We start from the raw sequence: 513,498 nt of genomic DNA, 5'->3' as shown, positions 1-513,498 counted from the left end.
ATGACTGCAGGAACTCCAAAATCCAAAATCCAAAATCCACAGGGCAGGCTGTGAAGCCGACGACTCCGATGGAGGGTCTGGATGAACTCCACAGGAGAGGCTCACCAGCCGAAGCAGGAATGGAACCTGTCTCCTTTGAATACTCCTTAAAAGGCTTCCCATGATTAGATTAAGCATCACTCATTGTAGAAGACACTCCCCTTTGGCTGATTATAAATGGAATCAGCTGTGGATGCAGCTGACATGATCATGATCTAATCCTATGAAATGTCTTCATTGCAACAGAAAGGCCAGCACTTGCCCAATCAGATAAACAGGTACCACAACTTGGCCAAGTTGACACGTGTCCCTAACCAAGACAACACCCTTTCACAGCATGAAAAAGTCAGAACTGGCATTGCCCAAAGATCCTTATAGATAGGAGAAGGATCAAAGGAGAAGGAGGAGATATAAGAGAGAGAACAGGAGTTGGTAAATGAGTATGGCTGCTGAATCACTATATTAATATTCCTTCTAGCCTTCAGTGTTTAGGAGCAGTTAGAAGGAAAAATCTGAGCTGGTAGAATGATGACCCATGACAAACTCTGGGATCTGTTCTATGACTGCTTGTTGGGGTATTCTTTGAAAGTTATTCCTTTTTTTCTTTTCTTTATGTATATTTTATATATTACAATAAAAAAGTTACAAAAAAGAAAAGAAAAATGCATTGTTCATCTATTTTCTGCAAGCCATTGCAGTTGTTTCTATGAAGACTCCCCATGCTGACGGAACTTTATATTTCTATTTAACACAACCTTTAATTCAAGGCTAAAGATTAAAGATTGTGTTATTTGACTACTACAGGCAGACTACCACACGGTAGTTGTGTGGAATAAAAAAGATAATGTTCTATAAAAAATTCCTTCCACTAGATCTGACAGATCTCAACCTCTCAGTAGTCCTTACACTGTAGCTAGTTCCACTCTAACAGCAAGTTACGTAGAGTTAAGAATAGGATGATCCTTAGAAATGCTAAATAAAATATCTTTGAGAAATGCTACAGGACTACTATCTGACAATATGGTGAATTAGAACACCTGAAAACCCCACCTAAAAACATCAAGAAATGCTGGAGAACAAACTTTTAAAACTTATTTTAAAAGCATAGCTCAGCTTTCAATGAAGTAAACAGACACCTTAAAACCAAAGAAGAAACAGAACTAGAACAAGTAAGAATCAGAGATGACATCAGGTTTCCATTGAGTGATTTTTCAGTAACAAAGGGATTTGGGTTTTAAATGACCAGGCCCACTTGACTGATGCAGGTATAGGCAAATAGAGCAATGAAACAAAATAGAGCTGTCAGACTGATCATGTGTGCAAGGAAACTTCACATATGACTGAGGTGGCATTATGTGTCGAAGGGAGAAATTAAACTCTTCAACGTTTGCTGCTAAGGCAGTTGTCTATGATATAGGAGAAATAAAATCATATCTTTACTTGCAAAAATTAATTCCTTTGAATTAAATACAGGTATGTTTAAAAAAAGGGAAGAAACAACTTTTTAGAAGCAAACTATCAGGATAGGACTTCTTAAACAAGAAAAAAAGTACAAATAAAAGGGAAACAATTTATATGTTTGTCTACATTAACATTTAAAACCTCTGTTTAAAAAAAGACATGATTAAAAATGTGAAATAGAACAAAGTTAAATGGTATGACAGAGATCGGGAGAAGATACTCAGTAATCAAAGGCTATATAAAAAGCAATTACAAATGAATAGGTGAAAGTAAAATAACCTATAGAAAAAAAAGGCAATTCACAGAAGAGGAATCCAAATGGCAAAATAAACATGTAATGTAGAAATTAGGAAAATATAGATTAAAGTGAAAGATTTCCGCATCTGGCGAGGAAGGATTAACTGTTATGGGAAATGCATTCTCATCATAACAACTAGAAAACTGGACAGAATATATGAGACAACTGTTTTCAGACACTGAATGACTGGCAAGGCAATACTGGGATTCCTGAAAGGACGTAAACAAAAGAGGTGTTTTGTTTACAACTGTCCCAGCTTGTAACCTTGAGGAAATTTCCAAGCTGCAGCTCAGAGAAAGGAGCCCAAGCAGAGTCCAAAGTTCTCACTGAGTTGGAGATTGGAAGTCAGCAGGCTGAGGAGTCAAGAATTGTTGGTGGAGAGCAAATGATGCTCTGGAGAAAATGATGCTGCACAGAGACATCATCTCAGAGATCTACAGAGGGAACCCCTCAAATCTTTAATTGAGTAAAGATATGTGCGTGTATGGAAGGACAGTGTAAAGCTCCACAAGGGCAGTATAAATCTCCATCGAAACAGAGAAAGGATCACTGGAAAGCAGAAAGGCAAACAATTTTCATGGACCTCTCTTAGAAATGGGAAGAATTTGTGTTCCCACCAGCCAAAGTGGAGATACCTTAAATACCCAAGGCACTGGATAGATCCCTCAAAATGTTCATATGCTAGTAGTGGGACTGAATTTGTTCTTGAGTTAATTAGCCCTTGCCCCACCGTAACAAAAATTAAAAGCAAACCTTCAAAAGAATCAAAATGAATTCAAGTAATTTACTTCCATGCCAGAAAAAGTCCAACATTTTAAAAATAAATTCAACAAATAAAGGATTTAACACTATGTCTGCCACCCAATACAAATTTTTCAGACATAAAAGGAGTAGGAAAGCAGGACCCATACCTAGGAGAAAAAGTGGTCAATAGATACAAATAAATAAACAACTGGGATGTTGGAATTAGCAGATAAAGATCTTAAAAGAGTATTGTTGTACATCTTATAAATATGCTCAATTATCTAAAGGAAACGAAACATGATGGGAAGAGAAATAGATGTAAAAAGTCACAAAATGAAGTTTTAGAGGTGAGGAGCACAATATCTAAAATGAAAAAATACTCAGGAGTAGGGGAAAAACTATTGCATGATAAGGTCTGTGTTTAATAGGAAGACATCAAAAGTACCACAACAATAGGGAGGACAAGTTAAGGGGTTTGGATTTTCTATTTGGTGACAGTTTATCAGTTAATTTTCTCTTGTGAGCAATGAAAATTGTCTAAAATTGAGAGTGTTGATGATTATACAACTAAGCGAGGATAATGTGAGGCATGGACTGTTGACTTTAGACATTATACATGATGCCCAATAGATGGAGGTGGCTGAAGGATACTCTGACTAAGAAATAGAATGGCAAATTGTGGTGTGTACATATGATCAAATATTGTGCTGCTACAGAAAAGAACGAAGTCGTGAGGCATGAACCTGGGAGACATTATGTGATGCAAAATGAGCCAGAAGCAAAAGAGCAAATATTATATGATCTCATTTAGAAAATACTTATAAGAAAATTGGGGCCTAGATTGTAAGCTCTTATAGCAATCATATTTAGTCTGGAGCTATAATGGTTAGTTTTAGATTTTGAGAGGCTGTGCTGTAAATGTATAACCTGGTATTTCCTTGGAACTTTGGGTACCTGTGACACACAAGATTCAGAGTAGGAGTTCTGCTGGTCTGAAAGTCAGCACTGCCACATACAACAGCCGTTAAAGAAACTGAAAAAGAGATCAGGCTTCAATTGGTGATAAGAACGAAGCCAATCAGGTCACAACTAAGGTAAATCAGAATACAGGGGTAAAGAGAACATTGTATTTTAGAACTTCACCTACTCTGTGAGACCAAAGAAAGAGAGGTTTATTTTGTCCAACCTAAGTTTTCTGTAGCACATAATCTAACTCAATCTCCTAGATAGATCATTGAGACAACCCAGACACATGAAGTCCAGAATAGGAATGAGGGCTTGTAATTCTGTACAGCTCTGTATAATGCCTAGATACATCCCAGGCCATGATGAGCAGATAATTTTAAAGTATTGGCAAAGTCCCATGAGGGATGGGAGAAAAAATATGGAACTATTAAACTTTACCACCAAGGAAACCCCGATACTGTCTCAAACATTAGGGATACCCAAGTCAATAGGCCATGCCCTTGATCTTGAGGCTATGAAGTTTACTTATATAGTAGAAAAGCCAAGCCTACCTATAGTTATGCCTGAGAGTTACTTCCAGAGGACTTCTTTTATTGTTTGGATGTGGCCTCTCTCTTTCCAAGCCCAACTCTGCAAGGAAAGTCACTACTTTGCTCCCTATATTGGACATGACATCCAGGAGTGAAAGTCTCTCTGGCAACGTGGAATATGACTCCCAGGAATGAGCCTGGCCCTGGCACCATGGAATTGACGATGCCTTCCTGACCAAAAGGGGAAAATAATTGTAACAAATAAGGTATCAGTGGCTGAGAGAGTTCAAACAGAGTTGAGAGTCTACTCTGAAGGTCACTCTTACACAAGCTTCAGTTAGACATTGCTACCTATGATAACTTGCCAACCCCCAAGTTATCAAAACCATTCCTGCCAATCCTAAAGAACACCCAGAGCTCTATTTGAGGTTCTACAGGGTTCCAGACACTATGATTAGTCTCCAAACACCTACAACTTCCAGGTGGGTTCCTAGGCCGGATAAGTCCTGAAAATAGAGCACTCAACAGAAGATCAACTAGTTCCATTCCCCATCCCATATTATCGACAGCCCTTTCCAACATGAAAACAGTTAGAAAAACAAAAACCCCTATAAAAGTGAGAGAAAGATCAAAGGAGAAGGTGGAGTTATAACAGAGAAGATAGGATTTAACAAATGAGTAAGACTGCTGAATTATTATATTGATATTTCTTTTAGTCTCCAGTGTCTTGGAATGACTAGAAGGAGAGACCTAAAATTGTGAAACTGTTACCCACACCAAACTCTGAGATCTGTTCTATAACTACTCACTGTGGTGTGCTTTGAAATTTTTTGTTTTGTATATATGTTATTTTTCACAATGACAAAATACACTGGAAGTGATAAACAGATTAGTGAAGAAGAAAAGACTGAGGAACTTGAAGACATAACAAAAGAAATTATCCTAAATGAAACACAAAGGAAAAAAGACCACAAAAAGTGTAAACAGAGCATCAGTGGCCAATGGACATTATCAAGCAACTGCATGTAATTGGATTCTCAGAAGGACAAAAAAAGGGATACAGAAAAAAATATTTGAAGAAATAATGAATGAAATGTTTCAAATTTAATGACAATGATAAATCCATAGATTCAAAAAGTTCAATAAATCACAAACTGAATGAATATAAAGAAAATAGCACCAAGTACATCATAGCATTTGCTGAACACCAGTGGCAAAGAGAAAATCTTAAAAGCAGTCAGAGAAAAACAAAGATATGTTACATACTAAGAAACAAAGACCAGAAATATAGCAGACATCACAAATTCTGCAAGCTAGAAGGCAACGGAATGGCATCTTAAAGAAATGAAAGAAAATGCCTGCCAATCTAGAATTCTATGCCAAGGAAAAATGTTTATCGAAAAGGAAGATAAAACTGTTTAAAAATCTGAAAAAGGAATCAGACTTTGACTAGAGATATGAATGAAGCTGATCTGGATAGGACTAAGGTAAATCAGAATACAGGGTAAGGATGATATCATCCATATTTTAAAACTTCCACTTCTGTGGAAGACCAAAGGGAGAGATATTTATTTGGTGCAAAATGTATATTCTGGGTAGTGCACTTCCTGATTTAACCTATACAGTCAGTTTAGTTGAACACCGTAAGTACATGGAATCTTGAATAGGGTGTGAGACTTTCTTGGTTTGTCCAGGTTAGTGTGATGCCCTGATATATTCCAGAGTAATTTTGTCAGTGAATAAAGAAGTATTTGCATGGTCCCCTTTGGGGACTGGAGAGAAAGGAGGAAATATTCAACTTCCCCATTTGGAGAATTTCTGATATTGTTGTAAGCAGTGGAGACAACCAAATCAATAGGCCGAGCCCTTGATCTTGGGTTTTGACCCTATGAAACATATCCCTGCAAAGGATAGGCTAGGCCTACTTAATATTAGGCATAAGAGTCACCCCCAGAGAACTTCTTTTGTTGCTCAGATGTGGCTTCTCTCTCTAAGCCAACTTGGCAGGTGAACTTACTGCCCTCCCCCTCTATGTGGAACATGACTCCCAGGGGTGTAAATCCCCCTGGCAACATGGGACAGAAATCCAGGGATGAACCAGGACCCAGCATCAAGAGAATGAGAAAGCCTTCTTGGCCAAAAGGGGGAAAAGAGAAATGAGACAAAGTTTCAATGGCTGAGAGATTTCAAACAGAGTCTAAGAATTATCCTGGAGGTTATTCTTACATATTATATAGATGTTCTTTTTTAGTTTATGGTGTATTGGAGTGGCTAGAAGGAGTACCTGAAACTATAGAGCTGTGTTCCAGTAGTCTTGATTCTTGAAGATGACTATATAATGATATAGCTTTTACACTGTGACTGTAGGATTGTGAAAACCTCATTTTATCTCGGGTATGGACGGATGAGTAAAAACTATTGATAAAGAAAAATAACGGGGGTGGGGATAAAGGTTAAAATAAATTGGGTAGATGGAAATGCTAGGGGTTGGTGAGGGAGGAGTGAGGGGTATGGTATGTATGAGTTTTTTCTTGTTTCTTTTTCTGGAGTGATGCAAATGTTCTAAAAATGATCATAGTGATGAACACACAACTATACGATGGTATTGTGAGCCACTGATTGGGCACCATTTATGGAAGTTTGTATGATAGATTTAGCAATAAAAATACTTTTTTAAAAATTAAATTTAAGAACCTCAAGAAAAGGAAGATAAAATAATTTTCTATCAAACAAAACCTGGAAAGAATAATTTCCAACAGAAACAGATGTGCACTACAAGTAATATTAGAGAAAGTTCCTCAGCGGAAGGAGCAAGCTAGATGGAAATTTGGATCTGCGCAGAGAAATGAAGAGCACCAGAAATGGTAAATAGGTGCACATATATAAAAGAGATTTTCTTCAGTTTTTAATCTCTTTAAAAATTAATTGTCTATTAGTCAAAAATTAAAGTACAGGTTCCCAGGGGTAGGGATGAGTGTAGGGAACAGGGAGTTAAGTTTAATGGGTGCAGAGTTTCTGTTTGGGGTGATGGGAAAGTTTTGGTAATGGAAGGTGGTGATGGTAGCACAATATTATTAATGTAACTAACACCACTGAATTGTCTACATGAAAGTGGCTAAAATGATTAATATTAGGTTGCATATATGTTGACAAATAGAACTGTACAACACAAAGTGAACCCTAATGTAAACTATTGACTATAGTTAATAACATTATAATAGTGTTTCATTAATTGAAACAAATATAATAATGCAAAATGTAAATTAATAGGGAAAACTGTCTGTGTTGGAAGAATATATGGGAACGCTGTACTTTCTGCATGATTTTTCCATAAACCTACAACTGCTCTAATAAAAATTTTTAAAAATATGTAATTGCCTATTTAAGGCAAAAGCAGCAACAATGTGTTTTGGGTCTATAATTTATGTATAAGTAAATGTATGACAACAATGGCACATAGAATGGAAAGAGAGAAACAGAAGTATACTCCCATACATTTTGGGAAGATGTTTGATAAAATTATGTGTGTATGTACCTTACAATCCAGAAATTACATTCTTGGGCATATGCTCTAGGGAAACTCTTCTTTTTTTTTTGGTTCTCCAGGTGATTTTTTTTTTTTTTTTTTATTAATTAAAAAAAGAATTAACGAAACAATTAGAAATCATTCCAATCTACATGTACAATCAGTAAAGGAAACTCTTCTTAATGTGCACAAGAGTACATGAAGAAAAATATTTATCGATTTCTGGTGCCTTCCCATGTAAAAAAAAAAAAAAAAGAAAAATACTTATTACAGCATTGTTTCTAAATAGTGAGAAATTTACTAACTAAACTCAGAAGAAAGGATAAGTAAATTGTGGAATATTAATAAAAGGAAATATTCAGCAGGTACATGTATGAAGAAAATAAATCTTAAAAACATGATGATGTAGTGGGTATGGGGTTTCGTTTTGGGGTGATGAAAATGTTCTGGAACTAGCAGTGGTGATGGTTGTACAATATTGTGACTGTACTAACTGCCACTGAATTGCATACTTTAAAATGGCTAAAATGGTGAATTTTGTGTCATGTGAACTTTACCTCAATAAAAATGATGATGAGAAAGAGCTGATGAAAACAAAAAGCAAGTTTAAAACAATTTTTAACCATATAAAATAATATACTAAAAAATAAATACATATTTAAGTAGTAAACTTAAAATCATGCATGTGAATAATCCAAATTAGTGGTTACCTCTGGAGAGGAGGAATACTGAGGGGTTCAACCTTCTCCCAGTATTCATTCAACAAATATTTATTGAGCAATATTTTTCATGTTAGATCATGCTCTCCTAGAAAATTTCTAGGATATGGACTTTGACTTTCTTGGTTTTCCTACTGAATGCAGCCTCCCAGGATCCTTCCTCGTCCCCCTTCTCCTCCATGGCCAAGCAAATTCTAAAGACAAGGATCAGCAAACTTTTCCTGTAAAGGGCTTGATAGTAAATATTTTCCACATTGAGGGCCATTGCCTCTGTTGCAATGTCTCAACTCTGCCATTGTGGTGGGAAAACAACCGTAGACAATATAAAATGAAGGGTATGGCTGGGATTAGGCCCATGTGCCATAATTTGCTGACCTCTGTTTAGATAATGAAAATACATTAATGAAAAAAAAAAGACAAAAATTCCTACCTGTGTGGAGCTTACATTTTAGAAGAAGGCAGACAACAAACAATACATAAACACATTAAATTATCTTGTAAGATAGAAGCATATAAGTGCCATGAAAAACAGGGAAAATAGAACACATAAGGGAGAAAGCCAAGACAATAGGATGAGGATGGTGACTGCAGTGTATGCTGTCAGGAAGGCCTCGCTGAGTTAGTGGCATTTGTACAAGATCTCTGAGTAATGCAAGTATCAGGGAGAAGAACATTCCAGGCAGAAGGGACAGCAAGGGCAGAGCCACTGAGGGGTAGTGTGCCTGGAAAACACGAGGAACAGAAAGGACACCAGCTTGAGGGGAACGAGTAGGGGACAGAGGAGGAGGAGCTGAGGTCAGAACAGTTACCAGGTGCCAAAACGTTAGGGCTTTCTCTTGGAGTGAGGAATTTGAAAGAGGAGTGACATGATCTGATCCATGTTTTAACAGGATCACTATGGCTGAGTTGTTGAGAATAGACTGTGGAAGGGTGAAATCAGGAAGACTAGTTAGGGGATGTTGCAATAAAAAGGACGATAGATGACTGTGGCTTAGACCATCGTTGCAGAAGCAGAGGTGATGGGAAGTAGCCAGATTCTATATTTCTATTTGGGAAATAGAAATATAGAATTTGGGAGGTAGAGCCCACAGGATTCAATAGCATATTAGATTTAGGCTGTAAAAGAACGAGAAATGGATGACTGCAACAGAATAGATAGCACTGTCATTAACAGAGATGGGAAAGGTGTTAGGACAGGTTGGGCAGAGAGAGAATATGTTCAGTTAGACGCGCCAGTTAGACATCCAAGTGGACATACTGAGAAGAAAGTTGAGTATACGCATGTGGGGGTTAGTGGACTGGTCCTCCCTGGAGATAAAAATGTGGAAGTTATCGGCATGTAAATAGTACTGAAATCCATGAAACTGTCTGTAACTCGAAAAATGGGTATAACTCGAGAAGAAAAGGAAGAGTCCAAAGAGTGAGCCATGGGCTCCAGCAAGGAGACTGAGAGGTAGCAGCCAGTGCGAAAGCTGGTGTCACTGGAAGCCCAGTGAAGAAAATGTTGCTGAGAGGAAGGATGACCTACTATGCTCAATGTTGCTGAGAGGTATCAATAAAATGTGGATACTAAATAGTAAAGCTGGGTGACGGTATACTACTCTTTATTATATGATTCTCTATATATTTCTGTGATTTGAAATATTTCATAATTTAAAAAGCATGACAAAACAGAGAAGGCAATTTTTAAAAAATTTATTTATTAATTAAAAAATTTAACAACAAACAAAACATTAACATATGATCATTCTGTTCTACATATATAATCAGTAATTCACAATATATCACATAGTTGCATATTCATCATTTCTTAGAACATTTGCATCAATTCAGAAAAAGAAATAAAACGAAAACAGAAAAAAAAAAAGATTATACAGACCATACCCCTTACCCCCCTCACTTTCATTGATCACTAGCATTTCAAACTAAATTTATTTTGACATTTGTTCCCCCTATTATTTATTTTTATTCCATATGTTCTACTCGTCTGTTGACAAGGTAGGTAAAAAGGAGCATCAGACACAAGGTTTTCACAATCACACAGTCACACTGTGAAAGCTATAAAATTATTCAATCATCCTCAAGAAAAATGGCTACTGGAACACAGCTCTACATTTTCAGGCAGTTCCCTCCAGCCTCTCCATTACATCCTGAATGACAAAGTGATATCTACTTAATGCATAAGAATAACCTCCAGGATAACCTCTCAACTCTGTTTGGAATCTCTCAGCCATTGACACTTTGTCTCATTTTACTCTTCCCCCTTTTGGTTGAGAAGGTTTTCTCAATCCCTTGATGCTGAGTCTCAGCTCATTCTAGGGTTTTTCTCAATCCGTTGATGCTGAGTCTCAGCTCATTCTAGGGTTTTTCTCAATCCGTTGATGCTGAGTCTCAGCTCATTCTAGGATTTCTGTCCCACGTTGCCCGGAAGGTCCACACCCCTGGGAGTCATGTCTCACGCAGACAGGGGGAGGGTGGTGAGTTTGACTGTTGGGTTGGCTGGAGGGTGATGCCACATCTGAGCAACAAAAGAGGCTCTCTTGGGGGTGACTCTTAGGCCTAAATTTTAAGTAGGTTTGACCTATCCTTTGTGGGGTTAAGTTTCACATGAACAAACCCCAAGACTGGGGGCTCAGCCTATAGCTTTGGTTGTCCACACTGCTTGTGAGAATATCAAGAATTCGACTTGGGGAAGTTGAATTTCTCCCCGTTCTCACCATTCCCCAAAGGGGACTTTGCAAATACTTTTCCACTCACTGATAGAATCACTCTGGAATTCATTGGGGCATCACTCTGGGCAAACCAACAAAATCTCATGCCCTACCCAAGATTCCAAGTACTTATGGTGTTCAATCAAGCTATCTACATAAGTTATATTAGGAAATGCACTAGTGAAAATATAAATTTTGTACCAAATAAACATTTTTTGCTTTAATCTCACATATAAGGTGAAATTTTAAATATTAATTACCACCTATTTTCAGCACCCTGCAGTAATGACATTCCTTTGTTCTTCCTCATGCCAAAACATTTTTAAAATTTGTACATTTCACTATTATTATACACTCTAGGCATTCCTAGATTATACCATCTCGATCTTTAACATCTATCTTTCTGATTTCATTTATGTCCCCAGCCCTCCTCCCTCTATCATTCTCACATTCAGCTTCATTCAGTGTTTTAACATCATTGTATTACAGTTAGGTAGTATTGTGGTGTCCATTTCTGAGTATTTGTATTCAGTCCTGTTCCACAATCTGTACCCCTTCAGTTCCAATTACCCATTATCTTACGTTATTTCTATCTCCTGATGGTCTCTGTTACCAACGAAATATTCCAAGTTTATTCACTAATGTCAGCTCATATCAGTGAGACCATACAGTATTTGTCCTTTTCTTCTTGGCTAATCTCACTCAGCATAATGTCCTCAAGGTCCATCCATGTGGTTACATACTTCATAACTTTATTCTTTCTTAAAGCTGCATAATATTCCATCGTATGTATATACCACAGTTTGTTTAGCCACTCATCTGTTGATGGATATTTTGGCTGTTTCCATCTCTTTGCAACTGTAAATAATGCTGCTATAAACATTGGTGTGCAAATATCTGTTTGTGTCCTTGCCCTTATGTCCTTTGAGTAGATACCTAGCAATGGTATAGCCGGGTCATATGGCAATTCTATATTCAGCTTTTTGAGGAACTGCCAAACTGCCTTCCACAGCGGTTGCACCATTTGACATTCCCACCAACAGTGGATAAGTGTGCTTCTTTCTCCACATCCTATCCAGCACTTGTCATTTTCTGTTTTGTTGATAATGGTCATTCTGGTGGGTGTGAGATGATATCTCATTGTGGTTTTGATTTGCATTTCTCTAATGGCCAGGGAAGTTGAGCATCTCTTCATGTGCCTTTTGGCCATTTGTATTTCCTCTTCTGAGAGGTGTCTGTTCAAGTCTTTTTCCCATTTTGTAATTTAATTGGCTGTCTTTTTGTTGTTGAGTTGAACAATCTCTTTATAAATTCTGGGTACTAGGCCTTTATCTGATATGTCGTTTCCAAATATTGTCTCCCATTGTGTAGGCTGTCTTTTTACTTTCTTGATGAAGTTCTTTGATGTGCAAAAGTGTTTAATTTTGAGGAGTTCCCATTTCTTTCTTTCTTCAGTGCTCTTGATTTGGGTGTAAAGTCTATAAAACCGCCTCCAAGTGTAAGATTTATAAGATATTTCCCTACATTTTCTTCTAACAGCTTTATGGTCTTAGATCTAATGTTTAGGACTTTGATCCATTTTGAGTTAACTTTTGTGTAGGGTGTGAGATATGGGTCCTCTTTCATTCTTTTGCATATGGATATCCAGTTCTCTAGGCACCATTTATTGAAGAGACTGTTCTGTTCCAGGTGAGTTGGCTTGACTGCCTTATCGAAGATCAATTGTCCACAGATGAGAGGGTCTATATCTGAACACTCTATTCGATTCCATTGGTCAATATATCTATCTTTATGTCAGTACCATGCTGTTTTGACCACTGTAGCTTCATAATATGCCTTAAAGTCAGGTAGTATGAGACCTCCTATTTCATTTTTCTTTCTCAGGATACTTTTAGCTATTCGGGGCACCCTGCATTTCCAGATAAATTTGCTTATTGGCTTTTCTATTTCTGAAAAGTAAGTTGTTGGAATTTTGATTGGTATTGCATTGAATCTGTAAATCAATTGACGTAGAATTGACATCTTAACTACATTTAGTCTTCCAGTCCATGAACACGGTAAGCCCTTCCATCTATTTAGGTCTTCTGTGATTTCTTTTAACAATTTATTGTAGTTTTCTTTCTATAGATCTCTTGTCTCTTTAGTTAAATTTATTCCTAAATATTTTATTCTTTTGGTTGCAATTGTAAATGGAATTTGTTTCTTGATTTCCCCCTCAGACTGTTCATTACTAGTACATAGAAACACTACAGATTTTTGAGTGTTGATCTTATAACCTGCCACTTTGCTGTATTCATTTATTACCTCTCGTGGTTTTGCTGTGGATTTTTGGGTTTTTTTGACATATAGTATCATATCATCTGCAAACAGTGAGAGTTTTACTTCTTCTTTTCCAATTTTGATGCCTTGTATTTCCTTTTATTGTCTAATTGCTCTGGCTAGAACTTCCAACACAATGTTGAATAACAGTGGTGATAGTGGACATCCTTGTCCTGTTCCTGATCTTAGGGGGAAAGTATTCAGTTTTTCCCAATTGAGGATGACGTTAGCTGTGGGTTTTTCATATATTCCCTTTATCATTTTGAGGAAGTTCCCTTCTATTCCTATCCTTTGAAGTGTTTTCAACAGGAAAGGATGTTGAATTTTGTCAAATGCCTTTTCTGCATCAATCGAGATGATCATATGGTTTTTCTGCTTTGATTTGTTGATATGGTGTATAACATTAATTGATTTTCTTATGTTGAACCATCCTTGCACACCTGGGATGAATCCTACTTGGTCATGATGTATAATTCCTTTAATGTGTTGCTGGATTCAATTTGCTAGAATTCTGTTGAGGATTTTTGCATCTATATTCATTAGAGAGATTGGTCTGTAGTTTTCTTTTTTTGTAATATCTTTGTCTGGCTTTGGTATGGGGGTGATGTTGGCTTTGTAGAATGAGTTAGGTAGCCTTCCCTCCTTTTCAATTTTTTGAAGAATTTGAGCAGGATTGGTACTAATTCATTCTGGAATGTTTGGTGGAATTCATGTATGAAGCCATCTGGTCCTGGATTTTTCTTTTTTGGGAGCTTCTTAATGACTGATTCAATTTCTTTACTTGTGGTTGGTTTGTTGAGGTCATCTATTTCTTCTTGAGTCAAAGTTGGTTGTTCATGCCTTTCTAGGAAGTTGTCCATTTCATCTACATTGTTGTATTTATTAGCATAAAGTTGTTCATAGTGTCCTGTCATTACTTCCTTTATTTCTATGGGGTCAGTGGTTGTCTCCTCTTCCATTTCTGATCTTATTTATTTGCATCCTCTCTCTTCTTCTTTTTGTCAATCTTGCTAAGGATCCATCGATCTTATTGATTTTCTCATAGAACCAGCTTCTGGTTTTATTGATTTTCTCAATTGCTTTCATGTTCTCAGTTCCGTTTATTTCTGCTCTAATCTTTATTATTTCTTTCCTTTTGCTTGCTTTGGGGTTAGTTTGCTGTTCTTTCTCTAATTCTTCCGAGTGGACAGTTAATTCCTCGATTTTTGCCCTTTCTTCTTTTTTGATATAGGCATTTAGGGCAATAAATTTCCCTCTTAGCTGCCTTTGCCATGTCCCATAAGTTTTGATATGTTGTGTTTTCATTTTCATTTCCCTCGAGATATTTACTGATTTCTCTTGTCATTTCTTCCTTGACCCACTGGTTGTTTAAGAGTGTGTTGTTAAGCCTCTACATATTTGTGAATTTTCTGGCACTCTGCCTATTATTGATTTCCAACTTCATTCCTTTATTATCTGAGGAAGTGTTTTGTATGATTTCAATATTTTAAGTTTATTGAGACTTGCTTTGTCACCCAACATATGGTCTATCTTTGAGAATGGTCCATGAGCACTTGAGAAAAAGGTGTATCTTGCTGTTCTGGGGTGTAATGTTCTATAAATGTCTGTTAAGTCTAGCTCATTTATTGTATGATTCAAATTCTCTGTTTCTCTATTGATCCTCTGTCTAGATGCTCTGTCCATTGATGAGGGTGGTGAATTGAAGTCTCCAACTATTATGGTAGATGTGTCTATTTCTCTTTTCAGTGTTTGCCACATGTATTTTGGAGCATTCTGGTTCGGTATATAAATATTTATGATTGTTCTGTCTTTGTGCTGAATTGTTCCTTTTATTAATACATAGCATCCTTCTTTTTCTCTCTTAACTGTTTTACATTTGAAGTCTAATTTGTTGGATATTAGTATAGCTACTCCTGCTCTTTTCTGATTGTTATTTGCATGAAATATCTTTTCCCAACCTTTCACTTTCAACCTATGTTTATCTTTGGGTCTAAGATGTATTTCCTGTAGACAGCATATAGATGGGTGTTGTTTTTTAATCCATTTAGCCAGTCTATGTCTTTTGATTGGGGAGTTTAACCCATTAACATTTAGTGCTATTACTGTACGGGTAGTACTTTCTTCTACCATTTTGCCTTTTGGATTTTATACGTCATATCTAATTTTCCTTCTTTTTACCTTTACTCATAGTCTTCCTTTCTACACTCTTCTCCACACCTCTCTCTTCTGTCTTTTCGAATCTGCCTCTATTGCTTCCTTTAGTATTTCTTACAGAGCAGGTCTCTTGGTCACAAATTCTCTCAGTGATGTTTTGTCTGAAAATGTTTTGATTTCTCCCTCATTTTGAAGGACAATTTTGCTGGATATAGAATTCTTGGTTGGCAGTTTTTCTCTTTTAGTAATTTAAATATATCATCCCACTGTCTTTTTGCCTCCATGGTTTCTGCTGAGAAATCTACGCATAGTCTTATTGGGCTTCCCTTGCATGTGATGGATTGCTTTTCTCTTGCTGCTTTCAAGATTCTCACTTTCTCTTTGAACTCTGACATTCTGATTAGTAAGTATCTTGGAGTACATCTATTTGGATCTATTCTCTTTGGGGTATGCTGCACTTCTTGGGCCTGTAATTTTAAGTCTTTCATGAGAGTTGGGAAATTTTCAGTGATAATTTCTTCCATTAGTTTTTCTCCTCCTTTTCCCTTCTTTTCTCCTTCTGGGACACCCACAACATGTATATTCATGTGTTTCATATTGTCATTCAATTCCCTGAGTCCCTGCTCCTACTTTTCCATTTTTTCCCTATATTTTCTTTTTCTTGTCGGATTTCAGATGTTCCATCCTCCAGTACAGTAATCCTATCTTCTGCCTCTTGAAATCTACCATTGTAAGTTTCCATTGTTTTTTCATCTCTTCTACTGTGCCTTCCATTCACATAAGTTCTGTGATTTTTTTTTTTTTCTACATGGGCAGGCACCGGGAATCAAACCCGGGTCCTCAGGCATGGCAGGCAAGCATTCTTACCTGCTGAGCCACCGTGGCCCGCCCTAGTTCTGTGATTTTTTTTAGACTTTCGATTCTTCTTTTTGTTCATTCTTTGCCTTCTTTATATCCTCCCTCAATTCATTGATTTGGTTTTTGATGAGGTTTTCCATGTCTGTTCGTATATTCTGAATTAATTGTTTCAGCTCCTGTATCTCATTTGAATTGTTGGTTTGTTCCTTTGACTGGGCCATATCTTCAATTTTCCAAGTGTGACTTGTTATTTTTTGCTGGCATTGAGGCATTTAATTACCTTAATTAGTTTATTCTGGAGATTGCTTTCACTTCTTTTACCTAGGATTTTCTTGCTGGGTGAATTTGTTGTCCATCTGTTCTTTGACATTCAGTTCAGCTTTTTCTGGACCTCTACCTTAGGTTTTGTTTAACAGAGATTTTTCAGTTCTTGTTTTCTTGTTTCTTGCCCTGCTTATATGGTACCTTCCCCCCCGCCCCCACCCCTGGCCTTAGCAGGGTCTCCTTAGTTAATATAGACCCCAGCCAGATTTTCCCAGACCAAACTGGCCTCCAATCAGGAGGAAAGAGTCACCTGCATCAGTTTTCCCTGAGGGTGAGACCCAGCAGGTTGACTTTCCTGTGAAGTCTCTGGACTCTGTTTTTCTTATCCTGCCCAGTATGTGATGCTTGTGTGCCTGCAAGTCCCACCAGCATAAGATGATGTGGTACCTTTAACTTTGGCAGACTCTCCCTGCTGGGAGCATGGTGGAGACAGAGGAGAGGTTATAGGCTGGTTTTAATGGCTTTAAATGACCAAGCCCTGGTGTCTGAATTCCTTGAGGGAGGGATTCCACCTGAATTGGGTCTCACCCCTCCCCTGGGGAAGGCACAGGCTCCAGATAAGCCCTCAAATGAGCTTGTTTCTGCTTATGCCTGGGGCAGTTGCAGCCTGAGAAGTCCTGCCGCTATACAAAGGCAGTCAAGCCTTTGTAGAAACACAGCCACAAAAATCTGTTTCTTTTCTTTTTTTCTTTTTCCATCAGTCCTGCCCCCTTGGCGCCAGGGCAAAAATGAGCGACCTCTGCTTTGACCAGGTTCACTTGAGCTGGGGGCCTATTTTTAGTAGTCAGAATTTGTTAATTAATTCCAAAATTGGCATTTGGTTGGGCTCAGCCCCTGCTGCTGGTGAAGTCTCTTTCCTTTCCCCATTGGGAAGCAGCCTGTGGGGGAGGGGCGCCAGCTGCCATGGCTTGGGGAAGTCACAGTTCTGGGGAGGCTCGCAGCCGGTCCAGCTGGTCCAGACTGGGGTACTCTGTGTGTCCGGTCACTGACGTGGCCCCAGGAGCTGTTCTGTACTGTTTCTGGTTATTTAGTAGTTGTTCTGGAGGACAAACTAAAACACGCGCATTGCTAAGCCGCCATCTTGGCCCCACCTCTGTTTATTATCAGAAGGCAATTTTTAAAAACACTGTTACTTCAGTGTGTTTTGTCTCTGCCCTTAAAGTGAAATTCCCCTTCCTAGTGTATGATTGTTGCAGTGAAATGATCTAATATAGAATTAAGGAAAGTCATACATGGAAGGTACTTTGTTTATAAAGGTGAGGCAATTAAGCACCTCAAGGGCAGGAAATGTTTTATTCTTCAATTTACCCTGAGGTAACAGGTTTCTGGCCCATGGATATCACTAAACAAATCATTTGTTTAACAATGATTAAACACTAAACAAATTGTTTTTCATTTGTTAAATGAAAAAACTGATAAATGAACTGAGGATCTGAGAAGCTAAGGTTCTTGTTTAGGGTCCCCCATTACATAACATATAACTTACCTGATGATGACTTTATCATCATGTGCATGTGTAGACTATTGATAAAGAAGGTTTTAGAAGTCAGCCAAACAAGTTAATACAACACAACATTTGAGGGAGTCATCTGGGACATGGTACAAGATAAATGTTGACCACTCAATAATTCCACAACACAGGATAAACAAGGATATTTTCATATGCTAGTTAAAAGGAAAGTATACCTAATTAATACACACGTTTCCTTTATCTGTGTCTGATTAGTTGCTATATCATTATACATTTTGATCTAAAAGTCACTGGGGGTGTTAATGTGGATAAATAGACTATAGGATGGACTAAGATAAATAACCATATCGGTGTTCATAAAGAATTACATATTAAGCAAGGTGTGCCCTTTTGAAAAGATTTATGCACCTAGAAAAGCTATGTTTTAATTCTAATCCCATTCTGTGGAGTTAGCCTTTTCTTTTAAACTCTATTCATACTGTATGTTGGGAACTTGATTAGATTATATCCATGGAGAGATGTCTCACCCAATCATGGGTATTAACTTTTGAATAGAGAGAGATATGACTCCACCCATTCCAGCTGGGTCTTGATTAGTTTACTAGAATCCTTTAAAAGAGGTAGAATTTTGGAGAAAGCTTCAGAATAATGAGAACCATGAGAGCCCATGTAGCCAGAGACCTTTGGAGATCATCCTTGGGGGAGCTTCATGAAAAAGGAAGCCTGGAGAGAAAGCTAGCAGACATCGCCATGTTCACCATGTGCTTTTCCACTTGAGAGAGAAACCCTGAACTTCATCAGCCTCTCTTGAGTGCAGGTAACCTCTTGTTGGTGCCGTAATTTGGACATTTTTATAGACTTGCTTTAATTGGGACATTTTCTTGGCCATAGAACTGTAAACTTGCAACTTAATAAATTCCCCCTTTTAAAGCCATTCTATATCTGGTACATCGCATTTTGGCAGCTAGCAAACTAGAACACAAGGTCATCTTGAAAATCAAAGCTACCAAAGATGCGTCTGTTCCTTCCATCTATTTATCTAGTTATCTGTCTGTACATGCTCCCAAAAACCAGCCACTTAACCTTTTTTAAATTTTTTTCCAGTGAATTTCTTTATTGGATGGCTTCTTCATTTATAGAATCTTTATTATGAATGATCAATGTTAAAAATGTGAAACACATGGAAGCAGTTGCTTGAAGTCATTTGTGTACTCCAGCTGCAGAGATGTAACATCTAGTTCATTGCTATATATGAGTACAGATTTTCTTGGGCTGTATGATTTCAAGTTTGCTCTCTTTACCAGAGTCATAATAGTGAAATTTTACTATATTTATCCTTTTGTGTCTGGCTTATTTCACTCAGCATTATATCCTTTAGGTTCATCCATGTTGCCATATGCTTCAGGACCTCATTTCATCTTATTGCTGCATAATATTCCATCATGTGTACATGTACCACATTTTGTTTATCCACTTGTTGGTTGGTGGGCACTTGGATTATTTCCATCTTTTGGAAACTATGAATAGTGCTGCTATGAACATCAGTGTACAAATGTCAGTTCATGTCATTGCTTTCAGCTCCTCTGGATTTATACCTAATATTGGTATTGCTGAGTCAGGGCAACTTGGTATCTAATTTTCTAAGGAACCATCAAACTGTCTTCTATAGCAGCTATAACATTATACATTCCCACTAGCAGTGCATAAGTATCCCAATTTCTCCACATCCTCTCCAACATTTGTAGTTTCCTGTTTGTTTAATAGCTATTCTTATAGATGTGAGGTGGTATCTCATTGTAGTCTTTCCCTTACAGCTAATGAGAATGAGCATTTCATTAGCTGTAAACATCATCATGTGTTTTTTAGCTCCTCAGGAAAATTTCTATTCATATTTTTAGCCAACTTTATAATTGGGTTGCTGGTTCTTTTGTTGTTGAGTTGTATGATTTACTTATGTATACAGGATATCAAACCTTTATCTGATGTGTGATTTCAAATTTTTTTTTCCCACTGAATTGGCTGCCTCTTCACCTTTTTTTTTAAGGTTTATAGTGGCCTTATTCTTTTTTAATACTTTTTTTTTATTGTATAGCATATATACAAAACAAAGAAATAAAAAAGGAATAATTTTCACAGCACTCTTCAACTAGTTATAGGGCAGATCCCAGAGTTTGTCAAGAGCTACCATACCTTTCTCTCAGATCTTCCTTCTAGCTGCTCCAGAATATAGGCGGCTAGAAGGAATAAATATTTTTTATCATCACAATCTACTTTTTTTCTCTTTTTTTTGTGAAAAAGAACATATATACAAAAAAGCAATAAATTTCAAGGCACAGCACAACAATTAGTTGTAGAACAGATTTCAGAGTTTGGTATGGGTTGCAATTCCACAATTTTAGGTTTTTACTTCTAGCTGCTCTAAGATACTTCTTTTAGTTAAAAGAAATATCAACATAAGGATTCAGCAATCATATTCGTATGTTAAATCCTACCTTCTCTGTATAACTCTGGAAAAATGTCTATTCATATCTTTTGCCCATTTTATCAGTGGGGTGTATGTTGTTATTTTTTTGTTGTTGTTGTTGTTAAGTTGTATAATTTCTTTATATACACATGATATCAAACTTTTATTCAATATATGGTTGCCAAATATTTTCTCCTGTTGTCTGCTTCTTCACCTTTTGGCAAACTCCTTTGAGGAATAGAAGCTTTTGAGTCTGAGGAGTTCACACTTATCTAGTTTTTCTTTCATAGCTTATATTTTGTTCAAGAAGCTACCTCCTATTATTAGGTTTTGAAGATGTTTCCCTATATTTTCTTTAGGAGTTTCATGGTACTGGCTCTTACATTAGGTCTCTGATATATTTTGAGTTAATTTTTGTATAGAATGTAAGATAGGGTTCCTCTTTTATTCTTCTGGCTATTGATATCCAATTCTCCCAACTCCATTTATTGAAAAGACTATTCTGTCCCAGTTCAGTGGATTTGGGGATCTTGTCAAAGATTAACAGACCAAAGATTTGGTGGTCAGTCTCTGCACTCTCGATTTGGTTCCACTGGTCAATACTTCTATCTTTGTGCCAGTACCATGCAGTTTTGACCACTGTGGCTTCATAGCAAGCTTTAAAGTCAGGAAGTGATAGACCTCCCAGTTTGCTCTTCTTTTTAAAGATATCTTTAGCTATTCGGGGTCTCTTTCCCTTCCATATAAATTTGATAACCAGTTTTTCCAAGACTTCAGAGTAGGTTCTTGGGATTTTTATTGGTATTGCATTGAATCTGTAGATCAGGTTTGGTTAGAATTGACATCTTAATGATATTCAACATTCCTATCCATGAGCATGGAATATCTTTCCATCTATTTAGGTAATTTTTTATTTGTTTTAGCATTTTTTTTTTGTAATTTTCTGTGTATAAGTCCTTGATATCCCTAGTTAGGCTTATTCCCTAGATACCTAATTCTTCTGGTCGCTATTCTGAGTGGAATGTTCTCCTTCATGTCACCTCAGATAGGTCTTTGCTTCTGTATAGAAACATTACTGATTTTTGTACATTATTCTTGTATCCTGCCACTCTGCTAAATTTATTAGCTCAAGTAGTTTTGCTGTAGATTTCTCAGGGTTCTCTAAGTATAGGATCTTGCCATATGCAAATAATGAAAGTTTTACTTCTTCCTTGCCTATTTGGATGCCTTTTATTTCTTTGTCCTGTCTAAATGCTCAGTTAGTACTTCTAATACAATGTTGAATAATATAGTGGTGACAGTGGGCATCCTTGTCTCATCCCCAATCTCAAGGGGAATGCTTTCACTCTTTTGCCATTGCAAATGATGCTGGCTATGGGTTTTTCATATATGCTTTATGTGACATTGAGGAAGTTTCCTTCAATTACTACCTTTTGAAGTGTTTTTCTCAGAAAAGGATGCTGAATTTTGTTGAATAGTTTTCCAACATCAGTTGATACAATCATGTGATTTTTCCCTTTCAATTTGTTAATGTGTTGTATTACATTGATTATTTTCTTATGTCAAGCCACCGTTGCATTCCTGGTATAAACCCCATGTGCCAGCTTGAAAGTATTATGTACCCTAGAAAAGCCATGTTTTAATCCTGATCCAATCTTGTGGGAACAACCATTCTTCTAACCCTGATCCAACACTGTAGTGTGAAGCTTTCGATTAGATTATCTCCAAGAATATGTGATGTACCCAACTGTGGGTGTGACCTTTTGATTAGGTAGAGATGTAACTCCACCTATTCCAGGTAGGTCTTCATTAGTTTATTGGAATCCTTTAAAAGAGGAAACATCTTGGAGAGAATCAGAAACTAAAGAAACCTGAGAGCCAACAGAAACTTCAGAGCAGAGCTGATAAGATGCCAACACTTGAAGAACAGAAACATGGATGTCTGGAGATTCTTGGAGTCCAGCAGACATCACCATAAGATGTCAAGCAAGCCAGAACCTGTAGAGAGCCAAGAGATGAAAACCAGCCCGGGAGAAGCAAAGTGAGGAACCCCCACAGGAACAGAGGCTGAAAGCATAGAGCCCAGGAGCAAGGGAACAGCAGATGCCAGCCACATAACTACCCAGATGACAGAGATGTTCCTGACCTATTGAATTAAGGCTTCTTTTCATGGATGCCTTAGTTTGGACATTCTTATAGGCTTATAACTGTAAAGTTGTAATTTATTAAATTCCCCTTTTTAAAATCCATTCCACTTTCATGCAGGAGACCCAGGTTCGATTCCTGGACCACACATCCACCCCTTCAAAAAAATAAGCCGTTCTATTCTGGTATATTGCATTCCAGCAGCTTGCAAACTACTACACCACACTTGGTCATGACGTATAATTCTTTTAACATATTGTTTGATCTGATTTGCTAAAATTTTGTTGAGAATTTTTGCATTTATATTCATTAGGGAGATTCATCTGTAATTTTCCTTTCTTGTAGCACCTTTATCCATTTTTGGTATTAGAGTGATATTAGCTTCATAAAATGAGTCTGTTAGCATTTCTATTTCCTCAATTTTCTAGTTGCATTTGAGGAGAATTGGTGTTAGTTCCTTTTGAAATATTTGATAAAATGCCCCTGTGAAGTGGTATGGCCTTAGACTTTTCTTAGTGAGAGGATTTTTGTTAACTAATTGAATCTCTTTAATTATAATCAGATTAAGATCTTATTTCTTCTCAAGTCAGTGTCAGCACTTCATATGCTTCTAGAAATTTCTCCATTTCATCTAAGTTGCCTCATTTGTGAGTCTATAGTTGTTCATAATATCCTCTTAAGACTTTTTAGTTTCTTCAGGATCCATACTAACGACTCTCTTCCATTTTTAATTTTGTTTATTTGCATCCTCTCTTTTTTTCTTTGTCAGCCTTGCTAGTGGTCCATCGATTTTATTGATTTTTCTCAAAGAACCAACTTTTGGTTTTGGTGATCCTAATTTTTTTTTAACAAACACATAAGGAAGCATTTATTTGAGGTTTAACATGAAATCATACAAATAAAATTTGTATAAGAAAATCCACATCGAGGCCTAACACAGATAGCAAAGGACAAAATAAAAACCAAGAAAACTAAATGGCAGCTAAATACCATTGGACTGTTGTGTCTTGTACACTAGAAAGTCTTTTACAAAATAATCAGTTTAGATCAACAGAAGACCAATCTTCAACATCGTCTTGCAAGATGGGTTACTTGAGCATTTCCTCCAGTTTTCTCCAAGGTCCTCCTTTAGTACAGCTGGTAATTGTTTTGGTGATTGCCACCCCCTCGCGATGCCTTGCCACATGTGCTCTGTTGGCCACTGTAGTCTGCATATCCCTATCCATATCCATAGTTCCCATATGTGCTGGTTTGAAAGGATGTATGTACCCTAGAAAAGCCATGTTTTAATCCTAATCCCATTTTGTAAAGGCAGCCATTTCTTCTAATCCCTATTTAGTACTGTATGTTTGAATCTGTAATTAGATCATCTCCCTGGAGATGTGATGCAATCAAGAGTGGTTGTTAAGCTGATTAGGTAGAGATGTGTCTCCACCCATTTGGGTGGGTCTTGATTAGTTTACTGGAGTCCTATAAAAGACTTTGGAGAAAGCTAGAGATTCAGAGAGAGCAGAGAATGCTGCAGCACCATGAAGCAGAGAGTCCACTAGCCAGCAACCTTTGAAGAAGGAAAATGCCTCCTGGGGAGATTCATGAAACAGGAAGCCAGGAGAGAAAGCTAGCAGATGATGCCATGTTTGCCATGTGCCCTTCCAGCCAACAGAGAAATGCTGACTGTGTCCGCCATGTGCCTTCTCACTTGAGAGAGAAAGCCTGAACTTCATCAGCCTTTTTGAACCAAGGTATCTTTTCCTGGATGCCTTTGATTGGGTATTTATATAGACTTGCTTTATTTGGAACAGTTTGACCTAAAAACTAAAAACTGTTAACTTGCAACTTATTAAATTCCCCTTTTTAAAAACCTTCCATTTCTAGTATATAGAATTCCAGGAGCTAGCAAATTAGAACAGATTTTGGTACCAAGAGTGGGGTGCTGCTGCAGTTTGCAAACACCAGACATGCTGGACCAGTTTTTTTGGATGGATAAGGGGAAGATTTTGGAGGAGCTGTAAAGAGAATGATGGAGAAGTCCTGGAGTGCTTGAAGAGACTGTTGGTGTAAATAAAACCACTGCCAATCTGGACAAAGGGGGACACAAAAGGGACAAATTGGAGTTTGCAGAGTGAGAACCATGGAAGCTTGGTTCTGAAGCCAAGAAACTTCAGTCAGGAGAGTGGACCCACCCATATACATGGAGAGGATGAGTCTCCTACCTTGTTGCAGTGGAAGAGTTGTGCTGCCTCAGGCTTTGGAAAAAGTACAGCATGCTTCTTGGGGACTGGGGGTAGCCTGGCTGCCACCACATGGAGGGGTTGAGCGTGTGCCCCAGAAATGGCAGAGAGCACAGGTGTGGCCCCGATGCCTGGAGAGGGTGGAGCTGAGAAAAAGGTGGTCTCCTCAATGACCCCTGCAGGATTTCAGAACCATTTGGGTCTTGTGACTCCTGTGTTCCTTCCAGTTTCTCCCTATGGAAATGAAAACCTGTATCCTGTGACTGTCCTCCTTTGCATATTGGCACCAGATAACCTGTTCTGAGATTCATAGGTCCACAGCTAGAAGAGAATTTTTGCACTTTAATATTGTTTAAGGTGATATGTGTAATTTCCAAGTTGATGAGGGGTGGACATGTGCTAGTCAGATTCAGGTGTTAACTTGGCCAGATGAATGTGCCTAGTTCTATTGCTGTGGACAGGAGCCAATGGCATGTGAACCTCATCTGTTGCTGACTGCATCTGCAGTCGGCTAGGAGGCATGCCTGCTGCAATGAATGATGTTTGATTTAATTGGCTGGTGCTTAAATGAGAGAGCTCAACATAGCACAGCCCAAGTAGCTCAGCATACCTCATCTTGGCACTCACAGCTCAGCCCAGGCCTTTGGAGATGCAGAACGGAATCACCCTGGGGAAAGTTGTTAGAACCCAGAGGGCTGGAGAGAAGGCCAGCAGAGATTGCCCTGTGCTTTCCCACGTAAGAAAGAACCTCAGTTGAAAGTTAGCTGCCTTTCCTCTGAAGAACTATATGTTAACTAAATAAATCCCCTTTTATTGAAAGCCAATCCGTCTCTGGTGTGTTGCATTCTGGCAGCTAGCAAACTGGAACACCATAGTTACACCCAGTATAGTCATATCCGCCATGGCCACTATAGTTCTGACCACCACCATGGGCACTATTGTAATTTCCAGACTCTTGACCATAATGGTTATTAAATCCTTGGTTCCAGTTTTGACCTGACCTCATCCATGACCCCTAGTACCACCTTGTCCAGTAGCTGCAGCTCCTCTTCCTCCTTTCTGTTGTTGCTGTTGCTGCCTACCTCTTTGGGTTGTACAACTTTGATTTCACACTTCCCAGAACCAATTTGATGATATCTGCTTTCTAATAATGTCTTTACTGGCTTTTCATCTGCACATGTGAAAAAAACGAAATCCTCTTCTTTCATTTGTTTTTGTATCCATGGGAAGTTCATTATTTTCAATCTCTCCAAATGCTTCAAAATATTCTTTTATTTGCTCTTTAGAAGTATCTGGACTCAATCCACCCACAAAAACTTTTTTGGGGGATCTTTCCCTTTTAAAACCTTCACCCTTTGGGGGCCTATCAATTTGCCACCCAGTTTGTGTTCTTTCAGTTCCAAAACCTTATCAACGCTAGCAGCGTCTCTGAAAAGCACAAATCCAAATCCTCTTGATCTTCTAGGGACTGGATCTGTTTTAATTGTGCAGTCTGCAACCTCTCCAAATTGAGACAAATACTAAGAACTTTTTTTTTTTATTAATTAACGGAAAAAAAGAAATTAACCCAACATTTAGAAATCATACCATTCTACATATGCAATCAGTAATTCTTAACATCATCACATAGATGCATGATCATCGTTTCTTAGTACATTTCCATCGGTTTAGAAGAACTAGCAACACAACCGAAAAAGATATAGAATGTTAATATAGAGAAAAAAATGAAAGTAATAATAGTAAAAACAAAACAAAACAAAAACCTATAGCTCGGATGCAGCTTCATTCAGTGTTTTAACATGATTACTTTACAATTAGGTATTATTGTGCTGTCCATTTTTGAGTTTTTCTATCTAGTCCTGTTGCACAGTCGGTATCCCAACAGCTCCAATTACCCATTATCTTACCCGGTTTCTAACTCCTGCTGGACTCTGTTACCAATGACATATTCCAAGTTTATTCTCGAATGTCGATTCACATCATTGGGACCATACAGTATTTGTCTTTTAGTTTTTGGCTAGACTCACTCAGCATAATGTTCTCTAGGTCCATCCATGTTATTACATGCTTCATAAGTTTATCCTGGCTTAAAGCTGCATAAGATTCCATCGTATGTATATACCACAGTTTGTTTAGCCACTCGTCTGTTGATGGACATTTTGGCTGTTTCCATCTCTTTGCAATTGTAAATAACGCTGCTATAAACACTGGTGTGCAAATGTCCGTTTGAGTTTTTGCCCTTAATTCCTTTGAGTAGATTCCCAGCAATGGTATTGCTGGGTCGTATGGCAATTCTATATTCAGCTTTTTGAGGAACCGCCAAACTGCCTTCCACAGTGGTTGCACCATTTGACATTCCCACCAACAGTGGATAAGTGTGCCTCTTTCACCGCATCCTCTCCAGCACTTGTCATTTTCTGTTTTGTTGATAATGGCCATTCTGGTGGGTGTGAGATGATATCTCATTGTGGTTTTGATTTGCATTTCTCTAATGGCCAGGGACATTGAGCATCTCTTCATGTGCCTTTTGGCCATTTGTATTTCCTCTTCTGATAGGTGTCTGTTCAAGTCTTTTTCCCATTTTGTAATTGGGTTGGCTGTCTTTTTGTTGTTGAGTTGAACAATCTCTTTATAAATTCTGGATACTAGACCTTTATCTGATATGTCATTTCCAAATATTGTCTCCCATTGTGTAGGCTGTCTTTCTACTTTCTTGATGAAGTTCTTTGATGCACAAAAGTGTTTAATTTTGAGGAGTTCCCATTTATTTATTTCCTTCTTCAGTGCTCTTGCTTTAGGTTTAAGGTCCATAAAACCGCCTCCAATAGTAAGATTCATAAGATATCTCCCTACATTTTCCTCTAACTGTTTTATGGTCTTAGACCTAATGTTTAGATCTTTGATCCATTTTGACTTAACTTTTGTATAGGGTGTGAGATAGGGGTCCTCTTTCATTCTTTTGCATATGGATATCCAGTTCTCTAGGCACCATTTATTGAAGAGACTGTTCTGTCCCAGGTGAGTTGGCTTGACTGCCTTATCAAAGATCAAATGTCCGTAGATGAGAGGGTCTATATCTGAGCACTCTATTCGATTCCATTGGTCGATATATCTATCTTTATGCCAATACCATGCTGTTTTGACCACTGTGGCTTCATAATATGCCTTAAAGTCAGGCAGTGCAAGACCTCCAGCTTCGTTTTTTTTCCTCAAGATGTTTTTAGCAATTCAGGGCACCCTGCCCTTCCAGATAAATTTGCTTATTGGTTTTTCTATTTCTGAAAAATAAGTTGTTGGGATTTTGATTGGTATTGCATTGAATCTGTAAATCAATTTAGGTAGGATTGACATCTTAACTATATTTAGTCTTCCAGTCCATGAACACGGTATGCCCTTCCATCTATTTAGGTCTTCTGTGATTTCTTTTAGCAGTTTTTTGTAGTTTTCTTTATATAGGTTTTTTTGTCTCTTTAGTTAAATTTATTCCTAGGTATTTTATTCTTTTAGTTGCAATTGTAAATGAGATTCATTTCTTGATTTCCCCCTCCGCTTGTTCATTGCTAGTGTATAGAAATGCTACAGATTTTTGAATGTTGATCTTGTAACCTGCTACTTTGCTGTACTCATTTATTAGCTCTAGTAGTTTTGTTGTGGATTTTTCCGGGTTTTCGACGTATAGTATCATATCGTCTGCAAACAGTGATAGTTTTACTTCTTCCTTTCCAATTTTGATGCCTTGTATTTCTTTTTCTTGTCTAATTGCTCTGGCTAGAACCTCCAACACAATGTTGAATAATAGTGGTGATAGTGGACATCCTTGTCTTGTTCCTGATCTTAGGGGGAAAGTTTTCAATTTTTCCCCATTGAGGATGATATTAGCTGTGGGTTTTTCATATATTCCCTCTATCATTTTAAGGAAGTTCCCTTGTATTCCTATCTTTTGAAGTGTTTTCAACAGGAAAGGATGTTGAATCTTGTCAAATGCCTTCTCTGCATCAATTGAGATGATCATGTGATTTTTCTGCTTTGATTTGTTGATATGGTGTATTACATTAATTGATTTTCTTATGTTGAACCATCCTTGCATACCTGGGATGAATCCTACTTGGTCATGATGTATAATTCTTTTAATGTGCTGTTGGATACGATTTGCTAGAATTTTATTGAGGATTTTTGCATCTATGTTCATTAGAGAGATTGGCCTGTAGTTTTCTTTTTTTGTAATATCTTTGCCTGGTTTTGGTATGAGGGTGATGTTGGCTTCATAGAATGAATTAGGTAGTTTTCCCTCCACTTCGATTTTTTTTAAGAGTTTCAGGAGAGTTGGTACTAATTCTTTCTGGAATGTTTGATAGAATTCACATGTGAAGCCGTCTGGTCCTGGACTTTTCTTTTTAGGAAGCCTTTGAATGACTAATTCAATTTCTTTACTTGTGATTGGTTTGTTGAGGTCATCTATGTCTTCTTGAGTCAAAGTTGGTTGTTCATGTCTTTCCAGGAACCCGTCCATTTCATCTAAATTGTTGTATTTATTAGCATAAAGTTGTTCATAGTATCCTGTTATTACCTCCTTTATTTCTGTGAGGTCAGTAGTTATGTCTCCTCTTCCATTTCTGATCTTATTTATTTGCATCCTCTCTCTTCTTCTTTTTGTCAATCTTGCTAAGGGCCCATCAATCTTATTGATTTTCTCATAGAACCAACTTCTGGTCTTATTGATTTTCTCTATTGTTTTCATGTTTTCAATACTCAGAACTTTTTTGCTTGTATCCAAGCCCAAGCCTCCAATAATCATTTTATCTTCATCCTGCTGATTCTTGCTCAGGTTAATCTTGGATCCCTCTGCAAGTTCCTCAATGTTTCTGTACTCATTCATGTCCTCCATTGTGGCAGAGTTGTCGGCAGCAGGGTGCTGGCACACAAACTGAGTGCTGGTAGCAGAGGCAGTGGAGCATTGTATGGAGCTGGATTTAAAATGGCAGCGGAAGAGTGTTGATTTTATTTTTTCTTGTTGTTGTTTCCCAGTTCATTTATTTCTGCTTTAATCTTAGTTATTTCTCTACTTATTTTTGCTTTTGGGTTAGTCTTCTGTTCGTTCTCTAGTTTCTCGAGGTGAGCAATTAGGTCATCAATTTTTGCTTGTTCTTTTTTAAATAGGCATTTGGGGTGATAAATTTCTCTCTCAGTACTGCCTTTGCCACATCCCATAAGTTCTGGTACATTGTATTTTCATTTTCATTAGTCTCCAGGTATTTACCAATTTCTCCAACAATTTCTTCCTTGACCCACTGATTATTTTAAAGTGTATTGCAGGGTAGGCAATGGTGGCTCAGTGGCAGAGTTCTCAGATGCCATGCTGGAGACAAGGGTTCAATTCTCGGAGCCTGCCCATGCCAAAAAAAGAAAAAAAAGGATAATGAGTAAGAAAACATGAAAGTTCTTATAAAAACAAACAAAAAATAAAAACAGAAAGAAAAACAAAAGCAAAAAGTGTATGGCTTAATCTCCAAATATTTGTGAAAATTCTGGTTCTTAGGTGACTATTAATTTCCAGCTTGATTCTGTCATGATTAGAGAAAGTGCTTAAAATAATTTCACTCTTGTTAAATTTATAAAGACCTGATTTATATCCCAGCATATGATCGATCCAGGAGAACATTCATTCCATGAGCACTAGAGACAATGTGTGTGTGTGTATATATATATAATTTATTTATTTATTAATTTACAATGTATATTTTGATATTTGGGGGTGTAACAACATATATATCAGTAAGTCTAAATAGTTTATCACATTATTTGAATTTTCTATATTCTTATTGATCCTCTGTCTGGTTGTTCTATCCATAGAGGAGAGTGGTGTATTGAAGTCTACCACTATTATTGTTGAAACATCTAGAGTTCCTTCAATTTTGCTAATGTTTGCCTCACGTTCTTTGGAGTTTCTTGATTGGGAGCATAAGCATTTATGATTGTTATTTATTCTTGATGAACTGTCCCTTTTATTAATATATGGTGCCCTTCCTTGTCTCTTATGACATATTTATATTTGAAGTCTATTTTATCTGATAATAGTATGGCTACTCGTTTTCTTTTGGTTACAACTTGTATAGAACATCTTTTTCCATCCTTTCACTTTCAATCTATTTATATCCTTGGATCTAAGATGACTCTCCTACAAGCAGCATATAGATGGAGCCTAATTTTAAATCCATTCTACCAATCTGTACCTTTTAACTGTTAAATTTGGTCCATTAACATTCAGAGTTATTACTGTAAGGGTAGTTCTTGAATCTACCATTTTATCCTTTAGTTCTTGTTGGCCAGATCTATATTTTCTTTTCTCTCTCTCTTTGTCCTTCAAGTTACCCTTAGTAATATTCTTCAATTCTGTACCCTCCTCTAGACTTCCCTTTCCTGTCTTTTTTCTTTTCAGCCAACAGAACTCCCTTTAGTATTTATTATAGAGCAGCTCTCTTATTGCCAAATTCCCTGAGCCTTTGTTTGTCTGTGAAGATTTTAATCTCTCTCTCAATTTTGCAGGACAACTTGGTAGGATAAAGAATTTTGGGCTGGATGCCATTCTCATTCAGAATCTTAAGTATGTCATACTACTGCCTTATTGCCTCCATGGTGCCTGTTGAGTAGTCTGAGCTCAGTATTACGCAGTTTCCCTTGTATGTAGTGAATCTCTTTTCTCTTGCTGCTTTCATGACTTTTTGCTTCTCTTCAAGATTTGACATACTGATTAGTATGTGTCTTGGAGTAAACCTATTTGGATTTATTCTATTTGGAATTTGTTGGGCTTGTTTGATTTGCATATTTATGTCTTTTATGAGAGTTGGGAAGTTTCCCCCATAATCTCTTTAAATGGCTTCCTATCCCTTTATTCTTCTCTTCTCCTTCTGGGATACCAACAATTTTTATATTTGTGCTGTTTGTGTTGTCTGTCATTTCCCTGAGATCTAATTCCATTTTTTCCATCTTTTCTGCCATTTGTTCTTTTGTGCATTTGAGTTCAGTTGTCCTATCTTCTAATTTGCTTATTCTTTCTTCTGCCTCTTCAATTCTGCTGTTGTGTGTCTCTAGTATACTTTTAATTTAGTCTATAGTATCTTTGTCTCTATGACATGTGCTATTTTTCTGTTTTCTCTTTCAAATTCTTCTTTGTGTTCTTCCAGGTTCTTCTTGATAGTCTTTATGTCACTATGAACATCCTTGATTAGTTGTTCAAACTTCTGTGTCCCCTTCAGTGATTTAATTTGGTCATCTGGCTGGGCCATATCTGCCTGAATCTTCTCATGTTGTGTGTTCTTCTGTTGCAAATGGGGCATTTAATTGTCTTAATAAGGTTAGTTTGCAAGTTGATTTCCTTCACTCATCAAGGTCTTGTATCTACTTGGGTTTGGGTTGAAAATCCCCTTTTGGATTTGGTTTGTGGGTCCTTCCCATGGGGGAATTGCAATTCTACTTGAGGTTCTATTGAAAGCTAGACAGACAGGCAATTTGCCAGACTACACTTTCTACTTCTTCCCAGCAGATGGCAATCTCTTCTCCTCAGGCCCATTTCTCCCAGACTGCAGGTGCTAGCTGAGCTGAATGGAGACCTGATGTAATTCCAGCCAGGGACCCTGGTCTCATTGTTTACTGAAAGCCACCAACCCCTGGGCTGGGGGATGGACAGTGTGTGAAGACCCTGCTTATATGAATAGATCTGGTGGCCCCCAGACTCCCACTTGGGCTGTGGGACTGGGTATTTCAGCTTCCCCTGCCCACAGCCAACCCAGAAATGTCTGGTAGCTGGTCACGGCATTCCTTGGCCTTGCCTCTCTGTCCACACATGGCTGAAGTCTCCAGGCCTCCGTGGGGGAAGGGGAATGATACAGGAACCAAACCAGTCTCTGGCTGGCTGGCTGTTGAACTGGCACTACTCAGTCTCTCCCCCTCCTCCCAGGGGAGGGCCCCCCAGTCTCCACCATAAAAGACCAGGTACCTACAGCAGCCTGTCTCAGGATTATGGAGCAGGCAGGGTACCCTGGTCAAATGGTCTATGTGCACAGGGAGAGCAAGTCTTCTGGCTTCTGAGTTTCCCATGGGAACTCCCAACTGCAGAGCTGTGAGGTAATATCTCCCAAGCTGGCTGCAGTGGTAGGCTGGAATCATGACTGAACACACTTACCCCATTCTCTCTGTTCTCTGCTTTTTCATTCAGGGCCTCCCTATATAGAGTAGAAGACCCTCTTTGACCACTCATTCCCTGGATCCACTGTCCCAGTTGTTTTTTCTGTACCATCTCTTGTTGTTCCCAGAGCCAGGGTGAACTTAGCCTCTCCTATTCCACCATCTTCCCATAAGTCCTCCACTTTCCTTTCTATAAATATTTCATCCTATAGAAGCTCATTTCTATACAAAAACTTTCAGGATACAATGTCATTTATCCTCATAATGGTATTTCAAGCACTCAACAAATATTTGCTGGATAAATTAACAAATACAGGCATCTTTCCAAGAAGTGTTTCTAGACTATCAGTTCATTTAGGATGCTTTTGATGTAATAAACAGAAAATCAAATCCAAACTGGTTTATAAGGGGGGATAGAGGGAGCGCTCCTATAACTGAACAGTCCAGGGTGGGTCTGGCTTCAGGTGCCTTCCTCCTCTGGGGCTCAAATAAGTACCAGATTCTTAATCTTCACTTCTCAACTTGACTCCCTCAGCATAGGCTTCATTTTTTCAGGGAGGTTTCTCCTTGTTGCAGTATTCATGTTTCAGTAAAGGAAACAGAAGCTACTCTCAGTATGTCAAGCAGAAAGATTTGGCAGGATATTAAACTTACATAATTGTTGGAAGGACTGGAAGAAAGGGAATGAGAAGACTTCCACTGTAGTTGCCATCCAAACTTTAGGACTGCCACCACCAGAGATGCCCCATATCCTTGGAGAATTGACAAGGAACCATGGAGTACAGCTCCTACAAATACCACTGAGTGTGGGGGCTGTCCTGTAAGCTTGCTTTGCCAAAGAAGGATGGCCTTCTGCCTTGCAAATCTCCCACCAGTGCTCATCATTTGAAGGACCCCAATTATATTCAGAACAGGAAGTCTGCAGAAATCAGGGAAATGTGGTTTTAAACTTCAATACATAACATTTCTGTGGATGAAGAGACAAAGTAGAGGATGTGAATAGGATGCCATATTTGTTTGCAAGCTGCTGGAATGTGATATACCAGAACTGCAATGGCTTTTGAAAAAAAAAGGTGAATTTAATAAATTACAACTTTACAGTTATAATCCTATTAAAATGTCCAAACTAAGGCACCCAGGTAAAGACACCTTAATTTAAGGAAGCCTGATGGGTCAGGAACATCTCTGTCAGCTGGGAAGTCTTGTGGCTGGCATCTGCTGGTCCCTTACTCCTTGACTCTCTCGTTTCAGCCTCTGTTCCTTTGGGGGTTTGCCACTTTGCTTCTCTGGGGCTGGCTTTCATCTCTTGGCTTCCCTTGGCTGTCTACAGGTTCTAGTTTGCTTAGCATCACATGGCAATGTCTGCTGGGCTCTAAGCATCTCCAAACATCCGTGTCTCTCTTCTCTGCCTATCACCTCTGCTCTGAAGTTTCTGTCTGCTCTGTCATTTTTGTAGGTTCTCTCTCTGTTGGCTCTGAGGTTCCTGTCGTTTCTGACTCTCTCCAAAACGTTTCCTCTCTAAAGAATTCCAGTAAACTAATCAGGAGCCATCTGGAATAGGTAGAGCAACATTTCCGTGTAATCAAAGGTCACACCCACAATTGGGCATGCCACATCTCTGTGGAGATAATCTAAACAAATTAACCAAATCACAGTACTGAATTAGGATTAAAAGAAACAGCTGCCTCAACAAGATTGGATCACAATTAAAACATGGCTTTTCTGGGGTACATAATATTTTCAAACTGGCACAGATGTCAATGAAAATTAACAGTATCTAGTAAAGACCACTCCTTCTACCAATAATATTTCAAGCAAATAACATGTTCCCATCTAAAGCAACTGTCTCTCCTCCACATGCAAACATGCTTATGCTGTCCCACATATCTCTGTGGCCACTGACATGTGATATTCATTCCTCTTCTATTTTAGGCACAATTCCATCTTAAATCATTCCCACCTAAAAACTCATGATATTAATCAGCAGCATCAAATTTTACATAAAAAGAGAGAAGCAATACAATAAATTTATTAGTACATAAAATACATATCTAGAGCGGGCCACTGTGGCTCAGCAGGTAAGAATGCTTGCCTGCCATGCCCGAGGACCCGGGTTTGATTCCTGGTGCCTGCCCATGTAAAAAAAAAAAAAAAAAAAAAAAACATATCTAATAAAGCAATGAAGAAAACATGCAAACCTTCTATGGGCCTTTATTCTGCAACATAAGGCTGTATGAGGCTGTAGTTGGTATTTAAAACTTCCTTCTTCTTTGTTCCCTTTGCTCTCAGAAAACTCCACCCACTGGTGGGGTGACACAAACCTTCAGTCCTGAAAGTTCTCAGCCCTTTGCAGACTTACCTGTGTCCATTAATCTCTATCACTGAAGAGGGAATTATAGGAGGAACCCCTTGGTTCCAGACATATTCTTCCCTGACTTAACTGTGTAGCAGCAACACTGTTTCCCCATGGTAATTGGTATCAATCACCCAGACCTTTATTTTCTTGAGGGCTCAATAGTATGAAGAACCTGCAATGGCCAGATATAATTTCAAGTTCTTACTCAATGGAACCCTGTGTCCCTTGTGGAAACAGAGCCCAAAGTCATGGGAGCAGAGAGCATGCATTTTGCAAGTAGATAGTTGTGAGCCATGACTCTCCAACTTCTGCTCTTTGTTTCCCGGGCCCAGGTATTCTGGCCAAGGGAGCAACAGCACCCAAGTTTAGAGCATATACTGTACCTTGAAGGACAGTTCTCCTGCTCACAAAATATTGCCTCCTACCTGTGGCTATAATGGAGACTTCAGTTCTCCACCCCACTATTCTATAAGGCCAACTGTGTTAGGGTGATGAGGTTCATTACTGATTCCCACAGCAGTCAGCCTACCACCTCATTTCTTTTGCTGTAAAATGAGTTCCTTCGTGAAGGATACCATGATGGTGAATACGACATTCAGGATGTTCAACCACGATGGTGCTGGCAGAAGCAATGAGGGAAGGAAAAGCAAATCCAGATCTCGAATAAGTGTTTACTACAAAGATGGCAACTTTCTGCTGCCTCCACAATTAAAGGTGTGATGGTTAACTTCATGTGTCAGCTTGGCTAGGTTTCTGGTCAGGCAAGTGCTGACCTGAATTTTACTGTGAGGGTATCTCCTGGGTTTAAATCAGTAGTCAGTTGATTGCATTCATGGCTGATTGAATCTAAAATCAACAAAGGAGATTGCCTTCAGCAATGACAGAAGTCTCTCACCCAATCAGTTGAAGGTCTTAAAGAGAGAACTGATTATTTTAGCAGTCAGGAATTAAAAAAAATTGTCTTCTACTACACCCAGACAGCTTTTCCTGGGGAAACCATTGTCACCTTCATCGGAGGTTCCAACTTGCAGCTTCTCCTGGGCAATTCAATGTCACCTTCATTGAGTTTCCAACTTGCCGTCTGCATACAGAATTTGGACTCACCAATCCCTGATCATATCAATCAATTTCTTTAATCTCTGAATATTTACATATATGTGTGTGCGTATGTATCCTGCCGATTGTTTCTCTGCGAGAACCCTAATACAGAAGGGCTTCTATATAACCAGCCTGCCACTAAGTGGCTGACTGGTCTCCACTGGGGGGTTCACTGTTGGTTTCTACTGTGGCACTTTGGGTGCTCAGCCAGCCACATCAGCCTCAGTGAGAAGTCCATGTTGATGAACTCATATATACCCTCCATTCTTGCTGCTATAAATTCTTCATTCTTTTTTAATCAAACACTGATGTAGCTGGGGAAAAGGTTGACCGACATCCATAGAAGTCTTCCTGCCCTCTGCTTCTCAAAAGCCTCCTCAGAAGTGGGTGCCTTTGGTGAGCATTCACAAGGGATCACAATGTGTTCCCTCTCTGTGTCTAGATCAGGTAGTTCACCCACATCCTTTTCTCCAGACCTCCTGATCACCAACCTTTTGGTCTTGTTCCTTCCAAACTTTTTAAAATCCAGCTAAATTGTTAGCCACTGGCTCTGTACAAGCCACTGACTTTCTCTCCTTCCATGTGATAGCCTATTGTATCGCTCAAAGTTTTGTCCATTGGGAGGATTTCCTTTTCCCCAGTCCTTTAGGACCACTTCCCCAGAGCAGCAGTCATAACACACAGTCTACTTCCAGTTTAGTGCTAGTGGATTGTGCCTCTCACATTTTTCTTTCTCAGTCATCTGGTCCCAGGAAACTGACCACGAGTTCAGACATGTAGGCGGATACAGCAGGAGTAAAGACTACAGTAGTCTTAGATACCTACCTGCTCATGCATTAAGCTTGTGGGCTGCCACCTAGTTCCACTCTAAGGTTGCCAGGATCAATTTGCCACCACTAAAGATCCCTAGTGCTCAAAATCTTTCCGATGACTACTCTAGCCTTGCTGGGAAATGTGTTGTAATCCCCATGGAAATCAGGGAGCATTTTCAATGGCAGCATTTGCCATCCACAACCCCCATCTACAGTGGTAGCTAATAGAGGGCTTTTCAAGGATGCTGGTGCGCCCCTCTCCAATATATTTCTCAATACCAGAAGGAGGATGAACCTCATGGTTAAGGAGTGGGTGAGTAGGTTGTACTTGCTTAATCTACTACAATATTCCCGATTCCCTAAGTACTCTTTATTTCTTCGTTGGCATCACTTGGCATGGTAATTTCACTTCGTGTTGGACCACCACTGAGCCCAGGTGACAATCAACTGAAGACAGTGGATTCAACAGTGTATGACCCAAGGAACTCCTCAGCACTCCCGGACCACTGCCATCGAGCCAGCGCCGCCGCTGGGAGTGCGCCCGGGCCGCTAGGTGAACAGGATTTCTGACAACCTGGGAACTACTGTCTAGGGCTTTGGTGGTAAACTCCGTGGGATCCCTTGGGGACCAGGGGGTTCTCGATTGCTGGACATCCCAATGCTGGGCACAGCGGCTGCCAAAGGCCTGGCGGAAGGGTGGGTGGAAACCGACTGAGGGGACATTTTATCTCCAGGTCTCCTCACCTGAGTGTTGTAAGTGTGAGGAGGCAGCGTGGAAAAGCAGGGGCGGGGTCCTCTGGGGGCCGCACGTCTGGGCTTAGAGCGAACCTGGTTTTGCCACTTACCGACGTTCGGGCCCTGGGCGCCTTAACTGACCCCCGTTTCTGCTGTGGTGAAACGGGCCCCGGGACGCCTCCTCGCTCGCCCGCGCGCGTCGGCCTCGAGCAGACGGCACCGCGATCCCCGAGCCCCGTGCCGCGGGCGCCCGGCCGCTCGCCTCCCGCGTCCCCTCGCCTCCCGCGTCCCCTCGCGGCGGACCCTCCCCTCACAGGCCGGGAGGCGAGGCGGGGGCCAGGAACCCCGGGGGGGGACGGGGCGGGGTCCGGGCGGCGCTGGGTTCTGGGCGCGCAGCTGGGGGCGCGCGGGGGGAGTCCAGCCGCGGCCCGGGGCTCGCTGCGGGCGCCAGTCCCCGCCCATCGCGGAGCCTGCGCGGGCCTGTGCGCCGAGGGGCCGGGGCCAGAGGGGAGGCGGAGCCCGCGGAGAAAACGAAACCGAGAGCGAGCAGCTTGGAAGCCGCTGGGCCTCGGCGGACCCGAGCTGCGCGGGGTGAGCCGGGGTGGGGGGCGGCGGGGGCGGCGGGGGCGGCGAGGCTGGGGTGGGGGGAGCGGCGGGGGCGGCGAGGCTGGGGTCGGGGGGGCGGCGGGGGCGGCGAGGCTGGGGTCGGGGGGGGGCGGAGGGGGCGGCGAGGCTGGGGTCGGGGGGGCGGCGGGGGTGGCGAGGCTGGGGTGGGGGGGGGGCGGCGGGGCGCGCGCCGTTCCGTGGCCTCAGCCCGGGGCTCCGACGCTGGGACGAGGCCGCGGGCCCCCGGGCCAGGCCCGCCCCGGGATGGCTGGCTGAGGGCTGCTGCCGGGCTGCGGGGCCGCTCTCGACGCTGGAGAAAGGATCGCGGGGCGCGGTGGGCACTAAAAACCATTTTCTTCCCGGAATTTTTGTCACAGCAGATTAACAGCTTGCAGACCCGGGGAGCGGGGCAAGGGGGATCTAGTGGAAAATGGATGGGTCCAATGACTTGACAGACAAGTGGGGAGTATGGAGGCCTGAATTACCCAACGGTTGGTTATTTTAAAAACCTCTTTCCTGGATAGTTGCATTATTTTCCCCATTACCCGGCCTCTGCTCCGTCCCCGTCCCCCACCCTCCTCCCCCCACCCCCACTTCTCAACACCACAGCCATAGTGTTCCTTGAAGTCAGTGCTGGACACTACCCTTGCCCCACCGCCCCCCGGCGCCCTTCTCGTCCTAATCTGTCTGAACGCATGTCTGGGCCCGTAAGCAGGGCCCCTTGCTTCTCCCACTCCCACCCCGCTGGCCTCCTTGCTGTTCCCCGGCCACAGCCAGGCACACTTCCTGCCTCCGGACCTTTGCACTGCCTGTTTCTTCTTCCTGGAAAGCTCTTCCCAGACACATGTTGGGGCCAGTCACTTCCATCATTCCCTGTTCATTAAATGTGACCCATCAGAGAGGTGGTTCCTGAACAGCTTGCATAGAAAAACATCCTCAGCCTGCCCTCCCTCTCCCCCTTACATTGCTTCATTTTCTACCAGAGCACTTCTCACTCCCTGACATTTTCTTATGTTTACTGTCCCTCTTCCTCCACTAGTATGTTAATACTTGGGAGAAGGGATTTATGTGTTTTGGTCACTGGTATACCCCCAGCGCCTAAGGTGTGCACAATAAATATTACTTAAATGAATGGTAATTCATAAATTCTCTTTGAATTACAAAAAAAAAAAAAAGAGATCTCTACTACCCATGTTTTCTTTAGTATTAAAAATGCTTTGCTGAATTTAAAAATGTTTCTGCATGAGGAAGAACTAAGGAATGTCGATAATACAGGGTGTTGAAAATAGGTGGTAATTAATATTTTAAAACTTTAACGTATGTGTGAGACAAGAAAAAATTGTGTATTTGGTACAAAATTTATAATTTGACGAGTGTATTTCCTAATATAACTTATGAGGATAGCTTTAATTGAACACCATAGTACTTGGAACCTTGCGTAGGGCATCAGGTTTTGTAGGTTTGTCCAGAGTGATGCCCAGATAAATCCCAGAGCGATTTGAACAGTGAATAGGGGAGTATTTGCAGAGTCCCCTAAGGGGGAAAATTCAACTTCCCCAAGTAGAGAATTCTTGATACTCTCACAGGCAGTGGGGACAGCCAAAGCAATAGGCCGAGCCTCCAATCTTGGGGTTTGTTCATATGAAACTTAATCATGCAAAGGATAGGCCAAGCCTACTTAAAATTAGGCCTAAGAGTCACCCCAAGAGAACCTCTTCTGTTGCTCAGATGTGGCCTCTCTCTGTCCGCCGACACAGCAAGCCAACTCAGTGCCCTCCCTCTCTCTACGTGGTACATGATTCCCAGGGGTGTGGACATTTCTAGCAATGTGAAACAGAAATCCTAGAATGAGCTAGAACTCAGCATCAAGATATTGAGAAAATCTTCTCGACCAAAAGGGAGAAGAGCGAAATGAGACAAAATGAAGTGTCAATGGCTAAGAGATTCCAAACAGAGTCTAAAGGTTATCCTGGAGGTTATTCTTACATATTAAATAGATATCACCTTGTTAGTCAAGTTGTAATGGAGAGGCTGGAGGGAACTGCCTGAAAATGTGGAGCTGTGCTCTGGTGACCATGTTTCTTGAAGAAGGTAGGAGAGTATAGCAAAAACTCTAAACAGCTCATGTCTGTTCAGGCCAAGATAGGTAGCTCCAAACCTACCAAAACAACAACAATGAAAGAAACACCCAGACCCTTGGGTTTTCAGAACTTTCTGGATTTTGGAATTGTAGACCTGATGTGCTGTTTATTTTGAGCCAACTGTGTGTGAGGGACTGTGCTAGAAACTCTGCATCTGATTTATTCCACACGGCAGTCCTGTGAATCCCAGTGCTTTTCTTCCTGTTTCCATGTCATGAATTAAAGGTACAGAGAGGTGTCTTGCCCAGGTCTGTGCAATTCTGAAGCCTCAGCTCTTTCTACAGCTCTAGGCAGTGATGTGAAGGCATTTCCTTTTCTCAGACTCCCCAGACTTCCAGTGCCCTGCTTCCAGCCACCATCACTGCATACCCAAACCCTTACTGTAGCCTCTACCTGGTCTCTCTCCTTCTACTCATGCTCTGCCCTTCCTGTCTATATTCTCTTCTCCACAGTGCATCACAACGAAGGTTTCCAACCCAAATTGGATCACGCCTTTGCTTGGGACCGTCCAATAGCTTCCTGTGGCATTAGAGTTGTGCTCGGACTTGTTTTCTGCTCTCTGCCCTTCCTTCCCAGTGCATCAGCCCCACCACCCTTTTTGCTGGTGACCCAATACTGTGCTTGTTCCTGCCTCAGGGTTGCTTCTGCCTGCCTGGAGTATCCTTCCTCCATGGCTTGGTGTGATGGACTCGCTCATCACTCAGGCCTGGTGTAAGTATCGCCTCCTCAGAAGGGTCTTCTCTGATGGCTGCAGCCAGCTCACCCTCCATCCCATCATCCTTTTGAATTTCATCATAGCGCTTTCAGTGATCACCTGATCCATTCGTGTTTCTTTCTTCCCTTAGTGAAATGAAGGTAGGGAATTGATCTGTCTTGTTCACCTCTGTATACCCAGTGTCAGAACAGTAGACACTCAGTAGGCAGTTAACGAATGAATGAAGAAAGGATGCAGAGTGAATAGCAGGTGAAGAAAGGAGACAAGATTGAGGAGGTTTTGAAGTGGAGTGTTGAATTTTAATGAATGACAGAGTCATTCTGTCATTCACTTATTCCCTATCCAAGTGTTTGGCTTTTATATATACCAGGAACTATACTGGGTGTTGGTGACACTAAGATATAGTACTTGTCCCCAAAGAGCTCACTGTGTAGTTAAAAAGCCACCAGGGCTGTCATTTAGAGCTGGGGAAGATGGAGGAGATATTAGCTACCTGGAGCAACAGAGACGCTTCTGCTGATCTTGATAGGTGAGTAGGAATGCCCTATAGATAGAGGATGCAGAGATTGCATTCCAAGCAGAGAAAAAAGCATGTGGTAAGTTGTGGGGGGAAGGAACAGGAGATATTTTTATATTAATTCATTTCATTACTGAGCTGCTATTATATTCCTGGTCCCTTTATCAGTGTATAGTAACTCTCTTTGTCCCTTGTAATAGTTTTTGACTTAAAGTCTATTTTACCTGGTATTAGTATAGCTATGCCAGCTGTCTTTAGATTACTATTTACATGATATGTATTTTTTCCATACCTTTACTTTCTTTCTGCTTGTGCCTTGAATTTAAGGTGAGTCTTGTAAACAACATATAATTAAGTAGTGTTTTCTAAATCCCTTCTGCCAGTCTCTGCCTTTTGACTGGAGAGTTTAATCTGCTTAACATTTAAAGTAACTACTGCCAATGCAGGGCTCTCTTCCGTTGATTCGTTATTTTGGTTTTTGTACTTCTTATACCTTTTTTGCCCCTTAATTCTTAAGACTTTTGTATTTATTTTGTATTGTATCATTTGGAGTCCCCTCATTTCTCTCTGTACATACTTCTCATATATTTTCTTTGTAGTTACAATGGAGCTTAAATTTACCCTCCTAACTCTACCAACTGTATTTGATTTGATACCAACTCCCCATCAATAGCATACACAAACACTGTACCCATACTCCTTCTTCCCCAACCTTTTGATTATTGTTCCAAAATATAGTTTTATACATTGTATTTCAAAACTATGATTTTATCATTACTTTTCATGCATTTGCATTTTAGACAGTGTAAGGAGTAAAAAGTGAAGTTATATACTACAAATTATAATACAATAGTACTGGCATTTGTAACTATCCTGGTTACTTTTACTGGAGGTCTTTATTTCTTTTTGCACCTTCAGTCTACTGTCTGCTGTCCTTTACCTTCAGCTAGTGGGGCAGCTCTAGGGAGGATGAACTTCCTCGGATTTGTTTATCTGGGACTATCTTAATCTCCCTCATTTTTTTTAAAGACAGTCTCATTGAGTATAAAATTCTTGGTTGTTATATTAGTGAGGGTTCTCTAGGGAAACAAAACCAATAGGAGTTATCTAAGAAATATGAGACTTTATAAATGTGTCGCATGCAACTGTGGGGGTGCACGGGTCCAAATTCCACAGGGCAGGCTGCGAGCTGACAGCTCCAGTGAAGGTCTTCAGTGAATCCCCCAGGAGAGACTGGCTGGCTGAAGCAGAGAGGGATTCTCTCTTCTGACTTCTTTAAAGCCCTCAACTGATTAGATAAAGCATCACTCATTGCAGAAGGCGCTCCCCTTGGCCAACTGCAGATGTAATCAGTCATGAATGCAATCAGTATGCTGATGATTTAATAAACTAGCCCTCTAGTTTATTAACCAGCCACAAAATGTCCTTGCAGCAATGGTTAGGCTGGTGCTTGCTCGACTAGACAACTGGGCACCATCACCTGGCCAAGGTGACACATTCGCCTAACCATAACAGTTGGCAATTGTTTTCTTTAAGCACTTTAAATATTTCATTCCAATGCCTTCTTACCTCCATGGTTTCTAATGAGAAATCAGCATTTAATCTTACTGGGACTCTCTTATACATGACATGTTGCTTTTCTCTCTTTTTAAGATGTAATACGATTGAGCTATATCCACACACCATACAATCCATCCAAAGTGAACAATCAGGGGCTCACAGTATCATCACATAGTTGTGCATTCATCACCATGATCAATTTTAGAAATTTTTATTATGCCAGAAAGAGAAATGAAAATAAAAAAGAAAACCCAAAACACCCCATACCCCTTCTCCCCTCCATTCTTTTGTGTTTTTTTCTCCCATTCTTTTTTAAAAGTTTTATTCCCACACCATACCATCCGTCCTAAGTGTACAGTCAGTGGCTCTTAGTATAATCACATCTTTATGCATTCACCACCACTGTCAATATGAAAAATTCTCATTTCTTCTGAAAAAAAAAATCCCATATCCCTTATTCCCCCTATTATTGACATTTAGCTCTGATATAGTGCCTTTGTTATAATTAATGAAATAATATTACAGTGTTACTGTTAACTATAGACCTTAGTTTGCATTAAATTATTTTTCCCATATACCACCCTGTTATTAACAACTTGTATTAAAGGCGCATGTTTGTCCTAGTTCATGTAAAAACTTTCTTGTATTTGTACAATTAACCACCATCCTTGTTCACTCTAGGTTTCACTAACTTATACAGTCCCTGTTTTTATCTTCGAGCTTTTTCCTTTCCATGACATACATGACTGTAGCCTTCTTCTTTCAAGCATACTCACACTCAGCTTTGTTACAGTATTGTGCTACCATCACACAGTGTTGTCCTATCCATTTCCAAACATTTACAATCAACCTTATTAAACATTTTGTACTCCTTAAGCATTGATTCTCCAATCTCTGCCCTCTTTCTATCTCCTGATAACTTATGCTCTCACATTTAACTCTTAGAGTTTGCTCATGATAGTTCATACTAGCAAGATAGTACAACATTTTTCCTTTAGTTTCTGACATATTCCACTTAACATAATGTCCTCAAGGTTCATCCACATCATTGAATGCATCTCAACTTCACTCCTTCCTGCAGCTGCATCCTATTCCATCATTTACATATATACCCCACAGTTTGCACTTCCACTCCTCAGTTGATGGACACTTGGGTTGCCTCCAAACATTGGCAGTCGTGAATATTGCCACCATAAACATCAGTTTATGGTGTAAATGTCAATTGTGTCCCTGCTTTCAGGTCTTCTGAGTATATACCTTGTAATGGGATTACTGGGTCAAATGGCAGTTTTATCCTTAGCCTCCTAGGGAACCACCACACTGCCCTCCACCGTGGCTGCACAATTCTACTTCCCCATCAACAGTGAATAAGTATACCTCTTCCCTTCTTCTCCAGCACTTGTAATTTTCTAAACCACAGTTTTATTTTTTAAAACAGTTTTATTCACATGCCATACAATCCATCCTAAGTGTACAATTAATGGCTTCTGGTATAATCACATAGTTGTTGATTTTCTCTTGTAGCTTTCAGGACTCTGTCCTTATTCTTGGCATTGAACGGTTTGCCTGCTCAGTGTCTGGGCGTGGTTCTCTCTGAGCCTATACTGTTTGTGTCATCTTGAATGTGCATATTCATGCCTTACATTAAACTTGGGACGTTTTCTGCCATTATTTCTTTAAATATTCTTTTTGCCACCTCTCTCTTCTTCTGGACTCTATTAATGCCTATAATGGTATGCTTGATGGTGTCCCACAAGTCTCTCATGCTATTTTCACTTTTTTCATTCTGCTCCTCAGCCTTAATCATTTCAGTTGTCTTGTCTTGAGTTCACTTATTCTTTCTTCTGCCAGCTCTAATCTGCTGTTGAATCCCTCTAGGGAATTTTTCATTTCCTAGAGGGATTCCTAGTTGTGATTTTCAACTCTAGTATTTCTGTTTGGTTGCTTTTAAAACTTTCTTTCTTTTAATTGAGATTTTCATATTGTTCATTCATCATTTTCCTGATATCACCAGATATTATGCCAGAAAGAGAATGAAAATAAAAAAGTTTTTTTCCTTTACATCCTTGAGTATATTGAGGATCATCTTTAGAAAGTCTTTTTGCAGTATGTCCCAAGTCTGGTCTTTTTCACTGATGGATTTTTGGATTTTTATCTTGTTTGTTTGGATGGGCTATCATTTCCTATTTTATTGTTTGTCTTATAATCTATTATTGCACATTATACACTTGAATATTTTAAAGTGTTAAGTCTGGGATTTAGTTCCTGAACTGTCTGTTCCTTAAATTTGATCTAGCTAATGATGTGACAGAGATTTCCTTGAATGGCAGGAGCTAACAAAACCAAACAAATCAAACGAAAAAATTACCTTTTACAGTATTGGCTCTGCACTGGCTGCTGTTCTTCTGTAGAGTTTAGCCCTCCTATCAAGAATATAAGGCCAATCTCCTAATATAACTTGTATGGACAGTTTAATTGAACACCGTAAGTACATGAAATATTGAGTAGGGCATGAGATTTTGTAGGTTTGTCCAGAGTGTTGCCCCAATAAATCCCAGAGTGATTTGAACAGTGAATAAAAAAGTATTTGCAAAGTCCCCTTGGGGGAATGGTGAGAAAGGGGGAAAATTCAACTTCCGCATTTTGGAGAAAGCCTGATATTCTCGCAAGCAGTGAGGACAACAAAATTAATAGACCAAGCCCTCGGTCTTGGGCTTTGTTCGTTTGAAACTTATCCCTAAAAGAATAGGTTAAGCCTACTTAAAATTAGGCCTAAGTGTCACCCCAGAGAACCTCTTTTGTTGCTCAGATGTGGCCTCTCTCTCAGCTAACACAGCAAGCAAACTCACTGCCCTCCCCCTTTCTACGTGGGACATAACTCCCAGGGGAATAAACTTTCCTGGCAACGTGGGACAGAAATCCTAGAATGAGCTGGGACTCAGCATCAAGGGATTGAGAAAACCTTCTCAACTGAAGGGGGTAGAGAGAAATGAGATAAAATAAAATGTCAATGGCTGAGAAATTTCAGAGTTGAGAGGTTATCCTGGAGGTTATTCTTATGCATTATTTAGATATCCACTTTTTAGTTTAAGGTGTATTATTAGAGAAGCTAGAGGGAAGTGCCTGAAACTATAGAGCTGTGTTCCAGTAGCCATGTTTCTTTAAGATGAATGTATAATGATATAGCTTTTGCAAAGTGACTGGGTGATTGTGAAAACCTTGTTCTGATGCTCCTTTTATCTACAGTATAGACAGACGAGTAAAAAAAATTGGATTAAAAATAAATAAATAATAAGGGGAACAAATGTTAAAATAAATTGGGTAAAGGGAAATACTAGTGGTCAATGAGAAGGAGGGGTAAGGGGTGTGGTATGTATGAGATTTTTCTTTTTTCTTGAGTGAAGGGAATGTTCTAAGAAATGTACGTGGTGATGAATATGCAACTATGCGATGATATTGCAAGCCATTGATTGCACACCATGTGTACTGGTTTGAAAGGATGTACGTTCCCTAGAAAAGCCATGTTTAATCCTAATCCCATTTTGTAAAGGCAGCCATTTCTTCTAATCCCTATTCAGTATTGTAAATTTGGAACTGTAATTAGATCTCCCTGGAGATGTGATTTAGTCGAGTGTGGTTGTTAAACTGGATTAGGTGACTACGTGTCTCCACCCATTTGGGTGGGTCTTGATTAGTTTCTGGAATCCTATAAGAGAGGAAACATTTTGGAGAGTGAAGGAGATTCGGAGAGAGCAGAGAATGCTGCAGCACCACGAAGCAGAGAGTCCACGAGCCAGCAACCTTTAGAGATGAAGTAGGAAAATGCCTCCCAGGGAGCTTCATAAAACCGGAAGTCAGGAGAGAAAGCTAACAGGTGATGCCGTGTTCGCCATGTGCCCTTCCAGAGAGAGAAACCCTGACTATGTTTGCCATGTGCCTTTTCACTTGAGAGAGAAATCCTGAAGTTCATTGGCCTTCTTGAATCAAGGTGTCTTTCCCTGGATGCCTGTGATTGGACATTTCTATAGACTTGTTTAATTGGGACAGTTTCTTGACCTTAGAACTGTAAACTAGCAACTTATTAAATTCCCCTTTTAAAAAGCCATTCCATTTCTGTTATATTGCATTCTGGCAGCTAGCAAACTAGAACACCATGTATGGAATGTTCATACGTTAAGAATGTTCGTGTTTGTATGTTGATTGGTTTTATTAATAAAAATTAAAAACGAAAAAAAAAATCAGGCCAAGTCAAATGTGAAGTTCAGGGTCCTCTCTGTTTTTTCCAAGCCTGGGTCTTGTCCTGGCCTTGTGCATCCTGTTTTCAGGAATTCTAATGACCTTGCTACTCTGTGTGAAATAGACTTTCTCCTACCACTGGGGGCGCAGTTGTGTGACTTGACGCAGGTAGTCCCTTACCCGGGCCTCTTTGCTTTGTTGTCTCTTACACTACTTTAGCTGTCTGCAGGCACCTCTTCTTTTTTTTTATTCTTAATTAGAAAAATGTATTTCTCTTCCTTTCATAAATCTTATTGTTCAGGAAACAGTCTTACATACATATCTGAAATAATACTCTGTCACACACTCTGTTTAAAGGCAAAGTACCTTAGGTAAAGCTGATCAACTGTCCAGAGTTCTCAGGTTACAGGATCTCGCTTCCTGATTTTACATTAATTCTAAAAATCAGAAATGCTATCTCAAAGAAAATGTTAAGGGAGTTATAAAAGGGTCACTTTATTCAATGTTAGACTTGTAGAGATGGAATATATTCCTTCTAGCAATAAAAAGAAGAAAATGCCACTTCACATCATTGGTATGCTAGCACAGGTGAGCAGGAAAAGATACTGTGATAAGATTGTCTCTCTGCTATTACTAAGAAGAAATTCTAGTCCAAGCTTTAATAAGCTTCCTGTTTTCACTAGATGCTTCTTCCTCTGCTGCTTTTCATCCCTTTCCACGTTTCATACTACAGGATTGGTACAGTCTTTAAAACTTCAGTAATAGGAGCAAATCCATTACCCATTGATTTCTTTTCAAAAAGCGCTGTTACCCGTCAGATGATCATGAATATTGTAGCCATGAGAAAACTCAGTAGGACACAGATGAATCCGGTGGGCAGGAGAAGAAGTCTCCTGAGTTTTGAAGTGTTTGGATCAGTCCAGGATTATGAATCCTAAACCTCCCACTAGAAATAGGACACTAGATGCAAATCCTTTCATAATATATTGTCCATTTACTCTAGGCCAGGAAAGCTACTGGCCTCTGATACCCATGTTTATCAGTCATAGAGCCAACACCTGGAGGTTCAGTAAAGACGTCATCAATTATTCCTCCAGTGATGAGGAAGTGAGACACCACCATCAGAGTGTACACCATCCTAGCCAACGGTATGTGCACCCAGGGCAGCTTCTTCAGCTCCAGATGGGGACATTCAGGCACTAAGAATGGAATTCGGTACAAGGTCCCCATGTTGGTGGTGGCAGGGGCAGCTCTCTCTGCAGGCTGCTCCTGCCCGAAGGTCATGTTCTGGGAGGGCAAGCATGGAGAAGTTTCCTTGTTCAGTCTTTCGAGTTGCCACCCGATAAATTGGCACAGACATCCAGCTACCCCAGTATGTACAAAGGGGTTATGCTTCTGCTACTGGAATACGGCCAGGGACCCACAATGTGAGTGAGTTGGCGGGGGCCAGTAGGGGTGCCATAAGCTTCTCTTACCATCTTTGAAGTATTTTCTTGATTTGGCACTTACCTGGTAACTATAATCCTTTAACTTTTTCAAGAGTTTTGAGGAAAATGGCTCTGCCAATTTTTGCTAATTGTTCAAATATTCTTTTGGGGAATGACACCCTGTAAGGAGACATGAGTTGACTGTAAGCTAGTTATGAGGTTCTTGCAGCAGTCCTGGAGTAGATGATAATGGCTTGGATGAAGATGGTAATAGAAAAGTAGAATGATTTTGAAGTGACAGGACTTGAGTATAGATTAGGAGGTAGGGAGTAAATGTGTCAAGGATGACTTCAGATTTCTGGCTTTCAGGCATGGATGGATGGTGGGTCGTTTCCTGAAAAAGGAGATTCTCGACTAGCTTGGGGATAGATCACAAGTGTAGTTTTGCATATTTTTAGTTTAAAGTTTGTTCAAAATGTGCAGATGGAGATGTTGGATACAAGGTTCTGAAACAGAGAGAGGTTAATAATGGATATGAAAATTTTAGAATTAATGAAGTATAGATGATCATTGAAATGTTGTATATGAAATAAATTACGTCAATGTGAGGTGTAGAGTAAGAGGGAACCCTTACTAAGAAGACCGGTGAGTGCTAGAAAGAGTGGTCGTGGAAGAAGGAAAACCAAAAGAGGCTTCTAAGAAGGTATAAGCTATCAACAGAGCCCACTGTTGCTGAGAGGGTATAGCCTACTAAAGGTGTGCTGAAATGAGGGCGTGACGGTTACCAAGGCTCTTATCAGGAGCTGTTTAGATGAAGTGATAGGCTGAAAGCCAATTGGAGTAAGTTGAGGAGTGAGTGGTGATTGAGGAAATGAAAGCAATGAGAATCTAGTGGAGAGGTTTAGTATGAATGGCGAGAGAGGGATGTTAGGTGCTGGGGGAAGTGGGTCCAAGAGAGCTGATTTTGCTGTTACTGTCATTCGTTTTATTTTGTTTTTAAGATGGGAGATACTTGAGGGTATTTAAATGCTGATGGGTAGGGCATAGCAGATGACAGTGGGTGGGAAGGGATGTGTTTTAGTTGCCTGATAAAAAAACATGGATTGGGTTGGGTTAAACAATGGGAATTTATTGGCTTATGGTTTTGAAGTTAAGAGAAATCCAAGATCAAGGTACCTTGTCTTATGTGGTGAGACTTTCTCCCTGAAGACTGTGGCATTCTGGTTGTTGGCAATTCTTGTCCTCAGTTTTTCTGCCACATGAAAACGCACATGGCAGCCTCTCCTGGCTACTCCTTTCTCTTCCAGGCTCCATTTACTTTCAGCTTCTGACTGCTCCCTCTGGCTTTATTTTGGTCTGATGTTCACCTTGTTTATAAAGAACTCCACTAACCTGGGTTAAAGCCCAATCGGATTCATCTGTGCCACACCTTAACTGAAGTAGCATCTTGAAGAGATCTTATATACAATGGATCCACATCCACAGGAATGGAATAATTCTACGAACATACTTTTCTGGGGAACCCAGCTCCAAGCCACAGCAGGATGGGATCCAGAGTCCAGGGAAGAGAGGGGAATCATGAGTACTCTACCTGGACTAACCAAGGAGAGGATGAGAAAAGATAGAGGCACGTTCTGCAGCCTGACTCCAGTGTACCCCATCCAAACTGCTGTCACCTTGGCCTTGTGTGGCGGATTGTAACTAGACGGAGAGAACCTGAGGCCCCTATTATGACCGTGAGGTAGGAAGCCAGATTATCAGTTGGGAAGGAGAAGGGAGGTAGGAAGAGCACGGAAGTTTGAAGGTCATCCTAGAAGGAGCAAGAGTGAGTTTACCAGATTGTCATAGTGGTTTGGCAATGGGGTTCTGACAGAAAACCTTATGGAGGGTTAGTGAGGGTTGATAAGGGCTCTTGTCAACGGTGGTCAAGAAGAGGGGATATTTTAAAAAGAAATTTAGAGGTGGAATTGGCCAGTTGTATTGGGGAAATGGGTTGGAGAGAAGCAGAGGATGCACGGGTTCCTGCTGGGCTAAGGTAAAGCCTTTAGTGGAGGCAAGGAACACAGAGGGGAAGTTGGCCTTTGGGGAAGGCATCTGAAACATGTGTTTCCAGCAGGCTTTCTCTCTCTCTGTTTTGAGATTTCATTGCCTGTGCAAGTGGAAAAGAAAGAGAGGTAAGAGGTAAGTTAATACTCTGGGGGCCACCTTCAGGTAGTTTAGGAATCTTAATCTTTATGATTTTAAAGACAGGAGTGGAAAGCAGAGACCTAAAAGTAACCAAGAGTTCTAAGGAAGACTTCTGGGAGATTAAAGACTAAATGTGGTGTCTTTTCCCCTCTACTCCCATTTGATAAATCATTATGAGTTGAGAATTAGTTTGGCTGGGGTCAGAGGAACTCAAGTGTGGTTAATTTTTAGGTCATCTGCTTCATGCAGAAATTGTCTGTGAAGAGAAGTTGCCAAAAGATGAATACATAAATGGGGCCACCATGGGGCCTTCCTGTGCCATGTGCCCTGTGGGCAGAAGCATTCGCCCACCAAGGAGCATGGGCTGGACTATCTCAGAACATACGTCTCCTGCAGGAATAAGGCACAGGCTTCTTAGGGGACTTCTGGAGGGGTGGAATGGAATCAGCGTCGAACTGCAGTACACACTTGAGGGGAAGGGGAGAAGACATGCAGAAAGGAGAGAAGAGCTGCTTTTAGTCCTGGTGGTTGGGGCTTTGGAGATGGAAGCCTCCAGCTCATGGTATGAGCAAGGCAGGCCCCAGTCCCAAGGCATCCAGTCCAGGCATATTCTATCTGGGGGCTCAGACCTGGGAAGGGAAAGGAGGGGAGCACAACGTCCATGCTCATTTTCAACTCATCTTGCTTAGAGGAGAGTCTCACAGTGCTGGGCTGGTGCTGGCCAGTGAGCTATAATGCACTTCTCTGTATCCTGTGCCGTTCTCTATATTGTTTTAAATTTTGTTTATAATTTACATCATTGCTACTGTCTTGGTCCAGTAAGACCCATCCACATGGCCATCCCCTAACCCACTGGGTAAATTGTCCTAAAATTTACTTCTGTGACTTTCAAGGCGGGGGATGTTTTGGATTCCCTGGGGAATCCTATTTCCATACAGCTAAAACCTTCATGATTGTATAAACTTCCCTTATTGTCTATACTTGAAACCCTTTTCTTCTCAGAATGAGAGATTCTAGCTCTACTTCTGCAGCTTTTTCACCTTCTCATGCAGGTAGATGAACTTGGTACTTGCTGCTCCGTGGAGACAGAAGGCAAAATTAAAAAAGAAGAGGCCCCTTTGTTCTTTGGCTGGTTGAATTTTGAAAGTAGGAGATTTTGAAGAGGTTAACTTGATTCCGCCGTCTGCAGGGTACTTGGTAGAAAGCTTTTGTAAGATTGTTTTCCCTGAATTTATGCAGGGCTGAAGTAAGTCATATAGAGGAGATTCTCCCTACCTCGTTTGGCTCCTAATCTAGACTGGGAAAATCAGATTAAATGTGTTCTATGAGTACCACTTCTTTTAAACATCTCTTTTGTTGTAGGTTATTGAAAGCAGAAATGGCCAATGGTCTTTCACCAGGTTTCTTCATAGAAGAACTTAATAAATATCGTCAGAAGCATGGCATAGAACTTAATTATCGTGAATTGTCTGCAACAGGACCACCACATGATTTAAGGTAAGTTGCTCTAAAAAAAGGATATATTGCTATAAAATGCTACCTGGGGGAAGTATAATTGTTGCACAATTTAAAAGTGAGTATTTTAGCCCTGTAGCAAAGTGGCCAAAGAGTTCCATGAAAATCCCCCTGGCATAAAGTGGCAACTCTGGAGTACTCCAGAGAAAAATGATGGCGTAAGCCTTTCCATGCTTCAAGAAAATATGCTATTTTGCTGTTTGGGTGTGATTGTTTACATTCTATATTGAGTGTAGGTTCAAACCTTCAAAGTTAGTCACAGGAGGCAGTGGTGATTGGAGATGTCCTTAGATAATCCATGAGGTTTATAATATTTTGGGAATACTTTCTTTGAAATCAGGTTTACATTTCAAGTTATAATAAACAAGCAAGAATTTCCAGCAGCGGAAGGTAGAACAAAGAAGGAAGCAAAAAATGCTGCAGCCAAAGTAGCTTTGGATGAACTTAATAAAGAAAACAAGGTGCGTAATTACCTTTTTCTTTTCCAGTAAAAGAAAACTTGCAAATATATATATATATATTATATATATATATATATATTTTATATATATATTATATATAATATATATATTTTATATATATATTATATATATATATATATTTTATATATATATATATATGTATTTTTTTTTCTCTCTTATGGGAAAATACCCACCTACAAAGTAAAGCCATTTGCAGGTTCCTTTACATTCAGGAGTTTAGTTCGGTTTTTTCCCCTTTCTCTGTTTTGTAGAACTCTGAATGAGAGAGACACCGAGGAAATGTGGGCAAAGCTAGTTAATGCCTGTTTAGAGTTGCCAGCAGCAGTAAAGTACTGTAAAGTTGAACAGCTGTGGGAAGGAAACAGTGAGAAATGAGCTGACAGGTTCTGGCAAAAGCCCCCTCCACCTACTTGAGGGGGTGCAGTGAGAAAGACCAAAAAAGATAAAAGTGAATGGCAAGAGAAAGAGCTATACCTGTATTCCTGAAGAGAACAGAGTTGATAGTTCAGGAAAAAATATATCTCATGACATTTCAGCAGAAAAATTTTTTTCTGAAATAAGGGACGGTCTGTAAATTAAAATGACCCATCAGGAATGGGAAACTACAGACCCACCAAGACAGTGCTTGTGAAAGTACTGAGCTCCAGGGAAGAAGGAATCCTGTAAGCATGTAGACAAGCAAAGGAAATATGTAAAATGTAAACATGAAACAGAGCTTCAGGTTGGCTGCAAACTAAGAGACAGTGGAACAACAGCTGGGAAATGAGAGGTAGACATTTACCTGTACGATAACAGGTCCTTTTCAGACATTGAAAATTTTGGGAAAGTGTATTTTTTAAGACACTGTACTGAAAAAATTGTACTTGAAACATGGGCTTTCTAACCAACATTAAAAAAGATCTAGCACACTCACAAACTCGTAAGTTATTAATGAGCCATAAAACTGGACCAAGAAGTTAGGGAAAGAATAACAGAATACCTTTCCCCAAAACACAGAAAAAAGAAAATAATAAAAATAAGGACAGGAATTAATATCAAAGAAAACGAAGAAGATCAATAAAGCTAAAAGCTAGTTCTTTGATAAGATTAATTAAATAGTCAAGCTTCAGATAAGATTTTGTTAAATTAGGAAAAAAGAATGCACAGATTGTAATACTAGGGATGCTGCTGGCATATTCAACTTTCTCAGTCAGTTGTAGTTCAGAGTATAGCTTTGTTTTAATCTCTCTCTCTCTCTTTTTTTTTTTGAGAAACAAATAATACACTTAGAATCACCAAAAATGGATCTTAGTTAGCTTAACCATAGGTATATTTAAATATAGTATCCATATAATCATTGTAAAGCCTGTGTTTGCACAGTAAGTTTCATAAACCAATTTAAAATTAAGGCAACATATGGTATCCCATGACAAACTCTGGGATCTGTCCTATATGTAACTACTTGTTGAAGAGTGCTTTGAAAACTATTCCTTTTTTCTTTCTTTGCTTTGTATATATGTTATACTATACAATAAAAAAGTTTTTTAAAAATTAAGGTAATAAGGAAAAATCTACATATTCGGATAGCAAAGTTCTTAAATTCTAAGTATTAAGAACTTAGATACCATTTGATCAGCTGTCGAAACTGTGAATGTTCTCATAATATCAAGTAGAAAAGTTTACAAATGTCTATATTGCTATAGTAATGACCTATGTTACTAAATATTTTCCTTATTTCAGGAAAACATGAAGATACAAATGTTTTTACCATTAACATGGAAATCTTAACTACCTAAAATGATGATCTTAGTTAGCTTATCCATAGGCATATTAAAAAAAAATCTAAGTAATCATCGTAAAGCCTGTATGTACAGTGTATTTCATAACAATTTAAAATGAAAGCAAGTGAGGAAAAAAAATCTATAAATATAGTTATCAGAGTTACTTGAACTCTAAATATTAAACAGTGTCTTAAAAATCATTTTGATCTCTCTTACTCCGCCTCTGAGAGTTAGGAAGAGTGCGCTAAACCAGCAGAAGCATACAGGGTAGAAAGCTGAGTGGAAATATGGGATGGGTCTTTGGAAAGGAAATTGCAGCTAAAACATCTCATGGTATTTTGAATAGAAAATCAAGAAAATGGACTATTGTATTTTTTTTTATGAAACTATAAAAAGAAAAAGGGTTATTTTTTTCCTATTGTTAAAATATATTTTTTCCTGATGGGAGGAAGAATATATTTACACTTTCACTCTGAGTATGTAGTAGGGAAATAAAACTTAGGTTGTCTTTAGATTGCTCATTTAGTAGTTTATTAGAAAAATAGAGTAAAATAAAATAGATCTTTGTTGTCACTTCTATTAAGTAAGACTTTTTTCTTTGTAGGAGGTTAGTTGTCTGTCACCACCAACCATGGACACTTCAGAAGGGTCATCTATTGGGAACTATATAGGCCTTATTAATAGGATTGCCCAGAAGGAAAACCTGCCTGTGAATTATGAGCAATATGAATCAAGGGAACCGGGGCTCAAAAGGTGAGCTGCTGTTTGGCTTTTCCTTCTGTTCCTTTGTATCTACGCAATAATGAGACTTCTTTCCTTTATTTATTTTTTCCTGGGCAGGCACCGGGAATCAAACCCGGTTCTCCAGCAGGGCAGGCAAGAACTCTGCCACTGAGCTACTGTGGCTCTTTGCTTTATTTTAAAAATATTTTTATTGAGAAATCGTCTCACACATACAGTCCATCCAAAGTATACAATCAGTGACTCACAATATCATCACATGGTCGTAGATTCATCACCATGATCAGTTTTAGAACATTTGCATCACTCCAGAAAAGGAAATAAAAAGAAAAAAGACAAAACTCATGCATCCCATACCCTTTACCCTTGCCTCTCATTGAGCACAAGTATGTCAATCTACCCCATTTTTTTTTTTACCCTTTATCCCTCCCCTATTATTTATTTATTTTTTATCCTCATCCTTGTACTCATATGTCCATACCTTGGATAAAGGGACCATCAGACACAAGGTTTTCACAATCACACAGTCACATTGTAAAAGCTATATCGTTATATAGTCCTTTTCAAGAATCCAAACTACTGGAACACAGCTCAGCAGTTTCAGGTACTTCCCTCCACCCACTCTAATATACCATAAACTAAAAAGGGATATTTGTATAATGCATAAGAGTAACCTCCAGGATAACCTCTCCACTCTGAAACCTCTCAGCCACTGAAACTTTATTTTGTCTCATTTCTCTCTTCCCCCTTTTGGTACAGAAGACTTTCTCAATCCCATGATGCTGGGTCCCGGCTCATCCCAAGATTTCTGTCCAGTATTGCCAGGGAGTTTTATACCCCTGGGAGTCATGTCCTAGGCAAGAAGGAGGGCAGTGAGTTCAAGTGTTGGTTGACTTAGAGAGAAGGAGGCCACATTATGAGCACAAAGGAGGTTCTCTGAGGGTGACTCTTAGGCATAATTATAAGAAAGTTTCTTCTTCTTTGCAGGAATACAAACTCATTTTCGCATCTGATTTTGCAGAAAATCCCCCCTCAAAGAGCTCTCACCCCTTAATCTTAAGGGGTGCCGGGGAACAATGGTCCATCTTCTGTAGCAGCTTCTGGCTTGTTGGGTGTAGGTCCTGCCTGGCAGGGCACAGAAGTCTTTCACTGTCTTATTTAGGTTGAGAGAGGAAGAGTCCAGAGGGGCAGTTGGAATGGCTGAAAATCCTTGCATCAGCATTGGTTTGGTGTGAAGGACTTCTAGTCTGGAAGAAACAAACTTGGTGAGAAGTTTAAAAATGCAAGGGCCAATTAATAGCAACAGGAGGATAGAAGTGAGTGGGCTTAGGAGATGCATCAGCCAAGCAAAACTGGGAAAGAGGGAAGGAAATGACCATCTTTTAGGTTTAAGAGTGACTTTTAGCTGGGAGGTTTGCTTTTGTTTAAGTGGGGAAGAAGAAGGCATATGTGCTAAATTAAGGGGTGCTGGAATGACGCTTATAAGTGGCTTGATTGGGCTGCGGCTTTGGCTGCCCTGTCAGCCCAATTAATGCTTGTGTGATTTTTCTGATCTCCAGGGCAGTGAATTACCACTATATTTTGTTGGTAAGAGCACAACATTTAAGAAATCGAGTATTTCTTGGTGGTGTTTAATTAGGAGAAAGCTTTACTATTTTTTAACGCATGCAGGACACGTGCAGAAAGTCATAGAGACTCCCTTGGCCTAGTTGTAGAGCTCAGGTGAGAGCTATTAGTTTTGTTTTCTGAGTTAAAGTTTTTGTGGGTGGGGTTTTGTCTCCAATTGGGAGCCCTTCATTGTTTAAGAGAAGAGAAGGAATTCTCCAACTGGGAAACTTTTATAGTTTTAGAATATAGACAATATTGTATTTATTTTAGCTTTAACTAAATCAACATTATCATGACGTCTGGTGCCACGCTGACTGTTAGAGCTGGAGAACTTTGAGTCTTGGGTGTTACACAGATACTTAAAGTTCTAGGGAACTACTAGGTTATATAAACAGCAAAGCATCTCAGAATTTAGAAGTATCAGTTAAAGTTAGGAGTAAATGTGATTTACTTACATTTTAGGCTTTAAATTTTTACAAGCATTTTAAGTGAATTTACTTTCAGAAATAGAAATAGACTGTTGTTTTATATTGGGGTTATTAACTGTGAAATACTGCAGTTTTGTCTTGTTTACATCTACACCTTTACTAGGGTTATATTAATTAGCATGTAGAACATAGTTTGTATACTTGCCTTGTTTATCCTTTGAAGTTTTTTTTTGTTGAAGATGAAGTTTTGACTTATTGTTGACCGCCCGTACTTTTAGAAAAGCTTTAGAGTAAAGTAGTTAACTGATAACTAAATGTGGTTAACATTATACAGATTAGTATTAGGCTGTAACATGGATAGTGAGAATATTGTTAAGTTTTCAGAAATTTATGCAATTTTTAAAATATATGGCTAACATTTTACCCATGCAAATTTAGCTAACAGAAGGATAGAAAATATTTTAATTGTTGTAGTATTTTTGAACACTTTTTATGTAATATGTCAAACTATTTTTTTTTTTTTTGCTCTGCAAAAATCCTAAAGCAGAGCATCCAAAAATTTGTATGTTGTTTTATTTGGTTTCTTAATTATGTCAAACTATTTTAGCACTTTACTTTTACAAGGTGAGTGAACAAATCTTCTGTAACAGTTTTTCTTTAAGGGTGAGAATACTTGTCTTTTGAAATAAAGAATGATAAGGTTAACATAAACATTAACAAGGATATTATTAACCTAATTTTTTAGTTGGAGTACTCAGATGGTAAAGAAAAACTTTTATGATTTTTCATTAAGAACAGTTTAACAGAGAGCAGCATTGACTAGGACAGGCAGAATTTACTTTTATGAGCTTTCTATAACTTTTTGCAGCTTGCAGTGACTCTAAACAAAATATTTAAAAAAGAAACACTTTCTATAACTTTCCATATCCATCTAAGGCTTAAACCTTCTGCAATTTTCTATATTCACTTAGGGCTTGTCAATAATGACTGTAAAATTTACTTTCTTAAACCTTTTTGCAACATTCCATATCCATATCTATTCAGTTAATAATGATTACAATAAAAGTCACTTTTATATTAGGAATATGTTAGTTTACAAATTTTAACATACTACAGTTTTTAGAGAGTTGAAGGCTAATAAGGTTTGCTGCTAAGGTGTTTTTTCTTTTATCGAATTATTTTGCTTTGCTGTTTATTTACTAATTTGAGCAGATACAGAAAAATCATACAGAAAGTACAGAGTTCCCATAAAACACCCTTCTTCCAAACAGCTTGCCTCATTATTAATGTTTTGCATAAGTCTACATTTGTTGAAACCAATGAACCAGTATTATTCAAATTATATTATTATCTGAAGTCCATAGTTTACATTAGGGTTTATTCTTTGTATTGTACTGTTCTGTGGTGCATTTTTTACTTCAAGCTCTTATTTATTTATTTTAAAAATATTTTTTTTAATAAATCTTCACACAAAAACATTCCATACAGGGCGGGCCACAGTGGCTCAGCAGGTAAGAGTGCTTGCCTGCCATGCCCAAGGACCCAGGTTCGATTTCCGGTGCCTGCCCATGTAAAAAAAAAAAAAGAAAAAAAAAAAACATTCCATACATGGTGTACAGTTAATGGCTCGCAGTATCATCACATATTATGTAGTCATCACCCATATCATTTTTTTAGAACATTTGCATCACTCCAGAAAAAGAAAAAGAGAAAAAACCCATGTTTCATACCCCTTACTCCTCCCTCTCGTTGACCATTAATATTTCCATCTACCGAATTTATTTTACTCTTTGTCCCCTGTATTAGGGTTCTCTAGAGAAACAGAATCAACAGGGAACACTTGAAAATATAAAATTTATGAAAGTGTCTTACGTGACCATAGGAACGCAGAGTCCAAAATCCACAGGGCAGGCTGCGAAGCCGATCACTCCGATGGATGGCCTGGATGAACTCCACAGGAGAGGCTCCACAGCCAAAGAAAGAATGGAACCTGTCTCCTCTGAGTCCTCCTTAAAAGGCTTCCCATGATTAGATTTAACATCACTAATTGCAGAAGACATTCCCCTTTGGCTGGTTACGAATGGAATCAGCTGTGGATGCAGCTGACGTGATCACGACCTAATCCTATGAAATGTTCTCAGTGCAACAGACAGGCCAGCACTTGCCCAATCAGATAAACAGGTACCACAACTTGGCCAAGTTGACATCTGTCCCTAACCATGATAGTCCACCCCTTGTCAGCTTGGCACCTATATATATATATATCACCTTAGACCATACTTAATTTCCAAATGAAAACAAATAAGCACACTTTTTTTTTTCTTTTACCTGACAATACTCAACTGTCCTGCATATAACTGGAAACACATTAAATCTCTCCAGAACAGGGTGCAAATCCTTGGGCAATATTCATTCTTAAACTTGATATCTTACAACTTAAATAGTATAACATGAACAAAACAGCATTACAGTCCTCGTTTCTGTAACTGATCACGTGGTCGAAGTTCATATTTATCATTACCTTGTTCCACTGCCCATTCCATGTTACCTTTCCCCTCAGCAAGCACTTCAGCTGGCCATGGTTCTTTGCCTGGTGGGGTGACCCAAACCTTCATTCCTGAAGTTTCAGAGCCATTAGTACTCCTGCCTGGATTGTGTTGTTGCAGTTTTCCATTGATTTTAATCACAGAGCATGGTAGTACTAATAGACGCCCCAGGGGATCTCCTATATTCCAAGAAAACTCTTCTTTATCTCCATTATGTAGTTGCAATCCTACTTCCTTCTGATAGTCAGGGTCAGTTACCCCAGACAATAATGTAATCCCCTTCTTGGTGTGATGATCCAGAGGCATAAGTAGCCCAAAGTGACCAGGTGGCAATCTTAACTTCCAGTTCAGTGGTATCACTGTTGTTTCTCCTGGAGGAAGCACACCCCATTTTGACCTGTAGACCAGCAGAACTCAGGGTAGCAGGGACAGGAAGCAAAAATTTTCCTAGTGGGTCACTAGGGGTAATAGTGAGTGACACCACACCCATTTCCACCCCTTGGTTCCTGGACCATGGATCCTGGCCATGAGAGAAACAGCACCATACAGTGGATGCTGATTCAGAGCATACACAGCTTCCTGGAGAACATTACCCCAGCCTTTCAAGTTTTTGCCACCTAGTTGGCACCGTAATTGAGTTTTCAAAAGGCCATTCCACCGTTCTATCAATCCAGCTGCTTCTGGATGATGGGGAACATGGTAAGAATTCAGAGAATTCCATGAGCATGTGCCCATTCCTGCACTTCATTTGCTGTGAAGTGTGTTCCTTGATCCGAAGCAATGCTATGTGGAATACCATGACGATGGATAAGGCATTCTGTAAGCCCACGGATGGTAGTTTTGGCAGAAGCATTGCGTGCAGGAAAAGCAAACCCATATCCAGAGTATGTGTCTATTCCAGTTAGAACAAATCGCTGCCCCTTCCATGAAGGGAGTGGTCCAGTATAATCAACCTGCCACCATGTAGCTGGCTGGTCACCTCGGGGAATGGTGCCATATCGGGGGCTGAGTGTGGGTCTCTGCTGCTGGCAGATTGGGCACTCAGCAGTGGCTGTAGCCAGGTCAGCCTTGGTGAGTGGAAGTCCATGTTGCTGAGCCCATGCATAACCTCCATCCCTACCACCATGACCACTTTTTTCATGAGCCCATTGGGCAGTAACAGGAGTTGCTGGGGAAAGAGGCCGACTGGTATCCACAGAACGGGTCATCTTATCCACTTGATTCTTAAAATCTTTCTCTGCTGAAGTCACCCTCTGGTGTGCATTCACATGGGACACAAATATCTTCATGTTTTTAGCCCACTCAGAAAGGTCTATCCACATACTTCTTCCCCAGACCTCTTTGTCACCAATTTTCCAATTATGATCTTTCCAAGTCCCTGACCATCCAGCCAAACCATTAACAACAGCCCACGAGTCAGTATACAAACGCACCTCTGGCCAGTTTTCCTTCCAAGCAAAATGAACAACCAGGTGCACTGCTTGAAGTTCTGCCCACTGGAAGGATTTCCCCTTACCACTGTCCTTCAAGGACACCCCACAAAGGAGTTGTAATGCCACAGCTGTCCACTTTCGGGTGGTACCTGCATATCGTGCTGAACCATCTGTAAACCAGGCCCGAGTTTTCTCTTCTCAGTAAATTCACTGTAAGGAACTCCCCAAGAGGCCATAGCTCTGGTCTGGGAAGGAGAAGGTAATGTGGCAGCAGGAGTGGAAACCATGGGCATTTGTGCCACTTCTTCATGTAACTTACTTGTGCCTTCAGGACCTGCTCTGGCTCTATCTCGTATATACTGTTTCCATTTTACAATAGAGTGCTGCTGTGCACACCCAACTTTATGGCTTGGTGAGTCAGACAACACCCAGCTCATGATAGGCAACTCAGGTCTCATGGTAACTTGGTGGCCCATGGTTAAGCGTTCAGTCTCTACTAAGGCCCAGTAGCAGGCCAAAAGCTGTTTCTCAAAAGGAGAGTAGTTATCTGCAGCAGATGGTAAGGCTTTGCTCCAAAATCCTAAGGGTCTGCGTTGTGATTCTCCTATAGGGGCCTGCTAAAGGCTCCAGACAGCATCTCTGTTTGCCACTGACACTTCCAGCACCATTGGATCTGCTGGATTATATGGCCCAAGTGGCAGAGCAGCTTGCACAGCAGCCTGGACCTGTCGCAGAACCTCCTCTTGTTCAGGTCCCCACTCAAAATTAGCAGCTTTTCTGGTCACTCGATAAATGGGCCAGAGTAGCACACCCAAATGAGGAATATGTTGTCGCCAAAATCCAAAAAGACCAACTAGGCGTTGTGCCTCTTTTTTGGTTGTGGGAGGGGCCAGATGCAGCAATTTATCCTTCACCTTAGAAGGGATATCTCGACATGCCCCACACCACTGGACACCTAGAAATTTTACTGAGGTGGAAGGCCCCTGTATTTTTGTTGGATTTATCTCCCATCCTCTGACACGCAAATGCCTTACCAGTAAATCTAGAGTAGTTGCTACTTCTTGCTCACTGGGTCCAATCAACATGATATCATCAATATAATGGACCAGTGTGATATCTTGTGGGAGGCAGAAATGATCAATGTCTCTGCGAACAAGATTATGACATAGGGCTGGAGAGTTGATATACTCCTGAGGTAGGACAGTGAAAGTATATTGCTGACCTTACCAACTGGAAGCAAACTGTTTCTTGTGGTCCTTACTAATAGCTATTGAGAAAAAAGCATTTGCCAGATCAATAGCTACATACCAGGTACCAGGGGATGTATTGATTTGCTCAAGCAATGATACTACATCTGGAACAGCAGCTGCAATTGGAGTTACCACCTGGTTGAGTTTACGATAATCCACTGTCATTCTCCAAGACCCATCTGTTTTCCGCACAGGCCAAATAGGAGAGTTGAACAGGGATGTGGTGGGAATCACCACCCCTGCATCTTTCAAGTCCTTAAGAGTGGCAGTAATCTCTGCAATCCCTCCAGGAATACGGTATTGCTTCTGATTTACTATTTTGCTTGGTAGGGGCAGTTCTAGTGGCTTCCACTTGGCCTTTCCCACCATAATAGCCCTCACTGCACAAGTTAGAGAACCAATGTTGGGATTCTGCCAGTTGCTCAGTATGTCTATGCCAATTATACATTCTGGAACTGGGGAAATAACTACAGGATGGGTCTGGGGGCCCACTGGACCCACTGTGAGACGAACCTGAGCTAAAACTCCATTGATCACCTGGCCTCCATAAGCCCCCACTCTGACTAGTGGTCCAGAGTGACGTTTTGTGTCCCCTGGAATTAATGTCACTTCTGAACCAGTGTCTAATAATCCCCAAAATATCTAATCATTTCCTTTTCCCGAATGCACAGTTACCCTGGTAAAAGGCCGTCGGTCTCCTTGGGGAAGACTTAGAGGAAGATTAACAGTATAAATTTGTGGCAGTGTAAGAGGTTTCTCCCCCATAGGGACCTGGCCTCCCCTTCATTCAAGGGGCTCCGGGTCTGTAAACTGTTTCAAGTCTGGAAATTGATAAAGGGGCCGTGACTCTGTGTTTTTGTAATTCGGGTTAGACTTCTGTTCCCTTGACCTAGAACTCTTTTGTTTATACAGCTCCAACAAGAATTTAGTAGACTGCCCTTCTGTTGTATTTCTAGGCACCCCATGATTTACTAGCCAATGCCACAAATCCCTGTGCATCATATAATTTTGATGCCTCCTTTGAGTTTGTTGTCTATTATAATAGCCGCGTCTACCCTGTCTTTGGTGATTAAGTGCTGCCACCTGGCTTCTGCCAACTCGGGATCCTGTCATCCCCATTGTGTTTAAGGATTCCAGCTCAGTGACAGCAGTTCCTACAGTAATATCTGACCTACAGAGAAGTGCAACCACAGAGCTCTTGAGGGATGATGTGCTAGTCTCACAAACTTATTTCTCACTGTTCTGGTAAAAGGTGCATCCTCTGGACATTCCTGGGATGTAAGAGCAAACTTTGCATGATAAATCCACTCTAACATTCCAATCTCTCTAAGCCTCTGGATCCCCTCATCTACATTATACCAGGGCAGTTTTGGCATTTCAACCTCAGGTAATGTTGGCCACCTTTTGATCCATGTTTCAACCAGCCACCCAAACAAGCTGTTAACACCTTTGCTAACCGCTCGAGCTATAACATTGAATGCAGAATCTCTGCTTAATGGGCCCATATCAATAAATTCAGCCTGATCCAGCATATATTCCTCCCACCATTATCCCACACTCTTAAAATCCATTGCCACACATATTCCCCTGATTTCTGTCTATATAAATTGGAAAACTCACACAGTTCTTTTGGAGTATAACATACCTCCTCATGTGTGATACTTTGTACCTCACCTTTAGGGGCCTGTTGGGACTTTAGTTATACGTCTTAGAAGAAATGAGGGGTGGTGGGGGTGGGTCATGAAAAGAATTAGAAATATCTTCCAAGCCATTTGCTTCAGGGCCTTCATTTGCAGTTTCATCTGGTGAAACAGGATTAATAACTCTAGGCCTAATCCCTTCAGGAGGAGGTTGGGTGGCCAATTCCTCAAGGCAGGCTGGAGGTGGGGTGACTGTGTCCTCAGGGCAGACTATTACAGGGTTATCTAGAGAAGGCTCAGCATGGCCTAGGGGTTTCAACCTCACCCCCAACATCATTATCAATCCATGTGTCACCATCCCATTTTTCAGGGTCCCACTCCTTTCCAATCAATGCCCTCACTTTAACTGCAGACACCATGCAAGACTGAGATTTCAGTTTACGTTAAAAAGTTGCTACTCTAACAATAAGATTCTGAGTCTGATTTTCAGAGATCTCAAGTCTACGGCTACAGGAAATAAGATTTTCCTTTAGGATACTCATAGAAACGTCTACATCTTTCAGAAGGCGCTTAAGCTTCTCGTTTGAAGTCTTAAGCCCATCCCTTTCACCCCTTAATGTAGACAGTGTATCTAACAACAACCAACCAACATCTCTATAACTCTTATTTCTACAAAACTCTGTAAAGGTGTCAAAAACATTATCTCCCAGAGTCTGGCTTCGTACAAGCGAAGCATTAGGAGAATCGAATGATGATATTTTGACTATCTCCTTTGCCAACTCACTCCATGGATTGGGAGTGTCATTCTCATTACGGGAATCAGAGTCCTTAGTGTCTCTGAGTCCAGTCAGAGTAGAAAACCATTCATAAAAACCCATTTTAAAGATACTGTTTCTTAAGAACCACTCCTGGTACCAAGATGTATTAGTTAGGGTTCTCTAGAGAAACAGAATCAACAGGGAACACTTGAAAATATAAAATTTATAAAAGTGTCTCATGTGACCGTAGGAACGCAGAGTCCAAAATCCACAGGGCAGGCTGCGAAGCCAGTGACTCTGATGGATGGCCTGGATGAACTCCACAGGAGAGGCTCCACAGCCAAAGAAAGAATGGAACCTGTCTCCTCTGAGTCCTCCTTAAAAGGCTTCCCATGATTAAATTTAACATCACTAATTGCAGAAGACACTCCCCTTTGGCTGATTACAAATGGAATCAGCTGTGGATGCAGCTGACGTGATCATGACCTAATCCTATGAAATGTTCTCATTGCAACAACAGGCCAGCGCTTCCCCAATCAGATAAACAGGTACCACAGCGTGGCCAAGTTGACACCTGTCCCTAACCATGACATCCCCTCTATTATTTATTTAATTTTTCCCTACTGTTTTTACTCATCTGCCCATATCCTGGATAAAATCAGACACAAGGTTTTCACAATCACACAGTCATGTTGTAAAAGCTGTATGGTTATACAATCATCTTCAAGAATCAAATCTACTAGCATGCAGCTCAACAGATTCAGATACTTCCTTTACCCAGTCCAATACACCATAAACTAAAAAGGGATATCTATATAATGCATAAGAATAACTTCCAGAATAACCTCTTGACTGAAATCTCTCAACCACTGGATCTTTATTTTGTCTCATTTTTCGCTTCCCCCTTTTGGTCACGAAGGCTTTCTCAATCTGTGATGCCAGGTCCTGGCTCAACCCGGGTGTTCTGTCCCATGTTACAAGGGACATTTACACCCCTGAGAGTCACGTCCCACATACTGGGGAAGGGCAGTGAGTTCACCTGCTGAGTTGACTTAGAGAGAGAGGCCACATCTGAGCAACAAAAGAGGTTCTCTTGAGGATGACTCTTATGCCTAATATTAAGTAGGCCTCGCCTACTTATGTTATGCAGGAATTGTTTCATATGGGCAGACCCCAAGATCGAGGGCTCAGCCTATTGATTTGGTTGTCCCCACTTCTAGTGAGAATATCAGTAATTCTCCAAATGGGGGAATTTGAATATTTCCTCCTTTCTCCCCAGTGCCTCAAGGGGATTTTGCAAATACTTCTTTATTCACTGGCCAAATTACTCTGTGATATATCAGGACATCACATGAACCTGAACAAACCAACAAGATCTCATGCCCCAGTCAAGATTCTGTGTACCCATAGTGTTCAACTAAAATGACCATACAAGTTAAATTAGGAAATGCACTACCCAAAATATAAATTTTGCACCAAATTAACATCTCCCCCTTTGGTCTCCTATAGAAGTTGAAGTTTTAAAATATGGATGATATCATCCTTTATCCATCCTTTCCTCTGTTATACCTTAGTCCTATCCAGATCAGCTTTATTCATATCTCTATTCGAAGTCAGATCCCTTTTTTAACTTTTTAAATAGTTCCTGTATGGATGGGGTACTGCTGACTTTCATAGCATCAGAATGCTAATTCTGAATTCTTAGGTGTCACATAAATAACCAAAGTTTTTGGGAACAACCAGGTTATAAAAAAACAGCTCAGTATCTCAGAATTTGGAAATAACAGTTACAACTCCTGAATATATGTGACTGCTAGGTCACCTGATATCCCATGCTCTCGACGTCAGTTCACTGAGTTTTTATATTATAGTTAGTCCACATGAGTGAAGCCTAATACCACTACTCTTTTTGTTCCTGACATTTCATTCAACGTACTGTCCTTAAAGTTCGTTCACCTAGTTGTATGCCTCACAACTTCATTCCTTCTTGCGGCTGCTCAGTAGTCCGTTGTAAGTATACACGTAGTTCCCCCTTCCATTCCTCAGTTGTTGTACCCTGAAGCCACCTGCATTCATTGTGGACTGTGAACACTGCCACCATAGACCCCAGTGTGTAAATGTCCATTCATGTCCCCACACTTAATTCCTCCAGGTATATAATGAGCAACAGGGGTGCGGGATCCTATGGCAACCCCACCCCTAGCCTCCTGTGGAACCACCACACTGCCCTCCAAGGGGCTGCACCTCTCATTTTCATACCGACAGTGAATAGATCTCTTTATTCACATTTTGTCTGGCAGTATTTCTCTCTGTTCATTGTTAAACAGTTTTATTCAAACAATATACAACCCACCCCAAGTGTATAGACATGCCTTCATCATCATAATGTATCTGAAGACATTTCCTTTTCTTCCAAAAATAATCCATACCCCCTCCCTATGCCCCCAACCCATTGACATTTAGTTTTGGCATAATACTTTTGTCACATTCAGTGGAAGTATATTACAATGTTTCTATTGACTATAGATCCTAGTTTGCATTGATTGTATTTTTTCCTATATACCAATCTATTTTCAACACCCTGCAATACTGATATTCATTTGTTCTCCCTCATGCAAAAACTTTTTTTTTTTAATTTGTGCATGTAATCACCATCGTTGTCCCTTCTAGACATTCCTAAATTATACTGTCTCAACCTTTATCCTCTGTCTTTCCTTCTGGTGTCATTTGTGTCCCCAGCCCTTCTCCCTCTATCACACTCAGCTTCATTTAGTACTTATGTTATTGTGCCACAGTCAGGTAGTATTGTGCTATCCATTACTGAAATTTTTACAGTCAGTCTTGTTGCACGATCTGTATTCCCTCAGCACCAACTGCCCAATCTTTATCCTATTTCTATCTCCTGAAGCCTGTGTTCTTCACTTCAGTTCTCCAAGTTCACTCATTAATGTTAGTTCCTATTAGTGAGACCATACAGTATTTGTCCTTTTGTCTCTGGCTAATTTCACTCAGCATAATGTCCTCAGGGTTCAACCATGTTGTTACACGCTTCATAACTTTATTCTTACAGCTGCATAATATTCCATCGTATGTATATACTGCACTTGCTTAGCCACTCATCTTTGATGGACATTTGTGCTGTTTCCATCCCTTGGCATTTGTAAATAATGCTGCTATAAACATTGGTGTGCAAATGTCTGTTTGTGTCCTTGCCCTTGGGTCCTCTGAATATATATCTGGTAATGGGGTTGCTAAATCATATGGCAATTCTATTCTTAGCTTCCTGAGAAACCACCAAACTGTCTTCCAGAGTAGTTGTACCATTTTGCACTCCCACCAGCTGTGGATAAGTGTGCCTTTTTCTCCACATCCACTTCAGCACTTGTTTTCTGTTTTTTGTGGGTTTTTTTTTATTTTATAATGTTGTTTTCATTCTAGTGGGTGTGAGATGATATCTCATTGTGGTTTTTATTTGCATTTCCCTAATAGCCAGTGAAGTTGAGCATCTTTTCATGTGCCTTTTAGCCTTCTGTATTTCCTCTTCTGAGATGTCTGTTCATGTCTTTTGCCCATTTTTAAATTGGATTCTTTGTCTTTTTGTTGTTGAGTTGAAGACTCTTTTTATATATATTCTGAATACTAAACACTTATCTGATATGTGGTTTCCGAATTTTGTCTCCCATTACATAGGCTGCCTTTTTACTTTCTTGAGAAAGTTCTTTGATGCACCAAAGTGTTTAATTTTGAGGAGTTCCCATTTATCTATTTCTTTCTTCAATGCTCATGTTTTGGCTGTAAGGTCTAGGAAACTGCTTCCTGTTACAAGTTTTATAGGATATTTCCCTACATTTTCTTCTAAAACTTTTATGGTCCTAGCTGTAATGTTTAGGTCTTTGATCCATTTTGAATTAATTTTTGTATAGGGTGTGATATGGATCATCTTTTATTCTTTTGAGCTGCAAAGGTATTTTTAAAGATATTGGGATTTTGAAACTTTTGGAGCAGTGCTGTTTAAGTGAGTAGAGTGGGAATTTTATTTAAGTCTTTGCCATTTAAAAGCAAATAGGTATGACAGCTAGATACAAAAATGAGTTTTTTAAGATTTAGGACTAAAAACCTGAAGGTACTTAGGAGTTTTTTGCGGACTATCCCTGAGATGCCTTCTTCCCTCACAGACAGGTTTACTTGCTTACGGATTTTCTTTGGGGTGCCAAGAAGAGATTTAGTAGAGCCTTGGGGCAAACAAGGAGCAAATACGAGCCAGGCTTATTAATAGTTTTAAGGTGGCCCCAGGGGGTGAAGATCATCTACCTTAGAGTCTACCCCCCAGATCTTTTGACTTTTGGGGAATTTTTAAAAACCACTACTTAGTGCCTTTGTGCAAGATCTTTCAACGAAGCAGCAAGGAGTTAGAAGTTGCCTGGAAAACGTAAGCTGAGAAGTCAGCCAATCCTGATTATTCAGGCTAATTGGTCAGCCATCTTATTGAAGATTTAAATTATATAAGGTGTGGGCTATAAATCTACCTACTAAATTAATGTTATCTTATAGCCTTTGTTAATCCGTGATTTTTTTCATATCATTACTTGGATTTACTCTATTTTTGATGTTTGGATAAATACTTTCCATCATTTCTCCTAGATTTCGTTGTAAATGCAAAATTGGGCAGAAAGAATTTGATGTTGCCTCAGGTTCTACTAAACAGGAGGCAAAACAATTTGCAGCTAAACTTGCATATGATCAGATGAATTTAGAAGAAACCTCAATGGTATGTACTGACTTTGGATATAATTTTAATTTTTAAAATTCCTTTAGTCGTTGATCTGGGCTTATACTGTGTTTACATGATGCCAGGACACCAGTCACGTAGCAGAGCGGTCCCTGCATGTGGTTTCACCGTGGACCGCAAGCACGGGACCTTCAGAGGGAGGGACGCAAGCTCTGTGGGCAACTCAGGTTTGTTTCTTAAATCCAGATCAAACGTGCATTAAAAATTAATTAACCTTATCATTGTTTACAGTTGTCAATTTGGGGAATAAATGTGGTAGTTAGTACCTAAAGACTGTGCCGCTCTGGGGAAGTAATTTAGTTCCGTTTAAACCTTCCATGGGCCCCTCTTTCCTGCAGAGAACTGACCCAGTCTTCTCTGATTGTTTCACTCCCGGGTGCAGCAGCTCTTCGGAAATACGCACATTGTAAGTGTGGATGGATACTGATATTTAATAAATTCAAATTGCTGCCTGAGAGAACCATTTTTATGAAAATGTTTGATATTAAATGAAGACACTAGAGAAAGAAATGACTGATTTTTTTCAACCAAAACTGGACAGAATTCATAAACTAATCGTTTTCTCTTTTTCTCCTAGTTCTTCTGAATTACCTTTTAAAAATGGCTTCTCAGAAAATTTATCAGAGAATAACTATCACAGTGACAGTATGGTATGATTTCTTCTATGTTTATCATTTCAGTCTCTAAGTTTCCTAGTTCATCTTATTTTTTCTTTCATGTCCTCATTTAAAAATGACCTGCAGTACCCAATATTTTAGTCAGGATTCTCTAGGGAAACAGAACCAATGGAGATAACTATAAATATGAGAATTTTTGATTTATTTAAGAAAACAATCCCTTAGAACTACCAAAAATGAGTATCTCAGTTAGCTTTACCATAGGCATATTTAAATAAAGTATCCAAATAATCATTGTAAAACCTGTGTTTGTGCAGGAAGTTTCATAACCCAATTTAAAATTAAGGCAGCAAGGAAAAGAATCTACAAACTCAGATAACAAAATTCTTAAATTCTAAATATTAAACACTGACTTAAATACCATTTGATCAGCTATCAAATCAGTGAATGTTCTCAAAATATCAAGTGGAAAATTATTACAAATATCTACATTGCTATAGTAATGACCTATGTTACTAAACATTTTCCTGATTTCAGAAAATATGTAGATACAAATATTTTTACAATTAACATATGAAAATCCTTTTTTTTCTTTTAAATATTTTTATTGCTAAATCTTCACACATATACCTTCTATACATGGTATGCAATCATGGCTCATAATATTATCACATAGTTGTATATTTATCACCATGATCATTTTTCGCAACGTTTGCATTACTCCAGAAAAAGAAATAAAAAGAAGGAAAAAAAAACTCACACCAACCATACACCTTATCCTTCCCTCTCATTCACTGCTAGTATTTCCAAAACTAGTGGAATTATTTTACCCTTTGTCCTCCTATTTTTTTTTAACTTTTTAGCGTATAAAATAACATATATACAAATCAAAGAAAGGAAAAAGCAATAGTTTTCAAAGCACTCTTCAACAAGTAGTTATAGGGCAGATCCCAGCGTTTGTCATGGGCTACCATACCATCCTCTCAGATTTTTCCTTCTAGCTGCTCCAGAATGTTGGAGGCCAGAAAGAATAAACATTTTTTTATCGTCACAATCAACTTTTTGTTCTTTTTTGTGAAAAATGACATATATACAAAAAAGCAATAAATTTAAAAGCACAGCACAACAATTAGTTGTAGAACAGATTTTAGAGTTTGCTATTCCACAATTTTAGGTTTTTACTTCTAGCTGCTCCAAGATACTGGAGACTGAAAGAAATATCAATATAATGATTCAGCACTCATACTTGTTTGTTAAACCTGACCTTCTCTGTATAACTCCACCATCACCTTTGATCTTTCTCCCACTCATTAGGGATATTTGGGCTATGAGCATTCTAACTCATGTTGGGATGGGCTATCAATAATAAGGGGTAGGGAGATGGAACCAGCTGATATTCTGGAAAGGCTGGGCTCTCTAGGTTTCTAAGGACCCATCTGGAGGTTGTAACTGGAAAGTTATCCTAGTGCATGAAACCTTTGTGGAATCTTTTATAATGCTCTAGCTGTTCTTTAGGATGGGCTGGAATGATTTTGGTTGGAGATTGGCAAATTATGATAGCTAGCAATGTTTAACTGCAGCTTGCATAAGAGTGATCTCCAGAGTAGCCTCTCAACTCTGTTTGAACTCTCTTAGCCACTAATACCTTATTTGTCACACTTCTTTTCCCCCTTTTGGTCAGGACAGCATTGTTGATCCCAAGGTGCCAGGTCCAAACTGATCCCTGGGAGTCATCTCCCACACCACCAGGAAGACTTTCACCCCTGGATGTCATGTCCCACATAGTGAGGAGGGCAATGATTTCACTTGCAGAGTTGGGCTTAGAGAGAGAGAGGCCACATCTGAGCAACAAAAGAGGTCCTCCAGAAGTAACTCTTAGGCATGCCTGTAGGTAGGCTAAGCTCCTCTACTACCTACATAAGCTTCGCAAGAGTAAGCCTTAAGATCAAGGGCTTGGCCTGTTGAATTTACGAAAATCTTAACCATCTAAAATAGATATCTTAGTTAGCTTATCCATAGGCATATTTAAATAAAATACCTAAGTAATCATTGTAGAGCCTGTTCATGTAAAATGTTTCATAAACCAATTTAACATTAAAGGAAGAAAGGAGAAAGAGCTATAGATACCTATATCAGAGTTCCTTAGATTCTAAATGTTAAACACTATCTTAAATACCATTTGTTTTACTATCAAATAATGAGATTTTATATGAGTGTCTCACACAACTATGGGGATACATGAATCCAAATTTTGCAGGGCCAGCTGCAAGCTGACAGCTCCCAGGTAGGTCTTCAGTGAACCCCCTAGGAGTGGTACATTCTCTGTTCTGACTACTTCTTTAAAGCCTTCAGCTGATTAGATTAAATGTCACTCACTGCAGGTGACACTCCCTCTGGCCACTGCAGCTGTAATCAGCCATGGTGGCAGTCAGTGTGCTGATGATTAATAAATTAACCAGCCATGAAATGTCCTTGCAGGAACAGGCCAGTGCTTGCTTGACCAGATAACGGGGCACCATCACCTGGCCAAATTGATACATGAACCTAACCATAACACCAGCCATAATTTTTATATTTTAATCTCATGCTCCTACTAAATAATTATATCTAACAGACTTTTGACCCTCTCTCCCTTCTTTATTAATCCCCAGTACTCACATGCAAACCCTATATACCTTCCTCCCCTCTTTCTCTCCCTCATATTTTCATATATTCCTATGATCTTGCTTTGTTTTTGTACCAACTAAAGAGCATTTAAAGCATCATTCATAGTTCTACTTCTGTTTTGCAAAAAAATCAGAGCTAAACTTAAAAGAAAAACTAAACTTAAAAATCAGATAATTCTTTGTGGTGATAAGTGTTGTAAAAGTATCTTGTTTACAGAAAAAATACAGGTCAATAAGAAAAAGACAGACTCAGAAAAATATGCAAAACATCTGAACAATTCAGAGAAGAGATACCCAAATGGGCAACAAACATATGAAGAGATGTTTTACTTCACTAGTAATCAAAAAAACGCAAATCTAAACAGCAGTTAGATACCATTTCAAACACACCAGATCCACAAAATTTAAGTCTTGCAATACCAAGTGTTGCTATCTTCCAGTTATAATTCTCATATCTTTCTCATGGAACTATAAGTTGGTGCAACCATTTTGGCACTATGTATAAAGTTAAGGGTGTGTGCGAATGCCATATAGCCAAACAATTCCATTCCTGGGAATATATTCTAGAGAAACACTTGCGTGTGCGCACAGGAAAACATGTAAAGAATGTTCTTTGCAGCACTAGTTGTAAGAGGAAATAACTGGAAAAATCTTCCTGTCCATTAACATTAACTCTTTTTTAAAAAAATATTTTTATTGAGAAATCTTCACACACATACAGTCATCCGTAGTATACAATCAGTGGCTCACAATATCATTACATAGTCATGTATTCATCACCGTGATCGTTTTTAGAACATTTCATCACTCTAGAAAAAGAAAACACTCATGTATCCACACCCCTTACCTCTCCCTCTCATTGACCACTAGTATTTCCATCTGCCAATTTTTTTTTACCTCTTATCTCCCCCTATTATTTAGTTATTTTTTTATCCTTATTATTTTACTCATCTGTCAATACCCTGGATAAAAGGGGCATCAGACACAGGATTTTCACAGTTGCATTGTAAAAGCTATATAGTTAATACACTTGTCTTCAAGAATCAAGTCTACTAGAACACAGTTCAGCAGTTTTAGGTACAGTTTTAGGTACTCCCCTCTAGTCCCTCCGATGCACCATAAACTAAAAATGGGTATCTATGTAATGTATAACAATAACCTTCAGGATGACCTCTCATCTCTGAAATCCCTCAGCCACTGAAACTTTATTTTATCTCATTTCTCTCCTCCCCTTTTTGGTCAAGAAGGCTTTCACAATCCCATGATGCTGGGTCCCAGTTCATCCTCAGGAGTTCTGTCCCACATTACTGGGGAGATTTACAACCCTGGGAGTCATGTCCCATGTAGCGGGGAGGGCAGTGAGTTCACCTGTAGAGTTGGCTTAAGGAGAAAGACCACATCTGAGCAATAAAAGAGGCTCTCTGAGGGTGACTCTTAGGCATAATTATAAGTAGGCTTAGCTTCTCCTTTGCAGGAATAAGTTTCATATGGTTGAACACCAAGATTGAGGGCTCAGCCTATTGAATTGGTTGTCTCCACTGCTTGTGAGACTATCAGGGATTCCTCAGATGGGGAAGTTTAATATTTCCTCCTTTCTCCCCAGTCCCCCAAGGGGACTTTTGTTAGCATTAGCTCTTGATGAGAGTATAAAAATTGTCGAACCTGTTCTTCTTATGGACTGAGAAATGTGGTACAGAACTAGCTAGAAGGGTAAGAGAAACTTCCTTCACAAGCTGATAATAGGTTTAATCACCTGACAGTGTTTTCAATTTTCTTTTGTTACAGAAATGTCTCTCAAATAATCAAAAGAAGGTAAAAAGGTAAGTGTCATTATGCATCAACCGTTTTGAAGTCATCTTATTTTAGACTCAACCTGTCAGCCTTATTTCTTACACCTTCAGAGCTTGTAGAGTATTGTACACCGGTCTTTGAGTGGAATTTCAGAAGTAGGAATCATGGCAAAGACCCACAAAAAGCTTGGGATCCACAAACAAATAATTTTAGATACGTGGCGAGATCTTTGCATATATGCATATAGCCACAGTGTACCATATGGTATCTCTAGGGAGGTAAAGGGCCACAGAGAAAAGTAGGCTTGGAGAGGTATTTTCAAGAGCAGTGCATTATTTTGCAGACAAGTAGGTTGGGTTGAAATAGTGTTCTGGGTTAAAAAAAAAAAAAGCCAAATGTTATGTAAATTATGGTGAGTTAGTTTTTTTAGCTGAAGAGAAAAGTAAAGCTGTAAATATAATCACAAATGAAAGTATGGTGGCAAAAGGAGCCCTTCCGAGCCACCGGTGACTAACAGTAGATAGGTACATTGAAGAAAGATGACTCCTGACATGTGGCTGTGGGCGGAGAGGAGAGAGACCGTGCATCAGATGGTCAGTCCCCCAGCCTTGTGTCTGTAGCAGTGAGGAGGGAAGAGCAGAAAGTAGGCAGGACTCAGGGACCAGTTACAGTCATGAGGTGAGAGGGTGATCAAGGAGAAAGGATTCGAAGATTCCTTCCATTCTGGATGGGAAAAAAATTGTTGCACCGACGGTGTTAAGGAAGTTGAAGGCTTGAGGCCTAGAGGGAAAATAATGGTCTGGACATGTTTAGTTTTAGGTGGTGGATGAACTTCCAGTCGTGGGTGGCCTGCAAGCAGTGAGACATAAAGTACAAAGGAAGAATGCCTAGAATGAGGGTGCAAGGAGATGTACTCCCTGAAGTTTTGACTCTGGAGGGAGAAAAGGAGAGGCCAATGGCATTCAACAGTGGACAAGTTAAGGTGAACAAAAGGAACGAGGAAAGGAATGAGAAATTATTATCAGTCAGAGGAGAATCCTAAGTATAAGGTTTTATAAAGAGGTCTTTTAATATTTGCCACCCTGCTGTTCTAATAGTTGGCTCAAAATATAAAAGGCCTAGTACACAGCATAAAATCAATACTAAACAAATTATATTTTATTTCAGTTTTGAGTTTTCCATTTTTTCTCTTATTTTTTAGAAGTTTGGCACCTAGATTTTATTTTCATGAAAGAGAAGCAAGCAAGTATACTAAGGACTCAAGGTAAGAGGGAATTGTAAAATAGAGGGAATTGTAAAATAGAGGGAATTGTAAAATAGAATTTATTTAAAGATATGTTTGTTCATTCAACAAAAGGTTTTTAAGGGCCTGTTGTATATTGGGCAGATTGCATCATGTTTCTACTTGAACCGTTTAATTGTTTTAGCACAGTTGGGTCCAGGAAGAATTATAATCTCTTGGAGAAGTGAAGCTTAGATAAATCCAAATGGGGAGTGATAAATATTTAATCTATGTGATTAAATATGATCTGATTTGGATATCACTGACATCTATGGACATTTCTAATGCTGAAAGTAAATACTCCTGTAAAGCAGGTATTTTTGAAAAAAATGTGTGGCGGGCCATTCAAAGAGTGAGAGGCCGGCTGGGGGGTCATGGCTGTGGACCCCATACCTGTGCAGGAATCATAGTAGAACCATTTGAATCTGCTTCTGATTTCCAGCTCAGTACAAGAATTCACTTGAGAAAATGATTCCTCTGCTGTGAGTCATGTGTTTGAGTTTAAATGAAATATACAAACAAAGAAGACCTATATCCATCAGGAGGGTATCGAATACAATTTATAAAACAACCAATCAGTAAATATTAAGCACCTAACATCCTCCTGGTGCTGTGCTAGGCAACAGTAGGAACCAATAGAAATGGTTCCTGCACCCATAGAGTTTTGTGAAGATGGCCAACTTTAATGTTGGATAAGTCTGTGATTACAAACTGTGGTCAGAGCTCTGAAGGAAAAGTGATGATATGGTAGGAAACTAAAACAGTACTCCTGGATTTAGAGTGAGGGATGAGGCTGAGTCACAGTTGTGGAGAGACCTGAAGGATGAGTTAGTGCAGAGAGGTGGGGAGATTCTGAGCTTGGGAAAAAGAAGAGCATGTAGGAAGGTTGCAGTGGAAGAGGCCAGTGAGTGCTCAAGAGGCAGAAAGAAGGCCCTGGGGCTTCCAGCATGTCAGCAAGGACCCAGCGCCTGGAAAGGGAGGCAGATACCAGATCACATGGCCCCTTTAAGGGTTTTATGTCCTCTGTTGAATGCAGAGGCCTGTTATCAGAGGGTTTATGCAATAGTGTGATGTGATCGGACTAAGTTTTACCATACTGGTTGCTGTGTGGACCATGGGTTGGCACGGGAGCAGGAGAAGATGTGGGTGTCCACTTAGGAAGAGACTTTGGGAGCCTGATGGAAGCCTGGGCTGGTGTGGAGGTGTTGGAGATGGGGAAACGGATGTGTCTTGGAAGTAGAATTGGCAGGGCTTAATGATGGAACGTGTTGCCTGAGGGGAAAGGGAAAACCAGGTAGTTAGAAACCTAGGCAGGCTCAGAGCCTTTTTTGTACTGCCAGGAGCTGACCATGATCTGTGAGGTTGGGCTCTCCAAGAGAGGAGGGGTGAGCCTTCTATCCTTTGTGATTCAGGAGTCTGTGAAGTGGCCCCTCCTGATCTTATTCAGATTGGGAGAATCATGTTTGTTATACGGTCCATTTCACAAGTGACATGAGAGACAAAGTGAGAGGGAATGTGGACCTCAGAATAACAAGCAGTATTTATCTTTCAAGGTTTGCCAACGATTTTAAAGAAATAGAACCAATTGGTACAGGTGGATATGGCCAAGTCTTCAAAGCAAAGCACAGAATTGATGGGAAGATTTATGTTATTAAACGTGTTAAATATGATAACGAGTAAGTAGTGTATGTTTGTTTGATGAGAAGGTGTCTTGAACCTGCTCTACTCTTTTTGTGGTTCACTCTTCTTCATTCGCATATCACTTTCTTCTTTCTAGTCCTCCATAAAATATTCATTTTACCTTCAGGCACTTTTCTTATTCTGAAATAAACTCACTGTGCTGTGGTCACTTCAAGAAAAAGTGGATATGCCATTGATCATGCTTTTGAGCTTGTCTTGGTTTTAATACTAAAGTTATGGAGTCACTTGGCTGAAGCTGACCCATGAGATTTTCTAGTCTCAGCTCCTTATTTCACCGATGAGACAGAGATTGTGTGAGGTAAAACCTAGCTGGTAATCGTTCCACTTACCTGCAGGCATTCTTCATTATACTGCGCTTTGCTACGTTGCGCTCCATAGATATTGTATCTGTTCCGTTTCTTCGATTCAGCATTTGTGGAGTCTTTCTCTCTCGTCTCTGCCATCCTCCAGAGTTCTAAGCAAGTGGGATTTGTCCTTTTATCCACTAAGTCTCTGGAGAGGCTTTCTCGGGGGATATTTTATGTCACCATATTGATGACATCACTCCTCTACTCTTGTATTTTTGGAATCTTGCATAAATGGAATTTACAAATGATGGCTGTTCATTTGTATTAGTATGCTATTCATTATGATTAGAAATATGTCAAAATGTATGTAAGAAAGATGATAAGAAATAATTCAATGTAACAACTGTTTTAGAATTGTCTTTGTATTTTTCATTATATTATTATTTATTATTATTTCATTTTTTATATATCTTTTGTGTAGTACTGTTATAGAACATTACAATTAAAATTGTAAAATGTTTGTTTATCCTTCCTTATCCTTGAAATCTCATATTTATTTACTCTATTTAGCATGGAATTGTCTTAGCTTTTGACAACACAGCAACGTAAAGCTCCCACAATGTGCAGCAAAGTCTGTTTCTCTGCACAGATTATTCCCTTTGCATATTTTTGCCACATATTTAAAATTCTGAATTAGGTTCTTTATGCTGCCTGGGTTACCTATCCATTCTGGCTGCGCACGGTTTGCTTGTGAAATACATAGCCCTTTTAACCTAGGCCTAAATTAAAAAACTAATTTATTAATTAGCTACAAAAATTTGCATTGTTGGCATTTCAAAGACTACTTTAAATGATTTTAAAATTGTCTGATATTTGGAAATCTTTAAGTCACTGCTTTCACTTTTATGTCAAAAGTGAGAACAGCTATGTCTTTACGTGTGCTTGCTCTTTGAGTTCTGGCTTTCTCTTTGAACTTGAAGCTCCTTGAGCACAAACTCTTTTTTCTACTTTCCATTCCAAATCTCAGGGTGTGGAATCTGTGGTGACCATTTAATAAGTGAGCGCAGATAGTTGCCTCTTGTTGCTTAAAGTGTTTTCTAGTTGTTATCAGGGATGTATGTTAACACTTTTGTTTTCTGTTGCTTTTTACTAGGAAGGCAGAGCGTGAAGTAAAAGCATTGGCAGCACTTAATCATGTAAATATTATTCACTATCATAGCTGCTGGGATGGAATGGATTATGATCCTGAGAAAAGCATAAATGATTCAAGGTAACTAAAAATAAATTCTCATGGCCATCATAGGACAGAAGGAAGCTGTTGTTTACTCTGGATAAGGTCACTGGATGTGGCCATTAGTTATCCCATTTAATAATCCCAACCACCCTTGAGAGCTACTATTGGCTCTGCATGCTGCAGGTGAGGAGACAGCGGACAGTCTTTTTCTTTTTACACTGTTTACCCCAAACTTGCTTTTAAAAACCCTTTTTATCACCCTCAGCTTTTTCCAAAATGTCAGGCTTAGCGTAATTGAGTGTTTATAGTCTTGCATCAGTGCGAGCCATAAATGCAGGCAGGTCTGGAGAATTTTCACGTTTTAGATGCTTCTCCTGGAGGCTGCCTCCCCAGCTGCCAGCTCTTTTCTGCCCCACTCTTAGGTCTCCAGTTGGTGGGGCGTGGTCAGAGGGTCTCTCTGTGATTCCATTGTTTTAATGTTCCTGTTTCTATCTGTGAGAAAAGATAATCAAGGACCTTCAACATTAGTGCCTGGGAGGCTCACACTTTAAAAATGAATTAAGGAGCGGCAGCGTTCTCTCACCGAACGTGAAGTGGTGCTGGGACCTGCACCCCAAGGAGCAGGTCGGCGTGAAGGGCAGGTCCCTGGGCCGCCGGGGCTGGGCGCTGCAGTTGGCAGGGTTGGATCAGGGTGGCCGACCCACCCCTGTTGATTCTGTGTTGTCTCCTTGGAAGGTGGAACCTCGAAAACGATGTGATTAGTAGTGTAGGTCTAGGCGCCTTTTGGGGGCTGTAGTCACCAAAAAGATTGGTCCTGACAAACCACCGGATAGAGTGTCTGAATATGGACAGATTTAAGCTAAATCTTTCAGGGAATTTATTTTCTTCATTCCCTCAAGAAACTTTGGTGTATCTTGGCTGACTCCGTCTTTAGAATTTTATTATTTGTGTGATTGTAATGTATCATGGATGCATTGCTGTGTAAAGGACAGAGTCATCACCATGCCTGGGACGGACACCAGGTGTGCTTACCAGCTGCTGCAGACCCAGCCAGTCACAGGGGTGAAGCAGGAGCTGTTGACGTGTGACCCTCCCCTTGCTCCATCCCATCCTCAAGTCGTCTTTAAAGGCTATAGCTTTCCTTTCCAGTGCATGCATGGCTTCATATACTAGTCAGGACATGCAAGTGTTATGATGTCAGGATAGGAGAATAGTTGAAACTGTGAATCAGAAGCTATCTGTTGAAAAGAACATGATTTACAACTACTTGCTGATTGCAAGTACCCGAACCATTTCTAATATTCAGGCTGGTTCTACTGGAAAGTGGGATTGGTACATCCAGACCAAATGTGGGATCAGTATGAGGTCTGCTGATATTTCTTATAGAAAGTTCTGCAGAGTCCTTCTGTCATGGTCAGGTTCATGTGTCAACTTGGCCAGGTGGTGGTACATGTTTGTCTGGGTGGGCAAGTGCTGGCCTCTCTATTGCTATGAGGACATTTCATAGAATTAAATCATGATCATGTCAGCTGCATCCACAGCTGATTCCATTTGTAATCAGCCAAGGAGGATTCAGAAGAGACAGGCTCTCTTCCTGCTTTGGCTGACAAGTCTGTCCTGTGGATTTTGTCCAGACACTCCATTGGAATTGTCAGCTTCACAGCCTGTTCTACAGATTTTGGACTCTACGTTCCCACAGTTACATGAGATGCTTTTATAAATTTTATATCTAACAGATATCTTCTGCTGATTCTGTTTCTCTAGAGAACCTTTGCTACTACAACTTGGTACCAGGAGTAGGTCTTAAGAAACAGAATCTTAAAAATGGGTTTTTATGAATGGTTTTCTAAACTGACTGGACTCAAAGGCACTAAGGATTCTGATTCCCATAATCAGAATGACATTGTCCATCCATGGAGTGAGTTGGCAAAAGAGATAGTCAAAATATCACCATTAGATTCTTCTAATGCTTCGCTTGTGTGAAGCCAGGCTCTGGGGGATAATGTTTTTGACACCTTTACAGAGTTTTGTGGAAATAGTAAGTATAGAGTTGTTGGCTGGTTGTTGTTAAATACACTGTATACATTAATGATTGAGGGGTTGGGCTTAAGGCTTCAAACGAGAAGCTTAAGCACCATCTAACAGATGTAGATGTTTCTGTGAGTATGCTGAAGGAAAATCTTATTTCCTGTAGCCATAGGCTTGAGCTCTCTGAAAATCAGACTCAGAATCTTATTGTTAGAGTCGCGACTTTGCAATGTAACTGAAATCTCAGTGTTGCATGGTGTCTGCCATTAAAGTGAGGGCATTGATTGGAAAGGAATGGGACATATGAATTGATAATGATGTCAGGGGTGAGGTTGAAACCCTAGGCCATATTGAGTCTTCTCTAGAAAACCCGGTAACAGTTTGCCCTAAGGACATAGCTGCCCCACCTCCAGCCTGCCTTGAGGAGTTGGCCACCCAGCCTCCACTTGAAGGGATTAGCCCTAGAGTGATTAATCCTGTTTCACCAGATGAAACTGCAAATGAATGCCCTGAAGCAAATGACTTGGAAGATACTTCTAATTCTTTTCATGACCCACCCCCACCACCCCTCAAAGCAGGAGTCAAAATAATCTGACTGACAGAGATTTGTACCATTGGCTAGTAAATCGTGGGGTACCTAGAAATACAATAGATGGGCAGTCTACTAAATTCCTGTTTGAGCTGTATAAACAAAAGAGTTCTGGGTCAAGTGAACAGAAGCTTAACTTGAATTACAAAAGGCTGAGTCATGGCCCCTTAATCAATTTCCAGGCTTGAGACAATTTACAGACCCAGAGCCCCTTGAATGAAGGGGAGGCCAGGTCCCTTTGGGGGAGAACCCTGTTACACTACCACAAACCTATACTGTTAATCTTCCTCCAAGCCTTCACCAAAGAGACCAGCAGCCTTTTACCAGGGTAACTACATTGGGGAAAAGGAAATGATCAGATATTTCAGGGATTATTAGTCACTGTTTTAGAAGTGACGTTAATTCCAAGGGACCCAAAATGTCACTCTGGTCCAACAGTCAGAGTGGGGGGCTTATGGACGTCAGTTGATCGATGGAGTTTTAGCTCAGGTCCATCTCACGGTGGGTCAAGTGGGGCCCCGGACCCATTCTGTAGTTATTTCCCCAGTTCCAGAATGCATAATTGGAGTAGACATACTGAGCAACTGGCAGAATCTCAACATTGGCTCTCTAACTTGTGTAGTGAGGGCTATTATGGTGGGCAAAGCCAAGTCGAAGCCACTAGAACTGCCCCTACCTAGCAAAATAGTAAATCAGAAGCAGTACGGGATTCCTGGAGGGATTGCAGAGATTACTGCTACTCTGAAGGACTTGAGGATGCAGGGGAGGTGATTCCCACCACAATCCCATTCAACTCTCCTATTTGGCCTGTTGCAGAAAACACATGGGTCTTGGAGGATGACAGTGGATTATCATAAGCTCAACCAGGTGCTGACTCCAATTGCAGCTGCTGTCCCAGATGTGGTATCATTGCTTGAGCAAATCAGTACATCTCCTGGTACTGGGTATGCAGCTATTGATCTGGCAGATGCTTTTTTCTCAATAGCTATTATTGAGAAACAGTTTGCTTTCAGCTGGCAAGGTCAGCAATATACTTTCACTGTCCTACCTCAGGGGTATATCAACTCTCAAGCCCTATATCATAATCTTGTCCACAGGGACCTTGATAGTTTGTCCCTCCCACAAGACATCACACTGGTCCATTATATTGATGATATCATGTTGATTGGACCCAGTGAGCAAGAAGTAGCAACTACTCTAGATTTACTGGTAAGGCATTTGTGTGTCAGGGGATGGGAGATAAATCCAACAAAAATACAGGGACTTTCCACCTCAGTGAAATTTCTAGGTGTCCAGGGGTATAGGGCATGTTGAAATATCCCTTCTAAGGTGAAGGAGAAGTTGCTGCATCTGGCCCCTCCTACGACCAAAAAAGAGGCACAACGTCTAGTTGGTCTCTTTGGATTTTGGTGACAACATACTCCTCATTTGGTTGTGCTACTCTGTCCCATTTATCGAGTGACCAGAAAAGCTGCTAATTTTGAGTGAGGAACTGAACAAGAGGAGGATATGCAACAGGTGCAGGCTGCTGTACAAACTGCTCTGCCACATTGGACTTCCAGATCCAATGGTGCTAGAAATGTCAATGGCAAATATAGATGCTGTTTGGAGCCTTTCGCAGACCCCTATAGGAGAATCACAGTGCAGACCCTTAGGATATTGGAGCAAAGCCTTACCATCTGCTGCAGATAACTACTCTCTTTTTGAGAAATAGATTTTGACCTGCTACTGGGCCTTGGTAGAGACTGTACATTTAACCATGGACCACCAAGTTACCATGAGACCTGAGCTGCCTATCATGAGCTGGGTGTTTTCTTACCCACCAAGCCATAAAGTTGGGCGTGCACAGCAGCACTCCATCATAAAATGGAAATGGTATATACTAGATAGGGCCAGATTGGGTAATATTCATTCTTAAACTTGATATCTTACAACTTAAATAGTATAACATAAACAAAACTGAAGGCACAAGTAAGTTACATGAGGAAGTGGCTCAAATGTTCGTGGTCTCTACTCCTGCCACATTACCTTCTCTTTCCCAGACCAGAGCTATGGCCTCTTGGGGACTTCCTTACAGTGAATTTACTGAGGAAAAGAAAACTCAGGCCTGGTTTACAGATGGTTCAGCACCATATGCAGGTACCACCTGAAAGTGGACAGCTGTAGCACTACAACCCCTTTCTGGGGTGTCCTTGAAGGACAGTGGTGAGGGAGAATCCTCCCAGTGGGCAGAACTTCGAGCAGTGCACCTGGTTGTTCATTTTGCTTGGAAGGAGAACTGGCCAGAGGTGCATTTGTATACTGACTCGTGGGCTGTTGCTAATGGTTTGGCTGGATGGTCAGGGACTTGGAAAGATCATAATTGGAAAATTGGTGACGAAGAAGTCTGGGGAAGAGGTATGTGGATAGACCTTTCTGAGTGGGCTAAAAACATGAAGATATTTGTGTCCCATGTGAATGCACACTAGAGGGTGACTTCAGCAAAGGAAGGTTTTGTTCTGTGGATACCAGTCAGCCTCTTTCCCCAGCAACTCCTGTTACTGCCCAATGGGCTCATGAACAAAGTGGTCATGGTGGTAGGGATGGAGGTTATGCATGGGCTCAGCAACATGGACTTCCACTCACTGAGGCCGATCTGGGTACAGCCACTGCTGAGTGCCCAGTCTGCCAGCAGCAGAGACCCTCACTCAGTCCCTGATATGGCACCATTCCCCGAGGTGATCAGCCAGCTACATGGTGGCAGGTTGATTACATTGGACCACTCCCTTCATGGAAGGGGCAGTGATTTGTTCTAACTGGAATAGGCACATACTCTAGATTGGGTTTGCTTTCCTTGCATGCAGTGCTTCTGCCAAAATTACCATCCGTGGGCTTACAGAATACCTTATCTATCATCACGGTATTCCACACCGCATTGCTTCTAATCAGGGAACACACTTCACAGCAAATGTAGTGCAGGAATGGACACATGCTCATGGAATTCTCTGGTCTAACTGTGTTCCCCATCATCCAGAAGCAGCTGGATTGATAGAACAGTGGAATGGCCCTTTGAAAACTCAGTTATGGTGCCAACTAGGTGGCAGTACCTTGAAGGGCTGGGGTAATGTTCTCCAGGAAGCTGTGTATGCTCTGAATCAGCGTCCGCTGTGTGGTGCTGTTTCTCCCATAGCCAGGATCCATAGGTCCAAGAACTAAGGGGTGGAAATGGGAGTGACACCACTCACTATTTCCTGTAGTGTCCACTAGGGAAATTTTTGCTTCCTGTCCCTGTGACTCTGACCCCTGCTGGTCTACAGGTTTTAGTTCCAGAAGGGGGTGTGTTTCCACCAGGAGAAAGCACAATGATTCCATTGAACTGTAGTCTAAGATTGCTACCTGGTCACTTTGAGCTACTCATGCCCCTGGATCAACAAGCCAAGAAGGGGATTACATTATTGGCTGGGGTGATTGACCCTGACTATCAGGGGGCAATAGAACTGCAACTACACAATGGAGGTAAAGAGGAATTTTCCTGGAATATAGGAGATCCCCTAGGGTGTCAGTACTACCATGCCCTGTGATTAAAATCAATGGAAAACTGCAACAACCCAATCCAGGCAGGATACCAATGGCTCTGAAACTTCAGGAATGAAGGTTTGGGTCACCCCACCAGGCGAAGAACCATTGTCAGCTGAAGTGCTTGCTGAGGGTAAAGGGAACAGGTAGTGGAATAAGGTAGTGATAAATATGAACTACGGCCATGCGATCAGTTACAGAAACAAAGACTGTTATGCTGTTTTGTTCATGTTACACTATTTAAGTTGTAAGATATCAAGTTTAAGAATGAATATTATCCAAGGACTTGCACCCTATTCTGGAGAGATTTACTGTGCTTCTGGTTATATACAGGACAGTTGAGTGTGGTTAGGTGAGAAAAAAAATGTGTCTTTTATTGTTTTCTGTTTAGAAATTAGGTATGGTTTAAGGTGATGAATATAGCTGCCAAGTTGACAAGGGGTGGACTGTCATGGTCAGGTTCATGTGTCAACTTGGCCAGGTGGTGGTATCTGTCTGGTTGGGCAAGTGCTGGCTTGTCTGTTGCTGTGAGGACATTTCATAGAATTAAATCATCATCACATTGGCTGCATCCACAGCTGATTCCACTTGTAATCAGCCAAGGGGCATGTCTTCTTTAATGAGTCATGCTTAATCTAATCACTGGAAGCCTTTTAAGGAGGATTCAGGAGAGACAGGCTCTCTTCCTGCTTTGGCTGGTGAGACTCTCCTGTGGAGTTCATTCAGACCCTCCATCGGAATCATCAGCTTCACAGCCTGTCCTTCAGATTTTGGACTCTACGTTCCCACATTTACATGAGACACTTTTATAAATTTTATATCTAACATATCTTCAGCTGATTCTGTTTCTCTAGACAACCCTCCCTAATACACCTGCCCTCTGGAGAGAGTGGTCAACAACAAAGGGGATGTCAGGTGGCTGAGGACGTTGGCAGGCATTACTGCACACCTGCATTGCGCTCGGAACAATCATGAAGTGGGGTACATCCCGGAAACCCACAGGATGAGAGGAAGGCTTGGTACAGATATGGTAGAGGTGGCTTCTGGGCAACGATGGTTAGTCTTACTGTCAGTATGGAAATGATCTCACTGTAGTTCTTTAGATGTTTAATCAGATACTCCTCAATCTTATATATGCTCTGGCAATTATTGGCTTACCTGATGGAAGCTGCCAACTTTTCTGACAAAATTCGTGTTCTTTTTGTGGCTGAAATGATAGAAAAGTTTGGAAGATTCACCAAAAAGGACAAATCAAAAGAGCTAGGGGATGTGATAATTGACATTGCAAGTAACATCATGTTGACTGATGAACGTGTCCTGTTGCTGGCACAGAGGGAAGCTAGAGCCTGAAGTAGAATTGTTCGATGTCCACAGCGAATTGCTATGTAACCATCTAGCAAATGGAGCTCATGTTGATTCAAGGTATTCACCCAGTATTTCCCCAAAAGCTTATGTCATCAAGGCTATTCATTTCACTAGGATGACCTGTACCATGTTCCTGAAAGTGGCAGCCTCTGATGGAACTGGACTTTCTGATTATGGCACGTGGGATCCAAATGGAAACCTAGATAAGCAGCTGAGCTTTAAGTGCCATGTGTCAAATACATTTTCAAGTCTGGCACTAAAAGACAGTATTGTGGAGGCTTTTATTCAGTTTCCTCCTTCCTTTTCTCACCAAAGCAAAAAAGAGAAGTCAGACCGACTGAGGACTCTATATAGGCTTCAACTCATTGCATTCTGCAGTGGGAAGCTTTTTTCAGCAACTGGAAATCCAGCAGATTTGACTGATAATAGAAAAGAACGCACAGTGTTTATGCCCTGATTCTCACCAAAACAGATGGTGTGAACGTGGACACTCACACTGTCCCTGTGAACGTGACACTGCATTGAATTGCACATGGAGCAGATGCCATTGCAGCTCCATGGGATTTTGATCTGCTGAATGGACAAGGCGGCTGGAAGTCACGTGGGTGCCATATGAGCCTCAGATGACAGCATCACTACGAGTCAGTGCCACCTTCTGAGTAACTATGCGGTTTCCGTGGATTTGAACTGTACAGCCAGACAGCTGCTCTCTTGCATCCTGTTGTTTATACTACTGCTCTAATTATCCCGTGTCTCTTGGAAGTTGTTGACAGTTATGTGTGCCATCGTAGTTTGATCAGAATCAGTCTTAAGAGTTGGCACATGCTTGTGAACTTGTGTTTTCATATTTTCCTGACCTGTATGGTTCTGTGGGAGGCATAACTCAAATGAGAAATGTGTCTGTCAAGCAGTTAAGTCAATATGAAAAATTGAATTGAAAAAAATTTATTGATATTACAAAGTAATTTCTTATATTTCATTAAATATAAAAGAAAAATGAATTAAACAAATAGATGTCTGGACTTCTGGGAAATTGTGATTTAAATTAAAAATGACTTATTAGATTTTGATTCAGATTATATATTATATTTAGATTTCTGTTTGATGCATGTTTGGAGGTTCTAAAGAAAATAGGTATAATAAAAAAGAATAAATTTACTTTTATAAACTTATTTTTATTGCTACTTTTAATATACTGCATTTTATATCCAGATCAATGACAAGGTGCCTTTTCATCCAAATGGAATTCTGTGATAAAGGGACATTGGAGCAGTGGATTGATAACAGAAGAGGCAAGAAATCAGACAAAGATTTAGTTTTGAATTTATTTGAACAGATAACAACAGGAGTGGCTTATATCCATTCAGAACAGTTAATTCATAGAGACCTTAAGGTAAGTGGAAAGTGTTCTTTGTTAGGATGTCTGTAATTTAAAAACTTCACTAGCTCTAGAATTGTGATGGATTGATAGTCATAGGGAAGTAATATCTATGATTATCTAAAGTTAGAATCAGTCTAGAACTTGCCCCAAATTCCAATCCATAGAAACATTCGGAAGATCTCCAGGGCTGGTGAACAGACGGCAGCAGTGAGACCTACAGGAAGGCTCATTTGCTCGTGGTCTGCTGGGCTGATCATGATACCCAGTTATAAACACTAATAGTTTTAGTGTACTGAACATCTCTGTGCATATTAATTGTGGCTGGCACAGTCTCTCTCTATATTTTGTAGATAAATCTATCTATCTATATCTGTGTATCTATATATCTGTATATATATATCTATCCCTTGCTCTGCTGCTCCTTGGGCCTATTGGAGAGGGGACATGGTTCTCTGAGTCTCTCAGCCATTACTCTTTACAGCGGTCACAACTACTGGGCCCAGAGTTTAGAATGTTGTTGGCATTTAGTTAGTCATTTCTGCCCCATAAGGAGCAAATTGCAGTAATCCAACACTTGGAGCATGTATCACTCTGTAGTATTTTACTTTTTTTCTGGCTTCCTATCTTTTTTCATTGTCTAGGCAAGCAGTTTTCCCTTCTCATCAGAATGAAAAAAAGAAGAGAAAACAGAACAGCTTTTCAGTCTTTCCCGCCCACTCTGCTCCCTGTGATTTGCCTGCTTCTGTCACACACCCGCCGAGCTGAGGCCATCACTGAATCTCTGCCCACACTCTTCCCACGTGGGGATGCTCTTCTGCCGGGCCCCGGATTCCCGTTCCTTTGCGTGGCCTTTCTGGTTCTGTCTAGACTCACCTTTTTTGTCTGGGCAGAAGCGCCTTCTCTGTATGGCTCTTGGCTATTTGCTTACCTCACCTGTCTAAAATAGCCAAGGACGAGGAACTTGAATCAGGAATATTCCTTGAGAAAAATAAGTGCTCATGTGTGTAGCATGTATCAGTGCAAGACAGGAGTAAGCAACCCTTAAAGTTGCTCAGAGCGTGGAGTCCTAGTGCCTTGGTTTGGAAGGATACATTTAGAATGGCTATACCTTCACTTTGGAATAAACACACATAGAGTTAAATGAGAAATGAAGCATAATTATTTATACATGCAGTAGTCCCATAAATGAAGTACAGACGTTAGGGTATTAACTCCCAGGCCCACTGCAGAATGAATGAGTGGAGCTTGTTGCTGCGTGCAGCTGCATGAAGTGCCTTGGTGCATGCGGAACCCTCCTCTTTCTCCACCTCTGCTCCTGTCTCCCACACCATCTGTGCCCTGCCCCACGTACACCTTGCAAAATTCCTCCTGTAGGTGGCTTTGCCAGAGAAGGATCCTTACCTAGTAAAGGCGCTCTTACACAAAGCCTACCCGTCTCCCTCTTTCTGTCGGAATCTAAAGAACTAGACCAAAGGTACTGGCGAAGGACCTGTCCCTGGCGCTTCTGGGGTGAGAGCTCACCGTCAGTGGCTGCTTTGTGTCTGGGCCGAGGCTCCTAACAGGCTCAGGCTTCTGGGTTGCCTCAATCTGAGCGTCAGCCCTTGTCCTTGTGTCTTTTAGTTTCACCCTTTTTTTTACCCCCTCTATAGCCATACGTTTTGCCTAGTTATACCTTAACTGATTAGATGAAATCTGGTATTATTGCTTTTCCATTTTAATGAACAAACACAAGTGATTGGATATTTTTATGTGATAGTCTCATGCAGCTTATATACTTAAACGGCATCGTGAATCCAATCTCTTGTTTCTCAGAGTCAGGTTGTAGCCTTATGTGGGACTAGCTGTTTCAGTTGCAAACTCAGCATATTCCTATGTTGTAACTTGAGTATGTAGTAGAATTTCCTCTCTTCACAACTACCTCACATACATCTGCATCTTCCCATCTCTATAACCGTTTAGGTTTGTTTAGGTTCCAATGTAATGTTCGTTGAATTCTAATCTAACTGTAATTTCCTCACAGGCCTTCACAGGCTGACTTCTTGGAAGCTCACCTTTCAGCCTCCTGTGGGCTTATCTTCTGTTTCTTCTTGCTTCCTTCAGTAGGCCTTCTCGTAATTGTACCCCACAGGGTCTCTGTGTGGGAAGTCCAGCGCTGTATTGAAAGTCTAGTCTTTTTAAGACTGGCAAAATATTGATTACATTATCACCAAGCTTCCTGATTTCATGGTCTTTAGAATATTGGTCAGCACCTTTTACAAAGCTGTGGAATGGGGATGATTACCCCTTATTCTGTCTTATCTTTATTTTCTCAATCTGCTTAAGTGATTACATGGAAAAATTACTTCAGTGCTATCTGTCAGCTTCTTTTACCTTGGTTGGCCTTCGAGGTAGAAGGGCATGTTTGTAAGAGATTGTCAGAGGCCTGGAGGAAGTGACGTAAAGGAAACCCCAGCAGCAGTTCTGCACAGAATCTTCTCCAGTGTGGCTGGGCATAGGCCCATTCCAAATCTCATGATTGGAAGGCATCTCTGGGATGTGGCTCCTCTCTGACCCTGGCCTCTCATATTTGCATCATTCCCACCACGTGAATGTCCAGCCCCAACGTGAATACTTCCTGGGATGGAGAACTCTCTCTTTTTCTTTGGACCATACTGTTAGTATATTAGGATAGAGTAAAGTCAGTCTTGTGGCCGTTTCCATGTTCTAGACCCAGATCCATCCCCTGAGACCAGGCAGAACGAATCCGCCTTCAGCCTGACAGCTGTTTGAAGGCAGTTATGCCCCAAGCCTTCTCAGCTGTCAACTAAAAAGTCCTTACTTCCTAAAGATGGCAATTTAAGGACCTGTGATATTAAATTCTGACTTGGGTTATGTATTAGTGAGGTTCTTCAGAGAATGAGAACTGACAGGATTTATATATGTGTTGAGATTTTTGTAATAGGAATTGGCTCACCGACTGTGGGAATTGGCAAGTCCAAATTCCCAGAAGTTGCAAGTTGAGATCTCTGATTAAGGTTTCAATAAATTCCCCAGGAAAACCTGGGCTGGCTGACATGGAAGAATTCTTCTTTCTGACTCTTGGAATTATTAGGCCTCCCTTTAAGGCCTGCAACTGATTGGATGAGATTTCTCTCACTGCCAAGCTAATCTCCTTTCCTGGTATAGATGTGATCAGTCACAGCTGCAATCAACTGACTAATGATTTAGAGCCACAGAAACCCCCATAGTAACGGTCAGGCCAGTGCTTGCTTGACCAGCAAAACTGGAAACCACAACCTAGCCAAGCTGACACGTAAATCTAACCCATGTAAGGATAAATGCCTTATAAATAGGAAAATTGCTATTACTAAATATGATTCAGATATGTGGTAAAAGCCTACCAAATTATTATATATAAATTAAACATTGTATTTTTTTTTTTAGCCAAGTAACATATTTTTGGTGGATCTTACAAAAATAAAGATTGGAGACTTTGGACTTGTAACATCCTTGAAAACTAATGAAAAGCGAACAGGTGACAAGGGAACTTTGCGATATATGAGCCCAGAACAGGTGAGGTCCCTTTCTTTCTGTCTATATAGTTTTGACTTTTTTTTTAAGGATAAAAATAATCGACACTTCTTATAAAATTAAAATAGTGCAGAAGTATATAAAACAAAAATGGAAAATTCCCCTTAACCTTCCTCTTCACTCCTACTTTTCTCACCTGAAGTAACTTTTCAGTTTGTTACTTACCCTTTTAGAGCATTTTTGTGGAAGTTATAAAAATATTGAAGCTCAAAAATATATGAATAAACACTTTTATATAAATATAAACATGTACACATGTACTAGGATATTATTTGTGATTTGATTTTCTGACTAAAAAATGTATTTCCATATTAGTACAAGTAGATTTGCCACATTCTTTTTAGTAGCTGCACTATATACCTATGTATGGATGTATCGTGATTTAATAGCCACTTCCTTATTGATTTCTCATTTATTTTAAGGCTGTTTCCAAATTTTTACATTTGCAAACATGTTATAATAAACATTCTTCCTTATCTTTGGGCTCAAGAACAAAATTAACATATATCTATGGTAATCTGTACCACAATTTGTTTATCCATTATCCTGTTGATGGACATTTGGATTGTTTCCAGTTATGGAATATTAGGAATAGAGCTGCTATGGACATTTGCATACAGGTCTTTTTCGTAGAATTAGCCTTTTCTATAATATTTAACTGTTCATTGTATGCTTACTTTAAATAGAGGCAGAACTGAGTAGAATAAATCCTTTGGTTTATAATTTCCTTTCTTATATTAGGATTAAAGTTTTAAACATATGTTATATAATCTAGTGTTCTCTGCCAATAATTATAATAATGTCTAACATTTTTGAGAATTTAGCACCTTCCAGGCACTGGGTTAAATATTTTACTACCTACTGGGCACTATTTTAAGTGCTTTATGTGCTGTATTTCATTTAACCCCCATAACAAACCTCTGAGGTTGGTCCTATTGTTATCCCCATTTTAAGACTGAGATTACTCCTGTATTTATGTTGAATTTGCACTTGCGATTTCAGCTCCTAAGTGGTAAAGCTGTGATTTGAACCTGGGCATTCTAATTCTACAGCTTCTGCTAACAAACATACATTACTGTGTGATACAAGATATTTAGGTCAAATAGCCTTTTTAGGCTCCAGAATACAGGCCTATTTATATCAGGTGAGTAACAATGTCAATATATTTTGGTTTCTTCAGCTATCTTCACAAGAATATGGAAATGAAGTGGACATATTTGCTTTGGGGCTAATTCTTGCTGAACTTCTTCACATATGCATCAGTTTTCAGGAAACAATCAAGGTAAATAAACTCAAAGAATTAGCTGACAAAAATTATTGGCCCTCCTTTTCAAAGTGCTGCTGCCGATGTTTATTACCCTTGTGTAAGGGTTTGAATATGTCTGCCTGCAAATGAAATATAGATTTTCACTTCCAAATTTTGACAACCTTTTTTTTTTTCTGTTCTTTGGAAGGGGTTTGTTCTAGTCTGCCAAAGCTGCCAGAATGCAATATACCAGAGATGGATTGGCTTGTAATAAAAGGGGATTTATTTACTTAAAGACTTATAGTTCTTCAGAAGAAAGGCAGCCAACTTTCATCTGAGGTTCTTTCTTACATGGGAAGGCACAGAGCGATCTCTGCTGGCCTTCTCTCCAGGCCTCTGGGTTCCAACAACTTTGCCTGGGGTGATTCCTTTCTGCATCTCCAAATGCCTGGGCTGAGTTACGAGTGCTGAGATTAGGTATCCTGAGCTGCTTGGGCTTGCTATGTTGAGCTCTCGCATTTAAGCTTCCAGCCAATTAAATCAAATGTCATTCATTGCAGCAGGCATGCCTCTTAGCCGACTACAGATGTAATCAGCAACAGATGAGCTTCACATGCCATTGGTCCTGCCCACAGCAGCAGAACTAGGCACCTTCACCTGGCCAAGTTGACACCTGAACCTGACTACCACATGGTTCATGTCTCATAAAACTACAGCTGTTTCTTATTCTAATCAGTCAGTAAACTTTTATTGATTGCCTCCTTTGCATACGGCACTGGACTGAGTGCTACACGGGCTATAAAAATGAACAAGCGAAAAAAAAAAAGAACAAGCCTTGTTCTCAAGGAGATTATATTTTAGAAGGGGGAAAAACATAAGGGAATGCAATAAATGTTTTAAGAGAAGGCATAACATGTTATGGAAAAGGCTAGAAGAGAGATCTTTCCAGCTGTGTGGAATTAGGTTTCATGGCGGCATTTAAGCTGAGCTCTGAAAGATTAGTTGGCTTCCAGTAGCCCAATATAGGAAGAAGGGGATTCCAGCATAGAGACAGGAATGTGTCAGGTGTTTGGGAACAGCGGGCAGTTGCTTTTTTTTGGCATGGGCAGGTGCCAAACCCAGTCTCCAGCCTGGCAGGCAAAAACTCTGCCTGCTCAGCCACTGTGGCCCATCCTGGACACCTGCACTTTATTGAAACATAATGAAGTACAAGGAAACGGTGGTTGATGGGCCTGGAAAGGCAGGCTGGGACTGAGTTGAGGAAGGACTGTGGATTTTCTTGTGTTGTCAGTGGAGTGCTACGGAAGGCAGGCACTGAATATCCTAATCTGAACTTTGGGAAAGGGGACTCACCTGGAGTCAACAGCTTTTACTTCTGTAAAGCAGGGTTAATGAAAGTATTATCGATTGGGTTCCAAAAAGGATGAAGGGAAATAAGGCAAATGCTATTTAACATGTGGCAATATCAGAGATGGTTATTAGTGTGTGTGTGCATGTGTGTGTGCGTGCGTGTGCACGTGTGTGCGCTTGTGGAGAGGGGAGTGTCTGCTTCTTTCTTGACTAAAGGGACTTCCAAGATCCAGAAGTATCCTAGGATTAGGGCATCCACAGCTGTTAATGCTTTTTAAATTTATTTTTCCTCCCAAGTAAATAATTCCCTAATGAAAATATCTTTTACTTTCAGATTTTCAAAGACCTAAGGGATGGCATCTTCCCAGATGTATTTGATAGCCAGGAAGTAAGCTCTTGAAAATAATCACTTTCATTTATTTCAATGTTTTATTTCTTCGTAATGACCCTAATTATCATTACAGAAAAATCTCCTGGAGAAGTTACTCTCAAAGGAACCCAAGAAACGACCTAAAGCGCCTGAAATCCTGAAGACCTTGAGTGAGTGGAAGCTCAGATCAGAGAAGAAGAAGCGAAACACATGTTAGGGCCCTTCTGAAAAGTATTCTGCTTCAGATATGTGGTTTTCCTTTAACTGTCGAAAACCTGATAGGGTATATTGATATTTACCTTCTATGTTCATTTTCCCCTTAATTTTCTACTACGTTCGCAGAAAAGTTTTCATTTTTTACATCAAAAAACATCCTTACCTTTGGCTTTCCTCAACTCATCTATTTATTCTAAGAAGGGAAAAATCTCTTAAACTTACTTTTTAAAAAAAACAATCAATCAATAATGAAATATTTATTAAGCGTCTACTGTTTCTAGGCCAAGAAAGATAATAAGATCTTTCCCTGTCTTAAATACATTACAAGCCAGTTGGAGAAATGTGATACCCATAAAAAGATAAATGATACACAGTCTCCTTGGAAAATGATTTAGTATTACCTAGTAAAGTGGAAGCTGTGCTTATGCTCACAGCCATGAATTCATTCCCATATGTATCCTTACAAGAGCATTCATAGACACTGTATATAACAGGCAAAAGAACAGGAAGCAAACTTAATGTCCAAGAGTGGAATGGGCCAATAAATTGTATTATATTCACAGAAATACTAAATAGCAGTGAAATAAATGAATTACAGCCAAGGGCAGCAGCATCATAATAGCTCTTAGAAAATATATACAGAATGATTCCATTTATAATAAAGCTTCAGAATATGTGAAACCAAATCACTTAAATAAAAAAAAATTTTTTAAGGAATCCAAATAAATGTGGTAAAACAAAGAAGGGAAGGAAGGAAATAAGAAATATTAAATTCAGATTAGTGGTTATTTCTGAGAAGGGGGGTGTGATTGGGGAAATGGACTTCCAAGGTAATGGTGTTAACTGTTTTCTTAAGCTGATGTAGACTCCACTAACATTTGCTCTTTTTACCTTAAAAATATTTTATAAATGTTTTTTTTTTTGGTATCTATATTAATAAACATTTTAAAGAAAAGATCACTGTGGTATAAGATGGTAACATAGTATGGAAAATAGTCAGTCTAGAGGATTGGAATCACCTTGTACTGAAGTATCAAGGCCCAGGGCTTAAGAAGGGACATTCCAGTGAGGGCCCCAAGAATGCAAGGACTTTGAGTGATTAGAGAAGAGGTCACATGGGCAGTTTGGGCACGGGACATGACATAAGATCAGGGAAGGATATATTGGAGGAACATGGGGTACACTAGTTTGTTGTCTGGAGTTGCTTATTGGAAGATAATTTGAGCTGCGTCTTGAAGACTGAGGATTAATTAAACTTTATAGCCAACTCACCATTCTAAAGCTGCAATGTAACTTTACAGCATTTTGTTAATGAGCCAAATTTAGGCCAAGCAGAACATAAGAAAAATCACAGTAAGAGAAACTACTTTTAGTTTGCTAGGCTGCTCAAAGCAGAAACCAGGAAGTGTTTTTTTGTTGTTTTTTTTTTTCACATGGGCAGGCACCAGGAATCGAACCTGGGTCTCCGGCATGGCAGGTGAGAACTCAGCTGCTGAGCCACCGTGGTCCACCTAAGAATCTACTTTTATGATGCCTTATAGCTATTTTTAAAGTGTTACTAACTGGCAGTTAATATATTTCTCAATTAGTAATTGATCAAGGCAGGGCTCATCAACGGATGCTAAAACTACTAGGTGAAAAAGTGTTAGGCAATATGTTCTTCATAAGGAATTACATATATTTCACAGATGATATATCAATTACAAAGGGGAAGATATATCTTCACAATGGCCCAGTCTCATGGTCATTCCAACAACCAAGTGATCAAATTTCACATCACTGAAAATGGGACCACCTAACACTATATGTATGCAGTTTTTCACTATTTAGATTTCACCTATTTGGTTTTCTTGTCCAAAGTGTTTAAGTGAAATTTCATCATGAGGAAATTATTAGGCATATCCTTCATGTAGCTCATTCTATAAATAATTGACCTGGGTTTCTCAAAAAAAAGTCAGTGTCATGAAAAAAAAAGTAAGTGATCTATTCTAAATAGACTACAGAGCTCTAATGAGCAAATGCAGTGCTTGAATATTGATTGTATTCTGGGAATTAAAAAGGAAAAGAAAATAGCTAACAGCTATAAAAGACATTTTTTTGGACATTAGCATTTGAATATGGACTATTAAATGACATTATAGAAATATTGTTAATTCTCTTAGGTGTGATAATGGTAATGTCATCATGCAAGAAAATGTCTTATTTCTAGGCAGTACAGACAGAAATACTTAGGAGTAAAGTGTCATGATGCCTGCAAGTTTCAAATATTGAGTAAAAACCAGTGTGTGTATAAAAATATGGAGGGTGGGGAGAAAGTAAATGTAGCAAAATGTTAACAATTTATTAATCTAGATAGAAATATATGAGCATACGTGTATTTTTGAATTTTTCTTTAGGTTTGAAAATTTTTTGGGTGGAGTGAAATCTTCAAAAAACAACTGATATTATATGGTTGTTTTTTTTTTTTGCATGGGCAGGCACCGGGAACTGAACCTGGGTCTCCGGCCCGGCAGGAGGAAACTCTGCCACTGAGCCACCATCATACTGCCGTAATATTATATGGTTTTGATGAATGAGGCTAATTTCAAAGAAAAAAAGTGATGAATGTGGCAAGTCAGTGAGAACATAGCCTTACTTTACCCTCCTCATTTTAATGTTTTTACTTTTATGAAATAAATATAACATTAGCAGCTTTTATTTATCTGTGAGCATATATTTTCTCAGCATCAAAAATATAGTGAATTTAAAAGTATCCTGTTAGGGCAGGCAACAGTGGCTCAGTGGCAGAGTTCTCATCTGCTATGCCGGAGACCCGGATTCAATTCCTGGTGCCTGCCCATGTTAAAAAAGATATATATGTCCTTTTAATCAGAGCAGGAGAGGAGCTAGAGCTAATTAAAACACAGTGTGTATGTATAATCTACATAATTTGTGGGACCCAGTGCAAAATGAAAACTCAGGGGCCATAATTCAAAAATTAAGTGTGGGGAACTTCTGAGCATGGAAAAGACAGACCTGTATATATGTATGTATACATACGTACATGTGCATGCATATATGCACACGTGTAAACACTTACATATACATACATATATATATATGTATCTGCGAGGAAATGCTTAAAAGTCTAAATATGAGCTTTCCCAACCCTCCACTATAGACTTACTAGAGACATAAACTTACAATATCCACTGCCCACTTGAGTGGTTTGCCCATAACTTGAGGTTCCTGGCGTACTAACTTTTCATTATGGAAATGTTCCAAACACACATAAAAATAAAACAGATAATGAAACCTGTCACCCAGTTTCAACAACTATCAATATTCTGCCTTTCTTACTCTATCTACTCTCTTCCCTTTTTTGTTTCTTTTGCTGAAGTCTTTAAAAGCAAATCTCTGGCATTATAGCATTTTGCTTGTAAATATTTTAAAATGCCTCTCTAAAAGAGGTCTTTACATTTTAACAAAACCAAAATATTATTGAGATACTCAAATCAACAATATTTCCTAAATTTTTTAATAATAGTCTATATTCAGTTTCCCTATCTCAAAAATATCTTTTTATTGATTGTTTAAACCAGGATCCAACATTACATTTGGTTGAAATATTTTAATTGATAATATTTACCCCTGTTTTTTCTCTCCTCTTGCCCTTTCTTTGAAGCTGGACCCTACGTTGTGTAGAATTTCCTCTGTCCAGGATTCAGCTAACGGTATCTCCATAGTGTCATTTAACATAACCTTCTATTGCTCACGTTACCATAAACTGACCTAGAAGCCTGATTAAATTCTGCTTCAGTTGTTTTCGTGACCACTCCATAGGGGATGCAGCACACTTCTTACTACAGTACTTTAGGATGAACGTGATGTGTGACTCTTCCACTGGCAGTGATGTTAAGTGTGATCAGGGGGTTCACGTAGTAGTATCCACTGTAAAACTTCCTGCCAATCTTTCACCCAGTGGTTTTAGCAGCCATTGATAGTTGTTGCCTGGATCTTAATGAATCTTAGTTCATTAAGAATTGCAAAATAGCGATTTTCTGATGCTATCAAACCTCTTGCATTTGTCATCTGATTATTCCATAAAGGAGAACTTTCTTTTACGCTGAATTGGAAATATGGGATATGTGATTTATCCATTTTTAGAATGGGGTGATTCCCTAGCAACCTCCACAGGTGACAAATGAATTTTTTTGGTTTTTTATTTTTAAGAGGGATGTGACCTAATCAGTACTTTGCAACAGTCTGCTTATAATAGGTAGGAGCAGGAAGAGACTATTTGAAAAATCAGAAGGCTGGTGAAAGCAAAGAGGGCCTGAATGATAGTAGGAGATAGAAACTAGAAATATTACTGAGGTAAAAAACAATAGGTGTTGGCAATTAATTGGATGTAGGGATTAAGGAAAAGGTAAGCATCAATGATTTCTTCCAAGTTTGTTTCAAGGTGAATCGTACAGTAATATTGCCATTAAAGGAAATAGGGCATGGTGAGGCAGAGCATATTTGGGAGGGAAGACAAATCCCATTTTGGAGGTGCCATCTTTGAGGTACTATAGATCAGACTGTAGGAAATGCTGGATAGAAGCTCAAGACAAATGCTGGGATTGGAATCAAACAGGAATCAATCCAGGAGATTGTCAAGGAGGTGGTGGTGGTGGAGAACATTATACAGAGGAAAAAGGACTGAAGAACTAAGCAAACATCTGTATTTAGATAGTTACTTAGTTACTGTTTATATCTAAAGGTCCATCTAGTTCTGAATGATATCTGTGATTCTCACCTTTCTTAATCCTACACAGCCTCAGAACAGTTACTGATAAAGGACCCACAATTAGTAGAAGGGACCACAATTGGGAGAAGTACTATGGCCTCTCTATTGGTTTAAATTTTAATTAATTAAAAACTATGTCATAGGTAAAACTGTGAGGCAAATAAAATGCCTCTCAAATACATATGGCAGGTTTTTTTTAATTGAAAGGAAGCTTTTTTCTTAATAGAGCTGTCGATGGACTTTTTCTCTTTTTTTTGTGAAAAATAATATATATACAAAACAATAAATTTCAAAGCACAGCACAACAATTAGTTGTAGAACAGATTTCAGGGTTTGGTATGGGTTACAATGCCACAATTTTAGGTTTTTATTTCTAGTTGCTGTAAGATACTGAAGACTAAAATGATTCTGCAATCATGCTCATTTGTTAAACTCTACCTTCTCTGTATAACTCCATCATCACCTTTGGTCTTTTCTCCTACTCTTTAAGGGTATTTGGGCTATGCCCATTCTAACTCTTTCTTGTTAGAAGAGGCTGTTGATAATGTGGGATAGGGAGGGGGATGGAACCAGTTGATATGGAGAGTCTGGCCCCTCTGCATTTCAGACTTACCTGGTCCAGGGACCCATCTGGAAGTTGTAGGTTTCTGGAAAGTTACCCTAGTGCATGGAATCTTTGTAGAATCTTATATAATGTCCTCAGTGTTCTTTAGGATTGGCAGGAATGGTTTGTTATGATAGCAGCAATTTCTAACTGAAGCTTGCGTAAGAGTAACCTCTAGAGTAGCCTCTCAACTCTATTTGAGCTCTCTCAGCCACCAATACTTTATTAGTTACACTTCTTTTCCCCCTTTTGGTCAGGATGGCATTATTGATCCCACAGTGCCAAGGCAAGGCTCATCCCTGGGAGTCATCTCCCACGCATGTGGCTCTTTTGAGGTTAATTTGATATCTGTATTAGTTTGGCTGATGTAACAAATCATCACAACCTTGGTGGCTTAAAACAACACATTCATTCTTTTATAGTTCTGGAAGCCAGAAGTCTGAAATCAGTTTCACTAGGCTAAAGTTAAGGTTTGGGCAGGACCATGCCTCCTATAGAGGCTCTAGAGAAGAATCTGTTTCCTAGCCTTTTCCATCTTCTGGTGGTTGCTGTTGTTTCTTGGCTTGTGGCTCTTCTATCTTCAAAGACAGAAGCATAGCATCTTGCTTCAGTGGTCACATTACCTTCTGTGGCGTCAGATATCCCTCTTATAAGGGTACTTGCTGTTATATTTAAGATCCAACCAAATAATCCAGGATAATCTTCCAATTCAAGATCCTTAATTTAAATATCATCTGCAAAGACCATTTTCCACATAAGGTAAGTCGTAGGTTTCATGGATTTAGAGCTGATATCTTTTAGAGTCATTATTCAGTCTACCCTAGGGCCTGTGGAGAGTCTTTGCTTGCTCTACCTTTTGCTTTGACCATTGTCAGAAATAACTCTTTACAAGTCTGTATTTATGTCTGTCAATCATCTATTTATCTGTAAGTTTAAAAATCAAGGTAACATTTATGATAATGCTATTATTTTCTATTCTGTCCCACTTTAATGGGATGATACCTGCAGTACAGCAGTTTCCCAAAAGTGGCACTATTCACATTTTGGGTTGGCTAATCCCTTGTTGTGGGTGGCTGTCCTGTAGCATGCTGAGCTGCATCCCTGGCCTTTATTCAAAATTGGCCCTTGTTGAGAACCATTGTCCTAAGCATTGGTTCTCAAAGTATGGTCTCTGGACCACAATCATCAGCATCACCTGGGAACTTGTTAGAAACGTAAATTCTTGATTCCTACCTCAGTCCTATTGAAGCAGAAAGTCTGGGGCTGGACCCAGAAATATGTTTCAGTAAAACCTGGAGATGATTCTGATGTACCGTAAGGCTTGTGGATTATGTTCTAGGGCAGTGCTTCTCAACTGGAGTGATTTTGTCTCCCATGGGACATTTAGCACTATCTAGAGATATTTTTCATTATCACTTACAGGGGGTGGGGGATCGGGGAAGGGTTGTATGCTCCTGGTATCTAGTGGATGGAGGTCAGGGAGATTGCTAAACATCCCACAGACCACAGGACAGCCCCCCACAACAAAGAATTATCCAACCTAAAATGTCAGTCTTTCTGAGATTAGGAAATTCTGGTCTAGGATGGTGTGGAGGTTTGGAACTGCATACACCACCAAAAATCCGTTCCATTGGGTGTACACCGGTTGGTTGTAAGTAGCACTTTTGATGAGATTTCTTCAGTTAAGGCATGGCCCAGGGTGGGTCTTAATCCTCTTACTGGGATCCTTTATAAATGGGATAAAGAGAGAGAGCGTGAGCAAGCATGCCTGGATCCATGTGGACATTTTCCTGTTCTCTAATCCTAAGTGATTAAATTCCCACTGTTTCAGCCAATGTATTTCATGGTATCTGCTTTACACAACTTAGGAAACGAAAACAGATAGGTTTCAAAGTGTTGATAAATTTATTGCTGATCCAGGTAACTACAGTGGCCTCTTACACTTCTTGTGGCTTCCATTCTATTTCTTACAGCCCTTCTCTACAATCCTTCCTGTGCGTTTTCTTTTGCAGTGTTTTTCTTAACACAGATCTGATTATGTTACTTCTTTACTCAAGATTCTATAAAGATTTCGGTTCAAGTGATTATTTGACATTTTCAGTATGATCCCAGCCTGACTTCCTAAATTTACCTCCCATTATGCATCCCATGTTCAGTGTCACCTGAAAAGGCTCTAGCAACAAGTCTGCTCAGTGCAAACTGGATAGGCCTTTGCCCCCAATGGCTCCCCTCTTTAGCTTCTACCTGTAATTCTCTTTCTCATAATTAAAAGAAAAATATATTCGTTTCACTGAAAGATAATGCAGTACTACATTTAATATTCAAATATGTACATTTCAAAGTGTTCAGTTTCTTAGCCTTTTGATCAAGATCAAGTATGGTAACAGTGTTTACTGGTGTATAATATATTCAGAGTTTTGTATCCATCACCACAGTCAACTTTGTAACATTTTCACCACCCCAAAAAGACACACACCCATTAGCAGTCACTCTCCACTTCCCTACAACCCCTCCAGTCTTATGCAACCACCAGTCTACTTTCTGTTTCTATAGATTTGCCTATTCTGGACATTTAATGTAAATGGAATCATATGTGGTCTTTTTCACATATTATATTGAGCTTAATATTTTAAGGTTCATCCATAACAGTAGTATGGGTCAATACTTTGTTCCGTTTTTTTGCTGAATATTTCAGTGAATGGTTTTAACACATTTTATTTATCCATTCATCAGTTAATGGGCATTTGGGTTGTTTCCATTTTGGGGCTATTATGAATAATGCTGCCATGAATATTTGCGTACAAGTTTTCCGTGGACCTGTGTTTTCATTTCTCTTGGTTATATACCTAGAAGTGGAGTGTTTGGGTCATATGGTAACTCCTTCCTCACAACTTTACATGTTAAAGTTATATCCGTCTTACGGAATCCAAATCAAGGGTTACTTCTCTAGTGTTCCGCTGTCTCCCACTCAGAACTAATGTTCTTCCTGGTCATTATTCGGTGCTTTATTGTTGTGCTTACCAGTCTAAACTTACAGTTCAGTTACTCCTGGATGGCTCTCTCCCACATACTGTAAATTTCTAGAAAGTGGGGACAGACCCTCTCATTTTTTGCATCAAGTGTACATTTAGTAACTCTTGAATAACTTTTGAATTGGTGGGGAATAAAAAGAAGTGTTAAGAATTTCTTATGCTTAATCCTATAAAATTCGCCTCAAATTTAATAATAGTAATGTTCAAAAATTTTAATAATTAGTATGGTATGTATAATCTTTTTTCTGTTTTCATTTTATTTCTTTTTCTGTTGTCTTTTTATTTCTTTTTCTGGATTGATGCAAATGTTCTAAGAAATGATGAATATGCAACTAAGTGATGATATTGTGAATTACTGATTATATATGTTAATGTTTTAGTTCATTTGTTGCATTTTTTTAATTAATAAATAAATTTAAAAAAATTTTAATAATTAAATGTTTGCCTAAAAAACAAAGTAAATGTGTATGGTAAACTGGTTTGGTACATAAAAGTGTTTTTGTTTATTCCGAACTTCAGAAGCTACAGTATTTTGGATTTATAATTAAAAAAGCAAAACATCTTAGAAATTCTAGGTAGGACTTTAAAAGTACATTTAACACAATATAAACAAGGTAAATGGCAACATGATGTTAAAATTCACTTTGTTTTAAAGTTTCAAATTTCATATAAATGTTTTAAAGCACATTAAAAAGCTATTTTCAGTGTTTTGCTCTCCTGGTCTCATCATTGTCTAGCTGTGAAATCACAAAAGGCCTGTACAGAGGAGAAGAGTTTCTCCTCATGCTGAAAGCGTGACTTTTTAGCCTCAGGTGGACAGGAATGGGAGGGACTCTTCTGCTCTCCAAGGCCCTAGCCCTGCAAGTGTGGGCCTGGGGAAGCAACGGTTACATCAAGGTGATTCCTACATTCTCAGCGTAATTTTTGATAAATATATTTGAAATATTCTAGGTCTCTGGGCAGGTGGTAGGTAGTCCACATGGTCAGTTAAGAGTAAAAAGAAAAGCTCCTTCCTACCTAGGTTCTATTCCACCTGAAATTATTCATGTGGCTTTGAAACTGACTGACTGAAGGCTAGTATGTTGGCTGAAATGACAGAAAAGGATTTTATTCTGATTCCAACAGACAGCTGTATTCATTTGTTTTGGCTACAAATACACTTTTATTTTTTTTTAACAAAAAAGCAAATATTAAACAATATCCAACTATAAATGCCAATAATTTATATATCTTTACAGTCATAAAGATAATGATTCATTTTCTGGATGAGGAACTGAGGCCCAGAAGTTAACAAGGTTAGGGATTCTCCATCTCTGCTGCATCTTAGACTCAAAAGTTGTGATGCCCGGGCCACAGTGACCACTGACGTAGAATCTATGGGATGGGACCCTCAGTGTTATCTGTCCTTTTAAAACTCTCCAAGTTAAACTTGAAAACAAGTAAATTATATCATATTAGGTTAAGGGCTAATACAGTTTGTACTACTGATAATCCTAACCTGTGCAAGCATAGGTTAGCTTTTGCTATTTTCTTGTGTTTGCTGTTTCTAATAAAAGGAAGAGGGGGTTGATCTCTTGCTCAGTGAGTTGGAAACTTATACAGGTGAGTCACAACTGACTGCATAACTGAAGAACAGCAATGCTCTATATTTAATCTACATTACTGGCTTTCGTCCTCAGATACTTATCAGGCTCATTTGGGGGAATTTAAGATAAATACAGATATTCAGGAACTACCTTGGAGTAACTGAATAAAAAAATCACCGTGAACTTTTTAAAAAATTTATGATTTTGACTTGACGCCTAATCCTGGATGGAGCTATCTAATGGTATGCCACATGGTATGTCCCTAGCTCTACTTGGTTAAATCATAGGGAAGCAGATTTTAGATTAAGATGAAAAGCAACTTAAAAACTTTTTAAAATTCTATCCTGCAATGTAATGGTCTGCTTTAAAGCAGTGAGCTTGTTGTTGTTGGAGGAATGAAGGAAAAGGTGGATTACCATCTGCTGGAAATGTTGTCAAGGGGTTCCTAAATTCATTAGGTAGTTGCATCACATATTTAAGGTTCCTTCCAACTCTAACGTTTCTTTAGGCAAAACCTGCAACAGATCACTTAAAATGAATACTCCTATTTCCATGAAAACTCACAATTTTATCAAAAGCATGAAAATTATTCTGCCTCTAAAACAAGTTAGAATTTGATAGTATTAGTGGAACAGTTCCTCTGGTGTCTGTCTTTCTGAAGGCAATACTTTCCCCCTACTTTTCATTAGGTGGAAAGGAACCTCTTGGGAGAGACAAGTGTGGGAAGTTCTCTGTCTCATGTGATTGATGGTACTGGGAAAAGAAACTGAGCATGTGTGGATTCCCTAAATTTGAGAGCTTCCTGGTCTCTTAAAGGAAAGATGGGCCCTCCAATCAGGGAGAAATATTAGTAGCCTAACTGAAGAACAACCTTGTTCTCTATTTCAACTTCATTGCTAATAAAACTGATATTTTTATTTCCCTCTGACTCCTGTGTCTTATCTTTCAATTTGTTCCAAAGTGAAGTGGAGAAGAGGAGAGTTAACCTGTTGATGTTTTTAAATCCCACCAGTATCACAATACAGCCATAAACTGTAATTGGCCATGACCATGTAATTTATACCCTGAAATAGCATCCCATTGTTTTTTCAAGTCAATTATATCTTTCTAAAGTACAAAAAACAATATAACTTTATATAAAGGCCTTCTTTCTTTACTGGCATCAAAAATCAGGGAATTCTAATTGCTCAGTTGTCTATCTGTAGGAAACACTGACATTTTTCTAGGTTCTATTTTAATGAGAATATTAGTCGTGATCCGCAGAAGTTGGTCCTGGGCAATTTGAAGTTAAATCTTCTTTATCTGTATTTTACGTAAAGAAAAGAAAATATTAATATGATTTTTTTGTAAACTATTCTAGAAAATTATTTCAGTATGGCATGTATTTTTGATCTGCTGTATTTGCTACTTAAACCAGGAAAAGATAAAAGCAACAATAACCACAGCTTCTCCACTCACAGGCATAAAGTCCTTAAATACAGGTTAGCAGAGGCAATTTTGATAAATGTGTTATAAGGGGGGCACTTAGTTTCTTGAGTCACTTGACAAATTTAAAACTATTTCTTACAATGAAAAAGAAAATGGAACGGATTTTATGATTCAAGGACAATTATATAACTGCATAAAAATTAGTTTATTAATTTAATACAAATGTCTTTCAAATATCTGTAGAGGAAAAAATCTTTAAAAGCAAAGCGTGAACTCTCCCTGCTGAGCCACCATGGCTCAAAGTTATGAAGTATTTAACAACATGGATGGACCTTAAGGACATTATGCTGAGTGAGATTAGCAAGAAACAAAAGGAAAAATACTGTATGGTCTCACTAATATGAACTGACATTAGTGAAATAAACTTGGAGAACTTCACTGGTAACAGAGACCATCAGGAGACAGAAATAGGGTAAGATATTGGGTAATTGGAGCTGAAGGGATACAGATTGTACAACAGGACTGATTGTAAAAACTCAGAAATGGACAGCACAATACTACCTAACTGTAATACAATAATGTTAAAACACTGAATGAAGCTGAATGTGAGAATGATAGAGGGAGGAGGGCTGGGGGCATAAATGAAATCAGAAAGAAAGACAGACGATAAAGACTGAGATGGTATAATCTAGGAATGCCTAGAGTGTATAATGATAGTGACTAAATGTACAAATTTAAAAAACTGTTTTTGCATGAGGAAGAACATAGGAATGTCATTACTCAGGGTGTTGGAAACTGATAGTAACTAATATTTTAAAATTTTAACTTATGTGAGAAACTAAAGCAAAAAAAGTTTATTTGGTACAAAATTTATATTTTGACTAGTGCATTTCCTAATATAACTTATGTAGACGGCTTAACTGAACACCATAAGTACATGGAACCTTGGGTAGGGCATGAGATTTTGTTGGTTTGTCCAGAGTGATGCCCCGATGAATCCCAGAGTGATTTGATCAGTGAATAAAAGTATTTGCAAAGTCCCCTTGGGGGAATGGTGAGAAAGGGGGAAAATTCAACTTCCCCAAATTGAATTCTTGATATTCTCACAAGCAGTGCGGACAACCAAAGCTATAGGCTGAGCCCCTAATCTTGGGGGTTGTTCATAGGAAACTTAACCCCACAAAGGATAGGTCAAGCCTACTTAAAATTAGGCCTAAGAGTCACCCCCAAAAGAGCCTTTTTTGTTGCTCAGATGCGGCCTCTACCTCTAGCCAACACAACAAGCAAACTCACTGCCCTCCCCCTGTCCATGTGGGACATGAGTCCCAGGGTGTTGGACCTTCCTGGCAATGTGGGACAGAAATCCTAGAATGAGCTGGGACTCAGCATCAAGGGATTGAGAAAACCTTCTCTACCAAAAGGGGGAAGAGCGAAATGAGACAAAATAAAGTGTCAATGGCTGAGTGATTTTAAACAGAATCGAGAGGTTATCCTGGAGGTTATTCTTACGCATTAAGTAGATATCACCTTGTTATTCAAGATGTAATGGAGAGGCTGGAGGGAACTGCCTGAAAATGTAGAGCTGAGTTCTAGTAGCCATGTTTCTTGAAGATGATTGTATAATGATATGGCTTTCACAATGTGACTGTGTGATTGTGAAAACCTTGTTTCTGATGCTCCTTTTATCTACCTTATCAACAGATGAGTAAAACATATGGAATAAAAATTAAAAATAAAAATTTTTTAAAAATTTAAAAAAAGCAAAGCATGAAAAATTCATCTTTTGCAAGTGATTCTAAAATTCTTTTGAAACATTCCCTTCTATACATTTAGTTTCTGAAAAGTAAAAAGCTACTTTAATAAGTCCTCAATTATTTCCAAATTCAGTACTTCTTTGAGACATTGATCCCACACTGCCATTTGGATGGAATAAGAAATTTCCACTCAGGAAATGTGACTTTTATAAAAACTCAAAGGTAAAAATCAAAGTGCATTCTTATTCAATATCTTTCAAAAGTATAAAATGTCTTCTTACCTTCATAGGCTGTTCCACACCAAATACAATATAGATGTTCTTCTCTTAAATAACTAGTCAATATTTGTAATTTTTCCAATACCTAGATAAAGGGAACAAGCACATCAATACTTTGCATCAAACAGAACCTTGGTTTTCTGAAGTCTCTTAGATCATGCTGAATTAGCCTAAGGCCACAATTTCCTACTACACTCTCAATCAGTTTTAGAGGTTTCTAGGGTAGAAGAAATATATTAGAAGACTAAATCCCAGTTTACTAGCCACCCTGAAATGTTCACAAGTCTTTCAGACAACACAGATCATTTATTCGCACTGAGAAAATAGTTTTTGACTGGCTTTATTATAATCAGCATCCTTTAAAAATCCCTCCTATTTTCAAGGAGCCTTCCTCCCTCAGATGGGTATGAGGGTGAACACTGCTTCCCTTTGCCAGAAAAGTTCTCACCAATGGTCTCCAGTTCTGACTTTGAAAGTGATGTACTCATTAGAATCACTTCCAGGAGTTTAACAGGAAACAAAGTATTAATCAAATAATTTATATTTGCAGCTAATCCATCATTTAAACAGAAGCCGAGGTCAAAGGGCAAATAGAAGCTAAAAGGCAAAAATTATATTAAAGTTTTGATTCAGGTTTTATAAAGTGATCCTGTAAAGCAGTGGTTATCATCAAGGGAAGACTTTTCCCCTTAGGGGATATTTAGCAATGTCTGAAGACACTTTTGGTTGTCACACAGGGGTGGGGGCCAGGGGGCAGTTTGCTACTGGTACCTAGTGGGGAGAGGCGAGGGATGCTACTAAGCACCCCACTGTCCCCAGAACAGCCCCCACAGCAAAGATTCATCTTGTCCAAATGTTAATAGTGCTGAGGTTAAACAAAGCCTGCTATAAAAGGAACTAATATCAGGAATTCTCCAAATGGGACATTTGAATTTTCCCCCTTTCTCCTCATATTCTAACAAGCAGTGGGGACAACCAGATTAAAAGACCAAGCTCTTAATCATGGGGTTTGTTCATAAGAAACTTATCCCCACAAAGAATAAGTTAAGCCTACTTAAAATTAGGCCTAAGAATCATCCCAAGAGAATCCCTTTTGTTGCTCAGATGTAGCCTATCTCTCTTGCAGCCAACACGGCAAGCTCCCCCTCTACATGGGACATGACTCCAGGGGTCTATATCTCCCTGGCAGCATGGGACAGAAATCCTAGAATGAGCTAGGACTCAGCATCAGGGATTGAGAAAACCTTGACCAAAAGGGGGAAGAGAGAAATGAGACTAAATAAAGTATCAGTAGGTGAGAGATTTCAGAGTCCAGAGGTTATCCTGGAGGTTATTCTTACCCATTATACAGATATCCCCTTTTTAGTTTAAGATGTATTAGAGAGGCTAGAGGGAAGTGCCTGAAACTGTAGAGCTGTGTTCCAGTAGCCATGTTTCTTGAAGATGATTGTATAATGATATAGCTTTTGCAAAGTGACTGTGTGATTGTGAAAACCTTGGGTTTGATGCCCCTTTTATCCATGGTATGGACAGATGAGTAAAAAATATGGATTAAAAATAAAAAATAACAGGGGGAATAAATGTTAAAATAAATTGAGTAGACTGAAATACTAGTGATCAGTGAAAGGGTGTGGTAAGAGATAAAGAAAAAAATAGGGGGAACAAAGGTTAAAATATATTGGGTAGATGGAAATACTAGTGGTCAATGAGAGGGAGGGGTAGGGGGTATGGTATGTACAAGTTTTCCTTTTTTCTTTTTATTTCTTTTTCTGGAGTGATGCAAATGTTCTAAGAAATGATCGTGGTGATAAATATACAACTATGTGATGATACTGTGAGTCACTGACTATACATCAAGAATGGAATGTTCATACGTTAAGAATGTTCATGTTCTTATGTTGTTATGTTTTGTCAATTAAAAAAAAAAAGAGCTACCCTGGAAGCCACTCTTATGCAAGCTTTAGCAAGCCATTGCTCCTTATCATGGTTTGCCAAAACCCAACCAAAACCATTTCTGCCAATCCTAAAGAACACCTTTATCTGAGATTCTACACAGTTCCATGCACTATGATTACTTTCCAGAAACGTACAGCCTCTCCAGAACATCAACTAGCTCCATCCCCATATTAAAAGAAAACGAAAAAAGAAAAGAAGGAACTGATAACAAAACATACACTTAAATCTTCACTCTCATACTCATCTTCATCCTGCTCTTTTTCTTCCTCTTCCTCTTCGTCATTCTCCTGTTCAGGCCTCAACCAGTACCAGGCCTCTCTGGGAACTTGAATATTCTAAAAATGCAGAACTAGTCTCAATTAAACACTATCAAGGAGAACCGATAAGACTATCACAAGTGTGTTCACGATAGCATATATTTACTCTTCCACTAAGCATCTACCGAGTGCTGCTCCAAGAGTAAGGCACTGTACCATGAAATCTGGGCATGCAAAGTTTAATTAGAAAATTGACCCTAGGTTCTAGTAGGGAAGCAAAGCTGTGTGTATAAAACGATAGGTCAGCTAGAAAATTTCAAGAGCTATGAAATAAGTTCAAAATAAAGTACTATGGAAATACAAAGGACTGAGAGATTGCTTAGCCACGTATTTATATATGAGGGAAATTTTACTACAAACATTTTTGAGACTTTCAATGAAGTCATATTTTATTTAATGATACTTGAATCCCTAAAAAAAAAACAGCAAAGATAGACTTTTTTAAACTATTTAAATCTGAAACAGACAGCATTCAACCCTGATTTTACTAATTAGAGAAAAATAAGGTAATGAATATGAATCAAAAATAGGCTATTCTAATTAATCAAGTATGCTGGTGAGCAGAATTTCTACATATATCAGTCCTGAATAGTCAATATTCAAATAAAGAGAATAATTAAATGTAAAAATGTTAGTTAACTCTTACTGGGTAATTCAGACAATTCTGGTTCTTCCAGTGAACAAGTCATTACGAGAGTATCAATTATGACAGATCAGTTGTGCAGATCAAAGGAAAGCTTTAATGGGGGAAGGCTAGATAAACAAGCCTGGGCATTCTTTTTTTTTTTTTTTTTTTTAATTTTTATTTGGATAATGTGTATGCAATACAGAATGCCCCTTTTATCACATCCATAAGTATAATTAAGTCACATGAATTGCATTCACTTCAGTACAAACAACTACCAAAAATTTTTCATCACCCTAAACCAAAATTATATACTTATAAGCCGTAACTTCCCATTCCACACAAAAACTGCCTCTGGTAACCTCTCTTAATTTTTTCCATTCATAGTGTCATTCCTGTTTGTACCAAAAAAACAACAACGACAGCAACAAAAAACACCACCAAACATTACACCCCAGATTTTATGCTGTCAGGACGTTCTTAACCACACAGGATCCCACCTCTTGCTCTGTGTGATGCTGACAACAGTTGCCATCTCCCTCCTGGTCATGCCCTCAGAATCCTGCTACCCTGGGCCCACCTCACATGCCACGGACTTTCTACTGCACTTCTCATTCTCCTTCTTTTTAAATAAAAATACATGACAAATCACACTGGATGCCACAACATTTCACCAAAATGAAAGCAGGGAAAAGGATTACCTTTTGGGTATCCAATTGCTGACAGGCTCGCTGGCTTCTCTTAAGATCTCCTTCTAGCTTCATTTCATCTTGCTTATTCTTAAGCCTCATTCTAATTAAGAAAGAAAGGGATACTTAAGGTCTATACGCCTTATATATCCATTTCATATGTCCAAGTACCAGAGAACATACCATAAATTAAGAAGAAATGAAATAAAAATAACTCAAATACAAAGTTTCACCGAAATTGTTCTGCAGCTTTTTCTTCAGCTTGGTTTTTCATATGAATCTTTCTCCTATAGCTTTCTAATTTTTCCTCTGCTTTTCGTTTTAATAATGCTTCATGGCCAATTCCACTCTTCCCTGTTCAAACAGAAAACTATGATGAGAAACCTAATGACTTTATACTTCAACAAATGACTATTTAAATATTACAAATTAAATGGAATTCTCATTTGGATAGAGCCACTCAAAATCACTTGACAAGAATGTCAGGAGAAAACACTACAGATTAAAAAAAAAACAAAAAACCCAAACACAATCTGATTTTTATGAAGACCATTAGAAACATCTAATAAGATAATAATACTATACAATTTAGGCAGTAATTATTTAATCAGGAAAATAGTAACAACTGTCATAATTTCATATAAATATAATGAACAAATAAAACATTTTTGTTTTTCTTGAATTCATCCAAAGTATTAAGAAAAGCATTTGATGGATAAGTATGCCTCATAACACTTTTAGAACACTTCAATAAACAATATAAAAATAGCATTGTGCTTTAAATAGTTACAAAGGGTTTGTCCCATTTTTTATTATTTAATATTTATTTTATATTCATTAAAACTTATTCTATTTCTAGCTTAAAAGTTTTAGAAGTATAACCAACAAACATTTACTGAGGGCTTCCTATGATAAGAACTGTAGCCATACCATCATTTTAACACGTATTAAGCAAAATATATAGAGAGCTAAGTATAAATTACTATTCCTGGAAATGAGCTCTCAAACTTGCCCAATATTTACCATAAAAGATAAAATAATATGCTAAAAATTAATTACATACCAGTTTTGACATTGAGAGGAATCGGTTCAACAATGCCATCTCCTAAAAAAAGAAAAACACAAAGTACTTTAGAAATTCCTCCTCAAACTACAGTTAGGTATAGTATATAGCTTTACCGTGCTCTGTATATATTCCCTCAATGATATTCATACCTGAAATATGAAAATGAGTACTCTGTAATCAATTACTCTCCTGCCTTCTAAATACCTAGTCTTCGATAAGGCTGACTTATAGCCCTGTATGTCATTTGAAGGAAGGGTTTTAAGAAGTGAAAACACTGATATTATAGGTCCAAAAGGGTAAAAGCTCTAAGGGAAAGCAAAGCCTTGCTAGGTGAAGGCCAAAGAAATTATAACAAAGGTCAGAAGGAAACAAAAGCACTTACAGAAGCTACCACATGGTCTGTACATCTTAATAAGCAGTTTCATTTCCTAAAAAGAGAGGTGAGAATCCAACTTCTTTAACTGGGTGGGCCCTTGGACAGCTGCCACAGGCAGGAGCAAGTCAGGATGCCATCATCCTCAATGCTGCTTCACTGTCCCTTGGCCATTAGCACTTCTCAACCCATCACTGGTCACCATCTTAGCTGCTGGCTCCATTGTAAGCTGTGTCCATCCCAGTTGCCTTTAACGTTGAGCTTGGGCTGATAAGCAGCTCCTGATGGTATATGTAGTGTCTAAAATGGCTATGGGAACATGAAAGTTCCCTTTTAAGGCTTGGTGTCAACATAAGAGACCAAAAAACTCAAGTTGTTTTAATTTTGTGCAGATGGATAAAGATTAAAGTGTTACCTCTGATACTCATCAACAAATCACAATTTGGTGGTTAGGAACATTTGTTTATTTCCGAATGTGACTTACCACTCTTGCCGAGAGCTTGACCCCGTTTATACCCCATCTTCTGGAGCAAAGCAAACCCTTTGTTTTCACAGCCTAGTGCATTCTTCAACCCAATGTCACGTCTTTCTTGTTCTTCTTCTTTTAAACTCTTCTGCCTGTTTTTCAAATTAGCCTCCAGTTGCTTTTCTTCTTTTCGACGAGCTTCTCGAATTTGTCTCAGCATTGGCAATCCTGGTCTGATATCTTCTCTGCACAATAGTGGAAAAGATTATTTCATACAAGTATGTGGAATTTTCTCATAACTTTGCTACTTCCTTACCTGACATTTAATTAACTTTACTATTTTAAAATTTAATTAACTACCGTTAAACAAATAGTGGTAGTAAACAGATAGTAAAACTACCTGGCCAGACAGCAGAAATGATGCTAAAACTACATAGTCTACTTTGTGACCAGCCATTATGAGAGCAAAGAATGTGTCAACATAATCAAGAGGGATGGGCAGGGAATCAGGGCAGAGAACAAAGGGGGGAAGCTTGAAAAGCAAAAAAAATGAGTCAAATTCTGGGGGGATGTCAAAGGAATTAAGAACTGAGAAAAGGCCACTGGATGTTACAAAATTAGAACACAATCCACGATCTCCAAGAAGGGCTGTTTGAGTAGAATGATGGAGGCTGGTGCCAGGTTGTAGGAAACTAAATAAAGTATAGAGTTGAAGAAGTGGAAAGTAGTAAGTATAGACTATTTTCCTAGGAGGTTGGCGATAATAAAGAGCAAAACTGAACAGCAGCTAGAAAAGACCATATGATGAAATAAAAGAAAAGGAGCAAAAAGGGAATGAAAGGGATCAAAGGTAGAAGTAAAATTTTAGTGCCTTTCTATGGATACATAAGAGGGGTCTCTATAAAGCAATAATATTAACTCTCCACCTCCACACAAAATCAGTCTCCCTGCTTAACAGTTGTGCATGCCTTATAAACATTACTCCATTAGTATGCATATTCACTTACTGGACATTAATGAAGGAATCAGACATGTAGTCCTCTTCTTCTGCCATGTTCAACTTCATAGGGCAATACCATCTAGAAATCAAATAGGATAAAGTAATAATCACTCTTTTTTCAGGTTACCAAAATGGAAATGTATCTCTATGTATCTCTAGCCCTGACCTTTCTTTAGATCTCTACTACATACTCAAGTGCATTTGGACATTTTTATTGGTGGAGCTCTTAAATGCAATAATCCAAGCAACTTAATATCTTTCCCCCAAAAACCTTTTGCATTTCCTAACCTTCCACATGGTTAATGTCACCACTATCTCTTCCCTCCTGATTTATTATTCTTCCATAGTATCTCTCAAAGCTATTCATTTTCTTTTCTACAAGTGTGATCACTGCTTTAGTTCAGGCACCTTCCTCTCACCTGAACTATTACAACTGTCTAACCAGTATCACTGCCTTTGGCATGCCTTTTCCAATCCATCCTCTGTACCTCCTTCAAAATGTTTTTTCTAACCATTTCTAAGTCATATCATGCTCCTTCCTTGTTTCAAACTCTCCAATAAGCAGTGGACAGCAAGTCATTTGAGTACAGCCTTAGAGGCCCTGCATTATCTGACCCCACAATGGGAGTCCCCTGAACATTCAACAGACATTTTCTTTCTCCTATGCCCAGGCTACCCTCCTTTGCAAAAACTGGTCTTGACCACGCCAGGCTTTTCTCTTAAACTTCCTCAGTACTTTATGTTCAAGCTGCTTATTTGTAACTTGATATGATAACAACCTCACGTATATGGAAATATGCCTGGGAAGAGTTTCTATTCAAAATAGTTAAAATTGTGGAATTGTTGGCTCTAAAGGGATAAACTGATTATCTAAAGCAGTGTTTCTCAAACTTCATTGTGTATGCAAACTGCCTTGGTATCTTGTTAAAAATGTAGAATCTGATTCTAGGCTGGAGCCTGATATTCTGAATTGTCAGTAGACTTCCAGACAAAGGCAATGGTGCTGATCCAATTGCCAGTCACTTGTACAATACATATATGCTTTTGTCTGCCTGCATCCCTTTCTTTGGAAGCCTATCCCCTCTGCCCTGTCTGTAGTTCTACAGAAGGTGGCAATTTCAGGACTCTATATTCCCCTGAACACAAAGATGGTCACTGATAGTACCCTATGCCCCAGAAACAGAGGAGGGCATGACTTTTATCATATGGACATCTGGACTGTGGGAGAAAGAAACCTCTTACTGAGATTTCTGAACTGGGAGTATGTGAAGCTGGGCTACTGATGGCCATCTTCTTGGTCACGTGAAGAGAACCTAATGCAGAGGGAAACCAGGCAGAGACAGGTGGAGAAAGCAGACAAGGATAGGCCGAAAATCAATGAGTCTCCAACCTAGTCCCTGAGGTCCTAATCACTTCAGCTCTCTCTTTGACGCTGTGACTCGGCATCCTTCCAAGACAGATGGGCCAATAAATGTCCTCGTTACTTCAGCTTGTCTGAGTAGGAGTCACTTGCAACCATTAGATTATAGATGATGATACTGGTTAAAAAGCATTACTATACTGCTTCTTAGTATGTAAATCTGCACGCTAGGGTGTAAATCACAAAGACTAAGCCCCCTCTATTCTCACTGTCCACTACTGTGTTCCAAATATCACAAATTCTTAAAAAAATGTTAAGCTATGATAAGAACAAGAAGGGTCTTATAATACCTGTGATTTTGCAATAAAGTACTTTTTCTTATGCCATTATATCTTACTAAACTTTTTTGTTAAATGTATCACACGTTCAGAAAACCACATAAAACAAATACATATAGCTTAATAAATTGTGAGACAAGCACTCGTAAATATGTAGCAGTCTACAACAAGGCCCCCAGAGATTCCTGCCTCTTGGTTTTCATACGGTTACATAGTTTCCTCCCTCAATGAACAGGGCTGATCTGTGTAACCCATAGGATACTGTGGAAATAATGGGGCATAACTTCTGAGGCTCTATCATAAAAGAACTGCAACTTTCACCTTGGACTTTTAGTTAGATCATTCACTTATTCTAGAGGAAACCAGCTGAAATGCAATGAGGACACTCAAGCGGCTCTATGGAGAGGTCTATTCAGAGAGCAACTGAGAGGCCTCTTGCCAACAGCCAGTACCATCTTGCCAGCCACATGAGTGAGCCACCTTGGAAGCAGAGCCTCTAGCCCCAGCCAAGACTTCAGATGACTCAGCCTGGCCTTGCATCTTCATTACAACTTCATAAGAGAGTCCAAGCTAGCTAAGCTGCTAACAAATTCATGACCCACAGAACGTGTGACATAATAAAAGGCCATTGTTTTTTTAAGCTGCTACATCTTGGGATAATTTCCTATGCAGCAACAGATAATAAAACCATCATGCGTCAGGATATAGAACATTATCAGCCACCCCAGGCCCCCTCTTCATCCACTACTCAACTGCATCACCTCTTTCCATTCTAGGGGTAGTCATCACTCTGTCTTCCATGGCCATCACTGCCCTACTTTTCTTTATAACGTCATCACTCACACATGCATCCTTAAACATCGCATTTTAGTTTTGCCTGTTTTTCTTTTTATTATAACATAGTACATTAAAGTTGCATATGATCTTACATAGCATTTGTAGTAATTCACCCACTGACTCTAATCCTCAGATTCTTCATTTCCAATAATAGTACACATAATGATTTAGCACCCGCCCAGTCTACCACACACTTTCATCCCATTCAGTCATCATTAACAACTCACTAGATATTTAATATCCCCTGCTTTCCAGCAGCTGGAGAAACTATGACTCAGTGTGGCCAAACGACTTGCTCAAATCCACAAAGAATCCCAAAACCAGCACTCTCAGTACAGCAGATAGAATTAGACTTTTTTTTTTGGGGGGGGGGGGGAACCGCTTTAGCTTTAATATTTGTTGTCCCACGTCCACATATTTTATAGAGCAATCGCTACATTCTTATTGAGCAGAGTATGGGTTGTTGCAATTAGTTAACATGCTTTCTACAATTCCTTGTAAACAGGATTCTTTTTGCCTACCAAGCAGAAGCCGAAGTAATGTAAGTTCAAACTCTAAGATACAAAGAACCTAAATAATGGATTTATTAAAGCTTTGCACATTCAATTTAGTTTTGACACTTAGGTTGGATAAACAAGTTTATTTGTAAATTTAGTCAACACACATAATTGACCTATAAACTTCAATAGAAGATGATAAATTTTAAAACCACTTTGAAGGCCATCTCTATAAAAGTGATTTTTCTCAGGACAGTATACTAGATGTAACCTAACCCGACATTAAATTTGCAAAAATTTGATAAGCTGGAGCCGTGTGCCCTTCTCCCACAGCAAGTTTACTAAGGGTTTCTATAATACAAACTCCACAAGGAAAAGAACTTCGGTATTGTTTCCTCTCCATAGAGGAGAAAAACAACCTAGTTATGAGACCAACCACAACACAATGAAAAGCTGCACTAACTAGTTCAAATATTAGTAACAGATGATGCTGGTGTGAAAAACTTGTATATTCTAGAGCCCTTATAAATAATATCCCCCATTAGTGTCTACATTATCGGCTAGAGGGGTTAGTTAACATGTGGTAGAATGAGAACTTATGCAAGGTATAATGCGGCATTGCATTTTCTACTATGAAGTCAAGTGCAGTCTAGTTAGGAGAAAACCAACTGGACTCTAAAATTACACACACCTTAATGACAAGACTCCCCACCACATGTGAATGTAAAACATTTAATTTAAAAATGTTGACACTACAATATATAAAATAGCTATTATAAATGCACATAGTGTATTCCATAGCTGCCAGGTTTACTTTTTTTTTTTTTTTTTAAAGGAAACTGTAAGTTACACTGTGGTTAAGCCTTGTATCTTCACCCTTGAAAAATTCTATCACATTCTATCACAGTGATGTATGGTCAGACTTAACAGCCCCAATTGTTAAACACTTGGATCAAGTCATAACCAGTTTTATTGCAAAAGGACCCTGTACACATTTATCAATTCTAGTACCTTAATAGCTACCCGACAAGTCATTAACATACAGAAACATGCATCATGAGAAGCAAGAAACATCACCCACCCCTTCTGCATATTAGCAACCTGTCACTCCTGAGCAACAGCGCTCACATCACTGAGGTCTGTGGACAGTCACTGCGCATTCATCCTGAGTGAAAGATGGAATGACTTAAGTACAAATGCAACATATTATAAACAATTTCTTACAAAAAAAGTCACAAATTAAACCAAAGTATTTTACAGAATTTACTACAAAACGCCATAAAAACTGCCTTCTCTTAAGCTCTCTCTCCCCGTATCCGGCGAGCCAACTGGATGTCTTTGGGCATGATGGTGACTCTCTTTGCGTGGATGGCACACAGATTGGTGTCTTCAAATAAACCCACCAGGTACGCTTCACTAGCCTCCTGAAGCGCGCCAATGGCCGCGCTCTGAAACCTCAAGTCAGTTTTGAAATCCAGGGCGATCTCCCTCACCAACCTCTGGAAAGGCAGCTTCGGGATCAGAAGCTCGGTCGACTTCTGGTAGCGACGAATCTCTCGAAGCGCCACGGTTCTGAGCCTGTAACGATGGGGCTTCTTCACCCCGCCGGTAGAGGGGGCGCTTTTCCGGGCGGCCTTGGCGGCCAGCTGTTTGCGGGGAGCTTTCCCACCAGTGGATTTACGAGCAGTCTGCTTGGTTCGGGCCATTTTCCTCTACCCAAAACCGAAGTCTTCCGCTTCTTTGACCGCCGCGCCGCTTCGGCTACTCCAACGAAGAGCCGCAGCCACCAAGCTAAGCTACCCCAACGATGGACCAAACCGCTCTACGCTCCTAGATTATTTTTAAGGGGACTATTTACATCTCTACTAAGACCTAGCTATAGGTTCTTTTATAGCTCCCTTTAAATTGGTACAATACACTATATAGCATCACTCATTCCACCAAGCATAAGTATAAATGTCCCAAGGCAATAATCAAGGCGAAGATGAGGTTTGGACCAGTGACAGGAGTACAGCTGGTGAAAAGTGGTTGGATTCTGAGTGTATATATATATATATTTTTTTTCCCCTTCTTCTTCTTCGTATGCTATATAGCCAGGGACACATTCCATTCTTTTTCCATGTGAGTATCCGGTTATTGCAGCATCAGTTTTTTGTTGTTCGTTTTTTGGGGGGGGTGGGCGGTGGGGGAAGTACATGGACCAGGAATCAAACCGGCTCTCCCGCATGGCAGGCGAGAATTCTACCACTGAACTACCCTTGCACCCCCTTGGATTCTGAGTATATTTTGAAGGTAGAGCTAGATGGATTCGCTGAAGAGTTGGATGTGGTACAGGAAAAGTGTAATGCCACAGATACCCGGCTCAATTCTTGGAAGAATGGAGCTACCATTTGTGACTAGGAAGACGGTCCGAACAGGACTTTTTGTTTCTGGTGGCGAGAGGGTAGCGGAAGATGGCAAGAGGGGTGCCGCCTCAGCTATATTACGTCTGAGAGTCCCATTACACATCCAAGTGAAGAGATGGCCTAAATCTCTGGATGTACGTAGCAAGGCGACAACAAACGCCTCCCTCCGAAATAGGCCCCTCAGGATTCAAAGATCCCTCCCCTCCCCGTTCCTTCCCGGGCTGCAAGCGTCCCACAGACCCGACCACCCACGAGGTGGGAAGGAGGGCGACGGTGTGATGGGGTAGTTACGGCCGGCGCACACCGCACCTTACCTGGCAGCTCCACTCACTCCAGGTCCGCTCCGGGGAGCGCGCGCTGCGCATGCGCCGGCCAACCCAGGCAGGACTTCCGCCTCCGCGGAGATCTGTTTCTGGGAACCAGCCCCCAGAAGGAAATAGGAAAACGTGGTTATGCGCTTGCGCAAGACCAGCTTTCCGCGCACGCGCTCTTACCTTCTTTCCTAAGGCAAGCGTGCAGGAGGCGGGGCATCGGGGCCCCTTGGCAGCTGACCCGGTCCTGGCCGCCTAGCAGGTGAGGCCGTCCCTCCCCGCCGGCGAAGCGTGCACCTTTACGCACAGGTACGCCCTGGCCCCCCGCACGCGCCGGACCTTTTCAGAGGGGTGCGGGGGAAATCCGAGGTCGTAGTGACCAGTTTCCCTTTTCAGGCTGCGGACTGGGTCCCGAGCCGCCGCGTCCTGGGGTTGACAGCCCGAGCCACCCTTCGAGGCCTGCGGCCTTTCCCTCAGCCCCGGTGCTGTGCGACGGTCCTCGGCGTGGTCGGGTTAAACCACGCCCGGGACGCGCGGCCCTCTGCCCGCTGCAGTACCCGACAGCTCCGGGTTGTCGCTGAGGCTTCGGCGACGGGGACCTGGCCGCCCCACCTCGTCCCCGTAGGAAGACTCTTGGAGACATCCAGTTGGGATCCTTATGCTGGGACGTTAGGAAGTCCCACTAGGCTGGGTGCAGCAGGAGAGGGGTAAGGGTGTTCTGCACAAGAAAAGGGAAGGATGAGTTGTCAGGCCGGGCTGTGCCATTTGATCGTGGTGCTTCGTTTGTTTTTTTTTTTAATTTATGAAAAGGGTTAATGTGTTTTGCTAGGGATAGTTCTTCTGAAATATTGCCTTGTTTGCAATATTTATTTTAATTTTCTTTCAGTTCCATTATTCAATCTTCCTTACCTAATGTGACTTTTGTTTTTGTACGTATACCCTTGTCCTTTAACTTTAGGGCATAGAGTTTAGGGACAAGAGTTTAAATACCCTTGTTTTTGATGACCTTGTCATTCTGAGGTGTAATGGCCAGGTATTTAAAATTAGTTTCTTAGGTTTTGCTTCAAAGAAGTTATGTAAATTTTCCCCAAATGATCTGAGAAGTAAAGCCATGCTGTCGTTTCTTAGGGGTTACATTCATTAAGCTTGATTTTTAACATGAAAAAAATCCTGTATTTTATCTGTTAAGGTGTGAATTTAAAACTTCACCAGTAATGGAGTTAGCCCACAGTTTACTGCTAAATGAAGAAGCTTTGGCTCAAATCACCGAGGCAAAGAGACCAGTTTTTATCTTTGAATGGTTGCGATTTCTTGATAAAGTCTTGGTTGCTGCCAACAAGGTATGGTACGGCTTTCTTTCCAATTGGGTTAACATAATAAAGAGTATTATCAATTCATGATTTGTAAAAACATACACGTTTTGGGAAGGTTGTGGGTCATTAAAAGAACTGTTTTGAGAATTTCTAGCCTATCCCTTTTCTATTCTGTAGCAAAACCCAAACATAGTTTAAATCCAGCTTCGTGCCTATTCCATGTCTCTACCTGGGTAGCTGAATGTGATTGTAGAAAAACATGACGGTGTGATTGGTGTCGCCTTAAATTCTTCATCACCAACTTCAAGGGGTCTCTTAAAGCTGTCTAGCAATAATCCTATGCTAGTCCCTAGTCTCCTGGAAAATTGTTTCACTCGTACTTTTCACCTTAGTTCTCTAAACCTCCTCCTGTATTCCTCTTTCTCAACTGATGACTTCACTTCCTATTTCATTGAGAAAATACTAACTACAGAGAACTTCAGCATGTTCCCATCTCTACATTTATTCATCCTTTGCTTCTCTCTTTTACTATGGATGAGCTAACTGCTCCCATTGACGGCCACCCTCTCCACTTATCATCAAGTTCATTCTCTCCTGCATTGACAATATTTTAAAATCTTTAAACTTGAAGGATAACATATTTACAGAGAAGTGCACAATCGTAAGTCTACAGCTCAGTGAATGATTAAGAGAGGGTACACCCTAACTACTCAAATCATGAAAAAGAATGTTAATCAGCAATATAGAAGCCTCTCCCTTGCTCCCTCTCAGTCACTACCTTCCACCCCTAAAGATAATCACTATCCTGATTTCTCACTAAATAGGTTAGTTTTGCCTGTTTTTGAACTTTTGCATCATTAACTTTCCCAATCTCAATTGATGCAGTCCCTTCAGTATATAAATATGCTGTATTACGTCATACCTTTAAGAACTAAAACAATAAACAAAACCCGTTTCTTAATTTCCATATTCCCTTTTAGCTAAAGCTCTATTTCTCTGTTCTTTATGGTGAAATTCTCCAAAAGAATATCCTGTTTGCCACCTTCACTTAATCTACTCTCATTCACTCTTTTAAAAATGTTTAGTTTTTATCCAGAATTATACACATATAAATGAAACAGCCAAATGGTTTTACAAGCTTAATCCAAAAGTTAGGAGTCTCCTGCCTCTCCTCCCACCTCCCATCCCCTTCCTAGAAGCAGATATATTCAGTTCTTATAGCTGATTTAAAAATTACCTAGTTCCATTCTCTTAGTAAAGTGATTATACTGCTACTTTTTAATTTTAAGCATTCCTTACTGACTTCTCACTATTAAAAATGGGGATTTAACTCTCACATGCCTGTTCCACCACATACTCATGCATTCCTTTTCCTCCTCACACTGTAACAATATATTAGTTTTGGTTAGAGAAGTTTTCAGTGTTTACATTATTCTGACTATGCACATACTTCACAGCTAAACCAAATCATGTGCTCTATTTACCTTCCTCTTCAAGATCTTGTTTCCCCAGCAGTTAATAATTGTGTTGGTATTGTATTTGCTTGATTTTTTGTTTTTATTGCTATTAATTCAACCTTGTACTCACAGCTGTGTAAATCGGTCATATATCCAAACATTAGCTGTTCTGTCACTTTCCTCTTCCTACTGCAGTCTCCTGACCTCTTCCAGTTCGGGCTGTGCTCTCACCACCTGGACCACAGCTTATTCTAGGATACCCTTTAATAATCGCCCGGATTCCTTTTGTCTTTCCTTTGTTTTATATAACCTGTCTGCCTGACCTCATATTTTTTTCTTTGTTTCTTTTTTTTCCTCAAACATCCTCTAGTAGCTTCCTGAGAAAGGGCAAAGTGGAAGGTAGATTTTTTGAGACAATGTGTGTTTGAAACTGTCTTTATTCTCACCCCATAATTACAAGTTTGGCAGCAGATAGAATTTTGGGTTAGAAAAAAATTTTTTTCTCAGAAATTTGAGGGCATTCCTCCATTACCTTGTAGCTCCCAGGGCTGCTGTTTGAAGTCCTAATGCTCCCCATCCCCCAAATAAACTTTATTTTTTAGAACAATTAATTAGAGAAAAATTTAGAAGATAGTACAGTTTCTGTATATCCAGTAACCAGTTTTCCCTATTATTAGTGTCTTATATTAGTATGGTACATTTGTCATAGCTAATGAACAAATATTGATACATTATTATTAATTAAAGCACACAGTTTTTGTTTGTTTTTCAGATTTCCGTAGTCTTATCCTAATGTCCTTTTTCTGATATCCCATCTAGGATACCATGTTACAGTTAGTCTTCATGATTGTGTCTCCTTTGGCTCCCGTTGGCTATCGCAGTTTCTCAGACTTTCTTTGTTTTAGATGACAGTGACAGTTTTGAGGGATAATGGTCAGTTATTTTGGAGAATGTCCTTCCATTGGAATTTGTCTGACATTTTTCTCGTGATTAGACTGGACTTAGTAAGTTTTGGGGAAGATCACAGAGATAAACTAGCATTTTCATCAGATTCTATCAAGGATACATGCTATCACCATTACTAACCACTGTGGATGCTGACCTTGAACACCCAACTGAGAGAGTATCTGTTAGGTTTCTCCACTGTAGACTTACTCCCCACCCCCTTCCATATTGTATCTTTCGAAGAAAGTCACCTAACATGCACCCCACACTAAAAGAGTGGGATGTTATTCTTCCCTCTGTCATATTTTGAGTCTTGATTCTTTGCATATTTTTTTTTTCTGGAAGCTTCTATAATCTCTTTATGCTTAGTGGTAGGTGTAAAACTCCAGAGTGAAGTATATCATTATTGGTCTGTTTTCACCCATTGTGCTGGGCTTCTTCAAGATGGAAATTCGTATTCTTCAGTTCTCAGAAACTTCTTGAATTTTTTTTAATTTCCTTCCCCTCTTTATTTTTTTGGTTCCCTCTTCTGGGACTCCTACTATTTGAATATTGGATCTTCTGATCTGATCCTCTAGTTTTCTTCTTGCAGCTGTTCTGTTTCTTTGCCTTTTTGTTCTACGTTCCGAGTTCCTCAACCTTATGTTTCAGTCTTTCTTTTGAGGCTTTTGTTTCCAAAAGCCTTTTGTCCCTCTGAATGTTCCTTTTTCAAATTTATTTTTAGTAAATTTGTTTAATAAATTTGTTCCTTTTTCAAATTTTTAATAATTTATTTTTCATGAATTTAATATCTTCACTTATCTCTAAGGAGTTAATGATATGCTTTTTGTTTTCTTTTGTTTGTTTTTTTGTTAATTTTTTAAAAAATATAACAAACAAAAACATATGTAACATATGATCACTATGTTCTACATATATAATCAGTAATTCACAATATCACCTCATAGTTGCATATTCATCGTCGTAATCATTTCTTAGAACATTTGCATCAATTCAGAAAAATAAACAAAAAGACAACAGAACAAAATTCATATATACCATCCCCCTTACCCCTCCCTTTCATCGATCACTAACATTTCAATCTACTAAATTTATTTTAACATTTGTTCCCCCTATTATTTATTTCTGTTCCATATGTTTTACTCATCTGTAGATAAGGTAGATAAAAGGAGCATCAGATACAAGGTTTTCGCAATCACACAGTCACCTTGTGAAAGCTATTTCATTATACAATCATCTTCAAGAAACATGGCTACTAGAACACTTCAAGAAACATGGCTACTGGAACACTACATTTTCAGGCAGGTCCCTCCAGTCTCTCCATTACATCTTTTTTTTTTATTTTAATTTTTTAATTCATTTTTTAAAATTATTTTTTTGTTAGGATCATTCTGTTCTACATTTATCATCAATAATTCATAATATCATCACATAGTTGCATATTCATCATCGTGATCATTTCTGTAGGTTTTCACAATCACAGTCACATTGTGAAAGCTAATCATTATGCATTTATCTTTAAGAAACATGGCTACTGGAACACAGCTGTACATTTTCAGACAGTTCCCTCCAGCCTCTCCATTACATCTTGACTAACAAGGTGACATCTGTTTAATTCATAAGAATAACCTCCAGACTCTTTGGAATCTCTCAGCCATTGACACTATTTTGTCTCATTTCACTCTTTCCCCTTTTGGTTGAGAAGGTTTTCTCAATCCCTTGATGCTGAGTCCCAGCTCATTCTAGGAGTTCTGTCCCAAGTTGCCAGGAAGGTCCACACCCCTGGAGTCATGTCCCATGGAGGTGGGGAGAGTGGTGAGTTTGCTTGTTGTATTGGCTGGAGAGAGAGGCCACATCTGAGCAACAAAAGAGGTTCTCTTGGGGGTGACTCTTAGGCCTAATTTTTTTTTTTAACTTTTTTTATTAATTAAAAAAAATTAACAAACAAAACATTTAGAAATCGTTCCATTCTACATATATAATCAGTAATTCTTAATATCACATAGTTGCATATTCATCATTTCTTAGTACATTTGTATCGATTTAGAAAAAGAAATAAAAAGACAACAGAAAAAAAAATAAAATGATAATAGAGAAAAAAAACTATACGTACCATACCCCTTACCCCTTGCTTTCATTTACCACTATTTCAAACTGAATTTATTTTAACATTTGTTCCCCCCATTATTTATTTTTATTCCATATATTCTACTCTTCTGTTGATATAGTTGCTAAAAGGAGCATCAGACATAAGGTTTTCACATTCACAGAGTCTCATTGTGAAAGCTATATCATTGTTCAATCATCATCAAGAAACATGGTTACTGGAACACAGCACTACATTTTCAGGCAATTCCCTCCAGCCTCTCCACTACATCTTGAACAAGGTGATATCTACTTAATGCGTAAGAATAACCTCCAGGATAACCTCTCGACTCTGTTTGGAATCTCTCAGCCATTGACACTTTGTCTCCTTTTACTCTTCCCCCTTTTGGTCGAGAAGTTTCTCTCAGTCTCTTGATGTTAATTTTCAGCTCATTCTAGGGTTTTTCTCAGTCCTTTGATGCTGAGTCTCCGCTCATTCCAGGATCTCTGTCCCACATTGCCAGGAAGGTCCACACCCCTGGGAGTTGTGCCCCACGCAGAGAGGGGGAGGGTGGTGAGACTGCTCATCATATTGGCTGGAGAGAGAGGCCACATCTGAGCAACAAAAGAGGCTCTTTTGGGGGTGACTCTTAGGCCCTTAGGCCTAATTTTAAGTAAACTTTACCTATCCTTTTTGGGTTAAGTTTCATATGAACAAACCCCAGATTCGGGGCTCAGTCTATTGCTTTGGTTGTCCCCACTGCTTGTGAGAATATCAAGATTTCTTCACTTGGGGAAGTTGATTTTTCCCCCTTTGTCACCTATCCCCCAAGGGGACTTTGCAAACACTTTTTTACTCACTTTTCAGTCACTCTGGGATTTATTGGGGCATCACTCTGGACAAACATACAAAATCTTATGCCTTACTCAAGGTTCCGTGTACTTTTGGTGTTCAGTTAAGCCCTCCACATAAGTTATATTAGGAGTTGCGTTACTCAAAATATAAATTTTGTACAAAATAAACATTTTTTGCTTTAGTCTTACACATAAGTTAAAATTTTAAAATATTAATTGCCATCTGTCTTCAGCAACTTGCAGTAATGACATTCGTTTGGCCTTCCTCATGCAAAACCAATTTTAAATTTGTACATTTAATCACTGTCATTATACACACTAGGCGTGCCTAGATTATACCATCTCAGTCTTTATCGTCTTTTCTTTCTTATTTCATTTGTGCCCCCAGCCCTTCTCCCTCTCTCATTCTCACAGTCAGCTTCATTCAATGTTCTAACATAATTGTATTACAGTTAGGTAGTATTCTGCTATCTATTTCTGAGTTTTTGCAATCAGTGCTGTTGTACAATCTGTATCCCTTTTAGCTCCAGTTACCCAAGATCTTACACCATTTCTGTCTCCTGATGGTCTCTGTTACCAACGAAATATTCCAAGTTTATTCACTACTGTCAGTTCACATCAGTGAGACCATACAGTATTTGCCCTTTTGTTTCTGGCTAATCTCACTCAGCATAATGTCTTTAAGGTCCACCATGTTGTTACATATTTCATAACTTTATTCTGTTTTACAGCTGCATAATATTCCATTGTATGTATATACCACAGTTTGTTTAGCTACTCCTCTGTTGATGGACATTTTGGCTGTTTCCATCTCTTTGCAATTGTAAATAATGCTGCTATAAAGATTGGTGTGCAAATGTCCGTTTGTGTCCTTGCTCTCATGTCCTTTGAGTAGATACCTAGCAATGGTATTGCTGGGTCATATGGCAATTCTATACTTAGCTTTCTGAAGAACCACCAAACTGCCTTCCACAGTGGTTGTACCATTTGAAATTCCCACCAACAGTGGATAAGTGTGCCTCTTTCTCCATATCCTCTCCAGCACTTATCATTTTCTGTTTTATTGATAATGGCCATTCTGGTGTGTGTGAGATGATATCTCATTCTGGTTTTGATTTGCATTTCCCTAATAGCCAGGGATGTTGAGCATCTTTTCATGTGCCTTTTGGCCATTTGTATTTCCTCTTCTGGGAAGTATCTGTTCAAGTCTTTTGCCCATTTTGTAATTGGGTTGGCTGTCTTTTTGTTACTGGGTTGAACAGTCTTCTTTATATATTCTGGAGACTACACCTTTGTCTGATATATCGTTTCCAAATATTGTCTCCCATTGTGTAGGATGTCTTTTTACTTTCTTGATGAAATTCTTTGATGTACAATAGTGTTTAATTTTGAGGAGGTCACATTTCTTTTTTTTTTCTTTCTTTCTTCAATGCTCTTGCTTTGGGTGTAAGGTCTATAAAACCACCTCCAAGTATAAGATTTATAAGATATTTCCCTACATTTTGTTCTAACAGTTTTATGGTCTTAGATCTAATGTTTAGGTCTTTGATCCATTTTGAGTCAACTTTTGTATAGGGTGTGAGATATGGGTCCTCTTTCATTTTTTTTGCATATGGATATCCAGTTCTCTAGCACCATTTAGTGAACAGACTGTTCTGTCCCAGATGAGTTGGCTTGACTGACTTATCAAAGATCAGTTGTCCATAGATGAGAGGGTCTATATCTGAACACTCTATTCAATTTCATTGGTCAATATTTCTATCTTTGTGCCAGTACCATGCTGTTTTGACCACTGTAGCTTCATAATTTGCCTTAAAGTCAGGTAGTGTGCGACTTCTGACTTCGTTTTTTTTTCTCAGGATACTTTTATCTATTTGGGGCACCCTGCCCTTCTAGATAAATTTGGTTATTGGTTGTCTGATTCTGAAAAGTAAGTTGTTGGGATTTTGATTGGTATTGTATTGAATCTGTAAATCAATTTAGGTAGAATTGACATCTTAACTATATTTAGTCTTCCAGTCCATTAACATGGTTTGCCCTTCCATCTATTTAGGTCTTCTGTAATTTCTTTTAACAGTTTCTTGTAGTTTTCTTTGTATAGGTCTTTTGTCTCTTTAGTTAATTTTTCCCTAAATATTTTATTCTTTTGGTTGAAATTGTAACTGGAATTTGTTTCTTGATTTCCCCCTCAGACTGTTCATTACTAGTGCATAGAAACACTACAGATTTTTGAGTGTTGTTCTTGTAACCTGCCACTTTGCTGTACTCATTTATTACCTCTCGTGGTTTTGCAGTGGATTTTTGGGGTTTTTTGACATATAGTATCATATCATCTGCAAACAGTGAGGGTTTTACTTCTTCCTTCCCAATTTTGATGCCTTGTGTTTCTTTTTCTTGTCTAATTGCTCTGGCTAGAACTTCCAACACAATGTTGAGTAACAGTGGTGATAATGGACATTCTTGTCTTGTTCCTGATCTTAGGAGAAAGTTTTCAGTTTTTCCCCATTGAGGATGATGTTAGCTGTGGGTTTTTCGTATATTCACTTTATCATTTTGAGGAAGTTACCTTCTATTCTATTCCTATCCTTTAAAGTATTTTCAATAGGAAAGAATGTTGAATTTTTTCAGGTACCTTTTCTGCATTAATCGAGATGATCATGTAGTTTTTCTACTCTGATTTATTCATATGGTGTATTACATTAATCGATTTTCTTATGTTGAACCATCCTTGTGTACCTGGGATAAATCCTACTTGGTCATGGTGTATAATTCTTTTAATGTGCTGCTGGATTCGATTTGCTAGAATTTTGTTGAGGATTTTTGCCTCTATATTCATTAGGGAGATTGGTCTGTAGTTTACTTTTTGTGATATCTTTGTCTGGTTTTGGTATGAGTGTGATGTTGGCTTCATAGAATGAGTTAGGTAGTTTTCCCTCCTCTTCAAATTTTTTGAAGAGTTTGAGCAGGATTGGTACTGATTCTTTCTGGAATGTTTGGTAGAATTCACATGTGAAGCCATCTGGTCCTGGACTTTTCTTTTTGGGACGCTTCTTAATGACTGATTCAGTTTCTTTATTTGTGATCAGTTTGTTGAGGTCATCTGTTTCTTCTCACGTCAATGTTGTTGTTTATGCCTTTCTAGGAAGCTGTCCATTTCATCTACATTGTTGTATTTATTAGCATAAAGTTGTTCATAGTATCCTGTCATTACTTCCTTTATTTCTGTGGGGTCAGTGGTTATGTCTCCTCTTCCATTTCTGATTTTATTTATTTGTGTCTTCTCCTTTCTTCTTTTTGTCAACCTCACTAAGGGTCCATCAGTCTTACTGATTTTATCATAGAACAAACTTCTGATTTTGTTGATTTTCTCAATTTTTTCATGTTCTCAACTTCATTTATTTCTGCTCTAATCTTCATTATTTCTTTCTTTTTGCTTTCTTTGGGGTTAGTTTGCTGTTCTTTCTCTAGTTCTTACAAGTAGTAGTTAATTCCTCGGTTTTTGCCCTTTTTTCATATAGACATTTAAGGCAATAAATTTCTCTCTTCACACTGCCTTTGCTGCATCCCATAAATTTTGATATGTTGTGTTTCATTTTCATTTGCCTCAAGATATTTACTGATTTCTCTTGTAATTTCTTCCTTGACCCACTGGTTGTTTAAGAGTGTGTTGTTGAGCCTCCACATATTTGTGAATTTTCTGGCACTGTGCCTGTTACTGATTTCCAAATTCATGAGGAAGTGTTTTGTATGATTTCAATCTTTTTAAATTTATTGAGACTTGCTTTGTGACCTAGCATATTGTCTATCCTTGAGAAAAAGGTGATAGACCTTGAGCACTAGAGAAAAAGGTGTATCCTGCTACTGTGGGGTGTAATGTTCTATGAATGTCTGTTAAGTCTAGCTTTATTATTCAAATTTTCTGTTTCTTTATTGATCCTCTGTCTAGATGCTCTGTCCATAGATGAGAATGTAAAATTGAAGTCTCCAACTACTATGGTAGATGTATCTGTATCTCTTTTCAGTGTTTTCAGTGTTTGCTTCATTCTTGATCGGTGCATAAATATTTATGATTGTTATGTCTTCTTGTTGAATTATTCCTTTTATTAATGCGTCGTGTCCTTTGTCTCTTTTAACTGTTTTACATTTGAAGTCTGATTTGTTGGATATTAGTATAGCTACTCTTGCTCTTTTCTGATTGTTATTTGCATGAAATATCTTGTTCCAACCTTTCGCTTTCAACCTATGTTTATCCTTGGGTCTAAATGTGTTTCCTGTAGACAGCATATAGATGAGTCTGTTTTTTAATCCATTCTGCCAGTCTGTATCTTTTGATTGGGGAGTTTAATCCATTAACATTTAGTGTTATTACTGTACAGGTAGTACTTTCGTCTACCATTTTGCCTTTTGGATTTTATATGTCATATCTAATTTTCTTTCTTTATACCTTTACTCATAGTCTTCGTTTCTACTCTCTTCTCCACACCTCTCTCTCTCCTGTCTTTTTGTATCTGCCTCTAGTGCTCCCTTTAGTATTTCTTACAGAGCCAGTCTCTTGGTCACAAATTCTCTCAGTGATTTTTTGCCTGAAAATGTTTTAATTTCTCCCTCATTTTTGAAGGACTGTTTTGCTGGATATAGAATTCTTGGTTGGCAGTTTTTCCCTTTTAGTAATTTAAATATATCGTCCCACTGGCTTCTCGCCTCCATGGTTTCTGCTGAGAGATGTATGCATAATCTTACTGGGTTTCACTTGTATGTGATGGATTGCTTTTTTCTTGTTGCTTTCAAAATTCTCTCTTCCTCTTTGACATCTGACATTCTCATTAGTAAATGTCTTGGAGTATGTCTATTTGGATCTGTTCTGTTTGGGGTACATTGCACTTCTTAGATCTGCAATTTTAAGTCTTTCATAAGAGTTGGGAAATTTTCAGTGGTAATTTCTTCCATTAGTTTTTCTCCTCCTCTTCCCTTCTCTTCTCCTTCTGGCTTACCCACAACATGTGTATTCATGTGCTTCATGTTCCCTGAGTCTGTATTCATATTTTTCCATTATTTTCCATTTATTTTCTTTTGCTTGTCAGTTTTCAAATGTTCCATCTTCCAGTTCACTAATCCTATCTTCTGCCTCTTGAAATCTGACATTGTACATTTCCATTGTTTTTTCATCTCTTCTGCTGTGCCTTTCATTCCCATTAGTCTGTGATTTGTTTTTGCAGACTTTTGATTTCTTCTTTTTGTTCATTCCTTGCTTTCTTTATATCCTCCCTCAATTCATTGATTTGATTTTTGATGAGGTTTTCCATGTCTCTTCAAACATTCTGAATTAATTGTTTCAATCCCTGTATCCGATTTGAACAAGAAAGGGCAAAAATCGAGGACTTAACAGCACACCTGGAAGAACTTGAGAAAGAACAGCAAACTAACCCCAAAGCAGATAGAAGAAGAAAAATAACAAAGATTAAAGCAGAGACAGATGAATGGGAGTACAAAAGAGCAGTACAAAGAATCAATAAAACCAAAAATTAATTCTTTGGGAAAATCAGTAAAATTGATTGGCCACTAGCAAGACTGACAAAGAATAAAAGAGAGAGGATGCAAATAAAGAAAATTAGAAATGAGAAAGGGTGCATTACCACAGACCCTGAAGAAATAAAAGCAATCATAAGAAGATACTGTGAACAGCTATACACCTACAAACTAGAAACTTAGATGAAATAAACAAATTCTGGAGAACCACAAACAAGCTACACTGACTCAAAAAGAAATAGAAGATGTCAACAAACCCATCACAAGTAAAGGGATACATTCAGTCATCAAAAATCTTCCTGCAAAGAAAAGCCCAGGGCCAGATGGCTTCACAGGGGTATTTTATCAAACATTCTAGAAAGAACTTACATCAATCCTGCTCAAACTTTTTCAAAAAATTGAGGAAAAAGGAACTCTACCTAACTCATTTTATGAAGCTAGTATCATTTTAATACCAAAACCAGGTAAAGATGCTATAAGAAAGGAAAACTGCAGACCAATCTCCCTAATAAACATAGCTGCAAAAATTCTAAATAAAATATTAGCAAATTGAATCCAACAACACATTCAAAGAATTACACACCATACCCAAGTGGGGTTTATACCAGGAATACAAGGATGGTTCAGCACAAGAAAATCAATTAATGTAATAGAGCACATTAACAAATTGAAAGGGAAAAATCACATATCTTCTCAATTGATGCCAAAAAAGCATTCGAGAAAATTCAACATCCTTTTCTGATAAAAACACTCCAAAAGATAGGCATCAAAGGTAACTACCTCAATATAATAAAGGGAATATATGAAAAACCTATAGCCAGCATCATACTCAATAGAGGGAGACTGAAAGCTTTTCCCCAAAGATGAGAAACTGGATATCAGTGGCCAAGAGAATGAAACAGGACAGTTCTGATTGGCACTGTGTTGAATGCTTTTTTGACATCAATTGAGAAGATATGTGATTTTTCCCTTTCCCTATCTCGCACTATCTCCACTATTATTCAACATTGTTCTAAAAGTTCTAGGTATGGTAACCATACAGGACAAAGAAAGAAAAGGCATCCAAATTGGAAAGGAAGAAGTAAAACTCATTATTTGCAGATGATACGATACTATACTTGAAAGATCCTGAGAAATCTACAGCAAAGTTACTTGAGCTATTAGACAAATTTAACAAGGTGGTAGGATATAAAATTAATGTGCAAAAATCAATGATGTTTCTATTAACAAGCAATGACCTAGCTGAAGAGTCAGTTAAGGAAAAAATTCCATTCAAAACAGCAACTAAAAGAATCAAGTACTTAGGAATGAACCTAACTAGGGATGTAAAGGACTTGTAAAAAGAAAACTATATAACATTGCTAAAAGAAATCAGAGCAGATCTTAATAGGTGGAAAGACATTCCATGCTCATGGATAGGAAGGCTAAATATAGTTAAGATGTCAATTCTCCTGAAATTGATCCACAGATTCAACACAGTGCCAATCAGAATTCCAACAACTTACTTTGAAGATTTGGCAAAGCTAACTAGCGAATTCATCTGGAAGGGAAAGAGACCCTGAATACCTGAAAGCATCCTAAAAAGCAAAAACAAAGTGGGAGAATTAGCACTCCCTGACTTTAAAATCTATTATAAAGCCACAGTGTTCAAAACAGCATGGTACTAGCGCAAAGACAGGAGCACTGACCAATGGAATTGACTCGAGAGTACAGAAATAGTCCACCAAATCTATGGTCAACTGATTTTTGACAAGGCCCCCAAATCCTCCGAACTGGGGGAAAATACTCTTTTCAGTAATTGGACATGGAAGAACTGGGTATCAATGGCCAAGAGAATGAAACAGGACCCATATCTTACACCCTACCAAAAAATTAACAAAGTGCATCAAACACCTAAACATAAGAACTAGCACCATAAAGCTTCTAGAAGAGAGGTAGGAAAACATCTCCGAGACCTAGTATTAGGAGGTAGATTCCTAAACTTTACACCCAAAGCATAAGCAACTAAAGAAAAAAATGGATAAATGGGAACTTCTCAAAATCAAATGAAAAAAGACTTTGTCAAAAAGGTGAAGAGGCAGCCAGCTCGATGGAAGACAATATTTGGAAATCACATATCAGACAAAGGTTTGATTTCCTGTATATACAAAGAAATCATATAACTCAGTAACAAAAGAACAAGCAATCCAATTATAAAATGAGCTAAAGATATGAATAGGCATTTATCTGAAGAGCAAATGCAGATTGCTCAAAAGCACATGAACAGATGCTTATTTTCATTGGCTATAAGGGAAATGCAGATCAAGACTACAATGAGATACCACCTAACACCTATAAGGATGGTTGCTATTAAACAAACAGGAAACTATAAATGTTGGAAAGGATGTGGAGAAACTGGGACATGTATGCACTGCTGGTGGGAATGCAGCCACTATCGAAGACTGTTGGGGGTTCCTTAGGAAACTAAATATCGAGTTGCCCTGTGACCCAACAATAGCACTACTTGGTATATACCCAGAAGAGCTGAAAGCAATGAAACAGGCAGACATCTGCACACCAGTATTCATGGCAGCATTATTCAGAATCACCAAAAGATGGAAACAAACAGAATGCCCATCAATAGATGAGTAGATCAACAAAATGTGGTATATACATGCAATGGAATATTATGGAGCAGTAGGACAAAATGACATCCTGAAGCACGTGACAAGATGGATGAGCCTTGAGGACATAATGCTGAGTGAAATTAACTGGACACAAAAGGATAGATACTGTATGATTCCACTTTTATGACCAGTACAAAGGTGTAATCAGAGGCTTATAATACAGAATATAGGGGACTTAGAGATACATAGAAGCTAGAGATGGGTGAACCATTAGTTAATGAGGTTGAACTCCAATGTAAGGAAATGGATAGGAATGAAGGTGGTTATCTAGTGGGTCTATAAGTAGTAATACCATATTGAAGATGAACAAGATTGAAAGGGCTTGTATAGACCTGCGTGTCCCACTCATTAACACTAGAAATGTGAATTAGTTCTTGCAAGAGTTATTTCAAAGATATGATTCTTGTTGAAAGAGTGTTTAAGTCCAGGATAAAGGGGGAAAGCTACTATTGCATGCTATGAGCTGTGTTCAAAAGGAAACCATCAGCACTACCACAGCAATAGCAGAGATAAATAATGGGGCGAGGGACAAGAGTAAAGAGGAGGTATAGATTTCCTGTTTGGCGAGAGTGTGTTCATTGGTTCTGTCTCTTGGGAACAGTGAAATTATCTAAAATTGAGAATGTGGATGGATTGTGAACTTTGGGCCCTATACATTATGCTGGATGAATGCCGGTGGCTGAAGGATGCGCTGATGGAGAAGTAGATTGGCGAACGATGGTGCATACTTACGAACAAAAGTTGTGTGGCTAGAAAAAGGAACAAAGTCCGGAGGCATTCAACGATGTGAGTGGCCACGTGGGACATTTGGTGAGACAAAATAAGCCAGAAATAAAAGAGCAACAATGGTACGGTCACCTTTAGAAAATGCTTATAAAAAGACAGGAGCCTAGACTTTAAGCTTTTAGAGCAGACACATTAAGTCTGGAGTGGTGATTATTACGTCTGGATTATGAAAGGCGGTTTTATATATATAACCTGATATTTAGAGATGAGAACGAAGCCGAACAGGTTGGGGTTAAAGTAAGTCAGAACATAGGGGTAAGGAAGACAGTGTCTATGTTTTAGAATCACACATATTTTTTCAGAGCAATGGAAGGAAGGATTATTTGATCCAGAACTGAAATTTCCTGTAGTGCATAATCTCACTCAACCTGTCTGCATAGCTCATTTGAACAATTAAACACAGGAAGCCCAGAATAAGAAAGAGGTCCTTATTAAATGACTGTAGCCCAAACACCCCTAGAGAGAGGGATGGAAAGTTCAAAGTTAATGGTGGAGTTACACAGAGAAGGTAGGATTTAAGAAATGGATGTGAATGCTGAATCATTAAATTGATATCTCTTTTAGTCTCCAATATTTTAGAACAGCTAGAAGTAAAAACCTAGAATTGTGAAATTGTAACCCATGTCAAACTCCGAAATATGTTCTACACCTAATTGTGCTGCTGTGCTTTAAAATTTATAGCTTTTTTTGTATATATGTTATTTTTCACAAAAAAAGGGGAAAAAGTCAATTGTGATGATAAAAAATATATATGTAAGCCTTCTAGCCTCCTGTATTCTGGAGCAGCGAGAAGGAAAAATCTGAGAGGAACGTATGGTAGCCCATGACAGACTCTGGAATCTGTCCTGTAACTACTTGTTGAAGAGTGCTTTGAAAACTATTGCTTTTTTATTTCTTTGCTTTGTATATATGTTATACTTTACAATAAAAAAAGTTAAAAAAAAAAAATGAGGGAGAGGGCAGTGTTGTGGCTCAGTGACGGAATTCTTGCCTGTCATGCCAAAAACCTGGGTTTGATTCCCAATGCCTGCCCATGCTAAAAAAAAAAAAAAAAAAAAAAAGAGGGCGAGATAAAGACATTCCCAAATGAACAAAAGCCGAGGGAGTTCTTCACCATTAGTCTATCCCTGTAAGAAATCGTAGGGAGTTCTTCAGATTGAAAGGAAAAGGACCCTAGACAGTAGATTGAAGTAGCATAAAGATCTTTAATTCTTAACATGGTGACAACATGGGTAATTATAAACACCAGTTCTGTTGTATTTTTTGGTATGTGACTTTACTTTCTACTTCTTACAGACTCATAAATGCATATGTATAAAAATAATGCTAAGTCTATAGTTTGGTGAATTGAAAGTATAAAGATATAATTTCTAACAAGTACAACAAAAGGATGGAGGATTTAGGGGTATAAAACTGTGTATGTATATGCTATTGAAGTTAAGTGGGTATCAAATCAAATGAGATTGTTAGATTTAGGATGTTAAATTTTAACCCCCTGGTAATCACAAAGAAAATGTATGAAAAATATATACAGAAAGAAATGCAAAGGGACTCAAAGTGGCACATTGGTGTGGAACATTTGTTACAATTGATCATAGCACGCTTTTTACAAGTATACTATTAATTAAAATCCATAATTAACTTAGAGTTCACTGTTTCTGTAGTTCCATAGATTTTTTTAAAAATTTTATTGTTACTATATAAGCAATCAAATATTTCCCCCTTTTAATCACATTCAGATACATATTTCATTGCTGTTAATTGTGTTCACAATGTTGTGCTACCATTACCACCTGCATTACCAAAATATCTATCATTCCTAATAGGGACTGTGTACATTTTAAGCCTTAACTTCCCATCCCTTCTCCTCACTCCAGTCCTCTGGTAATCATGTATTCTAGATTCTAATCCTGTGAGTTTGCTTATTCTGATTGCTTCAAATCACTGAAATCAAACAATATTCATCTTTTTGTGTCTGCCTTATTTCTGTCAACCTCATGTATTCAAGGTTCATTCATGTCACATGTGTCAGGACTTCATTCCTTTTTTTGGTGAAAAATAACATATATACAAAAAAGCAATAAATTTTAAAGTACACCGCAGCAATTAGTCACAGGACAAATTTCAGAGTTTGGTATGAGTTGATTCCGCAATTTTAGGCTTTTCCTTAAAGCTGCTCAGAGACACTGGAGACTAAAAAGAAATATCAATATACTGGTTCAGCAGTCATAATGATTTCTTAAATCGTATCTTAAAGATACAGATTTGTTAAATCTATAACTCCACCTTCTCATTTGATCTTTCTCCCAATCTTTTAGGGGTATTTGGGCTATGCCCATTCTAACTTTTTCTAGTTGGAAACAGCTATTGATAATAGGGGATGGGGGATGGAACTAGTTGATGTTCTAGAGAGGCTGGCCCTTCTAGGTTTCAGGACTTATCTGGCTTCGGAACCCACATGGAGGCTGTAGGTTGCTAGAAAGTAATCATGGTGGCATGGAACCTTTGTAGAATCTCAGATAGAGCCCTTGGTGTTCTTGGGGCTTGGCAGGAATGATTTTGGTGGGGTTGGAAAACTCATAAATAGCAATATCAAGCTGAAGCTTGCGTAAGAGTAGCCTCCAGAGTAGCTTCTGAACTCTTTTTTGAGCTCTCTCAGCCACTGATACCTTACTTTGTTACAGTCCCACATTGCCAGGGAAACGTTCACCCCTGGATGTCATGTCCCATGTGGGGGGGGGAGGTTAATGATTTTACTTGTAGAGTTGGTCTTAGAGAGAGGCCACATCTGGGCAACAGAAGAGGTCCTCTGGAAGTAACTCTTAGTTATAACTATAGGTAGGCTTAGCTTCTCCACTACAGAAATAAACTTCACAAGAGCAGTTCTCAAGTTTAAGAGCTTGCCCTGTTGACTTGGGAGGGCCTAATGTTTGAGACAGTAACAGGGATTTCCCCAGTGGTACAGTTTATTAGTTCCATATTTTTTCTCTCCCATCCCTCATGTGACTTTGCCAGTACTTTTTATTTTATTTTTTTGGCACAGACAGGCTCCAGGAAACAAAGCTAGTATTTTTAAATTATCTGCTCAACATACTTTGGGATGTATCCAGGCATTACATTAAGCCTTAGAGGATTACAAGCTCTCATTTCCATTCTGGATTTAATATGTTTGGGTTGTCTAAATGATCTATCCAGACAGGTTGATTTAGATTATGTGCTACAGAAAATGTAGGTTTTAGAATAAATAAATCTGTCTTCCTTTGGTCTCAGAGAGTTGGTGAAATTCTGAAATATAGACAATGTCCTCCTTACCCATTTTGTGATTTACCTTAGTTCCAACCTGATCGGCTTCGTTCTTATCTCTAATCGGAGCCTAACCTCTTTGTCAGTTTCTTTGACAGTTGTTGTATGTGGCAACGCTGATTTTCAGACCTGCAGAACTCTTACTCTTGGTCTTACGTGTTATCTAGGTACCCAAAGTTCCAGGGAAATACCAGGTTATAAATATATAGCTAGCCTCTCAAAATCAGGTTATACATATGTTCTAGTTTGCTAGCTGCTGGAATGCAATATACCAGAAATGGAATAGCTTTTAAAAAGGGGAACTTAATAGTTTGCTAGTTTACAGTTCTAAGGCTGAGAAAATGTCCCAGTTAAAGCAAGTCCATAGAAAGGTTCAATCTAAGGCATCCCAGGGAAAGATACCTTAGTTCAAGAAGGAACACAGTCAGAGCTTCTCTCTCAGCTGGAAGGGCATGTGGTGAACATAGTGTCATCTGCTAGCTTTCTCTCCTGGCTTCCGGTTTCATGAAGCTCCCCGGGAGGCATTTTTCTTCTTCATCTCCAAAGATCGCTGGCTTGTGGACTCTCTGCTTCGTGGTGCTGCAGCGTTCTCTGCTCTCTCCAAATCTCCTCCTTCTCAAAAATGTTTCCTCTCTTATAGAACTCCAGAAACTTATCAAGACCCACCCAAATGGCTGGAGACATGTCATCACCTAATCCAGTTTAACAACCACTCTTGATTAAATCACATTTCAAGGAGATGATCTCATTACAGTTTCAAACACACAGTATTGAATAGGGTTTATTCTGCCTTTATGAAATGGGATTTAGATTAAAACATGGCTTTTCTAAAGGGACATACTTCCTTTCAAACTAGCACAACATATATATTATTTTTTTATTTATTTTTATTTTTTTATTAACGGAAAGAAAAAAAAAATTAACACAACATTTAGAAATCATACCGTTCTACATATGCACTCAGTAATTCTTAACATCATCACATAGATGCATGATCATTGTTTCTTAGTACATTTGCATCGGTTTAGAGGAGCTAGCAACACAACAGAAAAAGATATAAAATGTTAATATAAAGAAAAGAAATAAAAGTAGTAATAATAGTAAAAAACAACAACAACAAACAAACAAACAAACAAGCAAACAAAAACAAAAAAAACCCTATAGCTCAGATGCAGCTTCATTCAGTGTTTTAACATGATTACTTTACAATTAGGTATTATTGTGCTGTCCATTTTTGAGTTTTTGTATCTAGTCCTGTTGCACAGTCTGTATCCCTTCAGCTTCAATTACCCATTATCTTACCCTGTTTCTAACTCCTGCTGAACTCTGTTACCAATGACATATTTCAAGTTTATTCTCGAATGTCCGTTCACATCAGTGGGACCATACAGTATTTGTCCTTTACTTTTTGGCTGGATTCACTCAGCATAATATTCTCTAGGTCCATCCATGTTATTACATGGTTCATAAGTTTATCTTGTCTTAAAGCTGCATATTATTCCATCGTATGTATATACCACAGTTTGTTTAGCCATTCTTCTGTTGATGGACATTTTGGCTGTTTCCATCTCTTTGCAATTGTAAATAATGCTGCTGTAAACATTGGTGTGCAAATGTCCGTTTGTGTCTTTGCCCTTAAGTCCTTTGAGTAGATACCTAGCAATGGTATTGCTGGGTCGTATGGCAATTCTATATTCAGCTTTTTGAGGAACCGCCAAACTGCCTTCCACAGTGGTTGCACCCTTTGACATTCCCACCAACAGTGGATAAGTGTGCCTCTTTCTCCGCATCCTCTCCAGCACTTGTCATTTTCTGTTTTGTTGATAATGGCCATTCTGGTGGGTGTGAGATGATATCTCATTGTGGTTTTGATTTGCATTTCTCTAATGGCCAGGGACGTTGAGCATCTCTTCATGTGCCTTTTGGCCATTTGTATTTCCTCTTCTGAGAGGTGTCTGTTCAAGTCTTTTTCCCACTTTGTAATTGGGTTGGCTGTCTTTTTTTTTTTTTTTTTTTTTTTTTATTAACGGAAAGAAAAAAAAGAAATTAACACAACATTTAGAAATCATACCATTCTACATATGCACTCAGTAATTCTTAACATCATCACACAGATGCATGATCATTGTTTCTTAGTACATTTGCATCAGTTTAGAGGAACTAGCAACACAACAGAAAAAGATATAAAATGTTAATATAAAGAAAAGAAATAAAAGTAGTAGTAATAGTAAAAAACAACAACAACAAACAAACCAACAAGCAAACAAAAACAAAAAAAAAAAAACCCTATAGCTCAGATGCAGCTTCATTCAGTATTTTAACATGATTACTTTACAATTAGGTATTATTGTGCTGTCCATTTTTGAGTTTTTGTATCTAGTCCTGTTGCACAATCTGTATCCCTTCAGCTTCAATTACCCATTGTCTTACCCTGTTTCTAACTCCTGCTGAACTCTGTTACCAGTGACATATTTCAAGTTTATTCTCGAATGTCCATTCACAACAGTGGGACCATACAGTATTTGTCCTTTAGTTTTTGGCTGGATTCACTCAGCATAATATTCTCTAGGTCCATCCATGTTATTACATGGTTCACAAGTTTATCTTGTCTTAAAGCTGCATAATATTCCATCGTATGTATATACCACAGTTTGTTTAGCCACTCTTCTGTTGATGGAGATTTTGGCTGTTTCCATCTCTTTGCAATTGTAAATAACGCTGCTATAAACATTGGTGTGCAAATGTCCGTTTGTGTCTTTGCCCTTAAGTCCTTTGAGTAGATACCTAGCAGTGGTATTGCTGGGTCGTATGGCAATTCTATATTCAGCTTTTTGAGGAACCGCCAAACTGCCTTCCACAGTGGTTGCACCCTTTGACATTCCCACCAACAGTGAATAAGTGTGCCTCTTTCTCCGCATCCTCTCCAGCACTTGTCATTTTCTGTTTTGTTGATAATGGCCATTCTGGTGGGTGTGAGATGATATCTCATTGTGGTTTTGATTTGCATTTCTCTAATGGCCAGGGACATTGAGCATCTCTTCATGTGCCTTTTGGCCATTTGTATTTCCTCTTCTGAGAGGTGTCTGTTCAAGTCTTTTTCCCACTTTGTAATTGGGTTGGCTGTCTTTTTGTTGTTGAGTTGAACAATCTCTTTATAAATTCTGGATACTAGACCTTTATCTGATATGTCGTTTCCAAATATTGTCTCCCATTGTGTAGGCTGTCTTTCTACTTTCTTGATGAAGTTCTTTGATGCACAAAAGTGTTTAATTTTGAGGAGCTCCCATTTATTTCTTTCTTTCTTCAGTGCTCTTGCTTTAGGTTTAAGGTCCATAAAACTGCCTCCAGTTGTAAGATTCGTAAGATATCTCCCTACATTTTCCTCTAACTGTTTTATGGTCTTAGACCTAATGTTTAGATCTTTGATCCATTTTGAGTTAATTTTTGTATAAGGTGTGAGATACGGGTCTTCTTTCATTCTTTTACTTATGGATATCCAATTCTCTAGGCACCATTTATTGAAGAGACTGTTCTGTCCCAGGTGAGTTGGCTTGACTGCCTTATCAAAGATCAAATGTCCATAGATGAGAGGGTCTATATCTGAGCACTCTATTCGATTCCATTGGTCGATATATCTATCTTTATGCCAATACCATGCTGTTTTGACCACTGTGGCTTCATAATATGCCTTAAAGTCCGGCATCGCTAGACCTCCAGCTTCGTTTTTTTTCCTCAAGATGTTTTTAGCAATTCGGGGCAACCTTCCAGATAAATTTGCTTATTGGTTTTTCTAATTCTGAAAAATAAGTTGTTGGGATTTTGATTGGTATTGCATTGAATCTGTAGATGAGTTTAGGTAGGATTGACATCTTAATTATATTTAGTCTTCCAATCCATGAACACGGTATGCCCTTCCATCTATTTAGGTCTTCTGTGATTTCTTTTAGCAGTTTTTTGTAGTTTTCTTTATATAGGTTTTTTGTCTCTTTGGTTAAATTTATTCCTAGGTATTTTATTCTTTTAGTTGCGATTGTAAATGGGATTCGTTTCTTGATTTCCCCCTCAGCTTGTTCATTACTAGTGTATAGAAAAGCTACAGATTTTTGAATGTTGATCTTGTAGCCTGCTACTTTGCTGTACTCATTTATTAGCTCTAGTAATTTTGTTGTGGATTTTTCTGGGTTTTCTACGTATAGTATCATATCGTCTGCAAACAGTGATAGTTTTACTTCTTCCTTTCCAATTTTGATGCCTTGTATTTCTTTTTCTTGTCTAATTGCTCTGGCTAGAACCTCCAACACAATGTTGAATAATAGTGGTGATAGTGGACATCCTTGTCTTGTTCCTGATCTTAGGGGGAAAGTTTTCAATTTTTCCCCATTGAGGATGATATTAGCTGTGGGTTTTTCATAGATTCCCTCTATCATTTTAAGGAAGTTCCCTTGTATTCCTATCTTTTGAAGTGTTTTCAGCAGGAAAGGATGTTGAATCTTGTCAAATGCCTTCTCTGCATCAATTGAGATGATCATGTGATTTTTCTGCTTTGATTTGTTGATATGGTGTATTACATTAATTGATTTTCTTATGTTGAACCATCCTTGCATACCTGGGATGAATCCTACTTGGTCATGATGTATAATTCTTTTAATGTGTTGTTGGATACGATTTGCTAGAATTTTATTGAGGATTTTTGCATCTGTATTCATTAGAGAGATTGGTCTGTAGTTTTCTTTTTTTGTAATATCTTTGCCTGGTTTTGGTATGAGGGTGATGTTGGCTTCATAGAATGAATTAGGTAGTTTTCCCTCCACTTCGATTATGTTGAAGAGTTTGAGGAGAGTAGGTACTAATTCTTTCTGGAATGTTTGATAGAATTCACATGTGAAGCCGTCTGGTCCTGGACTTTTCTTTTTAGGGAGCTTTTGAATAACTAATTCAATCTCTTTACTTGTGATTGGTTTGTTGAGGTCGTCTATTTCTTCTTGAGTCAAAGTTGGTTGTTCATGTCTTTCCAGGAACCTGTCCATTTCCTCTAAATTGTTGTATTTATTAGCGTAAAGTTGTTCATAGTATCCTGTTATTACCTCCTTTATTTCTGTGAGGTCAGTAGTTATGTCTCCTCTTCCATTTCTGATCTTATTTATTTGCATCCTCTCTCTTCTTTTTGTCAATCTTGCTAAGGGCCCATCAATCTTATTGATTTTCTCATAGAAACAACTTCTGGTCTTATTGATTTTCTCTATTGTTTTCATGTTTTCAATTTCATTTATTTCTGCTCTAATCTTTGTTATTTCTTTCCTTTTGCTTGCTTTGGGATTAGTTTGCTGTTCTTTCTCCAGTTCTTCCAAGTGGACAGTTAATTCCTGCATTTTTGCCTTTTCTTCTTTTCTGATAAAGGCATTTAGGGCAATAAATTTCCCTCTTAGCACTGCCTTTGCTGCGTCCCATAAGTTTTGATATGTTGTGTCTTCATTTTCATTTGCCTCTAGGTATTTACTAATTTCTCTTGCAATTTCTTCTTTGACCCACTTGTTGTTTAAGAGTGTGTTGTTGAGCCTCCATGTATTTATGAATTTTCTGGCACTCCGCCTATTATTGATTTCCAACTTCATTCCTTTATGATCCGAGAAAGTGTTGTGTATGATTTCAATCTTTTTAAATTTGTTAAGACTTGCTTTGCAAACTAGCACTACATATATAACACAGCCTCTCACAATCTAGAAATAACAATTACCAACCCACTGAATTTATTTAGTCGAGTTGTATGATCATCTTTGATTAGTTGTTCCAAAGTCTGTGTCCCCTCTGGTATTTTAATTTGGTCATTAGTCTGGGCTGTGTCTGTCTGCATCTCCATATGCTTTATGATTTTCTGTTGATTTCAAGACATTTAATTATCTTGATAGGGTTACTTTGGAAGTTGATTTCCCTCAGTCGTCTCAGGTTTTGTTTTTGCAGGACTGGCATGGGATGTGGGCACAGTGGTATAGTGGTACAGGGCTAGGTGTGGGGCTGGGGTGCTACACTGGTTCCTGGGAGCATGGGGTGTGGGGAATGTGGTTGTGGGAGGTCAGCATGGTTACCACTGGGGCAGGGTGTGGCACAGAGAACATGGAGGCAGGGCATGGTGGGAGTATTTTGCAGGGGCTGTGCAAGTATGTTGGGTGCGGATACATGGTGGTGGGTGTGTGGGCAGGTCACGGATACCAGTGTGTATCTGTGATTTTTTTTTTTTTTTCCTGGGCAACACTTTATTGCAAAGGACTGAAACAGCAACCCTGCCTCGGGCCGAGGGATGACAAGAGGATGATGGGGGCTTAGGGCCTTGGGGCGGCTTGGACAAAAGCTACATCAGCTGCCCAAGTCCGATTCATCACATCCTGGATCTCCTTTGTGGCATGGAAGGTTAAGTTCCCTTTCACTTCTGAAATACTAATCAGATGAGATAAAATAGAGCAAGAGGCCGGAGACAGCTCCTTACTCCACACTGCACCTGCTGAAGATGGCAGGGAGCTCTGCAAACAGCTGGGCGAAAGGCTTCCCCTCTGGGCCTTCTCTTGATTTTACAGGTGAAACTGATCTTGAAGGCCCCAGTGTTGAGCCCGGTTGCAGGGAGAGCTCTGGGGCAGTGGTGCCCCCCATCCCTCCAGGATCCCAGCTCAGGTAACGGCTTTCTGGGGAAGCAGACAGCAGCCCCACCCAGAGAATTCCCAGACGGAAGTGGGCGTGTGTCACGGCCTACTCCTCCCTGCGCTTCTCTGGGGCACAGGGTTTGGGAATTGGGGCACAGGGGCTCAGGGCACGGGTGTGTGTGGGTTCAGGGTTGCTAGGGTTGGAGGGGCATGGGTGCACAGGGCATGGGGGACAGAAGTTGCATGGGACCAGGGTGTGTATGGGGGGCTGGAAGGGTGGGGTATGGATGTGCACATGAGAGTGTGTAGCAGGGTGGGCAGGGCTCAGGGAGTTGGGTCGTGATGCTGGGAGCATGGGAGGGCGGTAGGGCTTGAGTGCATGTGATGTGGTGGGGGGCGCAATATGCAGGGGCATATTGGTGTGGCGTGTTCAAGGAGTGTGGGCTGGCTTACTTCCTCATCCCCACCTCCCTGTCCGTGCACTCCTGAGGGCTCTGGGCCTCTTTTCAGTAAGGGCCAGGTTAGGCTCTTTGTACTAGCTGGATGATCTCTGGTTCTCTGTGTCTCAGTTCCTCAGCTTTTTCATCCAGGACTTCCATATGTAGTGTAGAAGTACCTGTCATGTTGTGTGCACCCTGGAACTGCTGTCTGCTGTTTTCTGTCACTTCTCTAGCTGTTCCTTGGAGCAGGTGTCAACTCAGCCTATCCTATTCCATCATCTCCCCCGAAGTCCACGTCATTCCTTTTTTATGGCTAAATAGTATTCCATTGTGTGTATATACCATGTTTTATTTATCCCTTCGTTAGTTAATTGACCCTTGGGTTGCTTCCATCTTTTGGCAACTGTGAATAATGCCGCTATGAATATCAGTGTGGAAATATCTATTTGAGCCCCTGCTTTCAATTCTTTTGGGAATATACTTGGTAGTGTGATTGCTGGGTGCTATGGTTTTTCTATACTTGACTTTCTGAGGAACCTCCAAGCTGTCTTTCACAGAGGCTGTGCCATTTTACAGTGCCACTAGCAATGAACGAGTGTTCCTATTTCTTCACATTCTCTCTGACACTTATTTTCTGCTTTTATCGTAATGGCAACCATTCTAATGGGTATGAGATGGTATCTCATTGTGGTTTTGATTTATGTTTTCCTGATGGCTATAATGTTGGGCATCTTTTCATGTGCTTTCTGGACATTTTATATAGCTTTTTTTGAAGGTTGTCTGTCCAAGTCTTTCACCTATTTTAAAATTGGGTCGTTTGCCTTTTTGTTATTAAGTTGAAGGTTTTTTTTTTTTTATATAATCTGGATATTAATCCTTTTTTTGATATGTGGTTTCCAAATATTTTCTCCCATTGCCTAGGTTGTGATTCTACTTTCATGATGAAGTCCTTTGAGGCATAAAAGTTTTTTATTTTGATTCAATCCAGTTCATCTATTTTTTCTTTTGTTGCTTGTGTTTTGAGTGTAAAGTGTTTGAAACCATTACCAACACAAGATCCTGAAGATACTTCCCTAAGTTTTCTTCTAGGAGTTTGATAGCTTTAGCTCTTATATTTAATTCTTTGATCCATTTTGAGTTGATTTTTGTATATGGTATGAGGTAAGGATCCTCTATTCTGCAAATTTATGTCCAGTTTTCCCAACACCATTTGTTGAAGCAAAAAGACTGTTCTTTCCCAATTGAAATTTCTTTGTCCTCTTGTAAAAAATAATTAGCCAGGTTGGTGTGATGGTGGCTCAGTGGCAGAATTCTCACTTTCCATGCTGGAGACCCAGATTTGATTCCTGATGCCTGCCTATGAAAATAAAAAGAAATCAATTCTCCATAAATGTGAAGATTGATTTCCGAACTCTTAATTTGATTCCATTAGTCTGTGTCTGTACTTCTGTCAGTACTATGCTGTTTTGTTTATTGTGGCTTTGTAATATGTTTTAAGATTGGGAAATGTGAATCCTTCAACTTTTACCTTCTTTTTCAAGATGGTTTTGGCTGTTCAAGTTTCTTTACCCTTCCTTATAAACTTAAAGGTTGGCTTTTCTGTTTCTGCAAAGAAGGTTGTTGGAATTTAATTGGGATTGCATTGAATTTATAAATCCCTTTAGGTAATAGTGGCCTCTTAATATTTAGTTTTCTTTTCCATGTACATGGAATGGCCTTCCATTTATTTAGATCTTCTTTAATTTCTTTTAGCAGTGTTTTGTAGTTTTCTGTGTACAAGTCCTTTGTATCCTTGGTTAGATTTGCTCCTATGTTTTTGATCCTTTCAGTTGCTTTTCCAATTGGAATCTTTTTTCTTGACTTCATCTTCCTTCTGTATGTATAGAAACACTACTGATTTTTGTTTTTTAATCTTGTACCCCACCTCTTTTCTGAATTTATTTATTAGCTCTAGGAACTTTTTTGTGGAAAACAGTACACTCTTTTTTTTTGTAATGTTTTTTTAAATGGTGAAATATAACATACACAACAAAGCAATAAATTTCTGAGTAGATTTTAACAAGTAGTTAGAGAACAGATTTTAAAGTTTAGTATGAGTTATAGTTCCATGATTTTTTATTTTTTCTTCTAGCTGCCCCAAGACACTGGAGACCAAAAGAAATATCAATATAATGATTCAGCTTTCGTATTCATTTGTTAAATCCTATCTTTTCTCATATTCCTCCTTCTCTTTTTTATTCTTTTTTTGTGAAAAATAACCTATATTTTTATAAAAAGGCAATAAATAACAGTGCACTTTTAAACAACCAGTCGGTCAAAGTAGAAATCACAAAGGAAATTAGAAAATATCTTGATGTGAATGAAAATGAAAGCACAATGTCCACCACCTCATGAATGCATAAGCAAAATGTGGCATATACACACAATGGAAAATTGCTCAGCCCTGAATAGGAATGAATTTCTGATACATGTGACATCAGGAATGAACCCTAAAGACATTATGTTGAGTGAAATAAGCCAGACACCAAAGGATAAATATGAGATGAGCTCATTGACATGAAATAATTAGAATAAGCAAAGTCATAAAGTCCGAAAGTAGAATAGAAGTGACCAGGGTCAGGGTGGGGTAGTGAATGGGGAGTTAATGCTTTAATTGTAGTTTCTATTTGGAATTATGTAAATGTTTTGGGGTAATGGCAAGCATAGCATTGTGAATGTAACAAACAGCACTGGAATATATATTTGAATGTGTTTTTTTTTATAGGGAAATTTTAGGATGCATATATTTTGCTTGAATAAAAATTAAAAAGTTGTCCATAGGACTGTACAACACTAACAGTGAACCTTAGAATAATCATGGAGTGTAGTTATAGTATAATTATAAAAATTTTATTTCATCATTTGTAACAAATGTAGCATACTAATGCAAGATGTTAAAAATAGGGTAGGATATGGGAACTCTGTATTTTATGCATGATTTTTCTGTAAACCCACAACTTTTCTTCAAAAAAAAAATGATAGAAGAAAAAGTATGGAGAAACTAAATGGAGTCAGGAATGAGATTAATGTAAAAATGCTGTCCATAAAATCTGTGTAATTGTTGCTAGTGGGCTACTAACCTGTCTCTAGATTTTAATTTTAATACCTCTAAATTCACATATCTTACAACTGGTTAACAACTGACTCTCAGTAATTGTTAATTACTTCCTTTAAAAAAAAAACTAGAAGATAAATAAGCATTGGCTTACTGGTGTTTATGGCAGCATTAATCATGATTTGCAATGGATGGAGGTGGCTTAAGGGCACATTGACGAACAAAGGGCGAATTATGATGTATATATAGGAGGGAATATTGAGCTGCTGCAGGAAGGAATAAAGGCTTTTGCCATGCAATTAGGTGAGTGAACCTTGACATTATATTGCATGAAATAGCCAGAAACAAAAGGATAAATAATGTATAGTCTTCATTAATATAAACTATCTTTAATAAGCAAACCCTGAGAATTGAATTCAAGAGTGAAGACTATCAAGAAGAGAGTAGGTAGAGATTGAGCAGTCAAGGGTTAAGGGAAGTACAGAATATCCAAATAAGCTCATTATGAAGGTTCCTAGATTGTAAGCTCTGACAGCAGCCACATGTATTCCTGAGTCAGTTCTAAATTCTGAGATGTTGTGCTCTTTGTTTATAACCTGGTAGTTCCCTAGAACTGTGTAACACCTGAGAGTTAGAGTTAGTTCTGTGGTTCTGAAAGTCAGCATTACTCCATGCAGCATATTTTAAAGAAGCTGAAAGAGAGCTCAGATTTCAGTTAGACATATGAATGAAATGGAACTGGTTAGGACTAAGGTAAGCCAGAATGCAGAGTAAAGGATGATGTTATTTGTCTTTTAAACTTCAACTTATGTGTGAGGCCAAAGGAAGATGTTTATTTGGTCCAAAATTTAAGTTTTCTTTAGTGCACTGTGCTGATTTGAAATTGTTATTGTGGTAGTTAGAGTAAGTTGTCAACTTGGCCAGGTAAAGGCACCTAGTTCTGTTGCTGTGGACATGAGCCAATGGTACGTGAATCTCATCTGTTGCTGATTACATCTGCAGTTGGCTAGGAGGTGTGCCTGCTGCAATGAATGATATTTGACTTAATTGGCTGGTGCTTAAATGAGAGACTCAATGTAGTACAGCCCAAGCAGCTCAGCATACCTCATCTCAGCACTCGCAGCTCAGCCCAGGCCTTTGGAGATACAGAAAGAAATCACTCCGGAGAAAGTTGTTGGAACCCAGAGGCTTGGAGAGAAGGCCAGCAGAGATCACCCAGTGCCTTCCCACATAAGAAAGAACCTTGGTTGAAACTTAGCTGCCTTTCCTCTGAAGAACTAAAGAAATGAATCCCCTTTTATTAAAAGTCAGTATGTCTCTGGTGTGTTATATTCTGGCAGCTGGCAAACCAGAACAGTTATGTACCCCAGAAAAGCAATGTCTTATTTCCTAATCCAATTTTATGAGGCTGACCTATTGTTTAGTGTGGAAATTTTTATCAGACTGTGGCCACAGAGCTGTGACACACTCAATTTTGAGTGTGACCTTTTGATTAGATGGAGATGTGACTCCACCCAGTCAGGGTGGCTCTTGATTAGTTTACTGGAGTCCTTTAAAGGGGGAGACATTTTGGAGAAAGCAAGATGCTTGGGAAACAGTTGCTTCAGAGACGACAGAGACAGACATTTGGAGATGCTTGGAGTATTGATGAACAGAACAGATGCTTAGACATGGACATTTGGAGATGTAGATCCCAGCAGATGTTGCCATGTGTGTTCCCATGAGATGCTCAGCAAGCCAGAACCCAGAGTTGTGTCCCAGAGAAGCTAAGTAAAGGCCTACAGACACTTAGAGAGAAAACCACTGGCATCAGAAGCTGGAAGCAATGAAACTGGGAACAAGAACCAGCAACGTGGGCCCAGGCACATGCCTTCCCATGTGACAGACATCGGTCTTTCTTGAGTCAAGGTATCTTTCTCTGGATGCCTTAGTTTGGACATTTTTATGGCCTTAGAACTATTCGTAACTTAATAAATTCCCTTTCTAAAAGCCTTGCGTTCCATCAGCAATAACAAACTAAAACACACTAATTTAAACTGTCTGGTTAGTTTATTTAAACAATCTAATTACATGGAATCTAGAATAGAAAATGAGATCTTATTATTCTGTACAGGTTAATGTAATATCTGGACACATTCCAGAGTATTGTGCGCAGAAAATTAAAAAAAAATATTTGCAAAGTCTTCTTGAGGGATTTGGAAAAAATGTGAAACTATTAAACTTCCCTGCTTGGGGAATTCCTAATATTCTATCAAGTGTTAGGAACCTCCAATTTAATAAACCAAACCTCTATCTTGAGGCTTGCCCTTGTGGAACTTATTTCTGCAGTAGTGAAGCTAGGCCTGCTTGTCTTTATGCTTAAGAGTCACACTCAGAGTACCTCATTTGTTGAGCAGATGTGGCTTCTCTCTTTAAGCCAACTCTGCAGATAAACTCACTGCTTTCCTCCCAGTGTGGGACATGACTCCCAGGGATATAAGTCTTCCTGACATCGTGGGACATAACTCCCAGGGTTGAGCCTGACCCTGGCATCATAAGATCAAGAAAGCTTTCTTGCCCAAAAGGAGGAAAATAAATGGAACAAAATGAAGTTTAAATGGCTAAGAGATTTGAAGTAGAGTTGAGAGGTCATTCTGGAGATTACTCATGTGCAATTGTTAGCCAGATATTGCAAATTATCACATGGTGCATGGTGCGGGAATCAAACCTGGGTCTCCCACATGGAGAATTAGAGAGAGTATTTAATCCAGGAAAGAATCATTCTTTCCTAGATAAGTCTTTCTTACCTTGAAAATTCTCATTTTTGTGTCTAATATAGTATAAATTTAAATTTAATGGAGTGCCTTAAATATTAAGAAGTATTTTTATATTGTCTATAAGGTAACAAAAATGCATCTAAGAGGGTGGACCACGGTGGCTCAGCAGGCTGAGTTCTTGCCTGCGATGCTGGAGACCCAGGTTTGATTCCCAGTACCTGCCCATGCCAAAAAAAAAAAGCATCTAAGAAAACAATGTGTTTTTTATTGTTTTGTTTTGTTTTGCTTTTAAATAACAGACTGATGTAAAGGAACAACAGAAGAAACTTGCAGAGCAGCTAACTGGATTAATAAGTAGTTCACCTGGACCACCTACGCGGAAATTGTTAGCTAAAAATCTGGCAGCTCTTTATAGCATTGGAGATACATTTAGTGTTTTTCAAACACTTGATAAATGTAATGACATTATTAGAAATAAAGATGACACTGCAGCCTTCTTACCAACAAAATTGTAAGTATTTACTTTGACAGGAACTCTTTGCTGACCCCTAGATTAAGGGCTTAACCCAGTTCTTAGTCCATACTTGGGTTTGGGTCAAGAGCAGCTCTTTTCAGAGCAAAGGTTGAGGATAACAGCTATTGGAATGCATCTTTAAGAAAATCAGCAATTATAATACCATGGGGAGTGCTGTGAGGGGAAATGAGATCTAAATGAGGGCAGTACCTGCATGGGGGTGGAGGGAACAATGTCAAGGAAAACTTCTCAAGCTTCAGCCAGGTCATGAAAGATATATAAAAATTAGCCAGGTAAAGGGTTAGGGTGAAAGGATGGAAGATGGATGTTGTAAGGCAAGTGTCCATGAATTTTCTATGAAGCGTCAGATAATAAATGCATTTGGCTTCCTGAGCTATATGGTTTCTGTCCCAGCTACCATCTGCCATTATAGTACACAAGCAGCCATAGATAGTATGTAAATGAATGAGTGTGGCTGTGAGCCAGTAAAACTTTATTTACAAACACTCAGCTGTCTGGATTTGGCCTATGGGTATATTTTGTCTACGTCTGTTCTTTGATGATTTTTTAGTTCTCCATTATATAGCAAATATACCCATAATTTTGTAGTTCTCCTTAAGTAGAATTTAGTGAGAGCTTTTTATTTACATGTATTTCTAGTGGCTTCATGGGATTTGTTTAGAATTTCCCTGATATATGGTCTCAGTCAATTTTTAGGTTTATTAGCCTGAAAAGTTTTTTTTTTAAAGCATGGAATGTGAAGTGAGAATGGTAAAGATAAATTCTCTGATTCTACTATTTATTATCTGTATGATCCTGAGGTAAATTTACTTAACTCTCTCCTCCTCAGAGTAAGTTTCTCAGGTCACATAGGTATTAGGTGGCAGGATCTAGGATTTAAGCATAGATCTGCCACACTCTAAAACATGTGCTGGTAAGTACTATGTCCTATTCTGCCTTCTCGGCTAAACTCACAGCTATCTACTTGTTCACTATTTATGTGAGTGATGGTAGGTTGTTTTATTGCTTCTGTAGAGCTGTGGTGCTATTGCATTTCTTCTACAGGCAGCGAAATGTTTCATTGATATTATTTAGATTAAACCTTACATGTGTTTTTTAAGCGCCAACCTTTATTTGCATATTATGAGATAGGTACTGTGAGCAAAATAAAAACGTAAGACATATATTCCTTATTTTTTTGAGTTTGCAATTCCAAGGGCAAGATTAGATGTAGACATGTTAAATGGTTAAATCACTGCAGAGTAAACAATATAATTTTGACAAAATGGGTGGCAGGCATTAAGTATTACAGATGAGAGAAGAGGGGGATCATTGTGGCATGATATAATTTATGAAGTCTTCATAAAAGGAACAGTTAGGCTTCTTTCCAAAGGACAGGTATGGTTTATTGGGTCTCTGTGTGTCTGTGTACAAATATATATACAGAAACAAGAAAATATATATTCTCTTGTATTCCTAACAAGGATTGTCATAATTTTAAAGAATAAGCAAGTTGTTTTTAATTTGTATCACTAACCTGGACAGTAATCAACAAAAATACTATTTCTTATAGGGCTGCAGTGGCTTGTGTTGGAGCATTTTATGAAAAAATGGGGAGAATGTTAGGCAGTGCATTTCCAGAAACAGTGAATAATCTTTTGAAATCTCTAAAAAGTGCGGAGGTAAGTTTTACAACAAATTGTATTTGAATAATTTTTTTATTCAAGAGTTGGACGTCAGACAAAAATACATGTTGGCCTGTTTTTTGTTTTGTTTTGTTTTGTTTTCCACTCTGGTGGTACTCATATACCCTAATAGGAAGGAAATGTAAAATTATTACATGCCTCTTCTTTTAACGTACACTACTTTCTATTTTTAGGGGAAGGAAATAATTTTTTCCTTCATAAAGAATATGTTTACCCCTTTAAGTACATGGAACCATGAGTAGGGCATGAGATTTTGTAGGTTTGTCCAGAGTGATGCCTGATAAATCCCAGAGTGATTTGAACAGTGAAAAAAAATGTGTTTGCAAAGTCCCCTTGGGGAAATGACAAGAAAGAGGGAAAATTCAGCTTCCCCATGTGGAGAATTCCTGATATTCTCACAAGCAGTAGGGACAACCAAAGCAATAGGCTGAGCCCTTAACCTTGGGGTTTGTTCATATGAAACTTATCCCTGCAAAGGATAGGCTAAGCCTACATAAAATTAGGCATAAGAGTCAACCCCAGAGAACCTCTTTTGTTGCTCAGGTGTGGCCTTTCTCAGCCAACACCGCAAACAACCTCACTGCCCTCTCCCTCTCTGTATGGGACATGACTCCCAGGGGTGTAAAACTTCATGACAGCATGGGACAGAAATCCTAGAATGAGTTGGGACTCGGCATCAAGGGATTGAGAAAACCTTCTAGACCAAAAGCGGTAAGCGTGAAATGAGACAAATTAAAGTGTCGATGGCTGAGAGATTTCTAACAGAGTTGTGAGGTTATCCTGGAGGTTATTCTTATGCATTGTATAGATAGCACCTTTTTAGTTAAGTTATATTGGAGAGGCTGGAGGGAAGTACCTGAAAATGTAGCGCTGTGTTCCGGTAGCCACGTTTCTTGAAGATGATTGTACAATGATATAGCTTTCGCAGTATGACTGTGTGATTGTGAAAACCTTATGTGTGATGCTCCTTTTATCTACAATAGGGACAGATGAGTGAAACATATGGATTAAAAGTAAATAATAGGGGAACAAATGTTAAAATAAATTTAGTAGATTGAAATGCTAGTGATCAGTGAAAGGGAGTGATAAGGTATATAGAAAAAAAATAGGGGCAACAAAGGCTAAAATATATTGGGTAGATGGAAATACCAGCAGTCAATGAGAGGAAGGGATAAGGGGTATGGTATGTATGGGTTTGTTTTCTTTTTTCTTTTTATTTCTTTTTCTGAATTGATGCAAATGTTCTAAGAAATGATCATGGTGATAAATATACAACTATGTGATGATATTATGAGTTATTGATAATATACCAAGAATAGAATGCTCATATGGTAAGAATGTTCATGTTTGTATGTTGTTATGTTTAAAAAGAAAGAAAGAATGTGTTTACCTATTATTTTATTTTATTTTTTTTGTTTTTGTTTTTGTTTTTGTTTTTTTTTTTTTAATTTTTTTATTAATCAAAAAAAAGAAAAGAAATTAACACAGCATTTAGAAATCATTCCATTCTACACATGCACTCAGTAATTCTTAGTATCATCACATAGATGTATGATCATCATTTCTTAGTACATTTGCATCGCTTTAGGAAAAGAACTAGCAAAACAGCAGAAAAAGATATAGAATGTTAATATAGAGAAGAGAATTAAAATAATAATACTAATAATATATATATATATATATATAAAAAGGAAAAAGAAAAAAACAAAAACAAAAGATACAAACACACAAACAAACAAAAAACCATATTTCAGGTGCAGCTTCATTCAGTGTTCCAACCTAGTTACATTACACTTAGGTATTATTGTGCTGTCCATTTTTGAGTTTTTGTATCTAGTCCTGTTGCACAGTCTGTATCCCTTCAGCTCCAATTACCCATTATCTTACCCTGTTTCTAACTCCTGCTGGTCTCTGTTACCAATGATATAGTCCAAGCTGATTCTCGAATGTCGGTTCACATCAGTGGGACCATACAGTATTTGTCCTTTAGTTTTTGGCTAGACTCACTCAGCATAATGTTCTCTAGGTCCATCCATGTTATTACATGCTTCATAAGTTTAGTCTGTCTTAAAGCTGCATAATATTCCATCGTAGGTATACGCCACAGTTTGTTTAGCCACTCGGCTGTTGATGGGCATTTTGGCTGTTTCCATCTCTTTGAAGTTGTAGATAATGCTGCTATAAACACTGGTGTGCAAATGTCCGTCTGTGTCTTTGCCCTTAAGTCCTTTGAGTAGATACCTAGCAGTGGTATTGCTGGGTCGTAATCCATTCTGCCATTCTATGTCTTTTGATTGGGAAATTCAGTCCATTAACTTTTAGTGTTATTACTGTTTGGATAATATTTTCCTCTACCATTTTGGCTTTTGTATTATATATATCATATCTGATTTTCCTTCTTTCTACACTTTGCTCCATACCTCTCTCTTCTGTCTTTTCGGTTCTGACTCTAGTGCTCCCTTTAGTATTTCTTGCAGAGCTGGTCTCTTGGTCACAAATTCTCTCAGTGACTTTTTGTCTATAAATGTTTTAATTTCTCCTTCATTTTTGAAGGACAATTTTGCTGGATATAGGAGTCTTGGTTGGCAGTTTTTCTCTTTTAGTGATTTAAATATATCATCCCACTGTCTTCTAGCTTCCATGGTTTCTGCTGAGAAATCTACACATAGTCTTATTGGGTTTCCCTTGTATGTGACAGATTGTTTTTCTCTTGCTGCTTTCAAGATCCTCTCTTTCTCTTTGACCTCTGACATTCTAACTAGTAAATGTCTTGGAGAACGCCTATTTGGGTCTATTCTCTTTGGGGTGCGCTGCACTTCTTGGATCTGTATATTTAGGTCTTTCATAAGAGTTGGGAAATTTTCAGTGATAATTTCTTCCATTAGTTTTTCTCCTCCTTTTCCCTTCTCCCTTCTGGGACACCCACAACACGTATATTTGTGCGCTTCATATTGTCATTCAGTTCCCTGATTCCCTGCTCAAGTTTTTCCATTCTTTTCCCTATAGTTTCTGTTTCTTTTTGGAATTCAGTTGTTCCATCCTCCAGTTCACTAATTGTAGCTTCTGTCTCTTTAGATCTACCATTGTAGGTATCCATTGTTTTTTCCATTTTTTCTTCTTTGTCCTTCACTCCCACAAGTTCTGTGATTTGTTTTTTCAGATTTTCTATTTCTTCTTTTTGTTCAGCCCATATCTTCTTCATGTCCTCCCTCAATTTATTGATTTGGTTTTTGAAGAGTTTTTCCATTTCTGTTCGTATATTCAGCATTAGTTGTCTCAGCTCCTGTATCTCATTTGAACTATTGGTTTGTTCCTTTGATTGGGCCATATCTTCAATTTTCCGAGCGTCATCCATTATTTTCTGCTGGTGTCTGGGCATTTGATCAGATCTCCCTGGGTGTGGGACCCAGCTGGTTGAAAGGTTTTTCTGTGGAATCTCTGGGCTCTGTTTTTCTTTTCCTGCCCAGTAGGTGGCGCTCGTGGCGGTCGTTTGTCTGCGGGGCAGTCGGCCAGGGAAACCGCGCGTGGAGGCGGGGGTCGCTGGCCGTGGCTTGGGGGAGTGCCGGTCCAAATTGCCCAGCTGGCCCGAGACGCCAAGCGTGACGGGAGGGCCCCGCTATCCAATGTTCCCAGTCAGACCGGGGAGCCACGTGCGTGGAGGGGACCCCAGACGCCAGCCACCCCAGCCGGGAAAACGTGCACCCCTCGGGTATCTCACAGCAGTGGATTCTCCCTACCCGTTCAGCCGTTCCAGAATGGGGTACGCTGTCTTTTTTGGTCTCTGTCGTGACTCCGGGAGCTGTTTCGTATTGTTTCTGTTTCTTTAGTTGCTTTTCTGGAGGAGGAACTAAGACCCGCGCGTCTTACTAAGCCGCCATCTTCTCCGGAAGTACCTATTATTTTTTAATTTAGTCTTGCATGTATTTTTTATTGGCATTTTATTTTTTGTGCCTTAGGTAATATCAAGTAAAAACAGCTTTGTCTGTTGATTTGGCATTCCTTCTGGAAATTCCTTGTCAACCTGGAGATAATTAAAGGTAGACTAAGCCCAGGGCTCTTACAGTCTAATTCCTAAGTCTAGGAAACCTATAGCTGTGTTGAACAGTACCTCTTCTGGGAACTATTTGTCCGTTCATTTATTAAACAAATATTGAAGACATGTTGTCAGGCATTAGACATATAAAGATGAATAAAACATGGTCCCTGACCTCAAAAAGTTTACAGTCTGATTGAGGAAATCTATGTGTGAATAAGTATTATGATATATCTTGAAAAATGTGCTTTTAAAAATATGAATCAAGAACTATGAAAGTATAGAAAGAAGCATTGGAATTAATCATCGGAAGGTGAGGATTTGGTATATCTCTCTGGCAAGTTGTTGGTTTTGTTTTTTTTTAACTTTTTGCGTTGAATTAATTTCAATCTTATAGGAAAGTTGCAAAAAAATACAAAGCTAATACAGAGAACTCTTGTTTATCTTCAAATTTACCAGCTTTTAACTTTTTGCCACATTTCGTTTTTTTCATTCTTCCTCTCTATCATCTATCCTATCAATCTTCAGTTTTCTAAAAATTTGAGAATAGGTTGTGTACATCATACTACTTTACCACTTAAAACTTCCATGTATATTTTCTAAGAACAAGGATAGTCACTTATTACCCACATTACGTACATTTAGCAAACTCAAGATACTTAACATTGATATAAATCTTATGGTCTATACTACATTAAAAAAAATTTTTCCAGTAATGTCCTTTCAGGTATTTTCACCTCCATTCTTAGATCTGTGACCAGTTTTGAAAATGTATTGAATGTTTTCTTAATCTTTTTTGAATTATTTATATTACCTCTTTTTTAAAAAATATTTTTATTGAGAAATAGCCACACATGTACAGTCCAGCTGAAATATACAGTCAGTGACTCAACAGTATCATCACATAGTTGTGTATTCTTTTTTTTTTCTTTTTATTTCTTTTTCCGGAGTGATGCAAATGTTCTAAAAATTATCATGGTGAAGAATGTATTACCTCTGAACTACTTTTTCTTTAACCTATCAAAATCTAAAGATTTTGAATCCTTGACTATGATATTTATGTTTTGAATTTGTTTTCATCTTTTCACTATTTTACATCTCAGTATGTCATGTAGATTTTAACTTCTTTATCCTTGAAATACATTTACTTACTTTAATCTCATTTCTCAGATAGATAACGTGTTCTAGTTTGCTAGCTGATGGAATGCAATATACCAGAACCAGAATGGCTTTTAAAAAGGGGAATTTAATAAGTTGCTAGTTTACAGTTCTCAGGCTGAGAAAATGTCCCAATTAATGCAAGTCTATAAAAATTTCCAAATCAAGGAATCCAGGGAAGCATACCTTGGTTCAGGAAGGCTGATGAAGTTCAGGGTTTCTCTCTCAGCTGGAAGGGCACGTGGCGAAGTCTACTAGCTTTTTTCCTGGCTTCCTGTTTCGTGAAGCTCCCTGGGAAGCGTTTTCCTTCTTCAGCTCCAAAGGTCTTTGCCTGGTGGAGTCTGTAGCTCTCAGCCTCATGGCTCTGCTCAGCTCTCCTGTAGCTTTCTCATCATTCTGAAGAGGCATTATCTCCAAAAATGTCTCCTCTTTTATAAGATCCCAATAAGCTAACCAAGACCCACGTAGAATGGGTGGAGACACACCTCCATCTAATGAAGTTTACTACCCACAATTGATTGAGTCACATCTCTGTGGAGATAACCTAATCAAGTTTCCAGCCTATAGTGCTAAACAGGAATTAGAAGAAACCATTGCTCCCACAAGACTGATCAGGATCAGAACGTAGCTTTTCTAGGGTACAGAAATCCTTTCAAACCAGCACAATATGTATTTGAAGTTAATAATTATTCTTACCTTTTAGAGACTTTCTAAAGTACTTAATTTTATTTAACTTTCTTTATTTACTATTTAAAATTTAGAAGTAAGATCATTAGGATCAGAGATTTGTGTGTTTGGGTTTAAATATGGGATTTGTTTTACAATGTAGTTTTAAAATGTTGCTTTCTGTGCACTTGTAGTCTCAAGGACGAAGTGAAATCTTAATGAGTTTACAGAAAGTTCTAAATGGACTGGGTGGAGCTGCAGCTTCCTCTCATCGTGATATTTACAAGAATGCCAGATCCCTCTTGACTGACAGGTCGATGGCTGTGAGATGTGCAGTTGCCAAGGTTAGTACTCAACCAGTGTATAATGTTGCTCTTAACCTGCTTGCTGTTAAACAGTCATACTTTAAAATGTATATTGGTAAATATATCGTGCAAAAGCATAGTATACTATTATTATCAGGACAGTGGTGTTGACGCAATCCACTGATCTTGTTCAGATTTCTTCAGTTTTACTTGTACTCTGTCAAATGCTTTTTTCTGCACTTACTGTCAAGCATCAGATGGTTTCTATTTTAGTTACTAAAGTGTTCATTGATTAGTTTTTCAATTTTAACCAGCTTGCATTACTAGGATAAACCTGACTTAATAATTCTGTATTTTCCCTTTTTTACGTTATTAGATTTGAATTCCTAAAAATTTTACACCTATGTTCATGAAGGATATTGGTCTACAGTTTCTTTCTCTTGTTATGCCTTTGTCAGAGTTTAGTATCAGCCTAATGCTAGCCTCATAGGATGAGTTGGGAAGAATTCTCGTTAATTAACTAGATGAGTTTATATAGAATTAGTATTATTTCATCCCTAAATGTTTGTAGAACTCCCCAGTGAAGCCATCTGGGCCTGAAGTTTTCTTTGGGAAAGTGTTAAACTACAAATTCAGTTTTTAAACAGGCATTGGCTATTCTGGTTATCTCTTTCTTCTTGAATGAGATTTGTTAGTATCTCAAGGAATTTGGCTGTTTCTTGTTAATTGACAAAATTATTAGTGTACAGATAACATTCCCTTGTAATCCTTTTAATATCTGTTTAATCTGTAGTAATCTGACCTGATTACTCAGAGCCTCTCATTTCTGATTTTGGCTTTTTTTTTTTCCTAATCAGTTGGCTATACATTTATCATAATTATTGGTTGTGTCAAACCATCTTTTTTTTTTTTTTTTAAAGGAAAGACAGAGAGAAGGAAGGAAGGATAGAAGGAAGGAAGGGAGGAAGAAAGGGAAACATCTTTTTTAAACATTTTCTTGTTTTATTGTATTTTGTTTCTCCGTTTTTTTGTTACATGGGCTGGGGCCGGGAATCGAACCGAGGTCCTCCGGCATAGCAGGCAAGCACTTTGCCCGCTGAGCCACCGCGGCCCGCCCTCAAACCATCTTTTGGCTTCATTGTTATTAGTTTTCAGTTTTCTAGTTCATTGATTTCCCCTGTGATCTCTGTTATTTCCTTACTTTGTGTTGAATTTGCTCTTCTCCATGTCATATCTTAAGGTGGAAGCTGAGATTTTTTTTTAAATTTATTTATTAAAAAAAATTAAGAACAAACAAAAACATTAATGTATCATTCCATTCTACATATATAATCAGTAATTCTCAATATCATCACATAGTTGCATATTCATCATTTCTTAGAACACTTGCATCAATTCAGAAAAAGAAATAAAACAATAACAGAAAAGAAAAGATTATATGTACCATACCCCTTACCCCTCACTTTCATTTATCACTAGCATTTCAAAGTAAATTTATTTTAACATTTGTTCCCCCTATTATTTATTTTTATTCCATATGTTCTACTCGTCTGTTGACAAGGTAGATAAAAGGAGCATCAGACACAAGGTTTTCACAATCACACAGTCACATTGTGAAAGCTGTATCATTATTCAATCATCATCAAGAAACGTGGCTACTGGAACACAGCTCTACATTTTCAGGCAGTTCCCTCCAGCCTCTCCACTACATCTTGAATAACAAGGTGAAATCTACTTAATGTGTAAGAGTAACCTCCAGGATAACCTCTCGACTCTGTTTGGAATCTCTCAGCCATTGACACTTTATTTTGTCTCATTTTGCTCTTCCCCCTTTTGAGTCTCAGCTCATTCTAGGGGTTTTCTCAATCCCTTGATGCTGAGTCTCAAAGCTGAGGTTATTGATTCGAGACCTTTCTTTTTTCCAGATGTAGGGGGTTAGTGGTAAGGCATTTTCCCCTACGTAACAAAAGCTCTTTCAAGACCATAAGCTGGGACAGTTGTAGGGCTTACCTTGGTTTATTTCCCATCCATCAGGGATAACTTTACATCATTGCCTTATGTCCAGGGTCTTCAAAACCATTCATATATTTTGTCATGTTTTTTTGGTAGTTTTAGGAGGGAAGGCGAATCAGGTTCTTGTTACTTCATCTCCAGAAGTGGAGACTCTAAATATATTTTATCGTTTGTTTTTTGCTTTTAATTTCAGTGTCTGCTGGAACTGCAGAATGAAGCTGTATTCATGTGGACTGCTGAACTGGAAAATGTAGCAACTCTCTGCTTTAAGGCTTTGGAAAATTCAAATTATGGGGTACGAGTAGCAGTGTCTAAACTCCTAGGAACTGTCATGGCTACAGCACTGATGCCCAAGCAGGCAGCAGGTACCATTGTTTGCTAACCTCTGATTTAGAATATAACTGATGTTTGAAGGGATAGAATGTTTCCTTCTAAATTAGTTATTAAATATGAGTAGGCCATTTTAAATAAAGTTGTTAGATATCTTTGTCTACTTTTTCATAAAATTAAAATAAAAATGGCACTTTTAAACAGTTAAGACATTTTTTATGATGATAATATACTAGATAATATTTAACAGTTTTCTGGACATAAAAGCAATGTTTAAGAAATTAGAACCCGGTACTTTATGTACTTTCTTATTTTCGATTCTGATAAGTAGGTCCCACTTATAACACAATATTTTCATTTTTTCTTGACGATCACTGTAAGCAGATTCAGAGGCAGCATTGATTTTTCACATGGCTTCCGTGCCTCACAGTTCCATAGAGATTCACATACTTCCGTAGAGAAGCTTCAGGGACAGTTGTGCGTAGAGGCTAAGTGATCCAGCTCTGCTGTTGTCTCCACCCTTTTCCCACCCCCGTCGTAGAAAGAGAACCAGATAATGTAGGTACAGGTCCTAGTCCTCATTTTCATTTGCTGTAAAACTGTACTTAATTTCTTTGAGCTTTGGTTTCCTCATCTTTATTGATAGTCATTTCAGTTCATGAATTAGATGATGATGTTAGTCATGGTAATAACATTTGTAAGTGCTGTCTGTCAGCACTGCATCAGTGCTGGTGCAGAAGTATTTCATTTTCACAGAGGCACTGTGAGTTAGAAGTACTGTTGTTATCCCCATTTTATAGATGAGGAAACTGAGTCTGAGAGATATTGTATAACTTGTGTTCTCATGAGCCATTCTGTTCAGTCAGAGCTGAAATTCATACTCAGGCTATCAAATTGTAAATACTGTGCCCTTAATCACAATGCTTTATACTTCCCCTATGGAATTTTTGTGAGGTTTGTGTTTGCTACTATATGTGAAGGAACTTTATAAGGCAGGAAGTGCTATACTAGGAGTAGCAAACCAGTTGCATACCCAATGACATTTTAGTCCATTGGAGTCTAGAAAGTGTGGTGTTGAGAAGATTTCTTTGTGTTCACCCCAGTTGGAAGTGAGTGCTGTGATCCATTAGTGATATCTACTGTGGGTGTGCTTTGTTCTTATTGTGTTACACGTATTAAACTTATCATCATTATTAGAATATTTTGACATAGATTTATTCAGTTATTTCTAAATTTTAGCCCTTCCATTTTTTGCTTCAAAATTGAATTCAGTTTTACAAATACATTGTATTTTATATTTGATTATAAGAAAACTGAATGACACTAATTGCTTTGTTTATAGCCTCTCATTGTCAGAATATTTTACAGTGTGTCTTTTTAAACTGTTTAAAATTCAAAAGATCAGCAGTGGATATTCAATATGTGTTGTGATGATAGAACTCAATCAATATTCTCTAGTTGAGAATATGTTATTAATACTAAAAACTAATGCATTAACATTTTCTGTTTTGTGTAAATCTAATCAAAATGTAAATTAGAACAGTGATATAAATCAGGCTTTTCATCTGTCAAATTAGCAGATATAAAAATATTAAAATTCTCATTTTAAGTGAAGTTTTTTTCAAACCAAGTATTCACTTATGATGTAAAATTAGTTTTCTAAAACATTTATTGTAAGATTTCCTATCTTAACCACTTTAATGTGTATAATTTAGTGATACTAATTGCATTCACAATACTGTGCTGCCATCACTATCTATTACCAAAACTTTTCATCTTCCAAAACAACAACTCTCTATCCATTAAGCAGTACCTTCTCATCCACCCTCCATCCTCCCAAGCCCTATAACCTGTTATCTACTCCTTATCTCAATTTCTTTAGGTGTTTCATATAAGTGAAATTATACCATATTTGACCTTTTGTGTCTGGCGTATTTCATTCAGTGTTATATGTTTAGGGTTCATCCATGTTCTAACATGTATCAGAACTTCATTCCTTTTTATGACTGAAGAATATACTATTCCCTGCATATCCCACATTTTGTTTATCCATTCATCTATTGATGGACATTTGGGCTGCTTCCACTTTTTGGCACTTGTGAATAATACTGCTCTGAATATTGGTGTACGCTTGTCTGAGTCCCTGTTTTCAGTTCTTTGGGGTAAATACCTAAAATCAGAATTGCTGTGTCATATGGTAATTCTCTGTTTAGCTTTCTAGCCATGCTGTTTCTAGAGCAATTACACCATTTTGTTTTACTGCCTTTTAAGAAAGTAGTTTGGCAATACATATCAGAAATTTTAACACTTTATACCTTTTTGACCCAGTTATTCCATTTCTAGAAAAATTACCAAAAAAAATTTTAAATCAGGCAAAGATTTATATACAAAGGTGTCTATCTCAAAATTTAGTTGGAAATATGTACAGGTCCAGCAAAAGGTAGACGGTTAAATAAGTTATGGTATATTCATAAGATGGGGTGTGTTTTGGTCATCAAAAATGCAGTGAAATGGTGGCGGGCCGCGGTGGCTCAGCGGGCAAGAGTGCTTGCCTGCCGTGCCGGAGGACCTCGGTTCGATTCCCGGCCCCAGCCCATGTAAAAAACAAACAAACAAACAAAATATAATAAAACAAGAAAATGTTTAAAAATGTTTCCCTTTCTTCCTCCCTTCCTTCCTTCCTTCTCTGTCTTTCCTTCCCTTCCTCCCTCTCTCTTTAAAAAAAAAAAAAAAAATGCAGTGAAATGGCAAATTGCTCACTAGGTGGTAGGTTAAAAAATAAAGTAAAACATACACGAACACCTTTGGGTGCAAATAGTTTCTTTGATTTTATTTTTTTGACCGTTCCACACTAATCATTCAGTATTAAACTATGGGCTTATTCTTTACTTACGTGTAGATAAAATCTTAAGTAGATGTTTTAATTTACCTTGTTCATGTCTAGTTACAGAAAGGGTCTTATTTCACTAATTCAAAGCTTCAGTTCTCTTTAAAAGGAAAAATTTTCAGTATCATTTGAAATTCAGTCTCTTCTTCCCCAGTTTGGGCATGGTTCAGGCTGTAAGCCTGACTGAAAAGAGGGGTGGGGTAGGTTTGACTTTTTTCTGCTTCTCGTTGCATTCTACTCCTCTCTGTCTGGGTTAGGGGGAGCCTTGAACTGTGTAAAACACAGAAAAATCTCTCTTGAATCTCTGAGTTGGAACATCTAACTACAACTCTCCTTGTCTCTGGCTGCTCATTTACTACCCTTTTGCATCCCTCTGAGCACATCCAGCCTCGTTTACCTCAGGGTACTTTGCCGCTGGCATGACACTCTTCAAGGTGGGTGTATTAGTTTGTTAAACTGCCGGAATGCAATGTACCAGAAATGGAATGGCTTTTTAAAAGGGAATTTAATAAATTAGAAATTTACAGTTCTAAGGCATTAAATATGTCCTACCTAAGGCATCCAGAGAAAGTTACCTTGGCTCAAGGAAGAGTGATATGAAAAGGCACATAGCTGGTGTCTGCTGGTCCTTGTTCCCGGTTCTGTTGCTGCCAGCTTCTGCTTCCAGTGGGTTCCTCTCTAAGTGTCTGTGGGCTTTCGCTTAGCTGCTCTAGGACAAACTCTGGGTTTCATCTCTTAGCTTAGTGTTCTAGTTTGCTGGCTGCCGGAATGCAACACACCAGAGTCGGATTGGCTTTTAATAAAAGGGGATTTACTTTATTGGTTCTTCAGAGGAAAGGCAGCTAACTTTCCACTGAGGTTCTTTCTTACGTGGAAGGCACAGGATGGTCTCTGCTGGTCTTCTCTCCAGGCCCCTGGGTTCCAACAACTTTCCCCGGGGTGACTTCTTTCTGCATCTCCCAAGACCTGGACTGAGTTGCAAGTGCTGAGATGAGGAATGCCGAGCTGCTAGGCTGTGCTACGTTGCATTCTCTCATTTAAGCACCAGCCAATTAAGTCAAACATCACTCATTGCAGCAGACAAGCCTCCTAGCTGACTGGAGATGTAATTGGCAACAGATGAGGTTCATGTACCGTTGGCTTATATCCACAGCAATAAGATTAGGTATGCTCACCTGGCCAAGTTGACAACTGAATCTAACTAACACATGTCCACCCCTTGTCAACTTGGCAACTTCAAGCATCACCTTAAACAGGTGCAAAAACTTCTCTTCTTGCTGTGGGCCTGTGAATCTCAAAACAGATTATCTGATGCCAATATGCAAAGGAGGATAAACACCAGATCCATAGGGAGAAACTGAAAGGAAAACCTGCAGGCAAACACCATTAGATTTCAAAGTCTGAAAGTCATTTATCCTTCGGCTATAGAAAATGGCAATCCCACCCTTTCCGAGGGCCTATGCAGTGGCCTGTCTCTTTCCAAATCAACCTCGGGGAACATCGAGGAGACCACCTCTGGGCTCCACTCTCTCTAGGCATCAGGGCCACCCCTGTGCTCTCTGCCATTTCTGGGGCACATGCTCAACCCCTCCACATGGTGGCAGCCAGGCTCTCCCAGTCCCCCAAGGAGCATGCTACGCCTTTTCCAAGGCCTGATGCTGCACAACTATTCCACTGCAATGAAAGGGGAGACTCATCCTTGCCCGTCAGGGTAAATTCACCCTCTCCCTGTATATAGTGGGTCCACTCTCCTGGCCGAAGTTTCTTGGCTTCAGGCCCAAGCTTCCATGGTTCTCACTCTGCAAACTCCAATTTTTTCCCTTTTGTGTCCTCCTTTGTCAAGATTGGTAGTAGTTCCATTTACACCAACAGTCTCTTCAAACCCTCCAGGACTTCTCCATCATTCTCTTCACGGTTCCTCCAAAATCTTCTCTTTAGCCATCCAAAAACTGTTCTAATGTATCTGGTATTTGCAAACTGCAGCAGCACCCCACTCCTGGTACCAAATCTGTTCTAGTTTGCTGACTGCTGGAATGCAACACACCAGAGACGGATTGGCTTTTAATAAAAGGGGATTTATTTTGTTGGTTCTTCAGAGGAAAGGCAGCTAACTTTCCACTGAGGTTCTTTCTTATGTGGAAGGCACAGGATGGTCTCTGCTGGTCTTCTCTGCAGGCCCCTGGGTTCCAACAACTTTCCCCAGGGTGACTTCTTTCTGCATCTCCTAAGGCCTGGGCTGAGCTGCAAGTGCTGAGATGAGGAATGCTGAGCTGCTTAGGCTGTGCTACATTGCACTCTCTCATTTAAGCACCAGCCAATTAAGTCAAACGTCACTCATTGCAGCAGACAAGCCTCCTAGCTGACTGGAGATGTAATTGGCAACAGATGAGGTTCACGTATTGTTGGCTTATGGCTGCAGCAACAAGATTAGGTATGCTCACCTGGCCAAGTTGACAACTGAATCTAACTAACACATTTAGCATCTGCTGGAGCCAGAGATTTCTTCTCTTCAGGTTCTGGCTATTTCTGTAGTCCTTGCTTAGCACTCGGGCTGTTTCTGTCTTGATCTCCAGATGTCTACATTGGCTCTTCGAAATGTCTATGTCTGTGTCTGCAACTGAGGTTTCCCCAAAATGTTTCTCCTTTTAAAGGACTCCAGAAAACTGATCAAAACCCTCCTTAAAAGAAACAGCTCCCTGTAAAATTGAATCAGAATTAAAAATGGCATTTCTGAGACACATAATAATTTCATACTAGCACATTGGGGATCCCTTTTAAAACAGCACCCAGAGAAAAAAGCCAAGTAGAGGGCCAAGATGGCAGCTTAGCAATGTGCACAATTTAGTTCATCTTCCAGAACAGCTATTAAATAACCAGAAACAGAACAGAATAGCTCCTGGGGCCATATCAGTGACCAGACACACAGCGTACCCCAGTCTGGACCAGCTGCACCAGCTGCGAGCACCCCCCAGAACCGTGAGTTCCCCAAGCAGTGGTGGCCGGTGCCCCTCCCCCACAGGCTGCTTCCCAGAGGGGAAAGGACAGGACTTTACCGGCAGCAGGGACTGAGCCCAACCAAACACCAATTGTGGAATTAATTAACAAATTCTGACAACTAAAAATAGGCCCCCAGCTCAGGTGAACCTGGTCAAAGTGGAGGTCATTCATTTTTGCCCTGGCGCCAGGGGCCAGGGCTGACGGAAAAAGAAAAATAGAAGAAACAGAGATTTTTGTGGCTGTGTTTCTACAAAGGATTGACTGCCTTTGGATATAGCTGCAGGACTTCTCAGGTTGCAACTGCCCCAGGTATAGACAGAAACAAGCTTGTTTGTGGGCCTGTCTGGAGCCTGTGCCTTCCCCAGGGGAGGGGTGAAGCCCCACCCAGGTGGAATCCCTCTATCAAGGAATTCAGACACCTGGGCTTGGTAATTTGAAGCCATTAAAACCAGCCTACAACCTCTTCTCTGTTTCTACCATGCCCCAGCAGGGAGAGTCTGCCAAAGTTAAAGTTACTGCATCATCTTATGCTGGTGGGACCTGCAGGCAGACAAACCCCACATACTGGACAGGATAAGAAAAACACAGAGTCCAGAGACTTCACAGGAATGTCTTTCAGCCTGCTGGGTCTCACTCACAGGGAAAACTGACACGGGTGACTCTTTCCTCCTGATAGGAAACCAGTTTGGTCTGGGAAATTCTGGCTGGGGTGAATAATACCTAAGTAGACCCTCCTAAGGGTGGGGAGAAAAGGCACCATACAGGCAGGGCAAGAAACAAGAAAACAAGAACTGAAAAGTTCTTCTCTGTTAAACAAAACCTAAGGTAGAGGTCCAGAAAAAGCTGAACTTAATGCCAAAGAACAGATAGACAACAAATTCATCCAGCAAGAAAACCCTAGGTAAAAGAAGTGAAAGCAATCTCCAGAATAAACAATTATTATAAATAAAAGTAAAATAATGCATAATAAAAATCTTATAAATACATAATTAAGGTAATTAAATGCCTAGATGCCAGCAAAAAATAAAAAATCACATTAGGGAAATTGAAGATATGGCCCAGTGAAAGGAACAGACCAACAATTCAAATGAGATACAGGAGTTGAAACAATTAATTCAGAATATATGAACAGACTTGGAAAACCTCATCAAAAACCAAATCAGTGAATTGAGGGAGGATATAAAGAAGGCAAGGAATGAACAAAAAGAAGAAATCGAAAGTCTGAAAAAACAAATCAGAGAACTTATGTGAATGAAAGGCACAGTAGAAGAGATGAAAAAACAATGGAAACCTACAATTGTAGATTTTGAGAGACAGAAGAAAGACAGGATTGGTGAATGGAGGACAGAATATCTGAAATCGGACAAGAAAATATAGAGAAAAAATGAAAAAATATGAGCAGGAACTCAGGGAATTGAAAGACAATATGAAGTGCACAAATATACATGTTGTGGGTACCCCAGAAGAAGAAGAGATGGAAAAAGGAGGAGAAAAACTAATGGAGGAAATTATCACCAAAAATTTCCCAACTCTTATGAAAGACTTAAAATTACAGATCCAAGAAGTGCAGTGTACCCCAAAGAGAATAGATCCAAATAGGTGTACTCCAAGACATTTAATAATCAGAATGTCAGAGTTCAAAGAGAAAGAATCTTGAAAGCAGCAAGAAAAAAGCAATTCATCACATACAAGGGAAGCCCAATATGAGTGTGTGTAGATTTCTCAGCAGAAACCATGGAAGCGAAAAGACAGTGGGATGATATATTTAAATTACTAATGGAAAAAACTGCCAACCAAGAATTCTATATCCAGCAAAATTGTCCTTCAAAAATGAGGATGAAATTAAAACATTTTCAGACAAAAAAATCATTGAGATTATTTGTGACCAAGAGGCCAGCTCTGCAAGAAATACTAAAAGGAGCACTAGAGACAGATACGAAAAGACAGAAGAGAGAGGTGTGGAGAAGAGTGTAGAAAGGGAGACTATGATTAAAGGTAAAAAGGAAAAAAGATATGACATATAAAATCCAAAAGGCAAAATCATATAAGAAAGTACTACCCCATACAGTAATAACAGTAAATGTTAATGGATTAAACACCCCAATCAAAAGACATAGACTGGCCAAATGGATTAAAAAACAGGACCCATGTATATGTTGTCTACAGGAAGCACATCTTAGACCCAAGGATAAACATAGGTTGAAAGTGAAAGGTTGGGAAACGATATTTCATGCAAATAACAATCAGAAAAGAGCAGGATTGCTATACTAATATCCAACAAATGTAAAACAGTTAAAAGAGAAGAAGACTTCAAATTTAAAACAGGTAAAAGAGAAAAAGAAGGATGCTATGTATTAACAAAAGGAACAATTCAGCACAAAGACATAACACTCATAAATATTTATTCACTGAACCAGAATGCTCCAAAATACATGCAGCATTTCAAACACTGGAAACACTGAAAAGAAAAATAGACACATCTACCATAATAGTTGGAGACTTCAATTCACCACTCTCATCAATGGACAGAGCATCTAGCAGAGGATCAATAAAGAAACAGAGAATTTGAATCATACTATAAATGAGCTAGACTTAACAGACATTTATAGAACTTTACATCTCACAACAGCAGGATACACCTTTTTCTCAAGTGCTCATGGATCATTCTCAAGGATAGACCATATGCTGGGTCACAAAGCACGTCTCAATAAATTTAAAAAGATTGAAATCATACAAACCACTTCCTCTGATCATAAAGGAATGAAGTTGGAAATCAATAATAGGCAGAGTGCCAGAAAATTCACAAATATATGGAGGCTCAGCAACACACTCTTAAACAACCAGTGGGTCAAGAGAAATTAGCAAATATCTTGAGGCAAATGAAAGTGAAAACACAACATATCAAAACTTATGGGACACGCAAAGGCAGTGCTAAGAGGGAAATTTATTGCTCTAAATGCCTATATCAAAAAAGAAGAAAGGGCAAAAATAGATGAATTAACTGTCCACTTGTGAGAACTAGAGAAAGAACAGCAAACTAACCCCAAAGCAATAAAAAGAAAGAAATAATGAAGATTAGAGCAGAAATAAATGAAATTGAGAACATGAAAACAATTGAAAAAATCAATAAAACCAGAAGCTGGTTTTATGAGAAAATCAATAAGATTGATGGACCCTTAGCAAGATTGACAAAAAGAAGAGAGAGGATGCAAATAAATAAGAACAGAAATGGAAGAGGAGACATAACCACTGATCCCACAGAAATAAAGGAAGTAATGACAGGATACTATGAACAACTTTACGCTAATAAATACAACAATGTAGATGAAATGGACAACTTTCTAGAAAGGCATGAACAACCAACTTTGACTCGAGAAGAAATAGACGACCTCAGCAAACCAATCACAAGTAAAGAAATCAAATCACTCATTAAGAAGCTCCCCAAAAAGAAAAGTCCAGGACCAGATGGCTTCACTTGTGAATTCTACCAAACATTCCAGAAAGAATTAGTACCAATGCTGCTCAAAGTCTTCAAAAAAATTGAAGAGGAGGGAAAGCTACTTAACTCATTCTATGAAGCCAACATCACCCTCATACCAAAGGCAGACAAAGATATTACAAAAAAAAGAAAACTACAGACCAACCTCTCTAATGAATATAGAGGCATAAATCCTCAACAAAATTCTGGCAATTCGAATCCAGCAGCACATTAAAAGAATTATACATCATGACCAAGTAGGATTCATCTCAGGTATGCAAGGATGGTTCAACATAAGAAAATCAATTAATATTATACACCATATCAACAAATCAAAGCAGAAAAACCACATGATTATCTTGATTAATGCAGAAAAGGTATCTGAAAAAATTCAACATCCTTTCCTGTTGAAAACACTTCAAAGGATAGGAATAGAATAGAAGGGAACTTCCTCAAAATGATAAAGGGAATATATGAAAAACCCACAGCTAACATCATCCTCAATGGGGAAAAACTGAAAACATTCCCCCTAAGATCAGGAACAAGACAAGGATGTCCACTATCACCACTGTTATTCAACATTGTGTTGGAAGTTTTAGCCAGAGCAATTCGACAAGAAAAAGAAATACAAGGCATCAAAATTGGAAAGGAAGAAGTAAAACTCTCACTGTTTGCAGATGATATACTATATGTCAAAAAAACCCCAAAATCCACAGCAAAACCACAAGAGGTAATAAATGAATACAGCAACGTGGCAGGTTATAAGATCAACACTCAAAAATCTGTAGCGTTTCTATGTACTAGTAATGAACAGTCTGAGGGGGAAATCAAGAAACAAATTCCATTTACAATTTCAATCAAAAGAATAAAATATTTAGGGATAAATTTAACTAAAGAGACAAAAGACCTATACAAAGAAAACTACAAGAAATTGTTAAAAGAAATCACAGAAGACCTAAATAGATGGAAGGGCATACACTGTTCATGGACTACAAGACTAAATATAGTTAAGATGTCAATTCTGCCTATATTGATTTACAGATTCAATGCAATACCAATCAAAATCCCAACAACTTACTTTTCAGAAACAGAAAACCAATAACCAAATTTATCTGAAAGGACAGGGTGCCCCAAATAGATAAAAGTATCCTGAGAAAAAAAAATGAAGTCGGAAGTTGCATACTACCTGACTTTAAGGCATATTATGAAACTACAGTGGTCAAAACAGCATGGTACTGGCACAAAGATAGATATATTGACCAATGGAATCAAATAGAGTGTTCAGATATAGACACTCTCATCTATGAACAATTGATCTTTGATAAGTCAGTCATGCCAACTCATCTGGGACACAACAGTCTCTTCACTAAATGGTGCCTAGAGAGCTGGATATCCATATGCAAAAAAATGAAAGATGACCCATATCTCACACCCTATACAAAAGTTGACTCAAAATGGATCAAAGACCTAAAAATTAGATTTAAGACCATAAAACTGTTAGAAGAAAATGTAGGAAAATATCTTATAAATCTTATACTTGGAGGTGGTTTTATAGACCTTACACCCAAAGAAAGAGCATTGAAGAAAGAAAGAAAGAAAGAAATGGGACCTCCTCAAAATTAAACACTATTGTGCATCAAAGAACTTCATCAAGAAAGTAAAAAGACATCCTGTACAATGGGAGACAATATTTGGAAACGACATATCAGATGAAGGCCTAGTATCCAGAATTTATAAAGAGATTGTTCAACTCAACAGCAAAAAGACAGCCAATCCAATTACAAAATGGGAAGAAAACTTGAACAGACACTTCTCAGAAGAGGAAATACAAATGGCCAAAAGGCACATGAAGAGATGCTCAAGTTCCCTGGCTATTAGGGAAATGCAGATCAAAACCACAATGAGATATCATCTCATACACACCAGAATGGCCATTGTCAATAAAACAGAAAATGACAAATGCTGGAGAGGATGTGGAGAAAGAAGCACACTTATCCACTGTTGGTGGGAATGTCAAATGGTACAACCACTGTGGAAGGCAGTTTGGCAGTTACTCAAAAAGGTAAATATAGAATTGCCATATGACCTGGCAATATCATTGCTAGGTATCTACTCAAAGGACATGAGGGCAAGGACACAAATGGACATTTGTACACCAATCTTTATAGCAGCATTATTTACAATTGCAAATAGATGGAAACAGCCAAAATGTCCATCAACAGAAGAGTAGCTAAACAAACTGTGGTATATACATACGATGGAATATTATACAGCTGTAAGACAGAATAAAGTTATGAAGTATGTAACAACATGGATGAACCTTAAGGCCATTATGCTGAGTAAGATTAACCAAAAACGAAAGGACAAATGCTGTATGGTCTCACTGATATGAACTGACATAGTGAATAAACTTGGAATATTTCGTTGGTAACAGAGACCATCAGGGAATAGAAATAGGGTAAGATATTGGGTAATTGGAGCTGAAGGGATACAGATTGTGCAACAGAATATAAAAACTCAAAAATGGACAGCACAATAGTACCTAACTGTAATACAATGATGTTAAAACACTGAATGAAGCTGCATGTGAAAATGATAGAGGGAGGAGTGCTGGGGGTATAAATGAAATTAGAAAGAAAGAGAGACGATAAAGATTGAGATGGTGTAATCTAGGAATGCCTAGATGTATAATGATAGTGACTAAATGTACAAATTTTAAAAATGTTTTTGCATGAGGAAGAACAAAGGAATGTCATTACTGCAGGGTGCTGAAAATAGATGGTAATTAATATTTTAAAATTTCAGCTTATGTGTGAGACTAAAGCAAAAAATGTTTATTTGGTACAAAATTTATATTTTGACTTGTGCATTTCCTAATATAACTTATGTAGGTAGCTTGGTTGAACACCATAAATACATGGAACCCTTGGGTAAGACATGAGATTTTGTTGGTTTCTCCAGGGGGATTCCCAGATGAATCCCAGAGTGATATGATCAGTGATTGGAAAAGTATTTGCAAAGTCCCCTTCGGGGAATGGTGAGAACGGGGGAAAATTCAGCCTCCCCAAGTTGAATTCTTGATATTCTCACAAGCAGTGTGGATAACCAAAGCTATAGGCTGAGCTCCCAGTCTTGGGGGTTGTTTATATGAAACTTAACCCTACAAAGGATAGGTCAGACCCACTTAAAATTAGGCCTAAGAGTCACACCCAGGAGAACCTCTTTCATTGCTCAAATGTGGCCTCTCTCTCCAGCCAACACAACAAGCAAGCTCACCACCCTCCCTCTTTCTATGGGGGACGTGACTCCCAGGGGTGTGGACCTTCCTGACAATGTGGGACAGAAATCCTAGAATGAGCTGAGACTCAACATCAAGGGATTGAGAAAACCTTCTCGACCAAAAGGGGGAAGAGCGAAATGAGACAAAATAAAGTGTCAATGGCTGAGAGATTCCAAAACAGAGTGGTGAGGTTATCCTGGAAGTTATTCTTACGCATTAAATAGATATCGCCTTGTTAGTCAAGATGTAATGGAAAGGCTGGAGGGAACTGCCTGAAAATGTAGAGCTGTGTTCCAGTAGCCATGTTTCTTGAAGATGATTGCATAATGATATAGCTTTCACAATGTGACTGTGTGATTGTGAAAACTTTGTGTCTGATGCTCCTTTTATCTACCTTGTCAATAGACGAGTGAACCATATGGAATAAAAATAAATAATAGGGGGAACAAATGTTAAAATAAATTAATTTGAGATGCTAGTTATCAATGACAGAGGGTTATGGGGTATGATAGTATAAATTTTTTTTCTGTTTTCGTTTTATTTCTTTTTCTGAACTGATGCAAATATTCTAAGAAATGATCATGATGATCAATATGCAACTATGTGATGATATTGTGAATTACTGATTATATATGTAGAACAGAATGATCAAAACAGAAATGTTTGCGTTTATTTGGGTTTTTTTGCATTTTAAAAAATAAATTAAAAAAATGAGGAAAAAAAAGAAGGGATGGGTTTTGTTATATGAGCCGATGTGAGAGGGTAGACATGATATATACTTTGAATTAATAATGTGTTCATATTAAAGTTATTTGTTTTCTACCCTGAAAAAAAAATAATAGCGGGAACAAATGTTAAAATAAATTTAGTTTGAAATGTGAGTAATCAGTGAAAGGGTGGGGTAAGGGGTATGGGATGTATAATTTTTTTTTTCTGTTTTCGTTTTATTTCTTCTTCTGAATTGATGCAAATATTCTAAGAAATGATCATGATGGTCAATATGCAACTATGTGACGATATTGTGATTTACTGATTATGTATGTAGAACAGAATGATTATATATTAAGAATATTTGTGTTTCTTTGTTGCCATATTTTTTTAAATTTAAAATTAATAAAAAAAATTTAAAAAAAAAACAAAAAAAACACAGCGCCCCAAACAAGATTATGCTGCAATTTCAGTTGTAATTTCATTGAATCTGTAGATTGCTTTGGGTCATATTAACATCCTAACAATATTAAGTCTTCTGATCCATGAGCGTGGAATGTATTTCCATTTATTTGGGCCTTTTACTATTTTCTTTCACCGAAGATTTATAGTTCTTCATATTCAAGTCCTTTCCATATTTGTTGAAGTTTATTCCTACATATTTGAGTATATTGGTTGCTATTTTGGATAGAATACTTTCCTTGATTTCCTTTTCAGATTGTTCAGTGCTGTTGTATTCTTTTTTCTTTCCGAGACAAGTTGTGCATTTACAGAATAATAATGCATAAAATACCAGCTTCCCATATACCACCCTATTATTAACAACTCGGATTGGTGTGGAACATTTGCTACAATAGATGTTAGCATATTTTAATAATTCTACTGTTAAATAAAGCCCATGGGTTTAAAAAAAGAGAAAACAGCAGCACCCAGGACAAACATGTCTTAACCTCAGTGTAGCTTAACCTTAACATAGCTACCTCTCTTTATTGTTCTACCAGCCTGCCAGCTTCAATCACAGTCTTTTTGTTCTAAACATTTTTAGTCTTAGATGTAACATCAGGTTTTGTGTCTCACGATTATAAAAAAGTGATCTCTTAAAGCCCTTTTTGCTTGGTGTGAGGTAAAGAAAGGAGTTAAAAACACAACTACACGCATACCAGCTCTCCCCAAAGAAATCCATTATCCTGGCATCTTTAGCCTGAACTATTTTATGTGACTTTTGAGTGTAAGAATATGTTCCATCTCCTTTTTTTAATTTTTAATTTTAGTCCTTGATGACTGTCAGACAAAACTCTGTCAAGCAAAGTCTCATTTTAAGATTCAACTAATAGGGTGATGTGACAGTGGCTCAGCAGGCGGAATTCTCACCCGGGTTTGATTCCCGGTGCCTGCCCATGTAAAAAAAAAGAAAAAAATCAGCTAATAAATGCACTATACTCTTACACTGTTACAAAGAAAATTTTCACCTTAAAAAGTATACCAAAATGCAGTAATGGTTATGTCTGGGGGATAGAATTATGCTTTTTTTTTCTGTATCTTCGTATTTTCCAAATTTTCTATAGTGTGCATTGACTAATTTTTTTTACAAGAAAAATACTATTATTAAAAATAATTACTTGAGTTTTAAAACTAGACTTTTAGAAAGTTATGCTTTTATTAATAACAGCAAATCTGTTATTAATGATAAAGACATGCTTATAAATTTTCTTTTCTTCCTGAAAGTGATGCGCCAGAATGTGAAGCGAGCAACATTAGATGAAGTCTTAGAACTCATGGCCACCGGATTTCTTCGCGGAGGGTCAGGTTTCCTCAAGAGTGGTGGAGAAATGTTAAAAGTCGGAGGATCTGTTAATCGTGAAGTGAGAGTTGGAGTTACACAGGTTTGTAATATATGTACATATAAAAGAATTTGTCCACATCACTTGTGAAATTTTAGGGAAGACTAGTACTAATAACGGCACACAGAGAGTGTTAATATTGTTTGGTTTCTTTTAAAAGATTTCTTTATCAAATGAATGATTTACATTAAACTCTAAACTGTACGTTAAGTGGAAAGGTAGATGCTTAATGTATAAATTAACCTATGTCTACTATATTTGTATAAAAATCTCATGAAATATTCCCAGATTTTGCTCAGCAGTATGGTAAGATATGAAAGAATTACTTTTAGTTGTAATTGTATTCAGCTAGCTTGAGGCATTTAGATTTTAGTGTTCTCCAATGATCCTTATATCTAGAATTGGGTTTTGATTAGATTTGCTCTCAGTAATCACTCACTTACATAATTATATGATTAAATCTGAAATGCAAATAGAATTTTTAAATGATGCTTAATGGGGTGGTACAACGGTGGCGCAGTGACAGAATTCACACCTGCCATGTGGAAGATCCGGGTTCAATTCCCAGAAACTGCCCATGACCAAAAAAATAAAATGAAATGCTTAATGCCTAATTTTCTTCTTCTATCTATAAAAGAGATGAAATGTTTTTCCCCCCATCTTAGTCAAAATCACCCCTACTCTACCTTTCCCTTGAAACAAGTATAGAATAGAAGTAAAGGATTTTAGTCTTAAAGAAAAAGTCATGAATAAGTGTTTTATTTAGGGTGTTAAATGTTAAATGTCTGTGTTAGTGTTTATTTAGGATGTTAGGGTTTTCTTATTCCTGTAACCTATTAACCTATTTAAATGCCACTGTAAATTCAGATTCCTTTCCTCACTGATCACTCTGCTTTTCATGAAGCTGTTATCTTATGAACTGTTTTTTCTTAATATTTTTATTAAGAAAATACACATGCATTCCATACGTGATGTACAATTAGTGGCTCACAGTATCATCACATAGTTGTGTATTCATCACCAGGATCATTTTTTAGAACATTTGCATCACTCCGGAAAAAGAAATAAAAAGAAAAAACTCATACATATCATACCCCTTATCCCTCCCTCTCATTGGCCACTAGTATCTCTATCTACCCAATTTATTTTACCCTTTATCCCTCCCCCTTATTTATTTTTTTACGCATGTTTTTTAACTCATCTGTCCATACCCTGGATAAAAGGAGCATCAGACACAAGGTTTTCACAATCCCACAGTCACATTTTAAAAGTTAAATCTTATGCAATTGTTTTCAAGAATCAAGGCCACTGGCTTCTCTCTCCAGCCAACACAACAAGCAAACTCACTTCCCTCTCTCTGTCTACGTGGGACATGACTCCCAGGGGTGTGGACCTTCCTGGCAATGTGGGACAGAAATCCTAGAATGAGCTGAGACTCAGCATCAAGGGATTGAGAAAACCTTCTCGACCAAAAGGGGGAAGAGCGAAATGAGACAAAATAAAGTGTCAATGGCTGAGAGATTCCAAAACAGAGTGGTGAGGTTATGCTGGAACTTATTCTTACGCATTAAATAGATATCACCTTGTTAGTCAAGATGTAACGGAAAGGCTGGAGGGAACTGCCTGAAAATGTAGAGCTGTGTTCCAGTAGCCATGTTTCTTGAAGATGATTGCATAATGATATGGCTTTCACAATGTGACTGTGTGATTGTGAAAACCTTGTGTCTGATGCTCCTTTTATCTACTTTACGAACAGACAAATAAAACATACGTCATAAAAATAAATAATAGGGGAAACAAATGTTAAAATAAATTTAGATTGAAATGCTGGTGATCAATGAAAGGGAGGGGTAAGGGGTATGGTATGTATGAATTTTTTTGTTGTTGTCTTTTTATTTCTTTTTCTGAATTGATGCAAAGATTCTAAGGAATGATCATGATGATGAATATGCAACTATGTGATGATATTGTGAATTACTGATTACATATGTAGAACAGAATAACCATAAGTTACGAATATTTGCGTTTTTTGTTATATATTTTTTTAAATTAAAATTGATAAAAAAGAAAAAGAATCAAGGCCACCGGAACACAGCGCAACAGGTTCAGGTACTTCCCTCCAGCCACTCCAGTATACTATAAACTAAAAAAGAGATATCTGTATAATGCATAAGAATAACCTCCAGGAATTCTCAACTCTGTTTGAAGTCTCTCAGCCACTGAAACTTTGTTTTGTCTCATTTCTCTCTTACTCTTTTTGGTCAAGAAGCCTTTCTCAATCTCTTGATACCGGGTCCTGGCTCGTCCTGGGAGTTCTATCCCACATTGCCAGGGAGATTTACACTCCTGGGAGTCATGTCCCACTTAAACGGAAGGGCAGTGAATTCACCTCCCAAGTGAGCTTAGCGAGAGAGACCACATCTGAGCAAAAAAGGTTCTCTGAGGGTGACTTTTAGGCTTAATTTTAATTAGGCATAGCCTTTCCTTTGCAGGAATGAGTTTCATAGGGGTGAACCCCAAGATCCAGGGCTTGGCCTATTGATTTGGTTGTCCCCACTTCTTGTAAGAATATCAGAATTTCTCCAGATGGGGAAGCTGACTCCCCAGTCCCCAAAGGAGACTTTGCAAGTACTTCTTTATTCATTGTCCAAATTACTCTGGGATATATCAGGGCATCACACTAACCTAGACAAACCAACAAAATCTCAAACCCTATTCAAGATTCCATGTACTTATGGTGTTCTTATTAACTATTTTTTAATCACGGATAATTCTAGTAGTAATTTCTGTACTAGAATTACTAAATAAGGTCTCTAGTTTAAAATTTTCTCTATTTTAATCTTAGCTATAATGTATTTTGCATGTTGTCATAAATTATTTCTGTAATTGCTTCACCTGTAATTTCAGTGTACTTACATAAATTTATCTGAATTTGTATTTTAATCTATTTATAGGCGTATGTTGTTTTTGTAACAACATTGGGTGGTCAGTGGTTGGAGCGTAGCTTTGCTACATTCTTGTCCCATGTACTTGATCTGGTTTCCCATCCTCGGGCAACCCAAACACATGTAGAGGCTGTATACTCAAGACGATGTGTCTCCTTTATCCTGAGAGCTACTGTGGGCAGTTTGCTAGGGGAAAAAGCCCAAATCGCAGCTGCCAAAGAAATATGCCAAGCTATTGGAAAACAAATGAAAGCAGTAGGTAAGAATACCAGTACCAGCAGTAGGTAAGAAGATGTATTATTGATTACTTTAGTCATATTTAGTTCTTTATTATTATACTAAATAAATACTGTTATGTGACTAGTAAATTTGATTTGTTCATATCTCTCTGGACTGTTTTAATAGCTATTTAATTAAATACTCTGATATTAAAATAACATATAATTACTGAAATAATTTGGTTGCATGTTTTGTTTATGATACCTTTTCTGATTTTATAGCTCCTGATATACAATAGTACATTGAGTTGCTATCTTCAAAGAAGAATGTGTTGTGATTTTTTTTTCTGCTTGAAGCCTGTCATTTTATAAACACATGTTGTTTTTTTTCGTAATATACTTAAAATTAACAAGACTTAGTGCGGAACAATTGCTGATGGCCGTTAGTTCCTTATAGAAAGATATACCATGAAGCCTCAGTAATACATAATTAAAAGAAATCTTTTTCTAAGAAGTATCAATTTAATAATTTTATAGTTTAACAAATAGTAATTGAGCATGTATGATTTGCAAAGCAGTAATTTCAGGATTTAAATGATATGGTTCCTGACTTTATGGAGTTTATACTACAATTAAGAAACTAGAGCAAGGCAAAATAAAATTCCACAAAACAGTTTAGTGTTATCACTGTTGGAGATCTACATTAATTTAAATGATGCAAATTCTCTTATTTAATAAGGTCTTTAGGAATAATAAATCAATGAGTAGATACTTAGTAATATACGTTCAAAGACATATTTTATAAAATAATTTGTATAGTTTAGTTGTAAGCGTTTCTTTTAATAATACCTTACTTAGTAAACCATTATGGATTGTGAACATGTGTTTAATGAGATATTGTTCTTTAGATATGCTAAAAATAATCTATCCTAGGTTCACAACTTGAAAAATATTTGTACATTGATTCATTGAGGAAATGTTTAAGTGCTAGAGGTACTGTGCCAGGTAGTGGGAAGAAAATAGTGACCAGACAGCACCTGTGTTCAGGGAGCTTATAGTTTAGTAATCAAAAGATAAAGTTCATGGATTTCCAAGTCCAGAAATGTCTAAGAAGGAAAGAGGTATTAACTTATGGTCCTTAATCTATTAATCTCATGTATTCTTCATTCTCGGTTATAGTCTCTTAATTCCTGTTGGTCAGGAATTAAGTTAGAAAAAGTTAGAAAATTTTGCTCTCATTTAAAGGTTATTAATATTGCAGTCATAAGTTAGCTTTTTATTTAAGCAGAAATAAATACGATGATATATCTGGGATTCATGGGCAAAATATATTCTCAATTAGTAATTTGACAAGATATCCTTTAGTTAACCCCTTTAAATACATTTGAATTATACTGGAACTGGGGTGAAAAAAAAAATGGGCTCAGGTACTAAAGCAGTGGGAACTTGAAAGAATATTCCTATAACAAGTTCTAAAGCTGCTTTCCTTAATAGAGTCACTTCCCACTTCCTGGTCAGTGTTTTGACAGTGATATTACTAATATATTATAGCACTTGAAATAACAATAATAATAAAGTAATACTAATAGCTGCTAACATTTATTGAATGTGTACTAGAGTTCAGTTTTATGCTAAATTCTTGGTGAGCTTTGGTTCTTTTAATTATTGCAATATCTTCGAGATAGGCACTTATAAGATAAACTCTTATAACTTGAAAACTCACTGGATGCAGTGTTGTTTTTTTTTAACATACTGTATGATTATATTTATATATTTTTTCCTACCTATATGTATATATTTTTTATATTGGGATCACTTACATCTGTGCATTCTGCTTTGTTTTTCTTTTTTATGAAAAATAGCATATATACAAAAAGCAGTAAATTTCAAAGCACATCATAACAGTTAGTGGTAGGAAAGGTTTCAGAGTTTGGTATGGGTTTCAATTTTAGGTTCTTACTTCTAGCTGCTCTAAGATACTGGAGACTCATATTCATTTGTTAAACTCTACCTTCTACCATCATGTTTGGTCTTCCTCCCACTCTTTAGGGGTATTTGGGCTATACTCATTCTAACTTTTTCATGTTGAAAGGGTCTTTCGATAATATGGGATAGGGGGATAGAACTAGTTGATGTTCTGGAGAGGCTGGCCTCTCTGCATTTCAGGACTTATCTGGATATAGTGTTTTTAACTCTTAGGCATCAACTGTATAATTTTAAAACATGAAATTGTGTAGACTAGAAAAATTATATCACAATTTAATTCACCCTCATCAAGTGCATGATTTTCTGTTTCCAGAAGCAGTGGTGAATGATACTAGTGGTGAAAACAAATCTGGAGCAGCAGACATAGCAGCAAGCCAGCATGTGATGGTCTGTGCGCTCCAGGAACTCGGGAGCCTCGTCCAGAGCCTAAATGCCACTGCCTCTCCGCTTATTCAGGAAGCATCTATAGGTATGCTTTTCAGTCACTGCCTGGAATATTTTCACTGTTTTTAAAAGTCATATTGGGGCCACGGTGGCTCAGCAGGCAAGAATGCTTGCCTGCCATGCCAGAGGACCCGGGTTTGATTCCCGGTGCCTGCCCATGTAAAAAAACAACAAAAAAAATTCAACAAATGGTGCTACAATAGCAGGATACTCACGTGGAAAATAATGAAATGTGACCCTGCCATACAACATACAAAAACAACAAAAAAAGTCATATTGATTTTTAATTCTTGATATCATAATTAGCAATTTAGATCATATGCTAAAAATTGGGTTTTATTAAGTTAATCTTCACTCTGATAGTGAATATTGAATTAAATAAGGTTTTGAGAGACAGAAAGTCATGATAGTTTCTAATAATTAACTAAGATTTGCTGATGATTTTCATTTAATTTTACATTAATATTTATAATTGATTGAATGTAATTGTACTATGTTCTTTGTATAAAATGCTCCATTACAATACTCTAAGAGTGTTTATGCATAATGTATATGTTTTTTGGGAAAGTTCTGAAGTTGTATGTGAAACCATATGATTGTGATTTTAATTATTGTGTTGTATACATTGTCTTTAAGTTCCTGAAATTGTATGACTTTAAAAGGAATTTTTTTTTAGGACTTTTGGAAACTGTGACTTCAGTGCTTCTTCATCCAAGTATGGCTGCTCGACTTGCTGCGGCATGGTGTTTACGCTGTGTGGCTGTGGCATTACCTTTCCAGTTGACACCATTTCTAGACAGGTGTGCAGAACGGCTCAACAACTTGAAGACTTCACCTGAAGCTGTTAGTGGATACAGTTTTGCAATGGCTGCTTTGCTAGGTGGAGTTCATCAGTGTCCTTTGGGTATTCCTCATGCTAAGGGAAAGGTATGACAGAGATCATAGAATGGTAATTGCTATCTTATGAGCTTTAGTCTTTATTGGTGCACCTACTGAATTTAATGTAGGACTGAGTGAACAAATGACAACAGTTTTACTATGGAATTATAAAATATGGTGTTCTGCTAATATGGTAGTAACAGACCCTTATTAAAATTTTTTTTTTTTTCACATGGGCAGGCATCGGGAATCGAACCTGGGTCCTCTGGCATGGCAGGCAAGCATTCTTGCCTACTGAGCCACCGTGGCCCGCCCCCTAATTAAAATTTGATATTTAATTCTGATATATAATAGTTTTTTTCCTGCATATGGTATTTAAATTTTTATTTTATTTTAGTGGAAAAAGCACCTTGTAATATTTATTTCAAAATCAGAGCTTTTCTTTAAATAAAAACGCTCTGTTAAAATTCAGAGATGTTAGGAGAATATGGTTTCGATAGGGGCCATATTTACCATTTTAATACATAAAAATTGAAAGCAGTTTTAAACAGTTAAACTTTTTCCGTATTCTTTTGTAATTGAGGAAATAAAGATACTGTACTTTATATTGCTATCATAGTTTTCTTTTCGAGAACCAAAGTGTTTACCTAAATATTATTTACAACTTTACATAGGCACATTGGAGCCAGATTTTTAAATTTCCTCTATTTCTGCTATACCAGACCTAAGTCCATTCATTGCCTTGAGTTCCATAGCTACCACTTGATTCTAGGCTTCCACCTCCCTGGGCCATGCAATTTTCCTTTGTCTTCTGTCTTAGACTGCAAGCTCCATAGCTTAGCTTAATGGCATATGCATAGTAGGAATTCAGCAAATCATTTTGAATATAGTATAATAGTATCAATAATAATACATTTATAAGTGGTTGCATCAGTTAGCATTGGTCTGAGTGCTTAGTGTGTATTAGTTCATTTTGCCCTTGTAGCAATCGTATGAGGTTGGCTCTCCTATTATTCTGTTTTACAAATGAGGAAACTGAAGTAGAGAGGTTAATTTGCCCCAGTTCAAAAAGCTAGTAAATGGCTGAGCAGTCTGATTCTAGAGCCCGCTCATAACCGCTACGCTGTTCTGAGTCTCGTCCAGAGTTATCATTGGGATTGGGATCTCTCTTGATGTTGCCTCTTTGAGTACATATTAAAAAAAGGACAACTGTTTAAGTAAAGCATGTTATTTTCCTATTTGTCTACTTAACTTTAAATAAACTCCAATTTTAAACTTCTCTCGCAGATGGTAGTGAGTATTGCTGAAGATCTTTTACGAACTGCTGCCCAAAATAGCAGGCTCTCTTTACAGCGCACCCAAGCTGGATGGCTTTTACTTGGAGCCCTTATGACTTTAGGTATAATAATGTTTGAGGAGGATGTTGTCTTATTTGCTGTCAGTTGACTATAAAACAAATTCCATTTAACATTTATTAAGCTTCACATTCAAGACTTTGAGGTTGTAAAATGGTAAAAATGTTTTTCCATCATTTGGTAGTAAATTTATCTTTTTGATAATTTCTGTTGAAGTACATTTAATTACAAAGTTGCAAATTTTTATCTTTAACATAAGAATAGCCATTGTCTACCTGATTAGCTAATTAGAGATGAGAGTATGGGGGGAGGGATGGGGAGGGAGTCTATCTTCAAAGTATGCAAATATGTGATTTTACTGGGGTGATAAAGTCAAGTTTAAATGACATTGTTGGTGTTGCTTTTTTGGGGGATTACTCTTATTTGCATCACTTTCCTAAATAGTGTGCCAAATCTGGGATGCAGGTCAGATTTAGCATTGTGCATAGGACAGAAATATATAATAATCATTCTGATGAGCTTTATCTACTTTTTAGTCCACATATTTAGCTTCCACTGCAAAAAGCATGTGTGTGTGCATTATAAAGTGTCTTACCATTTTAAGCATCTACCTTTTGGAAATTATACTCTGACCTTGTTTTCTTTCCTAAAGAAAATGTAAGTGGTGACTCTTTTCCAGCAGTTTATGTTCAGTATGTTAAGTGGTATGTTAAATACATTCCTTAGCTATATAAATATGCGTTCCTAGTTCTGAATATACTTGTCCTATAAAAAATTAAGTTAAACATATAAATTACCCCAAAAATGGAGTAGTATATGAAAGGGGGGGGTGTATATTTACACATATACATATAGACATATACGTTTATAGAAAAACTTTTCGTAGTGTGCCCCAGATATATTTTATCACTGAGACTACGTAATCCACCATTCTAAAAATAGTTGGGTATTTGAAAAAACATTTTTTGTTTATTTTCTATTTGAATGCTAAAAATATTGATACATTTTTAAGTTAATTTTATTATGTTCTATTAGATATATATTTTACATAGTAAATAAACACTTTGGACATTATGTTAACTTTATAGATACAGATAGTGTGAAATGACAGTGATAGTGTAGGCTTGTGTAAAACTTTTTTTTTCTAACTTTTGTTTGTAATGCATGTTACACATATATGGTTCTGTGTTATTATTCTCTTGCTTAGGACCCTCTGTTGTTCGTTACCACCTGCCCAAGATGTTGTTATTGTGGCGAAATGTTTTCCCTCGTTCTTTAAAGGAATTGGAGGCTGAGAAGGCCAGAGGAGATTCTTTTACCTGGCAGGTAACACTGGAAGGTCGTGCTGGAGCTTTGTGTGGTAAGAACTGAAGGGATTGCACTTTCAGAATATTATTGTATTAATAAAATATTTATAAAGTGAAGGAAAATTATTTCAAAATTTTACTTTAATGATAAATTCATAGATCTTTAGATTTGGAAAGAAACTTTATAAATAATGTAATCCAGTTTACTCATTTTGAATTAAAAAAACAAAGCTGAGGTTTTGAGAAGCTGATTAGAGTTGATGGTAGAATAGGAGCTAGAATCCAGGCTTCTTAGTTATACCTATTACAGCCTACCTGTCCACCTGTTAGAGAGGCCTGGTTTATCAAGTAAAAACCCCTAGCAGGTATTTAAAGGAAAAAGAGACTCAGGATTATCAAAGTTATTTGCAGTTCCTCTTTTCATAGTGGAAGAATTGCTGTTTTCTCATTATCATATATACGAAGGTTTAAACTTTTCCCGAACATTAGCATAACAAAAATGATGGATGAAGTTGTTTTTGTTAGGGAGTCAGCTTTGTTTCTTTGGGCGACTAGAGTTACTCTGGGCGACCCTGTTCTTTAATTTATCTAGGAGAACTTTCTCGAGACTGTGGGGAAACCCTCATAAGGGCAGCAGGTCACGATGTCAGTTTTGCTCCCACATAGCTAAGAGCTGTTTTAGTCCTAGCTCTCTTGTTAAAGAGCCAGTAAAGATATTCATTCCTTGGACCTTTTGTCCACTTTTGGTTCTGTCTTCAAGTTGCTTTTTTTATAGTCATCTGAATTTATTTGGGGTTATAGTCCTCTGAATTCCCCCTCTCAGAAATCTCCCTAACACGTATCTCCCATCCTTCCATTTCTGCTTATCTGCCTTTCTTTTAGCCTTTTGTAATGATTTTCACTATAGTTGCAATTGTTTCCTCTTTTTGTTTGATCTGGTTTCAGATCCTTGTATTTTATTATAAATGGGTACTATAGGTACCATTATCTTTATATAATTTTATAAATTTATTCTCACAAAATCTCCAAATCTGTCCTTTTAAAATTTTTATCTAGCAATGAGAAGTTTTGTTGCACATTGTCCTGAGCTCCTGACTGAGGATGTGATTAGAAAATTGATGACCCCTATTGAATGTGCCATGACTATGATGTCACAGTAAGTATTCAATTATGAAACATTAACATCCTATTTTATATATAATTCTGTCATGGTTTGTACTTCACTCTAGAATGTATATAGGAAACTATATTTTTGTAAAAGGACTTAAAAATTATAATATTTATGTGGATTGATATACACTTGGATTTTTAACACCTTTATTGAGATATAATTCACATACCATACAGTTCACCAGTTTAAATTGTACAGTTCAGTAGTTTTTAGTATATTCACAGATATGTGCAGTCATCACCACAGTCAATTTTAGAATATTTTCATCTCCTCAAAAAGAAATCCCCTAAGTAGATTGAAGTACTAGTGGTCATTGAGAGGGAGGGGTAAGGGTATGGTATGTATGAATTTTTTCTTTTTTATTTCTTTTTCTGGAGTGATGCAGATGTTCCAAAAAATGATCATGGTGATGAATACTCAACTATGTGATGATATTGTGAGCCATTGATTGTACACCATGTATGGAATGTTTGTATGTTAAGAATATTTGTATGTTTAGATGTTGTCTTATCAATAAAAATATTTAAAAAAGAAAGAAAGAAATCCCCTAAGTGCAGTACACAGTAGTGAAATTGGATCTAATAATGGAGGAAAAAAGACCCGGAAGGATATTATTGAGACGTGAAAACATTGGAGTTTAGAGTGGAAGCTTTATGTCAGTATAAAATTTCTTTGAATATTGTACTTAAGGTGGTTACATACATGAATCTTTGTTCTTAGGAAATATACATGGTAGTATTAAATGTTCAAGAAGCATGATAAATATATTGCAAGCATGATTTATACATCTCAAATGCTTAGAAAATATCTAAATAGATAGACAGGCAGGCAAATAGAAAGTAAGATGCAGCAAATACAGCACAATGTTAAAAGTTCATGGATCTCAAAAGGCTGTTCAAGTATTAAACTGCATTCCCATGGGTGTGAACCCATTATAAAAAGAACATTTAAAGATGTTATTATTAGTTAGACTTATTTGTGAATAGGATCTTCGAAGGTCCCTGTTTAGATGAGGCCAAATTGAATCAGGGTGGGCCTTAATTCATATGACTGATATCTTTATAAAGAGAAGAAATCTAAACAGAGATGCAGGTGACTGAGCAGAAGTAGAAGCCAGAAAGAGAAACCATATGACAGAGACAGAGATGCAAGCTAAGGAACCCACGTATTACAGCACCAGAATGCTATGGGCCTGGGGAAAGCAGGGCCTACAAAGACCTTAATTTTGGACTTCTGGCCTCCAAAACCATGAAACAATTAATTCCCATTGTTTAACTCAACACATTGTGTGGTATTTTGTCATAGCAGCCTTGGCAAAACAAGACACCAGTTTTAGCCACAATTAAAGCAAACATGTCTAATTTAAAAAAAAAAAAAACGTTTGTGGACCTGACTATTTGGGTAGGATTATGTCGGAGTTTTCTGTATGGTTTTTTGTATTATTTTGCAATTATCCTGTAAGTTTGAAATTATTTCAAAATTTAAAGTTTAAGAATGAAAAAACAAACCTTGTATTCTTTATCGCCCTCTCTACACCCCTTCTACCGACCCTGCACTGAGCAACAACTAATTTATTTTCTGTTTCTATAGATTTTTTTTCATGCAGTCCCAAAGGGGCACTGTTTCTATAGATTTTTTTTATTCTGAACTTCCATACGAATGGGAATCATAGTCTTTTATGACTGGCTTCTTTTCCTTAGGATAAGGTTTTCAAGGTTTATAACATGTAGCATTCCTTTTTGTGGCTGAATAATATTCCATTGTATGGATATACCACATTTGGTTTATCTACTGATTGGTTGATGGACATTTGGGTTGTTTCCACTTTTTGCCTATTGGGAATAATGCTACAAATTTTTGTGTGGATATGTGAGTTCATTTCTCTTGGTCATACGCTTAGGAGTGGGGTCATAAAGTATGTTAATTGTTTCAGAAACTGCCAAACCATTTTTACATTCCCATGAGCAATGTATGGAGGTTCTGATTTTCTGCATCTTTGCAACACTTACTTGATACCCCCCATTATTTATTTTTATTTATTTTTGTCTTTATTTTCTTATATGTACATACACTGGATAAAGGGAGTGTCAGTCACAAGGTTTCACAGTTACATGGCCGCACCGTAAAAGCTATGTAATTATACAGTCATCTTCAAGAATCAGGGCTATTATAATTCAGTGGGTTCCCTCTAGCTATTCCAATATACCAAAAACTGAAAAGGGATATTTCTATAATGCATAAGAACAACCTCCAGAATAACCTTTCAACTCTGTTCGAAATCTCCCAACCACAGAAACTTTACTTTGTTTTATTTCTCTCCCCACTTTTGATCAGGAAGTCTTTCTCAAGCCCATGATGCCAGGGCCAGGTGCATCCCTGGGAGTCAGGTCCCACTTTACCAGAGAGATTTGCACCCCTCAGAGTCATGTGTCACATAGGAGGAAGGGCAGTTTTTCTTAGTATGACTCAAATTTTTGCCGACGCGTAGGCATCTGATTTCCTTGCTTAGTTTATTCTGGAGGTCATTTTAACTCTTTTACCTAGGGTTTTCTGGTTGGTCTGCTTTGTTCTCTATCTGGTCTTTGGCATTCAGTTCAACTCTTCTAGACTTCTCACATAGTTTCGTTTAACGGGTCAGAATTTTTTAGCTCTTGTTTTTATGGTTCTTGCTCTGCCTTTTTTGAGGAGGGTCTCCCCAGAGATGATCAGCCCCATCAGATTCTCCCAGACAAGGCAGGCCCAGGTCTCAAGAGAGTGTCCTCAGTATCAAGTTTCCCTGAGGGTGAGACCCAGCAGGTTGTCTCACTTTCCTGTGGAGCTTCTAGAATCTGTGCATTTCCTATTCCCTCTGTCAGATGGTGCTTATCAACCCACAGCTCCCCACTGGTATAAAGTGTGGAGCCTTTAATTCTTAGCTTGCCGAGGGTGTGGTTGAGACGGAGGCTGAGGGGAAGGCAAGTTCAAGCTGTTTCTGGAACCCAGCACCTGGGGTCTGAATGCTCTTAAGGAGGACAGCCACTTGAGCTGGGCCCAGCCCACCTGTTCTTGGGGAAGATAAACCTTTTAGGGAATCATCTCCTTCACTTGATTTATTACTTTGTCTCTCAGACCTTTCTTAACTCCACCCTTGTCTGAGTCAGAACTGACAATTGAAAATTCCTGAGGCTTTCTTTAATGAGCTATTCAGAATACTTTGGAAAAGGAAAAAACAAAGAAAAGAAAAAAAAAAGTAGAGAGAAATAAAAAATAAGATAAAATTCCTCTTTAGAGCCATTCCCCAATCCCCAAGGTTCGCAAATCATGAGCCAGAGTTGGTACCTGGCTCTTGTATGCACAGACCTTTTCCAGTATTCTGAGCTCAGCTGCCTCCATTTTTTTTTCTTCCTTAGCCCCACCTCCTCTCTGCCAGGGTTACTCTCCTGCTTCCTCTGGCTTTGTCTGTACTTGGAGTTTATATTTAGCAGTCCAGATTTGTTAGTTAAAACTGTGGTTAGAGCTAGGTTGAACTGCCTTTCCTTACTTCTAGTAGTAAGGGCTTCTTTTTCCCATGGGAAATTTTCTCCAAACTGAGCCTACCATACCAGTGGGGGTGGGGTCCCAGCCTCCAGAGATTGGGGGCTTTACTTACAGTTCTGTGTTACAGTCTCATCCCAAATACCACCCTTCTACCAACACCTTGCATTGGTAGTGAAACATTTATTACAACTGATGACGGCACATTTTTATAATTGTGCTATTGTTTAAAATCCATGGTTGAGTTTAGGGTTCACTATTTCATTTGTGTAGTGTAGATTCATAGATTTTTTTTTAATTTTTATACTCTATATACCATATATACAGTCTTAACATTCCCTCTTTTAATCATATTCACATGTGTTTCAGTGCTGTTAATAATATTCATATTGCTGTTCATAATATTGTGCTACCATCATCACCATCCGTTCCCAAAACATTTCTGTCATTCCAGATAGGAACCCTGTACATTTGTTGAAAAGACTGTTCTTGTCCCATTGAATGATCTTGGCGTCCTTTTCAAAAATCAGTTGACTATAGGGGTATGGAAATACAGTCATAGTTTAAAATGTTTGTGTTACTAAAGGTAAAGGTCACAAAATAAAGTAAAATGAAAATGTGATACTTGTCAGTGTACCCTTAAAGTAATTGATTCATTGCTGAAAAAATTTTATAAATAATGCACTTTCTAGTAAGTTGATACCAACTATTCTTTTGATATTTTAGCATTCCATCTGTAATTAAAGCCCATGGAGCTCATCTGAAAGCTAGTGCTGCAATGGTCCGTTTAAGACTTTATGATATCTTGGCTTTGTTACCACCAAAAACTTATGAAGGTAATAAAATATTCAGTATCTGATAAAAAAGTTTTCAATATTTCTTTCCAATTCTTTACAGTGTTACAGACTTCTGGTGAAAGCTTCCCCACTGGCTCAGTTTTCAGCGGAAGGCAACCATTTTATTTTTCTGCGTATATGGTATTTACCACATTGACCACATACTGTGTTCTAGGCAGTGTTCTAGGACTCACGTGTATTCGCTTCTTTGACTAGGATTACCACAAGCCTATGAGACAATTACCTCTGTTTTATAAATAAAGAATTTTGGGTACAGAGAGGTAAAGTAACAAATTATAGAGCTGGTATGTGGCAGAGCTTGGATGCAAACCCACCTGGTTTATCTTCAAAGTCCTGAACTTGTACAATGCATATTGTAGTGCAACCAGTAATTTAGGAATCCAGAGGTGGAAAAGTAATGTACTTTGCAGAAATCAAGTATTGTGTGAAATGTTAAAATATAATAAACCATTAATTTGTATTCAGTTATAATTGAACAATTAATACAAAGTAATAATAATGTCACATTTAATTCAATAAAGAATCTTTCCTGTTTGTATTTTTTGGCTACATTTAATACAATAAAGAATCTTTCCTGTTTGTATTTTTATGGTTACTTTAAATAACTTGAGCTAAAATACTGAATACTATAATAAAAAAGGAAGTTTTATTATTGTATATTAAAACCAGCATTAAATATTTTAGATAGTTTTTTTTAAAGAGACAAGAGACTTATTTTATTCCTGCTGAACACGTTATTATTTTTCATGGGTAATGACTGTAATTTTCATTAACATTATTCTTTTAAACCTGACCAACGTTTTATTTTTTAGGATCTTTCAATGCACTTCTTAGAGAACTGGTAGCAGAATTCACTCTGACTGACAACTCTGCCAACACAACGACATCCCTCCTCAGGTCCCTCTGCCATTACGATGATAGTGTTCTTCTTGGTTCCTGGCTGCAAGAAACTGATCATAAATCGATTGAAGATCAGGTAGTTAACCATACAGGGAAAGGAAGTATTGGCTTAATCTAAAACATTCTTACTGCCGTCAAAAACATTGTAGACGAACACTTAATTTCATTTAGCTTTCTTACACACTTAAAGATTGCTTCCTGGTGGTAGATTAATAGTGATAAAAAGATAAATGCAATAATTAGAATTTGATGACTTGTTTTTATTCAGTTTTCTTTGTGTTTATACATCCTATGTGGCTATGCAAAGATCATTCTTTTTTTTTCAAAGATCATTCTTAATCTGGCTTTTTGGTTACTGTTGTTTTGTTTTGATTTAGTTTGTTTTCTGACAGGTTGGAGAGCCATGGGAGTTAGTGGATTGACGCATTTTGAATTTTTTTGTCTACTGAATATGTTATGTCTTATCTTTTTTTTTTTTTTGCATAGGTGGGTACCAAGAATCAAACCCAGTTCTCTGGGGCATGGCAGGCGAGAACTCTGCCTGCTGAGCCACTGTGGCCCGCCCTCTTATCTCTTATATATATTTTTTTATAGAAGTGACTCAAGTCCTCTTTTCTTTTTTTTTTTTACGTGGGCAGGCACCGGGAAATGAACCCGGGTCTCCAGCATGGCCTGTGAGAACTCTGCCACTGAGCCACCATTGCCTGCCCTAAAGTCCTCTTTTAAAGAAATTTTTTGGGTTTTTGGGTTTGTTACTCCAGATATTTTATTTAAGGTGGGTAGTGTAAAATGTGTGGTTTCAGAATGAACAAGTTTTTTATTAAGATTGTGTAAGCTGTTACTGATGACTTTGTTTTAAATGGCCAGATTATATTTGAATTTGATTAAAATAAATATTTTAATAATTTTAGATCCAGTCATTTCCTTTTTGTTTTGCTTTTTCTCCTTCTTCCTGTACTCTATTCTTCATGCCTAATACTGAATAAATTTCCTAATAAGAACTTTGAGTGATTTTTCAGTTGTTCTTTTGCAGCTCCAGCCAAACAGTGCCTCTGGAAGTGGAGCCCTGGAACATGATCCGTCCTCCATCTATTTGCGAATACCTGCTGGAGAAGCTGTGCCTGGTCCTCTTCCTCTTGGAGTCTCAGTCATTGATGCCTCCGTGGCTCTTTTTGGTGTAGTATTTCCTCATGTTTCATATAAACACCGGTTAGTATATAGTCAATGAGGTAATTTCAGTTAAATATAAATTACATTCAAACTGATTTTCCCATACCAGTTAACTTTGTAATAAAGTGAATTATTACTTAAACAAAAGTCTCATGAATTTAATAATTTAAGTGATATATAAGTAATAAAATAAATTGCATGAACATTCCACATGATTTGAAATCTGATTTGGCTCTCTGTACAAGCATCCCCTGGTATCCATTGCGTTGTCGGCTTTGTCATACACAACAAAATTTTAATTATAATAATTTATTTAATGATTCGTAAGTAGGTTTTTGAATTAGGTATCAATTTGCTTAGGTTTGTGTTTTTGTTACTGAAGAAATAAATGGGTGAGACATCTACTTCCTGATAGCCTTTGTCTGTCAGATGGTTCATGTCTGGAACCTGAGAAATGAAGGTAATCAGTTCTTTTTCTCATGGGGGAGATTTTTGTTTGCTATATGCCCATAGACAGTTTGCCTAATTTTAGTAGGCATTTTTCATATTTATGATGATTTTCCTAAACAGTAATTCAACAAAGACGAATTAGTGCAAGAATTTCACAGATAACTAAAAGTATATTACAAGATATGTCTTAAAAACACTGTTGTATGTATACATAAAAGATAACCTCTTTAAATTTGTAGGCCACATGATTAGTTGCTTTTTAATTTAAATGAAAAAAGATAAATATTAAATTTTACTCTACCCAGATTTCATTAACAACATTAGTTCGCCACATAAATGTTAAAGAACAGTAAAAGTGAAAAAAAGCTAAAAAAAAAAAAAAACACTGCTTTAATGTTCTTGTTTTAATTTTAAATCTAGGGCTGTCTGGGCCTAAGTGGTCCTGAAAGAAAACATGCTAGAGGGTAATGGTGGTTATTTCTACTTAAGTAACTCTTTCTTACTATTTTTTAATTTTTTGCAGTAAATATTTTATAATAAGGTAAAAAAAAGAAAGGATATTTTAAACATAGATATATATTTGAGCTTGGGTCTAAGCAAATGATGCTTAATGGTGGTCTTGGAGACCATGGGTGTCCTCTTACGTGTGCACTTGTTTTAGCAGTAAGTAATGCTGTGCTCTTTCACCCATAGCAGCTGTGGGTCTGTGTCACAGCAGGGGGAAAAGTAGTCAACTTTAGCCCCAAGTAATTCTAACTGGCTTTCAATGCTGAGGCTAGATTATTAGTTCCCAGGTGATTTTTGGCTTATGGCCTGTTATCGCTTAAGTGTAAGTCCTCATAAAGACCTTAGAGAGATTTTAGTTTTGTACTTTAGGTCACAATTATCTTACTGCTAAACCCAACTTCCCTGGATTCCTTTGCGCACCCCTTTTCTCTTTTAAAAGAATCTGAAATGATCTCCCTCTCTCTTATCAGAAGGATCTAAAAGGCCATAATTGTTTGTTGTTGCTGTTACGCTGTCTCAGTTTTTTTTAAATTTGAGATAATATGTAAGCTGCCTTTCTTGGGTTTTTTTGCACATAAAACTTTTTGCCAAACCTAAACCTTTTTAAAAATCTCTCATTTAGCTTCCAAGGATAACCCGTGAGGTACTATTTTCTTCTGTGTATGAGTATTTAAAAAAAAAAATTATGCCACAGTTTTTATTCCCAACTTAGAAATCTTTCACACAGATGATTAAGACTTGTTGCATTCAGGAAATCTTGAGCACCTATTATTTGCCAGGCACTTTGCTGGATGCTGTTCTTAATGTTGACAACCATGGCCGTTATGACCTTATTTTGCTGAATGAAACTGAATTTTTGTTCTCTTGTTTTGTTGTAATTAAAAATCATAGACCCAAATATTGATTCAGTAGAAGGAGATCTTATCTAGAACAGTTCTAGGACTGAAATAGAAAAGAGACAGTGTGGGGCATTATTTACTAAATAATTGGCTTGTCCTCTTCTTATCTCTGTTTTTTTGAGCCATTTTTGAAGAATTATCATTAATGTGATCTTTATTCTATTATTTTAGATTGCAAATGTTGGATCACTTTGCTGAATGTGTTAAACAAGCCAAAGGTGTCCGTCAGCAGGCCGTACAACTTAATATATTTACTGCTGTTCTTAGTGCACTAAAGGTATATTTCCTTTGAAATGCAAGAAACATTTTGAAATAGGATTTTTTTAGCAACAAGCTCAATTTATTGCAATGATCTTTTTTTAAAATTTGTTTTATTTATTAAATATACCAACATACAAATACAAACATTCTTACCATATGATCATTCCATTCTACATATATAGTCAGTAATTCACAGTATCAACACATAGTTTTATATTCATCATCATGATCATTCCTTAGAACATTTGCATCATGGAATAGGATTTTAATTAATGCATTAATAAGCAAGCATATATAGACTATTCTTAAATTTATATGAATGTCACTTGATAACTGTTTTCATATTAGCTTCATTAAATTACTAGAAACTTTTTATTAGGATCTTTGTAAATTAAATATGTATTTTATATTTTAGTAATTTTACAGTGTTATTAAGATTTGACCCTTCAGATTTTACAAGTGCTAGATAGTTCTTCGGCGTTGTCAAAGATGTCTGATTGATAAAATTCGATATGCTACTGAAGACTAATTAGATATAAGTTTGATTTGTGGTTTAGACCATAAATCACAAGAGGCTGTGCTTTATAGTTGAAAATATTGCATTTGGAGTTTGTGTTCTGGTTTCACTGTTCACTAGGTCTGTGTCTAGTATAATTCCATTAGCATTTCTTGAGCCTCAGTTTCTACTTTAGTGAAGTAGAGTAATAAATATTTGTACAGTACTTTGTTGCCTCTCATGACATATTTGATAACTTTAAAATTTTTCAGCATTGTATTATTATAAGGTATTATTAATGTTTAGAAATAAAATGGCAATAAATACAGGTGTTTAAATAAGCATGTCTTAAGTTATGCTTACCAAACATTGGGGAAAAGAGATGCGATACAGGACATTGATTATAGAAATATAGGCCTATACCATTTACATAACCATTAGTATATGCCATATTTAGATATCATCACCTAATTGTCTAAGTGTTAAAAATAGGGGCGAGGTGATCATGGGAGGAGAGTATTTTGGAGAATAGTGAATCAACTATAATGTACTGATTACTGTTTTCTTCATAGATATGTCTTGGATTTTTGGTCTCCAGTATGTAAATTAAGTTCCAGGGGTAACGGTAGCTAGACCAAGGATAGTAATGTTTGATATTATGAACATACTATGTCAACATTTAATTACTAATTGTTCTCGCCTCATTTAGCCTTTAGATACATGTTAGATCTACTTATTTAACACAGTTGTCTTTTATGGAATTTTTCTATAAGCAAGTCAAAGTTTCACATTTAGGCTTGTTACAGTTATACATTTAAATCAATTAAATTATGGTTTTAATAATAAAGTTTTGTGTATGAAAGCAAGTTTTCAGTATTAGTCTTTGGATAGGTACTCCTAGGAGACTGTTAACTTTAGGACAAATTGAGCTATGATTATGTTATGTATCATGTACTAAACTCATGTTTACCAAAGTGATTGGTGTCAATTTAACGAATATTAATTCTAGGCTTATTAAATGCATGTGAAGGTACGTTGAAAAAAATAATATATGAAGATATATGCATATTTACAAAGATTGCATCCCACTTTTTCCTTTTATTTAATGTATACTATGAATTGTCATTTTTAAAAAAATAAATGCAGGGCTTAGCTGAAAACAAAAGTACTTTAGGACCTGAGGAAGTTCGTAAATCTGCTCTGACATTGGTTATGGGCGCGCTTGACAACCCAAACCCTATCTTACGATGTGCGGCAGGGGAAGCTCTTGGAAGAATGGCCCAGGTTGTTGGAGAAGCAACTTTTATTGCCAGAATGGCCCAATATAGCTTTGACAAGTAAGTAGGTTTCTTTCCCAACAAGTAATTTTCTCATATAGGCAAAGATATCTCATAAGTAATCAGTAATTATTAACTGAATCATAAGTTTTTCACAAGGTCTAGCAAATGACAGTTCTTTCAAAGTGATCTCAATTTTTATTTCAGTAGTGTATTAAATCCTAGTGGTCTAGTGACTGGGAAAGTTTTCATATATTAGATATTTTCAATGTGAAGAAAATTTCTAATCCACCTCCTGAACGTTATATAATGGAATTGAGAAGAATATTGATAGGGAATTCTCTCACCTAGGTTTGCTCATTTAAGGAATACTGTGAAGTCCTACAAATTTCCCCATATTTTCCCTCTTCACTCCATCCTGCCACCTCCAAAATTCTTCTTTCACTTTTGTAATAAGTCATTCATTTTCTAACTGCCACCAAGTTCATCATTTCTTAAATTATCCCTAGGATAGGATAAAGTTAAACATTAGGTTTTAAGTATTTTTTTGCATATTAATTAAAGAGTGATCATAGAGATCCAAGTTAAGTATGATGAACATAATAAAATGCAAATGTTAGTGACTGTCCAGTGAAGAAGTTGTAAATCAAGAGTTTTCAAGAACTGGCACTTAAATTTTGTTAATTATCATCCTTAAATAGAGTATACTTTGAGTAGTCATTATACCAAACTACAGCATTATCATTAATGAGAGAGAAAGAGTAGCAAGCAGCAGTTGTGAAGTAGTAATTTTGAAGAAAAGGTATTTTCTGAAATCTTACATATCCTTGTTTTCATAAATTAATAACAATTTGGCTGGCTGTAGGATAATGCTCCAGTATGTTGTTTGAATCACTTAGGACAATAGGTACAGCCAGAAAATAGTTAAAATATTCCAAGACACTTCTGCAGGTGGCTACTTTTATTTTTAGCAGTAGATTAGCTTTGCTTTTTCCAAGTATTTGTCATTGATTCTGCAGTCACTTTTTGCTAAACATTTTTTAAAAAGATGGAATCAATCCTAGGTATTCAGTTAACAGTTTGTACTTTGTTAATAATAGGTACATTGGGTGTATGTTGCTTTAGAATGCTCTTGAATAGTACCTTTTTTGTTACAAGGGGTTTTAATTTATAAGAATCTTCAATACCTGCAGGAGTATTTCTTTTGTACTCTGGTGGAACACAAAAGTCATTTCATTCATTTTATACCTGTCTTGCAAATGATTTACAAGTATTTTCAGAGCTTAGTTTCATTAGCTTTTTTTTTAATAATTCTATTATAATCAGAAATCAATTATTATATAGATTTTAATTTACTCTTTTTCACATTTTAATATATCAGAAATTGGGATATATCTTATTCTTTACCAATATATAATTAATGACAATTTTAAATCTTTTTTAGTGCTCTATAAAATAATAGTACATTTAAACTTACAGTGATCTGAAATTTGATGGAGTCTGGTTGTATTCTGAAAAATAAAGAGTATTCAGAAATAAATGACTTCAGTTCTCACAATCTTGTCATTTCAGATTGTCTTGAGTATCATCTCTTGCCAATATAATATCTAAATATGAAAACCCAAATCACCCATACAAACAGATATCAGCTATATTTACTCATTAAAATCTTATATTTTCTTAATATTAAGACAAATTCACTTGGAGTCATTTCTATAAGCAGTTCTAGGTCAGTGGGGAGTAGCTTTTAATTGCTTAAGACCCGGTTCAGAAAAAAATAATCTCTGCGTAAAATTTGTTTCCATTCAAATTGAAAATCACTTTGAGATCTCTGGGAAATGCATATACTTAAATCTTCCATCATTTACTTTATTGAATAGATGATTATCACTGAGAACTCATCACTGCTTTTTAGCCTACTATAATGTTACTTTTGAGAAGTAACAATATGTGGGTAGCTTTCTAATGTTTTAGAATTCACAGTTTGCATATATTCTTAACTTCTTTAAATTATTAGTTGATTGTGGATGAAATGATGAAATTTATTAGTTTAAGTAAACATTAAAATATAGCCAGAGACTTCCGGAGAAGATGGCGGCTTAGTAAGACGCACGGGTCTTAGTTCCTCCTCCAGAACAGCTACTAGGGAAGTAGAAACGGTACAGAACAGCTCCCGGAGCCACGACAGAGACCAAGAAGACAGCGTACCCCATTCTGGAATGGCTGACTGGCTGGGAGAACCCGCTGCGGTGAGATCACCAAGGGGCGCGAGCTTTCCCGGGCCGGGGCGGCATCGGCCGGAGTCCCTCCCTCCCTCCTTCCTGGGCTGGCTGGGAGAATTGGACAGGCGATCCCCTCAAGCCGCGGTGGCTGGCGCCCCGCCTCCCACGCGCGGCCCCCCGGACCAGCTGGGAGAATTGGATTGGAGATCCCCCAAGCTGTGGAGACCGGCGACCGGGGTCCTTTCCAAACCGTGGCTTCCCGGTCTGGCTGGGAACGGTGGATAGGCACTCCCCCAAGCCGCGGCGGCCGGCGCCCCCCCGCCACGCTTGGCGCCCCAGGCCGGCTGGGAAATTTGGACAGGCACTCCCTGAAGCCGCGGAGGCCGGCGCCCCCCCACCACGCTTGGCACCCCAGGCCGGCTGAGAAATTTGGACAGGCGCTCCCCCAAGCCGCGGAGGCCTGCGACCCTCCCCATGCACGGATTCCCGGGCTGGCTGGGAGATTCGGATTGGCACTCCCCCAAGCCGCTTCGGCTGGCGACCCCCCCCCACAGCGAGAGTTTTCCAAAGTTAAAGGAGCCACAGCATCTTTTACTGGTGGGACCCGCAGATAGACGAGCGCTACGAGCACCACCTACTGGGCAGGATAAGAAAAACAGAACCCAGAGATTTCACAGAAAAATCTTTCAACCTGCTGAGTCCCACACCCAGGGAAATCTGATTAAATGCCCAGACGCCAGCAGAAGATAATGGATCATGCTCGGAAAATTGAAGATATGGCCCAGTCAAAGGAACAAACCAATAGTTCAAATGAGATACAGGAGCTGAGACAACTAATGCTGAATATACGAACAGAAATGGAAAACCTCTTCAAAAACCAAATCGATAAATTGAGGGAGGGCATGAAGAAGACATGGGCTGAACAAAAAGAAGAAATAGAAAAACTGAAAAAACAAATCACAGAACTTATGGGAGTGAAGGACAAAGTAGAAAAGCTGGAAAAAACAATGGATACCTACAATGATAGATTTAAAGAGACAGAAGATAGAATTAGCGATTTGGAGGATGGAACATCTGAATTCCAAAAAAAAACAGAAACTATAGGGAAAAGAATGGAAAAATTTGAACAGGGGATCAGGGAACTGAATGACATTATGAAGCGCACAAATATACGTGTTGTGGGTGTCCCAGAAGGAGAAGAGAAGGGAAAAGGAGGAGAAAAACTAATGGAAGAAATTATCACTGAAAATTTCCCAACTCTTATGAAAGACCTGAAATTACAGATCCAAGAAGTGCAGCGCACCCCAAAGAGATTAGACCCAAATAGGCGTTCTCCAAGACACTTACTAGTTAGAATGTCAGAGGTCAAAGAGAAAGAGAGGATCTTGAAAGCAGCAAGAGAAAAACAATCCATCACATACAAGGGAAACCCAATAAGACTATGTGTAGATTTCTCAGCAGAAACCATGGAAGCTAGAAGACAGTGGGATGATATATTTAAATTACTAAAAGAGAAAAACTGCCAACCAAGACTCCTATATCCAGCAAAATTGTCCTTCAAAAATGAGGGAGAAATTAAAACATTTTCAGACAAAAAGTCACTGAGAGAATTTGTGACCAGAGACCAGCTCTGTAAGAAATACTAAAATACAGCCAGGATTTTTGCTTATATTAGAAAAGGAAAAAGGTCTAATCAATGATCTAAACTTTCACTTTAAGAATCTAGGCAGAGGGTTCGTTTCCCAGACCACGCACCCCCCCAAAAAAGAATCTAGTCAGAATAAATAAATTAAACATGAGGTAAGCAGAAAGAAGCAAATAAAGATAAAAGCAGAAGTCAGTAAAAGAAAACAGAAAAACAATAGAGAAAATCAGTGTATTATATTCTATTTTAAATTGAATCCCTATTATGTTAGAAGTGGAGAATGGGTAGAAAGAAGTAATGATTTTAATCTTCTCTGATTTCCATAGTAAATCCTCTTTACTTTGTGATGCATAAACTTGTTACAGCTTCAAAGAAATAGAAAAATCAAGCCTTGATGTATAAATCTTTTTTTCAGGTTGAAATCAGCTCGAGATGTTGTGTCTAGAACTGGGCATTCATTGGCTCTTGGCTGTTTGCATCGTTATGTTGGTGGTATAGGCTCCGGACAACACCTGAAAACTAGTGTCAGTATTTTATTGGCTCTAGCACAAGATGGAACGTCCCCTGAAGTCCAGGTATAATATTAATGTTAATTATGAAATTTTAAATAATAATATTTTGAGGAAAATTATTATTATTTGTTATATAAAACAGTAATGATTCTGGTAAGTTGTTAGAAAAAACAAAAAACCTTTCACACTATTTCAGAACAGCTGTTTTGGCTGGTACTTTCCTTTAGAGTTTAGCCCTCCTACCAATGAACCTGAAGTGCAGCCTGAGATGAACACACAAGATCCTTTCTAGTACCTTCTGAGCATGTCTTTTTTCCTGGTATGCTCTAGTGGCCTTAGAAATCCCCCTAAGGATCTGAATGCCCCCTCTTCTCTGTAGGAAACAGTTTTTCTGGCAGGGAGCGCCATTTTCTTAAAACCAGTAACTCTTTGCCTTAGGCCACTGTGGTTGATTATTTCTTATACTGATTTAGTTGTCTGCAAGCTGCTTCTGCCTGCAGGGCATGTTCTAAGAGAGCGATCCAAAGAGAAATGTGTTGGTTCAGCTCTCAGATTGCCAGCAGATAGAATGGCACAGACCAGTGTGCACTTGGGTATGCACATGGGATTATTCTGCTCCCTGAGGAGCAGGACTGAGACCCTGCAATGAAAGCACAGGTTGGCTCCATGCCAAGCTTGGGAGAACATTTGAGAGGGGTCAGCAAGGGCTCAGTGTGGCTTTCCTGCTGTTGAAGTTCCCTTTTCTTGATTTGGCACTCACCCAGCTAATGAAGCCTTTTTACTCTTTTCTGAAGTTTTGGAAAACTTAGATTTGCCAGTTTTTTCTAGTTGTTCAAAGATTTTATGGTGGCTTGAACCCTGGAATGTATCATTCCACCATCTTGGTTACTATAAATCCAGACTGTTTACCATTTTTTAAAGGGATATATTTTAGAGCATTTCTAGATCATTGATTAAAAACTAAAATATTTTTTAAAAAGTTAATATTTTCTCAGAATTTCATTTAAAACCTCAATTCAGTATACTCTAGTTATTCCTACATCTAAAATAAAATTACATTTTATTCCAGACTTGGTCTCTTCACTCACTTGCTTTGATAGTGGATTCTAGTGGCCCGATGTATCGTGGATATGTGGAACCAACATTATCTCTAGTTCTTACCTTGCTTTTGACAGTTCCACCTTCACATACAGAAGTCCATCAGTGTTTGGGTAGATGTTTAGGTGCAATAATAACTACCGTTGGCCCCGAACTACAAGGTAAGTAAATGCATTCGAAATTAAAGAAACTAGTTAATTTTTATCTTTTCTGAATGTTAACATCATGTTGCTTAAAGATATATATATATATATTTTTTTTTTTTTCATGGGCAGGCACCGGGAATCGAACCCGGGTCCTCTGGCATGGCAGGCAAGCGTCCTTGCCTGCTGAGCCACCGTGGCCCAAAGATATTTTTGTAATAATAATTTTTTGTATTGAATTCTTATAATTTATCAAAGACCTCTTTTACATGTGTTGTTTTATTTAATCCTTATCCCACTATGACAATGTTTCTTGAAACTATGAGCAGAGAACTCTAAATGAAATTATGTTTGGACCTCCAGTGTAAACCAAGATAAAAGTTGAGCTCCTTTGGCTTTGAGTACCATCCACTTGTCTTTCTGGGCCTTTGCTTTGCTTTTTTATGGAACTCTAAGGATCAGAATCTACCATAAAGTAGATAGTATTACCTCATTTTTCTATGAGGAAGCAAGCTCAGAGAAGATAAGTGACCAGCCTAGAATTACACAACCAGTGAGTGACAGATTTATGATTCTAAAGCCCATCTTCTTACTGGTCCCATGAAAATAATTCTATCAATTGTTAAATTAAACATTAAAGACATTAAATTATTATGAATTTATCCTGATTATATAAATCACTTTCTGAGTTTTCTCTCTCCTTCCCCCCATCATTTATTAAATTCATTCAGTGGGTCAAGGATTTTGATGTGCATTACCTCATTAAATCTGGCAATCCCAAGTATGCAGTTATTTCTGTTTTAGAGATGAAATACTGAGGCTGAGAGAGGTTAAGAATCATTCCAATATTATTTGTAGCCAGTCAGTGGTTGTAGCCAGAGATCAAACCCAGATTATTTTCCATTGCCTGTATTCACTGTTTTAGTTTCCCAGCTGCTAAAAAAATACCTTATAGTGGTTTGGCTAATGTAATGGGAATATATTGGCTCACGGTTTTGAGGCTACGGAGAAGTCCAAAATCCAGGTGCCACCAAGGCAATGTTTTCTCCCTGACGACTGGCATTCTGGGGCTGGCTCCCTGTGATCCTTGGGTCTTTGCCTCTTCTTTCACATGGTAATGCACATGGCAGTATTTTCTCCTTTTTCTTCTGGATTCTTTTCACTTCCAGCTTCTTACTCCCCTGACTTTCTTTATGTCTGAATTTCATTCTGCGTGTAAAGGGCTCCATAATCTGGATTAAAGCCCAGCCCGATTCATTTGACCACAACTTAACTAAAAATAACTTCTTCCATAAGGTCCTATTTACATTGGACTCACTTCCAAAGGTATGAGGTTAATATAAAGATTAAGAGCAAAACATATTGGCAAAGTCTCTTGTGGAATGGGAGAAAAAATGTGGAACTATTAAACTTTACCACTGGGGAAACCTAAGCCCAACTGAGTCACCTCTGGAGGGCCTCTTTTTTTACTCAGATGTGGCCTCACTCTCTCTAAGCCCAACTCTGCAAGTGAAACCATTGCCCTCCGCCCTACATGGGACACGACATCCAGGGATGAAAGTCTCCCTGGTGGTGTAGGTGATGACTCTTAGGGATGAGTCTGGCTGTGGGACTGTGAAATCAATAATACCTTCCTAACCAAAAGGGGAAAAAGAAGTGTAACAAATAAGGTGTCAGTGGCTGAGAGAGCTCAAATAGAGTCAAGAGGCTACTCTTATGCAAGCTTCAGTTAGGCATTGTTACCTGGTATAGTTTGCCAACCCCCAGTCAAAATCATTCCATCCAATCCTAAAAAACACCTAGGTCATTATATGAAATTCTATAAACGTTCCATGCACTAGGGTAACTTTCCAGAAACCTGCAATCCATATGGGTGCCTGGACCAGGTAAGTCCTGAAATGCAGAAGGGCCAGTCTCTCCAGGGTGTCAACAGTTCTGTCCCCCTATCCCACGTTATCAACAGCCCCTTACAATGTGAAAAATATACAATGGGCATAGCCCAAATACCCCTAAAGAGTGGGAGAAAGATCAAAGGTGATGGTGGAGTTATATAGAGAAGTAGAGCTTAACAAATGAGTATGGTTGTTGAATCATTATATTGATATTTCTTTTAGTCTCCAGTAAATTAGAACAGCTAGAAGTAAAAACGTAAAATTGTGGAATTGTAACCCATATGAAACCCTGAAATCTGTTCTGCAACTAATTGTTGCAGTGGCCTTTGAAATTTACTGCTTTTTTGTATATATATGTTATTTTTCACACAAAAAAAGAAAAAAGTCAATTGTGATGATAAATGCACAGTTACATGATGGTATTGTCAACCATTGATTGTACCCTTTGAATGATTGCATGGTATGTGAATATATAATATATATTAATAAAAAAATAAACAATTAAAAAAAAAAAGACTAAAATCATGTTTTTTTCTGGGGTATGTAATTCAACCTGCCAAACCAGTATGCTATGTTGCCTCCAGTTGGACAGATATTTTAAAAAGAAAGTAGAGAAAAAAGAAAGGAATAAAATAAGGTCTAAAGGAATAATGCTAGGAGTTGAAAAATATGGGATATATGTGTCTCTTTCTTTGGAGTCAGGGTCCTCTTCAGAAAAGTGAGTAGAGTTCTTTCTTCCTGAATGTCACAGAAATGTGGGAAGAATAAATAAGTTCCATTGATTAAGCATTAGTGTTTATAAGTGCATTCTGATGTGATAATGAGGCAATGCATATTTCAAAACTAGAATATGACTTTTATGTGACTCTACAGCTTCCTTGATTGGTCTTATATATAAAATCGTCCTATATAAAATGGTTGTGTTTTAAGTTGGTAAGATTTTGGAATCACTTATATTTTCCAATTAAGAAATTATTATGTAGAAGTATTTAATATTACAATTTATCTTCCCCAATGTTTTGTGTGATAATTACCATTAATCTTTTTAGGGAAACAATATTTGAAATTGTTTAAAGTAATAATATTGGTTCAGTGGAGAAGGAGAGAATGAGAAAGAACTCTTGTAGCTCTTTCAAATAATATAATGAATTTAAAAGACAATACAGTTTATCCAGTAATGTAAACTCAACTGAATCTAAGGAAGGTGCATTATCACCATCCGAATACATTCATATTTCGATAACATTTCTATGGAATTAGTAGACTTTTTGTTTTTTAAATAGTCTGAATAATAATGGAAAGTGGGAGGAATTATTTAGGATATAATTGTTTTCTAAGAGTATATTTGGAGCTACTAATAAGTGTAATTTACATTTCCTTTTATTTTGCTACTAGGGAATGTTTCAACAATTTCCACAATTCGTTCCTCTTGTTTGGTTGGTTGTGCAATAACCCAGGACCATTCAGATTCTCTTGTCCAGGCAGCTGCCATATCTTGCCTTCAGCAGCTTCACATGTTTGCACCACGGCATGTCAATCTGTCTAGTCTTGTTCCCAGCCTTTGTGTAAGTATAAAGCTGCCTCATTCATTGATTTATTTAGGGAACCCCAAAATATGTTTCCTAGAAGCTGCAATGCGGACAAAACAAAAGATGAACTTTCCTTTTAACTGGTGGGGTTAATCCGTTTATATTTGAAGTCATAGTGATAACACAGGACTTCTTCCATTTTGGTATTTAGTCTTGAGATACATCTTATCTCTTTTTTGACCCTTGCTTCTGATAATACCTACTTTTATATATATTTGTTTTTTTTGTGTTGTACCACATTGAATGCCTTCTCATTTCTATCTGGATGTATGTTTCATCTGTTTTCCTCATTGTTACCATTAGGTTAAAATTTTAACATCCTAAATAAATGCAGTCATATATGGTTTGATACCAGCTTAACTTCAATAGCATTCACATATACTTTTTGCATACCACTGTCCCTCAACCATTTTTTTGTACTTGTTACCATTTGTGTATTTGTACATTGTAGGTCAGAAACCTAGATGTATTATTACTTTTTATGCATTTGCATTTTAGCACCAGTAGGAAGTAAAAAGTGGTTACATACCAGACAATAAAATACAATAATAGTGGCATTTATAATTAACCAAATGGTTATTGACACTTCATGTCTTTATTTCTTTATGTTACATTGGACCGTTGTCTAATGTCCTTTCCTTTTAACATTGCTTGTAGTGCAGATCTAGTGGTGATGAACTCCCTTAGTTTTTCTTTATTTGAGAATGTTTTAATCTCTCTCTCTCTCTCTCTTTTTTTTTTTTTTTTGATGTGGGCAGGCTCTGGGAATGGAACCCAGGTCTCCAGCGTGGCAGGTGATAATTCTGCCACCGAGCCACTGTTGAACCGCCCAACCTCACTTTCATTTTTGAAAGAAAGTTTTATCAGATATAAAATTCTTGGCTGGCAATTGTTTTCCTTCAGCATTTTAAGTATTTTAACCCTTTGCTTTCTTGCCTCCATGGTTTCTGAGGAGAAATCAGCACTCAATTTAATTGGGACTCTCTTGTATGTAACATGTTGCTTTTCCTTGGAAGTTTTCAGAACTCTTTCCTTATCCTGTGCATTTAATATGGAAGTGGAATTGTCAGGTCACATGGCAGTTCTGTAGTTCCATGTTTAAGTTTCTGAGCAATTGCCAAACTGTTTTCCACAGTGGTTGCACCATTTTACATTCCTATCGGCTGTGTACAAGGATTCCTATTTCTCCACATCTTTGCCAGTACTCTTCTGTTTGTTTGTTTGTTTGATTTTAATTATAGCCATCCTAGTGGATGTGAAGTGGAATCTCATAGTTTTGAATTGTCATTCTTAATGTGTGATAATGTTGAGCTTCTTTTCATGTGATTATTGGCCATTTGTCTATTTTTACATATTCAAGGCCTTTGCCCATTTTTTAATTGGGTTGTTGTTTTTGTTGTTGAATTGTTGCAGTTCTTTGTATATTCTGGATATTAAATCCTCATGAGATGTGTTATTTCCATGTTGTTTCACCCTTTCTGTAGGTTTTATTTTCACTTCCTTGATAACTTTGATGCAAAACATTTTTAATTTTGGTGAAGTTTTAGTTTTTCTTTTGCTGCATGTGCTTTTGATGTAAAATCTAAGAATCTGTTACCTAATACAAGATCCCGAAGATTTTCCCCTATGTTTTTTCTCTACGAGTTTGTGTTTTTAGTTCTTTTATTTAGGTCTTTGATCCTTTTTAATTAGTTTTATATATGGTATGGAGTACACTTTAATTCTTTTATATGTGGGTATCCAGTTTTCCCAGCACCATTTGTTGAAGAGACTGTTCTTTCCCCATTGAGTGGACTTGGTACCCATGTCAAAAATATGTGCAAGGATCCTTCTGGATTTTCATCTAAGTACGTTGTATGGCCTTTAGTGCCCATTTCAAAAATATGTGCAAGGATCCTTCTGGATTTTCATCTAAGTACGTTGTATGGCCTTTAGTGCCCATTTCTTGGGGCAGCTATTTTGACTACAAAATATTCTTAATTTTATTATTATTTTTATCAATATTTCCAAAAGAGTACTATTTGGCTGTATTTATACTGTGTGGTTGTTAAATGAAGAGCTATTTCATAAGTAAGATGTTTTATCTTGTACATTCATTAAGCAAATGAGATTAAAGAATTCCAACTTTTAAAAACAATTTCTCTAAAATTATTATGGTTTTCAGGTTCATTTATGTAGTTCTCATTTATTACTTCGACGGGCAGCTGTGGCATGTCTTCGGCAACTTGCACAAAGAGAAGCAGCCGAAGTATGTGAATATGCCATGAGCCTAGCGAAAAATGCAGGGGACAAGGAGAGCAGTGGCACCAGTAAGTTATGTTATTGATCAGTATTCTTTTTTTGTTTAAATGTTTTCACATTCCAAATGAATATCACTTATGGAATAACATTTTATGATGAAATATGGCCAGATTTCTTATTCTTCTGAATAAAAACTGTTACTGCTTTTAAAATTCCACTACACTTTTCGTGGTAGTTTTACATTTTTAAAATTTTACAGCTTTAAAATACTGTGTATCATTTAGTATCAGGATGCTTTTACCATCCCTATAGGATGTTATAGCTATATAGTGGGTGAATAATCCTAGGAATATTGCCCTGTACCACTAATACACTTCTAAAAAGAGAAACTATGTTTTGGAGGTACACAGAAGCTTCTAGTCTTTGATAATAGCAAGTATTTTGTGATATGACTTTTCCTTTAAGTGAGAACAAAGTGATCAATGGAACTGTGAACAATCACTTGATATTTTAGTAGCAAAAGATAGGTCTTTGGTTTTTTTGGTTCTTTGTGCTTTTTGGAGGATTTTACGCATAGCTTGATCTTGAGCCTGATCTTTTGGTTTCTAGAAGTAGGTGGTATCAGGTTTTTTAGAGCTTTATTGACAGATATTTCCCCTCTTATGAGAGATCATTATTTTACCTATAAAATGTCTGGAAGCTGCTGGGATACCTAAGAAGCAAGATACAAAAATAACTTCAATTTTAGCATAGTGTAGTAAGAGCTTTCCTACTAATGAACATACTATATTGTAATAAAAAATAAGTTCATTATAAAAGTCTACCAAGGGCCGCGGTGGCTCAGCGGGCAAAGTGCTTGCCTGCTATGCCGGAGGACCTCGGTTCGATTCCCGGCCCCAGCCCATGTAACAAATACGGAGAAACAGAATACAATAAAACAAGAAAATGTTTAAAGATGTTTCCCTTTCTTCCTTCCTTCCTTCCTTCTATCCTTCCTTCCTTCTCTCTGTCTTTCCTTTAAAAAAAAAAAAAAAAAAAAAAAAAAAAAAAGTCTACCAAGAAACATTACAGGTTTTTGGAGAGAAAACACAGCACTAAAATAAGCATAGAAACTCCCCTGACATATATATGTAAAATTTCAAAACTTTGTGTCATTTACCGTAGTTAAAATTGAAGGACAAACCAAGATAGAGAAAAATATTTGTAAATTATATGTTGTGCTGGTTTGAAATGATGTATGTACCCTAGAAAAGCCATGTTTTAATCCTAATCCCATTTTGTAAAGGCAGCCCTTTCTTCTAATCCCTATTCAATGCTGTGTACTTGAAACTGTAATTAGATCATCTCCCTGGAGATGTGATTTGGTCAAGAGTGGTTGTTAAACTGGATTAGGTGACGACATGTCTCCACCCATTTGGGTGGGTCTTGATTAGTTTCTGAAGTCCTATAAAAGAGGAAACATTTTGGAGAATGAAGGAGATACAGAGAGAGCAAAGCAGAACGAGATAGCCATGAGAAGCAGAGTCCACCATCCAGCAACCTTTGGAGAAGAAGAAGGAAAATGCCTCCCGGGTAGCTTCATAAGACAGGAATCCAGTAGAGAAAGCTAGTAGATGATGCCATGTTCACCACATGCCTTTCCAGATGAGAGAGAAATCCTGACCCTGTTCACCATGTGCCTTCTCACTTTAGAGAGAAATCCTCAACTTCATTGGCCTTCTTGAACCAAGGTGTCTTTCCCTGGATGCCTTTGAATGGACATTTCTATAGACTTGTTTTAACTGGGACATTTTCTCAGCCTTAGAACTGTAAATGAGCAATTTATTAAATTCTCCTTTTTAAAAATCATTCTGTTTCTGGTGTATTGCATTCCAGCAGCTAGCAAACTAGAACATATGCCAAAGGCTGTTTCTTTATTAGTGTTTTTGTATGTATGTATATTGTGTATTTTTTAAAATGTGTTTTGAGTTTTTACAAAGCAGTGTGTCAGGGGTCCCCAAGACCATCTCCAGGTTCAGTGATTCACTAGAAGGACTCACAGCGCTCAGCATATAGTCACAGTCATAGGTGTAGTTTATTACAGCGATGGGCTACTAACAAAATCAGCAAAGGAAGAAGATGTATCGGTGAAGTCCAGAGAAAATGAGATGCAAGTTTCCAAGAGTCCTCCCCTAGTTGAATCACACAAGATGTGCTGAATTCCCCCCTGCAGCTAGTTTTGAGAACACATATGAAAGTTCATTTCCTAGGGAAGCTTGTTAGAATCTCAGTACCTAGCATGTACCAAAATTTTAGACTCCCAGAAGGAAAGCAAGTTTTGACCATGAACCATATTGTTTATACTAACAGTTTAGGTACATGAGCCCCTCTTATTAGAGAATAATGAGAACTGGCCCCAAATCTAAGTTCCCAGATGCCAGCCAACAGCTAACCTGGTAAGAGGCCTTTCTAAGGATACCTATGTTAAGTCTTCTCTGCATCTGTAAAAAGTAGAAATTTATAATTCTGTATATGACATAGGTATTTTATAAAAGAAGAAGATATACCAATATATGAAATATCCTAACCCTTAGTGATTAAATAAATTCAAATTACCACGACCATAAGATAGTATATTTCATCTATAAAACTGACCAAGATTCAAAGTAATGGTTATAAACAGCGTTGGGACAGCTGTGAATAAAAGGGAAATTTCTTAGCTGTTTGTGGAAGTGTAAAGTGGTACAAATTTTCCAGAGGGATTTTTGGCTGTATGCTATAAAAATTTTCAATATATGCATGCCCTTTGACCTAGCAATTTCCCAATTTTAGGAATTCATCCTCAGTGGTTAATCACTTAATGTCCTCGTAAATTCTATGGCTTGATAGGTAGCCATAAAATTTGCATTGTAGAGATGGACCTCAAAGGGGCGGTACCTGCCTTATGGGCTGAGAAGAAAGCCAAGGTAACTGCAATAATTGAATGCTGTGGAAGGGGTCTGGGGAGTCTCAGAAGGTAGAGGAGGCCAGCCCTCCTGCCGTGCAGCAGCCCACAGACCCTACATACCCCACTGTAGTTGTGGGGCCCGAGGCTGGGGACAAGAACACCACCAAAGCCACTGACGATGAACTAAATATAAGGATGGCTGGGGCTTTGGCACTGGGGAGCTATTGTGGGGTAAACTGTGGGGCTTCTCCAGGTGACCAGGCCGCATTGTATCTTGGTTGATGATGGGCTGGAACTGAGCAGTTGAAGGCATGCTCTGGCTCATGTGGTTCGGGGACAGCAAATCCTCAGTAGTGTGTGTTGAGAAGCTGCTGCTGCTGAGCTCCTTTTGCAGTACATTCCACCACACCACCTACAACACGCAGCCCACGTTCCGCAAAGCCATGTACGAGGTCTTGCAGGTGGCCAGCAACTGCACAGGGAAACTGTCCCCCATGTGCATGACAACGATAAGAGTGACACCACCAAAGCTTCGGAGCTACAGAATCAACAAATGATCAAATGGGTATCTGGGGCTTCCAGCCCTCTGGCCCCAAAGGTTGGAGCCCCCAGAAGAGAAGAAGAATCCCTACAAAGAAGTTTACACAGACGTGTGGGTTGAACTTGAGGCAGCTGCCTATGCACCAATCCCACCAGCCAAAAAGCCCCAAAAGAGCACAACCAAGAAGCCCAAGGTCAAGGAGATTATCGATGAATGCACGAGAGAGCAGCTGGTGTACAGAGTGTGGCAAAAGTGCTGGAACATTGAGGATATTTGCATCTCTTGTGGGAATCTTGACGTCATCCTAGGACACCCCCTCTCCATCAGAGGAATGTACCAGAATTGCAAATACTGTTTCCTGGAGTGTGCATACCAGTATGCATACCAGTATGATGATGATAGCCACTACACCATCTGCTGTGGGAGGTGAGAGGTGCACGTGTGCGGGAACAACTGTTGTGGGTACTTTTGTGTGGAGTGTATGGATCTCTTGGTGCGGCCGGGGGCTGCCCAGGCGGCCTTTAAGGAAGACTTCTGGTACTGCTGCATGTATGGGTGCGAGGGCACATATGGGCTGCTGTGGTGGCAGAATGACTGGCCCTCTCGCTCCAGATATTCTTTGCCAATAAACACGACCAGAAATTTGACCCTGCAAAGGTTTACCCACCTGTCCCGGCTGAGAAGAGGAAGTCCATCCAGGTGCTATCTCTCTCTCTTTTTTTTTAGACATGGGCAGTCACCAGGAATCGAACCCAGGTCTGCCGCATAGCAGGCAAGAACTCTGCCTGCTGGGTCACCATGGCCCGCCCTTGTATCTCTTTTTGATGGAATTGATCAGGGCTCCTGGTGCCGAAGAACTTTGGCATCCAAGTAAATTGCTGCATGGCCACAGAGGTGTACAAGAACTCGATCATGCTGGGCATGGTGTCACACCCAGACAAGATCGTGTAGGTCGGGAACATCTGCAGCATCTTGCAGAGGCATATCCAGGAATGGGGCCCTTTCGATCTGGTGATTGTGAACAATCCTGGCAATGACCTCTCATTCATCAACCCTTGCCCGCAAGGGACTGTATGAGGGCATTGACCAGCTCTTCTTGGAGCTCTTCCACCTCATGCATGACACTTGGCCCAAGGAAGGAGAATGACCACCCCTTCCTCTGACTCTTTGAGAATGCTGTGGCCATGGGCATTAGTGACAAGAGAGATATCTCACGATTTCTCATGTCCAACCCTGTGATGATTGATGCCAAAGAAGTGTCAGCTGTACACAGGGCCCACTATTTCTGGGTTAACCTTCCTGATATGAACAGACCATTGGCATCCACTATGAGTGATAAGCTGGAGCTGCATGAGTGTCTGGGGCATGGCAGAATAGCCAGGTTCAACAAAGTGAGGACCGTTACTACTAAGTCAAACTCCATAAAGCAAGACAGAACCCAGCATTTCCCCCCCTTCCTGAAGGAAAAAGAGGACATCTTACTGTGCACTGAAATGCAAAGAGTGTTTGGCTTCCTCTCACTGTATGGTCATCTCCAGCACGAGCCGCTTGATGAGGCAGAGACTGCTGGGCCAGTCATGGAGTGTGCTGGTCATCTGCCACCTTTTCACACCACTGAAGGAGTGTTTTCCTTGTGTGTAAGGGACGTAAGGGCAAACGGAGACAATTACACAAAGGTAATGATAAACGCCAAACAAAAAAAATAAAAACATCAAGGCCGTGAGGATGGGGAAAGTCCCAGCACCCAGAAGAGAAAAAGGAATTTAAAAGGAAAACCACTGATGTGGAAACACTGGAAGGCTTTGCCTTGCAAAAAGGAGTGGACATCATCTCTTGATTTTTTGATGTTTAAACTACTTGGAAACAAAACCGAGCCTCCTCTCTCCCCATCCCCTTTTATTTTTTATCAAATCTTTTTGTTTTCTTCTCTTCCCAAATGTGTTTCTGTCTTTGGAGCCATCCAACTTAAAAAAAGCCTCTTTTCAGCCTGTATGCTTCTTGTTACTACCTTCAGAATTCAGAGGGCTATAGACTCCACAGAGCCTAGCAGTCCTCATTCTTCAGGGGACTCTTTCTACTGCTGCTGCTGCTTGTAAGAGTAAAAGTTTTTCTAGATAACAAGAAATCTACCCACTATTCATAGTACTAATATTTTGATTATATGCTAGGTCCTTAGAGAGGGTTTTCCTAATTTTTAAGGTGTGGTGGCATCACATTTCATTATTTTTCCATGTGAGTATCCCCTTATTGCAGCACCATTTGTTGAATTTTTGTTTTCTTATTTTTGTTTTTATTTTTTTGATTGTTTGTTTTGGTTGTTTGTTTTTGGGGGCGGAAAGTACATGGGCCGGGAATTGAACCCAGGTCTCCCCCATGGCAAGCGAGAATGCTACCACTCAACTACCTTTGCACCCCCCCCACATGTTTTGTTCTTAGAAGTGAATAACATTTATTCAGCATTCCCTGGAGATTCCTTTAAAATACCTCAGAATAATCAGTCTTAAATCAGAGTCTTATATTTATTGTCAGATTAAATTCTAGTCCTAAATTGTAAATTGGAGACTGTACCATGTTAAATTATATGTAGCAGGTTTGGTTGCTATTGTGAATTTACATCTAAGTCTTGGTCTTTATTATAATTGTTAACTAAAGTATTCACCAAAATCCTAAAGAAGCTTATCTGTTAAAATTATTTTACAGATGTCAGTTCTTTTGCACCTGGGGTTAGTTCTAGAAGTGATATCCATTGCCGGCACCAAGGTGTTAATATAACAGAAACTGGTCTTGAGGGACTTCTTTTTGGAATGCTTGATCGAGAGACAGATCGAAAATTGTGTTCTGATATTCATGACACTTTGGGACATATGCTTTCATCGCTGGCAGTAGAAAAACTTTCCCATTGGCTAATGCTCTGTAAGGATGTTTTGGCAGCTTCTAGTGGTATGTATTTATTCTATTAAATATGTTCTTAAAATAATGAAAATTGTTTTACTTTTGATATAGATGTATTTGAGCTTGCCTTTAAAAATACTAATAATTAATCTGTAAATAAATCCCTATGAAAATGTTGAAGATTAGAGTATATTACAATCTGATGATTTTCCTACGTTTTTGAGAATTGACCAAGTTTACAGTAAATTTTCATATATAAAATCTCAAGTTACTCTGTAGTATCAGCATAGTATGTAAAGCTAGTGAAATGTGTAAAACGGTTTTATGTTGTCCTTTCTTTGTTGTTTGTTTAAAAAAAATAGTAAACTGTTGTTTTCCAAAGGGTAAGAATTTAGGTTTTTATTTTAATTAGAAATCTTCTAACATTAGTGTTACTTCTAAAGCATCTTGTTTTTCTAGGTGTGATGTTCCTATAATATGCTTTTATTTTTGTTACAGATATGAGTACTGCAACTCCTTTTGGTAGTGGGAAAGATGAAGAATCTGAAAAGAAAGATGAGATGGATGATGATACCATGTTTACCACACTAGGTGAAGAAGATAAATCAAAACCCTTTGTGGCACCTCGCTGGGCCACTCGGGTATTTGCTGCTGACTGCCTGTGTCGGATCATCAATTTGTGTGAGAATGCAGACCAGTCTCACTTTGATCTTGCCATGGCACGTTCTGCTAAACTACAAAACCCTACAAGTAAATTTCAAATAAGTACTTCTTTTCCTGAAAGTATTTATACATGTTTGAAATTATTTACTGCTATATAACATGCTTAGGCTATTCCTTTCAGTTATGATAACTTCCCTTGCCTTTTGCCTTAATTTTCTCTCTTTACATCATTCATATTTGAAAGATAGCTTAAAGAAGAATATGTATCTTAAACATCTGTCATTGGATAATGATAACAATAACATAGTTTCCTTGCTACAGAGTCCTAGTTTTAGCACTTTAATATGAAAGAGATGGTTAAACTTTAAGGTGCATAAATAAATTGAACTTTGCAGTTCCAGCTGTGAAGAATGTCAGAATTCATTAATGACATGACAGATGAAAAATTCTCAGGTTTTAGAAATGCTGGTAGATATTTTTGAATAGGAGGAAACTGTTTATTACTGAAACACTTCACTGCTTTTTATCTTAAAAAGCTTTTTAAGAGATTCCAAATAGAGTCGAGAGGTTATCCTGGAGGTTATTCTTATGCATCAAGTAGATATCATCTTGTTATTCAAGATGTAATGGAGAGGCTGGAGGGAACTGCCTGAAAATGTAGAGCTGTGTTCCAGTAGCCATGTTTCTTGATGATGATTGTATAATGATATAGCTTTCATAGTGTGACTGTGTGATTGTGAAAACCTTGTGTCTGATGCTCCTTTTATCTACCTTGTCAACAGATGAGTAGAATATATGGAATAAAAATAAATAATAGGGGGAACAAATGTTAAAATAAATTTAGTTTGAAATGCTAGTGATCAATGAAAGCGAGGGGTAAGGGGTATGGTATGTAAATTTTTTTTCTCCTGTTCTTGTTTTATTTTTCTGTTGTCTTTTTATGTCTTTTTTCTGAATTGATGCAAATGTGTGGGAAATGATCATGACGACGAATATGCAACTATGTGATGATATTATGAATTGCTGAGTGTATGTGTTGGGAATGTTTGTGCTTCTTGTAATTTTTCTTAATTAATAAAAAATTAAAAAAAACTTACATGGCAAAAAAAAAAAAGCTTTTTATACCACATACATTGGATCATATATTTTAGGGCATTTACAGAGTTATCATCAAATTAGGTTCAGTATCTTCATTTTTATAAATTAAGACCTGGAAAGGCTAAGAGAGGTAATAGAGTAATAGACTCTCTGTCCTGTCTCTTTTTGTCTCTATATCACCCTGTCATTATTAAATATCTAAAGACAAATTGTATGAATTAATAATATGGAAGTCTATTAGTTGAAAATGTCTTCCAAGTTATGTTATTGCACAATATACCATGAACACAAGTGTCTTTATTCATGTAATTATTCAACAAATATTTGCTAAATCTGTTCTTTGCTACACATTAAGAATACAAAGAATAAGAAGACATATTCCATACCCTTGAAGACAGACAGCCTTATCATTCACATAATTATGATTATTCCAATAGTGGTATGTTAAAGTATTTTGGGAAACATAAAAAAGTAGTATTCATTTCCTGAAGAGCCAAGGAAGACCTCACAAGTGATTTGGAAGCTGGGTTTTAAAGACAGGGAGAAATGGAGAGTCTGGTTGTATTAGTTTTCTATTGCTATTGTAACAAACAATCACAAATGTAATGGTATAAAACAATGCAAGTTTATTGTCTTACAGTTCTGGAAGTTGGAAGTTCAGTATGGGTCTCATTAGTCTAAAACTCAAGGTGATAGCAGAGCCACATTTCTTTCTGGAAGCTCGAAGGGGGAAATCTATTTCTTCTCCTTTTCCCACTTCCAGGGCTGCCAGCAATTCATGACTTATGACCCCCTCCTCTATCTTTAACTTCAGCAACATTGGTGTTCTCTGTGATCCTTCTTCAGTTGTCATTTGTCTGTCCCTTACTACAGCTAGGAAAGGTCCTCTGCTTTTAAGGACTTGTGATTACATTGGGTTCACCCAGATAATTTGTGATGATAATAATAATTTATGATAATCTCCCCATCTCAAGGTCCATAACCTGAATCACATCTGTAAAGTCCCTTTTGCCAAGTAAGGTAACATATTCTTACGTTCCAGGGTTTAAGGTATAGACATTTTTCTGCCTGCCACCCTGATTTATTATAAACAGAGAGAATAAGAGAATTTGTAAAGGCATGGAAGCATAAGCGGGCTTACTTTATTTAAGGAATAGTGGAAGTTCTTAGGTTGGTAGAATTTTTAGCTGCTTTTTGTCTCTCTCACTGTTTGTCAGGAATTTCAACCTGTATGCTCAGATATCCTCATAAGTTTTCCCTGTTTCTCACTGATAATTTTGACTCTTTTCTGCCTCTGTTGTGGATTTTAGGTCTGTTTTTCTGTTTTTAGTTTCCCTATAATTTTTTTCTGAATTTCTCCTACCTTTGTTATATATTCTTTTCACTCTTTATGGTTTTTCTTATTCCACAACAGCCTTGATTTTTTTTGTATCCTGTTGAAGTTGCCAAATGATTTTCCAAATTTTTTAATGAATATATATTATATATTTACATACCATGTAATCCTCCAAAGTGTACAGTCAGTGGTTCACAATATCATCATATAACTGTGCATTTATTATCACAATTGACTTTTTTGTGTGTGTGAAAAATAATATATATATATATAAAAGCAATAAATTTCAAAGTTTGTTGCAACAATTAGTAGTAGAACAGGTTTCAGAGTTTGGTATGGGTTGTAATTCCACAATTTTAGACTTATTTCTAGCTGCTCTGAGGTACTGGAGACTAAAAGAAATATCAGTACACTGATTTCAGCACTCATACTTCTCTGTATAATGCCGCCATCATCTTTAATCTGTATCCCACTCTTTAGGGGTGTTCCAACTTTTTCGTGTTGGAAGGGGCTGTTGATAATATGGGATGTGGGAATGGAACTAGTTGGTGTTCTGGAGAGGCTGGTCCATTTGCATTTCAGGACCCAACTGGAGGTTGTAGCTTTCTGGAAAGTTGCCCTAGTGCATGGAACCTTTGTAGAATCTATGTAACGCCCTAGGTTTTCTTTATAATGGCAGGAATGGTTCTGATAGGGGTTTGGCAAGCTATGATAGGTAATAAATGTCTAACTGAAGCTTGCGTAAGAGTGACCTCCAGGATTTTCTGAATTTTTGTTCTAGTTTTTATAGAGAATTGTTTTAAGAGCTTAGCTGTTTCTCCGAATCTTCAGAAGCTTTCTTTTTCCTAAGATTTTTTTCATGGGTTTATTTCTGTATATAACCTCAAAAGAGAAGAGAACTCTGCATATTTGGTATTTGCTTACAGTACGGGATGGTATCTATTTAAGGGGTGGATTGTCCATGTTCTCTGACCTTGTATTTGAGGGTACTTCACACTGCAGCTAGATGGTGAGCTGATATAACAGCTCCTGGATTCCAGTGTCTGGTGTGCTTTGTTCTGTTAGACTGAAGAAAGATCCTTTCCAGCACCCACTACCTCGTATTTGGATTCTGAAGAGTCGTGGATGGTAAATGAAAAACTATTGACCCATTAATGCACTGCCCAGGCTTTTCTTACATCATCTTCTTTTCCCCATCTGCCAATATACTGTGCTTTTTGTAGGGAATTACTACTCCCGTAATAAAATAAGCTATCAGCTCCCTAAATCTCTCCCTATTTTATACTATGTATATATTCCCCCTTCCCACTTCCACCCCTTTGGGAATTCATCTCCTTGGATTCAGAAAAAAGAGAAGTCTCAATGTGAGGAAGGTTGGAGGTAGAGATTAAGCAACAAAACCGATTGTTGGGGAAAGCACCACTCTCATTCCAGGGACAGTTGCCTAGTTTTTGTTTCTTTGTTTTTAACATTTTTTTTATTGTGAAATATAACATATATACAAAAAAGCAATAAATTTCAAAGTACACTGCAGCAATTAGTTATAGAACAGATTTCAGAGTTTGGTATGGGTTATTGCTCAACAATTTTAGATTTTTTTCCTTCTATCTACTCCAAGATACTGGAGACTAAAAGAAATATTAATGCAGTGATTCAGCATAACATATTCATTTGTTAAATCCTATCTTCTCTGTTATAACTCTTCCACTCTTCTTTCTCCCAGTCTTTAGGTGTATTTGGGGTATGCCCTTTCTAACTTTTTCATGTTGGAAGGGGTGTTGATAATATGGTATAGGGGGGTAGAACTAGTTGATGTTCTGCAGAGGCTGGCCCCTCTGGATTTCAGGACTTATCTGGCCTGGGAACCCCTCTGGAGGTTGTAGGTTTCTGGAAAGTAATCAAAGTGCATGAAATTTTTGTAGAATCTCAGATGGAACCCTAGATATTCTTTAGGGTTAACAAGAATGCTTTTGGTTAAGGTTTGGCAAACCGTGGTAAATAGCAATATCTAGCTGAAGCTTGTGTGAGAGTAGCCTCCAGAATAGTCTCTCGACTCTGTTTGAGCTCTCTCACCCACTGATAGCTCATTTTGGTACAATTCTTCTCCACTTTTTGGTCAGGAAGGCAGTTTGATCCCTTGATGCCAGGGCCAGGCTCATCCCTGGTGTCATATCTCACGTTGCCAGGGAAGATGCCTCGTTTTTTATCTGGTGGATTGATGTTTTCCTAGACTTAATGATTTAGGTGACAGAGAGTGCAAGAGGAATAATGGGCCTTTTTATTTTAATTTATTTTTTTGATTTTTACATTGGCATAATATAGTTGGGTCCCTTTTAATCCAGTTCCTTCTGGCTTAGAAATTTCCGCAGAAATTCTGGTAATAGTTTATTATACCTAGTTTTTCTTGGTAATGAGTTGTTTTTTTTTTTAAGTGACTGTGGTAGTTAGATTCAGTTGTCAACTTGGCCAGGTGAACGTGCCTAGTTCTGTTGCTGTGGACATGACCCAATGGTACATGAACCTCATCTATTGCTCATTACATCTGCAGTCAGCTAATAGGCATGCCTGCTATAATGAATGATGTTTGATTTAATTGGCTGGTGCTTAAGTGAGAGACTTCAACATAGCACAGCCCAAGCAGCTCGGCATCCCTCATCTCAGCATTCACAGCTCAGCCCAGGCCTTTGGAGATGCAGAAAGAAATCACCCCAGGGAAAGTTGTTGGAACCCAGAGGCCTGGAGAGAAGGCCAGCAGAGACCATCCTGTGCCTTCCCACATAAGAAAGAACCTCATTGGAAAGTTAGCTGCCTTTCCTCTGAAGAACTAACAAAATAAATCCCCTTTTATTAAAAACCAATCCGTCTCTGGTGTGTTGCTTTCCAGCGGCTAGTAAACTAGAACAGTGACCATAACCTTTAGACTTTATTGTCATAATAAAACAAAATACAAAGCTTAGAGTTGGATCACTTGGCCCTTTTTCTTTTTGTCTCCTCCCAGTTCAAAATGTTTGCATTTCTTGAGACAAAATAAAGTGTCAATGGCTGAGAGATTCCAAACAGAGTCAAGAGGTTATCCTGGAAGTTATTCTTACACATTAAATAGATAGCACCTTTTTAGTTAAGGTGTAACAGAGAGGCTGGAGGGAACTGCCTGAAAATGTAGAGCTGTGTTCCAGTAGCCATGTTTCTTGAAGATAATTGTATAATGATATAGCTTTCACAGTGTGACTGTGTGATTGTGAAAACCTTGTGTCTGATGCTCCTTTTATCTACCTTATCAACAAACGAGTAAAACAAATGGAATAAAAATAAATAATAGGGGGAACAAATGTTAAAATAAATTTAGTTTGAAATGCTAGTGATCAATGAAAAGGAGGGGTAAGGGGTTTGGTATGTATGAATGTTTTTCTGTTATCTTTTTATTTCTTTTTCTGAATTAATGCAAATGTTCTAAGAAATTATCATGATGATGAATATGCAACTATGTGATGCTATTGTGAATTACTGATTATATATGTAGAACAGAATGATCGTAAGTTAAGAATGTTTGTGTTTGTTATATATTTTTTAAAAATTTAAAAATTAATAAAAAAAGAAAAAATATTTGCACTTCTTAATAACCAGCATTCTCGTAGATTTGCTGTTTGGCTCAACAAATTTGAGCCTCAGCACAATCTTTGTTGTTTTAGCCTTCTTCCAGAAAAATCAGACTTGTCTGCTCACTGTAGCCACTCTGCTTCCTGTCATAATGCCACTTTCCCTGGGCATGTAGAAAAGCCTTGCCCTTCTTATACTATGTCACTTTGTGGGGTGGTGCTTGCTCTCTTCTTACAGAAAGTCCAGCGGGTTTTAGGAGCATTCATCTCCTTGATCCTACCACTTCAATTCCTGGCTCCAGCGCCCAGTCCTTTTCAGTCTCTGCAATACAGAGTTTCCTTAGCACAGTGAGTTCAGGCCAGCTAACTGTTTTTGTAAGTAAAGTTTCATTGGAACACAGCCTTGCCCATTTGAGTACCTATTTTCTATGACTGCTTTGGTACTACTGTAGCGGAGTTGAATTGCAACAGAGGCCATATGGACTGCAGAGCTAAAAATACTTACCAGCTCAGCCTTTACAGAAAAAGTTTGCTGATCCCTGTTCTAAAAGAGTTAAAACCAGTAAGGTAATTAGTTATTTCACTTCAGGTATCACTGTATATCCTAAATGTCATCTTTGTTGCCATGTTATGCAAAGATTTATCTATGTTCTTGAATGATTAATAGAGAAATTTTCTTGAAAGGGTATCCTTGTAATTGTTATTATTCAGAATAATATCAGAGGCTATGTAGATTTACAGAAAAATCATGTAGAAAATATAGCGATCCAATATACCTCCCCTCACATGCGCCGCTTTCCTTGTTAACACTTTGTTTCAGTGTGGTACATTGTTACAATTGGTGAAACATTATTATATTAGTTTTGCTGTTAACTGTATTCTGTATTTTTTGTTAGTGTTTACTTTTTGTTGCATAGTCCTATTGATTTTTATTAAATTTTTTTTCTAGTTAAAAATATACAACCTACAATTTCTCCTTTTAATCACAATCAAATATATAACTCAGTGGTATTAGTTACATTCACAATGTTGTGCTGCCCTCTACATCATTCATTACCAAAACTTCTCTGTCACTCCTAACAGAATTCTGTACTGTACCAGTTCCCCATTAACTGCCTATTCCCTAACTCTTCCCTGTCCCCTGATAGCCTGTATTCCAGTTTCTGACTCTATAATGTGCTTTTTCAAATGATTCCATCTCAGTGATAAATATAATATTTGTCTCTTCTTGTATGGCTTATTTCATACAACATGATGTTTTCAAGGTTCATTGTCATTGTCACAACTGAATAATATTCCATTGGGGTTATATACCATGTTTGGTTTATCAGTTCATCTGTTGACGGACACTTGGATTACTTCCATTTTTTGACAGTTGTGGATAATGCTGTTATGAGCAGTGGTAGACAATGATCTGTTCGAATCCCTGGTTTCATTTGTCTTGGGTATCTTGGTAATTGAAAGAAGTGGGTTAGCTTGATCATATATCATTATATTTTCTGAGGAACTGCCAAAGTGTTTTCACAGTGGCTGTACTATTTTACAATCACATCAAAAATGAATGAGGGGCGGGCCGCGGTGGCTCAGCGGGCAAAGTGCTTGCCTGCTATGCCGGAGGACCTCGGTTCGATTCCCGGCCCCACCCCATGTAACAAAAACGGAGAAACAGAATACAATAAAACAAGAAAATGTTTAAAAATGTTTCCCTTTCCTCCTTCCTTCCTTCCTTCTCTCTGTCTTTCCTTTAAAAAAAAAAAAAAAAAAAAAAAAAAAAAAAAAAAAAAAGAATGAGTCTTCCTGTTTTCCACATCCTCTCCAACACGTGTAATTTTCCACTTTTTTAATAGAAGCCACTTTAAAATTGGGTTGTTTCTCTTTGTGTTGTTGACTTGTAGGGCTTCTTTATATATTTTGGATATTAAACCCTTATTGGCTATGTGTTTCCAAATATTTGTATTTTTTATGATGAAGTCATTTGATGCACACTTTTAATTTTGATAAAATTCCATTTATCTAGTTTTTTCTTTTGTTAGGCATGTTTGTGGTATAAAGTTTAAGAAGCTGTTGCCTAGCATAAGGTCCTGGAAGATGCTTCCCTATTTTTCCTTCTAGGAATTTTATAGTTTTTGTTCTTTTATCTATTGATCTATTTTTTATCTATTTTTTGTTAGCTTTTCTGTATGGTGTAAGGTAGGTATGCATCATCATTCTTTTATGTATGTATATCCAGTTTTCCCCATACCATTTGTTGGTGAGACTATTCTTTCCCCCATTGAGTAGACTTGGCACCCTTGTCAAAAATCAGTTGACTATAGATGTGAAGGGTTATTTCTGACTTCTCAATTCAATTCCATTGATTTCTATATCTGTCTTTGTGCCAGTACCATGCTGTTTTGGTTATTATATCTTTGTATTAAGTTTTAAAATTGGGAAATGTGAAGTCCTCCAACTTTGTTCTTTTTTTTCTAGATGGCTTTGGCTGTTTGGAATCCCTTACCCTTCCACATAAATTTGATGTTTGTCCTTTTCATTTCAGCAGAGACAGCTATTGGAATTTTTTGATTGGCATTGCATTGCATCTGTAAATTGCTTTGGGTAGAATTAGCATCTTAATAATGTGTAGTCTTCCAATCCATGAACATGAAAAGCCCTACCATTTTAGGTCTTCTTTGATTTCTTTTAGTAATGTTTTGTAGTTTTCTGTGTGCAAGTCCTATACAGTCTTGTTTAAATTTATTTCTAGATACTTTATTCTTATAGTTGCCATTTAAAATTTTTTTCTTGATTTCATCTTCAGATTTAATTACTAGGTATAGAAATGCTACTGATATTTGCATGTTAATTTTGTATCCTATCATTTTGCTTAATTCATTTGTTAGCTCTAATGCATTACAGTGGACTTTTCAGAATTTTCTCTATATAGGATCATGTCATGTGCAAATAGGGAATGTTTTACTTCTTCCTTTCCAATTAGGATTATTATTATTATTTTTTTTTTGCCTAGTTACTCTGGCTAGATCTTCCAATACGATGTTGAATAATACTGGGAACCCTTGTTTTGTTCTGGATCTCCTAAATAAAGCTCTCACTCTTTCACAGTTAAGTATTATGTCAGCTGTGGTATTTTCATATATGCTCTTTATCATGTTAAGGATGTTGCCCTCTATTCCTAATTTTCTAAGTGTATTTTAAGAATACGTGCTGGGAAGCTAAGCCTACTCATAATTATGCCTGAGTCACCCCCAGAACCTCTTTTGTTCAACTGTGGCTTCTCTGTCTAAGCCAAGTTGGCAAGTGAGCTCACTGCCTTCTACCCTATATGGGACATGACTCCAGTGGTGTAAATCTCCCTGGCAATGTAGAACCTGAATCCTGGGGATGAGCCAAAATCCAGCATCATGGTATTGAGAAAGACTTCTTGACCAAAGAGGGAAAAGAAAAATGAGACAAAATAAAGTTTAAGTGGCTGAGAGATTTCAAACAGAGTCAAATAATCCTGGAGGTTATTCTTATGCATTATATAGATATCCCTTTTTATTTTATGGTATATTGAACTGAAACTGTTGAACGGTATTTCATTAACCTTGATTCTTGAAGATGACTGTATAACTATATAGCTTTTCAATGTGACCATGTGATTGTGAAAACCTTGTGTCTGATGTTCCTTTTATCTGGGGTATGGACAGATGAGTAAAGAAAAAAAACAAAAATAAATAATGGGAGGAATAAAGGGTAAAAGATTGGATAGATTGAAATACTCAATGAGAGGGTAAGGGATATGGGATGTATGAGTTTTTTCTTTTTTCTTTTTTTGGAGTGATGTAAATGTACTAAAAATGATAATGGTGATGAATACATGACTATGTGATGATATGAGCCATTGATTGTATAATATAGTTGGACTGTATTTGTATGAAGATTTCTCAATTAAAATATTTTTTTTAATGGTGCTGAGGTTTTTCCAGTGCCTTTTCTGCATCGGTTTAGATGATCATATGTTTTTTTCCTTTGTTCTATTAATGTGGTATATGATATTAATTAATTATCTTATGTTTAACAACCCTTACATACCTGGGATTAATCCCACTTGCTTATGATGTATAATTCTTTTAATGTCTCATTGGATTCAGTTTGCTAGTGTACTGAGGATTTTGCATCTATATTATTCAGGGATACTGTTCCTGTGGTCTTTATCTAGCTTTGATATTAGGATAATGTTGACCTTATAGAATGAGTTAGGAAGTATTCCTTCCTCTTCAATTTTTTGTAAAGGTTTGGGCAACGATAAATCCCAGAGTGATAACAGTGAATAAATAAAAAAGTATTTGCAAAGTCCCCTTGGGGAAATGGTGAGAAAGCTTCCCCAAGTGGAGAATTCTTGATATTCTTACAAGTATGGGGACAACCATAGCAATAGGCTGAGCCCCTGATCTTGGGGTTTCTTCATATGAAACTTAACCCTGCAAAGGATAGGCTAAGCCAACTTAAAATTAGGCCTGAGAGTTACCCCCAAGAGAACCTCTTCTGCTGCTCAGATGTGGCTTTTCTCTCTCTCAGCCAACACGACAAGCATTCTCACCACCCTCCCCCTCTCTGCGTGGGACATGACTCCCAGGGGTGTGGACCTTCCTGGCAGCATGGGGCAGAAGTCCTAGAATGAGCTGGGACTCAGCATCAAGGGATTGAGAAAACCTTCTCTACCAAAAGGGGGAAGAGTGAAATGAGACGAAATAAAGTGTCAATATCTGAGAGATTCCAGAGTCTAGAGGTTATCCTGGAGGTTATTCTTATGCATTAAATAGATATCACCTGTTTAGATAAGGTGTAATGGAGAGGCTGGAGGGAACTGTCTGAAAATATAGAGCTGTGTTCCAGTAGCCATGTTTCTTGAAGATGGTTGTATAATAATATAGCTTTCACAATGTGACTGTGTGATTGTGAAAACCTTGTGTCTGTGCTCCTTTTATCTACCTTATTGACAGAGGAATAAAACATATGGATTAAAAATAAATAAAACGGGGAACAAATATTAAAATAAATTTAGTAGATTGAAATGCTAGTGATTGGTGAAAGGGAAGGATAAGGGGTATGGTATGTATGAGTTTTCTTTCTGTTTTATTTTTATTTCTTTTTCTGAACTGATGCAAACGTTCTAAGAAATTGTGATGATAAATATACAACTGTGTGATGATATTTTGAGTTATTGATTATATACCAAGAATGGAATGGTTATATGATAAGAATGTTTGTGTTTGTATGAGGTTATTTTTCATAAATAAATAAATAAATAAGAATTAATAACAACAACAACAAAAAAGTTTGGGAAAGATTGGTAATAATTCTTGAAATGTTGAGTAAAATTCACCAGTGAAGCCATCTGGTCCTGGGCTCTTCTTTTTTGGGAGGTTTTTAATAACTGATTGAAATCTCTTTAATTCTTATAGGTCTGTTGAGATCTTCTGTTTCTTCTTGAATCAGTATAGGTAGTTTGTATGTTTCTAGGAATTTGACCATTTCATCTAAGTTTTCTCATTTATTGGCATACGGTTGTTCATAGTATCCTCTTTATATTCCTTTCTGTTTCTGTGGGGTCAGTAGTAATGTCCATCCTTCCATTTCAGATTTCAAATACTTGTGTCTTTTCTCCTTTTTTTCTCTGTGAGTCTAGCTAAAGGTTTGTCAGTTTTATTCATTTTTTCAAAGAACCAACTTTGGTTTTGTTGATTAACTCAGTTGTTTTGTTTTGTTTTTTCTTTATTTCATTTTTCTCCACTTTAATTTTTATTTCCTTCTCCTGCTCATTTTGGACTTAGTTTACTCTTCTTTTTGTAAATCCTGCAGTTATGAGGTAAGATCTCTGGTTTGAGATCTTTCTTCTTCTTTAATAATAAATTTTAAAGCTATAAGTTTTCCTGTCAGCAGTGTCTTTGCTGCATCACATAAGTTTTGGCTTGTGTTTTCATTTTCTTTTGCCTCAAGGTATCTTCTAAGTTCCTTTTTTATTTCTTCTTAAATAACCCATTGATTATTTAAGGGTACCTTGTTTAATTGCCGCATATTTGTGACTTTTCCACTTATTCCTCTGTTAGCGATTTCTAGCTTCATCTCATTGTAACAAGTAACAGATACATTACATTGTTTCGGTATTTTGTAATTTATTGAGACTTGTTTTGTGACTGAACATATGGTCTGTCCTGGGTGGAGCATGATCCATGTACAATATCCTCATTTAAAAAAAATTATTAGAGAAGTTGTGGTTTTATCGAACAGTCATGCATAAAATATTCCCATATACCACCCTATTATTAACAATTGCAAATGTGTGATATATTTGTTATACTTGATAAGCAACTTTTTTATAATTGTACTATTAACTACAATACGTGGTTGCTTGTTGCTTTTAAACACAGTGAAATATGTAGCTCATGATTGCTTTTATTAGAAATTTATTTATTTTTGTATTGTTACCCTTTTTGGTAAATTTTTACTGTTTGCCCTCCATTTTAATTTTTAGATGACCTTTTAGTACTTCATCTCTCTGACCTGATTCGTATGGCATTCATGGCTGCAACTGATCATAGCAACCAGCTGAGGATGGCTGGGCTCCAAGCACTTGAAGACATTATCAAGAAGTTTGCGTCTGTGCCTGAGCCAGAATTTCCAGGTCATGTGATTCTGGAGCAGTATCAAGCTAATGTGAGATTTTCTATTTATTTAGAAACTTAAAAATGATCTATTGAATGAGCTTTAAAGGAAAGAAGACTCCCTGGAAGAATGTACTAGGAATTTCAGTCTACTCATTTATGTAGGATGCATACCTTTAGTCATGTTGTCTGTTACCTAATTTCAGTCATTCCACATTTGAAGAAACAGTAGTCTGAAACTGTTGTAACTATTTTTAAGTTCTGATAGCACATTAGCAATAAAACAAGAATAGAAATTCTAGCCTAGCTGTCCTATCTTGTGTTTAGGTAGTTAGCCATATCATAAAAGATAAAAGGAGCATTCAGAAGAGTGTTTGGGTTTGCTACCATTACTTTTTTAAGTCAAGCTTTAATAAACATTTTTAAAAATAAAAAGCAATTGCCCTTTGTATATTGAAGGATAAATTAATTTTTAATAACAGCATTTAAAATTTATATTGGTAGAATTAATGCTTTCAAAAGATTTTTTATTTCATTCTAAGCTGAAATATAATTGTCTGTTCTGGGATTTATAGCTTTATTTATGTCAGATATTCATATGTATGTCTTGAATAACCTTCTTTTAAAGCAGATCATTTTTGAAGTAAAATGATCTCTAGGGCCTTTTAGTGACTATATGAGGTTTTAGTGCTACTCAATTTTTTAAAGGAATTGCTCTGGTTGTGTGAGAGTCACCATGAGGTAAATACTGGTAGATATATGTTAGAAAAATATAGACATTAAAACAAAACTATTTATTTATTTTTTATCATCTCTGGTACCATGTGACTGTTAGAAAATCTCATTTAGTATTAAGTAGAAACAAAGGACAGTTAAAAAGGATTAATTGCCTGTTTTGTACAACATTCGTGTAGATTTGATACTGATAACCTAGAAAACAAAAGAAAAAATGGTACAGTTTGAGTTTATTGTAAATGAAAAGGAAGATAGGGGAGAGGTGATAAGACAGAAAGGAACAAAGGTATATTTTGTGTGTTTTCATCTCCAAAGGCATAGGACACTTTATGTTTATTATTTATCTTTAAAAATAAAATGCTTGTATTAATTTTTCTAGGTGGGAGCTGCTCTAAGACCAGCTTTTTCACAAGATACTCCATCAGACATAATAGCAAAAGCTTGCCAAGTAAGTAGAAAAAACGGTTTTCTGTGGTTAATGTTAATGTTGACACAGCTTTTTTTTTTTTGCATGGGCAGGCATTGGGAATCGGACCTGGGTCTCTGGCATGGCAGGCAAGAACTCTGCCTGCTGAGCCACCATGGCCCACCAACAGATATTTTTTTAACATCATTTCCTAGAAAGAAGAAAAACCAAATAATATTTATTTTTATCTTGGATGTACAACTATCGCAGTTTGCTTTTTTATTCTGTATCAAATGATGAAATTGTAAATGTTAATTGCATTCCTTTTTCAGTGGTAGCTGAGGGCATGTCTTTGGGTCTTAGATTATCCAAAAGCAAACAGACATCTGAAAATCATGAGTAGCTAAATAAAAGTAAGATCTTAAAATCTATAGTAATTAAAGAATGTGTAGCAATGAATAATTAATGTTTTTTTAACCACAGATTGTGAAAATTCTGCAAGTTTCTAGGTATTAAATTATTTTGAAAAAGAATTTCACAATATGGAAATTTTATTGCAAAATTAGTCCCAGGGGATAATTCTCACAATATTGTGTCTTCAGGGTATCTCAGAAACATCCAAAGCATATTTGAGCTTACACCTTTAATAGAGTATTCTCATCCTGATAAAGAATTCATGTTTTAAGCTCTAATGTTTCAGAGAAATCAGATTTTTTTTATGCTTACCTAAGAATAGAAGAGAAGCAACTCTCTCTTTCACTCCTCCCTGTTCTGGAGTATAATACTGTGTTCCATCATTTTAACTTAGAATCCATGATCAACCATCATGTGACCTCCATGTAAAGAATGTTCTGCTCTCTGCAATGATAGGTTTAAAACTGTGGCTTTGTTCCCTCTATAACTGAATAGAATTGCATCTTTCTTCCATTAAGATTTATTTCTCTGAATCCTGCTCCCTTGATGATGGCCTTCAGAGAAATGAGCTCCTATCAACAGGAGACCTTAGGTCTGCTTAGGTCTGCAAGAGAGAGCCTTAGGTTCATGGATCATGGTACTTACAAGTGCAAATCTTGGAGTTAGAGTATGTAATTTGGCTTGGACTACTGACATATGAACATCAAAAATCACAATCATGGTAAATATATAATTATGATGTTTCAGAGCATTGTATTTAAGCAGACAAAATTTCCTATAAAACTTCTGATCATTAGAAAAGCAATGTCTGTTAGAATTTTCATTCTTGTTAGTAACTAGTATGAATATTTTCTTGTAACCAAATTTGCCTTGAACTTTTTATTTCTTTTCTATAAGAAGCTTCTTTTCTAGTAGCAGACTTAAATTTGTAACTTGCTCTCCTGTTGGTGGGAAACCTGGTTTTGAAATAGGTGAAACAGACATTGCAAGTTTCTTTCCTTACAAAAAAGGAAGGAATTAGCTTTGCGCAGATAATAAAACATGGCATTCCAACTTGCTTATTAGAATAAACATCATGTTATGAAATCTTAAAATCAGGATTATTGTTAGATAGTACTGTAGAGATCTTTAAATGTATCACAATTGAGAACAATTGTCAGTGGATTACTCAAAAATCACTTAAAGCAGTGTCAGAAACACATGTTTGATACATACCATAGATATTTTATTTCAACTTAAAATTTATAGACAGTCATTCACCAATCTTTTGATGTAGGGCCAAGTATTTCTTTGAATGAGGTTTTGCTGATTCAGTGCTGCTTTGTTCTTTGCCATAAACTTAATCCATAATGTGCGTTATCTGTAATTTATAATTTATTTCTTTAAAGTGAAGAGCGTACTGTTTTTGCAAAGCAAACTTAGTACCAAATCCCCAATCTTTACAGTTTTCCTCAACATTTCCATTTATGTTTTTACCAAATCTCACAGAAATATTTATCAAATCTCTTCAATATATTTAATTCAGTTACCTTAGGAATAACAGGCTCATATTTAATGTCTCTTTCTTTTCAGGCTCATATTTAGTGTCTCTTCACTTTAAAAGTCATATTTCAGCATTGTTATGCCTGGCATTTTACTTTACATCATTTTGTCCCTAATTGATAACAGTTAGTTAGGAAATGTCCTTCCTAATTTTTATTAAATTTAGTTTTGAATTATTTGCTATTATGATTATAAGATAATTGTTCTAGTTTGCAAGCTTACTGGAATGCAATATCCAGAAATGAGTGGCTTTTGAGAAGAGGAATTTAATAAGTTGCAAATTTACAATTCTAAGGCTGTGAAACTGTCCAAATTAAAGCAAGGCTGTAGAAATGTCCAATCTAAGGCATCCAGGTAAAGATACCTTGGTTCAAGAAGGTTTTGATGATGTTAGGGGTATCTCTCTCAAATGGAAAGGCACATGTCGGCTAGCTTTCTCTCTAGGGTTCTTGTTTCCTCCAGGTGCATTTTCCTTCTTCACTTCCAGAGGTCTCAGGCTGTGTGGATTCTTGCAGCTCTGAAGCTTTTTCCCAAATGTTTCCTCTTTTAAAGGATTCCAGTAAACTAATCAAGACCCACCTGGAGCAAGACCTACATCTCACTGTAATCAAAGTCTAATACCCACAACTGGGTGTGTCTTATCTCCTTGGAGATAATCTAATCGAATTTCCAACCTATAGTGCTGGATAGAGATAAAAGAAACAGCTGCCTCCACAAGATGGATCGGGATTACAATATAATTTTTCTAGGATATATAATCCTTTCAAATTAGCACATAATTAAATAGTTTACATAAATATATATTCTCAACTTTAAAAAGGTTTCAATCAAGAACACAAGTCCATTTACCACAATTCAAAATCACATACTCTGAATACTCTGAAAACCAAAAATAAGCCCCAAACCAAGTTTTTCATAATTCTTTTGTCAGTGAAAGCTGATCTAACTTGTACTCACTTGGCCTAGGCCTGAAGCCAAGTAAGGCTATAGTATGGATTTTTCTCCTTGGTGTGATTCTTAATACATTTCATTGTAAAAATATCCTTTCATTAATTATGGGGTGCTGACACATATCTTGCTTGGCCTATTCTTTAGTGAGGTTTGTGTACCTTATAAACAAACATTCATGGACTATGAAAGAGGTCTCAACCCAAGGATTTCAGATGAGAAAGTGAGGACTTTTAATTACTGTCAATTGAAGTTGGCACTGTCACACCACCTTTTCCTTGAAATTCTTCAGCTGCCTTCAATATCACTGTGTGTGTCTGGTTTTCATTTTGCTTTTTCAATTTCTTTCACTGTTTATTCTTTTTCCACTTGTCTCGTAAGTATAACCTATTTTCCCTGTGTTTTGTCCTTAAAGACTTTGTTTCCCTCATCCTTCAACAAACTTAGCTAGCAACTTTGCCTTTGTTCTAACCTCTGCGAAGGAATCCCAGTTCTATAGAGTTACCCTTGACTCCTGAAGTCCAGAGCCAAGTTTCCAATTGCCTGCTTAAATATCTCTTACTGACACTTCAAACTCAGCAGACCAAAATGTTCACAGACGAAGTCATGCTGTCTAATTCTTATCTTTACCAAACTTTTACTGTTTTCCTGTTTATCTTCTTTAGGCAGTAGTGTCACTGTCCTTCCGTTCATCCAAGTCAGAAGTTTTGGCCATCAAAGTTTCGGCAGTCTTTGATTCATCTCTTTTTTTTTTTTTTTTTTTTTTACAGAGAAGGAAGGAAGGATAGAAGGAAGGAAGGGAGGAAGAAAGGGAAACATCTTAAACATTTTCTTATTTTTTATTATATTTTGTTTGTTTGTTTGTTTTTTTTACATGGGCTGGGGCCGGGAATCGAACCGGGGTCCTCCGGCATGGCAGTCAAGCACTCTTGCCCGCTGAGCCACCGCGGCCCGCCATGATTCATCTCTTTTTATACCTCCCTGTCCTCACCCCCTAAGAATATGTAATTGGTTTTCAAATCCTGTATTTCTGCTTCCAGATTGCTCCCAGATATCTCTCTTTTTTTTCATTCCATTCCCAGTTGTATCCAGAGCATGTGTTCTGTAGCATTATAAGTCACTTAACTCTTTCCTCTACATAGGTACTAGAACAATTTTCCTAAAGCACAATCCTAATATCATCCCCCTACTCTGATACCTTTGGAAACTCATAATTGCCTACAGAATGAAGTCTGAATTCAGTTCTGATGGTATTTAAATTCTACCATAATCTCATCACAACTAAATCTAATCTTGTATTTTACCCATGTAATTTTCCTATGTCTATACACATAAACCTCCTGATAGCTAAACCTTCCCATTTCTTCTTTTACAATTAATCTGTCTCTTCTCTGCTTTCCCATGGATTTTTTTAATGTGTTGTGTGGCATTCATAAAACCTCCCCATGTGTTCATTCAATCTGTGATCTCTTACTTGAGGGCAAGTAGTAGGTTTTTCCCCCCTTATTTTTTTAATCACTTCCGTAGCATCTAGCACAACCCTTTGCCTATGATTAGTATTCAGAAATTTTGTTGAAGACTTATTCATAACTGAACTAATTTGGGTAGAAATTTTTTTTTTTTGTTAAAATCTTTGTTTTATTAGACTATGGGTATATGGTAAGTAAGTAATGTTTTTCAACATACGAGTACAATAAAATCCATACTTGCTGTTAATTTATTATAAGATGATATTAAAGCATGGTATTAGGTTTGTTTTTGTTTTGTTGTTTTTCTTCCTTTGGGAAAAAGCATCATTTTCTTTACTCCATTTTCTTATATACAATGCAATTTTTTTTTATACAAAATTTTCTCAATTTTTCTTTGGCTAGGTATGCAGTACATGGATTGGAAGTGGAGTTGTTAGTGATCTCAATGATCTTCGTCGAGTACACAATCTCCTTGTTTCTTCTCTGGACAAAGTTCAGGCTGGAAAAGGATCCTCAAGCCAGCTATATCGAGAGAGTGCCACGACTATGGAAAAACTGGCTGTTCTCAAAGCATGGGCAGAGGTAACTGTGGCCTGTTGCATTTTTTTTTAATTTTTTATTTTTAAACCGTTTTTATTATGAAATATATATACAAAAATAAATAAATGTCAAAGCACACAATAATAGTTAGTTATAGAACAGATTTCAGAGTTTGGTATGGGTTACTATTCAACAATTTTAGGTTTTTCCTTCTAGCTTCTCCAAGACACTGGAGACTAAGAAATATCAATGCAATGATTCAGCATAACGTATTCATTTATTAAATCCTATCTTCTCTGTTTTAACTCTTCCACTCTTCCTTCTCCTTTCATCCTTCTTCCAGTCTTTAGGTGTATTTAAGGTATGCCCTTTCTAATTTCTTCATGTTGGAAGGGGTTTCGATGGTATGGGATGGGGATGGAACTAGTTGGTGATCTCGGAGAGACTGGCCCCTCGGGGTTTCAGGACTTACCTGGCCTAGGAACCCATCTGGAGGTTGTAGGTTTCTGGAAAGTAATCTTAGTATGTGAAACTTTTGTAGAATCTCAGGTAGAGCCCTAGGTGTTCTTTAGGGTTAACAGGAATGCTTTTGGTTGTGGTTTGGCAAAGCATGATAATTAGCAATATCTAACTAAAGCTTGCTTAAGAGTACATTGAGAATAGTCTTTCCACTCTATTTGAACTCTCTCAGCCACTGATACCTTATTTTGTTAGATTTCTTTTCCCCCTTTTGGTCAGAAAGCATTGTTGATCCCACAGTGCCAGGGCCAGGCTCATCCCTGGGAGTCATGTCCCATGTTGACAAGGAGACTTTTCACCCCTGGATGTCATGTCCCATGTAGATGGGAGGGTAATGATTTTCCTTGCAGAGTTGTGCTTAGAAAGAGAGAAGTGTATCCTATTGCATTTTAACCATTTCTCCATCCATGAGAAAATAGCCCTTTACTCCTGTTAGTGAAATTTTTTTGTTTGATTTTGGTTTTCTTAAAACTGACTGTTTTCTAGTCTCTAGGTTTTGAAAATCTGTTATCTGGTCTTTATCAATGAAACACATACACATTCACGGCTTAAAAGAATTCTTATAAACCTTTGAAAATTATATTTTCTTAATCAGTGTTTTGAAAACCTCTATATTCAGAAAGGGCTGTCTTTGCATATTATAAGGCAATTAGGCAAGGGACGTCCACAATTATAAATAACAGAAAATCTTTTGTGCCAAGAACTTTTTATTTGATTAAATTTCAGAGATTTGCCACTACTTGTTGATATCAAGGCTGCTGGGTTTTTGTTTTTGTTGTTTGTTTATTTTAATAGCTTGATCTTGCCTCTCTTATTCCCATAGCCATGTACTTTATAATTATATTGTTTTAAATTCACTTTTCTAAATTCCTTCCGCCAGATGCGTTTACATTTTTAGAGTTTGCCCTCAGATATTTCATGTAACTCTTTAGTCCTTTCTCTGACAGTCCACTATCTCACGTCTCTATTTCCATGGTATCAACAGCCTATGATAATGAATAGGGAATTACCAGTAAAAGCATGCAACAATCAAATCATATAATTTGGATAAAAGATCTATTTCTTTTTTTTCCACAGAAGAGGTGGAAAAACATAGAGCCCAATAATATATTATCTAAAGCTAGTTTTTCTCCTGATTTGTAGATTATGGATCATGGTGTCTTTCAAATAGAGTATCCCTAGGCGTTCCTTTATTTTACCTTGCTGCCATTTTGGCCTAGACAAGAAAAATATTTTTTGTTCTTGATAAAATTGAACATCACTCTCATTTGATAAAATGATTTTCTAATTGATAAAATTTTAAATTTTCTCAAAATTAATGCAAATCTCCACTTTTAGATGGAAAATATGCTTGAATATGTCTGTTTTCTTACTTTTAAATTAATAGAAATACTGTATTCATCTTCACATGTCTAAATTTTTAACTAAAACTTAACTCCTTTTTTTCCTCTGTAGAAAATATGCCCCAGATGATTTTGTGATTTTTAAAAAAAAATAAGTAGCCTCCAAAATTGTTCTTAAATCTCCAGCCCCATTGGTTAACTTCCCCAAATGTGGAGATACTGTCATGTAGTTGATGATCATAAAGGTCATTTGCTGTTGAACTAGTTCTCTGCTGACTTGCACACATGCTTGCCTCACCTAATGGGAGGTTTCCCTTATTTCAGTATAAAAGCATTAAAAAGTTGAGCCATAGGACCTAGAACAGGTTCTATCTCTACAACTTACCATCTGTGTGAATTGGTCAAATGATTTGTTCTCTCATAGCTTCAGTTTCCTCATTACAAAATAAAATATCTTCTTCTAAGGCAATGTATATAATATAAAGGGCCAAGCACTGTGCCTAACACACAGTAGAAGATAAATATTTGCTCCAAGTATTAGATCAGAACTCATGTAACTAAATTGATAACGCATGTCTTTATTTGGTACTCTCCTATTTTTGTGTAACTTGGTACTATGATTTAATTATTTGCACCTCAAGCTGAGCCTATAAATTGTTTAGGTACCCTTTTCTCTAATTAGCTTTCTTTCCTTCATCATTCTGGTCACATGCCCACCATATTCTAGATTCCTCTACTCAGGACCTTTCTTCACTCCTCCTTTTATTCCTCAGAAAGTTGAGGATCCTCAGATCATTTCCTTCCACTTTTTAGGTTTGTGTGGCTTGATGACTGCCCTTTCTACCTGTGTAACACTAGGCAAATTATTTAACTGTCTCTCTAAGCCTTTCTCCCCTTAGAAGGTTGATAGTAATTATATACACTTCATTGTATTATAGTGTGAGTTAAATGAAATAATCAATGTAAAGGACTTTATACAGTACCTGCCACATTAAACATGCACAATTAATACTACTTGCTGTTATAATTATTATTTTAACATCTTCCTCCAACCAAGGACTGACTTTTCTTATTCTCTTACCTCCCACTCTCTGATTCAACAAAATGTTACTGAGCATCAAGTCCTTGCCAAACTAGCTGCTAATAATACTGTTAGTGAACAAGACAGATGTACTACATTTACTAAGGAAAACAGATTATTAAATGAGTAAATGCAACAACATTTATGAATGTTATAGGAGAAATAAAGTGTGTTTTGGAACACATAGCAAAGCCACCTGAAATACTCTAGGCGCTCAGAGTAGTTTTCTTGGGGAAAATAACATTTAAGTTGAGAATTGGAGGATGAGGGTAGATGTTAACTAAGCATGAGAGCGAAGAGAAAACTGTTCCAAGCCCAGTGCTGTTATGTCTGCTTTTCTATCTTCTCCCTCTCCCTCTTTCTCCTTCTCCTATTCTTCCCTAACTCAGCATCCCTTTCAATTTACTTTTTTCTCTTTCCACTTCACATCTAGGTGTATTGAAAATGTTTCCTTATCTTCACTATCTCAGCTGTTCAGTCACTCACTTTCAATTCCCTGCAATCTATATTTAACTTCACCATGCCATTGAAACTATTCTCAGTAAAATCACTAATAACATAATTATCCAAATTATTCAACTCTTTTCAATCCCTGTCTTACTTCACCTCTCTACATTTGATATTTTCTCCTCCTAAATATTCTCTGCTTCTCTTGTCTTCCCTTGTAATGCTACTCTCTTGTATCTCCTCAGTTCCTTTGGACTGTCCATTCTCTATCACTTGCTGACATGTCTGCCTTCCTGCTCTTTATGTTGTATTCTTCTTGTGCCTTTATTATTCATCCGCTCCCACAACCTGTAGCATTTACTTGTACGTTAAAAGTTCTAGCTCTACGTCTCTACGCAGACTGCTCTCTTAAATTACAATCACGTATTTTCAGCTGTCTGTTAGACATATACCTGAATGACCCATAGAGGCCTCCTACCCACATGTCTAAAATAAGACCCCCTGTGTTCTTATTCTTCATTTTTCTCCTTTAACTTACCTAACTTCTGCTGTCTTCAGATCAGAGCCTGGACATTGTTTTATTTTTATTTTTTTAGGGTTATTTTAACTACCTTTTCTTCTTCAAACTCCCTCATCTTACATTTGTAAGTGACTAATTCCTATCTGTTTTATTTCATTAATTACATCATTGAAAAATAACATAATTTTGTTCTGATAGTGAAAATAAACATCTTCACTGCATGAATTTGATATGTTGTGAAGAGGGATAGAAAAGAAAATAAAGCTCATCTGTAATCATAATACCCAGAGATAACTCCTGTTAATATTTTGATGTATATCACTGCACATATGTACACATAGGTGCAAAAAAAAAAAGAATAAGAATCCTATTCAAATAGCTACTTGAAAAAAAACTTAAAAATAAATCATGGCTACCTTTTCCATATCTATAAATAGGTGCTTCTCGTCTTTCTTCACTGCTTTGTTCAGATCCTCATCACCTGTCAACTTGCCTCTGCAGTCATATGTGAACTGGCTTTTGTACGATCAGTCTTTTCTTTCCGCAACTGTGTCTGTACAGATTCTTAAAATAATCATTCTAAGATGCAAATCTTGTGCCAAGGGCACGAAATGACAGTTCACAAAGAGGAAATCAAGCTGTACACATACATATGGGAAAAAATATGGTTAAAAAAAATTCCTCAGTTAAATTAACATGATTTTTGAAATGATAGTAAATCTGTTCTAAAAGGTGGTATGTTTCAAAACACTTTCTAAAAACTCTTCACATCTTGTTGAACAATTTCTCCTAAAGAATGTTTAAGACTATGCACAAATATTCTGCTACCAAGATGTTTGTCATGTTTTTTATTCCTCTATAAAATGATAAAGGTAACCTAAATATATTTCTTTATGCTGAAACATGAGATAATGTGTAAAATGAATTGGAAATCAGGTTAAAAAGTCTACACACACACACACACACACACACACACACCCCGTACATACATGGTTATTTTAAAAATTCTGTGTATATACAAAATAACTAGAATTTTAACGATATTGTATCTGACTGGTAGGATTATATATAGATTTTAGTTTCTTAATTTTGATTATGCTTCTGATTTTTCTACAGTGAACTTGTTTTTCTAAGATAATATCTAATAAGAGAAATAAACCTAAAATTTATTTTAAAAAAAATCTGAAAATCTGTTCTCATATATTTCAGAAAGCAGTGTAAAGTATAGAGCCCTTTTAGAAAGCTTTTGTCAGTGTCTATTCAGAACCATAAAAATAGTTATAATTACTGACCCAGCAATTCCATTTCTGGGATTTTATCCTTTTTTTTCTTTTTTTTTCATGGACAAGCACTGGGAATCAAACCCAGGTCTCCAGCATGGCAGGCGAGAACTCTGCCACTGAGCCACCGTGTCCCACCCTCTGGGACATTATCCTATGGAAAAATATCCAAAATATAGAGACGAGATATGTTTATAAAAATGTTTGCTTACAGTGTTTTCGTAATATGAAGAAATGAATACCTTTTGCCATTGAAATCTATGTCTCATCTTAACTTCTCAAGCTTAAGTAGAGAATCAGAAGTAAATAAAAAATTTTACCCAGAGGGAAACTGTTAGATGTTTTATAGACCATCCATTAGGAAAAATGATTATGAAGACTAGTATCACATGGAAGAAGCTTGTGATATGTTAAATGGATAAAATTTATTGATACGATATGTTAAATGGATAAAATTTTGCTCTGGACAGCAAAAAAGACAATATGAAAATGTGGAAATTGGGATTATGAGTAATTTAAAAACTCTTATTTTACAAACTTTTTATGGTATAATTGTTAAAATAAAGTTAAAAGTTAAGGAAAATTATATACTTCTGACCTTAAAATCCTTAGTAATTGCCCTCGCTTTTTCCTTACTTACAGAGTAAAATTTTTATTCCACTGTGCATAAAGGCCCCTCACAACCTCACCCATGTCTACGTTTTGCTTTATCTTCAGCTACTACTTCTGCCTTATATACTGTGCTCAGTCTATACCAAAAAATTTGCATTTTTCTCAAAAGACCCTGCTGTTTCATATTTTTATGTTCTTGCTCTTGATATTCACTCTGTCTGGAATCTCCTCTTCCACCTTTCTTTCCTGAGAACAGTTGAACACTTTTTGTCCTTGAAAACTCTTTTTCCTGTTTCTCGTACTCCCAAGATTGTAATCCTTCTATCCTTTCTTGGTGCTCCCTAAGATTTCTTCATTCACTCCAGAAACCATCAGATGTTCCCTGGGTGACAAGTCCTGTAAGACTGGCACCTGCATGGAATGTAGTGGAGCAGAAAGCTCATTAAAAGCACATTTAAAAATATGTATTTTTATTGCTAAAACAAAATAGAAATATACAAACACTGTTAATATACAAACATTCCATACATGGTGTACAATCAGTGGCTCATAATATCATCATTTCATTGTGTGTTCATCACCATGATCATTTTTAGAATATTTGCATCACTCCAGAAAAAGAAATAAAAGAGACAAAATTCATGCATACCGTACCCCTTAGCCCTCCCTCTCATTCACCACTAGTATTTCCATCTACCCAATTTATTTTAACTTTTTTTTCTTGTAACAATTTTTTTTATTAGTTAAAGAAAAAAAGAAATTAACACAACATTTAGAAATCATTCCATTCTACATATGCAATCAGTAATTCTTAACATCATCACATAGATGCATGATCATCATTTCTTAGTACATTTGCATCGATTTCGGAAAAGAACTAGCAAAACAACAGAAAAAGATATAGAATGTTAATATAGAGAAAAAAATAAAAATAATAATAATAGTAAAAAAAAAAGACACAAACAAAAGAACAGACAAACAAAAAAAAACTATAGCTCAAATGCAGCTTCATTCAGTATTTTAACATGATTACTTTACAATTAGGTATTATTGTGCTGTCCATTTTTGAGTTTTTGTATCTAGTCCTGTTGCACAGTCTGTATCCCTTCAGCTCCAATTACTCATTATCTTACCCTGTTTCTAAGTCCTGTTGGTCTCTGTTACCAATGACATATTCCAAGTTTATTCTCGAATGTCGGTTCACATCAGTGGGACCATACAGTATTTGTCCTTTAGTTTTTGGCTAGACTCACTCAGCATAATGTTCTCTAGGTCCATCCATGTTATTACATCCTTCATAAGTTTATTCTGTCTTAAAGCTGCATAATATTCCATCGTATGTATATACCACAGTTTGTTTAGCCACTCGTCTGTTGATGGACATTTTGGCTGTTTCCATCTCTTTGCAATTGTAAATAACACTGCTATAAACATTGGTGGTCAAATGTCCGTTTGTGTCTTTGCCCTTAAGTCCTTTGAGTAGATACCTAGCAATGGTATTGCTGGGTCGTATGGCAATTCTATATTCAGTTTTTTGAGGAACCGCCAAACTGCCTTCCACAGTGGTTGCACCATTTGACATTCCCACCAACAGTGGATAAGTGTGCCTCTTTCTCCGCATCCTCTCCAGCACTTGTCATTTTCTGTTTTGTTGATAATGGCCGTTCTGGTGGGTGTGAGATAATATCTCATTGTGGTTTTGATTTGCATTTCTCTAATGGCCAGGGACATTGAGCATTTCTTCATGTGCCTCTTGGCCATCCGTATTTCCTCTTCTGAGAGGTGTCTGTTCAAGTCTTTTTCCCATTTTGTAATTGGGTTGGCTGTCTTGTTGTTGTTGAGTTGAACAATCTCTTTATAAATTCGGGATACTAGACCTTTATCTGATATGTCGTTTCCAAATATTGTCTCCCATTGTGTAGGCTGTCTTTCTACTTTCTTGATGAAGTTCTTTGATGCACAAAAGTGTTTAATTTTGAGGAGCTCCCATTTATTTATTTATTTCTTCAGTGCTCTTGCTTTAGGTTTAAGGTCCATAAAACCGCCTCCAATTGTAAGTTTCATAAGATATCTCCCTACATTTTCCTCTAACTGTTTTATGGTCTTAGACCTAATGTTTAGATCTTTGATCCATTTTGAGTTAACTTTTGTATAGGGTGTGAGATACGAGTCTTCTTTCATTCTTTTGCATATGGATATCCAGTTCTCTAGGCACCATTTATTGAAGAGACTGTTCTGTCCCAGGTGAGTTGGCTTGACTGCCTTATCAAAGATCAAATGTCCATAGATGAGCGGGTCTATATCTGAGCACTCTATTCGATTCCATTGGTTGATATATCTATCTTTATGCCAATACCATGCTGTTTTGACCACTGTGGCTTCATAATATGCCTTAAAGTCCGGCAGCGTGAGACCTCCAGCTTCATTTTTTTTCCTCAAGATACTTTTAGCAATTCGGGGCACCCTGCCCTTCCAGATAAATTTGCTTATTGGTTTTTCTATTTCTGAAAAATAAGTTGTTGGGATTTTGATTGGTATTGCATTGAATCTGTAAATCAGTTTAGGTAGGATTGACATCTTAACTATATTTAGTCTTCCAATCCATGAACACGGTATGCCCTTCCATCTATTTAGGTCTTCTGTGATTTCTTTTAATAGTTTTTTGTAGTTTTCTTTGTGTAGGTTTTTTGTCTCTTTAGTTAAATTTATTCCTAGGTATTTTATTCTTTTAGTTGCAATTGTAAATGGGATTCGTTTCTTGATTTCCCCCTCAGCTTGTTCATTACTAGTGTATAGAAATGCTACAGATTTTTGAATGTTGATCTTGTAACCTGCTACTTTGCTGTACTCTTTTATTAGCTCTAGTAGTTTTGTTGTGGATTTTTCCGGGTTTTCGACGTATAGTATCATACCGTCTGCAAACAGTGGTAGTTTTACTTCTTCCTTTCCAATTTTGATGCCTTGTATTTCTTTTTCTTGTCTAATTGCTCTGGATAGAACCTCCAACACGATGCTGAATAATAGTGGTGATAATGAACATCCTTGTCTTGTTCCTGATCTTAGGGGTAAAGTTTTCAATTTTTCCCCGTTGAGGATGATATTAGCTGTGGGTTTTTCATATATTCCCTCTATCATTGTAAGGAAGTTCCCTTGTATTCCTATCTTTTCAAATGTTTTCAACAGGAAAGGATGTTGAATCTTGTCAAATGCCTTCTCTGCATCAATTGAGATGATCATGTGAATTTTCTGCTTTGATTTGTTGATATGGTGTATTACATTAATTGATTTTCTTATGTTGAACCATCCTTGCATACCTGGGATGAATCCTACTTGGTCATGATGTATAATTCTTTTAATGTGTTGTTGGATTCGATTTGCTAGAATTTTGTTGAGGATTTTTGCATCTATATTCATTAGAGAGATTGGTCTGTAGTTTTCTTTTTTTGTAATATCTTTGCCTGGTTTTGGTATGAGGGTGATGTTGGCTTCATAGAATGAATTAGGTAGCTTTCCCTCCGCTTTGATTTTTTTGAAGAGTTTGAGGAGAGTTGGTAATAATTCTTTCTGGAATGTTTGATAGAATTCACATGTGAAGCCGTCTGGTCCTGGACTTTTCTTTTTAGGAAGCTTTTGAATGACTGATTCAATTTCTTCACTTGTGATTGGTTTGTTGAAGTCATCTATGTTTTCTTGAGTCAAAGTTGGTTGTTCATGTCTTTCCAGGAACCCGTCCATTTCCTCTAAATTGTTGTATTTATTAGCATAAAGTTGTTCATAATATCCTGTTATTACCTCCTTTATTTCTGTGAGGTCAGTGGTTATGTCTCCTCTTCCATTTCTGATCTTATTTATTTGCATCCTCTCTCTTCTTATTTTTGTCAGTCTTGCTAAGGGCCCATCAATCTTATTGATTTTCTCATAGAACCAACTTCTGGTCTTATTGATTTTCTCTATTGTTTTCGTGTTTTCAATTTCATTTATTTCTGCTCTAATCTTTGTTATTTCTTTCCTTTTGCTTGCTTTGGGGTTAGTTTGGTGTTCTTTCTCCAGTTCTTCCAAGTGGACAGTTAATTCCTGAATTTTTCCCTTTTCTTCTTTTCTGATATAGGCATTTAGGGCAATAAATTTCCCTCTTAGCACTGCCTTTGCTGCGTCCCATAGGTTTTGGTATGTTGTGTTTTCGTTTTCATTCGCCTCGAGGTATTTACTAATTTCTCTTGCAATTTCTTCTTTGACCCACTCATTGTTTAAGAGTGTGTTGTTGAGCCTCCATGTATTTGTGCAGTTTCTGGCACTCAGCCTATTATTGATTTCCAACTTCATTCCTTATGATCCGAGAAAGTGCTATGTATGATTTCAATCTTTTTAAATTTGTTAAGACTTGCTTTGTGACCCAGCATATGGTCTATCTTTGAGAATGATCCATGAGCACTTGAGAAAAAGGTGTATCCTGCTGTTATGCGATGTAATGTCCTATAAATGTCTGTTAAGTCTAGCCCATTTATAGTAACATTCAGATTCTCTATTTCTTTATTGATCCTCTGTCTAGATGTTCTGTCCATTGATGAGAGTGGTGAATTGAAGTCTCCAACTATTATGGTATATGTGTCTATTTCCCCTTTCAGTGTTTGCAGTGTATTCCTCACATATTTTGGGGCATTCTGGTTTGGTGCATAAATATTTATGATTGTTATGTCTTCTTGTTTAATTGTTCCTTTTATTAGTAGATAGTGTCCTTCTTTGTCTCTTTTAGCTTTTTACATTTGAAGTCTAATTTGTTGGATATAGGTATAGCTACTCCTGCTCTTTTCTGGTTGTTATTTGCATGAAATATCTTTTCCCAACCTTTCACTTTCAACCTATGTTTATCTTTGGGTCTAAGATGTGTTTCCTGTAGACAGCATATGGAAGGATCCTGTTTTTTAATCCATCCTGCCAGTCTATGTCTTTTGATTGGGGAATTCAGTCCATTAACATTTAGTGTTATTACTGTTTGGATAATATTTTCCTCTACCATTTTGCCTTTTGTATTATATATATCATATATGATTTTCCTTCTTTCTACACTCTTCTCCATACCTCTCTCTTCTGTCTTTTCGTATCTGACTCTAGTGCTCCCTTTAGTATTTCTTGCAGAGCTGGTCTCTTGGTCACAAATTCTCTCAGTGACTTTTTGTCTGAGAATGTTTTAATTTCTCCCTCATTTTTGAAGGAGAATTTTGCTGGATATAGGAGTCTTGGTTGGCAGTTTTTCTCTTTTAGTAATTTAAATATATCATCCCACTGTCTTCTAGCTTCCATGGTTTCTGCTGAGAAATCTACACATAGTTTTATTGGGTTTCCCTTGTATGTGACAGATTGATTTTCTCTTGCTGCTTTCAAGATCCTCTCTTTCTCTTTGACCTCTGACATTCTAACTAGTAAGTGTCTTGGAGAACGCCTATTTGGGTCTAATCTCTTTGGGGTGCGCTGCACTTCTTGGATCTGTAATTTTAGGTCTTTCAGAAGAGTTGGGAAATTTTCAGTGATAATTTCTTCCATTAGTTTTTCTCCTCCTTTTCCCTTCTCTTCTCCTTCTGGGACACCCACAACACGTATATTTGTGCGCTTCATATTGTCATTCAGTTCCCTGATCCCCTGTTCAAATTTTTCCATTCTTTTCCCTATAGTTTCTTTTTCTTTTTGGAATTCAGATGTTCCATTCTCCAATTCACTAATTCTAGCTTCTGTCTCTTTAAATCTACCATTGTAGGTATCCATTGTTTTTTCCAGCTTTTCTACTTTGTCCTTCACTCCCATAAGTTCTGTGATTTGTTTTTTCAGTTTTTCTATTTCTTCTTTTTGTTCAGCCATGTCTTCTTCATGCCCTCCCTCCATTTATCGATTTGGTTTTTGAAGAGGTTTTCCATTTCTGTTAGTATATTCAGCATTAGTTGTCTCAGCTCTTGTGTCTCATTTGAACTATTGGTTTGTTCCTTTGACTGGGCCATATTTTCAATTTTCTGAGCGTGATCCGTTATCTTCTGCTGGCGTCTGGGCATTTAATCAGATTTCCCTGGGTGTAAGACCCCACAGGTTGAAAGATTTTTCTGTGAAATCTCTGGGCTCTGTTTTTCTTATCCTGCCCAGTAGGTGGCGCTCGTGGCGCCCATCTGTCTGCGGGTCCCACCAGTAAAAGATCTGTGGCTCCTTTACCTTTGGAAAACTCTCACTGTAGGGGGGGTTCGCCAGCCGAAGCGGCTTGGGGGAGTGCTAGTCCGAATCTCCCAACCAGCCCGGGGATCCACGCACGGGGAGGGTCGCCGGCCTCCGCGGCTTGGGGGAACGCCTGTCCAAATTTCCCAGCCGGCCCTGGGCGCCAAGCGTGGCGGAGGGGCACCAGCTGCCGCGGCTTGGGGAAGTGTCTATCCACCATTCCCAGCCGAACCGGGAAGCCACGTGTTTGGAAGGGACCCCGGTTGCCGGTCTCCACGGCTTGGGGGATCTCTGATCCAATTCTCCCAGCTGGTCCGGGGTGCCGTGTGTTGGGGGGCGGGCACCAGCCGCCACTCCTTGAGGGGACCGCCTATCCGATTCTCCCAGCCGGCCCGGGAAGGAGGGAGGGAGGGTCTCCGGCCGCCTGCCGCCCCGGCCCGGGGAAGCCCGCGCTCCTCCTCAATCTCACTGGAGCGGGTTCTCACAGCCAGTCAGCCGTTCCAGAATGGGGTACGCTGTCTTCTTGGTCTCTGTCGTGGCTCTGGGAGCTGTTCTGAATCGTTTCTACTTCTCTAGTAGCTGTTCTGGAGGAGGAACTATCTTCTCCGGAAGTCAATACTAATATCTGTTCCAACTTCCAAATTTGGAGTTGCTCTTCTTGGCCAAATCCCACCTGAAAAAGGAAACTGAAAAATTTCCTATACCTGCGGTCTGACTGTGAAAGTGAAACCATCCGCCCAGCCCCCGGCTTCCAGTGCCGCCCGCGACCGTCTGCACTGGAGAAGCCCGGCCCTAGTTATTTTAACTTTTGTTCCCCCTATTATTTATTTATTTTTTATCCATATTTTTTGCTCATCTGTCCATACCCTAGATAAAAGGAGCTACAGACACAAGTTTTTTATTATCACACAATCACATTGTAAAAGCTATATTATACAGTTACCTTCAGGAGGCAAGGCAACTGGAACACAGTTCAGCAGTTTCCTCTAGCCACTCCAATACACCATAAACTTTTTAAAAAGGGAGTATCTATGTAATGTGTATGATGAACCTCCAGGATAACCTCTCAATTCTGTTTGAAATCTCTCAACCACTAACACTTTATTTTTTCTTATTTCTCTCCTCCCCCTTTTGATCAAGAAGGTTTTCTCAGCACTTAATGCTGGGTCCTATCTCATCCTGGGATTTCTGTCCCATGTTGCCAGGGAGATTTATATCTCTGGGAGTCAGGGTCCATGTGGTGGGGGAGGGCAATGAGTTCACTTGCTGTGTCAGCTTAGAAAGAGAGACCACATATGAGCAACAAAAAAAGGTTCTCTGGGGGTGACTCTTCGGCCTAATTTTAAGTAGGCTTAGACTGTCTTTTTCAGGAAGAAGTTGCATAGGGATGAACCCCAAGATTGAAGACTCAGCTTATTGATTTGGTTGTCCCCACTGCTTACTAGAATATCAGAAATTCTCCAAATGGGGAAGTTGAATATTTCCCCATTTCTCCCCATTTCCCAAGGGGACTTTGCAAATACTTCTTTATTCACTGTCCAGATCACTCTGGAATTTCTTGGGGCATCTGACTAAGTTGGACAAACCAACGAAATCTCATGCCCTATTCAAGATTCCATCTTATGATGTTAATTAAACTGACCATTCAAGTTAAATTAGGAAATGTACTACCCAAAATATGAATTTTCCACCAAATAAATATTTCTTTCTCCCACACAGAAGTTGAGGTTTTAAAATATGGATGATATCATCCTTTTCCCAGTCTTCTGATATACCTTACTCCTATCCAAATCAACTTCATTCATATCTCTACTCAATAAAGACAAATTTTTAATCAATTGTTTCTCTCAACATGTTTCTCTGTCTATATAACTGTCTGAATTCATGGAAGGCAAAAACCATGTATTATTTGTCTTTGCTGCCTCGGGTATAGCAGTACAGCAAGTGCAAGGCAAAAATACGTACCTGTTAGGGATTTGGTGACTAAATATAGTGTTTATTGTGACATTTTCTTAAAGTGTCAGTATAATGAATTTAGATAAGAAGAAAAAAATTAGCTTAAAACCACTAGAAAATATGAAATATACATTTATAGCTTGAGATCCTAAGTCCCTACTTCAAAAATTATTTGATTTCTGCATGTCTATGAAAGGGGCAGACTAGAGCAAGTCTTAAGCTCTAATTGGTAAAGAAGTAGCGACCACTCATGTCAGTCAAGATATGGAAAAGTTTTGTAATCTGGACAATGTTAATATTTGGTCTGTGTTCAGGCATGATTATGAAGTGATTTCTTGTCTTGATTCGTCATGGTCACAGAATGGCCTTGTCTGATGTTCTATGAAATTGTCTGTGTTCATCAGAGAACACCAAGACCTAGCTGTGAGTGCCAGGCCAGTTCCTGGACGTTAGGGGCTGTTTTTATCTTTCTCAACAGATATTACAAAATTGCGCATTATAAAGTTAATGCCATTTAAAAAAAGAAAAAAACAATCATTTGTTCTGTTTCTAAATTGCTAGGTGTCACTATTACTAACTGTTACATATCATCACAATGTTAAAGAATGTTTTTATTCAAAAGTAAAAATTCATTGTCACCTGTAATTGTCTAGAATTTAGTCAATTATTAAATGCCTTCTCTGTGTCTTATCAGTGTGCTTGGTGTAGGAATAGAGATGGCACATTCCTTGTCATTAGGAAGCTTACAAAGACTTACGTCTACTTACTACTTACATCTACTTACATCTAGATACATAGACTACCTCGTTAGGTACACTGAAAACAACACTGTAGGGAGAAAGCAATTTTCTAGAGATTTTTATTTAGTGCAGTTTTCTCTCTCTTGCTGTCTCTCCTTTTCTTTTTTTGCTTTTTTTCTTTTCTGTTGATGTGTTTTTCAGCTTTATATGTGCCAGTTCCAAAGCCTAAATGTATGTGACAAAGAAACAAACAAATACAACTCAACAAAGACTCTTTAAGCTTTAGGTAGTTGCTATTGTATGTCTTTAGGGGTCACAATCTAGGGTGGAAGGATACAGGTGACATATGTAGCTAGCAAATAATATTCTTGGCTCTGCTATCCATTGTAAATGCTGGAGTGCTAAAAATATCATTTAAAGACTTTATTAAAAGGGGTTTACAAAGGTATTTATGCAAATCCTTCCTCTGGCCACCTAATCATCTTAGCCTTTTTCTTTGAATGGTGTCTGATCGTGTCTAATAAATCAGGAAAGGGAAGGCAGTAAACTGGAAGTTAAAATCTATGACAAAAACAAAACAAAGCAAAAACCTGCAGAAGAGGACTTTGTAAAGTAGAACAAGGGAAGAAATCAGAGAAGCCTAATCAAGGAATATGCTGTGAGAGTAATAGTCAGAAGTCAGATCAATGAGAAAAGATTACCTGCATAGCAACTGGTATTATTCATTTGTGGTTATTAGGAAATCATGAAGTTGTGTACTTTCTAGTAAATATAATCAGAAACTTTTGACTATTGTTTTAGTTAACTAGCTGTTAAAACAAATACTATACTGTGGGTTGACTTAACAATAGGAATTTATTGGCTCATAGTTTCAGGGGATAGAAGACTTGCTTCCTTCTGGGATTGGCGTCTTCCAGGTGGCCAGCAGTCTTTGGAGTACTTGGCTTTTCTGTCACATGGCAATGCATATGGTGATAGCTTCTTTCTTTTCCAGTTTCCATTGATTTCTAGTTTCTGGCTACTCCCCATGGCTTCTCCTTCTATGTCCAACTTATTTTGCTTAGAATAACTTCAGCCATGTTGGATTAAAGGCCCATTCTCATTCCGCTTGGGCACACTTTAACTAGGAACATCTTCAAAGGTCTTATTTCCAAAAAAGTTCACACAGGACTAAGGATTAGGACCTGAATATGCCTTTTATTTGGGACATGATTGAATTTCCAACATGATTGAACTGCATAATTATAATGACCTAAAATATCTCAATTTTTATCTTGTGTCTTGCTATTTTCTATTTTTTAATAGGTATATGTGGTTGCAATGAATATTAAAAAGGAAGCAGAGTCAAAACCAAAAAGGACAATTAAAAATACTGATGATGATGATGATGATGATGGCACCATAGATGAACTGCCACCAGATAGTTTAATAATGCTTGTGCAACCTGAACTACCGACACTAAGCCGCCTGTGGTTGGCAGCGTTGAAAGACTATGCACTTTTGACTTTACCAGCTGAATTTGCTAGCCAGCTGCCCCCAGATGGTAAGTATGGCATTCAGAGTTCAAAGTAGTATTTAAGCAAAATGTTCTTTGGAGGAGGCTAGCAACAAACAGTAGCAATAATATAATAATAACATCTTATATTTCCATAAACTTAATCTTTAAATTAACTTTAAAGACATTGTCTCATTTAGAGCATGTTCTCCATATTGAATTTGTGGATTCAAGACATGCAGCATTAGGTTGTTAGCCAGAGGGAAAATGTTGGCACTGTTATTCATAATGTAGCAGGTCATTATGTATGACCATGGTGAAGCGTATTGCTGGGCTAGTCAATGAGTATGTGTTTTCATATCAATTCTTGCTCCACCGATGAATTGTGTTCATACAGTCTATTTGTATATTGTATGTGCATTGGTTTATTTCCCAGTGGAAATTACCATAGAAATTATTAACATTTTTCCTATTTAGAAAATATGTTATTAGTTCCTACTCCAAGAACTCATTCCTCTCCCCATATTTAATGACAGCAGGAGTGGAGATCCCTCTTTGTTTCCTTCCTTCATCCATCATCATAGCAAGGAGAGATGAAAAAGTCCCAGTGTTGATAGTGAAAACAGGAGGTAGGGAAGAACAGCAGAAAAGAAAAAAAGAAAGATAAGACAGAGGTCCCTGGCTGTGTTGGAAAGAGAAGGTAATAATTGTTCAAGTCATTGGCAACTGAAGAGATGGATCCTGTGACAATAGGTTAAGGATATTCAGTGACATCAGTGGCAGAGGAAAGCCTGAAAACTCTCCTATTAGTGAGGAAGAGACAGGCACCTCAGTTTAGCAACAACGGGAAAGGTTAGATTTGGTAGCTTTGAAAAGAAGAGGATATCTTTGGCCAGATTGTTCTTTTGATGTAACAGGTATTTTAAGGTAGTTGTTCATAAATGAGTGAATACTTTTAATGGAAAGTAATGTGGTTGATTTGACTGTTTTGCAGGTGGAGCGTTTTATACTCCTGAGACTATTGATACAGCTAGACTTCACTACCGGAATTCCTGGGCTCCGGTTCTCCATGCTGTGGCTCTTTGGTTAAATAGCACAGGATTTACCTCTTCGGAGTCAACAGAAGCAGCAGCAATATCTGGTTCACAAAAACGTTCCTCATCTCTCATTTTAAACCAGCCATCTGGAGCAACACCTAGTGCTAAATCTTTGCCAGAAATTAACAAAGACAGAATGCATCTGATTTTAGGTAGGTGCACATGTTAATGTATTTCAAGGTGCATCACTTCTGAAAATTCACATCTTTTATTTTAATGCCAACAATTTTGCATAACACTATTCAGAAAAGTAATAGTAAAAGGATTTTTTTAGTGCCTTTCTAAATTTTTGATTGAATTTTTTATCTAAAAATGAAATGATTAAAAACTACTCTTGATGTCAGCCCCACCTTCCCAACCTCTGGGAGGGGCGAGGGTATGGAGTTTGAGTTCAACCATGTGGACATTGATTCCACTAACCATGCCTATGTAATGAGACCCCGTATAAACTCTGGACACTCAACGCTTGGATGAGCTTCCATGACTGTGAAGATGCATTGCTGTGCCAGGAGGTGAGCATTTTGACTCTACAAAGAGAGGACAATAAAGCTTGCATCTGAGATGTCCCCTTCTTACCCTATGCATATTTTCTTCTGATTGATTCTATAATCGTCTTGACAACCATGAAGTTTCTCACTCTCACCTGCCTTGTGGCTATTGGCCTTTGCAGGCCTAAACTTCCTCTTTGACACCCAGAACTTATTCAAAATGAACTAGACAGGACTGAGGAAATTCTCAAAGAGCAAAAATTTCTCAGGTTTACTCTGTCTACACAGAATTGAAAGGATTACATCAATGACCTGAACAGAAGAAAACTTCTGAGAGAAAAAGATAGCGATGAACTCACAGATCCCAGGAAAGAACTGAGGAACATGTCATGGCACATGCTGAGTTAGAGAGAATCTAGCAGCAATTCATCAACTTTGGAAGTTGCTCCCAATAACACCAAGAAGCGCATACCATTGGAAGAGTTTCTTAGAGTACAAATATAATGAGCTGGAACCTGACATTACCCAGAAGGAAATGCTCTACCATCTGTATCTGGAGAAACAGGCCCATTTCTATCGTGAGCCTTTCCAGCAATTCTGCCTGCTCAATACCTGTCCCTTTGCTGCTTCATATTCTCCTCCATAATTATACCATGCATTGCTCTCCCATTCTACAGCATCCCTAAACCCATTGCCTTTGAGAACATTGAAAAAACTGACACTTATCAGACTTGTGAAAAATTAAGTGAATTCCTGTGAACTGTATAGTTATGGCCCTTAGTGTGACTTCAGATTGTATGTTCTTAATTTCTTCTCTATTTAGCATATAAACTATCCTTTCAAAAGGCTTCTGCTGTTCTAGAATACAAAATTCCCAAATTGAGGGTGCTACAGTTTGGTGGTGCTGCTGGAATGCCATATACCAGAAATGGATTGGCTTTTACAAAGGGTATTTATTAGCTTCAAATTTTATTGTTCTAAGGCCATGAAAATGTCCAAATTAAGGCATCAGCAAGAGGATATTTTTTACTCAAGAAAGGCTGAGTGCGTCCAGTGGTTCTCTGTCATATGGGAAGGCACATGGTGATATCTGCTGGCCCTTCTCTCCCAGCTTCTGGTTTCAAATGGCTCTCAGCTTCTCAGTTCTCTCAGCTTCTGGTCCCTCCTGGGGCATTTTCCTTCTGAATCTCCAAATGTCTGTGTCCTCTCCAAAAAGTCCTCTTAAAAGACTTCAAAAGTAGATTAAGGGCGGGCCACGGTGGCTCAGCAGGCAGGAATGCTTGCCTGCGATGCCAGAGGACCCAGGTTCGATTCCCAGTGCCTGCCCATGTGAAAAAAAAAAAAAAGAAAGTGGATTAAGACCCAACTTTAACAGGCAGAATCACATCTCCATGGGAACAACCTCATCAAAGTCCCACCCAACAAAAAGTCTGACCCCACAAGATTGGATTAAAAGAACATGGCTATTCTAGGGTACATAACAATTTCATGCCAGCACAGAGGGCAATTTTTCTTAAGTTCTATATTCTATATTAGATTAATGTCCTTTTCTTCAGCTAAGTTTTTCTTGTTTATTGTATGTAAATTCCAGTTGTGTTATGGCAGTATGGAGGCCACCTAATCCAAGGATAGTAAAGTCATTACTAAATTTCTGTGATTGAAATTCTCTTTAAAAGCCTTCTGTTAGTTGCTTTTTCTGTTTGTGCCATCATTTCAAATACTTGTGTGCAGTAATTGAGTTTTGTCTTTTTAATAAATTACATTTTAGGGCACCCACGCAAAACTACTTTTAAAAATTTTAACTGTCATATTCAGACACCACGAAATATTGAATAATTTTCAAGAAAATATGCTAAACTTGTTTTGTTTTTTCAATAATGGGTTCTCTTTTTTATTTGACATTTAGCAGATTGTTTAAAGAGGAAAAAATAAAATGGAAACAATGCAAATTTGAATAAATCATAATTTATAATTTCTTTATAGATGCTCTTTTAACATTTAAGAATTTATATATTCTAATAAAGCCCTTAGTGATCTTATGTTTTCTTATGGAAAAAAACACAGTTAGTAAGGTGTGATATAAGAATTCACCAGTAGATCTCATAAATGAAAGAATTCCAAAGCAATGACCTTACCCTTATGCCAGTTAAGAGCAGTTGCAATCCCTTAGTATCCATTGTGCCTCTATAACTTGCCATTTAAGAAACGTTGTATGCATGAAAAATTGTTTGGCAGCCATTTAATCAGAAATTGTTTTATAATTTTCATAAATTTATCCTTAGTGTATTTTTTTAAATGTCCTAGAAATAAAAGCCTGAATATCTTCATAAATATTTGGGTGACTTAGGCCCTGCCGTCCCACAATTTATTAACTTCATTGCAAAGCTATAATCTGCATTGATTTTGAAATGTTGTGAACATTAAGGCATTAGTAAAAATATATTAATCTGTAAGAAAAATATATGGTGTCAAAGCAACATGAGGCATTTTCTGTTGACAGACCCTGTCTTTATTTTGTGCGTTGCAGGTGTGAGCATACAGTTTCTTTGTTCACCTAGACCCGAGGAGCCTATTGAACATGTCACAGCATGTTTACAGGCCTTACATACCTTACTAGATTCTCCTTATGCCCGAATCCATATTGCAGAAGATCAGGTACAGTATTTTTCTATATTAATTAACTTTATGTTGTTTTTTGTTGTTGTTGTTTTTAATTAATTAATTTATTTTTTTAAATATCAAAAAACACCAAGCAAATGCAAACATTCCTATTTCGATCATTCTGTTCTACTTATATAATCAGTAATTCACAATATCATCACATAGTTGCATATTCATCATCATGATCATTTCTTGGAACATTTGCATCCATTCAGAAAAAGAAATAAAAACAGAAAAAAAAATGTATATATACCATACCCCTTACCCCTCCCTCTCATTGAGCACTAGCATTTCAAACTAAATTTATTTTAACATTTGTTCCCCCTATTATTTATTTTTATTCCATATGTTCTACTCGTCTGTTGACAAGGTAGATAAAAGGAGCATCAGACACCAGGTTTTCACAATCACACAGTCACATTGTGAAAGCTATGTCATTATGCAATCATCTTATACAAGAAACATGGCTACTGGAACACAGCTGTACATTTTCAGGCAGTTCCCTCCAGCCTCTCCATTACATCTCGGATAACAAGGTGATATCTATTTAATGTGTAAGAATAACCTCCAGGATAACCTCTCAACTCTGTTTGGAATCTCTTAGCCATTGACACTTTATTTTGTCTCATTTCTCTCTTCCCCCTTTTGGTTAAGAAGGTTTTCTCAATCCCTTGATGCTGAGTCTCGTCTCATTCTAGGGGTTTTCTCAATCCCTTGATGCTGAGTCTCAGCTCATTCTAGGATTTCTCTTCCATGTTGCCAGGAAGGTCCACACCCCTGGGAGTCATGTCCCACGTAGACAGGGAAAGGGTGGTGAGTTTGCTTGTTGTGTTGGCTGGAGAGAGAGGCCACATCTGAGTAAGAAAAGAGGTTCTCTTGGGGGTGATTCTTAGGCCTAATTTTAAGTGGGCTTGACCAATCCTTTGTGGGGTTAAGTTTCATATGCACAAACCCCAAGACTGGGGGCTCAGCCTATAGCTTTGGTTGTCCACACTACTTGTGAGGGTATAAAGAATTCAACTTGAGGAAATTGAATTTTCCCCTGTTCTCACCATTCCCCTAAGGGGACTTCGCAAATACTTTTTTATTCACTGTTCAAATCACTCTGGGATTTATTGGGGCATCACTCTGGACAAACCAACAGAATCTCATGTCCTGTTCAAGGTTCCATGTACTTATGGTGTTCGATTAAACTGTCTACATCAATTAGATTAGGAAATCCACTAGTCAAAATAGAAATTTTGTACCAAATAAACATTTTTTGCTTTAGTCTCACACATAAGTTGAAATGTATGTTGTTTTTTAATCAGATTTATCTTAAGATAATTTTATCACATATAAAATGTTGTGTATTTGGGATTTTGGCTTCATCTAAGGCCCTATACTGAATGTTGGATAATCAGACAGAGCTTTACTAGAGATAGTCACCATACCTCCTTTGATTTATTCATCAGTACTCAAGTAAAAATAAAAATATAAGGAATACCTTCAGTCCCAGTTAGTGATTCTTCTAATAATAGCTAATAAAATAAATTATGCCATTTTTAATGTTTGATAATATTTTATCTCTTATTTACTAAAAAGTTTTTACATTGATTCAAGTACTTATTTTAAAAGTTCAATGAATTACTTTTCTTACTTCTACATGTAATGTTTAGGAGCCTTTGTGTTGCAGAACCAAGCTACTACTGAATTTGTCATTCCTCTTAATTTAGAAATTCTTTAATTTTCATAATAATTGTCTTTTTTGATACCATCTCTACCACATGTTATCACTTGGGATAATTTTCCATTAAAAAAAGAATCAGAAAACAAAGTTACTCTTATTTTATCAAAATTGGTTTTACACATACGCTGACCAGAAAAAATTTTAAAAAATAATAATAATGCTATGCAATTACAAGATTCGTTCACTGATTGACTCTTGCACCAAAGTCTTGTAGTTTGAAGCCGTGAGTCAGGTAAATTACTAATTAGTGTAAAACTTTTCACGGTTGTTTTCAGATAATCAAGCCTATAAAATTAAAGCTGTGAATGAAGAGGGACTATTATATTTAAATTCAGTGATTCTGGTTTTAACATAATATCTTATATGCTTGCCTGTTTTATGGATTTAGTAATGTTTTATTTATTCACGCATTGCTTTACCATAGGATAAATGTTGGAGTCCTATAATTTTACACTCACTCATAAATTGTATTCATTCACCCAGTTTTTATTCCATGCCTGTTCTGCATAACACACAGTTTGAGGCTGCTTCTGGAGTAGGAGATAAGTACAGTATGATGTGTTATGTCAGGTAATTGTAAGGATATAATGGAAATAGAGAGTTTGAACACCAAAATTATCATAGAAATGTAAAAAAAAAAATGTGGCATGCCTTTTAAAGGAGATAATGGAATCAAATGTTTAAAGCAGAATTAGTGAGGCAACTCATGAAGGGAAGGATTTTCCTTCCAGGAAGAACAACAGATAGTAAGACTGTGAGGCATGAGAGAACATGACAAGTTCACAGGCCCTGCAGTCATGTACGATGGCTGAGGCAAGTAGAAAGTATAGGGGTTGTTAGAAGATGTGACTGGACAGCAGAGTAAAGGCCCAATCATGAAGATGTCTTTATGGCCTGTTAAGGAGTCTGAACCCTGTCCTGAAAGTGATAATCATTGAAAGTGTTTAAATAGAGAAATGACATGATTTACTTTGTATTTCATAATGAGTACCTTATTAACCTTGTAGAAGTTGTGCATAAGGCAAGAGAAGGCAAGAAGACAGTCAGAAAGCCTAGCTGTGAGGCTCTTTTCATAATTCAGGAGAAATAATGAGTACACGAGCCTAGAAAAACTGAATAAAAGAAGAAAAAAGAGCCAAGAATGAAACCTTGGGAAGAAATAGCATTTAAAGATTGAGAAGAGGAAGAGTAATCAAACAGTAGAGACTGTAAGAGAGGCAGGAGGAGAACCAAAAGAGAATAGGATTATATAAAATAAGGGTGGAGGGTATAAGAGTAGTTCTAGCTTGCCATGAGGGAGACCAAGGTTTGAGTCCCAGTCCATGGACTTACCAAAAAACCAACAAACAAAGCGAACAAGCAAACAAAAATTCCACAAATGGCGCTGCAATAATGGAATACTCACATGGAAAAATAATGAAATGTGTCCCCGTCATACAGCATACAAAAAAAAACAGACAAAGAAGAACTTTCAAGAAGGATAAAACAACAGTGTTCAAAAGAAACAGAGAAATTCAATAAAAAGGACAGAATAAATAAGTCTAGAGGAAGTTACTGGCAATCTAAGGGAGAGCATTTTTATAGTGGGTAGAAGCCTGACTATAGGAGATCAAGAAGTGAATGAGAGGGTTACTGAAGTAGAAGCTTCTGGGCTGGGAGAAGGTATAAAGAGGAGAACCTGGTTAAATAGAGGGATCTCGAAAGCTTTTGGGGGGAAAAACTTGAGTGTTTTCCTTTTCTGAGGAGAGGAAACCTAAATGGAAAGATGGGTTTGAAGACATATGAGATATCATTGAGGTCCTTGAAGAATCACTGGGATGTCGAGTAGTATGGAATATAATTTGAGCAGTGAATAAGAAGTATTTGCAAAGTCCCCTTGGGGGGACTGGGGAGAAAAGAGGAAATATTCAGCTTCCCCATCTGGAGAATTTCTGATAAGCTTATAAGCATTGGGTGAATGAAATAAATAGGCTGAGCCCTCAATCTTGGGGTTCACCCCTATGAAACTTATTCCTGCAAAGGATAGGCTAAACCTACTTAAAATTAGGCTTTTAAAATTAGGCTAAGCTAAGAGTTACCCCAGAGAACCTCTTTTGTTGCTCAGATGTGGCCTCTCTCTCTAAACTAACTTGGCAGGTGAACTCACTGTTCTCCCCCTACGTTGGACATGACTCCCAGGGGTGTAAATCTCCCTGGCAATGTAGACAGAATTCTCAGGATGAGCTGGGACCCAGCTCAAGGAATTGAGAAAGTCTTCTGACCAAAAGGGGGAAGAGAGAAATGAGACAAAATAAAGTCTCAGTGGCTGAGATTCAGAGTTGAGAGGTTATCCTAGGGATTATTCCTATGCATTGTATAGATATCCCTTTTTTGTTTATAGTGTATTGAGTGGCTGGAGGGAAGTACCTGAAACTGGTGAATTGTGTTCCACTAGCTCGATTCTTGAAGACGACTGCGTAACTATATAGCTTTTACAGTGGAGAGAGTGTGATTATGAAAACCTTGTATCTAGTGCTCCTTTTATCCAGGGTATGGACAGATGAGTAAAAAAAATATGGATAAAAAATAAATAAATACTTTGAAAACTATTGCTTTTTTATTTATTTGCTTTGTATATATGTTATACTATACAATAAAAAAGTTTAAAAATAATAAATAAAAATGATAACGGGGATAAGGAATAAAATAAATTGAGTAGATTGAAATACTAGTGGTCAGTGAGAGAGAGGGATAAAGGCTATGGTGTGTATGAGTTCTTTCTTTTTTTATTTCTGTTTTCTGGAGTGGTGCAAATGTTCTAAAAAATGACCAGGGTGATGAATACACAGCTGTGTGATGTTATTGTGGACCACTGATTGTACACCATGTGTGGAATGTACGTGTATGAAGATGTGTCAATAAAAATACTTTTAAAAATGATCACATAAGAAAATAATTCTGTAGTATATGAAAGAGATCATAATTCCATTTCCTCATACAAAATTTCCATTGAAGATAGTATTTCCAAATTTGGTCAATAAAGTTTAATATTTAAGGTTAAAAAAAGATAAGATGAGATAGGGATCACACGAGGAAAGATTAATCAACCTCAGATAAGAGGCTGGGCACCTCTGAGCTTAAGGAAGGAGGTAAAGGTGGCTTTGCTTGCTTTTAAGCTACCCCCCATCCCCACTTTGAAATCTGAGAAAGGTTCATTGGGTGGGTTTAATGTGGAAGATGGCTGAGTAAGAAGCTTATAGTGGGTGCTGAGGGACCTAAAAATGCCTGGAATCTTTGATAGACAACGCTTGGGTATGCAACTTAGGTCAGAAATCATAAATTTGTATTGACACTGGGCTCTAGCAAGTAGAGGAAAGGAATAGGGAGTGTTCATTTTTAAATATAAGAGAAGTTACTTAAATATGAAAATAATAGATAAAGCCATTTGTTGCTTGAAAATATGCTGGAATAAAATGGGATCATGTCTCGCTGATTATATGTATTGTTATAATGTTCTTATTTGTTACATAGTCCTGTATATTCATTTTAGCTACCAAATTTCTTTTTTTATGTTTATTTTCTCAGGTTGCAATAATATAGATTTGTCCTTTGAAATTAAAATTAATTAAACTTATCCATATTAATTTATAATAGCTGATTGGTGTTGAGTTGTTGAGTGTTTTGCACCGCCTCCTACTGACCTGGAATCCACCATCTATCCAACTGCTGGTTACTGGAGTTGTACAACAGATAGTAAGAGCTGCTCAGGATTATTTGCAAGAAAAAAGAAACACTTTAAGTAAGCACTAGAAATTACACTAACTTTGAAGAAGATCCGATTGAACTGTAATCTTCAAAAATGTTAATGCTAGGAAATTTTTAATAAAAAAGTAAGCATACATTCAGAAGAATTTATATTGATTTCTCTGTTATTAGAATAAACCAAGTAAAATTGCTAATAGTTGATTATGTTTCACCTTCAGAAGTGTCAATTTTTTTATTGTCCAACCAATATATGTTTTGTTCCTATTATGTGTAAGTATGCATAGATATCAAATTACCAAGTAGAGAAATTAACTCTTCACTAGCTATAAAGAGAGTTTAATACACAGAATTCTAGTGACACTAAGAATTATACTAAGGAAAACATGTGACAGTAAGATATTTACTTGTAAATCCTTCTGAAAGAATTTTTCAATACGTACTGTATTGTTTTGTTTACCATTTATTTTTTTTTGCTGTGAATTTCACCAAATTTTCTTTTGCCCAAGATGAAGACGATATGGAGGAAGAGTCCTGTCCTGTATTAGGAGAAGGAGGTGACAGCGGTGGCCTTATTCCTGGGAAATCTCTTGTGTTTGCCACGATGGAGCTTTTGATGTTTATTTTAGTACGACATATGCCACATCTCAGTACCAAGATGTCAGACTCTCCGAGTCACATAGCTGCCAAAACTCGACTCTCAGAAGAGAGCGCCCGTTTGGTTGCAGCCACAGTCACCATCCTCTCTGACCTACCATCCCTTTGTTCACCTGCTGGTACAGTATTGATCAGTACATGGAAATGCATTCTATTACAGTAGACAAAAATGAGTTTGCCTTCATTTTTTTTTTTTCCTTTGATTTTAAGAACACTTATGTTTTACTTTCTTCTTAAGCCTCAAATCTGGAAAGAGTTGATTTTTTAAAGGGTTTGTTTGTCTTCAGGACCTTATAAGATTGAAGATTTAAAAAGTAAAAAACCTAGGTTGTTCTTTTCAGCTGTATTTCAAATAAACTTGAACCAAAACAGCTCAAGACATTGAATGTTAACAGATAAACAAAAGGTGGAATCATTAAACCTTTGTTTTCTGATCTGGTTGCTATTCTTGATCAATATCGACAAACTAAAGAATGTCGGAGGAGACTGACAACCAACTGTAAGGACTCCTAAATATATGGTTTGGGATGGAAAAGAACAGCTGTTTGCAGATATTGAACTATTGGATAGAAAAGTCTACTTTTCCTCTGTTTTATATAGAAAGTAGAACTAGTATCAATGGATAAGTAGGTAAATTTCACCTTAACACAAGAAAGACCTTTGTAGCTCTTAGTATTAAAATACTGTGAAGATAGTGAATTCTCCCTCATTCCACTTTTGCACCTTTGTAGGCAGCAGCTGCAGTGACTGCGTATAAGTGGTGAAAGGATCCCTTCATTAAATGGGAAGCTGAATTTGATGACCTTAAAGCCATTTCAGCTGTGAATTCTAGGATTCTTTGATTTCTTCTTTGTTTGCACCAATACTGTTTTCATTTTCCTGGCTCTGCTAGACTGATTTTAATATACTGATGATTGATTACACGTTTTAGAATTGCTATAAGCTTCACCAGATCACTCAGATACTTCTTAAAGTATATGGTAATGTTTTCCTATCTTCCCTTATTATTTTATTTTGAAGGGCATAAGATATTAAATAAGTAAAATATTAGAACTAATAAAAACAAGGTTAGTTGGAAAAAGGAAGAAAATTCTAATCCTGTCTTCAGAATAAGTTGTCCCTTATTTTCTTTTTCGAACACTTAATTATAGTAACAATTTGTAAATGCAGTAAGTGAAAACATAGAAGAGAAATAATATTAAACTACAATAAATTCCAAAAATATATAAGCAATTGAAACAACTCCAGTATGGGAACTGACATTGTTTTGAGGTAATCTAATTTGTTTTTATTTCAGGATGCATGACAATCCTGCCAACAATTCTGTTTTTAATTGCAAGAATATTGAAAGACACAGCTATAAAGTCTGCAGATAATCAGGTTCCTCCACCAGTCAGTGCAGCTCTTCAAGGGATTAAAAGTATCGTGACACTTTCAATGGCCAAAACTGAGGAAACTCAAAAACAATGGACAGCTTTAATTCGTAGCACTCTCGCATGCATCCTAGAATATTCTCAGCCAGGTAACCTAGTCATATCTTAAAAATTGTTAGTCTATTGGAATGTCTGTTCCTTAATTAATAATTGAGAAAGATTGCTAGAAAATAATAACATTGACTCAACACAGATAAGTGTTTAGTCTTATCTTTCAGATGTGAATTTCACTGCCCCTTTCTGGATTGTTGAATCTGAATGCCCTTATATTTAGCACTTAGGTTTCTTGGGGTTTTTCAAAAGTTAAAAAAAAAACAAAACAGAAAATAAATGCAGGATTAATTCTTGTTGATATTGATGTTTGCTTGAAGTTGGGTTTTTCAATAAAAGCAATCGAAGAGAAAATTGAAGTACCTCTCATCACCTCATGGTATACTCAATTAGAGCCATAGTCTTGATTTTAATGTTTCCTTCCAGAAATTATACTCTCTCTATATTAATAAATGTACTTCTATATTAATAATGTGTCAATGTTAATAAATGTATTTTATATATTAATATGAGAAACTTAAGTAACTGTAAGAAATATATAGCAATTCTTTTTTAAAATTTACATAAGTAATACCATAATATCTCATTCTACCTTTATTTTTTTTCACGCAACAGTAAATTTTTGTTTGAAAAACAAGCTCTCATCATTCCTTTTAACTCCTATATAGTTTCCCATCATGAATATTTATCGATTATTATTTATCCAGTCCCTTGTCAATGGATATTTTTGTTGTTTAACATTTTTCCCAAGTACAAACATTGATGCAATGCACATCCTTACAAATTCCTTACGCATGTGTGCTGTAAGAGATTTTCTAATATATATGTGTAGGAGTGGAATTGATAGCCTGTTTTAATTTTAATTTTATCATACATTTTCAATTTGTCTCCAACTAGCTATATGAATTAAAGTTCTCATCAGCCATGTATGATCATTCCTATTTTCCCACATCCTTACCAGCACTTGGTATTATCAGATTTTTAAATTTTATCTGATTCATTAAGTATACTATCTTACTGTTTGAATTTGCATTTCTGATTGTACTAGTAAGTTTAAGTATTTTTCATGTTTGTGCTTGCTTTTTGGGGAAATACATATTTGTCCACTTCTGTGCTTAACTTTTTCTTTCAAGTTTTATTTCTATTGTATACAAAAATGTAAGAGAACTGAAAACAAAGAATAATAAGGAAAGATTTACCATATCACCTATTAAAACATTTTCACATTATCTAAAACAGCGGAGTAGGCACAAGGATTAACAGATACACAGTGGAACAGAATGAATTCCTTATTGTTCTAAAAATGGTTCATGTCAATGTGAAGCTAGGTACTCACTTTATATCATAAGTCAAAATAAATTCCAGATAAACTAAGCTGATAATGTACAATTTTTTAAATAGGAAAACAAAATATAGGTGAATCTTTGATTTCAAAATGGCAAAGGATTATCTAAGTATATGTCTGTGGAAGATGTTACTGAGGAATATATCAGTCTGGCTATAGAAATTAATATCTACTCATCAAAACATCTTATGGTAAAAGGCAAATGAAAAATTAATAATTTGTGTCACAGGTGATATCATTAATATGTAAAGAGTACTTCTAGGAAAAGCATTTAATATCCAATAGAAGCAAGAAGTAAGGAAAGAACATGAGTTAGTAAAAATGGAAATAGATCCAAGAATATCAACTAATTCCTCTGTTGGCACCCCTTTTCAGCATGAAAAAGTTAGAATGGGCACAGCCCAAAGCCCACTATAGATTGAAAGTAGGATCAAAAGAAGAGGAGGAGATATAGCAGAGGAGATAGGATCCAACAAACGAGTATGCTGAATCACTATAGTGATGTTTCTTTTAGCTTGCAGTGTTTTGGATAAGCTAGAAGAAAAAAACCTGAAAATGTAGAATGGTAACCCATACCAAACTTTGAAATCTGTTCTATAACTGCTTGTTAAAACATACTTTGAAAATTACTGCCTTTTTGTTATTCTTGTTAAAAAACAAACAGAGGAAATAGGGAAAAAGAATTCAGCCATGTAAGTATGCAAAGAAATGCAAATGAACACAATTAATATAAATTTTTACCTCTAAAACTGATTTTTCTTAAAAGTGTAACTGTGTACAGCTAGAATGGTTATAAGGAGAAAGGCATTTTACTGAAGGACATTTAAAGTGATTTAAACCTTCAAGAAATCAATTCTCCAGGGTCTATAAAGAGCCTTTAAGAATTCATCCTCATTGATCTTGATTAAAAAATAATGTTCACAGTTATACAATAGCCCATTTTATACTAATATTATGAACACCACTATCTAGCAGTAGGAAGAAGTATAAATTACATGATGATTTACTCATTGGATTGTATATACATTAAATCTACTAAAAATCATGTTTATGGCCAACTGTAAAAAGACTAATCTAAACTACATGAAATTAAGTCAAAATCTTAATAATAAACTTACTGAACAGCAGAATCTCAAGTTTTTTTCTTCTCCGTACCGTTTATATTTTAAACAATAAACATGTATCACTTTAAACATGTGGAAAAGATTCTTTTTAAATTTTACTAATTTGGAAGGGAAAAGTTTAATTTGTTTTATTAACGAGTTATATGTAACTTTATCATCAGTTATATATTAAGGACATTAACAAACTAAAGAAACAATACATATCATATCTATAATGTTTCTGTATGTGGGTATACACATATTACAAGGAGAAATAGTTAAGAATTTTTTTTTAAATATAAATACTGAATTTTTTGTAGTCTAGAATCAGTAACCATATATATATATACATATATATATATATGTATATATATATATAAATGTTAATTATGAGGGACGGTTTTGATATTTTAATCAAGCTAGATCATTCATGTGAGGTGAATTTAAAGGTATGATAAGAAAATTCACTTGACTAAAATATTCCATCCTAATCTGAGTTCTCAGGAGTCATAGTCAAATTTAAAGTATGAATCAAGGCCACCAGTATATTTGTGTATTATTTGTATGGGAAGCAGAATTCCTTACTTTACAAAAAGTATTTTATAATAAAGAATTTCCAATATGGAAATCATTTTTCCTATTATAAAATCAAATAAATCTTACCTAACAGTGTGTGTATGTATAATACATATATACACTTACATTTACATATATAACTAAATCTCCTGAAGGTAATGGATCACACATTCTTCACTTTTGAAATAAATTTTGAAATAAATTCAAACTTTAAAAAAAGTTACTAGAGACAGAGTTTCAGACAGGATTTGGTGACCTCAATCAGAAAGAAGAGATCTTACAAACAGAGAAAATCACATTTTTGGTGACATTTGTTGATGGCAACAATCCTTTCCAAGCAGTTCAAGAAAAGACAGGATGACACATAAAGAATATCACTGGGACTTCCGGAGAAGATGGCGGCTTAGTAAGACGCGCGGGTCTTAGTCCTCCTCCAGAACAGCTACTAGAGAAGTAGAAACGATACAGAACAGCTCCCGGAACCACGACAGAGACCAAGAAGACAGCATACCCCATTCTGGAAAGGCTGACTGGCTGGGAGAACCCGCTCCGGTGAGATCGCCGAGGAGCGCGGGCTTCACCGGGCCGTGGCGGCAGGCGGCCGGAGTCCCTCCCTCCCTCCTTCCCGGGCCGGCTGGGAGAATCGGACAGGCGGTCCCCTTAAGCCGCGGCGGCAGGCGTCCCCCCACCCAGCATGGCACCCCGGACCAGCTGGGAGAATTGGATCAGAGATCCCCAAGCTGCAGAGAACAGTGACCGGGGGCCCTTCCAAACATGTGGCTTCCCGGTCCGGCTGGGAACGGTGGACAGACACTTCCCCAAGCCACGGTGGCTAGAGCACCCCGCCACGCTTGTGGCCCGGGCCAGCTGGGAAATTTGGACAGGCGCTCCCCCAAGCCGCGGAGGCCGGCGACCCTCCCCACGCGCGGATCCGCGGGCCGGCTGGGAGATTCGGATTGGCCTCCCCCAAGCCGCTTCAGCTGGCGACCTCCCCTACAGCGAGAGTTTTCCAAAGGTAAAGGAGCCACAGATCTTTTACTGGTGGAACCCGCAGACAGATGAGCACCACGAGTGCCACCTACTGGGCAGGATAAGAAAAACAGAGCCCAGAGATTTCACAGAAAAATCTTTCAACCTGTGGGGTCTTACACCCAGGGAAATCTGATTAAATGCCCAGACGCCAGCAGAAGATAATGGATCACGCTCAGAAAATTGAAAATATGGCCCAGTCAAAGGAACAAACCAATAGTTCAAATGAGATACAGGAGCTGAGACAACATATGCTGAATATACGAACAGAAATGGAAAACCTCTTCAAAAACCAAATCGATAAATGGAGGGAGGGCATGAAGAAGACATGGGCTGAACAAAAAGAAGAAATAGAAAAACTGAAAAAACAAATCACAGAACTTATGGGAGTGAAGGACAAAGTAGAAAAGCTGGGAAAAACAATGGATACCTACAATGATAGATTTAAAGAGACAGAAGCTAGAATTAGTGAATTGGAGGATGGAACATCTGAATGCCAAAAAGAACCAGAAACTATAGGAAAAAGAATGGAAAAATTTGAACAGGGGATCAGGGAACTGAATGACAATATGAAGCGCACAAATATACGTGTTGTGGGTGTCCCAGAAGGAGAAGAGAAGGGAAAAGGAGGAGAAAAACTAATGGAAGAAATTATCACTGAAAATTTCCCAACTCTTCTGAAAGACCTAAAATTACAGATCCAAGAAGTGCAGCACACTCCAAAGAGAATAGACCCAAATAGGCGTTCTCCAAGACACTTACTAGTTAGAATGTCAGAGGTCAAAGAGAAAGAGAGGATCTTGAAAGCAGCAAGAGAAAAGCAATCCATCACATACAAGGGAAACCCAATAAGACTATGTGTAGATTTCTCAGCAGAAACCATGGAAGCTAGAAGACAGTGGGATGATATATTTAAATTACTAAAAGAGAAAAACTGCCAACCAAGACTCCTATATCCAGCAAAATTCTCCTTCAAAAATGAGGGAGAAATTAAAACATTCTCAGACAAAAAGTCACTGAGAGAATTTGTGACCAAGAGACCAGCTCTGCAAGAAATACTAAAGGGAGCACTAGAGTCAGATACGAAAAGACAGAAGAGAGAGGTATGGAGAAGAGTGTAGAAAGAAGGAAAATCATATATGATATATATAATACAAAAGACAAAATGGTAGAGGAAAATATTATCCAAACAGTAATAACACTAAATGTTAATGGACTGAATTCCCCAATCAAAAGACATAGACTGGCAGGATGGATTGAAAAACAGGATCCTTCCATATGCTGTCTACAGAAAACACATCTTAGACCCAAAGATAAACATAGGTTGAAAGCGAAAGGTTGGGAAAAGATATTTCATGCAAATAACAACCAGAAAAGAGCAGGAGTACCTATACTAATATCCAACAAATTAGACTTCAAAAGTAAAACAGTTAAAAGAGACAAAGAAGGACACTATATACTAATAAAAGGAACAATTAAACAAGAAGACATAACAATCATAAATATTTATGCACCGAACCAGAGTGCCCCAAAATCTGTGAGGAATACACTGCAAACACTGAAAGGGGAAATAGACACATATACCATAATAGTTGGAGACTTCAATTCACCACTCTCATCGATGGACAGAACATCTAGACAGAGGATCAATAAAGAAATAGAGAATCTGAATGTTACTATAAATGGGCTAGACTTAACAGACATTTATAGGACATTACATCGCACAACAGCAGGATACACCTTTTCCTAAAGTGCTCATGGATCGTTCTCAAAGATAGACCATATGCTGGGTCACAAAGCAAGTCTTAACAAATTTAAAAAGATTGAAATCATACACAACACTTTCTCGGATCATAAAGGAATGAAGTTGGAAATCAATAATAGGCGGAGTGCCAGAAAATTCACAAATACATGGAGGCTTAACAACACACTCTTAAACAACGAGTGGGTCAAAGAAGAAATTGCAAGAAAATTAGTAAATACCTCGAGGCGAATGAAAACGAAAAAACAACATATCAAAACCTATGGGACGCAGCAAAGGCAGTGCTAAGAGGGAAATTTATTGCCCTAAATGCCTATATCAGAAAAGAAGAAAAGGCAAAAATTCAGGAATTAACTGTCCACTTGGAAGAACTGGAGAAAGAACAGCAAACTAACTCCAAAGCAAGCAAAAGGAAAGAAATAACAAAGATCAGAGCAGAAATAAATGAAATTGAAAACATGAAAACAATTGAGAAAATCAATAAGACCAGAAGTTGGTTCTATGAGAAAATCAATAAGATTGATGGGCCCTTAGCAAGACTGACAAAAAGAAGAAGAGAGAGGATGCAAATAAATAAGATCAGAAATGGAAGAGGAGACATAACCACTGACCTCACAGAAATAAAGGAGGTAATAACAGGATAATATGAACAACTTTACGCTAATAAATACAACAATTTAGAGGAAATGGACGGGTTCCTGGAAAGACATGAGCAACCAACTTTGACTCAAGAAGAAATAGATGACCTCAACAAACCAATCACAAGTGAAGAAATTGAATCAGTCATTCAAAAGCTTCCTAAAAAGAAAAGTCCAGGACCAGACGGCTTCACATGTGAATTCTATCAAACATTCCAGAAAGAATTAGTACCAACTCTCCTCAAACTCTTCAAAAAAATCGAAGCGGAGGGAAAGCTACCTAATTCATTCTATGAAGCCAACATCACCCTCATACCAAAACCAGGCAAAGATATTACAAAAAAAGAAAACTACAGACCAATCTCTCTAATGAATATAGATGCAAAAATCCTCAACAAAATTCTAGCAAATCGAATCCAACAACACATTAAAAGAATTATACATCATGACCAAGTAGGATTCACCCCAGGTATGCAAGGATGGTCCAACATAAGAAAATCAATTAATGTAATACACCATATCAACAAATCAAAGCAGAAAAATCACATGATCATCTCAATTGATGCAGAGAAGGCATTTGACAAGATTCAACATCCTTTCCTGTTGAAAACACTTCAAAAGATAGGAATACAAGGGAACTTCCTTAAAATGATAGAGGGAATATATGAAAAACCCACAGCTAATATCATCCTCAATGGGGAAAAATTGAAAACTTTTCCCCTAAGATCAGGAACAAGACAAGGATGTCCATTATCACCACTATTATTCAACATCGTGTTGGAGGTTCTATCCAGAGCAATTAGACGAGAAAAAGAAATACAAGGCATCAAAATTGGAAAGGAAGAAGTAAAACTATCACTGTTTGCAGACGATATGATACTATATGTCGAAAACCCGGAAAAATCCACAACAAAACTACTAGAGCTAATAAAAGAGTACAGCAAAGTAGCAGGTTACAAGATCAACATTCAAAAATCTATAGCATTTCTATACACTAGTAATGAACAAGCTGAGGGGGAAATCAAGAAACGAATCCCATTTACAATTGCAACTAAAAGAATAAAATACCTAGAAATAAATTTAACTAAAGAGACAAGAAACCTATACAAAGAAAACTACAAAAAACTGTTAAAAGAAATCACAGAAGACCTAAATAGTTGGAAGGGCATACCATGTTCATGGATTGGAAGACTAAATATAGTTAAGATGTCAATCCTACCTAAATTGATTTACAGATTCAATGCAATACCAATCAAAATCCCAACAACTTATTTTTCAGAAATAGAAAAACCAATAAGCAAATTTATCTGGAAGGGCAGGGTGCCCCAAATTGCTAAAAGTATCTTGAGGGAAAAAAACGAAGCTGGAGGTCTCACGCTGCCGGACTTTAAGGCATATTATGAAGCCACAGTGGTCAAAACATCATGGTATTGGCATAAAGATAGATATATCGACCAATGGAATCGAATAGAGTGCTCAGATATAGACCCTCTCATCTATGGACATTTGATCTTTGATAAGGCAGTCAAGCCAACTCACCTGGGACAGAACAGTCTCTTCAATAAATGGTGCCTAGAGAACTGGATATCCATATGCAAAAGAATGAAAGAAGATTCGTATCTCACACCCTATACAAAAGTTAACTCAAAATGGATCAAAGATCTAAACATTAGGTCTAAGACCATAAAACAGTTAGAGGAAAATGTAGGGAGATATCTTATGAAACTTACAATTGGAGGCGGTTTTATGGACCTTAAACCTAAAGCAAGAGCACTGAAGAAAGAAAGAAAGAAATGGGAGCTCCTCAAAATTAAGCACTTTTGTGCATCAAAGAACTTCATCAAGAAAGTAAAAAGACATCCTACACAATGGAAGACAATATTTGGAAACGACATATCAGATAAAGGTCTGGTATCCAGAATTTATAAAGAGATTGTCCAACTCAACAACAAAGAGACAACCAACCCAATTACAAAATGGGAAAAAGACTTGAACAGACACCTCTCAGAAGAGGAAATACAAATGGCCAAAAGGCACATGAAGAGATGCTCAATGTCCCTGGCCATTAGAGAAATGCAAATCAAAACCACAATGAGATATCATCTCACACCCACCAGAATGGCCATTATCAACAAAACAGAAAATGACAAGTGCTGGAGAGGATGCGGAGAAAGAGGCACACTTATCCACTGTTGGTGGAAATGTCAAATGGTGCAACCACTGTGGAAGGCAGTTTGGCGCTTCCTCAAAAAACTGAATATAGAATTGCCATATGACCCAGCAATACCATTGCTAGGTATCTACTCAAAGGACTTAAGGGCAAAGACACAAACGGACATTTGACCACCAATGTTTATAGCAGCGTTATTTACAATTGCAAAGAGATGGAAACAGCCAAAATGTCCATCAACAGACGAGTGGCTAAACAAACTGTGGTATATACGTACGATGGAATATTATGCAGCTTTAAGACAGAATAAACTTATGAAGCATGTAATAACATGGATGGGCCTAGAGAACATTATGCTGAGTGAGTCTAGCCAAAAACTAAAGGACAAATACTGTATGGTCCCACTGATGTGAACCGACATTCGAGAATAAACTTGGAATATGTCATTGGTAACAGAGACCAACAGGACTTAGAAACAGGGTAAGATAATGGGTAATTGGAGCTGAAGGGATACAGACTGTGCAATAGGACTAGATACAAAAACTCAAAAATGGACAGCACAATAATACCTAATTGTAAAGTAATCATGTTAAAACACTGAATGAAACGGCATCTGAGCTGTAGGTTTTTTTGTTTGTGTCTTTTTTTTTTACTATTATTATTATTTTTATTTTTTTCTCTATATTAACATTCTATATCTTTTTCTGTTGTTTTGCTAGTTCTTTTCCTAAATCGATGCAAATGTACTAAGAAATGATGATCATGCATCTATGTGATGATGTTAAGAATTACTGATTGCATATGTAGAATGGAATGATTTCTAAATGTTGTGTTAATTTCTTTTTTTCTTTAATTAATAAAAAGAAAAAAAAAGTTACTAGAGTATCTTAGTGAATTTCAGCTTACTCTTCTCCTAGATTCACCAGTTGTTAACATTTTGCCACATTTGTTTCATTTCTCTGTAGGTATCCGCATAGTGTTTTTGTTAATATTAGTATTTTTGCCAAACCATTTGATAATACATTTTAGTCGTCTCGATCCTTTACTTCCAAATACTTCATTCCTAAGAGTAAGGATAACTTGTAACCTAACCACTGAAGAATTACCAAATTTAGGCAATTTAACATTTGTACAACGCTGTTATTGTTCATATGCACATTTTACCAGTTGTCCCCTTAATGGCCGTCATAGAATTCTTTTTTCTTATTCAGGCTACAGTTCGGGATCATGGCTTACATTAAGTTGTCATACTGCTCTAGTCTGGAACAGTTCCTCAACCTTCCTTTATCGATTATAGCATTAATGTTTCTGTAGAGTACAAGCCAGCTATTTTGTAGAATATTCCTCAGTTTGAAAGTTTCTGATTTTTTCCCTCATAATTAGATTCAGGTTATACATTTTTGGCAGGAATACTACATGTCTTTCTCAGTGCATTGTAAACAGGAGACATAGAATGTCCTGTTATTGGGAATGTTAACTTTAATAACTATAAAGTTATCTTTTTTCACTTTTACAGTTAATAAGTAATTTGTGTGGAGATATTTTGAAACTATGTTAATTACTGTTCTTCATCAAATTTTAACCCAGTAGTTTTAGCATCCATTAATAATTCCTTCCTAAATCAGTTACTACTATAATGTTTTCAAAAGTTCAGTTTTCTAACTTCCACATTTATTTATTCCTTTTCATAATTAGCTAACAGTCTACTGAAAGGAAGAACTTCCTCTTTGCTTTCTTCTTTTCTTATTTATCTGTTTGTTTATTGATAGCAGTATGGATACATGATTTTTTTTAATTCAGTGGGTCCCTTATAGTTATCAATTTTTTGGGGGGAAGGGCACTGGTCAAGAATTGAACCAGCATATCTCCTGCATGGCAGGCAAGCATTCTATTAGTGAACCACCTGTATTATCAGTTTTGATGCTCAAATTATCCCAGATTTGGCTAGTGTAAGCTCCTCAAGGTGGCTTTTGTGGCCTTTTAACTTGTCCCCATTGTTCTTGAGTATATCCTTACTTTCTGGCACCGTGATGTGGCAGACTCATCTTGTTTTTTCCCTTCTAAAATCTATCTTTTGAAATTGGCCCCTTCTCCAAAAAGCTGTCATTCCTTTTAGTGTGAATGATATTTAGATGCCACAATCATCTTAAAATCACAGTTTAAAAACAAAGTGATAATTCCTTGATGAAAATTTCTTGCAAGATCATCAGCTCTGGGTTGAAGATTGTTCTCAGGTTAGATTGTTCTCATTCTGCCTAGAATAATATTCCTACTATGGCATTCTCAGATTTTAACATGTGTGACTTAGGATATTATAAACTAGAATAAACCCTTCAAATTTTATGTGTATTTTTTTCCTTTTCTTTTATTGTGAACTCAGTGGCTTTTACACAGTTGTTCTGAGCCCAACTTATTTTGCAAATAGCTCGTACTCTCATTATGAGATAATGTTAGCATTTCAAATATGTAAGTTTGTCATCCTGATAAAATACTGATTGTCCTTGGATATGTAGTTACCAGATTAGTTCAAATTCACATACAGAGAGTATTGAAAAGTTCAATTGTAGAAGAAATGGAATCACAAAATAGTTTTGATCCTCTTATTTTATATGTTCAGAAATATTGTTCTTTTCAATAAATGTACATATTTTGTGTATTTCCAAGGTTAATTCATACTAAATTATGGAATTCCATTGCATTAAAGTTGTATCTATTCCTAAAGAAATGATTGCAAAAACAAGAACTTCTGTAAGATTATTAGAATGCTGTATTCAGGAAATTATATGAAAATTTTTTTTATGGTTGTATGGAATTTACAGGTTTTCATATATACTAAGTAGAAACATATATCACTAAAATAATCTACTGTGGGTTTTTTAATTAATTAAAATCTTTTTATAATCATTTAACTTTGGTAGAAGTAAAGTGTTTGGGAATTTTTCATCAATCTGTACTCCAAACAAGTTAAATGCCCTTAAGTAATTTTAACACTCTCCATGTTAACTTTTATATTTAAATTTGTTTACCATATTAGAATTCTGGTTAGGATTTTTCCCTGAATTTTTTTTTTCAAATGATATTGTACCATCTAGAAAAAACAAGGGAAAAGGACGTGAAGTACAGGGACTAATAATAAAGAGCCCTGTTTCTCCAGTAGAGGATGACTTCCATTCATATAATTATTTGAGGACTGTATTAAATTGAGGCACACACTGCTATAAATGTTGTTAGCATCAAGAGAGGGTTATTCAAGATTGAAATTCAAAAACATTTATAAATACCACATTGCTTTCATTTTTCATTTTCAGAAGATTCTGTGCCTGCTCCTGATGAAATAAGTATGCTTACAGCAATTGCACTCATCCTGTGGTCTGCTGGTGGTGAGATAATAGGAGTTCAATCATTACAGAATGGCTGCATGAACAGATTTAAAAATGCATTAAATTCATGTGACCCATGGGTAAGTTATGCCTAAAATAACTAAGTATGGTGATAACTATTATGCTTTATCAGGAAAATTTCAGATTGATTCATTAAAATATGTTGATTAAAATCATTAAATGATATAAACCTAAGTATTTTAATATGTTTTTAAATGGAAAAACTGCAAAAAAATCACCAGATCTAACCACTATTGGTTATCATCTAGATTGAGTGATTTTTCCATATTAATCTAATTGTGTATTTCAAATAGCTAGAGAAATTTAAAGCTAAATGGGATCCAAAGATTATTTTGACAAATAATCATAAATATGATTTATGATATGCTATATATTATATTATATAATGATAAAACTCTCATTATAAGGAGACAATACTCTATCATGGCCAGTCAATAACTGAGTCCAAGTTTCAGCTACACCATGTGCTAGTTTTGTGAACTAGGGCAACTGCGGCCCAGTTCACCCACCTGTCAAAATGGAAGAATAATAGTATCTCCTCATAGTTTTGTAATGCGGATTAGATGAATTAATACCTATAAAGTTCTTAACTCATAGTTGTTGTATAGTATTATAATTAGTCCTCTATGTTCTTTTTTTAAGAAAAAATAATTTGATATTTGAATATAAACAAGAATTAGAAGGAATGATTTAACTTACTTTGGGGTACATTTATATTAGATAATATATATTCTTTTATAGTTGAAACTAACATGGAAATTTTGCCGCTCTCTCTGAAAATTTGAGAAACACAGGTTTTATATTACAGGGTGTTGAAAATAGGTGGTCATTCATATTTTAAAGCTTCAACTTCTGTGTAAGACTAAAGCAAGAAATATTTATTTGGTACAAAATTTATATTTTGACTAGTGCATTTCCTAATATACCTTATATGGGCAGGTTGATTGAGCACCATAAGTACGTGGAACCTTGAATGGGGCATGAGATTTTGTAGGTTTGTCCAGTGTGATGCCTCAATAAATCCCAGAGTGATTTGAACAGTGAGTAAAGAAGAATTTGCAAAGTCCCCTTGGGGAAATGGCAAGAAAGGGGGAAAATTGGGACTCAGCATCAAGGGATTGAGGAAACCTTCTAGACCAAAAGGGGGAAGAGAGAAATGAGACAAAATAAAGTGCCAGTGGCTGACAGATTTCAAACACAGTTAAGAAGTTGTCCTGGGGACTTCCTGGAAGATGGCGGCTTAGTAAGACGCGCGGATCTTAGTTTCTTCTCCAGGACACCTACTAGGGGAGTAGAAACGATACAGAAAGCGCCCAAAGCCACAACAGAGATAAAAAAGACAGCGTACCCCATCCTGGAACGGCTGGCTGGCTGAGAGAAGCAGCTCGGGTGAGATCGCCGAGGCGCGCGGGCCTTACCGGGCGGGGTGGCAAGCGGCCGGAGTTACTCCCTTCCCCCTTCCCGGGCCGGCTGGGAGAATTGGAGAGGTGGTCCCCTGAAACAAAGACGGCTGGCGCCCACACCACGCGCAGCCCCCGGACCAACTGAGAGAATTGGATCGGAAACCCCCAGGCCACGGAGAACGGTGACGGGTGGGGGAGGCCCCTTCCAAACCCGTGACTCCCGGGGAACGTGCACTCTCTCGGGCGGGCCGCTGCCGCTGGCGCCCTCCCGCCACGCTTGTTGCCCAGGGCCGACTAGGAAATTCGGACGGGCTCTTTCCCTGGCTGCGGCGACCAGCAACCCTCCCTGCGTTCGGACCCCGGGCCGGCTCAAGCCGTTTCGGCTAGCGAACCCTCAGGACGGCGAGAGTTTTCCAAAGTTTAAGGTCCCACAGCACCTTTTACTGGTGGGACCCGCAGACAAACGGGTGCCACGAGCGCCACCTACTGGGCAGGATAAGAAAAACAGAACCCAGAGATTTCACAGAAAAATATTACAACCTTGCTGGGTCCAACACCAAGAGAAATCTGAATAAATGTCCAGACGCCAGCAGCAGAAGATAACTGTCCACGCTCAAAAGATTGAGAATATGGCTCAGTCAAAGGAACAAACCAATAGCTCAAATGAGACACAAGAGCTGAGACAACTAATGCTGAATATACGAACAGAAATGGAAAACCTCTTCAAAAATGAAATTGATAAATTGAGGGAGGACATGAAGAGGACATGGGCTGAACATAAAGAAGAAATAGAAAAACTGAAAAAACAAATCGCAGAACTTATGGAAGTGAAGGATAAAGTAGCAAACATAGAAAAAATAATGGATAGCTACAATGATAGATTTAAAGAGACAGAAGATAGAATTAGTGATTTGGAGGATGGAACATCTGAATTCCAAAAAGAAACAGAAACTATAGGGAAAAGAATGGAAAAATTTGAACAGGGTATCAGGGAACTCAAGGACAATATGAACCGCACAAATATACGTGTTGTGGGTGTCCCAGAAGGAGAAGAGAAGGGAAAAGGAGGAGAAAAACTAATGGAAGAAATTATCACTGAAAATTTCCCAACTCTTATGAAAGACCTAAAATTACAGATCCAAGAAGTGCAGCGCACCCCAAAGAGATTAGACCCAAATAGGCGTTCTCCAAGACACTTACTAGTTAGAATGTCAGAGGTCAAAGAGAAAGAGAAGATCTTGAAAGCAGCAAGAGAAAAACAATCCATTACATACAAGGGAAACCCAATAAGATTTTGTGTAGATTTCTCAGCAGAAACCATGGAAGCTAGAAGACAGTGGGATGATATATTTAAAATACTAAAAGAGAAAAACTGCCAACCAAGACTCCTATATCCAGCAAAATTCTCCTTCAAAAATGAGGGAGAAATTAAAACATTCTCAGACAAAAAGTCACTGAAAGAATTTGTGACCAAGAGACCAGCTCTGCAAGAAATACTAAAGGGAGCACTAGAGTCAGATACAAAAAGACAGAAGAGAGAGATATGGAAAAGAGTGTAGAAAGAAGGAAAATCAGATATGATATATATAATACAAAAGGCAAAATGGTAGAGGAAAATATTATCCAAACAGGAATAACACTAAATGTCAATGGACTGAATTCCCCAATCAAAAGACATAGATTGGCAGAATGGATTAAAAAACAGGATCCTTCTATATGCTGTCTACAGGAAACACATCTTAGACCCAAAGATAAACATAGGTTGAAAGTGAAAGGTTGGGAAAAGATATTTCATATAAATAACAACCAGAAAAGAGCAGGAGTGGCTATACTAATATCCAACAAATTAGACTTCAAATGTAAAACAGTTAAAAGAGACAAAGAAGGACACTATATACTAATAAAAGGAACAATTAAACAAGAAGACATAACAATCATAAATATTTACGCACCGAATCAGAATGCCCCAAAATACGTGAGGAATATACTGCAAACATTGAAAAGGGAAATAGACTCATATACCATAATAGTTGGAGACTTCAACTCACCACTCTCATCAAGGGACAGAACATCTAGACAGAGGATCAACAAAGAAATAGAGAATCTGAATATTACTATAAATGAACTAGACTTAATAGACATTTATAGGACATTACATCCCACAACAGCAGGATACACCTTTTTCTCAAGTGCTCATGGATCATTCTCAAAGATAGACCATATGCTGGGTCACAAAGCAAGTCTTAACAAATTTAAAAAGATTGAAATCTTACACAACACTTTCTCGGACCATAAAGGAATGATGTTGGAAATCAATAATAGGCAGAGTGCCAGAAAATTCACAAATACGTGGAGGCTCAACAACACACTCCTTAACAACGACTGGGTCAAAGAAGAAATTGCAAGGGAAATTAGCAAATACCTCGAGGCGAATGAAAATGAAAACACAACATATCAAAACTTATGGGACGCAGCAAAGGCAGTGCTAAGAGGGAAATTTATTGCTCTAAATGCCTATATCAGAAAAGAAGAAAAGGCAAAAATTCAGGAATTAACTATCCATTTGGAAGAACTGGAGAAAGAACAGCAAGCTAACCCCAAAGCAAGCAAAAGGAAAGAAATAACAAAGATTAGAGCACAAATAAATGAAATTGAAAACATGAAAACAATAGAGAATATCAATAAGGCCAGAAGTTGGTTCTATGAGAAAATCAATAAGATTGATGGGCCCTTAGCAAGATTGACAAAAAGAAGAAGAGAGAGGATGCAAATAAATAAGATCAGAAATGGAAGAGGAGACATAACTACTGACCTCACAGAAATAAAGGAGGTAATAACAGGATACTATGAACAACTTTACGCTAATAAATACAACAATTTAGAGGAAATGGACGGGTTCCTGGAAAGACATGAACAACCAACTTTGACTCAAGAAGACATAGATGACCTCAACAAACCAATCACAAGTAAAGAAATTGAATCAGTCATTCAGAAGCTTCCTAAAAAGAAAAGTCCAGGACCAGATGGCTTCACATGTGAATTCTACCAAACGTTCCAGAAAGAATTGGTACCAATTCTCTTCAAACTCTTCAAAAAAATCGAAGTGGAGGGAAAACTACCTAATTCATTCTATGAAGCCAACATCACCCTCATACCAAAACCAGGCAAAGATATTACAAAAAAAGAAAACTACAGACCAATCTCTCTAATGAATACAGATGCAAAAATCCTCAATAAAATTCTAGCAAATCGTATCCAACAGCACATTAAAAGAATTATACATCATGACCAAGTAGGATTCATCCCAGGTATGCAAGGATGGTTCAACATAAGAAAATCAATTAATGTAATACACCATATCAACAAATCAAAGCAGAAAAATCACATGATCATCTCAATTGATGCAGAGAAGGCATTCGACAAGATTCAACATCCTTTGCTGTTGAAAACACTTCAAAAGATAGGAATACAAGGGAACTTCCTTAAAATGATAGAGGGAATATATGAAAAACCCACAGCTAATATCATCCTCAATGGGGAAAAATTGAAAACTTTTCCCCTAAGATCAGGAACAAGACAAGGATGTCCACTATCACCACTATTATTCAACATTGTGTTGGAGGTTCTAGCCAGAGCAATTAGACGAGAAAAAGAAATACAAGGCATCAAAATTGGAAAGGAAGAAGTAAAACTATCACTGTTTGCAGACGATATGATACTATACGTCGAAAACCCGGAAAAATCCACAACAAAACTACTAGAGCTAATAAATGAGTACAGCAAAGTAGCAGGTTACAAGATCAACATTCAAAAATCTGTAGCATTTCTATACACTAGTAATGAACAAGCTGAGGGGGAAATCAAGAAACGAATTATTTTAACATAATGCAATTATGTTAAAACACTGAATGAAGCTGCATGTGAGGTATAGGTTTTTTGTTTTTGTTTTTTTTGTCTTTTTTCTTTCTATTATTGTTTTAATTCTTATTCTGTTGTCTTTTTATTTCTTTTTCTAAATCGATGCAAATGTACTAAGAAATGATGAATATGCAACTATGTGATGTTATTAAGAATTACTGATTGTACATGTAGATTGGAATGATTTCTAATTGTTTTGTTAATTCTTTTTTTAATTAATAAAAAAAAAAAAAAAAAAAAGAAGTTGTCCTGGAGTTTATTCTTACGTATTACGTAGATATTCCGTTTTTAGTCTAAAATGTATTAGAGAGGCTAGAGGGAAGTGCCTGAAACTGTAGAGCTATGTTCTGGTAGCCGTGTTTCTTGATGAGGATTGAATAATGATATAGCTTTCACAGGGTGACTGTGTGATTGTAAAAATCTTGTGTCTGATGCTCCTTTTATCTACGGTATGGACAGATGAGTAAACCATATGGATTAAAAATAAATAAATAATAGGGGAACAAATATTAAAAAAAATAATAATAGATGGATAAATGGGGGAAATGTACCTGTTGCAAACTATGGACTATGGTTAACAGTAATATTTTAATATTCTTTCATTAACGGTTAACAAATGTACCACACCAATACTATCGCTCAGTGGGTGGATCGGGGGGACAAATGAGGGGTATGGGAGAATTTGGGTTTTATTTTTTATTTTTATTTCCTTTCTGGGGTAATGAAAATGTTCCAAAATTGATCATGGGGATCTGTGCACAACAATATGATGATACTGTGAGCCAGTGATTGTATATCTGTATGGTGTGTGAGTGTATTCAATAAAACTGTATTAAAAAAAAGAGAGAGTGGGCCACGGTGGCTCAGCAGGCAGAGTTCTCACCTGCCATGCTGGAGACCTGGGTCCGATTCCTGGTGCCTGCCCATGTAAAAATAATAGTAATAATAATTTATGGACAATGAAAAAATGCATGTTTTTAGAACATGATATAGCACAGTTTAATTTTTTATTCTTGAATTTCTTGTAGCAGTACCAACATGGTATTGAAATTATTGTTGCTGTTTTTCTTGGGTCCACATGCAGACTCTCCATTCATTTCAACATTCAAAACTGTCAACCTGAGAGGAGTTGGAGGAAAAACAAGGGAGTGTGGTGGCACAGCAGTGAAAGAAAGTGATTGTTTTAAAAGGAAGGAATGGCAAACTATGTCACGTTGCTAACAGCTTAAGATAAGGCTAAAAAGCACCCACTGGAATTTAATAGCATAAAGTTCATTGGTATACCAAGAAAAGGTTTACTAGAATGGTAAAAGTGGAGGCCAAATTGCAATAGTCAAAGAATGGTGTGGAGATTGAGAGACAATGCTTTTGAGAGATTTGACTGAAAAGGAAAGTGTGGAAATTAGAAGGAGAGGTGATGTGGAGAGTTTTTTGTTCTTGTTTGTTTGTTTTTGGAATAGATGGAACTTGATTTTATTTCATTGCTGACAGGAAGGAACATTTCTGTAGAGAAAAAGAAGTTGAAGATGCCAAAATCAAGGAGGAAAATAAATAGCACAACATTTCTGAGAGGCAATTTTAAGGACCCATTAGATGGATGACCATGAATTTAAAGTGATATTCTCTCAGCTGTCAGTAGTCCTGGTACAGGCATGAAAAAGAAAATATTTAGATTTTTCTGGAGTTCACCTTTTGTCTGGCAGATGCAATGGTAGAAGAGGGAAAGGCCGGGTATATTTAGGGTATTAGCAAGGGGAAAAAATTCTCAGAGGTAAATACAGTAATTGAAGTATTTATAATGGTGAACTTTGGATTCTGAGACATTGAATGAGTTCTAAAAATTCTTTCCTTAACTTTGCCGTATTTTTCAAGTTTAAGTTTTTTTGTAATAGAGGAAAAGAATAAATCCTAGTAGTTGTTTATAAATATTAAAGTTTGCTTTTTCTTAAGATTAATCATTTGGAGATAACACTTTGAAAGAATAATTTGTAGGAAGAGTAATTTACATGTCACTTAAACATTGATTTCTGAGTTACAAAACTTAAAATAATAATGACTTTTTCTTAAAAGTGTGTTTAAGAAAAACACACATTTTTGTGTTTAGAGTGTTTGAATGTAAAATCCATGAGAAATTTTACAGCCTTATTCATTTTTAATAAAGTTTAATAGATTTCTTATTTGATATGATACCCAAAGTAATCAGTAATTGGCAAATAGTTTAATACTAATAATAAAAAGGATAAAACATCGCAAAATTATTTCTAGCAATAATAATGTTCTCCATTTTCCTAAGAAAGTAGAACTTAAAAAAATAATTCAAAATATTACCCTTTCTCCTAATTTTCACATTTAAAAATGAGGGTATTTAAAAAATTGCCCTTCTCCATGAATGATTCTGTCACTTCAATTTTAGTGATTTTGAGTCACTATATCGTAGTTTAAAGATCCTTTATTATAGTTTATTTTGCTAACTTGGAGGCCTCTTTGTTGGGAGAGGAAAGGCACATGTGCATGTTTGTTTACATATGCCGAAATTTTCCAGTATCCAAAATATTTTATTAACCCTAGGCCATATTGGTTGACTTTATAGTGAATATATGATTATGTTTTCTATTGTTTACGTAAATGACACCTAGTGCATTAAAAATAAATTTACATTTTTACATGTTTTAATTAATCTGTTAGAAATTCTAGTTTTTCTAGAAAATAAATTTTATTATTTTACTGTGTCAAAATCTAAACTAATGATTCTGAAACCTGGTGGCACATCAGAAAAAGAAGTAGTTTAGAAACATGGAGTGCTGGACTCTACCACCATCTTCCTAAAGCAAAATCTCCAGATTTGTGGTGCAGAGATCTATATTTTTAAGAAGTTCCCCGGGTATTTCTGATCCAAGTTTAGCAATTCTGTTATACCAAAGCACTGGAACAGTTGTATTCTGCTATTTGTCCCCTATATTGATTGACCTTTCCTTTCTTGCTTACGTTGTTGTTAATATGAAAAGTGGAGCCAGTGAGATTTTACTTTCTAGGCCTGGAAAACTTAAATTGATATAAGCAGTCTTTTCCAGGGAATCCAAATTGGTTTGCAGTGTCTAAGCAATGTTTTTTTTTATCTTTAAACCCTTTCAAATATTACAACCTTCCTTACTAAATATATTAGTTTAAAGGGGGAAGAGCAGTTGTAATTTAATTGTAAATGAAAGAAAAAATTAAAAACAGAAATTAGAATTCCTGGTTTCTAAATTCTTCAACACAGTGGAAATATACGAATGTATGGAACTTTTTAATTAATATAATTAAAATTTTATTAATTTTTCAATTAGTTTTATTTAGTTCATTTATTGAAAGCTTAATTGTTCTACTCCATATCTATAAGTAGCAAATGACATTAATTCATCCTGCATTTCTGTTCATCCTGCAGTATTACTTTTCAGTATGTGTTAAGATACAGTATAATTATTGAGCAAATAAGAATAACACAAATTTTAATTGATGAAGTGTTTTCCTTAAATAGGTTCAAGCCAAGTGTTACCAGCTTCTCCTCTCAGTCTTCCAACATTCCAATCGTGCCCTTTCGACTCCTTATATCCATTCTTTAGCTCCAATTGTGGTTGAAAAACTAAAAGCTGTCGAAAGAAACAGACCAACCAGTAATACAGAACTTTTAGCTGTTCAAGAAGGAATCAAAGTTCTTGAAACATTGGTTGCTCTGGGTGAAGAACAGAATAGTAAGTATATTTTTGTTCTTTTTTAATAAAAATCCACTAGTTTTAAAATGAGCATTGTATTAGGTAAAGCTTATTTGGTGGTAGACTTAGATCCAGGCCTTTGCAACAGTGAGTTCACTAAGAAGTGGTTATTATCTGAAAATTTTCTGTTTTTGCTTTCGTTACTAATATAATGTATTGTGTTGATTTATTTTTATTAGCAGAAATTTAAAATGAATTACTGGTGACTTTTCAGCACATTGATTTTTTTTTTCTAGGAAAAAAACTCTTTAAGGACTAGGCAAAATATAGATGTTCAGTAGATTTTTTTTTTGATGTTTAATAGATTTTTTAAATAACATTCTGGTCTTCACAATAGAGGTATGAAAACTTTATGACAAACATAAACAGATTGAACTTTGATATTACATATCAATATCAAACATCCTAATTAAAATAACTTGTTATTTTTTATTTAATAGAAAATATATCCAGTTAACATATAAGCCATTAGAGATTCATGCAACTTAAAACCTATTTCTTTTTATCCCCTGCTTTGAGTTTTGATTTCATCACAATCTAATATTTGTCTTTAAAAATATGATTTTAATTATTGCAGAGAGTAGTTTTTAAACTAGAATCTTATGATTGAACATTAGACTGTTCGCAGTTTTTCAAGATTATAAATAATCCTGAGAGGGGCAACCTTGAACAGAAGTTTTTGCATATTATTAAATTTTATCTAAAAATGAAATTACTAGGTCAAAGGAATGTACATTATTAGGACTTTTAATATATATTGCCAGATTGCTTGCCAAATAAAAATTATTTCATTTTTTCCTATCATAAATTTTTTCCTCTTCTCCTGAAAAAAAGTTCACAGAGGATTGGAAGAGTAATGGAGACTTTTTTTAAAACTAATGCATGCTGAATCATTGTTGATATTTCTTTTAGTCTCCAGTACCTTAGAGCAACTAGAAGTAACCTAAAATGGTGGAATTGTAACCCATACCAAACTGTGAAATCTGTTCTACAACTGATTGTTGCAATGTGCTTTGAAATGTATTGCTTTTTAGCATATATGTTATTTTACACAAAAAAGAAAAAAATATATTTCTTCTAGCCTCCAGTGTTTTGGAGCAGCTAGAGGGAAAATTCTGAGATACTGGAATGGTAACCCATAACAAACTCTGAAATCTGTTCTGTATCTACTTATCGAAGTGTGCTTTGAAAATCATTGCTATTTTTTCTTTTCTTTGTATTTATGTTATATTTAACAATAAAAAACATTTTAAAAAATGAATGTAAAACAAGTGAAAGTGTTGAGGCTAGTGATAAAAGGTGTGTCTCTTAAAGTTAATATATTGAAATAAAGATTACAATTCTCAGGTATGATTAAAAAAGCACTTTTCCAATAGCTATGAAATAATCAACTCTGATGTGAAAGAGAATGCAAGAGGTGATTGTGGAAAAAAAATTAATCTGGCTTGATTAACTGGTGTAGGAGAAAGCAAAAGAGATGAGTCAAATATTACTTTGCTGTCTGGAAGAAGCATGAAACCAGTCAAACTGGAGAAGTTAGGAAAAAAAGCTGTTTTGGAGGAATTGATAGATTTAGCTAAAATTAAACATTAATATGAATAGGTTATCTAAGTAAAAATTTATGACTGACATTATGGCCTATGTTTGGTAAATTAACATCATTTTATTTATATTTTTATTTTACCCTGTTGGTTATGAACTCCTTAAAGATAAGGACAAAATCTTACTCATTTTGAAATACCAACACTGAGCTTATTGCCTTTTGTATAATCAGTATTTAAAATACTGAAATTGGAATCTATTTCTGAAAAAGTATCTTAATTTAGTGTTAAACTTAGCATGAGGACATGTAGGGAAATGAGGCTTTAAACTTTTTTTTTTGCAATTGTTAGAATTTTTAAACAACAAGGATGTATTTATGTATCATTTGTGAAATTAATAGTTAAGACTTCAGCAATGTCTGTAAAATAAATGAACCTTTTCTAAATAAGGGTCAATTGATTTAAACTTATAAAGTGACCAAAAGAGTTGTAATTTTAACCAACCAATTTGTAATATTATGTAACAGTGAATTATAGCAATAGTAAATCGCATCATAGTTTGTTTTTTTAGTGGAATGCTTCACTCAGATAACGTGTTTTCAACTATGCGAAGACTTTTGAGAGGTAGAATAAGCAACTGGTTTTTTTTTTTTTTTATTAAAACTTAATCTAAAGCTAAATGCCATGCAAATACAGAAGGTAATGTGTCTCAATAAACTGTGGTAGCATTTATTAGAAAGATACCACCATATAAATAAGTTCACGAATGGGTAGGATATTAATGTGATGGAAACAGTTTCTGTTCTTATCCACTTTAATTATAGGATTCAAAGCTAGAATAGCTTCCAAGCTGATTTTCCTCCATCAAATTTACCTACAACAATTTTCACTCTCCCCTGCTTAAAAACTTTGAATGGTTTCCTTTTGCATCACTGCATCAAGTCTGGACGTCTTTATTAGTTTTCAAAACTTTTATTCTGCTCCCCAGTATGTACCTACTATTCTGACCAGACCAATTTTCTCACTATGCTAATTTTAATATCTGTATATTGTTTGAGCTGTTTTCACTCTGCTCAGATATTTCTTTCTCTTTCTTTCTTTTTATAGAAATCTACTGAACCTAAATCAGATCTCAGTTAACTTTAAGAAATGTTGCCTGATGGCTCAGCCAAGTCTTCATAGAATTTCTTTGGTAGTTATAACCAACCATATCTTATTTTCTGGCCTTGTAATTTAAAAATAGTCACTAAAACTATAAAATCCCAAAGTATTTCTCAACCTTGCTAAATATGTTGAGAAATCTACATCTCAAATACTAACCTTAGTAGCACTTAGTGTGCTAATTGTTTTATGTGTTGGCTACTCCCCTCAACAGGTAATAAAAGCATTAGGTAGGGACCACAAATTATATAACTTCTTTCCTACAGTGCTTAGTATATTGCTAGATACTTGGTAGGTGCTTAAGTAATTTATAAGATATTTGTTCTAGGGTGCATGGGTGGTTCAGTGGTAGAATGCTCCACTTCCCTGCGGGAGACCCGAGTTCGATTCCTGGACCATGCGCCTAAAAAAAAAGTAAAAAAAGATACTTGTTCTAGTTAATTATTATTATTAATTTATTTATTTACTTACTTACTTACTTACGTACGTACTTACATGGGCAGGCACCGGGAATCGAACCCGGGTCTCCGGCATGGCAGTCAAGAATTCTGCCTGCTGAACCACTGTTGCACTGCCCACTTAATTATTTTGAAACTGTTAAGAACAAAACCTTTCCTTTCAACCTACTTTTGAAAACCTCTTCTGCTTTAGTAAGTGCAAATGTACTAGAAACAATTTTGTATTTATCTGATAAGTCTATGTTGTATTTTCATTATGAAAGTCAGTTTTTATTATGTAATACTATTATTATTCTATGTGAGAGAAATTAAGCTGAATCTAGAAGATTGGAGTATTTACCTGGGATTGTCCTTTTAGAATATCAGTTTATTAGCTTTTTTTCTCCTGAAAATTTAATATGGAGAAAAGTTTCCAATTAATTGAAAACTTCTGAGTAGTTTCCAAGGGAAAAGTGTGTGTGTTGTATGTTTGTACATTCACTCAACAGATAGTTTTTTGAATGTCAAGTCTGTATCAGGTACTATTCTAGGTACTGAGTATTCCACATGAAATAAAACACAAAAAGATCCTAGCTGTCATGGGGAATGTATTCTTTTGGGAAAGCACAGACATAACATTTCATATAAGTGTGATAAGTAGACATACCTACATCAATTTTAGATATACCTATGTGAATTTTAAGAACAGATCTACTGAAATGCAGAAATTGGTAGGTGCTAGGGAGAAAGCTAGGTAGGGAAAGGGAGTAGGAAGTGCAGCGCCCTGGTGGGGGCTGGGGGACCTAGAAGACTTCACTGGCCTGGTTGACAGCAGTGAGTGTTATATCCCACTTTCTATTTCAGTTGCTTCCTGCTTCCCTACAGCCTTGGCTTTAATTCTATCTTTTGTCCTTCTGTAAAAATTAACATAAATTAAAGGTAGAGAAGGCATTATTCTCAATGTTGATTATAACAGAACATAGGATTACAAACAAAGGTTAGTTTTTAAAGAAAAATATCAACTCTAATGAAATTTGTATTCCAGGTGAACTTCTTAATATGAGCACAGGCAAAGAGACTAGAAAAAGGAGATAAATCTTTTTTTAAAAGCTTGGAATTTATGTCAGCCAAATAAGGGTTCTGACTTTTCAACCCTCAGATTTAGGTATTCCCTTATTCTTGAGGAATTTTCCCTCACTTACTCTGGAGTTTGGGGATAAAAGGGGACAAGAATTATATTGCATTTCCATTTAAAAAAGAAGGAAATACCTAGTTTTAAATAAATAATGATAGACACTTTTCAGGTTTTTATTCTCTACGTCAGCCTCTCACGTCACATGTCTATTTGACAAAATGAATGTTTGCCACAGCGTTTAGCAAATTTGGAATGTCCTTAAAAACTGCATAGTCTTACTGTCAAGATATGTTATACCAGATGGCAATTGTAAAGTGTCCTATTCTTTTTTAACCTTCTAGTCGGTATTTTTTTTAATAAAATACTAATGTAGCGTGGTGCAACAGTGCCTCAGTGGCAGAGAATTTTTGCCTGCCATGCCGGAGACCCAGATTCGATATTCCCAGTGTCTGCCCATTCAAAAAAGAAAAAGGGAATAAATTAATGCAAATTTATAAGTGTACAATAGTAATAAGCCTGGTTTCCAACCCCAGCATAACTTGGGCATTTAGTAAATATTCAGTAATAATTACGAGTTATCATTGAGGTCTCAGATTGTGCATGCCTACTTATAATTTATTATAATTCAGACTAATGTTGTAGTTATCTAATTTTTTAATTAAAGTTTATTGTAATTTTGAAGCTTGTCATTCTTTATTCAACACTCTGTTTTTATTAACAGGAGTCCAGTTACTTGCTTTATTAGTTCCAACTTTAATCTCTTACCTGCTAGATGAAAATTCTTTTGCCTCAGCAAGTACAACTTCCAAAGATCTTCATGAGTTTGCACTCCAGAATTTAATGCGTATTGGACCTTTGTATCCCCATGCTTTCAAGACAGTAATGGGGGCTGCTCCTGAATTGAAAGTGCATCTGGAAACTGCTGTTCGAGCAAGCCAGGCTAGCAAAGCTAAAGCAGCTGCTAGGCAGCCAGCACCTGCCATACATTCTGCACCAACAATTAAGCTAAAAACAAGTTTTTTTTAATTTACTCTTCTATTCATTTTTATTTACATTGTTAACTAGCACCTAACAAGTCATAACCACTGTATTTTTCCAGACCATGGGTTCTATTTTATCTGTATATTAGTATTATCATGCTTCCATGTAGGTTAAGTGAAAATAATCATTTCTTGATGTTTAAGTAGTAATTTTTCTTATCATGTGATGAAGTTATTTTTATTTTTCTCCTAATAATGTCTCTTTTATTAATTTATTTTTTAAATACCAAGCCATTGTCTTTTCCAATTTAGATACTAAAAACATAACTGTATCATGTAATTTACTATTCTATTGATATTGTCAGAAAAGATGTCAAAATTCAGCATCTCTAATGAAAAAATTTAATTGAAAAAAGCAAGATGTAAAGTTTGAAGCTATCAAAATAATGAAAGGCATCTGTTTCATGATATATATATGAAAGAAATCAACATTTTCTTAGCATTTCCGAAGATTTCCTTACCTTTCTGATAGCTCTTTTTATTTTCATTTTAAATTATGAAATTATTCTTGTGTGTATTTTAGTTGTTACTGAATTAAAACTCTAATTTAAAAGTATATTAAATTGTTTCAAGTGTGGCATAATGTTCTGCTTTTTTTATGGCTTAAGTTTGGTCTCAGTTATATTTTGTAATTACAGAGGCTCAAGTTCTTGCTGTGATAGTTTTTGTTCATCAAATATTTATTGAGTGCCTACTGTGTATATGGCATCAAGCTAAACGCTACAGGGCACCCAAAACTGAATTAGACATGTTAATAGTTATACCATCTTTCATGCAATGGGAATTTTACCACATCAAATAGCTAATTGACAAAATGAACATTTGCCATAGCACTTAGCAAATTTTGAAAACCAAGTTTTGCCAGACAATGTTACACATATTATATTACCAAAACCAAGTCAATTTTTCTTCTTTATTAGACCAGTCGTGGGTTTACAGAACCATCATGCTTAAAATGCAGAATTCCTAAAGAACACCCCACCACCAACACCTTGCACTGGTGTGAACATTTCTTACAGTAGATAATAGCACATTTTTATAACTGTACTATTAATTAAAGTCCCATGGTCTAACTTAGGGTTTATGGTTTTTGTAATGTAGTTCTATGGATTTTTTTTTTTTTTTTTTTACATGGGCAGGCACCGGGAATAGAACCCGGGTCCTCAGGCTTGGCAGGCAAGCATTCTCACCTGCTGAGCCACCGTGGCCCGCCCTGTCTATGGATTTTTAAATTTTTATTTTGATGCTATGTATATATAATATAATATTTCACCTTTTAATCGTATTCATATACATATTTCAGTGCTGTTAACTGTGTTCACAATATTGTGCTGCCATCACCACCATGCATTGCCAAGACACTTCCATCGTTCCAGATAGGAACCCTGTACATTCTAAGCCTTAATTTCTCATTCCCTATCCCTGTCCCGTCCACCAGTAACCTATATTCTAGAATCTGACTCCTGTGTGTTTGCTTATTCTAATTGTGTCAAATTAGTGAGATAATACAATAGTTGTCCTTTTGTTTCTGGCTTATTTCCCTCAACATGATGTCTTCAAGGTTCATCCATGTTATTTTATGTATCCATACTTCATTACATTTTATGGCCAAATAATACTCCATTTTTGTATATGCCACATTTTATTTATCCGTTCATCAGTTGATGGACACTCGGGTTGTGTCCATCTTTTGCAATTGTGGATAAGGCCACTATGAACATTGATGTGAAAATATCTGTTTGAGTCCCTGCTTTCAGTTCTCTGGGGTGTATAGCTACCAGTGGGACTCTGGGTCATATGGTAGCTCTAAGTTTTCTGAGGAACCACCAAAATGTCTACCACAGAGGCTGTGCCATGTTACATTGCCACCAGCAATGAATGAGTGTTCCAATTTCTCTACATCCCCCACGACACTTGTTATTTTCCTTTCTTTTAATTATAGCCATTCTAATGTGTGCAAAATGATATCTCATTGTGGTTTTCATTTGGATTTCCTTGGTAGCTGATGAGATTGAGCATCTTTTCAAGTGCTTTCTGAATACTTTTGGAGAGATACTGTCTTTTGCCCATTTTTAAATTTGTTGTCTTTTTGTTGTGAAGCTGAAGGATTTCTTTATTCTGGTTATTAAACCTTTATTTGGATATATTGCTTGCAAATATTTTCTCCCATTGTGTAGATTGTCATTTTACTTTCATAGTAAAGTCCTTTGAGGCCAAAAGCTTTTTTATATTTTGATGAGAACCGATTTACTTACTTTTTCTTTTTTTGCTTGTGCTTTGGATGTAAAGTCTAAGAAACCAGCTCCTAACCCAAGGTTCTGAAGATGCTTCCCTATGTTTTCTTCTAGATAGTTCTAGCTCTTTTATTTAGGTCTTTGATCCATTTTTAGTTGACTTTTGTATATGTGTGAGGTAGGGTCTCCTTTTTCTTTTGCAAATAGAGTTCTAGTTTTTACAGCACCATTTGTTGAAGATGATATTCATCCCCAATTAAGTAGTCTTTGCCACCTTTTCAAAAATCAATTGGCCATAAATGAGATTGTTGAGTTCTGTTCTCACATTTATCCCATGTATGTCTGTCCTTGTGCCAGTTTTATGCTGTTTGATTACTGTGGTTTTATAAGAAGTTTTAAGACTGGGACGTGTGAGTCCTCCCGCTTCATTCTTCCTTTTCAAGATGGCTTTAGCTAGTTAAGGCCCTTTACCCTTCCCTATAAGTTAGATGATTGGCTTTTCTATTTTTGCAAAGAAGGTTGCTGGCATTTTGATTGGGATTGCTTTGAATCTATAATTCCATTATAATTATAATCTATAATTGAATCTATAAACTGTTTTGGGTAGTATTGACATCTGTAGTATTTAGGTTCAGGTGTCAACTTGAGTAGGTGAGAGTGTCCAGTTCTGTTGCTGTGGACTAAATTATCAGCATGTGAGATTCATCTATGGCTGATTACATCAGCAGTTAGCTAAGGGGACTGTCTTCTGCAATGAGTGAGGCTTAAAAGAAGTCAGAAGAAAGAGAAACAGCTCACCACAGACCATGAGAACTCAGCTCAGAGCTCAGAGCCAGCTCAGATGTTCAGAGATACAGAGAGGAAATACCTGGAGAAAGCTGTTTGAACCCAGAAATTGGGAGAGAGGGCCAGTAGATGTCACTGTGTGTCTTCCCATGTGATAGAGGAAAGTCAGCTGTCTTTCCTTCAAAGAACTATAAATTTATAACTAAACAAATCCCCTTTATAAAAGACAGTTTATTTCTGATGCATTGCATTCTGTCAGCCTTAGCAAACTAAAACAGCATCTTTACAATATCTGCTATTCCAATCCATGAACACAGAATCTCCTTCCATTTATTTAGGTCTCTTGTGGTTTCTTTTAGCAATATTTTGTGTTTACTTTGTACGTGTCCTTTACATCCTTGATTAGGGTTATTCCTAGATATTTTATTCTTTTCATTACAATTATGAATGGAATTTTAAAAATTTCTTCCAATTGTTCATTGCTTGTGTATAGAGATGCTACTGATTTTGGAGTGTTGATCTTGTATCCTGCCACTTTGCTGAATTCATTGATTTGCTCTAGGAGCTTTGTTGTGAATTTTTTGGGACTTTTTGAATTTAGAATCATGTCATCTGCAAATAGGGAAAGTTTTACTTCTTCCTTTCCAATTTGGATGTCTTTTATTTCTTTTTCTTGCCTAATTGCTCCGGCAAGAACTACCAGGGCAATGTTAAATAGCAGTGGTGGCATAGAGAATCCTTGTTTTAAAGGGAAAACTTTCAGTCTTTCACTATTAAGGAGGATGTTAGCTGTGGGCTTTTCATGAATGCCCATTACCACAATGAGGAAATCTATTTCTAGTGTTGTGTTTTTATCATGCAGGGAGGCTGGATTTTGTCAAATGCCTTTTCTGCATCAGTTGGGGATGATCATGTTTTGTTTTGTTTTTCCTCCATTCTATTAATGTGGTATATTACATAAATTGATTTTCTTATGTTGAACCAAAATTGCATGCCAAGGATAAATCCCACTTGATCATGATGTATAATTCTGTTAATGTGCTGTTGGATTTGGTTTGCTACTATTTTGTGGAGATATTTACATTGATATTCATAAGAGATATTGGTCTGCACTTAACTTTTTTTTTTTCCTGGTTTCTCTATCTGGCTTTGGTATGGGGTCATGTTCTTATAGAATTAGGGAGTGTTCCTTCCTCTTCAATTTTTTTTTTTTTTTTTGGAAGAGTTTGAGCAGAATTGGAGTTAACTTTTCTTGGAATGTTTGGTAGAATTCCCCTATGAAGCCATTTGGTTCTGGGCTTTTCTTTGCTGACTTCTAATTATTGATTCAATCTCTTTCTAGTAATTGGTTTGTTGAGCTTTTCTATTCCTTCTTGAATCAATGTAGGAAGTTTGTGTGTTTCTAAGAATTTGACCATTTCATCTACGTTATCTAATTTATTGGCATACAGTTCTTCAGAATATCCTCTTACAGTCCTTTTTATTTCAGCAAGGCTTATAGTAATATCCCCCTTTTCATTTCTGATTTTAATTATTTGTGCATCCTCTTTTTTTTCTTTGTCAATCTAGCTAAAGGTTTGCCAATTTTATTGATCTTTTCAAAGAACCAACTTTTGATTTCGTTGTCTTTTGTTTTCTATTTTATTTTTTTCTGTTCAAATCTATTCTTTCTTTTTTGCTTGCTTTGGGTTTAGTTTGCTCTTCTTTTTCTAGTTCTTCCAGTTTGATCTCTGACTTGAAATTTTTCTTTTTCAATGTAGGCATTTAGAGGTATAAATTTCCCTTATTGCCTTCACTGAATCCCCTAAATTTTAGTATGTTTTATTTTCATTTTCATTCACCTCAAGATATTTCCTAATTTTACCTTTGGTTTCCTCTTTAACCATATGTTTTGTGACCCAACATATGATAATGTCCTGGAGAATGATCCATGTGCACTTAAGAATGTGTGTTCTGTTTTTGTTGGGTGAGGTGGTCTGTATTTGGCTGTTAGGTTTACTTGGTTTAGAGTATCATTCAAGCCTTGTATCCTTATTGATCTTCTGACTTGATGTTCTATCCATTATTGAGAGTGGTGTGATAAAATATCCTACTATTAATGTAGAACCATCAATTTCTCCCTTCAAATCTGTCAGTATTTGCTTCATATATTTTAGGGCTCTGCCGTTAGGTGCATATATATTTGTAATCGCTACATCTTTCTGTTTAATTGTTCCAAAGATGGTAATGACCATCTGTGTCCCTCAAAACTGGTTATTTAAAGTCTATTTTATCCGATATTAGTATAGCCGCCCCAGCTCTCTTTTCGTTACTACTTGCATGGCATATTTTTTTCCATCTTTAACCCTCAACCTACTTGTATTTTTTAATTTAAGGTGAGTGTCTTGAAGACAGCCTATAGTTGGGTCAAATTTTCTTTATCCATTCTGCCAATCACTGCCCTTTGACTGGAGCATTTATTCTATTTACATTTAAAGTCACTATTGATAATACAGGACTTTCTTCTGCCATTTTGATATTTAACCTTTTACATCTTACACTTTTTATTGTCCCTCACTTCTGTTAATGCCTACTTTTACATTTATTTGATCTTTTGTGTTATACCATATTGAGTGCCTTCTCACTTCTATCTGGATATATTTTTCATCAGTTTCCCATGTGGTTACCATAGGGTTAAAATTTAATATCCTAAATATATACCAGTCATTTCATTGATACCATCTTAACTTCTATAGCATGCACCTATACTCTTCCTATACCCGTCTGTCCCCCAAACATTTTTTTGTACTTGCTACCATTTGTATATTTGTACGTTGTATGTCAAAAACCTGGATTTATTGTTATTTTGTATGCGTTTGCATTTTAGCACCTGTAGGAATTAAAAAGTGGAGTTGCATACCAAACAATACTTTACAATAACACTGCATTTATAATTAACCAAATGATTACCTTCACCACAGATCTTTATTTTTTTATGTTACTTTGAACAACTGTCTAGTGCTCTTTCAGTCTGAAGAACTGCCTTAGCATTGTTTGTAGGGCAGATCTAGTGTGACGAACTCCATCAGCCTTTGTTTATCTGAGAATGCCTTAATCGCTCCCTAATTTTTGGAAGAGAGTTTCACCAGATATAAAATTCTTGGTTACATTCTTCCCTCCATGGTTTCTGGCACTCAATCTAATTGGGACTCCCTTGTGTGTAACATGTTGCTTTCCTCTGGCAGCTTTCAGAACTCTCTCCTTGTACTTTGCATTCAATAGTGTGATCAGTATATGATGGGGCATATTTTTCTTCATGTTTATCCTGTTTAATATTCTCTGGGCTTCTTGGATGTGCATATCCATGTCTTTTGGGAAGTTCTCTACCATTTTTTTCTTTTTAATACTCTTTCTGCCCTTTTCTCTCTTCTCATTTTGACACTTCCATAATGCATATATTGGTGTGCTTGATAGTGTCCCAGAGATGGTATTTTAGTTTGCTACATGCTGATAGAATGCCATATACCAGAAATGGGTTGGCTTTTTTTTTTTATGGCTTGACTTTTATAAAGGGAATTTATTAAATTACACGTTCACAGCTATAAGGCCATAAAAATATTCAAACTAAGGTATCCAGGGAAAGATGCCTTGACTCCAGAAAGGCCAATATCTGTCTCTTTTGAGTAGGCACGTGGTTGATATCTGCTAGTCCTTATTCCCAGTTCTGTTGCTTCCAGCTTCTGATGCCGGTGCTTTCCTCTCTAATATCTATGGGCTTTCATTTAGTTCCTCTGGGACACAACTCTGGGTTCTGGCTTGCTTAACATTTCATGAGAAGACACATGGCAACATCTGCTGGGCCCTCCATCTCCAAACATCCAGGTCTAGGTGTCTCTCTCTCTCTATGTTGGCACTCCAGGCATCTCCAAATGTCTGTGTCTCTGTTGGCTCTGAAGCAACTATGTTTTCTTCAAAATGTCTACCCTTTTAAAGGACTCTAGTAAACTAATCAAGACCTACCTTGAATGGACAGAGTCACAACTCCATCTAATCAAAAGATCACACATTTGGGTGTGCCACATCTCTGTGGAAACAATCTAATCAAAAAGTTATATGGAGGGTGCAAGGGTAATTCAGTGGTAGAAGTTCAGTGGTAGAAGTTCAGTGGTAGAGTTCCAGTGGTAGAATTCTCACCTGCCATGCAGGAGACCTGGGTTTAATTCCTGGCCCATGCATTCTTCCCCCTCTCCCCTCAAAAATTTTTCAACAAATGGTGCTGCAATAACAGGATAGTCACATGGAAAAAGAATGAAATGTGACCCCCACCATACAGTATACAAAAGAAAAAAAAAAATGACACCACAAATTGAGTGGGTCAGTTTCCATGGAAACAGTGTAATCAAAAGTTCCACCCTAAACAATATTCAATCAAGATTAAGGAACATAACTTTTCTGGGGGACATAATTTCAGGTAGCTTGGGCTTTTTTTGGTTTTAATAATTCTTTCTTTTTACTGCTTCTACAGCTTGACTCATTTCAGGTGTCTTGTTTTCAAGTTCACTGACTCTTCTGCCAACTCCAATCTGCTCTTGAACCCCTCCTGGGCAATTTTCATTTCAGTTATTGTGGTCTTCAAATCCAATGGTTCTGTTTGTTTCCTTTTAAAATTTCTGTCTCTTTATTGAGATTCTTATATTGTTCATTTATCATTTTCCTATTATCCTGTAGTTTTTTTTTTTTCTCTTTTTGTTTACATCCTTGAGTAATTGAGGATTTTCCTTTTTTAAGTCTCTGTCTAATATGTCCAAAGTCTGGTCTTCTTCACTGATGGTTTTTGGATTTTTGTCTTGTTTCTTTGGATGGACCATCATTTCTAGTTTTATTGTTTATCATGCAATATTTTGTTATACACTATACAGTTGAATATTTTAAAATGCTACCTCTGGGATTTATTCCCTGAGATGTCTGTTTCTTGATTTTTTAACCAGCTGGTAATAAGACAGAAATTTTCCTGAGCTTGAGCCCTCCTCCCAGGAAAGTCTGCCCAAGATGAACGCAGTGAGCAGGGTTTTCCTTGTCTTTCTGAGCCTCTGTCTTGTCCTGGGTTTTCGCTTGCTAGTTGTTTTTGGAGTTCCCCTGTTTACAGAAGTTCGGTTGTCCCCTCTGTTTCCCAGGAGACAGACTTCCCACTCCCAGGTGTCTGAAGCCACCTCTCTATATTTTTTAAACTCCTTCATCTTGTCAATCTGCTTTTGCCTGAAAGGCAAATTCTGGGAGGAGGGCATACCAGAGAAGACTTTCACTAGTCACTCTTTCCCAGCCAAACCAGGGCCAGGAAACTACAAAAGGGGCTCAGACGTTTCTAACGTACCTTGGGGAGGGTATCAGGAAAGCAGTCAAGAGTTTCTCTGACATCTCCCCGTAGCTGAGCTTTCCCAGCCTGCCCAGCTAATGCAGCTCTGAACGGACCCCTGCATCCCTGAGGAAGTGCAGCATCTTTCGGTTTTCACCTCCCCCGTCCAGGGAGGGTTGAAATAATGGCTTCCCTAGAGCCAGACCCCCAGTGATTTGAATTCGCTAATCAAACACGATGATCAGTGATTGGGCATGCACCCCCCCCCCCATCTTGGGGACGAGTTTTTTTAATGTACTTCTCTGTCACCAGCAAGTTAGCCATGTGCTAGGTCCCTCAAGGGCCTGCTTTAAGAGTGAGGATGGGCGCCAGTGACTACAACACTGCAGATTTAAAGAGCAGTTCATTGTTCTTTACTGTAATTTAGCAGCCTCTTCCTGATGCTTTTCTCCTGGTCTCCAGAGTTTCTAAATAGTTATTTCATGCAATTCCTGCCTGTTTAATAGTTGATTTGGTGGAAGGACTGATCCTGGATTTCCCAACTCTACCATTTTACCACAATCCTCTCCCAAGTCAATTAGCTGACTATTCCAGAATATACAACTATTTAGCCATCTGCTACCTCTAATTTATTCTCTTATACCCTGGCCCAATGGCAGTTTGCATGTTCTTGCCTTTCTTTCTATTCATGCTTTCAGGCTCCTCATGTATCAGTGAAGTGCTTTTCCTCATCTAGTTTCTCACTATTATTTCATCAAGATTATTTTACATTTCAGACCTGCTTTAGTAAAGATATTCTCCCATTTTGTTTGTTTTGTAACAGCTTTATTGAGACATAATTCATAAAACATACAATTCACCCATTTAAAATATACAGTACAATAGTTTTTGGTGTATTCACAGTTTGCAAACATTGCCACAATCTATTTTAAAACATTTTCATCTTCCAAAAGGAAACCCGGTATCCTTTAATTATCACCCTGCAATCTCCTTATGCACCCCAGTACCAAGCAACCATCAGTCTACCATGTATCTCTCTAGAATTGCTTACTCTGGACATTACACATCCATGGAATCATATAGCATGCAGTCTTTTCTGAATGGCTTATTTCACTCAGCGTACTGTTTTCAAGGTTCATCCATGTTGTAGTGTGTGACAGTACTTCATTTGTTTGTTTATCTGAATCTGATCTTTATTCAAAATGATGTGCCCAAAGTGATTTTGAGTTTTATGGAATAAACTATTTGAATAGCGGGCTTCTTTTACTCCATTGTAGGTTTCTTTTATGCTGACTTCTTGGTATCTGCAGCCTTCTTACCCTACAGCTTCTGGTTCTCTGGCTTCTTCACACAAACAGCCTTCTTTCCTTTCTTCCCCACAGCAGCTTCTTGGTGGAACTCCTTTCTCATCTGATTTGGCCTCTAGTGCTGCAGCAGCTTTATGGACCCTGAGTTTGTGACTCCTGGCCTGGTGAAGAATGGTGTTTCGGCACTTAGTCTTTGCCTGTGGATTAAGTTTCAACATGGTGCTCAGGTTTTTCAGTGGATTCTTCTTTAGGACTCTGCGATGAATCTTATGTGGTGCTCAGAGGGCTCTTTGGATCTCTGGGCTTTTCAAGACTCTGGTAAGGTCTGTATTCATGACCTTGTGCATGGAAAGGTTGCAGTCACTCTTGAGGGAGGCAGCATTACACCAAGTGCCATATATATCATCTAACTTGTGGCAAGCACTTTCAGTCCAAATGCAGAAACACCCCACATGCCCACCAGGAGCAAGATTCAAAATGTTCATCTTGCTTAAATTAAGCAGAGTAATTCCAGGGATGTTTCTGAAAGCCTTGATGATGCACAACCCCCTGTGTTGTACGCGATGATGGTTTCTCATTTTGCCCTTGCCAAAGCTCATATGCTGAGATACATAGACCTTTTTGACGTCATTCCACAGTTCAAGTTTTTTAGGAAGCAAAACAGGAGAATTCAAGATGGTAGCTTAGTGAAGTGTGAGATTTAGTTCATCATCCAGAGCAGCTAGTAAATAGCGAGGAACAGTACAGAACAACTGCTGGGGCCACGTCAGTGACCGGACACACAGCGTACCCCAGTCTTGACCAGCTGGACTGGCTGTGAGCCTCCCCAGAACCGTGAGTTCCCCAAGCCACAGCAGGCCATGCCCCTCCCCCACAGGCTGCTTCCCAGAGGGGAAAGGAAAGGGACTTTACCAGCAGCAGGGGCTGAGCGCAACCAAGCTCCAATTGTGGGATTAATTAACAATTTTTGACTACTAAAAATAGGCCCCTGACTCAGCTGAACCTCGAGTAAAAGTTGAAGTTGCTGGGTTTTGCCCTGTTGCAGAGGGGGCAAGGCTGATGGAAAAAGAAAAAAAAACAGAGGTTTTTTTGGATCGGACAGCACAAAATACTTGAAAGGGTCTGGGCCCTGAAGGAAAGGAGGGGGCACATAGGACCTGGAGATACACAGAGCAACGTACCAACTTAAGCTCTTGATTGGGAAACCCGAGGAATGGGGGCCGTGCACTGAAAAGGATTTTTTTTTCTTGAGCTTTATTTCTACAGCTTGACTAATCTTTGGATACAGCTGCAAGGCTTCTCAGGCTCCACTGCCCCAGGTAAGGGCAGAATTAAACTTGTCTGAGTGTTTGTCTGGAGCCTCTGCCTTCCCCAGGAGAAGGGTGGATCCCACCTTAGGTGGAATCCCTCCCTCAAGGAGTTCAGACCCCAGGATCTGGAAAAGTGAAGCGATTAAAGCCAGCCTACAACCTCTCCTCTGTCTCCACCACGCCCTCAGCAGGAAGAGTCTGCTGAAGGTAAAGGTACCGCATCACCTTATGCTGGTGGGACCTGCACACAGAAGCACCACATACTGGACAGGATATAGAGTCCAGAGACTTCATAGTAAAGTCTTTCAATCTGCTGGGTCTCACCCTCAGGGAAAACTGATGCAGGTGACTCTTTCCTCCTGACAGGAGGCCAGTTTGGTCTGGGAAAATCTGGCTGGGGTCTATAATACCTATGGAGACCGTCCTAAGGGGGGAAAAAACGCACCATACAGGCAGGGCAAGAAACAAGATAACAAGAGCTGAAAATTTCTGATCTGTTAAACAAAACCTAAGCTAGAGGTCTAGAATAAGCTGAGCTGAACGTCAGAGAACAGGTAGACAACAAAGTCATCCAGCAAGAAGATCCTAGGTCTCACCCCAGCCTCGAACTCGGGAAATTCAAGCCGCAGCTCTGCCGGTGGCCCAGGACTCGGCAGTGGTCTGATCACCTGCTGACACATGACAACAGGCATTGGGCTGTCTTGTGTTTTTGCACCAGTTGGTGTAAACAAAGTTCACAATATCTGTTCTAATGGGAGCCTTGACTACGGCAGGCACAGTAACATTTTTGCCAGGTGATTCCCCCTTTTGGGAGTACACGGATATTAATGGATGAGCGCATGCCATGGTGGGGAGAGGAGAGACCGAGCTCCTCTCAACCCAGAGGTTCCCACAGGAGAAAACTTCATTAGTTTTTAATAATTCATTGTATGTATATACCACATTTTGTTTATCCAACCATCATTCGATGGACATTTGGGTTGTTTTCACCTTTTGGGTAATGTTGCTTTGAATATTCATTTTTGTGTAAACATTTGTTTCCATTGTTTCTTTTGGGTATATAGGAGGAGTAGAATTCCAGGGTCAAGACTAACTTTAATTTTTGAGGAACTTCCAGTCTGTTTTCCAGTCTCCTCATTTTTTTGCATGCATATCCCCTTTTCATTCATCTATTTATAAAAATGTATTCATTTCTGACTTGGCTCTTTTCTGCCATTCTTGGTACCTACCAGGCTTTTTCAACCTCTCCCATTTCGAAGTAGAGTACATTATGCACTAGTAATAATTTTTCCCCCCTGGATAATACAGTAGACCTGTAATCCAGATATGGCAGTTAAAATACTGCCATTTATTACTACCAATAAGCTATTTCTTGACTTTTGCATGAACTGTACTAGACACTTCATATCCATTATATCTTTTCATTGAAATAATGCTGAATAGTGGATACAGTTAGCCCAAGTTTCAAAATATATTTAATTATATATTCCTCAATGTTTTCTTCATTATTTAATAGAATTTTTTAGGTTAATGCCAAAAATGACAAGTATAGCTATAAATAAATTTCTTCCCTTAATGCATTTCATCAGGTTACTTATTTTTAAAACCTGATTTATTCATCACAACTCACTTCCAGTTTCTCACATCTAAAATCTATGGAATTTTTATTTATGAATTCCACAGACTTCTACTTAAATTAATAAGAATTTCATATCTTAATCATAATTTAGAAAAATTATCAGAGTTAATTTCTTGATGCTGTCACTAAACAAATATGTGAAATCATGCATATAACGAGTGGCCATTTACAGCTATTTTTTCTATTCCTTCAGGAAAATTCGTGTAGAGCCTTTGACCACTATCCTCAATTCACCATCTTGTTTTGCTATTTAGAGCTCAGGGGTTTCCAATGCAAGCATCGTTTTTCTCATACACACGTATTTCTCCTTACCCTTTCCTCTCTTGCCTTTTGAAGTTAGTCTAGGAATACACAGAAACTTTAACTGGACTTATTTACTTTTCTAACTTTTATCTTTAAATTTCTTCCTTCTCCTCAAGCCTACTTAAAATTTAGGTCTAAGAGTCACCCCCAAGAGAGCCTCTTTTGTTGCTCAGATGTGGCCTCTCTCTCCAGCCAACACAACAAGCAAACTCACCACCCTCCCCCTGTCTATGTGGGACATGACTCCTGGGGGTGTGGACCTTCTGGCAACATGGGACAGAAATCTTAGAATGAGCTGAGACTCAGCATCAAAAGATTGAGAAAACCTTCTCAACCAAAAGGGGGAAGAGTGAAATGAGACAAACTGTCAATGGCTAAGAGATTCCAAACAGAATTGAGAGGTTATCCTGGAGGTTATTCTTACGCATTAAGTAGATATCACCTTGTTATCCAAGATGTAATGGAGAGGCTGAAGGGAACTGCCTGAAAATGTAGAGCTGTGTTCCAGTAGCCATGTTTCTTGAAGATGATTGTATAACGATATAGCTTTCACAATGTGACTGTGTGATTGTGAAAACCTTGTGTCTGATGCTCCTTTTATCTACCTTGTCAACAGAGGAGTAGAACATATGGAATAAAAATAAATAATAGGGGGAACAAATGTTAAAATAAATTTAGTTTGAAATGGTAGTGATCAATGAAAGTGAAGGGTAAGGGGTATGGTATGTATAAATTTTTTTTCGGTTTTTATTTTATTTCTTTTTCTGAATGGATGCAAATGTTCCAAGAAATTATCATGATGATGAATATGCAACTATGTGATGATATTGTGAATTACTGATTATATATGTAGAATGGAATGATCAAAATAAGAATGAAAAAAAAATACTAAGAGTTATAAAATACATTCTTTTTTTAAAAATAAAAAAATAAATTTCTTCCTTTCCCACTTTCCCAGTTACACAGGAAAATGTCTCTTTGTTTCATTTGTGAAACAAAAAAATAGTGTCTAATGAGCATAAAAGTAGAGTCAGAAGAAAATAATGTCAGTTTTATATCTGATTATAAATTAATCATTGTTAACTTAAACTTACACATTAAAATTTGAGAAAATTGTCACAACCCACCACCAAGACCTAATCAGTGCTAATATTTTGGTGTACTTCCCGTCACAGTTGTAATCATCTTGCAGGTAGGATGTTGTATCTTGCTTTCCCTCTACAGATGTGAATTTTGATATCGATTGCTGAATTTTAGGAAATGATACTTTTAAAATAAAAAGACATGAAAATGAAACTCGGTTATTGTTTTCCAAAGTCCAGGAAAGTTCTTGGGAGTGTCCTTAAATCCCTATAAATACTTTAATATTCCTAAACTTTTTTTTAATGATGTTTTAGTGGACTAGTAGTTACTGTGAATCTGGTACAATAGCTTAATGCAGTTTAAGTTGTTATTAGTTAAAACACACCTGTCAAAACAAGGGAAGGTGTTAGTCCCACCCTATGTACTGCGGGACTCTGTTTGCCTGTGGGGCTGCGGGGCTGGAGAGGGTGGGGAGCAGGTCCAAGGAGCCGTGCTAGATGCCACATATCAAGGGCATTGACCAACAGTAAATTAAGTGCAGCCAGGTGAAGTAGAGGAACTGACATTTAAAGGAGGGATGTGATCTTTATCTTCAGATGGACCAGTTAACAGACTTGCACTGACAGGTCAATGTTTTAAATAAGGGGTTTACAATGAAATATAAAAAGAGTTTTCGGGCGGGCCGCGGTGGCTCAGCGGGCAAAGTGCTTGCCTGCTATGCCGGAGGACCTCGGTTCGATTCCCGGCCCCAGCCCATGTAACAAAAACGGAAAAACAAAATACAATAAAGCAAGAAAATGTTTGGAGATGTTTCCCTTTCTTCCTTCTATCCTTCCTTCCTTCTCTCTGTCTTTCCTTTAAAAAAAAAAAAAAAAAAAAAAAAAAGTTTTCTAGGAGAGCTGTTATGATAGTGCATTCCTTGACACTGGACTTTTAGAAGGAGAATTTACATTCCTCCTTGTCAAAGATTTTGTGATATGGTTCTTCAATTCTTTTATCCATTCATTGGACAAATATGTAGCAGACATCGGGAATACAATGGTGAGCAATCCATCAAAGGGTCTACCATGATAGGCTTACATTCTGCCTGTGGAAAGATACTAAAACAAAATAATCACAGATAATAGATAAGCAGTGAGGACAGAAGAGTATCAAGTCTGGTACCGTAGAGAACAGCAGACAGGGATTCCTCCTGAGCCTTATGCAGAGCCCTGCCTCTCTTCTGCCCTTCAAACTTGCTTATGTAACTGCTCACTGATTAGATGTCTCAGAGACTTCTCAAACCCAATTAATTCAAAAGTGAGCTCCGCCTCATTATCTAAAACCTGCTTTGCAACCCATGATCTCTCAGTAAACAGCTCTACTATCTTATCCTGTTACTTAAGATGTTAATCTTCTAAGTCTCTTACTAAACCACCGTTCTTCAGCCATGATTACCATGCCAGCCGGGGACCCTGCTGGCAGCACTGCATAGCAAAGCTCTTAGCACTGGACGCTGGGTCGGCTTGTCTAGGTTGGAATTTGGCTGTCACTTAGAACCTGGGTGAACTTGGGCAAGTCATTTGTCCTTTTTGTGCCCTGTTTCTGTACCTGCAAAATGGGAATATAATACCTTTCTCATTGGGTAGTTTGTGGATTAAATGAGTTAATATATGTAAAGGGCTTGGGAATAATGCCTGACCTTAGAGAAAACAATTTAAAAGTGTCTGCTCATGTATTTTCCATGTAGAAACAAAATGGGCACTAAATTAAAATCTTATGACCGATTGAAAACTCTTCAGTTGGTTTTCCAAACATAATCGCCAATTCCTTAAAGTGTCTTTTAAGGACCTGCATAATGTGGCCCCACAACTTCACCTCCTCATTTTATGTCATGCTAGGGGCATGGCCTTAGGGTAGTACCAGTTACTATTAAATGAAGATTATAGTTCCTACTTCATGGAGACGCTGCAGGATTGAACAAATGCATGTCAAATGCATTATATTCACTGAGTAAATGCTCAATAAGTATTAGCTATAAAATAATAATTATTACTTCCCTCTTGTGCTAGCTATATTGGACTTCTTTCATCAGATCAAATGTACTATGTACTTTCCTTCCTGAGGATGTTTGAATTTCTAGCTAATTTGTAATCCTCCTTCATGTTTTAATCTGGTTACATTCTCATACAAATGTTGCAATATTAACTTGAATCATTGACATATACTAAAAACTATCACCTTTTCCTCCCTCTATAATGAATTTGTACAGTATTGGTTCCTCAAATTTGAAACAATTAGCTCGTTGTTGGTCATTGTAGCCATGAGTTCGTATGAAAGTGTAAATGAGCTGCTTCAAACCACTCCTACTTCTGTTACTCTCTGTCCTGCAGCTGGGGGGGAAATCTGGGAAAGGAGATAACATAGATAATGGTAGAATTTTCCATTACAGAGAGCAACTGCAAGTACTAAAATTAACGTGTGCTGAACTCCAGTAGCCTACTGAGGACCTGTGGAGTACAGAGCAGAACAGGACTTGAAAAATAGGTGAGATTCTGTTTTTAAAAAGATAAGGAAAGCATGGGTCTTCAAAAATTAAAACAAAAAATGTACTAGGCCACTTTAACCTCATTCATTTTTTTCTTGTTTTTCTGGCATAATGCTCAGACTGGTTTTTTTCTTTTTTTAATTCTCTCTCATGTCTATAAAAAATATATATACCATAGCTGGATTCTTTTGGGGACTAACTTAATTTATGTCTAATGAATACTGGATGGGAACTTTGTGCAGAGAGGCTGTTCTGAGAAATTCAAGCCTAAATGATGGTTGGGTACCTTCTGAGAAAGTGGCTGCCCTGGGAACAAGTGCTTCTAGATGCATCGTTGGCAAAAATAGCCAGCTTATAAAAATGTTCTTCCCCACAGAGGCAGTTATTTTTATGTAATGGAGATTACATTAATGCCCAAATTCAGTTCCTGGCTTAGAAATGGGGGCACCATAGTTATTTAAAAAACAGCAATCTGTTGAGTAGAGCTTTCACTCATTGGAAATACTAAAAGATGAAAGATTAGAATGAGGGCTGGAGAGTTGATGACAAAGGTAAAGGACATGTTCAGAAACCTATTTATCTTTACTTAGGAAATATGTCTTCAGTTGATCTCCATCAATGCTCAAAGAGAATCTTCTTACGGCTTTGTTCTAGCTCACTCGCTGCCAGAATGCAAAATACCAGAAACAAAATGGCTTTTAAAAAGGGAAATAAGTTGCTAGTTTACAGTTCTAAGGCCAAGAAAATGTCCCAATTAAACAAGTCTATAGAAATGTCCAATCTAAGGCATCCAGGGAAAGATACCTTGGTTCAAGAAGGCCGATGAAGTTCAGGGTTTCTCTCTCAACTGAGAAGACACATGACGAACACAGTTAGGGCTTCTCTCATGGCTGGAAGGGCACATGGTGAGCACAGTGTCATCTGCTAGCTTTCTCTCCTGGCTTCGTGTTTCATGAAGGAGGCAGTTTCCTTCTTCATCTCCAAAGGCCACTGGCTGGTGGACTCTCTGCTTTGTGGTGCTGCAGCATTCACCGTTCTCTCAGAATCTCCTTCATTCTCCAAAATGTTTCCTCTTTTACAGGACTCCAGTAAATCAATCAAGACCCACACAAATGGGTGGAGACACGCCTCTACCTAAACCAGTTTAACAACCACTCTTGATTAAATCACACCTCCAGGGAGATGATCTAATTACAGTTTCAAACGTAGTGCCGAATAGGGATTAGAAGAAGTGGCTGCCTTTACAAAATGGGATTAGGATTAAAACATGGCTTTTCTAAGGTACATACATCATTTCAAACCAGCACAGGCTTCATAGCTGTTTTGTTTTGTATGATTTTTTTTAATTTGTATTTATTTTATTTATTTTTTAAATACAAAAAAAACCCGCAAACATTTGTAACTTATGATCACTCTGTTCTACATATATAATCAGTAATTCACAATATCATCACATAGTTGCATATTCATCATCACGATTATTTCTTGGAACATTTGCGTCTAGTCAGAAAAAGAAATAAAACGAAAACAGAAAAAAAATTATACATACCATACCCCTTACCCCTCCCTTTCATTGGTCACTAGCATTTCAAACTAAATTTATTTTAACATTTGTTCCCCTTATTATTTATTTTTATTCCATATGTTCTACTCGTCTGTTGACAAGGTAGATAAAAGGAGCATCAGACACAAGGTTTTCACAATCACACAGTCACATTGTGAAAGCTATATCATTACACAATCATCTTCAAGAAACATGGCCACTGGAACACAGCTCTACATTTCCAGGCAGTGACCTCCAGCCTTAAATTACCATCTAATTCTCCTTTAGATATTTAGTTTGCTAATGCAATCCAGATTTTAGATTTGAAGTTTGTCATGTCTTGAAATATCAGTCACTACACTTTTTTTTCGCTACACTTTTTTTTAGGGATATAAAAGTATATCAGTAATTATAATTAAACCTAGGCAATTCCATAACTTCAACCATACTTTCAAAAGATAATAGTACTAGTAATAATAATAAAAGAAGCTATTTTCCAATCGTATGACAAGACTGTGATGTAGATATAATTCTGGGACTCCACTTTCCAACTTGTATTAGCCGTTTCCCCATCCCAGCCATCACCAGACTTCAACCCCAGGGAATAAACGTTTGACTGAAAATTGAGTAATGGTGGCACTACCCCCCCGAAACAGGGTGGGCAGACAGGAGGGTGGGAGAGAGAAAGGGGCGGGTAACTGGTAGACGAGGGTGTTGAACAATGGACTAGTTGATGCGCCTGGTACCCAGTGCTCTCGCCCTCCTGCAGGAAGCCCCTCCTGACGAGCAGCCCTCTCTTTTTTTCTGGCTGGAATTCTGAAAGTCATCAAGTTCGATTTGAAGCTGTTTCTTTGATCAGTTAAAGAGTCAGAAACCCAAATAACTGATCATCTTGGACAATTTTGGAAAAACAACCCACTCATTTTCGTAAAAAATACTACAAAAAGCATAGTAGATGGATTATTTGCCATTTTGTAGAAACTATAATGCCCATCCCCCCATGAAAACAAACAAAGGAAGGACAAATACTCCAATTATCTAAGTAACCTATTAGCACTTCACATTTTTTCATGTTAAACTGATATATAATCAACATTTGACAGGTACTTTCTGTGTTTGGAGTAGGAACCCTACCTATTTTTATGTCATTGAGGTGTTATTAATTGTAAAATGAAAAGATCAGGAAAGAACTTGAGGTCTGAGACTTCACATTTAGGCACAGGCAATAATTTGGGTTTTCTGTTTCTTTGTTCAAGATTATTTTAACTCTCCTCAATTAATGTTCTTAATAGGGGATGAAAAGAAAAAGAACGATTATTGAGCACCTAGTATTTTCCAGGGGCTGTGTTTCACATGTGTTACTTCACTTAATTGTGTGAACTCCACTACGATACTATCATTATTTAGTACACGCAATATGTCAGATACTATGCAAGGGAACTTATGTTTCTTCTCTATTTAATCTTCACAGTAATTTTAAAAGAGAAATATTATTGCTATATTAAAAATGAGAGAACTGAGGCTGAAAAAAATTTAAACCATTTGCCCAACTTTCCAGATTTACAAAATTGTAGAGCCAAGAATAAAATTCCTGTCTTTCTGATTATAAGTGCTATGCCCTTTCTAGTCATTGATATTTTAGAACTTTTTTCCCCCCAAGTTCAAAAGTAATTCTTGCTGGAGTGACCAAGAGGGCACTGGGAGTGGAGACTTCTCAGGTACCTGCAATGTTTCTATTTCATTTGGGTGGTTACAAAGAAAGTATTCAGTTTGTGAAAGTTCATTGAGTTGTTCACTTACCATTTGTGAACTTCTCTGTATATATATGATACCTCTATAAAATGTTTGTTTTTTAAAAAAGGGAATTTGTGCTGAATACAGAAAATTTGAAAAATAGACAAACCCAAACGGAAAAAAGTCACCAGTCAGCCTGCTGCTTAAAATGAATGGTTTTGAGTAACCGATTCAGTAGGAGGAAATGGAATTCATTCATTGTAACTTATTCTCATAAAGCAATTTAGGGCAAAACAACTCTAAGGGAAGATCTTCTTTTAAAAAGAGAAATGTTATTTTTTTAATTATAAAATAAATATTGGGGTGCAAGGGTGATTCAGTGGTGGAATTCTCACCTGCTGTGCAGGAGACCCAGGTTCGATTCTCTGCCCAAGCACTTCGCCCCACTCACCCAAAAAAAAAAAAAAACCGTCAACAAATGGTGTTGCGATAACAGGATAGTCACATAGGAAAAGAATGAAATGTGACACCATACAGCATACAAAAATAAAGAAAAAGGAAAAGAGGTACTGCCTTTTTAATGGAAATTTTTGGGAAAAAGAAAAGTAAGTTTCGTTATACTTCCACCTATGTCAGTGTGAAACTATTATGTATCCCAGAAAAGCCATGTTTTAATCCTGATCCAATCTTGTGGGTCCAGACATTGTTTCAGGTGGAAACCTTTAATTGGCTTGTTTCCATGGAGACCGACCCACCCAATTGTAGGTGTAAACTTTTGATTAGATGGAGATGTTAACTCTGCCTATTCAAGGTGGATCTTGGTTAGTTTACTAGAGTCCTTTAAAAGGGAAAATATTTTGGAGAAACCTCACATGCAGATGCTTGGAGAACAGTTGCTTCAAAACTGACAGATACACAGATGTTTTGAGATGCTTGGACTGCCGACAGAGAGAGCAGATGCCTAGGCACATGCAGAGCCCAGCAGACATTGCCATGTGCCTTCCCATGAAATGCCAAACAAGCCAGAACCCAGAGTTGTGTCCCAGAGGAGCTAAGTGAAGGCCCACAGGTGCCCAGAGAGGAAACCACTGGCATCAGAAGCCGGAAGCCACAGAACTGGTAACAAGGACCAGCAGATACCAGCCACGTGTCTTCCCACATGACAGACATCAGCCGTTCTTGAATCAAAGTACATGCTCCTGGATGCCTTAGTTTAGACATTTTTCTGGCCTTAGAACTGTAAACTTGTAATAAATTTCTTTAATAAAGGCCATTCCATTTCTGGTATATTGCATTCTGGCATCTTTTGCAAACCAAAACACCACCTTAACATAGTCACTTAATATTTTGATGTATTCAAGTGATGATCTCTTGAATAAGGAAATGCTCATGATAATATAGATCAGAAGTACTAGTTTGTGTGTAAATAACCCTTGAAAAATAGAAAGAGCTAATAGTATTGCGAGCAAAAATGACAATAAACTATGGATTAAAATAGTGATTTTTGTGTATTTGTGATAGTTCAGGATGTCTATACATTTAATTATGTTTTATAGTCTCTTATGAATAGATTTAAAGGAAAGGAGTTATCTGTTGTGTCTTTTATCTATTAGAGAAAAAATAGTATTTAGTGTATAAAACGTATAAGATTAAATTTACTTACTTTTTAAAAACATGTACTAAAATTTTACTTAAATCACTCAGATAACAAAACATAATTTTCCCCTTGGTACTTTAGATCTATGGAGTCTGAGAGGAGGCAATGAGTTAATGAAAAGAATGGCAGTCGAGAAATCTGGCCTCAAGTTTTGACTGTGCTGCTTACTAACGGCCTCATTGCAGACACGTCTTAACTTTTCTGGGCTTCTGTTTTTTGAGTTATAAAAAGAGAAGATTGGGCTCTATATCAAAGGATACTAAAAGCCAAATTAATTTATGACACGGGGAATTTGGCCAGGTCTGGATCAACTTTTTTTCATTAAAAAAAGGGATGATTTCATAAAGCAGAAACATACAGTAACTGTGAGAAGCAAGCTCTTTTGGCATCCAGAGTAGATGCAATGTGTTTCCTGTCCTTTCCACAAGTATTCATGGGAACAGAGGGTGAGAGGACAGGAGCAGAATGTCCTCCTGACACATGACATTCACCAGCCTATATATTTAAATTTTTTTCATGGTTGCCAGATATCTGATGTCCCAGAATTTCAACCCACAAAACAAAAGAATTACAAATACCTTGTTTGGGTTACAAAATAAGAACTGAAATTCATTTTCATTTGTTAATTTTTTCAGGCACTTTCCTTTCCTATCACTGTAGTGTGAATTTATAGTGACAATATCAAAGACGTTAGAGAAAGAAAACATTTATGGAAAACATTTGGAAAGAACAAAATTTGATATGCCTTTGGTAGGCTAGTACTGTTGCCAGTTTGGAAGTGAACCATGTAAGAAGCAAAACAGGACAAACTGGAACTGAGAAGTTAGGATTTAATAAATGTTTATGACCATGGAATATATATATTTTTTAACTTATAGTGTATTGGAATATCAGAAGGAAACACATGAAATTGTTGAGCTAGCATCAGTTGTTTTGATCTTCGATGATGATTTATAACTATATAGCTTTCATCTTGTGATCTTGTGATTGTAAAAACCTGGTGACTGACCCTCACTTGTACCCTTTATCTGTTACTTTTTTGTAGCATTAGGATCTTATAATCACAAAGGCAGGCCCCTAACTGTTAATAAAGAAACTTGAGTTGCTCAGAACTAACCATTGGCTTGTTCTTGTAATGGTTAGCTTAGTTCTAGCATAGCTCCACTCTTTTACATTTGTAAATTGTTTCTGCTTCTACTTATTACTGAAATGGAAACAACTCTATCTCTCCTTGTTTGAATCCATAAAAACCTTGAACTCCTGAGGCTCAGAGAGACAGATTTTTAGGCTGATAGCTATCAGACCTCCTGCTTTATGCATAGAAGTAAACTCTTTCTGAAATCCTGATGCATGGAATGAGGGCTATTACGGTAGGAAAGGCCAGTGGAAGCCACTGGAACTGACCCTACCTAGCAAAATAGGAAATCAAAAGCAGTATCGGATTCCTGGAGGAGTTGCAGAGATTAGTGCCACTCTTATGGACTTGAAGGATGCAGGGAGGGTGATTCCCACCAAATCCTCATTCAACTCTCTCATTTAGCCTGTGCAGAAAACAGATGGGTCCTGGGGAATGACAGTGGATTATCATAAACTTAACCAGGTGATGCCTCCAATTGCAGCTACTGCTCAATGTAGCATCATTGTTTGAACAAATCAACACATTTCCTGGTGCCTGTAGGCAGCTATCGATCTGGCAAATACTTTTTTCTCAATTGCTATTAGTAAGGACCACCAGGAACAGTTTGCTTTTAGCTGGCAGGGCCATCATTGTAATTTCACTTTTCTACCTCAGGGTAAAACAACTCTCCAGCCCTATGTCATAATCTTATCCTCAGAGAACTTGATCATTTCTCCCTCCCATAAGACATCACACTGGTCCACTGTATGATGATATCATGTTGATTGGACCTAGTGAGCAAGAAGTAGTAACTACTGTAGACTTATTGGTAAGGCATTTGTGTGTCAGAGGATGGGAGATGAATCCAACAAAAATACAGGGGTCTTCCATCTCAGTAAAATTTCTAGGCAAAGGATAAGTTGCTGCATCTGGCCCCATCTACGACCAGAAAAGAGGCACAACACCTAATTTTGGTGACAGTATATTCCTTTTTTGGAAATCTCCGGCCCATTTATTGAGTGACCAGAAAAGAAGCTAATTTTTATTTATTTATTTATTTATTAAAAAATTAAGAAACAAAATAAAACATTAACGTACATAATCAGTAATTCACAATATCATCACTTAGTTGCATATTCATCATTTCTTAGAACATTTGCATTAATTCAGAAAAAGAAATAAAATGAACACAGGAAAGAAAGAAAAAAAAAAGATTATACCTACCATACCCCTTACCCCTCACTTTCATTGATCACTACCATTTCAAACTAAATTTATTTTAACATTTGTTCCCCCTATTATTTATTTTTATTCCATATGTTCTACTCCTCTGTTGACAAGGTAGATAAAAGGAGCATCAGACACAAGGTTTTCACAATCACACAGTCACATTGTGAAAGCTATATCATTATTCAATCATCCTCAAGAAACATGGCTACTGGAACACAGCTCTACATTTTCAGGCAGTTCCCTCCAGCCTCTCCATTACATCTTGACCAACAAGATGATATCTACTTGATGCATAAGAATAACCTCCAGGATAACCTCTCGACTCTGGAATCTCTTAGCCATTGACACTTTGTCTCATTTCACTCTTCCCCCTTTTGGTGGAGAAGGTTTTCTCAATTCCTTGATGCTAAGTCTCAGCTCATTCTAGGGTTTTTCTCAATCCCTTGATGCTGAGTCTCAGCTCATTCCAGGATCTCTGTCCCATGTTGCCAGGAAGGTCCACACCCCTGGGAGTCATGTCCCACATAGAGAGGGACAGGGTGGTGAGACTGCTCGTTGTGTTGGCTGGAGAGAGAGGCCACATCTGAGCAACAAAAGAGGTTCTCTTGGGGGTGACTCTTAGGCCTAAATTTTAAGTAGACTTGACCTATCCTTTGTGGGGTTAAGTTTCAAATGAACAAACCCCAAGACTGGGGGCTCAGCCTATAGCTTTGGTTGTCCACACTGCTTGTGAGAAGATCAAGAATTCAACTTGGGGAAGTTTAATTTCTCCCCGTTCTCACCATTCCCCGAAGGGGGCTTTGCAAATACTTTCCCACTCACTGATCGAATCACTCTGGGATTCATCGGGGCATCACTCTGGGCAAACCAACAAAATCTCATGTCCTACCTGAGATTCCAAGTACTTATGGCATTCAATCAAACTATCTACATAAGTTATATTAGGAAACGCACTAGTCAAAATATAAATTTTGTAACAAATAAACATTTTTTGAAAAACAGCTAATTTTGAATGGGGACCGGAACAAGAGGCTCTGCAACATGTCCAAGCTGCTATGCAAGCTGCTCTGCCACTTGGACCATATGATCCAGCAGATCCAATGGTGATGGAAGTGTCAGTGGCAAATAGGGATTCTGTCTGGTGCCTTTGGCAGGTCCCAATAGGAGAATCACAATGCAGACCATCAGGATTTTGGAGCAAAGCCTTACCATGTGCTGCAGATAACTACTGTCCTTTTGAGAAACAGCTTTTGGCCTTGTACTGGGCTTTAGTAGAGACTGAATGCTTAACCACCAGCCAGCAAGTTACCGTGAGACCTGAGTTGTCTGACCCACCAAGCCATAAAGTTGGGTGCACACAGCAGCACTCTGTCATAAAATGGAAATGGTATATACGAGATAGGGCTCAAGCAGTTCTTGAAGGCACAAGTAAGTTACATGAATTGGCCCAAATACCCATGTTCCCACTCCTGCCACATTACCATCTCTTTCCCAGCCCAGAACTATGGCTTGTTGGGGAGTTCCTTATAATCGGTTGACTGAGGAAGAGAAAACTCGGGCTTAGTTTACAGGTGATTCTGCACAATATGCAGGTACCACCTGACCGTGCACAGCTGCAGCACTGCAGCTCCCTTTCTGGGATGTGTCTGAAGGACAGAGGTGAGGGAGAATCCTCCCTGTGGGCAGAACTTCAAGCAGTGCACCTGGATGTTAATTTTGCTTGGAAGGAGAACTGACCAGAGGTGCGTTGTATGCTGACTCATGGGCTGCTGCTAATCATTTTGCTGGATAGTTAAGAAGAAGCATGATTGGAAAATTGGTCACAAAGAGGTTTGGGGAAGAGGTATGTGGATAGACCTTTCTGTGTGGCCAAAACCATGAAGACATTTGTGTCCCATATCAGTGCTCACCAGAGAGTGACTTTGGCAGAGGAAGATTTTAATAACCGAGTGATTAAGATGACCCGTTCTGTGGATACCAGTCAGTCTTTTCCCCAGCCATTCTTGTCATTGCCCAGTGGGCTCATGAACAAAGTGGTCATGGTGGTAGGGATGGAGGTTATGCATGGGCTCAGCAACATGGACTTCTACTCACCAAGGCTGACCTGGCTACAGACACAGCTGAGTGCCTAATCTGTCAGCAGCAGAGACCCACACTCAACCCCAGATATGGCAGCATTTCCTGAGGTTATCAGCCTGCTACCCGGTGGCAGGTTGATTATATTGGACCACTTCCATCATGGAAGGGGCAGTGTTCTGTGCTAATGAAATAGACACATACTCTGGATATGGGTTTGCCTTCAGTGCCTGTAATGCTTCTGTAAAACCACCATCTGTGGACTTACAGAATGCTTTATTCACTATCACGATATTCTACACAGCATTACTTCTGACCAAGGAACCCACTTCACAGCCAGTTCAGTGCAGGAATGTGCACATGGTCAGGCAATTCTCTGATCTTACCATGTTCCTTATCATCCAGAAGTAGCTGGTTGATAGGATGGAGGAATGGCCTTTTGAAGACTCAGTTATGATGCCAACTAGGAGGCAATACTTTGCAGGGCTAGGGCAGTGTTCTCCAGGAGGCTGTGTATGCTTTGAATTAGCATCCACTCTATGGTGATGTTTCTCCCATAACTATGCTTGCCGGTTTGGAAGTATTGTGTACCCCAGAAGAGTCATCTTTTAATCCTGATTCAATCTTTTGGGGGCAGTCATTTCTTTTCATCCTAATTCAGTATTGTAGGGCAAAATCGTTTGATGAGATTATCTCCATGGAGATGTGACATGGCCAATTGTGTGGGTGTAACTTGTGATTAGATAGAGTTGTGACTCCACCCATTCTAGATGCGTCTGGATTAGTTTACTAGAGTCTTTAAAAGGGGAAACATTTTGGAGAAAGCTCAAAACCGACAGAGTTCACAAGCTAGAGACCTTTGGAGATGTGGAAAGAAGGCACCCTGAGAGAAGACTTATGAAATGAGGACAGAAAGCTACCAAGCATGTGCCTTCCCAGCTAAGAGAGGTACCCGGAGCCCAAAGACTCTAACAGATGCCAGTCATGTGACTTCCCAGCTGACAGAGCTCTTATGGATGGCATCAGCTTTTCTTGAATTAAGGTATCGTTCCCTGGATGCCTTGGTTTGGACATTTTTATAGGTGTAGAGCTATAAACTTGCAGCTTATTAAATTCCTTTTCAAAAGCCGTTCCATTTCTGGTATATGACATTCCAGCAGCTTGCAAACTAATACACTAGGATTCATGAGTCCAGGAATCAAGATATAGAAATGGTAGAGGCATAATTCACTATTACCCCTAATTGTCTATTAGGAAAGTTTTTGCTTCCTGTCACTGCAACCCTGAGCTTTGCCGGTCTACAGGTCTTAGTTCCAAAAGGAGGAGTGCTCCCACCAAGAGACACAACAATGATTCCATTGAATTGGACGTTAAGACTGCCACCTGGCCACTTTGGGCTGCTCGTGCCTCTGAATTAACAGGCAAGGAAGGAGATTACTGTATTGGCTGGGGTAATCAATCCTATCAAGGGGAAACAGGACTACAACTACATGATGGAGGTAAAGAAGAGTTTTCCTGGAATACAGGCGATCCTGTAGGGTGTCTTAATACTACCATGCCCTGTTATTAAAATCAATGGAAAAGTACAACAACCCAATCAAGGCAGGACTATGAATGGCCAAGAAATGTCAGAAATGAAGGTCTGGGTCACCCCACCAAGCAAAGAACCATGGTCAGCTGAAATGCTTGCTGAGGGTAAAGGGAACATGGAATGGATAGTGGAAGAAGGTAGTGATAAATATGAACTGTGACCACGTGACCAGTTATATAAATGAGAACTGTGCTGGTATTTCCTCCTTGTCTTGTTATGAGTATGTTTATATTTGTACATAAAGCAAAATATCTTTATTTTCTTCTCTATCTTATCCCCTTATCATATGACATAACTTGTATTGTTCATGTTGTTGTATTTAAGTTACAGGATATCAGAGTTAAGAGAGGAAGTATCTGAGAACTTGTATCCTATTCTGGAGAGTTATAATACATTTCCTGTTATATGCAGTACAGTTGAGTATTGTTAGGCAAAAAATATATCTGTTATTGTGTTCTATTTAGAGGTCAAGTATGGTTTAAGGTGCTATGTATAGCTGCCAAGTTGACAAGTAATAGACTGTTATGGTTTGGGTTGTACCAACTTTGCCAGGTGATGGTGCCCAGTTGTCTTGTCAAGCAAGCACTGGCCTAATTGTTATTGCAAGGACACTCTGTGACTTGTTAATAAACCAGAAAGCAGGTTTATTAAATCATCAGCATGTTGATTGCATACATGACTGATTAGATCTGTAGTTGGCCAAGGGGAGTTTCTTCCATAAATAGGAATGTTTAATCTAATCAGCTGAAGTTTTTAAAGAAGAAGTCAAGAAAAAATCTCTCTTTTTTTCTTCAGTCAGCCAACCTCCCCTGTGGGATTCATTAAGACCTTCATTGCAGCTGTCAGTTTGCAGCCTGCCCTACAGAATTTGGACTTCTACATCCCCAAAGTGGCATCAGACACCTTCATAAAATCTCATATTTATAGATATCTCCTGTTGGTTCTTTTTCTCAGAGAACCCTTACTAATACAGTATGTAACTGCATTTGTGTTTTTCATATATTCCTAATTGGGTACTGTTCTAGTTTGCTCAGCCACTGGAATGCAATATACCAGAAACGGAATGGCTTTTAACAAGGGGAATTTAATGAGTTGCTAGTTTACAGTTCTAAGGCCTAGAAAATGTCCCGATTAAAACAAGTCTAAAGAAATGTCCAATCAAAGGCATCCAGGGAAAGATACCTTGGTTCAAGAAGGCCGATGAAGTTCAGGCTCTCTCTCTCAAGTGAGATAGCACATGGCGAACACAGTCAGGGCTTCTCTCTTGGCTGGAAGGGCACATGGCGAATACGGTGTCATCGGCTAGCTTTGTCTCCTGGCTTCCTGTTTCATGAAGCTCCCCGGGAGGCGTTTTCCTTCTTCATCTCCAAAGGTCGCTGGCTGGTGGACTCTCTGCTTCATGGTGCTGCAGCATTCTCTGCTCTCTCTGAGTCTCTCATTCTCCAAAATGTTTCCTCTTTTATAGGACTTCAGAAACTAATCAAGACCCACTCAGATGGGTGGAGACATGTCATCCCCTAATCCAGTTTAACAACCATTCTTAACTAAATCTCATCAACCAGGGAGATGATCCCATCACAGTCCCAAATACACAGCATTGAATAGAGACTATTCTACCTTTAAGAAATGGGATCCATATTAAAACATGGCTTTTCTTAGGGGGCATACTTCCCTTCAAACCAGCACAGGTACTGATTGTGAAGATTCTTTAAAATGGATAGTTCTAATTCTAAAAGCATTCCTGAATATAGCCCTTTGGGCTGTATAGTGAAACACTGGAAAGATTTTAAGTTATGATCCTATAAAAAAAAACAAAAAGTAGTTACTCCTGTAACAGTCTGGCCTCTGTATGATTTTGAAGCAGGAGAGAAATAGCCTGAAAATGGTTCTATAGAAAAGAACACTGTATTAAAGTTAGAGTTGCTCAGCAGCAGAAATTGGATGAGATGATGTATGTTCAATCCTTTATTTGTCTCACTTATCAATCAGTGTTGATGAAAAACTAAAAGTTTAACTGTACAGGTTAGCAGGGAAAAGAAAAATATCTTCTTTGATTTAAATCTGGAGGATCTAATAGAACCTTATTAACTCCTTCATCTGCCCTACCTCTACCCTATAACCAAGAAGCCAATAGATTAGGAAAGGAGGAAGCTGTCCTACTTCCCCCTCATCCTCCTCAGATTAAAAATCATGCCTTTTAATTCTAATCCAATCTGGTGGGGCAGGCCTATTGTTTAGGTTGTTCCTTTTTGACTGTATTGTTTTCATGGAGAAGTGACCCCACCTGTTCAAGGCAGGTCTTAATCATTTAGCAGATTCCTTTAAGAGACCTCACTCATGGCCAAGAGGAGTCAGACAGAAATACCCTGGGGGCTAAACAAGGATTTACAGAACAGCCAGAACCTGGAGTGAGCCAAGGGAGGCTAAGAGATAAAATCCTGAGTTTTTCCTGGAGAAGCTAAGTGAGGGCCCACAGGTGCTTGGGGAGAAAGCCACTGGCATCAGAAGCTGGAAGCAATGAAGCTGAAGCAAGGACTTCAGACATGTGCCTTCCTAGCTGACAAGGTGACTTGTATGCTGCCTTTCCTTTGAGAAGGTATCCTTTTGTTGATGCTTTAATTTGGAGATTTTCACAGTCTTAGAATTGTAACTCATATCTTAATAAATCCCATTTATAAGAGCCAATCCATTTCTGGTATATTACATTCTGGCAGCTTTGGCAAACCAAAACACTGAACCAACAGGAGATATCTGTAAACAGTATGAGATTTTATAAAAGTGTCTCACGCAACTGCAGTCCAAATTCTATAGGGCAGGCTCTAAACAGGCAACTGTAATGTCTTCTCATTGCAGAAGACACTCCCCTTAGTTGATTGTAGATGCAATCAGCTATAGATATGATCAACTGACTGATGATTGAAGTCCATGAAATATCCTCACAGTAATGGCTAGGCCAGTTCTTGCTTGACCAGACAACTGGGCTCCATCACCTGGCCAAGTTGACACATGAACCCAAACATCACAGTCTCCTTCTTTATTGGGAGTATAAGAGTCAGAAATAGAAATGGTCCCTCCCTCCCATACACACCAGGGTACTCAATCTGGCCAGAGCTGTTCTCAAAAACCAGCAGCAAAGCCACCAGCAAAACTCCTACCCCTTCAGCAAGTGTCTAAACAATAGACAAACAAGGAGGATCACGAGGATCTGTGTAGTGCACACACCCCATTCTCCACATCAGATTTATATACTAGAAAAATAATACACACTCTAAAGAGAGGACCAGCAGGAAATGGAAAGCTTTGATATTTGCAATTTATAACCCAAATGGGGCTGATGTCCAGGCCTTGTTAAATGCCCTTACAACAATCGAAGAAGGGAGAATGGTGATAGAAAAAAAAAAGCAAAGGAGGAAGGAGATAAGAAACAAGGAGAAAATCCTGGCAACCCAGTATATGCTGGCGTACATTTAGCAGTACCAATTAGGGATCTTGAATGGAATCTAAATGATGCAGGCGACTAGACTAAATTAAAGTATTACAAAGAGTGTATTGTTGCGGGTCTGTGAAAAAGGGTCCTGAAGGCTATCAACTTAGAAAAGATAGATGATGTAAGGCAGGGACCAAAGGAAAATCCTTTAGTTTTCCTTGACAGAATGTATACTACCTACCAGCAATACATAGATATAGATCCAAAAAGTCCAGAGAATGCCAGAAATTTACATATGATTTTCATTACTCAGAGTTTTCCTGATATAAAGAGAAAACTACAGAAAATTGATAGAGGACTAGGATTGCCCATCTCTAAGTTGGTTGAACTTGCTTTTTCTTTTTGATTTCTGTATGGCAGGGTCACATTTCATTATTTTTCCATGTGAGTATCCTGTTATTGCAACACTATTTGTTGAATTTTTGTTTGTTTTGCTTGTTTGTTTGTTTCTTGCAAAGTGCATGGACTGGGAATTGAACCCAGGTCTCCCACATAGCAGGTGAGAATTCTACCGCTGAACCACCCTTGCACCCCCCTGAACTTGCTTTTAAAGTTTATAACAACAGAGACTAAGGTAAAGAAGAGAGGTACATCCAAAAATAAGCAGTGTTTGAGAGTGAATACTTAGAGGTAAATGGAACTTCCTGAGGTTCTAATGAACCAAGGACAACCAGGACTAGATAACAGCAAGAAGGTAAGACCCCTGGTTCCCTCTCGAGGACGGGAGGAATTTGGAACCAACCAATGAGCATTCTGCAAGAAAGAACGGCACTAGAAGAGGGACTGCCCTAACTGCCTCTAGGGAAAACCTTGAGGAAAGCTGAGGCCCCAAATTCCAGGTGCCCCAATGAGATGATGCAATAGACAGCAACTTGGAAGGAAGGGGCCCAGGGGCTCTATTAGAAGAAACACCACTTCTCTCAATCTCCCACCAAGAACCTCAGGTAACAATGGGGGAGGGAGGGCGATGACAATTAATTGACTTTCTTGTTGATGCAGGAGCCATCTACTCAGTACTAAATAAAAAACCTAATGCAATTTCCAATTAATCAGTTACTGTAATGGGAGTATCTGGTAAAAGAGCAAAAACCATTTTTGCAGCCTCTAGACTGCCTAACTGGGCCAAAAGTTTAAAGCATAGTTTCCTATATGTACAGAATGTCCAGCTCCCTTGCTGTGAAGAGACCTGTTAACCAAGCTAAATGCCCAGATAAGCTTTTCTCCAGCTTATTTGTTGATAGAAGTGTATCCAGGAGAAGACTGTGCATTGCAAGCTGCACTGCTGTTCCCTGAAGGAGATAAGCAGACCAGGCCCATCCCAGGAGAGATCTTGAATGCTATAAAACTGGAGGCATGGGCTGATGGAAAACAGGGCCATGCAAAACAGTAAGACAAGTTCAAGTTCAAGTTCCAAAGCCAGGTACTGCATGTCATGTTAAATAATACCCACTTAAACTAGAATCCAGAGAAGGAATTGCCCATTAATAGAGACATTTTTGAAATATCAATTAATACGACCTTGTCAATCTCCATATAACACTCCAGTGTTGCCTATACGAAAGCCACACACCCTAAATGAATACTGGTTTGTACAAGATCTCCGGACTATTACTCAAATTATAGAAGACATCCACCTTGTATTCCAAATCCATATACTACACTTACTTCATTATCTGAAGATTTCTATTGATTCAGCATCGTAGATTTGAAAGCTGCCTTTTATTGCATGCCCCTTGACCCAGGATCTCAATAACTGTTTGATTTTGATTGGGCAGACCCCATCAGTAACATAAAACAGCAATGTTGTTGGACTGTTCTTCCATAGGATTTTAAAACGTTCCTACAATATTTGGAGAAGCCTTAGCTAGAGATTTAAAGGGATTACACTAGCAAGAAGAAGTGCTGTTACAGTGTGTAGATGATATTCCAACAGCAAGTCGTACCGGAAAGACATCAGACAAGAACACGATTCAAACTCTGAGTTTCTTAGCACACCAAGGGAACAAAGTCTCAGAGAGAAAAGCCCAAATTAAAAAAAAAAAAAAATCAGTGAACTATTTAGGTTTTGAGTTATCCAAAGGACAGAGAAATATATTGCTAGACTGGAGAGAAGATGTAGCCCAAGTAGCAGAGCCACTTACAAGAAGGCAGCTTCAGGGATTCTTAGGGATGGTGGGACTCTGGAGAATTTGGACACCTAATTGTGGACTCATAGCAAAACCTTTACATGATGCATTGACAGGATGTGAGCTAGAACCCCTACATTGGACTCCTGAATGTAAAGATGCCTTCCAGAAAATAGAGAACTTTTAACAGCCCCAACCCTAGACCTCCCAGACCCAAGAAAACATTTTACCTTTCATACACTGTGGTGGTTTGAAGCTGTTATCTACCCCAGAAAGGGCCATGTTCTTTTTTTTTTAATTGAGGTATATTGTGTATTCACATACCATATAATCATCCAAAGTGTATAATCACTGATTCAGAGCATCATCATATAGCTGTGCATTCATCATCACAATAGATTTTTGAACATTTTCATTACTCCAAAAAAATAAAAATAAAATTTAAAGAGAACACCCCAAACATCCCATCATCCCCCATCACCCCATTGTTCATTTATTTTTTGTCTTTTTTTCTCATTCATCGATGTATACATTGGATAAAGGAAGTGTCAATTACAAAGTTTTCACAATCACACAGTTACACCTTAAAAGCTCTATAATTATTCAATCATCTTCAAGAGCCAAGGCTATTGGGTTACAGTGCAACAGTTTCAGGTATTTCCCTCTGGATATTCCAATATACCACAAACTAAAAAGAATATATACTGCATATGAATAACCTCCAGAATGACTTCTGAACTCTATTTGAAATCTCTCAGCCACTGAAACTTTCTTTTGTTTCATTTCTCTTCCACCTTTTGATCCAGAAGGCTTTCTCACTCCCACAATGCCAGAACCAGACTCATCCCCAGAAATCATGTCCCACATTGGCCAGGGAGATTTATACCCTTGGGAGTCACGTCCCATGTAGGGGAGAGTGCAGTGAGTTCTTCTGCAGAGTTGGCTAAGAGAGAAAGACCACATCTGAGTTTCTCTGGGAGTGACTCTTAGACATAATCATAAGTAGACTTTGCTTCTTCTCTGTAGCAATAAGTTTCATAAGAGCAAGCCCCAATATTGAGGGCCTCGCCCATCAAATTGACAGCCCCCACTGTTTGTGAGAATATCAGGTCTTTCCCAGGTGAGGAAGTTTAATATTTTCAAATTTTCTCCAGTACCTCAAGGGGACATTGCAAATACTTTTTAATCTTCTGCCCAGATTACTCTGGAATATACTGGGGCATCACACCAACCTGTCCAAACCAAGAAGATCTCACTCCCTCTCCAAGGTTGTTTGTAATTATGGTGTTTGAAAAAAGCTACCCCTACAAGTTAAATTAGATAGTGTGCTACAGAAAATATAAATTCTGCACCAAATAACATCTCTTCCTTTGTTCTCACACAGAAGTTGAAGTTTTAAAATACAATCAATATCATCCTTTACCCTTTAGTCTAATTTATCTTAGTCCTACCCAGATGAGCTTCATTCATATCTCTAATTGAAGTCTGATCACTTATTCAGCTTTTTTGTAATGCTTACTTTCATGGCTGCAGAACTCCAGCTCTGAGTATCAGGTGTCACACAAATACTCGAAGTTCCAGGGACTGTCTAGGTTACACACAAAGAGCTCAGCATCTCAGAATTTAGAAATGACAGTTACAACTCTGGAATGGATGTGACTGCTGTTAGCTTACAATCTAAGAATCTTTACAATAGGTGAGTTCACCTGATGACCTGTGCTCTTGAATCCAATTCTCAGAGTTTGCACATTATAGTTAGTTATTAGTAGTGAGGCATTATAATATTTGTCTTTTCGTTTCATTCAACATATAGTCCTCAAGTTTCATTCACTTCGTTGCATGCCTCAAAACTTTATTCCTTCTTGCAGCTGCTCAATATTCCATTGTATGTATACACATCTCCCCCTTCTATTTCGTAGCCAGTGTACCCTTAGGCCACCTCCATCCATTACAAATCTCGAACACTGCTGCCATAAACACCAGTGTGCAAATGCCCATTTGTGTCCCAGCTCTCGGGGCCTCCAAGCATATACTGAACCCATAACCATGGGATTGCAAGATCATACAGCAACCCCACCCCAGCCTCTTGTGGACCCACCACACTACCTGGCTATATTCTTTTTTCTCTTTTTTGGCATAGGCAAGCTTCAGGAATCAAACCCGAGTCTCTGGTATGGCAGGAGGGAATTCTGCCACTGAGCCACCATTGCACCACCCCTGGCCATAGTCTTTTAATCTATTCCTATAGGTGCAGACACACTGTAGGTGGGACCTTTAGATTAGGTTATTTAAATTGAGATGTGATGCACCCTATGCAAGGATGCAAGGTCAGTCTTAATCCCCTTACTGGAGTCCTTTGTAAGAGGATAAAGGACATAGAGAAAGAGCCCAGATAGCTCAGAGAAGCCCCAGTGAAGCTAAAAGATGAAATTAAGAGAAGCTTATAGAGAAAAGCCCTAGTGAAGCTAAGAGAGGACCCACACATGCTCAGAGAGGGAACCCCTGGAACCAGAAGCTGAAAGTAATGAAACCCAGGACCAAAGGACCAGCAGATGCCTGTGATGTGACAGAGGTGTCCTGGATGCCAACAGCCTGTTTTCAGAGTCCAGGTATCATCCTGTTGATGCTTTGAGTTAGACATGTTCATGGCCTAAAAACTATAAATTATAAATTTAATAAATCCCCATTGTAAAAGCCAACGCATTTCTGGTATAATGTATTCTGGCAGTTTTAGGGAATCAAAACATAAATGAAAGACAAAGGCTTGGATTAGAAGTGCTTACTCAAAATTTGGGAAATGCCAGATGTCCTGTGGCCTATTCTTCTAAACAGCTTGACAACACTACCCAAGGGTGGTCAGTACAACTAAGGGCTGTGGCAGCCACCTGTGACATTCTCAAAGAAGCCGAAGATTTTGCTTTTGGACCACACACCACTGTGCCGACACCACACTGTGTACTGCCACTGTGAGGACAGAAAGGCAGATACTGGCTCACCGCTGGATGGTTAAGTAAATATCAAACTATTCTACTACGTAATCCTAACATCACTCTAAAAGCTTCTTCTAGCTTAAACCCGGCTACTTTACTTCCAAGTGGGGAAGGGGATCCTGTGCACGAAGGTATACAAATAATTGATAAAGGTCTATTCCAACCATCCAGACTTAGTTGACCAACTTTTAGAACATCCTGACACTGAAAGGTATACTGATAAAAGTAGTTTCGTGGAGATAAGGACTTCAAAAAGCCAGTTATGCAGTGGTACCATGACAAATAGTACTAGAGGGTAGGGCCCTATGCCTGGGTACATCTGCACAGTGGGCAGAACTTTCTGCATCACCAGAGCTTTACATCTGGGAAAGGGACAGTGAATTAACATACAGACTCTCAGTGCACTTTTAATATAGTTCATGCTCATGGAGCCATCTGTAAAGGAATAGGACTCAACAACTGCTGAAAAAAAACTAAACCTGCAGACATAATCTCAGCATTATCAGAAGCAGTGATGCTGCCTAAAGAGGTTGCCATAATACACTGCTACAGTCATCAGAAAGGAGGAGCAGACTCTATAAAAGGCAATCAAATAGCAGACCTAGAAGCAAGAGCAGCAACCAAACTAAAACCTCCCCACTCATATTGGTACTTTCTCTGACACCAGATATAAGACTAAAAAACTTTTCTCCTCAGTGTTCAGCCCACAATTTGTTGAGAGCAAAAGAGTGGGGCTTTGACTTAAAAGAAACAGATATTAATTCTCAGTCAAACATTCCATACAGTAGAATGGAGGAAGGATGGATTTACAGTAAAGATGGAATACTTTTTATTCCTGAGCAATTAATGGAAGGAGTTCTTACTTATTTACATTAAAGCACTTATTATGGAAGAGATGCTGTTGCAGTTTGCTAAAGTTCCTAGAATGTAATATATCAGAAATGGGTTGGCTTTTTTACAATGGGGATTTATTAACTTACAATTTACAATTCTTAGGCCATGAAAATGTCCCAATTAAGGTATTAACATAATGATACCTGGATTCTAAAGACAGGTTGCTGGTGTCTGGGACACCTCTGTCACATGGGAAGGCACATGGCCACTGTCTGCTGGTCTTTTGCTGCTGGTTTTCATTGCTTTCAGCTCCTAGTTCCAATGGCTTCCTCTCTGAGCTTTTCTGGGCCCTCTCTGAGCTTCTCCGGAGCTTTTTCCTATGAGCTGTTCTTAATTTTATCTCTCTACTTCTCTGAGCTGTCTGGGATTTTTCTGTTTTTTATCCTCTGATAGCAGATGCCAGTAAAAGCATTAAGGATCATCTTGAATGGGCTGGGTCACATCTCAATTGAAATAACTTAAGCAAAAGTCCCACCTACAAGAGTTCTGCACCCACAGGAATGGATTAAAAGAACATGGTCTTTTTCTGGGCTACATAACAGCTTCAAACCAGGAAGGAGTCCATGTATCAGAGGCTGAAAAATTATCAGAAAATAACACAAAACTGTTTAACTTGCACTAAAAACAATCCAAAACCTGGGCCTCTGCCCCGTATAAAAGAAGTGCAAGCCAGAGGCACCATGCCAGGTGAGGACGTGCAAATAGACTTGACTACTATGCCAAAAGCATGTGGAAATCATACTATCTTCTTTTTTTTTGTAGATACATTTACAGAATGTGTAGATGCCTTTGCATGCAGGACAGAGGGAGCCTCAGAAGTAACTAAGGCCCTCCTTGGAGGAAACACTCCACGGCCTGGACTCCCATTTTCAATACAAAGTGATAATGGGGGTGGGGGGCTTTTACATAAAAAATTTCACAGGAACTTTCAGGAGTACTGAGCATACATTGCAAATTACATGCATCCTGGAGACCACAATTTACCAGGAAAACAGGCATGAGTCATACCCTGAAGAAGATGGTAGCTAAACTCTGCCAAGAGACTCACCTCTCATGGGACAAGGTGCTCCCGGTGGTTCTGAAGCAGGTAGGAGCAGCGCCCAGCAGCAGCTCCTTTGGGGCCCATGTGAAATGGTGTATGGGAGCCCATTTCTAAAAGAGGTGGCCTGCATTCTCGGACTGGACAAGGCCAAGAAGTAGAGAGTAAGAGGTGTGTGCAGTCACCGGGGCCACATGAGAGGCAGTTCACCACTGTGCTGCAAGTCAGCGCTTCTCCTACAGATGTCCCCTTACTTCACTCTAAGCCTAGGGCTGAGTTCTTTAAAAAAAAAAAAAAAGAAAACATCAATACTCAACAGACCAGTTGGAACTAAAGAGGAAGATGCGTATGATATTTTATTGACAACTCACTCCTTTGTCAAAATGGAGGGATGGAAACCACGATACACCCTAGCAGGGTAAAAATAGCACACTCTAACGATTTTTTTCTCTTCTACACTCCTTCACAGGACAACTGTTGAGAAACAAACTGTTGAGAAACCCAATGAAGGAGAGGAAACTGACAAACTTCTGGCAGGCTGATATCAATGTGAACCCCTAGAAGATTTAAAATACATCTTCAGGAAAGCAGATAAGTGTTACTTATTAGAGGATTTTTTTTTTAATCTAAGTACCATTAAGTATATACAATACTTTAAAAATGTGTGTGTTTCTTAAAGAGTGGAATACCTTCACTTGTAGCCAAACAGATAGATTATAAAATTATTAGACTACTCCCAACACACATGTGTGGCATATCCTTGTTTGGTATCTCTGCTGTGGTGTAGCCCAAGGAACTGACATATTATCACACGCTAATGTTTATTTTACAATGGGCATACTCCCCATGAATCAGTCAGATTATTGGTATGCAGCCGAGTCCCTACGTCTGGTGTTTCTGGGATTCCCTGGTGGGTATCATCCCTCCAGGGAGCTCACTGGAAGGAACTAAGAAAATTAATCAAAAAGATCTGAGAACAGAAAGGGATTCTGGATACCCAAACCATTGCTAATGCAGATCCAAAGAAATGGCCAATTAATTTAGAAACCCCAGGACATCAAATTTCTTTTTCTTATAGTATTAATGGTGGAGAGAGGCATTCAAATGCAAAACATTTAGATAGGTGAAGCGTACAACTATTAGAGAAAAAGGGGGGTGTTCCAGCTCTGGGAGGGCGTGGTGTGGCTAACACCTGGGTATGGCAGATTAAGCCAGAGAGCCCCTCTCCACTGGGAACAATGGAACCACTCCCAGTAATGTAATCACTTCAATACTAGGAAAATTGGACGGCTGCCCCAGAGCGATGTCTCCAAACCAGGATATTACAGGGAAGTGACTAGTTTGGGACAGGTTGTGTTAACAGACCTGATGTTTGCTGGGTAGCTCTGAACTGCACTGAGCGGTGACACAGCAGCACTTGTGGCTCTGGTTGCCCCCAGGCTGGACAGGCGGATGCACTTTAGGACCACACTGGGCTCAAGTCATAAGACTTTACCATCAGAAGAAAATCTACTGTTGGGAAAAGCTTGATGGGCCCTATCAGTATTTCATTGGTATGATCACCTAGCCATTATATTTCTGCCTTCATTCAGCACAGAAGATGTTGTACTTAGGGTAGAAGCACTGAACACTTTTACACAACGAGCTTTAAATGACAGCCTCAACAGTATAGCTCTGAAATACTGAGGTGACTCTACTGTGTAAAGCAGTACTACAAAATCGAATGTTCTGGATGTCTTGACAGCTTCACAGGGAGGCACATGCACTATAATAAACAGTGAACGTTGTACCTATGTACCTGATGAACCTGATAATGTAACTTACGTGTTAGAACACATGAAAAATCATAGTAATGCAATAGACACTGGCCCCCTCTCCTTTGGCATATTTGATTAATTTGGCTGGCTTCCTAACAAGAATAGGATCTTTGTTTCATTCAGTATTATAAGCAGGACTTATTACTACTACTATTTGCAAGTATACTTATCTTTAAAACATGTCTCTATTATTCCAGCCCTGCTATAACAGAAATACTGGAAAATCTTTACTAGTCCTGTCAAAACCTGAAGTTAAAGAATATGTACATCTACAATCAAGTTCCATCCCTCCAACTGCTAGGGTTAGTGGTGTCCCTCTCCATCGGGAAGAAGTCAGAGGGGTTGCATCCAGATATCCCTCAAGACTGGAAATGATCATAAGGAAGGGATGAGTTTTAAGAGAAGTTAGGATTTAACAAATGCCTAGGACTACTGAATGATTATGTAGGCCTTTCTTTTTTACCTTCTAGTGTATTGGAATAGCCAGAAGGAAATACCTGAAATTGTTGAACTGTCATCCAGTTGTCTTGATACCCCCCCTCCCCCGCCCCGCCCCGCCCCCGCATGGGCAGGCACCAGGAATCAAACCCGGGTCTCCGTCATGGCAGGTGAGAACTCTGCCTGCTGAGCCACCGTGGCCGGCCCTGTCTTGATCTTTGATAATGATTGCATAATTATATAGTTTTTATTTTGTGAACTTGTGATTGTAAAATCTGGTCACTGACCCTCACTTGTACCCACTTTATCCGTTTTTTTTTTTTTTCCTAACTTGAAAATCTTATAATCACAAAGGCAAACCCCTAATGTTAATGAGGGAACTTGAGTCGCTCAGAACTAACCATTGAATTGTTCTATCTTAGTTCTAGCATAGCTCCACTCCTTAACATTTGTAAATGGTTCCTGCTTATACTTGTTATTGAAATAGTAACAAGTATTCAATGGAGGTGAAACGGTAACAATTCCATCTCCTCTTATTTGAACCCATGAAAAACTCGAATTCAGACTTGGGGAGATAATTTTTTTAGGGTGATAGGCCATCTGATCTCCTGCTTCGTGTCTAGCAATAAATCTTTCCTCTCTTTGAAACCTTGGTGTCTCTGGAATTGGTTTTTTGAGTTTCCCCAGCAGTGAACCCACCGCTTTTGATCCCTATCAAAATCAACGGGAGAGGTGTTCGGGAACCTACAGCAGCGCTAGGGAGCAGAAAGTTGGACATCTGTTCTTTCAGAAGTCTAGCTTTCACGCACAGAGCTGATTATACATATGCTGAGCTCCCTTTGACGACAGGAATATTTATCTTGATATCCCCTGGGCGGTATAAGACTTGGCAATCAATTATCCGTTGAACTGAATCGAGTAAAACTTTTTGTGAATAAGGGCGAGAAGAAGGAGACCGAAATAAACGAGAGACTTGGATATCTGGAACTTTTACAGGATTTGCTGCAAAGAGGAAGGGACTTAAGCGGGTCAGGTTTCAAATGAGGGTCCAACAAAAGAGCACTTGGAAGAAAGAAGCAAAGAAGTGCCGCGAGGAGCTTGGAGAGGGTTCCTCTTAAGTGAAAAAGGCAACAGGTGTGAGCCCGTGCGTGAAAAAGAAAGGCAGGAGCGGCAGCAACAAGCGGACTGGCGAGAGGAGGGTCTAGGGTCGGAGAGACGTCCAAGTTGGGGCGGAGAGAAGACTGAGGACAGGAGCCGGCACAGGCGCCGGGCAGAGTGGTTAGCTTTGAGTTCATCTCCTAAAAACCACCAGGAAGCCCTAACAGCTTTGTAGCCGAGGATGGTTTTTGGTGTGATAACTTCCGTGTGTGCGCGCCTCTGCGAGCACCGCAGGCAGCGCCGCCCCAGAACTTCCGCGTGTGAACGAGACTGGCGCGCCCCCCGCCCGCGCGGGCCAACCGGAGAGGAAGCCGGCTCCCGAGGCGCGGGGCGGGGCCAGGGGCGGGGCGGGGCGGATCAGGGGCGGGGCCGCCGCCTGACAGGCCACCCGGCCGCGCCCCGCCCCGCGACTACATTTCCCAGCAAGCCGCGCGCGGCTCGCGCGCCTCAGTTGACCCATTTCCCGGCCCGTCACGGGCTCGACCGGCCCCCGCGCCCAAGCGGCTGCTCCCTGCTGACTGGGGTGTGGGCGGGGAGCGGCGGAGGGAGGAGGAGGCGCTGCTGGCCGCCGCCGTTGCCTCCGCTGCTGGGCGCCGGGGCAGCTCCCCGGGCTTCTGCGGCCGCCATGGACGAGCAGGCGGGTCCCGGCGTCTTCTTCGGCAACAACCACCCCGGCGCCGGCGGTGCCAAGGGGCTCGGGCCTCTGTCGGAGGCTGCGGCGGCCGGCGACGGGGCGGCCGCGGCGGGGGCGGCCCGAGCCCAGTACAGCCTCCCGGGCATCCTGCACTTCCTGCAGCACGAGTGGGCCCGCTTCGAGGTGGAGAGAGCCCAGTGGGAAGTGGAGCGGGCGGAGCTGCAGGTAAAGACCCTCCCGGCCTGGTCCTCTCATCCCGCCTCTTCGCTCTCTCCCGCCCCGCCCCGGACCCTTCTTCCCCCTCCCCCCCCCAAAAAAAGAACCCCTCGCTTGTCCCCTCCCCCTTTACTCCCGGCGGTCCCACCCGGAACCTGGTCTTTTTTCCTCCCCTCCCCTTTGCCTTTCGTTGACCCCACTTTCTTCACCCCGGTTCCCACTCCCGCCCCCGAAGCGTTGTTGACTCTCCGCGCTCCTTCTCACTCTTAACTGTGTCTCGTTGCACCTTTCCTCCCATCCCACCTTTTAGGTCGTCCCTTTTAGTTTGCTACTGGGGCTGACCATAGTTTTGAGAGACGCCGAGCACATCATCCTCTGCCCCAGTGTGTCCCGTCCTAGGTGTAAGGACATCCCCAGCAGGAGGTGCTGGGGTTGCCGCCCGTCTGGAAGAAAGGCGGTCAGAGAAGACAACATAAGTTGTCAGTGAGGCCTTGACTTGAGGGGAGAAGCTGACGTTGGGTGAAAGTGTTATTAGAAATATCAGCTTCCTTTTTACATATGTAAATGTACCTTCCACACCTACTTCCCCTCGCGTCTTTTAGGTATTTTCAGATTCATGGATTTTGAATTGAAGGAGTTATGATCACAGCCAGATGATGGCTCCTCTTCTCAAAATCTAAAACTTCCTGAGGATTAATTTTATCTCCAATGTTTTGTGAGCTTGATTGGTGCTTTAGAAGGAACTAAAGGATTTTAAAAGTTAGTTGCATTGTCCTTCAGTGTGCATGGTCTGCAAGATAAAGTGTAGCCAGGGAGGTGCTATTACGGGCTCTTAGAAGATTGCAAGTGAGGCTGATACTTTACAGGCCATTCTGAATTGGTAAGTACGTTTTCACTGGCTGATGTTAAAATTTCCAGGACACACACATATTTCACAAGAGGCCTAAGGAACTATGGATCTGTGCCATTCTGTTTTATAGGCTTATCTTGTGTATACTTACGAGCCACAAGTTTTGGTTGATGAAACACTGGAAGTTAAAGTGCCACCTGATGTGTCACATTTTTTTGGTACCATGTGTTTTCTTAGGCACTTAAAAAAATAAAAAGAAAAGGAGAAATCTGTTGAATAGAGTCATGTGCTGGAACAGGCTGCTTTGGTATAGCGGAAGTGGCTCTGGAAGAGTCCGGAGATAGAGTCATAGTTTGGGCTGTTCTTGCTGCTGGCTCTGTGACCTTGAGGAAATCCTTTAGCCTCTCTGGGCTTCATTTTCATCTTTTGTTTTTATAGCACTTGTTTTTTTGAGTGTCAGCTATATGCCTGTAGGTCCTGGGATTAATGAAACACAAAGCTTTTGTCCTTTTGGAGTTTATATTTTAATTCAGAGCCAAGCAGTCAGCAAATGAAAACATATAATGACCATTAGTGGCAACTGTTAAGAAAAAAATAAATCAGCGTACAGGAATAGAGTGGATGGAGGCAGCTATTTTAGATGGTGTGGTCAGGACAGGCCTCTCCAAGGCTATGACATGAGCTGGTAAATGAAGTGAGGGAGTGCCATGGTTTCTACAGTGCCTTCTGATTCTATGGTTTCTTCAGCTCTCTCTCTCTCTCTTTTTTTAAATTTATTTATTGATTAAAAAAACTAAAGAAACAAAATAAACCAACATACATAATCAGTAATTCACAATATCATCACTTAGTTGCATATTCATCATTTCTTAGAACATTTGCATTAATTCAGAAAAAGAAATAAAATGAACACAGGAAAGAAAAAAAAAAAGATTATACCTACCATACCCCTTACCTCTCGCTTCCATTGATCACTAGCATTTCAAACTAAATTTATTTTAGCATTTGTTCCCCCTGTTATTTATTTTTATTCCATATGTTCTACTCCTTTGTTGACAAGGTAGATAAAAGGAGCATCAGACACAAGGTTTTCACAATCACACAGTCACATTGAGAAAGCTATATCATTATACAATCATCCTCAAGGAACATGGCTACTGGAACACAGCTCTACATTTTCAGGCAGTTCCCTCCAGCCTCTCCATTACATCTTGAATAACAAGATGATATCTCTTTGATGCATAGGAATAACCTCCAGGATAACCTCTCTGTTTGGAATCTCTCAGCCATTGACACTTTGTCTCATTTCCCTCTTCTCACTTTTAGTGGAGAAGGTTTTCTCCATCCCTTGATGCTAAGTCTCAGCTCATTCTAGGGTTTTTCTCAATCCCTTGATGCTGAGTCTCCATTCATTGCAAGATCTCTGTCCCACGTTGCCGGGAAGGTCCACACCCCTGGGAGTCATGTCCCACGTAGAGAGGGGGAAGGTGGTGAGACTGCTTGTTGTGTTGGCTGGAGAGAGAGGCCACATCTGATCAACAAAAGAGGCTCTCTTGGGGGTGACTCTTAGGTCTTCAGCTCTCTCTTTATATTTTTTGGCAAATTTTTCATCCCTAGTGTTATATTGCTTTTGTATCTAGTTTTGTAATTTTTTTCAGTAATAATTCGGATAGGGACATAATAACTCGGATAGGGACAGTGTCTGTGTGGTAATCAGCAGATTTGAATGCCTATGCCATCTTTATAATTAATATAGTCTGTAAGTGAGCTTGTGGATTTTAATCTATAAGGATGTGTTAAAGACAAGATTAAACTTAACATTGTGCAATTTTAGAATATAATTTTTGTATGTAGCTTTTTAAACTTTAGTTTCTTTCCAGTTTAGGGACTGTAAAATAACTCAGACTAATTTAAGCAAAAGCAAACAAGAAAGTAGTGCTTACCCTTCTAGTTGTAGACGTTTAGGAACTTCCAATCCACTATCCACTCTGCCCCTTGTCCTATCCTCCACCCCGTGTTTAAACTTTTCATTTTACCTATAACTATATTCAGTCTTTAATTATTTACACACACACATGTACACACACATATCTTCCCGAGTTTTTTTATGCCAAATGTTAAACTTCAGGTAGGTTTTCTCCTGGTGCTAACTCATCATCTTAAGGGATTTGGTTTTAAAGTATTTTTCGGTTTGTGCTTAGAGAACAGAAGTCCACTTAAATATCAAATTCGATTATGCTTCTTCAGAGAAACTTAAAATGATACATATTTCAAACAGAATAAGTATTATATATATATATATGTATTTGGGGGGGTGTGGTTTGCAGGGATCTGTGGCCTTAGTCCCCCTTTGTAGTGTAATTGAAAATATATTTTTAAAAAATTTCTTTATATCAACATCCTTAAATTTGAACATTTCATTTTTCTTTTGCCATTGGAATTTTCCTAGTAAGACAATAGGAAGTAAAAGAGTTAATGAAATTGTGATAAAATATGGATCAGTTGGTGTCCTCCTTTTAGTTTTTAAACCTCTTCTCAGGTCATTAGCACCAAAGTCCACAAAAATACCTTTAAGATTAAGTCTAATTTGTCCCTTCAGGAACCTGTCAGTCCTGCTCTTTCAAGTTGCTAGAGCAGAATTGTGAAAGGCAATCCAAGCCTGCTGTCATCGCTTCCTGCCTCCTTTAGATCTTGGTAGTAAGGGACTGGCCACATTGTGCCAAAAACTTCTTTGTCATTATTTCCCCCTTGCCCATCTTAAAATAGACTCGCTTTTGCTTATGCCTCTGACCCCTGTCACTCACCCCCACCAGATGAGAATAGGTAATACATGGGAAAGGAAGAATGATCAAGAGTATTACTGAGCTTTAGATTTGGGGAATAAATTGGTGGTAGAAGACTAATTATAACATTTGAGAGAATTTCCTGTATGTGAGGCTTTGTGCTAGATGAGCTCAAAGAAACATACCACCTAGTTGAAGTGATAGAACATAAACCCCAAAATGTAGAAGAATCCATGTTTATCATTTTGGGGTTTAATTTTCTTAGAAGAGTGTATAAGAGAAGAACTAGCAATGATTGGGAAGAATAGAAGGAGAAGAGAACTTTACATAGCAGTGAATTGGTATTTGAAAATTATTGACTTATGGAAAAGCAGCATTAAAAAAATTATTGGCTCTAGATTTTGAGGTGTGTGTGTGAGGGAGGTGCTTTGATATTTACCTGGAAATGCTACATTTGTGTGAAAAAGTGATGTAATTGAGTAGCATAAGACATGTGGTATGGAGGCTGTATACTGGTATGCTTATGATTCTTGGTTTTGATGCTTTTGATTCATATTTTCATTCAACAAATAGTTTTCAAGCACCTACCTCATGTCAGGTCCAACCTCATGCCAGGCCCCCCCATTCCAGGCATTGAAGATAACAAGCTTGAACTGTGGGAAAAAGCAGAAATAAATAAATACATAAGATGATAGAATGTAATAAGTGCCATCTATAAGGGTAAGGAGGATATGGAGTGCTTGAGAGGGTGGAGTGGGGAAGAAAGACTTCACTCATAGAGTAACATTGAGCAGAGATATGAAAATGTAATAGCTGAGGAAAGAGCATTGAGGTGGAGAAACAGTAGGGGAAAGGGAACATGCTTCCAAGGTTTGAGGAGTAATGAGCAAATGGGGCTTGAGTAAAGAAAGAGAGTAGAGGAAATAATGTCAGAGAGTTACTGGGTATTGGTATCAGCAAGGTGGCCATCCAGTGGAATATTTTGAACAAAGAAGTGACACCATTTTTAAAAGGAACCATTTAAAGGATTCAGAATAGACTTGAAGGGGAGACAAGGGTAGAAGAAGCAGGGAGACCGGTTAGGAGGCTATTTTCATAATCCAGGGCAGAGTTAGTGGGGGCTTGGAGTAAGGTGGTAATGATGGGATTAGTGGATTTATGTTTTGGTACATATTCGAAGTATAATAAATTTCGAATTCATTTTTGAAGATGGAACCAGTAAATGTGCTGAAGGATAATAGAATGTGAGGTTTAAGAAAAAAGGGAGTCAGGGATAAGACAATTATTTTGGCTCAGCAGTTTCATAGGATTGTCAAGAAGATTTTACTGAGTATTTAAATGGGCAAAGTAAACACTTAAACGGGCAGTTTAGTTTTTGTTATTAATATAATTATTTACAATTACAGTGGAAGGCAACCTGGACATAGACCTGGGTTTAAATCCCTGCCGTGAAACCTACTATTGTAAGTTTTACATATTTGCCATAATTCTGACCTCTCAATCTTAGTTTCTTTATGTGTAAAATGAGGATAATAAACTACCTTGTGAAAATTGAATATGATATTTTAAAGAACCTAGCAGATGCTTTATTCACACAAAGTAAATGCTGAATAAATAGTAACAAAGTGCTTGAAATTAAATTTGTACTGTCCTTATGTCCTTATCCCCAGAGAAAAGCATAATCCTCAATCATGAAACTCTTCAAAGGCTGGAGCATGTATGTGCTATCCTTGGACCACACAGTCTAATACTCTGGGCCTGACCGTGACACCGGGCGACATTTTTTTTCTTTATTAGGGAAATTGTGGTTTTACAGTACAATAACACATAAAACAGAGGAATTCCATATCCCACACCAACACCGACACCATGCATTAGTGTGGAACACTTGTAACAATTGATGATAGCCCATTTTTAAAAGTTGTATAATCTGACATATATAAAAAGCAAAGAAAGAAAAAACAGTAGTTTTCAAAGCACTCTTCAACAAGTACTTACAGGACGGATTCCAGAGTTTGTCATGGGCTACCATACCATCATCTCAGAGTTTTCCTTCTAGCTGCTCCATAATATAAGAGGGTAGAAGGAATAAATATTTTTTTTTATCATCACAGTTGACTTTTTCTTTTTTATGAAAAATAACATATATACAAAAAAGCAATAAATTTCAAAGCGTAGCACAATTAGTTGTATTACAGATTTCAGAGTTTGGTATGGGTCACAATTCCACAATTTAGGTTTTTACTTCTAGCTGTTGTAAGATGCTAGAGACTAAGAGAAATATCAGTATAATGATTCAGCAGTCATACTCGTTTGTTAAACTGTACCTTCTCTGTATAACTCCCATCACCTTTGCTCTTTCTGTCCCACTCTTTAGGGGTATTTGTGCTATGCCCATTCTACCTTTTTCATGTTGTAAGGCTGTCAGTAATATGGGGTGGGGAGATGGAACTAGCTGATGTTCTGGAGAGGCTGGCCCCTCTGGGTTTCAGGACTTCCCTGCTCCAGGGGCCCATCTGAAGGTTATAGATTTCTGCAAAGTTACCCTGGTGCAGGGAATCTTTGTAGAATCTTGTATCTTGCCCTGGATGTTCTTTAGGATTGGCTGGAATGGTTTTGGTTGGGGTTTCGCAAGTTATGATGGATAGCAGTGTCTAACTGAAGCTTGCGTAAGAGTGACCTCCAGAGTAGCCTCTCGACTCTATTTGAAGTCTCTCAGCCACTGATACCTTATTAGTTACACTTTTTTTCTCCCTTTTGGTCAGGATGGAATTGTTGATTCCAAGGTGCCAGGGCCAGACTCATCCCTGGGAATCATCTCCCATGCTACCAGGAAGTCTTTCACCCCTGAATGTCATGTCCCTCGAAGGAGGGCAATGATTTCACTTACGGAGTTTGGGCATAGAGAGTGAGGCCACATCTCAGCAACAAAAGAGGTCCTCCAGAAGTAACTCTTTAGGCATACCTATGGGTAGGCTAAGCTTCTCTGCTTTGTACATAAGCTTCACAAGAGTAAGCTTCAAGATCAAGGACTTGCCCTATTAATTTGGGTATCCCTAACCAGGAGACATTTTATAGGAGTGAATGGTTGCCTGTTCCCTGCGGATATCTTTAGTGTCATCTTTTATTCTTCAAACCTAGTAAATATAGTTATTTCATAGGTAATGTCTCTGTTCATCCAATATCTTAAGATCTTCCAGGTCTGTTTCTGTGGTCTCTGCTAGTTCTTGCTCATCATGACTTGTTTCTTTGTATGTTTGGTTATCTTTGTATGCTGTTCATTGTCCTTTAAAAAGTATTTGTAAGAATAATTTGAAGTCTGAAGTGAAGATATCGTCTCCAAAAAGGTTTTGCATTTGCGTCTGTAGGCATTTGGAGGCATTGCTAGTTCAGAACTACTTTAAACCATATTCATTACTTGAGGTTTTTTTGGACCACCCAGTTAATGTGAATTTTGGTAGTGAATACATTTGAGAGCTAGTGTTTTTCTGCTTCATCTTTTCCTTGAGAGTCCTTTAGGGGTTAAATGTGTGATATCACCTGTCAGACTGCTTGCATGGGTTCTGGTCTTTGATTTTGCCTCCTGGGTCCTGCAAGAGTATCTGAACTAAAGTTCAAATTTGTTTTGATTGGCCCGATACCCTAAGGGCAAAAGTGACTTTCTTATCCCCTTACATCACTGGGTTCTCATTTTCCTTCAGCTGTTTTTGGTAGGAGAGTTGCTCCAGCACACCATTACTGGGAATTGGAAAGTGAATTCTCTATCTTACTTTCAAAAATTGACTCATTAGAATGGCCCCAGTAATTATCTGGGGAGAAATCCTTCAAATAACAATTCTATCAAGAGATGTATCTTACTTATCCCTAAATTTTATTTCTAATTCTACATTTCTTGGAATTCCAGTAGTGGTGGATGACCTGCAACTTTTTCCTCAAATTCTTGATAAGTTAAGTAGTATTTAAACAAATTCCCTATGTGATACAATTTTTGAAAGATATTTAAAAGTCCCAGTTGCAGTAGAGGTGATAATACCTTATAAACATTGAGGACTGGAGATAGTGATAAAGGAAATTTTGGAGTTCAGGAAAAAAACCTGCAAAAGAGACAGAAGGGGAAGGAGATAGTTGAAGGTGAGCAAAGGCAGATAGGAGGGAGAAACACGCTAACCTGTATTCTTTGTTTTACATGTGTAGAATTCTGGGGTCACAGGGACCCACACACACATGCACACGCTCTCCTCTCTACTTCCCACCCCTGTATCTCATTTCCTGTTCCTTTGATTAGACTAAGAATACTTAACCTCCAGAGGGATCTTAGAACTGAAGTAGCTGCTTTCCTTGTTTGTCAGTTAGGACTAGAGAGATGAAATGGCTGGTTTTAGGTCATTCTGTGAGTAGAATTTAGTTTTGAACTCCGGAGTCCTAATACCTAGGCCAGCGCATTGTTTTCCATACTACTTTTCCCTTTATTGATCTCTTACTCTGTGTAGCTGTTTGTGACCAGAAGGAGCACATGAATTATAATATTTAGATGATTAAGTATGCCTTGAGTAGCTGTCATAATTTAAAGTAAATTTTGCTGGTGACTTACTAAGTTCTTCAAGTAGAACAATTTATTGAGCTAATTATATAGTGAGGGGCTCAGGAAAATCTAACGACTTGTGTTCCTCGAAAGTGTTTGACAGTGTATCACTATAGCTTCTTTTTTATTGCTGTTGTTCAGTTTTTATTGATCAATTATAGATTACCATGGAGAAAAGCAAAGGTAATTGACCCATAGAGTAATTATAATATTATAATACCCAAAGTGCTATTGAGTGCTATTGAGGACTTACTATATGCCAGGCAGTGTTCTAAATGCTTCACCTGTATTGACTTATTTATTCAATCTTTGTAACAATCCTGTGAGATGGTTCCCATGTATGTATGATCATTATATAACCCTAAGTTCATTGAGGTAATTCTCTGAGTGAGCTAAGTGACCCAAATATTTGCATAGAATATCCATAGGAATACAGTACAAAAGTTCAAAGTAAACGAAATAAACCAAATGCTCCTTAAAAAAAACAAACAAACAGAAAAAAGAAAAGAACCACAATCCAGTACTTTTATCTCAATATACTTTTTTTTTTTTAGTATGGGCAGGCACCAGGAATCAAACCTGGGTCTCGGGCCTGGCAGGCGAGTACTCTGCCTGCTGAGCCACTGTAGCCCGCCCTCAATATACTTTTGTTATAGGAAATTACATGATATTAAAAAACATTATAGGAATGTCACTATGTTAAGTTTAGTCTCTGGTTCTGAATAACAGAAGCCAAAATGTTTTACTGATACAGGAACAATGTGGTAGATTCTTTGCCCGAAGTGTTCAGTGACCAGTTCCTGAGACACTGATGTCTCAAATAGAGAAAGAGTTTATTGCTAGGCATGAAGCAGATCAGACAGCCTGTCAGCCCAAAAATCTGCTCTCCGAACTGTAGTAATAATGATAGTTTTATAGTATCAAAAGATGAGCAGATTTTAGAATAATGAACACATTGGCTACAGATGATATAATTAGAGGTGATCTAATTATTGAGCATGTACAGATTGATTACATGCTTAGTCATAGAACATATGTAAGAAAATGACGGCCTTAATATGATGCTGGATGTGATTTTTTGTATTATAATGAAGCATAGGTCACTTATAGGTTAAAGTCTAAGCTGCTGTGCTTGTCAGGCAGGCCCATTTTGGATAGATCCAGCTTCTGTTGTCAGAGTAATTTTGGATTGGGGTGATTTAGTTCTGGGTTCACCCAAGACTTCATTAATAAACATTAAGGGCTGTCTTTAGTGATCACAAGACTTTGAAGTGGAAAAACTGGATAAATGGGTACAAGTGAAGGTTAGTCACAAGATTTTTACAATCACAAGGGCACAGGATAAAGACTATATAATCATTCTCAGAGATCAAGGCAGCTGGATTACAGTTCAGTATGTCCAGGTATTTCCCTCTGTCTACTCTAATATACCAGAAAGTAAGAAGAAGTATCTATATAATGATTCATTAATTATAATCACTCCAAGTTTACTCTGTCATATGCTTAGTAAATGATCATGTCTGTTTACCAAATATAACATATCAAGCAGAAAAAAAAGGGATGCAGAATTTAATGGTTATTCTGTTTATTCTATCTGATGGTTATTCATTTATACAGCTTACATCTTCTGGAAGGAAGATCATTTTATTGGGTCCTAGGTCCCTTTCTGCCTATATAGTTATCATGTTGCCGTTAGCATTGCCTAATGACTGCCGATCATTAAGTGAAGTAGGCTGCATCTGCCTTTTCATTGCACTTCTTTGCCATATTGCTTGTGATCTGAGGTAAGAGTAAATTATCACAGTAAACCTAAAGATAGCTTCTTTGCCTGGAAAGAGAAGGGCCAGAGGAGCGATCATCAGTTTTCTTAAAAACATGAAGTCATTTTTATTAAATTTCTTTACTAACATATAATAAAATTATATGTATACATAACATCTTAAAAATTATGTAGAATTACTTTGAATTCATGTGACATTTTTAACCCAGTTTGACTTAAAGTCTTTTATCTCACTTGGTTAATATGTGCATAGTATATAATTTTTCATCTTTTCCCTTTTGACCTACTTGTATCTTTGAATTTAAGGTGACTCTCATGTAAACAGCATATAGTTGGGTCATGTTTTTTTATCCATTCTACCAGTCTTTGTCTTTTGACTGGACAGTGTAATCCATTTACATTTAAAGTCACCACGGATAATGCAGGACTTCCTGCCATTTTGTTATTTGGTCTTTGTAAGTCTTGTACCTTTTTTGTTCCTCAGTTCTTCCATTTATGCCTACTTTAATACTTATTTGCTTTTTCTTATTATTTTTTGTATTGTACCATTTTGAGTCCCTTCTCATTTCTTTCTGTAAATAGTTTTCATAACTTTTTTTTGTGGCTAGTGTGGGAGTTAAATGGAACATCCTCAATCTATAGTAATCACATTTGATTTGATTTCAACTTAATTTCAATAGGTTACACATACATTGTCCCTATATCTCCAACCCCTCACCTTTTTGTTGTACTACCATAGTTTCTTTTAATAATTTTATTTTTGTGTGTATTAGGAATACTAAAATAAAACTTTTATTTCCTTTTTTTAAAATTGCAAATTTGGACTTTTTCCACCTTGATCTGAGGGTGGCCTTGTACTCTATATATTAGTAAATATAATTTGCATTTATTGAGCATGTATTGATTTTTTTTTTTTTTTTTTTACATGGGCAGGCACCAGGAATCGAACCTGGGTCCTCTGGCATGGAAGGCGAGCATTCTTGCCTGCTGAGCCACCGTGGCCCACCCCATGTATTGAATTTTGTGTAACGCTTTGCTTGTTAGACTGTCATTCGGTTATCTGGCTTACATATAGTATGCTAGAATAATATGTCGACTGTGTACTTGCTCTTTTTTTTTTTTTTTGGGTGCATGGGCTGGGAATTGAACCCAGATCTCCTTTGTGGCAGGCAAGTGTTCTACCACTGAACCCTGCATTCTGTGTACTTGCTGTTTTACAGAAAGTTATTTGAGGAAAATACGATCACTTTCTTGGCAGATTTACTACTGCTTAACCTTTATTATAAAACTACCTAATAAGAACAAGATGACGGAATATTAGAAAATAACAATATATGAGAAGGAAAATTTATTGAAGAGTTGGCTGACAGCATTATGGCAGAAGAAACATGAATAGGTGTTTTGTTTTAGAGAAAAATAAGGGAGTAGGAGTCCTAGAATGAAGGTGAACTTTGGGAAGATAAATAAGGTTGGGTGGAATAGGTATTTTGGGTGTGGCAAATAAGTTGTTAGCATAACTGCAGTGTACAGATCCAAGGAAAGGGCCAGAGGGAAGTATTTCATTCCTATACACAGATTCCATTAATACTTATTTGCATGTTGGATCCAATACCAGTATATCTAGTTAGAAGAAATAAATACCGTGTCAAATTCCACAAGAGTGATACCAGTTTTACCTGATGGAAAATTACAGCAAAGCCTGGCACTTGCTCTCAGTTTTATTTTTTTTTCTTATACTTTCCCTGTGACAAGGTTAGGTAGTGAGCAAAGGAGCCTATGTTATAGGCACCACCAAAACCTGCTCCTAAGGAATGTGGGTAAAGCAGGAAAACAGAGGATTGCAGATCTGGGTCAGCTCATTTACTGAGTTTATAATAGTAGAGTTAATAGGGGAAGAAGGATCTGTGGTTTAAGTAATTTAAGCTAGTACTTCGTCTATTATTTCCTCTCTTTCATTTTCTTTACCCTCTGAAAATAATAATATTGAGCACTTACCTTGTGCCAGGTGCAGTGCTAAGCACTTTACATATATTATCAATTTAACCTTTGTTAAAATATGTGCTAGGTATTATTAATCATTCCCTAATTTATAAAGATGAGGAATTGAGGAGAGAATTTAAATTATTTGCTCTAGGAAAAGTTTGCATTGTGGGCCTGGGCCTGGTAAGTAGAAGGAAATATTTAGATGTTTTTCATTTTCTGTCATGCTTCTGGGTCAAAGCACAGGCAGGGATGTTCTCCTTCCCTTTGTCTGGCTAGTGAATTTCTGATCATCTTCAAAATTCAGTTTATTTTTTCTGGGAAACCTCTCTGATTTCCAGATACAAGGAAGCTTCTTGCTAGTTATGAAATTTTCCTAGGGCTGCCCTAGAAAATTGCCACAAACTGGATGTCTTACAACAAAAGGAATATATTCTCTACCAGTTCAGGAGGCCAAAAGTCTGAAATCAAGGTGTTGGGGGAGTTGGTTCCTTTTGGAGGCTCTGAAGACACTTCCAGTCCACTCTCTAGTTTCTGGTGGTTGGTGGCAATCCTTGGCTTGTAGCTGCATCACTCCAATCTCTGCCTCAATTGTTACACAGCCTTCTTCCCTCCTGTGACTCCTCTTTGCCTTTGGATCCTCTCCTCTTCTTGTAAGGACAGCAGTCATTGGATTTAGGACCCGCCCTAATTGCGTATAACTCAGTTTAATTACATCAGCAACTATCTTTCCAGATAAGGTTATGTTCTGAGGTTCTGGGCAGGTTTGAATTTGGGGGGGACACTATTCAACTACTCTCCATTAGCAGCTTGTGTATATAAGACAGAAGCATTGTTATCTAATACCATCCAGACTGTTGATTGATAAATTAATCCCAAGAGATGGTTAAAATGATACCTTTGTTTTAAGTTAAAAGTATAAATGGATAGTCACTTGCCATTATTGAGGCCAAGCCCATCCTCTCTTCAATATTTTTTTTTTTAGAATGCTGATTAGAGTTTTGAGTTCTCATTTTTAAATAAGCCACAATTATAATGTATGGTTTAAGGTTTCTGGTTTTGGTTTTCCTTGAGTGAAGCAAACTGAATGCAAGATTCTACGTTTTTATGACTTTTTCCCCAGTCTTACATGGTTATTTCCAACTTTCACATCTAATTTAACAGCAGTGTTTTAGTGAATCTCCTTTATTGTTTTGTCTTTCCAAAGCATTCAACTTAGTCTTTGTTTTCATACCCATATTTTATTGTTTTGTATAGCATTTAATTGGATTATCTAAATAAAATAACAAGTACAACTGGCTTTAAACAGGTTTAGAAGGAAACCCAATTGATTCTTGGTGAGCTTATACATCTTTTCCATGGGAATTGAAGTGTGTGAGTGAACTATAAATTAGCCTACTTAAAAAAAAAAAAGAAAGAATAGCCTACTAGCTGTGAATGTGCTTTGGGCATTGGGCTGAATTTTACAAAGAGGCTAGAGAATATTGGTTAATCCATAGAGTTGAGTAAATTGGTTATGTGCGGGGAGAGCTTCTGTATCTCTGTTATACCACCTGTCTCATACTCTGTGTATTTGGTTCCTTACTAGGCCTTGACTCACATAGGGCGTTTTCATCTTCCTAAGGTGCAGCACTGTGACTGGCACATGGCAACTGCTTAATCAGTGTTTCTTAAGGACTGAGTCATATATTAGCTAACATCGTTACTATGTATTAAATATATGTGTCTGTATATGTATGTCCCTTCTCCTGGCTAAGTTTATCCTTAAGGATATGGTCTCAGACATCTTTGATATTTATGTTTATCATAAATGTAGTGACTATATAGCATATAAGTGTGTAGGGTAGTGGTGTGTCTCTGTCCCTCTTGCTGTCAGATAATTCAGCTTTATGATATCCACTGGAAAGAGCCTTTTAGAGCAAGTATATTATCTGCATTCAGTTGTGTAGAGCATGGCTTGCCAAGTCATTCTCACAGAGCTCATTTTAGGGATGCCACTGGCTTCAGAATTGCAGTTTGATTTTGGCTGCAGCAAATGGTGCTTGGGTTTTGGTAGTTGGGAATTTTTTTTCTTTTCCTCTCTTTGTGTGTTAAGCACTAACTACCAGGAAATGTCTTTGGCGTTGTGTCCTTTTTAGAACTTTTAAACTTTTTAGTCTTCACAATGAACAGGTTTGTGTAACATTTATTTTTTCTAAAGTCCATGGCTTCAAATTTCATACAAGTTTCATGACTAATTGAATATTTTTTCTTGGTGACATGTTTTTTTTAAATTTTTTTATTAATTAAAAAAATTAACAAACAAAACATTTAGATATCATTCCATTCTGCATATACAATCAGTAATTCTTAATATCATCGCATAGTTGCATAGTTTTTTAAAGATATTTTTATTGAAGAATCTTCACGTACCATACAGTCTATGCGGAGTTTACACTCATGGCTCACAATATCGTCCCATAGTTGTATATTCATCACCATGATCATTTTTAGAACATTTGCATCACTCCAGAAAAAGAAATAAAAGGAAAAAATTCATACGTTCCATACCCCTTATCCCTTTCTCTCATTGACTACTAGTATTGCAGTCTACCCCAATTTTTTCTTATCCCTCATCCCCTCCATTATTATTTTTTTAATCGAAATAATGTTGTAATTTAGTAACAAACAGCTATATACCCTGTAAAATCAGGCTACAGATTTTATACAATCTATTATTCATCATGGTCATTCTCTTTAAAAAGTCATTTTAGTAAATAAAGTGATACCCTCACCGTTATTTTTCTTAATTGAAAAAGAAATTAAGGAGCCAAACAGTTCTGTAAGAGAGCCATCAAAAACGGTAAATCCCTTGAGGACTATATGTTGAGTGAGATAAACCAGGAATGAAAGGACAGATATTATAATGTCTCACCAATATGGGCTAACTATAAGGTGCAAACTCTTAGAATTGAATTCAAGAGCACAGGTTATTGGGAAGGCCTATTGTAAAGGTTTCTTGGTTGTAAGCTCTTATGACAGTCACATCTACTCCTGAGTTATAACTGTTATTTCCAAATTCTAAGATGCTGAGCTCTTTGTGTATAACCTGGTCATTCCTGGAACTTCGGATATTTGTGTGACATCTGTGACTCAGAGCTAGAGTTTTGCAGCTATGAAAGTCAGCATTACCCCCATACAGTAACTGTTAAAAAAACTGAGAGAGACCAGAATTCAACCAGAGATATGAATGAAGCTGATCTAGTTAGGACTAAGGTAAATCAGACAAAAGGGTAAGGGAAGATATTGACTGTGTTTTAAAACTTCGGAGAGAGACTTAGGAAAAGATATTAATTTGGTGCAAAATTTATATTTTCTGTAACACACTATCTAATTAAACTTGTGTGGTCCGTTTATTCAAACACCATAATTACATGGAACCTTAAATAGGGAGTGAGATCTCGTTGATTTGGAGATAGTATGTTGCCTTTATCATCCCAGAGTAATCTGGGCAGAAGATGAAAAAGTATTTTCAAAGCCCTCTTAAGGGACTGGGAAAAAATACGGAAATTAACTTTCCCACCTGGGGAAGACCTAATGTTCTTGCAAGCCTTGGGGACCACCAATTTAATATGCCAAGCCCTTAATCCTGGGATTTGCCCCTAAGAAACTTATTCCTGGAAAGAATAAGATAAGCCTACTTATAATTATGCCCAAGAGTCTCCCCCAGAGAACCTCCCCCATTGCTCAGATGTGGCCACTCTCTCCAAGCCAACCGAACAGGCAAACTCACTGCTCTCCCCTAATGTGGGACTTGACTCCCAGAGGTGTAAATCCCCCCAGCAATGTGCGATATGACTCCTAGGCATGAGCCTGGCTCTAGCTTTGTGGGATTGAGAAAGACTCCTTGACCAAAAAGGGGAAGAGAAATGAGACAAAATAAAGTTTTAGTGGCTGAGAGATTTCAGACAGAATCGAGAAGTCATTCTGGAGGTTATCCTCACGCGCCATATAGACATACCTGCAGTTTTTGGTGTACTGAAGTGGCTAAAGGGAAATGCCTGAAATCACTGAACTGGAATCCAGTAGCCCTGATTCTTGATGATGATTGTTTACGGTGTGACCATGTGATTGTGAAAACCCCATAACTGGTGCTCCCTTTATCCAGTGTATGGACAGATAAATAAGAAAATAAAGACAAAAAATAAATAAATAATGGGGAGGATTTAGAAGATGTGATGCTTTGGGTATTCTTTTTTACTTTTTTTAATTTCTATTCTTAGTTTTTGTTTATGGAGCAATGAAAATGTTCAAAAATCAATTGTGATGATGAATATACAACTATATGATGATACTATGAACCACTGATTGCATACTTTGGATGATTACATGGTATGTGAATTTATCTTGGTAAGACCTCATTTAAAAAAAAACACTAAATCTTCCATGAGGAATATAAACTCAGTAAATCTTTGAGTGCCAATATAAAAACTTTTTTAAGAGTAGAATTTTGTCCTAATAAAGCTGAGTAGTGATAATTTAAAAATATGTCTTTTAAAATTACGAACACTAAGAATGCTTCAAATTTGGCGTATATATATGATGATACAAGCTAAACAAAATAAGACATGTTACTTTGTACAAAATAAACATTTATATCTTAAAACTTAAGAAAATATCAAGACCTTTTTAAGTTCTGTGTTTGACCTTAAAGAATATGTATGTCTCCATTTCACTGGCCAAGTGGTTGGACAGGCTGGCTGTATGAATACGGGATACCAAAGTAATCAGCTTCTTCCTGCAGGGCAACATGGGTTTGCTCATCTGTGGGAATCTGAACTTCTCCATGAAGGTAATCCAAAAGGTATTTAAACTGATGTCCATCTCAGTCAATAACATAAGCCCCTGACTCATCTGTTATAAGAGGAAGATGACCCCTGAACATGGACGCCAGCATCGAGTCCTTAGATTGGCACAAGGACTCCCGCCTGGCTGTTTAAGTGCAGCCGCCCACATTCAGTCGAAGGATCTCTCACACCTCTTCTGCCTTGTGGCCTTCCATTGCTCCCACGGACTCTTTGAATTCTTGCTGCACAACACATTCAGAAACTGCACCATGTTGGCAGTCCCAGGAATTCCCTTCTGTGCCCAGCCCGGCCCTCAGCTTGGCCTCTGGATGCCACGGAGCACCCCCCACCCCCATTATTTATTTATTTTTCTGTCCTTATTTTTTTTACTCATCTGTCCATACCCGTGGATAAAGGGAGCATCAGCCACAAGGTTTTCACAATCATATGGTCTTCTTGTTTGCTAGCTGCCAGAATGCAATATACCAGAAGCGGAATGGCTTTTAAAAAGGAGAATTTAATAAGTTGCTAGTTTACAGTTCTAAGGCCAAGAAAATGTCCCAATTAAAACAAGTCTATAGAAATGTCCCATCCACGGCATCCAAGGAAAGATACCTTGGTTTAAGAAGGACAGTGAAATTCAAGGTTTCTCTCTCAAGTGAGAAGGCAAATGGCAAACACAGTCAGGGTTTCTCTCTCATCTGGAAAAGCATGTTGCGAACATGGCGTCATCTGTTAGCTTTCTCTCCTGGCTTCCTGTTTCATGAAGCTCCCTGGGAGGCATTTTCCTTCTTCATCTCTAAAGATCACTGGCTGGTGGACTCTTTGCTTCTTGTTGCTACGTCATTCTGCTCTCTCAGAATCTCCCACATTTCCTCTTTTATAGGATTCCAGTAAATTAATCAGGACCCACCCAAATGGGTGGAGATATGTCTCCACCGAATCCAGCGTAATAACCATTTTTGATTGAGTCACATCTCCAGGTTTCAAACATACAGTACTGATTAGGGATTAGAAGAAACGACTGCCTACACAAAATGGGATTAAGATTAAAATATGGCTTTTCTAGGGTACATACATCCTTTCAAACCAGCATACATGGTCACATTGTAAAAGCTAGTTACACAGCTGTCTTCAAGAGTCAAGACTACTGGTATACAGTTCAACAATTTCAAGTACTTCGTTCTCACTACTCCAATACACCATAAACTAAGAAGGGATATCCATATAATGCATAAAAATGACCTTCAGAATAATTTCTCAACTCTGTTTGAAATCTCTCAGCCACTGAAACTTTATTTTGTCTCATTTCTCTCTTCCCCTTTTTGGTCAAGAAAGCTTTCTCCAATCCCAGGAGGCCGGGTCCCAGCTCATCCCTGAGAGTCATGTCCCATGTTGCCAGGGAGTTTTCACTCCTGGGAGTCATGTCCCATGTAGAGAGGAGGGCAGTGAGTTCTTCGAAGTTGGCTTAGAGAGGCCACATCTGAGCAACAAAAGAGGTTCTCTGAGGGTGACTCTTAGGCATAATTATAAGTTGGTTTAACCTCTCCTTTGCAGGAGTAAGTTTCATAGGGATGAGCCCTAAGATCAAGGGCTCAGCCTAGTGAGTTGGTTGTCCCCACTGCTTGCAAGAATGTAAGGAATTCCCCAGGTGGGGACATTTAATATTTCCTGATTTCTCCTCAATCTCCCAAGGTGATTTTGCAAATTTTTTTTAATTTTCTGCCCAGATTACTCTGGGGTGTATCGGGCCATTACATTAACCTCTCCAAACCAACAAAATCTCACGCCCTATTCAATATTCCATGTAATTACGGTGTTCAAATAAACAGACTGTATAAGTTAAATTAGATAATGTGCAACCAAAAATATAAATTTTATATCTAATAAACATCTCTTCCTTTGGTCTCACATAGAAGTTGAAGTTTTAAAAATATAGATCATATCATCCTTCACCCTGTGTTCTGATTTACCTTAGTCCTATCCAAATCAACTTCATTCATCTTTCTAGTCAAGGTTTGATCATTTTTTCAGTTTTTTTAACAGTTGCTGTGTGGGGTAATGCTGACTTTCTTAGCTTCAGAGCTGTAATGCATCACAAGTGTCACACAGATACCTGAAGTTCCAGGGAAGGACCAAGTTATACGCAAGTAGCTCAGCACCTCAGAATTTAGAAATAACAGCTACAACTCCAGAATAGATGTGACTGCTGCAAGAGCTTACAATTTGTGAAACTACAGTAGGCCACGACTTGATAACTCATGCTTTCAACTTCAGTTCTCTGAGTTGGTATATTACAGATAGCCCATATTAGTGAAGTGTTATAATATTTGTCTTTTTGTTTCTGACATTTCATGCACCATACTGTCCTCAAGGTTCATTCACCTAGTTCATTCATGCATTAAGACTTCATTTCTTCTTGCAGCCACTCAGTAGTCTATTGCATGTATAACCACAGTTTCCTCTTCCATTTTTCAGTGGATGTCTCCTTAGGCCACCTCTATCCATTGCAAATCAAAGCACTACTCCCAAAAGCACCAGTGTGCACATGTCCATTCTTGTCCTTATTCTCAGTTCTTCCAAGTATATAACTGGCAGTGGGGTTGCAGGATCATATGGCAACACCCCTCTAACCTTCTGTGGGACCACTGCACTACCATCTAGAGGACTTGTACCACTCTGCTTCCCTACCAACAGTGAATAGGTACAATTTTCTCTAGAGCTTGTATCTATTCATTTGTAAACAGTTTTATTTGTATTTGATTCAGACCAACATAAGTAAAACATTGTTGGTTTCTGGTATAATCATATAGCCATGCCTTAGCCATCAAAATCTATATGAGGACATTCCATTTCTTCCGCAAAAGATACCATACCCTTCCCCCATATCCCCCACTCACTGACGTTTAATTTTGGCATATTGCCTCTGTTACATTCAGTGGAAACATATTCGATGTTACTGTTAACTATAGATCCCAGTTTGCGTTGATTTTATTTTTTCCTGTGTACCATCCCATTTTCAACACCTTGCAATGTTGACATTCATTTATTCTTCCTCAAGCAAAAGCGTTCTTATATTTGTACGTTTAATCACCATCGTTGTGCACTCTAGTCATTCCTAAGTTATACAGTCTTGGTCTTTATCTTCTGTCTTTCCTTCTGGTGTCATATATGCCCCCAGCCCTTCTCTCTTAACCATACTCAGAATCAGCTTCATTCAGTGTACTTTATATTATTATGCTGCCATCAGATAGTTTTGTGCTATCCCTTTCTGGATCTTTACAATCAGTCCTGTTGCACATTCTGTACATCTTCAGCACCAAATACCTTGTCCCCACCCTCTTTCTATTTCTTGGTAACATGTGTTCTTAACTTTAACTCTCAAAGTTCACTCATTAACTAATGAGCACTAATAATGTTCATATTAGTGAGACCAGACACTATTTGTCCTTTTGTTACTGTCTGAATTTCACTCAGCATAATGTCCTTAAGGTTCATCCACTTTATTACATGCTTTGTAACTTTATTCTGTCTTATACAGCTGCATAATATTCCATTGTATGTATATACCACAGATTGTTTAGCCACTCATCCATTGATGGACATTTGGTCCGTTTCTATCTCTTGGTAATCATAAATAATGCTGCTGTAAACTCAGTGTGCAAATGTCCGTTTGTGTCCTTGCCTTCAGTTCCTCTGAATATACACCCAGTAATAGGATTGCTAGATCATATGGCAATTCTTTTTTTTTTTTGTATGTTGTATGGCGGGGTCACATTTCATTCTTTTTCCATGTGAGTATCCGTTATTGTAGCACCATTTGTTGAGTTTGTTTGTTGGTTTGTTTGGGAAATACGTGGGCTGGGAATCAAACATGGGTCTCCCACATGGCAGGTAAGAATTCTACTACTGAACTATCCTTGCAACCCCCATATGACAATTCTATACTTAGCTTCCTGAGCACCGCCAAACTTCCAGAGCAGTTGCACCATTCTGCATTACTACCTACAGTGAATAAGTGTGCCTCTTTCTCCACATCCTCTCTAGCACTTGTTTTCTGTTTTTTTTTTCATAATGGCCATTTTAGTGGGTGTAGATGATTTTGTTTTATGTTTTAATGTTTTTTTGTAGTATGATATATACACAAAGCAAAGAAAGAAAAAAAGCAATTGTTTTCAAAGCACTCTTCAACAAGTAATTACAGGACAGATCACAGAGTTTGTCATGGGCTACCATATCATCATCTCAGATTTTTCCTTCTAGCTGCTCCAGAATATAGAAGGCTAGAAAAGAATAAATATATTTTTATCATCACAATTGACTTTTTTTTGAAAAATAACATATATGTAAAAAAGCAATAAATTTCAAAGTACAGCACAACAATTACTTGTAGAACAGATTTCAGAGTTTGTTATGGGTTACAATTCCACAATTTTAGGTTTTTACTTCTAGCTGCTCTAAGATACTGGAGACTAACAGAAAATACCAGTATAATGATTGAGCATTCATATTTGTTTATTAAACCCTACCTTCTATGTATAACTCCACTATCGCTTTTGATCTCCCACTTTTTAGGGGTATTTGTGCTATGCCCATTCTACCTTTTTCATGTTGCAAGGACTGTCAAGAATATGGGGTAGGGAGATGGAACTAGCTGATGTTCTGTAGAGGCTGGTCGCTCTAGGTTTGAGGATGTCTCTGCTCCAGGGACCATTAGGAGGTTGTAGGTTTCTGCAAAGTTACCATGGTGCATGGAACCTTTGTAGAATGTTATATATTGCCCTAGATGTTCTTTAGGATTGGCTGGAATGATTTTGGCTGGGGTTTGAAAAGTCATGATAGGTAGCAATGTCTACTTGCAGCTTGTGTAAGAGCAACCTCTACAACCTCTAGAGTAGCCTTTCGACTCTATTGGAAGTCTCTTAGCCACTGATACCTTATTTGTTACACTTCTTTTCCCCCTTTTGATTAGGATGGAATTGTTGATCCCATGGTGCCAGGGCCAAGCTCATCCCTGGTAGTCATCTCCCGCGCTGCCAGGGAGACTTTCACTCCTGGATGTCATGTCTCACATAGAAGGGAAAGGCAATGATTTCAGTTGCAAAGTTGGGCTTAGAGAGAGTGAGGCCATATCTGAGCCACAAAAGAGGTCCTCCAGGGCCACGGTGGCTCAGCAGGCAAGAATGCTTGCCTGTCAAGCCTGAGGACCTGGGTTCGATTCCCGGTGCCTGCCCATGTTAAAAAAAAAAAAAAAAAAAAAGAGGTCTTCTGGAGGTGACTCTTAGGCATACCTATAGGAAGGCTAACCTTCTCTGCTAACCTACATAAGTGTCATAAGAGGAAGCCTCAAAATCAAGGGCTTGGCCTATTGATTTGGGTATCCCTAATGTCTGACACAGTATCAGGGGTTTCCCTGGTGAGAAAGTTTAATAGTTCCATATTTTTTCTCCCATCCTTGAAGGAACTTTGCCAATACTTTTGATTATCTGCTTTATATATTCTGGAATGTATTTAGGCATTACATTAAGGTATACAGGATTAAAGGCCCTCGTTCTTATTCTGGGCTCCGTGTGTTTCAGTTGTTTGGATGAGCTATCCAGAAAAGCTGAGTTAGATTATATACTACAGAAAATTTGGGTTCTGGACAAAATAAACCTTTCTTCCATTGGTCTCAAAGAGTGGGTGAGCTTCTAAAATATAAACAGTGTCTTCCTTACCCTTGTGTTCTGAAATACCTCAATCCCAACCTGATTGGCTTCATTCTTACCTCTCCAAACCAGGTTGTACATGTATAAAACAGCCTCTCAAAATCTAGTAATAGTAATTACTACTGCAGACTAAATGTGACTGCTCTAAGAGCTTACAGTCTAGGCCCCTGTTTTCTTATAAGCATTTTCTAAAGGAGACCATACAATAATTCTTCTTTTGTTTCTGGCTTATTTTGTCTCACCAGATGTCACACAGGTTCATTCACAATTTTGCATGCTTCACAATTTCATTCCTTTTTTTAGCAGCACAATATTTGATCATATGTATACACCATCATTTACCAATCTACTTCTCTGTCAGTGTGTCCTTCAGCTACTTGCGTTCGTTAAGCATCATATTGTATAATGTCCAAAGTCCACAGTCCATCAACACTCTCAATTTTAGATAATTTCATTGCTCACAAGAAAAAGATAACCAATAAACACACCCTCACCTTGTAGGAAATCTAAACCTCACCTTAATTCTTGTCCCTTGCTGTAGTACTGCTGATACATTCCTGTTAAACATAGTATGCAATAGCAGTTTTCTACCTGTACCCTAAACTTAAGCATTCTTTGTACAAGAATCATACCTTTGAAGTAGTTCATACAAGAACTTATTTATCTTTCTAGTGTTAATGATCAGTGGGACATATATGTCTATACAACCCCTTTCAATCATGTTCACCTTCAGTATGGTAATATTACTTATAGACCCAGTAGAGAACCGCCTTCACTTCTATCTACTCCCTTACATTTGAGTTCGACCTCATTAGCTAACCATTTACCCCTCTGTAGCTTCTGTGTATCTCTATATTATAAGCTTTTTTTGTATTATAAGCCTCCAATTTTACCTTTACCATGGTTATAAAAGTGGAGTCATACAGTATCTGTCCTTTTGTGTCTGACTTATTTTAGTAGCTTTTAAATACAAATTTGTATATGGCCAAAGCTATAAAATAATTTCTCGGTTCTCTTTTAAAAAAGTTATTATTTTTTTTTATTCCTAGAGTACCTTGTCTTTTTGTAATATGGACTGTTGGCTCTTTAGGCTTGTAGCCCCGCTGTTATTGACAAAATTGCTTTTTCTTCTTGCCGTTATTAGGGCTTCTGTTTTTTCAGTCCCATGTCTTCTTTTTAGTTATCCTTCCATTTTGATAATGTAGCCTCTTGAGAAAGGACGTATGGAAAGTAGGTAGTTTGAAAATTTGTATGTCTGAAAATGATTGATTGATGGAATTCCAGGTTGAATATAATCTGAACATTTGCATTGCTTCGTGTTATTTTAGTTTCCATAATATTTTGATTCTTGGCTGTTTATATTTGTTATTTTTCTTCTCTTAGAAGCTTTTTATCTCTGGTGGTCTAAAATTTCATGCTGATGTGCTTTGGTGTAATTTTAAAAATTTTCTTTAATTTTCATTCATTGTGTTGGATATTGGTAGACTTGATTCTGTCCATCACTTTTGGGCAATTTCTTTGAGTTTATTGCTTTGATATCCTCTTTTCATTTTCCCTGGTCTCTTTTTCTGGAACTCCTATTAATTGGATGTTAAGCCTCTTGAGTGATTCTATTGTTTTCTTTGCTTTGCCTCCCTGTTTTCCATTTCTTTGCCTTTTGTTCTATTTTGTGGGAGAATCCTTCGCTTTATTATTACATGTAAATTTTTTTTTTCTGTCTTGGCTGTCATCTTTCCAATTTCAGGGCTTTGTTCTTTAAAAATTTTCCGTTGCTTTTTGTATGCAGTATCTTTTATTTCAGCAAGACAGTTAAGAAATTAGACTCTGGAACCAGGTTTGATTCCTTTTAATGCTACTTAGTAGTCCTTTGTCCTTGGAAAAATTATTTAACATCCATGTGCCATAGATCTTTATCTGTAAATTGGGGATAATAATAGTACCTTCTTTGTAAGCTTGCATAAAAATTAAGTGTGATAATAACTATAAAGTGCTTGGAAAGGTTTCTGTGTCAGTAAATACTAGCTGTTATTTCTCTGAGAATGGTGGAGATCTTTTGAAGTTTTGTTTTACATTATTTGTTTTCTTTGCATACCTTTTCATCCCCTTTATTTTTGTCTCTGTCTTTTATTGAGTGGAGTCTTATCTTAATGTCTAGGGGATCATTAAAATGAATCACACCATTTTAAGTGTGTGAAACTAAGAAACTGTCCTAGGCTAGATATATTAATATGAAGCTTCACTAAAGGATGATCAGGCTTCACTGGAGGATGGCCTGATTTAGGTGAAATTTTTGTTTGTTTGTTTTAAAAATATTTTTATGGACACATCTTCATATAAATACAGTCCATACATGGTGTACAGTCAGTGGCTTACAGTATCATCACATAGCTGTGTATTCATCACATGATCATTTTTTAGAACATTTGCAAGGTGAATTGTTTTTTTGTTGTTGTTGTATCTGCCTTGGAAGGGGGAGCCTGGCTGCAGGGGTTGTTGAAACCTGACTGTAGAAGTGGATTGTAGGTCTCACCTTTTAAGGCTTTCCCTTAATTGTCTTGTTTTTGTTTACTACTCACTTTTGTACTGAATGACAAGAGTGTATCTGACTATTGTCACTGTACCTGACATCCTTGAGTCAAGGCCTCTCTCTTTCACTTTCTTCAGAACTAAAGCTTAGGTATCTTGTGGAGATGGGACAGAAGTAGTTGTTTTATTGCAAGAAGTGGAGGTAGATTTCTGGAGATCTGACTATACCTTATGCCCTTTTAACTATCTTCCTTGTTTTAAACGCTCTGACATACATGCCTCATTTATGTTTCTAATACTTCTAATTCCTAACCTTTTCAAGGCCCTTTGGGGAAAATCTAACTTCTCAATGAAACCCCCTCCGTGAGCACTTGGATTTCAACTTTTGAGCTGCTCAGTTAGTAACCCTTTGTTTGTCTGCAGTCTACCTTCCCAAGATTTGTCATACCTTGAACCCTGTTGCTTCTTTTTACATTCTTTGTGATTTGGTGGGTTTCTATCTTTTAAAAATTTAATTAACATTATTTTTGTTGGTTTTGGTGAAGGAACTGTTTGGTTACATGTTTTAAAATCTAGGGTGTATTTGCCTTAATTATTACATTGAAAATACGTGTTTTTTCCTTTTATTTTCTGTAAATAAAACATAATCTAACAGTTTTACCAAACATCTCTCAAGATTTAGAAATTATCCCAAGGCCTTTTTTTTTTTTTTTAATTAATAAAAGAATAAAAACAAAACAAAAAGAATGACTGACATTATCCCAAGGCCTTTTAATACTTTACTATGTCTTACTTGGAATCTGTACATTATCTTAGATATTAGTGTTATTTTTGTTAAATAAATTCTACCAATTAAGAACATTACTAGTAACTTTATTAATTTGCTCTAAAGACACACTGTAGTATGGTAGCCACTATCTACGTGTGGCTATGGCTGGTGGCTACTCTATATTGCACAGATACAGAACATTTCCATCATCCCAGAAAGTTCAATTGGGCAGCACTATTTATTTATTTATTTATTTTAAAATTTTTATTAATAAAACCAATCAGCACACAATATGAACATTCTTATTTTTAATCACATAGTTGTATAGATCATGATGATGATCATGATCATTTCTTAGAACATTTGTGTCAATTCAGAAAAAGAAATAAAAAAGAAAACAGAAAAAATTTCATGCATACCATACCCCATACCCCTCACTTTCATTGATCTCTAGCATTTCAATCTACTAAATTTATTTTAACATTTGTTCCTCCTATTATTTATTTATTTTTAATCCATGTGTTTTACTCGTCTGTCCATAAGGGAGATAAAAGAAGCATCAAACACAAGGTTTTCACAATCACACAGTCACATTGTGAAAGCTATACCATTATACAGTCATCTTCAAGAAGCATGGCTACTGGAACACAGCTCTACATTTTCAGGCAGTTCCCTCCAGCCTCTCTGTTATGCCTTATCTAAAAAGATGGTGTCTATTTAATGTGTAAGAATAACCTCCAGGATAACCACTGGACTCTGTTTGGAATCTCTCAGCCGTTGACACTTCATTTTGTCTCATTTCGCTCTTCCCCCTTTTGGTGGAGAAGGTGCTGAGTCTCAGCTCATTCTAGGATTTCTGTCCCATGTTGCCAGGGAGGGCCTCAGCCCTTGGAGTCATGTCCCATGTAGAGACAGGGAGGGCAGTAAATTTGCTTGTCGTGTTGGCTGAGAGAGGGAGGCTACATCTGAGCAACAAAAGAGGTTCTCCTGGGGGTGACTCTTAGGACTAATTTTAAATTGGCTTAGCCTATCCTTTGTGGGGTTATGTTTCATGTGAACAAACCCCAAGATTGGGGGCTCACCCTATTGCTTTGCTTGTCTCCACTGCTTGTGAGAATATCAAGAATTCTCCACTCGGGGAAGTTGAATTTTCCTCCTTTCTCACCATTCCCCCAAGGGGACTTTGCAAATATTTTTTTATTTACTGTTCAAATCCTTCTGGGATTTATCGAGGCATCACTCTGGACAGACCTGCAAAACCTCATGCCCTACTTAAGGTTCCATGTACTTATGGTGTTCGATTAAGCTGGGTAGCTCTATATTAAAATTTTATAATTTCCTTTAATTATGTATCTTATGTCTTGGATTAAATCAATACCAATGTAGTTATTTGTAATTTGTCACTAATATGAATAAAATCTTTTTGGTGTCTTTTGTTAATGAATTGTATTAAATGAAAGATATTATAAAGGAAGGTGGACAGATTACACATGGGAAAGAAGGGTTACCTTTGAGCTACATTTTGTCATCTGCTTTGTAAGGTTTCAAAGATTTTATTTGTATCATTTCATTTTAAGTACTTCAGATTCTGGGGGAATTGAGGCTTATTAATCAAGCTCATAATAGGTTAAATAGGGAGCTTATGTCTCCCTAGTGACCAGAATATTTATAATCTCTTCTTGGCCAGCATATTTATAATCTCTTTCTAGGCATTGTAGTAGAGAACTTGAAAAATCGAATTAGTAGTCAAAAGTTGATTTGGCTGAGCTTGGATTGGATCAGAGGGAAGAGATGGGATTGAGTTCATCTGGAAATGTTCAGTTGGAAAAACCTGGTGAATATTCTTGTCTTACCATAATATATACTCTGGAGGACCCCAAAACTCATGTCCTCTGGTTATCCTGTATCTCCCTTGCTAGTATAGTACTAAATATATGTGGGGAAATTCTTATCCATCTCCATTTTAATATTCTGTATGCAGAGTTCCCCCTTTATTCCATGTCATTACTTTTTTTTTTGGCATGGGCAGGCACTGGAATTGAACCTGGGTCTCCAGCATGGTAAGTGAGAATTCTGCCTGTTGAGTCACCATCGCACTGCCCTCTTTGTCATTACTTTTGAACATTAGGTCATAATTCACATGACTAGTTACATCCTGACCTCAAGACATGTTGTGATCATGTCTTAAGTTCCCCAGGTTTCTATGACATGTTTATAATCCTTTTCTTAGACTTGAGTGCTATAATAGGCTATTAAACTATTTTATGTTGATTTTGTCTTGTTGTTATTGCTGTTGGGCAACCATTTGTTGTAGAAAAAATAAAGGCATGCTGCTGGGTTTTATGGATTTATTTTATATCCTACTCTTTGCTAAATTCACGTATGGTTTTTTAAGTTTTCCAGTTTCCTTAAGTATTCTAGGCATACAATCACTCTATTTGCAAAAATCATTACTTTTTTCTTTTCCTTTCTTTTCTTGAATAGTCCAAATATTGTACAAACATTTGAAAAATTACTGTATTGATGTAATTGGTGATCGAGTCATCTTGGTCATCCCTGGGAAAGAATATAATGCTTCTTATTTTTTAAAAATTTATTTATTAATTAAAAAAAATGTAACAAACCAAATAAAACACCAACATATATAATCAGTAATTCACAATATCATCACTTAGTTGCATATTCATCATTTCTTAGAACATTTGCATCAATTCAGAAAGAGAAGTAAAAAGACAATAGAAAAAGAAATAAAATGAAAACAGAAAAGAAAAAAAAAGACTCTACCTACCACACCCCTTACCCCTCGCTTTCATTGATCACTAGCATTTCAAACTAAATTTATTTTAGCATTTGTTCCCCCTCTTATTTATTTTTATTCCATATGTTCTGCTCGTTTGTTGACAAGGTAGATAAAAGGAGCATCAGACACAAGGTTTTCACAATCACACAGTCACATTGTGAAAGCTATATTAATGTTTCTCATTTAAGTGTAATTCTTACTTGGTTTTAGGTAGGAAAGAAATGGGTACTTTGAGTACCCAAATGTGTTAGACCCATTGTTCTAGTTTGCTGGCTGCCGAAATGCAATATACCAGAAACAGAATGACTTTTAAAAAGGGGATTTAATGAGTTGCTTAGTTTACAGTTCTAAGGCCAAGAAAATGTCCCTGTTAAAACAAGTCTATAGAAATGTCCAATCTAAGGCATCCAGGGAAAGATACCTTGGTTCAAGAAGGCCAATGAAGTTCATGATTTCTTTCTTAAGTGGAATGGGCACATGGAGAACACAGTCAGAGTTTCTCTCTCATCTGGAAAGGCACATAGTGAACACAGTCAGGGTTCCTTTCTCATCTGGAAGGGCACATGGCAAACATGGTGTCATCTGCTGTCTTCTTCTCCTGGCATCCTGTTTAATGAAGCTCCCCAGGAGTCATTTTCCTTCTTCACCTCCAAAGGTTGCTGGCTGGTGGACTCCGCTTCTCGTGGCTATGTTGTTCTTTTATAGGACTCCAGAAACTTATCAAGACCTACCAAATGGGTGGAGACATCTTAACAACCATTCTTGATTAAATCACATCTCCAGGGAGATGATCTGATTACAGTTTCAAACATACAGTATTGAATAGGGATTATTCTACCTTTATGAAATGGGATTTAGATTAAAACATGGCTTTTTTAGAGGACGTACATCCTTCCAAATTAGCACACCCATTTATATACCTTATTTATTTATTTATTTGCGTGTGCAGGGCTATTTATATACTTTATTTATTTATAGGCACTGGGAATCATGGCAGGCGAGAACTTTGCCTGCTGAGCCACTGTGGCCCGCCCTATGTATCTTATTTAGTTAAAAGTTTTGGGTTATTATCCCCATTTTTACTGATAAGGAAATGAAAGCTTAGCAAATAATTCACCATTTAAGTGGCAAAGCGAGTTTTAAAAGGACTAGGTATTGAGTTTTGTTGAATGCCTTTTTAGAGTCTCCTTCATTCCTACCTTATAGTGTTGTTGTGAAGAACTAATAAAATAACCCAATCCTAAAAAGATAATGCATGAAAGTGCTTTGTAAATCTCAGTGCAAAAGGTAGGTATTATTGTTACCTCTTAATAGCCTTATCTGATATAAAATGTTGGATGTGGTGCATTGAGTATGTGGTCTGCAAAAACAGCAGGAAGTCTCTAAATGTATAAAAAGAATGACAGTACAATATACATGCACACAAAATTTGTAATTTTAAAAAAGGACTCTGATGCTAAAAAAGAAAGGTTTTTGTTATTTTTATTTTTCCTATTTTATTGTAGTGACTTGGAAACATTTTGGTTCAAATATTTCTTACAAGAATAAAAATAGTTATATTTAATAGATATTCATATTACCCTCTGGAATTAAATTTGAATCCTCAGACATTTATTGAGTCTATTAACTTGATAGGAAAGTGATGAAGGATGTTTACCTAACAAAACAGTAAAATTGCAATGAGTTCGTAAAGACTAGTAGCAGAACAATAGTTAAAACCTAACCAAGAACTGTATACTATATGGCACTGAACAGAATACTAATAGTTACTAATACTAATAACTTTGAAATTTGGCTGCAATAGAAAAAAGATTATAGTCCAGTTTCATTTATGAAAGTAAATGCAAAGCACTAATAACAGATGGACACAAGGTAATTATTCATTTGGTACACTTTAGGTACACTTACAAAGGTCAGATTCAAGCCAGGTGTGTCTAACTGTACCTATACTGTCTTTGAAATGGTTCCTTACAGTTTGCTTTCCTTAATTTTAAAAAATTTTGGCTATACTAAATATGTTCCTTTGAGTGATAACATAATTATTTTTTTCATTTGAAAAATGAATATTTTAAAGTATTTTCAAAGTATGCATTATAGTTTGTTAAAATACTTAATGCCTAGCTTTTGGCCTGCAGATGTTTGATCATAGCCTGTTTCATTTTCATTGCGTTAGTTCCATATTTCTTTGCTTTCTTTTTACTGTTTCCTTGTAGAAACATTTACTGGTAATGGAATCCTTTTAAAGAATATATTTTTTCTTCCTCTTGCTGACTGTGAAGAATGAATGTTTTGCAGAAAGCTCTGGTCATAATCTGTAAGACTCTTTTCTGAATTGATTTTTAAGGGTATTTGTAGTATTTATTGAGTTATGTATTTTCAGATGAATATAATCACTTCTATGCAGCAACTTTCCCCTTGCTGCCACCATATTTTTAAAGACTGAAATGCTTTTCCTCTTCCTCAACTTGTTCTAGGTTGTGCTGTGAAGATCAAAGTCAGTGTGTTGATGTGAAAATTTTGCCATTATAAGCTGTCAACAGTTAAATGAAATATCAGATAGCCCACTGATTTTCCTTGGAACTAAGAACTTGGAGAACATATGCCCATCTATAACACCACCTTCCATCTTCCTCACATTTATTTTTTCATGATTTTCTTTTTTTTACTGGTTTCATCATTGTATTGAAAGATAGTTTTTAGTTACTCACATATGCGTAAAGTTTTATTAAGTCCTGTTCAATGTATTGCAAACATTTGATGATCTATGTAATGTCAGTTGATTTATGATGGTTTTAGTCAAGTCAGATTGCTTTTTCATTCATTTAGGATTAACATCACACAGAATATTACTTGTGTTCCATGACCATGAATTTTTTCCTTCACTGTACATAGTTTCTTTCCGATTATGTTTCATTTGTTATTAGAGTAAAATATTATATGTATATCATTGCCATAGTGGTACAAGAAAAATGAGATCCCAGTCCAAAAACTTGAGTTCTGTTGTTAGTGAATAATAATATGTTTATATGCAAAGCACATCATAATTTTACTGTCAAAAGATAGTGTCTTGAACAACGGGTGGCTTATGCTCTTAGAGATGAAGAACATAAGCAAATAGGAAGATTTTGTCTTTAAAAAAAAAAAACTAAAGAGAAAGGTTGTTTTCATTCAAGGGATTAGGCATCATACTACTATTTTTTTTTTTTTTTTTTTTTTACATTTTTACCTGAGACAAATAGGCTTCTTTTTACCGTCAGTACTTTGAAACTTACAAGACAAATTATACAAATTCTATAATGAAACTCCAATATACTCCTACCCACCCCAGATTCTCAGTCCATCAATTTTAACATTTTTGCACATGGCTATCATTCTGTCTGTCCACCCTTATCTGTCTCCCAATCTCTCCGTTTTCGGAACAGTTGAGCGTAGGTTGTATGCATCACATTCTGTGAGCACTTATTACTGCCATGTACATTTCCTAAAAAAAGAACATTCACTTATGTAACCACCTTTAGTACAATTATCAAGTTCAAGAAATTTGACATTGATATAAAGCTTATAGTCTATGTTTCATTTTTTCATAGTCTGATAATATTCCTTTGAGCCTTTTCTCTTCCCTTGTTAAATACTGTCTAGAATCATGTATTTAATTGCCATTGTCTCTTTACTTGCTTTCTTGTCGCAACATATATACAGCAAATTCTCACATCCTAATCACTCCCAAACATACCATTCAGTGGGATTAATTACATGCACAATGTGTGCCTTCATCACATTCCATTACTAAAATTTTCTCATCTCCACCCCCCCAACAGAGACTCTTCAAGAGACCCTTGTTATTCATTAACTATCATTTCTCCTGCAGCCTGTATTCTAATCTCTCTCTCTTAAGCATATATAAATGCTGATATTTTCCTTTTAGCTACCATGAGGCTTTAATTTAATGTCCTAAATCTGCAGCAGTCTTGTTTGCTTTGATATCAATTTAACATCAATAGTATACACAAACTATGTTCCTATACCTCTCCGTCCCTGCCTTTATGTAGTTCCTGTTGGAAATTACGTTTATACATTGTGAATCCCAAACTACTGATTTATCATCACATTTTATGCATTTGCCTTTTAGATCCTGTAGAAAGTAAAAAGTGGAATTACAAACCAAAGATACAGTAGTATTGGCATTTGTTTACCCCTTTTGTTACCCTTAGTGGAGAGCATATTTCTTCATGTGGATTTGACCTATTTGTTTCCTTTCCTTCAACCTACAGAACTCTCTTTTTCTTTTCTTTAGGCCAGGCCAAAAGTGAACTCCTTTAGCTTTTGTTTATCTGGGAATGTCTTAGTCTTTTCCCCTCGTTTTGAAAGATGGTTTTTCAAGATGTAGACTTCCTGGTTGGCACTTTTTTGCTCTCAGCTCTTTTAAATATCATCCTACAGCCTTTATGATCCGTGGTTTCTGATGAGAAATTGACACTTAATCTTATTGAGAATCCCTTGTGTGTTACACATTGCTTCTCTTGTGGCTTTCAGAATTTACATATATAACTGAAGCTGGAATTTCAGAGTTTCAGATGTAACTTTTGCTTTCAGCAGTTTGATTATAATATGCTGTGGTGTCAGTCTATTTGGGTTTAGCCTATTTGGAGTTCATTGAACATCTTGGATGTAATGTGTGTATGTGTGCAGTTTTCAGCCATTATTTCTTTGAATATTTTCTTTGTCCCTTTCTCTTTCTTCTCTTCCTGGGATTCCCACAATGCATAAATTGGTACACTCGATGGTGTTCTGTAGGTTCGTTCCTCAAGTTCTGTTTGCTTTTCTTCATTCTCGTCTTTCTGTTTCTCAGACTGAATGATTTCAGTTGTCTTATCACATTCACTGTATCTTCTGCCACCTCCCCTCTGCTGTTGAGCCTTTGTAGGGAATTTTAAATTCCTCTTACTTTGATCTTCAGCTGTTTGGCTCCTGTTTATAATTTCTGCCTCTCTTGATATTCTTTGTGTTTAACTATTGTTTCCCTGTTACTGAAGTCCTTTATCTGTTTTCTGGAGTTTTAAGGAAGAAATTTCTGCCATTTCTGTTGGTTGTTTAAAGCTTCTGTGGGTGGATAACTACCTAAAGCACTTCACTCTGCCATCTTGATCAGGGCTTATTCTGTCTTGCATAGTAGTTTTTTATCAAGTTTTTTTATTGCCACATGTAAATTTTTTATGAGATTAAATTGATTAGCTTTTTATGAGTTTTATATTATTTTCAGAAGGACATTCCTGATTCTGAGATTATGAATACAAAACAAACCCTACCTTTTCTCTTAATACTTTTGAGGTTGCATTTAAATTTTTGGTCTATTTGGGGTTTGTTTTGATGGGAGAAATATTTTCTAGATGACTGCCCATCATCATTCATTGAATAATACAAATTTTCCTCGTTAAGGTACATTACAACCTTATACTAAATTCCTATGTTTATTTGTGCTTATTTTTGGATTGTTTTATACCATAGATCTGTCTGTTTATGTACCATTATTATGTTTTAAAGTGACTATATAATTATGTCTTAAAATATTTTAGGACTTTTTAAGGAATTTTTATGATTTATTCTTTCTTGTTTATTTTTCCACATTGTGTTTGTTGGTCAGGGTTCTCTAGAAAAACAGAACCAAGAGGTGATATCTGTTAATATGAGATTTATAAATATGTCAGTGCAACCGTGGGAATGGAAGAGTCCAAAACCTGTAGGGCAGGTAGTGAAGCTGGAGGCTCCGATAATGGTCTGGATATACTCCACAAGCGAGGCTCCCTGGCTGAAGAAACAGTGGAAGAGTCTCTCTTCTTCCTTAACAGCCTTCAACTGATTGGATTATCTCATTGTGAAGGACAGTCCTTAATTGATTGCAGATGTAATCAGCCACAGATGCAGTCAACTGATTGATGACTTAATACACCAGCCTTCTAGTTCATCAACCAGCCACAAAATATCCTTGCAACAATGTTCATGCCAGTGCGCTTACATGACCAACACCTGGACATCATCACTTGGCCACGTTAACACCTGAACTTAACCATCACACATATGAACTTTAGAATCATGTAGTGTTTTTAAAACTGTGGTGTTTTAATTGGGCTTACATAAATTTGAAGATTAATTTATGGAGAAGTAAAAATCATTAGAATGCTGCATCATCTTAGTTGAGAACATAATATACCTTTTCATTTGTTCTTTTGTTTTTTTGTACCCCTTATTGGCATTTAATTTTTTTAATAGTTCTTATTTTTTAAAGCTTATTCTAGTCATTTTATTGTGTTTGTTATTATAGTGTATTAATTTTGTATATAGCCACTTTTCTAAAAAAAATTTTTTTTTTTTTTTTTACATGGGCAGGCACCAGGAACCGAACCTGGGTCCTCTGGCATGGCAGGCAAGCATCCTTGCCTGCTGAGCCACCGTGGCCCTGCCCTAAAATTTTTGTATGTTTTGTAATAGTTTATAATTTGTTTTCCTTGTTTGTTTCCAGGTATCCAGTCACATCATTTACCAACAATAATTTCATTTCCTCTTTTCTGTTTACTTTTTTCTTGATTAAGTACATTGACCAGCACCTCCAGAACAATGATGAACATTTGTGATGAATAACGGACATCCTTGTTTTGCTCTTGGTTATATTGTATTTCCAGAATTTCCTTGTTATGCATGATGCTGGCTTTTGAGTTGACATTGTTTATATCTTATATTAAGGCATAGTGTTTATTTCAAAATTAAAAAAAAAATTTAAATCTTAAACTTACAAAAATGTTGCAAGGGCAATATAAATACATTTTCTCCTGATTGATTTGAAGGCGAGTTGCTAACTTGCTTCCCACCAAATACTTTAGTGTTTATTTCCTACAAACAAGTACTCTTTTATATGGCCACATATAGCCATCAAAATAAGGAAATTAACACTTACACATTGCTGCCATCTAATCCTCAGGCACTTCAAGTGTTTTTTTTATTTTTAACATGGGCAGGCACTGGGAAACAAACCTGGGTCCTCTGGCATGGTAGGCGAGCATTCTTGCCTGCTGAGCCACCATGGCCCACCCAGCACTTCAAAGTTTTGCCCATTGCCCCAGTAATGCTATTTATAATGTTAACTCTAGTCCAGAGTCAGGCTTTGCATTTAGTTTTCATGTGTCTTTTTTTCCCCTTAATTTGGTACAGTCTTTCCTCAACTTTCATGACCCTAAACTTTTGATGATTACAAGCCAGTTAATGTAAAATGTCCCATAATTTGAGTTTGCCTGGTGTTTCCTTACGGTTCATTTCAAGTTAAGCATTTTTGGCAATAGTAGCTCAGGGCTGATATACCCCTTTCTAATCTTTTTTGTTTTCCCTTTCCAGCCATCTCCATTTTTTAAAAAAAAAATCTTTCTATGTAATTCCTGGCCTTCTATTTTTATAAAATGTTTGACTAATCAGATATATGAATTGATAGGATAGGGAAGAAAGAATACTAGGAAAATAGGGAGGTAATGGGTTGATTGAGGAATGAGTCACAGTAGTGACTTTAGAGTATAATAAGCTGGAGTTTCATAATCATCCAGGACTGATGATAGTGGCAGAAAAGTTACAAGTAGTCAAACGAAAAGGAGAAGAAATAGATGATTTCATTATTACTCTGATAGCACTGAGGAGATTATTTTATTAAAGCCATTTTCAGGAGTATAAAATTCTGTGCCAGATCTACAAGTGAAATCATTGCCCTCCCCCACTGTGTGGGATGTGATATCCAGGGGTGACTGTCTCCCTGGCAGCTTGGGAGATGACTTCCAGGAATAAATCTGTCCTTGGCACTGCGGGATCAACAATGCCATCCTGATGAAAAAGGGAAAAAGAAGTGTTACAAATAAGGTATCAGTGGCTGAGAGTTCAAATAGGATTGGGAGGCTGGCTACTCTTGAGGGTGCTCTTACACAAGCTTTAGTTAGACATTGCTGCCTACTCTTAATTTCCCCCCTCAACCAGAACCATTCTAGCCAATCCTAAAGAACACCTAGGGCATTATGTAAGATTCTACAAAGATTCTAAGCACTAGGGTAATTCTCCAGAAACTTACAAACTCCAGATGGGTCCCTGAACTAGATAAGTCCTGAAATGCAGAGGGGCCAGCCTCTCCAGAACATCAGCTAGTTCCATTCCCCTATCCTCTATTATTGACAACCCTTCCAACATGAAAAAGTTAGAATGGGCATACCCAAATACCCCTAAAGAGCGAGAGAAAGATCAAAGGTGATGGTGGAGTTATACAGAGAAGGTAGAGTTTAACAAATGAATATGATTGCTGAATCAATATATTGATACCTCTTTTGATACTTCTTTTAGTCTCCAGTATCTTAGAGGAGCTGAAAATCAAAACCTAAAATTGTGGAATTGTAACCCATACCAAACTCTGAAGTCTGTTCTAAACTAATTGTGATGTGCTTTGACCTTTGAACTTTATTGCTTTTTTGTATATTTTATTTTTTTATAAGAAAGAAAAAAAGAAGAATTGTGTTTGTAGAATGTTGGCTTGAAGATTGATTTCAAGATCTTTTTGCTAATTTAAATATGTAAAGGATGCAGAAAGTGTTTTTGTTAAGGAAAAAATGCAGAATGAGAAACAGGAATGTGTAGGACAAAATAGATGGTTATAGAAAGTTGTAGAAGTTTTGTTGGAAGAGAATTGAATTATTTGTGATTAATGTTGACTAATAAGATTTTTTAGTTTTATAAGATTTTAAATAGTTTTCTTATCAGATGTATCTTCATGCAAAACAAGAATTTGGTTTTCACTCTGTTAAAATGACAATGTTTTCTTGGATTATTTGTTTGCTCTTAATGAGGAGCTTTAAACGGTTTTTTAACCATCTGAGTAATCTGCCTAGATGACAAAAATTCTATGTCTTATCATACCAATATACTTATTGATATATATGTTGACCATCTTCTTCCTTATTGTTTTAGACAGTGCCACTTCACTTTAAAAAAAAGTGTCTTTTTAAATCATGTTAACTCCTTTATTTACTTTCCATTTTTGTCACCTTGATTAAATAAAGAACAACAACAATAAAATTCTGTGCCAGAGCATTTGTTTGGCCAGACAAGTTGAAGTGCCATTTCTTTTGACAAGATTTTCATTTTTTCAGCTTTAAATGCATGTATTGTTATTTTGCTTAGGTAAAGTAATGATCTATTTGCAGAATGTATAATTTCAAAAGGTTTTTTACTTTTTTTTTTTTCGCATGGGCAGGCACTGGGACTCAAACCCGGGTTTCCGGCATTGCAGGCGAGCACTCTGTCTGCTGAGCCACCATGGCCCCCCCTCAAAACGTTTTTTTAATCATTAATGTTTAAATAGATATTATAGATATTTTATGCCTTTTTCTTTGTATAAACAATTGAATTATTTCTAAGTTATTTAAATTATTCCAATAAGATAAATATAATCCTTATTTTAATGTTAATGCACATTTTAAGAACTTATTTAAATGAGAAAAAATCATAATAGAGTTGGATCATATTAGAGTTGGATTTTACATTCATTATGGTATGAATAAATAGAAATGAGTCTCCTTCATTCAAATAAGTAGAATTTGTTTTAAGGACTCATTCGTTACACCTGAATTGGACAGCCTCACAATTCCTTAGGGTATCCTTAAATGTAAAGTTCTTACTTAAATGGAAAACACTGTGGAAATATAAATAACACTTAGTAGGTTAATATAACAGAAATATGAGAATACTGAGGTTCAGAGCTATCTTTGAGGTCTCCTAGATAAACCTACCCTGCTCATAGGAGTTACTTTAACAAGTTAGTGTTTATAATCATATTTTAGATTCCTTGGATGAAAGATAATTCTAAATGTCTTTTTAATTATTCTGGTAAACCAAACAGCTTTTTCCCATTCCCTCTGTTTTATGGCACAGTTTATAGTTTGCTGTAGTTTGCAGTTTACTGCAATTTGTATTTTGTTTCATGTTAAATTGTAGGCTTTTAAAAAGTAATTATTTGAAGGGGCCAGGAACTGTTGCTGTTGGAGGCCTGTTATCTCTGATTTGCCTTTTTCCAACTTTCACTTTCCTTTTTTCTGCACATTAAATTTTATGTGGGAATTGAGAAAAGAAAGCTTTTCATTATTGTAGGAGAGATCCCAGATAAAATCACTAAAGAGAAGGAATGCATCATGAAATTTAAGTATATGGTGAGACTCTTGGCACTTTTAATTGGCATGGGGATTGTAAGAACTCATGATTTTACATTTGCCCTTTTACTTATCTTTACTCTTTATAAACTAGAAACTCCCTCAGTGTTTCAAAAGATAAATACTTGAGCAAAACAGTAATTAATGTACCATCTTGTCTACAAAGAGTTAGAAACTCCTAGAGGATAAGGACTGTATGTTGTAGCATCCCTAGTCTAAAGTTAGGTGCATACAGGTACATGTTTTTTATTTAATTAGGCTTAGGCCTTTTTTTTTTCCGTTGTAGTCAGTGATTTTCTGTATATACTTTGTGAGAGATACATAAAGAAAATGTCTTGTGCTAATTGTCCTACCTTCCAAAAGTTCTTTCCTTAACTGAATTTTTTAAAAAGTTCATCTGGTCTAAATTGAGTTTTGTCTTTCTCCCTCCTTCAGGCCCAGATTGCCTTCCTTCAGGGGGAAAGGAAAGGTCAAGAAAATTTGAAGAAGGATCTTGTGAGGAGGATTAAAATGCTGGAGTATGCTCTTAAACAGGAAAGGTAATTCAGTAACATTGAAGATAGTGTTCTTTTAAATGACTGAGTAATTTTTCTGTCATTACTTAAATTCAAATTTTAACATTTTTCCCCCTATTCCGTCTTTCTTTAAGAAACGTACGTACTTCCTGAACTGTCAATATCCATTTCTTTTTGGAGTTGAAGAAGTGTTTGAATTATAAGGAAATTTCCGTAATGCTTATTTCCTTTTCCTCTTATTGAGATATTTTCTTAGAAAAAAGTTGCTCTGGTAGACTCATTTGAAAATCTTTTTATAGACTTCTAAAAAGTTTTATTCCTTGGCTATCATCTAGTCATGTATGTCTTTCCAGAAGCTAATGTTACTTTTCTATTTTGCTAGTGTCTAAGATACTCAGGTAACTAACCTTGGATCGTGAATGAGAGTTTTTGAAATTATCAGATGAATTAAATTTGTATGCTTTAAAAATCCACATGGTGTTTGGATTTTTGACAGCTTTTTGAGACAGTTTTTGGGCTTGCATGTACTTGATAGATGATGTCACAGTTTTATATTTTGGTTAATTTTTGATGATCATTTGGAATATTTTTCTTATTCTTTTGAAGTTCATGAATGGAATGTTTTGCGGAACTGCAAAAAATAGCGTTTAGTAGATATTTATGAATTTCAAGAAATAGATATTTATTAAAGCTTGTGTTTGTCTTCATGTGGAATATATAAATGACGTAAGAGATTGGAAACAGGTTTGCCTCTTAATGAAAAGTAGGTGATTCTTTTCATACCTTGAGAGGTTGAAAGCTGTATTAGGGATATAGGAAAAAACAACAACTTTTAAAGTATATATTTTGGGAATATTTAAGTATTTAAAATGGTTAAGTTGTATGTATAACCAGAGAGAGAGAAAAACAGTAGGTTAACCAGGCTTTGAGACTTAAAAACTAAGTAATTTGTTAAGTATTGCAGAACTGTAGGTCTGTGATTCAGATTGCTCAATTCTGCTGATTTGAAGCCTATACTTATTACCAGTACATTTTATTATCTTGTATGCCTAGAGAATTGAAAAATACAAATACTAAAGTAACCAAGGAGAGAGTGTGTGTGTATCCCTTATTAAATATATTCATCAGTTTATCCTCCAATTTAAGCTCTGTACTGGAGCTTAGTATGAGGATAGATGACTGTTTTTAAGGGCTGTATCAGGAAACAGACTAGTAAATCATAAAAGTACAATGAAGTATTATTAATCCTATGATAGAAGACTGTGCCTGTATGGGGCACGGTAGGGTTATAAAGAAGGGAGGGGTTATTACTGTCTGGAGGGTGGAAGTAGAAGGAAGGGCATTCAATGAGGAAGTAGAAGTGAGGGCATAATTAGAGCAGGTGAGACTTGAACAGTATCATAGAAAATGAGAAGGTGTTTGCCAGACAGATAAGATTCAGGAAATAGAGAGGACTGTTAGACATGAAGCAAGGCAGTTTGGTATGTTCAGAAATTTGTAGTCATTGTATATGGAGGGTAGGATATGAGTTGTGATTGGCAAGAGATTATATGGGGGAAGGTGTGGACAAGAGCCAGACCATAGAGAGTCCAACCTATTGCATAATAGGAAACATTGACAGGTAAAACAAAATAAAAACAAAACAAATTTTTAAAAAATAATTTCAAACTAGTAGAAAAGTTGCAAGAACTCCTGTATACCCTTCATCTGCATTTACCAATTGACGACATTTTGCTGTTTACTTTATCATGCTTGCTTGCTGTCTATCAATCAATTTTTTATATTGTTTTTTGCCTGAATTGTTTGCTACTGAGTTGCAGATATCATGCCCTGTTTACCCAAGTACCTCAGAGTGTCTTGTCTGAGAGTAAGAACATTCCCTCATTTACTTACATGATTAAATTAAGGAAGTTGAACATTGATGCAATTCTGTTCTGTAATGTAATCCATACCAAATTTCACCAGATCTACCAATAATGATTTTGTTGTCATGCAGTTGAAAGGTTTTAAGCATGGAATAGTCCAAAACAGGTTTTAGAAAGATTGCCCTGATCTCAATATGAAGGATGGACTGGAAAGGTATATTATCTATTAATATAGACAAGAAGACTGTAATAGTCTAGGGTGAGAAATGATAAGACAGTAGCTGCTGAAATAGAGGCAACATCAGCTAGGAAACATTTCAAGTAGAAAGAATCCATAAAATTTGGAGAATGATTTGGTATAGGGGGTGAGGGAGAAAGATGATTTAAGAATCATCAGATGATTTAAGAATGACTTCTAGGTTTCTGGCTTGTGGGACTGTGAATTCTGAGTGAAATATTTGGAAGTTATCAGAGGGTTTACAGATAGAGAATAAGAATTTAAGAGCCAATTGGTGGAGAGATTCATAACTATGATTGTAGATTTGGGAGCCATTAATATTGTTATGGATGAAGTGATAGGAGTAGTTGAGACAAGCAGAACAAGTATTGTGGAAAGAGAAGAGAGAATTAGCAAGAGTCACAGAAGTAGTAACATTTGAGGAAAAGGCTGAGGAAGAAGCATCAGCAAAGGAATGATTAGAGAAGGAGAAAGCTATATTTTGGAAATAAGTGAAAGAAAGAGGGAGTCAACAGTGTCAGATGCCAAACAGAATCCAAGTAAGTTGTACACTGCAAATAATCAATTGGATTTGGCATTTGGAAGATTGTTGATATCCTTGCCACAGTAGCTTCAATGAAGTAGCAGGGATGTAAACCAGATCATAGAGAATTGAGGGGTGAGAAGGAATAAAGTGGAGACAGATACAGTTGCTTATTTTTCAAGAGATTGAAGTTTGAAGGACAGAAGAGATAAGAAACTGGCTGGGTCTAGGGAAGATTTTTATTTTTCCTTAACTAATGGGATGCTCCTGGAAAAGAGTCACTGATTTTGTATCCTTTGAAGAATCAATTGGGATTATTACTGAAATAATGACATTTAAGTATATAAAATTAAAGAGTCAGAAAGCATTTCTTTCTCGCTTGGTGCGCTAAAACATCTCCATTCTTTTCACTCTGAAATCATTTTATGAAGCCTTTAATGCCAGAAAATTTTAATTTTTTCTTAATTGAGGAAAATTCCAAACACAAAAATAGAGAGAGTAGTATAATGATCTCTTTTGTACATCTCCAACTTTAACAGTGAATAAAAACAATCTTGTTCATCTTAGTCTATTTTAGAGCAAGTTCCAGACATCTTATGATTTCACCTGTAAACACTAAGTAAGAATATGGTTTTTGAATTGCTATGTTATTGATTTTTTAAGGATCCCCATTGTAAGACAATTTGAAATGAACTAATATTGAGTGACTCTTTAACATTACAGAAGTATTATATGCTTAGCAATGAATTCATCAAAGCATGCTTTAAAGTGTGATAAAATTTACAAAGTGAGGAAATTCACATATAAATTTTCAGGACTGTAGAAGTGTATAATCTGAGGTTTATTCAGGAACTTCTATACAGAAGAAACGCGAATATATATATAAAATAATATTTTGGAGCATTTTTCCCATTACTTTCCCTTTACTGCCACTTTCTTTTTATCTGCACTACTATAATAACTGCATTCATTATCTTCAAATTCTAATTCAAGTACTAAGCATACTGTTTGTTGTTCCCTGACTTACTAAGTCAAATGGTATTCCTTCTACGTTTTCTTTTCTTACTGAACTACCCTCTCTATCAGTCCGTTTATCTTGCTGGAAAACTTTTTTTTTTTTGAAGTGTAGCTAAAATCTCATGTGAACTTCCATTCCTTGATACTGCTTTTGACAGAATTTAGATAATCCCTTACCTACATAACTGTGACACTTGATATCATAATTCTTTGATTATTTATCACATTTCTGACTTATTCTCATCCTCTTGCCTCTACTCTTAACTGACTGCAAACTTTTGGTCATTCCCAGCAAGTAGTATGGTGCCTGGCACATCATAGGAATTCAATTAATTCAACAGTTAATTGAAGTTAATCAGATTATTTTTAACATCAGCATTTCCCCCCCCCCCCCACTTTTTGCAAGCATCAGCATTTTAAGATGTGAATTGGATACTCTGCTGGTTTACTAAAATTTCTGGAGTGCAATATATCAGAAATGGATTGGCTTTTACAAAGGGAATTTATTAGGTTACAAATTTAGGTTAAGTCCACGAAAATGTCCAAATTAAGGCATACCTGAACTCTGAAGAAAGGTTGTTGGCATCTGGAACACCTCTATCATCTGGGTGGCACGTGGCCAGCATCTACTGGTCCCTGCTCCCAGTTCTGTTGCTTTCAGCTTCTGATTCTAGTGGCTTTCACTCTGTGACCTGTGAATCTTCTCTTAGCATCGCCGGTGTAGTTCTTTCTCTAAGTGTCTGTGGGTCCTCTCTTAGCAAACTCCTGGTCTCATCTCTTAGCTTCCTTTGGCCTTCTCCAGGTTCTGGCCCTTTCAGTTTTTGTGGGTCCTAGCTTAGTATCTCTGGGAGCATTTCTGTCTCCAAGTGCTCTGTCGCCCAGCGTTTCTCCCTGAGCTCTAAGGGACTCCAGTAAGTAGATTAAGACCCACCTTGAATGGGTGGGGTCACATCTCCATAGAAACAACCTAATCAAAAGGACTCACCCGACAATAGCTGTTCCCCCACATGATTGGATTAAAAGAATGTAGGCTTTTCTGGGGTACATAACAGATTCAAATCAGCACAGATACTTCATTATATTCCTAGCTTAGGAATTATAATAATAGGTATAGAGACAAAGCTAGAATGAGATTTATTAAGTATATTATATATTATATATTTATGCTGTGTTATCCAGTAAAGGCCAAATGTGAGGTTTTAGTTGCGTGTTAGAGTTTTTAGACATGGTATTTCCTTATTTACCTTACTGTCAGAATGAGACAGAAAAAGAATCAGGAAAAAGAAGAGATTGGTAGTGAGTTGAAGTGTTAACACAATAGGAAATAATATGAATGAGAAGGAGTTTTAGTGTCTTGTCTTCAAAAAATGCTGTTAAGCTTGAGGAGGTTTCTGTAAAAATATTTTTCAGTGAATTTAAAAATTCAATAGGGAGACCCTGTTTTAAGGAATACAACTTGTGATAAATACAGCATTTCTTTATGTATCTTGTCTCTTATTTTTGATGAACTATTAAAGCATGTCATTTTTGTTACAGTTATATATTTTTTGTCTCTTTTTTTGTTAGCTCTGCTGCAGTTTTCCCTGCGGCCACTAGAATGCACTATAATGCAGTTATTTTGTGTTTGGAAACAAATATTTTAATATGTATAAAATAAATTTTAAAAAAGAAATAATAAATTAACTCCATACTGGAAGATGGCGGCTTAGTAAGACGCGCGGATCTTAGTTTCTTCTCCAGGACACCTACTAGGGGAGTAGAAACGATACAGAAAGCGCCCAAAGCCACAACAGAGATAAAAAAGACAGCGTACCCCATCCTGGAACGGCTGGCTGGCTGAGAGAAGCAGCTCGGGTGAGATCGCCGAGGCGCGCGGGCCTTACCGGGCGGGGTGGCAAGCGGCCGGAGTTACTCCCTTCCCCCTTCCCGGGCCGGCTGGGAGAATTGGAGAGGCGGTCCCCTGAAACAAAGACGGCTGGCGCACACACCACGCGCAGCCCCCGGACCAACTGAGAGAATTGGATCGGAAAACCCCAGGCCGCGGAGAACGGTGACGGGTGGGGGAGGCCCCTTCCAAACCCGTGACTCCCGGGGAACGTGCACTCTCTCGGGCGGGCCGCTGCCGCTGGCGCCCTCCCGCCACGCTTGTTGCCCAAGGCCGACTAGGAAATTCGGACGGGCTCTTTCCCTGGCTGCGGCGACCAGCAACCCTCCCTGCGTTCGGACCCCGGGCCGGCTCAAGCCGTTTCGGCTAGCGAACCCCCAGGACGGCGAGAGTTTTCCAAAGTTTAAGGTCCCACAGCACCTTTTACTGGTGGGACCCGCAGACAAACGTGTGCCACGAGCGCCACCTACTGGGCAGGATAAGAAAAACAGAACCCAGAGATTTCACAGAAAAATATTACAACCTTGCTGGGTCCAACACCAAGAGAAATCTGAATAAATGCCCAGACGCCAGCAGCAGAAGATAACTGTCCACGCTCAAAAGATTGAGAATATGGCCCAGTCAAAGGAACAAACCAATAGCTCAAATGAGACACAAGAGCTGAGACAACTAATCCTGAATATACGAACAGAAATGGAAAACCTCTTCAAAAATGAAATTGATAAATTGAGGGAGGACATGAAGAGGACATGGGCTGAACATAAAGAAGAAATAGAAAAACTGAAAAAACAAATCGCAGAACTTATGGAAGTGAAGGATAAAGTAGCAAACATAGAAAAAATAATGGATAGCTACAATGATAGATTTAAAGAGACAGAAGATAGAATTAGTGATTTGGAGGATGGAACATCTGAATCCCAAAAAGAAACAGAAACTATCGGGAAAAGAATGGAAAAATTTGAACAGGGTATCAGGGAACTCAAGGACAATATGAACCGCACAAATATACGTGTTGTGGGTGTCCCAGAAGGAGAAGAGAAGGGAAAAGGAGGAGAAAAACTAATGGAAGAAATTTTCACTGAAAATTTCCCAACTCTTATGAAAGACCTAAAATTACAGATCCAAGAAGTGCAGCGCACCCCAAAGAGATTAGACCCAAATAGGCGTTCTCCAAGACACTTACTAGTTAGAATGTCAGAGGTCAAAGAGAAAGAGAAGATCTTGAAAGCAGCAAGAGAAAAACAATCCATTACATACAAGGGAAACCCAATAAGACTTTGTGTAGATTTCTCAGCAGAAACCATGGAAGCTAGAAGACAGTGGGATGATATATTTAAAATACTAAAAGAGAAAAACTGCCAACCAAGACTCCTATATCCAGCAAAATTATCCTTCAAAAATGAGGGAGAAATTAAAACATTCTCAGACAAAAAGTCACTGAAAGAATTTGTGACCAAGAGACCAGCTCTGCAAGAAATACTAAAGGGAGCACTAGAGTCAGATACAAAAAGACAGAAGAGAGAGATATGGAAAAGAGTGTAGAAAGAAGGAAAATCAGATATGATATATATAATACAAAAGGCAAAATGTTAGAGGAAAATATTATCCAAACAGTAATAACACTAAATGTCAATGGACTGAATTCCCCAATCAAAAGACATAGATTGGCAGAATGGATTAAAAAACAGGATCCTTCTATATGCTGTCTACAGGAAACACATCTTAGACCCAAAGATAAACATAGGTTGAAAGTGAAAGGTTGGGAAAAGATATTTCATGCAAATAACAACCAGAAAAGAGCAGGAGTGGCTATACTAATATCCAACAAATTAGACTTCAAATGTAAAACAGTTAAAAGAGACAAAGAAGGACACTATATACTAATAAAAGGAACAATTAAACAAGAAGACATAACAATCATAAATATTTACGCACCGAATCAGAATGCCCCAAAATACGTGAGGAATATACTGCAAACACTGAAAAGGGAAATAGACTCATATACCATAATAGTTGGAGACTTCAACTCACCACTCTCATCAAGGGACAGAACATCTAGACAGAGGATCAACAAAGAAATAGAGAATCTGAATATTACTATAAATGAACTAGACTTAATAGACATTTATAGGACATTACATCCCACAACAGCAGGATACACCTTTTTCTCAAGTGCTCATGGATCATTCTCAAAGATAGACCATATGCTGGGTCACAAAGCAAGTCTTAACAAATTTAAAAAGATTGAAATCTTACACAACACTTTCTCGGACCATAAAGGAATGATGTTGGAAATCAATAATAGGCAGAGTGCCAGAAAATTCACAAATACGTGGAGGCTCAACAACACACTCCTAAACAACGAGTGGGTCAAAGAAGAAATTGCAAGAGAAATTAGCAAATACCTCGAGGCGAATGAAAATGAAAACACAACATATCAAAACTTATGGGACGCAGCAAAGGCAGTGCTAAGAGGGAAATTTATTGCTCTAAATGCCTATATCAGAAAAGAAGAAAAGGCAAAAATTCAGGAATTAACTATCCATTTGGAAGAACTGGAGAAAGAACAGCAAGCTAACCCCAAAGCAAGCAAAAGGAAAGAAATAACAAAGATTAGAGCACAAATAAATGAAATTGAAAACATGAAAACAATAGAGAAAATCAATAAGGCCAGAAGTTGGTTCTATGAGAAAATCAATAAGATTGATGGGCCCTTAGCAAGATTGACAAAAAGAAGAAGAGAGAGGATGCAAATAAATAAGATCAGAAATGGAAGAGGAGACATAACTACTGACCTCACAGAAATAAAGGAGGTAATAACAGGATACTATGAACAACTTTACGCTAATAAATACAACAATTTAGAGGAAATGGACGGGTTCCTGGAAAGACATGAACAACCAACTTTGACTCAAGAAGACATAGATGACCTCAACAAACCAATCACAAGTAAAGAAATTGAATTAGTCATTCAAAAGCTTCCTAAAAAGAAAAGTCCAGGACCAGATGGCTTCACATGTGAATTCTACCAAACGTTCCAGAAAGAATTAGTACCAATTCTCTTCAAACTCTTCAAAAAAATCGAAGTGGAGGGAAAACTACCTAATTCATTCTATGAAGCCAACATCACCCTCATACCAAAACCAGGCAAAGATATTACAAAAAAAGAAAACTACAGACCAATCTCTCTAATGAATACAGATGCAAAAATCCTCAATAAAATTCTAGCAAATCGTATCCAACAACACATTAAAAGAATTATACATCATGACCAAGTAGGATTCATCCCAGGTATGCAAGGATGGTTCAACATAAGAAAATCAATTAATGTAATACACCATATCAACAAATCAAAGCAGAAAAATCACATGATCATCTCAATTGATGCAGAGAAGGCATTTGACAAGATTCAACATCCTTTCCTGTTGAAAACACTTCAAAAGATAGGAATACAAGGGAACTTCCTTAAAATGATAGAGGGAATATATGAAAAACCCACAGCTAATATCATCCTCAATGGGGAAAAATTGAAAACTTTCCCCCTAAGATCAGGAACAAGACAAGGATGTCCACTATCACCACTATTATTCAACATTGTGTTGGAGGTTCTAGCCAGAGCAATTAGACAAGAAAAAGAAATACAAGGCATCAAAATTGGAAAGGAAGAAGTAAAACTATCACTGTTTGCAGACGATATGATACTATACGTCGAAAACCCGGAAAAATCCACAACAAAACTACTAGAGCTAATAAATGAGTACAGCAAAGTAGCAGGTTACAAGATCAACATTCAAAAATCTGTAGCATTTCTATACACTAGTAAGGAACAAGCTGAGGGGGAAATCAAGAAACGAATCCCATTCACAATTGCAACTAAAAGAATAAAATACCTAGGAATAAATTTAACTAAAGAGACAAAAAACCTATATAAAGAAAACTACAAAAAACTGCTAAAAGAAATCACAGAAGACCTAAATAGATGGAAGGGCATACCGTGTTCATGGATTGGAAGACTAAATATAGTTAAGATGTCAATCCTACCTAAATTGATTTACAGATTCAATGCAATACCAATCAAAATCCCAACAACTTATTTTTCAGAAATAGAAAAACCAATAAGCAAATTTATCTGGAAGGGCAGGGTGCCCCGAATTGCTAAAAACATCTTGAGGAAAAAAAAACGAAGCTGGAGGTCTCGCGCTGCCTGACTTTAAGGCATATTATGAAGCCACAGTGGTCAAAACAGCATGGTATTGGCATAAAGATAGATACATCGACCAATGGAATCGAATAGAGTGCTCAGATATAGACCCTCTCATCTATGGACATTTGATCTTTGATAAGGCAGTCAAGCCAACTCACCTGGGACAGAGCAGTCTCTTCAATAAATGGTGCCTAGAGAACTGGATATCCATATGCAAAAGAATGAAAGAAGACCCATCTCTCACACCCTATACAAAAGTTAACTCAAAATGGATCAAAGATCTAAACATTAGGTCTAAGACCATAAAACAGTTAGAGGAAAATGTTGGGAGATATCTTATGGATCTTACAACTGGAGGCGGTTTTATGGACCTTAAACCTAAAGCAAGAGCACTGAAGAAGGAAATAAATAAATGGGAACTCCTCAAAATTAAACACTTTTGTGCATCAAAGAACTTCATCAAGAAAGTAGAAAGACAGCCTTCACAATGGGAGACAATATTTGGAAATGATATATCAGATAAAGGTCTAGTATCCAGAATTTATAAAGAGATTGTTCATCTCAACAACAAAAAGACAGCCAACCCAATTACAAAATGGGAAAAAGACTTGAACAGACACCTCTCAGAAGAGGAAATATGGATGGCCAAGAGGCACATGAAGAGATGCTCAATGTCCCTGGCCATTAGAGAAATGCAAATCAAAACCACAATGAGATATCATCTCACACCCACCAGAATGGCCATTATCAACAAAACAGAAAATGATAAGTGCTGGAGAGGATGCGGAGAAAGAGGCACACTTATCCACTGTTGGTGGGAATGTCAAAGGGTGCAACCACTGTGGAAGGCAGTTTGGCGGTTCCTCAAAAAGCTGAATATAGAATTGCCATACGACCCAGCAATACCATTGCTAGGTATCTACTCAAAGGACTTAAGGGCAAAGACACAAACGGACATTTGCACACCAATGTTTATAGCAGCATTATTTACAATTGCAAAGAGATGGAAACAGCCAAAATCTCCATCAACAGAAGAGTGGCTAAACAAACTGTGGTATATACATACGATGGAATATTATGCAGCTTTAAGACAAGATAAACTTATGAACCATGTAATAACATGGATGGACCTAGAGAATATTATGCTGAGTGAATCCAGCCAAAAACTAAAGGACAAATACTGTATGGTCCCACTGATGTGAATGGACATTCGAGAATAAACTTGAAATATGTCATTGGTAACAGAGTTCAGCAGGAGTTAGAAACAGGGTAAGACAATGGGTAATTGAAGCTGAAGGGATACAGACTGTGCAACAGGACTAGATACAAAAACTCAAAAATGGACAGCACAATAATACCTAATTGTAAAGTAATCATGTTAAAACACTGAATGAAGCTGCATCTGAGCTATAGGTTTTTGTTTTGTTTTGTGTTGTTTTGTTTTGATTTTACTATTATTACTTTTATTTTTTTCTCTATATTAACATTCTATATCTTTTTCGGTTATGTTGCTAGTTCTTCTAAACCAATGCAAATGTACTAAGAAATGATGATCATGCAGCTATGTGATGATGTTAAGAATTAATGATTGCATGTGTAGAATGGTATGATCTCTAAATGTTGGGTTAATTTCTTTTTTTCTGTTAATTAAAAAAAAAAAAAAGAGAAGGGATAATTGGAGATGAAGGGATACAGACTGTACAACGGGACTGGATATAAAAACTCAGAAATGGACAGCACAATACTACCCAATTGTAATGCAATTATGTTAAAACACTGAATGAAGCTGCATGTGAGGTATAGGTTTTTTGTTTTTGTTTTTTTTGTTTTTTTTTCTTTCTATTATTGTTTTAATTCTTATTCTGTTGTCTTTTTATTTCTTTTTCTAAATCGATGCAAATGTACTAAGAAATGATGAATATGCAACTGTGATGTTATTAAGAATTACTGATTGTACATGTACATTGAAATGATTTCTAATTGTTTTGTTAATTCTTTTTTTAATTAATAAAAAAAAAAAAGTGAAAAAAAAAAAAAAAAAATTAACTCCATAAAATTTTCTTGCCACTTTTATTTAAAAACCTTAGTATGATCTGTACTCAGGCCAGTTGCTTTCAGTAAATGAAATATTTTTTTCTGGAAAATTTGTACATTACGAATCTTGTTTATTTTCTGGTAACTGTATCTGAGATTGATAGCTATATCTTGCCCTCAAATAATCAACATTATTACAAATACATTAAAATAGACTAGGAAACATTTATGCTGGTGTTAAAGTCTTTGTGATTAAGAGTGACATTGGAAATAGAAAAAAGCAATATTTTAGATAATTTGGACCAAAGATACTTATTAAATAAAAAAAACACAAAAAGATGTACATCACGAATTAATTAACCAAACAATGCAAAAATAGAGTCCCTACTGCCCCATTCACTACCTTAGTAACTGTGTCTTATGTAGCATGTATTGTTTCACAGACATTCCATGCACATTTTATAAATACTTTTTAAAAAACAGAAATCGAGAGACGTTGTATATACCATTTTTGTACCTTGCTTTTTTGCTTAAGCTTAGTAATTGTTCCATTTTAACACGAGTGATCTTTTTCCTTTTTAATGTGTACATTGTACAGTTTTTAAATTATAAAATATTTCATTCATGTACTAGCAGTATAAAAATTAATATAAAAACACTCATGTAACCACTACCTTTTAAAAATAGAACATCAGCTGCCTACAATTTTCATAGGTTTTCTTAAAGTTTCCCTCTGTATAAAACTTTGATTTTTCGGTTGTAACTGTAAAAGTTATTTGAATTAGTTATTATTGGTTAGAATTCCTTTAAAGAATCTAGGATATTACACAGTTAAGCAGATAGTTCTCATTTTCTTTATAATTTTCTTGAATTATAAAAACTTTATGGTAAGTTCTCGATTAGTTTTTTATAAAGAAGAAAATAACTTTTGAATTTTGAACTTGGTTGTGCTCTCCTTTCTTCCCTCCTTTTATTGCTTTAGATTTTCGAATTATTAAAGTTGTTACTTATAGCCCAGTCTTATCATGCTGAATATTTTTTATAAATGGCCTCAAATGTTTTTGGGTCAAAATAACAAATTCATTAAGCAAGTTTGATCATTTTTAGTTAACCTTTTCAATTTCTATTTTATCTAAATTTTTTTTTAGTTTCAGATGGGTAAATCTGAAGTGGTTAAATAAGTTTAAATTAAAATAGTGACATTGTGTTAGCTTTTAAAAGAAGATAGATGGCATTCCTTATCATAATTTTTCTAAGTAAAAGGCAAAATATCTTAGTTAAGTAAAAAAAGTTTTATTCATACTGGATATCTTATTCAACATTGATGATTTGGGCTTTTTTTTTCTTTCTGTATTGTAATGGATTCTTGGTGAATCATAATGATCTGACAAGACATTATCATAGATCACTTTTCTTTTAAAAATGCACTGTTTTGAGAACGACTGGTCTTTTACAAGTTTGTTTCATAATCCAGACATTTTTTACTGCATTTGGTGGTAGAGTTTTACTCTGGCAGTCATCAAGAAAATTTGACTACTACAGAAATAGAATGCTATATGGTTCTTCTTTACTTACAGACATTGCATTTATGGTTTCCAGTGTTTTTCTCTTATTAATTATAGTGTCAAAATAACGACCAAAATAAATACATAAATAAATAAGGCAAGTCCTGGTATTATGACGTAGATGTAATGGAAGACTCTGAGCTTTTGAGAGCATTCTTGGACTGTTTATCCAGGGCTGTTGCCTACTGATTACTATTCCTGTTACATACCTTAAAGTTCATTTATATATGTTTTAAGATGGTTTGTATTTTCTCATTTCTTTGTTAGAGCCAAATACCACAAGTTGAAATATGGGACAGAATTGAATCAGGGAGATATGAAGCCTCCGAGCTATGATTCTGGTAAGCTAATTTTAAAGAAAGCTTAAGTGATTAAAAAAAGTTAATATCCAGTATTTTATAGGAATAATACTTACAACTGTAGTTAATTTTTAAGTATTTGCATATTAGTTATTTTTTTCTGACCTAGTTACCTTTGTTGCTAATCATTTAATGTCATTTTCCATCACCATCCTACCTTTTCTCTCTTCCCTTTTCTTTTTGTTCCCTATTTTCTTCTTATGTTCTACACTTAGTGGAAGGATCAGAATTCATAGGGTAACAGACATCAAAATAATTATGTGTTAGCTGGGTATCTCCAGTATTAATGGAACTTAGATATATGCAATACAAAATATTTACGGCTCTTGAAATCTTGAGTAAAAGATTTGGAGCTATGGTGTTAAGAGATTTCTTCTTGAAGTGCAGAGAAATTTCTGATCCTTAAACCTAATCCCTCAGTTTCAGGGGCGTCACTATTGGACTTTCATACTATAAAAGATTCTATAACTGGATTGTGTTTTAACACCTGAAATATTTGTTGCTGTTTTGTGCTAATTCTTTTTCCTTCTCTTACTTTCCTTTTCACCCCAACAAACAATTAATACAAAAATGTCCTTGTAAACAATCAGATATTAAACAATATTGATATAATATATAGCGGATATCAGTGTTATATTAGATACTCCTAATACCATGTTTTTAACTCTGGTTTCTATGTTGTTTGCAAGGATAATTTAAATACTGATTATTGTTAAAGCAAATAGTCCATTTTAGATATTTATTGAAAATTCACTGAATCTTTTCATTTTTAAATAAAAGTTTCAGGTGTGTCTTTTAATTCTTAAATTATTCAGTGAAGATATTATTTTCATTTTACTTATATGAAATTTAAATTTAGAGAAATGGGGAGACTTACCCAAGGTCATACAACTATTAATTTGAGGAATTATGGGACTGAATCAGGTCTTTCTGACTCCAAAATTCATGTTCATTCCATTTTATCACACTGTTGCTATAATTAACAGTGTATAAAAGACCTTTCCAAAATGAGTTCTGAATGTGTTGCCAATTTTGTAATTCATTTTAGTATAGTAATGTTATCAATATCTAGCTATTGAATCCTTGATATTTAGAGCAATACCAGTTGTCTGCTGGCATATTTCTCTTTTTTTTCCATTGTCCTATCTTCTACTTTAAGTCTACTTTTTGCAACCTGATGTACATTTAAATTTCAAAAATTTTTCCTTTTTAAAATCTAGGATTTTTGTGTTAAAGGCTGTCCCAAGAGTATGTTTTCTGATTCAGGGAGTGTTTTTAATCAATATTTTTACATAGAAACTTGTTTCATAATTTTCATAAGCAATTTAGGAATATAAAAGGCCTAGTTGAAATATGTAAAAGTTGATGTAGCTCAGTAAAAAGAGCTTTAGTTTTGAAGTCACATAGATGTGAGTTTGAGTCTGCTCTGCTACTTTAAATTCCTGTGATATTTCTTAATCTCTGTGAATTTGCTTCATTCCTTATCTATAAACTGAGGATGATTCTGGGAATAGTTCCTAATTAGTACCTAGTATTATTCTGTTTATCCATTCATCTAACCATCCATTCATCCTACAATATTTAGTACATAATGTTTGTCAGACCCAGTGCCCAATCCAGTAAATAAGGCAACAGTGCCCTAATAGATTTTCACAGGGAATATAGACATATGAGATAGACATGTGTACGATCACTTTATACTGTCACTTAACCAATTTATCCAAATAAGAAATAACAAAAGAAATTAGAAAATACTTAGAGATGAATACAAATGAAAACATAGCACATAAGAACTTAATAGAATGTACTGAAGGTGGTGCTCAGAGGGACCATTAATAGCTGTAAACACATCAGAAAAGAAGAAAGATCTGGTATAGGATTCTACCATTAAAAAGTGTGACAGGCAGACTAACGAGGGTCCAAGGATATCCACATGTTGATCCCAGAACCTCTCAGTATGTTTGTTACCTTATATGGTAAAAGGGATTTTGAAGATGTGATTTTGTTAGGTTCTTGAGATGGGCAGATAACCTTTGATTATCCAGATGGACCCAGTGGAATCACGTAAATCCTTATAGCAGAAGAATGTAGGAGAGTCAAAGTCAGAGAAAGAGTTGAAGATGCTACACTGCTGGCTTTGAGGGCACAGGAAAGGGTCATGAGCCAAAGATTGTAGGTGGCCTTTAGAAGTTGGAGAAGGCAAGGAAGTATTTTCCCTCCTAGAGCCTTCAGAAGTAACACAGCCTTGCCGATATCTTTTAGTTTGTTTTAATACTTTTATTTAGATATCTTCACATACATATGGTTCATCCAAAGTATACAATCAGTGGCTCACAATATCATCACATAGTTGTATATTCATCACCATGATAATTTTAGAACATTTGCATCTCTCCAGAAAAGGAAATCAAAAAGAAAAACTCATTTATCCCTACCCCATACCCCTCCCTCTTATAGACCACTAGTATTTCAATCTACCTAATTTTTTTTTACCCTTTACTCCACCAATTATTTATTTATTTTTTTGTCCTTATTTTTTTACTCCTCTGTCTATACCCTGGATAAAGGGAGCATTATATTATACAAGATTTCCACAATCACACGGTCACATTGTAAAAGCTATATAGTTTTACTTTTGCTTTCCAGAATCAAGGGTACTGGAATACAGTTCAATAGTACAGTACAATACACCAGAAACCAGCCACTCCAATACACCAGAAACTAAAAAGCAGTATCTATTTAATGCATAAGAATAACTTCTTGACTCTCTTTGAAATCTCTCAGCTACTGAAACTTTGTTCTGTCTCATTTCTCTTTTCCCCCTTTTGGCCAAGAAGACTTTCTCATTCCCATGATGCCAGGTCCAGGCTCATCCCAGGAGCCCTGTCCCACATTGCCTTACAGCCCTGAGTCATGTCCCTCATAGTGGAGACGGCAGTTACTTCACCTGCTGAGTTGCTTGCTGATATCTTGGTTTTAGCCTAGTGAGACCTATTTCAGACTTCTCACCTCTAGAACTGTAAAGTAATAAGTGTATTGTTTAAAAAAAAATAAAAAATAAAAATAATAGAAGAATAGAAGAAAGACCTAAACTCAGTAATCTAACTTTATACCTTGAGGAGCAAGCTAGACCCAGAATTAGTGGAAGGAAGGAAATAATAAACATTAGAGTGAAGAACAATAGAGAAAAATGAACAAAATCAAAAGTTTGATTCTTTGTAAGGACAGATAAAATAAAGAGACTTTTAGTTTGACAAAAAGGTGAGAAGGTACAAATAACTAAAATCATAACCGAAGGTGTTGACCATACTAAGGCCTGTGCAGAAATAAAAAGGGTTTTAAGAGGATATTATGAACAGTTTTATGCCAACAGATTAGATAATCTAGATGAAATGGACAAATTCCTAGAGATACACAAATTACCTAAGCTGACTAAAGAAGAAATAGAAAACCTCAATGAACCTCAAGCATGTAAAGAAATTGAATCCGTTTCAGGACCATCTGGCTTCACTGGTGGATTCTACTTAACATCTAAAGAAGGATTAATACCAATCCTTCTCAGACTCTTTGAAATATTGAAGATGGGGGAATACTTCCTAACTCATTCTATGAGGCCAGCATTACCCTGGTACCAAGAACAGATAAAGACAGCACAAAAAAAGAAAATCACGAACCAGTATTCTCAAAAAATATGGATGCAAAAATCCTCAACAAAATACTAGCAAGCCAAGTCCAATAGTCTATCGAGTGTGATTTGTCTCAGGAATCTAAGAGTGGTTCAAAAAGAAAATCAAACACTGTAATACACCACATTCATAGAGTGAAGGATAAAAACCATGTGATCATCTCAATCAATGCAGAAAAGGTACTTGACAAAAACCAATACCCTTTCTGGTTTTACTCAGAAAATTAGGAGTAGAAGAGAATTTCCTCAACACAGTAAAGAACTTTTCTCTTCTTCTGGGGTCTAGCCCTTCTCCAGTACTTGTGCTGTCCAACTCAAAAATCCTCTTTTTTTTAGTCGGCCCTGCCCCCTCTCTGTTGGGGCAAAAACTCCTAGTTCAGATAGAGCTTATTCCAGTGGGACCTGTTTTCAGTAGTCAGATATGTTAATTAATTCTGCAGTTGAAGCCTGGTTGAGCTAAGCCCTTGCTGCTAATAAAGACTGTTTCCTTTCCCCTTGGAGAAGCAGGTACCTGCCTCCACAGCTTGGTGGACTTAACAGTTCTCTGTGGGCTCTGAGCCATTCCACCTGGTTCACATTGGTGTATGCTGTGTCCAGTCACATGTTTCCCCAGCATCTGTTCTGTACTGTTCCTGGCTATTTAGTAGTTACTCTGGAGGACAAACTAAATTCCACACCTCGCCATATTGCCATCTTGCCCTGCCTCTAAAATAAAGTACTTTAACGGAAAACCCACAGCTGACATCACACTCAGACTGAAGGCTTTCCCCCTAAGTTCAGGAATAAGACAATAATGTCTACTTATACTGCTGATTTCAACATTGTACTAGAAATTCTAGTTGGAACAATTTGACAAGGAAAAGAAATAAAAGGTGTCTAAATTAGAATATCATGCAACTTTCACCACCATCTATTTCTTTCTAGACTGTTTCCATCATTCCAAACCAAAAGCCATACTCATTTAGCAATAATTTTCTGTTTCCTACTTATAACCACTATTCTCCTTTCTGTCTCTATGCAATTGTTTATTCTAAGTATTTCATATAACAGAAATTATGTAGAATTTGTCCTCTTGTATCTAGCTTATTTCAGTTAGTATGATGTCTGCAAGGTAGCATATATGAGCACTTCACTACTTCTTTTTATGGTGCAATAATATTTCATTGTATGAATATACCATATTTTGCTTATCGGTTTATCTCTTGGCAGATACATGAGTTACTTCTACCTTTGGCTATTGTGAATAATGCTGTGATGAGAACTGATGTACAAATATCTATCCAAATATCTATCCCTGCTTTCCCTTCTTTTGGGTATATAGGTAGGAGTAGAATTGCCAGGCTTTATAATAATTCTATGTTAAATTTTCTGATGAACTGCCAAACTATTACCACAGTGGCTGCATCATTTTACATTCTCAGCAAACAGTGTATGAAGGTTTCTATTTCTCTGCCTCCTCACCAATACTTGTCATTTTCTGTTTTGTTTTTTTTTTTAATAACCATCCTAGTGGGTGTGAAGTAGTATCTCATTTTAGTTTTAACTTGCACTTCATTTCTTTCATGGCTAATGATTTTGAACATCTCTTCATTTACTTATTTGGCCATTTGAGTATCTTATAAATGCTATTCAAATCCTTGGCCCATTATTAAATCCTTGGCTTGTTTTTCTTTTCATCAGTTTCTAAATAATTTTTTTCCCATTCTATAGGTTGTCATTTCACTTTCTTGATAATGTCCTTTGATGCACAAACATTTTACATTTTGATGAAATCCATTTTATCAACTATACTTTTGATATAAATCTAAAAATTCATTGCCTGCTATGGCCCTTTAAGGTATTTCCCTATGTTTTATTGTAAGAATTTTATAGTAATAATTCTTATATTTAGAGCGGTGATCCAATTTCTCTAATTACTCTGGTTAGAACTTCCAGAACAATGTTGAATAATTATGATGACAGGCATCTTTCTGTTGTTCCTTACCGTAAGAAGAAAGCTTTCAGTCATTCACCATTGAGTGTGATATTTGCCATGGGTTTTCCATAAATGTCCTTGCAAGTTCTCTTCCATTCCTAGTTTTCTGAGTGTTTCAGTCATGAAAAGATGTTGAATTTTATAAAATGCTTTTTCTGTATCGTTTGAGATGATCATGTTTTTTTCCTTCATTCTATCAATGTGACATATTACATTGATTAGTTTTCTTTTGTTAAACTATCCTTACAGTCTTGGGCTAAATCACTTCTGCCATGGTACATAATCGTTTTAATATACTGATGGATTTGTTTTACCAGTATTTTGTTGAGGATTTTTGCATCTGTATTCATAAGGGATATATTCGTTTGGCTTTGGTATCAGAGCCATGCTGGCTAGAATGTGTTAGGAAGTGAACCCTTCTATTCAGTTTTTGAAAGAGTCTATGAAGGTTTGGAATTAATCCTTCTTTAAATGTTTGTTAGAATTCACCAGTTAAACCATTGATCCTGGACATCTCCTTGTTAGGCTGTTTTTAATTACTGATTCAGTCTTCTTACTTTTTTTAAGTTTTTTTGAGACTCTGTTTCTTCTTGCATCAGATTAGGTAATCTGTGTGTTTCAAGGAATTTGTCCATTTTGTGCAGGTTTTCTAATTTGTTGGTGTACGGTTGTTCATAGACCCTCTTGTAATCCTTTTTATTTTTTTGTGGTCAGTAATGGTGTCACTTTGGTCCTGATATTACTTATTTTTGTCCTCTCTTACCATTTGTCAGACTGGCTAAAAGTCTGTCTGTTTTATTTATCTTTTCAAAAACTAACTTTTGCTTTTGTGACTGTTGTTTTTTATTCTTTTTCATTTATCTCTATTTAATGTTTACAGCTCCCTTCCTTTTATTAACTTCTGGCTTAGTTTGTTTTTCCCCCAGTTTCTGCAGGTAAAGTTAGGTTATTGAGTTTTGATCTTTGTTTTTTAATGTAGGCATTTAGAGCTATAGCTGTATCTTTGAGTATTGCCTTCACTGCAACCCCTAAGTGTTGGTGTGTTGTGTTTTCATTTTTGTTTGTCTCAAGATATTTCCTAAGTTGCCTTGTGATTCTTCTTTGATCCATTGATTGTTTAATGGTATATTGCTTAATTTCTGTGTTTCTGTATATTTTCAAGTTTTCCTTCTTTTTTTAAAATTTTTTATTTTTAAATTTATTTATGTATTAATTAAAAAATTAAGAACAAACAAAAACGTTAACATATCATTCCGTTCTACATATATAATCAGTAATTCTCAGTATCATCACATAGTTGCATATTCATCATTTCTTAGAACATTTGCATCAATTCAGAAAAAGAAATAAAAAGACAACAGAAAAAGAAATAAAAAGATAACAGAGAAAAAAAAAAGATCATACATACCATACCCCTTAACCCTCACTTTCATTTATCACTAGCATTTCAAACTAAATTTATTTTAACATTTGTTCCCCCTATTATTTATTTTTATTCCATATGTTCTACTCATCTGTTGATAAAGGTAGATAAAAGGAGCATCAGGCACAAGGTTTTCACAATCACACAGTCACGCTGTGAAAGCTATATCATTATTCAATCATCCTCAAGAAACATGGCTACTGGAACACAGCTTTACATTTTCAGGCAGTTCCCTCCAGCCTCTCCATTACATCTTGGTTAACAAGGTGATATCTACTTAATGCGTAAGAATAACCTCCAGGATAACCTCTCAACTCTGGAATCTCTCAGCCGTTGATGCTTTGTCCCATTTCACTCTTCCGCCTTTTGGTCGAGAAGGTTTTCTCAATCCCTTGATGCTGGGTCTCAGCTCATTCTAGAGTTTTTCTCAATCCCTTGATGCTGAATCTCAGCTCATTCTGGGATTTCTGTCCCATGTTGCCAGGAAGATCCACACCCCTGGGAGTCATGTCCCATGTAGACAGGGGGAGGGTGGTGAGTTTGCTTGCTGTGTTGGCTGGAGAGAGAGGCCACATCTGAGCAACAAAAGAGGTTCTCCTGGGGGTGACTCTTAGGCCTAATTTTAAGTAGGCTTGACCTATCCCCTGTGGGGTTAAGTTTCATATGAACAAACCCCAAGACTGGGGGCTCAGCCTATAGCTTTGGTTGCCCACACTGCTTGTGAGAATATCAAGAATTCAACTTGGGAAAGTTGAGTTTTCCCCCGTTCTCACCATTCCCCAAAGGGGACTTTGCAAATACTTTTCCACTCACTGATCAGATCACTCTGGGATTCATCAAGGCATCACCTGGACAAACCAACAAAATCTTCTGTCCTGTACAAAGTTCCATGTACTTAAGGTGTTCAACCAACTATCTACATAATTTATATTAGGAGATGCACTAGTCAAAGTATAAATTTGTATCAAATAAACATTTTTTGCTTTAGTCTCACACATAAGTTGAACTTTTAAAATATTAATTACCATCTATTTTCAGCACACTGCAGTAATGACATTCTTTTGTTCTTCCTCATGCAAAAACATTTTTTAAATTTGTACATTTAGTCACTATCATTATCCACTCTAGGCATTCCTAGATTATACCATCTCAGTCTTTCTTTGTGATTTCATTTATGCCCCAGCCCTCCTCCCTCTGTCATTCTATTATGCAGCTTCATTCATTGTTTTAGCATAATTGTTTTACAATTAGGTAATATTGTGCTGTCCATTTCTGAGTTTTTATATTCAGTCCTGTTGCACAATCTGTATCCCTTCAACTCCAATTACCCAATATCTTACCCTATTTCTATCTCCTCATGGTCTCTGTTACCAACAAAATATTTCAAGTTTATTCACTAATGTCAGTTCATATCAGTGAGACCATACAGTATTTGTCCTTTTGTTTTTGGCTAATCACACTCAGCATAATGTCCTTAAGTTTCATTTATGTTGTTACATACTTCATAAGTTTATTCTGTCTTACAGCTGCATAATATTCCATCTTATGTAAATGCCACAGTTTCGGATTTTATATGTCATATCTAATTTTCCTTCTTTTTACCTTTACTCATAGTCTTCCTTTCTACACTCCTCTCCACACCTCTCTGTCTTCATAACTGTCTCTAGTGTTCCCTTTAGTATTTCTTGCAGAACTGGTCTCTTGGTCACAAATTCTCTCAGTGATTTTTTGTCTGAAAATGTTTTGATTTCTCCCTCATGTTTGAAGGACAGTTTTGCTGGATATAGAATTCTTGGTTGGCAGTTTTTCTCTTTTAATAGTTTAAATATATCATCCCACTGTCTTCTTGCCTCCATGGTTTCTGCTGAGAGATCTGCACATAGTCTTATTGGGCTTTCCTTGTATGTGATGGATTGCTTGTATCATGCTGCTTTCAAGATCCTCTCTTTTTTTTGACCTCTGACATTCTGATTAGTAAATGTCTTGGAGTACATCTATTTGGATCTATTGTCTTTGGGGTACGCTGCACTTCTTGGATCTGTAATTTTAAGTCTTTCATAAGAGTTGGGAAATTTTCAGTGATAATTTCCTCTATTAGTTTTTCTCCTCCTTTTCCCTTCTCGGATACCCACAACACATATATTCATGCGCTTCATATTGTCTTTCAATTCCCTGAATCCCTGCTCATATTTTTCCATTTTTTTCCCTATGTTTTCTTTTTCTTGCCAGATTTCAGATGTTCTGTCCTCCAGTTCACTGATCCTATGTTCTGTCTCTCGAAATCTACCATTGTAGGTTTCCATTGTTTTTTCCATCTCTTCTACTGTGCCTTTCATTCCCATAAGTTCTGTGATTTGTTTTTTCAGGCTTTTGATTTCTTCTTTTTGTTCATTCCTTGCCTTCTTTATCCTCCTTCAATTCGTTGATTTGGTTTTTGATGAGGTTTTCCATGTCTTTTCGTATATTCTGAATTAATTGTTTCAGCTCCTGTATGTCATTTGAATTGTTGGTTTGTTCCTTTGACTGGGCCATATCTTCAGTTTTCCTTGTGTGATTTGTTATTTTTTGCTGGCATCTAGGCATTTAATTACCTTAATTAGTTTATTCTGGAGATTGCTTTCACTTCTTTTACCTAGGGTTTTCTTGCTGGATGAATTTGTTGTCTATCTGTTCTTTGACATTCAGTTCAGCTTTATCTGGACCTCTAGCTTAAGTTTTGTTTAACAGAAGAGAATTTTTCAGTTCTTGTTTTCTTGTTTCTTGCCCTGCTTGTGTGGTGCCTCCCCCCCCCTGCCCCCACTGCCTTAGGAGGGTCTATTTAGATATTATAGATCCCAGCCGGATTTTCCCAGACCAAACTGGCCTCCTATCAGGAGGAAAGAGTCACCTGCATCAGTTTTCCCTGAGGGTGAGACCCAGGAGGTTGAAAGACTTTCCTGTGAAGTCTCTGGGCTCTGTGTTTCTTATCCTGCACAGTATGTGGTGCTTGTCTGCCTGCAGGTCCCACCAGCGTAAGATGATGTGGTACCTTTAACTTTGGCAGACTCTCCCTGCTGGGGGCGTGGTGGAGACAGATGAGAGGTTGTAGGCTGGTTAATGGCTTCAAATTACCAAACCCTGGTGTCTGAATTCCTTGAGGGAGGGATTCCACCTAGTTGGGCTTCACCCCTCCCCTGGGGAAGGCACAGGCTCCAGACAAGCCCCTCAAAGAGCTCATTACTGCCTGTGCCTGGGGCAGTTGCAACCTGAGAAGTCCTGTTGCTATATCCAAAGGCAGTCAAGCCTTTGTAGAAACACGGCCACAAAAACCTCTGTTTCCTTCTTTTTTTTCCCCTTTTTCCCTCAGCCGTGCCCCCTTGGCGCCGGGGCAAAAATGAGCAACCTCTACTTTGACCAGGTTTGCCTAAGCTTGGGGCCTATTTTTAATAGTCAGAATTTGTTAATTAATTCCACAATTGGCGTTTAATTGTGCTCAGTCCCTGCTGCTGGTAAATTTCCTTTCCTTTCCCCTCTGGGAAGCAGCCTGTGGGGGAGGGGCGCCGGCCGCCGCAGCTTTCGGAACTCACGGTTCTGTGGGGACTCACACCTGGTCCAGCTGGTCCAGACTGGGGTACGCTGTGTGTCCGGTCACTGACGTGGCCCCAGGAGTTGTTCTGTACTGTTTCTGGTTATTTAGTAGTTGTTCTGGAGGACAAACTAAAATGCACCCATTATTAAGCCACCATCTTGACCCAGAAGTCTCCTTCTGTTTTTGAATTCTAGCTTTATTCCATGTGATCTGAGAAGATACTTTGTATGACTTCAATATTTTTTAATTTATTGAGATTTAGTTTGTGGCCTAACATATGGTCTGTCCTGGAAAGTATTCCATGTGCACTTGAGAAGAATGTGTATTCTAACATTGTTGTTTGGAATATTCTATATGTCCAGTTGGTTAATAGCACTATTTAGGTCCTCTGTTTTCTTACTGATCTAATGTTTAGGTGTTCTCTCAATTATTTGAAGTGATATATGGTAGTCTCCAGCTATTATTGTAGTTTTTCTATATTTCTCCCTTCATTTCTGTCAGTTTTTTGCTTCATGTATTTTCTGGCTCCATGATTAGGTACATATATTTTTATAATCTTTATATTTCCTTGCTGTCTTGAACTTTTTATCAATATATAGCATTCTTGTTTGTTTCTTGTAATTTTTTTTGACTTAGTGTTTTACTGTCTGACGATAATATAGCCACTCCAGCTCCATTTTGTTTACTGTTTGCATGGAATCTCTTTTCCACCCTTTTACTTTCAAACTCTTTTGTGACTTTGTACATAAAGTGAGTCTCTCGTAGATAACATATAGATAGATCATGCTTTCATATCCAATCTGCCAAACCCTGTTTTTTTCAATAAGGGAGTTTAATCCATTGATATTTAAGGTAATTACTGAGAATGAAGGATTTATTTCTGCCATTTGTCTATTTGTTTTCTGTGTGTATTGTATGTTTTTTATTCCCCAGTTCCTGTATTACTGCCTTTTAAAATTTTAGTTATAACTTTGTAGTTTTTAGCATTTTGATTGCCATCTTCGGTCCTTTTCTGTATATTTTTATTTTCTTAGTAGTTACTTATGTAATTACAATGAATGTGTTTAACAAATAACAATCTTGTTTTAGTAGTCTCTAAAATCTCCGTTCCTATATATTTAAAATGTTATTACACATTTACCTGTTAAGTCATATAGGAAGGAAGAGGAATTGTAAACCGAAAGTACATAATACAAAATTTTATATTAACTGATATAGTTGCCTTGACCAGTGTTCTTTATTTCTTCATATGGCTTCAAGTTACCATCTAATGTCCTTTTTTTTCAGCTGTAGACTTCTTTTCCCTTGCTTGTAGGGCAGGTATTCTAACAGACTTTCAACTTTTGTTTATCTGTAAATGTCTTACTTTCTCCTTCATTTTCAAAAGATATATATTTTTGGATACAGAATTCTTCATTAGCAGTTGTTTCTTTAATGGCTTTCTATATGTCATCTCCCTGAATTCTGGCCTCCATGGTTTCTGAAGAGAAATCCATTGTTAATCTTGTTGGAGATCACCTGTATGTAACAAGTCGTTTCTTTCTTGCTATTTTTAAAATCCTCTCATTGTCTTTATTTTTGACAGTTTTGCTATAATATGTCTTGGTGTAGACTTCTTACATTCTATGTTGCTTAGAATCCGTTGAGCTTGACTGTATATATTCTTTTTATTTTCCCATTGGATTTGAAATCTTTTGGCCATTCTGTCTTCAAATACTCTGTCTTCCCCCTTTCCTCTTTCTTGTCCTTCTGGAAATCCGCTAATGTGTGTATTGGTATGCTTGATAGTATCCCACAGGTCCCTGAGGCTCTGTTCAGTTTTCTTATTTATTTTTTTCTGCTTCTTTTTTTTTTTTTTTTAACTGTCAGATTTTTTTAATATATAAACTCATCCAAAGCTTAAAACTACCATGGGGAATCGTAGGGATCCCAATAATCAGTGAGTAGGATAACTATATCTCCATAATATTCACAGGCTAATTGCATGTCCACTCAGAACTCTCCAGGTGGGAACATATGAGGTAATGATCCGCACGGCCAACTTCCTCTGTCTTTGGGAAAGGCATCATGTGACACAGAGAAGTAGTGGAAAGTGCCAGATCCTGAGACAAAATCAGAGTTAAAGGCAAATGTTTAACCAGTCATGGTCAAATCCAAACAGTCAAATATTCAACATTTCTGAGGAACCTCCAGTTTCGCATCCAGTGAACATTTTCACATTGTTGTTTGCTGCCACATACAAAGTAGATATACATTTTTGAGTGGTGATTTATCACTAGAAGATCTGAGTTAGGAAACAGAAAGAAAATTACATGTATCAATGTACTAAAACAAACATAAAAAACTGTTGGTGAAAAAGGAGCCAGGTGTCAATTTCCAATGGGCGGAACATTCTCATGGAGGTACTGTAAGGCCAAGTCTGTCCACTTCATTTCTTGTTCTCTAACAGATTCTGTGGTGCCACCATTGTCCTGTTCAGGTTCAGGAAGCTCATTCAGTGGTATTGCTTGTTTTCTCGCCAAGCATCATCAATCAAATCCAAGATCCTTCCATCTCTCTGTACCTCACCGTCCATTCTCCTGTAGTTCTGATCTTGTCAGATCGGTACCGGGTTCGCCGCGGCACCCGTTTCTGCCACGCCACAACCACTGCATCACGTGGCCCATCCTCTCTTCTCTCCTTCTGCTTCTTATACTGAATATTTTCAATTGTCTTGTCTTCATGTTTGCTTATCCTTTCTTTTGTCTGTTGAAATCTGCTGTTGACTTTATCTAATTAGTTTTAAATTTCAATTACTGTACTTTGAAGGCACAAAATTTGTATTTGATTCCTTTTAATTAATTAATTAATTTGTTTGTTTGTTTGTTTGTCTGTTTGATGTAGGCAGGCTCCGGGAATCGAACTTGGGTCTTTGGCATGGCAGGCGAGAACTCTGCCAGTGAGCCACTGTTGTCCGCCCTGGTTCCTTTTTATAATATCTACTGCCCTGGTTCCTTTTTATAATTCCTATCTCTGTTTTACTCAGTGTTTTCTTAATTTCCTTTAGTTCTTTGTATATGGATTCCTTCAGCTTAGTGAACATGTTTAGGACAGTTGATGTATAGTCTTTGACTAATAAGCAGCGTATGGGCTTCCTCAGGGATGGATTCTAGTAAATTGTTTTATTCCTGTGAATGGGGGGGCATACTCTTCTGTTTCTTTGTGTATTTTGTAATTTTTTTGTTGAGATGTGGACATTCTGAGTTTCATATTTTTAGAACATGAAATCTAATTTTCCCACTTCTCTCAGAATGCAAGTATTTTGTTGTTGTTGGACAGCTTCAGCCATCAGTTTTTAATTTTTGTTCCCAAATGGGTAATGAAAAGAAAAAAGAGGGAAAAAATAGATTTTTCCTCTTTAAGTTTCCTCTTTTGCCTGGATAGGGGTCTCAAGTCAGCCTGCAAGCAATCTGAAGTAGCTAATCCATAGCAGAGATGAGTAATCAGATACACTCCCAGATTTTGGAAGACTAGATTCTTATGGCGCACCAAAGGCATTGGCTGGGTTGCGGTCACCACTGCTGCCTGCCATGCCTTTGTGAGAGAGTGGTAGCCAGTGCATGGAGGGTGAAATTCCCTGGAATATACCACAGTTAACCAGCTTCTTCCTCCAGCTATTCTCTCTACGCTGCACAGTGTTTAACTGGACTCCACAGTTTTAAAATAGTTGATTTAGATGCTCCTGCTAGCTCAGTATTTGTTTTGGTGGAGGGATTGATTCCTGAAGTTTCTTCCTGTACCAGCTTTCCACAGTCCTCTCTAAATACTTTTTTTTCACCATTTTTAATGCAATTTTATTGAGATATGTTCATATACCACATAATCCATCCAAGGTATATAATCACTGGCTCACAGTATCATCATATAGTTATGCATTCCTCACCACAATCAATTTTAGAACACTTTCATTACTCCAAAAAAAGAAAAAGAAGCAAAAAAGAAAACCCAAAGAACACATGATCCTTATACCCCTATTATGATCATTAAATATGTTTTTTGTCTTTATTTTGTTACTCATCCCCCAATACACTGACTAAAAGAAGTGTCAGTCACAAGCTTTTTACAATCACACAGTCACACGATGAAAGTTATATAGTTATACAATAATTTTCGCAGGTAGAGGTTACTGGATACAGTTCAACAATTTCAGTGTTTCCTTCTATCTATTTGTATACACTAGCAACTAAAAAGAAATATCTATATAATGAGTCAGTACCCAATCATTTGTTAAATCCTAATTTCTCAGTTACACCTCCTCCTTCTTAATTGATCATTCTCTCACACTTCATGGATATCTGGGCCATGACCATTTTAACATCTTCATGCTGGTTGGGGGGGGGGGGGGGTTGACCTTTTGTGGTAGAGGAATGAAACTGGTTGATGTTCTTGGAGAGACTGGTACTTCTGGGTTTCAGGGCTTAACTGGCATGGAACAGTCTGGAAGGCATGAGTTACAGAATAAAATAAACTTACTAAGAAAAACTTTTATAGAGTCTTAGAACTCAAGGTATTTAAGGTTTTCAGGAATAGTGTTGGTTGGAGCTTGGCATACTGAGGCAATTTGCAATATCTGGCTGAAGCTTTCTTAAGAGTAGTCTCCAGAATACCCTCTCGATTCTACTTGAAATCTCTTAGCCACTGAAACTTTGTTTCATTTCTTTTCTCCCTTTTGGTCAAGAAGGCATTTTCAGCCCCATGATGTGTGGTCCAGGTTTATCTCCAGGAGTCATGTCCCACATTGCCAGGGAGACTTACACTCCCGGAAGTCATGTCCCACATAGTCCGGAGGGTAGTGAGTTTATTTGCCGAGTTGGCTTCAGGAGAGAGGCTGCACCTCTGCAGTAGAAGAGGTTCTCTGGGTGATTCGTAGGCAATTGTAAGTAGGCTTAGCCTCACCATTGCAGAAATAAGTTTCATAAGGCAAGAATCAAGATTAAATACTTGGCTTATTAAATTGGGAATTCCTAATGCTTGAGAGAATATCAGGAATTCCCCAGGTGGGAAAGTTTAGTAGTTCCATATTTTTCTCTAATCCTTGAAGGGGACTTTGAAGATACATATATTTTTTATTTTCTGCTTAAAATACATAGGAATGTATTGGGATATTACCCTGTACAGAATAAAAAGATCTTATTCTCTATTCTAGGTTCCATGTAATTATGTTTAATGATGACTTTCAGAGCTGTAGATCTCTAATTCTGAGATTGAGCTGTCATAGTTCAGATACTTTTAATATTACCAATAGTTAAACGTTTATCTTCTTTAAAATCCTCAGTTTTATACAGTGTCACTTTTTGAACTTGATATGGCAAGAATGAATCTGATCATTGAAAGAACTGGGAGTTTAGCCGGGTAAGAAAATCTGGGGAAAGTTAAGGTGACCTGTGCAAAAGAGATTTATTTGTTTTTTTTTTAAACCTCAAATAGTACTCAATGATTCAGATTTCATCTCATTATAAGAACACATTCTTTTTTTTTCCCCCAGAGATTGGAAGTATAGTTCTACGTAGCTTTTCTTTTAAAAATGTTCTTTCTTGGGCGGGCCACGGTGGCTCAGCAGGCAAGAATGCTTGCCTGCCATGCCAGAGGACCCGGGTTCAATTCCCGGTGCCTGCCCATGTTAAAAACCAAAAATGTTCTTTATTGTTTTATTTTATATTATTAATTTACATACAGTAAAATTCATCTGTTTTAGTGTTTTCACGGACACGTAGTCGTGTAACTACTACCTTTGCAGTCAACCAACCCTTCCCTCCCCACTCTTATCCTCCAGCAACCACTGATCTATTTTATAGTTTGGTCTTTTTCAGAATCATATAGAGTGCAACCTTTTGGGTCTGCCTTCTCTCACTTCCTCTAATGTGTTTGAGATTCACTTATGCTGTGTGTATCAATAATTCATCATGTTTTCTTGCTGAGTAGGATTCTATTATATGGATGTATAATATTTTTGTAGTAGCTGCCAAAATACATAGAAGACAACTGAATATATCTGAAGATAATGTAGAAAGGATTTTTTGGCCTATTGTAGTGAGACAGATTAGATGACCTCGATGTGCTTTTCATATCTGAAATTTTTAAGATTTTTTTGAATTTCCAGTATCAGTGTTCTTACTTGGCAAGTACAGGGTTACTCACTTGACTTTAGAAGGGGATATTGCATGGAACATACTATGTTATGTACACAGTTCCGGAATTTGTAGGTCAATGGAAACAAGGTGTATTGTTTTTTCTTAGGAATGGGACACCGTTTTTTGCCTTTGTCTATGAAGTCATCCAAAAGTAATGTTCCTTTTTTTTTTAGTTAACTCAGTTTTCTTTCTTTTCTTAGCCCCTCCCTCCAAACCCCATCTGCCAGATCTACTTAATTACTGTTTCTTTGGTATATCATAGAGGTTGGCCAGGTTATTTTAGAGTTATTTTCAGAGAAAAATAAATATGGAAGCTCTGTTTCTTATTTTTATTTACTTTTTTTCTGATTTCTTATAAATATATTACAGCATTTGGAGGAAAATATTAGTTTGAGGGCTTGGGTGCTGCAGTCAAACAGATAATATTTCAGTTCTTACAGCTGTGTTTTTAATTAAGAAACCTGAAAGTTAACCTCTAAAACTCGACTTTCTCATCTTTAAGGCATTCTTTGAATTGTAAAATAAAAAGCATCTTCTTCAGGATAAGTATGAACTAAAAAATTAGCAAATTCCTGAAATGATTTGGCGTCTATCATATGATAAATCTAAGTTTTAAAAGGCTGAGGAGACTTTCATTCAGAGAATGCCGTAAAAAGATTAGGTTCTTCATTTAATTACTAGTAAAGGAAATAGATTTGGATTGAGATTTCTTAATTTTTTCTCTTTATGAAATTGGCTTTTGTTCCGTCCTTTCTAGTTACTCTGTTTTAGCTTTGATGTAGTGCATCATATTACATTTATTTTCCCTTGTTATGCAACTTTAAGTTTTGTCCTGGAGAAAAATTCTTAGGCTAGCTAAAGATAGGAAAAATGTTTTTATTTTAGTTCCTCTGCTTGAAGGGGAATCCAGCAGTAATAATAGCAATAATAAATTCTATGTTAGTTTTGTTATGGAAATTAGAGTGAAAAACAGAATTTATAGTGTCTTAAAACATATCTTACAGTTGTGATTTTACATTTCCTTAATCTTATAAATTTTTGTTGGATATTTTATATGAATGATGTAATGTAATACAAGTCAGATATATTGTGATTTAATGTTTTCCAGATGAAGGTAATGAAACAGAGGTGCAGCCACAACAAAACAGCCAGTTAATGTGGAAACAAGGTCGACAGTTACTCAGACAGTAAGTATCCCAAATTTAAACTTATAAGTTGGCTGAGGGGAAAAATGTTATTGTGAGATTATTTTTATTTCCAATTCAATAGAATAATTCTGTTTCATATATTACCATTCTGCTGCTGTGAAAGAGCTTTAATTGAATTACTTTTCCTTTTTCATATTAAATACTTCTTCTCCATGGTGAAATATATTTTTCATTAAATATTAATAAGAATTACCCAGAATAAATCTGTTTTCCGTATTTTAGCTGCATCAAGAATACATTTTTAAGCTTCTGAATTTTATAATACACATATTTACAGTTACAAAAATTCTTTGCATACTTTTATACATTTTATTCGATTTATACATGAATAGACATATGTTTTAATATAATCCCAGTCAGTATTTACATGTTATTTCATGTTTAAATTCTATATTAAATAAAATGAAGAATTTCAGGAATTCCCCAAATTTTAAATATTGCACTAATGTATACTTTCTCCTATAAAATGTTTATTTGAGACTGAAGAATCAAAGCTGGATTGAGATTCAGATACCAGGTGGTGGACTAGTCCCTCTCACTAGTTCATGCCTGGCCCTCGCATATCACCTTTGAAAAGGGGATTCAGATTTGTGCCTGAGCAAAACAAATTTGCCACCTGTTTTGAATAAAAGGTTGCTTGTGAATAGTTTAAACTTATGGTCTCTGCAGTTGGGTGCATGCCAGCTATTCCTTTTGAGTATGTGAAGAAAATATTACATTTCATATATCTTTTTTTTTTTTCTCTTTCACAATGGAATGGCTTTGGTCTTTTTTTTTTTTTTTTTTTTCTTTTTTTTGACATGGGCAGGCACCAGGAATTGAACCTGGGTCTCTGCCGTGGCAGGCAAGAACTCTGCCTGCTGAGCCACTGTGGCCCACCATGTATCGTTTTTAACTAAAAAAATGTGGAAGGAAATGAGATTTTAATAAGTAGGTTTTCACTAATCCCCTCACTTTGGTTTTAAATATGATTTATGCTTTTTCCTTTAATAAATAGATAAATTTCCTAATGTGCTGATGTTTTGTTTTTTTTAATGAGAAGTGGTTATCATTGGGTTCTCCAATAAATATTTTCAAAAATTTCCAGATCCATAAGTTGCCCCTCAAAGAGAACAGGTGATATTTTATCAGTGAGTGAAAATGTAACTATTTAGTAAAATCAGCTGACCTATGGGAAGAGCAGTTTTTATAATATTTGTAATGTGATTTTATTGCCTAATTAAGGTATCTATCAAATAGTACTTGTTGAAAATAGAAAAATACCACCTTTCTATTAGTGTGTAAGGAGAATTGTTTAAATTTAGGGAAGTAGAAAGTTTATTACCCAAATTTTAATAAAAGCATTTCTGTAGATATTGGATGGGATTGAAAATGAGTAACTTATTTTAATAGGATACACTGTTTCCATTTTCATCACATATCATTGTGAGGTATCTCTTTCAACTGTATTAACTATTAAAACCAAATCTTGAAAAATAAACTCAAATGGGTTATCTTATCCACCTTTGTTTCATCAGTAGATTCAATGCCTTTTTTTTTTCTTTTAACTTTTCTTGAATAATATAACATATACAAAGCAAAGAAAGAAAAAAGTAATAGTTTCAAAGCACTCTTCAACAAGTAGTTCCAGGACAAATCCCAGATGGCCTACCATACCATCGTCTCAGATTTTTCCTTCTAGCTAGAAGGAATAAGTTTGTTTTTATCATTACAATCACCTTTTTTTGTGAGAAATAACATATATACAGAAAAAACAATAAATTTCAAAGCATAGCACAATAATTAGTTGTAGAACAGATTTCAGAGTTTAGTATGAGTTACAGTTCCACAATTTTAGGTTTTTGCTTCTAGCTGGTGTAAGGTACTGGAGACTAAAAGAATATCAATTTAATGCTTCAGCAATCATATTCATTTGTCAAACCCTACCTTTTCTGTATAATTCCACCATCACCTTTGATTTTTCTATCCCACTCTTTATGGGTATTTGGGCTATGGCCATTGTAACTTTTTCGTGTTGGAAAAGGTTGTCAATAATAGGGTAGGGAGATGGAACTAGGTGATGTTCTGGAGAGGCTGGGCCCTCTAGGTTTCAGGACTTATCTGGTTTAGGGACCCATCTGGAGGTTGTAGGTTTCTGGAAAGTTACCCTAGTGCTTGGAACCTTTGTAGAATCTTATATATTGCCCTCGGTGTTCTTTAGGATTGGCTGGAATGGTTTTGTTAAGTTTTGATAGGTAGTAATGTCTTACTGAAGCTTGCATAAGAGTGACCTCTAGAGTAGCCTCTCGACTCTATCGGAATTCTCTTAGCCACTGATAACTTTATTAGTTATACTTCTTTTCCCCCTTTTGGTCAGGATGGAATTGGTGATCTCATGGTGCCAGGGCCGGGGTCTCATCCCCAGGAGTCATCTCCTGTGCCCTCAGGAAGACTTTCACCTCTGGATTTCTTGTCCCACACAGAGGGGAGGGCAATCATTTCACTTGCAGAGTTGAGCTTAGAGAGCATGAGACCACATCTGAGCAACAAAAGAGGTCTTCCAGAAGTTCAGTGCCTTCTTATAAGTTATTTTAACATTTGTCTATGACTTCTGTTAATGGTATTTGCCTTTTTTCATGTTCTTCTCACTGCCATATTTACTCTTGTTTGAACAGCTTTGGTGTTAATAGGTATTGTAGTGCCTTCTATATACCAAACATGGTACTGGGTATACCTAGTGTAAGGGAAAGAAGACTGAAGGTTCAGGAAATTGAAGTTACATGGCCGGTAAAGTAGTAGAAATGAACTTTAGACCCAGATCTAACTCTTATTACAAAGTCTACATTCTTTCCTCTAGGCTGTTGCTTCTCTGCAACACACACACATGAGCGTGAGCACATATACAGGCTCACACTCTATATCCCACAATTTTAATTTAATTGTGTTCTATTTATATTTTAGAGTTGTCTCAGGATTGAGGCTTCCCTTCTGTAGAAATGACTCATAGGAAAATACTATCTTCTTGTATGTTGTGAAGGAAGTTCATGTATGCTTGAAATATTCTCCCTAAATCTCAAACAATTGATGCAGTAACACATCAGAAATGTAAAAAGCAAAACACTAATGACTTAGTATAAAACAATAATTCAGTAGGACCAAGAAGTGAGCTTCTTCCAGTTCTGCCTAGAAGAGAGAATATGCTGTTAGGTATATAAGAAACAAATTCTTCTTACGATAAATGTAATGAATAGTGTATTGTATAGTTCTTTGATTTTTTCTCAGTGCCTCTAGAGACTGGTACTGCAAGAGACAGCCCCATCTGCAGCTGGAAGATTATTTATTAGCAAGTCTTATTAGCATAGTCTGGTACTGTTGAGTTTTTTTCAGATAGCGAATTTAAAGAAATGTTTTTTTTTTTACGTATGAAATTACAGAATGCTGATTCTGGTATGACTGAATTCTAAGGAACCTCTTTGTGCAGGTATCTGCAGGAGGTGGGTTACACGGACACTATTCTAGATGTGAAATCTAAACGAGTACGAGCCTTGTTGGGCTTTTCAAGTGATGTCACTGACAGGGAAGTTGACAAAAATCAGGATTCAGTTATAAATGGCACAGAGGCTGAAATTAAAGAGACAGCAATGATTGGGTAAGTATTTTGTCTGAAAAGTGTTTTATTTTTAATTTTTATTTAAGTTTTTTTTGGTTTAATGGGTGCCTCTTGTACTTTTAGATAGTGATACAGAAATAATTTAATTATTATTAAATTCAGTAAAAAGTTTTAAATTTTGTTTAGTTACAAGGTGATACATAAAGATTAAAGCTATCATTTATATATGAATAAGTTCATGAATATAATTTTTTTAACCTGGGATATTTTTATTTGCTTGAAATTTGTGTATTCAATATGCATTTTAATAGTATATTGAAGTTCATAAAAGAACTTAGAACTTTTATTAGAACTTCATAAAAGATCTTATTTAGAAATTCTAATTCAAAACTGTAAGAATGAAAATTACTCAGAAATAATATAATTACCTCAAATTCTTTAGAAGTAAAATTTTCTTAATGACTTTTGCTTGTCCAGTAATGCTGTAGTTCATCTTTCCTTTGATTAAATCCATCCTTTTAAGTATATAATATTTAATTGATAGGGGAAGCAAAAAAATTAATAACTTTGAAATCTTTATTTTTGAAGTTTGGGTTGATGTATTATATGATTATGTATAATTCTGCTTAACATAAACATGAACAGTTAACAGGGAGATCCTTTATTGAAAAAAATTGCCTCATTTCTTAAAAAGCCAAAGATTCCATGATAGTCTAAATGTGATGTTATTTGAACACATATCTAGGCTAGAAGAATGGTATTCATTAAAATCTGTAAATTTTCCAATGAGAGCAAACTTCCGATTATTTGGAACATAAGCTAAAATTATAGAATTTAGGTAAAAATTCAGAAATACGTTTTTATAGACACAATTTCTTTGGAGCCTTTACTAAATTTATTTACTAATAATTAAGAATATTTTAACTTGTTTTTATAAATGTAAGCTATGGATTATTTCTCTGTGTAGACATAGACCACATATTGGACATTATTCTTGGCTGTATTTTTACCTAGAAGTGTAAACTTAAGTCATTGTGAAGAACTTTAGAAAAGACTACTCTAGTTTTTATATGTTTTGGTCTTGATCTGGGTTTTGAAATTGACCAGAGCATCTTTCTAAATCTGAATTAGGTAAGGGTGGAGAACAGAGAGGGAAAAAAACAAAAGCCTAGTTCTCAGCAGATTTGAAATTTATGATTTATTTTTTTATTATTATTATTATTTTTTTTCACATGGGCAGGCACTGGGAATCGAACCAGGGTCCTCTGGCTTGGCAGGCAAGCATTCTTGCCTGCTGAGCCACTGTGGCCCGCCCAAAAAATACCTTCTTACTAAAACATTTCCCAGTGAGCTGGAGATATTCTGGCCGTTAGGGAGCCATTTACTAAGTTTACTTCCAGGGAACTAAATTCAAGTCTTATACCTTTGAAAATTCAAGAGGTGAGAGGAAGAATTGCAGAGAGAAGAATGGAGAAAAATGGAAGCAGCAATAATAAGAAAAATATTTTTAAAAAAGAAATACATTGTTTGACTCAAGGATTAAAATAATACTGAGTCAGAAGGGGCAGTTCTTTTATGTTAGATTACCACTAAGTTAAATAGGTAGGTTTGCAAAATACTTTAAAAAGTATATCCACTTCCTGTTAAGTCCGTAGAAGTGGAGTGGATAAGAAACAATGGATCGTAATTTTATTTGGGGAATCATAGACACTATATAACCAGAATTAACACAACGTATCATGGATTAATCCTTATGCTAAAGTTAAAAAAATAAAATTAACTGAGCAAAATATACATGTTTTAAACCAGAAAATCCGAGTTAACAGATTCTGCCTCCGTGCTGGATAATTTCAAATTTCTTGAAAGTGCAGCTGTAGATTTCAGTGATGAGGATGAAGATGATGATATTGATGGGAGAGAGAAAAGCATCATTGATACTTCAACGGTGAGTTGGACAACTCAGATAAAGTATTTTTAGTGAATAGAATGCATACTTTAAAAAATAATATGGTCCTTCAGTCTAAACCCTTAACATTTTTTTCATGAATTTGGGAAATTTAATCTAAAGCCTTTTTTAGTATTTATTTCATTTTGTATTCAAGAATATTTTTAGTAAAGCAACTTTCTCTTGGAAGTCCTTACTCTTTAACTTTTTGTTAATTCATTAAACATGACATTTCTTTTTGTAGGGCTAGCAAATATGTAAATGTTATGCATTTTCTTATACCATTGCCTTGTTTTGGTTACTGTAAGACAGTAGAACTGGCAGACCCATCCTGGAGTCTGGCAGTAACTGGTATCAGCTCTAATTGTTGTAGTTTTTGTCCCTCCTATCAAGATTGCTTTGGTAAACAGATTCTCCAAGCATCCCCACTTTCAGAATGCTTCCCTTTGGTTTCTTCAGAATTGTTTAAGGTTATTTTATAATTTTGTTCAGCTCCTTATAAATTTATGGACTTTCTCATGGTATTTTCTTGGACTAGGAGGTATCTCTAAGTTGTTTCCTCTCCCTTTTCTCCTGTTTTCCTTTCTTCTTCCCCCTTCCTTTTCTTCTCCGTTTTTTTTTCTTTTTTTTCCTCCTCATTTTTAAGTAAAAGTGCCTACTTTGCTTTATCCTTTTTTGTGTTTATTTACGAAAGAAAAGTAAGGTAATATAAAGTAAACTGGATCTAGAATGAGAAGCCTTGGGCTTAAATCCTACTTCTGCCATGAGTTATCTATGCTTCTTAATGATTCAGTTTGTTAAATAAACATTATACTGAATGCCCATCTTATTCCTAGAGGATTTAAAAAATTTTTATTTATTGAGAAATCTTCACACACATACAGCCCACACATGGTATACAATCAGTGGTTCACAATATTATCACATAGTTGTGTATTCATCACCATGATCATTTTTAGAACATTTGCATCACTCCAGAAAGAGAAAGTGAAAAAGAAAAACGAAAAAACACATCCCTAGAAGATTTTGTGAGGAACAATTGAGACCCTGTATATGATAATGATTTTGTGAAGTGCTAAGTATAAGTTCTGTTCTTTGTGCTCTCTGCTTCCTGGGCTTCACTGGCTCTCATATTATTACTACTAGACTGTTGGTTCTCTGAGCCACTGTTTCATAATGCTTTGCTGATATAGCCCTGCCAGGAAAAATATTTGAACTTCAGGTGCCACTCTAAATTTTTGTTTTTCTGTTTAAACAAGTAGTAATAGTTTTTGTCTTTTTATTTGTCCTCATCATTTGAAAATTAATTGTGTACTGACTTGTGATTTCTGTGGAATAATTGCATTGAGATGGTTTCCCATCAAAATACTTGATTCATTGCTCAGTGATAAATAGCAGCTCTATGATGCTTTATGTTTCTTTAAGGATCTCATCAATTAGATATCTAAACATATAAACTATTATAGCTACTAGGTATAGTTTTACTATAAATTCCTAGCCATAAATTAGTTTTCTTTTCAGAGGGAAAGAGTTTATTACTAGGCGTGTAGTAGGAGAGCAGATGACTTGTCAGCCCAAAATCTGTCTCTCTGAGTTTAGAGGTGTCACGGTTTTTATGGCTTTAGTAATAGGAGATGAGGTCATAACAATTTCAAATAGCAAGCTCTCAGCAGAAAAGGAGACAGTGTTATCATTATCATTTCCATACTTAACTTGTAAACACAAAGGAAGGGAGACAAGTTATCTTTTCAGTATTAGAGTCTAGCTGATATAATTTACAAATAAGGGACTGAAACTAGTTAATGGTTGACTTCAAATTTTTCATTAGTATTAGGGCCTTTGCCCTATAAGTTACTGCAAACAAATGATAAAGGGAGTAACAGCTCTCCAATCACAAAGGTACAAGATAAGGCTTTAACAGTCATTTCAGATATCAGGGTGCCTGAATTATAGTTTAGGGATTTCAGGTATTCCCTTCTGTCAATTTCAGTACACCTGAAAGCAAAAAGGGATATCTATATAATGATTTGGTAATCAGAATCATCCCTTAAATCCTAATTTCTCAGTTATAATTCCTCCCTCTCAGTGATGATTATCTCTCAATCTTGAGGGTTATCTTGGTGATGACTCTTCTAGCAGCTTCAAGGCTGCAAAGGGGCATTGTCATGAGGGGGCAGAGGAATGAAATGATAAAGCCGGTTGTTCTTGGAGAGTCTTGTATTTCTGGGTTTCAGAGCATCTCTGGCATTGGAACAATCTGGAGGTTTTAAGTCTCTGAAAAACAAATTAGTAAGTAAAATTTTATAGGGTTCAGAATATCTTTCAGGGTTTCTAGGAATACCGTTGGTTGGGGTTTGCCATATTGTGGCAGTTTGCAGTATCTGGCTGAAACTTTCATAAGTATGCAGCCACTACTGAATGACCTCTCAATTTGATTTGAAATCTCTTAGCTATTGAAACTATTTCTTTTCCCCCTTTTGGTTAACTAATCCACAATGCCAGAGCCAGGCTCATACTTGGAACTTATGTCTCAACCATGCCAGGGCCAGGTTTACGCTCCTGAAAATTGTGTCCCACGTAGGGGAGAAGGTTAGAGAGAGACCATAGTTGAGTAACAGCAGAAATTTCTGGAAATGGCTCTTTGGCAAAAATTATAAATAGGTTCAGTTGCTCTTACAGAAATTAGTTTCATCAGGGTAAGCCTCATGATTGAGATCTTAACTTAATAAATTGGGATCCTGTTTAGCTTAAGAAAATGTCAGGAATTTCCCAGGAGGGGACATTTAATAAATCTAATTTTTATTCAGTCCCTCTGAATATTTAGAAATACTTTTTCATCTTCTACCCAAAATACTCTTAGATGCATCATGGTATAACATTAACTTTACTGAATATTAAGATTTTGTTCCATATTCTAGGTTCTATATAAAATAAGAATTACTAGTTTTAGTTAGAATTAGTTAAATTCACTGATTTTAACACTGAATTAGACAGATTTAATTAGATAGTGTGCTACAGAAAATTTAAATTTTGGACAAAATAAACATTTTTCTTTTTATCTCACCCAAAAGTAAAAGCTTTAAAAAGAGATGACATTTTTTTTACCTTATGTATTGATTTACCTTAGTCTTAACCAGATCAGTTTCATCATATCTTTAATTGGAGTTTGATCTTTTTCAGTTTTTTTTTTTTTTAAAACAGTTGCTGTTTAGAGTTATGCTGACTTTCAGAACTGGAGAACTAAATCTGAGTCTCAGGTGTTATACAGGTATTTAAAGGTCCAGGCAACTACTAGGTTATACAAATAGCAAAGCATTTCATAATTTGAAGATAACAGTTGAAACTTATAATCTAAGTTCTAATTTTTATAAACATTTTTAAATGACACCACTTTCAGACGCAAAAACCTGGGACAGTTGTTTTGTATTAACAAACCATAGCAGAAGTTCTATTCTACTTCACTTCTGCTCATTCGTTGGAGCTATATAAATCAACAGATAAAATACAATTTATACAATTTATATGTTTGTCCTGCCTCTCCTCCATAGTCCTTTTTTTGTTTAACTTTTTTTATTAATTAAAAAAAATTAACAAACAAAACATTTAGATATCATTCCATTCTACATATACAATCACTAATTCTTAATATCATCACATAGTTGCATATTCATCATTTCTTAGTACAGTTACATCAATTTAGAAAAAAATAAAAAGACAACAGAAAAAGAAATAAAATGATAATAGAGAAAAAAAAGACTATACATACTATACCCCTTACCGCTCGCTTTCATTTACCACTATTTCAAACTGAATTTATTTTAACATTTGTTCCCCCTATTATTTATTTTTATTCCATATATTCTACTCTTCTGTTGATATAGTAGCTAAAGGGAGCATCAGACATAAGGTTTTCACATTCACAGAGTCACATTGTGAAAGCTATATCATTGTTCAATCATCCTCAAGAAACATGGCTACTGGAACACAGCCCTGCATTTTCAGGCAATTCCCTCCAGCCTCTCCACTACATCTTGAACAACAAGGTGATATCTACTTAATGCGTAAGAATAACCTCCAGGATAACCTCTTGGCTCTGTTTGGAATCTCTCAGCCATTGACACTTAGTCTCATTTCACTCTTCCCCGTTTTGGTCGAGAAGTTTCTCTCAATCCCTTGATGTTAATTCTCAGCTCATTCTAGGGTTTTTCTCAGTCCCTTGATGCTGAGTCTCAGCTCATTCCAGGATCTCTGTCCCAAGTTGCCAGGAAGGTCCACACCCCTGGGAGTTATGTCCCACGCAGAGAAGGGGAGGGTGGTGAGACTGCTCGTCATGTTGGCTGGAGAGAGAGGCCACATCTGAGCAACAAAAGAGGCTCTCTTGGGGGTGACTCTCAGGCCTAAATTTTAAGTAGACTTGACCTATCCTTTGTGGGGTTAAGTTTCATGTGAACAAATCCCAAGACTAGGGGCTCAGCCTATAGGTTTGGTTGTCCACACTGCTTGTGAGAATATCAAGAATTCAACTGGGGAAGTTGAATTTCTCCCCACTCTCACCATTCCCCGAAGGGAGCTTGCAGATACTTTTCCAGTCACTGATCAAATCATTCTGGGATTCATCGGGGGATCACTCTGGACAATCCAACAAAATCTCATGTGCTACCTGAGATTTCAAGTACTTATGACATTCAGTCAAACTATCTACATGAGTTATATTAGGAAATGCTCTAGTCAAAATCTAAATTTTGTAACAAATAAACATTTTTTGCTTTAGTCTCACACATAAGGTGACATTTTAAAGTATTAATTATCATCTATTTTCAGCACCCTGCAATAATGACATTCCTTTGTTCTTCCTCATGCCAAAACATTTTTAAAATTTGTACATTTCACTATTATTATACACTCTAGGCATTCCTAGATTATACCATCTCGATCTTTAACATCTGTCTTTCTTTCTGATTTCATTTCTGTCCCCAGCCCTCCTCCCTCTATCATTCTCACATGCAGCTTCATTCAGTGTTTTAACATAATTACATTACAGTTAGGTAGTATTGTGCTGTCCATTTCTGAGTTTTTGTATCCAGTCCTGTTGCACAGTCTGTATCCCTTCAGCTCCAATTACCCACTATCTTACCCTATTTCTATCCCCTGATGGTCTCTGTTACCAACGATATATTCCAAGTTTATTCGCTAATGTCAGTTCATACCAGTGAGACCATACAGTATTTGTCCTTTAGTTTTTGGCTAGTCTCACTCAGCATAATGTTCTCTAGGTCCATCCATGTTGTTACATACTTCATAAGTTTATTCTGTCTTAGAGCTGCATAATATTCCATCGTACGTATATACCACAGTTTGTTTAGCCACTCGTCTGTTGCCGGACATTTTGGCTGTTTCCATCTCCTTGCAATTGTAAATAATGCTGCTATAAACATTGGTGTGCAAATGTCCGTTCGTGTCTTTGCCCTTAAGTCCTCTGAGTAGATACCTAGCAATGGTATTGCTGGGTCGTATGGCAATTCTATATTCATCTTTTTGAGGAACCGCCAAACTGCCTTCCACAGTGGTTGCACCATTTGACATTCCCACTAACAGTGGATAAGTGTGCCTCTTTCTCCACATCCTTTCCAGCACCTGTCGTTTTCTGTTTTGTTGATAATGGCCATTCTGGTGTGTGTGAGATGATATCTCATTGTGGTTTTGATTTGCATTTCTCTAATGGCCAGGGACATTGAGTATCCATAGTCCTTTTTGTTAGATGGACCTCTAACCTACAGGTGACCACATGTACTTCTAGAGAAGTATTAGAGCAAAACAGTGCAGTCGATGATTTGGCTGTTCCTATAATCTGGAACTTTTTTCTTAAAGAATAACTGAAGCCATGATTAACAACACCATACCACTGTTTAACATCATACAGATTAGTATCAGGATATAACATGGACAGTGAGAAGATTGTCAAATTTTTAGGAATTTTATATAATCTCTAAATATATGAATAATATTTTACCTATGCACATTTAACCAGCGACAGGGTATTAACTGCTGTAATATTTCCTGAACTACTTCTGTGCAATATGTTAAACTGTTTTGCACCTTACTTTTGCAAGATGTAAGAACAAATTATTTGTAACAATTTTTCCTTTAACAGTGAAAAGACTTGTCTTCTGAAATAAAGTATGGTAAGGTCAACATAAACATTAACAAAGATATTATTCTGATGTAAAATCTTTGTTTTCTAGACAGAGTGTTCAGATGTCTTTAAAAAGACAAACCTTTTTAAACATTATATTAAAAGCAGACTTACAATTCACATTATTTAACAAGGAGAAAACTAAACTTTATTTTGTATGAGTACCTAGTTTTGTTTTTTTTTAAATATATGATAAACAGACTCATTAAATTTTGGTCAGCACTAACTATGACAGAATTCAGTTTCATAAACTCCTTTTTTACAACTCTATATTCACTCAGAGCTTATAGTCAACAATGACTATAATAAAATTTATCTCCTCCAACTCTACTGCTTTCTGTATCCATTCAGGGCTTGTAGTCAACAGTGACTATAACAAACAAAAATCATTTCTTTAAAATTTTTACCACTTTCCATATCCGTTCCACCTGTAGTTTTTATTTATCCGTACTGTATATAATCAGAAATAAATTTGACAAATTCACAAAGCCTTTTGAGTCTGCATGCTTCTTTTCAATGACAGTATTTATGAAGGAGAGAAGAGACATAGATACTATAAAATAATGGGAGGAAGAAATTTATACTTGGCTTGGAACACAGACATGCATCTATATACTTAATAATCAGAACATATGAATAATTACTTTATAGTATGCCTAAAGTCTCTCAGTCCAATTCAGCATTACCTTCAAAAGTCAGAAAAGCCCCGAGCTTGAAATATAATCAGGTTTCTGATTTAAGGGATTTATATCTAGAAGAAACTCGAGTATTTCTGAGTATTATTCCCAAATGCTTAATAATACCAAGAATATGTTATTCACAAAATTAGGTTATGGCGTCTCAAACTAGTTCAGAGCTCTAGTTATTTAAATGCTACTTATTTAAAGATCTGACAAGTGTCATCTCTTCTATGATGTCTTCTTAGGTCATTATCTGCTTTTTAAAATTTCCCAGCACTTTAATTCCTTTTCTACTACTGTCTTTTACTGTGCCCTAGCACATGAATATTCTAACTAGTATATAAACTCTTTGAAGCTAAGAATTATGTCTTCTGTATTCAGGACTATGGAACTTTTTTTTTTAAAGAATAACTAAAACCATGATTAACATTTACTAACAAAAATAAACATTGACATTAATAAAGCTATTACAAATTCAAATTCTTCCACATATTGAGGTAACAAATAGCCAAGGAACCAACAGCCAGATACTTTGAAATTCACGTAATCAAGGCTATAAAAAAATTCGTTTATATTTCTTAACTGATTCCTTAAATAGAATATGTTTGATCATTAGCATATTTTAAATTTTATTATACTTTATATGCTTTATTATTACTGGGAATGTTACTCAGTTTATGTAATTTAACCTCTCTAGTTAGGTTATTTTTAAGAGGAATATTGAGAAGGTACATGTGCTACTAGCTTATTTTATTAGTAAGGCTATATGGATGTGTATACATGTGTGTGTATGTGTGTGTATGTGTCTATAGATGAGCATGAATCCGTCTGTTAGTTTGTTAATCTGCTCGAATGCAGTATACCAGAAATGAACAACTTTTAGAAAGGGAATTTAATAAGTTTCAAGTTTACAGTTCTAAGGCTGTGAAGATGTCCAAAATAAGGCACTACAAGAGATTACCTTCACTCAGGAAAGACTGATGCCATCCAGAACACCTCTATCAGCTGAGAAAGCATGTGGCTGGCATCTGCTGTTTCCTTACTCCTGGGCTGTATTGATTTCAGCTCTTTTTCCTGTGGTTTCCTCTCTGAGCATTTGTGGGCCTTCACTTAGCTCCCCCAGGACACAACTCTTGGTTCTGGCTTACTTAGCATCTCATGGGAAGGCACATGGCGATGTCTGCTGCGTTCTGCCTATATTGAGGCATCTGTTCTCTCTGTCGGCTCTCTAAGCATCTCCAAACGTGTGTTTGTGTTAGCTCTGAAGTAGCTGTCCGTCAAGTGTCTGCATCTATTCTGAGGTTTCTCCAAAATATTTCTCCTTTTAATGTTCTCTAGTAAACTAATCAAGATCCTGCCTTGAGTGGGTAGAGTCACATCTCCATCTAACCAAAGGCCATACTCATAATTGCACATGCCCCACTGCCCTCTCCATAGAAATAATCCAATCAAAAGGGTTTTCATCCTGTATTGAATAAGGATTAAAGGACATGTTTTTTCTGGGCTTCACAACACTTCAAACCGAAACTCTCCTCTATTCATGTATCCATATATCCATATATCCATCCATCCCACATTTTTTTCAAATTGCCACTCTGGAAATAGGCTTGTTAACAAAAACTTATGGAGTGAGTTAGGTGTGTTCAGACAGATGCAAAATTGTTAACATTTCTCCCTAATAAAGTCTTTTATCATTAAATTTTGACCCTGTATCCCTAATAAGACTCTCTGCCTTAGAGTCTATTTTGTCTGCCATTGATATTGTTACCTTGGCTATCTATCTGTTGGATAGTATTTTTCTGGAATAAAACTTTCCATCTCTTCATTCTCTCCCCCCATTATTGTAAATAATAACTGTTATAGGAAAAGAATTTGCTCCTTTAGATTTTTAGTATTAGTACTCCATCACCATTTCCTAAGAAAGTAGTTTTATATTTTACCTGGGTGAAAAAATGCATATCATATAGGATGATTTTCAATATCTTATCTTTACACTTACTTGAAATAAGCTTGACAATTTTTTTGATAGGTAGCCAGGGTCAGGATGGTTCCTTTAGGTCCTTAACGGGTAATCTTATGGATGACCCTTGTTCTACTACCTTCCTCCCCCAGTGCCATCTTTTACCGGTTCACTTTTCTACTAAGCAGGTTTTTTAGCTGCATCTCCTCCCACCCCAGGGTATATTGATATCTTGTGCTCATTCTTCCTGCCACAAAAAGGGGAAAGAAGTTAACCTGTCTTAGTGTTAAGGAGAAGATGGTAAAAAGAGCTGCTGGTGGGATCCACTATCAGAAAAGAGATGATTTTTGGTCCTTTTTCTGGGGCTGTATCTCAAGTACAATACAGAAGTCTGCTGCCTTTTAGTCTTCCCATTTATCTTCATTCTTTTTTTTTATAATTTTTAATCTTAAAATGTTTTTAAACATAACACCATACAAACACGAACATTCTTACTATATGATCGTTCTCTTGTTGGTATATAATCAATAATTCACAATATCATCACATAGTTGTATATTCATCACCATGATCAGTTCTTAGAACATTTGCATCAATTCAGAAAAAGAAATAAAAAGAAAAAAATTCATATATACCATACCCCTTACCCCTCCCTCTCATTGATTGCTAGTATTTCCATCTGCCCAATATATTTTAGCCTTTGTTTCCCCTATTTTTTCCTATATCCCTTACCATGTCCTTTCATTGATCACTAGCATTTCGGTCTACTAAATTTATTTTAACATTTTTTCCCCCTATTATTTATTTATTTTTAATCCCTATGTTTTACTCATCCGTCCACACTGTAGATGAAAGGAGCATCAGATACAAGGTTTTCACCATCACACAGTCACACTGCGAAAGCTATATCATTGTACAATCATGTAGAAGAAACATGGCTACTGGAACACAGCTGTACATTTTCAGGCACTTCCCTCCAGCCTCTCCAATATACCTTAACTAAAAAGGTGATATCTATATAATTCATAAGAATAACCTCCAGGATAGCCTCTTGACTCTGAAATCTCTCAACCATTGACACTTTTATCTTGTCTCATTTCCCTCTTCCCCCTTTTGGTCGAGAAGATTTTCTCAATCCCCTGATGCTCATTCCAGAATCTCCATCCCACGTTGCCAGGGAGGTTTACACCCCTGGGAGTCATGTCCCATGGAGAGAGGGGAAGGTCAGTGAGTTTGCTTGTCGTGTTGGCTGAGAGAGAGAGGCCACATCTGAGCAACAGAAGAGGTTCTCTGGGAGTAACTCTGACCCAATTTTAAGTAGATTTAGCCTATCCTTTGTGGGGATAAGTTTCATATGAACAAACCCCAAGACTGAGGGCTTGGCCTATTGCTTTGATTGTCCCCACTGCTTGTGAGAATATCAGGAATTTTCCACATGGGGAAGTTGAATTTCCCCCCTTTCTCACCGTTCCCCCAAGGGGACTTTGCAAATACTTTTTCATTCACTGTTCATATCACTCTGTAATTTATTGGGCATCATTCTTGACAAACCTACAAAATCTCATACCCACTCAAGGTTCCATGTACTTATGGTGTTCAATTAAACTGTCCACATAAATTATGTTAGGAAATGTACTAGTCAAAATATAAATTTTATGCCAAATAAAGATTTTTTGCTTTAGTCTCACATATAAGTTAAAATTTTAAAATATGAATTACCATCTATTTTCAGCACCCTACAATATTGACATTCTTTATTCTTCCTCATGCAAAACATTTTTTAATTTGTACGTTTAGTCACTATCCTTGTACATGCTAGGTATTCCTAGACTATACCATCTCAGTCTTTATCATTGGTCTTTCCTTCTGATTTCATTTTTGCCCCCAGCCTTCCTCCCTCTGTTATTCTCACATTTAGCTTCATTCACTATACTAACATTATTGAATTTAAAAGAGTTAGGTAGTATTGTGCTATCCATTTCTGAATTTTTGCAGTTAGTCCTTTTGCACATGTTTCCCTTCAGTTCCAGTTACCCAATATCTATCTTATTTCTATCTCCTGATGGCCTCTGTTCTTAGCTGAAATTCCCCAAGTTAATTCACTAATGTTAGTTCGTATCAGTGGGACCATGCAGTATTTGTCCTTTTGTTTATGGCTAATCTCACTCAGCATTATGTCCTCAAGGTCCATGCATGTTGTCGCATACTTCATAACTTTATTCTGTCTTACAGCTACATAATATTCCATCATATATATATATACCACAGCTTGTTTAGCCACTCGTCTGTTAATGGACATTTGGGCTGTTTCCATCTCTTGGCAATTGTAAATAATGCTGCTATAAACATTTGTGTGCAAATGTCCATTTGTGTGCTTGCCCTCATGTCCTCTGAGTAGCAGTAGTATTGCTGGATCACATGGGAATTCTATACTTAGCTTCCTGAGGAACTGCCATACTGCCTTCCACAGTGGTTGTACCATTTGACATTCCCAGCAACAGTGGATAAGTGTGCCTCTTTCTCCACATCCTCTCTAGCACGTATTGTTTTCTGTTTAACTGATAATGGCCACTTTGGTTGGTGTGAGATGATATCTCATTGTGCTTTTGATATGCATTCCCCTAATAGCCAAGGAATTTGAGCATCTTTTCATGTGCCTTTTGGCCATTTATACTTCCTCTCCTGGGAAGTGTCTGTGCATGTCTTTTGCCTGTTTTGTAATTGAGTTGTGTGTCTTTTTGTTTTTGAGTTGAACGATCTCTATATATTCTGGATACTAGACCTTTATCTTATCAGATATCTTTTACTAATGTTGTCTCCCACTGTGTAGGCTGTCTTTTTATTTTCTTGACAAAGTTCTTTGATGCATGAAAGTGTTTAATTTTGAGGAGTTCCCATTTCTTTCTTTCTTCAATGCTCATGCTTTGGGTGTAAGATCTAAGAAATTGCCTCTTATAAAATTTATAAGATATTTCCCTACATTTTCTTCTGTGATTTCTTTTAGCAATTTCTTGTAGTTTTCTTTGTATAGGTGTTCTGTATCCTTAGTTAAATTTATTCCTAAGTATTTTATTCTTTTGATTGCAATTGTAAGTAAAAATTTTCTCTTGATTCCCCCTCAGATTGATCATTATTATTGTATAGAAACAGTGCAAATATTTGAGTGTTGATCTTGTAACCTGCCACTTTGCTGTACTCATTTATTAGCTCTAGTGGTTTTGCCGTGGATTTTTCAGGTTTTTTGATGTATAGTATTGTATCATCTGCAAACAGTGCGAGTTTTACTTCTTCCTTTCCAATTTTGATGCCTTGTAATTTTTTTCCTTGTCTAATTGCTCTGGCTAGAACTTCCAATACAATGTTGAATGACAGTGGTGATAGTGGACATCCTTGTCTTGTTCCTGATCTTAGGGAGAAAGTTTTCGGTTTTTCCCCATTGAGGATGATGTTAGCTGTGGGTTTTTCATATATTCCCTTTATCATGTTGAGGAAGTTCCCTTCTATTCCTGTCCTTTGAAGTGTTTTCACAAAATTCAAAGGATATTGAATTTTGTCGAATGCCTTTTCTGCATCAATCGAGATGATCATGTGGCTTTTCTGCTTTGCTTTGTTGATTTTCTGATGTTGAACCATTTTACATACCTGGGACAAATCCTACTTGGTCATGGTGTATAATTCTTTTAATGTGGTGCTGGATTAGATTTGCAAGAATTTTGTTGAGAATTTTTGCATCTATATTCATTAGAGAGATTGACCTGTAATTTCTTTTCTTGTAGTATCTTTGTCTGGCTTTGGTATGAGGTTGGTATTGGCTTCATAGAATGAGTTAGGTAGCCTTCCCTCCCCTAAATTTTTTTTTTTTTTTATATCCAGTCCCGTTGTACAGTCTGTATCCCTTCAGCTCCAATTATCCCTTCTCTTTTTTTTTAATTAACGGAAAAAAAGAAATTAACCCAACATTTAGAGATCATACCTTTCTACATATGCAATCATTAATTCTTAACATCATCACATAGATGCATGATCATCATTTCTTAGTACATTTGCATTGGTTTAGAAGAACTAGCAACATAACCGAAAAAGATATAGAATGTTAATATAGAGAAAAAAATAAAAGTAATAATAGTAAAATCAAAACAAAACAAAACAAAACAAAAACCTATAGCTCAGATGCAGCTTCATTCAGTGTTTTAACATGATTACTTTACAATTAGGTATTATTGTGCTGTCCATTTTTGAGTTTTTGTGTCTACTCCTGTTGCACAGTCTGTATCCCTTCAGCTTCAATTACCCATTGTCTTACCCTGTTTCTAACTCCTGCTGAACTCTGTTACCAATGACATATTTCAAGTTTATTCTCGAATGTCCGTTCACATCAGTGGGACCATACGGTATTTGTCCTTTAGTTTTTGGCTGGATTCACTCAGCATAATATTCTCTAGGTCCATCCATGTTATTACATGGTTCATAAGTTTATCTTGTCTTAAAGCTGCATAATATTCCATCGTATGTATATACCACAGTTTGTTTAGCCACTCTTCTGTTGATGGAGATTTTGGCTGTTTGCATCTCTTTGCAATTGTAAATAATGCTGCTATAAACATTGGTGTGCAAATGTCCGTTTGTGTCTTTGCCCTTAAGTCCTTTGAGTAGATACCTAGCAATGGTATTGCTGGGTCGTATGGCAATTCTATATTCAGCTTTTTGAGGAACCGCCAAACTGCCTTCCACAGTGGTTGCACCCTTTGACATTCCCACCAACAGTGAATAAGTGTGCCTCTTTCTCCGCATCCTCTCCAGCACTTGTCATTTTCTGTTTTGTTGATAATGGCCATTCTGGTGGGTGTGAGATGATATCTCATTGTGGTTTTGATTTGCATTTCTCTAATGGCCAGGGACATTGAGCATCTCTTCATGTGCCTCTTGGCCATCCGTATTTCCTCTTCTGAGAGGTGTCTGTTCAAGTCTTTTTCCCATTTTGTAATTGGGTTGGCTGTCTTTTTGTTGTTGAGATGAACAATCTCTTTATAAATTCTGGATACTAGACCTTTATCTGATATATCATTTCCAAATATTGTCTCCCTTTGTGAAGGCTGTCTTTCTACTTTCTTGATGAAGTTCTTTGATGCACAAAAGTGTTTAATTTTGAGGAGTTCCCATTTATTTATTTCCTTCTTCAGTGCTCTTGCTTTAGGTTTAAGGTCCATAAAACCGCCTCCAGTTGTAAGGTCCATAAGATATCTCCCAACATTTTCCTCTAACTGTTTTATGGTCTTAGACCTAATGTTTAGATCTTTGATCCATTTTGAGTTAACTTTTGTATAGGGTGTGAGAGATGGGTCTTCTTTCATTCTTTTGCATATGGATATCCAGTTCTCTAGGCACCATTTATTGAAGAGACTGCTCTGTCCCAGGTGAGTTGGCTTGACTGCCTTATCAAAGATCAAATGTCCATAGATGAGAGGGTCTATATCTGAGCACTCTATTCGATTCCATTGGTCGATATATCTATCTTTATGCCAATACCATGCTGTTTTGACCACTGTGGCTTCATAATATGCCTTAAAGTCAGGCAGCGCGAGACCTCCAGCTTCGTTTTTTTTCCTCAAGATGTTTTTAGCAATTCGGGGCACCCTGCCCTTCCAGATAAATTTGCTTATTGGTTTTTCTATTTCTGAAAAATAAGTTGTTGGGATTTTGATTGGTATTGCATTGAATCTGTAAATCAATTTAGGTAGGATTGACATCTTAACTATATTTAGTCTTCCAATCCATGAACACGGTATGCCCTTCCATCTATTTAGGTCTTCTGTGATTTCTTTTAGCAGTTTTTTGTAGTTTTCTTTATATAGGTTTTTTGTCTCTTTAGTTAAATTTATTCCTAGGTATTTTATTCTTTTAGTTGCAATTGTAAATGGGATTCGTTTCTTGATTTCCCCCTCAGCTTGTTCATTACTAGTGTATAGAAATGCTACAGATTTTTGAATGTTGATCTTGTAACCTGCTACTTTGCTGTACTCATTTATTAACTCTAGTAGTTTTGTTGTGGATTTTTCCGGGTTTTCGACGTATAGTATCATATCGTCTGCAAACAGTGATAGTTTTACTTCTTCCTTTCCAATTTTGATGCCTTGTATTTCTTTTTCTTGTCTAATTTCTCTGGCTAGAACCTCCAACATGATGTTGAATAATAGTGGTGATAGTGGACATCCTTGTCTTGTTCCTGATCTTAGGGGGAAAGTTTTCCATTTTTCCCCATTGAGGATGATATTAGCTGTGGGTTTTTCATATATTCCCTCTATCATTTTAAGGAAGTTCCCTTGTATTCCTATCTTTTGAAGTGTTTTCAACAGGAAAGGATGTTGAATCTTGTCGAATGCCTTCTCTGCATCAATTGAGATGATCATGTGATTATTCTGCTTTGATTTGTTGATATGGTGTATTACATTAATTGATTTTCTTATGTTGAACCATCCTTGCATACCTGGGATGAATCCTACTTGGTCATGATGTATAATTCTTTTAATGTGTTGTTGGATACGATTTGCTAGAATTTTATTGAGGATTTTTGCATCTGTATTCATTAGAGAGATTGGTCTGTAGTTTTCTTTTTTTGTAATATCTTTGCCTGGTTTTGGTATGAGGGTGATGTTGGCTTCATAGAATGAATTAGGTAGTTTTCCCTCCACTTCGATTTTTTTGAAGAGTTTGAAGAGAATTGGTACTAATTCTTTCTGGAACGTTTGGTAGAATTCACATGTGAAGCCATCTGGTCCTGGACTTTTCTTTTTAGGAAGCTTTTGAATGACTAATTCAATTTCTTTACTTGTGATTGGTTTGTTGAGGTCATCTATGTCTTCTTGAGTCAAAGTTGGTTGTTCATGTCTTTCCAGGAACCCGTCCATTTCCTCTAAATTGTTGTATTTATTAGCGTAAAGTTGTTCATAGTATCCTGTTATTACCTCCTTTATTTCTGTGAGGTCAGTAGTTATGTCTCCTCTTCCATTTCTGATCTTATTTATTTGCATCCTCTCTCTTCTTCTTTTTGTCAATCTTGATAGGGGCCCATCAATCTTATTGATTTTCTCATAGAACCACCTTCTGGTCTTATTGATTTTCTCTACTGTTTTCATATTTTCAATTTCATTTATTTCTGCTCTGATCTTTGTTATTTCTTTCCTTGTGCTTGCTTTGGGATTAGTTTGCTGTTCTTTCTCCAATTCTTCCAATTGAACAGTTAATTCCTGCATTTTTGCCTTTTCTTCTTTTCTGATATAGGCATTTAGGGCAATAAATTTCCCTCTTAGCACTGCCTTTGCCGCATCCCATAAGTTTTGATATGGTGTGTTTTCATTTTCATTTGCCTCGAGGTATTTACTAATTTCTCTTGCAATTTCTTCTTTGACCCACTCGTTGTTTAAGAGTGTGTTGTTGAGCCTCCAGGTATTTGTGAATTTTCTGGCATTCTGCCTATTATTGATTTCCAACTTCATTCCTTTATGATCCGAGAAAGTGTTGTGTATGATTTCAATCTTTTTAAATTTGTTAAGACTTGCTTTGTGACCCAGCATATGGTCTATCTTTGAGAATGATCCATGCGCATTTGAGAAAAAGGTATATCCTGCTGTTGTGGGATGTAATGTCCTATAAATGTCTGTTAAGTCTAGCTCATTTATAGTAATATTCAGATTCTCTATTTCTTTATTGATCCTCTGTCTAGATGTTCTGTCCATTGATGAGAGTGGGGAATTGAAGTCTCCAACTATTATGGTATTTGTGTCTATTTCCCTTTTCAGTGTTTGCAGTGTATTCCTCACGTATTTTGGGGCATTCTGGTTCAGTGCATAAATATTTATGATTGTTATGTCTTCTTGTTTAATTGTTCCTTTTATTAGTAGATAGTGTCCTTCTTTGTCTCTTTTAACTGCTTTACATTTGAAGTCTAATTTGTTGGATATTAGTATAGCCACTCCTGCTCTTTTCTGGTTGTTATTTGCATGAAATATCTTTTCCCAACCTTTCACTTTCAACCTATGTTTATCTTTGGGTCTAAGATGTGTTTCCTGTAGACAGCATATAGAAGGATCCTGTTTTTTAATCCATTCTGCCAATCTATGTCTTTTGATTGGGGAATTCAACCCATTAACATTTAGTGTTATTACTGTTTGGATAATATTTTCCTCTGCCATTTTGCCTTTTGTATTATATATATATCATATCTGACTTTCCTTCTTTCTACACTCTTCTCCATACCTCTCTCTTCTGTCTTTTCGTATCTGACTCTAGTGCTCCCTTTAGTATTTCTTGCAGAGCTGGTCTCTTGGTCACAAATTCTCTCCGTGACTTTTTGTCTGAGAATGTTTTAATTTCTCCCTCATTTTTGAAGGACAATTTTGCTGGATATAGGAGTCTTGGTTGGCAGTTTTTCTCTTTTAGTAATTTAAATATATCATCCCACTGTCTTCTAGCCTCCATGGTTTCTGCTGAGAAATCTACACATAGTCTTATTGGGTTTCCCTTGTATGTGATGGATTGTTTTTCTCTTGCTGCTTTCAAGATCCTCTCTTTCTCTTTGACCTCTGACATTCTAACTAGTAAGTGTCTTGGAGAACGCCTATTTGGGTCTAATCTCTTTGGGGTGCGCTGCACTTCTTGGATCTGTAATTTTAGGTCTTTCATAAGAGTTGGGAAATTTTCAGTGAAAATTTCTTCCATTAGTTTTTCTCCTCCTTTTCCCTTCTCTTCTCCTTCTGGGACACCCACAACACGTATATTTGTGCGGTTCATATTGTCCTTGAGTTCCCTGATACCCTGTTCAAATTTTTCCATTCTTTTCCCGATAGTTTCTGTTTCTTTTTGGAATTCAGATGTTCCATCCTCCAAATCACTAATTCTATCTTCTGTCTCTTTGAATCTATCATTGTAGGTATCCATTTTTTTTTCTATCTTTTCTACTTTGTCCTTCACTTCCATAAGTTCTGTGATTTGCTTTTTCAGTTTTTCTGTTTCTTCTTTATGTTCAGCCCATGTCTTCTTCATGTCCTCCCTCAATTTATCGATTTCGTTTTTGAAGAGGTTTTCCATTTCTGTTCGTATATTTAGCATTAGTTGTCTCAGCTCCTGTATCTCATTTGAACTATTGGTTTGTTCCTTTGACTGGGCCATATTTTCAATTATTTGAGCGTGATCCGTTATCTTCTGTTGGCGTCTGCGCATTTAGACAGATTTCCCTGGGTATTGGATCCAAAAGTTTGGAAGATTTTCCTGTGAAATCTCTGGGTTCTGTTTTTCTTATCCTGCCCAGTAGGTGGCGCTCGTGGCACACGTTTGTCTGCGGGTCCCACCAGTAAAAGGTGCTGTGGGACCTTAAACTTTGGAAAACTCTCGCCGTCCTGGGGGTTCGCTAGCCGAAGCGGCTTGAGCCGGCCCGGGGTCCGAACGCAGGGAGGGTTGCTGGTCGCCGCAGCCAGGGAAAGAGCCCGTCCGAATTTCCTAGTCGGCCCTGGGCAACAAGCGTGGCGGGAGGGCGCCAGTGGCAACGGCCCGCCCGAGAGAGTGCACCTTCCCCGGGAGTCACGGGTTTGGAAGGGGCTTCCCCCACCCGTCACCGTTCTCCGCGGCCTGGGGGTTTCCGATCCAATTCTCTCAGTTGGTCCGGGGGCTGCGCGTGGTGTGGGCGCCAGTCGCCTTGGTTTCAGGGGACCGCCTCTCCAATTCTCCCAGCCGGCCCGGGAAGGGGGAAGGGAGTAACTCCGGCCGCTTGCCACCCCACCCGGTAAGGCCCGTGCGCCTCGGCGATCTCACCCGAGCTGCTTCTCTCAGCCAGCCAGCCGTTCCAGGATGGGGTACGCTGTCTTTTTTATCTCTGTTGTGGCTTTGGGCGCTTTCTGTATCGTTTCTACTCCCCTAGTACGTGTCCTGGAGAAGAAACTAAGATCCGCGCGTCTTACTAAGCCGCCATCTCTGATGATATCCCCCTAAATTTTTTTGAAGAATTTGAGCAGAATTGGTACTAATTCTTTCTTGAATGTTTGGTAGAATTCACATGTGAAGCCATCTGGTCCTGGACTTTTCCTTTTGGGGAGCTTCTTAATGACTAATTTAATTTCTTTACTTGTGATTGGTTTGTTGAGGTCATCTGTTTCTTCTTGAGTCAGTGTTGGTTGTTCATGCCTTTCTAGGGAGTTGTCCATTTCCTCTGCATTGTCTAGTTTATTAGTATGAAGTTGTTCATAGTATCATCTCATTACCTCCTTTATTTCTGTGGGGTCAATGGTTATGTCTCCTCTTCCATTTCTGATTTTATTTATTTGCATCCTCTCTCTTCTTTTTTTCAACCTTGCTAAGGGTCCATCAATCTTACTGATTTTCTCATCGAATCAACTTCTGGTTTTGTTGATTTTCTCGATTGCTTTCATGTTATTAATTTTATTTATTTCTGCTCTAATTTTCATTATTTCTTTCTTTTTGCTTGCTTTGGGGTTAGTTTGCTGTTCTTTTTCTAGTTCTTCCAAGTGCACAGTTAATTCCTTGATTTTATTCTTTCCCCTTTTTAAATATAGGCATTTGAGGCAATAAATTTCCCTCTTAGCACTGCCTTTGCTCCATCCCATAAATTTTGATATGTTTTGTTTTCATTTTCATTTTTCTCGAGATATTTACTGATTTCTCTTGTAATTTCTTCCTTGGCCCACTGTTTATTTAAGAGTGTGTTGTTGAGCCTCCATATATTTGTGAATTTTCTGGCCTTCCGCCTATTATTGATTTCCAACTTACTTCCGTTATGATCTGAGAAAGTGTTTTGTATGATTTCAATCTTTTAAAATTTATTGAAACTTGCTTTCACAGACCCCAGCATATGGTCTGTCCTTGAGCACTTGAGGAAAAGGTGCAGCCTGCTGTTGTGGGATGTAATGTTCTATAAATGTCTGTTAAGTTTTGTTCATTTATTATGTTATTCAAATTCTCTTTCTTTATTGGTCCTCTGTCTAGATATTCTGTCCATTGATGAGAGTGGGGAATTTAAGTCTCCAACTATTATGGTAGATGCGTCTATTTCTCTTTTCAGTGTTTGCCTCATGTATTTTGGAGCACTCTGGCTTGGTCCATAAATATATAGGATTGTTCTGTGTTCTTGTTGAATTGTTCCTTTTGTTAATACATAATGTCCTTCTTTGTCTCTTCTAATTGTTTTACATTTGAGGTCTGATTTATCAGATATTGGTATAGCTACTTCTGCTCTTTTCTGATTGTTGTTTTCATAAAATATCTCTTCCCAACCTATGTCTATCCTTGGGTCTCCGATGTATCTCCTGTAAACAGCATATAGGTAGGTCATGATTTTCAATCCGTTCTGCCAGTCTGTGTCTTTTGACTGAGGAGTTTAATCCATTAACATTTAGTGTTATTACTGTAAGGGCAATACTTTCTTTCACAATTTCGCCTTTTGAATTTTATGTGTCATATCTAATTTTTCTTCTTTTTGTCTTTACTGATACTCTTTATTTCTACACTCTTCTCCACACCTTTTTCTCCTGTCTTTTCCTGTCTGCCTCTAGTGCTCCCTGTAGTATTTCTTGCAGAGCCAATTTCTTGGTCTCAAATTCTATCAGTGATTTTTTTTATCTGAAAATGTTTTAATTTCCTCCTCATTTTTGAAGGACAATTTTGCTGGGTATAAACTTCTTGGTTGCAGTTTTTCTCTTTTAGTATCTTAAATATATCATCCCCACTGTCTTCTCACCTCCATGGTTTCTGCTGAGAAATCTACACATAATCTTATTAGGCTTCCCTTGTATGTGATTGACTGTTTTTCTCTTGTTGCTTTCAAGATTCTCTCTTTCTCTTTGACATCTGACGTTCTGATTAGTAAGTGTCTTGGAGTACATCTGTTTGAATCTGTTCTGTTTTGGGTACACTTCACTTCTTGAATGTGTAATTTTAAGTTTTTCATAAGAGTTGGGAAATGTTCAGTATAATTTCCTCCATTAGTTTTTCTCCTCTTTTTTCCTTCTCTTCTCCTTCTCGAATACCCGCAGCATGTATATTTGCATGCTTCATGTTGTCATTCAATTCCCTGCTCATATTTTTCCATTCTTTTCCCTGTATTTTCTTTTGCTTTTCGGAGTTCAGATATCCCATCCTCCACTTTGCTAATCCTATCTTCTGCCTCTTAAAATCTAACATGGGTTTCCATTGTTCTTTTCATTTCTTCTTCTGTGCCTTTCATTCCAATAAGTTCTGTGATTTATTTTTTCAGACTTCTGATTTCTTCTTTTTGTTCATTCCTTGCCTTCTTTATATCCTCCCTCAATTCATTGATTTAATTTTTGATGAGGTTTTCCATGTCTGTTAGAACATTCTGAATTGTTTCAACTCCTGTATCTCATTTGAATTGGTGGTTTGTTCCTTTGACTGGACCACATCTTCAGTTTTCCTAGTATGATTTATTATTTTTTGATGGCATGTAGGCATTTAATTTCCTTAATTAGTTTATTCTGGAGATTGTGTTCACTTTTATTACCTGCTGTTTTCTTCCTGGATGACTTTGTTGCCTCTCTGTTCTTTGACATTCATTTCAGCTTATTCTGAACTGGGGTCTGTAATACATAAGTAGAACCTACTAAGAGAGAAAAAAAAATGCACCATACAGGCAGAGCAAGAAACAAGAAAACCAGAACTGTAAAACTCTGTTCTGTTATACAAAACCTAAGCTAGAGGTCCACCAAGCCTCGGAGGATGGCATCCCTCCCCCGCAGGGGAAAGGAAAGAGATGTTACTAGCAGCAGGGGCTGAACCAAGCTCCAATGGTGGAATTAATTAACAAATTTTAACTACTAAAACTAGACTCCCAACACAGCTGAACCTTGTTCAACACAGCTCTCTCCTTTCCCACAGGACCCAGACCCTTTCAAGTATTATGTGCTATCTGATCCAAAAAACCTCTGTTTTTTTTCTTTTCTTTTCTTTTCTTCTTTTTCCATCACTCCTGCCCACTCTGGGCCAGGCAAAACCCAGCTTCAGCTTTTACTCAAGATTCGGCTGTGTTGGGAGTCTAGTTTTAGTAGTTAAAATTTGTTGATTAATTCCACCATTGGAGCTTGGTTCAGCCCCTGCTGCTAGTAACATCTCTTTCCTTTCCCCTGCGGGGGAGGGATGCCATCCTGCGAGGCTTGGTGGTCTCATGGTTCTGGGTGGGCTCACAGCCAGTCCACCTTGTCCAGAGCGGGGTAAGTTGTGTGTCCAGTCACTGACGCGGCCCCTGCAGTTGTTCTGTACTGTTCCTGGCTATTTACTAGCTGCTCTGGAGGATGAACTAAATCTCATCCCTCCCTAAGCCACCATCTTGGCTCCTCTCCATCTTTATTCTTTATTAAGTTTATAACTGAGGAGACAAGCTAGAAAATGATTTTTTCCCAAGAGTTGGTTTTGAGACTTAATACTGTACTTAGCAGTAACTAATGTTAGGAATAAATTCAGGTTTTCAATTTGATATCCCAGATACTTCTGGATTTTTCCCACCCTTTTTGTCAGACATTGAGAATAAGGACTCTCCATCCAGAAGACAGATGAGCATTATAGTCTTTCTGAATCACAACTGGAGATCCCATCAGGGTTAGCAAAGGGAGAGGCGGCTTCTAGGGTAAAAGGATATGGATATGGATGTCCTGTTGGATAAAGTCTTCTTCTTTCTTGGTCTTTTGACCTAGAGAAAATTAAAAGGCTTTTAATATACAGTTTGTGAGTACTTAAGAAAGAATACACATCTAGCATGTTTTTTCTGTTCATCACCTCCCAAACTGTTCTTGCTTTTTTTGTTTATTTGTTTTAATAGATTCTCTAGATGACAATTTGTGAACGGCTGTAACCATAAAAAATACTCCACTTTATAGAAATGTTCTAAATAGTTAACCAGTTATTCTAGTATGTTAAAATAACCCTTTATTTCTCCTATTCAATTTTTATATCTCCCAGGACAGTTAAGGCAGATAGTGTGTCAGCTCTGTTCTATTGGTTATGATTTCCTAGTGTGCTAGAGAAGGATTTTTGAGGATGTATTCAGTCTCAGATGAAAAGTGCTGATTGATAAGTGATATCTGTCAGTCATAAGCATGAGACCAGGGCCAGATAAGTCAGGTATTTGTTATCTTTTGTAGTCTATTTCTGGGTTCGCTTTTCTGTTGAGCCTTCATACAGAAGCTACTCATAATAGTCCAGCAATAATGTTTGATCAGATCATGCTATTTCTGTTTTGTGTGAAATGAAGAAGCCAGTGTCTACAAAAGTTGAAATATTAAATCCATTTTATCTAGAGAAGCTTCAAACCAGTCACTGTAATTTCTTTGGGCTCCTGGTTATAAACATGACCCAAAGGCAGATAATAAAATGTGTGTGTGCCTGTGTGTATGCACGTGTAAGCTAAGTTTTTGTCCTCCAGCTGGATTTATGATTCCAGAGATAACTCTTATCAAATTTTTCATTAATATTTAGTCATCTTACTCTAAATGGTCAGAATTTTAGGGAAGAAGTTGAATAAAGAGAGAGTTATTGAAGAAGATGATGTAAGATTAGGACATTAGAAATAATAGGAGCTTCTTTTTTTCTAACAATTCCTTGTAAGTTTTGAGGCATGCATTTCTGAGTGTAATTTTAGTGATAATTGTTAAAATTTATGATGGTTATATTCAGCAAATTTCTTTTAGTATTCTATAAAATGTCTCTTTTTTTGATTCTATTGGAATGTTTGCAAACTGCACAAATTGCTTCCAGGAAATACAGGATTTAGTTTTGATCCTTATAATGTATGTCAGGGACATTTTTCATGTCTCTGTGATTTAACTGGTAAACAAGTGTCTTGTATTCCAATAAGTTCAATATATGATTTAGTTAGCTTATTTAAAACAAAACAAGCCATCATAGCTTTTAACAAAGTCTAAACCATTACTTTAAAATCTATAATGTATATCTTTTTGAAATGATAACCTTCTTTTTACTGAGCTGTATAGGTATTATACTTATTTAACACAACAAATGTGCAATTTTTGAGCAAAACAATAATTCAATTAGGTTTAAATTGAAGTAATTTAATGATATGCTGTCTCCTTTATTAAAATTAAATTAATATTTCCTAGTTTTTTAATTTAGCATGTTTCTTATTAGATTGTTAGGAAAAAGGCGTTTCCTGATAGCAGTGAAGATCGAGATACAAAAGAAGCTCTAAAGGAGTTTGACTTCTTGGTTACATCAGATGAAGGAGAAAATGAATCTAGAAGTGCAGGCGATGGAACAGACTGGGGTAAGAAAGTGTAATGGATCCATCTAGATATGTTAGCTGGTGTTTTACCAGTAGGGCATCATGTTAAAAAAAAAAAAAACACTTTAAATTTCTTATATTGTTGAAACGTTGAGCACCCAATGAACATTTTAGTACTACTGCCCATTTTATTCTTTGTCATTTTTACAAAATGTCTTATTTAATTATTTTCTCATATATTTTTATTTGCATGAGAAAATTTTTCACAGTTACGGCAGTTGTTATTCTGGGACAAACCATAATGCCATGTACTTCAGGACATTTTATAAAATGTCATTGTCTTTTTAAAATATTTAATATTTTTATAGAATATCTAAGCACTTCCCTTAATGGCATTAGAGAAATATTCCAAATGCTTTACAAAATTGTAAAGGTTTCGCCTGGCCCATTTAATATTTCTGGATCCTCCTACCACAAGGGCCTTTGCTTTCCAATTTGAGTAGGGTAGGAGTACTAATGTCACGTTTATCATTTAGAGCCAGGTGTACACATAAAGAATGCTACAAATAACAGTAGTGCTGCACTATTTTTAAGAGCTTCTGGACTTGTCATGGTGAGGTAGTACTACCACCTTTTTAATCCAGATTTTGAATATGTGTGTGGTGTTTTGTGTATTTAAATAATGTACATAATGAGCTACCCATTTTCTTTTAAATAATGCAGTGTAGTCTGAAAATAATTTTAATTCATATACAGAATATTCTCTGTTTTCTATCTAGACAGTAAAACTTGTAATTCTAGATTTTGCGGAAATTGAATGTAAGAATGTTATAGAGGATGTTAGAGGTCTCATATCTGGCGTCTTCTGTGCAAAAAAGAAATGTAAGTCAGAAAATTATAATTAGTCATTCATTCTAATTAGGTTTTGTCGGTTTGTACAAGGCATAGAACTTCTGTTTTGCTCAAATTGTTTTAAATGAATTTAATATTTAAAACGATCAAACAGGAGTTAAAACAAGTACTTTGAGGAAACCTTTACAACATAGGTCATTCTAATGGTTTTGAAACACATTATTATTATCAATAAGGTAGATTTGTGGTAAATTCTTCAAAAGTGACCAGTTCCATCTGTGTTTGTGTTGTTGTGTATATCAGTTCCATCTGTGTTTGTCTTGTGTGTGTGTGTGTGTTTGAGAAAGAGAGAGAGAAAATTTTCTCTTATGTTGAAGAATTCTAAAACTCATTCAGTTTATACTAAATCTTTGTACTTTATGGGCAGATAAGATTAGACAATCAGATATTAAATCATTTCTCCTTTGGGCTTCCTACTAGAGCCATGTTAAAACATGTTGGCCTTTAACCTTACAATGCTTTATTCATTAAAAAATGGGTGAGGCTATTTTTTTCAGAGTCATAATTTTTTTGTCCTACCACACATCGCAATTCTGCTAATGATCTGATATAACTTCTTACTTCAAGTTTTTTATAGGATAAAAATATGTATTTGTAAGGATATTTTAACTTTGTTTTTGATGTTGAATTGTTGCCATGTCCTATGCATTTCATGTAAAATGAAATTTCACAGTTTCCTCAAGAAGGTAGTTTAGGAAGTTCGTTTTCCATAAAAATAAATGCATTGGGGAAAAGAAGAGTAGAAATATCTTTTCTTCTATTCAGCTTCACAGCAAGTTGACTAGGCATTCCTTTAATGACTCACACATAAACTGCTCGACTCTTGCTTTTTAATTGGCAGATCTACAATCAGATAACATTAAGGCCTATTTAGAGAGGGTTAAGGAATTTATTGTTCCTGAGAAGTAAAAAAGAGGCATGTGGCTTTCTCTCTTTTTTTTTAACTGCAGAGCATTTTTTTGCATTTTAGGTACATAACTTCTGTAGTATCTATGTATCCAGAAGTGAATATGACTTACTGAATAAGCTTTCACATGTTTGTTACGTAGTTCATAGTAATAGGAATTACTTATATGTCCACTTACTAAGCCTTTAACATATAGTTGAATTAAACATTATTTAGCAACCTTTAACTTTTAGCTGGGAAAATGTTTGAATGTGTGTTATGCCAGTGAGAAGTTAGAGGCCCTGAACTTAGTCCTTGTACAGAGGATATAAGATTGTATACTAAAAAATTTGTTATGTAAGATTTACCTCTCAAGGATTGTGCTTTGGGAATACGGGGAAGCTGAGAGGTAAACATATACTAAGGGTTAAATATTTGCCATTACTTTATTTTGAAATACTTTACACAAGAGTCTTTTGTATTGTATTTATACACAGTAGTTTATGATTTTTCTGACAACTCTCAGGAAGATTTTAGAATATATTGACTTGTTAATTAATATTAAATATTATTTCAGTACAAATTCATGGCATTGTTGATATGGTTGTATAAAAACCTTGGTTAAAATATACTGAAGTATTAATGATAAAGTAATTTTGAATTTTGGTATTAAATTTTCTGATTTCTATTAAATTTAAATAAAGTTTTGATACTTTTGCCAGTCTGTGAAAATTTTAACTGAAGTGTATAAAGTTACTTAGAAAAATACTGTGGAAGAATCTTGTTAAAAAGTTGCTGTTAGAGGTTGTAACTGGTTGATGGTGTGCATTGGAATTATTTTCGTCATTATGATTTTTCATCTACTTTTCTTCAGACAGCTGTAGATTGCAGTGTGCTTTCAAGAACTAAAGCAGTTGTTGAATATAAATTAGTTAAAATGCAGACTTCAAAATGATTTTTTTTGTATAAAGTAAGTTGTAAAATTTGGATATGCGTATAAAAAATAAATATTGATAAAGATATCTTAATTCTCAGTTGAAAATATATCTATTTTGATTTTGTACGTAAGTTATATAAATATTCTATAATTATATTAAGAGTTTTATGAAGGTATGCTCATTGGAACTTTGATTTATATTGCTTTTCATCCTTTGAAACTCAAGAGCATTCTGGTAGATCATTTCAGTATACCCTAATGACCTATGGTTTGGGCAGATATATTTATTGAAAGAATGTAATGTTGACATTTTGACATTGCTTTAAGTTTATCTTTATGAAAACTTCCATTAAGTTTTCTTAAAATATGAACTTTTTGTTATTTTGAATAGATTTTCAGCTAAGCTAATATTTTGCAGACGTAAAATTTACAAGCATGATAAAAAAATTGTGTAGTTTGAATTATGTTGTTATTTAGATGTGAATCTAATACTAGTAAAATGTCATCTTTTAAGACTTCAACACAGATGTCACTTCTTAGTGTTACTTTGCATATTTTGTTGCCTAAAATGAAGAGCTTTTTTACATTTTTACTTAAAAACACTAAAAGTACTAATTCAAACCCTAACTTTTTGCATATTTTTTTTCTCTGAAGAAATATAAAAATCAGAATTCTAAAGTCAGAAGGAAAAATTGAGATACCTTTTCCTCAGTCACGTTAAAAACTTTCAAATTTTTCATTCCTCACACTTGATCATTATATAGTGACTGATAAGACTCTCCATGGCAAATGAGGGGAGAAGTTTGTCTCATATTTTTAATAAACTGAAGTTGTTTTTTTTTTTTTTTTACCTGAAATACTACACAATGAAGTGATTTATAATTGCCTCAAGGAAAGGAACATTTTTTCTGTGCTAACTGTGGACAATCTCAGTAACACAAAGTCTAGATAGAGATTGTGTTGATGTTGCTGATTTTCCTGCTTTGCCTTCAAGATAGACTTAATTTCCCCTTCACTCACCACAGACCTTTTTTTTTTTTTTTTTAAAGGAAAGACAGAGAGAAGGAAGGAAGGATAGAAGGAAGGAAGAGAGGAAGAAAGGGAAACATCTTTTTAAACATTTTCTTGTTTTATTGTATTTTGTTTCTCCGTTTTCGTTACATGGGCTGGGGCCAGGAATCGAACCGAGGTCCTCCGGCATAGCAGGCAAGCACTTTGCCCGCTGAGCCACCGCGGCCCACCCCACCACAGACCTTTTATAATGTTAGGAGTATCTTTTTCTTTTATTGAACTTCCCATGTAGGAGAGCCACTTCTTATCCTTCTGATGTTTCTTTGGACTTACCGGACAGATACTTTCTAGTCTGCTTGATAAGTTCATTTGCCCTAGAGTCATTAAAAAATAATTTTCTCATACAGTAATAATATCAACAGTAGTAATTTATAACCATGGCACATACAATGGATTTTTCATCTGGCTTTATTTTTTCTTAAATTGTGTAAATTGTCCATTAATATGTTTAGCTCTTGGAGGTACTATCTTTAGGGACTCTGAGATAGCTGTACTACCTCTTCTTTTCCTTTTTGTATCAAATACTTGAACAGTTATTTACAGTGCTTTCTTAATCACTATCTAGTGTCTAGCTATTCTTTCAACAGCAAAATTGGGAAACCAAGTAAAAGCTAAAGTGAAACAGGGCTCTCTTCCGAGCTGCTGTGTACATAGATTATATATCACATTAATCAGTTTAGGTAACAGTTCCACCGATATAGTTATATCATTGTGTTCCACTAAGGGCTTGACTTTCATTGAGGAGCCATACATCCGTGTGATATTTTTGGCCATTTCATTGCTGATATGATTGAAAGGACACTTAGATTGGTTTCTCTCCAAGAGCAGTTGAACTATCCTCTGTTACCTTCCTTTTCTCTAATATGTGAGTCACCTGTTCTGATGAAGTAGCTGGTAAAAACTCAATGTGCTGTTCCCACATCTGAGTTGTCATACTCTTATGTATTGGATAGTTCTTTTAATGAGTATGAATGGAATCTTTTAGTTGACTGGAGGTTTATTTATCAGTAGTTTGGCCTTGTGTATTTTAAAATTCTAATTCAAAGCATTTCATTTTTAAGCAAACACAGCTATGCTGTAAATCCAGTTCAGTGGAATGGCCATGTGAAACATTTTAAAAACTCCTCCTCTCCTCCACCTCTCACCCTTGCCATCTCAGAAAAGGAGTGAATATATAGGTTAAAATTTTGGTTAGCTTTTAGCAAGTAAATATATTTTATCACTCATCTTCCATTGCTGCTGCTATTTTATGTTCAGTGAGATTATAAGGCGAAACTTGTATATTACAAGACTGAAGATAGGACCTGGATGGTGGTGTAAGATGCTCCAGGGTGTGGTTTTGCTTTGGTTTGTTAGCTCCTGCCGCTCAAGAAAATTTCTGTTACATTACTAGCTAGATATAAACTTAAGAACCTAACAGTGCAGGGACCAAATCCTAAGTTAATGCTTTGAAACATTAAAATGCACAGTGTGTAATGAAAGATAACAAGAAACAGGAAATAATGGCCTTTTCAAAGGAGCAAGATATAGAATTAATAACTAGCAGCAAGGAAGACCAGACTTTGGCAGACTAGACAAAGATATTTTTAAAAATGACCCTTAGTATGCTCAAGGAGGTAAAAGAAAATACGGAATAAGAACTAAAGTATATTAGGTAAACAAAGAATGAACAATATGAGAATCTCAATAAAGAGATAGACATTTTAAAAAGGAATGTAACAGAAATTCTGGAGTTGAAAACCACAATAACAGAAATGAAAAATTCCCTAGAGGGTTTCAACAGCATCTTGAAACCGGCAGAAGAAAGAATCAGTAAACTTGAAGGCAAAACAATTGAAATGATTCAAGCTGTGGAACAGAAAGAAAAAACAATGAAAAAGAATAAACAGCACCTAGGAGAGCTGTGCAACACCATCAAACATACCAGTATATACATATATGCATAATGGGAGTCCCAGAAGTAGAAAAAGGGGCAGAAGAAATATCCAAAGAAATAATGGATGAATACTTCTCAAATTAAATGAAAGATAAGAATTTTCATTTTCAAAAGGGGGAAAAGAAGTATAATTAATAAAGTATCAGTGGCAGAGAGAATTCAAATAGAGTCGAGAGGCTACTCTGGGGTTCCTCGTACGCAAGCTTCAGGTAAACCTTGCTACCTATTATAACCTGCCAATCCCCAACCAGGAGCATTCCAGCCAATCCCAGAGAACACCTAGGACAATATATAAGATTCCACAAGGGTTCCATGCACTAAAGTAACTTTCCAGAAACCTACAACTTCCACATGGGTCCCTGGTTTAGATAAGTCCTGAAACCTAGCCCAACCTCTCCAGAACATCAGTTAATTCCATGTCCCTACCCCATATTAGTGACAGATCCTTCCAATACAAAAAATTTAGAATAGCCATAACCCAAACAACCCTGAAGAGATGTTTGGAAGGATCAAAGGTGATGATGAAATTATACATAGAAGATAGGACTTAACAAATGAATATAGCTGCTGAATCATTAAATTAATCTCTTTTAGTCTCTAGTATTTTAGAGCAGCTAGAAGTAAAAACCTAAAATTGTGTAGTTGTAACCCAGTCCAAACTTTGAAATATGTTCTACAACTAATTGTGGTGCTGTGCTTTGAAATTCATAGCTTTTTTGTTATATATATTATTTTTCACAAAAAAAGAAGAAAAAAAAGTCGATTGTGATGGGAAAAAGTATTTAAGCCCTCTAGCCTTCTCTGTTCTGGGGCAACTGGAAGAAAAAATATGAGAAGATCATATGGTAGTCCATGACAAACTCTGGGATCTGTCCTGTAATCACTTGTTGAAGAGTGCTTTGAAAACTGTTGCTTTTTTGTTTCTTTGCTTTGTATATATGTTATACTATACAATAAAAAAAAGTAAAAAAAAAAAAACAACCATATGCAAACAAATTCTCAGTGTTTAAGGCAAACCATGGTGGTAGTATTTGCTTGAGCAACCAAGGAAACTGAAACAGTAACCATATGTATAATTATGAATGCCAGAACCGCTGTTTTGAATTGTGTGGTATGTTACTCCACTATTTACTTCTTACATATTCTGAAATACAAATGGACAAAATAGTGATGATAAATCTATGGGTTTTGATAAACAATGTATAAAGATATAATTTATATAACAAGTTTAACAGAAAGCTGGGGAAACGGAGGTGTATAGGAACAATGCATGTGTATGCTAATGAAGTTAAGTTGGTATCAAATCAAACACGACTGTTATAGATTTAGGATACTCAATTTATGTGCCATGTTAACCACAAAGAAAATGTATGAGAAATGTACACAGAAAGAAATTAGAAGGGACTCAAAATGGTAAATTCAAAAAATCAAACATTAACAGCGGAATTGAAGAACAAAAAGGTGTAAGATTTATGAAGATCAAATATCAAAGTGGTAGACAAAAATCATGTATTTTCAGTAGTTGTTTTAAATATAGAGGGTAAGCTTTCCAGTCAGAATGCAGAAATTTGCAGAGTAGATAAAAAAGCATGACCCAAGTATATGCTGTTTACAAGAGACTCACCTTAAATTCAAAGAAAAAAATAGGTTGAAAGTGAAAGGATAGAAAAAATATATCCCATGCAAATAGTAACGAAAAGAGAGCTGTGTAGCTATATTAATAACAGATAAAATAGATAAGTAAAAAATTATTACAAGAAACAAAGAATATTACACTATATACTGATAAAGGGGTCAATTCCATAAAAAAACATAATGATAATAAATGTATATGAACCTAATGGTAGAGCCCGTAAATATATGAAACAGATATTCACAGATTTGAATGGAGAAATGAATGATTTTTTATTAATAGTAAGAGATTTCAATTACCATCTAAACAGAAGATCAAAAAAGAAATAGGAGACTTGAATAATACTCTAAACTGGCTACACCTAACAGATTTATACAGAACACTTTATCCTAAAAGAGCAGAATACACATTTTTCTCTGGTGCCCCTGGGTCATTTTCCAGCATAGACCATATGTTAGGTCACAAAACAACTGTCAGTAAATTAAAAAATATTGAAAGCATTAAATGTATCTTCTCTGACTACAATGGAATGATGCTCAAAATAGAGAGGGAGAACTGGAAAATTCACAAATATGTGGCAATTACACGATTCACTGTTAAAACAACCAATGGGTCAAAGAAGATATCACAAGGGAAATTAGGAAATGTCTTGAGGCAAATGAAAATGGAAACACAGTATACCAAAACTCATGTGAGAGAATTTTATAGCTCTAAATGCTTACATTAAAAAAGAAAAAAGTTCTCAAATGAGAGACCTAATCTCAAAACTGGATAATCTAGAAAACAAACAAAACCCAAAGTCATCTGAAGGAAGGAAATAACTGAAGATTAGAAAGGAAATAAGACAGTGAATAAAAAATAATGGAGATAATCAACAGAATCAAAAGTTGGTTCTTTGAAAAGATCAATAAAATCAACAAAACTTTAGCTAGTCTGACAAAGAAAAAAAGAGACCAAAATCAGAAATGAAGGGGAGGGACATTACTATCAACCTCACAGAAATAAGAAGGATTATAAGAGAATATTATGAACCACAAATTAGATAACCTAGATGAAGTGGACAAATTGCTAGAAACACACAAACTACCCCCACCAACTCAGGAAGAAACAGAATTGTGTTACAAGTAAAGAGATTGAATCAATAATCATCAACTTCCTGACAAAGGAAAGCCCAGAACCTAGTGGCTTCACTGGTGAATTTTACCAAACATTCCAAGAAGAATTAATATCAATTCTACTCAAATTGTTCCACAAATTTGGAGAGGAAGGAAGGCATCCGAATTTACTCTGTGAGATCATCACTCTCCTAACAAAAGTAGATTAAAATAGCAGAAGAAAAGAAACTTATACACCAGTATACCTTCTGAATATAAATGCAAAAGTCTTCAATAAAATACTAGCAAACTGAATCAAACAGCACATTAAAAATTATAAACTATTATCAGTTGGATTTATCCCAGGTATGGAAGGGTGGTTCAACTTAACAAAATTAATTAATGTCATATGCTATGCTAATGGGATAAAAGGGAGAAAATCACATTTGTTGATGCAGAAAAGGCACTTGATAAAACTCTCCATCCCTTCATGATGATGCCACTTAGAACATAAGAACTAGAGGGAAACTTCCTCAGTGTGGTAAAGGGCATACATGAAAAGCCCACAGCTAACGTTCTGCTTAATGGTTGAAAGGCTGAAAGTTTTCCTTTGAAGATTAGGAATGAGACAAGAATGTCCACTGTCACCACTTTTATTCAACATTGTGCTTGACATTCTTGCCAGAGCAATCAGGCAAGAAAAAGAAATAAAAGGCATCCAGATTCTAAAGGAAGAAATAAAACTTCACCAATTTGTAGATGACATGATCTTGTATATAGAACATCCTGAATAATTCACAACAAGGCTACTGAAATTAATAAACAAATTCAGCAAAGAGGCAGGATTCTAGATCAACATGCAAAAATCAGTAACATTTCTATATACTGATCATGAACAATCTGAAGAGGAAATCAAGAAAAAAAAAACCATTTACAATAGCAACTGAAAGAATCAAATATTTAGGAATAAATTTACCCAAGGATGTTGTATTAGTCAAAGCTTTCTAGAGAAACAGAATCAACAGGAGATATCTCTGTATATGTTTATATGTATATGTAATGTAAATATTAAGAGATTTTTTAAAGAATTGTCTCCTCATTGAACTGTGGAGAGGGGCAAGGTCACAGGCTGGGAACTTTGGTGAAGATTTTTGATGAATTCCCCAGGAGAAGCTGGCTTGCTGAAGTAGAGATATAAATTCTCCCTTCTGGCTGCTGAAATTATAACTTCTCTTTTTAAGGCCTCCAGCTGATTGGATGAGTCTTCCCTCATTGTTGAAGGCCATATCTTCAGTTGATTATAAGTGATTGTAATCCATAGATGCAGTTAGCTTACTTATGATTAAAATCCATGAACTATCCTACAGTAACAAGTCAGTGCTTGCTTGACCACACAAGAGAACTCCATATCCTAGCCAAGCTGACACATGGACTTAACCGTCTCAGCTGTAAAGGACTTATACACAAACTACAAAGCATTTCTGAAAGAAATAAAAGAATACCTAAATAAATGAAAGTTCATTCCATGTTCATGGATTGGAAGACTAAATAAATAATGTTAAAATGTTATTTCTGCCCAAATTAGTGTATACAGTCAATATAATCCCCATCAGAATTCAAACAGGGTTTTCAGAAATTGAAAAGCCAGTTATCTATTTTATATGGAAGGGTAAGATGTGCTGAATAGCCAAGACCTAAGTTGTAGGACTTTAACTTCCCTATTTTAAAACTAAAGCCTACAGTATTTAAAACTGCATGGTTCTGACATATATTCCATATATACCAATGGAGTTCAATTAAGAATTCAAAATTAACCCTTCTCTTCAACATATATATTCCATACATGGTATACAATCAATGACTCACAATATCATCACATAGTAGTATATTTCATCACCATTGATCAGTTGATTTTTGACAAGGGTGGCAAGTCCACTCATATGGGGAAGGACTAGTCTCTTCAACAAATGGTGCTGGCAAATGGATATCCATATGCAAAAGAGTAAAGATAGACCTCTACCTCACACCATATAGAAAAATTAGGTCAAAATGGATCAAGGATCTAACAGTAGGAACCAAAGTATAAAATTCCTGTAAGAAAACATAAAGGAATGTCTTCAGAGCGTGGTTTATGAAACTACACCAAACGTATGAGGAGCAAAAGAAAAAATAGAAAGGACCTCAGCAAAATGAAAAACTTTTGGGCATAAAAGGACTTCGTCATTAAAGTAAATACACAACTTGTTAAATGAAGAAAGTATATTGAAACCATATAACCAAATAAGGTTATACCCAGAGTATATAAAGAAATTCAACTAAAGACAAGCCAGTTAAAGAATGGGCAAGACTTGATAGACGTTTCTCCAGAGAAGATGTACAAATTGGCCATCATAAGCCATTAAGGAAATGCAAATGAAATCCACAGTGAGACTATTTTTTAGTTTTGTTTTGTTTTATTGTTTTTGCATGGGCAGGCACCAGGAATCCAACCCGGGTCTCTGACATGGCAGGTGAGAACTCTGCCTGCTGAGCCACTGAGACCATCCCACAGTGAGACTATTTTATACCTGCTAGAATAGCTACTATTTTAAAAAACAGAAAATGACAAGTTCTAGAGAGGATATGGAGAAATTCTAACACTAGTTCCTTATTGGTGGGAATGTAAAATGGTGCAATCATGGTGAAAAACAGTTTAGTGTTCCCTCAGAAAGTTGCATATAATGTTACCGTATTATTTGGTGTGGTGATTTGGATCTGTATGTACCCCAGAAAATTACAGTATTAAAGCTAATCCATTCCTGTGGACATAAATATATTTAATTAGGACCCTTTAATGAGATTACCCCAGTTAAGGCATGGCCCAAGTTGTTTTTTTCTTTTTAACAATTTGCAGTAAATAACTTATTGACATACCTTTATACAAATATATACATAAACAAATAAATATTAAAGTTTTAACTACAGTTTTAAGATATAACTTAGCAGTATATTACCAGGTTGTGTCTTAATCCCCTTACTGGAGTTCTTTAGAAATGGAATGAATAGAGAGTGTAGAGGGAAAAGGGGAGTGGCAGGGGAGCAAGAAGCCAAAAGCATTAAAACCTGGATGAGAAATGAGAAACCAGCAGATGCTGCCGTGTGCCTTGTGGCAAAGGAGTCAAGGATCACTGGCAACTAGACTTTGGGAAGAAAGCATCACCTTGATGATGCGTTGATTTGGACATTGTTCTTAGGTACAAAACTGTAAGATAATACATTCCCATTGTTAAGTCAACTCATTTCCTGATATGCATTAGAAAACAAAAGAATGTGGGAATCCCTGTTTTAGAAATGCAGGATGTTGAACAGATATTTCCACACCATTATTCGTAGCAGCATTATTCACAATAGCCAAAAGGTAGAAGCACCCTGAGTGTCCATTGATGGATGAATTTAAAAAAAGTTGTATATGCATACAGTGGAATATTATTCAGCTGTACAAAGGAATGCAAATCTGATACATATGGCAACTTGAATGAACTTTGAATGAAATAAGCCAGAGACTAAAGGACAAATATTGTATGTTCTCACTGATGTGAAATAATTAATTCTTAGTGTCAGAAACTATAATACAGATTGCCTGAGCTGCCATGAGGTAGGAATGGGGTAATTAATGATAAATTTGTACAATTTCTGTTTGGGGTGATGGAAAAGTTTTTGGTGATGATAGTTGTGGTAGTAGCACAACATTGTAAATGTAATTAACAGCACTGAACTATATTTGAATGTGGTTAAAAGGGGAAATTTTAGAGTGAATAGATGTTAACTAGAATAAAAATTAAATAAAACAGCAACAAAAACCATAGGACCATACAACAAAAACAGTGAACCCTAATGTAAACCTTGGACTATAGTTAATAGTATAATTATAATTTTTTATCAATTGAAACAAAGTTACCACAGTGATGCAAAAATGATAATAAAAAGGAAAACTGCGTGTGCTGAGGAGGTTATATGGGAACTTTCTGTTTCCTGAATGGTTTCTGTGTAAACCTACAAGTTCTATAGTAAAAAGAAATTAATTGATAAAAAAAAAAGAAGATATTCTGCGATCCAAAAGTTACTTCAGTTTAATTTATTTAGACTTAAAAAAAAAATTTTATTAATACAACAACATACAAGCACATATATTCTTAACATACAAGCATTCCATACATGGTTTACAATTAGTGGCTCACAATCTTATTATGTAGTTGTGTATTCATAACCATGATCATTTTTTAGAACATTTACATCGCTTTAGAAAAAGAAATAAAAAGAAAACACTCATACATATCATACCCCTTACTCCTCCCTCTCATTGACCACTGGTATTTCCATCTGTCTAATATGTATATATTTTTAATTTAAAGATTTGTTCCCCCAATTATTTATTTTTAATCCATATGTTTTACTCATCTGTCCATACTGTAGATAAAAGGAGCATCAGACACGAGGTTTTCACAATCACACAGTCACATTGTGAAAGCAATATCATTATACAATCATCTTCAAGAAACATGACTACTGGAACATAGCTCTACAGTTTAAGGACTTCCCTCTAGCCTTATTTAGACGTTTTTAATTGTAAGTTTTTTTTGAGAAATAGAGTGTTCCTACCTATTAGTAGGTATAGTTAGGTTTATTAAAAGTTGTGAGTTTTTGTTGTAGTATATGCAGAGGCCCAGTAAATAGTTTTTTTAAACGATGAGTTGAAACTTAAAATTGTTAAAAAATAGAAATATTCCTGTTTATTTTTATTTATTCCTCATTCATTTAAATATTTATCAAGGACATTCTGTATAACAGGTCTTCTAGGTGAAGATACTACCCTTGTGGGGCTCACAATTGACTAAAAGGAAGTAGACAATAAATAATAATCATAATGATGGCATAATGTTCAGAAGGTGATAAATGTAATGGAAAATAGAAAAAGTAGTCAGTGTAAGGGGTATAAGGAGTGGTGGGGTTGGAATGGGGTGGAGAACACAGGTGGTAATTGAAAACAGGGGTTGTGGGTGACCTTTGAGAAAAGGACTTTAAAGTAGGTGAGGGAATTAGCCATCTAATTAGTATCTTTTTTTTTTAACACAACATTTAGAAATCATTCCATTCTACATATGCAATCAGTAATTCTTAACATCATCACATAGATACATGATCATCATTTCTTAGTACATTTGCATTGATTTAGTAAAAGAACTAGCAAAACAACAGAAAAAGATATAGAATGTTAATATAGAGAAAAAAATAAAAATAATAGTAAAAAAAAAAAGATACAAACAAACAGACAAAAAAAAAAACCTATAGCTCAGATGCAGCTTCATTCAGTGTTTTAACATGATTACTTTACAATTGGGTATTATTGTGCTGTCCATTTTTGAGTTTTTGTATCTAGTCCTGTTGCACAGTCTGTATCCCTTCAGCTCCAATTACCCATTATCTTACCCTGTTTCTAAATCCTGCTGGTCTCTGTTACCAATGACATATTCCAAGTTTATTCGCTAATGTCGGTTCACATCAGTGGGACCATACAGTATTTGTCCTTTAGTTTTTGGCTAGACTCACTCAGCATAATGTTCTCTAGGTCCATCCATGTTATTACATCCTTCATAAGTTTATTCTGTCTTAAAGCTGCATAATATTCCATAGTATATATATACCACAGTTTGTTTAGCCACTCATCTGTTGATGGACATTTTGGCTGTTTCCATCTCTTTGCAATTGTAAATAACGCTGCTATAAACATTGATGTGCAAATGTCCGTTTGTGTCTTTGCCCTTAAGTCCTTTGAGTAGATACCTAGCAATGGTATTGCTGGGTCGTATGGCAATTCTATATTCAGTTTTTTGAGGAACCACCAAACTGCCTTCCACAGTGGTTGCACCATTTGACATTCCCACCAACAGTGGATAAGTGTGCCTCTTTCTCCGCATCCTCTCCAGCACTTGTCATTTTCTGTTTTGTTGATAATGGCCGTTCTGGTGGGTGTGAGATGATATCTCATTGTGGTTTTGATTTGCATTTCTCTAATGGCCAGGGACATTGAGCATCTCTTCATGTGCCTTTTGGCCATTTGTATTTCCTCTTCTGAGAGGTGTCTGTTCAAGTCTTTTTCCCATTTTGTAATTGGGTTGGCTGTCTTTTTGTTGTTGAGTTGAACAATCTCTTTATAAATTCTGGATACTAGACCTTTATCTGATATGTCATTTCCAAATATTGTCTCCCATTGTGAAGGCTGTCTTTCTACTTTCTTGATGAAGTTCTTTGATGCACAAAAGTGTTTAGTTTTGAGGAGCTCCCATTTATTTGTTTTTCTTCAGTGCTCTTGCTTTAGGTTTAAGGTCCATAAAACCGCCTCCAATTGTAAGTTTCATAAGATATCTCCCTACATTTTCCTCTAACTGTTTTATGGTCTTAGACCTAATGTTTAGATCTTTGATCCATTTTGAGTTAACTTTTGTATAGGGTGTGAGATATGGGTCTTCTTTCATTCTTTTGCATATGGATATCCAGTTCTCTAGGCACCATTTATTGAAGAGACTGTTCTGTCCCAGGTGAGTTGGTTTGACTGCCTTATCAAAGATCAAATGTCCATAGATGAGCGGGTCTATATCTGAGCACTCTATTCGATTCCATTGGTCGATATATCTATCTTTATGCCAATACCATGCTGTTTTGACCACTGTGGCTTCATAATATGCCTTAAAGTCCGGCAGCGTGAGACCTCCAGCTTCATTTTTTTTTCCTCAAGATACCTTTAGCAATTCGGGGCACCCTGCCCTTCCAGATAAATTTGCTTATTGGTTTTTCTATTTCTGAAAAATAAGTTGTTGGGATTTTGATTGGTATTGCATTGAACCTGTAAATCAATTTAGGTAGGATTGACATCTTAACTATATTTAGTCTTCCAATCCATGAACACGGTATGCCCTTCCGTCTATTTAGGTCTTCTGTGATTTCTTTTAACAGTTTTTTGTAGTTTTCTTTGTATAGGTTTTTTGTCTCTTTAGTTAAATTTATTCCTAGGTATTTTATTCTTTTAGTTGCAATTGTAAATGGGATTCGTTTCTTGATTTCCCCCTCAGCTTGTTCATTACTAGTGTATAGAAATGCTATAGATTTTTGAATGTTGATCTTGTAACCTGCTACTTTGCTGTACTCATTTATTAGCTCTAGTAGTTTTGTTGTGGATTTTTCCGGGTTTTCGACGTATAGTATCATATCGTCTGCAAACAGTGATAGTTTTACTTCTTCCTTTCCAATTTTGATGCCGTATTTCTTTTTCTTGTCTAATTGCTCTGGCTAGAACCTCCAACACGATGTTGAATAATAGTGGTGATAATGGACATCCTTGTCTTGTTCCTGATCTTAGGGGGAAAGTTTTCAATTTTTCCCCATTGAGGATGATATTAGCTGTGGGTTTTTCATATATTCCCTCTATCATTTTAAGGAAGTTCCCTTTTGTTCCATGTTTTGAAGTGTTTTCAACAGGAAAGGATGTTGAATCTTGTCAAATGCCTTCTCTGCATCAATTGAGATGATCATGTGATTTTTCAGCTTTGATTTGTTGATATGGTGTATTACATTAATTGATTTTCTTATGTTGAACCATCCTTGCATACCTGGGATGAATCCTACTTGGTCATGATGTATAATTCTTTTAATGTGTTGTTGGATTCGATTTGCTAGAATTTTGTTGAGGATTTTTGCATCTATATTCATTAGAGAGATTGGTCTGTAGTTTTCTTTTTTTGTAATATCTTTGCCTGGTTTTGGTATGAGGGTGATGTTGGCTTCATAGAATGAATTAGGTAGCTTTCCCTCCACTTCGATTTTTTTGAAGAGTTTGAGGAGAGTTGGTACTAATTCTTTCTGGAATGTTTGGTAAAATTCACATGTGAAGCCGTCTGGTCCTGGACTTTTCTTTTTAGGAAGCTTTTGAATGACTGATTCAATTTCTTCACTTGTGATTGGTTTGTTGAGGTCATCTATTTCTTCTTGAGTCAAAGTTGGTTGTTCATGTCTTTCCAGGAACCCATCCATTTCATCTAAATTGTTGTATTTATTAGCGTAAAGTTGTTCATAGTATCCTGTTATTACCTCCTTTATTTCTGTGAGGTCAGTGGTTATGTCTCCTCTTCCATTTCTGATCTTATTTATTTGCATCCTCTCTCTTCTTCTTTTTGTCAATCTTGCTAAGGGCCCATCAATCTTATTGATTTTCTCATAGAACCAACTTCTGGTCTTATTGATTTTCTCTATTGTTTTCATGTTTTCAATTTCATTTATTTCTGCTCTAATCTTTGTTATTTCTTTCCTTTTGCTTGCTTTGGGGTTAGTTTGCTGTTCTTTCTCCAGTTCTTCCAAGTGGACAGCTAATTCCTGAATTTTTGCCTTTTCTTCTTTTCTGATATAGCCATTTAGGGCAATAAATTTCCCTCTTAGCACTGCCTTTGCTGCATCCCATAGGTTTTGGTATGTTGTGTTTTCGTTTTCATTCCCCTCGAGGTATTTACTAATTTCTCTTGCAATTTCTTCTTTGACCCACTCGTTGTTTAAGAGTGTGTTGTTGAGCCTCCAGGTATTTGTGAATTTTCTGGCACTCCGCCTATTATTGATTTCCAACTTCATTCCTTTATGATCCGAGAAAGTGTTGTGTATGATTTCAATCTTTTTAAAGTTGTTAAGACTTGCTTTGTGACCCAGCATATGGTCTATCTTTGAGAATGATCCATGAGCACTTGAGAAAAAGGTGTATCCTGCTGTTGTGGGATGTAATGTCCTATAAATGTCTGTTAAGTCTAGCTCATTTATAGTAATATTCAGATTCTCTATTTCTTTATTGATCCTCTGTCTAGATGTTCTGTCCATTGATGAGAGTGGGGAATTGAAGTCTCCAACTATTATGGTATATGAGTCTATTTCCCTTTTCAGTGTTTGCAGTGTATTCCTCACATATTTTGGGGCATTCTGGTTCGGTGCATAAATATTTATGATTGTTATGTCTTCTTGTTGAATTGTTCCTTTTATTAGTAGATAGTGTCCTTCTTTGTTTCTTTTAACTGTTTTACATTTGAAATCTAATTTGTTGGATATTAGTATAGCCACTCCTGCTCTTTTCTGGTTGTTATTTGCATGAAATATCTTTTCCCAACCTTTCACTTTCAACCTATGTTTATCTTTGGGTCTAAGATGTGTTTTCTGTAGACAGCATATAGAAGGATCCTGTTTTTTAATCCATTCTGCCAGTCTTTGTCTTTTGATTGGGGAATTCAGTACATTAACATTTAGTGTTATTACTGTTTGGATAATATTTTCCTCTACCATTTTGCCTTTTGTATTATATATATCATATCTGACTTTCCTTCTCTCTACACTTTTGTCCATACCTCTCTCTTCTGTCTTTTCGTATCTGACTCTAGTGCTCCCTTTAGTATTTCTTGCAGAGCTGGTCTCTTGGTCACAAATTCTCTCAGTGACTTTTTGTCTGAGAATGTTTTAATTTCTCCCTCATTTTTGAAGGAGAATTTTGCTGGATATGGAAGTCTTGGTTGGCAGTTTTTCTCTTTTAGTAATTTAAATATATCATCCCACTGTCTTCTAGCTTCCATGGTTTCTGCTGAGAAATCTACACATAGTCTTATTGGGTTTCCCTTGTATGTGATGGATTGTTTTTCTCTTGCTGCTGTCAAGATCCTCTCTTTCTCTGTGACTTCTGACATTCTTACTAATAAGTTTCTTGGAGAACGCCTATTTGGGTCTATTCTCTTTGGGGTGCACTGCACTTCTTGGATCTGTGATTTTAAGTCTTTCATAAGAGTTGGGAAATTTTCAGTGATAATTTCTTCCATTAGTTTTTCTCCTCCTTTTCCCTTCTCTTCTCCTTCTGGGACACCCACAACACGTATATTTGTGCGCTTCATATTGTCATTCAGTTTCCTGATCCCCTGTTCAAATTTTTCCATTCTTTTCCCTATAGTTTCTGTTTCTTTTTGGAATTCAGATGTTCCATCCTCCAATTCACTAATTCTAGCTTGTCTCTTTAAATCTACCATTGTAGGTATCCATTGTTTTTTCCATCTTTTCTTCTTTGTCCTTCACTCCCATAAGTTCTGTGATTTGTTTTTTCAGTTTTTCTATTTCTTCTTTTTGTTCAGCCCATGTCTTCTTCATGTCCTCCCTCAATTTATCGATTTGGTTTTTGAAGAGGTTTTCCATTTCTGTTCGTATATTCAGCATTAGTTGGCTCAGTTCCTATATCTCATTTGAACTGTTGGTTTGTTCCTTTGACTGGGCCAGGCCATATTTTCAATTTTCTGAGCGTGATCTGTTATCTTCTGCTGGTGTCTGGGCATTTAATCAGATTTCCCTGGGTGTAAGACCCCGCAGGTTGAAAGATTTTTCTGTGAAATCTCTGGGCTCTGTTTTTCTTATCCTGCCCAGTAGGTGGCACTCGTGGCGCTCATCTGTCTGCGGGTCCCACCAGTAAAAGATGCTGTGGCTCCTTTAAGTTCGCTGTGCGGTGGGGGGGGGGGTCGCCAGCCGAAGCGGCTTGGGGTAGTGCAGTCCGAATCATCCAGCCGGCCCGGGGATCCACACGGCGGGAGGGTCGCCGGCCTCCGCTGCTTGGGGGAATGCCTGTCCAAATTTCCCAGCCAGCCCGGAGAGCCAATCGTGGCGGGGAGGCGCCAGCCGCCGCAGCTTGGGGAAGTGTCTATCCACCGTTCCCAGCCGGACCGGGAAGCCACGTGTTTGGAAGGGACCCCGGTCGCCGTTCTCCACGGCTTGGGGATCTCTGATCCAATTCTCCCAGCTGGTCCGGGGGGCCGCGCGTTGACGGGGGGGGCGCCAGCTGCCACGGCTTGAGGGGACCGCCTGTCTGATTCTCCCAGCCGGCCCCGGAAGGAGGGAGGGAGGGACTCCGGCCGCCTGCCGCCCTGGCCCGGGGAAGCGCGTGCCCCTCGGTAATCTCACCGCAGCGGATTCTCCCAGCCAGTCAGCCGTTCCAGAATGGGGTACGCTGTCTTCTTGGTTTCTGTCGTGGCTCCGGGAGCTGTTCTGTATCGTTTCTACTTCTCTAGTAGCTGTTCTGGAGGAGGAACTAAGACCTGCGCGTCTTAGTAAGCCGCCATCTTCTCCGGAAGTCCTGATTAGTATCTTGAGGAGAAATGTTCTAGGAAGAAGAAAGCTAGAGCAAATGGCCTAACATAGCAGCAGTCCTAGCAGGTTTGAGAGAGTCAAGGAATCTATAGTGGCTGGAACAGAATGATTCAGGGGGAAGTTAGTAAGAAATGATGAGATCAGGTAGGGGCCAGGTAGACCATTGGTGAGATGGGGAGCATGAAGAATTTTGAGCAGAAGAGTAACACGATAAGACTTTTCCTTCAGAACCAGCTCTCTGGCTGCTATATTGAAGTAACACATGTTGACAATAGACTGGTATGGGGGTGGTAATTATTGCAATAACTGTAGCAGGAGATCAACGTGGTTAGCAGTGGATGTGCTGAGAAAGCAGTCAGATTCTGGTAGTATTAATACTATTTTGAAATATTTAGAATATTTGAAATGGGATGTGAGACAGAGAGTCTTTTGATCTGAGTAACTGGAAGCATGTAATTGCCAAATCATATATACATGGGGGAGATGGGGAAGCCTGTGGGCAGAACAGATTGGAAAAGGAGGGAGACCTGGTAGTTCGGTTGTTCCCGTGTTTAGTTTGAGATATCTGTTAGACTTCCCAATGGAGTCATGGACCCTAACCGTTGTATGCAAGAATCTTGGGTTCAAGCAAGAGCTCTGAGCTAAAACTTAAGAGTAATAATATAGTATATGGGTTTGTACTAAGTATAAAATATATAGAATATTTCCACTTCATGAAATAGGGAAGACTAATGATTGAATTTATTTTCTTTTGAAAGCGCAGAGTTTGCCATTTCACTTTCTGAGGATTTATAAAGTAACACATTACTTAAATTTTGCGTGAAGGCTGATTAATATACTTCATAAAATACTATTATTCATAAAATGCTGATATTCACCAAGTCTGGAAAAAACTGCCAAGCTGCTGGAATGCAATACACCAGAGATAGTCTGGCTTCTATAAAGATGATTTATTTAATTGCAGTTCTTTGGAGGAAAGGCAGCTAACCTTCCTCTGACTTTCTCTGTCACATAGGAAGGCACACAACCATGTCTGCTGGCCCACTTTTGGCTTCTGGGTACAAATACGTTTCCTGGGGCGCATCCTTCCTTTCTGCATCTCTAGACATCTGGTTCTGAGCTGCCTTTGAGCTCTGAGCTGAGGTGTGCTGGGCTGCTGGACTCTTTTCTGACCCCTCCTTTTAAGGGGGTCAGAATTGAATTAGTGATACTATGAGAAAACTGGTTATGTTGTTCATACAAATTGACTTGGAGTATTGGAGTTCACACAGATTGGCTGGACTCTTTTCTGACCCACTCATGAGGAAGGCACTCCCCTTAGTTCACATGCTGATGATCTCAGGCCGCAGCAGCGGAACACTGGGCACATCACCTGACCAGGCTGACACCTGGACCGAGCTACTACAAAGGGCAAATATAAAACTTTTGAAATGAAAAGATCGTTGGAGAATATTTTTATATGACCTCTTAATAATCTTCTCTCATCATTTAAATGAAAAGAAGAGATTTTTGTGAATCACCGAATACTGAATTCAGAAACTGCAGAGAACTTCGAGGGTTTCTTAATTATAAAGATTTAGGCTTAACTTATTAAACATCACTCATATTTTCCAGGTATTTTTTCTGTTTCTTTCACGAAAAATTTAATATTATTACCTAGGAAATCAAATTGATCATTGTTTCTTAGTTTGTGACTACTACCTCTACTGAATAAGCAATAATTATTTTTTAGATTAGTGATACTATGAGAAAAGTGGGTATGTTGTTCATACAAATTGACTTGGAGTATTTGATTTTTTATTGAAAAAGACTGTTTCATTTGTTTTACTCTGTTTAGAAAAGGAAGACCAGTGTCTCATGCCTGAAGCCTGGAATGTGGACCAGGGAGTAATTACCAAACTCAAGGAACAATACAAAAAGGAGAGAAAGGGGAAAAAGGGGGTGAAGAGTAAGTGGAAAACATTGTGTCTATAAATCATAAATCTTGCTTCATTCACATCCCTAATTTCTTTTTTCAATGTTTTCCTAAAACTACTTACTCTTTTTCTTTGCTGCTCCTGACCTCTTTCCTTTTCACCTGCTCTCAGGGGTTGAAATTAAATGGTTAGTTATTTGATTATGATCTTAAAAAAAAAAACAAAAAACTCACAGATGATTATGGAATTGTAGTATATCCCAATAATAAATCCAGAACCTCATGATAGTGTTGGGCTGTGTATTCAAATATAATGATAATTTGATTTTTTAAAGTACATGTGCTTATTTACAACAATGATTTTTCACTGTTGATGATTTATAAATCTCATCTAGTTGTAATTGTCTGCAATCCACCAAAAGCATTGCTTTAATTTTAGATCTTGGAGACAGAAAGAAAATTAATTTCTACCCCTGAATATTCTATTTGTCCATAGTACACAATTCATTTACTCTCAACTAGTATATGTTATACAGGGCACAGAGTCAAATACATAACTTTTAAAAGTCCTTATTTTCTAGTTTAAAATTCCTGGATAATTTCATTTATGATCAACCTTACCAAGTAGGTTTTTTGTTTTCAACAAAATATGTGCCACATCAAAAACAGAAGCCAAAGTAAAATTTCTAGCCCTGTGGATCATATATGCATAACCCATGTATTATGCAAATTATCAATTAAGCATAGCAATCAATCTAGTTAAGGATGTAAAAAAAAAATACAAGCTCTTTCAAACATATGATTATAAAGGAGTTGCTTGGAACTATGTATCTCACTGAGGAGCACTACAAATAGAAATAAGTTCTTATATGTACTACTACAGAGGTTTAAAAAACAAAAAAAAAGCTTTCAAATATCTCTAAAACCTATCCTAAACATCTTTTTAGGAGTACAAGTCTAAATTACCTCCTCGTACTTCTACTCTCATTGACTATAGGAACATGGATACCGCTTTTAAAACAGTAGAAATGTCATCCTTCATGATATTAAAATAGTATAAAGTGAGATGAGTCTCTAACTTTGTGAGAAATGTAGTTAAAAGTTGCAAAAGATCTAGAAGAATTTACTTTTTCATTTTCTCTTACCTTATGGTGATGCTAAGACTTATGAAATACTAGTCATTTCTGTTAGGACATTCTTATGTAATACAATATTTACTTGAAAATATTTAAATCTTTACTTAAATTGTCTTAGAATTTATAAGTTTTTAGCCTGAGTCAATAAAAAGTCACTGTTGGTGTTATTGATGTTAGCATAGTATCAACCATAATATACTGAAAGATTATGTTTTGATACCTTCTCAGTATCAATTAAAACACAGTGAGAAAATTAAAAATATAAGAACATTTTTATCTTTAATCCAAATACACTGATAAAAAATTTAATCGTAGCAAACATAGTAAGCCACAATTTGTCATGGCTTTTTGGATCCATGACAAAACCATTTAACTGAAATTTTGAGGAAAATTTATACATCATACATGAGAAACAAGGAGAATATTTTAATTTATGTATTTCTTTAGGTCATTATGCTACAAAACGAATGTCTTGAAATGTAAAAGATTTAAAGATCTTTCTATTGGAAAAGTAGCAAGAACTTAGATAGAATCCATCCATTCTTATGTTGACTATTCAGTTCTGTGGTTTAAAACTGCACCGTTTGACTGGAACAGTATTCCTGCTAATAGAAGTAACTGGATTAGGAAATCCTAATTATATGGGAATTATAATTATGTATATGGGAATTATAATCAGTATTGCCTCAAAAAGCATTTTGCATTTTAGTGTGGCAAAGTAAAATTAACTTCTCTTACTGTAGACCAAGGTTCAGTATGTTTTTGTTTATCCTCTTCATGTTATCTTGATAAAGCAGTAGCCTAGGAACAAGTGAAGACTAAAAATTAAAACTGAACCAAAGCTTTGATTTGGTGTATGAGTTGCCACCATAAATAATTTTTATAACTGAGTTGTTACTCACTGGAGAAGTTTGAATCTCTGTAATACGGTGTAATAGAAATATTTCCAGTCAAATTGTGTACTGTAATCATGCTGTCTTAAAATATATTTCTAGGTGGTAGTAAAAATTGCTTAAAAATAGTTGTATCTTTGCTGGTATAGGAAAAAGTCATAATGGACTATGGGTAAGATTTTCCCATTCTTAATTAAACTTCTATAACAGGAAAAACTACCGAAGATCTGTTTCAGCCTCTATCCTATATAAAACAGTCAAAACAGGGATGTGGGAGAATGATGGAGCAAAGTTCAGGTAAGTAATTGGCAGGGCATAAGACTTCACCTTGGGTACTATAGCATCATGATGTAAGGCAATGAATGCAGCTTATTTTAAACCAACAAAAAGAGATGATACTGCTTAATTCAGTATATGTTAGCTTCACACTCTGTGGTATGTCTGCACTTAGGACAATATGCAAAGATTTGACTATAGAATAATATTACCTTTGTTGTTGGACATGAGCATTTTTTATGCAAATAGTGATGTAAGTTCCTTAGCTTTATTTTCTTTTCAAGAAATAAAAAGTTTCTTGTGAAAGTAAAAGAGGTAGTGTCCATTTCAAAGTGTAATGTCCTTATCAGAGGTAAATGTGAATAAATTTATGGCACCATTTTCATGTGGTTGGATAATTTTGTTTCTTCTGTTTTGTTCCTTCTCCCTTTTTTCTGGGCTAGGGCCCAATAGGTCAAAACTCCAAGATATGCTTGCTAATTTGAGAGATGTTGATGAACTTCCCTCATTGCAGCCATCTGTGGGTTCACCTTCCAGACCCAGCAGCTCCAGACTTCCTGAACACGAAATAAATAGGGCAGATGAAGGCAAGTATTTAAGACGCTATGGAGCACAAAAAGCACTTGAATACACGTATCTAATTTCAGTCACCAGAAAGGACCCCGTAAGAGAGAAGACTTTTATTGTACAAATGCGTGATTTATACAGTATTCCCTCAGTGTAGGTTTTATTAAAATCAGAGTGGATTGATTCCAACTTCAGTCTTTAAGACTTGAGAAAAGGATGCAGTGAACTTAAAATCCAACTCTAAATTCTACTTTAAAATATCCCCTAACACCACAGAAGCCCATGTTGTAGAACCTTTCCAGTAATAAGAAAGTTAAGAGTCTAGGTAGTAAATGTTTACTTTGAGACTGTCATAACTATTTTAAATATCTTATTTAGCAATTTATCACTGATAAAGGAAAAAGGAAAAAAAGTCACCTGAAAGTCTGGTCATGTTTTCTGATTTCTGTTTTTCCTTGTTTCCTTCTAGCCCTTGTCCACATGCATTTAATTTTTACATCATTATAGTCATCATATAGAATAATTCTGTTTTGTTGTATTTAACACCGTATCATAAACATAATTTTCTTAATTATAATTTTAAGGTTGCCTGTTATATTTTAGACAATACTAAACCTAGATATTTAAATTGTTTCCAGTATAATCTTGTGGTATGTAAATTCAACTCTTTTTGTGGTTTAGACTGAAGTTCTGATTAATCTACTTATAAATTCCTATATTTAGAAATTGCTTTTTTTTTTTTTTTTTTGACATGGGCAGGCTTGGGGAACTGATCCTGGGTCTCCAGCATGGCAGGCAAGAACTCTGCCACTGAGCCACCATTGCCTGCCCAGAAATTGATTTTTATTATTTTATATTTTTTTAAATTCTAAAAAAAACAAATAAATGTAAACATTTCTATTTTGATCATTCCGTTCTACATGTATAATCAGTAATTCACAATATCATCACTTAGCTGCATATTCATCATCATGATCATTTCTTAGAACATTTTCTTCAGTTCAGAAAAAGAAATAAAGGGGCAACAGAGAAAGAAATAAAATGAAAACAGAAAAAATTAAAATTATACATACCATACCCTTTACCCCTCCCTTTCATTGATCACTAGCAAGAAATTGATTTTTAAATGTATATTTATATTAACTCAGTGTCTCGATTGACATAAATGTAATCTTGATTAATGAATATTTTTCAAAATTTATTTTTAAACGTTACCTCAATATTCAAATCAGTGATTATTTGCGGAGTATATGCTACTTCAGATTATTATTTATCTAACGAAATAGTTTGGAAAGAAAGCACAGAATAATCATTTTCTTTCTTCTTATTTTCTAAAGGTATTTACGTTTTCTCTTAGACAGACATGAGCTTTCATGGTTGGAATACTTTAGCAGTATTTTCATGATTCAAATACATTTTCAGTGAAGTTTTTTTATCGTTATGTGGTTAATTATTTGTTAAAGTTAGTTATAGTATACTTGGAATTTATTACCCATATATCAACTAAAGAAGATTCTACACATTACACTGTCAGCATACAATTTATTTGGGGATATAAACCCATGTCTTGTGAATTACATATATGAAATCATAGTCCTTAGTATGTTTATTGTTTATTAGACTCATTTTTTGGACATTGTACATTTTGGAATTTTCTTCAGTTTCATTTATTCTAAGATTGGTTATAGATGAAGAAGAAAAGTTAGTTTTGTTCCTATTCTCATAACTTAAAAATAGTATTATATCCGAGATTTCACATTAGGTCATATATAGGTCATGCAGAAATCTAATATAGAAGCAGCATAGGTACTATTTACCCAATGAAAGAGGTGCAAAAAGCACATTATTATAAGCCACTGAAAGTACTTTTTTAAAATAATTTTTTATTAATTAAAAAAATTACAAGAAACGCAAGCATCCTTAATATATCCTCATTCCGCTCTAAATTTATAATCATTAATTCACAATGTCATCACATAGTTACATATTCATCATCATGATCATTTCTTAGAACATTTGCATCAATTCAGAAAAAGAACGAAAAAGACAACAGAAAAATAAAACAAAAACAGAAAAAGAAAAAAAGAATTTTACCTACCATACCCTTTACCCCTCCCATTCATTGATCACTAATGTTTCAAACTGAATTTATTTTAACATTTGTTCCCCCTATTATTTATTTTTATTCCATGTATTCTACTCTTCTGTTGATATAGTAGCTAAAGGGAGCATCAGACACAAGGTCTTCACAATCACACAGTCACATTGTGAAAGCTATATCATTATACAATCATCATCAAGAAACATGGCTACTGGAACACAGCTCTGCATTTTCAGGCAGTTCCCTTCAGCCGCTCCATTACATCTTGGATAACAAGGTGATATCTACTTAATGCGTAAGAATAACCTCCAGGATAACCTCTCGACTTTGTTTGGAATCTCACAGCCACTGACACTTTGTCTTATTTCACTCTTCCCCCTTTTGGTCAAGAAGGTTTTCTCTATCCCTCGATGCTGGGTCTCAGCTCATTCAGGAGTTTTTCTCAATCCCTTTATGCTGAGTCTCAGCTCATTCTAGGTTTTCTGTCCCACATTGCTAGGAAGGTCCACACCCCTGGGAGTCATGTCTCACGTAGACGGGGAGAGTGGTGAGTTTGCTTGTTGTATTGGCTTGAGAGAGAGGCCACATCTGAGCAACAAAAGAGGTTCTCTTGGGGGTGACTGTTAGGCCTAATTTTAAGTAGACTTGACCTATCCTTTGTGGGGTTAAGTTTCATGTGACCAAACCCCAAGACTGGGGGCTCAGCCTATAGCTTTGGTTGTCCACACTGCTTGTGAGAATATCAATAATTCAACCTGGGGAGGTTGAATTTTCCCCCATTCTCACATTCCCCGAAGGGGACTTTGCAAATACTTTTCCACTCACTGATCAAATCACTCTGGGATTCATCGGGACGTCACTCTGGGCAAACCAGTAAAATCTAATGTCCTACCCAAGGTTCCATGTACTTATGTTGTTCAACCAACTGTCTACATAAGGTATATTAAGAGATGTAAATAATATAAATTATTTACATAATATAATTATTATATTATATTATGTAAATTATAATTATATAATTATTTACAAAATATAAATTTTGTACCAAATAGACTTTTTTTATTTAGTCTCTCACATAAGTTGAAGTTTTAAAATATTAATTACCGTCTATTTTCAGCACACTGCAGTAATGACATTCCTTTGTTCTTCCTCGTGCAGAAACATTTTAAAATTTGTACATTTAGTCACTATCATTATACACTCTAGGCATTCCTAGATTATACCATCTCAGTCTTTATCGTCTTTCTTTATGATTTCCTTTATGCCCCCAGCCCTCCTCCCTCTATCATTCTCACATTCAGCTTCATTCAGTGTTTTAACATAATTCTATTACACTTAGGTAGTGTTGTGCTGTCCATTTCTGAGTTTTTATATTCAGTCCTGTTGCACAATCTGTATCCCTTCAGCTCCAGTTACCCTGTGTCTTACCCTAATTCTATGTCCTGATGGTCTCTGTTACCAATGAAATATTCCCACTTTATTCACTAATGTCAATTCATACAGTATTTGTCATTTTGTTTTTGGCTAATCACACTCAACATAATGTCCTTAAGGTCCATCCATGTTGTTACATCCTTCATAACTTTATTCTGTCTTATAGCTGCATAATATTCCATCGTATGTATATGCCACAGTTTGTTTAGCCACCCTTCTGTTGATGGACATTTTGACTGGCAATTGTGAATAATGCTGCTATAAACACTGATGTGTAAATGTCCGTTTGTGTCCTTGCTCTCATGTCCTTTGGGTAGAGACAGCACATAAATGGGTCTTGTTTTTTAGTCCATTCTGCCAGTCTATGTCTTTTGATTGGGGAGTTTAATCCATTAACATTTAGTGTTGATATTGCATGGGTAGTGCTTTCTTCTACCATTTTGCCTTTTGGATTTTATCTGTCATATCTAATTTTCCTTCTTTTTACCTTTACTCATAGTCTTCCATTCTACACTCTTCTGTCTTCGTATCTGTCTCTAGTGCTCCCTTTAGTATTTCTTGCAGAGCTGGTCTCTTGGTCACAAATTCTCTCAGTGATTTTTTGTCTGAAAATGTTTTAATTTCTCCCTCATTTTTTTTTTTTTTTTTTTTTTTAAAGAGAGAGGGAGGAAGGGAAGGAAAGACAGAGAAGGAAGGAAGGATGGAAGGAAGGAAGGGAGGAAGAAAGGGAAACATCTTTAAACATTTTCTTGTTTTATTATATTTTGTTTGTTTGTTTGTTTTTTACATGGGCTGGGGCCGGGAATCGAACCGGGGTCCTCCGGCATGGCAGGCAAGCACTCTTGCCCGCTGAGCCACCGCGGCCCGCCCTCTCCCTCATTTTTGAAGCACAATTTTGCTGGATATAGAATTCTTGGTTGGCAGTTTTTATCTTTTAATAATTTAAATATATCATCCCACTGTCTTCTTGCCTTCATTGTTTCTGCTGAGAAATCTATGCATAGTCTTATCGGGCTCCCCTTGTATGTGATGGATTGCTTGTATCTTGCTGCTTTCAAGATTCTCTCTTCTCTTTGACCTCTGACATTGTGATTAGTAAGTGTCTTGGAGTACATCTATTTGGATCTATTCTCTTTGGGGTTCGCTGCACTTCTTGGATCTGTAATTTTAAGTCTTTCATAAGAGTTGGGAAATTTTCAGTGATAACTCCCTCCATTAGTTTTTCTCCTCCTTTTCCCTTCTCTTCTCCTTCTAGGACACCCACAACACTTATATTCGTATGCCTCATATTGTCTTTCAGTTCCCCGAGTCCCTGCTCATATTTTTCCATTTTTTTCCCTATATTTTCTTTTTCTTGCTGGATTTCAGATGTTCCATCCTCCACTTCAGAAATCCTATGTTCTGTCTCTCGAAATCTACCATTGTAGGTTTTCATTGTTTTTTTCATCTCTTCTACCGTGCCTTTCATTCCCATAAGTTCTGTGATTTTTTTTTTCAGATTTTCAATTTCTTCTTTTTGTTCATTCCTTGCCTTCTTTATATCCTCCTTCAATTCGTTGATTTGGTTTTTGATAAGGTTTTCCATGTCTGTTCGTATATTCTGAATTAAATGTTTCAGCTCCTGTATTGCACTTGAATTGTTGGTTTGTTCCTTTGGGCCATATCTTCAATTTTCCTAGTGTGATTCATTATTTTTTGCTGGTGTCTAGACATTTAATTACCTTAATTAATTTATTCTGGAGATTGCTTCCACTTCTTTTACCCAGGGTTTTCTTGCTGGATGAATTTGTTGTCTCTCTGTTCTTTGACATTCAATTCAGCTTTATCTGGACCTCTAACTTAAGTTTTGTTTAACAGAGGAGAATTTTTCAGTTCTTGTTTTCTTGTTTCTTGCCCTGCTTGTATGGTGCCTTTCCCCCCACACACTTAGGAGGGTCTACTTAGGTATTATCGACCGCAGCTGGATTTTCTCAGACCAAACTGGCCTCCTATCAGGAAGAAAGAGTCACCTGCGTCGGTTTGCCCCGAGGATGAGACCCAGCAGGTTGAAAGACTTTCCTGTGAAGTCGCTGGACTCTTGTTTTTCTTATCCTGCCCAGTATGTGGTGCTTGTCTGCCTGCAGGTCCTACCAGCATAAGATGATAGGGTACCTTTAACTTTGTCTGGGGGTGTGGTGGAGACAGAAGAGAGGTTGTAGGCTGGTTTTAATGGTGTCAAATTACCAAGCCCTGGTGTCTGAATTCCTTGAGAGAGGGATTCCACCTGAGTTGGGCTTCACCCCTCCCCTGGGGAAGGCGCTGGGGCAAAAATGAGCGACCTCAGCTTTGACCAGGTTAACCTGAGGTGGGGGCCTATTTTTAGTGGTCATAATTTATCAATTAATTCCATAATTGGTGTTTGGTTGGATTCAGCCCCCGCTGCTGACAAAGTCTTCTTCCTTTCCCCTCTGGGAAGCGGCCTGTGGAGGAGGGGTGCCAGCTGCCGTGACTTGGGGAACTCACGGTTCTGGGGGGGCTCACAGCCAGTCCAGGTGGTCCAGATTGGGGTATGCTGTGTGTCCGATCACTGATGTGTCCCCAGGAGCTGTTCTGTATTGTTTCTGGTTATTTAGCAGTTGTTCTGGAGGACGAACTAAAATGTGCACATTGTTAAGCCGCCATCTTGGAAGCACTTTAGATAGAAAAATTATTTGCAAACCTTAAAGCTGAAGCATTGAATGTTTAAGTTTTTTTTTAAAACATAGCAATGGCCCTAGGCCTTTGTCCTCAGTCCACATTTTTCAGACATAGAAAAAACACTTAAGAATAGTATATTTACTTCCCTGTGACTGATGCTCTTTGGTCTCCAGTCACTGTCAGAAAAAGCTTCCACAGCCTGCATGTGCTTGCCCAATGAAATACTTTTAGAACTTGTGGGCATAGTTATTTGTGTGTGTGTGTGTGTGTGTGAGAGAGAATACACATATATACACAAACATATTTTTTATTGATTTACTTGAATTTTCATAGTTCAGAAGGCTGTGCCAAACTTGAGGCTTAGCTAAATAATTTTGTAAAACAATGACTAGGGTCAGTAATATTTCTGATGTTTAGCTACTGGGTAGAAATGTAAGCCATAATCTTTTTCAAAAAAATGTTTTTATTGAGAAATCTTCACACACACATAGTCCATCCAAAGTATACAATCAGTGGCTCACAGTGTCATCACAGTTGTGTATTCATCACCATGATCATTTTTAGAACAATTGCATCACTCCAGAAAAAGAAATAGAAAAAAGAGCGAAACTCCTACATCCTATATCTCTTACCTCTCCCTCTCATTAGTATTTCAATCTACCCAATTTTATACCCTTTGTCCCGCTCTATTTTTAATTTTTATCCTTATTTTCTTACTCATCTGTCCATACACTGGATCAGAGGAGCATCAGAAACAAGGTTTTCACAATCACACAGTCACATTGTAAATGCTATATCTTTATACAATCGTCTTCAAGAATAAAGGCTACTGGGACACAGCTCAGCAGTTTCAGGTACTTCCTTCCAGTCACTCCAATATACCATAAACTAAAAAATGATATCTATATAATGCATAAGGATAACCTCTCAACTCTGTTTGAATTTTCTCAGCCACTGTAACTTTATTTTGTCTCATTTCTCTCTTCCCTTTTTTGGTCAGGAAGGCTTTCTCAATCTCATAATGCAGGGTCCTGGCTCATCCCAGGAGCTCTGTCCCACATTTTGACATGGAGATTTACACCCTTGGGAGTCATGTCCCACATAGGGGTTGGGGAGACAGAGCTGTGAGTTCACCTGCCAGGTTGGCTTAAAGAAAGAGGATACACCTAAGCAACAAAAGAGAGGCTGATTATCTTACTGTCTAGGCACGTTAGAGAGCAGTTAAATTACAGTGATGCTCATTGTTGTACTCTCTTTCCAGCCCTGAATTCTACAGACTTCTTACTGGTCTGTGTGAAAATATTTGCCCTCCTTTGTTCTCAGATTTTATTTGACCATTTCTAGAGCATTTGTGCATGCTGTGCAAGGGTTCTCTAGTTTATTGATTTGCTTTGCAGCAGAGAAATAAACTAGTATAGAAAGGATAGGGTTCTTATTGGATTGACTGGGAACTTAGACTGTGGCTATAAAAAAATGGCAAAAGTGGCTGTGAGCAAGCCAATGTGAGTATAGAAAGTAAATGTACTAAGATTAAGTATGGTCAGTCCCAGCAATAAGTCTTTGAAAAGTCATTTTTGTTTTTTTTTCTCTAAGAAAGTTATGAAAGCAAAACAAAATATACCTGATTAAAGACCTAGCCTCATAGTCTCCCATGAATTATTTGGTTTGAAATTTCGGAGTGAAAAATCATTGTTCTAACTTAAACACTCCCTTTTCTCATTACTAAATGTTTATAGAGTTTAAATCGCTTTGATGTGTTGTGTAAAACCCATTTTTTTTTAATGAAAAATAGTTACTTTCTGAACCAAAAGAAGAGTAGTATAGTTAAACGTTTTTGCAAATCTCTTAAATGTATTCTCACGTCTCTTTGGGCATTCAGGCTAATTGTAGTATCACAAGGCATATAGCCTCAGAAAAACTTCACTGTACAACTCAAAGAGACTGAGGGGGAACGAGAAAATGACATCTTGATATTATTCTGACAAATAGTTTTGGTTTCACAGACTAAGAACCTTTGAATTAGGAGGATGGTAGGTGCTAGCCATACTCACAGTGAGGCAGGTCAGAGTGCTTGAAACTGGGGCGCTGCTTGTACCATGTAATCAGAGGTTTTCTGAGAAGCCCTCCTTTTGAAAATGTGGTAGGTTGAATTCTGTACCCTTGCAAGCACAAGTACTTAATCTGTGTTCCTGGGGGTGTGAAATCATTGTAAATCCACCTCTTGAAGATGTAGTTTTTGTTTAAGATGAGGTCCAACTGAGCCAGGATGAAACCCTTTTTTTTTTTTTTTTTGGCTTGGGCAGGCTTCAGTAATTGAACCCAGGTCTCTGGTATGGCAGGTGAGAATTCTGCCACTGAGCCACTGTTGCACTGCCCTTTTGCTGTTTTTTTTTTTTTTTAATTGTGAAAAAAATAGCATATATACAAAAAAGCAGTGATTTCCACAGCATACCACAGCAATTAACTATAGAACAGATTTCAGAGTTCAGTATGGGTTACAGTTCCACAATTTTAGGTTTTTCCTTCTAGCTGCTCTAAGGTACTGGTGACTAAAAGAAATATCAATATAGTGATTCACCTGTCATACTCATTTGTTAAATCCTAACTTCTCTTTTATAAATCCACCTTCTCATTTGGGCCTTCTCAAATTTGGAATTTGAGGTATTTGGGCTATGCCCATTTTAACTTTTTCGTTTTAGAAACGGCTGTCTATGATATGGGATGGGGAGGGAACTGGTTGATGTTCTGAAGAGGCTGGCCCGTCTGGGTTTCAGGATTTATCTGGCCTAGGTACCTATCTGAAAATTATAGGTTTCTGGAAAGTAATCATAGTGCATGGAACCTTTGTAGAATATATCCCATGTTGCCAGGGAAACTTTCTCCCCTGGATGTCATGTCCCATGTAGGGGGAGAGAGTAATGATTTTACCTGACAGCTGGGCTTAGAGAGAGAGAGAGGCTACATCTGAGCAGAAAGGAGGTCCTCTGGAAGTAACTCTCAGACATAACTATAAGTAGACTTAGGTTCTCCACTACAGAAATAAGCTTCACAAGAAACAAGCCTGAAGACCAAGAGCTTGGCCTATTGACTTGTGAGTCCCTAATGTTTGAGACAGTATTAGGGGTTTCCCTGATGGTTAAATTTAATAGTTCCATATTTTTTCTCCCATCCCTCAAGGAACTTTGCCAAAACTTTTAAATTATCTATTCCACCTACTCAGGAATGTATCCGGGCCTTACATTAAGCTATACAGAATTACAGCCCTTCATTCCCATTGTGGTCTCCATGTGTTTAAATGATCTATCCAGACAGGATGAATTAGATTATGTGCTACAGAAAATTTAGGTTTTGGACAAAATAAACCTCTCTTGCTGTGGTCTCATAGAGGACATGAAGTTTTAAAATACAGACAGTGTTCTCCTTACCCTTATATTCTGAATTACCTTAGTCCCAATCCTGTCGGCTTCGTAAAACCCATTTTTATTTTATAGTGGTCTAAAAATGCCTTATGTACTTAATTTATGCCCCACCTTGTTCTTAGAAAGATTTTTGGTAAAGTTTTTACCAGTTCTATTTTTAAAAACAAGTAGCCTGAGACAGAAAGTAGATTAGAGGTTACCGTGGGCTGGGTGAAGGAAGGAATCGGGGATTATTGTTTAATGGGTTCACAGTTTCTGTTGGGATGATGAAGCAGTTTTGGTAATGGATGATGGTGATGATGACACAGCATTGTAATTACAGTTAATGCCACTAAATTGTACACTTATAAATGGTTAAAATGGCAAAGTTTTGTATTGTGTATATGCCCAGACACATACATAATATCCACAGTAAAATTTATTAAAAGTAAAAAAAAATCAAGTAACCATTTCATACATTCAATAAATATATATTAATAATTAGTCATAATTGAGTTTAAAGGTGAAAAATACCTTATAAATACAGTTTTCTACATGTACTAATTAATACAGTTAACTTATTTCTTTTAAGAACAAGTTAATTCATCCCTGCAGCAAAGTTTGAACTACTAAAATATCCAATTGAGTCATAAATTTTTTTAAACTTATTTTATTAATTAAAAAAATTAACAAACAAAACATTTAGATATCATTCCATTCTACATATACAATCAGTAATTCTTAATATCATCACATAGTTGCATATTCATCATTTCTTAGTACATTTGCATTGATTTAGAAAAAGAAATAAAAGGACAACAGAAAAAGAAATAAAATGATAATAGAGAAAAAAAAAACAAACTATATGTACCATACCCCTTACCCCTCGCTTTCGTTTACCACTATTTCAAACTGAATTTATTTTAACATTTGTTCCCCCTATTATTTATTTTTATTCCATATGTTCTACTCTTCTGTTGATATAGTAGCTAAAAGGAGCATCAGACATAAGGTTTTCGCATTCACAGAGTCTCATTGTGAAAGCTATATCATTGTTCAATCATCATCAAGAAACATGGCTACTGAAACACAGCGCTACATTTTCAGGCAATTCCCTCCAGCCTCTCCACTACATCTTGAACAACAAGGTGATATCTACTTAATGCGTAAGAATAACCTCCAGGATAACCTCTCGATTCTGTTTAAAATCACTCAGCCATTGACACTTTATTTTGTCTCATTTCGCTCTTCCCCCTTTTGGTCGAGAAGTTTCTCTCAATCCCTTGATGTTAATTCTCAGCTCATTCTAGGGTTTTTCTCAGTCCTTTGATGCTGAGTCTCAGCTCATTCCAGGATCTCTGTCCCACGTTGCCAGGAAGGTCCACACTCCTGGGAGTCATGTTCCACGCAGAGAGGGGGAGGGTGGTGAGACTGCTTGTCATGTGAGTCATAAATTTTGCCATCAGTAAATTAAGCACCTCTAGGAAACTATTGAAAGATCCTCTCTTACCACTTTATTATGAGAATTTTAATCACTTTTGTTTTAAGATTGAATCTAGATAATGGAGAAGAAAGTTAGTTTTTCTGTTATTCTTATAATAATTTTTCAGAAATTTCACCTTAACTTATACATCAATCATACAGAATTCTAATAATAGTGGCAGAGTATGTACTGTTTAGTAAATGACATATGTCATTTGTCAGAGTAATTTTCATTTATAAAGAGTGACATTTTATTGACCAAATTAAATAAGATCTGTTCTTTAATTTGGCATTTTCCTTTTATTGATTCTTCTGTAATAATTATTGAAGGCATTGGATGAGTATGGGAGTTACGAAGTAAAGATTTTTAAATTTATCACAACTTTGTCATTTTGAAACACAGTTGGCAGCTAATGAAAGTTTTGAAGTGCACACTTTAAAAAAATTTTCTTAAAATTACATAAGTGCTTTTCAAAGAAGTATAACATACCTACAGAAATAGCCTATGACTATTATGAATTGTCACAAAATGAACTCACTAATATCACCACTACCTAGGAAAAGAAGCAAAACATCATTAGGTTGTCTTCTACTCAGTATTATTTTAGTCCTCTCCAGATGCAATCCTGATTGCTAATACTGATATTAATTTTCACTGATAGGTACATTTTATAAGTTTAGCTGTTTTTGTTAGAAACTTTCAGCGTTCTTCTAGATTATGGAACTAATTTCATTTTGAATGAGACCAACAGTGTTCAGAGTTATTAGTTTGTGTTCAGTAATTTCTGGAAATAATTTGTGTAATTAGAATGAACGGTCAAATGAGGAAAAGTTACTTCTATAACGCTAATATTTTTTCTATATGGTGAAAACTAAAGGGCAGTGGATTATTGGTTTTGTTCCATGTCTTGTTTTTCTAATTAGATTCAACTTTAACCGTGGTTAAGATGTGAAAAAGCAATCAGTTCTTTGGGATTTTCTGATCATTGAATTTTATTGCATTTAAAGGCATTTATAAATAATCAAGTATATACATCTCCTTGTAAGAAATGAATTTGAGAACAAGCAAATGAGACCAAGTGTTGACTCTAGAGATTTTTGTTTTGTGTTTCTTTTGTCTTCCCCACTTTAGTGGAAGCACTGACATTTCCACCTTCTTCGGGAAAGTCCTTTATCATGGGAGCAGATGAAGCCCTTGAAAGTGAACTAGGACTTGGAGAATTGGCAGGCCTGACAGTGGCCAATGAAGCAGATTCATTAACTTATGATGTGAGTAATGATTTTAGTTTTGTTGTTTTTGTTCAGTTTTTAAAAATAAAAAGTTGATTTTATAGAAAAAGATGGCAATGATAAAACTTCTTCAAAAGTGTAGAACTTGGTTCAGTTTTACTTGCAAACCTTTGAAAATAGTGACCATATATAAAGATAAATGATAATTTTATCATCACTGAGAGATTAAAATTGTGGGATTTACCTAAATCCATATTTCAGTTAGTATAGTTTGTTCATTAGTTTTAGATAAGGGAAAGAATCCCTTTTTCCAGAACCAAATTTGGATTTCATTTTGTTTCGTAGCACCAATGATTAGTTGAAATTCATGTCTGCCCCACAGCAATATAGGTCTTGCTTCTTTACTTTTAATACATTGTCAATATCCTGCCAAAAAGTAATTTTAATTATTATATATAGGGTGTTTTCCACATGTTAAGGAGTCATTAGTGATTTGAACCAAAATCTTTTCACCTTTGTGTATGCATTTATTTAATACCCAGTGCAGTTGTTTATAAATCTGTTTATACTTGCTCATCATAATAATGTCAGAAAAAGTGTTGCTTCTTTCATAAAGTATTTACAACTTATTTCTTCATTAAAATCTTTTCCTTTTTGCTACTTCATTATCTCTGTTTGAGAATACAGTGTATTTCCTGGGTCAGAAATGCCGTATGCTGTGTGGGGGATATAGAATGGGTACCTAAGCAAATCATGGCTAGAATAAGGAAGCATTCCAGAGTGGAACCTTCACCATCCACTGTCTTCCTGAAAATCATTGTTTGTGCAGGTCTTTTCATTTTTACCTCGAAAAATGGTTGGAAATCCTTATACTTCTTTCCACCTCCCATCTTAGTCCAAGGCATCATTTTTCTTCACCCAGAACTACTGCAGTAATCTTCTAATCTAAATATTTTCCTTGCACTTCATTCTCTACATCTACAATAAGAGTTTTTTTCTTTAAAACGTTCTATTTCCATTGTTTCTCTATTCTTCCATTTTGCATCTGTTTAAGCACCACTTAGTTGACTTTTGTTTTATCTATTTCATTGGAGCATTTAGTTAATTAGTTTATTTATTTGGCATGGGCAGGCTCCGGCATGGCAGGCGAGAATTCTGCCACTGAGCCACTGTTGCACCGCCCTAGTTTATTTATTTTTAAAGTAATTGCTGGTGTACTTGGTCTTTTAGTTGAAGCATTTAGTCTGTTTATTTATTTATATATTTTTGTTTTTGTTTTTACATGGGCAGGCACCAGGAAATGAACCTGGGTCTCTGGCATGACAGGCAAGAACTCGGCCACTGCTTCACCTTCACCTGCCAGTCCATTTATTTTTTAAAGTAATTACTGATATATATGTTTTAAGATCTTTTTTAAAATTTTTTTAAAAAGTATTTTTATTGGCAGATCTTCACATGCATACATTCCAAACATGGTGTACAATCATTGTCTCACAATATCATCATATAGTTGTGTATTGATCACCATGATCATTTTTTAGAACATTTGCATCACTCCAGAAAAAGAAATAAAAAGAAAAATGAAAATACTCCTACATACCATACCCCTTACTCCTCCTTCTCATTGATCTCTAGTATTTCCATCTACCCAAATTATTTTAAACCTTATCCCCCATCTTTATTTATTTATTAAAAAAAATTTTTTTTTTTTTACATGGGCAGGCACCAGAAAACAAACCTGGGTTTCCAGCATACTTAAATGCCTCTTAAAAATTATCTTATAAATGATGCTTTCTGAAGTTAAAGAAGTAACATGGATTCAGTAAGGTTTTTAAAATTATCTATTTATGACATATTAAACCAATGATAATAGTAAGTAAAAAATATAACTTGTTTACTATGAAGTCTTTTTAGAAAAGAAATCATGATAATTTTCCTACTAAATGCCATTCCATCACTAAGGGATTAAAAATAAACATAAATGAATTTGAACAGAAATGCCAGTCTCCTGCATTTGGTTCTTTGTACAAAACCAAGTCTTTAAATGTGAAATTACGTTTCGTAAGCAAGAAATTCCTTAATAGCAGCTCAGAAATAACATAGATATCTTGGTGAAATGTACTTTGTCATATGCTAATGGTAACAGGTAACATGGTACTCCAGTTCCTTATGTATTTGCTATCTTGCCTCTGCTAATCTTTGCAAGCATCTCCATACGACAAGAAAATGCTCATCCTCTCAAAGATGGTTCTATCCAAATAGGAAATCAGTTCATGCTTTTTCCTATACCATCAGTTTTCTTTGTAAAATGCCACATTTTACAGAGGAGGCAAACCCTAGTGAATCACACCATTCCAGTCTGAGGTCTCCACCTTAACCTTCCAGTTGCCACTGTTGTGAGAAGGAGTCATCACAAATTGCCATAGCAACATAGCCTTTCTGACTCAGTGGATCAACAGCTTTCAGGCACTGTCCAACTGATACCTGGTAGAGCTGGTTTTTCTTCCTGAAAATCCATTGTTGAGATCCTCCTCACCCATGGCACTTCATGAGTCATAGTGGGTCTGATGAGGGAATCTCTGACATATCCAGGCAAAGGAGATTATTTAAAACTAGTTCATGCTCTTCATTATAAACCCAAATCTGATTTGGCTCACTATAGTTACATACCTTAACCACTACAAGGCCATGATTTGGGTGACCTTTTGCCACCAGACATTTGTTAGTCTGTAGATGGTAGCGCCTTCCATGTTAAAGGACTCTTAATGAAAATGGGTTACAATGGTTTGGGCCCAGATATCTGCATCTGTGGATAAAATATTATCCAAATACCATTTAAATTACTTACAACCCAACTTCTTTCTCAGTTCAACATACTCACTAGTGTTTCCGTAGGTTTTGATCTTCAGATCAGGTCTTAAGAAAAAATATAGTTCCTTGTATTCATCCAGCTATACATGTGCTAGCCTCAAAGAGTTGTGTGTCATGGTGTCCTGGCCTTCAGAAGATCCATATGGTCACTTTCTGGAAAATGTGTCCTATTCTAGAGCAAGGAATGATGAAGAGCTTACCACCACACATCCAGATCTGAAATGATATTTAGAAATTTTCTCCTCCCCAGGTATTCATGCCACTGTCATACTGTCCAAGTTCATTGTAATCATGTCTGTCCATGGCAAACAATCCTCTGGCCATTAGATGACTTTATTGCTGCATTAGCTCTGTTCTAGTTTGCTAGCTGCCGGAATGCAACACACCAGAGACGGATTGGTTTTTAATAAAAGAGGATTTATTTTGTTGGTTCTTCAGAGGAAAGGCAGCTAGCTTTCCACTGAGGTTCTTTCTTACGTGGAAGGCACAGGATGGTCTCTGCTGGTCTTCTCTCCAGGCCCTTGGGTTCCAACAACTTTCCCCGGGGTGACTTCTTTCTGCATCTCCAAAGGCCTGGACTGAGCTGCAAGTGCTGAGATGAGGAATGCCGAGCTGCTAGACTGTGCTACGTTGCATTCTCTCATTTAAGCACCAGCCAATTAAGTCAAACGTCACTCATTGCAGCAGATACGCCTCCTAGCCGACTGCAGATGTAATTAGCAACAGATGAGGTTCACGTACCATTGGCTTATGTCCGCAGCAACAAGACTAGGTATGCTCACCTGGCCAAGTTGACAACTGAATATAACTAACACAAGCTCCTTCTGGTCCTTTTAACTCTGAAAGAGAAAAAAGATCCCATTTGAAGTATAATCCCCAATTGAATCCTCCTTGTACAATACATGAACTGTAGGTGAGCGTATCAGCACTGATGGTAGCAATCACTGGGCACACCATGATTTTACCGTCTTCTGGATTGCAGCCAGCAAGAGCTGTAGCCACATCTCATTCACTTCACAGTGGCTATGTAGAAATATGAGAATTTCTCCTGTAGTGTGTGCTGCTCCAAGCAATCTTCCTTGAATCAGTCCCTTAGTTTCTTATTTCTCATTACTGTCTTTTTTCCAGGGAGGTGTTTTTGGATATATTCCTTTAGTTCTCCTTTCAAATCATCTTTCACTGGTTACCAGCTGTTTTCTCATTAGTAAATTCAGAATTCCAAAGTAGGACACCTGCAGCCCAGGATCTCAGTCTTCCAGGACTCAAACTATGGCATCTTCTCTCCCAACACAGCCCCGGTCCAAAGTGGGTGGAGCTGTTTGGGGGAAAAACGTGGGCTGGAAGTTGGAGCACCCAAGCATAGCACAGTCAAGGGATGCAGGTCGTGCCTCAGGGCTTGCCCAGTCCCTACCACGGGACTGCTGGGGGCCACATGACGTTTGGGTCCGCCCTGCATCACCGACAATGGACATTTGCACCCGATGAAATAAGTATGATCAAGCTTTCTAGCTTGCCATACTGAGGAGCCACAAATAAAGGTTGTGATTCTGAAGACATCCTGGTATTCCTTGTTAGCTCCTTTTTTAAGCAGCGATTTTTTTTAGGTCAGCATTTTCCTAAAAAGAGGCTGGTGCAGGGTGTTTCCATACACACATAGAATGAGATCCATTAACATTTCCACTATGTTGAAGCAACAGCCTTGTTCTAGTTTGCTAGCTGCCAGAATGCAATATACCAGAAACAGAATGAATTTTAAACAGGGCAGTTTAATAAGTTGCTGGTTTACAGTTCTAAAGCCAAGAAAATGTCCCAATTAAAACAAGTCTATAGAAATGTCCAATCAAGGTATCCATCCAGGGAAAGATACCTTGGTTCAAGAAGGCCAATGAAGTTCAGGGTTTCTCTCTCAAGTGAGAAGGCACATGGTGAACACAGTCAGGGCTTCTCTCTCAGCTGGAAGGGCATATGGTGAACATGGCGTCATCTGCTAGCTTTCTTTCTTGGCTTCTGGTTTCATGAAGCTCCCTGGGAGGCATTTTCCTTCTTCATCTCCAAAGATCGCTGGCTCATGGACTCTCTGCTTTGTGGTGCTACAGCATTCTCTGCTCTCTGTGTGAATCTCTCTCATTCTCCAAAATGTTTCCTCTTTTATAGGACTTCAGAAACTAATCAACACTCACCCAAATGGGTGGAGACACACCTCAACCTAACCCAGTTTAACGGCCACTCTTGATTAAATCACATCTCCAGGGAGATGATCTAATTACAGTTCCAAGCATGCAATGCTGAATAGGGATTAGAAGAAATGGCTGCCTTTACAAAATGGGATTAGGATTAAAACATGGCTTTTCTAGGGTACATACATCTTTTCAGACCAGCACAAACCTTAACACATCTATCCATTTTCAACAGCTAAAAACAGTGATATGGTTTCTTCTAAAGAAGTTTTATTAGGGTCTGCTCTGGTTTCTAAAAGATTCACTTGGTCTTCCAGTGTCCTTGACTTGCAGTGCAAAGTAGTTCACAGTAGAAGCCCTCAAAAGCCTTTGTCTTAATGTAGTTTTCAGATGAATCTGCATGATTTAACATCTGCAAACATTCTTTAAAGTTGTGATATGCTGCTTCATCAACTGCCATCCATTCCGTTATCTGCTCCATCAACATTATGTCCCTTTTTGAGCAATTTTTTTAAGACTTTGACATTGCCTTCCTTGAATGTCAGTCCATCCTTGAATGTAAGTCCAACCGCAGAGCATAAGCCACAGTAGGCCTGTAAGATCCATTCTGCTAACCACTTGACTTGCTGCACCATTGCTGTATGACTGCTGCGCTGCTGAAAAAGCAGGCCGGAAGCCTGGCTTCTGTATGTCCCCTCCCTGGATGCTGCTAAATAGGGTCCCAATTGCAAAGATGCTGTTGGTGCCCTGTATATACTCTTTGTTACTCTTTTCATGGTTACCTTAGAGATTACCATACACATCCTTATCAAAATTTAATATGCAAAGACCTTAGAACACTTTTAACTATTTAACTTTTGTGATTTATATGTCATTCTTGTTATATATTTAATTCTCTATATCTTTATCCCCTACATTGTTTTATACAGTCTATACTCAATTAGGATTAGTTGTTTTCTCAGAGGTAGCCTTTAGAATCACAAGTAAAGCAAGGTGGTTTACCAGGCCCCACTCTCTTGGCAGGCCCTGGACATTAATTTATATACTCCTAGCGCTGCAAGACTGTCAGACTTTTTCTTATACCACCTCAACCGTCCCCTCTATAATCAGTAAATACCCTGTGCAGAAAAAAACTCCCATCACCAGCCTCATCTTAGATTTCTGTCCTCGTTTGAATCTTAACTCATTATTTCTTCACTGTTTTGTTGGTTCTCCATTTTTATATTTAGTACTGCTGTTCTACGTGTTCTCAGCAGAAGAGTTGACCCAAATTACGTAGTCTATAATGGCTAAAAACAGGAATTCCTGTTAGAAACTTTTGTTCCCTCAATACTGACCTTACAGAGAGGTTGCCTGGCATTTAATTGGAACTTAATCTTCTGCCTAGATGAATCCCATTCTTTTTTCTTAGCTCTCAGTGGTTAGAAAACATGATGTTATATTTGTCTTTCTGTTTCCAAAAGTAGTTCTTAATTTTATTAAGCGTATATATAATATCTTGCTATATAGCAAATTACCTCAAAACTTATTAATAGCTTTAAACAACAACCATTTATTATCTCATAGTTTCTATGGGTCAGAATCCAGGAGCAGCTTAGCTGGGTGGTTTTTACTTAAGGTCTCATGAAGTTGCAGTCAGGACATTGGCCAAGGCTCACATAGAGGTTCAGTGTGGGGAGTTTGCTTTCAGGCTCACTCATGGTTGTTGACAGGCCTCAGTTCTTTGTTGGCTGTTGGCTGGAGACTGGCTTTTCACCACATGGGCCTTTGTAAATCTAATCTGTGAAGTGGAGATTGTTGTAAGAACTATATATATGAAGTGCTAAGAATAATGTTCAGAGTAGTGAATAATGATCAATACAGCACCTATTATTAGTATTTTTTTATTATTTGTAGTTTGGTAATATTTCTCCTGTGTGTTACCTATACTTTCCCACTCTTGCTTATTAGCTTTGGTGTATGAGGAATTCACACATGGTGCTGGTTTCAAGTCAAACATGGGCTGCTTCTTTAGTTCTTTAGTTGGTTGGCAGGGGGAAAATGGTGAGGGCATTTTTTTGTTTGTTGAAATGGAGTTACCATGCACAAAAGAAAAATAAGAAATAAGTTTAACTTACAAATTTTCTTAGTTTTCCAGCTGTGAAAACAAATACCATACAAATGGGTTGATTTAAATAATGGGAATTTATTGGCTCATGGTTTTGAGGCTAGAAGTCCCAAATCAATGCATCAGCAAGGAGCTGTTTGCTCCCTGAAGATTACGATGTTCTGGTGGGCTGGCAATCCTCGGGGCTCTTTGGCTTTCCCAGGGATCTTCCCGGTTCTAGAAGACCTTGGAGCTCGTCGTGGGGCTTTCCTTGCCATGGGGCTTTCCTCGTGAAGTTCTCCAGCAGGCCCCCAACAGTAAGACAATATGCAGCCTGATGCAGCTGAGTCCACCTTGGCTAGAGAACATCTCCAAAATGCTGTGTCTGCAGTGGGTTCACAACCACAGGAATTAAGGACATGTTTTTCTAGGGTACGCAATTCAACCTGCCGTACCAAAGGAATCTATTTTGTGTAATTTCCAATGATTTTTCAGTTTTAACATTTTCTCCTTCCAGTTTATGAACTTTGTTACCATTTCGGTGATCTGTTTTAGTAAGTGTTTTTTGTTATGTAAAATGGAACTGAAGAAAATTTTGCTTGTGTTAGAAAGTATTGAAAATTTCAAAAGTATAGTCATATTCTAAAATGTTAACAGTTTTAAAGATAACTTATTTTTCAACTCTTACCCAAAACTATTGAGTTTCTGTACTATATATAATTTAGTTGAACTTAATTATCTTTTAACAAATGATCCTGTTGATGATCTATTATACATTATTAAACTATCTGATCCTCTTATATTGAATTTTATTAACTCTTTTCTTGTTATAACTTTTGTATTTCTTCAGAGGAAACTAATATTGGCATAGTGTTAATATTGCCTATTGGTTTTGATTATTTACATTTAAAATTTTTATTGTTTTGAAAGTTGCAATATATGATGGTTTAATGACAAATCTGCAAGAAGTAACGTTGAAATATAGTTGTCTTCCTATCCTCAACTAAATGTATAGGTATCTTTTTTTGTTGTTGTTTCTTTAATAGATAGCAAACAATAAAGATGCACTGAGAAAGACGTGGAACCCTAAGTTTACATTAAGAAGTCACTTTGATGGTATTCGAGCCCTTGCTTTCCATCCAACTGAGCCTGTTTTGATAACAGCATCAGAGGATCACACATTAAAAATGTGGAATTTACAGAAAACAGCCCCAGCCAAAAAGTGAGAATATTCTAATATAACTTTTTTTCAGAACATATACAAATACTTTAATCTAATATAACTTTATTAAATATTTTAATTGCCATTTTTTCCAGTAGAAAAATACTTATTTTTTACTTGCTATTAAATTTCCCAAATATCTCTTCAAGTTCTTGCTTCTTCACCATGTCATGTGATTTATAGTATTTTCCCCTCCATTCTCACAGTCTAATGTTAGGTTGGAAAATTGAGGCTTAGGAAGAAGTGATACCAGCTGATGGTTGGCCCAGGGTTTGTGAATACTCGTTGCAGTCATATTTGGGGAACTCCTTTTGTCCACTGAATGTTCTATTTTTCCTGTAAACAGGTTTAGGCATGTTTAAAATCCTTAGTCCCCCTGCCCCATTGTTTACTAGGATTGGAATTCTGGAGTGGAGGAAATGGGGGGAAAGGAATCTAGCTCTCTCTCGTCTTATTTTTGGGCCTTGAGCCTTTGGGTACTTTCTATACCCACCCATATGGCCAACTGAAAGACACTGTTGTTGCCATCACTTAGCTGTTAGTACTTCCCTTGGCAAAACCCTTTTATCCCCTTGGTGGGGCCTTTATTGGAACGCCTCTTCTCCCTTGGGTCATATGGCCCAGAATGCCGCAAAGGCCCTTCTTCAGCGTCAGGCACTGCTATTACAAGAGTGCAACTAAACATCAAATGGAATTAAGGGAAATTTTATTACTGATAGAGGACAGTTTAAAAGAGATCAGTGTCATTCCTACTGTGAGTCATATATAAGGAAGAGAAAATACTTGATTGATCAGTCTCCCCCAGATAGTTCAACCAGACCTTGCTAAAACCGCATCTGTCCACATATGAATCAAGTGTCTTTAGCAAAGAAGAATTGTTTCCTGCCATGAATTGTGCCTTTTGTCTTGCTAGGTTTTTGGTTATAGTAAGTATCATATCAGGCTAGGGAATATGAATATCTTATCATAAATTTTCGACTAAGAATTTTTAAAATATTGAAAAAACTTACTTGCCGAAGGGAGCTTAGTAATAGTACCTTCATATGTGAATAACAGTGACCTGTTTGCCTCTGAATTTTAAACTGGTAGTAACTCGAGCAAGGATAGCATATTCCTATAAATAATTGCAATACAGTGTGGAAAATGGCAGGTACTGGCATTAAATACAGCTTCCCTTAACAATCCTCTTAATCAGTTTTGAGTACTGTAAGTGTACCCCTGGCGATGTCTGAGCAATGAATAAACTAATGCATTGGACAGCTTCTACTGGTATCAAGTATAATATAGTAACTTTCATGAAAGCAAGGAAATTAAAGTGCTGTATAGTGAAATCCTGTTGTGTGCATATCGTTGTTTCACTTATAGAATCTTACTCAACTGAGATGCTTGGTGGTGGTCCTTTTTCTTCGTTTTATTGTAATCAGAGAAATCCGAAGTTTTGAATGATTAAATCATTTGCTGAATAATAACAGAACTTGAAATTGAATTCAGAACTTTCTACCTTCAAAACCCATGTTTTCCCTGTCTCTATTTAGTCAAATAGATTAATTAATGCTAAAAAAATTATAACAGGGTTTTATTACTAAAGGAGGATCTTGTTTTCAAAGCCATGAAAATATGGTTTTAGGTAAGTTTTCTTATATATCCTTTAATCTAGAATCATATGTTACTATAATTTTCTTGAGGTGATTTTATGACATGTATTCTGTCACACTGTTCTCTACTGAAAATTAGAATGGTAAAAATTATCTTTTCTCTCTTATTTAGGAGTACTTCTCTTGATGTAGAACCTATCTATACATTCAGGGCTCATAAGTAAGTATGTGCTTTCTGTATGTTTTAAACCAATATCATTGGAAATCAACCTGATTATGCATTTGTGTTAATTCATATGTAGTAGTGTTTTTTTGTAAATGCAAATGAAACTTATGGATAATTACCATAGGTTATTATTTATTAACCATAAGTTTATTATGATTAATAAACCATAATAGTCTAGTAAATAATACTAGAATTAGGCTTATCACTACCAAATAGGGATCCTAGCTGAAATTAGATTTTATTTGTATGGTGTTTAAAATTTGCTTGTGTGGGTGTATTTATCTTAGAGTTGAAGTAATTAGGTTTAAATATTAGAAATCATGATTTTTTTTCCTTAAATCTTGGACAAAAATATATGATGTTTTCTATTTTTTTAAATTGAGATCCTATATTGCATGCTTTTACATTTTCAGTTTGAGCTTAAGGAGTTTATTTGGTTGGTTTAGTACAAAGTTTCGCATGCTTTTTCATGAAGGGCAAATAGTAGATGGTTTTTAGAGTTTGTGGGCCATACTCTTGTATATTCTTTGTTTTGTTTTTCTTTTACAATTCTTTAAAAATGCAGAAACCATTCCTAGCTTGAGGACTATACAAAAAAACAGACCACAGACAGGTTTTGGTCCACAGGTTATAGTTTGCCATCTACTGATTTAGCAGCAGTAGGAAAATGAACAATGCTTTGATAGATAGTATTTGTATTTATTGTAAAAAAAAGAAAAAGCAGAAAAATAGAAAGCCATAATTAAACATTTGATAATATAGTCACATTATCAAACTAATTTTTGTGAGTAGAAACTGATCGCTGTTTTCATGCCCAGAGGCCCAGTGCTGTGTGTGGTGATGAGCAGCAGTGGGGAGCAGTGTTACAGTGGGGGTGCTGACGGGCTGATCCAGGGCTGGAACACCACCAACCCCAACATCGATCCTTACGACTCTTATGGTATGATCCCCCCCAGCTTGAAAGGATAAATGTTTTCTTTTCATACATTTTTTCATAGCATATATAAGGATATAATTAGGTATTTTTATAATAGATTGGAGAAAGAGAACCATGTCTTTATTTTGTTAAAAAGGATTTCTGTATTTAGGAAGAAATTTAATACATAGTGCTAATAAGAAAACAGAACTCATTTTTCCTGAGAAAACAGTTCCCTCCACCAAAGTCTTATTGACTGGAAATGGTGACATGATTGACAATTGTTTTCTTCAGTTTAGGCCTCAGTAGAGTATTTGATATATTATTAACTAACTTACAATCATATTTCATCTCTGTTCTTGACAAACAACTTTGAAGCAAATGAATATCGGCATCATCCCCTTAATCAATTATTAAAGGGATGTAGAGGTTAATACTTCTAAAGTCCTTGACTCCAAAGTATTTAAAAGGCCTTAAAGTTAAGAAGTGCCATTTAGTCTTGGGAATGGTATCATGAAACATAAATCCATATTATAATCTTTCACCAGACGTTACTATGAATTTCTCTGGCAAAGGCTGTTTAAAATTGGCTTCCTCTAAATTCCAGCTCCACTTCTTCCCCACCCCTGGTTCTTCTACAGATTTATTTGTTCCATGTCTGTCATTACTTCTTTATCCATCTCTCCCAGGATAAATGATCCCCCCATTCTGAACCAGGCCAACCCTTCCCTTTTGCTCTTTTTTTTTTTTTAGCTTTTTATTTTGAAATGCATTCAAACTTAAAGGACAGTTACAAAAATAATGCAAACCCTGTACAGGGAATTCCAGCATACCCTCCGACACTACCCCGCTGTCCCCCGCCACATACACACACACTCACATCCACCAGTTTCAATATTTTGACATTTGCCTTTTATTTGTTTCTGTATTCTTTCTTCGTTTCTTCCTTTGTGCTTCCTTTGTTCATTTGTTCATTCCTTCCTTCCTCTCATCCATCCGTTCATCCATCCATCCATCCATCCAATATCTGTCCATCTCTCTATCACTCTATCTGAATGTATCAATTTGTTTTTTGAATTTAGTATAGGTTGTATACATCATATTTCTTGAACATAGCCATGTACATTTCCTGAGACCAAGGATATTCACTATGTAACCACCTTAAGTGTAATAATCACGTTGAAGACATTTAATATTGAACTAAAGCTTACAGACTGTATGTTAGTTTTTTCATATATTCCAGTAATACACTTTCGAGCCTTTTCTCCTCCCTTATTCAATCCCATCCAGATTGTGTATTACATTTGTCATTTTTCTTTAGCGGCTTTTTCTTTTATTTATATTCTAATTGTGAGAACATATATACAACATAAACTTCCCCATCTCAACCACTCCAAGCATTCTGTTCATTGAGATTAATCACATTAACAATGCTGCCGTCTTCTCACCACCTTCCATCACTAAGACTTTCCCATCTCCCCAGATGGAAATCCTACACCCTTCATGCATTAACTCTCCATTTCATCTACCCCCCACCCCTTTGGAAAATTTGTATTCTAATTTCTGGCTCTATGAACTTACGTATTCTCTGATAATTTCTTTTTAGTTACCTTGGAGCTTCAATTTAACCTCTTAAATCAGTAACAATTTTGTTCAGTTTAATACCAGCTTAATTTCAATAGTATAAACAAACTATGTTTTATATCTCTTTGTCCTCCTACCTTTTGTGGTTCTTGTCACAAATCACATGTTTATACATTTTAAATCCAAAAAATCACAGATTTATCACGTCATTTTATTCATTTGCTGTTTAGATCCTGTAGGAAGTAAAAAGTGGAGTTACAAATCAAAGACACAGTAGTACTTGCATTTATATTTACCATGTCGTTACCCCTCCTGGAGATCTTTATTTCTTCATGTGGCCTTGATCTGTTATCTGTTGTTCTTTGCTTTCAACTTACAGAACTCTCACTAACATCTCTTGTAGGATTAGTCTGGTGGTGATGAACTCCCTCAGTTTTTGTTTATCTGGGAGCGTCATTTCTCCCTCGTTTTCAGGATGTAGCCATCTTGATTTACAAAGTTTTGCTTTTGGCACTTTAAGTATCTCATCCTACTGCCTTCTTAACACCATGGTTTCTGATAAGAAATCAGCACTTAAACCTAAACCTATTAATTATCAGACTGTTAATTACCTGGTCTTTTTAATATCAACCCCAAAATATTTCTTGAATCTACTTCTGCTCTGGCTCTTTTACCACTGCCCTAGCTTAGGTCCTCATCACCACACTTCCTGTCTACTGAGACAGTGTCCTCATTATCCCCTTGCCTTCTGTTCTAGTCCTCAGGACTGACTGGAGGTCGGGAAGCAATTTCCTCAGGGCAGGCTGGAGGTGGGATGACTTTGTCCTCAGGACAGACCATTACAGGGTTGTCTAGAATAGGCTCAGCACAATCTAGGGTTTCAGTGTCTCCACAGCCATCATTATCAATCCATATGTCACCATCCCATTTTTCAGGGTCCCACTCCTTTCTAACCAATGCCCTCATTTTAATGGCAGATACCCTGCAAGGTTGAGATTTCAGTTTATGTTGTAAAGTTGCTATTCTAACAGTGAGACTCTGAGTCTGATTTTCAGAGATCGCAAGTCTGCAGCTAAGGGGAGGAAGATCTTCCTTCAGGTCGCTCATAGAAAGTTTTACATCTGTCATACGTGTGTAAGCTTCTCATTTGAAGCCTTCAGCTCATCCCTTTCCCTCATCACTGTATCAAGTGTATTTAACAACAACCAGCCAACATCTTTATACCTCTTAATTTCACTAAACTCTGTAAAGGTATCAAAACCATTGTCACCCAGAGCCTTGCCTTGTATAAGCATGCGATTAGCAGAATTGAATGGTGATATTTTGACTGTCTCTTTTGCCAGCTCACCCCATGGACTGTCAGTGCCATCCTGATTATGGGAAACAGAGTCATTAGTGCCTTTGAGTCTAGTCAGAGTAGAAAGCCAATTGTAAAAACACATTTTTAAGATTCTGTTTCTCAAGAACCACTCCTAGTACCAAGTCTTATTAGCTAGGGTTCTTTAGAGAAACAGAATCAACAGGAGATATCTCTAAATATAACATTTATAAAAATATCTCATGTAACCATGGGGGTGTACGAGTCCAAGATCTGTAGGGCAAGTTAGCAGCCCCAGTGAAGGTCCTCAGTGAACTCTCAGGAGAGGCTGGCTGGCTGAAGCAGAAAAGAAATGAATCCTCCTTAAAAGTCTTCTGGTGATTAGATTAAGCATCACTTATTGCAGAAGACACTCCACTTAGCTGATGGCAAATGCACTCAGCTGTGGAGGCAGCCAATGTGGTCATGATTTAAGTCCATGAAATTTCCTCACAGCAGCAGGCAGGCTAGTGCTTGCCCAACCAGACAACCGGGCACCACCTCCTCACCAAATTGATACATGAACCTGACCATCACACCATCATCTTGATTCTGTCCCATCTGTCTTCTACACTGCAACCAAAGTTATTTTATTAAATAGTTAATTGTCCCTTCTGCTCCTGGGAAAGCCCTAAATGGCTGCCTATTGCTTTCAGGATTGTTTCAGTTTTCTTAATTTGTCACTGAAATCCTACCATAAACTAGCTGCTTTCATCTCATCTAGTTCCTTCCTTAAACTTCACACTCCAGTAGTACTAAATCACTTATAATTTTCTTCATGCATCATGCTCTTTTTCCATCTGTGATTTTATTAATGCTGCCTGCCACCTTCACTAGGAATACCTTACCTATATTCTTTGGGCAATTTCTGTGTACTCTAGGTATCACTCTCTGCAAGAAGCTTTCATTCATCACAGTCACTCAGTTACAGACAGTGGTGTCTGTCACTGTTATTGTGTTTTCAGGATAAATTGTCTTTTCCAACAGACTACTGAGGCTGTTAAGAACACCCTCTACCATAGTTACTGATACACAATGCATCTTTAACAAGTATTTGAAGAATCAGTGTATGACTGTGAAAGGAGTTAAGACAGATAAAACCACTGACATTTTCAGACTTAATGTCTGGGAGCCATCTTGAGGGTCAAGAGCCATCTTGACTCTTTATAGAGTCATTGGGAGGATTAACAATGTATTCAAGTTTCCAGTGTGACTTTTATGATAATACTATGCAGTGTGACAGCGCCTACCCCCAGACAACATCCACATCTCATTTATTGCTATTTCAGAATCTGGAGATTCTTTCTAGGGTCTTGGGTTATGTCCCTTGCTAATATAAGAGGCCTGCCGCTCCCATCAATAACTGCCATTCATAGTAGAATAGGATAAGTGGTCTGAGGGAGGTATGTCCAAATGTTGGGAGAATTCAGAGGGGAAGGATCTCTGTGTTTATTTCCTCAATGAATGTGGACTTAGGTTTCTTTAAAGATAGATTAAATTCAAATGATTTGTTTTACTGTTGTTTTTTGAGGGGAGGGTTCATGGTCGGGAAATCTCCCGCACGGAAGGTGAACATTCTAATCACTGAACTACCCGTGCATCCTACCATGTTGTTTTTAAATCCAGGCAAATGGAAGATTAACCCTGGTGAGGTTAAAAAAAAAAAAAAAAAAAAAGAGGGAGAAGGAAATGCCTAGAATTTTTAAGGGTAAAAATGCATACTTTTAAATTTTAGACTCTACATTGTATATTCCCAAGCCTGTTTTTAATTATTTCAGAAGAATAATAGAAACTAGAAGGCATGTTTTATACTGTTATTAGGTAATTTTGTTCATATATAGAGTACTTTCTCTGTACTCTAGTACCTTGATGATTTGTTTTTTTTTTTTGCCTGATTGTGCATTTTTGCTGTTATGTTTAGATCCTTCTGTGGTGAGGGGCCCTCTGTTGGGTCACACAGATGCAGTCTGGGGCTTGGCTTATAGTGCGGCACATCAGCGTTTATTGTCCTGTTCCGCAGATGGCACTCTGCGTTTATGGAATACAACTGAGGTTGCTCCAGCCCTAAGTGTATTTAGCAATAATCAAGGTACATATTTTTTTAATTATTTTGCTGAAGCTTTTATAAAATGTCTTATCCTGAAAATAAATAAATATGAACTCTTACTGTGTAAATTTAATTTAATTTTTTTTAAACAATGAAAGTATGTTCGTGTGCATTTCCAGCTTATGTTTTATTTCAAAAGTATATTTGGTAAAAGAAACATAATTTTTAAAAATTTTCCTAAATTGAGATATAATTTATTTAATTACACAGATCTTAAGTGTACATTTCAATGTCTGATAATGCGTACACACCTTCAAGATGTAGAACATTTCCTTTAACTCCCTAAAATTCCCGTGTCCTTCCCAGTCTCTCTCCCATCCCAACCAGAAGCACCCACTGTTTTGATTTCTTTCGCCATAAATTGGTTTTCCCTGTTGTAAAACTTCATATAAATGGAATAATGTAGATATCTTTTGTATCTGGCTTTTTTTTTTTTCCATGTTGTTGGGAACAGCAGTAATCCATTTCTCTTTATAGTTTAATAATATTTCATTGAATGAATAAGCCATGATTTGTTTATTTATTTTTCTCTTGATGGATTTTCGGTTGTTTCTAGTTTGGGCTGTTATGAACAAAACCACTATTAACATTCATAGTTTGGGTAAAAGACTAGAAGGGAAATTGCTGGGTCTTAGGGTGGTGTTTATTTAACTGTATGTGAAGCCACCAAATATTTTCCCAAAGTGACTGTGCCATTTTACATTACTTGCCAGAAGCTTCAGTTGGTTCATATTCTCACAAACACTGTTGGTCTATTATATTTTAGCCAGTCTAGTGATATGTACTAGTATTTCATTGTGGTTTTAATTTGCATTTCTTTGATTAATTATGTTGCGCATTTGTTTGTATATTTGTGTTTGCTTACTGGTCATTCATATATCTTCCTCAATACTACAGACATTTTTGAAATGTTAACTTGCTCTAGTTAGAATTTTAGCCATATAGAAAAACTCAGATTATTATATTCATATATGCATATCATTCTATTTTTTATGTTTAAAATTAGCTCCAAAGTTTAAGCTATTTTAAATGATAAATAAAAACACATTATTTATTGTTGAGCTATCAAAACTTGTGTCTAGACTTTGATGGCTTCCCCACATTTAATATTTGTATGAATGTAACAATAAAATAAGAATTTAAAATTTTATTTTTAAAAGTTCATATTTTTGATGAATTAGAATTCCTACTAAGAGATGGATTTTTTGAATGAAGACTATGCCTGTCTAAGCTTAGAATGAAGTGGAAGCAGCAAAATTTGTAGTCCAATATGTTTTTCATTTGCTTTCTCAATAAAGGCACTTAATTTTTGGAATATATTTCTCTCCTTAATATATGATTTTCTTATAGTGACATTAGAATTACTTTGCATTTCATGAACATATCAGGTGAGTAGTGGGTGGAAGATCTGCTGAAAAGTAGGTAAGGATAATAAAATAGGCTAGGACAGAAATTAACAAAGGCGGCGGATTCCATTGAATCATTAAGGGCTAATTCTTATTCTGTTGTCAAATTGTATTTATTTCTTAGTAGAATCATGCTATTATTTGTTTTGTTGTATTTAAAATGCAGTGTCACGTAGACTCTAATTGCTATTCTCTTTGAATATGTTCCCATACCTTTAGAATTGGGAATCCCTGCCTCTGTGGATCTAGTGAGCAGTGACCCGAGCCATATGGTAGCATCGTTCAGCAAAGGATATACTAGCATCTTTAATATGGAAACACAACAACGCATTCTCACTTTAGAGTCCAACCTAGATATGAGTATGTATACTAATATTTAAAAGTCTGTTTGTATAATTTTTTTTAATTAAAAATCATTTTAATGAAAATTTACCCACTGAGCCAGTTATGAAAAATACTTGTTACTTTAAGTAATTTTAAATTAATTTTAATTAATTTAGAAATGTTACTTTAACAAGTTCTAAATCTTAGAACACAGATGCTTTTAAAAGGATATACTTATTTAAAATTGATTTTAAGAGTGTGCGTTAAGTTTATGCACATTTATAGCTATAAGTGTTTTGAATAGCGTTTTACCTGTTCCGAAGATGAGTAAAAGTTTAATTTCACACCAAACAATTTTCACTTGTATTTGAAGAAAATAATATTTATTCTGAATAGAATATAAAATTGCTTTTCAATTTCTTGTAATTTCATTTTTTAAATTAAAACAATTTTATATTAACAGTATTTGGAATAGTTCTTTCTGATTAGATTATAGATCAGATGTGTGGCTCTGAAAATCCTAAATCTGAGACTTATTTGCTACAAGGAAATCAAGAAATAAATGCTTCCTCAGATTGTGAAGAAGAAATTACAAAATCTTTTTGATTTTTAAATCATTGCTTTTTATCTTTAGGCCTAATCTAGGCAACCACAGTTTAGGTTGTATTTGATTAAAAAAAACAAAACATATATACATATACTGTTGTTTTAATTTGAAAACTAGCTTTAAAAATAATTACCATGTTTTTGTGTGTGTGTGTTTCTGTCTCTCTCACTCTCAAAAATTTCCTTCATTCTTTTTCATTTTTCCTTCCCAATTGTTGTTATTTCCTTCTGTTATTCTTTGAGAATTGTTTGAAGTAGGTATTAATAAAACTTTGAGCTATTTGGGTGTGAAAGGGAGTGAGAGGTTAATCTGAATTCTTTGGAATACCTTCTTGAGTGATAAATTTTGACTTTTAAAGACTGTTGCAAGTTGATATGACATCAGATCTGGTGGTAAGATGGATAAGCTGAACTAGGCAATCCCATTTTTTCCCCAAGAGGTGTGACTATAAAGTAATATAACTTTTTGTCAGATACTGGAAGCAGTTTCAGAGGAGGACTGCTAAAAATGTTTTGAAAAAGGCAGCATTACTAGAATAAGTGATAATATTTTGAGTTATATATATGTTCAGACATCTTCCTAAATTAACTTTTACTTCTTTGAAATTGTGTAAACTTACATTAGTTTTTATTTGGTTCTACTGTGGTCTACCCCTTAGCTATTTATATTTGACTGTGTTGTTTTATTCTGGAATTTAGCAGATTTTATTTTTGTTAATTCAGGTTCAGTCCAAACAGTTGAAACTGAATTGTATATATTCTGGATATTAAACCCTTATTGAAATGTGTTTTCCAAATAGGTTCTCCCATACTGTAGGTTGTGTTTTTACTTTTTTGATAAGATCCTTTTGAGGCAAAGATGCTTTTAATTTTGATAAAATCCATTTATCCATTTGTTTTCTTTTGTTGCTGTGCTTTTGGCTTATCTTAAGAAAATTGCCATATACAAATTTCTGAAGATATTTCCTTACCTTTTCTTCCAGGAATTTTCTAGTTTTAGTTCTTACATTTAGGTCCTTGATCCATTTAGAGTTGATTTTTGTATGTAGTGTGAAGTAGGGGATCCACCTTCTTTAGCATATGAATATCAGTTTTCCCAGCACTGTTATTTGAAGAGACTGTTCTGTCCCAATTGTGTGGTCTTTGCTCCCTTGTCAAAAATCAGTTGGCCAGGGTGGTGTGACAATGGCTCAGTGGCAGAGTTCTCGCCTGCCAGGCTGTAGATCTGGGTTCAATTTCCAGTGCCTGCCCATGGGAAAAAAAAAAATCAGTTGGCCATAAATGTGAGAGTTGATTTCTGTGCTCTCAATTCAGTTCCATTGGGTTATGTCTGTCTTTGTGCCAGTACCATGTTGTTTTGATTACTGTAGCTCTGTAATAAGTTTCAAAACCACAAAGTGTGAGTCCTCCAACTTTGTTCTCTTTTATTAAGATGAATTTGGCTATTTGGGGCTCTTACCCTTAAATATGAATTTCTTTTCTGCAAAAGAAAGCTGTTGGAATTTTTTAATTGGGATTCTCTCGAATCTTTAAATCGCTTTAGGTAGAATTGACATCTTAACAGTATTTAGTCTTTCAATCCATGAACACGGAAAGTCTTATTACTTCCTTTCTTTCAACAATGTTTTCTAGTTTTCTGTGCACAAGTACTTCACATCCTCATTGAATTTATTTCTAGATATGATTCTTTTTGTTGTTACTGTAAATGAAATTTTTTCTTGATTTCAGATTGTTTATTACCAATGTGTAGAAACACCACTGCTTTTTGTATATCGATCTTGTGTCCTACCACTGCTGAATTTGTTTAACTCTAGTAGCTTTGCTTTGAATTTTTTAACATTTTTTTGTACAGGATCATATCATCTGCAAATAGGGACGGTTTTATTTGTTCCTTTTGAATTTGTACAAATTTTATTTGTTTTTCTTGCCTAATTGCTCTTGGTAGAACTTGCAGTACAGTGTTGAACAACAAAGGTGATGGTGGGTATCTGATCTTAGAATGAAAGCTTTTAGTCTTTCATTATTGAGAATGATATCAACTTTAGGTTTTTCATAATTGCCCTTTATCACGTTGAGGAATTTTTCTTCTATTCCTTGTTTTTTAAGAGGGTTTATTAAGTAGGTGTGTTGGGTTTTTTCAATGCCATTTTGCTATTTGGTATTTGTAAGTCTTATAACTTTTTGTCTCTCAGTTCTTCCATTACTGATTACTCTCATTTTTAATGGATTTTTTGTATTGTACATTTTGAGTTCCTTCTTATTTCCTTATGTGTATATTTTTCAGATATTTTCTTTGTGGTTACCATGGGGTTTAAATTTAGTATCCTAAATCTGTAACTTTCACATTTGATTTGATACTAACCTAATTTCAATAGCATACACCTACACTGTTCCTATACCGTCTATCCCCCACCTCTTTATTGTACTTTGTATTAGTTAGGATTCTCTAGAGAAACAGAATCAACTGGAAACACTCGCAAATATCAAAATTTATAAAAGTGTCTCATGTGACTGTGGAAACACAGAGTCCAAAATCTGCAGGACAGGCTTTGAAACCAACGATTCCAGTGGAGGATCTGGACCAACTCCACAGGAGAGGCTCACCAACTGAAGCAGGAAGAGAGCCTGTCTCTTCTGAATCTGCCTCAAAAGGCTTTCAGTGATTAGATTAAGCATCACTCATTGCAGAAGACACTCTCCTTTGGCTGATTACAAATGGAATCAACTGTGGATGCAGCTGACATGATCATGATTTAATTCTATGAAATGTCCTCATTGCAACAGACAAGCCAGCACTTGCCCAACCAGACAAGTTGACACATGAACCTGACCGTGACATACTTGTTACAAAAGATATATTCATAACATTGTGCATCCAAATCCACAAATGTAGTAGTACTTTTTATGCATTAACATCTTAGAACCTGTTCAAAATAAAAAGTAGTGTTAAATACCAAAAATGAAATAAATCAGTACGGGCATTTCTAATTATCCATTGGGTTACTCTATCAGAGATCTTTATTTCTTTGTTTTACTTCCCTTTGCTGACAGGAAACATTCCTTTCAACTGAAGAACTTCCTTTAGCCTTGATGTCAGGGCAGGTCTAATACTGATGTATTTCCTCAGCTTTTGTTTAATCTGTGAATGACCTAATCTCCCCCTCATATTTGAAAGACAGTCTTGCCAGATAAACTATTCTTGATTGGCAATTATTTTCTGTCAGCACTTTTTACATCCACCATTTCTGATGAGAAATTGGTATTTAATGTCATTGGGGCTCCCCTTTATATGACATGTTGCTTATTTGTTGGCGCTTTCAGAATTCTCTTTGTCTTTGGTATTTGACACTGTGCTGGTTTGAAATGATGTATGGACCCTAGAAAAGCCATGTTTAAATCCTAATCCCATTTTGTAAAGGCAGCTATTTCTTCTAATCCCCATTCAGTATTGTATGTTTGAAACTGTAATTAGATCATTTCCTTGGAGATGTGATTTATTCTAGAGTGGTTGTTATGCTGGATTAGGTCACAACATGTCTCCACCCATTTGGGTGGGTCTTGATAAGTTTCTGGAGTCCTATAACAGAGGAAACATTTTGGAGAATGAAGGAGATTCAGAGAGGGCAGAGCAGAACGCCATAGCCACGAGAAGCAGAGTCCGCCACCCAGTGACCTTGGAGATGAAAGAAGAAAAATGCCTCCCGGGGAGCTTCATGAAACCGGAAGCCAGGAGAAGAAGCTAGCAGATGATGCTGTGTTCGCCATGTGCCCAGATGAGAGAGAAATTCTGACAGTGTTCATCATGTGCCTTTTCACCTGAGAGAGAAACCCTGAACTTCATCAGCCTTCTTGAATCAAGGTATCTTTCCCTGGGTGCCTTAGATTGGATATTTCTATAGACTTGTTTTAACTGGGACATTTTCCAGCCCTAGAACTGTAAACTAGCAGCCTATTAAATTCCCCTTTTTAAAAGCCATTCCATTTCTGATATATTGCATTCTGGCAGCTAGCAAACTAGAACAGACAGTTTGATTGTAATGTGACTGGGCATGGTTATCTTTGAGTTTTTCCTCTTTGGAGTTCCTTGGATTACTTGACTGTATAATGCCTTTTCATTAATTTTGGGGTTTTGCTACCATCATTTATTTCAATATTCCTTCTCCTTCTTTCTTTCTTTTCCTTCTGAGATTTCTGTAATGCATGTGTTAGCCAGCTTGATGGTATCCCACAGGTCACTTGGGCTCTATTCATTTTTTTTTTAATTATTCTTTTGTGTTTTACTCCTCAGCCAGATTTCAATTGTCTTTTTTTTTAATGCTTTCTTTGATTTCACTCATTCTTTTTCTACCAGATCCAAGCTGCTGTTGAAACCCTCTAGGGAATTTTTTATTTAAATTATTGTGCTCTTCATTGCCAGTATTTCCAATTGGCAGCTGTTTATAATTTATCTCTTTATTGAAATTCTCATTTTTGTTTATTTATTGTTTTCTTGATATTTATTTGTTCTCTGTGTTTGCCTTTATTAGCTCTTTAAGTATTTTTAAGATGATTTTTTAAAAGTCTCTGATATGTTCAAAGTCTGTTTTTCTTCATTCATGATTTCTGAAGTTTTATCTTGTTCTTTTGGATGGGCCATCATGTCCTATTGTTTTGTTTTGTAATTTTTGCTATACAGTGTACATTTTCATATTTTAATGTGTTCAGTCAGGGGTTTAGTCCCTGAGATGTCTGTTTCTTGAGTTTGTATCCAACTAGTAACATGACAGATTTTCTTGAGTTCCAGGAGCTAAGAAAAACAAGCCAATCAAATAAAAATGTACCTTTCATAGTTATTGCAAATTGGCTCTGTTTTGGCTTGTGCCATCCTTCACAGTTTAATCTTCTTACTATATAGATCAGCCCAAGGTGAAAGTACAGGGTCCTTTCTGACTTTTCTGAGCATGCATCTTCTGGAAATTTGCTCATGGCCTTAGGAGTTTCTCTATTTGCTGGTGTTTTAGTTTGCTAAAGCTATCAGAATGCAATATACCAGAAAATAGATCAGCTTTTATAAAGGAAATTTATCAAGTTACAAGGTTACAGTTCTAAGATCTCACAGACTTCCAAACTAAGTAATGTTGCATTTAGAAATGGGGCAAGATAGCAGCATAGGCAGGTATGGAATTTAGGTTGTCCTCCAGAGTAGCTATTAAATAGCCAGGAATGGTACAGAACAACTGCTGGGAGAACATCAGTGATTGGATACCCAGTGTAGGCCAGTCTGGACCAGGTGGAACAGCTGAGATTCCACACAGAACTGTAAGTCCCCAAAGCCACAGAGGCCAGCTCCCCTCCCCCACAGGCATAGCAGGTTGGTTCCCTGAACAAAAAGGAAACAGACATTACCAGCAGCAAGGGCTTAGCTCAACCAAGCTCAAATTGTGAATTCATTAGTTAATTAAAAAATTGTGACTACTGAAAACAGGAACCCAGCATGGATAAACTTAGGAATAGGCACTAAAGTAACTAGGAGTCTTTGCCCAGGCAGAGAGAATGTGGGGCTGATGGCAAAAACAAACAAACAAGAAAACCAAAGCCTTTTTGAGTTGGATGGCACAAAATACTGGAAAAGGACTGGACCTTAAGAAAAGGGGGTACATAGAACCTGGAGATAAATAGAGCCCACATATCGACTCAGGCTCTTGATTGACAACCCCAAGTGGGGGTCTTTCTCTGAAAAGGCTTTTGTTTTTCTTTTTAAACTCCTTAAAAAGCTCATTAGATACAACTGAAGAACTCTCAGGCTCCAGCACTGTACCAGGCACCCGCGGAATTAAGCTTGTCTGAGAGATAACACAGCCTCTACAAACCGATCACAAGTAGAGATTGAATCAGTCACCAAGAAGCTCCCTAAAAAGAAAAGTCCAGAACCAGATGGCTTCACATGTGAATTCTACCAAGCATTGAGGAAAGAATTAGTACCAGTCCTGCTTAAACTCTTCAAAAAAATTAAGAGGAGGGAAAGCTACTGACTCATTTTATAAAGTTAACATCACCCTAATACCAAAACCAGACAATGATACTACAGGAAAATGAAATTACAAACCAGTCTCTTTAATGAATATAGGTGTAAAAATCCTTAACAAAATACTTGTAAATCTAATCCAGCAGCACATTAGAAGAATTATACACCACAACCAAATGGGATTTATTCCAGGTATGCAAGGCTGGTTGAACATAAGAAAATCAGTTAATATGAACAAATCAAAATGGAACAACCACATGATCATCTTGATTGATGCAGAAAAGGCATTTGATAAAATTTAGCATCCTTTCTTGATGAAAACACATCGAAGGATAGCAATACAAGGGGATAGCCTTGATATGATAAAGGGAGTATATGAAAAACCCACAGCTAACCTCATCCTCAGTGGGGAAAGACTGAAAGCTTTCTCTCTAAGATCAACAAAGATGGCCACTGCCATGATTGTTACTCAGCATTATGCTGAAAGTTCTAGCTAGGCAGTTAGACAAGAAAAAGAATAAAAGCATCCTAATTGGAAAGGAAGAAGTAAAATTCTCACTGTTTGCAGATGATATGATACTATATGTCAAAAATCCCCCCAAATCTACAGCAGAGCTATTTGCGCTAATAAATGAGTACAGCAGGTGGCATGGTACAAGATCAACACCCCAAAATCATTAGTGTTTTTGTAAACTAGTAATGAGCAATCTCAGGAGGAAAACAAAAAAATTCCATTTACAATAGCAATGAAAAGATTAAAATATTTAGGAATAAATTTAACTAAGGATACAAAAGACCCATACAAAGAAAACTATAAGAAATTGCTGAAAAAATCATGGAAGACCTAAATAAATGGAAGTGCATACCGTGTTCATGGATTGGAAAACTAAATATAGTTAAGATGTCACTTCTACCCAAATTGATTTATAGATTCAGTGTAATACCAATTAAAAGTCCCAGCAGATTACTTTGTAGAAACAAACAAACAATAACCAAATTTATTTGGAAGGGCAGGTAGCCCGAATAGCTAAAATTATCTTGAGAAAGAAAAATGAAGTGGTAGGTTTCACACTACCTGATTTGAAAGCACATTGTGAAGCTACAGGGGTTAAAACCAGCATGGTACTGGAGTAAAGATAGATATACTGACCGATGGAATAGAATTGAGTGTTTATAAATAGATCCTCTGATCTATGGACAATTGATCTTTAATAAGGCAGTCAAGCCAACCCACCTGGGACAGAACAGCCTCTTCAATAAATGGTGTTTGGAGAACTGAATATCTGTGTGCCAAAGAATGAAAGAGGATCCATATCTCACACCCTATACAAAAAATTAACTCAAAATGGATCAAAGACCTAGACATTAGAGCTAAGACCATAAATATCTTAGAGGAAAATGTAGGGAAATATCTTATAAGTCTTTTAATAGGATGCTGTTTCCTAGACCATACACCCAAAGCACAAACATTGAAAAAAATAAATAAATAAATGGGATCTCCTCAAAATTAAACACTTTTGTGTATCAAAGAACCTTGTCAGGAAAGTAAAAAGACAACCTACACAATGGGACACAATATTTGGAAACCACATATCAGATAAGGTTTTAGAATCCAGAATGTAAAAAGAGATTCTTCAACTCAACAACAAAAAGACAACCCAGTTTAAAAATGGGCAAAATACATGAACAGACTCTTCTCCGAAGAGGAAATACAAATGGCTAAAAAGCACAAAAAAGATGTTCAGTTTCACTGGCTATAAGGGAAAAGCAAATCAAAACCACAGTGAGATATCATCTGATACCCTATAGAATGGCCATTATCAAAAAACTAAAACAAAAAAATGACAAGTGCTGCAGAGGATGCAGAGAAAGAGGCACACTTTTTCACTGTTGATGGGAACGTAAAATGGTGCAACTACTCTGGAAGGCAGTTGGTGGTTCCTCAGGAAGCTAAGATAGAATTGCCATATGAAGCAGCAATCCCATAACTGGGTATATTTCAGAGAAATTGAAGGCAAGAACACCAGTGGACATTTGCATGCTGATGTTTATAACAGTTATTCACGATTGCCAAGAGATGTAAACAGCCCAAATGTCCATCAGTGGATGAGTGGCTAAACAACATTGTATGTATATACATACAATGGAATATTACACAGCTGTGAGACAGAATAAAGTAATGAAGCATGTAACAACATCTGTTAACCCTGCAGACATTATGCTGAGTGAAATTAGCCAGACATAAAAGGACAAATACTGTATTGTCTCACTAATATGAATTAACATTAATGAGTGAACTTCGAGAGTTGAAGTTAAAAACTCCTATTTTTATCAGGAGATAGAAATAGGGTAGAGATTGGGCATTTGATGCCGAAGGAATACAGATTGTGCAGCAGGACAGATTGTAAAATTCAGAAATGGATAGCACATTAGTATTTGATTGTAGCACAATAATAAGTACACTGAGTGAAGCTGAATGTGAGTGTAATTGAGGGATAATGGCTAGGGGCACGTGTGAAGCCAGAAGGCAAGATAGAGGATAAAGACCCAGACGGTGTAACTTAGGAATGCCTAGAATGGACATTGATGGTGATTAAATGTACAAATAAAAAATCATTTTTGCTTGAGGTAGAACAAATGAATGTCAACATTGCATGGTGTTGAAATGGATGGTGTACAGGAAAAAGTGCATTCAGTGCAAACTAGGGTCTGTAGTCAACAGTAACATTATAATATGTTTCCACTGAATCTAACAAAGGCATTATGCCAAAACTAAATGTCAACAAGCGGGTTTCATGTGGGAGGAGTATGATCTTGGTGGAAGAAAAGGAGAAGTCTTCATATGAATTATAGTGGTGAAGGCATATTTATTTACTTAGGTTAGATTGGATGATATGTGAATAAAACTGTTTAAAAATCAACAGAGAGAAACAGTGCTAGAGAAAATGAGGAGAAATAGAATTACCTATTTACTGTCAGTAGGGAAACTGAGAGGTGCAGCCCCTTGGGGAGTAGTGTGGTGGTTCCACAGGAGGCTAGGGGTGGGGTTGCCATAGGATCCTGCCACCCAGTTGCTCAGTATATACCACGAGGAACTGAGTATGGGGTCACGAATGGACATTTGCACACTGGTGTTTATGGTGGTAGTGTTTGAGAGTCACAATAGATGGAAGTGGCCTAAAGGTACAATGACTGAGGAATGGAAGGGGGAACTGTGGTGTATACACACAATGGACAGCCACAAGAAGAAATGAAGTTGTGAAGCATCCAACTAGGTGAATGAAACTTACGGACTGTATGTTGAATGAAATATCAGAAATTAAAAGGCAAATATCATGGCTCACTCATGTGGACTAACTATGGTATAAAAATTCAGTGAACTGAAATAGAGAGCATGGGTTATCAGGTTCGCACCCATTGTAAAAGGGCCTAGATTGTAAGCTAATGCAGCAGGCACATAGATTCAGGAGTTGTTACTGTTATTTCTCAATTTTGAGATACTGAGTTGTTTGTATATAACCTGATCATCCCCAGAAACTTAGGCTTTTTATGTGACACCTGATACTCAGAGTTAGAGCCCTGAATCTATGAAAGTCAACAGTACCCCATACAGGAATGTTGTAAAATTTGAAAAAGGATTCAGACTTCAGTTGGAGCTATGATTGAAGCTGATCTGGAAAGGACTGGGGTAGATCAGAATATAGGGTAAAGGATGATATCGTCCATTTTTTTTTTTTTTTTTTTTTTTTTGCTTAGAAATCTTTTATCATTAGGGTATTACACTTTTCTCAAAACAAGTATAATTTACAGGAATTATACAAGGCAATTTTTTTACCAAATATTTAAAAATTAGCAATGTTATTGAGCAGAAATGTTTTTTCAGTTGTAAAAACCATCTTTGGTTACAAAAAATAATCAGAAACCTACCTGGATTTAATGTGCTTTTATAAATGTCCTAAAAAGTCTTGTTTAACGATATTCTAAGTAGAAAAAACACTAATTTTTAAAGTAATTTGATATACTATTTCTGTAGTTCATGTACTAAAATTAACTGGTCTATTTAATAAGAAACCTGATCGAATTTTATTACTTGTACATAAAGCATTGTAAAATAAAGGCAAGAGCTAATCACCTTAACAAAAATACTCTGTATGCAACAAATAAGTATTAAAGATATTAGTGGTTGATAGTAATCTGCTATAAAATATAAAACATTTACTAGATTGTTTTTCAGTTGCAGCTGTCCACTGGCATCCCAAATAAGGGTTTCCCATAGACAAAAGCTGCAGTGAAATTTACTTAATGATTAGTTTAGGTCAATCCATTCTTTTTTCTTTTATTCTTTTTTCTTCCCCACCACCCCCTACGCCCTACAGTGACACCATATTATTAAAAACATTAAGTACCTGGGATTAATGCTTCAGATCAAGACATCATTTGAGTAATTTCAAATGATGTACAGCTCTTCATGTAAAAAAGATGTTTTGTGGTCACAATTACTTCAAAAAGTAATTATATTCAAATAACCTGACATATCATGCTTTAGCAATTACAGAACCATGATTTTGACACATGGCAATTTATAAGGTAGGCAAATGTGAAATGCTAAAAGATGTGAACAGCTATTCTGTTTAAGTTTAGAGTGCTGCAAAATTCAGGTAATGACTTTTATTTTTTCAGTTAACATAACCAGCCCACGGTACAGCATACTAAATCATAAAGACTTTTAGAAGTACAAATCCAAGGAAAGTAATACCTTTACTAAGTTACAAACTTTGGCAAATCAATACAGTACTCTCTTAATACAATAAAATCATTTTTTTTTTGTTGGAGCCATGTATTATTTTAGTGATAGTTTTTATTCCAAAAATATCACTTAAGTACCAAATCTAAACACTGTGGTTTTTAATTGTGGTTTAGAGCAGAGCAAATTTTGTTTCTTTTTTAATACAAATTAACACGCTTTTAACAGAATTTTTCCTTTTAAAGTGAGTTCCTTCATGTAAGCAGGGCAATCATGTTTGTATATAGAAAGGTGGCTCTGCTTTGTTCTGGGATTGGGCCAAAGCCAGGTAGAGTTTCAATGCATGAAAAGCTCTAACATTCTACCTTAAGAAGATTCAATATGCCAATATCAATTTCAAAGTACTTTTTCAAAAATTGTAAAATTTTAACATAAATGCTGGAGCCCTTAAAATTAGATGGTCATTTCAAATAACATAAATTTCAGATTGTCTCTTTTATTTAGAAGCCCTGCATCTCTTTGTTTTTATCAAGTCACATATGTTTTCTCCAGCTTATTACAAAAAAAGTCTACCTAAAATACAGTTGTGTTTTTTTTTAAATAGCAAATAAATATATCACTAGCTTGGAAAGACCTGGGGGATCCAATGTTGTACACCGATTTTCATTATCATTTCTCTACAAATGCTGCTGCCGCCATTGGTGTCCTTATGCTTCCTCTTGCTGAAGCTGTCAATTCTTCCATCTCAGCATTCAATTTATGTATTACCCATTCCATCGCTTCTCGGCCTTTATTAGCATTTGAAGAAATTGTACTTGCCATCAGTCCTTCCAGGTAACTGCTGAGGCTGACTCCTTTCACAGTGATTATGGCTTCTTGAGTCAAAACAGTTTTTCCTGGGTCTTGAGAATGTGGTTTGTATATAAGTCTCTCATCTACTGAAACCATGTTCGTCCATATTTTAAAACTTCAACTTCTGAGTGAGACAAAAGGGAGAGATGCCTAGCTGGTGCTAAATTTGTATTTCCGATAGAGCATTACCTGATTTAACTTATATGGTCAGTTTAGTTGAATCCCATAAGTACGTGGAATCTTGACTAGAGGTGAGATTTTCTTGGTTTGTCCAGATTAATGTGATGCCCTGAAATATCCGAGAATAGTTTGGGCAGTGAATAAGGATGTATTTGCAAAGTTTCCCTTGGGGGTTGGAGAGAGAGGAGGAAATATTCAGCTTCCCCATTTGGAGAATTTCTGGTATTCTTTCAGGCAGTGGGGACAACTAAATCAATAGGCTTAGCATTGCATCTTGGGGTTTGCCCCTATAAAACTTATTCCTGCAAAGGATAGGCTAAGCCTACTTAAAATTATGCCTAAGAGAACCTCTGGGAATTCCTTGCCCTTCCCAGTACGTGGGACATAACTCCCAGGGGTGTAATTCCCCCTGGCAGTGTGGGACAGAACTGGGACAAGCCAGGACCTGACATCATGGGATTAAGAAAGCCTTCTTGACCAAAAAGGGGCAGAGAGAATGAGACAAAATAAAATTTCAGTGGCTGAAAGATTTCAAAAAGAGTCAAAAGGTTATCCTGAAGGTTATTCTTATGTATTATGTAGATACACTTTTTTAGTTTATGGTATATTGGAGTGGCTGGAGTGAAGTACCTAAAACTGTTGAGTTGTGTTACAGTAACCTTGATTCTTGAAGGTTATTGTGTAATGATACAGCCTTTACATTGTAACTGTGTGATTGTGATAATCTTGAGTCTAATGCTCCTTTTATTCAGGGTATGGATAGATAAGGAAAAAGCTATGGATAGAAAATAAATAAATAATGGGGGATAAGGGTAAAATAAATTGGGTAGATTGAAATATTAGTGGTCAATGAGAGGGAGGGGTAAGGGCTATGGTGTGTATTTTTTCTTTTTCTTTTTTCTTTGTATTTCTTTTTTTGGAGTTATGCAAATGTTCTAAAATGATCATGGTGATGAATACACGAATTTGTGATGATATTGTGAGCCACTGATTGTATACCATGTATGGATTGTTTGTGTGTGGAGATATATATGCATATATATATGCATATATATTTTAAATGTCCAAACTAAGTCATCCAGAGAAAGATACCTTGCCTCTGAAGAAAGGCCAATGTCTGTCACATGGGAAGGCACATGGCTAGCATCTGCCGGTTGGGGTCTCCAGGTTGTACATAATATTTGTTCCCGATTCTGTGATTTCCAGCTACTGATTCCTTCCTCTCTAGGCATCTGTGAATCTTTACTTAGCTGTTCCAGGGCAAAACTTTGGATTTCATCTTCTAGCTTAGCACTTCCTGTGGCCTGACATTTCTTCTCTTCAGTTTCTGGCTATTTCTGTGAGTCCTTGCCTAGCACCCAGGCTATTTCTGTCTTGGTCTTCAAATCTCTGTGTTTGTATCAGTTCTGAACTGTTTCTCACTCTCTAACCTCTGTTAAACTCCAGTAAACTAATTAAGACCCACCTTAAATGGGCAGGGTCACATCTCAATCTATTCAAAAGGTCACACACACAATTGGATGTATCACATGCCCATGGAAATAACCTAAAGAAGAGGTCTCACCCTATAATATTGGGTCAGTAACATGGCTTTTCTGGGGTATATCGCAGTTTCAAACCAGCACAATTGGTATCCAAATGTTCCTCTATTCTCTATGAAATTAACTCCCTCTACTTCCCAGGTATTCCATTCTATGCCTTGAAGCATATAAATCTTTGCGCCAGGTCTCTGATTTTATTGCTTCTTAAACTGCTTTAGCTGTCTGCAGGCTTCTTTATAGTGCCTTTTGTAGGATGCTAACCAAAGATAATTTTCCTGGTTCTGTCCTTCAGCCTTCCATGTGTTAGACTAGCACTGTCATACAGACACCCCATTATATGCATAGAGGTTACTCTGCTACTTTCTGGAATAGGGCCAGAAACTCAAGTGAGAGTGCAAGCCAGCTTCACTGAGGGAGTGGGGGAGGGGCTGGCATGCATACCACAAGTTTCTCCTATCATTTTTAAGTTGCATTTTCTTGATTCATTGCTTCCCCAATAACTGTACCTCTTTTCTGCAATTCTGAGGAAGAAGGCTCTTCTGGTTTTTGCTAGTTGTTCAGAGAGTCTGTGGGGGAATAGAACTCTGGTGCATCTTACCTCATCATCATGGTCGACTGGAAGTCCTGTTTGTTTTTAATCAGGAATGCTCAAAGTACATCTCAAAATGATGTCAATGGCGATTTGATTTTGATAAGGTAAAAGGTAGTTGAAGCACGTTATTAGGTACTTGTGAACTGAGTGAAAAGGTAAACTATCTCTAATTCACAAACTATATATGAATATTTGAAGGATTCTTTTAGATTAATTGTAAGAATGATGGCTTTGAGTTTATTTTTAGTGTTCTCACATTTTACATGTTTCATTTATCATCAAAAGAAGGAAATACCTTTAAAAATTACCAAACGTGCTTTGCGTTCTTCCGTGATTTTATTTCTTTTCTACCATACTCATTTCCTAGGTCACAAAATAATCAAAGCTATTATTAGAAATGGCTCAGACTATTGAGGATTTATTTTTTTAAAGTGTTTTTCTTTAATTGCTATTGTTCTTTTTCTGTTAGATCTTGCAGAAGATATTGATCAGTGGTGTGTTACTCCTGGAGGAAAGAATCCATATTCTGAACATTGAAACTAAGCATACTTTTGTTAGGTCCTAAATTGAGGATAACTAACCAAGAAATTTTTCCATATGGTCAAGTGACTTTTTGTCCTAAACTTAAGTCTGGGTAACCACTTGCCACTAGCATCGTGAAAATCACTTTATCAGATGTCATATTTCTAGGAACCACCATGAAAATAACGTTAGCCTAGTAAATAAATAGCAACAGATGTGTGCTATGATTTCTTTTAAATGTGGTTTTTTTTTTTTTGGTATGGGACTATAAATTCATAATACCTGTTCTAGGATTTCAAATTTTCTTAAAGATTTTTAACTTGAATTATTTTCAAAGTGATAGAAAAGTTGCAAAAATAGTACAAGAACTTGTGGCTACCCATTATTCAGATATACCAGTTTTTAACATTTTACATGTGTCACATATCCTCTGTCATTGTCTGTGTATGTGTATAATATTTTGTCTGAAGTATTCGAGTTAATTGCAGACATCAGACCCCTATATCCCTAGATCCTTTAGCATGTATTGCCTGTTAACAAGAACATTCTCTTACATAGCACAGTATAATGATCAAATCAGGAAATTTAACATTGACACAATAGTGTTGTCTAACTGTTACTCATGTTCAAATTGTGCCAGTTGTCTAAATAATATCCTTTTGAAGATACCCCTATCGCCCTCCCGACCCCAGACCATGACGTAATAGTTAATAGAACTATAACATCTTAAATTACTATTATCTTTATGTAGCCTTTTATTTCTTCTATAAAAGTTTCCTTCTCATATAAAAGTATCTTAAATGAAATCATTATTTAATCTTAATTTTTCTAAAAGGCAATCAGGTGAAACTTGTGATAGTTAGGTGCTAGGTTTGACAGCTGGCTGATACGCATATGCCATCTATTTGAGATAGAATTAGAAGACCATGACCTGGGTGCCGACTTTGTCATCTGATTTGGGGGGAGTCACGATATTTTCTGGACCTAGATATTGTGTGATATGAGCCTAATGATATGTGGCCTGCCTGTCTCATTCATATACTTGAAATCTCTTTGAAAACTATCAACAGTGCAAATACAAGATACTGTTCAGATACTGACTATTTTAAGATTCCAAATCTGGTGGGTTTTCAAATGATGACCATTTCTGTTATGATGAGGAAGAGTGAGGAAGGGATTTAAGGACTAAGGAGCAATCTTTGCCATGTTTACCTTTAGATGATTACTGTGATAAAGAGCTCTTTGTAGAAGGAGCTGAAATTTAAATTTAGGGATTATCTGCGTATATATATGTTAATAGAACTTAATTAAAGTTAACAGAAATATTACAGAACTCTTAGAATGAAAAATATCGGATGTTCTTGAGTAAGCCCTAGGTGGCACCTATAGATAACGGTGCGGAAAAGGAAATTCTAATTCTTCGGTGCTTCTAGATTTGTCAGTATAATATAGCTCAGGTGATTCTTATTTCCTAACATTGAAATAATGGAAATAGTCACAAAATACTGAAGTAAGACAGTTTAAAGTCACATCATGTAGTTTTTCAATCTCTTAGGTAAGGATTCAGTTCTCCTTTGTATGGAGAAGTAATAGCTTTGACTCATTTGTGTTGTTCTTTAATTTTTTTAGCAGCCAACTCTTCCTGCCAAATAAATAGAGTCATCAGTCATCCCACTCTTCCGATCAGCATCACTGCTCATGAAGACAGGCACATCAAATTCTATGATAACAATACAGGTAAGATTTATTAAAAATTGATGATAGTTAAAGTAAACACACACACACACACACACCACTCTAGTAGACAAATTTTATTGTCTATTTGTGTCTTCATAGTTATGGAATAGGCACTGAAACACAAATATTCTACCAGCGCAGTTTCTGTTCATTCTATCCATATGTGCTAAGAACTAGTCTTTATCATAGGCTATAGAATCATCTTGGTTTATTTACTACTGAGTACATGCTATATTTAGGCCCTCGAGCCACGGGTATACAGTGAATAAAATCATTCAAATACCAGTCAAAACGACCTAGTGCTTTGAATATGTAGGGAAAAGTAGACACATGTTGTAATAGAGGCATACGATCATTGTTTAAAATTATTCAATTATTGTTTGACGTTAGTGCTGCAAATAGAACCCCCCTGGGTCATTTGGTTTCTTTCCTTCATTTTTCGATGGGCTGATATATCCTATATTGTAATACTGACTATTTGGTCCTAATTGATTTGAATTGGGCCATGGGGCTTTCCCAGTTTGTATTGGATTACATTGTACAGGTCCAAAGAAAATTCATGAAGAGCTGTACTGGGAGGAAAGCACCCTGTATTTGCGCTTTTTATCCAAGTATCTGTTCTTGGTTTTGTAAATCATGTTGACTTTTGCTGACTTTGCTTAGGTGCTGGGGATGATGAGTAATATTTTTATTCCCTTTCCTTATAATGTTTCCCCCAAAATTGGGCCACATTTTCTCTCTGTTCCTATGTCTTTGTTTCATTCTCCATCTCTGTGAATTTGAAGTGTTCCCACAACCTGTATAATTTGCCTATAGCAAAGTAGGTGATTAATAATGTCTGAATTTCAATTAATGAACATGGCTTAAGGGGGTCTTTATGTACAAATTACTGACTGTCCATATTGTAGTTTGAAAGAAAATAACATAATCTGAAATTTGAGCTTCTGTTGTTCTTTTTAATGTCAGTAGTAGAGGCAGGAAGGAGGCATATATGGTTTTAACTGATGGAAAAAGCTGTCAGTGTAGTAAGAACCCAGAGAAGGATAACTGGAGGAGACACTGTTAATGTGGTAGCTGGCATATATTCAGAGGGAAATCATTAGTAAAGAGTAACAATATGTTTTTCCAAAGGCAAACTGATCCACTCGATGGTAGCACACCTAGAAGCTGTTACAAGTTTAGCAGTTGATCCTAATGGCCTGTACTTGATGTCTGGCAGTAAGTATATCATCTGCGGATTATTTATTTTGCCTTATCATTTTTATGTTAATGTAATTTTTCCTTTTAATCTCCTTTCTTTTGGTGTAGGTCATGACTGTTCAATACGTTTATGGAATCTAGAAAGTAAGACATGTATCCAAGAGTTCACAGCTCATCGGAAAAAGTTTGAAGAATCAATTCATGACGTAGCTTTCCACCCATCCAAGTGTTATATAGCCAGTGCTGGAGCTGATGCGCTGGCTAAAGTCTTTGTATGACACAATGCATCATCTTCGCCTTCTAGCTCTTTATAAGTAATCAACTGCACAAAAGAAGACCAGGGCAAGAGTCAAGTCATCCTGCCCTTTTGTTCTGACGAAGGAGCACAGAGAACATTTATTAAAGTATAGTTTTGCAATTTGTATATTGTTTTCTAAAATTAAGGTTTGTTCAGGTTGCTGCAAGCTCAGCTGAATCTGTGAGCCTGAAAATTGTTTCAAAGTTTCCCCAGTAGGCGCTTTTATTTCAGAGGTTGTTCTAATTCGCAAGGCAGGCCCGAGCGAACACAAGATTTAGTTTGTCCCTATAGAGTAAATAAGACTCTATAAGGGATAATTTAAAAGCTCGATGGCTGAGAATGAGTACTGGAAAAACAGAAACTTAGAGCTAGTTCTCCCCTGAGAAATCTCATTAAACACAGTAATCTTTGCCATATCTGCTGTACTAACCCCTTTGTGCATAATGACCAGGCAGTGTTAAAATGAGTTTTTAATTTAGCTCTTCTTTCAGCTATTCACGTAAAGCAACTGGCAAAGCATTTTACCTATTATACGGGAGGGGAGAATGCAATAATATGTTAAATACATTATTCAGAAATGCTAAGCAAATATTTTGTTTGCAGGCATATTTATATATTGTATTATTACATTTTTGAAAATAGATTTGGTGCCATTATAAAGTTTAACTGTCAGATACTCACCATTATAAAGAACATTTGATATGCATTTGCAAAAGGATTTAACTTATTCTGGATTGAGATTCTGTTTATTTTTAAGGACAAGCAGGGCATATCTCTACAATTACATTAATTTTAAAATTCAGTTTAATTCATGTGATGATTATAGTACCAGAATGAGTATTTCATGTCAATGAAATCTTCCTTTTGATGATTGAAAAGAGAAATTATTTACAGTACTCATTTATCGGCATCCATATAACCATGCTTTAGATGATCTCTCCTGTTTCTCACAGTCAAATTATCTGGCACCTACCAAAAATAGTTCATAATTATTATGTTTTAACAATCCAAAGAGTCAGGCTAACCTCAGCCAGCTAGTTTTATAGAAGCAAATATTTGAACCCCCAAAATAGTTAATACCTCTAAGAAGAACCTCCTGGAAATCTGGATGAAAGAGTTCTCTCTCTTTCCATTTCCCGTTATTTAACTGGAATACAAAATATACTTTGATGGACAGTAATTATTTCTGGGGAAAAAAGTATATATTAATTGACTAGACTTCCCTGAGCCCACCTTATCTGTGACCTATATCTGGTCAGCTCTTGGGCTTACTGTGACCCTACTATCTGGATGAGTCCCCTGTCAACACAGACCTGATCTTAACTGTCCTTCTCATGGCCATTTTTTTTTTTTGCCTGAAATGAGAGAGGCCAATATGAAAAATAGAAATAAATTATCAATGACTAACTTTTCACCAAAATTTTTATATAACAGGCTCTCAGATTTAAAATATATCAATAAATATTTTAACCCATTAAAATATTTCCTCCATTCCAATCATTGTCCTAGGCATGATGCCTCTGGTGATTTGTGTAGCTACACCTTGAAAAAATATTCTAATAGTAATGTGGATAATAATTGACAGTATTTCTTTCAAATTTCTCCTTGGCTGCATTTTGTATTCTATAGTATACAGGCAAATTTTCTTCGAAGCTGAAGCCCAGTGTTAATTTGCCTGATTGTTGAATGGATATGCTGTAGTATTTTGACACAGCTACCTTTTCATTTCACATGTGTTTTGGTTAACAGTGGGCTTAAGAGACTCCTTTGTATTATCACATTAATTGACCTAACATGAGCTAGCAAGTGAATATTTACATTCTAATGCAGCTATAGAATTCTACATTATGTTTAATAAGTTCCTGTTTGATTCTTCATGGGGTGAAGAAAAGGCATTGCTGGCCTAATATTTGCATAAGGGTACTGGAAAATTCCAGTCAGATGCCCTCACTTGGTATATTTATGATGGTGTCCACAAAGTATTGTTGTGCTAATTCTTGCTTTAAATACCTCCGAAGGTCTTCACCATCTCCTTTACTTATGTCACTGGAATTCTCAAACCAAGACACTCTTATTCCCTTGTTCATTTTATGTCTCATGGTTGAAATCTGTCAATGAGTAGAAAAATACCATGAGATACGTAGACTGTAGTGCACGTGATGTAACTGTTGAAAGTTCCTTAGAAAGCCATTGCTGTGCCATTGGAGACCGTACCCGAAGAGATTCTTCTTCACTACCATTGTATGGTCTCAGCCTAGGAATGAACCAAAGCTTTCTTCTAACCATATAGTGGCATATATATGTGTCTGACATTTTTTCCTGAGCCTATTGAAAATTGAACAAAAATTCACAAAATGAACAAATCCAAAATTCTAAACAGTCATCAAAATACTTTGAGTGCTTGATTTGTAAATACTTTGGATAAAATTTATTGGAATAGTAGGAAAATCAGCAGGAAGTATGAGCTATCCCTGCCTTATTTTCATATGCTAAGGATACATCTCTGGGAGCTTGCAGCACCCTTCTCAAAACTCAGCTGTCATAGGGAGCTCAGTCACTACTCAAACCATAGACAGATGTTTAACATAAATGATATAATGACCTTCAGTATTTTTCTATTGAACAAGTTTAGCAGTTTTTGCCATTAAACAGATAATTAGATATTCAGAGTATTTAGCTTTTTGTATTCATTTCAGTTAGGACTAAAAGGGGGAAAATTGAGCTGTATCACTGATAATGAACCTTGTGAGAAATTTTCATTTATCTGACTTTCATTCCTTCAGTACTCTTGCTGTAGATTTCTTTTGAAGATAATGATGATTTATTTGAAAATGTCTAAAACGTATGTATATTATATAAATATATATTATATATATTCTAGAAATATATATAATATATATAGGCTATATATATATTATATATAAAACCATAGGTGCATTTTACTGTTTTGTATTTTCACTTTTGGGAGGTGTAGTGTATACAACGGATAATGATGAGTATGATGAGTGTTGTGCTGTTTGCTTTTGCAGTATAATATATAGTTCTAAATGCTTAAATTAATGTATATATTATATTCACCATAGGTTAGCATGCTTGTTTTAAATACTGTCATTCTAGTTTATTAAAATCTGAATGTAAGAAAACCTGGCTATTCAAATGTGAATTGAAAAATACTCCATTCTCAGTACTGAACTATTTCCATTGAACATTCAGGCTTTTTAACAAAAAATAAATATATTAAGAAGGCAATAGCTAGAGAATGAGAGGTGCCTTTAAAAAAATACAAATGCAGCCTTACAGTGAGGATGAGGTTTGAGTTTGTGTGGGGGAAAGGGGTGAGAGAGAGAATGTGTGTGTGTGTGCTTGCCCGATCTTTGAAGGTCCTGATTTGTGACCATCAATGTCTTTTTAATATAACTGCTCAACTTCTAGGTCTTCAGGGGACATTTCATGCACTGTCTTTGTGCTTATCTGAGTACCACATATACTTTCTAAGAATTTTGAATGGAAATTCTAGAAATCTCAGTAGAGGGAAAAAAATAGCTATTAATTCATTATAGTCAGATTTAGGTAAAAGAAATTATCGAATCACCAGAATTATGGGATCTCATTAATTTTGGCTAAGTAAATGTAATTTTTTAAAGGATCACTTTTTTTAGTACTTCATGTATTTTCCCCTTTCACAAGAACATGTCATGAATTTCATGCTAATGAATTATATTAGATGACGATTCAACTTATAAAATTTATTTTTAGATGAAAACACCTGAACTAGTTAATAGTACACCTAAGAATATTCTTAAAGCTTTTAAATGGCATCTTTCATATCTACCTCTTTGTCATTGCTGCCATTTTAACTAAAGCGAATCTTTATGACATCTGAAATAATGGTTGGATGCAATTTAAAAATCTGTGTTGGTGCTTTTTTTCAGACTTTAGCATTTAAGTTATATTGGACTGATGTCACAAATTGGATTTGAAGACTTAGAATTAATTTTGGTGTTCTTTGGAAACACTTGCTTAAAATTAACCATCCATATTGATAGTGAGTGGAAATGGTTAATCTCTAGTTGGTGTATGTCTATGTGATATTTCCAACCAAGAGCCAAATTGTTATTGAATTCACATAGAAAAAAAGAGCTCTAAGTTTAATTTTATTAAGCTTACTTTATTCTTCAAGAGCTATTTCAAAGCTATTAAATTTATAATCATTAACTTTATTTATTCAGAAGTTGCCTCCCTTACTGGGTTTTTGGTTTAGTAATTTATTTAATTGCATTACTTTTAAGTATTTGACACTGGGATTCAGGCTGATCAAAAGTAGTAGCTGGCAGAAATTGTATTTATTTTTTTGTGAAATGTTTCAATTCCATAAGTTCATTTTTAGGGGAAGGACCGGAAAACTTACATATTTGTGTTTCAGAACAAGACAGGTCATGCGTGAAATAACTTGAATCATTTTATTTTTACCACTAAGATTTTTTAATTGACCATATCCATCATTCAGCTTGATCTCCATGTCAGTGGAAGGGATGCCAGATTGACAGAGTATTTAGTAGATCCTTTCTTTGCATTAGATTTTTTCTTTCTTTTTTTTTTTTAACATGAAAAATTCAAATGTTAGACCAAACAGAGATCCCTAGATTCCACTCATTTATTCTAGCAGTATTCCTGAAGTGGTGCTTAGGGATCAAAATTTTCTGGTCCTTTGCCAATGAAGTTTTATTTGGTTTAACTGTGGGACCGTGTTTGTCATTCCTCTGATGCAAATTAGAGAGTTCATTTTAATTTAGATTAAATCTAATGTTTGCCTGGGTTTTTAACAGGCTGTGAACCAGTGAGTGCCTTGTTAATGTAAAACGATTTTTCCCTGGTTGTGTGTTAGCTCCTCTCTGAAAATGTCTCAGAGAATGGTGTTTTAATTGACTACTTGTAGAGAGCTGCTAAATGTGGTAATATCAGCTATCCGAAAGTCTTGGGTCTACCACGTACCTCCCTCCCTGCTTTCTTCTCATTGTTTGGCTGAAGTTTGCCTCATATGAGAAAACAAATACAACCTCCTTTCTCCACACACGTTTTTTCCAGTTCAGTTTAAAAAGTATCCTCTACCCCCATCCCATCATTATGATCTAGTACCTGTTCTTAGGAGGAACCACTTCTTTGTAATACTGAAACCTACTGTTTATTTTGTGTCTTTCCCACTTCAGTTTACTAGAGCTGACTTCAGGGTGTCATCACTTCATATTCTTAAATAATCCCTTATCTTTTCCTTTCCCCAAATCTGTGAGCTCTGGTCTAGATTGTTTGATATTCAGGTATTTTAAAATTTAGTTTTAATATCAATTAATGTAAATTAATCCAAATGCTAATTTTTGTGGTGCAAGAAATTTTTTTTTTGTAAATTCAGGGTATGGATAAGCTAACTAAGATATCCATTTTTGGTGGCTCTAAGTGTATTGTTTGTTTTTAAATAAAGTGTACAAATATAGATAATGTGCCACAGGTGTCTCATGAATTGGAATATTTGTCAGATTTGGAATCTAACTGTCAATTTGCAGTGATTCAGTTAAAAATATTTTAATGCAATCTGATTTGGGAGTTTTGGAGGTGGGGTGTAGGAGGGACAGAGGAATAAAAGGATATTAGTCTAAAGTAAATGTGAACCCAAAGAAATGAACCAATCTTAATTATTAATTCTCAGGAAGGTAGAGAAGTTTATCATTGTAGAGAGTTTGAATGGACCTTTGGAAAACCAGTAAAAGTAAAGTACTCCATAGGATTGGATCACTGATGCTTTCAGGGGCACAAGTGTGTTTAACAAATAAGTTTCATGTTTTCCAAGTGTTCAATTAAAGTTTTAAAAAATTCTATGTATACATACTCACATAGATATATAAATTTAATGTTTTGTTCTTTGTTGGCTACTTAACAGACAAGGATTTGCCTTCTACACTCTCTTCCCCCTCGCATCAGCATTCTTTTTCAAAGGCTTACCCTACCCAGACCTCAAAATCTTTGTTCAATCTGGAGCCACAATACAATAGGGAATCTAAAAGGTACCTCTTTTTATGTCCTTGAAACTCCACTGTTCTTTGATGTTCTGTCTGCTGCTATAGAAATGACTGCACATCATTAAGTATGTACACAAAATTTTTCATTAATACCAGAAACATCCCTTCTGTCCCTTTTAATGAGAGCTGAGACATGATTTACTGGAGTCATTTATCTAACTCAGAAGGTCAAGAGGACTGCAAAAGTTACTCAT

At 37.1% G+C, this 513,498-nt stretch overlaps 5 protein-coding genes, 1 non-coding gene and 7 pseudogenes across 18 annotated transcripts; 6 read left to right on the top strand and 7 right to left on the bottom strand.

The window, feature by feature from the left end:
• The first annotated feature begins 38,638 nt into the window (after positions 1-38,638).
• EIF2AK2 (eukaryotic translation initiation factor 2 alpha kinase 2) lies at positions 38,639-104,874 on the top strand. Of its 4 annotated transcripts, XM_077133987.1 has the most exons (18): positions 38,639-38,733; positions 52,894-53,028; positions 53,387-53,507; positions 55,893-56,041; positions 70,334-70,460; positions 70,547-70,648; positions 70,820-70,887; positions 71,059-71,131; positions 75,550-75,584; positions 76,757-76,819; positions 78,391-78,513; positions 79,979-80,095; positions 87,564-87,653; positions 88,809-88,989; positions 92,401-92,529; positions 93,728-93,829; positions 95,478-95,531; positions 95,608-104,874. In XM_077133987.1, exons 2-18 carry the CDS (start codon positions 52,910-52,912, stop codon positions 95,728-95,730), a joined length of 1,776 nt encoding a protein of 591 aa, XP_076990102.1. In that variant the 5' UTR covers positions 38,639-38,733; positions 52,894-52,909; the 3' UTR covers positions 95,731-104,874. The 4 variants fall into 4 exon arrangements, with proteins under 4 accessions (XP_076990102.1, XP_076990105.1, XP_076990104.1 ...); XM_077133990.1 differs by lacking the exon at positions 70,547-70,648; XM_077133989.1 differs by lacking the exon at positions 87,564-87,653.
• Positions 48,732-49,147, bottom strand: LOC143661087 (oligosaccharyltransferase complex subunit OSTC pseudogene; annotated as a pseudogene).
• On the top strand, positions 80,391-87,527 carry LOC143661639 (uncharacterized; annotated as a pseudogene).
• Positions 104,875-105,278: 404 nt separating the features above from the next.
• GPATCH11 (G-patch domain containing 11) lies at positions 105,279-121,531 on the bottom strand. 4 transcript variants are annotated; one of them, XM_077133992.1, is made up of 10 exons: positions 121,426-121,478; positions 119,788-119,871; positions 115,682-115,753; positions 114,693-114,919; positions 113,833-113,874; positions 113,003-113,123; positions 112,782-112,872; positions 111,357-111,473; positions 109,186-109,267; positions 105,279-107,024 (listed from the first exon to the last, which is right to left on the bottom strand). In XM_077133992.1, exons 2-10 carry the CDS (start codon positions 119,796-119,798, stop codon positions 106,969-106,971), a joined length of 819 nt encoding a protein of 272 aa, XP_076990107.1. In that variant the 5' UTR covers positions 119,799-119,871; positions 121,426-121,478; the 3' UTR covers positions 105,279-106,968. The 4 variants fall into 4 exon arrangements, with proteins under 4 accessions (XP_076990107.1, XP_076990108.1, XP_076990106.1 ...); XM_077133993.1 differs by lacking the exon at positions 119,788-119,871 and having other exon boundaries at positions 121,426-121,531; XM_077133991.1 differs by lacking the exon at positions 121,426-121,478 and having other exon boundaries at positions 119,788-119,895.
• Positions 119,957-120,555, bottom strand: LOC143660686 (histone H3.3A-like). Its single transcript, XM_077133995.1, has one exon. It carries the CDS (start codon positions 120,410-120,412, stop codon positions 120,002-120,004), a length of 411 nt encoding a protein of 136 aa, XP_076990110.1. The 5' UTR covers positions 120,413-120,555; the 3' UTR covers positions 119,957-120,001.
• A 66-nt stretch (positions 121,532-121,597) lies between the features above and the next one.
• Positions 121,598-329,992, top strand: HEATR5B (HEAT repeat containing 5B). Of its 4 annotated transcripts, XR_013164177.1 has the most exons (37): positions 121,611-121,731; positions 122,612-122,762; positions 153,580-153,791; positions 155,368-155,476; positions 161,552-161,701; positions 163,869-164,040; positions 179,081-179,238; positions 182,151-182,400; positions 184,659-184,814; positions 185,466-185,716; positions 186,956-187,067; positions 188,231-188,383; positions 189,387-189,486; positions 193,741-193,850; positions 194,684-194,847; positions 195,805-195,980; positions 197,969-198,074; positions 199,701-199,891; positions 204,114-204,273; positions 205,280-205,469; positions 208,739-208,908; positions 211,097-211,241; positions 217,341-217,580; positions 218,031-218,282; positions 230,740-230,921; positions 231,984-232,052; positions 236,786-236,965; positions 252,922-253,159; positions 254,106-254,360; positions 257,224-257,351; positions 262,720-262,864; positions 263,337-263,603; positions 264,782-265,006; positions 276,900-277,051; positions 285,831-286,044; positions 307,805-307,899; positions 329,854-329,992. XR_013164177.1 is itself a non-coding variant. In XM_077133984.1 (36 exons), the coding sequence occupies exons 2-36, from the start codon at positions 122,637-122,639 to the stop codon at positions 291,363-291,365; spliced, it is 6,213 nt and encodes a 2,070-aa protein (XP_076990099.1). In that variant the 5' UTR covers positions 121,598-121,684; positions 122,612-122,636; the 3' UTR covers positions 291,366-291,972. The 4 variants fall into 4 exon arrangements, 3 of the variants coding, with proteins under 3 accessions (XP_076990099.1, XP_076990101.1, XP_076990098.1); XM_077133984.1 differs by lacking the exons at positions 307,805-307,899; positions 329,854-329,992 and adding an exon at positions 291,061-291,972 and having other exon boundaries at positions 121,598-121,684; XM_077133986.1 differs by lacking the exon at positions 329,854-329,992 and having other exon boundaries at positions 307,805-307,901.
• Positions 212,234-215,812, top strand: LOC143660683 (DNA (cytosine-5)-methyltransferase 3A pseudogene; annotated as a pseudogene).
• LOC143661638 (DNA (cytosine-5)-methyltransferase 3A pseudogene) lies at positions 215,475-216,281 on the top strand (annotated as a pseudogene).
• On the bottom strand, positions 300,929-303,617 carry LOC143661637 (large ribosomal subunit protein uL4 pseudogene; annotated as a pseudogene).
• On the bottom strand, positions 322,794-322,864 carry TRNAS-GCU (transfer RNA serine (anticodon GCU)). Its single transcript has one exon. It is a non-coding gene; the product is annotated as a tRNA-Ser (tRNA).
• Positions 329,993-333,318: 3,326 nt separating the features above from the next.
• On the top strand, positions 333,319-507,359 carry STRN (striatin). Of its 4 annotated transcripts, none has more exons than XM_077133979.1 (19): positions 333,319-333,656; positions 372,910-373,013; positions 386,588-386,661; positions 404,609-404,687; positions 408,169-408,336; positions 410,107-410,242; positions 434,235-434,370; positions 455,816-455,926; positions 458,133-458,219; positions 458,642-458,785; positions 470,989-471,125; positions 479,267-479,442; positions 481,210-481,257; positions 482,082-482,203; positions 487,042-487,209; positions 488,853-488,993; positions 505,628-505,735; positions 506,867-506,953; positions 507,044-507,359. In XM_077133979.1, exons 1-19 carry the CDS (start codon positions 333,423-333,425, stop codon positions 507,211-507,213), a joined length of 2,430 nt encoding a protein of 809 aa, XP_076990094.1. In that variant the 5' UTR covers positions 333,319-333,422; the 3' UTR covers positions 507,214-507,359. The 4 variants fall into 4 exon arrangements, with proteins under 4 accessions (XP_076990094.1, XP_076990095.1, XP_076990096.1 ...); XM_077133981.1 differs by lacking the exon at positions 333,319-333,656 and adding an exon at positions 370,029-370,144; XM_077133982.1 differs by lacking the exon at positions 333,319-333,656 and adding an exon at positions 370,330-370,547.
• Positions 399,458-399,992, bottom strand: LOC143660680 (anaphase-promoting complex subunit 13 pseudogene; annotated as a pseudogene).
• Positions 473,460-474,281, bottom strand: LOC143661635 (polypeptide N-acetylgalactosaminyltransferase 11 pseudogene; annotated as a pseudogene).
• Positions 507,360-513,498: the final 6,139 nt, after the last annotated feature.

Source organism: Tamandua tetradactyla, chromosome 17 (assembly GCF_023851605.1).
Source record: "Tamandua tetradactyla isolate mTamTet1 chromosome 17, mTamTet1.pri, whole genome shotgun sequence".
Classification (NCBI taxonomy): domain Eukaryota; kingdom Metazoa; phylum Chordata; class Mammalia; order Pilosa; family Myrmecophagidae; genus Tamandua; species Tamandua tetradactyla.
Note: the sequence above shows the minus strand (reverse complement) of the source record. Positions and strands in the feature narration are given on the sequence as shown.

Coding starts and splice junctions, on each gene's coding strand:
- HEATR5B (XM_077133984.1), top strand. CDS start 122,637: ATGGAGTTAGCCCACAGTTTACTGCTAAATGAAGAAGCTTTGGCTCAA. Junction 182,401..184,658: donor AAAACAAATGAAAGCAGTAG/GTAAGAATACCA, acceptor TTCTGTTTCCAG/AAGCAGTGGTGAATGATACT. Junction 188,384..189,386: donor TCGTGCTGGAGCTTTGTGTG/GTAAGAACTGAA, acceptor ATTTTTATCTAG/CAATGAGAAGTTTTGTTGCA.
- GPATCH11 (XM_077133992.1), bottom strand. Junction 113,124..113,832: donor TCCTCTCAATGTCAAAACTG/GTATGTAATTAA, acceptor CTGTTTGAACAG/GGAAGAGTGGAATTGGCCAT. Junction 109,268..111,356: donor ATGAGAGTGAAGATTTAAGT/GTATGTTTTGTT, acceptor CCCTTTATCTAG/GTATTGGAAAAATTACAAAT.
- LOC143660686 (XM_077133995.1), bottom strand. CDS start 120,412: ATGGCCCGAACCAAGCAGACTGCTCGTAAATCCACTGGTGGGAAAGCT.
- STRN (XM_077133979.1), top strand. CDS start 333,423: ATGGACGAGCAGGCGGGTCCCGGCGTCTTCTTCGGCAACAACCACCCC. Junction 481,258..482,081: donor TATACATTCAGGGCTCATAA/GTAAGTATGTGC, acceptor TTTCATGCCCAG/AGGCCCAGTGCTGTGTGTGG. Junction 488,994..505,627: donor AGAGTCCAACCTAGATATGA/GTATGTATACTA, acceptor TAATTTTTTTAG/CAGCCAACTCTTCCTGCCAA.
- EIF2AK2 (XM_077133987.1), top strand. CDS start 52,910: ATGGCCAATGGTCTTTCACCAGGTTTCTTCATAGAAGAACTTAATAAA. Junction 53,029..53,386: donor GGACCACCACATGATTTAAG/GTAAGTTGCTCT, acceptor CTTTGAAATCAG/GTTTACATTTCAAGTTATAA. Junction 92,530..93,727: donor GATATATGAGCCCAGAACAG/GTGAGGTCCCTT, acceptor TGGTTTCTTCAG/CTATCTTCACAAGAATATGG.